The 576,716-nt window shown below is 41.5% G+C and overlaps 2 protein-coding genes and 3 pseudogenes across 4 annotated transcripts; 3 read left to right on the top strand and 2 right to left on the bottom strand.

The window, feature by feature from the left end:
* Nucleotides 1-70,103: 70,103 nt before the first annotated feature.
* LOC135713223 (uncharacterized) lies at nt 70,104-112,021 on the top strand (annotated as a pseudogene).
* Nucleotides 112,022-135,492: 23,471 nt separating this feature from the next.
* Nucleotides 135,493-136,518, bottom strand: LOC135713228 (small ribosomal subunit protein RACK1). Its single transcript, XM_065236334.1, has one exon. The coding sequence runs from the start codon at nt 136,438-136,440 to the stop codon at nt 135,505-135,507; it is 936 nt and encodes a 311-aa protein (XP_065092406.1). The 5' UTR covers nt 136,441-136,518; the 3' UTR covers nt 135,493-135,504.
* A 24,712-nt stretch (nt 136,519-161,230) lies between these two features.
* On the top strand, nt 161,231-575,556 carry Octbeta2R (Octopamine beta2 receptor). 3 transcript variants are annotated; one of them, XM_065236331.1, is made up of 8 exons: nt 161,231-163,014; nt 305,368-305,406; nt 549,400-550,858; nt 562,315-562,413; nt 562,709-562,807; nt 562,868-562,989; nt 573,712-574,168; nt 574,235-575,556. In XM_065236331.1, exons 3-8 carry the CDS (start codon nt 550,362-550,364, stop codon nt 574,554-574,556), a joined length of 1,596 nt encoding a protein of 531 aa, XP_065092403.1. In that variant the 5' UTR covers nt 161,231-163,014; nt 305,368-305,406; nt 549,400-550,361; the 3' UTR covers nt 574,557-575,556. The 3 variants fall into 3 exon arrangements, with proteins under 3 accessions (XP_065092403.1, XP_065092405.1, XP_065092404.1); XM_065236333.1 differs by lacking the exon at nt 305,368-305,406 and having other exon boundaries at nt 161,231-161,632; nt 550,120-550,858; XM_065236332.1 differs by lacking the exons at nt 161,231-163,014; nt 305,368-305,406 and adding an exon at nt 357,532-357,587.
* Nucleotides 193,572-205,688, top strand: LOC135713222 (uncharacterized; annotated as a pseudogene).
* LOC135713221 (uncharacterized) lies at nt 205,826-210,994 on the bottom strand (annotated as a pseudogene).
* Nucleotides 575,557-576,716: the final 1,160 nt, after the last annotated feature.

The raw sequence follows: 576,716 nt of genomic DNA, 5'->3' as shown, positions 1-576,716 counted from the left end.
ACAGTTTGGCATGTTTCACTTTCTTATCAGCATCCATAATCTTCATGATGTGATCCTTGAGGTACTTGTTGAATACGTGTACCATCTGATGGTCATAACCTCGGAGTCCTCCTTGGAGCACATGATGTACGCGATTGGGACGCTGATGTCCACCATGTCGAAACTCTTATCCTTGACAAAGGCTCGCCACGATTCACATAATTCACCCGGGAAGTTTTCCTTGGAGATGACGCCCAACGTTTTGCCATCCTTGGATCCCTTGATCGCCTCCAGCAGTCTTTGTCGTTCTTACACCGAACCAACAGCTTCACCGACGGAATGCCCTCCTCACCGTCCTTCTAGATCTGCTTCAGGAAATCGATCTTCTTCTTGCTGGTCAGGAAAAAGATTGACTTTTCGCACAGCACCGTAATCGTATTGGTTAGCTCGTATCCCAGCAGCAATGCAGAATGCAATCCACCTTCTGCATCGAATCATCATGGGAAAACTCTGGTTCTTTCCAGTTGGCGTAGAGGCGTTTTATTCGCCAGTAGAAGGAATCCTTATCGAGCACGATATTCGACATTTTCGAAGCCGTTGTGATTGCAAACCTAAACATTCAAGTTGTCAGAATCACCGGGTTGCCAAATATACACAATCGGCACACCAGCGACACACCAGCGGCACACCAGCGGCACACCAGCGGTAAACTTGTGGCACACTGAGAAAAATATTGTCCCAAGATTGGTGTGCGGAGGGACCTACCCCTTGGGTATTGATCAATATGCTGATCATGAATATGTAAATAGTTGACTTTAAATTGAGTTTATTTAAATTTAAGGCTAATTGGATTCTAACCGACACAACAATCATACGTGATCACTGTAGGAAACCTCTTCTATCGTATAGAAAGCAACAATCAACTGTTGTATCAGAAGCGTTCGGTAGCTAGCCCGTTTTCTCCTTTGTCCGTTCGATAGTCCATCGTTTTTGAATGTGTGAAGAGTACAGTGCATGCAGTGAAATTTCATTTTCCTAACCTTGCGGCTACGTTGTTTGAAAGCAACGGTTAGCAGGTATATTAAGATTTATTTCAGATATTTCGATTTAAAATAAGCAGTTCATTTATTTTGTATAACATCAATCAAATGAACTTCGTCGATCTAATCAAAAGCTTATAACCAGTTCGTAAAACAATTAATCAGATATTTACGATCTATATAAGTAAATAATCACAGTCATTTTCTGATGGAATATTAATAGACTCCACTATTCTTGCGCAATCAGTTTCCATCGAGCTCTGATCATATCGACCGTCTTGTCAAAAAGCGCTGTGGAAAGCAAATTTTCGTAAAGCTGGAAAGCGATGTCCGTGCGAGAGAATATAGAACCGTCCGCTCCTCTGGTTAGTTCGTGAAATATTATTATTTTGTTCTTTAAATTTTCTCACTGTTTAACTATTTTCACAGCTTTAAACCAAAAACTTGCTGGATAAATTCTCTGTCGAATGACATATTGCATGACATATTTCCCATAAATGGTTTTGAGAAACATGCGTTTGAAAACTGCCCCCATTTTCGTTACATGCTTCATTTTCAATTAATGTGACCCCCAGTATAGTAAGGAAAGATATAGTTCTATGTCAATATATTTTTGAATGTTATGATGTTTCACTTCAATACAAACTCAATTTTTGCATATGAGCAGTTTGGATCTCACCTGGGCATTCAACTACTCATGAACTCTTAAGAGGTACCAATTTAATTCGTTCAAACAAATCTGAAAGCTGCTAATTTGGATTTGCTCTTCCAGACATAGAAAATGCATTCGACAGTTTTTAGCATGAAGGTTTGATCGCTAAATTGAAAAAAAAAATCCTCTCTGTATCATAAAATTAGTTCAAAATTATTTAACTGACAGAACTCTGCAGGTAAATTATCTATATTCCAAATCTGATCGACTATCTGTTAGAGCAGGAGTTCCTCAGGGGACCCTTCTTGGGCCTATATTGCATAGCATTTTCACTTCAGACCTCCCTGCTCTGCCTCAGGGTTGCCACAAATCTTTGTTCACTGATGACACAGACATTTCCGCTGAAGGAAGAAGTCTTCGTGTTATTTGCAGCAGACTGCTAGATATTTCCTCTTCTTATTTAAAAAAAAATGATGATTTCTCCCAACGCTTCTAAAACTCAACAGGCTGTTTGCAATTTCCAATTTTCCGCTCATGTTTAATTCCATCCCTTTACATCGAAGCATACAAGTTCCCGATTTTATGGGCCCACCCTAACCGCTTTCGATTGCTCTCAACTTCCGATGGGTGTGATCTAGTGCTGACAGTCCCAAACCACATACCTCAACTGCCGTCCACAAGTAAGCCTCTCTATGGATTGATACCCTCGGGTCCTTTTTGATTGATTCCCAATGCTGTGACCGAGACAATTTCTGGGGATAACTGCTGCTAATGTTCCACCAAAGGGGATTACAGTTGTATTCAGGGGTGAATAAAAATCTCTCTCCGTTCACTTTTGTGCGTGTGTCATGTGTGTGAAGTTCGTCTGACTTTTTCATCATGATGATTGAACGAAAAAAAAAACTCAAAGCTAAAGGGCTTTCATAGTTAAACCGTATTGATGAGAGTAGCCATCGTCCCGAAAGCTGGGCAGTCATGTGTGTGTATGTGTGAGTGATTGTGCTTTGTCCATCAAACTTCGCCCGATATACGGACGAACGGATGTGACTATGGAGGAGGAAGTCAGATTGAAAATCGGCGTCCCATCGAATAGAAATGCCTTTGAATAAGTTTTTTCCTTTTTTTTTAATCATCAGACACGGATCATTCTCTCAACGATTAATCAAGAGTCTGATGGTTCAGGCAAGTGTGGCAATTTTGCGGAACTGGTCGGTGATGGTGCTCGTCGTTAGGATAATCTTTCTATTCATGTTGTTTGCCGTGCCTGGAGGGATAATGATAGCGGCGAGGATTCTGAAATTGGAGTTTGGCAAAATGATGTAAATTTACTATGCAAACTGCCATTTGTCTATGTTCAGAGGATCCGAAGCAGCCCCCAAGCCATGGACTCAGTTTTTCCACTCTGAATGTTGACCTGTTTTAGAAAAAACGAGGGGGTCATTTGTCCGTTTTTCTCTCCTGGAAAGACATCATAACGGAGACCCACGGGAAGACTCATCTCCGTGGCTGCTGCCACTGTATCAGTTCCATCGTGGCACTCAGCTGCAATTTCTCTTCTCTGGAAGTTTTAAAACGTTTCCATGCTTTACAGTAGACACACCGCATGACCATTAGACCATTAGACGCTTTTACGTCGCTGCTGCTGTTTCTTTCCATCATGGGAGGCATTAACGAAGAATATGTCCCCGGCTCAAGGAAGATATGATCATGTGACTATGACCTTTTTCTCGTCTTCTCTAGCGTGCGCAGTGAGTGGCAGGGAGGGGGCAAGGGGTTGCTATCTTTCTCTGAATTTTACTTATACTACTTAAAGTATTCATCCAGGGGTCTTAAAAGCCCAGGAATAGCTCTCAAACAGGACTGTCATCTAAGCCGGTACCGGTGGGTAGTGGTAAGCGCGACTGCTTTCTCATCCCAATGGGTCTGGGTTCAATCTCAGCCGAAGTCGGTGGGATTTTTTTGAGGCATTAAAATCTCTGGTCACGTCGTCCTTCGGAAGGGAAGTAAAACCGTTGGTCCCGGCCCATGTGTGTTTGAATGGGTGCGATATCCTACGCAGGTGTGGAAGCTGCCTTCCGACGTTAAATCAAGAAAAAAAGAAGGACTGGCATCTGATCACTCAACGCGCGATAATCAAGTCTAAAGGCCCACGCACATTAGATCCGCATCGGACGCGTTGCGGCAAAGTGACAGCTAAATCTATTTTCTAACTGTCAAATTTACGTCAACGTAACGCAAACGGATCTAATGTGGGTGGCTCTTAATAGCGGTAAGCTCCATCGAGGATAACACGCCATCTCGTACCTCAATTTTGCTAAGCAGCATGGCGTATTATCCTCAATTCTAATCTTGGATGCAACTTAAATACGCCAATTCGGTGTATCAGAGAAATTCTCGGATTTTCAAAAAGAAAGCAGCCCAAACAAAATCTGCTCTCACCGTTCTCACACACACATATGCACGAGTATCAAATGCCATTTTTCTGACTATGTTTGTGGAATCCGATTCGCTGTAGCTGTTTCGACCGCAGCTATCAGAAAGTTTATAACGGTTTGGTCCCAATCGGAACGTCCTTTCGCGGATGCATCATTTTTCATCGTCTTAATCATCTTCCGGGACTTTCCAACTACGCATTTTATTCGGGCGGAAGCAACAAGTGATTGGAAGTGTCGGCAATGATATAAAATCCCATAACGAACTCTTCCGGAACATCCTCTTTCCCCTATTTCTGTGCTTCATTTTGCGGCTCTTTTTTTACTTTTATTTTGTCGACTTCATGATACCGGAAAATATATAGTTGGAAAAGTTCGCGATATTTCACGAAGTTCACCAAAGGAAAAGTTCGCGAGCCATAGTGAGTTTTCGCGAACTTTTCCATCACTGGCTGTGATATAACCACAACGGTATGGCCGTTCAGAATGGTTCAACGGATGTGAAATGAGGGAACATTTAAATTTAACACGATATAAAGTATTTCAATGCAACATTACATTTGTTCACAAACAATTAACACATTTTTCAGTATGTTATCCTAACTAATTTCTGGAAGAATTTACTTGTGTTGTATACAATTAGTATGATTGGTTGGTTGCAACCTGGTCTATACAAGTTGTGAAATTGATGGCCTGTACATATTTGTGCAGTTCGTTTTTCACTCGGCTTTCAGTCGGCTTCGCACGATTTGCTTCTTTCGTACGCTCAAACACGCTCATAGTTACGTCATAACGTTTGTTTCAATCAGCGTTTGCATTGGAAATTGAATATGAATTATAGAATTTCTGCATGAAGCCAAAATTTATAAATGTTTTTCCACTGAATGTTGAGATAATGTGTTGATTATTTTATTGGCACACTGTATACCATGAAAAAGCAGCCTGCGGGTGAGTTTTTGTCCGTTTCCAAGTAAGGAGTTACTATAAAAATACAAAACGCCTGCTGATATTTCCCGGATACTTTACAAAAGCATACAAGCAAGCGCAATCATCATGCAAACTAGAATTAGCTGTACTTCATATTTCACAAATTTGCTTTCGACTGCTATGTCGTCGTGGTCATCCTCTCTCGCAATGTTTACTTTTTTTCCCTCTACCAACACATACGTGAGGGCTAGATCTCCACACCTTGTATAGAACAGGTTGGATTGGTTGTCTTTATTAAGGGGTTACGCCTACCTGCAAGACCGAAAAAAAGCGAAAGTTTGGATTTTTTTTTCTCGAAATCGACGCAACATATTGAAAATCGGTTTTCTGCCGTTTATTGAACACACATTAAATGGTACATTTATCAGTCGATGCTGTAAAAACGAGGTCCTGGTGCCCCGCACGGCTGCTCCCCGTGGACGATGTTCTAAAAAACGCTTTTTGCGGTGCCAATTGCGGTTTGTGATGTAATCATCTGAAATAAAAAAAACATGCCAAATCGTTAAGCATGTGTTAAACTAGTCCTTGATCGTTCGGTTTTTTTTTTAATTTTTTTGACAAAATGGCGGCCTTGCAAAGTTGAAGTGTCGATTTTTGATCCTTAAAATTTGTCTTTGATCGGCTGTAAAAAAATCGAAATTAAATGATAGACGAAATCCGCACGATCGTGGACTGCACAAAATAGTACTGAACAGAAATCAAAACGAATCGGACAAATCGAATGTATACATTTCGAGAAATTTTTGGCACCGGTTTTGAAAATATGATTCCGAGATAATCGCGTTTAAAGTTTCAAGTTGGGTTTAGTCCACTATAAGTGAATATTTTTGTACGTCGCATAACTTTCACAATTTTAATCGGATCAACTTGATCTTTTGAGGAAATATTCTTGACTTTATATATTTTCGATTAGGACAATAAAAAAAATCGATTTTTTGAAAGTTTGCGCTGTTTGCAGGTAGGCGTAACCCCTTAAGGAGATTTTCAGCCAGACTCTGGTTCCAGAGTTGCGACCTATCACAATCACGATCGCCAAACAGCTGATGGTAGTAACGCTTTGTACATTCCTATCAATGTGCTCGTCTAAGCTCTCTCCATGACCATCCATCAAGTTGACGAAAGAAGTAAAAAGCAACTGGTGAATGTCGTCTTCTGTTGTGATCCATCACCGATCTGGTCATTCCCGACAATCACGACACTCATCTGTGCTCGTTTTGAAGCAGTTGCTGCTTTGCTTGCTTATGTGAGTGTGTTGGTGAGTGAGCCCAACAGCTTTCGTTTCATGTTGCCTGCTTTGTTTGTAACTCACACAGTCGCGCCTGCCGAAACGAACTTGGAATGCGTAGACATTGTTTTCATTTTCTTCTGTCGTTTCGCTTTTTTCATGATCGTAATGCAGAAGTGTTAACTGTTTTCGCTGTGCTTTTCATCATCAGCAGCGAGTGTAACGTTTTGCTTGTGAGCAGCGACCATTACTGGTGATTGTTGTTTGCCATGGCTCTAACTCTCACTGCGTGACAAAACGATCTGTCAGCGATAGTCGGTTGATGCGAAGACGAGTGTCACGTGAGTGTCATGATATTTTGCATCACCGGCTGGTTCATCTCCGGATAACAATTAGTATCAGTGTTCTGTCATATCGTATCTTCAAGTGATCTTCGCAAGCGCCACATTTCGTTCAGGATTTTTGGAACTACATGTGATGAAGTATGAAACGCACGTTTTAAAGTGAATTGCACACAACAATGTTCATCACTTACTCACACGTGAAATCTGCCTCGACCAACCTGGCAGAACGCGCCCTAACCCTCACTGAACCAAAGGGGAGGGAGCCGGACGCCAACAGCGTATATGCATCTAAACCCATGCAATATGGGCATCTACAGAATGGGATCGATGTGTAGAAGGGGAAAATTGTCTTCCACTGCCATTTTGTAATTCAAGATGGCAGACCACATTCCAATATGCTGCCCGAAGGTCGCCATATTGAATTTTAGTCCACCATCTTGAATTCCAAAATGGCAGTGGATGTCAAGTTTCCACTTCTCCTCATCGAACCCATTCCGTAGATACCCATATTGCATGGGATTAGATGCATATTCGCTTTCTGGAGGCCGCCAGATTGGATTTTGGTTCGCCATCTTGAATTAAAAAATGGTGCCGGATAATAATTTTCCACTTCTACTCATCGAGCCCATTTCGAAGATGGAACTGCTCATAGACTCGCAAATCGTTTCGGATCGACCTTTTACGATTATGATGAAACTTTTATAAGACTTCTTTATATGCCCCGGAACCGCTGAGTTCCTGAAGGGAACCCCCTAAGCCCCAAGCTGCTGGTCTTAACCAACGGCAGCTCCCGGGGTGGGCACTCAAGTCCCTTGTAGGTTCCGGGTCTCAGGGCGTATTGGCGTGGGAGAGTTTTCGGATGTGAGGAGACCTGAAATTATGTTTTTTTTTATTACCTGGTATTTTATTGGCCGGCGATGACAGTGGGGCGGGGCAGTATCGAACGGTGAACGGCTGGGGGTTCGGTCGAAACTGGCCGGGAAGCGGTGATGTTAGCAGGTGGTCCGGGCGACACTGGCCGGGATACGGCGATGGTAGACGCCCGTGTGAGTTTGCCGGTAATCCTGGCTCTAAACGGCGACGAAGGTAGCCCGGAAGGTATATCGGGTGCTGATCGGCTGCCGGGTGGGCAACGGGAGGACTTGAATGGCCGGGGTGATCTTGGCTTTGACGGGTAGTCAACCTGCAATGGCAGGGGCCGACGGTGAACAATGTGGCGGGCCTTCTACGAAGGACTGACTGTCCGAAATGCGGTGGCGATTGATGTCCGACTGGCGGACTGACCGGGCAGATTCGTGAATAGCCGGGTAACTTGGCCGGTGCCAGGTTGATTCGGCCGTCGATATAACAAGCCAGGGGCGACTAATGGTGGGTTGACCGTGAAGCCGGGTATTGATTTAACCTGGAGTGGCAGTACTGCGGCGAAAGTCGTCGGACTGAATAACAAGCGTGATAACCGGATCACTTGACCGCTGAACGGGTGATGGTCAGGTCTCCTAGCGCTCCGGAAAACAAAGCGTTCTCACACCGCGTGGCTTGGACCGATGGCGAGGGTGACTAAAATTTCACACCCCACACGCAACAAACTTTCCTTGTCGCTTCTACGAGGGCTCACGACTTACTGCCTTAATCCACTGACCATCGTGCTCTCTCTTACCTCTTCACATCGACCGTGGTGTTGTGTTTCTCTCCATCCGCCCCCGATCGTAGGCAGCCTTCACTCCTATCTCCTAGCTTCTAATACAACCCTTACACAAGATCCTCACATTTCGTAACCGATTGCCCCCCACTTTGAATCGGCCGTTATTTCACTACAATTTATTGGCCCTACTCCCCACATCAATATTTTAAACAATACTATGTTACCCGACGCACACTGGGGCAGATCAGTGATTTTCTCGGAAAAAAATTAATAACTTTTGAACAAAGCATCCAATCAGAATACTGTCTTCGGTAAAGTTGTTTGTATTAGTTAAGCGCTTCTTTTGAATGAATTAATTAGTTCGCAACTTGGTCGTAGAGATGGCGCGCGAATCTAACTTTTGAATAAAGCATCCTAGACGTATGGTGTTTTCAACAAAGTTTTTTATCTATTAAAATGAAGGAAAGTTGCAGAAGACATAAAACTTCCATAACCTTTAGTTTCGGAGATATAGGGTGTATTGAAAAATATGATGCCAAAACTCTTATTTGTAATGTTTTTGTATATTTTCATATGTTTGCTCTGGTTTCTGCATTTATTCCAACGAAAACAAACTAGGTGCGAATTTTCATTGAACTATTTGTGGAATTTATAGTGGTTTTAGTGAAATATTCTCGAAAAACATTATATTTTGCCTCTATTTTAGGTGGGTGGGATTCTCGAAAGGGCAGCTAAGGGCAGCTGGACTTTGTCTCTTTTGCTAGCTCATGTCATTGTCTAACATATTCCAGAAAACTGAAGACATGATATTCGATGTTTTTTTTAAATTGTTAAATTGCACAGTTGTTTGTTATTGCCCAACATGCCATTTTACATATCAAGAGCAAATTTTCATCATGTCGTAAGTAACATTCGCACCGATCCGAGAAAAATAAAGTTTTGTTTTGATGACCGAAAAGTTATTCCTATTTCCAATTAAACACATATAATCTCATAGTGATAGCAATGTTTAACATATTTAGTCGGGTTTTGATCATACAAAGGCAAATCGCTAGCTTTCATGCTAAGAAATACTGGTTTTTGAGTCAAAAGTTATTATACGTCGTTTGGTGGCCCCTATTGTTACTTAAGTCAAAGTGTATTTACCAGGATATTCGCGAGAATTATCAATTACGTCTCCTTACGTGCAGCCCATTCATCATTTTAGGTCCACCGAAATCATCTTAGCAACAAACAGTTCGATTTATTCACTTTAATAATGAGAAAGCGAAACGACGAAAGTACACTTTTCACGGGTTTCTCAGTGCTGTTACTTAAGGCAAACGGCATCTCCATAGAAATCGGGTGACTTAAGTAACATCGAAAACTATTTTGATCGGTAGGTGATTACGTCAAAAAGCAATTCGACTGGTAAATAAATTTAAAAATGGGATGTGATCCTATATTCGTACAGTATATAGTGTAATAGCAGGAGCATCGATTGACACTGATAGCTCGACTTTGTTTACCTTTGTTACATTCGACGTAATGAAAGTTTGCTCTTGATATATGGTTCCCTAGTTTTGCACACGACTAACACTTGAAAAGGGCTTATGCAAAAATGATACGCATCAATAGAAAAATATATATATCTCGTGAACGATTTGTTTGATCTAGATGGTGTCTTAGAAAAAGTTGCGGGCAAGTATTGTGCCTTCCAAGAAAAAATATACACTGTAAAAAATATATTTTGCATGCATAAAAAAATCAAAATTAACAAAACAAAATAAAATTACTCAAATTGCATATTTTTTTAAATTCTTTTTTATATTTATTTTGTAGTTTAGATAAAGTAATACCTACTGACACTGTACATTTGCTGGGCAAATCATAAACAAAAAAATCATGAGTTATTGAAAAAATAAGTTTTTTTTCCAAAATACCACCTTCAGTTATCGAATGTATTTAAAATAGTTTTAATATTAAAACACATTAAATTTATTTAAAAAAAAACTAATAATGCTTAAATTGCCCAAAGTTGTTATTTTCGCGATACTCGTAGGTTAAAATTCACTTATCGCATATTTAAAGAAATTTTCGCCCTTTTGAGATGTTTACTCAAATTGCAAATCTTTTAAAAATATTTTTTTACATTTATTTTGAAGCTTAGGTAAAGAAATTCCTATTGACATTGTGTATTTGCGGGGAAAATCATAGTTAAAAAAATAATGAATTATTGAAAAAATAAGTATTTTCCAAAACACTATCGATAGTTATCGAATATCTTTGAAAAAGTGTTAATATTAAAACACATTAAATTTACAACAAAAAAGCTTGTAATGCTTAAATTGCTCAAAGTTGTTATTTTTGAGATACTCGTAGGTTAAAATTCACAAAATAATTTTTCTTTTAATTTTTTACAGTGCATATTTTGTCTTGAAAGGCACAATACTTGTCCGTATCTTCTTGGAAGACACCATCTCGATCAAACAAATCTTTCGCAAGATATATGTTTTTCTATTGATGCGTATCATTTTTGCATAAGCCCTTTTCAAGTGTTAGTCGTGTTCAATACTAGGGAACCTAATATGTAAAATGGCATGTTGGACAATAACAAACAACTGTGCAAAGTTTCAACATAATCGTAGAAGGTCGATCAAAAAATTAAAAAAAAAAATCATCATTTGAACTGCTGAGATGCCCACATTGTATGGGTTTAGATGCATATTCGTTGTCCGAAGGCAACATTTTACGCATATGCACAGCAAATGAGTTCGCAATAAACCTACCACGCCGTTTCACTCTCTTCGGGTTTATATTTTACATTCTTTCGGCCTATCAAAATTCCAAATAAGAACCTTCCTGATCTGAACCTGAAAATTGAATAAATAGTCTATTCGTACCCCCAAGCACTCGACAAACCAAGTCCATGGGAAGCATGGACGAGTTTCGCTTCTTGTCTTCTATGAACCAGCTATAAATATCATCAATTGCAGTTCCGGAATGCAAACCTCAAGCAGGAGAAGACGAAATCCACCGCAATACATGTGAAATGTGGAAAGACCTGCTTATCGATTGCATGGCGTTAGCGGGGATTGATGACGTGATGTTCCAAAGACGGAAACTAGTCTTGATGGAATAAAATCCAGAAGAGTCAGATTTGGCTTTTATTACTAGAGTTGGACAAACGGCACAACTTTGTGATTTCGACAAGGCCAAGGAATTTGAAGAAATTGTCAAAACGATTGCGGAACATGCCAAATGCAATGAAGTGAGAGTTGCAGCACTGAAAATGGTAAGCAGAAACGGAACATTTATTGATCTGGTGGACAAGGTCCGTGAAATTCAAGCAATCCGCATGAATGAGGATTTTTTTGCTGTTAAACATGGACAACGTGAAGTAGAAATGCTAGCTCCGGTAAGGGCCAATCAACATCGCGGCAAAACGATCGAAAGAGGGCCTACTATCGATATACACCGTACTCAAGGAACAATCCTCGTAGCAACCAACGATTTGGACAACAAATGGGCTGGCGTACAAAGAATTCCTAACGACGAAATGTTGAAACCCGAAACGATACCTAACCTTTGGATAGGTGCTGGAGATGTTACAGACAGGTAGGACACATCCAGAGAGCGTGTGAACGTCCACAGTCATCAGATTAGAGTATTTGACAGTTTTTATTGAACCGATGCACGCCAGCTTTGCTTCCAAAATGGCAACTTGAATCGATTTCCGGCTTCTACTCTTCTTTCCCTTTTTCAGAAATACCCATATTGTAGGGTATTTGGCAGTTTTTCTTGAACCCATGGCCGCCATCTTGGATTCCCTAATTGCGTCTGGCATCGATCTCCAGCCTCTACATCTCTTTTCCGCACACTAGCGCCGTGTAGTGAGAGAGTTCTTAAATAATATAATCACGATCCAAAAGGACTTAGTCACCTGAACAACTTTGCTCAAGACAGACACTTTCGATATGGCCAGGTTCTCGAGATATAATTTGTATAGGAAATTCACATGCACACTAGCGCTGCGTAGTGAGAGAGTTCTGAACTAATATGAACACCATACAAAAGGACATGCTCACCTGAACAACTTTGCTGAAAACAGCTTTCTATATGGCCAGGATCACGAAATATTCTATGTTTTTCTATGTACAACAACTTGGTTGGAGACAGTATAGCTATATATACCGTATGCGTGATAATGTATGGTGCAATGTCAAAATTAAAAGTATTGCTCAAAAATTTCGTTTTCGAGTTTTTTTAATTTATTCAAAGGGGGGATGTTTCTCAGAGTCTTAAGCTATGTTAATCGTCGATCCAATTGCTGCAATTACGACCTCCACACGCGTCCGGAATGCACGGCAGGTTCTAATAATGTAGTCTGGATCCATTTCTCTCCAGGTACGGGTCAATGTTTGTCTGAGGTTTGCTGTACTCGGGTGGCGTTTAGAACAGGCCTTGGCCTTCATGACGCGCCATATTGAGTAATCCAGCGGATTAAGATCGGGGCTGGATGGCGGCCACATATCCTTCGCCCAGAACGGAAGATGTTCCTGCAACCACTTCTGAGTGCGGTTCGAGGTGTGGCATGGAGCCCCATCTTGTTGAAATACAACATTGTTTTGCCATCGGAAGCCACCAATCCAAACACCATAACGTTAGCAGAATGCTTGGTCAGATACACGTCCTTGTGCTCGTCGGCCACGTCTTTTACCGGAAGAGAACTAATATACCGGTCGGTTCTGGAATTTGATACGGGATCGACGGTAAACATGCTCTCGTCGGTGAACAGGATTACCGGATTTGTTTCGCTTACGGAAGTTCAAGATTTTCTTGCATCGTTCGACTCGTACCTCCCGGATGCGGCTGGTAAACATGTGAGATTTTTTTCCGTGCCCTCGACTTCACCCCGCAATCTTCCGTGCTCTAAAGTCACTGATCCCGTGTTCCTTTGCCTTTTCCTTATTGAACGCACTGGATTCACCCGAATCTTCCTTTTGATAGCAGCGATAACCCTCGGAACCCGAGATGACCTTGGACGACCTGTGGCCACCTTCGCGGATAGTTGTACTTTCTTTACTCGGTCTAAAACTCTTGTGACGGTCCACCGGGACACTCCCACGGCGATTGAAATGTCTTTTTGCGACATTTGCGCGTGGGACAAATCACGAATACGCTGCCACTTCATCATAGAGCAACTGTCAAACTAAGTAAATCATTTTCTTTTATACACATCCTACTACGGTATGAGCTATACACGGAACCGAAAAATTACCTAAAATTAAGTTCTTTTCACTCATCTTCCATGTTCCGTTCAATAAGCCAATTTTCAGTAAACCGCTTATAGTAGTTTACATTTGACTACGGCAAAAATAATTACGTACTCGTGAGTATTTTCTACACAAAATTAAGTTCAATTGACTCAAATTTGAGAATATCTCATATACTCACTAGTAGCTTATTGAACGATAGTCATGAGAAAGTCGAATCTCTCGTTCCTTTTTTGACAACAACACAGCAAAAAAATAATTTTAATATCGCATCAAAGTGGATGCACTTCAATCGTGTCGAAAATATGGTGTAATATTACTTGCCAAAAAGAACAAAATTATAATTAATACAGTGCATGTGCTGACATTACGTTGCTTTTACTGCATTTGTTTATTTGTGTGGCCATAAAAATTACATGAGATTTTCGACATGATTGAAGTGCATCCTCTTGGATGTAATATTAAAATTTATTTTTTGCTGTGAACAAAAAGTGGTATTTTTTAATCTGTGTAGGTTACGTGCATGCAAAGAAAACCAACAAGACGCTATGCCACTTTTCAGCGTAGCAATCCCAATTGTAGATGATCAACTTCTTAACAGGAAGCAACATATACCATTCCGGTTCATCTGTCTGAAATTCCCCGAGTAATGTTTTCCTTTGATAGGTTCAGCGATCCGCCACACCTCCATCATAATATCGGGAAGTCACGAGTTCGCTTGAGGCTCCACACATTGGTTTCAAAGTCACTTGTAAAAATACACGCTGCCCGGGGCTCTGAAGTAGCCATTGCAGTACAGCCCTTATGAAGACGATCCACAAAGGAAATGTGGAACCAGCCTAGACAAAAATCACAGAAGATCCATCTTATTTGAGTATCACTGCTCAGACTTCATGGTTCAGATTCACACTTCACAAACTTCAGATCTCTAATTGCTTGACTTTTAGTTGTAGAGCCTTGATAGGGCAATTGATTCTGGTTGGAACTATCAAAAAACTGATGATGGTTGGACCTATTTTTTCAATCGCTAGTTTAGTCAATCTTCACTAATTTTTTTTTTCAAAGATCACTATCGTAAAAAAACTCTTTTTCTTCAATTTGCATGGGTGTTTTATAGAAAAAAAAAACTTCAAAACAAATGAGTTTCAATGTGTTTTCAAAACAGTTAACTTTCCACGCATTTCCTCGTCATCATGCCTTACTTTCAAACATACAAAAAAGGAATATTTTTTACATTTATTTTTATTTTCATGCAGTAAAATACTGCTTTAAGGTGTAAACAACACGTTAGTACGCCATTTATCCATTGGTTTCACTAAAATGTTTGAATAATTGACGAAATTCGAAGAGATAAATATGATCATGGTTGGACCTACGCATGATGATGGTTGGACCTATGTGTTTCCTAAGACGGCCGCTAGGTGCGCTTCGGTTTGTCTACATCCTTCATGCGCAGCTGATTTGAAATTCGATTTCGTTTTGGTCGAGTGATCAGTTTCTTCGATTGAAAAAATGGCTAAAGAAAAGAGTTATACTATCGAAAATCTTCAAGAGGCTGTTCTTTTAGTAAGAAATAAATCACAAACCGCGTATCAGGCACAGAAAAGATACAATATTCCGAAAACGGCACTTCACGCAAAAATTAAGGGAAGCCACGGCAAGAAATATGGAAGGGAAATAGTGTTAGCTAGCGGATTGGGTTTGTATGTGCGCTGCTTCTGGCTGTGTCAAGACGGCCAAAAAGATCCTGGAAGCTGCTAAAGACCTTGCGTCACTAGTTGGGCGTAAATTTAAAGGAGGAATTCCATCGTCAGGTTGGCTGAAAGGTTAACCACCGATTTCCGAACTACCACGAAAGCGCCGAAATAATCTATTAATATGAATTTACACTAAGCACTTCTCGTACACCTTCTATGTGTGAATTCATTTGAAATAAAATGTTAACAAACTAAAAATTGCTAACTTAAAACTTATTTCCGAAAAAAAAACTCCTAGGAGAAAAAAAAACTATAAAACCGGAATTAAGTTCTGATATTCTGTCATTTTAAGCCCCTAAATTCCCCGGGGGCACCCAGAACATGCCCGGAAGTGGCCAATGTGGTCCAAGGCACTCAATTTTGTTATTGATCTTGTTATCGAATGATAGGTTTTATTCCTTCCATGTCAAAATTAGGTCCACACACTTAGAAATAACTAATTTTACCCGTGACGGAATCCATCTCTGACGTAAAGGATGAGACGTAAACAAACATGTCATTTAATTAAGTGCCCCGAGACTGAAAAGTTCGTTACTCGACGAAAAGTACGTTTGATTGAGCTGAATTTTGCGTCTATTGTGACTCAATTTTATGTCAAAATTGACGCTCGTATATGTCAGTCTCAGAGCACCTAAATTTACATGAATTTTTCTAAGTGTGCATGTTCCATATACCCTGGAACTTGTTCCGGCCATATCTCCAGAACCAGTTGACCGATTCCAAAAATATTCGATAGCTTTCGATGGGTCTACAATACCCATAGTTTGACGTTGAAAATTTTCCAAATCGGGTCAATGATTTCCGAGAAAATGAGCCATGATGAATACCTGATGCGTGGAAAGTGAACTTTTTTAAACACGCAGTTAAACTCAAATTTCTTTGATTTTTTTAATAGCAAATTCATTAAAGCTGTATAAAAAGGGTTTTTTCATGATACCAATAAGCTCTAAACAAAGTTTTTGAACAAATATGGGCTAAACTAGCATTTGCAAAAATAGGTCCAACCATCATCATTTTTTAGGTCCAACCAAGATCAGTATAGGTCCAACCAACATCATAATTCTTTGCTGAATAAAAATGTTTTATAAAATCATTTGTTCATAGTATTTAACTTTTTATGTTATTATTAGAAACAAGAAAGGTAGATCTTTCCCCTAATCACGCATTTTTTATAATTATATGTTGAATTCATAAAAAAAAAATACGACATGAATGTTGACGTCGTGTGAAACCGGCCTAAATTGGTCCAACCATCATCAGTTACCCTATCCTCCGCAAGAATTAAGAAAAGAAGGACAATATAAATAAAATGAATTCAACATAGGACGCATTTCGCGCCAAATCGAATCGAAGCTGGCAGCACCCTCTCAGATTTCAATAAAATTTTCTGGATGTGTATACTTTGACTAAATAAGCACTTTTGCATACTCAGTTTTTCCAAAATTTATCTAGACTAACATTTGAGAAGGGCCAAACTTTTTCTGCCAATTTTTTTCAAAAAAATATTATTGAAAAATGACAACTCCAACTAAAATATGTTGTATGAATGACTTTTAGGAAATTGACCACTAACGGCGCCGGAGGTGTAGTGGTAAGCGTGATTACCTCTCACCCCAGAAGGCCTGGGTTCAATCCCAGTCGGCGCCGCCGGGATGTTCTGAGGCATAACTCTGATCACGCCTTCCTTCGGATGGGGAAGTAAAGCCGGTTCATGAGTTGATGGGTCGATAGGTAGGGTCCAGGTGTGGGAGCTGCCTTCCTGGCACGTCGGTAGCATTGGTGCTCAGCACGGAAAACAAGATCGACGGAAAAAACAAACCAAAGGAAAAAAAAAAGAAAGGAAATTGACCAAATTATCGAAAAAAAATACTGAAAAAAAAAATTCATTTGAGACCTACACTGAAAAAAATCGATTTTTAAAATTTAAAGTCGATTAAAAAAAATGGACATGTTTGATTTGGATGAAACTTTGCCCTAAGATAGGTAATTATGTTTACTACCATCCGTACATACATTGCGAGATGGGCACTTTTAAGGAAAAAAAGTTTTTCTTACAAAAACTTTTTCATGTCTGAACTGATTTTTTTTAACGTACCATTTTTACACAAAACTAAACCAGTTAAGCTCAAAATCATCTCAGAACCCAATGAAGCTCCATTTGTGATTCAATTTTGTCTAATCAGCAACTAATCACTTGGATTAATCAAGAATTCCATATGAAAAGGGCTTATATCATTAGAAAATAATTTTATTGATTATATTGTCTACTACTGAGGCAAAATCCGATACTCCTATAGCAACTTAGAATTCTTAGCTACTGGTATACATAATGTATGTATTTGTACAATTCATGAAAATGTAAAATTAAAGATCAACAGTTTAAGAATTATGTCACAAGATGCAATAATAGAAAAAATGCTTTGTAATATTTTACTAGAACAACTGATTGCTTTTTCCGTGCTTGCGAAAAGTGTACTTCCAATGAACATATTGAAGAGGAACTTACTTTGCTATTAGAATCAAATGACAAACAAGATGTTGTGTTTCAACAGTGGCTGAATACTGATCGTTGTAATTTGGAAACGATTATCAAGCCTGTTGATGAATTCGTTCCGTATATCATTGATAAAATTAACAAACTTATAACTCATGACTTTATTTACAAACAACAGTCATCTTTTCTAAGAAATAAAAAAGAATCATTAAAAAAAGGCGAAATTCTAGCAATTTGTGATTTTTCAGAAAATTATTCATTCATTATCCAAAATGCTGCTCTGGAATAATTCTCAAGCAACAATACATCCATTTGAAGTTTATTATAAGAAAGACAATAGACTTGAAAATGTTAGCTTCATTATCCTATCAGAAGTAATGACTCACGATACAGTTGCAGTTCATTTGTTCATCTCAAAAATTACAGATTTTATTAAACAATCGGTAGATTTTTCTTAAATTACTTTTATGTCCGATGGGGCAGTATCACAATACAAAAATAAAAAAAAAACTTTGATAGTCTGTGTAGATTTCAGTCAAAGCATGGATTAGAAGCAGAATGGCATTTTTTGCAACGTCTCATGGAAAAGGTCACTGTGATGCCATTGGTGGCACTCTCAAGTGAATGGCAAAGAGAGCTAGTCTTGCTCGAGATTATGGAAACACCATAACAACTCCACGAGAATTTTATAACTTGTTGAACAAACAGATAAAAATATCACAAAACTACGTTTCGAGTACATATCCACTGAACAGTACATCGAAATGTCAGAAGAACTCGAAGAACTATGTAACAGCACAAAGACAATATCTGGCACACAGAAATTCTACTGTTTTGTGCCTATAACTGGTGACAAAGTAGCGGCAAAAAGGTATTCTAATTCAGAAGATGAACCAAAAATATTTAACTTGATTGGAAAAAGGAAAAAAATAGCATGTATGAAAATAGGTTTAAATCATTGAAAATATATAAATGAATGATGTTTGAAAAATCTTGTCTTTTTTCACTCACATATTATCAAATTTTGCATCAGTAGTAGACAACAGAATAAGGGAATAAATGTTTACATGTCCAGATAGTTTTATTGAACTCTGAGAGGGTGCTGCCAATTCCAAAAAAAGATTTGGCGAGAAATGCATCATGAGCTCTTTTCATATGAAATTCTCGATTAATCAAAGTGAACTTAAGTGCTCATTAGACAAAATTGAATCGCAAATTGAGCTTCATTGGATTCTGAGATGATTTTGAGCTTCACTGGTTTAGTTTTGTGTGAAAATGGCAAATCAAAAAAAAAATCAGGTCAGACATGAAACAGTTTTTGTAAGAAAAACTTTTTTTCCTTAAAAGTGCCCATCTCGCGATGTATGGACGGTTGGTAGTGTACATAATTACCTATCTCGAGGCAAACATGGCCATTTTTTTAAATCGACTTTATATTTTAAAAATCGATTTTTTTCAGTGTAGGTCTCAAATAATTTTTTTTCCAGTATTTTTTTACAATAACTTGGACAATTTCCTAAAAGTCATCCATACAACACATTTTTGTAGGAGTTGTCATTTTTCCATAATATTTTTTTGAAAAAAATCGGCAGAAAAAGTTTGGCCCTTCTCAAATGTTAATCTGGATAAATTTTGGAAAAACTAAGTATGCAAAGTGGCATAGAGATTGCTAAAGTATGATTGTGTCAGTGATTTGTTTTCATCGGGAAAATTTTCGGCTATGAAGTTTTTTTTTCCCGATGAAAACATTTTGCGTATACGTATACGTGACGTAGTGTGCGAACGATAAACGTCAGCAATCTCTATATTTAGTCAAGGTCCACACATCCAGAAAGTTTCATTGAAATCTGAGAATACGATACGAATACGATTTGGCGCGAAATGCGTCATAAAGGGTGTCCACGATGAAATTGCCACACACAAAATTGATTCGCAAAATTCGAGTTTTCATCCGATTGCCATCAAATTTTCAGGGATTGAGAAATAACTATTAAACTTCATTTTACCATTTTACTCGTATTTTATTTACAGTCCATACGCAAATGCCCGCACCTTGGCCTTAACCCCGGCCATAAGATTCTGCACAACCTGTGAATCAACCGTTTTTTGCATGTAAACCCATACTTTCTTCAGTTCCTCTACTGTCTTCACTACCTTAAGTCGTTTAAGAAGGTGCTGCTTCATAATCGCCCAGTACTTCTCGATGGGGCGGAGCTCCGGAGTGTTGGGAGGGTTGAACATTTTCGGCTCGAAATTGATGTTATTGTCCGCATACCACTTCAGCACGTCCTTGGAGTAGTGGCATGAGGCCAAATCCGGCCAGAAGATTGTTGGGACGTTGTGGGCCTTCAGGAGAGGAAGCAGCCGCTTCTGGAGGCACTCTTTTATGTACACCTGCCCGTTCATCGTGTCCTGGGTCACGAAAGGTGCACTCCGCTTCCCGCACGTGCAGATGGCTTGCCAAACCAGGAATTTCTTCGCAAATTTGGACATCTTCTGAGTGCGGACATGCTCCGGAACGCTGAACTTATCCTTGGCCGTGAAAAACAGGTTGCCGGGGATCTGTTTGAAGTCGGCCTTCACATATGTTTCGTCGTCCATGATGCAGCATTCAACTTTCGTCAGCATGTTGAGGTACAACTTCCTGGCACGGGTTTTGGCGGACTTGTTCTGATTCTCGTCGCGATTAGGGGCCTTTTGTACCTTGAACGTTCGAAGCCCAGCCTTAGTTTTGGCCTTCTGGACAAAACTTCGGCTTAGGTGCAGCTTCTTAGCCACATCCCTAACAGAGGCGTTCGGATTTCGGTTGAAGGCCCCAACTACGCGGTTGTGATTTTTGGTGTTGTACGGAATACTTTTTCCTTCACTTCTGGGCTTCCGATCGGTGGTCAACCGTTCCTCGAACCGCTTAATCACTCGCGACACCGTGGAATTCGTGATTCCCAACGTTTTAGCGATGGAACGATGCGAGAGATCCTTGTTCTCGTGATGAATGCGCAAGATTTTATCACGCACGAGCTGTTCTTTCGACTCCATTTCCGCGAGTTTTGATCACAGGACTTTAAAACTTGCAGGATGTAAATAATGCACTATGAACTAAATCCACCCAAATTTTCATTAAATTCTACCCAACGGTTAAAAAGTTAGAGCAATTTCATAGTGTGGCAATTTCATCGTGGACACCCTTTAGGCTACACAGCAAAAAAAAAAATGTAATATCGATCAATGAAATTCAAGTTGATGTATGAAATAATGATGTAATAGCAATAAGCAGATACAATATTACATCAATTGATGTAATTTTGTTCGCAAAATCGATGTACATCGTACAACGTTATATTACACAACCGATGGATTGACCTGGTTGCAGCAGTTTGGATGTAAAATTCAACAACTTTTTTTCTGTGTACCTTTGTACGTTCATTTACGTTCAAGAGCCCTGTGGTAAATCAGTCCACCGGGTGACTTCTGCTTTACGTTCGTTTTCGGTTGCAATCATTTGAATCATCATGAATTTTTCCCGAAACCGTTTGGAAAACCCTAGAACCCAGTGGTCTTTTGAACTCGAGAGTGGCGCATAAGCCGCTGCGTTGTTAGTATTCTCAGAGAACAGTGGAAGAACGGTTAAGGCCCACGCACATTAAATCCGGATCGGACGCGTTGCGGCAAAATGACAGCTAAGTCTATTATATAACTGTCAAATTTACGTCAACGCAACACAAATGGATCTAATGTGGGTGGCCCTTTACAGTACAGCAGAATCCGTCTCTTTGGGTCGATCGACCCGCCATCTGACATTTTATCGTTGCAGTAGCAAACGTTGCGCGTATTAGACTAATACAAGACAGGACATCTGGCTTCTTTTATTCTTTTCGGCGATTCTAAATTTGTTCATGCAGTCCCTGTTGAATATGATCCATGCTTAAACAATAGAAACAGTTCCTACAATAATGTTGTACCCATTTTAGAAAAACAATCTTGGACTTTAAAATCAACCAATAAGCGACTGGATCAAAAACTGGATCCAAAACATACCCTCGTTTGTATCCCGCTAGGGTATTAGAGCATCTCCATTGACATTTTTTTAACTACAATCGGCTGGTTGTTGGCGCCCGGAACAATTTTCAACAATTTCACGTGCAAAATGCTATGTTCGAGAACAAACTAGTGGTATTTCATAAGCAAAATTTGGTGAGTACTATCTGATTATAAAGTATTTATTTCTACCGTATTCAGCCAGAAACGTTTACCAAACATATCCTGTGGCATTTCCTTCCCTCACTAACTCGCATCCAAACTCCTGTGACACTTATCCATTCCATCCATCCATTTTCAACAATTCATTCCCATCGCCAGCAGTTGCAAAGACGTGGCCAGGACAGCTCTCGATAGTTGCAGAGCGTAACACCTCCGTTTCCGAGATCGAGATCAACCACCAATTTCGGTCTATATGGTAATGGACTGAGGTGGCACTAGTACCACCTGCGGATTTGTGCAACTAGCTCAATGCGAATACGAATGCAAAGAAAACTACCTACATTTTCCTGAAAACTGTCAACCAGAGCAAAGCCCTCGCTTAAACGACTAGCCCGATCCATTTTGGTTCCTTCTTCCAACTCCATTAACCACAGTGCATGCCTGACGGAAAATGCCGTTCCGGGCCGAGGAACACCAACAAGCATGTATTTCAAATTCTCAACGTTCACAAAAAAGGAATACCCATTCGATAGATGAAGACTGCAACCCACTTTGTTTGTCTAGTCAAGCGGAATCGAACCTACTTCAGCTGGGAACGTTTCTCTTTGAAACTTTCCCCGGGAAGAAAGCTTGAGTCCGTCCCCGTCCGACTGTGTCCGTCTGTCGAGTGCACATATGCGAATTCAACCAGTTTTCACTTCTTGCAAATATAGTGCTCACTTGGGCAAATACCGGAAGCATTCATCATGCAAAAATGGACCGCGCCGTCGTCTTGGTCGTCGTTCCTACTGAGAGGAAAAGTTGCTTGAAGGACCCACTTGTAAGTAGAAGTTCAAGTGGGACCATTTGGGACCGAAGTTTTAGCTTTGTTCTGCCCGGTTTGTTCCGCAGTTGAGTTAGTCGTTCGAAAATGAAGAACGGTGCTCTGATTCGGTTATAAATCCATCAACTCAAGTGTCAATTATGAATATTGGCTTTCATTTCCTGGAAGAAAAATTAAAAAGAAGCTTATTGTACTTGCTTGTGCTCGAATGGAATCGTTTTGGCTAACGAAGTGAAGGTCTGCATTAGTGCTTTAGAGTGTGGTGAATGTGGGCTTGAACGTTGAATCGCGATTCAATTTATTTATTCATTTTCTACATTTTGTGTGCTGTTCCTGAATGTTCATTTATTCTACCCTTCTGTTCTGTCACTGTTATTTTCATGTTTTCCTTTGCTATTATCTCACATAGACATCTTTTTCTCGGATTTTCCATTCTTCTGTCAACCATAATCTACTCTCAAAGAATAATCGTCAAGTTATTTTGCATTCATAAATATTAATCAATTCTGTATGCGCCAACCATTCTCAACTGAAACGTGCCATTTTCTGACAGGTATCGATTGCGACAGGCACGCATCGTCATCAGCAGCGAAATCAATTTGGATGTTCGCCTTTAGCAGGTACGTCTCCATCCACGTGGCACATTGAATGAACCAAATCCAATGTCAATGAAGAAAGGAGCAAAAAAAAAGTTGGCACCGCACATTGGCAGCTCCACAACCCACCCACCCGGGGATTCCTTATCAGCTGTGTCGAGACGGCGTCTGACGACGACGACGATGAAGCAAAACGAGAAACCCACGGGTAAATTAAATTTATCTGATTTCTATCAATCACACCATTTACCGAGCATTTCTTTGCGACAGTGATATCTTCTTTTTTTTTGGCGTAGAGGAAAAAAACGACCACTGAAATCGAACGCCACTCGGATTCTTGATTTTTGTTTGTGTGCTTATTCATGAGGCGAGAGAGCTTTAACGAAAAATTGTTCTGTGTATTTGGAGGATTACGAGTGTAGCGCGCAAAATGCGGTCAACGGTTTTCCGTCTCCTGACACGTTCGCTCTCTTGATAAACGGACGGCTTAAGCGCCACCTCTGGGGGACCGTCGAGTCTTGTTTACCTGGCTAGAAACCCGACCTCAGGGTTTCAATTAGAACCAAAAATTTAAATTGAGAACGAAACAGAAGACTCAAATTGGCAAATCAAAGTTGGCACTCGTGGAGAATAGAAGAACTATGAGAGTGATGATGGTTTCAAAATTTTACACGGTGAGGCATACGAGTTTAATCTTAAAATGATTTTATTTTACAGATGGAGCATTTTATTTAAATACGCCTTTTTAATGCACCACCAGCGTAGAGTGCGCCACGCGAGTTCGAGAAGAAACGTCAACCAAACCGTTTGTTTACATCAGATAACAATTTTTCACAACGCAAATTAAAGCATTTTTCATTCAACATCTTGCCAATTTCTATCGGTAATTGTCTTATTGTACGATTTTCCGCAGTTCTGGACTGATTTGTACCTTAACTATCCACACACAAGAAATCCGGAAGATCATAACCACTAAGGCACTTTTCTAATTTTCCCTTTTTCACAACAAAAATATTCCTGCACACCAGCGGGATGTTTGCAAAAACGTTACAGAATTAAATTTTTCAACTGTAGGTTAAGTTTTGGAGCATCTCAGATAAATCAATTTATCAGGAAAAGTAAAAAAGTGTTCCGCTTCCTGTGTCTCAGGCTAAAATTTCTGCTCACAACACTCTTTTTGACGTTCTCCTATTCACCACCAGAGGCTGAATCCTTCGTTAAGTTCCTATTAAAAAGGCCTATTAGGTTAATGCTACGTTAGTAGAAAACTTAAGGACTACCCAAAAACCACCAAGCCCGCTTATTACCCGATAAACGCCCTTTTTAGAATATAAGGTAAATATAGGGTTTCCGAGGGATGATGTAAAAGTATCATATTCTTTTCATCACCGCTGGCCATTGGCCAGCGGGGCAAACGACTGGGTAATGCGTACCACCAGTACCGCGAGTACTTGAAGGATAAAATAGACCCCATTAGTGGTCCATTAGCCTCTTACCCAGTAACTCCTATCCCTACCTCCTCGTGGTGTCTCCTGGGATATGAGCAACCTTAGCGAAGATCGGGTAACCAACCCCGGTGGGAGCTTTGGTCATATGCTGACAGGGAAGGGGGCCCCTAGCGGGTTCGGCCTACACGGCCTGAGCGTCTGTTCACCATGGAGGTGCGGCTCAAACAGCGGCTGAATAAGAAATGCTGTATTGTGTCAGCTAAATCTAAGATGGCAGCCCCATCTACACAATAACTGAGCGTCTGTCCACCATGGAGGTGCGGCTCAAACAGCGTCTGCCTGGCATCCAGCGGCTGAAACAAGAAATGCTTATCCCCGAAAGCTATACCCAAGATGGCAGCCCCATCACGGCGGATAGGAGACCTTAGGCTAACTACCTACTGTCCCCGAAACTTTACAACTGTTACAGAAACCAATAGAGAAAGATCACGGACTGATATTACGGCAACGACTTTTAGCGCAAAACAACGGACAAGAATTGGAACATGGAATGTACTAACGCTAGCCCAACAGGGGAAGCTGGCACAACTCGCCAGCGAGGCTCGACGCATGAAGCTCGAAATCCTGGGACTAAGCGAAGTCCGTTGGCCAAACTTTGGAGAACACAAGCTGCCGTCGGGACAGGTACTACTCTATTCTGGTATTCGAGGTGAAAACGCTCCCCGCCACCGTGGAGTTGGTTTCCTGCTTAGCGCCCAAGCAAATGCGGCGCTCATCAAGTGGGAACCTATCAATGAGAGGATAATCGTTGCCAGATTCAGAACGCGGGTTCGTAACCTAACCATAATCCAATGTTATGCGCCAACCGATGCTGCCGAGTTACAGGACAAAGAGAACTTTTACAGTCAACTGAATGCAGTCGTGGATAAAATTCCGAGAGGTGACATCAAGATCTACATCGGCGACTTCAATGCGAAGATCGGCTCCGACAACACGGATTATGAGCGTGTCATGGGGCGCCATGGTCTTGGCGAAATGAGCGAAAACGGTGAGCTGTTGGCAGAGTTTTGTGGCAATAACGACATGGTGATCGGGGGTTCGCTCTTCCCCCATCGACCAGTGCACAAAGTCACGTGGGTTTCCCGTGATGGACATACCGAAAATCAAATCGACCACATCTGCATCAGCCGAAAATGGAGAAGGAGCCTTCTTGACGTTCGGAACAAACGCAGTGCCGACATCGCGTCTGACCACCATCTCCTCGTTGGAGAGATCCGCCTTCGTATCGCGCGGGTCCAGCGGCGGGAGGAGCGGCTCGGACGGCGATTCAACACACGCCGATTGGAAGATCCAGCAGTAAAAAGGTCATTCGTCGAGGAACTGGAGACCAGAGCTGCGGATATTCCTGATGGTGGCAGCGTAGAAGAGCAATGGACGGCGATCAAGGATGCCTTTACTGAAACGAGTGAAAACAACCTGGGCGAGCTGTGCGCTCAGAGAAAGGAGTGGATCACGGATGACACCTGGAGGAAGATAGAGGAGCGGAGAAATGCAAAAGCCGCGATAGAGCGAGCGAGAACCAGAGGAGCGAAGAACCAGGCCCGCCAACTGTATTCGGCTCTCGAGAAGGAAGTGAAGCGCTCGTGTAGGCGGGATAAGCGAGCGTGGGTGGACTCCCTAGCCGATGAAGGTGAGAAAGCCGCAGCAACAGGCGATATCCGTCTCCTCTACGATATCTCACGACGCCTGAGTGGAGCAAGGATGAATCCTAGGATGCCAGTGAAGGACGCGACTGGTCAGTTGCTCACCGACCCCACTGATCAGCTGAAACGCTGGTTTGAACACTTCGAACAGCTTCTACAAGTTTCGTCGGTCAACCAGCCATCAACATCTCGGCATGAACCGCCAAGAGTGCGACGCATCACTCGCGTCAATTCTGAGGCACCATCCCTACCGGAGATCGAAGCTGCTATCCGAACCATGAAATCCAACAAGGCTCCCGGGGTCGATCGCATATCAGCAGAGATGCTCAAAGCTGACCCCATGCTATCTGCACAAATGTTGCATCAACTATTCTGCAATATCTGGGACACCGCGACTTTTCCGGCTGACTGGATGCAGGGCGTCTTAGTGAAGGTCCCAAAGAAGGGGGACCCAACTGTATGCGATAACTGGCGTGGCATTATGTTACTGTGTTGTGTTCTCAAAGTTCTATGCAAAGTTATCCTCAACCGGATACAGGAGAAGATCGACGCGACTCTCCGACGGCAGCAGGCGGGATTCCGTGCTGGAAGATCCTGTGTGGACCATATTGTCTCGCTCCGCATAATCTTGGAGCAGGTCAACGAATTCCAAGAGTCCCTTTACTTGGTTTTCATTGACTACGAAAAAGCTTTCGACCGACTCAACCACGAAAACCTGTGGGGCGCCCTAAGGCGCAAGGGAGTTCCGGATAAAATCGTCAACCTCATCGAAGCTCAGTATGAGGCTTTCACGTGCAGGGTGCTGCACAACGGAGCCCTATCTGACCCTATTCGGGTAGTCGCTGGAGTGAGGCAAGGATGTATTCTATCACCGCTACTGTTCCTCATCGTAATCGACGAGATAATGGTTGGTGCGATCGACCGTGTGCCGAACCGTGGGTTGCTCTGGCAGCCTATTACAATGGAGCATCTAAACGACCTAGATTTGGCGGATGACGTTGCTTTAGTATCACAACGGCGTTCTGACATGCAGAGTAAGCTCGACGATCTCGCCGAACGCTCCTCAGCGGCAGGTCTCAACATCAACGTCAGCAAGACTAAATCGTTGGATATCAACACGGGAAATCCATCCAATTTTACGGTAGCTGGTCAGGAAGTGGAGAAGATTGAAAGTTTCCAATATCTTGGCAGCCAGATAGCGTCGGACGGCGGAACCAAGAGTGACATAGGTGCACGGATCAAGAAGGCAAGGGCTGCTTTTGCGAGTTTACGAAACATCTGGAAGTCAAATCAGATTAGTCTCCGCACGAAGATCCGAATTTTCAACTCTAACGTGAAATCTGTACTGCTGTACGCTAGCGAAACATGGTGCGTATCAGCGGAGATCACACAGAAGCTGCAGGTGTTCATCAACCGATGCCTGCGGTATATAATTCGTGCTTGGTGGCCTCACAACTGGATTTCGAATGCCGAGCTCCATCGACGGTGTCACCAGAAGCCGATATCGACAGAAATTCGGGAACGTAAGTGGAGGTGGGTTGGCCACACTCTACGGAAGAGCGGAAATGAAATCTGCAAACAAGCGCTGGATTGGAATCCAGCCGGACATCGCAGCAGAGGCAGACCCAGGGGCTCATGGCGGCGAAGCCTAAACAAGGAGATTAAGCAAGTCGACCGGAATTTGACCTGGGCCCAGGTCAAGGCGAAAGCAAACAATCGCCCAGGATGGAGATCTTTCACGTTGGCCCTTTGCGCCAGGGATGGCGCTCAGGACACTTAAGTAAGTAAGTAATAGGGTTTCCGAACTTTATGCCAGCCTTATATAGCAAAAAAGGGCGATTAACGGGCTTGTTGGTTACTTGGGTACTCAATAGGCATATAATATGGAAAAAATAATTTCTTTTCAAATTTTTAGATCTATACATAGATTTCAGCTTCTGTACCACTGTAGCAGTAACCAGATTTTAATAAAATGCTCCATCATAATTTTTATAGTTATTCTATTCTCCATGAGTACCAACTTTGATATGCACATTAATCATTTTGTTCGACCATTTTCCACAGAGATGGCGCTGTTCCACTAGTAGGAAGTGATAAAACTCCCCATATATAAATTGAGAGAAGTGGGAATAATTCGCTTTCGGTGCATATTCAGTTCAAAAAAAAGTAAACGACTACCTAAAGAAATTAGTCAGAGGCTTTGTCGTTCAGTTTTTTCCCGGAAACTAATGCTAAACAAGCTACAATTAAATAAAATGATTTTTCCCCATACAATTTTACCTGCTTTACTACCAGTCCAAAGAGAGCCGAAAAAAAAATCAAATTTGAGAGAGAAATTCTCTCTCACGAGCTCAATCTCTCAACATGCCATGTATTTTGTTGACACTCGATTTGTGATTTCCCTTTCACAGATTACAAAATAGAGTACCTGACACTACAAAACATGTCTGGTACCTCTTTAACATTTGAAGTCCCTCCTTTTTTACATATTCTGCCCCAAAGATACTTTATGCCCCGTCCCATACATAAAATTCGGTGGAATTCTGTGGAGGGGTGAGCTATTTTGTGTGCAGAATGTGTAAAAAAGAAGGGACTTCGAACAATAATCTAAATGCATATATAAAGGTACCAGACATGGTTTGCACTGCACTGTCCTATGTGAACTATAGAAAAACAGATTGTGCCTAGTTTCCGATAGATGTCAACGCAAACAACAGCTGTGACATCTGATGGAACATGAATGCAGAAGCTTGACAAAATGATCAATAGTATGATGGATCGAGATTCTCCACAAGTAGAGGTCGCCTCAATCGCGACAAAAGAATGGTTGATGCTACCGGTCGCCCTACCTACACGGTAACCGCAAAATACCCAATAATGTCTACAAAGTCATCATTTTCGAAGTGAAATTTTACCCATTTAAGAGTAATTACATCTACAAAAATAAGTAGTAAGTATTCATTTGTTAGTATCATATACTCATAAATGGGTAATTCTTTTACTCATTTAATGGGTAGTCCCAGTCTCCCACGAAAATGCTCACTTTGAAGTCATTATTGGGTATTTTGTAGTTACCGTTGTAGCGGTATTCTGATTAGATATTAAATTAATGTAGCATGAAGTTCAAATGCTACAAATGTTCACTGTTACTATTTGAAAAGACACGTACTATCCCAATTTACTTGTATGCAACTGGTGAACTCATATCAAGAGTAAATTATCCCTGCATGAAATTTCACTCATTATTTTGTTCATCCGCTCACTACACTGAAACAAAGATAATAGTTAGGAATACTTTTTTGCAGAAAATACTTATTTTCAGTATAACTACGCTTAATACCGTAAATCTACCATGATTTCAGTATAGTTGACTATAAATATAATCAAATTTACTACCATTCTGTCAAAACTACTATCACAGACAAACAGACATAACACTCGCTAGTTTTTCATCGAACAAGCATTTAACGGTCAATTTAAAAGTATCGTAGTTGGTAGTACCACCACCTGTGGCGCGCATAGTCAATTCCCTTGCGTTTGACGTTTACACACTACCGCCATCTGTTCAGCGTAGTGCCCACCACAGTGTACTCAACAGATGGCGGTAATGTTTTAGCGACGATGTATTACAGCAAGAAATATTCAATGTGTTATGTCTGTTTGTCTGTGCTACTATGCTGACTCAAACGGTATAGTAGTTTCGATAGAAAAATTAGTCAAATTAAATGAATTTTGTTTCTGCACAAATATATAGGCTCTTTTCATGCACCATCAATGTAGAGTGCGCTAGTCGATTTTGAAAGGAAATGTCATCCAATCCATTTGTTTTTATCATAATGACGATTTTCAAAACTCGAAACAATGTACATTCTATTGCACAACTTGAAAATTTCCATCGGGATTGGTCGTAGTTTTCGATTATCTTCAGAGCTGAACTGATTTCCAGCAGAAATAGCCACACATTAAAAATCCGGAAGATCATAACCGCTGGGAAAATTTAATAAATCTTAATTTTTCTCATCAAAAATATATGGAAGCACCAGCCGGATCACTGCAAACCCAATACAGAAAACAAAATATTCCACGTGGATGATGATTTCAAGCATCTGCGGTGGATAAATTAATCAGGAAAGGTGAAAATATTGTCCTCTTCCTATGCTTCACGGTGAAAATTTCCACCCTCATCACTCTTTTGAGGGTTCCCCTATTAACCGCCAGAGGCTGAAATGATCGCTTAGTTTCTATTGGATTCGCCTATTGGTGGGAGTATTTAAGGGCAAAGGAAGTCGACCACCCGCATAACAACGTCCGATTTGAATTTTTTGGATGAACCGTTCGCAAGAATGAACCAATTACATACACATATCCAAAACAGCAGAATGAACACAAGCGTTTGACTGTTCTTATCCGAAAAAGTATTGTTATCTAAGGACTGATCTCATTCGGTAATAAGTTCCAGAAATAGAGCAAGACCATGTTGGTTCGATTACCGATGCAGTCTTAGAATTTGATGTATTTCAAAATAGCTTGTCTTTCCTGATCATAAGATATCATTGTAAATGCCATAAAATATGAAACTAGCTGAGTGTGCCCGGCCTTGCTCGGAATTCCATATAAGATTGAGTTGCTTTATTGTAAGTAGCCCCCCCTCTTATCTAAGGCGCTACCCCCTATGACCATCTCCTTATACCTTCACATGCCAAATTTGGTTCCATTTGCTTGATTAGTTCTCGAGTTATGCAGAATAGAGAATTATTTTCCATCATATTCTTGTTTTCGTAAGGGGTCATTCAAAAGTTACGTAGTATTTAGAGGCGAGGGGTGGTTTGGTCTTTTTTTCGCGCCTTATCAACCGAGACAATTTTATAGCTTTTTTATAGGGTTTTTCTCCAAGTATAATAAGACATGGGTATTTCCGGAACCTGCATGACATCTAGAAGCCGGAAATGCATGTTTGGCGTCATTTTGACTTCCAATATGGTGACTTCCGGTTTGCTGAAAAGCTGCGAAAACTCGTCAAATACCATTCAATATGGGAGTTTCCGGAACGGTATGACATATAGAAGCCATATTGATGGGTATTGACAGTATTTTCAATTTTATATAAAACCGGAAGCAGCTATTTTGGATTTCAAAATGGCGTCGGATATCAATTTTGGGCCTCTGGACATAACCCCGATTTTAAAAATACCCATATAGATGAGTATTTGACAGTATTATCCACTTTTCATGAAACCGGAAGCCGCCATTTTTTATTTAAAAATGGTGTCGGATATCAATTTTCGGCCTCTGGACATCACCCCGATTTCAAAAATACCCATATCCGGATAGGGATAGGTATAATATCCAATGATAGATTGGATAATGGATAATGGATAATGGATAGGGATAATTTTGATGCCAGCAAATACCATACAATTTGGGTATTTCTGAAACCAGTGTGACATGTAGAAGCCGGAAATGCATGTTTGGCCCCATATTGAAATCCAAGATGGTGACTTCTGGTTTCGTGTAAAACTTCGAAAACTCTTCAAATACCATCCAATATGGGAGTTTCCGGAACGGCATAACATGAAGAAGCTGGAAATGCATGTTTGGCACCATTTTGAAATCCAAAACTTCCGGGTCTGGCTTCTACATATCATCCTGGTTCTACATGTCAACCGGTTCTACATATCACACCGGTTCTGGAAATACCCATATTACAGGTATACCTCGATATAACGTAACTGTAACTTTGACTTCGATCGTAAATTTTTGGCAAACGATCATTCAATCAAGCAAATTAACAACACCATTGGATATATGAGACAATTACCCATCTATTGGTAATGTTGATTTGTATGATTGAATTGTTATTTGCGAGATATCGACGATTAAAGTAAAAAGTAATAGTTACGTTATATTGAGGTATACCTGTAAATGATATTTTACTAGTTTTAGCAGTTTCTCAACAAACCGGAAGTCTCCACCTTGGATTTCAAAATGACGCTAAACATGTATTTTTGGGTGCTACGTGTCACACCAGTTCCGGATATACCCATATTGTATGATATTTGACGAATTTAACAGTTTTCCAGCAAACCGGAAGTTGTCATATTGGATTTCAAAATCGCGCCAAACATGCATGTCCGGCTTCCGTATGTCACACCAGTTCCGGGAATATCCATTTTGTATGGTATTTGACGAATTTTCGAAGTTTTCCAGCAAACCGGAAGTCACCACTTAGATATCAACATGACGCCAAACATGCATTTCGGCTTTTACATATCGCACTGGTTCCGGAAATACCCATATTATATGATATTTGACGATTTTTCGTGGTTTTTTTTTCCAGTTTTCCCGATTTCTCTAGATCAACTTTTTTTGCACGATTTCTCTATGCAACACTTTTGCACAGTACGTATCCTCGTGCAAAAACAGAATCGGGTCGCGCATCTACCAACTGAGTAAAAGAAGTTCCCTCATCTTATTTAAATTTTGATCATCGCACAATTTCGCATTCTTAAAAAAAAAGAATGATGAATTTATCATATTGTCCAGCCATTTTCCACAGAGATGGCGCTATTCCGCTAGTAGGAAGTGATAAAAATCCCCATATAGAAATTGAGAAGTGGGAATAATTCGCTTTCGGTGCATATTCAGGTCAAACGACAACCTAAATAAATTAGTCAGGGACTTTGTCGTGCAGTTATTTTCCGGAAATTATTGTTAAACAAGCTACAATTAAATAAAAATGATTCATCCCCATACAGTTTTACTTGCTTTACTACCAGTCCCCAGAGAACCAAAAAAAAAAAAAAATCAAATTTGAGAGGGAAAATTTGCTCTCACAAGCTCAATTTCTCAACATGCCATGTATTTTGTTGACACTCGATTTGTGATTTCCCTTTTAAAGATTACAAAATAGAGTACCTGACACTACAAAACATGTCTGTTACCTCAATATATGGTGTTAGATTCCATACAAACATCATAGGAAAAAAAGGCTATCACAATCGGGAAAGCAAACTTTATATATTTTGTGCTTGCTTACATGAACTCTAGCAGTTTTTGACCATTCCCATGAAAATTAGTACAATCCTTTCTTCCATGGTATTCTAACGGGGACTTTATCACTATGTTCGAAAGTTGTCGGATAACGTGACGAAATCACTTAGCACGTGAGTACTTTAACGGAGTAAAAGTTGGACGGTAGGGTATATGTCCCTAACCACGGCCTAATATGAAACCTTCAATTACATTTTATATCGTATCTTATGTAATCATTGAGCTGCAGTCGATATTTTACTGTCAACATGCAAGTTGCGAGATCTACTCATACCTATCAAAATAACCCCTAAATTGAGTTAGCAAAGTTGAAACTGACAAGATCACATATCAAGAATATCGTTCGGATTCTGGTCGATGTTTTCCATTCATCATCTTGTTAGTCCAAACTTTGTTTACTCAATTTGGAGTACCCTAATTTTGACAAATATGAGTAGATCCTTCTCGAAATTTGGGATGTTAAAAAATAGCGTGCGTACTGTGGTGACCTCTCCTGTCACACAAAGATTAACATTTTGCCTACGGAATTTTTCAGATAAGTGAAAGGATAAGAAACGATTCGCTATGTTTCACGAACTTCGTAATTTGCTTAAGGGGCTTTCCTATAGGAGTGAACAGTTGCAGAGTCGTCGTCAACGCGAATGGTTTTACCAATACCAAAACAAAGTTATCAAATAAAGTTCGTGGGCCATAATTAGGAACACGTCTCAATATTACTTCCCCTATGCTCGGTCCATGGTTATATCATAGAGGTAACTCTAAGACTTGAAGGTCCCGAAGAAACGTGCTCAACTTTTTGGCTCAGCTCTGGTACTCTCTTCGGTCTCAAGCTAATCGATGCACCCCTCGAAACATTGGAAAATCCACGAACCCCTCATTTTATCTGTCAAACTTGAATAGCAAATCAAAACAAACATAGTGTAGTACTAGAATTTCGACTAGAATGGGATACCAACAATCAATACGAAACTAACGATTTTAAATTGGCTCACTACTTGACTAGCCTATTGGTCCCAAGCAAACGATTAACGTACCCCATTCTAGTTGAAATTCTAGTACTACACAATGTTTGTTTTGATTCGCTATGAAAGTTTGACAGATAAAATGAGGGGCTAGTCGATTTTCTTATGTTTCGAGGGGTGAATCGATTAGCTTGGGACCGAAGATAGTACCAGAGCTGAGCCAAAAAGTTGAGCACGTTATTTCGGGACCTTCTAGTCTTAGAGTTACCTCTATGGGGATACGTTAATCGTTTGCTTGGGGCCAATAGCCTAGTCAAGTAGTGAGCCAATTTAAAATCGTTAGTTTCGTATTGATTATTGGTTACATCACAAACGAAATGACAGCTCCGACAGGCTCGAAAACTTTGGTGACGCACCTAATATTGTAATTTTTCAGTGTACCACCAACAATCAATACGAAACTAACGATTTTAAATTGGCTCACCACTTTAGTAGCCTATTGGTCCCAAGCAAACGATTAACGTACCCTATTCTAGTCGAAATTCTAGTACTACGCAATGTTTGTTTTGATTCGCTATGAAAGTTTGACAGATAAAATGAGGGGTTATTGGTGTTTCCTATGTTTCGAGGGGTGATTCGACAAGCTTGGGACCGAAGATAGTACCAGAGGTGAGCCAAAAAGTTGAGCACGTTTATTCGGGACCTACTTGTCTTAGAGTTACCTCTATGGTACCACATTGTATTGGATTGTACTAGTATTTTCACCAAATGTACTAGAATGTATTGGTTCTGTCTCTTTCACTCTACTCAAAACTGAAATGCATAAAAAAAATGACAAAATGATACACTCTTTGCACACTGCCAAAGATCATTGCACACAAAATCAACTTTGTTCAAATCAAAACAAAAATACTAACGTATCTGGTGGCTGATGGCACAAGCTTCTAAGAAAATTATATTACAGCAAACCACATCATTTTAATTGATTTCTTCGCCAGTAAGTCGTCTGCCACTTCGTTTGTGGTTATATCACAAACGAAGTGACAGACGGAGCGGCTCGAAAATTTTGGTGAAGAACTTGCTATTTCAATTTTCCAGTGTACCACATGGCAACACTACAACCACAAACGAAGTGACAGACCTAGGCGAGTAAGAGAGGTGACACAGTCGGAAGAAGTGTTAGTTTGTTTACTAAAATAAACCGCCCATTATGTTATGGCAAGTTTTGCTATAAGAAATGCTCCTCGTGTTTATTAGCGAAATTCACATCAAAGATTGATTAATTGCATAGGAAATCAGTTTGGCGCGGCATTTGTGACCAGCATACACCTTCCGGTCGTATGAAACAGGTCAACAAACTGTCCAAATCCGCAGATAAAAATTTTTGTTTTGAATTTCTGTATGGCAAAATAGTGAACTTTTCGTGAACATTAACTACCAAGAACTCACCAATACTGGGAGACCGTGAGTTCCTGCCCACCTGTCATTTCCCATCTCGGTGACAGACGACTTTCTCCGAAGAAATTAATTAAAATAATGTGGTTCTTTGTAATGCAATTTTAGTCCACCTTCCGCCCCTCACCGCCAGGTTTGCTAGTATTTTTGTTTTGAACTAATTCAAGTTGGTTCTGTATGCAATGATCTGGCAACTCACGTTCTCGCTCGCGTTGACGGGGTGCTGTTTTCTAACTCATCGAAGGAAATTTTGATTAGAGTGAGAAAGTAAGGAACAGTCAGTGCGGGAACCGTGTGCGTTACTATAGGTGCGGCAGAAGGAATGTAGTCGACTCTTTCGTTCTCACGGTGTTCTTACGCATGATCCAACGTTACGTCACACTAGATTATGCATAAGAACGTCATGATAATGAAAGAGCTGACCTCACCAATCACATTGATCACAGCACTTGCGATTCTCCGTCGGTTCGTCTCGCTGCGCGCGTGTTGTCCAGGTGTGGGTGCTCACCACGGAAAACCAAGTCGACGGAAAACAAATCAATGGAAAAAAATAATAAATGAGATTAATTGTATTATGTTTATAGAAGTTTGGAAAAGTATTAATTTTGAATTTTCCACAGAGTTTAAAACTTTTACCGAACAGTCCGCAATTCAAAAACCCAGTAAAAACATAACTGACTGTATTAGCACAAACGAAGTGACAGACGGAGCGGCTCGAAAACTTTGGTGACTAACCTGCTATTTTAATTTTTCAGTGTACCACATGGCAACAATCAGTGTACCAACAATCAATACGAAACTAACGATTTTAAATTGGCTCACCACTTTAGTAGCCTATTGGTCCCAAGCAAACGATTAACGTACCCTATTCTAGTTGAAATTCTATTACTACACTATGTTTGTTTTGATTCGCTATGAAAGTTTGACAGATAACATCAGGGGTGTGTGGATTCATGCAGAACATGCAGGGGTGAGTGAAATAGTTTGGGACTGCTTGGGACCGTTGTTCTGGTACTGAGTGAGCCAAAAATAATAATGATTTTCTTCGAGACCCAGTGGTCTTAGAGTTACCTCTATGATTGTACCACATGGCAACACTACTACTGGATTGTACTAGCATTTTCATCAAATGTATTAGAATGTTTTGGTTCTATCTCTTTCACTCTACTCAAAACTGAAATGCATAAAAAAAAAATTACAAAATGATACACTCTTTGCACACTGTCAAAGAATCATTGTACACAAAATCAATTTTGTTCAAATCAAAACAAAAAAACTAACCCATCTGGTGGATGATGGCACAAGCTTTCAAGAAAATTCTATTACAGTGAACCACATTATTTTAATGGATTTCTTCGCCAGTTAGTCGTGCGTCACTTCGTTTGTGGTATTAGTGTGTACACTCTACTAAAAAGTAATGTAAATTTCGGTTCCCTGAGACCGACACCTGTAAGCGGGCCTTTTGACATAAGAGTCAGTTGAAATAAACGTGAAAATCAATTCTCTTCGTCGACTAGCTGATGTTTCGGTTTGAGAACACTTAATTTTACATGAAATGTATGTTTACGTTCTATGATTTACGTCCAATATTGATTACGTCTCGGGTTAAAGTAATTATTTCTAAGTGTGTATATGTAATGTGCAGCTAATCGGATGTAATATTCAACAACTTTTTTTTACTGTTACAGAGAAAAAAAAAGTTTTTGAACATTACATCCAAACAGCTGCACAGAGATCATTCCACCGGTTGTGTAATATTACTTTATACGATGTACATCGATTTTGTGAACAAAATTACGTTGTATCTGCTTTTTGCTATTCCATCATTATTTCATACATCAGCTTGAATTACGTTGATCGATATTACAGTTTTTTTTGCTGTGTAGGCTTTCAATTTCAGATTGAATTCCAATTTCCCATTTGCACACGGTATCGACGTAAAAGCTTGCCGCAGCTTGTTAACCGAGGGTGCCCTGCATAGGTGGAAGAGATTACTCCGTTGAAAACTTCGATGACTGGATAGTTTGGTAAGTGGTACTTGTCGTTGACGATGCTATCGTACAATCAACCGATTCGACAGGGATATCCACTCCGATACGAACGTTTACCTCTCCGGAACCGGTTCGAGTTACCAAACGAAAACGCTGCACACAGCAGCCGAATGGAAGCCGATCGACGAGTGAAGCAATAGAAAAAAAAAATGAATAACAAGAGGCTGAGCAGTCGAGGAAACATGAGACAATAGCATTACATCAAATCCTATGTCCCGATAGATTTGTATACAGAAGTTTCAATGCGCCGCCTGTTCGGAAAGGATTTCCCCCGACATGAGGGAGCGCTTACTACGCGAAGCACACCGGCCTTTCCTATCAGGTTGATATCGATCCAGTGGTCGATCTGTACGACGAAACTACTGCCACGGCGATTGAAACCAGCTTCATGAAAGTGCACCGGCAAGTGACGATCTACTGCGACAAGTGCAACAGCCGGTCCTGTTTGGCGTCCAACAACGATGTCTTCTCGGTCGCGGATGACTGTGGTTTTGGTTAGAAGCGAGGTTAGAAGCACGAATTGATGAAATCTGTAGCAACAATTGCCGCCAACTAGCGCGAGTCATTGACAGCTCAACATCGTTTACTAGTAAGCAAATGTTAACCCGATGTATTCACCCCTAATCATTTTGGCCTACGGTCTTTCATTATACAGATTCAGATTACTACGAAAACGACATAATGACATGCTGTTTGACAACAGGCTCTCCCTTTTATTTTTCGTTAGAGAAAAAGAGATAACAGGCAGTACCCCAATAGCATCAACCACAGATTGTAATAGCGAACCCCGACTACTTTTCCAATAGGGCCTGTGTAGAAAGGCGCTTACAAAATAAACATTTTAATACATTGCAAAAACGGCTTGCTTGATTGCTATGGTGTCTTGGGGAAAGTTGTGCAAAATTAAAATGCGATTCTTGAAAAAATATACACGGTTAAAAACATGTGTTTTTAATGAAAATGTAAAAATCTTGAAATTTTCTAAAAACCATATCTTTTTGTTTTTGAGTTTACCATCACCAAACTTTGCCAGTTAGTAGCAAACATTATGAGCTTCAATGAGGCTTAAAACGAAAATTTTCAAAAATGCATTCTTTGAGAAATTAACTTTTTTAATAATAAATATATTTTCTTTCATTGATACAAACGAAATTTGTACAGTGTATATTTTTACACAATTGCCAAAATAATATCTACAACTTTGCTGAAGACACCAAATCAATCGAACAAAGCGTTTTGGCAATATATATTTTTAAACTCAGTAGTACTATTTCTACACAGGCCCTTTTCAAAAAGTAGTCGTGATTCAATATGAAAAATTGAGAGCACAAAATGGCGCCTTTACTAAAAAGGAACAACTGTGCAAAGTTTCAGCGTAATTGGAACTGATCGGTCAGGATCAGCGAATCCAAACCAGGGATGCCAGATGATTTTTTCAAAAGTCTGTATGAGTGTCAAAAAATATGTCTGTATTTGTCTGTATTCTAGAAAAATCACCGCATTGCAGATTTCGTATTTCCCACATGTATTTTGGCTATAAAATTGCTCGCCACACACTTAACTAAACAAATAAGCAGTTTTAAACTTAAAAAGTGCGTTTTCGCGTTTTTTAAATTTTTATTCTTAGTGCAAAAAATATGAATTCAAAACTTAAAAAGCATTTTGCTGTTTAAAATCACGAGATTAATAAAAATAAAAATCCCAATCAAGGTCCATGTACCGAACCATCGGAATTAAGTGACAACGTAAAAAAGGAACATAGACATGTAGGTAAGGCTAGAAAAAGGGAAAATCTTTTATTTCTAATAAAAATAAATGAGAAATGATCAGAACTTACCGAACAGATATTATTATTTAGTCTTTTCATCCATGTTGCTTGAAAATATTCGAAAAGCTGTTTTTATGATTTCAGTGATTACTTCTTTATTTTGATGGCTTTTCCATATTCCTTGGACACAAGGATTCCCTGCATCATAGCTGCATTTATCCTGTAACGCAGTTTAGTTTTGTTAAGAGTGATCGACGAAAACATCCTTTCAACTGCAGCTGAGGAGTGTGGCAAAGCAAATAGGAGGATTTCCTTGAGCAAACGAACTAGCTCAGAATTGAGTCGGCATATTTAAGGCGCTTCCGATTGGAACAAGTGGTTTAGTTTGTTAACTTTTGGGGTTCTCTAAGATACCGCTGATTTCTTTCATCTTCTCGGCATCAAGTCCACATTCAAATTAGTATAATTTAAGTATACTCTGAGATCAGGAAGTCTCTCTAGCATCCGTTTCACCACCTGCTCTAATGACAACCAGTGTGTGGTTTCAAGTCCATAATTGCCGAGGGGGGCGACTCTATCTACGATGCAGGAAAGATTGTGTTTTGCTGTGGCTAGCTGCGTGCTCGCTGAGTAGATAGAAAGAAGATTGACGATGATTCCGAAGATTTCCTGCAAAAAGATGATGCGCGATGCAAGTAGATGCGAGAAATGAAAGAAGATTTTTCGAAGATTGATTCACTAGTTGGAGATTTGATAATCATCTCATTTGTCAATCATTTGAGCATCTAAACTTGAGATTTAGATGTGTCACCCCCCTCGATAATTGCTTGAAGCTGTTCAAATTTAGATAATAATTTTGTTTATTTTATGTTTAATTTCAAGAACGAATTGGTAAAAAACTGTACAAAATCTTTATTAAGTTTCAAATATCTGTATAATGTCTGTAGTCTGTATTGGGTCTGTACGAAACTTCAAATATCTGTATGAATACAGACATAACTGTATATCTGGCACCGCTGATCCAAACACATAAAGCAACCAACGATACAGACAAAACGGTTGCTACGACTACCATGACAAACTCGCAGTGTAACAAAGCGCGATCCGAGTGGTAGAAGGATAATGATATATTGCTTGCCTGCTTTGTTACAATATACACGGATGAGGACACAGCTTGATCTGAATCGAGAAAAGACAAAACAAAAACATTCCCACTAACACACGTGTAGGGGAAACGCTCCTATAGCTGCGGTACGTTAGAAGCGTTAGGTTTCTATTGTTGTGTACGGAGTCTCCATACGCAACTATAGGAACCTAACGCTTCTAACGTACCGCAACTATAGGAGCGTTTCCAGTATTATCTTCGGCTTTACTTCGTGAAGCAGCTTGCCAACAATTTGCTCGTTTCCTTCTACCGCCCCGAATGAGTTGTGTCGCACGGGCTGCTTGTCATGAAAAAGAACGGTGAAGATTATATCATTATTGCTTTCCACTTCTGACATAGCGTTATTATTCGGTTCGTTGATAGCTTGTTATTTTGTCATTTGGAGATATTTTTGATTCCTTGGTCAGGATCGATTTGCAAACCTTCGTGGAATGCCTCTATTTAAATCTGGATGAAACATCATAAATTTTGAACTGTCGGACGATACCAGTTTTGGAAATGTCCTTTTGTGCCCTATCGGAACCGGTACCAGGTAGCCTAAATGGCCAAATTTGAAAAACCCTGGAAAGAATGCCATTTAAAGATCCTTCAGTTTTCTTTTGAGGCCACTAGATCACGAATCGGTTCAAAAATGGATTTTTGGGAGCTAGTTGCAATTTGGGTCTTTTTTGACCCTAATGCACAATGTGTATCCTTTTCCTAATGCATTTAGGAAGGTTAAGCTAATACATATGAGTAGAAAGTGTTGCCGTGAGGTACACTCGAAAATTTCAAATGTAATGTAATGATTTCTTCACCAGTGGTTATATAGCTCTAATAGCAATTAATCTTCTAAATTTGCAATAAGAGAGGATAGTGTGATATTTACTTATTAGGCTAGCATGTTACAAAAAGGTAAGTCCTTTCAATTCATGACCACCGCAAGGGTAGATTTTCGTTTGTGCAGTAATACGGCAAGATCATGGCGTTTCAAAATCGAAAATAAGAAAATTTCACCAAACTTTAACTTTGAAAAAGAGCAATAAATGTTCAAATGTGTCCCAAAAATAGGCAATTAATTTATGGATCACAATTTCACAGCAGATGTGGTATTAGTTTTTCAATGCTATTGTGTATTATTGCTGAACGAATGAGGTATTCCTTAATAGACCAAAGTGAGGGGCTAGGTTGACATTACATCCCATAATCATATAGCTTTTACGTTTTCTGCATTTTTCATAAATTCTACATTCTATAACTTTGCCCAAGACAGCAAACATCTATATCATGAGATAACCAGCTTTGTATCACTGTGCCATCATTGCGGCTAAAACTTACATTATTTTTATCCAACAATTTGTAGTTCTAGTTAATCCAAGAAACTTCACTGGAAACGTCAACACAGCGGGATGCAATACCAGTAAATATATCATTCAAACCTGTTCGATTTTGGCACGGTGCCAAACTAGAACCGAGCCAAAATGGAACTTTTCATAAAACCCTATCAATCATTCAAATCAAATACTCCCACAAATCCTCTACGTCTACGTTCCAAATACCAAACCCTTCAAGCCATGTGAAGCATGAGGTACGAAAAAGCAATAAATTGATTTTCTCGATAGAACAAAATCTCAATCTATTTGCCACAGCCCCATGTAAGTCCATACCAGAAATTTAATCTACAATGCCTCAATCTGCTGGTGAACCCGAGCTTCTTTCCCATGAGCAGCGTAGTTTTGCATTGGAATGGTGATTCGTAAAACGGAATTTTGCTGATGAATTTTAGCAACAAAACATAATCCTCTTTGTGGTTCCTAAGGTGTGTGTGTGTGAAGAGATCCCCTCAACCGAAGCAAAAGTGTAAGAATTTTCACCAATTTCTATGCGCGGCGTTACATGCGGGATTACAAATTTAAATCGTCAAACCCAAACCGCCCTCTGGGGAGTTAACCGATACGTTTGCGGTGTCGGTACGTGTCAAAATTAAACACACACATACTAACACACACACAGCGAGTTAAGAAGTCACCTTCGTGATCCCTTGCTAATGAGAAAAGGTTCACAACCCCCCTTTCCGTGCGTCACGTCGGTCGTTCTTTCAATCCCCGATCCTGAAGGGTTTTGTTATTCCCTTCGGTTGTCAGATTCTTTGACTGGTAAAAACGACAAGTTTGGAGATAGAGATAGACGACCACCGCTTTCGCCATGGTGGTTGACTTTTCCCGCCCGGGTCGGCAAACAGCAGCACCCCGAACTCCGGTGGCAAATTGTATAAATAAACATTCGACCGTTTTGCCACTACTGATGGGATGCCCCGGGAGAACACGTGTGATGGAACGCCCAGGTGAATCGCTTGGTTACAAAAGAACAGAGCCCGGAACAATCATCATCGTCATCGTGCCACGAATACGTGAATCGAGTGGGTGGATGAGTCTTCGTCTTTTCTCATCTCTGTTACTACGGTAGACAGGTGCCTCCGCTGTTTGGTTAGATGGATGGATTGTTACACTTTGCTTCGCTGGGTGAGTCATGGCATGGTTTCCGGCAAAATGGGGCAATCAGAGTAGTGTATTTGAGCAATTTTCACGGATGAAGTTTCGTTTTCTGCTGTGTTCATTTGATGTCATATGCAACAACAAAAAAGAACCCAATGCAATCAAGAACTGGAGAGATGTGTGTGCCTTTTGTTTATAGAAAAAAACATTTTCTGACGGTACCTTCTTACCTGATAACCTGATGTTGCTGTTGTATTTCTTGGCAGCTGTTCAATTTCGTAGAGTGCATGCTTGAAACAGATGGCTGTCAGGAAATTATTTTTTTGATTGTATTTTATTTGCGGTATAGAATTATGCCAAGCTGACTTCCTCAGTGATGACTTCGTAATTAAGACTCGTCAGTTTTGAATTGATCAATCTCCAGATGGTCATTTTTCAACCGATCGGAGTTGGCTAACATAAGAGCTTTTCCCGAGTGCTGATAACGCACACATGAAACATAAAATTCAATCACAACTGACGTGGAATAAGTTGCCTTTTATTCCCGTACAATCCCGACACTGATGACATCGCAAGACTACGAAGCCTCTGTGTCATCAGAATTAGGGAGCCGTACGAAATTGGTCGTCCTCTCGTCTTCACCTTTCGAATCAAATTTAGTCTCACTCTCATACTCGTAAACACTCAAGTGCATGCTTAATGTCGTCGAATGGAAGTGAAAATGCGAATCCGTCTTGGGATGACATTCAAGCAGCCTCTACTGGAGTAGACAGCCCGTAAAGGGTAAACAGACAGGTGTGCACATTGACACAAACTCACTCGCTCACAGCAACTGATAGCATTCCCAAGAACGTTGCTTTTTATTTCGTTTTTCGGTTATCCAGAAGCGTCTAGACGACATGATAGGTACCCACTCCTGTCACAAGTCATGTCGGCAATATCCCATCCCATTTCAGTTCCGGGCAGAAAGGTACTATGATGCTCAAGATGGCGACGAGCGTTGGAAGAACTACGGGCTGGGAAACAGGAAGAAGCGATTTTCCACTTTCATACAGGTGGGCATCTTTTGCAACAATACCGAGTGTCTACGGTGATGGCAAAAGTGTTATTTCGGTCATGAAATTTTGAACAAAACGTTGGATGTAGGTAGGTACCCATTCGCTATGAAGCAGTCGAAGTAGGAAAATGAAAGTCATGGAGGAAAATTATTCCAGCAACGGTTGAATGATGGAACAAGAAAATCTTCACGCGGAAAGCGTTTATTCTCGTACCAAATTTTGTAAAGTAATCCCTCCATTCATGCGGTGGTTGGCGTCGTCCACCCACCGCTGCTTCTCGGCTGTCCACTCACCGCATAAATGGAAGAATTACTGTGCCTTCATCTTGGCATTAAAGGGACTATTGAGGAACAGTATTGCAAGGCTGAAAAAAATCTTTTTGTCTTTCTCGTACACCGAAATACTATAATAAGGGAAATGGAAGTAAAGTCGGCCTAAGTACCCCCAATTTGGGCACATACATAAATTCAACGATCGACTAAATTTTCAATAGCGACCAATCTTAGATCCATAGGCCAACATTAGAGCCATTTCCCTAATATATTTTGTAAATAAAAAATACACTAATCTTACTGAAGACAAAATTTAAATCAAAAAGTTTAAACTTATCGTTTGAGAGTTCGACTTTTACTGGCGTTATTTTTTTCCTTGATTTGTTTTTCGTCGATCTTGTTTCTCGTGCTGAGCACCAAAGATGCCAGATTTCGTTGCAGTCATTTACAGACTTTTTAGATTTTTCTCAGATATTTACAGATTAATCTTCTATCAAATTACACGCCCGATGCATTTTGCAACACGCATTAGAAATACGCGCGTTTTCAAATCCACCACCATGTCACTGTTATAGACGGTCATAGTTCCAGATAGAGTGGGAATAAGTGCGTAACAGCTTTTGTAAACAATGATTTCTCTCGAAGATTTCTAGGTCTTCAAGGCACGTCCACGCAAACCAACATTACCGTCGGGTAGGGGACGTCTTACCCTACCTGATGGTGATGTTGATTTGCGTGGGTTAGCCTTGACTTTCAAGACATCATCGAAAGAAGGCATTGTTTAAAAACAAACTGTTACACCCTAATTCCAGCTCTATCTTGAGTTGTAGACCTGTCAATGTGCTGCCATGTTGTATCCAAAACGAACATTTTCCATACGATTTGACGCTTTGTCACGTCAACTCACGTCGGCCGGTCTATAACTTGACTGTCTTTAGTCACTGTCACTGAAAAACCCAAATGTGCGGAACCCAATGTGCGATCAGGATAAAATTCAATAGTGTCATATGGGAGAACAGTTTAAACAAAATGGAAGTGGTATCACTCAAATCGGTTCAGCCACCTCTGCGAAAATTGAGTGACTTTCACTCATACGAACTTACATACATACCTACATACATACATACATACATACATACATACATCGTACATACATACATACATCGTACATACATACATACATACATATCTGGACCCATCAGAATGGAGAAAATCGGAAACCTCAATCATTGCGACATTGCTCAGCAACTGTTGTGGCAGTCGATGGGATGGCTGCTATACAAGTTATCGGCAGATACCCCATTCAAGAAGTGGTTGCGAGCTCATACGAAGGTTTCGTGATCGCCAAAATCAACGGAATCTTCATGTGTAGTTGTTACGCACCCCCCAGATGGACGATGGAGAAGTTCCATGAGATGCTGGATGGACTTACCGAAGAGCTGATCGGACGACGACCGGTTGTCATCGGAGGAGACTTCAATGCTTGGGCGGTGGAGTGGGGAAGCAGATGTTCCAATGCAAGAGGGCACAGTCTGCTGGAAGCTCTGGCAAAACTGGAAGTTATGCTGGCCAATAAAGGCACCAGCAGCACTTTTCGCAGAGATGGCCGGGAATCCATTATCGACGTTACTTTCTGCAGTCCATCGCTGATGGCAAACATGGATTGGAGAGTGTGCGAAGGATGTACCCATAGCGACCATCAGGCGATACGATATGGAATACTGTGGCAGTACGGAGGACGAGAACTTGTGACCGAAAGTGGAAGACCAAGGATCTGTTCGTTGAGGCACTTCGTGTGGACAGGAGTCCCGCAGATCTAAATGCGGACGAGCTGACAGAAACGTTAGTGAGAGCATGTGACACGACCATGCTGAGGAAACTGGAGTCAAATAACAGACGGCGTTCAGTCTACTGGTGGAACGAGGCACTTAGCACTCTTCGCGCTAGTTGTCTCAGAGCCAGAAGACGTGTTCAGAGAGCAAGAACGGAAGCAGACAGAGAAGAACGAAGAGAAGTGTTTCGAGCGGCCAGGGCCGCACTTAAACGAGAGATTAAGCAGAGCAAGTCGAACTGTTTTAAGGAGCTGTGTCGAGACGCTGTTGCCAACCCCTGGGGCGACGCATACCGAGTCGTGATGGCGAAGATCAGAGGTCCAACGATGCCCGCTGAAATGTGCCCAGAGAAGCTGAAAGTCATCATGGAAGGACTTTTCCCGAAGCACGACGCGACAACCTGGCCACCTCCACCGTACGGAGAAGGAGAGGGAGATAACGTCGAAGTCACCATCGAAGAACTCGTAGCAGTGGCGAAAGGATTGAAGGTGAAAAAAGCTCCCGGTCCGGATGGAATCTCCAACGTAGCGTTAAAAGCGGCGATCCAGTCATCCCCGGACATGTTCAAGATGGTGCTGCAGAAATGCCTGGACGAGGGTCACTTCCCTGACAGGTGGAAGATACAGAAGCTAGTGTTGCTGCCAAAACCAGGAAAACCACCGGGGGATCCAGCATCGTACAGGCTTATATGCCTGCTGGATACACTCGGAAAACTCTTGGAGAGGATCATCCTAAACAGGCTGACGAAATACACGGAGAGTGAGCACGGATTGTCGGAGAGGCAGTTCGGATTCTGGAAAGGGAGATCGACGGTGGATGCAATTCGGACAGTGGTCGAGAGAGCCGAGAAGGCGTCCAAACAGAAGCGGAGAGGAGATCGATAATGCGCCGTGATAACGATCGATGTCAAGAATGCGTTCAACAGCGCCAGCTGGGAGGCCATCGCCGAAACACTGCATATAATGAGGGTCCCTGACTACCTGTGCAGGATCCTGAGGAGTTATTTCCAGAACCGGGTTCTGGTCTACGAGACAGACATGGTACAGAGATCGATTAGGATCACAGCGGGAGTTCCACAAGGCTCCATCCTTGGTCCAACGCTCTGGAACGGGATGTACAATGGCGTGCTAACGCTGAAACTGCCCAAAGGAGTTGAGATCGTTGGCTTTGCGGACGACGTCGTCTTGACGGTAACAGGCGAGACGCTGGAAGAGGTGGAAGTGTTGTCAACCGAGGCAATCGACATGATTGGTAACTGGATGAAAGGAGCGAAGCTGCAGATAGCCCACCACAAAACGGAAGTGTTATTGGTCAGTAACTGTAAAGTGGTACTGCGGGCAGAAATCACCGTCGGTGAGCACACCATAGTCTCGAAGTGTGTGTTAAAATACCTGGGAGTGATGATCGACGACCGGCTAAACTTCAACAGCCACGTCGAATATGCCTGTGAGAAGGCTTCGAAGGCCATCAACGCGATAGCTAGAATTATGCCGAACAACGCTGGTCCCAGCAGTAGCAAGAGGCGTCTTCTGGCCAGCGTGTCATCATCGATTCTGTGATATGGAGGTCCAGCCTGGGTTCCAGCGCTGGAAACGAAGCAGAACCAAAGGAAACTGAGCAGTACGTTCCGGCTCATGGCCATGTGAGTCGTGAGTGCGTACAGAACCATCTCGTCGGAAGCAGTATGCGTTATTGCAGGTATGATCCCTATCGGCATCACCCTGGCGGAGGACATCGAGTGCTACAGGTAGAGAGAAGCCGGAAGAGTACGGAAAGTTGTGAGAGTGGAGTCATTGGCTAAGTGGCAACAGGAGTGGAACACGACGGAGAACGGTAGATGGACACATAGACTAATACCGATTCTTTCGACCTGGGTGAACAGAAAACACGGAGAAGTCAATTTCCACCTAACGCAGTTCCTGTATGGCCACGGCTGCTTCAGGAAATACCTGCATCGGTTCGGACACGCAGCGTCACCCCTCTGTCCGGAGTGTGGCAACGTCGATGAAACGCCGGAGCATGTGGTCTTCGACTGTCCAAGGTTCGAGGCAGTGCGAAGGGAGATGCCCGTCCTTAACGTGGAGAATGTCGTCGTTGAAATGTGTCGAGAGGAGGGCACTTGGAATGCCGTCAGCAGGGCAGTCACGCAGATTATGTTGGAGCTGCAGCGTAAATGGAGAGAAGAGCAGCGATGTAGCAACACCAGCTAGCGCTGAGAGTACGACAAGTGCATGAGCACAGCCAGCCCCCGAAGTAGTCGCTTCACAGTGGTCCCGGGGGGATCCAGGTAGAGGAGAGAGTAAGGAATGGGTTTTAGTGGAGCTGCACTAGGCAACTAGTGAATACCACACCGTGCCAACTTCACTACAGGCCAGGCTTCTTGAAGCTTTCCTAAACCTTACTATATAAAAAAAAAACATATCTGGGCTTCAAATGGTGAGTTGACAACCTAGCTCTGGTCCTCACAAGTTCCTACCTCACACCTCCCCGTGATGTAGCCTGGGCAATGTTGTCCTTTCGACAATAGCAAAGTTAGGGGGTGCGACGCGAACTCTGGCGTGGTAACCATAGCACGGCAATAGAGGAAATGCTTCGTCAACCCGCAGGAGTGCCAACCGGCACATTAGGATCGACGCCAGTAAGATCTTTATTACAGCATACTGGACATGGCATGGAACTATGGACACGACACGGCACAATGGATTGGATACCACGCTACAGGGCTGACAGTCGTGCTATTCTGATCCCTGAGTAAAGAAGGGTGACATCTTCTTGAAATGGCGAGTGGGCTAATAGTGCGGCTGCCCCCGTCCCGGTAAAACCTTGGCAGGCCTCCGGATACGTTCAAAACTCGTCACCAATTGGTGATTGGTGAGTAGTAGACTCAGATGTAACATTCCTGACTTACGCCGATCTGGCTCTGAACACGGCCCCCATGACGGACCGTGTCAACCCTAGAATGGGCTCCCTGCTTGCGTAGATAACCATGGGATCACAATAGGAGACTACATAGAACAAGTGGAGATAGTGGCCCGAAGGGGGACCCATCAGAATAAATAAAATTTGAGAAAAAAACAAAAATGAAGAAAAACAAAAAAAATATGAAGGACGACGGCAAGACGCCAGACAATGAAAACAGAGGAGCGAACGTGTTCGCAAGGAGCGGGATATTGCAGAGATCACCAGTGCCGAACCTGGGGGCCACTGCGAGTTCCAGCAGCAGCAGTAAGTCCCAAGGAGAGCAGCCAAGCGTTGGGCTATGCCAGATATTCACACCGATATCCAGCAGTAGCAAATCTCAAGAACTGCAACTTAACAGAACCAATATGACGGAGGTCAGGCGGAAGATCGATGAACTCTATGTGCTCGTAAAGGATCAAAACAACGTACACAAAGAGATCAAGCAACTTGTGACCGGTATCAAATCCGGCATAACAGTGGCAGATCGGGAATTTCAAGAGTGGCTCTGCTGGAGGCTAAGGAGAGCATGAGACTGGCTCAAGCACATGAGACGCCGAAGGGACTCACAAATCCACGTTCTGAAAAGAGAGGAGATGAGGAGGAGCCCAAAAAACGCAGGGACGACGAGAAAGGCATCAAGGAGATGGGATAAAATTGTGGGTGGCGTAAAGTCGAGAACTAGACAGTGAGGAAAAAGGAAGAGGAAGCGAGGGATAAGTAAGAGAAGAAGATGGGAGACTGGAAGAATAAGGAGAAGCCTAGGCCTCGTAGGGAGATAAGCAAGGGTGACACTCTGGTTGTTGAGGCGAAGGACAAAACGTCCTACGCAGCACTCCTCCGGAAAGTGAGAGAGAATCCGAGGGGGACGACTCTATCTACGATGCAGAAAAAAAATGTGTTTTGCTGTGGCTTGCTGCGCGCACGCTAAGTAGATAGAAAGAAGATTGATGACGATTCTGAAGATTTCCTGCAAAAAGATGATGCACGATGCAAGTAGATGTGAGAAATGAAAGAAGATTTTTCGAAGATTTATTCGCTAGTGTGAGATTTGTTGAGCATCTAGACTTGAGATTTAGATGTGTCGCCCCCCTCGAGAGAATCTGGAGTTGAAACAACTAGGCGAGAACGTGGTGAAAACCAGGCGAACTCAGAAAGGCGAGATGCTATTTGAGCTGAAAAGGGATCCTACGGTTAAGAGCGCAGCTTTTAAGGAGCCCCTTGAAAAATCTCTTGGCGGGACGGCGAACGTAAGAGCCTTATCCCAGAAGTCAGTGGTCAAGTGCAGGGATCTGGACGAGATCACAACAGAAGACGAGTTGAAAAGTGCGCTGAAGGTGCAATGCAACCTGGGAGACGTACCGATGGCAATACGGTTGAGGAAGGCATATGGTGGAACGCAGACGGCGTCGATACGACTTTCTTCGGACGCAGCTAACAAGCTGCTGAAGACAGGCTGAATCAAAGTTGGGTGGTCAGTGTGCCCGTTGAAAGCTATTCCTCGGATATCTATGAAAATGGAGAGATGCTATAAATGCATGGGCTTCGGTCACGAGGCGAGAAACTGCAAAGGCCCTGACCCCCGAGATGGACAATTGAGCAGTTCCACCAGATGCTAGATGGGTTCACGGGGCGACCTCTAAACAACATTTCCCAGAGTTGCCACCATACAAAAGATTGTTTGTAACACCCTTAGCTATCATTTGGAGGGTGAGCCCCCAGATTTCCAGACACAGAGAAATTTTGTGACACCCTACTGGAGAGCTCATTGGATTGAGGGACGCAATAGGGTGTATGTAGCCTGCTGGAAGCTCTGGCAAAGTTGAACGTCAATCTGGCAAACTTAGGAACCATCAGCCCCTTCCGCAAAGATGGTAGGGAATCCATTATCGACGTCACTTTCTGCAGTACGTCGCTAGTGGCAAATGTGAACTGGAGAGTGTGCGAAGAGTACACCCATAGTGACCATCAGGCGATCCGGTACAGAATCGACGAACGGACACCGGTGGAAATGCGGAGGACGAAAGTAAGCGAGCGGAAGTGGAAGACGAAGGCATTCAATAGGGATCTCTTCATCGTAGCTCTAAGGGTAGACAGCAGCGTCCCGGGCTTCAGCGCGAATGAGTTGACCGAATCATTAGGAAGGGCATGTGACACAACTATGCCGAGAAAACTGGAGCCAACGAACAGGCGGCGTCCAGCTTACTGGTGGAACGAGAAAATTAGTGAAGCCGCACTTAGAGAGCAAGAACGGAAGCAGACAGAGAGGAGCGCAGGGTGGTGTTCCGAGAGGCCAGGGCTGCACTGAAACGAAAAATAAAACTGAGCAAGTCAAATAGTTTCAAGAAGCTGTGCCGCGATGCCGATGCCAACCCCTGGGGCAACGCATACCGAGTCGCGATGGCGAAGATCAGAGGTCCAACGATGCCAGTTGAATTGTGTCCCAACAAGCTGAAAGTCATCGTGGAGGGAATCCCGCCTGGTATTGCCCCACGAACTCTCTTGCAATTGGTGACAGACGACACCTTCCATCCACTCCTCCGGTAATATCTCCTCCGCCCAAATATGGCAATTATCCAGTGCAGCGCTCTAGCCAGTGCTTCACCACCGTATTTTAATAGCTCACTTAGTAGTTGATCTACACCAATTGCTTTGTTGTTCTTCAGCCGACCGATCTCCTCCTCAACTTCTTGAAGATCAAGGGCCAGTAGTCTGTCGTCTTCTGCGCGTGCTCCAAGGTCTGTTGCCGTGCCACCTTCGTTTTCTGCTGCTTCACCGTTGAGGTGCTCGTCATAGTACTGCTTCCACACTCGTTCGTGAGAAGGTTGCACATTTGCCTGTCTATACATTGCCTTCCGTCCTTCCAACCTGAGCGTTTATGTCGCCGATGACGATTTTGACGTCTCGTTGCGAACAGCCGTCGTACACCTGCTCCAGCTGAGCATAGAACGCTTCTTTCTCGTCGTTGGGTCTCCCTTCGTGTGGGCAGTGCACGTTGATGATGATGTAGTTGAAGAAACGGCTCTTAACTACAAAGCCAGTTTCCAGCTCGTTGGTGGTGCCACAGCTCTAGTAGAAATTAGCCGCTCGATGCTCACTTGTCCATACATTTTGTCACGTCCAGCAAAGTTCCTGCAGTGATACGACTTCGAAGTTGCGTGGTTTAAGTTCGACATAGGTTAACCTATCGCAGGCCGGGAAGCCGAGCGATTTGCAGTTCCATGTTCCAAGTTTCCAATCGTAGTCCTTATTTCGTCACGTAGGTCTGTGCCGATTGTTCCGATCCGTATTCCTTTCTTCAGTATTTGAAACTTTATGTTTTTTTTTCAGGGTGGCTTGTTGGGCCTGCCCCAACCCCCTGTCTCACCGGAGGACCATCGTGCACAGCTCTGTTAAGAGTCCCACGCTGGCACTAGGACAGTGATCAGCCGGTTGACCACCGATCGGAAGCCCAGAAGTGAAGGAAAAAGTATTCCGTACAACACCAAAAATCACAACCGCGTCGTTGGGGCCTTCAACCGAAATCCGAACGCCTCCGTTAGGGATGTGGCTAAGAAGCTGCACCTAAGCCGAAGTTTTGTCCAGAAGGCCAAAACTAAGGCTGGGCTTCGAACGTTCAAGGTACAAAAGGCCCCTAATCGCGACGAGAAGCAGAACAAGTCCGCCAAAACCCGTGCCAGGAAGTTGTACCTCAACATGCTGACGAAAGTTGAATGCTGCATCATGGACGACGAAACATATGTGAAGGCCGACTTCAAACAGATCCCCGGCAACCTGTTTTTCCCGGCCAAGGATAAGTTCAGCGTTCCGGAGCATGTCCGCACTCAGAAGATGTCCAAATTTGCGAAGAAATTCCTGGTTTGGCAAGCCATCTGCACGTGCGGGAAGCGGAGTGCACCTTTCGTGACCCAGGACACGATGAACGGACAGGTGTACATAAAAGAGTGCCTCCAGAAGCGGCTGCTTCCTCTCCTGAAGGCCCACAACGTCCCAACAATCTTCTGGCCGGATTTGGCCTCATGCCACTACTCCAAGGACGTGCTGAAGTGGTATGCGGACAATAAGGTCAATTTCGTGCCGAAAATGTTCAACCCTCCCAACACTCCGGAGCTCCGCCCCATCAAAAAGTACTGGGCGATTATGAAGCAGCACCTTCTTAAACGACATAAGGTAGTGAAGACAGTCGAGGCACTGAAGAAAGTATGGGTTTACATGCAAAAATCGGTTGATTCACAGGTTGTGCAGAATCTTATGACCGGGGTTAAGGCCAAGGTGCGGGCATTTGCGTATGGACTGTAAATAAAATACGAGTAAAATGGTAAAATGAAGTTTAATAGTTATTTCTCAATCCTTGAAAATTTGATGGCAATCGGATGAAAACTCGAATTTTGCGAATCAATTTTGTGTGTGGCAATTTCATCGTGGACACCCTTTACATTTCATTTGACACATGATCTTTATTAACTTTTTGCAAGGCGTCTGCTTATTAGTTGACTTATACAATTTATGAATAATCAGCAATAGAAATTTGCCAAAAGGTATAAGGAGATTTCTATCCGTGAAGAGGGTAAAGGTTGAAAAAATTCACCTTCGTGGTGGTAAATTGTAGAAAAAGCTTTTTATTGAATAATTCTGGTGTAAAAATATCATCTATGAATAACTCTGGTGGAAAAATTGAATCGCACCAAAAATTTGGAGGTGCACATTTAACAGAAAATTTCTGGTGGAACGTTCGCAACACTGTGGTGAATGTAGAAGCAAGGTTTATTCGTGTTTCTGATGCATAATTTGCAAGCTTCATTGAATATTTATGGTGGAAAAGAGGCAAAGCCTGAAAATTTCACCACAAAGGTGCAGGGTGAAACAAACTTCACTGACAATTTTTGGTGCACCGTTCTGGTGAATGCAGGAGCATGCTTTATTGAAAATTTCTAGTGCAAAATTTGTATCGCCTTGATAAATGAAATGAATAAAACATTTCTGGTGGAAAACTTGCACTGGTCTGGTAAATGAAGGCACAAGGTTTATTTAAATTAAGCTATATTGAAAACTTCTGGAGGAAATTCTGCACCGTGAATGGATGGGCAAGCCTGTCGGAAAATATTTGGTCTCAAATTTGCATCCTTTTGCTCAATAGAGAAACAAACTTTAATAATAATTTCTGGTGTAAAATTTGCACCATTCTGATGATTGGAGGGAAGCTGCTTTACTGAAAATTTATGCAAATCTGAAAATAGGGGCAAGCTTTATTTGGTGGAAAACCTGCAACATTTTGATGATAGGAGAAGCAAGCTATATTGAAAATGTCTGGTGGAAAATGGAAAAAAGGATATCTGCACCAACCAGAAGATTGGAGAACAATTTTTATTGAACATCAACGGTGGAAAATTTGCATCGTTCTGGTCAATTGAAATTTTCTGGCGTAAAATTTTCTGGGGCAAGTTGTATTGAAAATTTCTGGTGCAAGATTTGCAACAATCTGCTGCAATTACTGTACAATTAAAAATTCCTGATGTAAGCATTACACAGTTCTGGTGAATCGAGGGGCAAGCTTTATTAAAAATTTCTGGTAGAAAAAACTACAACGTTTTGGTGTATGGAAAGACAACCTAAACTTAACTTCCGAGAAGAGCCTCAAGGGTATTGAATTATGAAGACAAGTTCCAAAATAAATGATTTCTGAGGATGATTCCATGAAAATTCTGCGGATGATTTCTAGTACATCCTGCAGATAGTTCCAAGATAATTTTGAAAAAATACAGAGAAAATAAAATTTTGAGTGTAATTCCAAAGGGATTTTAAGCAAAATTTCAAGTAAATTCCGAGGAAAATTTCTAGCGCATTCAGTTCCAAGGAGTTCTGAGAAAAAATCATAAGGAGTTCTAAATATAATTCCAGTGGCCTTCTGAGAAGAATTTCAAAAAAGCTCTTAGGAGAGTTCTAAAAAAATCATGGATATTGAATTTTGAGGACAGTCCCAAAGAATTTTTGGGGAATATTCCATGAAAATTCTGCAAATAATGTCTAGTGAATCCTGTTATAGTTCTAAAATAATTCCGAAAAGTATACAGAGAAAATTAAATTTTGAGTGAAATTCCAAAGGGATTTTGAGGAAAATTTCAAGGGAGTACCGATAGTTTATAGCTCATTCCGGGAATAATTTCTGGATAATACTGGTGAAATTCTTCTGAAACTCTAATGGAATTTAAGTTCCAAGGTGTTCTGAGTAAAAGTTAAGGAGAGTTCTAAAAATAATTCCAGAGGATTTCTGAGAAGAATTTCAAAAGAGCTCATAGAGTTCCAAAAAAGCTTTTGGATTCCCTAATTGAAAAGTGGGTATGTTTGTCATTGAACCTTGGTCGATTGTTGTCTTACTAAAAATCGTCTAAGACTTCTCTGAAAATGTCGATGAACAACTTTGAGTATGTCGGTTTATTTCCTTTTAATTCCGTTATAATTGCTTATCTTTTGACAGATACGCGTATTTCGTCTACTACTTGCAGACTTCATCAGTGCCAAGCACTCAATATCATTGATCAAGATTGCATTGATCAAGAGCAATATACTGTTTGTTCACTGCTATGCGCACTGTTTGAACCTTGTACTTGTCGACGCAGTGTGCATGCGAAAGGAGAATGCGATTCTTATTGGTCATTCATCGCGGTTTGTCGATGCTATCACCACCATCTGACGTGACTTCAGCTGAATTCAACCACCAAGGCAAAAACATTGCAGGAAATGTATAATTTCGGATAAAGCCCTACTATCGCAACCATTTAACGAACCGATCATCACCGACATCGTCGATGGGATTAAATTGCCAATTTCCATTGGCTGTCTGAAGGCACTTTGCATTGAAGAAAATGATCCACAACCTGAGTAAAAACTAAATAAAATAAGCTGAATTGAACAGTAGGGAAAAAGTGGGAGGAGGACAGCACCATCTTCGACGTACTTTGGAGTACTCCCCATCCCCAGATCAAATGCACCAAAGGAAAAAAAATTGCCCCTCCTTAACAAGATTCCTGCGCACGCTAGTGGCGTGAAGTAGGAACTTGTGAGGACCAGGGCTAGGTATTCCGCTCTTTCCAGGTTGTCAACTCATCGTTTTGTAGCTCAAAAGCTGCCAATGTCACAGCTCTGCTTTCACATAGTATACTGCTTTACTTTTCAGCTCCTTTACAATCCAAATTTCCTTTTCGTAGGTACGATTATGACCGTCTGTCCGTCCTTTATTATGTTCGATGTGATAGTCCTGGCCGTATTCTGTGATGATGTTGGAAGTGTCTTGGTAATCGTAGAGACAGCGATGATCTGTTCCACGTCTGGCTTGGTTGTTACTGCGTATCCTAGCCCCTTGTTGTGATGTGTCAATTGTTATTCCGTGAAGGCGGTCATCGATCGGTTGACAACCAACCAACCCATCAATGGAGTTAACCCTTGGCGTCGTGGTGATGGTGGATGGGATCTGCTCACCCGTTCGGTGTGTCGTCCGTCTCCGTTGAGACTCGTATCGTAGTCTGTTAAGCCTTCTATCGTGCAGCTTCCGTTTCCTATTTGATTCGCACTTCTCTGCTAAATACCTTGGCCCTAGACAGAAACTCCTGAAATTTAGGAGTATCCAATTAAATCTGCTAAACTTAAATGTGGGGCCTCATAGCCTAGTCAGTAAAGGCACGGTATTATCAACCCGGAGGCGGCGGGTTCGATTCCCAATCCGGTCGAGGGAATCTTTCGGATTGGAAATTTTCTCGACTTCCCTGGGCATAGAGTATAATTGTACTTGCCACTGTCATCGAAAGCTCTCAATTAATAACTGTGGAGGTGCATTTGGAACACTAAGTTTAGAGCACGCAAAAAGCTAATATGCACTATTTAAGCAAAAAGCTTGAAAAAGAAGAATTAAATCTCTCTTTTTCTCTCTATCTCTCTCTCTCTCTCTCTCTCTCTCTCTCTCTCTCTCTCTCTCTCTCTCTCTCTCTCTCTCTCTCTCTCTCTCTTTCTTTATACTTTACTATGTCTTCAAAAGTCTTATCAAAACATGAAATGTCTTCAAAATATCTGTAGAAATTTAAAGACTTCCCAGAATTTCAAACGTCTTCAAAATGAACACAAGTCTACAAGTCTGGCATCACTAGAGTTATGTCTGTTTGTCTGTGGCAGCACCTTTCTTTGACCTTGACAAGCTCCCGAAAAAAATGGGCCCTAGCAGGGTTCAAATCTAGACGTTCCGTGTGCGCTAGCTCTAGAGCAGTTCCACGCTAAATGAGGAATCGAAAAAACTCGTCCTTCTCCGATTTGCATAAAATTTTGCATGATTGTGTGTTACGAGCAATTATTAACATTTTTTTCAAAAATTCGGCCTTTTTTGATGTTGTATTTTTCTTTCATAATGTCAATTTTTTGGAAACATTTGAATGATTTTTCATAACACATAATTATGCAAAGGTTCGGAGAAGGTCACGTCTTATTATTTAAAAAAAATGTACCCTATTTGACCTGGAACTACTTCCTATTCATGGATTGTTGCTGTGCTCCCGCGCGCGCCAGCTAGGGCAAAGCGAAAGCAGATTCATGGAAACGCGCTTTCGCTTGCTTGTTGTTGGAAGGGTCGGTCGTTCGCTTTCCTGGATCAACACAATTTCGATGCAAATGTGCTGTTGACAGTGTGGTAGGAGTTCCACTCTGTGATGTTTGTGGTTCGTTCAAATTATGGGTGAGAAATTATTTTTCCCAAATTCAATTGAGACAATTTGGTTCGCATTCGATGTTTCGAAGAAATTTTGTGTTACCTTAAGGCATTCAGCAATTTAGTCCATTTGGCAAACAATCCATCCACATTGCGATTTTGAAGTTTCCATCCTCATTTAATCATCCAAAGAAAAAAAATCAGTCAGTTTCTCGAGGGGTTTTGGATTTGCATTTCCGGTCTTGAGTTGCCTGTTTTTATGTTTCTCACATAGAGTGCTTACCGGTGAACCGGGTCTATTTTAATGAGCAAAAATGTGGTCTCCTATACCTTTCGCAAGCATACCGAATCCGAGAGGACCGATTGTTCGTTACGGTTAGGACGGGGTTTGTTTGTTTTTTTTTTTCTGTCTCCACACCACCGCTTTGAAACGTGAAATGCATGAGGCTTTGGTGAAGTCCTAGCCGGGGTTGGATTGAATTTGGAACACAACTCTACTGAGCCTTGTAAATCTATGTATGCCTCCTGCCAAAAGCAAATGGCAAATGGGCGCACCGAAACATACGTCCTACTATATCCACACATGCGGCACAAGGATTTTCGCATTGAGATATATTTTTAGCTTTCAACATTCGTTCGTTTTTGCAAATTTGTACGGTTGCTGGTTTCCCATTTATGATGGTATACTTTTCGATGCCATTGTTCGCTCGTTTGTCGTTTCCCGATATGCCCATGTGTGTGACATTTATGGTAATAAAAGCGAGACTTTTCCATCCTATTAGGGTTGATGGGTTGAACAAAAAAAAAAAAAAAACAGCAGAAGTAGAATCGTTTGGAATTCCACTGGAATTAACTCAAATATGGAGGCTTTTAGCCGACCCAATTCGAGGGACAAGTGCTCCAGCTAGTGGACAACAACCGGACGGATACGTAGCACATTCAAATAAAGGCGGTTTAAGAGAAACCCATGCATAATTAATTGCGCTGCTAAGGGAGAGAGAAAGAGGGAGAGAACTCGTTAATTTTCCAAAACCTTCACTTAGCCCAATTACCATTTAGGTCAGCCTATTGGGCCGACTATTGGAACTCTAGATGAAGAAGTTTTCCTGTGTCAATTTGCTCCCACTCTCGCTCAACACTCCAAATAGATTATCCAACCCAATTGGGAAATGACCTGGCCCGTGAAAATGTCACAAAGTCCAAACCGATAATTGTAATGGAGCACATCGATTGAAATTAACTGCTTCGCAGTGTTAGCTAACCCTTCGTTAATTAATGCTTGCGTTAATGAATGTTGAAACGCGATACTCTAATCAATGGCACCATCATCATTGCATGATTGATCCCCATTTCGGCAGCCTGGGCCAATAAACTGCTGCGGTTTTTTTTTTGCCTTCCTGTGCTGAAACTGCGGTTTCCTTATCCCTAGCTGTCTGTGGTCTTGCCGGCCTGGCATAATTCAATTAGGAAAGGGTCGGGGAATCATTTTTTGTCGGTCGGGCAGTTTCGAAGTTTTCGGGAGCTGCCCTTTTATTAAGCGGAGATTACCCCGAGGAATCAATTTTTCTCGGTACCAATTAGTGAGTGGAGCTCTTTTAAATTTGTGTGTTTTGGCTTAGAGGTGCCCGAGAGGTGGATGTGAAAATTGTTGTACCACTGAATCGGCTCTAACATTGAAAAACCAAGATTCATCTCAAAAAAGTCAAATGAACCATTTTCGTTGCATTTGAAGAATCTTTCCTTTCCTTTTCGCTTTTTCTTGGATATTTATTTATTTATTTGTTTATTTATTTATTTATTTATTATAATCTTAATTCATCTGACTTTTGGTTGTCTTAATGAATAATCTAAGTTTAAAAGGATGCTTAGTCAATCTATACATTCAGGACATTCTTCTGATACAAACAGTTAACGGTACATTAAAATCGAAGCAAGCATAAGCATCATTAAACGCATTAGCCACGGCGCGGATAGGCTCATTCATCCCATACTGTCGGTTACGAGTCGCAAGATGAACGAAGTTACGTTGTCTCATTACTCTCTCAGGTGCGTAGAAGTAGAGCTGCCGAAGTAGTTGTGGGGAGTCAATTTCACCGATAATAATCTTAGCGGCAAAGACAGCTTGAGCATTACGTCGTCTTGTTTCCAGGGTATCAATCCCAAGCAGGCGGCAGCGGTCCCCGTATGAAGGCAAGTTAGATGCATCACGCCAGGGTAGATGACGTAGCGCGTAACGAACAAACTTCCTTTGTACACTCTCAAACCTTGCAATCCAGCAGGCCTGATAAGGGCACCAAACGACAGCACTGAACTCCAAAATAGAGCGGACCAATGAACAATACAATGCCCGCAGGCACAGCGGGTCACGAAAGTCTTCGGAGATTTTGAATATAAAACCAAGCTGTCTGTTGGCTTTGTTCAGGACGTCATTGTAATGGGGCTTGAACGTCAATGCACAGTCAAGAGTAACTCCTAAGTCTCTGACTTGACTAACTCTCTCCAAAATCTGGCCGGAGATGGAATAATCAAATCTGATCGGTTTCTTCTTACGGTAGAAGGATATCACATTGCACTTATTGATGCTAAGCGTCAAGTAGTTACGGGAGCACCAGCTTTGCATATGATCCACAATCTGTTGCAAATCCTCACAATCAGCGATGCTATTGATGATCATGTACATTTTAACGTCGTCGGCGTAGAATAGTCGGCATCCAGGTGGCAGTAGACGAGAAAGCTCATTGATAAACAACGAAAACAAAAGCGGTCCCAGATTACTTCCTTGTGGAACACCGGAGATGTTCGTGAATACTTCAGATTGCGAGGCGCCAATCTTAACGCAGAGCGAGCGGTCTGTGAGATAAGACGTGAACCATGAAATCATGGAGTCAGAAACGCCAAGTTTTTCAAGTTTGCCCAGTAATATGCAGTGGTCAACTCGATCAAATGCAGCCTTCAGATCAGTGTAAACGGCGTCGACTTGTCCACCAGAATCCATGGTCCGAACGCAAAGTGACACGAATTCAGTCAAGTTTGTCGTAACTGACCGCTTTGGATAGAATCCATGCTGAGCCGTGGAAATGTAGTTTTTGCAGGAACTGAAAAGTGCCTCGTTGATGATAATCTCGAACACTTTGGAACAGCAGCATAACGATGTGATCCCTCTGTAGTTCTGGACATTCCTTTTGTCACCTTTTTTGTGCACTGGGAACATGTACGAAAATTTCCATGCCTCAGGAAATTTGCACTCCTGCAAAGACAAGTTGAACAACTTTGCCAAGGGAGTGAGTAGCGATTCAGAGCACAGCTTTAGGACGGACGAGGGAATCCCATCCGGACCAACAGCATACGAGAGTTTCAACCTTTGAATAGCCAATTCAACAGTATGCACATCGATTTGGAATGAACGAAAATCAAACGCATCTCTTGGAGTATCGCGGGTTGCTATTCCAACTTGGTTAGGTGATGCCGACATATCATTAAAAGAACTCATGAAATGTTGAGCGAAGAGACGACACTTTTCTGTTTCAGAGCTGGCGGATTGTTCACCGAGATGAACTGATAAAGGCAAACCGACTTCGTTCTTTTTTGAGTTAACAAACGACCAGAAACGCTTTGGGTTCCTGCGAAGGGATGCCTGTGTACGGAGCACATATCGGCGGTACAAGTATCGGTTGTATTTCCTATAATTATTACTGCTACGGTTGAACTCTTGCTTCGTGATGTATGAACGATTTCGGCAGTATCTTCGTAACGCTTTGGCCCTGTACCGTTTCAATCGACGCAGGTGACCATTAGACCATGTGGGCTTCGGCGCAGGTCGTGAAAGAGGAACAAATTCAGCCATGATATCGCAAATAGTTTGCCTGAAGTAATTGACGGCATCGTCAACACAGTCAGCTAATTCTATTGGTCGCCAGTCGACCCTGGAGATAGCAGCGCTAAGTTCAGCATAATCAGCTCGTCTAAAATCGAAGGTACGAGAATCGTCGGTGCGCGCCTCAAAAACGACCTGCGGCGGAAGTTGCATCATTACATCCAGAGCATCATTACATCCAGATCTAGTGTGGTCAGAGGTTCAACAGCCTCCGAAACAACACATGCTGGAGTTGCAGCTTCGTTCGACAGAACAAGGTCTAGGAAGCGAGCATTTCTGTTCCATATACCATTGAGCTGCGTGAGGCTATGCAGAGAGAAGCCATCGATAAGCGCCGAGCTTGCAGACATCAAAGCAGTTTGAGGCTCAACTTGCATAGACCCATCGTCTGAGTTCCTCCATTGGAGAGCAGGCTGGTTGTAATCTCCAAGCAGTAGAGCAAAATCATTGAATCCCAAGTTAGCAACAATGGCACCGATGGAATCCACGTGGTCTTGTATGCTGCTGCTATCGTTACGACGATCCGGTGGTAGGTATATTACGCCCACGCTGACAACTCGTCTCGGCATAGTCACTCTAACCCACAGTTGCTCCAAACCATCGCTGACGGGTGAAGGGTCGATATAGCTGTTCCAACGGGTAGAAACCGCAATCAAAACACCACCTCCGCGGGTCTTCGCACTATTAGAGCCATTTCTATCAGTGCGATATACAGCAAAGGTGTCCCCGAATAGTTGCGCACTGTATATACGGTCGTCGAGCCAGGTCTCGGTCAGCACTATGTCGTCATAATCGCACTCGCTTGCGACAAGAAAGAAGGAATCCACCTTGGTTCGTAGTCCTCGCACGTTTTGGTAGTAGAACCGCATACCATTAACTGCTTCTTCATTGCCAACTAGAGCAGACTCGATGACAGGAGAGAGAGCCAAGGTGGGAGATGGAACGTTGTAACTAGGGCCGCTGGAATTGGAAGACACTTCAGGAAGAGGAAATTCCACATTCGCATGGTACTTGCCTGAAGAAGCAGGCTGGAAGACCCTCTCTCTACATCCAACCACGGGTCCGGGACGACTATGATGAGCGCTGGCAGCGATAGGCAGGACCGGGCTGGAGAGATCGAGGGCTTCCACAGTGCTTTCCATGATGCGTCCCGGTTCGGTGTTTGTTGAGTCAGCAGCTTCGGTGTCTGGAGTCAGTGGGAGACTGGAGTCACGAGAGGTGGGGAAACGCTGCAACGCAAAACGATTGAGTGCTGGTATACGAGAAGCAGAATAACAATACTCGCCTGTGATGGGAACCCGAGCGTTCCCACCGTCCACGGAAAAACGTCCGAATTCTATACCGTTGGTGACTCGGGATCTGCGTCTAAATCGCTTTCCTCGTCCGCATTCGACTTCTTCCGGTTTTTTGGCTCGTCGATGAACTCCCTGAACAGCAAACCAGATGGCCAAGTCGTGGCAAGCAGAGATTGCTGCTTTAAGGAAGGATCTAGTCCAATCTTGAAGGATATGAACGACATATTTTTGATATCCATTCCTCTCGGCACTAGACGAACAACATCGCAAGAGTTAGTCACATTCAGGCATCGCGCGACGATTTTTCGAACGTCGTCCGTTGTGACTAACGGCTGAAAGCCAGACAAATAGAGCCAAAACTTTGGAGGAGCTGGAGTGGGTGTAAGTGATGCAACCGAAAGCCCACTGAGGTCGATCGCATTCGTTCCACGATCAGTTTTAGCAGTGATAACTTGTTTCTGACCGCGATTGGCACCCAACCTAGGCCAGGAAGATGGGTTACGGACAGACAGCGGACGGGTCGACTGGTTCTGAGCCGCTGCAATACTATCCACCTTTTGACTCAGGCTTTCTACCAACGTTGATAACTGCTGAACCTGGTCTGGCAGACTGTGCGACGACGGCTCGTGCGATTTCAATTTGTCGTCTATGTAGGACCGCACGCTTTTACCATTCAGCTCATCTCGGCAGACGGGGCAAACAAACATCGCCTTTCCCTGTGCGAACAGATCTTTGTTGGCTCTGCCGCTGAAGCCACAACATTGCTGGCTAATGTGGTAGAACGTTTCACAGAAGCCACACTGCACTGGCTCGAGATCGTTGATGTCCGATTTGCATTGTCCACATTGTTTGCGCTCCATCTCTTTCTGGTAGTGGATGGTACAGAAACCAGCGGCAATAAGGAGATCAAATACACTGAACTATTGTTGGTACACAAAGCACGATATCTGTCTTCGCTTGAGAAAAAGCAATCCACTGCGACGAAAAGTATTTTCGACAAATAACCACGTCAGAATTTAACGGATCAACTGCACTTCAATAGTGGTGATAGATTTTTTACTATCGAGTGTTTTGCTGCACAATGCGGACATAAATACACGTTAAAACATACGAAAAACGGATAAATTTTGACTGACGAAAGTACAACACTAGTGCTAATGGCCGTCACAACAATACCAATTTACCAATATACGAGAATGATGATCTATATAGAATATGAAGCAGAAAATTCTACTGAGTGTTTGAAGCAGAGCAGCAAGCATCGAGCTTTCAATTACAATCGGTAGAGCTTCAAGAAGATAAAATTTGTGCCTTGGAAAACGAGAAATGCCGGAGCCTTTGAGCAATTCTCACTGAAACCAGTTTCCTTTTTGCTCGAGGTTCTCAAACATCAATTTTGACGTAGGAATAAGTCTTTGTGGACTTTACTGGGGCGCAAATCAAAACAATATGTAACGAAATAGTGTTAGGTTTTAAACGCTTACAATTTGGTTATTTATTGGTGCATTTGTCTTCTTTTCACACCCCTTTGATTCAGAATTGATGAAATCTTACATTTGATATTTAAATATTTTTTTTTATTTTATTTTTGATATTAAAATTAACGTAATTTATCATTAGCAAACAAGTAAACACGTGCTCGCTTTCTATGGCTATCGAAAGAACAGAGAGAGACGACGGGTTGCGATGTTATAAAAGAGGTTGTCACATCGTTAGACGCCGTACACAATCGATGAGACTAAATCGAAATTGAGTAGGATTTCTCTTAAAATAGTAGTAAGTCAGTAAAAGTGTCATCGGAGGTCATCCAACAACTAGCCAACTGGGGGCTTAAAGGTCACATTCTCCAATTCATTAAAAACTTTCTGCACCACCGAACCTTCCAAGTCATCATCGGCAACCACCGTTCGAACACATTCCGCGAGGAGACGGGTTGGTCCGTCCTTGCGGTCACCCTATTCCTGGTTAGGATGAACGGAGTCTTCAGCAACCTGCTAGCGGGGATCCTAATCTTCGTTTACGCCGACGACATAGTGCTAATGGTCGTTAAAAATACAATAAAAATCCTCCGCATTAAACTGTCCCAAGCCGTCAACCACATTTACCGCTGGACCATCAATGCCGGATTTCAGCTGTCGGCTGAAAAGAGCGCTTTTGCGCACATCTGTACCCATAGCCACCGATCCCTGACGTCACTGGTCACCATCGGATCTCAGGCCATCCCGCAGCATAATACCTTCAAGATTTTGGGAGTTCGAATTGACCGCAGCCTTTCGTTCGTACCCCACTTCGATGAGGTGAAATCTAACTGCCGGTTAAGGTTGATCACCTACGGGATCGAGTTAACCTGCATGGCCAGAACAGCTCTCATCGAGAAACTCACTCCTGTGTATCAAAGGGCCATCTGAATTACCTCCGGTCTACTCCCGTCAACTCCGGGTTTGGCAGCATGCGTCGAGGGACCTCATCGCCCTCACCATCTGCCACCGAGCCGTCAGCTTCCTAGAAAAAACTACTGGATCGAGCGACGGAGTGTTTCTCCTAGAGGAAACAAACCAGCTCCTCGCTAGGATTGCTGACCAGGTGCTCCCCCAGTGTCCACGGTCCACTGGGTTGGAACCTGCCCAAAATCTTCATAGACCCAACTATCAAGCATACGTTTAAGGCAGGTTCTAACCCTCTCGCCGTTACCCAAGCACACAGGGACCTAATATACCGTCGCTACAACAACCATACGATCCGCTATTCCGACGGCTCGATTGCACAAGGGAGAGCTGGAATTGGGGTATCCGGCCCCGATGTAAGTGTGTGCCACCGTCTCCCTGACCAATGTAACATTTTCTCCGCCGAGGCAGCCGCCGCCTACGTCGCCATCACCACACCGTCTAGCAAACCCATCGTCCTGTTCACGCATTCCGCCAGCGTGGTAGCCGCCCTTGACGCCGAGCACCCCACACACCCGTGGATCCAAGCCATCATCCGGTCTGCTCCACCAAACATCACCGTCGCCTGGATACCCGGTCACATGCCATCTTTCAGAAGTGCCCTCTCCGGACACTTTTTTCAATTTTTTAACTCTGTAATTTGGGGAAACCCCTTCAGGGGTTCCCGGAGATGAACCAGCGTTTGGCTGAAATTCTCCTTAATAAAGACAACCAACCAACCAACCACCCAACCATGAATGAATTAATACTATTGTCTGACAAGACAGGTTGAGCAGCCCTGTCTCCGAGTTCGAACACAGGGCCGGGACGATTGGGCTGGAGCTGATGACATGTGGCACGACTGTGCTGAAAGGATAAGGGCCACCCGTAGAACCTGTGTGATTGCGTCCCGGGTTGACATCTTTACTAGATGATGATTTCATGGCAGGTTAAATGGGACACAAATAAAAAAAAATATAAAGTTTCATTCGTCAATCTTAAGCAAAACACACGTTCAGAAGCAGAAAATCATCCGATTGGTTTTGTCCTGTGGAAACATTGAGATTGAACTCAATCGAATGCCAGTTCATCTTTCCACAGGAGGATGATTTCGTTCAGTGTACGTTCCAGCCAATGAAATCTCAATTTGCATTTGAAGCATCGCCAGCCGAACGTGATCCACATCCCATCCCAAATACAGTCTCCTCAATCCTCGACTGCCGGAAACCAAACAGTAACAAATGTAGGAATTTATTGCTTGAGAGCTTCTTTGCTGCACCTCCCTCGACGCCTGACAAGAAAAAGTGCCACTACCGATGACAAATGGGGTGTATTTTGCATGCGCCCCGGAAAAATCCAACAGCACGGGACGCAGCCATAATCCAACGCTAAGAAAAAATGCCGTTTGAATTATGGCTCTGTCTTCGTTTCCACCGATGTCTGCAACTGACTGGGCCTTCGGTGGTCGTTGGAGGCTGACATTCGTCGTCTGTGATGTTAGCCGAACCATGAAAGGATTTTCTTTCCGAAAGCGACCTGGGCGGGTTTGCCCACCGCCTCCACCACCGTCAGTCAGTCTGTCATACATAAATCATATGATTCCGGCTTAAGGATGTTTGATTCGATTGTTACTGCTGATGATGTTTTTGGTTTGTTTTTGGTTTGTTGGATGGCAAAAGGTAATGCAGATAATCCCCTTTTGTGGTAGCGGCCTTAGATATTAAATTTTCATGGCGATCTTTACCCCATGGCATCAGTATGATGCATCATTTCTTCCGATGTAAGTGGATTATGGGGTAGAAGGATAAATTTGAATCTGAAATTGCTCGAACAACTACGTCGTTAAGCCAAACCTCGAACTTGGACTCAATTGCTTGAGAACCACAACGACAATCTACTGCACTTTGTTTATTCCGGCCCACTAATCTGCAAACACCGTAGTCTGTCGCTAAAACAACCTCGTCGTTATTCTCCAGAGCAGAGCAGAGCCATGTGCACAATTGCATATCCATGCAATTGACCGACGGCAATCCACCAAAGCAAGAGCACGCGACAATCCAACTAGGGGCATCGCTCATGTACATGATACTTAGAGCCACTAAAAGCAAACGAAAGGTGACGATACGTGTGTGCATTTGCAATGCACAAAACACCCAGCCCACTCCGGATCTTGGAACTTCCCGCAACTCCCATCAACTGCCATTCAATGCCAATGCGGTCGGGCTGAGACCCGGGGTTTCATTGTCAATTGAAATGTCACGCTACAATTTCTGCGCCTCGTTATCTCGATCTTCCAGCAGGCCAGGACGGGGGGTCGGAGAGTCTCATAACTAGCACCACACGGAACGCGTCATCACGACCGTCGACGACGACGACGACGGGTGGCGATGCAATTGCTGCACGACTGTGTGATTCCATTTGCGCGACAATAAGAGTATGTTTATGCTCTCTTCCAGTCAATTGAGTCCTCCAATTTCCCCTCGAGCAGCGATGAGCGCTAAAATTGCACTCTCGTGATTGACAGCTGAGCAGAGACGGTTCTGTGCTGCATCAGCACGCCACCACCATCGTAGATGTACAGGAAACCACCGAATGGCGCGGTGGGTGGTGCCGTTCATTAATTAGTCCGTAATTAGTCGACTTTTGTCCATGCAGTTGAGCTGATTTTTTGTATGTTATTAGGGTCCGCCATGAAATAGTCACCCACCGAAAATCAGACTCAATTGGTTGGTGGGAGCACGGCACTACCCACCGCACTGTTCGGGGGTATCATGTATGCAGTTAATTATCGCTTCAGCAATGTGCTAGGATATGCGATCGATCAATTACGGCGACGAGAAGCAGTGAAGAAAGTGGAAGGGGTTTGTAATTGAATTGAAATGAAATTTTCACAACGGGTGACATCTGACACTCAAGCAGATCGATGTCGTGGGTAGAGATATTCCCGAAGGAACTGGCTTGTGTGCTGCATTCAAGGTTGAGCTTATTTAATTTGATGTAAGACAGTCCTTGATTCGTTTGGCTTAACTTAAAGTGAGTTTTCAATCTTTAATATTCATTGTTTTTAATAAGGTTAAAAAAACATTTACCGAGAAAATTTAAAAGGATGCAAGGCAAGGAAATTAAACTAAACCAAAGGTATAAGACGCATTTCGTTTTTGGACCTGACAGCAGCCTCTCAGATTTCAATGAAACTTTATGGATGACTAAATAAGCATGCAAGTTTTTTTTCCAAAATTCATCTAGACTATCATTTGGGAAGGGCTGAACTTTTTGAAGGAAAAATTACAACTCCTACAAAACAATGTTGAATGAATGACTTTTACCAAATTGTTAAAAAAAAAATAATAATAAATATGATCATGAACTTAACTGGTTCAGTTTTGTATGAAAATGGCACATTAAAACAATTTCAGTGCAGACATGAAAAAAATGCAGTTCGAAAATATTTTTTTTTCTTATACCCATCTCGCGATGCAGTGGTTGGATGGTTGGTAGTAAACATAATTATCTATCTTAAGAGAAAATTTTATCCAAATAAAACATGGCCTAAAAGTCATCCATACGACACTTTTTTTGTAGGGGTTGTCATTTTTCCATTTAATTATATTGAAGAAAATCGGCAAAAAACAGTCTCAAATGATAGTATAGATACATTTTGAAAAAAAAACTAAGTATGTGGCTTATTTAGTCAAGGTCCACATGCAAACAGTTACATTGAATTCTGAGTGGGTGCTCCCAGCTCCGAATACGATTTGGCGCGAAATGCGTCATAAGCAAAGTGAAGAGCAGGGGCGCAGCGTGATAGGGGCAAGGTGGCGGTCCCCCCTCTACTGGTGTCATCGTTCGAAGGGTGACATTCACGAGAAAAATAAAAGCTCTAGAATGATCATTTTAAAATAATAATTCTTGGCTCAAGATAATATTGCGCATTTTGCACCTTACTGGACTCCGCACTTTGAAAGTGCGGGGATGAAATAAGTGCGGGCCATGCGTATGACAGATAGAGTTGTCAAAGTGACAGTTATGCTTATCCGAAGTTAATACAGAAACATTGACTTTTCATTGTCTGTTCGAGTCACAAAACACGATATTTTCTACGAACTTAATATTTATTCAAATATTTGTCGTAAAGATCAACCAGTTCAATACTAAATTGGTTGTAACTTGCTTTATTCATAAATATGTCTGTTTCAGTTGATCATGTCTAATGTTATTCTGGAAAACGTTCGTGGTCGGCCAGTCAGCTGTAATACAAAGTACCACTGCCTATATGGATACTATTTTCTGAGAATTTCAAGGACTCATCTGTCCGTGATTTACAAGAAGAGTAAAACTACAATTTTGAGCTGGATTCTAGCTTACGAGAAGGATGGCTTGGTCACGGAGAAGCAGCGGAAACAGATTTACAAAAAAATTCGAGCAGAGCACAGATACTCGATTGTACAGCAGTACCAGAACAATCCGGTATTATTTTTGGTTGAATGCAGCAATCGGTTCAGAGAGATGAACTCGCCTAAGGCTAAAAATCTCTAAAATAAAGAAAAAAAAAGCAATCTATTCTATCGGAACTTCCAGGTGACAATAAGTGCAGCGAGCATATGCAGAATTTTGCATGCGGAAGGTCTGATATGGAAAGCCCTCGAACGGCGTGCTATCCAAATAAGGGAGCACGAAATCTCTTGTTTTTTTTTCGGAGCTCAATTCAATAGATTGGGATTTGTTCAATCTCGTGGTTTTAGATGAAGTGTCTATAGATAACCACGATATGTTGCGCAACCGTGGTTATGGGGTTAAAGGAGAAAAACTGGTGTTTCGCGGTGAATTTGTTAGGCGTCCAAGAGTGTCATTGTTGTGTTTTTTGGGGCAGAATGGGATGCTGGACAGCTTTGAAACGGAGGGAACATTCACTAGAAAAATATTTTTTGAATGCTGCCGTTCATTCGCTCTCCGAAACAAAAAAGGTATATCGACATCCGGGAGTGAATTCTGTGTGGATACTAGATGGTGCTCTCCACTGTGATCAGAACATCGTATTGTATTTGCGATCAATCGGAATCATTCCAGTTTTTCTTCCCCCATACTGTCCTTTTTTTTAATCCGATTGAATTGGTATTCGGAATTACCAAAAATTCAATGAAGCAAACCTACAATGAAAACCGAAACGAAAATCCATCTCATGTGGCCATATCTACGTTCTCAGCATTTTCTTCTTACGATTGTACTAAAATTTTCCGGCACAGTGGGTATCATTCAATCCTACAGTTGGTTTGTCTAAAACCATCGAAAACCTTAATTTCGAATCTAATACGAATTAATGTAACAGTTTATTTGGAGTAATAAAACCATGATAAAAATACTGATCCGTGTTTATGCATGATCAACACAATCCGATCTGCTAATGTGTGGCTTAACTCGTTCTCTTCTGGGCCTAGAGTTTCGGACATTGCGGATACTAAGCTGGCATTTATTGTTGAACGAGTCCGTAGTCCATTGATTCGTCTTTTTACTCTTTGTCCAACTTCAATCAGGAGATCCGCCTAGGCTTCCAGTTTAGCTAGTTAGCGTTAGCGTAGTTATGATATACTTCGTAGATTGGATACTAGCGACACTCACGTCTCTTCTGAAATTCTCAGTTAGACTACTTTCAGGAATAATGCTGGGGAGTAAACATTGGTTCCAATCTAAGCAAGAGTAGCAGAAGCATGACTGTCGCTATTCCCGGCCACGCCCATCTTTACCATAACTAGGGATAGGGAAGGAAATGTTGATGTAGTACTTACTTAACGAGAGGCCACCGACTTAGCGACACCCTCATAAGTGCTACGGAGTTGGAGGGTTGGGTAGGGTATTCGGTTAGGATTCACCTCAAGTTGGCGATGCAACCAAAAGTATGTATTGTTTATTTGCTGTTTATTTAATCTCTCGATAGCCGGCTATCGGAAGAACATATTCATTTTGTTTAGTGATCATGAATTTTAAGAGTCATGACGGAGAGCTTGGGATTAAATCCATGATTTTCTGCTCAGTAAGCAAAAACGATCCCTCCAGGGTCCTCGAGCATCTCAGAACTATAACGCTTCGCGACAATACAGGACTGCGTTTTCGCTTAATATGCAAATAGTTTCCGAGGTTAATGTTCAATATCAAATATACAAATGATGGTGGCGACTTATTGTGCTGTGGGAGAGCTTGGGGTTAAATCCATGATTTTCTGCTCAGTAAGCAAAATCGATCCCTCCAAGGGTCATCGAACATCTCATAATCCACAGCACTTCGCGTCAAAGTACGAATATATGGATATCTATTATTGAATAACTATTATTTACGATAATTACATGAAAGAAATAAAATATAAACTACAAACAAAACGTGACTACTAAAATCTCAAAAAGATATTCTCACAAATATATTACACGCAACCAGGAATTTTAAAACCATAAGACGCTATAATGATACTCTGCACATGTTAGACACAAGAAGAGGCCAAAAAGCAAGCGTCCGACACACAAAACCCGCCAAATCCACTTGCAGTCACAATCAACGATTCTACGAATCGCGAGCGCTCACGAATCATAAATCGAAATTGACAGGCTCTATGCGTCAAACACCCGCCACCCCAATCTCCTCCCGCATCCAACAACACAAATCTCCATTACAACATCTAACGAATTCAAAACTCTGAAAATCGCTCATCTATAGCAAGTGAGTGGAAGCAAACCTGCATGCAACCATTCTTCATGATACACTTTTTCTGTCTATCTTTCTATTGGGCCTGTGGACATGCGTTAGCTTCGAAACTTCTAACCAAACTGGGAAAATTTTCAGATCACATTAGCATTAGCATTAGCATTAGCATTATTGACCGCCCACGGTTGCTACTCTGTTATTACCAGATCAGCTGCAATTACACAGAGAACCAACAGATGATGTTTGGGACTAACATTCATCCTCAATGTGTAAAAACTGAAGATCTAATATTTAGCAATGCCAGCGCCGGCCGTGTCCAAATGCAGGTCCAATAGGGAATGGGAAGGAATGTGTTGACGTGATACTCGCTGTGAAGGAAACCGAGAAATCCTCTGCGCTTCCACGAGAAATCACTGGGATGTTGGATGTGGGGAAAGGTTTGCAGCAGCCGGGATCGTTTTTGGTAAACTAATGCTGATTGTAGTGATTTATAATAGGTACACAAACACAAAAACGGGTGCATACGCACACACACACACACTCGCACTCGTGAGAATAAACAGAATATAAAATGATAGGTATTAACTTTATTTTAACTTAACTTTAACATAACTTCAACTTAACTTTAACATAACTTTAACATATCTTCAACTTACCTTTAACTTACCTTTAACTTAACTTTGACTTAACTTTAACTTAACTTTAACTTAACTTCAACTTAACTTTAACTTAACTTTAACTTAACTTTAACTTAACTTCAACTTAACTTTAACTTAACTTTAACTTAACTTTAACTTAACTTTAACCTAACTTTAACTTAAATTTAACTTAACTTTAACTTAACTTTTAACTTAACTTTAACTTAACTTTAACTTAACTTTAACTTAACTTTAACTTAACTTTAACTTAACTTAAACTTAACTTAAACTTAACTTTAACTTAACTTAAACTTAACTTTAACTTAACTTTAACTTAACTTTAACTTAACTTTAGCCTATCTTTAACTTAACTTTAACTTAACTTTAACTTAGCTTTAACTTAACTTTAACTTAACTTTAACTTAGCTTTAACTTAACTTTAACTTAGATTAACTTTTACTTAGCTTTAACTTAACTTTAACTTAACTTTAACTTAACTTTAATTTTACTTTAACTTTACTTTAACTTTACATTAACTTTACTTTAACTTCTGTAGGCTAGTTCATCTCTTAGCTGAAAAAGTGAATATTTATAATATAAATGCAAAATTCAATAATATAAATGAAATATTATAATATAATCCTAGAGGTGTTTCATCATCGAAGAGCTGAAAGCAAGCTTAAATAATTAAAATCCATACAAAGTGTATTATTATTTTGTAAATCTAATGATGTCATATATTCAAATATTCAACGATCTGAAAATAAACTTATCTTATTTAAAACAATGGATCTAACTTGAGTGAAGACTGAGAAAAACTAATCATTACGTTATAAATCCAAAGATGTTCCGTCATCAACGAACTCAAAAGATGGGTCGAGTAAAGGTCACGGTATTCGAAAGGGGAAGTAGGAACTATATTAGTTGAAGTTGTTAAGGCAATTCGGGAAGGAATCTTCTAAACTGGGTGCTTACCTTTTCCCGATCAGAGGAGGTAAATCTAACCCGGTGAAGAATCATCCACCGCTGTACATTCCATGTGGTGAACCAGAGTTTTCGAAAATTCAATATTCTGTACGGTTTCCGTGGATCTCATCAGATCCAACAGAAGAAACTAAACAACTTTTCCGCAGTTGAGGGACTAGCAGTAATCTAGATGTACCGGCAAATGACAGATAATCCCAGCAGAAATTTGTTGATGCGGGGATGGGAACTGATGGCAATCTGTCTGTCGTTTGATCCGTCATCACCCGAGCCGTCACCAGTCCACCAGCTCGCACGGGCTACTAACATCATCAAGCGAAACAAGTCCATTCCCAATGGATTGTTGAACGTTGAGAAGGCATGATGGCCTAGTGTAGAAGCTGCATCGATACAGCTTCTCGATATTCCTTGTTATAAAAAAAAACTACTTGTCGGTAGATCATCCCAGGTCTTCTTGAACAATTTACCGCCTGATACGTTCAACGTTGACGCTGGGGTTCCCCCGGGTAGCCTCCTTGGCTCGCTCCTTGGTCCTATCCTCTAAAACATCTTCACGTCAGATGTTCCTCCCCTTCCGGGTGGAGGTATTTAGTCAATGTTTGCGGATGATACTGCCATCATCTATAAGGGCCGATTGTTCCGTGCTCTGACGAGAAAAGCCCAATCAGACATAGATGTTCTGTCCGAATATTTCAAAAGCTGGAAGATTTGTATCAATGCAGCTAAAACACAGACCATACTATTTCCACACTCCAATTCACCTCGGTTTGTCCCGCCTGGTAGCTCAAAAGTCCACCTTGATAATACTCCCACAGAGTTCTCTACCGCCGCACGGAGGGGTATTTGTTCTACGCTAGCTGGCCAAAAGTCGATTTCTCAAAATAAGCCAAAACAGATTCTGAATGCATGCATTGTATACTTCAGAGATAGGGTAACACTGCCCTGTACTCATTATTTCTTTTTCCAAACTGACCACGTTGTGGCATCAGTTCAAACTTGCCTGTTGTTGAATCGTGTTGGTTTGTTAGAAAAAATCGTTCCGCAGTGCCATTGTTTTCGTGTCTCTACTTGGTGTTGGGATAATCACATTAATTTGCAAAAATGGATAGTGATCAAACAGGTATTGAAATATGTATTCCACATGACATCAGCTGATTTCACTTAGTTTTGACTTCGTAGAAGCAGTTTATGAAAATCTTGTCTTCAAGTGCTATTTAAACTATAAAATAAATGTATCGTGATAAAAAAGTTAACTTATCCTGTAATATCCTGTGAAGCCATGTATGAGGCATTATATTTACATATGTAAAGAAGATAATAGCAAAAAATCAGCTGCGATTATTTGCGATCTTTCGAGATATTGGAAAATGAAGATGGCCTGTCCATATAGGTGAATTTATCAAAAAAAAAGTACACAAATGCAGTTATTGACATTTTCATTCATTATACGGCGGTCAAGGTCTTGTTTTGGGAGCGGGAAGGGGGGGGGGGTTGCCTTTCAGGTATATTTTTCTTGTTTCATAATTCCATCAGGTGCGTGTGGATATGGATTCTGATAATAGCGTGTTCCACAGTTGAGAATAGTTTGTGGATCCAATGCAAACATAGTTTGGCAAAACCCAACTCCATCTTCACCTCGCTACTATTGCCCAATCCACATTAGGGCCTTTTCATAAACTGCGTAGACAGTTTTTTGGGATTCTTGACCCCCCCCCCCTGCGTAGACAATTGTCCATACAAAAAAAATAAAATTTGTATGGGCCGTGGATAATTGTCAATTCCCCCCCCCCCCTAAACTGTCTACGGAGTTTATGGACAGCCCCTTAGGTTTATCAAGGAATCATCTGAGGTAATTAATGAAGTGATCAGATTTATTAAAATGCAATTAATTCGCTACGGTTAACAAAAGTAACATTAAATGGCAAGCAGTTCACTATTAGACATACTTTTATGCTCACTATGGTTGATGGGAAAGTGTGTAATATAGCAGCTGAAACGACATCAACGATGAAATGCTATGTATGTGGCGCATGTTCAAAGGAATTCAATAATCTTGTTGTTAAAAAGAAAATTAACACAGATTCTCTTAAATTCGGATTATCCATTTTTCATGCCAGGATTCGTATTTTCGTGACAATTTTACATCTTTCTTACAAGTTGCCGATCAAAAAATGATAAACTGGCAATGAAAAGCAAATCGCCAAAGAAAGAAATTTCTCGATGAACATTTCAAATGGTCCTATCTGCTTTGATCGATTCTCTTCATCGACTTTCTCTTTTCATAACCACTGCTATGCAAACAGATTTCGCGCTAATTCTACCACATAGTTTGATAAAGAAGGTTCTTATCTAGCGTCCAAAACGTCAATTACAACAGGGAAAGGTTTTGCAGCTGAGTTATTGACGAAAGAGAAAGTCGATGAAGAGAATCGATCAATGCAGATAGGACCTTTTGAAATGTTTATCTAGATTTAAGAAAACTTCAGAAAGAAATTGGGACTACTTGTGGATTTTCCAAAACCAGGCTTTGGAAATTCGGATGGTAACACTAGTCTAAGATTATTTGCTGGTCCGGAAACCGCTGCTCAAATAACAGGTGTTGATTTTAATTTGATCTACCAGCTTAAAGTTGAATTGTAGACACTAGCTAGTGGTTTTAAAATTGATACGGAAAAGTTTGAAACATTTACTCAAAAAACGGCGGCGATATACGTTCGACTGTATTCATGGCATCCGATGACTACAATTCTTCATTAAATTTTAATTCACAGTTAAAGAGCATGCACTGCTTCCAATAGGACAGTTGTCAAAAGAAGCTATACAACATGGATGTACTGAATAGACTTAGTTCTTAGTGTTTAGTTCTGATCCTGAAATCACAGGTAAACAACGTGAAAGTAAATAAATATTCTTTTAGGATCAATAAAAATCCCGCGAAAAAAGTCAAGGGTTTTGACGACAGAAACATAGCAAATGTTACTCTCAGAGGACTTCATGCAAGAAAGCGAAGATCGGCTGGAAGAAACATATGAAACAGATGTTTCTAATGAACAAGAAAATGTCTTTTCAAATTTGGAATGAGATGTTTTTTTCGTTTAATTTCATTTGTTTTTTTACTTGTTGTTTTGATTTTGTTTTTGAATTGTTAAATACAGTGTTGCTGTGTAATACTCGGGGTAATATAATCATTTTCTTAAGGTGAAAGTTGATGGAATTCACAAATCGCCGCTATTTTGTTTATTTTGCCTTACCACTTCGAATTTTTGGCGCCTCGAATCTCAGAAACTACAAAGTTTCCGTGCATTAAATTGTAATGATATGTATGCTGCAGTTCAGCAAAAGAGTGATTATAATTAGGCACACGAAATTCTTTTAGTTTCTGAGATCTGTGCCGCCAACAATTTGAAGTGGCAAGGCAAAATAAACCAAATAGCGGCCATTTGTGGATTCCATCGACTTTCACCTTGAATCTCAAATCTAAATATAAATATCTTGTTCTTTTTTAGCTGAACTTATTTTACAATTACTGATTGTAAAACTTAAAAAAAATCTTCAATATTTTACCATCTTATAAATTTTTACACCTGCAGTCAAAAAAATAACATCATAGGTGGATTTTCATGTAAATTAGCCAACTTTTATGTAATTTTGTTTTGTTATATTCAATTAAGCTAATATTGTTATGCAGAACCAAACTATGGTGAATTTTGCGTGTACGAAAAATAATTTAATATAAGGATGTTGAAATATTTCGAATATCAAAAATGCTAATATTTTAAACATTTATAACCATATCGCCATTTTTTCCAGGAGTTTCAAGAAGTTTGGCTTTTGTTCACGCAAAATTCAGTGTATTTTTATATTTTTTTATTTAAAGTACTATTATTTCTCAACATTTCATCCTTTGACGGTAACTAAATCCGAACAATAATAAACGACTTACAAGTTTAAAAAAAAAACATCATTTTAACATGAACCTAACTCCCCCCCCCCTCCAAAACATGACTCCCATCCTTTTTTACCAATAAATTTTATTATTCTTGAATAATAAGATGTTTGTAACAAGTTAGAGTGGTTATTTATTTTTGGCCTGCTAGAAATAATAAATACCCCACTGTGCGCCGTTAGTATTAGCAAAACAGGCCAACATGGTATTAGCAACAATCAATACGAAACTAACGATTTTAAATTCACTGGGAAAATTTTCAGATCACAAAACAAAAACTTAAAAAAAAAACTTTCAAAGGTAATTACAAGTAAAATAAATATTGATTATTAATTGCAAAACCGTACAAGTAATATTAAATCTCTTGTATCGAATGCTAATGCTAATTGACTGTAACAAAAACAATATGCTTAAATAAAATAAAATATTAATATATGCAAAATTTACTAGAAGATCATTGCTTTATTGGTGAGAAGTTTCTAATAAGCCCTCCCAGTTCCTCTGTATACAGAACAAATCTGATACTATAATCAGAATTGCTCAGTCTGCATGAAGCAGCCGATTTCATCAAGGAAGTTCTATTAACAACCAAGAATTAATCGTTTGAGGCATACTGAAGCATTAAGAAGGTGATATGTGTCACTATAGGAAATCATCATCGTTACAAATATAAAGAAATTAAACATAACCCTTTGCTTCAGTACCGTCAACCTCCATGTCCATGGGAAGGGCCTAGGCTTTCAGTTCAGCTAGTTCAGACATAAATCCATCGTTGATCGTGCTTGCTACAGACAACCCACTCCGGGTTGTTTCCATTCTAATAGCTTCTGATAATGGCGCCGATCGGAAGAATTTCAGCAAAAAATTCGGAGGCATTTCAGACATTCGGCGTTCTCGTTCATGTGGAGAAGCCGAGTGAACGTAGCTAGCCCAGAGCCTCCAGGCACTTGAATGTCCGGTGAAATGATGTCGATGAAGACCCTGAAGTTTCTTTGCCAGATTAGTCAAGGTCTGATTGTTTGGTGCTTCTGAACGATCTGCGTTTTGAAAACGAATTAGTTGTTTGTCAGCCAAATCCCAAAGTAAATTTCAAGACACTGCGTTTGAATAGATGTGCACGTGAATCCTTATTTCCTTCTCTCTCCATGATACGAGTAGTTTGCTATCAATTTGATCGATAATAAGACGTCGCTTCTGGGCTTGATATTGCATTATGACAAACTTGCTCATTGCACTGAAATCAGGATCATTATCAGCCCATGTCGGAACCTGAACACCGTTGTTTTCAACAAATACGATTTCCTGACACAAGACAGGTTGCAAAATCTTCCAAACACCTCGCATAATTTGCTCGACCGAATTCCCGGTAACTGTTGCAGAAGAGAATTGACTTCCCGAAGTTTCACCAACAAAACGTCGCTTGAAGAAAACTCCACGGAGAGCAAGTTGGCTGCTGGCTGGTTCACGAAGCTCAACGCGTTTTTCTGTTTTCTTCCGTTTGTTTGAAGATTTTGGACCAGAATTTTCCTTGTTGCTGACGTCACTTAGTGGATCTTGATCAGAAAATTCCTCATCGAGAGCTTCGAGTAGGTACTCTGCTTGATAGCTGCATTCTGGAACGTCTTCAGGGAACGAAAACGTCTCGTTCTTTGACACCTCCTCGTCTGCATCCATAGTAGATTCTGCAAAGAGGATACACAAAACTATAAATTCTTAAGTCTTAAGATATTTCCGATAATTTAAGGGGTAAAACTTACATATGCTGATTGCTCCGATAATAATTTCACTTCTTTTGATCGAAATCGTAGCTCGCAACTGATTTTTGTTCGGAATCAAAACAACAACCACGGCTTACATATACCAGGCTAGCTACTCCGCGACTGTCATTTTTTTGTGACGTCATCAGAATCGCTGAAATAAACAAACAGTTTTCTTCAACGTTGGTAATTCACAATTCTTCTGCAATAGCTTCTGCAGTGAAAATTGTTGATTCGCGACGTAATAAATCATTTAAAATGAATCGTAACCACACTAAAAGCAATGGATAATCAGTGCGTCGAGACGATGATTGACGAAAATTTACGTAAGTAGGTAAAATGCTGCACACCGTAGTAAAAATATCTAATCGTATATTCCTACCCAGCAACGATTTTAGACATCAGCTACGCTTTTCTCAACATCTACCAGGTCAACTTTTTCGGTAATTCCACAACTTAGCGTGCTGCTATTTGATTCCCAGAGCTCTGGCCATATCAATAACCGAATATCACAGTATACAACCTATATTTCACTGGCTTTCTGTAGGACCTGACAGGAAAATGTACATGGTAACGCTGTACGAAACGGGAAGTTTAGGATGCTTTCATGATGAATAGTGTGATACTTATTTCTACGTATTATTTGGTGTTCTGATCGATCCACAGCTACGGTAACCTCCGACTGCAGACTGAAGGAAGCTTTGTACATTTCCTTGTGTAATTAATGCCAGCCCGCTACCGAGCCCTACCAATTTCTAGATTCACTCCAAACGCAGGGGCCATCGAACGATTTGCATTTGCACCTTTCGGAGGACAAGTTTTATGGATAAATTCGCCTACAATAATCATAGTTCGACACAGTTTCGTAGCAAATCGATGCACCGGTGGAGAAATTAGTTATTCCACCTATGAGGATTCCATCTCAACGTTCAGGGAGCTGCTACCAGAGCACCTAGCCATTCAATATCCAGTGAAAACCCGTACAAATGTGTCTTGGACAATCCAAATGCGATTTGAGATTTGTTTGTGATTAAATCTAATTAATAAAACAAGAGTAAAACTTGCGCAAAGAAAGTGTATATGTTTTCTATTTCAATTTAACATTGATCAGCGATATGAAAAAAAAACCTTCAATCATGTAATTGTTTTGTTTAGTTTTCTTCTCTTTTTTTTTGACTGTTCAGCACTGGTTTTGTTCAATGCTTTTATTTTATTCCTTCCTTCCTTCCTTATTTTATAAACGAATCCTGAAAAAAAAAGTTGTTTTACCCGAACCGGCAGGTCTGTCGCATGAGATACTTCCACACATTTCTCTATCGCGTTCTCGTTACAATTAAGTGTATCACCATGTACGAAAATGAAGCAGTTTTCCAAACACATAAGTTGCTTTTTGAACTCTTGGCTAGGTTTTGTAAGACCACCCTCCGATAATTGGTCCACCCAAGTAAATCCCGTCGAATCATCAGCGACCTGATTTCTCAAATACAGTTTTCTTATGATGTATCCTGCTATATATTCTATGGCATCCTCTTCGAATTCAGTCATTGTAAAGTTATCGTTAAACTCTAATTCGATTGTGTTGTAACTGGTATCATCAACATGCACTGATGTATCAACATCAATTTCGTTCAGTAAGTTGGCCGTAAGTAGGAGATCTACCACTTCCTCTGTTCCTTCTTCTACATTACTCCAATCACTAACTTGTTGTGTGCAATCGGAACGGCCTAAATGAGAAGAAATCAAGAACAACTTAAAGTAGATATTGAGCATGCGTAATGGAAAATAAACATAAATGAACTGTATAACTTTCTATAACTCAATATTGAAGGGACCATCGAGTTATAGAAAGATCGTGTTTTTTATAGAACAATAAACTCATATAAAATCACTATCGCAGTAGCCATGAAATTAATTTTTACTATGGTTCTATGACTCGATATCGAGTTGTGCAGAGTAGACTCGAGTTACAGTATACAGTACCGAACAAAACAATATAATACCTAAATTTTTATTTTAAATTAAAGTTAGTAAGCTTTAACTTTTCAGGAAGTGCTCAAAATTTATAATAATACATCTTGAACAGATCATATCAGCCGCTGAAATTTCATAAATTTTGATACACATCCTGTGTTACAGCTGATTGAAATTTTGTGGATAAAAATATCATGATGATATACTTTTTTCCGGTACTGTATAACTCTTAAAAGCTAGCAATTGAAAGTTCATATTTATTTATAGGTTACCTAAGATGCACAATCTCAACCGATACATAAATTCCATTGCTGTTGGATGGTCGTATAGTCCTCCTTTGGCGCGTATAGTACCAAAGAAGCGCTCTAGGTCATCCTGCTGCAATCTTCTCGTCAGAACATAGTGGTTACCGTATGTTGCTTCCAATGTTTTAGCAAGCTGTACAATTGACACGTTATTAATCAGTATTCCTTTTTGGAATGGAAGCATGGTTTTTTTATTTGGTACTCTCATGCTTCCGACAGCTTTGGACGTACTTCGTAAGATAGTCATATGGATTTCATTGGAATGATCAAACGCTTGCATCCGCTCTCTGTAACCTCTTACAGCAGACGAGGAGTTGAATAAATCGAACCAATCATTTATAAGTTTAATAAACTCACTCGTCTCACATGCGTTTGGCGAATTAAGCTTACCAAGACTAACTCCCCTTTTAATAGCTTGGGACACAGTATTCGAAAAAAGCTGCACGGCATACTTCACCTTCTGCCGCCCAGCATCTTTGACATCCAAATGTGTGGTCGTTATCTTATGGCAAATTTTTAAGTCGTGTTGCTGAAGATTCATCAGATCCACAATAGGCTTTGAGTTGATAAACTGACTTCCCAACACATAACCGGTGTCCAAAAAATGGTTCCTCACAAGTTTTATGAGATGGGGCGTATCGGCAAAAACGAATACTTTGTGATCACTGTCGGTATGGAAATACGGTTTCTCACAAGTTATACTTAACTCCCTCCACAATCCCATGTTGGTTGGCCCCATATCACAAACCATGGCAGTAACTGTAAAATTTATGTCATTCAACGCTGCGATGATTTGTTTAACAACCGTTGCTGTCATAGCGCTGCCGAAGTCGTAATAAATAATCTGCTTCCAGTTCTTGTACAAACCACGAATCATCGCTACCTGTACGTATTTGGATGGTTTTAGTACCTTATCAGTACGTCGGTGGTACTCGTATACCGACCGTACTTTCATCTCATCAAACGATAAGACACACACCCGCTCTTTCTCATTGTATGCAGTTGATTTTAAAAGTTTCAGTACTGGCATCAAAATTCCTCCAGTCAAATTAATTTTTCCTGACCATTTTCGAAGTGTAGACATAGCTGGTAAGGGGAATCCCTTTGAACGTAGGAGACGATATGCTTTCGATCCTGAAGAATACAGGGATATGGCCGTCGATATGTCTTCAGCGCTCCACCTCACCCTTTTTAGTGGGTTCCGTAGCTTCCGCAACTGACCCTTAGAGAAGCAGTGATTTACTCCTTGACACAGCTCTCTGCTTCTCTTCAACTGCTCCGCGTATCTTTGGTTCTTTTGTCGTTCTAATCGAAGATCCCTTCTCAGAGCAGCAATTTCTTTTCGATAAGATAGCTCCAAATTCGTCCTAAAAGAGTGATATTAATGACACGTACTATAAATTTCAATCCATATTTAGCATCTTACTCAGTTTGAATCTCGGTTTGAACAACAGCATCCTTTGTATGAAGGTTCGGTGCATTGCTACTAAAAAGATTTTATGTTGATAATAGAAAAATTTGGCAAAAAAAATTATCCTACCGATCGTATTCAGAAATAGCATCCTGAATGAGTTCCTTTCGTTCGGTTTCGGTGATTTCATGTTTCTCAATACCACAAAACTTTTGCACGGGTAAAAATTGGCTTGGAAATGCACCAACCTTCAGCATACGTTTGTGAAATTCAGTTTTAAGAAGAATGTCATTTAGTCTATAGTCCTCTTCTAAAAAGTGGTCAGAGCATATTTTGGCCGCTTTCATGTTCATGCCACTTCCACCTCCACACATTTTCGCCCACAAAGCACATAAATCTTCGTTTTTCGGGAAACGAAAGAACTTTTTCCTTGGACCGATCTTATAATCCTCATAACTTGTGCATCCGGGCACAATGCACCTCACCATTTTCAATTTTAAAACTTAATTTAAGTGTCACAAGCTGCAACGAAACTGCAAAACAAATTGAAACCTTCCGAACTGTTTTCGTTGACGATTCTGATGACGTCAGCTCCATGAATGTTTACACTCTATTGAGCTAGCCTGGTATATGTAAGCCGTGACAACAACAAAGTGTCTGTTTTGGTTTTTGTTGTTGTTTTGATTTCAAGATCTTACACTCTCATTGCATTATACTCGAAACACGTGTAAAAATAATTTTGCAAAATATTTGCAATTTTGCAAACAATTCTAAATTACTTATTTGTGAACCATTATATGGTTTTCCAAGTAAAAATTAGATTGAAAATGATTTTGAGACGTGTTTAAATTCAAATGGTACACCTTTTAGGTTTCCAAATGTGTTAAACTCAATAGCGTTCTAGGCGTGAAATAACCAAAAAGTTCGTTGTTTTTCGTCAGCGTACCATCAAAGTGCGACTCAAAATATTCCCAAAAATCCAGTCACCACTGCAACAGACAATATTTTCTGGCAACACGGCCCAACCAATGTTTACTTCTGTTTCGTCGCAATTTTTATTTTAAATTTACTGTAGTTTTTTCGTGTCGTAAATTATCGGACGTGCTCGGACGCAAGCGGCACCAGTGATGTAATAGTAAACGTGATTGCCTCTCACCCCAGCAGGCCTGGGTTCATTCCCAGTCGGCGCCACCGGGATGTTCTGAGGCATAACACCTTTGGTCCCCGGTTCATGAGTTGATGGGTCGATCAGGTAGGGTCCAGGTGTGGGAGCTGCCTCCCTGGCGTCGGTAGCATTGGTGCTCAACGATGCTTAACGATCTGGCAATCTGAAGCTTTGTTTTGCATATTGCAGTGTTGTGACTAGTGCATTTCTAGATAGAGCTGGAATTAGGGCGTAACAGATGATGATTTCTAGGAATTCAAGCCAACATAACCATCGGGTAAGGGAAGTCTTCCCCTACTCAATGGTGATGTTGATTTGCCAGGGAGAGCCATGACTTTCAAGAAATCCTCGAGAGAATTCATTGTTTACAAAACCTGTTACACCCTGATTCCTGCTCTATTTAGATTTGTGTTCCGTGATCTATACTTTTTTCATACTGTCATTGCTTATCCATACCCGCTTGCTGTCTCTCTCCACTCCGTAGTGACATCTGCCAGCAAACTTTGGAAGCTTCGACGTATTGCTTACTCTCTCAACAACAAGGATATTTGCCAAGCTTGCACGCTATCCTTGAATTGTTGAAAAGGGTATTCACGTGCAGCGGTTTATGTGGTCTGATTTTTCATCCCCCTGTGTGGGACTAACCAAGTTTCAATATTGAGCTTGGTCAACAAGATTTGGACTGTATTGGTTCTGCGATTCTTGTCGGCTAAATTTCAATCCTGCTGTGAACGATCGAGAGAAAACATTTATCAAGGAGTTACGGGAACTTGTGATACGTACGGCCTCCAAGGTCACACGTCTAGGAAACTACGACGATAATCTGCGTACCATCAACAAAACGCTCTATAGAACACAACAAGGCAGGCAATCAAACCGATCGATCGATCAGCTGAATCTCGGCGACTCTATTGATCCCATCAATCGTTCGAGATCCTGTGATGAGACGTCTTTTTTCGAAGTCTTGGATGAGATCAACAGCACAGTTGACCATCAAGAAAACAGACGGGTTAAAATCATATCCAACCAGAAATCTGGTTCTACTTCTCAATAGATTGCATCAACACCAGCTGTGCGTATCCGTCAACCACATGCATCACCTACCAATGAACCCCAATCTCTCACCCAGACTGGTAATGATGGCACCCAGCTGAACACTGTTAATGCTAGCCAGTCCACCAGTGGTACTACTATAGTGCCCAATAGTGTGAACAGGAACCATCCCGCTGGCAGCAGACCTAGTACTGAACCTCTAAGCGTTGTACGATATGGTAGCATTCTACTTGACCCCGTTTACCCCAAACCATAAAGAGTAACGTGAAACAACATATCAACGATATTTCTAATGTTGACCCTTCGTCGGTTAAAGTTGTCAAGCTAGTTCCACGAGGGAAAAGTTTGGAGGATTTCTCATTCGTTTCCTTCAAAGTGATCGTTGGCAAAACTGCATGCAACGTAGTGGGTGGTATTAGTGGTACTAACCATATGGAGTCACTGTTCGTGAATTTGACCATAGTCCAAAAATCCGTTTTGCTACATCTCGTCGAATTGCCAAAACTGTAAGCAGTTGGGATATACGGGCCCTCACTGTGGCAGCAAGGCACGCTGTTCCAAATGCGGAGAGAAGCACGAGGATGGCGCCTGCACAGTCACTGCACCAAAATGCGTGTACTGTAAGGGAACTCCTCATGGTCTCTCGTCGTGCCCGGTGTACAAACAACGCGGGGAGAAATTACAACGCTCACTTCAGGAACGTTCCCGGCGGTCTTTTGCAGCAATGCTAAAGACAGTCACACCATCGACCGACGACAAAAATCAATTCTTCACGAAAACGAAGACGCATCCTTTCGCGGAAAGTTGACAATCAAGAACCCCAAATCAGCTTGCCCAAATCAAGGAGCTGTGGAAAAAAGGAGACTTCTACTCCTTCTGGATTCCGCAGAACTGACTATACCCAGGATTTTCCATCTCTCCCGGGGACATCAAAAACCCCTGATGTCCCATTTTTAAGAACAGAAACCCCTTCAAATGAGAACAACCATTTGATAAAATTGTGAACGATATCCTCAAGTACCTCAATATTTCTGATCTTTCTAGGAATGTTTCCTACTGTGAAGACCCTCTTGAAGCAATTGACATTGCTGTGGCCCCTCCTTGCAGCAATCATTTCCTTCGATGGATAATTTTCCAAACGAGTTTGGGGATTTGATCACTGTTTCGCAGTGGAAATTTCGAAGTCTTATTCCTAAATTAGACTCTTTCAAGTTTTTAGTTCACAATAATGATTGTGATTCATTTGCTCCTTGTGAAGCTTGGCTCTCAGCAGATATCGATCTTCCTTTTTATGATTTCAACATTATTCGACTGGATCGTGAGGATTCACGTGGAGGAGGGGTACTTTTGGGGATCAAAAAGTGCCATTCCTTCTATAGAGTGAATCTTCCACATTTTTTAGGTATTGAAGTTGTCGCCTGTCAGGCTATTGTTAAAGGCAAGAGCCTTTGTATTGCTTCTGTTTATATTCCTCCTCGAGTTTCAATTAATCAAAAACAACTTTCAGATATCTGTTCAGTTCTTCCGACTCCACGGTTGATTATGATTATGATTATGATTATGAGATTTTAATTCTCACGGTACAGGCTGTATGATGACAACCTCTGTGACAACTTCAATATGACAATTCTTAACAATGGAGAAGTAACACGTTTGGCTGGTCCATCCTCAATGGAACTAAATTAGACATCACACTTTGCTCTAACTCAATATCGTTGGATTGCACGTGGAATGTGATCCAGGATCCCCACGGTAGTGATCACTTGCCGATCAAAATTTCGATTGCCAGTGGGTTCAATCCGTCCGAATCCATTAACGTCGCGTACCACGTACCATCGATTGGACAACGTTCAAGACCGCGATAGAGGAGGCCGTGTCGTCTGTAGAAGGGCTTCCACCGTTGAAGGAATATAACTTCCTCTCCAATCTGATCTTGGACAGCGCGCTTCGAGCTCAAACTCGGCCGGTTCCTGGAACGTCTTTCCGTAGGAAACCTCCTTCTCCTTGGTGGGACCAGCAATGCACTGAGGTTTATCGTAAAAAGTCCGACGCGTTTAAGCTTTTCCGGAAACGTGGAACACACGTACATTTCGAAGCATACTCTGCTCTTGAACGCGAACTCAAGAGCCTCATCAAAGCCAAGAAACGCGGAACAATGAGAGTGAGGAGTACTCAGATCGTTGGATTCTCAAGTTCGCGCGAAAAGTGTGCCCTGATTCCGTGCCGGCACAACCTAAGCTTCAACTTTTGGGTAAGCCGATCACTCATTCTATGTCTTTCAAATATCTTGGGGCTTGGTTCGATTCCAAATGCACCTGCCCTAGCAGCACACTTGTCACTGAACAGTTGTGCTTACTTGTATGTGACTTATTTAAGTCATAATCATGTTGCAGAAACTTATGTTGATGGATGTGTGCTGCTTGGGTGGCGATCCCACATTGAGTATGTGAGACGAAAATGCCAACAAAGGATCAATTTTCTCCGAACAATTACCGGAACGTGGTGGGGAGCTCATTCACAAGATCTTCTTACGTCAGTCCGCATCGTGCTCTCTTGCCGTGCGGATCTATTTGCTTTTTGCTGAAGGAAGTGTTACTACTACCTAAAGCTACAACAAATTTAAACAGCACTTTTCAGTGCTCAACCTGTAAAAATTTTCTACCTTGTTCAACTCTTATTCCCCTTCGATCCTTGTTTGGACCCTACCCGAGGTAATCCTTCTTGGATATCGATTTGGAAAATTCCTCTTCGATCCTTCAGATTCTTATAGTAATCTGCTTGGAAGTCGATTTGGATAAAAATTTACTGCCGCCATGGCGCCTAAACGCAAAAGAAAGGGGCAAACTCTTGACCCCCCTTCTGATGAAATTAATTTGAGTAATCAATTTGATTTGCTCACGGATGATGAGAATGATCCATCATCCAAGAAAAATTCTAGTAAACTTTCCCGGCTTAATGCCAAGAAGGAAAAGATTCCCCCTATTGTGATAACCACTACCGATTTCCATGCTCTTCGCATGGAACTTTTGAATTTCGTGAAAGTTAAGTTTTCACTACAAATTGGACGTCGGGGTGAATGCCGTGTATTGGCTGAAACCTTGGACGGATTTAAATGTCTTCTCAAGTATCTTACTGAGAAGAAGCACAAATTTTTTACTTACGACACCAAAACTGAACGTGTGTTCAAGGTTGTCATGAAAGGACTGCCCAGTGGTGAATCCCTGGATCAGATCAAAGATGAACTGGCAAAATTACTTGGAGTTGTGCCACTCCAAGTAATCAAAATGAAAATGAAATCCCGTCCTGGCGATTCGCGCAACGGGATTTCTAATGATTTTTATTTAGTTCAATTCAAGTCTAGTGAACTAAACAACCTTAAGGCCTTAGAAAAAGCTAGCCTTATGCTCCATGTCCGAGTGAAGTGGGAACACTTCAGGAAGACTGGAGGAAATTTCCAAAACCTCACCCAGTGCCGTAAGTGCCAGGGATGGGGTCACGGAACTAAAAATTGCTACATGCCAGCTAAATGCATGAATTGTGGTGATTCCTCTCACGCAAAGGACGACTGTCCTGTGAAGGAAGATCCTAAGAAATTTAAATGTTCAAATTGTGGTGAAAACCACAAATCCAATTTTTGGGAATGTAAGACTCGCAAAGCGATCCTACAATCTCGTTCTAACCGTCAGGTAGGAAACGCTCCACGTTTCCGACCAGGTACAAATTCCTCTGCTGTTAACAACGGTCAGCGAGGAACAAATTCTACATTCGTACCCGTAGGTACAAATATCACCCCTGCTTCAAATGTTTCATCTGTACCTACTCCCCTCGCTGCTAACAATGTTCAGCGAGTTAATGGAGCTACCTATGCTGCTATTGCAGCGGGTAGAAATCAAAATACTAACCAACGTTCTAATGGAAATTTTGACAATTTTGACTTAGGAAGCATTACTGCCCCCAAAATGGAATTTTTACAGAATTCATTAATTGACATGATTTCTGATATGCTTAAATCTAACTCCATGTTTGATGCTATTCAAACTGGAGTAAAATTTGCAAATAATATTGTCATGACTTTAAAATTCAGTAATGGATTTTAAAGCATTAAATATTGTAAATTGGAATGCTCGATCTCTTAAAGATAATGAAGACGAGCTATTTAACTTTTTACGAGTTCATAACGTGCATATTGCCGTTATAACTGAAACGTTCCTTAAACCTGCCCATAAGGTTAAGAAGGACGCAAATTACTTGATTTATAGAAATGATCGTCTTGATGGACCCTGTGGTGGCGTTGCCATCATTATTCATAGACGAATCAAACATAAAATTCTTTCTTCATTTGAAACCAAAGTTTTTGAAACTTTGGGGGTTTCTGTTGAAACAAAATTTGGACAACTTACGTTTATAGCTGCCTATTTGCCATTCCAATGCGTAGGCCAGCAAAAGAATTTTCTCAAGGGTGACCTCCAGAAACTTACCCGTCATAGGTCTAAATTCTTCATTATTGGTGATTTTAATGCAAAACACCGCTCATGGAATAATGCTCAAAGCAATTCCAATGGTAATATTCTGTTTGATGATTGTTCTGCAGGTTATTACACTATTCAATATCCAAACAGCCCAACATGCTTTTCTTCTGCAAGAAATCCCTCCACTATTGATTTGGTCTTAACTGATTCATGTCAACTTTGTAGCCAATTGGTTACCCATGCTGACTTCGGTTCTGATCACCTTCCAGTAACTTTTGAAATATCCCAAGAAATAATTTGTAATCCCAACAGCTCTACTTTCAATTACCATAGAGCTGATTGGGAGCAGTATCGAACATTTATGGAATATAACTTCGATCCAAACATTCCTTTGCAAACCAAAGATGAAATTAATTATGCTCTTGAATCTCTGACTACTTCTATAGTTGAAGCAAGAGCTGCCTCAGTACCAAAATGCGAGGTTAAATTCGATTCAATTATAATAGACGATGATCTTCAACTCTTGATCCGTCTTAAAAATGTCCGTAGGAGACAATATCAAAGAACACGCGATCCTGCCATGAAAGTTATCTGGCGGGATTTGCAAAAACAAATTAAAAAGCGATTCTCTGCCCTGAGGAACAAAACTTTTGAAAATAATATTTCTAAATTAGACCCGAGTTCCAAACCCTTTTGGAAACTCACAAAAATTTTGAAAAAACCTCAAAAGCCTATTCCAGCGCTTAAAGAAGGTGGTAAAATTTTGATCACAAATTTGGAAAAAGCTCAGAAACTTGCTAAGCAATTCGAGAGTTCCCATAATTTCAGTTTGGGTCTTACTAGTCCTATTGAGAATCAGGTTGCTCGGGATTTTCTGAATATTTTCTCTCGGGAAAATATTTTTGATGATTCCTGGGGGACTGATTTGGACGAAGTAAGGTCTATAACTAAAAATTTTCAAAATATGAAAGCTCCAGGTGATGATGGAATTTTCTATATCCTCATCAAAAAACTCCCAGAGAGTACCTTGTCTTTCTTGGTAAAATTATTTAACAGATGTTTCCATTTGGCATACTTTCCTGATAAATGGAAAAATGCAAAAGTTGTTCCAATTTTGAAGCCGGATAAAAATCCAGCTGAAGCTTCTAGCTACCGTCCAATAAGTTTGCTTTCTTCAATAAGTAAACTTTTTGAAAAGATAATTTTGAATAGAATGATGCTTCACATCAATACGAACTCAATTTTTGCAGATGAGCAGTTTGGATTTCGCCATGGGCATTCAACTACTCATCAACTCTTAAGAGTTAACAATTTAATTCGTTCAAACAAATCTGAAGGCCACTCAACTGGAGTTGCTCTTCTAGACATAGAAAAAGCATTCGACAGTGTTTGGCATGAAGGTTTGATTGCTAAATTGAAAAAGTTTAATTTTCCACTTTATATTATGAAATTAGTTCAAAATTATTTAACTGACAGAACTCTTCAAGTAAATTATCAAAATTCCAAATCTAATCGACTACCTGTTAGGGCAGGAGTTCCTCAGGGTAGCATTCTTGGGCCTATATTGTATAACATTTTCACTTCGGACCTCCCTGATTTGCCTCAGGGTTGCCACAAATCTTTGTTCGCTGATGACACAGGCATTTCCGCTAAAGGAAGAAGTCTTCGTGTTATTTGCAGCAGACTTCAGAAAAGTTTAGATATTTTCTCTTCTTATTTACAAAAATGGAAGATTTCTCCCAACGCTTCCAAAACTCAACTTATAATATTTCCACATAAGCCTAGAGCTTCGTTTTTGAAACCTAGTAGTAGTCACATAGTCACTATGAACGGAGTTCCAATTTCCTGGTCAAACCAAGTGAAATATCTTGGATTAATACTTGACCAAAAATTAACTTTTAAAGATCACATTGAGGGCATTCAAGCCAAATGTAACAAATATATTAAATGTTTGTATCCTCTTATAAACAGGAAATCCAAACTTTGCCTGACGAATAAACTTCTAATATTTAAACAAGTTTTTAGACCGGCCATGCTTTACGCTGTGCCAATATGGTCTAGTTGCTGCACTACCAGGAAAAAAGCACTTCAAAGGATTCAGAACAAAATTCTGAAAATGATTTTGAAGTTGCCTCCCTGGTACAGTACTACCGAAGTACATAGCATTTCGAATGTTGAGACTTTAGAACAAATGTCCAACAAAATAATTAATAACTTCAGGCAAAAATCGTTGCAATCCTCAATTGCAACGATTAATTCCCTTTATACTTAGATAAGATTTAGTTTTAGTTTTTAGTTTTAAGATATCAATTGTTATACTGACATGCAGGTTAAAAAACCTGTTTAAAATACTGAATTGCCAAGACATGAACAATGTAAAAACACTTAGATATATATCATAACAATTAAGGCTGGTACGTTACTGCAGTAACTGGAGCACCTAGGTTAAAATGAAATGTAATTTATTTTGAATTTGGAACAAATAAAGAGTTAAAAAAAAAAAAAAAAAAAAAAAAAAGATCTTCTTACGTTGTACCGGACAACGATTTTATCAATTTTAGAATACGGTAGTTTTTGTTTCCAGTCGACGGCTAAAACTCACATCATCAAACTGGAACGTATCCAGTATCGTTGTCTTCGTATCGCGTTAGGATGCATGCACTCGACTCATACGATGAGTCTAGAAGTGTTGGCGGGCATGTTTCCAATATCGGATCGGTTTTCGGAATTGTCCCTCAGGCTCCTCACCCGTTGTGAAGTTATGAACCCACTGGTAATCGAAAACTTTGAAAAGCTTCTTGAGCTGAACTCTCAAACTCGTTTTATGTCATTGTACTACGTGTACATAACACTGGATGTCAGCCCTTTACAGCATAATCCTCATCGTGCATGCTTCTCCGACTTTCCGAGATTCGCGGAATCCCAGAACATCATCGTTCCATGATTGCTCCGCCAATTTTTGCTGCAAAATTTGGCCTAGTTGATTCCACAAGATCGTTTTATTTATTTATTTTTTTTTTTTAATAGTCACTTTAACACTCTTGGGTCATTCGTGCCTTGTCCGGGGGTGAGATTTGAACTCGTGACTTTGGCGTGAGAGGTATGGATGTTAACCACTACGCCGGGGTCGCCCCCTACCACACAAGATCGTTCTTAACAGATGGATCATTAATAGAGGCGTCCGCCGGTTTTGGTTATCATAACGAATTTCATAGCGCCTCTCGAATCTTTCAAGCTTCTTGTTCCGTATATGTTGCTGAGCTGGCGTTAATACATTATACGCTAGAAACTATCGCCTCACTCGCACAAGATCACTACTTTATTTTTACGAATAGTCTGAGTGTAACCCATTAGGCATAAATACGATAGGCATACGGACGTTAGGCATAAAATCATTAAGCATAATGGACGTTAGGCATAAATACCTTGCTGCTGTGCAACTCAAGAAATCTGTTTCGAGCATGGTAAACAATGTGTAAATTAGGCATTGAATAAACAATGAAACAAGTTTAACAAACATAATTTATTTGATAAGCACAGTTTGGAATCCATTATTTATCATATCATAGTGAGCATAGTTTTGAACTATATCTTGTAATCAATCGCGTCTAGAAATAAAAAAAATCATGCATTTGTTGTAATATATTCTTACACACATATTGCAATTGTCATAGAAGAAAAGGTTTTCCTCAAAGAACAGCTCATGAAATAAAGAATGGTGGATTCTGTGATTTTTCATTCAATAACAAAAAACAGCTAAGGTTGAATAAAATATGATGCCAAAGAACAGCTTATGAAATAAAGAATGGTTAATTCTGTGGTTTTTCTTTCAATAACAGAAAAAATACCTGCTGCTTCCAGGATTTCCTACCATACTTTTCGATACAACGCTTCTGTTTTTGTTGTCATCAGAATGAAAACTAGCGGAACCGTCTGCTGATGTGAGGAAGCGATACTTCCATGAACAGTGACGAGTTGCCGAAACAAACAGGAACTGTGGAAAACGTACCATCTGTAACTCAATACTTTGCCTGTCCAAGACGACGCAAGTTTTCATGAGTCCCAAAAATTAAGGCTCTTTTATTGTTCTCGAAATCAGCAATCAATACACGGTCCCCATTATCATCCTTCTGGAATTCATCGGGTACATTATGCCTAACGTCCATTATGCCTATCGTACATTATGCTACAAATGGTGAGTCGACAAACTGGAAGGAGTGTTGTCCCAACAGCTCTGGTCCTCACAAGTTCCTACCTCACGCTTCCACGGGTCAGCCGATGACAAAGACCGCCAGCAAAAGATGCTGGTAGCGTAGCCTGGGCAATGTCACCACGATAAAAACATGGATCCGGATCGTGGTGATAGCAAAGTGAGGAGGTGCGACCCTCGAGCGTCTGTTCACCATGGAGGTGCGGCTCAAACAGCGTCTGTCTCGGAGCGAGCGGCTGAATAAGAAATGCTGTATCACGTCAGCTACACCTAAGGTGGCAGCCCCACCAACATGATGTAGGTATCGCGACCCCGGTAAGGTAGCATACTGAAACCCCCAACATTACTCAGAAAAACGAAGAAAGAGAAAACAACGAACGGAATTTTCGGCAACCGACCCGGCAACGAAATAAGGACAATGAATGGAAACTCGGTACTTGGAATGTCAGAACCTTAAATGAACCTGGACGAGCGGGCCTTTTGGCTCGTGAACTGCAAAAAGTGAATGTGAGCGTAGCTGCTATTCAGGAAGTACGGTGGCCTAGATCCGGAGAACGTGAATTCCGGGCGGTGGATCCCATCGCCAACACTTCCTTCAAGTATCATATCTATCACAGCGGTGGCGATAGGGCAGAACATGGAGTAGGGTTCATAGTGATCGGGAAGCAGATGAAGCGTGTTATGCGGTGGAGACCGGTAAGCGACCGCATCTGTGTATTAAGGATTCGGGGCAAATTCTTCAACTACAGCCTGATCAACATCTATGCGCCAACCAACGATAAATCCGATGACGTGAAGGACGCGTTTTATGACAGTCTCGATAAAACTTATGATGAGTGCCCAAAACACGACGTGAAGATTGTAATCGGAGATGCAAATGCGCAGGTCGGGAGGGAAGATTTCTTTCGTGCAATCATTGGTACAGAGAGCCTACATACAGTAACCAATGATAACGGCCTGAAACTGATAAACTTCGCCGCTGCTAGAGGTATGGCCATCAGTAGCACCTACTTTGCACGCAAGAATATCCGAAAGCACACCTGGAGACACCCAAATGGCGAAACTTACACCCAGATCGATCACATGTTGGTGGATGGCCGGCACTTCTCAGATGTCATTGATGTAAGGACTTTTAGGGGGCCTAACATTGACTCAGATCATTATCTTGTTGTCTGCAAAATTCGGGCGCGTCTATCGACCGTTACGAATTCAACGAACCGGAGATCGATGCGTTTCAATATCCATCGCTTGTCAGTAGAAGGTGTTGCTGCAGAGTACCGCCAGAAGCTTGATGAGCGGATTAGCGAAATCAACGTGAACGAGGACCTCAACAATCTGTGGAACACAATCCACGGAGCGGTGAACACAACAGCACAAGAAGTGATAGGTACAGCTCAAAGACGACCACGTAATGGCTGGTTTGATGAGGAGTGCCAGAGGTTGACGGATGAGAAGAACGTTGTTAGAAGCCGGATGTTAGTGTCTGGTACCCGGCTGAACAGAGAGCGGTACAAGGTAGCAAGGGCAGCTGAGAAACGAACCCACCGCAGAAAGAAAAGGCAATACGAAGAACGCGTGATTGCTGAGGCGCAAGAAAGTATGGAACAGAACGATATGCGAAGGTTCTACGCGACTGTCAATGATGTGCGGAGTAAAACAGCGCCATCTCCCGCCATGTGCAATGACCTTGAGGGGAATTTGCTGACAGATAAAACAATGGTGGCTGCCAGGTGGAAAGAACATTTTGAGACATTGTTGAATGGAGAGAGTGAGGGAGTATCGAGGAACAGAGTAAACATCGCAGACGACGATCAAGCTGTGGAGCCTCCAACGCTAGACGAGGTTAAAAAGGCAATACGTGAGCTGAAAAACAATAAGGCTGCTGGGAAGGACGAGCTCCCGGCCGAACTTTTCAAACACGGAAGTGAGCAGCTGCATCAAGCAATCCACCGTATTCTAACGAAGATATGGGAGGACGAAGAACTGCCTGCTAGCTGGTTGGATGGCCTCATTTGCCCATTATTCAAAAAAGGGCACAGACTCGAGTGCGCCAATTATCGAGGAATAACTCTTCTGAATTCGGCGTACAAAATACTGTCACGCGTTCTGTTTAACAGATTGAGACCGCTTGAGGAGTCCTTCGTCGGTGAATACCAGGCTGGTTTTCGTGAGGGCCGATCAACGACGGATCAAATGTTTACCCTGCGTCAAATCCTTGATAAATTCCGGGAGTACAACTTGCAGACTCATCATCTGTTTATTGATTTCAAAGCAGCATACGATTCAGTGAAGAGAAATGAGCTTTGGCAGATTATGCTAGAACATGGTTTTCCGGCGAAACTAATTAGACTGATTCGCGAAACGCTAGATGGATCGAAATCAAGTGTAAGGGTTGCAGATGAGATTTCGACCTCGTTCGTGACCTTGAAGCTGGATTGAAGCAGGGTGATGCACTTTCAAACTTACTGTTCAACATTGCTCTTGAAGGAGCGATTAGGAGAGCTGGTGTGCAGAGGAACGGTACCATCATCACACGATCGTACATGCTCCTTGCCTTTGCGGACGACATCGATATCATCGGAATTGACCGTAGAGCAGTGGAAGAGGCGTTTGTGCCTTTTAAGAGGGAGACGGCGAGGATTGGGCTCACGATAAGTTCTACCGAAACGAAGTACATGGTAGCCGGTAGACAGCGTGGGAGCAATAGTGGTGTTGGTAGTGTAGTGTTGTTAGATGGTGAACAATTTGAGGTAGTGGAAGAATTTGTGTATCTTGGAATACTAGTGACATGCGATAAAGATGTTACCCGCGAGGTGAAGAGACGTATTGCAGCTGCAAACAGGGCCTTTTACGGATTACGTAGCCAGCTGAAGTCCCGTAGCCTGCAAACGAAAACGAAATTCGCTCTGTATAAGACGCTGATACTTTCGGTAGCCCTCTACGGCCACGAATCGTGGACGTTAAAAGAGTCTGACCGGAGAGCATTTGGTGTCTTCGAGCGTAAGGTGCTGCGAACAATACTCGGCGGTAAATAGGAGAATGGCATCTGGCGGCGTCGCATGAATAACGAGTTGTACCAAGTGTATAACGGTACGGATATAGTGAAGCTTATAAAACACGGCAGACTACGGTGGGCTGGGCATGTAGTGCGGATGCCGGAAGAACGACAAGCAAATATTATATTCAGCAGAGAACCCGGTAGAGGTCGTCGACTCCGGGGTAGACCTCGGACACGTTGGCTATTTGCAGTTGAGGAGGACATCAGGTCGCTAAACGTTCATGGCGACTGGAAGCGATTGGCTCAGGACCGAGTCCAACTCACTTGATCCGTGTTGGGCTGGGGGACAGCAATCTCTGTGAGTGTGAACAAGGTTACCAAGACGCCGATCACATTATTTGGTCTTGTGCTGAGCATCGTGAAGTCAGATCTGAGCTGTACGATTCCCTTCGGGCTCGAGGTAGACAACCTAATGTTCGATCGATGTCCACGTGCCCGTGCTACCACGAACCAAATTTTTCGCGATTTGGCAGGTTCTGCAAAAATGCCGAGAATACAACGTGCGCACACATCATTTGTTCATCGATTTCAAATCCGCATACGACACAATCGATTGAGATCAGCTATGGCAGATTATGCACGAGTACGGATTTCCGGATAAACTGACGCGATTGGTCAAGGCAACGATGGATCGAGTGATGTGCGTTGTTCGAATATCGGGGACACTCTAGAGGCCCTTTGAATCTCGAAGGGGGTTACGGCAAGGTGATGAACAAGACGCTTATTAGACCTGTGGTCCTCTACGGCCACGAAACCTGGACTATGCTCGTGGAGGACCAACGCGCCCTTGGTGTTTTCGAACGGAAGGTGTTGCGTACCATCTACGGTGGAGTGCAGATGGATGACGGAACGTGGAGGAGGCGAATGAACCATGAATTGCACCAGCTGCTGGGGGAACCATCCATCGCCCACATTGCAAAAATTTGGCGACAACGGTGGGCTGGGCACGTCGTAAGAATGCCGCACGACGACCCAGTGAAAATGGTTCTAGAAAGCGACCCAACAGGAACAAGAAGAAGAGGCGCACAGCGGGCAACGTGGATCGACCAAGTAGAAGGCGACCTGCGGACCCTTCGCAGACTACGAGGCTGGCGAAGTGTGGCCATGGATCGAGCAGAGTGGAGACGACTTCTTCGGACAGCAGAGGACAAAAAGGCCTTCAGTTGCTATCCATCTCTCAGACTGATTGGACGTTGTATCACCAGACAATACTTTCGAGCATCTTTTGTGCGACGCGCGTGTGTTTTTTTTTTTTGCCATGCGGGCTTTAAGAGCAAATTGTGTCGTGTTAGACACATCAATTCTTCCGAAGCGACCGTGTATATTAGATATTAAAAATTTCTTGGACAATGAGCTGCAGCTCGACATGTCACTGGTGAAAAGTATCCAGCCACATAATGTCAAGAACGTTGTGTATTTGGGTATGAAAAGTGACGTAGTGGCAGAAAGAATCGCTTCAGCTCATCACCTGAAGCATTTCATGGAATACGAAAGGAAGAAGATCTTGATTCCAATTTACGTTGAGAGCAGTGCGGTCGACGTGCGCTTACATGATCTTCCGGACGACATGGATAATGTGGCTATCATTGATCATATGCGTCAGTATGGTGAAGTGATAGCCATTAGAAGCGAAGTCTGGAAGAGCTATTTTCCCGGCTTTAGTAATGGAGTACGCGTTGTCAAAATTAAGCTTACTCTCCCCATCCCGTCGTACATAACCGTCGACGACGAAATTACGATGGTATCCTACCATAATCAGGTAAAAACGTGCCGTAATTGCGGGCGCAGATCCCATCCCAAACAACGTTGCTCTGAGGTGGCAACAGCAACTGCAAACGAGGACAATAATCCCCCAACTGATCAACAGAATAGAAGCATCAACAACAGTAACAGCGTGAAGAGCCAAACAGTCAACAAACAACAACCAAACGCAGCCAACGGTAAGCAGTGGCCCTCTCTTTCCAAACCAACATCTATTGCAGAGCAACAGCACAACAATAAAACTGAAACGAAACGCCAAAGATCGATCGACTCGGACACTACGAACAATGAAACGAAAAAATTGAACGCAAACGACTCCACCGGTGATAGCAGCTCGATGCCAGTGAGTGGTGATATTTGTCCCTATACGCAGCGCCCATATAGGATTCCAGATGTTTCACACATTGAAGATCCAGAAGAACGGTGTGCATTGATCGAGGAGAACAAGAGGAGGATTGATGCCGCCTATTTAGAGCAGCTAATGCATAAGAAAAAGAAAAAAAGTGCTTCCTAATTAAAATAAATTGTATATTTTTTCATAACATTCGGCTCCGTTGAGTCTTATTGACATTTGAGCCTAATAATAAAAAAAATATTATTAAAAAAAAAAAAAAAGGCCTTAGCCTGATTAATCTTGAAATCTGAGTTCATTGGCTTCACCTTTTTTTCCTTGTCACTATCTTCACCTTCAGAAGCACTGCCATCATCAATGTACTGCTGCAAACCATCATCTTTCCGAAAGACAGTGGACAGAGGTATATCTTCACTTTCTTCGCAAAACTTTATGAGAGGTCTGAGGCACCTTACTGCAGCCACCATGTTTGCCCCATGATCGTGGGTAACAGTTAGCAGTTGTTCAAGGCTCACACAGATTAGTTGCAGTTGTTCTTCTAGAACCTTTCGTAATTTCTCCTATGTTTGACGTTCGATCATTTCTCGAGCAGCTGAAAAAGCATGACCAAAAAATCGTTATCTTTTCTCAGTAAGAAAACATTAAATAATACACACGTTCCCATTTCCATCGATGTACTAAGGTTGATTCCAAAAACTTACCGGCCTTAACGGGAGGCGGAGTCGATCTTCAAACAAATTATCCTCTGTTTCAACTGCTTCTGGACTATTGATCGAGCCGCTGTTGTAATCAACATGACAAGTTTATCGCAAGTAAAGTTGAATTCAGCTGCCTTCCACAAGGGCAAGATAAGAGTTTTTACTCCTTCCCATTCTGGAAACCGAAGAGGCATATTGTGGACAGTTGCCAGTTGCAAAGCTCCCATCAGCACTTCGTTTCGTGAAGTGTCCGCAGATAATTTGGAGTTCCGTGTTTTTTTGGCCGGATGTTCGTCTAATGAAAATCTGAGTTCTCTCGCAAGATCCGGATGGCTACTTATCAGATGGCGCTTAAAGTTTCCAGGAACAAACGTTACCTGTGCGTAGCTGCATGGCTGATCTTCGTCTGAAATCGTACGGCATTGGAATCGTTCAGTTTTCTGCTCAACAATTTCCCTTTGCAGGGTTCGTTTTGCTCTCATGGTGACAAATTATCACTCAAAATATTGATTTTAAAACTCGTGATTCATGTTTTCGGTTTCATAAAGCGCTTTGTTTTCAACACTCTGAAAATGAATATTTGAGCATTTGACAGACAGATGAACTGGATCGAGAGTGAGAACATTTTGCTGCTCAAGCAACTCAGTGAGAGTGGTGAGCACTCACTCAACCTAAAGATTTGACATCTATGTTCATTGTCACATCGGTCTAATATGCCATGGTTCGAATTAAACCTCAGACCATTCAAATCGAAACATCATAGTCATGAAAACAGCAAAACGTAACAAAACATTGAGGTACTTTATTATTAAACCCTAATGAATTGTGTATAAGTAGGGTATAATTTGCTGAACGAAATTACGTTGAGTTTAGCTGCTAATACCTGCTAACTTGTAAAAAGCACCCCTTTTAAGTTGGTGTTGAAAAACAATAAATACGGATGTAAATCTTTTAAATGAAGAAATAACGATGTGCTTTCTTGAGCAAAAATGTGCATTTTTAGAGCACTCACAACTTTGTAGAACATTGAAAAAAAAAAATTAAAATTCAAACTAAAAAGTTGTGGTAAAAAACGGTTTTAAGGGGGTACTAGCGTTTGTATTCCTTTTCGACCTATAACATCGTCCACTTGAGAGATGGAAAATTGACGTCTTGGACAAAGTTTCTTAAAATGACTTCATCTACAATGTTTCCGTACATAATCATCAATTTCATCAAGAAATAAAAAAGTTATTGTTTATCTTAGTGTAATAAATGAGCAATTAATTTCACCACTGCAATAAAGTATTTAAAAATTGAAGAAACATTCTACAAGACATCAAAATGCTATACTCAATATTTTTGTCGCAAATCGTCATGTCCCTCTTTCTTTGATTTCGTCCCTCTGTGCGAAGAGCTGAAAATAAACTTAATTAATTGAATGTAAAGGGTCATAAGTTCACTTTGTAATTTTGATATTAAATTTTTTACACAGTTCCACTGAATAGAATATGAGTCTCCATCTGTTCCCTCGATCGATGCTCATTCTCAAATTGATCAGATTGTATCAAGAAATTTGACTCCCTCTGAGCAGGGTTTGGATTGTGACCCTTCTCATTCTTCTTCTTGACTGCGTCAGTTTGTATCAAATTGTTCGCATTTATTTTTAATTAACAGAAAAAAAAAGTATTGTAAAAAACATTCAGCGGAATATTAAAAAAAAAATAAAGTACGAACAACAGTCAACGTTATTTAGAGAAACCAAATCAAGAGCTTTATGCATCAACCTCGAACCTGACAAATGCATTTAACGAGCTAGTCTACTTTACCTATAGATAAATGATCCAGTTTTCAGTTCGTTTCGTCTTTGCTTGGTCGTTTCTCGTTGACATCATCCTACAGATATCTCTCACCCAAGAAGATAAAATCCTCTTCCATTGCTTCATTTGGCACTGTCGAAGAGGGAGTGAGAGAGAGCGATGACTTTATTTGAGGGATTTTCAGCCTCCTTTTGGCACTGCCGGTGGTGGGCGTCCGTCCCGAGAGCTTGGAAAACACAGAAGCGAACATGACAAAATCACTATAGGGCAGTTGTAACGGAGTAGCTGTCTAGTTGTAATACACAATTCCAGATTCAATAAAATTGATTGCTTAACAAGGATTTCCAAATTGCTGTTTGCATAGTTGTCGATTTTGTGTTGTATTGCCAATGTATCTAATGCATGTAGCAAATTAATTGAAACATTCCGGAACAACCATCGTGACAGGCTTTCTTCCTCCGATGACATCCTTGTTTTCCCCAAATGGTCTTAGTCTGACCTGACGAAGGAAACTTTAAAAGCAATTTAAATCACCAGTTGCGTTGGACAGCTGATGGCCAGCCAAATTGGGTTCATAATTCGATCCAACGAGTGCAAGTGACATCGACTGCTTCGCAATTTCAGAGCCATTCCCCCCTTTCAGCTTTGATGGGCTCCCACTTCGGTGCAAGAAGGGGCGAAGTGATGAGTGTCAAGAAGTGCAGAAAAATATTAACTTTTAAGCTCCGGTGGGTAGCTCTTTTAGCTGCTGCTGCTGCTTCTACTATGAAAAGTGGATCCCATTATTGTACGGACGAACAATCTGGCAACTGTAGAGCGCAAACAGTGTGTGTTCAGAGTGCGATAATAAGCTTAAGTGTCATAGTTTGGCACTATTTCATTTCGGAAATGGCAGTCGCAGGGAGTGAACATTGTGGGATCTAGTTAGGAATAGAAATGAAAAGTTTTTTTTGTTGAAAGCTTAGCGAGTTTGTGTCTATGGAAAGAGCTGGGGAATCGAAAGGAAGGATCTTCATCAGATTTAACTGTCATTGAACGAAAACAGATTGAGTACTTCTTAAATAATGTATCGTATACAGAAAAGAAGGAAACGCTTGCGGACTATCTATCGTTCCAATAATGTTCCCTGAAGACTGCGCAATTGTCCGATATATTTTTTGAAAATTCCTGAAATTCTTGGAATTTTAATAATTCCTCGGGACATCTTGAACTGTCACCAGAGTGGCTGGCAAAGCGGGGAAACCGGAAACCCCAGCAAGTAATAAGAAAATTGAAAAGCAACCGGGATAATCCTAGGAGTTCGACATGAGAACCGTGAAAAATAAATAAACCTAATCGGTGATTTTTTAATAACAGAGTTTCAGAGCAAATTTTTTTCTAAAAAGACTTGCGATGTATGCTGCATATTTTACATCTGTTATATATCTGTTTTTGTTTTTTTTTTTTATTTAATTACTCAGCGATAATTCTAACGAATTTTGCTCATCTCTTCCAATTTTGACGACATGTGCATACACATTTTCATGATGTTGAACATTGGGAACTAAATCGTACAAACCAAATCTTAACTAACCTGTGTTTGAGCCCGGAAACGGGGTCTTCCAAAATTCAACCGCAGGCAAGTATGATCGCTTTCTGAATAATTCCGCCCCTGAAACGATTATCACTTCTAGTCGAACTTCAGCAATGAACTCCTTCGTGATTGACCCAAGTTGGAAATCGGGAAGCACGCCTGCCCTATGTGTTATGGAAGCCCCTGATCCTATCATCGCAGTCGAGTCTATGCTGCCAGCGTTCAACAGTCGTCCCAGCCCTGCGTTTGAGTTAGGTGAGGGTGTCTTCCAAACTCCAACCGTAGGCAAGTACAATCAGCAAGCAACAACTGCTCTGTCTGAAAAATTCTTGGTTTCCAGAGTGCCATTGTGTATGTCTGCTCCTCGACAATTGTGGTCTGAAAATGACATTAACAGTATACCAGCCCCACCATACCAGAAGCCGAGACGCTCCACAGAAAATTCACCGGTAGCATCCACATTATCTGATCTAGTCCTGCCGAAGATTGACGACGTACACCATTATGATGAATCAACTTCTGTTTGTTTACTGGGACGCACTGTCGTTGGCATCATGGAAGCACCCGGCCCCACGCCACAGTCGAGCCATTTCAGCCAGCGACCAGCAGCCGTCCCGGAACTGTGTGCGGGCCTGGTCAAGGGGTCTTCCAACCACTCGTTTACGGGAAGTATGAACTCGTACTTGTGAATTCAACTGTTGATCCACCGCTTGGTTTCAGTTCATCTTCGCTTATGGCCACCACTTCGAGCCTTTCTACGCCAGTTGACCTTTCGCTGCCTGATAGTTCACCGTTCTCTCGTTCGGACCCTGGACAAGTGAAACGGGCTCACCGTCGTTTCATAAAGAACCCTATTTGTGATTTAAATTTGCGCCTTCGTGGTAGGCAACCAATGTGCTCGAATCAGTAATGATGGGTGTTAAGTGGGTGGGGTTTACACGTCAGTGATCAAAAGGTCAACTTACCGATCAAATCGCGAAGAAAATTTAGAATATATAATTTTAGAATCAAGAAATCAGAACCGGAATAAAAACGGAAAATAGGAAAATTGAGGCTTCTGGATCAAGAAAGAGCACCCGCTCGATCTTTCCCGTTCAGACAGCCGAACAGTAAAGTCTACATTTTAACAAGTGAATAAAGGGTGTCCACGATGAAATTGCCACACTATGAAATTGCTCTAACTTTTTAACCGTTGGGTAGAATTTAATGAAAATTTGGGTGGATTTAGTTCATAGTGCATTATTTACATCCTGCAAGTTTTAAAGTCCTGTGATCAAAACTCGCGGAAATGGAGTCGAAAGAACAGCTCGTGCGTGATAAAATCTTGCGCATTCATCACGAGAACAAGGATCTCTCGCATCGTTCCATCGCTAAAACGTTGGGAATCGCGAATTCCACGGTGTCGCGAGTGATTAAGCGGTTCGAGGAACGGTTGACCACCGATCGGAAGCCCAGAAGTGAAGGAAAAAGTATTCCGTACAACACCAAAAATCACAACCGCGTAGTTGGGGCCTTCAACCGAAATCCGAACGCCTCCGTTAGGGATGTGGCTAAGAAGCTGCACCTAAGCCGAAGTTTTGTCCAGAAGGCCAAAACTAAGGCTGGGCTTCGAACGTTCAAGGTAAAAAAGGCCCCTAATCGCGACGAGAAGCAGAACAAGTCCGCCAAAACCCGTGCCAGGAAGTTGTACCTCAACATGCTGACGAAAGTTGAATGCTGCATCATGGACGACGAAACATATGTGAAGGCCGACTTCAAATAGATCCCCGGCAACCTGTTTTTCACGGCCAAGGATAAGTTCAGCGTTCCGGAGCATGTCCGCACTCAGAAGATGTCCAAATTTGCGAAGAAATTCCTGGTTTGGCAAGCCATCTGCACGTGCGGGAAGCGGAGTGCACCTTTCGTGACCCAGGACACGATGAACGGACAGGTGTACATAAAAGAGTGCCTCCAGAAGCGGCTGCTTCCTCTCCTGAAGGCCCACAACGTCCCAACAATCTTCTGGCCGGATTTGGCCTCATGCCACTACTCCAAGGACGTGCTGAAGTGGTATGCGGACAATAAGGTCAATTTCGTGCCGAAAATGTTCAACCCTCCCAACACTCCGGAGCTCCGCCCCATCGAGAAGTACTGGGCGATTATGAAGCAGCACCTTCTTAAACGACCTAAGGTAGTGAAGACAGTCGAGGAACTGAAGAAAGTATGGGTTTACATGCAAAAAACGGTTGATTCACAGGTTGTGCAGAATCTTATGGCCGTGGTTAAGGCCAAGGTGCGGGCATTTGCGTATGTATTGTAAATAAAATACGATTAAAATGGTAAAATGAAGTTTAATAGTTATTTCTCAATCCCTGAAAATTTGATGGCAATCGGATGAAAACTTGAATTTTGCGAATCAATTTTGTGTGTGGCAATTTCATCGTGGACACCCTTTATCGAAGCTAAATACGGAGTGATAGTAAATCAATTGAAAAGTAATTTGAAAGCAAGAAGTGCAGTGAATTGAATTGAATAGTAATTTATAGTTTTTATGTATTTCCAGAGTTTATTGAAAGTAAATTGATAAATTAAGAAAAAATCGTGAGTCGTGAATAACTTGAAAATCCTGTAAAGTAAGCGCGTGGTGAATTTGATTGCAGTATATAAAACTAATCATAAAATTTTAATAGGGAAGAAAACGTGAGTCCAAATAAAAGAACTGATAAGAAATCAGACATTGCAGTTAAAAAAAAAACGTGAGGTAATTGCTGGAAAGTCGTTTATTTCGTGTTTGGGGGTACTAATGTGAATTTATCCACAGTCACCACACGTGAACACGTGCACTATTGGGGTTTTGGCGAGTGCGTTTCGTGGAGATTGTGCGGGCTGGAAGTTTCTCCTAGCTACGGCTTCAACAGCATCCAAAAGCTATCCGCGTGCTATCGGTGAGACTGGGGGCGATCCCCTGGGACTATTCTTCGCCTCGCGGCTGCGTGCCGCTAAGAATAGTTGCAGAGAGCGTGGTCATCGGTGAAGGAAGTTCGGCCTCGCGAGCACCACTCCGCTACAACGTGGTTGCCACAATCCGCGAGTAATCTGTACGGGGAAAGCTTGCCACCGCCAGAGAGAATCGCCCACGTCCCGGGTAGAAGGTATTGACCACCCAGACAACCAGAAGTCGTATAACAATGTACAGAAAGTATCGTAAATAACTACAGTTTAAGTCAACATCGCATATAAGTATGACATACATCGCATTATGTTTAAGTTAAATAGTATAGAATGCAAATTTCCGACTTATATACGACGAATCTTTTTTTCATCGTACTGTATCACAAATTAAATCGGATTACATCGTAAGGTTTTTCAAATTGAATTTGTTATTACAGATTGAATCGTATATAATGCCAAATCAACTCGTTTAAAAAGAAATTAAAATTTGCACGTATATGGCCTCCACTTTTGTAGGTATAGGCCCTTTTTTTGCATTCTATACGATTTTTTTGTTTGTATATATGTTTGTATATCACAGAAACAACTTTAAATATACGTACATTCTGGTTGTCTGGGCAGTCCCGATCAGAGCCCAGCAATCAAGTGCACATCTCCGACGTAGCCTGAAGAAGCCGCGAATCACTTTCCTGGTGCTAGAGAGCACCGAAGTCCCGCTCCGTGCGAACCGCATGGGCCTATGAGTCGGTATTTCGCCGGCCTGTATCAACGAAGTTTCATTCACCATCGGCGCCGAAGGCCGCCCCTTCCCGGTGCCATCGAACGCTATCTGAGCATCCAAATTGTGTGGTGGGTACACTGCATGGTCCCTGAAGTTGGCACTCCGCCCGGCTTGCATCATTGTGTGACGAACCGTCGTCGGAGTGGGCGTCAGCAAAATATCCGCCCACAGGAAACTGGGAGTCCCCTTCCTGAAGAGCATTCAAGTCGTCCGTCCGTGCAACCCGCACCCCTGAGCGTCGAACGGCGAGGACGTCGTTCTCGGTCAACCAGCCGTTGGCCGACCAGGTAACCTCCGATCAACGACGAGTCCTGTAAGTACCTGAACCGCTTTTTAGTACCCACACGAACACAACCCACTACCAGCATTAGTAGGGCAAACTATTATATTAGTAGGGGAAGAAATGGGGGGAATCTATTGCAAGTAGGTTGACTCACGTTCAGGGAACACACTTACTGAATGACGTCACCCGTTAGGAGAAAGTAGGAAAAGGGAAGGTTTTAAGGAAATCACCATGCAAACATAAATCCAACTTTTATAGACTTTGGAAATCAAAATTTAAGCGTTTCAATTAAACCATTTTATTGCATGAGAAATAAATCGTTTTCTATTATTTTTCAATCAAAACTTTAAATTTAGTTTCAATTTATTGAATCGGAATACCTACTATAATTCCAATTTAAGGAACTCTTGGGATTGTAAATTGGGAAGGAAGCTTTGAAAGGTTTTTGGACATTACAGGAGGTGGATTCCGTTGTGGGGTTGAAAAAGAGCTAGCTGGGCAATCCAACCTTGAGTTCTGGCAGACGACTCTCGGAATTTGGAGGCCCTACCAGGATCCTCCTTACACAAGTTACCATTGACACGGCTCGCACCGAACCCTCTAGCGGTTTACGAGTCTACTATCAGAACACCAGGGGGCTTATGACTAAATTGGACGATGTTTATCTGGCTGCGCTTGACGGGGAATATGACGTTTATGTATTCACGGAAACTTGGATCAAGTCAGTGCAACTGTTTGGCAACTCTTTTTCTGTCTACAGATTAGACCGTAATTCATCCAACAGCATTCGTACTCGCGGTGGTGGTGTCCTCTTCGCTGTTTCCAACGCATTTGCTTCCTGCGTGATCGCCGACGAACGGTTTACTACAATTGAAGCGGTTTGAGTTAAAGTCAGCCTCACTTCGCGGAACATCCTCATTGGAGCGGTTTACATTCCCCTGAACGTCGACATGACTGCAGCACAATGCAGCTTCATCTAGATGCTACTGAATTTGCATTGTCCTTGGCTGATATAACGGATGTGCTTCTTCTGCTTGGTGATTTCAATCAGCCTGGGCTTATCTGGTCACCCACAGGCCAGGGTTATGCGTTTTCAGATTCGATTGCATCTTCAACTACTCCTGCCAGCCACTTGCTTGTTGATGGCACGGCTTTTCATGGACTGAGCCAGATAAACATTGTTCCCAATGTCCAGTCTCGTTTTCTTGACTTGGTTTTTGTAAGCGAAAGTGATCTTCTGGACTGCGTCGTCGCTAAAGCGCCTGACGACATCGTTTCTCTTGACAATTTCCACCCTGCTTTGGATATATCTATCGTGAACGGATCTCAAATTCATTTTGATGAAACCTTGACTGCCACTCGGCTCAATTTCCGGAAGACCGATTTCCGTTTGCTGAGGCGTTCCTTGTCCCGGATCAACTGGAACGTGTTGAATGACCTTAATATCGATACTGCTGCCGTCAAAAATGTTTCTCGGCAATGACGTAGCATTGACAACTGAGGACAAATGCAGCCTATTTGCTAGGCACTTCTTAAGCGTCTTCTCGAATGACTCCCCATCCCAAGCAGAAATTGAGCGAGCCGTCCATGATGTGCCAACCGACGTCGTAAACATGGATGTTTTTGCCATAATGTACAAATGGTTCTCTCTGTGATGAGTAAAACCAAATCATCATTTTCACCAGGTCCGAGTGTTCTAAAAAACTGCTCCGATATCTTAGCTGCTCCGTTGTCCTTGCTTTTCAACCTGGCACTTCGTCAACAGAAATTTCCCGCACCATGGAAACGCTCTACTATGTTCCCTGTTTTCAAGAAAGGAGACAAACGCAATGTGTAAAACTACCGTAGGATTACCTCGCTTGGGGTTTAATCTAAGGTGTTTGAGTCGCTGATAAATGAGAGATTGTTTGCTTCCTGCAAGCATTACATTAGTACATGTCTACATAGTTTCTTTCCTGGCCGCTCCGTGGGAACGAATCTCGTCAGCTTTACGTCATTCTGTATGGAAAATGTATGCAAGAAACTTCAAGTGGATGCCATCTACACTGATCTTAAAGCTGCGCTAGCTAGCAAAGCTTGAAAAAATTGGATGTTCTGTTTCCTTCTGCAGCTGGCTTAGATCGTACCTCGTACAACGTGAAGTAACTGTATGCATTGGAAACTACTCATCGCACTGTTTCTCGAACAGATCAGGAGTTCCGCAGGGTAGCACTTTGGGACCACTGCTATTCTCTTTATTTGTGAACGATGTAACGTTTATTCTTCTACGTGCAGGTAAATTGATTTTTGCCGATGACTTGAAGATTTACCTAGTCGTTCGAGGCTATTCTGACTGTTCAGAACTACAAAACCATCTTGAAATCTTTAATGATTGGTGTGAACGTAATTTTATGGTCCTTTGCGTCTCAAAGTGCTGCGTAATTAGTTTCCGCCCGACGTTGAACTGCAGTCCCAGCAACGGTATAAGCAAACAAACCGGCAGTCCTAGCCCTTTTGTTTGATTATAATGTTGCTGGGTGTTAAAGACCTCGGTGTCATGTTGGATGAAAAGCTCGCATACACTCACCACTCCTGAACAACGATGGACAAAGTAAATATTTAGCTTGGATTCATGTTCAAGATTTCTAAGGAATTTCGTGTTTTAAAGCCCTTTACTGGTCATTGGTACACTCACTACTGGAATTTGCGTGTGTTGTCTGGAATCCCTACCAAGCAGTATGGAGTGGACGATTCGAAGCTGTTCAACGCAAATTTGTCAGCTACGTAAATTACCGCTGTCGTTTACTGGATTTGGATACTCTTGCTAAGCGACGAAACGTATCGCAGGTCGTCTTCGTTGATAAAGTTTAGCTCGCAGAATTTGATGTTCCTGAGTTGCTGGTCAAAATTAATCTGTATGCTCCTGCCCGAACACTCCGTGCGGAAAATTGGACTGGAAACAGGCGAATGGTCTCATTTACTGGCTCATATACTTTACACACGTCTTGATGCTGATACTCAAAGGTATTGGGAGCGAGCTCACAACTCTCGTGAAGCTCCGAAGTACGATGATATGTTGAAGTTTCTGCGTAATCACCTTGCAACCTTGCAACCTCTGATGTCATCGAAGCAGACGAGGATCGGAGTCTCGTCAAGATCACGGAAGAACGGCGATTAAGTCGAAATTCGGCTTTCCACTCTCCTTTCAAATGTGATTCCTTTAATAATATGAATCCTTCCCAAAGGCTTGAATCAGTTAAGAAAGCTGGTCTATGTTTAAATTGCCTTTCCTCTTCCCATTTGATACGGGCTTGTCTTAGCTCAGCTTGTCGTGTTTGTGGTCAAAAGAACCATACGATGCTGCATTTGCGTCCAGCAGGCAACGGTTCCAGTCAAGGACAAGATAACTCGCAATCGCAATCCACTAAACCCACTATTCTTCAAAGTCAGCCCTTAGTCGCAAATTTAAACAATTCCTCTGCTTCGCACTCGCAAGCTTTCGCTACCGCACCCGTAGTTGGATCCTCCAATTCCAAGCCAGTAGCTCTTCCTGCTAACGCGAATACTGATTGTAGCGTTGTTCTCATTTCAACTGCTTTCATCAAGATAGCTGATAGAGCCCTCCTGGAATGCTGCTCCGAACGTAACTTGCTCAGTGAGTTTTTGGCGCAGAGATTGGATCTACGTCGGCAGAATGACCTGCTTTTTCTCCAAAGTGTGGGACCTAGTGCGGCAACATCGAAGCAATCGGTGATGGTACTCATCCGTTCACGCTGTACGGATTAGGCTGTCGATCTAAAGTTCCACATCCTCCCGGAGTTCAAACCGATACTGCCATCAAATCGGATGATGGTAATTAACTGGAACATTCCACCATTTCAGCTCGCCGATCTTCGTTTCTTCGAGCCCAACCGCAACGATGCTATCATCGGAGCTGACATTTTCCGTGGAAGAACGGAAATGCAAAACTCTCTTTGCCGCTACCACGACCCGAGATCCCTCCGGACGATTTGTGCTTTCGTTGCCAAAGAAACCAGACGTTCTTGAATAGATAGTCTCGAAGCATCGCTATTCGTCATATTCTGTCGCTCGAATGGTGAATTCAGTTGAATCCTGCGCTGATGGAAGCCTACGAAGCGTTCATTCAAGAGTACATCCAGCTGCAACATATGACGCCGATCGACCCAAGCAACGAAGTGTTAAAGCCCGACGAAAAAACATACTACATGCCCCATCACTGCATCGTTCGTCCGGATAGCGCTACGACGAAACTCCGCGTCGTCTTTGCCGTCTTCATGCCCCACTGACACTGGCGTCTCACTAAACGACGCTCTAATGGTGGGCCCAGTCGTTCAAGACAAGCTGTATAATATCATCATAGTATTGTTGACGATTACTTACGGTACGGCCCCGTACTTTGCGACGCGTTGTCTCCAACAATGCGGTGAATAGACCCACCCCACAGCAGCTAAGGTGCTATCGAAGAACGGTTACATCGACGACCTGCATTGCGGGGTGACTTCCGAAGAAAAAGGGATCGAACTATGCCGGCAACTGATCGACCTCCTAGAATTGGCCGGATTCCAGCTGCACAAATGGGCATCCAACAACCCGACGATTCTCCAGAATTTTCCAGCGGAACATCGCGAAGACCGGAACCTATTGGAACTCGATTCGTCATCAACGCCTGTGAAAACATTGGGGCTATTGTGGCAGCCAGTCGACGACGTCTTCCGCTTCAAAATACCTGTCTAGTCCCACGACACTCCAATAACCAAACGATTGGTGCTTTCTGAGGCAGCACGCTTGTTTGACCCTCTTGGCCTAGTGGGGCCAATCGTGTTAAGATCCAAACTCTTCCAACCTTTTCTTCAATTTTCATACTGCCGTACTCTAACGGAACTATCTAGCTACCCTCTCCTAAAGACGATTCTCTAGCTAATAAATTACCATACTAAAACTTCATGTTAAATAACATTTCCACTCTGAAAATTGGCAACTTTGCGTATGAAGTAACATAAAAAAAAATTTTGAATATTAAATTATCAGATGCGTAGAAATATTTCTGATCAATTGGTGATAAAATTATTGAAATTGGTCTAGGGGCAGCTGAGTTATTAACGTTCAAAATCTTTCATAATTTTGTTACATGTTCCATTTTCAGTTTTCACAAAGTGTAGATATATATAGAAATCAAAATTAACTGTATTTGTTTTCGCGTTGAAAAAATTAAGTGAGAAATGATCGCTGCACATCTCGGACTTTAAGTGTAAAATTCATTGGTGTCGATTCAAATGTTAAGATTTACCTACTCTTTGCATATTTGTTTTATTGTTTATTTGTTATGTTTGCATCAACAGACTAGAAATACTCCCGATGATGTGTTGTAAAAAAAAAGTACATATTATACTTTGACTATATGTTTTAGTATTACTTCTACGTGAAGTCAACGATTTACATAGTTGAAGATGCTAATTTCAAATAACAGACTGTAGTGGTAATTTTTATACGATAGATGGAGTAGATGAAAGCATAGAGTTGATAGTTCCGTTAGAGTACGGCAGTAAGAAGATTGGATATAGATATTAGAATAGCGAGCTAGGACAACTTTTAACTTTTTTTCATCTCTCTTTACCTATCGTGGTAGGGGTAAACATATCGTGGTAGGGGTAAACAATAGTTGCAATTTCCAAACCTACGACTGGATGCCTTCCTTCAAATAACAATTGAAGTGCGGAAAAAATCGGTAGAACTGTTTCAAACACACCGTTGGTACTTGAGCGGTCGGTTTTCATCTCTTTTTGCCAGTGGTGGCGGGGGGGGGGGTACACCCCTCACCATCCCTCTCCAAAGGGGGAGTTTGGTAAAGAGAAATGAAAAAAACCGATTTGTACCTTCCTTAAAAGTTGTCCTAGCTCGCTATTCTAATATCTATATGCAATCTTCCCACTGCCGTACTCTTACGGAACTATCAACTCTATGCTTTCATCTACTCCATCTATCGTATAAAAATTACCACTACAGTCTGTTATTTGAAATTAGCATCTTCAACTACGTACATATTATACATATTATACAGTCTACCTATTATAAGTCTATAATTTTACACTTAGTTGTTAGGCATCAAGCGCCTTCGGTCAGCAAAAAAGGCAGAGAATCTTTGGCGAAGCATATTCCGTGTCATGTGGAAATCGAACATCGACGGTTGAACACTCGCTGCAAGTCGTTAATAGCGCTTCGTAAGCTATAATTAGTTCGACGAAGTCGAAGTCTCAGCTTAAGACTGTTGCGTAGTGATCGAGGTTGAACATTAATGTTCACTTGTTGCAGATTTGCTTCGCAGTCGATTCTTCCTTGCAGAGTATCGGCGACGGTTAAGGCTCTGAAAACATCTCTTCTGATACGTAAGGGCTCGCCATTGATCAATTGGCAGCGATTCTTGGAGCTTGGAAGACGAAGTGGGTATCTCCAAGGCAGTTTACGGAGCGCGAAGCGAAGAAAACGTCGTTGCACAGATTCAATTCACTCGGCCCCATGATTGTAGTTTGGGCTGCAGACTGCAGAGCAGAATTCCAACGTGATCTACGAGTGAGTACGAGTGAGCAATAGAGCGATTTTAAGGAGTAAATGTCTGTGAAGTTCTTAGTAATCTTGAAGACAAAGCCAAGAGTTCTGGACGCTTTGTCGACGACATACGATATATGGTGCGAGTATGTTAGCTTTGAGTCTAGAAAAACGCCTAAGTCTATCACGCAATGCACCCGTTCGATAGTCGTGCCTAGTAGTTTGTAGTTGAAAATAATCGGTTGTTTCTTGTTTCCACACATCCAACATCCCAGTGATTTCTCGTGGAAGCGCAGAGGATTTCTCGGTTTCCTTTACAGCGAGTATCACGTCAACACATTCCTTCCCATTCCCTATTGGACCTGAATTCGGACACGGCCGGCGCTGGTATTGCTAAATATTAGATTTTCAATTTTTACACATTAAGGATGAATGTTAGTCCCAAACATCATCTGTTGGTTCTCTGTGTAATCGCAGCTGATCTGGTAATAACAGAGTAGCAACCGTGGGCGGTCAATAATGCTAATGCTAAATGATAATGCTGAAAATAATCGGTTGTTTCTTGCGTGAGAAAGTAATAACTGTACACTTAGCTGGGTTGACCACCAGTCGGCTTAGACTACACCAGTCAGCAAAGATGTCAATCTGATTTTGGAGAGAACGGCAGTCGGCGAGTGAGCGGATGCGCAGAAAAACTTTCAGATCGTCTGCAAACGATAATCGTGGCTCTGTGATAACATGGTGAACGTCGTCGAAGTAGAGGAGAAATACCAATGGTCCCAGATTGCTGCCCTGAGGTATACCGGACTTTGCGCAGAAGCTTGCTGAGCGACAAGTACTCAAAGTTACTGTCAATTGGCGCTCCGTGAGGTATGAAAGAAACCATCTCAAAAGATTTCCTCCGATCCCTAGCCTATCAAGCTTAGCGATCGCAATTTCGTGGTTCAGCTTATCGAAGGCTGCCGTAAGATCTGTGTAGATAACGTCCGTTTGGGTCCGAGCAATCAAACTGTCTGTGATGTAAGACGTTAGGCACAGCAGGTTCGTAGTTGTGGAATGCCCAGTTATGAATCCGTGTTGATTTATACTTAGATATTGCTTGCAATGCGCATTTAGGGACTCTATGACAAGTGATGTTCTTAGGTGAAGTCTTAAGTTTAAATGCTGCTCTAGAAATCGTATCTGTAGTGGCGTCGACCATGCTGAGCGTTTGGTTGACCAAAGGAATATTACTGGCCGCGGAAGTAATGAGATTAGCAGAGAGTTGCTCGTCTTCAAACACACTAGCAAATTTGGCTGAGAACAGGTTGCAAATGTCTCGTTGATTGCCAGCAGTTTCACCATTAAAAATCATGGAAGAGGGTAAGTCGACTTCCCTGCGTTGCTCATTTACGACGTTCCAGAAGGATTTCGGGTGTGATTTTAGCCGCCGTTGAAACCTCCTTTAATAATATTGAAAAAAGAGACGACTTAACCGCTTATACTCGTGGTTGAGTCTGACATAGTAGCATTTCAGCGGCAGTCGGCGGAGTTTATTAAATCTTCTGAGAGCAGCCTTATTAGAGTCGATATGGATGATCTTTTTGGAAACGTGTCTGTCAATGACATATGCCAAGACGTGAGAAAAGGTTTGTGCAGCAGTGTTGACGTCTACAGGATCTAGAATATGCTCCCAATCTAGGTGAGACAGCACATGGACAATACGGTGATGGTCAGCTCTACGGAAGTCATATGACACAGAGTTTGGAGTGCTGGTGAAATCATGAACAATATTATTTTCGATCACGATAACTAAAGCAGGGTGTACTTCCTTGACTAAAGGTTCGGGTGCCGTAGAGAGGAAAGGAGCTGTATCACGAGCATTGATTTGTGACAGAATTGCGGTACTATAACTGTCCAGGAGCTGGATGGCTCCTGCGTAAAAAGATGAACGCTCGTGATCAGGACAAAAGAAACCACTATGGGTTGGAGTCCATGCAATGTCCGGTAGGTTAAAATCGCCAAGAACAATTACTTCGTCGGAAGGGCCTGCTTTGTCTGAAGCGACCAAAACGGATCGACAATGTGCGTCAATAAGCTCCAAGTCCCGGGTTCGATCTGGAGGGATGTAAACTGCACAGAGAAGCAATTGACGATCACCAAGTTGAATAGCCACCCACACTTGTTAAACCGTGTTCCAGGAGTCGTCCTCGATAGCTTCTGCTTTCAGCTTGGAATTAACTGCGATAAGGACGCCTCCCCCAGTAGTTTTCCTACTATTATTTGTGTTTCGATCGCAGCGAAATATTTCGTAGCCAGCACCAAAGTCATAGTTTGAAATGGTTCGATAATTGAGCCATGTTTCGGTCAAAACTAAAATGTCGTAACAGTGATCCATGACGGCCAGATGATAATCTTCCGCGAGGCCGTTCATACAGCCAACGTTCTGGTAGTAAATTGTTATGTCCGACCTCCGCTGTTCGGGACCAATGGAAGGTTCAGCGTGTAGTTACATTTGGGAGCTGGTAGATGTCACTTGACGGAGGAAGTATGTTCGAGTAGGGCCGCTGGAAACCAAGATACTTTCAGGCGATAATAAATTCGTCGGTTGATCATACTTGCCAATAACTGGAATGTGGAAGACCCCTTCTTCCATCTCAAACGCAGGACCGGGACGACTGCTGGTCGCTGGCAGGAGGGGCTCGACTGTGATGAGCGGAATAGGGGCTTCCTCAGGGCAGACGGCAAGAATGCGTCCCGGAGTGCAGTTGACTGTGATGGCTCCATGTTGCCGACTGGCAGATGTTCGAGGTGAGTTGAAGGCACCGGAATTATGCTTATCATCAGGTGCTATTAAATGTGTACTTGCCTAATATAGCAAGCTGGGAGACCCTCAATTCACATCTAAACTCAGGGCCAGGACGACTTGGATGAACGCTGGCTGCAATAGGCGCGACTGATTTAGAGAAACTGGGGACTCCCAAAATGCTTTCTACGATGCGTCCTGGTAGAGAAGTAATTTGGCTTAAGAGATTTCAGAGGGCGTCACCGAAAATTCGCTTTGGACCGGGGTCAGAATAACCTAAATATGGGAGAACTCATCACGCAACGATAAACTTAAATCACAGAGGTACTTGCCTATGCAAGCATGGTGGAAGACCCCCTTTCCAGCACCAACTACACGGCCGAGACGACTATGAATTTGAACGAAGGCGGTGGTAGGCGGGACTGTGTTGGGGCGATCGGGGCCTTCCATCAGATTTTCTACGGTGCGTCGCGGGGGCATTGTTGATTCGTCAGATGAGGGGATTAAGGGGTGACTGTTATACTGGGTGTACCTAAAGGGGCTGCCCTATCGAGAGATGCTGGTGTCCCAAATGGTGTGCCCGTTGGAGAGCCACCCGGAATAGTATCTGGAACAGCAGGGAGTGCTGGGATATCAGGAGGTAGCCATACATTGTTGTTCGCCTAAGTATCCTCGAATTCTCTGTATACAATCCCCTGTGGCCAAGTTTCAGGGTTCAAAGCGTTCTCTTTTAGTTCCATTGGAACGCTGACCTTGTAGGAGATGAAGTTCATCGATAGTGGGTCGGTGCTTTTTGTCACTAAAGAGACGACTTCAACTGGTTCAGTTGTTCGCAGTCCATCGCGAACAAGTTTCTCAACCACAGCCCTCTAACACTGGGGTGAAACCGGGAATGGTAAACCCAAAACAGGTTTGATGGAGCATTGACAGCGAGCGTATCGCTAGTTCCAATGACTCTTGTTACAGTAGTCGGTTTAGTCGGTGTTTCCGTATCACCTCAACGGCGTTTCGAGGGGCGATCATGATTCGGTCTAGCAGATGTATTTGGGGTAGCAGCATTAACTATGTGAGTGAGTTGAGCGACCTGATTGTTGTTTTTGGCCATTTCGGTTTTCTGCTCGGATAAGCCGGTCAGCTGACTGCCTATCACCGTCGAAATCACGTTGCCGAGGGATGAAACAGTGTTTCTGTATCGGGCGTACTTCATCAACTTGCTACATTCGTCACACGTTCAGAACAAATTAATCATGTTTTGTTGTTTTTGACATCATCCACATCCAGAGGGCCAGTCACTTCGAATGTATGGGAATGGTAGGAAACCATTTGGAAATGCATGAAAATTTTCAGTTTTTATTCATTATCGTCTTTATGGGCAGTTTTAGAAGCACAAAAATTGCACGAGTACATTACTATGGTGATAAGGTAAACACTCGTTTATTTGTTCCCTTCTGTGAAAGCATGTTTAGTCACAAATCGTGGATTTTCTGATATTCTTCATACTGAAAAAATGATTTTCCCACCACTGAAGGGGCGACATCTCTCGGATGTTCAGTATAGCTACTACTCAAATCATATAATTAATTAATTTTCTCGCGAAGAATTCTGACGAACGGCAAGTTTAAGTTAATGCATCTCACATGATACACTTGGTCGCAGAACCCCATACATTCGATGTGGTCTTCGTCCGTCTGTTTTGGCACAGCGGTCGCACGCACTTGTACTGGTCATTTCGTTGAACGGAATTAATGCCCTATACGCGTGAAATGCCCAATAAGCAGATTACTAAATCCAGATGTAGGTGGCGCGTCGAATGTTAGACGAACGATCGAAAGGTGGTTTTTGCAACACCACTAGCACAACGAACAGAAAATTCTATGGATGACTGGCAATTTCACAACACCAAATATACGGTAAAACTAAATAAAGTCAACACGAATCAACTGATTTCCACTTTCCACGTAAATTCACAAAACTAGAGTTTACAAAAATACACAAATAACTTCAGTGAAGTGTCTTTGAATAAACTAAAACAATCAAAACTCGACAGCGATTGAGCAGTGTTACTATCAAAACAAACAGTAGTAGGTAGAACATATCTATAGTAAACTATGATCCTTATCTATCAATTACTTTAAAGAAAAAATAATTTCAACAACTGAGTGAAATATTATTAACAAATGAGAAGTTGGTGTGCATGCAAAGCATGGTTCCATTAGTTTCAGGAAAATTTCAATAATCGTTCCATTAAATCCGGAAAAATTGCAAAAACTTAACAAAAATTGAAAACACTTTAATTTAATTTAGTTACGTGAACTTTGTGGCTGTTCTGATAACATCAAAATAGTAACATGAATAGCCGGAAAGTTTCGGGAACTTAAGGAAGGTTCTGAAAGGTTTAGTAAGATTCCAAGAATTTTAAGACAGTTTCTTTAAATTTGGAAAATAGCGAGACAGTTTAAGACGATCCTATAATTAGATACATTTTAGAGATGCTTATTCTTTTTAAGCTTCTTCTTCTTATTCTTCTTTTCTGCATTTCAAACATATTGCGTGTTCTCAACTTAGTGTTCTTGATGCACTTTCACAGTTATCAATTGAGAGCTATCGATGCCTGTACCATTTTGGCATTAGTATAATTGTGTAGCAAGTATAATCATACTCATAACCCGAAAAATTCCTATAAGGGACAGGGAATCGTCAGCCAGCCTGGTCTTGCATTGCAGCTGCGCCTTTACCTTCTGAGCTTAGGAAGGCCTCAAAGATCCTAATGAAGCCAAAAGAATTCAAGAAAAATTTCGGAATCTTCACATAAGCTCCGATAAATTCAAGAAGGTGCAGAACACGTCGGGCCAGAACATATTAGGAGTTCTTCAGGGCAGTGTGATTGATTTCAGGGCAATTCCAGAAACACCATCAGAACTTCAGAATAGATTACGGAACTTCAGAGCGATCAGCATATTGTTTAGGAACTTTAAAAAAGATTCGAAGAATTGATGGGAAAAGCGAAGATTTCTGGGAAGTTTCATGGACAGATTTCGGAATAAGAAGGTAAAATCTGACAACTTCTCTAACATTTTGGGCATTTCCGAGAAGCTTGAGAATTTCAAGGTGGTTCCAGCTTCATGGAAACTGCAGGAACTTTTAAGAACTTATAAGAACTTCAGCAAAGTAAAAAAAAAACTTCGAAGAAGTTCAAAGACATTAAGAAAATTAAGGATACTTTATAGAAATTCCAAGGCCTTCAGGCAAGCCAGATCTACAGATTTTCAGAAAAGCTCAAAGATCTTATAGGAAAAGTTCTGATTTTTGCGGAACTCAAAAGGTGTGTAAAAGATAGTTTCTAGTGCAGGATTTTTTTGAGACCCATAAAGAAGTCAAGGAATTTAAGGGACCTCCAGAGAATTCATGAAAAATTAAAAAATGTGCAATCATATTTTCATACATTATTCAAGACAAGTTTTTCATAGCATTTACAGTTTTATTCATACCAAAATTCCAAAATTTAGTAGTTTGTAGCATGTTCGAAACATGTAAGTAGCTAAGTTATGTCATATTATTCATACCAAAATGGTTCAATATGTAGAATTTGCTACTTGAATTGCAATAAACATGAGTTTACTGCTTTTATTCTTACAACCCAATGATTTAATTTCCATTGTCCAATTTTCAAACCACACATCGATATAAACCCACCATTCATTACGAGAACAATGGCACGACTTACCAGAACTTTCAACCTGCCCGTTCTTCATAAAAGTGCTATCTCTTCTAATAAACTCGACGAACGTGCCTCCGAAGAGGTGTGAAGCTTTTCACCAATTACCGTTGATTCCAGACGATAAGCTTCTCTTTTTATTGAATCTCCACCGGGGCCAACAGCCTGGAAATGACATTTATCTGATTTGCTGTTGACCGACCTTTGGAAGTCAAGAATGGAGATGGGGATTTCTCGCAACTCTAGCTGCGCCACACCAAATGAGCAATTATGTATTCACTTGGCAATGGAAAGCACCTCAAGGTTAAACACCGAGAAGCGAACGGAGGGTAATTATTGTAACCATAAATCTCACCAACAATAACAACAATCGTTAGAATCTTTTGGTTCAGGGGGGTGTTTATTGCTTGGTTTTGGCGAAATCCAAAAAACCGAATCGTTTCGTCTATTGTTTAGCCTTTCAAAAGTGTGTGGTTAAAAATTGCTGCAAACAGAGTGTTATCAACTCTATGAATTATCCAATACGCTGGAAGCACAATAGAAAGTGATCGGGCACGTAATAAAGCGCTTCCCAAGTGCATTCTACAATGGATAAATTCTAAAGGAGTTTTGGAAGGGGACCGTGCGACCTTCGTTAATCTGGCCGTAATTCTCTCGTTTTCGCTTTTGCTCCACTCCGCTTTTTTTTCCCGGGGGCAGCGAGAGGTAGCCAAAATTGTTGTCGCGCATATTTGAATAAATATGCTAATTTCGAGAGTCGCCGACTGGTTGACTGGCGGGAAGGTAGAACACCCCCTCCCCTGCGGTTGGTTGGACGTTCGGTCGGTCGGTCGGTCGAGCGGTGTTTGGGATAACGACAGTGATGGAAAACTCATCAAAAATCAGTCTGGTGGAAAAAATATGCTTCATTGCGATGGTTGGAAGTTATATTAGAGTCATTAGCGGTTGGCATTGTGGGCTGATGAGTGACGAAATGAATTGAGGTAACTTATTTAGTCAATGGTCGTGATTCGTCAAGCAGGGGCAGCTGAAAGTAATTGTTGCAGGGATATTAAATTTTGAAAATGGGGGAATGTTACGGTCATTAACGTTTGCAGACAACTGTGATTTTTATTTTTTTGATTACCTTAAGTGACAAAATGTAATAATGTTTAGTGATTGCGAGAGCATGATCTGTCGTTGGTTTCAAAACGTCCAGCGGTTCCTAGTATCAAATTTTGAGATGAGAAGTTCCAAAATGTTCATGAGGTTGTGATCACAATGCTAGCAGAGTTCCTGAACATTTCAGACTTCAAAGAATTCTTTTTGTGACGAGTGTTTTGAAAACTATTGGAGTTTCTGATGGTGCTTAAGGTGAATACTGCTAAGGGCTGTGAAATTTTTGAAAGTTACCAATAGACCGAAGTCTTCAGGAGTTCTGAGGGAATTAGTTCATGATGTTCTGTGAGTTTTTGTAAACACGATGCCTCCGGTTAAATGTGTAACGGCAAATTTGCAATTCTCTAAACACCATAGCTCAGCCATTTATTGACTTATTTCAAATCTATTGGCACCATTTTAATCTTAATACTGTAAAGATTTATTTCGTATCATTAGGATTAAAATCTATTGATAAATTGCTGAACAATGTTTTTTTTTTTAACATTGCCAATATTCCGTTACACATTTTACCGGAGGCATCGTGTTTGGAGTGCTAATGTACCGCAAATACAAACTGTATACCTACATGAAACAAATTTCTCTGACATTCAATGTAAGGTTGAATTTATCACATCCTCTGCATTTGATTCATAAAGGCTGACTAAAAGTAAATTGGTACGTCCCTCGCGCGCCGCTAGCACGCCTCTAGTGTTGGAAAAGGAAAATCTTTCACAGTGGTTTGTTTACACTTCTATAGAGAACAACTGGTGCAAGTTTGATCAAAGTAGTCGATCGCGTTCAGAAATAACGTCAAATGGAGCTCGGAAGAAGAAAAAGTATTGCGCACAAACACCTGAAAAATCCGGAGTGGTCCAGTTCCAAGCTGGCTAAAGTGCTGAAGATGCCGAAAACAACAGTTTGCCGAGTGCTCAAAACCTCCAAGGAAGCCCTGAGTGTGAAAAGGAATCAGCAGACCTACGAAAAAACTGGAACCAGGGATCGTCTGCTGCGCAGCAAGGTGTTGAGGTGCGTTCAAGCCAACCCCGGTCTTTCGATCCGAGATGTGGCCAGAAGGTACAACGCCAACTTTCAAACGGTGCGGAACATCCTTGCCAGGGAAGAGTAAGTCGTACAAAGCCAGTAAACATCCGAACCGGCACATGAAGCAGAATTCCGTGGCCAAAAAGCATGTATGGCTCTTGTTCGACCGTGTTTTGACGAAACACAAGGGCTGCATTCTGATCGATGACGAAACATACGTCAAACTCGATTTTAAGCAGCTTCCCGGTCAAAAGTTTTACATCGCGACCGGGAAGATTCAAGTTCCTGTTTGCCGACAAGTTCGCGAAGAAGGCCATGATTTGGCAAGCGATTTGCAGTTTTGGCCTGAAAACGGAACCATTCGTCACATTCTCGACGATGACATCCCAAGTTTACATCGAAGATTGCCTGAAAAAGCGTGTATTGCCGTTCATCCACAAGCATTTGGCCAGCTACCACTACTCCAAGGTGGTTCTGGAGTGGTATGCTGCCAACAAGATTGATGTTGTTTGCAAACTAATGAATTCTCCAAATTGCCCGGAATTTCGATTATCGAAAAATACTGGGCAATTTCAAAGCAGCGACTTCGACGAAGCGGTGGGGCTATCAAGGACATCCAGCAAATGCGAGCAAAATGCAAGAAATGGGTTCATTCCGTGTCCGTTTCCTCTGCGCGTGCGCTGATGGGCTCCATCAAGAGGAAGGTTCGAAATTTCGTTCGAATTTGAGAAATGTAACCATGCTCTAGTTTGAAGTTTTAATAAAAGTACTGTAAAGCAACCAATCATGGACTTTTTAAACTCATTTAATTACGTATTACAGGTACGTAATTGCGTACCAATTTACTTTTAGTCAGCCTTTAAAACAAATGCAATGGCAGTTCTTGCAATGAACTACAGAATCCAAGCAAGTTTTTGCAGAATGCACATTTTTATAATAAAAAACCTTCACGAGATAATTTCTTAGACGGAATGTATTTGGGGAAAAAAAACTTTGTTCGAAAAATAAGCTGATACAAATTATTGTAAAAACCTTTCGTCGACCACATTACACAGAATCTGTTCAACATTGTACATTCTGCATATTTTTCAAGCAAACCTGTACAATAATCTTCTGATTCCCGGATGGGTGTAGAATAGGGTGGCCCAAAATAACACATTATCTGTAAACTAGCCTACTAGGATAGACTCATCTTACAGGTCTTCAACACTCCTCCTAAGGCTAGCGTCTTCAAATATGCAATCCTATAGCTCTTTGGTTACGTTCAAGCTTAACTCGTTGAAGCGGCTTTGTCAAACCATCTGCAACCTGGTCTTCTGTCTTGACGTAGTTAAGTTTGATAATTTTCCAGTCCAACGCATCACGGATGTAATGGTGCCGGATATCAATGTGTTTCGTTCGAGGTGTGTATCCGCCGTTCCACACGATACAAATTGTACTCTGGTTGTCACAGCGCAACTCAATCGGATTTTGTTCGCCAAACTGCGACACCAGTCCTCGCCACTAGAGGGGGTCTAGTATAAGAGAGGAGCGGACTATCTGGCTTTGAGCCAAACGAACTGTCGAAGCCAGAGCCAATCGAGCAGTGCCTACCTATATGGAAACTATCTAGACTCAGGTTGTCAAGGCAGTTTATTTTGAATCCGCTTCTTGTACCGCAGCAGACAACGCCATGTAGGTACTTCACTTCACATGTTGAGAGTGATACGAGGTTCTGTCGCTTACAGCACCGGGATACTGCTGCTCCTTACATGAGGAATACATATCAACTCGTTGACCTTCTGTCGTCGTCAGTGTTCACTCGGCTGTCGACAAAAGCAGGCCACTCTCGATGTGTGCTACGCGATCGTCTGTTTACTCGGCAGCAACCATTGTGTGGTCCTCCTCATTGTTCTTCATCAGCAGTTCTTTCGGTCGATGCGTCGTCGACTTTGGAAAGCAACCGTTTCGTGATGAGTGTGTGAGTGCTGACCACGTTTTGCGTCCATTGCTGCAATGGACGCGCTCTGACCCTCGTTGGCGTACAACAATTTGCCATACAATGAAACTACTGGAAGCGGCTCCAGTTCTGATGGAGGAGGCTTTTTGGATAACGGAAGATAAAGTGTTTATTGTGTTGTACCTTTTCACTATAGCTTTAAGATGTATTGTATAGTGACCATGAATCCTCGGCTCTGTTAAGTTAATTCGGTTGAGCCTTATCAAATAAATTAATATACAGACCTTCTGTCGTCGAGATCGGATGCCCAGTCCGCAACGCCCAACGAGCTTTTGATGATAACTTCATTAAACGGAGAAGGTGCTTCACTACCTTCCAGTGCTCAACAAGTTCACGGCGAACAGCATATCTGGACGCGTACCTTGTGCCAGTTATATTAAGCATCCGACAGCTTCCTGGTACGAAACATTCTTCATCCGCTTGGTTTCCTCCACAGTCTTAGGCGACATCTTCTTTGAAAGCTTTTCAGCGGTGTTCATTGGAGTGGTTACGGCCTTCGCATGCTGCATGTTGAACCGACGCAAGATAGAGTACGGGTGATACGGATGTCCAAGCAGCTCGTCGCAGATCCCAAATCCTTCATCCGGAATATACTGCTTAGTTTGGCCTTCAAGCTGTTCTTCAGCTCGACATCGTTGGAGGATATCAGCAAGTCGTTAACGTATACTGCAACAAACAAAATCTTCCCATCTTCGATTCAATATAACAGGCATGGATCGTACTCCGATTGGATTAGTCAGCAGCGCAGCGTCCAGTTTGATGTTCCAGACCATACTGGATTGTTTGTGACCATAGAGCGCTTTGCTCAAACGCGATGATGGCATCCATCTTGTCCACCTGAAGATCGAAGTTTGCCCCCAATGCAAAGAGGTACCGCAGTGAACTTTAACGAACGACAGGAGAGTAAGTTTCGTCGTAGTTCACCCTCTTTTGCTGCGAGTTTTCCTTGAGAACCATGCGAGCTTTGTAGCGGTCAAAATTACCACTGACATCGTGCTTCGTCTTGCAGACCCACTTGCACTTTCGGTAGCTCCGTCAACGTTAATCAACGTGTCGTACTTCTCATTCATCGCCGTCTCCCAGCGGACGAAGTCGTCTCTTGATAGTGCCTCCTGGTGTGTCACTGGATCATCATCTATCCTCCTATGGTCGGCTTGAATTGTGGATTCTGCCATTCCGCTGAACTGGCCCTGGTTGGCGGTATGCAGAAATGCAGCAGACCGTTGTTTGACAATTGCAATTTATCATACTTGCCTGGTAGCCTGTGCTCCCGACCGCTGCGCCTCAATACATGTACCTAACTGAGATGGATGTGAAAATTGTCACGGTGGGAGCACGGATGTCACACCAATCACGGAATCTGTGGACATGTTGCTCACACTGCTGCTGTCTTCACGCTCATCGGTTGCTTCATAGTCGGTGAACAAATTGTCTTCTTCGGACTCATTGGGCCTGCGGTTGCAACGGGACTTCGTCTAGAGACAGCGAAATGACTTCCTCGATGTCTAGCGGGACCAGCATACGACGTCGGGGGACTTCTTGCTTCACTTTGTTACCTTCACAATTGACTTCATCGATGCATGTGACTTCTTGACTCTTGATGATGTCCCTGTACTCTTTGGTGTCCTCTTCGAAACAAGTCAGAATCCACGGGTTTTGAATCCCACTTCTAAGGCTTTGGCTTCGGAATAAAATCCATTGTTTTGGTTCCAAATACTCGAACGTGGGACAGGTTTGGCTTTTTCTCAGTCTAAACCTATTCGGGAGTGACATTCTGGCCGTGCGTTGGAGATCGATTCAATAGATATACGGCCATCGAGACAGCTTTCGCCCAGAAAGATTTCGACAGTCGTGCTTCGACCGCATGCACCGAGTACGCTCCACAATCGATCGGTTCGCTCGGTCTATTCCGGAGTGTAGTCGTTCGTCTTCTGATACCGTGCACACTTAGAAATACTTAATTTTACAGGTGACGGAATCCGTCTTTGACATAAAGGACGAGACGTAAACAAACATGTCAAGTAAAATTAAATGCTCCAAGACTGAAAAGTTCATTATTCGACGAAAAGTACGTTTGATTGAGCTGAATTTCGCTTCTATTATGACTCAATTTTATGTCAAAATTAACGCTCGTATGTGTCAGTATCAGAGCACCGCAATTTACATGAATTTGTCTTAGTTTGTATGCCGTGCTGCTTCAGATACCTTCGAAAATATGGTTCACATACTCCTTCCTGTTGTTCGTGCGAGGAATTCTTTGAATGCCTTCAAAACGTCCGTTTCAGACTTTTTTTTTCCTTGATTTGTTTTTCGTTGATCTTGTTTTCCGTGCTGAGCACCAATGCTACCGACGCCAAGGAGGCAGCTCCCACACCTGGACCCTACCTATCGGCTCATCAACTCATGAACCGGGGACCAACGGCTTTACTTCCTTTCCGAAGGAAGGCGTGATCAGAGATGTTATGCCTCAGAACATCCCAGCGGCGCCGACTGGGATTGAACCCAGGCCTGCTGGGGTGAAAGGTAATCACGATTACCACTACACCACCGGCACCGCTGTTTCAGACTTCGATTCAAGGAAGTACACCCAAATGCGGCGGGGTTTGCCATCTACGAAAACAATATAATAACGACTACCTCCTAGGAAACTCATCTCCTTCGGTTTAGAGATGAACTAGCCTAAGGCTAAAAATCTCTTTAATAAAGAATTAAAAAAAAATCTCCTTCGGTACACATGTGTCGGAGCTTTGTGTGACATATATTAGCGCTAGTGTAAGTAGGTCTTAACTTGACGCTTAGCGAGTCAGAAAGCCGTGCCCCCCGTTGTAAGTTCAACAGTTCAATGCCGGTAAACGGAGGTCTCTATGGCAATGCTTCATAAACACACACGGGCAACTCTCCACTCACCACGGCTTACATATACCAGGCATTCTACTCCGTTCCTGTCATGTTGTGTATGACATCATCAGAATCGATGAAATAAACAAACGATTACAATTAACAATACACATGATTTTTATAAGTTTTCTAATGAAAATTATACATCTGCGGTCAGATAAAGTTCATGATTACCACATTAAATGTAATAGAAAATGCAACAACGATTAATTCGCCGGTTTAAAAATCAAACTGATTGTTACCTCTTGCCCTCGAATGTGGCAGCCTTGGTGATGATTTTCTGAGCCACAGCAAATTCCGGTCTATGAAACGTATTTCTACCCCTTGATTTCACCTCGTAGGATCTCATCGGGTTCCCTAAGATTGAAGGGATCGGCTCCGATGCTAAAGCTTGTGTTGGATGTTCGATGTCAGCGAAGGGAATCTGCTGCTGGGGCACGAAGCTATCAGGAACCTCTACAACATCACATGCAATTTCTTAGAGCTGTTTGAGTTCCGAGTTCGCCACCATCTGCCAAAACTCTGATGAATTCAAATCCCGTGAGGCACGTCGAAAACTCGAGAGCTGTGAAAAAAAATGTTTATAATAACGATTCTGATGACGTCACTTCGGCCTACTTCGTTTGATGTTTACTCTCTAATAGCTACCCGGAAAAAAATAATCATACAATTACCATAAAATAAAATACAGTTACATCAAAATCTATTGCCAACAATCGATCTTAATGTACGTCTATTGTACAATAAATTTCAACATATTGTTGTTACAATAGATTTACAATACGTCCCATATAGTAAGAATTTTCAAAAATAGAAAAACAATACAATTAATGGTAAATGGCTCATCTTTGTTCGGGGAACAGTGATTTTTCGTATGGTTAAGATACATATCAACCTTCTTGTTCTATTGTAGATTTACCCATTTACCAAAGATTCTATTGTAAAAACAACACATGTTATGGTAATTTTATCGTTGAAGACAATATGATTTATTGTAAATACAATAAACTCTATTGTATGGTTACAATACATTTCATTGTGCCTCTATGGTTCTTTTTTTACGGGTAGCCTGGTATATGTAAGCCGTGTCCACTCACTTTCGGACCAGCTCAAGGTAAGTCGCACAAGCTTCTTGGCAGCATGAGAGCCTTGTTTGCTGAACGGAGGCCGACACTGCTTACCCATAACACAAACTTTGCAGTTTCCATGGTTACCCCTGATTTTGTTGATGACAAACAAGCAAGCTAGCACACTTTTAGTTTCCTGCCGACGTTGTTCCAGCTTGAACTCTGCATCGGTAGTCGGAGAAAATCAAGAAGTGTCCCTTCTTCACGATTTGGCTCACGGACTGTGCTTTGGTAACAGCTGAACTTCCACCATCATGCTGCCACCGTTTGCAGTCACTATGGTGCCGGCAGAACGCTCCAACGCTCCATATTCTCCAGCAGGTTTTGATTCCGGGTCATATGCACGCTTCATCCTCGTCAGTAGAACTGAACGTCGAAAGAACAGTGCAAAATGCATTGACCGCAATTTTGCGATATGCCCAAACTAGCGGCATTTTCGACACTTTGGTCCTTTCGGGGGGTCGGATTTCTTCGTATGCTTACCATCGTGCTTGCCAGTACGAGAGATGGAACCTGGATCTCTTGAAGTAGCTTCGTTTTAATGGCATCTCCCGTGATGGGCGTTCCGGAGTTCTCGAGGGCCATGATCATGGGACGATACTCAGCACTACGCAAAAATCGCAAAACCAATTCCATCCAGCTGGTGCGCGTTCGACACGCTGTGTGTTATGCCCGAACGTGGGCATAATTCACCGGGTCCAGTAGTAGTAGGATTCTATTGAAGATGGACCAATACAACCATTCAATCAATTCTGTGTAAATGAATTCTCACATAACCATAATTTGAAGAGCCCCTTTCTCATTCGAAGCTCATCATCACTGTCAATTGAGTCACTCGCTATCATTTGATATACGACAGTGCACAGTGGTCCAGAATGCAGATTTAGGTGGAATGATATGTTTTGAGCCTGAAATCGAAACTTTAGACTAAAAGTCTCTTCTACAAAATTGTTCCTTATAGTTAGGCCCTCATTTTTATGACAATGAATTCTAGGGTGGTTCCTATAATCATTAAAATCAAAAATCTAACTTTTTTGTTTGAATAAATTAAGGTAAACATTCTTGGGCAAAGTTAAAGCTGAGCTAATTTCAAGCAACTTCGTCCGGAATAACTTTTTTGTATCTCTTAAATTGGCCGATTTAGAGCTATTTTCTTGAATTGAGTTAGGGTGGCTCTTAAAAAAACAGTCGTTTTGCTCTAGTTTTCTTATTTCGAATTTCTCAGCAACTTTTAGATCTTAGGAAGGCGCAAATTTTTGCTGCACAAAGCTTGTCAATATCTTTCGCCGATCAAGAGTTATTGACGTTTTTATACTAAAAATATGCACTTTTCAAATGTTAATACCTCTGGTTGGGGCAAACAAAAAAAAAGTTTTTTTACGGCATTTGAAAGGGCGTATGTTATTCTCAATAATATGAAAAAATTGGAGGTATGTTATTTTTTAAACTCGTATAAAATCAATTTGAATTAATTCATATTTTTTACTATATTTGGGTATATCTTTTTTATAAGAAGAGATACAGGCAACAAATTCCACTATAAAACATTTGTCTTAAAGAGTCTTAAAATTCTTTAGAAGATAACTTTCATGAGAAATTTCAAATAAAAAAGTTATTGCTAAATAACTATTTTTTCCAGGAGCACCCTAAGTCTACTCCGAAAAATTACTCTAAAATGAGAACGTTAAGAGATCGAGAATATTTTTTTTTGGCAAAGTTGCTTGCAATTAATTTAGCTACAACTTTTTTGAACAACACATGTTTTTATTTTGTAAAACAAAAAAGTTAGTTTTAAAAATTCCCTAATTTGAGGACCACGCTGACGTTTGCAAACACCAAAAGAAGGGAATTTTTAAGAACAAAAACTTCTTCGAAGACACTAATTGTCCAAATATTGAAACAAATGTACTAGCACATTTTATTTAAATTTGTCATTAGTGTGGTCCTATGAAACCCATCTTTTGCCAATAACTTTTTTATTTGAAATTTCTCATGAAACTCATCTTCTAGAGACTTTTAAAACTCTTTAAGACGAATGTTTTATAGCTTTATTTGTTGCATGTATCTCTTCTAATAAAAAAGATGTACCCAAATATATTAAAAAATATGAATAAATTCAAATTAATTTTATACCAGTTTAAAAAATAACATGCCACCAATTTTTTTCATATTATCGAGAATAACATACGGCCTTTTAAATGCCGTAAAAAAACTTTTTTTTTGTTTGCCCCAACCAGAGATATTAACATTTGAAAAGTGCATATTTTTAGTATAAAAACGTCAATAACTCTTGATCGGCGAAAGATATTGACAAGCTTTGTGCAGCAAAAATTTGCGCCTTCTTAAGATCTAAAAGTTGCTGAGAAATTCGAAACAAGAAAACTAGAGCAAAACGACTGTTTTTTAAGAGCCACTCTAACTCAATTCAAGAAAATAGCTCTAAATCGGCCAATTTAAGAGATCCAAAAAAGTTATTATCAACAAAGTTGCTTGAAATTAGCTCAGCTATAACTTTGCCGAAGAATATATACCTTAATTTATTCAAACAAACAAGTTAGATTTTTGATTTTAATGATAATAGGAACCACCCTAGAATTCATTGCCATAAAAACGAGGGCCTAACTATAAGGAACAACTTTGTAGAAGAAACTTTTAGTTTAAAGTTTCAATTTCAGGCTCAAAACATATCATTCCACCTAAATCTGCATTCTGGACCACTGTGCACTGTGCCGAAACACAGTATGACACTCTGTACGGCACGTTAAGGCACACGCTGATACGTATGACACGAACAATATTATATAAAACCGCAACACTGTTGATCGCTGAAGCTTTTCTTATCGATTTACCCGTTGCTAAGGTTTGTTTACTTCAAATGAAAATATCCGTCAATGCTGGTGTAACAGTGATTAATCCTAGAATTATAAAATTTTGTTGAGATGTACCAAGTTTGGTGCCGTTTTTAAAATGGAAGAGGCATAGGATGAGGTAAGTATTGTCAAAAGGCTCGATTGAAAAACTATTAAATATAATATAAAAACTCAATTTTTAGACGTACTTTTGGAAACAGTTGGAGCTGTAGTATGGCCAAATATATCTCCACATCAAGCATATTAAGAACACAAACAAACACTGGGGGAACCGGGACGCCCCCCATCAGGCAGAGATGTCCCAACAGCCGAAAGGAATTTAAAAAAGACTTATCTTTAAAATACAATGCAGCATCCTTTAAATAGAGCATTACTGCTGGCAGTGTGGAGGGATCATCACCCAGCATGTCACGTATGCTATTTTGTAGCCCGTGGAGTTCCCGCAGGTTCTGATACTGAGGGCATACACATAGAATGTGCTCGATTGAGGTTGCGGTTCTACAACCGACGCAAGTCCTGTGGAACGGCGTTCCACCGAAATTGTGTGAGATCTGGCTGTTACCGGTCCTCAATCGCGAAGCTATCTTCTGATCCCACCGGTTCAACGGTTCCGTGCACTTCCTCGTCGTCCCTTGGATCCGTTTGATGAAGAGGGAGTGGTTTTGCGGTTAATTCAAATAAAAAAATGGTGGGGCTGTGCACAAGACACGACCGCATGGTTGGCGTAGACTACGTTGAGATGTTTCTTGATATTGATTTAAAATACAGTAGAAGTAACTTATTTCCTTAATTTACTCCATTTCCTCTCCTTGACATGTCAATTTCCGCTCCCTTATTAGTTATTTTTGTGACTGTTTCTGGACTTTCAGTTAGGGATATTTCCGCCTATGAAACACTTGTCTTTTATCCTCCGTTATAAAGTATATTCCCCAGCGGCGCAAGTGGTGTAGTGGTAACTGTGATTGCCTGTCACCCCAGCAGGCCTGGGTTCAATCCCAGTCAGCGCCGCCGGAATGTTCTGAGGCATAACATCTCTGATCACGCCTTCGTAAAGCCGTTGGTACCCGGTTCATAAGTTGATGGGTCGATAGGTAGGATCCAGATGTGGGAGCTGCCTCCCTGGCGTCGGTAGCATTGGTGCTCAGCACGGAAAACAAGATCGAAGGCAAACAAATCAAGGAAAAAAAAAGTATATTCCCCGTGCAAACTTCAATGCCCATCCCATCTTCGTTGAACATTTGTTATGGATAACACGTTTAACCAAACGCTTGATCGCAGTGAAATACCTCCGGTGGGAAATCGTTCACAAGCACGTTTTGCACATTTTAGTCCAAGTAACATTGCAAGATTTATTGAGGTTTTAAAGCACTTTACAAGTCTAAATTGTGGTCTACAGTACCCTCATAAAACCCAAACGGCCACCACCGGGTAGGTCACAGGTTGCGAGATGTCGTGTCGCATTTTGCTGACGAAGATGTCGATGGTCGCATGGATCCCAGACCCACTCAACCGGGTGGGAGTGTCCGGGCCAAGATGGTATAGTGGCCCTCTTGAAGGTCTTCATTCAGGATGGTGCCGTTTCGACTGCTCCGACCGTTGCCCCAAGCTTGGTGTTTTGCGTTCAGGTCGCCAGCGATGATGAAGTTCCTGCATCTCCGGGTGAGTTTTATGATGTCTTTCCGGAGGGCCACTGATGACCCGTCCCTGTTGTTGATTTGCTTGGGGCAGTAGGCCGCGATGATGATAATTGGGCCAAGTGATGTGCTCACCTTCACTCCGATGGCTTCGATTGTTTTCAGCTGGAAATTTGGTAGCAGCCGACAACTGATGTTCCGTCTTGCAGCGATAGCCACTCCCCCACCCCCGGAGCAGGTGCGGTCACGTCTGACGAACCGGAAGTCGGGAAGGAATACGTTCAGTTCGGGCGTCAAGTGTGTCTCAGTGATGATAGCAATGGTGTTGAGGTAATCGAGTAGGTCTCTATGCTTGTTTGTCAGCGAGCAAGCGTTCCAATTTAGTATTGCAGGTGCTCAGGATGACGATCACCTCTGCAACCAGCGTTACTAGTTCCTCCGATGTTAACGGAGATTCGTCTACTGAATGACCCTACGCCGAGGCAGAAACTTGATTTGGGAGGGCCGCTGCAGCAGTGTGGAGATGCTGAGCTGAGAGGGCGGCTCTTTGATTGTTGAGGGGTAGCGGTGGGAGATTTGACCAGGCGACGAGGCTGGATTGCTGGGTATTGTTCATCCGTGATGGCTTTTAGTTTACGTTTGTTTCGTAGTTGCTAGTAGCCAACTTCTTCCTGATGTTGATGTATTCCGTTCGCTTGGGGCAGTCCCGAGTAGTGGCACGGTGAGTAACGCCGCAATTCACGCACTTCGGGTCGGTGTCATCAGCTTGAGCACAGGTCGCCGTCGAGTGGGCCATAGCACACTTGTCGCAGCGTGGTTTCATCTGATAGTTCTTCGTGCCATGGCCGAAGGAGAGGCAACTTGTGCATTGGGTCACATCACGGTGTTGTGGTTTGTAGGATTCCCAGTAGATAATGACCTGAAACAGGTTACGTATGTTGCGCGCAGCAAGGGTGGTGAAGCCCTTCGTGAAGTGGACCAGAAACAGTTGGTCACGATAGTTAGTATTGGGCATAGGCCGTCGATTCATTGGGTGGAGTGCCTTTGGTTTCAATCTGAGCATCACCAGTTCATCTTTTACGGCAGCCGCTTCGTACGACGGCAATCCCCGTAAAACAACCTTCAATGGTTTCACCGAAGGCAAATCGTGGGTGTAAAACTCCACCGTCCTGTTTTTCATCGACCGACTTGTACTGCTGTGGGCTGGAGCACATGATCTTTGTTCCTACGTTACAGATCTTGAATCGCGGGAACAATGTGAGTTTTGCCAGCTCATCCCTAAGCTTGGCGACGTTCAGATATGGACATACCGATGCTCTACCTATGATCAGCCGATCATGGCATAGATGCAACCCCAGCATTATCTACCGAATTCCAACGACAACCAGCTGCAACCCGACACTCGTTGAGCAACAGCAGAACGGATGCGGTTCTCCTGACTCAACACGACACACGCCGGACAAAACATCGCTGACGATGACAACCTGGATTGGATTTGGACTCCTGACGCAGCAGATCGCAAGCCATCGACAGGTTGAAGGAAATATTATTCAATTAGGAGTAGTTAGTTGAGTTTAGTTAGAGCTAGTGGCAAGACATAGTGAGATAACGTTAGTGTGTTTGTGAAACCTTTTTGCTAGAATGAAAAAGTGATGAAATCTTTTGTTAGATTGAAAAAGTGATGAAACATTTGATGTACAGAAAAAGTTAATAAATCTGTCCTTTAGGACATAGTGAAACCTTTTTTAAAAAGATTTTGATGACAAATCATACATAAGTGTTCTTCATCGGGGTAAACAGCGGGGGAATCCGCTGCTCTTTAGCAATTTCAGCAGCTTCACCACCGCCATTTTCAATTCCGAGCATCGAGAATTGGTTGCTCTGTAGCAACCGATTAGCTGCGTCATCCGAAGCAGCGCTTGCGTCCATTTGGGCTCTTCTATGCAGGAGTAGTAGAACGCTTGCTCAGCGTGTGGTTTCTGTCCACACTGAGCTGACCTTTGGATCCGCTTCATATTTAACGAGCCGAGACTGATACCTGCCAGACACGGATGATGTTATCAGAGTAACCGGCGTACAGCGTCTGTCCATCGGTAGACCAAGCCAGCGACAAGCACTGTGGTGGATCGGCCTTCGATGGCTTCAGCTCTTCGACCATGGTCTTGCATGCCAGATCCCAAATCTTGATGGATGGACCATAAGCAACGCACAACCAGTAACGGTTTGGTGAGAAGCAGAGGGCATTGATGACCTCGTTATGTTCCAGTGTGTGCAGATGCTTGCCATCATTCAAGTCCCACAGGAAGGCCTTGCAATCCTTACCTCCGGATGTGCACAGGGAACCATCAGGAGAAACGGAAACCGAGTTCAAGTAGCCATTATGGCCCAGGTGGTCAATCTTCAGCTTGCAGTTGGCCAAATTCCAGACCTTGACGGTGCGATCCCAACCAGCCGAGACAATGATCGGGTTCGAGTGGTTCGGCGAGAAGCGGACACACGAGACCCAATCACTATGTCCATCCTCTTGGATGGTGTACTTGCATTCGGCCAAAGTGTTCCACAACTTGATGGTCTTGTCACGAGATCCGGACACGATCTGACGGTTGTCCACGGAGAAAGCAACCGACAGGACATCCTTGGTATGGTCTTCAAAACGACGAGTGGACTTTCCGGCGGCCAAATCCCACAGGCGCAGGGTCTTGTCCCACGAGCCGGATAGAGCGTAGTTACCGTCGGACGACAGAACAACGTCGCTAATGAAGTGCGAGTGACCGTACAGACGCTTTTGCGGAATACCGTAACTGGCATCGTCGCGGGTCAACTTCCAAACGATCAGGGTCTTGTCGCGAGACGAAGACAGGATCATGTCCGGGTACTTCGGATTGGTGGCGATCTGAGTGACCCATCCGGAATGGCCAACGAGCTGGCCGCGGAGTTGCAGCGTTTCAGTCATGATTAATCAAAAGTTTAACAGCAATAACTGCACTTTTTCACAAAGGGCAACGAATGCGTGCCGCACGATTCGACGTTCTGCGGATTAGACTTGCCAATGTGCCTGTCGATGACGGCACTTCCACAACGTGAACGCAGCAATACAATGAATTAGAAGAAACATGATAACGGAGCGAATGAACGAACGAACTATACTGCTAGACGGTTTAGCAACCAATCATCATGAGTGGAGGAACGACAGCAGAGTTCTTATATACTTTTACAGGTTCAAGCAAAACGATGCAATACCAAATGGTACTCGATTATGACGACTTGGTTTGGGGAGAATATTTATTCAATTGAAACAGTGTTAAAATTATCATTTTTTATTTGTACATTTTTCAACGCTTTCTTTTAGACAGAAGCATTTATTGTAGCAGGTTGTGAGAGCTATTTCCTATCGATTGGTGTATTTGGATTTTATTTTCATCTATAAATTACAAAGTTATAAGCGTCCAAAACCTTACACCTTTACGTGACGGTCGCAAATTTTAAATTTTTGATTTACCCCCAGTACCTTCCCGTAAGACGTCAAAAACTAGCTTACTACGATAGACGCAGCTTACTGGTCTTCAATACCTTCTTCCCACAGATTGTTGAGATTCTCGTTCACGTTGATTTCCGCTATCCGCTCATTCAGCTTCTGGTGGTACTCTGCAGCAACACCATCTACTGTCAAACGCTGGATGTTGAAACGCATCGATCTACGGTTTCTCGAACTCGTAACGGTCGATAGACGCGCTCGAATTTTCGCGACAACGAGGTAGTGATCCGAGTTGATATTAGGACCCCTGAAGGTCCTGACATCTACGACATCCGAGAAATGCCAACCATTCACCAGCACGTGGTCGATCTGGGAGCAAGTTTCGCCATTAGGGTGTCTCCAGGTGTGCTTTCGGATATCCTTGCGTGCAAAGTGGGTGCTACTGATGGCCATATCACGAGCAGCAGCGAAGTGTATCAGCTTCAGGCCATTATCATTCGTTGCAGAGTGAAGGCTCTCTGTTCCAATGATTGGGCGAAAGAATTCCTCTCTTCCGACCTGCGCGTTTGCATCTCCGATGACAATCTTCACGTCTTGTTTAGGGCACTCATCATAGGTTTTATCCAGGCTTTCATAAAACGCGTCCTTCACGTAATCGGATTTATCGTTAGTCGGTGCGTAGATATTGATCAAGCTGTAATTGAAGAATTTGCCACGAATCCTCAAAACGCAGATGCGCTCGCTAACCGGTTTGCAGCGCATAACCCGCTTCATCTGTTTCCCAATCACTTTGAAACCAACTCCGTGTTCTGCTCTATCGCCATCGCTGTAGTAGATATGGTATTTGAACGATGTGTTGGCGATAGGATCTACCGCCCTGAATTCACGTTCTCCAGATCTAAGCCACCGTACTTCTTGAATAGCAGCCAAACTCACATTCACTTTTTGCAGTTCACGGGTCAGAAGGCCCACTCGTCCAGGTTCATTTAACGTTCTGACATTCCAAGAACTGAGTTTCCATTCATTGTCCTTATTTCGTTGCCGTTGGGTCAGTTGCCGAAAATTCCGTTCGTCTTTTCTTCTTCTTACTTCATTTTTCTGAGTACTTTTATAATTCAGTATGCTACCGTACCAGGATCACGATACCTACAGCGTGTTGATGTGGCTGCCATCTTAGGTTTAGTTGACACGATTCAACATTTCTTGTTTCAGCCGTTGGATGCCAGACAGACGCTGTTTGAGCCGCACCTCCTGGTGGACAGACGCTCGACGATTCGCACCTCCTCAGCCTTGCTATCATCACGATATGGGTTAATCGTGATGACATTGCCCACACCCCGCTACCAGCACATATATGGGCATATACTGGCTGTCATCATCCGACACGTGGAAGCGTGAGGTAGGAGCTTGTGAAGACCAGAACTATGTTGGACGCTCTTTCTTCTGTGGTCCTCACCATTTGGGGTGCAATGAAGATAGCACAATGTAGTCGAAATACGGATCTGTCATGGATACTTACTATGTGGATTTAAAAAGCCGGAAATCCGCATGTTTAAAAAGCCCATACCTGCACCAGATACATATATCACTTACTCCTCTTTAACCATGTCAACAAAACTGCACGAACAATGGATCGATTTTGCAAGAGTTTTGCTACTATCAGCTGAGATTACATCAGTGTTTTCTCCATGTTGTGCCAGTTTGGCTGACCCCGAAAACTTTCAAAACTCCTACCCACCCCCCCACCGTTGTAGGTCCTCTCCTTCTATCAGCTACAAATCTACTATCGCATCACACCGTTTCACTCAATTACTGGATCGTAGTGGCCAGCCATAGCCAGAACCAGCCGGCGTAGCGTGGGAATGGCAGCAGGTGTCCGAAAACTTTTAACACCGGTGTAATTAATGTAAATTCGAGATTTTGTGTGTACGGGTATGTGATGGTACCAGAGTACGAGTGCAAGCTGCTTTCCGGTCCCGAAAGTTTTGGTTTTGTCAGATAAGAGTGCCGGTGGGAGGTTGTTGTTCGTAAGTATTTGCGGCCAGTTCAGCGTGCCAAAAGCTCTTATTTAAAGGTAAATTAAGCTGAAACACTACCGGAATGATGTTGGTTCGGTGGTTTTACAGCGCAACCCACAACATGTGAGAGAAGATGCATCGACCGGGGGAAACGCGATACAACTTTGTAAATATAAAGTTCCTCCGGTGCCGCTCCGGATGGAATAGCTGCTGGTGGAAACTTGTTCCTAGCGAGCTACAGGATGTTGCTAGTTTTGATCCGGCAGTAACTTAAATACATATCCGTCAGCCTGGAGCAGCAGTGAGCATGGCTCTGTCTGGAGTGTTGCGAATAATATTCAATTTCGAGATGAAAGTTGGACTTTTACCGAAAGCGAAGATTCAGTTCGGAATATTATCCTTATGAACGCGTTGAATCTCCCGTTCCACTTACCAAAATACGTGTAGCTATCTAATTAGCATCCAAATTAATTGCGCCACTAGTAGGCGTTCTGTAGCACGTTTTTAATTAGAAGTAATTAATTTGTTTGTTCTCTGTTGAAACATCTGCTCCAAAATATGGGCTCCGTTTGTTTACGCGATGAATTTCAGGGAAAGCGTCGTAGAAGTGTCTCTGCTGGGACCGGATGAAAATTATGAACACTTGTTTCGATTTCCTAAGCTACTCGTGGATTAGTGTGTCATCTATTATCGGTTAGTGATGGAATTTGCGTCGTAGAGGTTTGGAGTCTTTAGAAAAATAAGTGGAATGCCTACAATTTTCAACATATTCAAGCCTTTTACGTATTAAAATTCTAAGAATGGACTCTAGAAAAAAAATGCAGAATTTTGTTTTGATGCGATAAATACTAACAGCCATTTAATTAAATTGATGCTTAGATTTTTATGTGGACTGAACAAGTTTGCAGATCTTGGAAAAAAAGTCAGCTACCTAAACAAGTTTCTAGATTGTGGGTTAGGGAAAAAGAAAATGAATAGCAGAGACTGAGAAAAAATAAAGGTAAAGTCTGGACTTCCAATAATGTTAAAATATTGAGGCTTTATGTGGTGTTTATATCTGTGCGCTAACGCTAGTGTACTAGAAATGTACTAAAATGTAGCCAGCATAAATTAAACAGGGCTTCACCATCTACTAGCATGAGATTTCAGTTACAACTGAAATTCGGGCTAGTTGGTTGAGCTGATTGAGCTAGTGAATTTGTGTAAGTGTAAACACCCCATTAATAACAAGTATAATGCTGAAGTAATCAGCAAAACCAACGATCTTGACACCTTCGAGCACCTTAAGCGTCAGCACGCCATTGTATATACCGTTCACGAGCCCAAGGACCAACGCCTTGTGGAACTCCCGATGTGATCCTAATCGATATCTGTCTCATGTCAGTCTAATGTACACTAGGATACTACCTTTAAAAAAACAAAGGGTTGTGTCCTAGACACAACCACAGTGAGATGTAGAATTACGCAAAATTGATGTTTGGCATGCATTATTGACTATAATACTTTATCTTAAATTTGTCAAGTATTTCAATGTTTCGGTTATGGTTCTAATCTCGCGACAATTCATGATAGCATAATTATACCACCGTTCATCTTACGCATGAGATAATTTATCTATATTTAATGCAGTGGTTAGGAACTGGCAGAATTTTCCCTACATAACTACATTGGGTTGATCAATGTTGAGCTATTTTGCTGTGATCAATGTGCACTAAATTCGGCGACGAAATCGACTACAATAGTAACTGGCACTACTTCGTCACACATTTTTTTTTATTGATTTGCACCTCAGCATAGTACACAAAAACGCCATGCATGTTGTGGGATAAAACAATTCATAAAAAATATGTTAATCTAATTGCATATATAGAGGTACCAGATAGTAGGTTCCAGTCAGTCATTCTCTGCTTGACCATCATGCTGTACAGTCCGATTTTCTTTTCGCTCGCTCTCTCGAGTCGTTCGGTGTTTTAAGTCGGTCGTTTGGTCGTGGTACCCGTCGCGATTTTTCGCTTTGGCTAGCAACGTGTCGTCAGTTCTCGCCTATCTTGTGGTAGTCGCTAAATCGGCGGTATTTTGAATGCCTCCACTCACCCGTTGAAAAGACAAAAGGGTATGTGTCGCTAAAGTTTGGATGCAACCGCATCCGTTCAAGATGCCCCGAAAAGGCCTCGCAAGAAAGCTGGTGCTAGCAACCACACGGAAAGGTTGCTTACAGAGTAATCCGTTCTCGGCACTCCCCAAAGAAGCAGATTTAGATCCAGTTGAGAAACGGGAAAAAGTGCCCCCACTGTTCACCTCGACGAAAGAACACTCGCGTTGCTCACGAATGAGCTGGCTAAAAATCAAATCCATCCGCTGTTCAAGCTGTGCAGCACGGGAATCAAAATCTTGTGCTCGACGCTGGTGGACTACAACGCTGTTGGTACATTTCTTCAGTTGCACCGGTAAATAATTCTATTGATTCTCTGACGAATTCTATAGTTGACGCAAGAGCTGCCTCTACACCAAAATGTGAGGTTAAATTCGATTCAATTATAATAGACAGCAATCTTCAGCCCTTGATCCGTATTAAAAATGTCCGTAGACGGCAATATCAAAGAATACACGATCTTTCCATGTAATCCATCTGGTGGGATTTGCAAAACCAAATTAAAAAGTGATACTCTACCCTGAGGAACAAAAGTTTTGAAAATAATGTTTCGGAATCAGACCCGAGTTCCAAACCCTTTTGGAATCTCTCCAAAATTTTGAAAAAATCCTCAATAGCCCATTCCAGCGCTTGAAGACGGTGGTAAAATTTTGATCACAAATTCAGAAAAAGCTCACAAACTTTCTGAGCAATTCGGGAGTTTCCATAATTTGGATCTTACTAGTCCTATTGAGAATCAGGTTGCTCGGGATTATCGGTATATTTTCTCTCAAGGAAAGGAAGAACTGATTTGGACGAAGTAAGATCTATAACGAAAAACCTTCAAAATATGGATGATGGAATTTTCTATATCTTCATAAAAAAAAACTCCCATAGAAAACCATGTTTCTCTTGGAAAAATTATTTAACAGATTTTTCTATTTGGCATAATTTCTTAATAAATGGAAAAATGCTAAAGTTGTTCCAATTTTGAAGCCGAATACAAATCCAGCCGTGGTGCGAGATCAAATACCCCTTCAGAGGCAACTAATCATCACTCGATTTGCTTCTGATTGTTATTATTGTATTCCTATTGGTAAAATTCATTGGTAGCGTGCGTCCCCCTGCCAAAACCTTCAATGTATCATAAATATCAACTGCACAGCAAAACAATAAATTTTAATATTACATCCAAGAGGATGCACTTCAATCATGTCGAAAATCTCATGTACAGTCATCCCAGTATTATGGGTCACCCACAATTATGGGCCACTTCAATTTGATTAACACACAGAACTGACTGACCCATAATATTGACTAGCTGGCCCATAATACTGGGGTGACTGTTATTTTTATGGCCAAAAAAATAAACAATTGCAGTAAAAGCAACGTATTGCCAGTTCATTTTTGGCAAGTAACATTACACCATCTTTTAGACACAATTGAAGTGCTTCCACTTATTAAAAGTATTTTTTGCTGTGTTGCATGGTGAGCAAAATCGTACCATCTCTTTTATTCCTTCACTTTTCAATACAACAGCAAATGTGAGGTCACATCATCTAGTGCATAATAATGTCGTAGAGCGGAAAAGCAAACTGTCAGGCTACGTGCACTGCTTCCATCAACCCTGTTTGTGTTGAATTCAATCTTGTTTTACCCTTTTATTAATAGGGACCTATAAGTTCCAAAACAGGTTCTGTTTGTTTTATTTATTAGGTTTTTGAAATTTATTCACCAATACATACTCCCTCCCCTTGACTAGTTTTTAACCTGGACGTTGGTGGGCGGGCCCAATCTTATGCTTCATAGTGGAGTGTTGGAGATGTTTGGTTTAGGTCCGGCATCGTTGGCTCATGCCGTGGCAAAATAGCGTCGTGAGCATGCGATGAGGATTACTGAGCTTCCCCTCTCTGATGAACCACTGCATGAGAAAACCAAAGATCTAGTATAGCAGTGATAGTATCACACTTGTTACTCCTTTGTTTGAGAGACGCTTACGTATAGGCACTGACGTTGGGTGCGATACTGGCGGGTTTTTCCGCAAATCACTCTTATTTTATTTATTTTTACACAGATAGATTTATTTGGGTCTGCACAGGAGTTATACTATTGAAAAGTGCCCAACAGTGCTCCTTCTACTTGCGTGACAAACTTTCATTGTTGTTTTCATTGAGGTATTACTCAGGGAACAATGTTAAACACCATTGTTGTACATGGTATTGTAGCTAATCTTATATGTGCTTCATTTTGATTGGGGATAAGTGTTTGAACTATGGCTCGGGATTTACACTGTGGCGTGCTTCTATTGTGACATACCCACGCGTATTTCTGTAGTGAGACATAGTGGAAACGTGTGAGTGTAGTTGGAGCTATGTAATTTAAAAATCAGCTAGGAAACTAACTTCAAAGTGAAGCTTTTTAGTCACTTGAAGGTGTCACCTGGGACGAACTAATATATAATAAATTATAGGTCAAACTCAAAAACAACTTGAAGCACGTTAAATTTTAGATTACATGTACAAGTGCAGGTAATTATTAAAGCATGGGCTATAATTGATTAGGTAGATTAGAGATTTCAATTATTTATTAAATTAGGGTAATGAAATATCATAATTATCAAACGAACTTAAATAAGAAAATTTAGACAGCCTCATAACATTAAGTAGATTATCAAAAGAGTTAGGATACGGGGGTCCACTTAGAGAGGCAACTAGCTTTTAAAGCAACTGGCAACCGGACTTTTCATATATTGTCTGTTTATTTTGATGGTTGCTTTAAAATATCAATTTAGTATATATGTGAAAGGATGAATCAGTGTGAGATGGATTTTCTGTTTCTTTACATTTTGCAGCACAAATCTAGTACTGTGTGTCATTTCCTCAAAACCCCCCAGTAACCGACCTCTTCAATCCCTTCCTTTTCCTATGGCGTTCAAGTGAACCACATAGACTATTCAGCCATTACCCTTCCTTTATCCTCGGCTTTGGATTGACTTGCGCTCCCATTGCCCCAGCAAACGCTGCAAAATGAAAATGAAAATGAAAGCTAAAAGTACTTTTTTTTTTTATTTATTACTTTATTTGTACAGGCTCAATCGAATAAACTTTACAGAGCCGAGTTATCATTTTCGTTATACATTATTTATGTCTTATATTTAAAGTTAAAGGAGCTGGACCGGATACTCGCGGTTGTCTCGAGGTTAGTGGAGATTAACAATTTTTTTTATGGGAAAAGGGAGAAGGAGGTTTGAAATGTGGTACACATATTTAATTAATCCTAAAACATGAACTTATTTCTATTCATCTTGAAAACAAACATAAAAAACCCACACGATCAAAACAGAAACTAAACACAAGGTTAATCAAACTTACAATCTAAGGTTAATAGTCTTAAAGAAAACATATATAAGTTTCATAAACTCCAGATCGCGTCTAGCCAAAATATCCCGAACTGGAACGTTAGATTGTCTGCCTCGAGCCCGAAGGGAATCGTACAGCTCCGATCTGACTCCACGATGCTCAGCACAAGACCAAAGGATGTGATCGGCGTCTTGGTAACCTTGTCCACATTCACAGAGATTGCTGTCTCCCAGCCCAACACGAAACAAGTGAGCGTTTAACGAGTAGTGATTGGACATGAGGCGAGACATCATACGAATGAAGTCTCGACCCACATCCAACCCCTTGAACCAAGGACTCTTCGACACCTTAGGGATGATCGAATATAGCCATCGTCCCAAACTCCCTTCACTCCACTTATTCTGCCAGCTGACGAGTGACTGTTGACGATAAATGAAGAAAAATTCATCGTAGGCGATTTGTCGATCGTAAATATCGCCTTCCATAGCGCCCACCTTAGCAAGTGAGTCAGCCATCTCATTGCCCGGAATCGAGCAATGAGATGGGATCCATGCAAAGGTGATGACAAAAGATCTTAAAGATAAAGCACTTAAAAGCTCTCGTATTTTCATGAGAAAATACGAGGAGTGCTTTACCGGTCTCATAGAGCGAATAGCCTCGACAGAACTGAGACTATCCGTAAAAATAAAATAATGATCTGGTGCAAGTGAGGCGATCGTTTCTAGCGTATAATGTATTGCCGCCAGCTCAGCAACATATACAGAACAAGGTGCTTGAAGCATTCGAGAGGTGCTATGAAATTCGTTATAAATACCAAAACCAGCGGACGCCTCTATTAGTGATCCATCTGTGAAGAACGATCTTGCGGAATCAACTTGGCCAAACTTTGCAGCGTAAATTGATGGAACAATCATGGAACGATGATGTTCTGGGATCCCACGAATCTCCAGCGTCATGGATAAATCAAAACTAACTGAATTGCCGAAGTCGGAGAAGCATACACGATGAGGATTATGCTGTGAAGGGCTGACATTCTGAGTTATGTACACGTAGTACAATGACATAAAACGAGTTTGAGGGTTCAGCTCAAGAAGCTTTTCAAAGTTTTCGATTACCAGTGGGTTCATTACTTCGCAACGGGTGAGGAGCCTGATGGACAATTCCGAAAACCGATCCGATAGTGGCAACATGCCCGCCAACACTTCTAGACTCATCGTATGAGTCGAGTACATGAATCCTAACGCGATACGAAGACAGCGATACTGGATCCGTTCCAGTTTGATGATGTGCGTTTTAGCCGCCGAGTGGAAGCAAAAACTACCGTACTCTAAAACCGATAAAATCGTTGTCCGGTACAACGTTAGAAGATCTTGCGGATGAGCTCCCCACCACGTTCCGGTAATTGATAGGAGAAAATGGATCCTTTGTTGCATTTTCGTCTCAGATACTCAATGTGGGATCGCCAGGTGCATTTTGAATCGAACCAGACCCCAAGATATTTGAAAGACATGGAATGAGTGATCGGCCTACCCAAAAGTTGAAGCTTCGGTTGTGCTGGGCTATGCTTCCTAGAAGAAAATGACCAACTCAGTTTTCTCCGTGGAGAATTCGATACCTAGCCGAATAGCCCAAGTAGACAAATTGTCTAAGGTATCCTGTAAGGGTCCTTGCAGGCTGGCCTCTCTGGGCCCTGTGATAGACACTACTCCGTCATCTGCAAGTTGTCTCAGCGTGCAGTTGTCACTTAGACAATTGTCAATTTCTCTGACGTAGAAATTATACAAAAGGGGGCTTAAACATGAGCCCTGGGGGAGACCCATGTAGCTAAATCGTGAAGCTGTAGAGTTTCCATGAGAAAAGCTCATATGTTTCTCTGACAGCAAATTGTACAAAAAGTTGGAAGGGTTGTATACTAGATACGACCGCAGGGTTGGCGTTGGATAACGTCTGTTATGTGTTGTACTTAATTGTGTATATTATATTTTAGGAATATTCCTTAATAACTCTTTTGCGATATCTTTCCCCAAAGCGCGTTCGGACAACTCAGGCGTTTTCATTAATTTCTTCTCTCGATTTCGGAAGTGCACGACGTATCTGGAACTACCACACCAAAATGTATGCAGAATATTGTCGGTACTGGATTAGTAGCGGTAACCAGCAGGACCTACGTTGATTTAAGCTTAACACCCGCAGATTGATGAACGCTCCATCACATCACTTTAACCTTTCACATTCTGGCAAGAAAGTCAATTCTAAAACACCCTTTAAATTTATATGGTGGCCCTGAAAAGGGCCGGTTTTTTGTTCTGAGTCGATGAAACTAAATTAACCCTCGAATCCGTACAGAGTACGTCCCTGCCGCTTCAGACCGTAAACGACATCCATGGCGGTGACAGTCTTTCTCTTCGCATGTTCGGTGTAAGTAACGGCGTCACGAATAAAGTTTTCCAGAAATACCTTCAGCACTCCTCTGGTTTCTTCGTAAATGAGACAGGATATTCTCTTAACTCCACCACGACGAGCCAAACGACGGATTGCAGGCTTAGTGATGCCCTGGATGTTGTCACGCAACACTTTTCGGTGACGCTTGCTTGGCTCCTCCTTTGCCAAGTTCTTTTCCACCCTTGCCGCGTCCTGTCATTTCCTAGTATGACGATTGTAACGTCGATGAAAGTTGAAACAAAAGTGAACAAAAATTCCAAATTTTGGCTGTTTTATACCTACTCGAGGGTTAAATTCGTTTGGTTAGTTGTTGTGTTCTTGTTCTTTCATCGTTTCTGATTGGTTGAACACAGCAAACGCATGTTATAAAACAGAATGGAAGTGATTTTTATTTTTTATTCCACAGTGTGCTTTCATTGCATACACATCACAACCAGCTCAACAGACCGCTCGCAAGTCCACTGGAGGAAAGGCTCCTCGCAAGCAGTTGGCAACGAAGGCCGCTCGCAAGAGCGCTCCAGCCACCGGAGGAGTAAAGAAGCCCCATCGCTACCGGCCAGGCACCGTCACCTTGCGTGAGATCCGTCGCTATCAGAAATCCATCGCTATCAGAAATCCACCGAACTGCCGATCCGAAAGTTGCCTTTCCAACGTCTGGTCCGTGAAATTGCCCAGGACTTCAAGACCGATCTGCGCTTCCAGAGCTCAGCTGTTTGGCTCTGCAGTAAGCTAGCGAGGCCTATCTGGTCGGTCTGTTCGAGGATACCAATCTGTGTGCCATCCACGCCAAGCGCGTCACTATCATGCCGAAGGACATCCAGCTGGCTCGTCGTATCCTAACAAAACCGGCCCTTTTCAGGGCCACCACAATAATTCAAAAGAGTTGAAGTGACCTTTCGTTCCGTTCTAGTCTAGATTAAGTCTAGACTAACATTTGAAAAGGGCGGAACTCCAAAAAAACCATATGATGACCTAAAAATTAATCCTATTTCACGACTTTCCATTTTCTGGTTGATTTTATAAGCTTGACATACAGTTAATAGTGTAATCTATCATCATGCATAACTAAAAACTCAAAAAAAGTTTTCTTTGTCGTGAAATTGAGAAGAAAACATCAAACGCTCTGATAATTTCATTCATGTTGTTACCCCCAGATCTTCCACACTTTGAACTGCCAACACTGGTGATACGCCGTGGAAGTACACCATCGGGATTTTTTGTTTGTTGTTCCGCCTTGGTTCTTCGTTCGTAAATTTTGTGAGAGTGGAATTACGCCCGCAGATGAAATATCAATCGGATGCGTTTCAAATGAATCGGGCGTGACTAGATACTACCGAATCAATACGTTTGGCATATTAAAACAATATAATTCGTTGTTCTGGTGCAAGGCGTAACAACCAGTTGCATCATCGAGTTGAAAGTTGGAAATACGCCATGTAAGAAGAAACGTTTTTGATAATATGAAGTGATATTTTCTTCTACTTTTTCGTGTTTATCGAGTAGTTTGTGAACTGTTCTCTCTATATGTGCCAAAATATGGTTTGTTTACATTTTGGCTCTTCCGCCCCTTCAAATGTTTCAAATTTCACTTTATTTTCATGTAGCATCAAAGTGAAAAGGTCTTTGCCCAATCCACTAGAAAATAACATATGGTACTTTCTAAGTAAATTTTATTATGTTTTCAAGATTCTCGTTGCTAAGAATTTAAAAACTATTTTTCGAGATAAAATATGGCTCTGCTGAATCTTCGCAATTAGAAAATTAATCGTTAAACTCTTTCTTGATAATGTTGTGGCCCTGAAAAAGGCCATTTTTCCAACGCGCTCGGCGTAGTTGCCCTTGTGGAGCATACGGTGAATACGACCGACTGAGAACTGCAGCAGCTGGGCATTCCATGACGGCGGCCCAGTATACCAGAGCACTGGCACCAACGCACTCGGCGTAGTTGCCCTTTCGCCCCCAGGCTCTGCTGCCGCTGCTCTGCTGCCGCTGCTCTGCTGCCGTTGCTCTGCTTCCGCTGCTCTGGTACTGCTGCTCTGCTGCTCTGCTGCTGGGTCGACGATCGGATAGACAATGATGGAACGGGCCATATTTTTTTTTTTTTTTTTTTGCCATTTAAATGATCTTTATTTCTTGTGATTGTGTGGTTTACATGTATGAATTTTTTAAGTGACACAGATGCGTCTTTTCAACTTTAGTACATTTGAGATTTTAATTATTATTTACAGTTCCTAGTCCTATCAGGCCTATTTTAAAGTATGACCACCTTGGTGGGATTGGTTTGATTTGAATTGGAAAAAGGAGACTACTTATAACTACTATTTACAGCTACAACTAACCTACAACTACTATGTACACCTAACCTACTATATACAAATTGCTTATCAAATCATGTTCTGATAAATTACATTTTTGTGCAAATTTAGTCTTAATTTCGTTAATTTTGGAATCTATTTTGGCAATGCCTGCCTCTTCATGTAAATTTGTTATTCTAGTGTCGAAAGGACGATCAAGAACCATCCTCAGCACTCTATTCTGAGCTACCTGAATTTTGTTCCTGTGAGTCTGTGCACATGATTCCCACACCGGAGCTGCGTAGAGGATCGCAGGTGCTATGATTTGTTTGTAGACGGCCAGTTTGTTCACCCTTGAGAGGCGGGATCTGCGGCAAATCAGCGGATACAGACACCTAACCAAGGCGGAACACTTGACTACGGTTTTCTCCACATGCGAGCGGAATAGAAGCTTTTCGTCAAACAACATCCCGAGATAGGTTACTTCGGCGGACCACTCAACCCTTGTGCCATCCATGATTACAGTACAAGAGGGAGCCGGTTTTAGTTTGGGTGATTGCCGATGGAGGAACATGATTGTTTGTGTTTTGGAAGCATTGATTTTGATTTTCCACGTGGTGGCATAATCAGCAAAGGCGTTAAGGCATCGTTGAAGTTTGTTCGTTATTTCGCGAGGCATCCTTCCTTTGACGGCTATTGCGGTATCATCTGCGAACAGGAAAAACACGCAACCGTCTCCAAGGGGAGGAATGTCGGAAGTGTAAATGCTGTAGAGCAAGGGGCCCAGCAGACTGCCTTGCGGGACTCCTGCAGGGATGGAAAACGTGTCGGAAAGACAACCATTCAACGATACCTTAAACGACCTTTGCTGGAGGTAGCTACGGGTGATTTTAACCAGATGTAATGGAAAGTTGAAGTTACAGAGCTTGTATACAAGCCCATTGTGCCAGACATTATCAAACGCTTTCTCAACGTCTAACAATGCCATGGCTGTGGACTTGGATACAGCTTTGTTACTTCGGATGTTATTCATCACCCGCACTAGCTGGTGATTGGTGGAGTGCCCCTTTCTGAATCCAAACTGTTCCGGAAGGAGAATGTTATTTTCCTCGACAAACTTGAGCAAACGATTGAGAATGAGTTTCTCGAACAATTTGCTCAGCGCTGAAAGGAGGCTGATTGGTCTGTAGCTTGAAGCTAGCGTTGGGTCCTTCCCGGGTTTGCGGATAGGTATGATTTTCGCTGTCTTCCAGATGCTTGGAAAGTAGTGCAGTTCCAAGCATCTGTTGAAGACAGCAGCCAGCAGAGAGTGAACCTTCATGCTGAGATTTTTCAACACTAGGTTGAATATTCCGTCAAACCCGGGGGCCTTCATGTTTTTGGTGCATTTCAGCGCTGAGCAAATCTGTTCAACTGTGATTCTATCCTCCGGAGGGATGGCACAAGGGGAGGAATCAAAGTTGAGTACGCATTGCTCAACCTGAACTTCGAGCGGACTTTGGATGTTGGAGCCAAGCAAGTGCGATTTGGCAATATGCTCACCAATCGCATTTGCTTTCTCCTGAGGGGTGATTATGAGCCGATCGTCATCATTTTCATCTTTTAGTGGCGGAATGGGTTTAGGGTGCGTCTTTAAGACCTTGGCAACTTTCCAGAATGGTCTGGAGCGGTCGTCCAGATTCTGGACAAGCCGCCCAAAACTTTCGTTCCGGAGTGAGACCATTCTGGAAGCAATCTCCTTGTTCAGATCGGCCATTTCACGTTTCATCGCTTGATCTCCACACGGGAAAAAAAGAGTTCCCATATTCGTGAACCACAGCCGTGAACCATAGTTCACGGTGTATATTTGAGAAAATTTTGTTCTGGATAGCTGGCCGTGATTTTTAGTTCACGGTCCGTTCCCGTTTTCGGGAACGGATTTTTTTCCGAGCAGTCCTCTGAAACTGGCGTCTACGAACATTTCTCAGGCGAATTAAGAGTTGGGTGTGGGAATCAATAGCAATAAACTTACCCCTCACAGGAACTCGTCGGATGCACGCCTCGTCAGCCACGGTTATGGCTTGGTGGAGTCCCTCCAACGCTCGGTCGATGTCCTCCACGGTGTCAAGCGGCGGGTTGTCGATGATGTGCCTGTCTACCACGCGTCCAAACTGGGCCCAGTTTACGCGATGATAGTCCTTGCGCAGGCTTGAAGCAGGAGCCACGTTGCAGCCCAGCTCAGACACCACCGGTTGGTGGTCGGAACTGAGTTCGTTCAAGGCTACCGGCTTGGACAAGCCGATATTTGTCAGAAACAGGTCTAGCGTCGATGGGTTGCCCGCCGGTGAGATAAATGTTGGCTCATCCGAAAACCAAACGGAGTACAGCCCATGCTGTGAGTGGTCGAACAGGAGACGACCGTTCTGGTTCTGCTGGTAGTTCCGCCAGGCCTCATGGCGAGCATTCAGATCTCCTCCAACTACGAAGCGGGAACCGGTACGGGTGATGGTGGACAGGTCCTTCTTGAATTTAGCCGCTAGTCCACTGCTGGCGGCACACTGTCGAGGGCAGTAGACGGCGATGAACTGGACGTATCCAGTCGACGACTCCACCTCCACACCAAGGGCCTCGATGATAGTGGTGCGGATATGGGACAGAGTGTGGTATTTTATTCCTTTCTTGACGACGACCGCAACACCACCCCCCCTGGAGCTGGTGCGATCAAGCCGGATAATGTTGTGGTCAGGCAACCAGAAGCTGTCACCGGACTTTAGGTGGGTCTCGGTTAGAAGGCCCACGTCGATGCTGTGCTTGCGGAGGAAGTCGGCAAGCTCAATCTCTTTTGCTCTTACAGAGCAAGCATTCCAGGTGACGATACTTAGCGGTTTAGACGCCATACTGAATGATGAACTTACCGAGCACTTGGATCTGTTCGGGCTTATTGCGGCACTTACGAAGAGCACCGGACATGTTGACGAAGATTTCCATCAGTTCATCCGCTGAGAACAGATCGGGGTTGTTGTTTTGCGCTGTTGGTTGTCTCCAGAATCCAGGGGGGGATGGAGAGCTTTGGCCAGCAGAATCACCGGAAGTTGCTTGAGCGGAATGCACCCGCGAATTCACTTGCCTTTGCTGAGGAGCACGAAGGGGCGGGAAATCCTCCGTCCGAAATGCCGGGACTTTGTCCTTCTTGCGTCCTGGTTGGTTGTTAGTTGCCGCCTGTTTTCGGATGCGTTTGAAGTCCTCGCGTTTGGAGCACTGTCTGTCGGAACCTTGATGAGCACCACCACAGTTGGCGCATTTTAACGCCACGGCTCCATCCGCAGGGCAGTTGGAAGTGGCGTGTTCTTGAGCGCAGTTGCTACAACGTGGCTTGATGTTGCAGTTGCGAGTGCCGTGTCCAAAGTTCAGACATCGTTGGCACTGGGTCACATCGCGATGGCCTCCACGGTATGGCTCCCATCGTACGATTATGGAGTAGATTGAGCGGATAGCCTGCAGCGCATTCAGCGTCACCGTTCCCTTCTGGAAGTGCACCAGGAAAAGACAATCCGGGTACGTCTTCACGTTTTCGTCTCGCCTCGTCATCCGAAAGACAGCGATTGGGGCCAGCTTGTACCGGTCCTTGAGTTCTTCTTCGATCGCCTTGGGATCAACATCCGGTAGACCCCTGATGACTACCTTGAAGGGCTTTTCACCGGGGATGTCGTGCGTGAAGTATTCCGCATTGGAATCCTTCAGATGGAACGGGCGACCTTGTTGGACGCTTATATAGTAGAACAGAAAATATCAGAGGTGTCAGATACTCGCATCTGATGTCTCGGTTGGAGAAAGTATAAGAATATAAAAAAAATCAATCGATTTTCACCATCTTTAGACAATCGTTTACTTTTAACCATTTTTCAATAGTTTACAGAATGAAATCAATAGTTTTGAAACTTTCAGCAAATTGCTAGAAATATTTCCAATCGATTGATGCCATTATCTCGTAAATCTATCGAGAGACGGTTGAGTTATTATCGTTCAAAATCTTTTAATTTTTCGTAACTCATCCAAAATAACTGTTTTCAATTTAGTACCCTCGTATGTTGCCGAAAGACGTTATCCAACGTCAAAAGTTATTAATTAATGGAGAAAGGCCACTTGCGTGGGGTTTGTCTGAAAGGACTTCAACCGATACTGAATCAAAAGCCCCCTTAATATCCAAGAACACAGAAGCCATTTGCTCTTTTGACGTAGGATTACGTCTTTCGGCAACATATTTGGGGTGCAATTTAAAAAAAACCAAAATCGACCGCGGGACGAAAATAGGTCAGGTTTTGACCACATATACCTCTGTCAATAGCAGATGAATTTTAATTCTAAACAAGCCAAAGAATTGGGAATTTATTTACCAAGGTGCTAAATTGAACACTTTATTAATTTTCAATAGGTCACTATTGAAAAATACACAAATGCCCGACTGTTGCAATGGTGATCAAAATTATCACCGATTGCCTGAAATCAGCGCATTCCCTAACACAGATTTAAAAATCGAATTCAATCCTGTCTCACTGAATGGTGCTCATTCAATCACCGTGTGTGGTGCAGCAGCAGCAGCATCAGCAATGCTTTCGGCGTGTTGTTGAACATTTTCTCCCGTACGCTACGAAAGGTTGCCTGCAAACAGCGAGCTGCAGAGCCCACATAAGCAACTATAGGAAGAAGAAGCCCCACCGCTTGGAATCAGAATTAGAATCAGTACACAGCAAAAAAATAATTTTGATATCACATCAAAGTGGATGCACTACAATCATGTCGAAAATTTCATGTAATTTTTATGACCACATATTTAAATAAACAAATGCAGTAAAAGCAGCGTAATGTCAGTTCATGCATTGTATTAATGATAATTTTGTCCTTTTTAGCAAGTAATATTCCACCATATTTTCGACATGATTGTAGTGCATCCACTTTGACGTGATATCAAAATTATTTTTTTGCTGTGTACTGATTCTAATTCTGATTCCAAGCGGTGGGGCTTCTTCTTCCTATAGTTGCTTATGTGGGCTCTGCAGCTCGCTGTTTGCAGGCAACCTTTCGTAGCGTACGGGAGAAAATGTTCAACAACACGCCGAAAGCATTGCTGATGCTGCTGCTGCTGCACCACACACGGTGATTGAATGAGCACCATTCAGTGAGACAGGATTGAATTCGATTTTTAAATCTGTGTTAGGGAATGCGCTGATTTCAGGCAATCGGTGATAATTTTGATCACCATTGCAACAGTCGGGCATTTGTGTATTTTTCAATAGTGACCTATTGAAAATTAATAGTGTTCATTTTAGCAGATTGGTAGATAAATTTCCAATCGTTTGGTTTGTTTAGAATTAAAATCCATCTGCTATTGGTAGAAACCTGACCAATTCAGGCCTTACATTAATTTGATAACGGCACAAAAGCATTTGTAAACAAACTTTCTAAGGCCTTTTACACGCAAACCAAAGTATGCCCGCGCAAACCAACAACATCATCGGATAGGGGCAACTATCAGCTTTCCGAAAGTGGTATTGGTTTGCGTGGGCGTACTTTGGTTCGCGTGTAAAGGGCCTTAGAAAGTTTGTTTACAAATGCTTTTGTGCCGTTATCAAATGTTATGACTGAATTTTCGAAATGCGGTCGATTTTGATTTTTTATTTTGTAAATCCTGTGGAGATCTATCTAGCCCTGACGTATGTAATTTCAAGTAGGTCCTAAGTAACATTGACAGATTCTCTTCGTCCACTTTCTCTTTGCATCCCCACGGCCATGTAAAGATATACCCAGGTATTTTCAGCACACAGATCGATAAAAGAAGCTTTTATCTAGCATCTTATACGACAAACACATCAAGAAACGGTTCTATGCTAAAGTTATTAAAGAGAAAGAGAAAGTCGACGAAGAGAATCGATCAATGTTACTTAGGACCTAATGCAATGTTCAGCTTGATTTGTGAAAGTAAAACAAATCCTAGCTAGCTCTGCATGATGATTTTGTTTGATTGTATTATTTTGTAAAGCCGCCGGGAAATACCAGCTGGTGATTTGTTTTTTTTTTTATGATATCTCCTTACTAGAAAACAGGCAAAAACTCACAAACAGGCTTCTTTTCATGGTATACAGTGTGATAACTAAGCAATCAATTAATCTCAATTAATTATCTCAACATCTGCCACTAACCATTCATAAATTTCGATAACATACAAGAAATTCAATAATTCATATTAAATTTCCTATGTAAGCGTCGATCGAAACAAACTTTTTGACGTCACTACAAGGCTGATTGAGTAAACGAATGAAACTAATCGTGCGAAGCGGAATGAACATCGAGTGAAAACGAATTGCACCAATACATTCAGGCCTACAATTCCACACCTTCTAAGACCAGGTTGAGCTTTGATAATTAGCTGCTTGCGGGAACTGACATCCGATTGATGACCTTTACAAATGTCCAAAACATACTCTTTAACAAATTTGTGGTGGTTCTGAAAAGGACCGTTTAGTCGTGAAGGTTGAGTAATGCTGAGCTATTAGGGTGAGGCTGGGGAGCTGTTAATTGTTTAGAGCAAGGTTGACACGCTTGGCATAGATGACCCACAGCTACTCACGAGGAAACTGATTTCGATCCAGCGGCTTCTTCCTCCTTCTATGGGTGCTCATGTGGGCTCTGCAGCTCACAGGCAGAGCATCCCGTGGTGTACTGGAGAACAATGTAAACGCCACACGCTGAAAGCAATGCTGTTGCTGATGCTGCTGCTGCTGACGTTGACGACCGGACACCACCACACACGGTGATTAAATGAGCACCGTTCAGTGAGACAGGATCGAATTCGATTTTTAAATCTGTGTTAGGGAATGCGCTGTTTGCAGTTAATCGGTGCTAATTTTGATCACCATTGCAACAGTTGGACATTTGTGTATTTTTCAATAGTGACCTATTGAAAATTAATAAAGTGTTCAATTTAGCACCTTGGTAAATAAATTCCCAATTCTTTGGCTTGTTTAGAATTAAAATTCATCTGCTATTGACAGAGGTATATGTGGTCAAAACCTGACCTATTTTCGTCCCGCGGTCGATTTTGGTTTTTTTTAAATTGCACCCCAAATATGTTGCCGAAAGACGTAATCCTACGTCAAAACATAAAAGAGTCTAATTTAGGAATAAGACTTCGACAATTCCACTGTAGAATAGTGATCAAATCCCCGACCTCGTTTGGAAAATTATCCATCGAAGGAAATGATTGCTGCAATGAGGGGCCACTTCAATGTCAATTGCTTCAAGAGGGTCTTCACAGTAGGAAGCATTGCCAGAACAATGCTTTTGAGAGGATCAGACATATTCAGGTACTTGAGAATATCGTCCACAATTTTATCAAATGAGAACAACCCAGATGAAGAAGGGGCTTCTGTTCTTAAAAATGGGACATCAGGGGTTTTGGATGTCCCCGGGAGAGGTGGAAAATCCTGGGTATAGTCAGTTCTTCTGAATCCAGGAGGAGTAGAAACTTCCCTTTTTCCACCACTCCTTGATTTGGGCAAGCTGATTTGGGGTTCTTCATTCTCAACTTTCCGCGAACGGATGCGTTTTCGTTTCCGTGCTGAAAAACGGAAAGAAGTTCCCTCCTCAGCCAAGTCAGAGTCAGTCTCGTCATCTGACAAAAGAGAAAAGGGATTTTTGTCGTTGGTCGATGGCGTGGCCGTCTTAAGCATTTCTGCAAAAGACTGCCGGGAACGTTCCTTAAGTGAGCGTTGTAATTTCTCCCCGCGTTGTTTGTACACCGGGCATGACGAGATACCATGAGGAGTTCCCTTACAGTACACGCATTTTGGTGCGGTAGCTGCACAGGTGTCATCCCCATGCTTCTCTCCGCATTTGGAACAGCGTGCCTTGCTGCCACAGTGGGAGGCCGTATGTCCCAACTGCTTACAGTTTTGGCAGTTCATGACCCGGGGAACGAACAAACGCACAGGTAGTCGAAGTTTTCCCAGCTCGATGTAGTGAGGAAGGGCTGAACCAGAAAAGGTCACACGGAACGAGTCTGTGGGGTAAAACTCTGATGAGATGAGCGGTGTAAATGCCGAGGCAGATGCTGACACTCGATGACGATGATCCGTGTGCAGGTATGCGTTACCACGCACCGATGGTGCGCAAAATGGTTGGCGAATTGGCAATCGCAAAAACAATTTTCCTTCCGATGATGCCGAAAACACACTTTCTTCTCAGAAAAAACTCACTTTTAGTTAATTATTTAGCTGGGAACTTTCTGGCTAGGACGCAGTGGAGTCTTCCAAGAGTACTTGAAACACGTTAAATTTTATTTTACAAGCATCCCAACTAACATTTTTAGCTTTATAAGCCAACTTTTCCAGCGTTGTGCTGTAAAGTAGCTGAAACAAATCTGCAGATACAGCAACAAGCAGAAACCAGCAAAATAGTTTTGGAGAGCGTTTACTCAACTTTTTCACAACCATTATTCAATTTGTCAGTCGCACTGACTAACATCACCCAATAAACGCTAATGTCACTTCTATGCTAATATTAATCAACTTTCAACTTGTAGCTGCAAAACAAAGCTAATCAAGTGAACATATTACTCATTTGATGGCTTTTATATAACCAACCACTCTTGCTGAATAAGATAAACATCAAAAGTGCTTTTTCAGCAGCTAAACAACCTGTACTCAACTAGTAAACTGTGTTAGCGCTACTTTGGAAGCTATTTTACAGTCAATTAGGTTTATTTTTAGACTTGTGCAGTTTTACAGCTTTTACTCTGCTTCTTTACAAAGCCGAGAAAAGTGATTCATGTGCACTATTATAAAACCTCTACTCAGCGATCTTGTTGTAGAAGGGCATCTAAATTTGTTAACGTCTGTGCAAAGTGTTGGCGTAGCGATGTTGGTAGAATCAAGGTTCGCCAATGCGGCCGTCTCGAGTTCGATTCCAGGTTCCAGTACAGTGTAAATAATTTGGTGGTGTTTCTTATAACTCATTTCGATAAATTTGATTCGCAGTAACATAAACAGGATATTACTCCAACAAAAAAAAAACTTAAACAATATTTAGCCTGGTGTCAACAGAAAGCTGAGTAGTGATTATTGGATAATCGGGAAAAAGTTGAATAAGCGCCTTTCAAGCTCGCACACAACTAAACAGCAGGATAACAGCTGTATAGAAGCGTAAATAGATGTGCAATAAGAGCTTATCCCAACCGTCACAACAGCCATAGGTAGCTGACTAAGTTCGCTAGATTTGCTTGCATAGAGGTTGAGTAAAGGTTTCTTCATATCGTATAACATTTGAATACAACTTGCGGCGTAAAGTAAAGCGTTTACATTGCGAAAATTGTTATTTGGGATGGGTTATGATTGTGCAGGTAGATTAGAGATTTCAGTTATTTATTAAAAAAGACTAAATAATCATCAAATGAACTTCAATAAGAAAATTCAGAAAATCAATTAATATAAGAGATAAGACCCCCGCGTCCACTTAGGGAGGCAACTAGCCTTTAAAGTTGTATAATAAATCTTCCTATTTAGTATATTTGTTAATTGTAGGCAATGTCAATAGCGAAAGTCATCTCTTCAACCAGGCGCTTGGGAATAAGTGAAGTTTTAGGAAAGATGTTTTTAATATGTTGATAGGTATGAAATAAGAATGAGGATTGTTGTACTTTAGTTTTCGGTAAGGTATGATGTGTCAACTAAACCCTTTTGAGCAATTTTTCAAAAATCAAATTGATTGAGTGATTTATTGAAAGACACCTTCATTGAAACATTGCGTTTCGTTAGAAAACAGTCAAGTCATTCATCTAAAGAAGTTGTGACCAGTTGGTTACAATGCGTGGATTTTCCGCCATTCTCCCAAAACAGCACCAACACTGCCTGCAGCCCACGCCCCAAGTTTCCAGCCACACGGTAGTGCAGGAGCAGCCCTGTGGTTCAACGCCAGAGTCGCGACGCCGTAGTATCACTTTCTCTCGAGCTTGACGACAAGAGGTTAGAATTAGGGGAGTGCAGGGTAACGTTTTGTTCGGTATCGAGGACCACGTGTAGTTTTCACGGGTATAGCCTACCACCTGCTTTGTCCACGACCGCTTTTAGCCTTATTCGCTCTCGAAATAGAGAATTCTCAATCTCAACCAAACTCCCACGTCACCTATTAACGTGTTCAAGGGTCTTACAAATTACACAATAGAAAAATTAACGACTTATTTTTCTTATCTGGTTCTAAATTCTACCAATGTTCACTATTTTTTTTAGGTTTAGCTTACGAAATTCACTAGAGTAAACTATAATACATAGTTTAATACATTTTTAGTTCAAATGCATTTTCAATAACTCACTTTATGCTAGGCCAAAAATTCACCACTAAACCAATTCAAAGTTTCTTCACTATTTCAAAAATTATTCCGTTTTATAAAAATCGAACCGAACAATCTAAGCACTCCAGCAAAAGTGATTTGAAAGTGTTCTGGGTTAATCCTTTCAAGTCCCATGACTTTGGATTAACCAATCAAAACTATTTGCATCGTGTAAATCAAACCCAAAGACAAAACGTAATAGCGTTTGAGTGAGGCAAATTCATTTTATTGCGTCGTGCGAAAATTAAATATAAACTTTTCTCTTGATCGCCTACACACTGGAAGATCAATTCGAGCAGTTTGGGATGGTACAGTGTTGGTAGGGTATCAAGTAGCTTAAGCCGTGTGCAGTCCAAGAAGTATAATTAAAGGCAAAATGTTTATTAAATTCTAGTGGGTTGTAAAGTTATCGTTTCAAATTGCTGATTGCTTATTTTGCAAATTGAAAAATCATGCACAAACTTTTGAAAATCATATGTTTAAAGTCTGAAGAATGTTTTGGAATATGGTATACTTGCATGGGAAACATAGGGGCAAGATTTAATTTCGTTGCGCGCACATATTCACTGAAGGGAGAAATAGCACCCCAGATGCATGTTCTCTATGGGAGACAATGCCACTTTCCCTGAAAAATCAATTTATTCGAAATTGAATGGACTAAATTTTACACCATTACAATCACACCAATTTTTTCCCCCGATATTCACTTTCCTTCACCGGATTTTCGGGACGTTTCCTAGAAAAACCACCCAAATTTCAGAGTTAAAGGCTCAAAATGCCCAAACGGTGGCCTTAAGACAGTAATTGTCAGTTGAATTGTAACAAACCATACCATACCATACCATTGCAAAGTACAGGGCCGATTAAACAAACTCAAATCTGAGTCTCGTTCACTCAAATTCACGAAAACTTAGGTTACTCACAGACTGAGGAAATTTTCCTCGATTTTCCAGAAAAAATCTTCCCGAATATGAAGAAAATTTAGAAATGTTTCACTCAGCCCATTAGTATACTCCTTCCTCATATTGAGTAGATTTTTCAGGAAAAGCGATGACAATTCAGCTCAGTCTAGGAATAACCTACGTTTTACCGATTTCGAGTCATTAACCACTTATTTTTCAGTCGATATCCGCCGCCGTGTAGCTTCCGCCAATTCACCGAGTGAACCGTACTCCTGCACATAAAGCACAACGTCTGCTGTAAAGCACTCGCAGCTCCATTCCATTCCAACAGCCTACCATCCGTCCCCATCAAATCGTTACTGGCAGACAATCATGAATTCTCCCCCCACTCGACGGGACTGGACTTTTCCACCCAGCCGAGCCGCGTTCATTGTGGGTCGACTGAACCGCCGCCGCCACTCACCAGATAACAAGCAGCACAGCACAGGTGGCTGCAATGTGAGAATTGAGCAACAAAAATCCATACCAACTCGCTCTCAACTGCGCGCCCGCCCGGTCGATCGGTGTGGTGAGCTCAGTCTCTCCGCCGCTCTCTCTCACAGTGCTCTCGCTCCTCTCGTTCACACGGGCGGCGATAGTTTTGAGACAGACTAGCTTTGAGCTGGCTTGGCTGGCTGACTGGCTGAGTGGCTGATATCACATAGAACCATTCGTTCGGTTCGGTCGTTTCGCATTCGGTCAGAGCGTCGCGACGGCTACGACGTCGCATCTTCTTTTGCCTACGACCGACGGACGTGGTTGGTTGGTTGGTTGGGTGGATTGGTTTTTGCTCCTAGCTCAGCCCGAGATTGACGACGCTCTTGGTCCCAGTTCTATTCGGTCGGTACTCGCAGTCTGTCGCAACTCTGGTCTTTGGGTGGACGACTCTGGCGTCAGCACGTCTTACAGCAACGCGGACTCCTTGCAAATCTCGGTTCGGTTGACGGTCGGTGCGCGGTTTGTGCGTGGTAGGTCGGCGGTGTTTTGTGGTGCCGCGTCTCGCGAGGTTTGGGGGGGCTTTTCATATGCTCAATCAGCCCGGTTGTTGTGTGTACATACCGACGACATAAGAGATCTTGGTGCAGGTCCGTGGCAGGAGGAGGAACTTCCGGTTGGGAGCGAGAGGTTTGTGTTAGCTAGCGATGGGGCAGGCATTGATTGTAGCATAATTCTTTTGCTTTTTGGGGCCATCGATGCACAGTTTGTGGAAAATCGTCTACGGGCAGTCGAGCAAATAGTTTGGTGTGCGGTTGCAAGTGTTAGAAGGTGGAAATTGTCTACCACCCACCCAGTCATTCAGTCATTTGGCGGGTGGGCTCCAGCTGTGTGGCAGAAAAGAAAAGTGTTCGTTTGTGGTGGGAAAATGGTTCTAGGCAAGAAGCAGGTGCTAGAGATTGTGGTGAATATCCTTGAGTAGGACGAAAATAAGCAGCAAGAATGTGCGATTTCTGAGAAATTGCACGCGTTGCAAGTGGATGGTGCTTGCTGAGCTTGAAGAGCGTATGTTGATACCGTGCTGCTAATCTGCACGGAATCAACGATATGTTGACAAAAGGCCTGGAAGAAATTTTTCATCTCGACAAGCTTCCTCCGTGCTCAAGTTTGCGTAAAGGAAAGGAACGCGCGTTACTCGTAGTCCTACGGTTTAATTAAAAGCCACCGAACGAAGCAGGTCGAGGATTCATTTCCTCTTGTTGTACCCTTCCTGTACTCTTCAAAGTGCGCCGTGTTCCGCGCACCGGATGCGAGCTGGTGTGAAAAGAGATGGTAATCGGAAAGAGCTTGGCAGATGCCAAGACTTGAGATAGGGAAAAAAAAGGCGCACACCAGAGATGGCGGTAGCGACGATGGCGTCAAAATATGTCGTGCTTCTACCATCCAGGGTATGAAGGCCTTTGCCTCTAGGCCGTGTCCGCGCGATTCCTCGGAAGTGCGGGGCAAATTCGTAGAAGGAGGACACGAAAATAGCTCCATCGTGAGTGAATGTGTGTGTGTGCGCGTTTCTGTGTAAGCGTGAAAAAGTGAGAAACCTACTATTCAAGGAGAGTGAAATCCGTGTGAAGGTCGTTTCAAAAGTAATGTAGGTGATATTGTCGTGCGCCAAAACATACCACACAAAAAGTGAAAACAGAGAGAGAAAAACACAACAAGTGAGGGGTAACCAAAAGCTCGAATAAAGCGATAAAATTCGAACGTTGTGAGTTGCTTGAGCCGACGAAGAAGAAGCAACGAAACCATAACCAGCAAAAGCATAAAAATCTGAATTTATTTGGGTCTCCATATTGAAGCGAGGGCCCTGTTGTTTTGGGGTTTAAATTTTACTGCGGATTGCGGATTTTCGAACCGAAGAGGTTCTGCAGTGAAGTGGCAGCAGCAGTCACATAGAAGTGCCACATTTACGTTTCCATTAGGCTGTCGCAGCGGTTGGTGTGTGTGTGTGGGCAGTGCAGGTACAAAGAGCGCCTTTGTTTAAGGACAACTGCTTTGGGAGGAACTACAGAAAAAAAGTTAGTATGCAATTTGTATTTTATCAACTTATGTCACGATTGTGGTTTAGGTTGTCCGAATACTAAATATATGCTTAAATTTGATTATAAAAAGGCGCAAACTCTGTTGTTACTATCTGTTACTAAATGTTACTATCATATTTAATATAATATTCATTAGGGTTCATACAGTTGTCTTGATCAAATATTCAGAAGATTTCGTCTGAAACATATTTATGTTTTACAAAAAAATATATACATTTTTGTAGTGGTTAAAATTGAATACTTTAAATGTAGGAAGTTGTTTATATTTTATAAATCAAACGACCTGCTCTAAAGACTAAATTTTATATTTCAAACATATAGACTCAACACAGCAGCATAGTTTGAATATCACCTACTCTGTTTAGTTATAATACAAGCAATATTCAGCTTGTCAGTGATTTTGGATCACAGTCAGCGTCATTCACGCGTATTGAGTGCCACGAAGTGGGGGTTCGATTTCCGCTCCAGCCGGTGCAAATTTTGACTACCTGCAAATTTCCCTACTGGTCTACTGGGTGTGTTGTGTTGTCCGTTGTCTATTGTTAAATATACAGTCTGTGCAATCTCTGGCTGGAGACGGCGTCAATTGTCTTGTCAACGCTGATGACAATTTCATGGAGATTTTGTGAATAAAGGAAATACAATCCGGAAGAGAAATTACAGAAAATTCTTATGGTGAAATTCAATGAGAATACTGATACGGATCGTGAAAATAATTTCAATTGAATTCTGTCCAATGTTTCACATCTAAATCTCAATTTTAGATGCTCAAAAAATCTCACACTAGCGAATCAATCTTCGAAAAGTCTTCTTGCATTTCTCGCATATACTTGCATCGCGCATCATTTTTTTGCAGGAAATCTTCAGAATCGTCATCAATCTTCTTTCTATCGACTCACGTGCGAGCAACTAGCCACAGTACAATACAATCTTTTCTGCACCGTAGATAGAGTCGTCTCCCTTGGTTTCTATGGAGATTTATTTTAAGACATTTCAACAGAATTATGCCCAATTTCAGAGAAAACATGCAACACCATTTTGACAAAGCTGATGAAATTTGACATTTGACATTTTTCTCTATGAAAATCTGGGAAAAAAAATCATAATAATTTCCTTGGTACACTCTTCAGACTAACCGTCACGCTCTTCTCAGGCTCATCCGATAATTCGCTTTGATCTGCTTTGTAGGTAAAAATTGTTTTGAAATACTCTTCAGTATGTCCTAATTATTCAAGTTAATTGAGAAATACTGAAGAGGATCTCAAAACAATTTTTACCTACAAAGCTGTTTAAAGGGAATTACCGGATGAGTCTGAAAAGAGCTTGACGGTTTTCTGAAGAGTGTACCTAGGAAATTATTATGATTTTTTTTTCCAGAATTTCATAGAGAAAAATGGACACAAAATTGTGTAATTTTTTGGGAATTATTACCAGTTTGAGGGAATTGTGGAATTAGAGAGTGATTTATAAAAAATTACTAGAGGTAATGTTAAGAACTCTTATAATGTTACTGGAAAAGTTTGGATATTATCAAGATTATTTTAGAGGAATATAGAAAAGAAGTATGATGAAATTCCAGGATGATCAAATGGAACTAAAAAAGGGTGAAAATATCCTGTGAAGAGAGTTCCAAGTAAATTCAGACTTACAAAAAAATTCATGATCGGGGACCGAGGAAATTCCAGAATTTATAAACATTTATAGATCCTGAGACTTCCAAATATACCTTTCAGACTTTCATTATTCATTGGCATAAAATTATTCGTAATGGTCATGCGAATAGTGGAGTTATCCGTAGTTTAGGTAAACTGTGTGTGAATACCACGATGTTAGACTTTGATTCCCATTTCAGCCAGGTGAATTTTGCTTCAAAATAAAATTGCCTACTGGTTTACTGGGTGTTTACTCAGAGTAATATGAGAATTATTTAGAAGTATAAAATCTTTAAATTCTGGTATTGCATCAAATAGTAAGGACTATATCGATTATTATTAGTTGAAACAAATCCATCCCATCAAATTTTTTTGATTCTTGGCTTCTCATCCTTTTAAAAAAAGATATTTTCTGCAGTATTTTACCCACATTTGACTAAATTTTGGAAATGCTGCGTAATGAATATTTAAACTTTATGTGCACACTGTGTCAATACTTTTCAACTTTTGGATGTTTTCAGCAATGCTATCAAGTGATTTGCTTTATATAATTTATTTAAGCATGTTATTCATAACCATTCTAGTACAGGCCGGACTCGATTATCCGGAGGCTCGATCAACCGGAGGCTCGATTATCCGGGGCTCGATTATCCGGAGTCATTTTGACGTAGGACTACGTCTTTGATTTCTATATGGGGGTACACTTTGTGAAAACCGAAAATGGAACATGTAACAAATTAAGAAAGATTTTGAACGTTAATAACTCAGCTTCCCCTGGTCCAATTTCAATAATTTTATCACCAATCGATCAGAAATATGGCTACGCATTGATAACAATGCTTCCGAATGTTGATTTTCAACAAGAAACTATTGAAAAACTGGTAAATGTTTAGCATTGTCCAAAAGCGTCGAATTAACTAACAAATCCACCAATTACCTACATGCATATGCTGCTTCCCCAGCACAGTCGTCAGAGAGTAGTAAGTAGACGAAACAAGTCGAAGTGGCATTCGCCTCCGATCCTCGGGCGCGTGCGAATGGAGGATGGAATTGCGTAATATTTTACACACTCATCGCCATGTTCAGAACCAAACGCAAATTCTTCGAGATAACCACCATCCGTCGTCTGGCTCGCCGTGGCGGTGTCTGACGTATCTCCGGTTTGATTTACGAGGTGTGCTGAAGGTGTTTCTGAAAAATGAGGTCTGTGATGCTGTCACCTACACTAAACACGCCAAGCATAAGCGACCATGGATGTCATCTACGTTTTGAAGTGACAGAGACGCACTCTGTTTGGTTTCAGAGGTTAAATCATCACCAACATTGGAAACAAAACGGCTCTTTTCAGGGCCACCAAGCTTATTACAGTAAAGAGTAGGAATAGAGTTCATCTGCCTGTTTGTCCATATTCAGAACCACCAACCACACAAAATGCTCATGTAATCAAACTGGAAGCAGGGATACAAATTGTTTTGATCAACCTTGATCAACTTTGAATAGACACGGCCGGATATTTTCGATGGAAGAAGCAACAATCTAGCATCTAATTTGACGAAGACGGCAGGAAACATTTCTGGATCAACAATAGAATAGGGCCAATCAGCATTTGTAAACAAACCGTTCCAAAGCCTCACAAATCGAAGGCCGCTCACACAAACCAACACCAACATCTTGTATCTTGTTTTCCGTACTGAGCTCCAATGCTACCGACGCCAGGGAGGCAGCTCCCAGAGATGTTATGCCTTAGAACATGCCGATGGCACCGACTGAGATTGGACCCAGGCCTGTTGGGGTGAGAGGTAATCACGCTAACCACCGGCGCCGATATCTATCACGGCGAATGAGAACGACCCAAATTTGAGTTTAGTTATCTCAGAAATAAGTGCAGGAACTCAGCGATGAGTAAATATTCTTCATGTTTTCCCAGGTTTTTCCAGGATTTTCCAGGGAAAAAATTCCCGAATTTGAGAAAAGTAACGATTGGATTGACTCAGTCTATTGGTACTACTCCGAGACTGAATAAAATTTTCGTCAATTTCCTCATTTTCTGGCAGATTTTTTAGGTTTTCCACAGGAAATCATGAGACAAATTTACTCATTGCTGAGTTCCTACACTTTTGGCGATTATGAGTGAACTAAACTCAAATTTGGGTCGTTCTCATTCGCCGTGTACGCAAAAAGAAAATAGCCAGTGTCGCTACTTGATAGCAAACTACTCATAATGGGAGGAGTCTTTGTAGCTTTTATACCACTTGGTTGCACATCATTCTGCTTTAACCTAAAAAGATATAAAGTAGCGCTGCTGGTATCAGCTCATTTTCGTTTCGGACGGCGTGGTCAGCAATAGTAGCAGTAGATCGTGGCAAAGGAGGTGCCAATCGTCATCGCAAATTCTTCGAGATAACCACCATCCGTCGTCTGGCTCGCCGTGGCAGTGTCTGACGTATCTCCGGTCTGATCTACGAGGTGTGCTGAAGGTGTTCGTGGAAAATGAGGTCCGTGATGCTGTCACCTACACTAAACACGCCAAGCGTAAATGGCCATGGATGTCCTCTTCAATAAAACGGCCCTTTTCAGGGCCATCAAGCTTACATCAGTAAAGAGTTGGAATAGAATTTATCTATGCTTGTTTGTCCATATTCAGAACCACAAGCCCCCAACGACCACACAAACTTGGAAGCAGGGGTGCAAGTGATTTTGATTGATTCTCGTAATCAACTTTCTTTTTGAAAAAGATTACTACAAATTTGGATCGCCTACAATTCAACACCGGAAAGAGTTGAGATAATAGATATTGCAGGCATAACATTTGATAACGTCACAAAAGCATTTGTAAACAAACCTTCTAAGGCCCTTTACACGCGAACCAAAGTACGCCCACACAAACCAACTACATCATCGCATAGGGGCAACTATCACCTTTCCGTAAGTGGTATTGGTTTGCGTGGGCGTACTTTAGTTCGCGTGTAAAGGGCCTTAGAATGTTTGTTTACAAATGCTTTTGTGCCGTTATCAAATGTTATGCCTGATTTGATCAATTAAAAGAACTCTTTACATTTATTCCGTCCACTAGCGGTCCTACGTCAAGCTTCCGTTCGTGCCCCTAGGCACAGACCCTTCTACTTTTTTTTTTACCTATCTTGCAAATTATTTTTCATAAACCGCTTGGAAAACCGACTTTCGATCCGAGGACGAGTAACATACATCGTTCGACTCAGTCTGACAAGATCGGGAAATGACTATATTTAAGTGTTTGTGTGCCTTTGTTACAAAATCCGGCGTTAAGGGGTGTTGGATTACCTTTGACCTGAAAGGAATCAAACATATCATGTGCCACAACAACATACAAAAACTGAATCCGATGATGTTCCGTTCACTAATTACGTCACGTTTCAGGGGGGGCGGGAACGGCAACCGAACAAAATTTTTGAAGATCCGTTAAAAAAATGTACCAAAGGGCCTTTAACCCTCCGTTACTCGCGCTGTTGTACTTTGTACAACACACATGAGTTTTCCATTGCCATTTTGTTGCTGAGTTACCAATCGATCTGAAACCAACGAGTATTCCTCAAAAAACTTGTTTTGATCTAAACAAGCTTAATTTTGATTACAGTAAACACCTAAAAAATGCGGATAATAGGGAATATGTAAATGGAAACCGCGTAAACTGTGACTATACTACGTGGGATTTGACTTAACTGATTACAACATGGAATATATCGAGATCCTGACCAGATAGAAAGTTAGTTGTCTCCGACAAAGTTGTTCAGGAGATCATAGCCTTGTCGCTGGCGGATAGTAATTCAGAATTTTCTCACTACGTAGCGCTAGTATACAAGTGAAATTCTCGCATGTAATATATCTCGAGATCCTGACCAGATAAAAAGTTATTGTCTTTCAAAAAGTTTTTAAGGATATCAAAGCCTATTGCTTGGTGCTCAATAGTTCAGAATTTGCTCGCTACACGACGCTAGTATACACGTGAAATTCTCATATAAAATATCTCGAGTTCCCAACCAGTTAGAAAGGTACTGTCTTCGGCATAGTTGTTCAGGATGTCAAGGCTATTTCGCAGGTGGACAGTATTCAAAGTTTTCTCACTTTGCGGCGCTACTATAGATGCGAAACTCTTGCATATAAAATATCTCTAGATCCTGACCAGATAGAGAGTAAATGTATTTGGCAAAGTTTTTCAGGAAGTCAAGATCTTTTTGTTGGGTGACAAAAGTTTAGAATTTTCTCACTATACGGTGCTAGTATATACGTGCCTTTCTCCCATATTCAATAGCTCGAGATCTTGATCAGCTGGAAAGATGCTGTCTTCGGCAAAGTTGTTGAGGGGGTCAAGACTTTTTGGCTGATAAACAGTAGTTAATAATTTTCTCACCACGTGGCGTTAGTATACATGTACACTTCTCGCATATGCTATATCTCGAGACCCTTATCAGATAGAAAGTTGTTCAGGAGGTCAAGGTCTTTTGGCTGGTGGACAGTAGTTCAGAATTTTCTCACTTCATGATGCTAGTATACATGTGAAATTCTCGCCTTTAAAATATCTCACGTTCTTGACCAGATAGAAAGTTACTGTCTTGAACAAAGTTGTTCAGGAGTTTAAAGCCTAAAGTTTATGAGAAAATTCTAAACTTTTGTTCACCAGCCAAAAGACTTTGACCTCCTGAATAACTTTGTTGCAGACAGTAACTTTCTATCTGATTAGGATCTCGAGATATAGCATATGCGATAAGTGTACATCTATGCCACGTGCTGAGAAAATTCTCAACTACTGTTTACCAGCCAAAAATGCTTTGACCTCCTGAACAACTTTGTCGAAGACAGTAACTGTCTATCTAGACAGGATCTCGAAACAAACCACATGCGAGAATTTCACGTGTATTCTAGCGCTACGTAGTGAGAAAATTTTGAACTACTGTCCACTAGAGAAATCTATCTGATCAGAATCTCGAGATATTTTACATGCGAGAATTTCGCGTGTATGCTAGTGCCACGTAGTGTGAAAATTCTGAACTATTGTGCACCAAGCAATAGGCATTGACATCATGGACAACTTTTTCGAAGACAGTAATTTTCTACCTGTTCAGAATCTCGAGCTTAGCATACGCGAGAATTGTACACGTTTACTAGCGCCATGTGATGAAAATTTCTAGGCTTCTGTCCACCAGCCAAAAAGTTTTGACCCCCGGAACAAGTTTGCCGAAGACAGTAACTTCTATCTGCTCAGGATCTCGAGCTATTGTATATGCGAAAATTACATTTTATTACATCGTGAGAATTGGTCTTTTGGTGGCTTCTTACCTGAAAATTTATATCAATTTTCTTATCTTATTTTGTAGTTCAATTCATTGTAACGCGACAGCCCGTCTAGCTTCCCCTTTTAAAGAAGGATGGCTTAAGCGCCACTCCTAAAGGAGACCATCCAACAGTTGGTAGCTTGCCCGGCTTTGAGACCTTCCTAGGGAGAGGATTAAGTTTCCCGAATTTCGGGTAGGAAGCTGACTGGCTGACTAACACGTGTTCGGCGTACTTCACGTAAGACGCGCAAGATATCCCTAATTCCTATAAGACTTACGCAAATCAAACTCCGACAATCGGCCAAAGACTAGGAACACGTGAACGGGGGTTATCATCACCGGCCTAGCCCTAATCGTCCCCGTTTGTACTGAAACGCTTCCAATTCCAGAGTTGCCAGAAAATTAGTCAGATTCGGGCTGACTACCCAATAAACATCAAATTCCAAAAACTACAAAACGAACGCGAAGTAACATGAAACCTCAAAAGACATTAACCAAACTATCTCTCATTGGTACACAACAGAAAACATTCAGTGTAACCATAAAGCTCAAAGCACAGAAATTCAAACGTTTACAAAGACTTTATTTCTCGTAGATTTGTTCCCCTTTTCATTGCCTAGGCCTAGTTGTTTGTCATCCTTTCCCCTTACGTACTACCTATCTTTCCTAGCGTGTGCGATTATTGTATCTGTCCCATGTACTCCTCCTGTGTGCACTCTGCGGTAACTCAGCGATCGATTGCTTCAATGGTCGTCTTCACATTTCTTTAATTCGTTATGTTAAGGGCTACTCCCGTTCATTGACGGCTTACGGGATAGCGGTATTTGAGTGTGTCTCAAACGAGTCACATGGCCATGGACGACACAAACAAACATACATGCATTTTCTACTCACGACCTAGGTTTTACGTGATGTCCTTTGGTGGGGAGACTGGCGGCGGTACCGAAGCTGCTTGGTGCACTACTCCGGCCCAGAAACGATCGCGGATGCGACAATGGCTGATGATGTGTCTCCCTCACCGATTCGCGGGCTTACGCGACAGCGTGGTACAAGCGGTCGTGTGTACGTTGGCTGAACGTACTCTCCTCGACGAATGGCCTGCCTGCCCAGGGCACGACTTGACGATGTACCCAGGGAATCTTTGCAACGGATAGGTGGGGTCAAAGAGTGGTTCCAACGAAATGGTGGTGTGTCGGCAAACGACCTGTGCTGCCACGAATCTATGGATATTTTTTTTTTTTTTTGTTTATTAATTTATTTGGTAAGGCTCAACCGAATTAACTTTACAGAGCCGAGGATTCTTGGTCACTATACAATACATCTTAAAAATATAGTCAAAAGGTACAACACAATAAACACTTTTTCTTCCGCTATCCAAAAAGCCTCCTCCATCAGAACTGGAGCCGCTTCCAGTAGTTTCATTGTATGGCAAATTGTTGTACGCCAACGAGGGTCAGAGCGCGTCCATTGCAGCAATGGACGCAAAACGTGGTCAGCACTCACACACTCATCACGAAACGGTTGCTTTCCAAAGTCGACGACGCATCGACCGAAAGAACTGCTGATGAAGAACAATGAGGAGGACCACACAATGGTTGCTGCCGAGAAAACAGCCGATCGCGTAGCACACATCGAGAGTGGTCTGCTTTTGTCGACAGCCGAGTGAACACTGGATCTATGGATATAACGACGCATATTTCCTCTTAGTTTACGCACCATCTACAAACTCTGCACTTTACCGTTTTCTCTAAGTCACACGCTAACCACTAACCGCCAAATAGCTAATATAGCTTCGCTCACTACTGTTAACTAGGGGAAGGAAAATCTAGTATAAATTAACACCTTATCGAGACCACATGTTACAATTCACCGTTTTACACACACCACGGCACGGATCAAAAACTTACCACTCTTGCCTCTTCCACGTATCAGTACAAAGTGGACGAGTTAGGGCTAAGTGTGTCCTCAGATACCACGCTTGGTGACCTTTGTCCCCGGTAATCGTGATTTCAGACGAAGGCCAAAATCACGAAACCGATTCTCAAAATTGAGCATGCGACAATTCCTATAGAAATAGGGACATCTCATTCCACCGAACGAATATTAATCGTCCAGCCACATTCCTCTCCCGAGTTCGGGAAAGTGCAAAGCCGAACAGGAAAGGTCAATGCATTCCTAATTGTTTTAGGCGCAGGTCGATGCACGCGAATCGACGCGGTAATGTGAACAAGAAGCCACGCTCAACAGGCTATTGGGACATGTGCTTTGCGCTTGTAGCTAACGTGTACGGGAACTCATTTGAACAGTTTTATGGCTAGGGTAACTCTTTTACCCATTCTAATAATGGGTGTTCCTTAGCGGTGAACACATTTAAGATTTATTTGAAAAAACGATATTTCATATTTTAATTAATAAATAACATATAACAGAATAAATAATTTATAGAAAGCATAACTATGATTGTAGTTTGTAAATGTTCATTGCTAATGTGCTAATAATAAAGCGTACTTGCTACATCATTTATTCATCATTTCAGTAAAAACAGTAGTTCATCAGTAAAGTGATTCAGTAAAAACAAAGAGAATTGCAAATTTGATCATAAATCAATCCTTATTGACTATTGTATCAAGAATATATCCCCTGATTTCACGAAGTAAAAACTGCCGTTCCACCGGCAATTGGTTTTCCTCAGCCCATGTGATGATAGTGTCAATACTGTTCAGCGCTGATTGATCTGGAACTGGTTCGTACTCCTCATCTTGGTTGTCATCTGCTGTAGAAATGTTTGCAGTTTCATCCAGAGTGGTGTTCGTCACACTTTCTCCTTCATAAAAATGTGAATCATGGTTAAGAACAGACTATATCAGCATCAGACATGACATCGAATTCCGCATTCTCGTCTTCATTTTCGCCTGCAGTCGCTTTATCAGCAACCCTCAGTTGAATTGTTACACTATCATCCCTAGAGCACTGGAACTAATATTTGCAATGTTATCATTTCAAAAGTATTAATGGAAAATGGTCGAAATTGATCGAGTGCGTCAAGTTAGGAACCGCGTCAAATATGGTGCCTTCACGGTAGCCGTGATTTTTAGTCAAGCTCAACATTGTCTCTACACACTCGTGAGAGTCGCGAGACTACGATTTTTCTCAAGTTGAGGGGTCCCATGGCGTGGTTGGCTACACGTTCGCTTCTCAAGTGGATGGTCCATGGGTTCAATTCCATTGATCTTCTTATCGAATTTTGATGTATTTTAATATGCCTCATGATAGGTTATTATCCAAGTCCGTTTCTGGTCACTTTCCCGGGGCACCTGGAACTTGTCCGGAAGTGGCCAATATGGTCCAAGGTACTTAATTTTTTCCACCATTGATCATGATATCAAATTTTGATTTAATTTGATGTGTCGCTTAATGGGTCTTGTTCCTTTCAAGTCAAATTTAGCCTCATGACCCATAAATGCCGGAACTTGTTCCGGCCATATCTACAAAACCAGTGGTCCGATTCTACAATCCTTCAATAGCGTTCAATGGGACCACTAAATGCATTAAAAGAGAACATAAGACCAAAAACAAAAAAATTTTTTTTTGATGGCTCGATTATCCGGAGGGCTCGATTATCCGGAGTGAAATTTTTTTCAAGACTCCGGATAATCGAGTCCGCCCTGTACTTTAAATAAATTGCAGGTGATCATACTGCCCGAATTTAACGGGAGATTTCAATAGCATTATGTTAAAAACGGGATTTTTTGAAGCATTCCAGATTTTTCCAGATTTTATATTTCAACTGTTCCAGATTTTTCTGAAAATGACCTGGCAACGCTGACACAGTAGCATAGCATAGCATAGCATAGCATAGCATAAACCAGGTTGCACAATGTCGTAAGTGGTACGAGCCCCAAACCGTTGTTAAGAAGGATACCCACCTTCATTCGTTGCTGTTAGATAGTAATTTGTGATTAATTACTACCTCTTAGATAAAGGATGTGTCTCCCTCCAACAGACCAGAGCTGTCCTGGCCACGCCCTTGTATCTGGTAGGGAAAGGGGAAGAATGTTAGTCCGACACTTACTTAAGAGAGAGGCAGAGAACTCTACGACCCCTCATAAGTGTCACGGGAAGGGTGGATTTTTGTTAGTAGGGAGGGTAAGCCTTAGGATGCGCCCAGCCGGCGTTGCTGGCAATCGTTATATCAAGCATTTAATAAATAGAAGCTGTAAGTAGTTTACCTGACTGTTGTTGCTGCCCATACCTAAACATAAAATTTTAAACAGTCTTCAGATTTTGGCATTAAGAAGCGTTATCAGCTCAATCCTGTTGCTCCTTTGCGCCTGAAAATATTTGTTGATACTAAACATATGCACAATTCATTCTGATGTGTAAAAGGTTATTAATACCCTAATAAACAAATACCATAAACGAACGGTAGCCCGGATGATAGAACTATCCCATAAATGGTTTGGATGATACCCCGAACGTGTTGTTAAACTCTGTCTTATGGTTATTTTTATTAGGGTAGTATGTGGAATTGTAGATTAGAATAAAGATTCGCCGTTGGCCTAACTCCCACTTTCTGGCAGTGGTATTATGGATACAATCTGCCTGCAATCATTTCTTATGAATGTAAAGAAGCTTCAACCCGGGAGTTGGAAGGTGACAGCTCTATCGCAGCTACAATAGCCCATTTCAAGAACGCAAGCATTCCGAAGCTATTTTCGCACATGATAAGCCTCGCTCCAATACATTATCGATGCAAATATACACCATTGATAATGTACTGAAGCTTTCAATCAAGCAGTAGTGCAATACTTGGACAGATAAATGAAAAGGTGAATAAACTTAGCTAAGCGTAGGTTAGAGCAGTCGGCACCACATGCAATGGATAGGAATTTGAAATTTTTCACTTAATGCACTTTTCAACATCACTTCTGTACTTTCAAATTAACACTTTTTAAAAATGAAATTGTAAATTTATAACATTTTCACTAGAACGAAATCGACGCAGCAAAACAAAAACACGTCATTTTCGTAGCGCGGCCTACTTTGATCCCCAGTGATTTTGGATCACAGTATCTAAGATATGCTTACCGGAGTTGAGTTATGGCATTGTCATTGAATGAACTCACGGGATATGGGTTCGAGTTAACTACCTAAAAAACATGGAAAATCCTAAAAATAAAACCTGGGAACCATGTTAGGGTGTAGGCTAGGGTGGCCCAAAATAGCATTTTGTCAGGAAACCTGGGGGCTCACCCTCCACTTGATAGCTTACGGTGCCAAAAACAAACTTTTGTATGACGGCAACTCTGGGAAATGTCTATTTGAGATGCTAATTTGAGTTTTATTCAAAAAGTCCCTTTTTCTTAGCTTATTTCCAAAAATATTTGTAATTCTTTCAAATCTAGTGAAACTTAACCCATTCAAATTTTTAACAAATTCTTTAGGGTCCAAACTATAAGAAAACAAATTGTCACGGGTTGTTTTGTGTCTAATTTTGATGTTACAATTTTCTTAATTCTCTAAAACAATGATTTTTTTTGGTACTTAATGGCATTTAATCATTGAAAGTGAGGTTCAAACATAGCGCTAGTATCAATCTATAAAATATTTTATCACGAAAAACTTTGCTTAAGACAGTTTGGTTCTATCTTGAAACCTCATTGAGATATTTACAATTTACTGGGATATTTACAATTTACTGAAGGAATAGGAAAATACACTTTGCATGTTTTTATAATTCTTCATATATTTACAGCTAGCATCAACATGATAACCTGATTATTATTTGTAGCTGATACATTATTGATTACAGAGGTTTTGATGCTATTATTTCGAAGTTTTCTGTTCTTAGCAACGGCCAATATTACTTGATGTTTTTCAACATCGGTAGTTGGACCGTGCTCATTCAAATCTACTGCCAATCCAAGTGCACGTTCTGCCGGGTCATTAATTACACACAAGTTGTCGCATTTTTCTTTGAATTTCATGAATTCAAGGGTATTGGTCCAATTTGAAGGATCTTCTTCAAGCAAGAAATTAGGGTTGACATTTAAAATCTTGAAAAATTTAAGGGACTTGTTGCTCACAAAATCTGATAGTCTCCGTTTAGGATTTAGGATTGAAATTTTTCACTCTTGTTATGTTTTTGCCGTCATTTTGTTTAGAGAAGTATTTGAGCATTTTCCTCTTCACTTTGAAGTCGACCGTATCATCAAAAAATGCCAGGCAAATATTAATTTCTGACAAGTACCACAAGTGAATTGTGATTTTTTTGTATGTTGACTGGCTGATTTCCTCATCTAATTCCAACTGCTCCCTGGTTTGATACACAATTTCGATCTATGTTCTTGACGACAGCGTTATTCAGTAAATTTATACTTCTGCTACGGCGTTGGTTTTCGGATCCTTGGCCAGATAATTCGCGCTTCACGATTGAGGTAGTGTTTCTTTCTGCCACTTTGCCAATTTTCTTAGGTGTCGTCACCCTGTTTGCAATTTTCTAAACTTGCTAAACATGCCGGGATTTTGATCGGTGTTCTAACTGACATCTGTTGCCTCCAAAACTCTGCACCGCATTTTGAACACATTCCGCAATTTGCATTCGAGTGTTACAAATTGTAATCTAGTTTTGTGCGTTTCCAAGCTGCCAAAAGCTTAGCAATACGTCTAACCACATTTCGTTTGTGTTGATGTGGAAGGCCGGCGTGATTCCAGATAGCAATAACTTCGGCAGCCACGATTTGGACACTCTTACCGATCGACTGTTTCTCATTTTCACGATGGAACCGGAAATAACCTATGATTTCTGATTCTGATGGTAGATGGTTTTCTTGACAAAATTTTCTTCTTGCAATAGATGTTAATGGATCTGACTTCAACTAGAGTTCCGGGGTCATTTTTCGCACAGTACCAGTAGCTTCGAAGAACGAGAAAATACTAGTTTATCTTGTGTGCCTGCTGTGCTTATTATAGGTTTGATTGTACATAGACGAGTGCACGGGTGAACTTTTGTTTATCTACTGAAAAACAATTGACACTAGCTGCGGGCAGCTGCGATGAGGGTTCTACAAGTGCGGAGGAAGGAAACTAGTCGACTCTTTTGTTCCCGCATTTTATTCTTGGTGACGTCACGTCTACTGCTGCTTAAGAATACCGTGAGAAAGAAAGAGTCGACTAGTTTCTTTCTCCACACCTGTAGAGAACCCACATCGCAGCTGCCCGCAGCTTGTGTCAAATTTTTTTCTCAGTAGATGAATAAAAATTCACTCGTGCACTCGTCTATTATTGATACAACCAAACAACTGTTGCTTAGCAACTGTAGCCTATCAAAGTTATGTACACACAGGTACACACCAAAGCTAAAATGACCCAACAGAAAGTGCCCTATAGGATTGACAGTGGAATTAAACGAGTATCGTCCAACTAATGATCAAACATCAACCAATATTGGCCGTAGCTACGATAAAGAAATTTCAGAATAACTCTTTAAATGATGAAAAACACACACTAAATGATCAAAAACACAAATGAATTGTTAAAATATGAAGAATTATGAAAACTTGCAAAAATGTATTGTTCTATTCCTTCAGTAAATCGTAAATATCTCAGCAAGTTTTTAAGATAGAACCAAAATGTGTTGAACAAAGTTGTTTGTGATAAAATTTCGCATCTTTTGACGTAGGACTACGTCTTTGATTTCTATATGGGGGTACACTTTGTGAAAACCGAAAATGGAACATGTAACAAATTAAGAAAGATTTTGAACGTTAATAACTCAGCTTCCCCTGGTCCAATTTCAATAATTTTATCACCAATCGATCAGAAATATGGCTACGCATTGATAACAATGCTTCCGAATGTTGATTTTCAACAAGAAACTATTGAAAAACTGGTAAATGTTTAGCATTGTCCAAAAGCGTCGAATTAACTAACAAATCCACCAATTACCTACATGCATATGCTGCTTCCCCAGCACAGTCGTCAGAGAGTAGTAAGTAGACGAAACAAGTCGAAGTGGCATTCGCCTCCGATCCTCGGGCGCGTGCGAATGGAGGATGGAATTGCGTAATATTTTACACACTCATCGCCATGTTCAGAACCAAACGCAAATTCTTCGAGATAACCACCATCCGTCGTCTGGCTCGCCGTGGCGGTGTCTGACGTATCTCCGGTTTGATTTACGAGGTGTGCTGAAGGTGTTTCTGAAAAATGAGGTCTGTGATGCTGTCACCTACACTAAACACGCCAAGCATAAGCGACCATGGATGTCATCTACGTTTTGAAGTGACAGAGACGCACTCTGTTTGGTTTCAGAGGTTAAATCATCACCAACATTGGAAACAAAACGGCTCTTTTCAGGGCCACCAAGCTTATTACAGTAAAGAGTAGGAATAGAGTTCATCTGCCTGTTTGTCCATATTCAGAACCACCAACCACACAAAATGCTCATGTAATCAAACTGGAAGCAGGGATACAAATTGTTTTGATCAACCTTGATCAACTTTGAATAGACACGGCCGGATATTTTCGATGGAAGAAGCAACAATCTAGCATCTAATTTGACGAAGACGGCAGGAAACATTTCTGGATCAACAATAGAATAGGGCCAATCAGCATTTGTAAACAAACCGTTCCAAAGCCTCACAAATCGAAGGCCGCTCACACAAACCAACACCAACATCTTGTATCTTGTTTTCCGTACTGAGCTCCAATGCTACCGACGCCAGGGAGGCAGCTCCCAGAGATGTTATGCCTTAGAACATGCCGATGGCACCGACTGAGATTGGACCCAGGCCTGTTGGGGTGAGAGGTAATCACGCTAACCACCGGCGCCGATATCTATCACGGCGAATGAGAACGACCCAAATTTGAGTTTAGTTATCTCAGAAATAAGTGCAGGAACTCAGCGATGAGTAAATATTCTTCATGTTTTCCCAGGTTTTTCCAGGATTTTCCAGGGAAAAAATTCCCGAATTTGAGAAAAGTAACGATTGGATTGACTCAGTCTATTGGTACTACTCCGAGACTGAATAAAATTTTCGTCAATTTCCTCATTTTCTGGCAGATTTTTTAGGTTTTCCACAGGAAATCATGAGACAAATTTACTCATTGCTGAGTTCCTACACTTTTGGCGATTATGAGTGAACTAAACTCAAATTTGGGTCGTTCTCATTCGCCGTGTACGCAAAAAGAAAATAGCCAGTGTCGCTACTTGATAGCAAACTACTCATAATGGGAGGAGTCTTTGTAGCTTTTATACCACTTGGTTGCACATCATTCTGCTTTAACCTAAAAAGATATAAAGTAGCGCTGCTGGTATCAGCTCATTTTCGTTTCGGACGGCGTGGTCAGCAATAGTAGCAGTAGATCGTGGCAAAGGAGGTGCCAATCGTCATCGCAAATTCTTCGAGATAACCACCATCCGTCGTCTGGCTCGCCGTGGCAGTGTCTGACGTATCTCCGGTCTGATCTACGAGGTGTGCTGAAGGTGTTCGTGGAAAATGAGGTCCGTGATGCTGTCACCTACACTAAACACGCCAAGCGTAAATGGCCATGGATGTCCTCTTCAATAAAACGGCCCTTTTCAGGGCCATCAAGCTTACATCAGTAAAGAGTTGGAATAGAATTTATCTATGCTTGTTTGTCCATATTCAGAACCACAAGCCCCCAACGACCACACAAACTTGGAAGCAGGGGTGCAAGTGATTTTGATTGATTCTCGTAATCAACTTTCTTTTTGAAAAAGATTACTACAAATTTGGATCGCCTACAATTCAACACCGGAAAGAGTTGAGATAATAGATATTGCAGGCATAACATTTGATAACGTCACAAAAGCATTTGTAAACAAACCTTCTAAGGCCCTTTACACGCGAACCAAAGTACGCCCACACAAACCAACTACATCATCGCATAGGGGCAACTATCACCTTTCCGTAAGTGGTATTGGTTTGCGTGGGCGTACTTTAGTTCGCGTGTAAAGGGCCTTAGAATGTTTGTTTACAAATGCTTTTGTGCCGTTATCAAATGTTATGCCTGATTTGATCAATTAAAAGAACTCTTTACATTTATTCCGTCCACTAGCGGTCCTACGTCAAGCTTCCGTTCGTGCCCCTAGGCACAGACCCTTCTACTTTTTATTCCATAAGATTGATACTAGCGCTATGTTTTAACTTCACTTTCAATAATTAAATGCCATTAAGTACCAAAAAACAATCATTGTTTTAGAGAATTAAGAAAACTGTAACATCAAAATTAGACACAAAACAACTCGTGACAATTTTTTTTCTTATAGTTTGGACCCTAAAGAATTTGTTGAAAAATTGAATGGGTTAGGTTTCACTAGATTTGAAAGAATTACAAATATTTTTTGAAATAAGCTAAGAAAAAGCGACTTTTTTAATAAAACTCAAATAAGCAACTCGAATCAACATTTCCCAGAGTTGCCGTCATACAAAAGTTTGTTTCTGACGCCCTAAGCTATCATGTGGAGGGTGAGCCCCCAGGTTTCCTGACAAAATTATATTTTGGGCCACCCTAGTGTAGGGCCATTAGACCAAATGGGTCATTAGGCAAAATTTGGAATATTTAAACACAGAATTTAGAATATCAGTGCTTTTAGCAGGTCACTTTTTAGTGACTAGTTTACTATTTTAAAGTCAGTCACTAAAAGGTTACTTGTTTTTAAGAATTTAAAGTCATTATTTTATAAAATTTAGCCACTAATGTCACTTTTTTACGACCAATATTGTGGCTTTTTACTTCATAATCTTTAATTGTCTAAGGCTAAGATGTCGAAAAGTGATCTAGAAAATTTTTCGGGCTCCAGACATTTTTCAAAGACCAGACAATTTAGGAAGCCCAGTGGCTTTTGTATTTGTCCAAGTTCATTACATTATACAGGTATACCTCGATATAACGTAACTGTCACTAAAAATCATTAAATTAAACAAAGTAATAACACCAGCGGATAGATGATACAATCTTCCACACATTGGTCATGTCAATTTATATGACTGAATTGTTATTTGTCAGATATCGACGATGGAAGTCAAAAGTGACAGCTACGTTATGCCGAAATATTCCTGTATTGTATTTTCCGGACTTTACATTTGTCTGCCTATGCATGTTTCTAGTCCTGTGAACTTACATTACATTCCAAATCAGGCTTTCAACATATCGAACATTATTTACATTTATCTAAACCTATGTATCCTTTGAGATTTCGAATTTTTAAGTAATTTAAAGCATTTTACAAATGGTTCAAAATCTCTCAAATAAATAACGTAATCTTGCAAAAAAAAATATCTACGATATAAATCGTAAATGCATGTAAGATTTTCAATGTCCATTTTTGATGTGCTACAAAAGTTTTGACTCTTATTACGGGTGTCACTTCACGGTGAAAACGAAGTGAAGTGACCAGTTGTCACTCACGGTGAAGCTATTGCCGTGTAAATCAAATTAGAATCACTTCACCGTGAGTGAAAATTTTTCATTTCACCGTGAAGGACATCGGGCCTTCATATCCTAGATCTTTAAAATGTATTGGCATACAATTGTTAAAAGTCCGAGAAAATGCCTGAATGTTTCGTTTGAAGCAGTTTTGGCTCTACTTAGTAAGAATATTTAGTTTTCAAATTTAATAATATATAAACTCTCATGTCATGTTATATAATTGAATTGAAATTTAGACCCCAATAGGCCTGGGTTCAATTCCGGTCACGTCAATTCCAGTCATTTCTGATCACGCCTTCCTTCGGAAAGGAAGCAAACCCGTTGGTCCCCGGTCCATGAGTTGGTGGGTCGATAGGTAGGGTACGAGGTGGGAAATATCAATTAGAATAATGAAAAGCATACCAGCTCCAACAACAACAACATGAAAATGGATCCCAACGTATGCTGCAAACAAGAAGTTGCATTTGAAAAGTGTGATGTTGATGTAGCTTTCTTTGCGCTCATGAAAATTTGAAGCGATAGTGCAAGTCCGTCAACATGTCAGCTATATATGAACTCCATCAAGTATTTCTTCAAATTGGAACAACGCAGATGTCGTATGACGAAAATTGAACAACTATAAACATTTCGGCCTATTGATCCATCATCCATGTCGTTGAGTGCAACATTGCATTTTTTTAGAAGGCTTAGACATGAGCAATCCATATCCAGGGAAAAAAGTTCTTGGACTGGAAACATTTTTTAAAGACCTAAAACCTCCACTGCGTCCCCGAGTCCCCTTGTCCTCAACACGCATTCTCTTTCCCTCTACCCACGTTACGGGGCTCCTCCAGGTCAAGAAGAGTATTGCATACCCACTCTACAATGATTTATTAATAAAGTCCCGCAAGATGTGGCCAATGACATGAAAGCCATCTTGAATAACTCTAGCATTAGGTAAGCGTGATTGCCTCTCACCCCAAAAGGCCTGGATTCAAACCCCTTTTTTATATTACCGTGATTTTTAGCCACTGTCGACAAAATAATCATTAAATTTAGATGCAATCTATAATAAAACTGTTATGGTTATTTTGCTTAATGACGTGTTTCGGATATCATCCAAACCATTTCTGCAATTGTTCAGTCATTTGAGTTATCATTCGTTTATGGTATTTTTAATTAAGGATTACTTGTTCTGATGTTCTAATGTGCCATTAAAAGCTATTTACCGCGGTTTGCAATTACTAAATTTCCAATAACTCTTTGCTGTTGTTTTGATGTTGATCAATCTTCCTTTGAACATATTCATTTTGATTTGAATATCTATTCAAGGTTGCAAAGACTCATTTCAGCTAAAACAATGTTTTTCTAAATTATGAAACAATTAGATGCCATGATCAAATTTTGAATTGGTAGGATACAAGAAGAGGTTGCAAAGAATGTGTTTGACATATTAAACCTGTTTTTTTCACTTCATGAGAGTCACAATCAGCGATTTTTCACAAACTCACTCACTCACTCACTCACTCAGCGATCAGCAAATCGCTGATTGTTACTCATAGAAAGCAAAATTTACAGGTTTTATGTTTCCAACGCATACTTTGTAACCTCTTCTTGTAAGTTACAAGTACAACATGCCATCATACCATCTTTTGGTTTTATTATTCCGAAAAAAACATTATTTTAGCTGAAATGAGTCTTTGCAACCTTGTATCTATTACGTGCGATAGTGTACCTATACCAATGATGTTCACTATTTGATCTACAAAACTTGTTGTACCATTTGTCCCTTTTCCGTTTTAGACGCAAAAGATCCCAATTGTACCAGCTGTTCTAGTTTTTCAAAGCAACACACTTTTGCTCAACTAATTGATTAGTACACGTTTTCAAAGCGTTACCTGCATAAACGCGAACCATAACTTGACCTTACCGAAAATGATTAAAAATTGTTTATAATCCCTATTAAACTTTAACTGAAATGGTTACGGAACTTTACATGAACGTTATGTTATAAAGTTTTAACCTTATGTGTTATAGTTTTTTGGAAGTGAACCTTACAAATAATTGGTTGTTAAGAACCATTACCCTTCAAAATAGTTTTTTTCTCCATAAATTTTCGGAAAAAGTACTATATTATAACCTTTTTACTTTAATGGTAATGGTTATGATAGTCAGTTAAAACCATCCATGGACCTTTCTGACTACTCTAAACATTACCATTAAAGTTTTCAAACCATAAGTTACAAGGTTATAATATAGTTCTCTGTTCCAAAATGTATGGAGAACACAACTATTTTGAATGATAAAGGTTCTAAACAACCCATTATTTGTAAGGTCCACTTAAAAAAAATATATATAATATGTAAGGTTAAAACTTTATCACACAAACGTTCATGTAAAGTTACCCAACAATTTCAGTTAAAGTTTAGCAGTAAACAATTTTCAACCATTTTTTGTAAGGTCAAGTAGCGGCCCAAGCAACACAGAAAACATCTCAATTCTTTTATTTTTTTATTTAAGTTGTCCAGAAATCCCTCAAATGGTACAGGAAATACATCTTGATACGACAGAGTTTCAACTTTGTTGCTTCATTTACTTTAGGTCACAATAATGAAACTCAACTGTTTCAATGTACTGCTTGGATGACCTGTCAAATCATGCCTTAAATGGGAGGAGCAAACATGTTACACTCAAATTGGTATGAAGTTATATGCTACGTGATATTGTATGAAACACTTGAGCAACAAATCTAACTTGTGTTGTGTTTGTTGAATGAGAGTTTCATAAAACATTAAGTTTCCTTAAAGTTTGGTGAAACAGAGTGTGAACTGTATGTGTTTTGTACCTATTGAGCAACTGTTTTGAAATGTTACTAAAAAGTTGACGAACCAAGATGTGTTGAAGAACCTATTTGCAATCTTGTTCCAATTAAGCGTATGAATCTATAAGTTTTCAAACTTCGTTTTGCAACCAACTGAATCAAGTTGTCACTGTAAAGGTTTGATGTAACCATCTAGTATCTACCTATTTGAGCCATATATGTCTTGTCACTTTGATGTTGTAAAATATTTTTGGACAACATTGGCAAAACCGGAGGAATCGTAATGGAAGACCACGACGAGGACGATAGGATGGTGGGGGACGATGGTGACTAAAGACGATGCCAACAGCGGCTGGCGTGGCCGTAGTCTCTCAACCGACCGGGTGTTCCAAAGGGCCAAATAAAACGGTGAGAAGCCTGATGTGACGATGGATTCGTTGTTGCGTGAGCTGGGGGCCAAATATGTTGATACCGCCGAACGGAGATGTGGCCGTTGAGGATCCGTTAGAGACGGAGCTCGTATTGCCGAAACTGCTGGTGAACTGGAAACTACACCAAATAGCGGGTGGATTGTGGCTCATAATGCCGAAACCTGATGGCTGCTGACGGAGGAGCTGCACCGATGTCACATTGCTACTGACAAGTGACGTTTAAAGCACGCACATACTCAACAAATTATATGATTGTTCAAACTACGCATTTGCTACTTATTTTCAACATAACTGGAACATGGATACCATCGATAATACGTAATGGTGCAGTTATGTTGACAAATCGTTGCGGTGCTGTTGCAGTTCAATATGAATCATTATTTTAATATCGACTCATCTGCAACGTAAAAAATACTTGTTGTAAACTTTTAGTGATGTCTTGACAAAGAGCTACATTATTGTAACGTACTAATAAACATATTTGCAACAGTTCAGTGAGCTGCATTATATCTGGATGAACCGTACACTACCGGCCGAAATTATGTTGCTATAATGGAGAATGTTCACAAATATTCCAAACATAAAAAAATTAAATCAATTCAGAATTTTACACTTGTTAATGGTTATGAGAGGGCGTTTTGATGTGTTATCGGTGCAGGACATTAAAGAACTATATTGAGTTCTCCATTTTGGTTGCCTCTATTTTATTATGATGTAATGTTGTTCATGTGAAGGCTTTGATTTGTATTTTGTCAAAATTTCGATAGAAATCTTTGCTTTATAATTATAAGCTATTTTTAAAAAGATTTGTGAATGATGACTAGAAGATTATGAAAAGAAGTCTTCTCGCGCAATAAACTGGGAGTTTGAATCCTTAGGGTTTGAAGTAAGAGCTCTAAGCGTTGAAACATCGATCCCATTCACTAATTGTTGGCTAGTAATATTATGATCGACCAAGGGGTCAAAAGCAAAGATTTATGTTTTGACCAGAAATTGATGATACGCAGCAGCTAGCTGGTATATTTATTTGGAGTTGAATTTATGTTTCTTGTTTCCGGGAGTCATACGAGTTCCACAACTGATATTCAACGACCGTCTTCGGAATCCGTAATCGCTCAAGTTTTCTCAATTTTTAGAGCATATTGACGGGTAAATACTTTTTTTTTTAGATATCATCGCACAAAGATGCACTCAAAAGCCGCAGAAAATCAACCTTTCGGTTTTGTTGGGAGTCCAACTTTCTTCGATGAGATCGAAAGCGTATTGTTGCATGGTAATTTTCTATGAAATCTTTGAAAAAAAAATGATTATTTTGGATTATTTATATCTTTTCCAACATTTGGGATCATCCAAAATTAAGTAACGGAATAGGGGGAGAGGGGGCTTAACATTTTCATACATACAATTTATTAGGTGAAACACATAATTTTATCTTAAGCGATTTAATGCCAAAACACCTCCAAATACATTAAATCCGTAAATGCATGTAAAAATTTACCAAACTCGATATCTCACAATTTTCTGAAAATTTTAAAATCTTAGAAAGACTTTCGGGGGAAGGATTGTGAACTGCAAATTTTAAAGAGTCTTACAAGGACGGGAGGGGGATTTAATTATCATTCAAAAACCTTTACATAATTTGTGGATGACTTCCTATTAGGTAAATCAAAACGCACCGAAACAAAATCGAACCGGTAACCTTTCGTTTGATTTTCAAACCCTCGATGTAAAAAAATTACAATATTTCAGTTCATAATATTTTCAGAATCAAAAGATTTTTCAAATACTGCAATGCTTATCAAAACTTGAGGAGTTTGCAGTTCTATTGCAATGGATAGATAAAAATATTCTGTTGAAAAATGACGAAATTATGAAAGTTTTAGCATTTTTCAGTGATAGACAGTGGGGGTTTGCGAGTTTAAGTCATTAATTCCAATTGGTTTACAGGCTTTTTTAATTTGTTTTGATTTCATTTATTTATTTGATAATTTTATTTTTTAAATTGATAAAAAATTATAACGTTTATTTTATTTTAAAAAAAATGTAGATGTTTAAATAAATTCATAAAATACTTCTTCAAATTAGTTTTTTAAGCATTTTTGCGTTCGATAAACTTTCTGTCAGCTAAACATTTTAAATTAATAGGCTCTCTAAGTGTTGCATAAAAAACGCTTATTTGGTTTAAAAATCCTGATCACTTATTATGCCTTGATTGTTACTTGTAAAATATTTATTTTAAATTAACTATTCTGATTAGAATTTAGGTTTGCGGCTACGGGTCGGACACTTCATGAAATAGGGGTCTGGTAGGTGTGTTTTAGTTGCCCACTGATGTGACGAAGTGTCGCATCTACCAGCTTGTCAGAATATCTTGTCAGTAATCGGCTCGAAACAGAGCACTGCCTTGCCTTAGAGAGCCGAAAAAATGCCTGGGTACGACCACTGACCATCCCATTGATTATTATTTTTTTTAAACATAAATTTGAGTTTTAAGAACTCATCATCATGCTAATTTCGTTCGGTTAGAATGAAACCAAAAATTTATCATATTCGCAAACACAACCGCACATATATGGTTGTACTGAACATGTTGACCCGCAATGTACACAATTAGAATGCTGTTGGTAAGACTGGCAGCCATATGTAATCCACCAGAAATAAACATAATCAACTTATTTTTCAATTTATTCATGTTTCACACCCTATTAATATGAAAACATGAAATACTTATTACATATGTAATGTTTTCCAATAGTTTAAATATAAGGATATTTTTTTATAGATCAATTTTTTATTTCGACATATTTTTAAGCTGCAAATTTGTGGCATCAATTTGTAAGTTTTTGAAGGCGTATATATTTAATCGAAGCAAAATGTGCAATTTCACCATAAAACTAGATGCGTTTGAAAAAAGCGGACTAGTTATCAATATTTTAAAGTAATTAATTTCATACTTCTATTCAAATGACTTTTTCTACGATTGTCATCTCTGACTTTGCAGTCTAAATAAGAACATCAGTATGCTTTTTCCGCATCACCTCACAAAAAATATCCAATACATTTATGTGGTTAACTTGAATGTCATTTACATGTATTCGAAAACATCACAGTACTGTTTTAAATATTTCAGTGAAACATTGCAATTAAGTCAGTTAAAACCTCATTTACAACTTGTGTCATTCAAATATCATGTTAGATGCACCTTATTTGCAACACCTTATGCCACAAACACAAGTTGCAAAGAGACTCCACCTTCTGCGCTTTTTATGGTACAATGAAGTTTTATATGCGGTGCGTTGTCCATAATTTAGACCGTCTATTAGTTACACTAAGGTTGTTGTTACTCGTTGAGAAACAAATGGTGTTGCTTGGGGGGTAGTTAGAACAGCTGTAAATTCATCTAAATAACCGGTCGCGAATGGACAATCCACGCTTCTCTCCACAAGATTCGAAACAGCCTGTTTTGAATATTTCTCCCAGCAGCAGACTTTGAATAAAATTGTAAATTCGATCAAGTGACAGAAGGAATTGCTAGCACGGATCCGAAACAAGATGGACCTTAGACTGCCAATGAGTGTATGGGAAAAATTTGACCATCAAATTTCGCTAACAAACCATATACAAAATGTTTATTGCCTCGAAAAATGACCCTATGCAAAATTTGAGCTCAATCGGACATGATTTAGGGGTGGCGCAAACGCGTCAAAGTTTTCACTCTCGAAAATCTCCTAATCTACATGAAATTTCGGAAATCAAAATTTTTTTTTTTGATGCCAAATGTCTTAAAAATGCATGAAACGTCGAGATTTTGTGTTATCTCGAGAATTTTTTTTTTTCAAAAATCGACTTTCTGGGACTTGAAATTTTTTTCATGAGTTCTATATGGAATATAGAAAATTGATGAGTCGGCTTCTAAAACTGTTCACAATTGTCTCCAACCTGCTTACATATCGAATTAAACCACCATTTACGATCTAATACGAAATAATTCACTAGAGTGGTCCAATTATTCTTCATTAGGGTGGTCCAAAAATCAAAATAGGTATGTTAAAACCATTACTTTTTACCAAACGCATGTATCTGAAAATATCATCATGTTGTGTTTTGGAATTTTTAAGAATCCAAACTTCAAAACATTTGATGATATTCCTTTTTAGTATCTGAGACCACGTAAAATAGAAGCATAGACTGACATAAATCGTAGAATAATTCCGAAAATTGTACAGGACAACCGTTAGTGCTGTTTAGTTTACAGTACAATCTGACGAAAGTACAATGACTTTTTAACATATCCACCTAATACGAGACAACCCTTTATATGTGTTTCTTTTAAATTCCTACCCTATAGAGGTACCAAAAAAGTACCCGCATAAAGCATATTGTTTATCTGGCTTCCTTTTGGGTATTAATTAAAAAACACACACTAACAGTGTTCTCCTACAGGCAAGCAACGGTCTCAAGTACTTATTTCTACGTAAACTTTTCTACCTTGGCTACCTTTAAAAAAGGATTCGAAAGAGATGTATGATCAATCAGTAGTGCGTTTGAAGAAGACAAGAAGCAGAGAACTGATAGAGAATAGTACGACAGTTTGTTTTTTTACAGATACTCATAAAAACATTACAGCAGCCAGATCCATTGTTGAATCCAACGATATTTCAACGATTGAACTACACTCGTTTGTACAAGGCAGCAGTGGTATTGAAAACTTATTCAAAGCTCTCCAAATTCCGAAGTCGTTGCTGAATGTCGATATGGAGCAGTGGAGTAGTTCCATCGAGTTTAAAAATGCCAAAAGACGGGTTCAATGTTTGGAAGTAGTTAATGATAATGCAGAGCGTGGTATAGTATTGATTAAAACATACAATTCAAAACTATCCACGGATGAAGATCAAAAGCAGTGCATTTTAGAATTAGTTGAAGATCATCGAAAAAATAAAAGAGTACCAGGAAATCTGATTTGGTGTAGCTAATAGGGAAATATATGGCAAAGTATAAAACAAGTATTTTTTCATCTATTCAGGCAAATGTTCCTCTTGTGTAAAACTCATGATTCCCAAAAAAAAAAAAAACACAGATTAACGCAATTCAAGATATTTTTACAATTGATTTTAGGAATTTCTGATGAAAAGTTGTGGTTTTTCATATATTTTTGAAGTTTGGGACCACCCTAATGAAGAATAATTGGACCACCCTAGTGAATTATATCGTATTAGATCCTAAATGGTGGTTTAATTCGATATATAAGCAGGTTGGAGACAATTGTGAACAGTTTTAGAAGCCGACTCATCAATCTTCCATATTCCATATAGAACTCATGAAAAAAAATTCTAAGCCCCAGAAAGTCGATTACTGAAAAAAAAAAAATTTTCGAGGTAACACCAAATTTCGACGTTTCATGCATTTTTAAGACATTCGGCATCATATTTTTTTTTTTGATTTCCGAAATTTCATGTATACGACCGCCGTCAACGCTGCCCCCCCCCCCCCCCCCCGCCAGGGTTCATGCTGCCTTCCGCACCGGTACTCCCGTTAGCATCTGTATCGACAGTAGCACCGCCCGCGCCAGCGCCGCTGTCCACGCAGGTCTTTCCACCTGTCACAGTGCCAGGATGGCCGTCTGCACCTATATTGGTACCCCAGCCGGCCTCAAGTGTTCCACCGGTACCCGTAAGTATGCCAGCACCCATGCCTGCAGCGGCACTCATGCCTGCCTCGGGACCAACGCCATATCTCGTGCCACCAGGTAAGCCAGATAATCATCCTCTACCTGGAAATATACCACCAACCAATGATGTCAACCTCCAACATCTACTCAAGCAATTTGGCAGCATTGCTTCATCGCGATCGCAAACTCCAATGCTTAATGCAAATGTAGCGAACTTTGCCCCCTCCCCTCGCAGTTAGCCGCCAGGCAAGTCATGCCTCGAGATTTACCTCCTTTTTCGGACAACCCTGCTGGTTGCCTAAAAGGTGCAGCATACGAAGCCGTACAAAGCCAATTACTTCTCCCTGAATCGGTGCCTCATGTTTTGGAAACACTCCATGTGCTTTATGGAAGGCCTGATTTGCTAATCTCTGCCCTCCTAGACAAAGTACATTCAACCCTAGCCACGACAGTCGAGAATTTCCAAACCATTATCGATTTCGGAATGTCCATTCAATGCCTTTAAGACCTTTTTCTAAGCCGTGGGACGAACCGCGCACCTATCGAATCCGTCACTTCTTGGGGAACTGGTAGCTAAGCTCCCTCTACATTTACGAATGGAGTGGGGGACGTACCTCCAGGGGTTTCCGGAAGTAAATCTTAAAACTTTCGGATGCTTCATGTCGTATCGAAGGGAGATCAGTGAGTAACATAACAGTGTATTCCGGTGGTAGTGGTAGCAGCGGATTGAGCATCCAGAAGCCCAGTTCCGGAACGAGTTCGTCTGCCAATGTGCAAGAGGAAAAGTTGTGTCTAGCTTGTAAAACCACGGGTCACCGCATTCAGGATTGTCAAACGTTCAAGGCCTTTTCTGCTGATGATCGCTGGAAACATGTTCAATCCAGTGGATTTTGCCGAAACTGCCTGAACGCGCACGGAAGAAGAACCTGTAGGAAAACTGGTTGCTGTGGAACGAATGGCTGTCAATTTCGTCATCATCCACTCCTTCATTCATCGCGCAGCAATACTGACACGAATCCACGTACTCCGGTGAACACTGCAGAAAACTACACGCACCGTCTTATGGAGCAGTTGCTGCATTTTAGAATCTTACCAGTGACTCTACATGGACCTAAAGGAACGGTGGAGATGGCTCATCTTTGACTTCAGTTGAGAACAGCTTAGTTGACCAGCTTGAAGTTGATGGTGATACGAGGCCCACACCGTGAAGGAGTTGTCCCTACCGAAACAAACTCTATCGTTCGATCAGCTAGTCAAGCGATATGAGTACTTCAAAGGACTTCCAGTCAAGAGCTACATCGATGCGGTTCCGAGGATACTGATTGGTGTCAATAACTTGAACTTGATGGTTCCTTTGAAGATAAAGGAAGGACGCAGTCGCCAACCCGTCGCTGCGAAAACGAGACTAGGTTGGTGCATCTATGGCGGTGAAGGAGCCAATGAAGCGAGAGCTACGGTCAACTGCCATTCCTGTGTTTACGCGTCAGATCAAGCTCTACACGATCTTGTCAAGGATATCTTCACCACGGATGACGCACGCTATGTCTGAAGGCACTTTTTTTGCAACATTCATGTACCTCAGTTTTTTCTTCACAGGATGTTAGTATTGATCCTAACAATCAACTCCGAGATGGTTTGAAAATATTTCATCTTGGGTTTTTTGAGAAATGGTGTTTTGAAGTTTACAACGCCGATAACGAAGGTGTATATTGGACTATTGACGATACATAACTATTGCGAATTGAACAAATGCAGTTAAATCAGGTTCAAAAGTTGTTGAATTAATCCAAATGGCATTAAAGAGTTCTCTTTGACTCTCAAGCAAGATGCGTATTGATTATGTCAACTTTGCGCAAAATCAAATAATATTTGTTGCTAGAACAACTTCTTGTTGAATGTCTCTTCCCTTATAAGAGTAAAAGAGAAACAAACGAGCATGACAGTCCAAGACAGCCACGTAATCATAGTAGGCATTGATTTTCTGCCTGTTTCGAGTGTTTTTTGAATCTCTCGAAGAAAATAGAGAGTTAGCTTGTTGTGCTTCAAAAAGCGATTGTAAAAAAAAAATCACGCCACTTTAGTAGCGACGTTTGCTGAAAGATTTTTATCAGAGTTCAATAAAAGAGTTAGTAGGTATCTGAAATGTTTGTGTCTCGTACTCAGCTGGTGACGAAGGTGGCATTTACAACCCTGAGGGATAGAAAATTAGTTTGGATTTTTGGAACCCATGCCGAAGTTGTTTGAAAATCAGTTGACAGATAATGCCGATAATACAGGAATGAAACTCACATGATATTAGCTGCTCTTGCCCAGTGAGTTAAGGTAGCCTTCACCTCTAACTACTACAGAATTACTAGAGTTTCATTGCAGTTCCCATATTTTGTCTAAGGAAACTTTCAGGAAGGCTCAGCGACTTTCTAGGAAATTCTGCGAACTATAGGGAATTATAGTGAATTTTAGAAAAGTTAAAGACGTTCCTCAAAAGAATCAGAGAAGTTTAACAACCTTCAGAGAAGCTCATTGATCTCAGTTCAGGAAAATTCTTCAATCTTCAAAGATGTGCTTCGATCTTCAGAGAAGCTCTATAAACCTCAGGAAAATTCTGCCAACTTCAGGGACGTTTTGTGAGCTTCAGGGGAGTTCAATGTCCTTCTGATAGGTTTTACGACTCACAAGACTCAGAGACGTTCTGAGAACTTAAAAAAAGTTCTAAGAACATCAGAAAAAATTGAAGAATTTCATCGAAGTTCAACGAAATTAAGGAAAAACCAAATGGACAGGGATATGAATTTGAATGTATTTAACTTCTATAAGCTGTCTCATTGGGTCGTTGGTGGAACAACTCCCACTCCATGTCTTAGAAAGCAGGTATGATAGAGAGAATTTGTTGCGAAATCTCTTTCTCTTTTACACTTTCTTAATATGTGATCAACGGCATGAGCAGGGTGACAGCAGGGGCGGGATGTGCTGTCAAATCGGCCTACTGAAAGTCCATCAAAGAGATGTAAATATGGTAAAAAATCTCTCACGAAGATTTACTCAGCTTTAAGAAAGATCTTAATCCGAGTGTTAATAAGGTCAGTATGTACATAGCTTTACACTATATTTGTATTATGTTACATACGCTAAAATTGGCTCAACGTATGAGACATACCGACCGTCAAACTATCCAGCCCGGTCTCAAATCAGCTATGACGAAAGACAACGCGGCCAATAATGATCGCAATAACGCTTCAAATTCTGTGGCTGCTGCAAATGCGACTCATCCAGCGCAATTTGGATTCGCTGGTCGCCATTGTAGGTGCTTGATAAACGTGTAGTTTTGGAAGCATGCAATTTTGATCATCAGCTAATGGTTTTGGATAATATGGATGCTATGATGAGTGCATAGGTCTTTTTTGTGAAAGTTGGTCTACCGAAACCTTCCGGTAGCCCCAAAATTCGATATTGTAAAATATCATATTATAGATTTTTGCAAGAGTACAGGAAAAGTCTTAGCCTGGTTCACGGAAAAAACAAACGAAGCTGTTCATAATGATTTTTCCCAAACATGGAGTATCTATAAAGCAGTGGAAAATAATTTCAGATACGACAAAAACTTGATGAAAGCGGTGGTATCGTATAGTAGTGCTCATTTGAAGTAATCTCCTTACCTTGGCAGCTCCAAGTTTATTTTATCATTCTCTTTAGATATTTATGTAAGCATTGATAAAAATGGATGAAACAGATGGAACTGATAATTATAGTAAATTTAGTTTATTTTCTCAATTGTAAATTATTTCATCATTTTAAACATTATGAGTTCACGACAAAGTTACGACATCTTACGGTACCGAAGAGGAAATCTTACTTTACCATTGAAACGAAGTATGTTGACTACCTTAATCTCCAACAATCATATTCAGTTGTATTTGTTTCGATCCGTAACAGTTTTGTATCGTCTATGGTCCATACACGCCTTCATAAACGACTAAGTGTACTTCAAAATACTTTTTCTCAAAAAACCCAAGATGAAATATTTTAAAACCATCACTGATTTGATTGTAAAGATCCATTCTAACTTCCTGTGATGAAAAAACTGAGGTACATTAATGTTGCAAAAAAAGTGCCTTCAGACATACCGTGTGACGTCGGTACGCAGCCAGCAATTAATCTGCTATCCGACGAAGATAAGCGTGCTCAACGGATCCTGGAGGAAACGACCGAACCGAAAGAACTGGTCTTCTGTGGAAGTATGACCACATAGAGCTCCCTGACAGCTACAACATGGCTCTTCGTCGACTTGAATGCTTGGAGAGGAGGATGGATCGAAGCCCAGAGCTCAAGAATGCCTTGCAGAAACAATTAAAGGACTACCAACTCAAAAGCTACGCACACCATGCGACCGAGGAGGAGCTAGCTACTGCTGATCCAAGAAGAGTATGGTATTTACCTTTAGGAGCGGTGCTGAATCCACGGAAACCGGGAAAGGTCCACATGATTTGGGACGCTTAAGCTGCTGTTAACGGGATTTCTCTCAACTCAGTACTATTGAAAGGTCCAGATCAACCGACGTCGCTTCCTGGCGTTCTGGTTCGCTTCCGACAGTTCAGTGTGGGCGTTTCAGCAGATTTAAAAGGGATGTTCCACCAGCTATACATGCTCAAGAAAGATCGCCACTCGCAGCGATTCCTATTTCGCAGTGATCCTTCCAGAGCTCCACCCATCTATCTTATGGGCGTCCAAACATTTGGGTCAACGTGCTCTCCGGCGTCAGCTCAGTACGTTAAAAACAAAAAAGCTGATTAGTTCAAAGAGCTGTACCCCCGAGCCGCTGAAGGGATGGTACAGACTCACTACGTTTATGATTCTCTTAAGAGTTACGAAAGCGTTGAGGAGGCCATCAAAGTATCCCGAGAAATGCGCTATATTCACGAGCAAGGTCTCGAGTTGAGAAATTGGCTGTCGAACAGTAGCGAAGTGTTGAGCGGCCTAGGAGAACCACAGTCCATAGAAGGCAAGCAGCTCTTAACAGACAAGTCAAATGGCTATGAACGTGTTGCCGGACTTCTATGGTTGACAGTAGTAGTAGTAAAATTTACGTTTATTTTCTGGGTTTTTATGTTTCAACATTTGATTTAACATTTCAATTGGTTAGCCTTTGGCTCTTCACCTTTGTTCTAGTTATTTGGTTATTCTAATGTGTTGATTGCGTTTAGCGCTAATTTACAGGATACCCTTTGTGGGATTGTCTTGGTTTGAATTTAAAAATTTGATAACCTACCTACTTGAGCACCTAACTACTTAAACTAGGTTGCCAAATCACGAATGATCTGGTGGTTTGATCGCAGAAAGGCGACTCTGAACCTTTCCAGTGTGGAAGTATTTCGCTCCTCGAGTGTTTGAAGACCGGCCAGGTGGTTGTCGTGAACTGGTCGAGATTTCAAGCCTCTTCCATTGTTCACTGTCAAAGGCGACGCCAGCCAAACTTTTCAGCGATCCACACCAGCGACTGTCCGCTTTAAAAATCGTTAACAGAATGGCGAGCTAGTCTGAACGGGCTCGATTGCCTCGATTGACGATTAGTTCACACATCGTGTCGCACTCTTCCAACCCAAAGGCTTATTCTAATTCTTTATTTCATCTCCCTCACTTCGCATCTTATGCATTCGTCGTTACGAAGTCGATCTTCTATTGCCACTACATAGGCACGGATCATATTCGTGTATTCGGAGCTTTCCGAAGCTCAAGTTCAATCCAATCTCGGTGCGTATCTGTCAATAAGCTATTCGTGTACGTCGACGCTCAGTGCTGCCAAATTCAATTAGCTGATTTCACACCAAATGAAGGTTAATTGATTTTTCTTTAATTACTACCATGGTGAATCTCAGAATTACGAGTTCGCGGTGGACTGTTAAGGATCATTCTGAGGATCTTGTTTTGGATCCTCTGAAGCTTTAAGTGGTGGCACTTAGCACAACTCTCCCAGATTGGCATACCATACTCAATAGCCGGCAGAATGATTTGCTTGTGGATAGCAAGCTTGTTTTTGTCTATGGTTGACACAGGAGAACGCCAATTATATACTTGCCTAAATCACTTAAATCAATTAGAAATGTTGATTTCAAAACCGTATGTCAATTATTCTCATGAGTACTTGATCATTGGAAAATGACAAGAAATCTCATGATAGGTAGTTTCGTCTCGTGATAGTGAGAGGACCGGTATTCTCATTGACACAAGAGGGCCTTGATATTTACCAGCTCTGCAGTGGTGAAATCGTATATTGGCGATAATAAAAGAGTGGACCATATTGTTACTTTATGATGTTTGCTTAAATGCTACGTCATTTCTGCATGGTCTCTATTGATTTTGTTTATGAATTCATATGCGATTTTATTTGCCACATGATAGCCTTTGAATCTTGTCAGATTCAGATCAATTTCTTTGAGGTATCTTAATTTAATTTTTTTTTTATCTGCGGAACCAAATGTCCGATCGGGATAAAATACAATAGAGTTCTATGCCAGAAACACACACACACACATATATAGGAACAAGTTCCACTCAAATTGATGAAAAGCGAGAGAGTGGTTTACGAAATTGACAAAAGACATCTTGAAAAGAGCGTGGCAGTAGTCCACCATTCTTCCATTAAAATCCATTGATTGGTTAATGATGACTCTTGAATGTCACTAGTTTACCACCAGAACCCTTCTATAATTTTGCTGAAAATCTATCGTACACTTTCGTGTCTGCATCCAACAGACATGCCTCAACGGAAGCGATTGACAATCACAAATTCATACGTAATAAGGAATCAGTGCTACTGTTCACCCACGATCGGGTAATCCCAATCACAGCTGTCATGAAAAAACATCGCTCGCTCGCCAGTGCACCGCGTCCAAGTTCCAAGCATACCCAGTAGGTACCGATTTCAGTTTGTTTATTTACCATTCCTTCGCTCGAGAGACCGACAGCCCGTGAGTCAAAGGTTGTCAATAAAATATTGACGATAAGACACCTGCCCTTCGCTGCTTCATCCGGCTCTAACCGACGGGGGGTGATGATGGGACGTCCGTCGTTTCGATTCACTGATACTGCTCGCTCACGGCTCGGGTGATCGAAGATAGTGACAGGGAGCTGCTACCTCTCCGTAGAACAAAGTATCTGGAGCACTCAAACACAAACTACATGTAAAATTCATAGTCGCACTCTTTACTTTGAAGTGTGTTTAATGTTTACGGTTGGACAAATACCAGCAATCTGATAGAGTATGACAGATACGGTGGCACTATAGATGAACTAGTGTTTTATTTTGATAAATTGTTTAAATTCAATGAACACGGTTAATGCTTTCAATACCTCGTCCGATGGCAAGGATCCAGCTCAAATTCAGCTGCTGGCATGTTTCTCACGAATGTCTCTTGCAGCTTCAAACGTCACAAATGTGAGTTTTCTTGTTATGTTTATATCCTTCAACAGTCTATTTGTCGAGCACCAGCGGCGGACTTGAGTGGTAAATAAACTCGACTCTTTCCCTTGTGTTCCCATTTTGCTCCGTTTGTTCGCCCTGTCGTTTTGTATTTGTTTTTCATTGCTCTGCAAATGTGTGACATCTTTCTTTTTGAGCAAAGTTTTCAATTTTCTATTTTATTTTCGAGACAAAGTATGGGGTTTAGGAGCTGACTTCCGTCATACTAAACACAATCCGCGCTGTACATCTTTTTTTCGAACGGATTTGAACAAACGGAAAGGAATGACTAATAAATTAATTTCCCTTTCGATATGAGCCGATGGATTCGATAATGATTCACAAATTGTTGATATGTCGATAGCAAAATATAAGAGTGATTCTTCGTTCTACGATTTTCAATTCCATTCAAACACATTGAAACGCCATTGGATTTTCTTCGTCATACGGATGAAGGCAGAACAAATGGATTCGCTAGCAGCGCTGCTTTTGATATTGAGAACAATGGGTGTACGTATTCATACTGTGCGCTCTAATAGTCTTTGTGTTATGGCAGTTGAACTACCGCATCAGAACAATCGTATTTTATTGATTTGTGCTCGATAGTACGTGAAAAGGCGATTACGTCGAAGTAGCGCCCCACCCTATTTGCTGACGGAAAGATGACGAACCGACGAAGATGACGCATTTTCGTTGGAGGACTACTTCTAGGCATTCTCTATCTGGGAGGTTGACTCAAATGTAACCCCATCCCGGGGAAAACACCTGTCAAGTGTGAAAATTTCAATCACAGCCAATCAACATTTGCCATAAGCAATTTGAGGCAATCAATGTCGTACAAACATTTGTCATCTCAATTTTGCACACACAAAAGAGAAGAAATTAGCACTTCAATCGACGAGCAACCGAAACCCCTCACCAGAAAAGAAGTCGTCGTCGTCGTCGTCGTTGTCGTCGTCGTTTACAAACATCATTCGCACCTCGAAAACAACTCGTCGGTACATACGAAACCGTTTAGCGTGAACAAGCAACACCCTTCCACCCCCCCCCCCCTCCTCCTCACCATCCTTCTGTTGGCTAGAGATTTCGCTGATTGTTAGTGACTGCTTCTTGTTAGTACTGCTTGTCGCACCAATTACAACCAATTATTTGCTGCTAAATCATGAGCGCGTGGTGCGAATCGTAACGAATCGTTTCCAGTCCGCTTCGGATTGTGGCGAGGTGGGCGTCCAAACGATGGTTGCCTGATATTATGAACTTGATGTTTTGATGATAAGAGGCGAAGCGTTAATATGCAGTTGGGTAGGATTGTACCTTAAAGGCTTGAAATCCAGACACTTAGGCCAGAAATCCGAACACTCTTAACAGTTAACAGTTAACAGATTCACCACATATATTTATGATGTTGCATTATATTATACTAAACTCAGGACTTTTTTTGCCCGGGGATACGTACCGTGTAAAAAAAATGCCTGTACTTCTAAAGGGCGAACACGAAATTATTGCGACACCGAAAATGTCATGCCAATTTTCTTATAATGTTTAGAATCAAACCAAAATTTTAGGGTAGTTTTATACATATATTTACTTCAAAAAAAAAAAAAAAAATGTAAATCGATGGAGCCTTGAGTGTAAAATTGAACGCATTTTCGCTTGATGCCCTCCATCAAAGTCTTTACAGTGTCATCCGGTACCAGTTTCTCAGTTTTTTTTTTTTTCCATTTTCTTAACATGTCCTTCTCGTCTTTGACTGTCTTCTTGCTCTTCCGAAGTTCCCGCTTCATTACTGCCCAGTACTGCTCCACCGGGCGCAGCTCCGGACAGTTTGGCGGATTCATGTCCTTTGGAACAAAATGGACAGAATTGGCCTCATACCACTCCAGGACACTTTTAAAATAGTGGCATGATGCCAAATCTGGCCAAAATAGCGGAGCTTCGTCGTGCTGCTGCAAGAACGGCAAAAGGCGCTTCTCGAGGCACTCAGATTTGCAGATCTCGCCATTTACTGTGCCCTTTGTCACGAAAGGCTCACTCCTCAGTCCGCAAGAGCAGATGGCCTGCCAAATGAGATATTTGGAGGCGAACTTCGACATTTTCTTCTTCTTAAATTTGTCGTCCACATCGAACTTGCTCTTGCTGGTGAAAAACTCCAACCCCGGAATTTGCTTAAAATCGGCTTTTATATACGTTTCGTCGTCCATCACACAGCAGCCATATTTTGTCAGCATCTTCTCGTAGAACTTCCGTGCCCGAGTTTTAGCCGTCGATTGTTGCCGCTCATCGCGGTTTGGGAAGTTCTGTACCTTGTATGTATGTAGTCCAGCTCTCTTCTTTGTATTCTTGACGTAGCTCTGCGACATGCCGATCTTTTTAGCCAAATCACGGCTTGTGACGTTGGGATTTGCTTTAATCATCCGCTTCACCTTTCCCTCCGTCTTTTTGTTCTCCGGTCCCGGTTTTCTTCCAGCTCCTTTGCCGTGGTCCAACGTCAACCGCTCCTGGAACCGCTTCAACACTCTGGAGACGGTTGAATGGTGAATGTTCAACATTTTTCCCAACTGCCGGTGCGACAGGTCAGGAAATTCCAGGTGTTTGGAAAGAATTTGTTCTCTCATATCGCGTTGGTTCACCTCCATTTTCGTTGAATCGAAAAACACGACTTCGAGTTTGACAGCATGTACACAATACACATCAATGAGAAAGTGTGCAAAATTTGGTTGATTTTTACCCAATGGTAAAAAAGTTATGCCCTGTTGAATGTGTCGCAATAATTTCGTGTTCGCCCTTTAAGCGCTGATCACTTAGAAAATTTTCGCTCATGTTTGTTATGTTCCGCAAATCGTGTCTATACTCTATAATTGCAGGACGAGGAATGAATCATTAACTTTTTTTTTACTTTAAATGATCTTTATTTCATGAGTTTGTGTGGTTTACATGAATGAATTTTCAAGTGTCACAGATGCGACTTTTCTCCCTTAGCTCAGTCGGTAAAGGTGCAGCTACAAAGCAAGACCATGCTGGAGGTGGCTGTGTTCAATTCCCGGTGCGGTCTAGGAATTTTTCAGGTTGGAACATTTCTCGACTTCCCTGGGCATAGAACTATTATTGGACTTGTCACACAATTATACCAATGCAAAAATGGTACAGGCATCGGAAGCTCTCAATTAACAACTGTGGAAGTGCATCTAGAATACTAAGTTGAGAACACGCAATAAGCTAATATGCGATATGCAATAAGCTTGAAATGCAAAGAAGAAGAAGAAGAAGAAGAAGAAGAAGAAGAAGATGCGTCTTTTCAACTTTAGTACATTTGAGATTTTTATTATTATTTAAAGTTCCTAGTCCTATCAGGCCTGCACCTTGGTGGGATTGGTTTGATTTGAATTGGAAAAAGGAGTCTACTTATAACTACTATTTACAACTACAACTACTATATACACCTAACCTACTATATACAAATTGCTAATCAAAGCATGTTCTGATGTAATGCATTTCTGCACAAACCTAGTCTTAATGTCATCAATTTTGAAATCTAATTTTGGAACATTAACCTCTTGGTGGAGATCTGAAATTCTTTTGTCAAAGGGTACTGCATATAAATGGTTTGAAAGCTATTTGTCTGACAGAACTCAATGGACTGTTTTTAATGATTCTGTTTCCAGTCTCGTGGGGAATAACCTTGGAGTGTCCCAAAGAAGTGTATTAGGGCCCCTGTTATTTATTATGTATATTAATGACTTCCGACGTGTTTTACGATTTTGCGACATTAATCTTTTTGCAGATGATACTGTGTTATTCATTGCAGCTAAGGATTTCTATGATGCCGTTTTACACTTGAATGAAGATTTGCGTTCTCTAAGTAGATGGTTGAAGTATAAGCAGTTGAAATTGAATACAAGTAAAACTAAATTTATGGTAATTTCGCGGAATCGAGTAAATGTGAACGTCTCTGTTGTAATTGATGATGAGACTATTGATCGCGTTTGGGAGATTAAATATCTTGGCGTGATTATTAATGACACACTTAAGTTCAACTCTCACATTGACAATGTCATCAAGAAAATTGCCAAGAAGTATGGAATTCTATGTCGACTGAAAAACGATTTAACTATTGCCAGTAAAATACAGCTATACAAATCAATCATCTCTCCTCATCTTGACTTTTGCCCTTCCATTTTATTTCTGGCCAATGCAACACAAATATCGAGATTACAGCGCCTGCAGGATAAAATAATGCGTTTGATTTTGAGATGTAATAGATTCACTTCCTCAACTTTGATGTTAGACGCCTTACAATGGTTGTCGGTGAAGCAAAGAATTGTATATTTGACTATGGTGTTCATTTTTAAAGTAGTTAACGGTTTGCTGCCTCGATATTTGTGTGATAGAATTGAAAGAGGAAGTGACTTTCATAGATATAATACTAGAAACGCGGTTGAAATAAGAACACCACATTTCTTGACTTGTGCTTCACAAAATTCATTATATTATAAAGGAATAAATGTTTTCAAATCGATGCCTAGACATATCAAACGTTCAGCAACACTTACAGAATTTAAAAGACACTGCATTTCATACGTTAAAACTGTCTTTTGAACAGTTATCCAGTGATTTTTTTTTTATGAATTGACAAATTATGTATCTTGACGAAGTTATCTCTAACGGATTATTTTATATGGACAGCTGTCATAACGACTTTTTAATAATTATTGTAGCACTGCAATAACTATTTCTGTTCGCCACGAGAGTGATGATGGATTTTTAATATTTGATTTAATAGTAGATTAATTAAAAAAAAAAAGTAGTCTACAAAGTTTGAGCCTCGTGCGCGTTTTACGGATATAGTGGACTGAATGTAACATTTGATAAAAAAAAAATGCAATTTTCAAGCTTATTTGAAAGATACCTTGAGTTAGTAGTAAGTTTTCTGGCAATGAGCATTCCTGACATTGCTGAAAATTATGATAGCATCAGATTGCGGGGTTGCTAGTGTAATAGGATGCTTTGTTGATTGTTCATTAACTCTTGATTGCTTGTAATACTTATGAATATTTAAGGTGGACAAAAAGGCAAACTAAGAGGTGGACGTCTGAGCTTTTCCACATTTATATCGCTGTGAAGCAACTGTAAACTCTAGAGGGAATTTATATCTGTAACTGAAACCAGTTCGATTTTGTTTGCCAACCTGGTTAAAATGTCATATTCAATTATCTTAAAGATAAATCGTCCAGCTCAAACCTTTGTAGGGGTAAGAGGTCGGACCATCATTATCATCATCATTATAATGCAATTCTTCTTTACCCACCTATTGTGTTGCTTTTCAGTTGAGTTTTATTTCTTTTGATAAATAAACAAAACCTAACGTGGAGTTGATACGCAGATAGACTGCTCCAGATTCGTAGATTAGATTTCAATAATTATTTATTAAACCTCAAGGCTGTGGCCGATATTCAGGAGAGAGTCTCATATCAACATGCATCCTCCAACACCGTATATCATTGTTTATACGGGTTCTACTTTTTGGGCCTTAAAAAAAGCCAGCTGGAAAAAATATATGCGAAACATCCGTCGTCAATCTCAAACTGGATTACATTGTACGAGCTGAACAAGGTTTTTTTCCCGTAAGGAAAAAGGTTAAGGTTTTCCTTCGTTTTGGAGCCGAGGAAAGAACGTGGCTAATTAATCTGTACAAAATGAATCCGGTTATGTTCCTCGATGAAGCGAAACACAAATTCATGCAATATTTTCATAAATCTATCAGCACCGCCTCCATCAGCAGAATTCTTCTATCAGAAGGTTATACCTGCAAAAGCATCGTCTAGTGGTTCTCTGTGTAATTACAGCTGATCTGGCAGTAACAGAGTAGCAACCGTAGGTGGTCAAGCAAGCTCAAGCAAGCAGAAGGTTATACCTGCAAGGTCCTAGAACGACGTGCAATCCAACTAAAGGGTAATACGGTCAAAATTTGGTCAATATCAACTTGACGTATTTCTTTCAATTTTGCATTTAAAAAACCTGAACACCCCTCATTTTGAAGGTGTGTGTGTGTAGAATGTTGCTCCTATTTTGATTTTGGAATTCACTCTTCAGTTGTCAAAATGCCGTCCAAGCAAGAAGAGCAGCGTATCAAAATTTTGCTCGCGCATCGCGAAAATCCGAGCTACTCGCACGCAAAGTTGGCAAAATCGCTAAAAGTTGCCAAATCAACCGTTACAAATGTAATTAAAGTGTTTGGGGAACGTTTGTCGACAGCCAGGAAGTCTGGATCGGGGGGAAATCGAAAACCGGAAGCCGCTGAGACGACAAAGAGAGTTGCCGGTAGTTTCAAGCGAAACCCTAACCTCTCTCTCCGAGATGCCGCAAATAAGCTGGGTGTATCGTCTACAACCGTGCATCGAGCCAAAAAACGAGCCGGACTATCGACTTTCAAGAAGGTAGTGACTCCAAATCGCGATGATAAACAAAATACGACGGCCAAAGCGCGATCCCGGAGGCTGTACACGACGATGCTGACGAAGTTTGACTGCGTAGTAATGGACGACGAAACCTACGTCAAAGCCGACTACAAGCAGCTTCCGGGACAGGAGTTTTATACGGCAAAAGGAAGGGGAAAGGTAGCAGATGTTTTCAAGCACATGAAACTGTCAAAGTTCGCAAAGAAATATCTGGTTTGGCAAGCCATCTGTACCTGTGGTTTGAAAAGCAGCATTTTCATAGCTTCCGGGACTGTCAACCAAGAAATTTACGTGAAAGAGTGTTTGAATAAACGTCTGCTGCCTTTCCTGAAGAAACACGGTTGTTCCGTACTGTTTTGGCCGGATTTGGCATCTTGCCATTACGGTAAAAAGGCCATGGAGTGGTACGCCGCCAACAACGTGCAGGTGGTTCCCAAGGACAAGAACCCTCCCAACACACCAGAGCTCCGCCCAATTGAGAAATACTGGGCTATTGTCAAGCGGAACCTAAAGAAGACCAAAAAAACTGCTAAGGGCGAGCAGCAGTTCAAGGCAAACTGGCTTTCTGCGGCGAAGAAGGTGGACAAGGTGGCTGTACAAAATCTGATGGCAATGGTCAAGCGTAAGGCCCGGCAATTCGGATTTGGAAAATCGGAAGCCTAACTGAATATTTTTCCTGAATTTTATACTAATTGAACTTGAGAAAGAAAAATTTAATTTGATTTTTTAAATAAACGATTTCAAATTTTGACCGTATCACCCTTTACGGCAGGAGGTGATCTATCGCATTTTCACTGAGTTGAATGAGACCAGCTGGGATATTCACAATTTACTATTCTTGGATGGGGTCTCATGCGACAATAGGAGCATTCTTCGCACTAAAGGTTATGCTAAGGTTGGTGAAAAGCTAGTGTACAGAGGAAAATTTGTGAGACGTCCACGTTGTTCCCTTCTAAGCTTCCTCGGTGTCAATGGAATACTGGAAACATTTTCAACGGAAGTTACATTCACACGAGCTATATTTTTCAATTGTGTTCAACAGCTAATAGGATCTGGAAAAGTGAAAAGACATCCCGGAGAATATTCCGTATGGATACTCGACGGGGCCAGAATCCATTGCCACCGATCCATAACGGAATACCTTCGTTTATTGGGAATCGTAGTAATCTTTTTGCCAGCGTACGCACCCTTTTTAACCCTATTGAATTGGTCTTCGGCTATTTGAAGGCATATCTGAGACGGACATACGTGGAAAATAGTTCCAAGGATATTGCAATAACGATAGCAAAAGCTTTGAATAATTTCAAAGACAGAAGCTGTGTGAATTTTTTCCGAAAGTTCGGGTATCTACCTGGGGAAACTTTTGATCCTAGTTTTGGATTGGGCCAAAACATGAGAGACATTGGATTTTCGAGGGGAATTTGACTAGTGCTGGTGAATTGATTAAGTAATTTCTGATATGTGATTTTGTGTAATAAAATACTCATTACGAAAATGTTTTTATTAATAATTTTATTTATTCGAGCGTTCGGAAACATAAAAAAATCGGAGTCAATCGCAGTCTATGCATGGTCAACATCGATGCAATCACGCACAATATTGGCTAACTCCATGAAAAAGCGATTCTCCTTCGCTTCGACGGAGTTATTCATGGCCTGTAGCATCTCTGCATATTCTTTTTGCTTATCCTCCATTAATTCAATCCTTTTTCCCATGACAGCATGGTCATTTTTCAGGTCTCTCAAGATCCTGCTGTAGGCATTGTTGATATTGTTTGCGATCTGTAGATCAAGGCGAGCTTTTTCCAATAGAGTGTCACTGTGGACTGGTACAGAGCTAAACAGACTGATCAGATGTTCAGGGGGTGTCTCGTTAGAGTGATGCAAAATTTGAAATTTTTGCTCCACAGTACTTAAACGATTCCAAATCAGATCCTGACTAACCTCTCAAAATTTGAACCCATTTGGTGAGAAACTGAGATCGCACAAACCATTTGAAGTTTGTATGGGAATTACTATGGTAAAACCAAGATTTTTGTTCATGTCTATCTAATAATTCACCATATCAGTCTGCTTCAAAAACTTTCAATTGTACTTGTAGGAAATTTTCCCAGCTACAACTTTGCTGAAGATCACTTTTTAATTAAATGCAAGAATCGAAAGTTATCAATGGTTCAATGCGCTGATGTCTTATTATCATACTCAATCAACTGCTCAGCAAGCAACATTGGTGTTTCTGAGACGTTGAATAGGACACATAAATCATGGCTACTATGTCACACTGCAAAATACAGTGTTGCCTACAGAGCATCTGCTTGATCATGTCATAAGTTTACCAATCTCTTAAATAATTAATAACTTTTTCCTGTCTCGTTTTACATAGAAACGATTTTAAGCAAAGTTGTAGTATAAGAATGGCCATCAAACTTTTTCGCAGCTCAATATGGAAAAAGACCAAACCAAAAGAACTCTAACCAAATGAGTTGTAACTTTGGGAGGCTAATCAGGACCCACTTTGAAACCATTTAAGCACAGTGGAGCGAAAAAATCAAATTTTGCATCAGTCTAGTGTCTCGTGCATCAGTTTTTCTCTGACGTCAACTGACTTTGTAGCAATCCAGCTAGCCCAGCAATCCCAGTTTACATCGTCGCCGCTCAAGTACCGTTAATGATTTACTTTAAGCTCAGCCTTGATCTTATTCACGGAAACCAAAGACTCTGCTCCAGCGCGGTCTTTTTCCAAAGGCCGTATCAAGCTCTGTTCCAATAAGTTCCACCTGTGAAGACTTGTTACCGAGTCTGAATACCTGTACACTACAACAGTGATTTCCTTTGACATCCAACTTTGCAGCATTACTTCATCGACCTTCGCTGAACCAAAACTACGTTTGCTAGTTTTGTCTTGAAAAATCAGAAAGTTGTCGCAGTTCTCATAGCATGGAGCTTCTTCGTCTCACGACACTTTTGCAAAAGAGGCACTAGTCTCTCCCTCCACACTCTCATGAATGGTGTCATGGAAAACAGCCGCCCGGTGCACAAACTTCGAACAGTAAATCCATATTTGTCTGACAACATTATCGGCACTATCGCCTCCCACAGCAAGAGATCCACAACGATCTTCATTTTTCTGGTTCTTGAAGCGTTTCTCGTAAACTGACCCCTTAAATGTCAGTTTGTGTTTTCTTTATGCAGGACGCTCAGTATCCGGGTACTTTCTCTGAATCAAAAACAAAACACACGCTATGATTCAAGTTACAGATAAAATCATTCAATGCGAAATACCTTTGTTGAAGATATTGAAGCTACGGGTTCCAATTCAACCATCAATGAGACCACTGGTTCTGGTTCTGGTTCCACATCCAGAAGGTATTCTTCATTGTAGAACTCCTGGGAGAAATCGGATGCTTTTCCAGCCGAATCTAGGCTTATATCGTAATCGATTTTGAGTGGATCTGAATATCCATCTCGACCTCCACTTTCTTTTGCATCGTTTTCAAATTTTAATGAGGATACACTTTCAGAATCACTCATTTTTCGTGTTTATACTCGCACAATATTCTTAAACTACGGGCAGACGAATATCCAAAACAAAACGTTAATAAATAAACAAATGATTATTCTGGGAAAGTTCAAGATGTTTATGAGGTGAAAGGTGTTCCCGATAATCAAATTGACATAGCTAGTCAAATAATAATTATTATTATTCTTGTAGTGCGTTGTTGTATATTCTGCTTACAAACATTTAACAGCTGACTCAGCACGTCACCCAATCAGCATCTTGAGTGTGCGTGAGCAAATTGTTTGTCTCTTTCACCTTTCTTATTCCGTTGTTTACCGCTCCCTACTTTTGCTTTATCTTCAAAGTGAGCAGTTGGGAGCACCTTTCATATTGAGAACACCTTGGGTGATACAAGAGCATGGAGTCACTTGATTTTTAAACAGTATGTTTTTGGTGATTCCATAGTAATTTACATAAGCATTACTATAGAGTCATTCTCTGATGTTGAGGACCTTTGCGGGTATTATTTCGCTGTTAACCAGCTGTCATCTAAGATAGCCGCTGCTTTTGGATTAATCGTGAGATGTACAATATCCCATCAAAGTGGATAAACTTCAGTCGTGTCAAAAATATGGTGTAATATTACTTGTCAAAAAGGACGGAATTATCATTAATACAGTGCATGAACTGACATTACGCTGCTTTTACTGCATTTGTTTATTGTTGTGTCCATACAAATTACATGAAATTTTCGACATGACTCTTGGATGTAATATTAAAATTTATTTTTGCTGTCAAGGTATTGCAATAAAACATAAAATATAATCGAAGAAATTATCATGAACACGCAGTGAGCATAAAATTTTCATGGAATACGTTTGGTAATGATCAGTAATGATAAATTCTACTATTTTTTGTTAAGATAATTTGACAAAATCCAAGGGGTAAGTCACTCAGCACATTGTGTCGAAATTTGATTCTGCACAGCTTGGGCACAATCTTGTCGGCATTGGATTGTTGTAAATAAAATGGGAGCACTGCTGTAGAACTGTCATTGATGTTGTTCACATTTCATGCTGTTTGACTGCATATTCAGAAACATCTTCTAATTGAATATACCAGAGGAACTCAGACCAGCATTTCACTTATAGAACTAAATATGAAATGTAGGTTCTAGAGTAAGCTCAAGAGAATGAGGCAGTTAATCAGATCCTATTAGTAGCCTTACTTCAAATAATGTTGCAACTCACCTAAAATAAACTAAAGAAGTCTATTCATCATCCTCTATAGACGATCTCCAACAGTGCTCCCCACTTGTTCCAGCCGCTGATAGACCGTTGCTTTTCACATTGCGAAAGGCTAGGTTTCTGGTCTACCTTTGAGGACATTATGATACCCCAAAACACAGGACTTTTATTATCCTATGAATATAAAACAAAAAAATTTCGCACACCCGCCACTTCCCGCGTCATCCTCAATCCGATTTATCCTCAATTCGATTTCAAACCAAAACATTCCAGGTGTCATGACCAGCACAATTGGCACACCTGCGGCACACTGTCAAAAAAGATGACCCAATATTGGTGTGCGGAGTGACCTACTTCTTGACAAAATCACTGATATAGTGATTGACTACAGCCACTATTTTTTTTCGCGCTAGAATTTATTTGAAGTTTATGTAGAAGTCCTCTGTTGCCAAGTAAAACGAAAGGAAATCTTTCGCGTTCAACTGTTTTTTTTTTCTCTTGGCATGACTCATTATACAACAAGTAAGTGTGAGTAGGACGAACGAAATACGGAACAAAAAAAATGGATAAACAGAAAATAGCATCACCACTATAAGACAGACAGAGAAAATTGATTAAACGTTTAAAAAAACATCATGAACAATCGGTAGTTTTGAACCTTTCGCCTGTGAATCGGTAGGCATCCCGAAAATCAGTAGGGCTACCGATAATTCGGTAGGAATGGCCAGCCTGGTTCCTCTAAAAACTTGAGCAAACGATTGAGAATAAGTTTCTCGAAAAATTTGCTCAGCGCTGAAAGGAGGCTGATCGGTCTGTAGCTTAAAGCTAGCGTTGGGTCCTCCCGGGTTTGCGGATAGGTATGATTTTCGCTGTCTTCTAGATACTTGAAACGTAGCGTAGTTCCAAGCATCTGTTGAAGACAGCAGACAGCAGAGAGTGAACCTTCATGCTGAGATTTTTCAACACTAGGTTGAATATTCCTTCGAACCCAGGGCCTTCATGTTTTTGGTACATTTCAGCGCTGTGAAAATCTGTTCCACTGTGATTCTATCCTCCGGAGGGATGGCACAAGGGGATGAATCAAGGTTGAGTGCACTTTGCGCAACCTGATCTACGAGCGGACTTTGGATGATGGACCCAAGCAAGTGCGATTTGGTAATATGCTCACCAATCGCATTTGCTTTCTCCTGAGGGGTGATTATGAGTCGATCGTCATCATTTTCATCTTTGAGTGGTGGAATGGGTTATGGGGTGCGTCCTTAAGACCTTGGCAACTTTCCAGAATGATCTGGAGCGGTTGTCCAGATTCTGGACGACTCTCCCGAAACTTTCGTTCCGGAGTGAGACCATTCTGGAAGCAATCTTCTTGTTCAGATCGGCCATTTCACGTTTTCTCGCTAGATCTCCGATTCTTTGGAACTGGCTACGAACATTTCTCAGACAAATCAAGAGTTATGTGTGGGAATCAATGGGAATAAGCTTACCCCTCACAGGAACTCGTCGGACGCACGCCTTGTCAGCCACGGTTATGGCTTGGTGGAGTCCCTGCAACGCTCGGTCGATGTCCTCCATGGTGTCAAGCGGCGGGTTGTCGATGATGTACCGTCTACCACGCGTCCAAACTGGGCCCAATTTACAGTTCAGCCACCACCGGTTGGTGGTCGGAGCTGAGTTCTTTCAAGGCCACCGGCTTGGACAAGCCGGTATTTGTCAGGAACAGGTCTAGCGTCGATGGGTTGCCCACCGGTGAGATAAATGTTGGCTCATCCGAAAACCAAACGGAGTACAGCCGATGTCTTGCGTGAAGAATTCCACCTTGGAATCCTTCAGATATTTCACGGCCACCTCGTACTCCGCTTTCGTTCGGAGCATCACCTTGGTGCCGATCCTGCCGAGCTTAAACTCAGCTGCAACGCCCAGCGATGAGAAATCGCCACTCAGCGTGTTGAGTGGCACTTGCTTCACCACCAGCGGAGGATGCTTCATTTTTGCTGCACTTGGGCTGGCAGCAGTTTCGTTGTCGACGACGTCGCCGAAATCACCAATGACGCTGACGTTCGTCGCGATGGCATCGTCCCATCGGACCGGCCCTGATTTTTCTTTCTCTTCTTAGATCGCTTCACCGTGGCTGAGATGGAATTTCCAACATCGGTGGGAAGAGTAGCGTACCTATTCGAAATAGGTACACTCAAGCTACCCTCACCGCTGTTCTTCTTCTGACGACGCGATTAAACTGCGAATGTTTGGAACAAACAGAAACTTTAGAACAACTCGACGGAGCGAGCAAAAACCGAACTGTACTGCTTGACGTTCAAGCAGAGAATCTGATGGAACTGACACGCCCACAGAAGTGTTGGGGTCTATATTATAAATGCAGATCCGCGAAGTATCGATGGTACGCATTGTCCAGCCGTTTACCAACTAATAGGAGTAGATGATGTTTTGAAATCCAAACATTCATCACGAGGAGAGTCATCGAGATAGCATGCATACTCACCTGAAGAGCCAGGTCGGGAGACCCTTATCCCATCTCTGATCCCTGGGACAGAATGACTTTAAGGGGGAGGAAACCGCAGATGATAAGCAAGAAACGGCAGTAGAATTGACTGCGTCAGAGTGAACGATAACTCCCATGGTACCTTGTTGCGTGCGATCTGGATGAATGATGGTGGCGATACTGGAGCAAGCTTCAAACTGAACTGACGAAGAATTGACTTCAAAATGTGCATACTTGCCTGAACATGGAGGTTGGGAGCCTCCTTCACCGATCTCAACCACAGGGCCAGAACGTTAGTAAAAGTAATTTCTTAAAGGTCAAAAATCCACATTCAAGACGTTTGCGCCACCTCTAAATCAAAATAGTTTTACTTCATACTCGAGGACATCTTTTTTCAAGTTATTTAGAACCAGAAAAACGAACGAATTTTAGGTTTTATTAACATTCTAAAAATAAGCCGCACCCTAGTGCTCATTTTACCCCAACGGTTTTATTTCGATTACAAAAATGAACATTTTTAAATCTTCTTTAATAAGATTTCTAAAGTTTACTTTTAATAATAATTTCTTTTTATTGGGTATCAAGCTGGAGCTGCGTGACAGCTTAATTTTCAAGACTTGACCCATTTGAATAAATTTTGCTTCTATCTTTGACAATACAGCAGAAGGACTAGCCTATGTTGGCTTGGAGGCGAACCATCCCAAGGCTGAAAGCCTCCTTAATAAAGCTAAATAATAATAATAGCCTATGTTGGCCGCTTGAACACTGGATTCCGTATGTATTGTTTCAAGATAGTTATAGAAAAAAAATACTGTGACGTGTGCGCGTAGATATGTACATCCGAGTAGTAATCCGTAGTAGTAAGTTACGAAAACCGCGCGAAATCCGAAAACCGTGCGAGACAACCGAAGCGAGAAGAAAGGCTTATTATCATTTAAAGAGTGCCACCAAAATAAATGTGATAGCCTATGTTGGCAAGTTGTTTAATTTTGGTTTCCTCATTAAATATTCTACTTATTTTACTGTTGAGCTTTGTTTCAATTTAGTTATTTTACCGCACGTATCAATCATTTCAAGATTTCGCGACCGTACCGAACAAATTCTATACTACAGAAGCTCAAAAAAAAAACAAAAAAACTTTTGGTGAGCTCTACTGCACTGCGAATCACTTCTGCGTAAGCTCCGTAGACGTAGGCGCGTTGATTCCGACAGCCGCGAAAAGTTAAACATGCATCAATACCACATAAGGAAAGATCGATTTTACGTATGGTTTAGTTCATAGATTAACATTGACTGCTGTTTACAAATGTAAGTACTTGAACACTAAGAAATAAGTTAACGCAAATGCTTTAAACGCATATATAAAAGATTTCGCGTATTGAGAGAATAATATAGTAATCAAGTACAACAAACTCAAGGCAATACCTCCAAAAGTTTAAAAGCTATTAATTGTCACATTCCTTTTCTTTTCTTATTTCCTAAACTATTCCTCTCCTTGTAAATCTGCTTAATGCTATTGGTCTGCCTGCGTTTTCTTTTTAAAGTTCAAGACTAAATAAGAAGATTTATTTCACAACTTTAAAGGTTAATTGCCTCCCTAAGCGGACCCCCCGCATCCTAATTCTTTTGTTAATCTACTTAATGTCATTTTTTTGGTTCGTAAATGGATGTTCCAGTGTACTAGGTTCCTTCGAAAACGGGGCCTTCATGTTTTTGGTGCATTTCAGCGCTGAGAAAATCTGTTCCACTGTGATTCTAGCCTCTGGAGGGATAGCACAAGGGGAGGAATCAAGGTTGAGTACGCATTGCTCAACCTGAACTTCGAGCACACTTTGGATTTTGGAGCCAAGCAAGTGCGATTTGGCAATATGCTCACCAATCGCATTTGTTTTCTCCTGAGGGGTGATTATGAGCCGATCGTCATCATTTTCATCTTTGTGTGGTGGAATGGATTTGGGGTGCGTCTTGAAGACCTTGGCAACTTTCTAGAATGGTCTGAAGCGGTTTTTCAGATTCTGGACGAGCCGCCCGAAAGTTTCATTCCGGAGTGATACCATTCTGGAAGCAATCTCCTTGTTCAGATCGGCCAGTTCACGTTTCCTTGCTAGATCTCCGGTTCTTTGGAACGAACATTTCTCAGGCGAATCAAGAGTTGGGTGTGGGAATCAATGGCAATAAACTTTAGGTAGGGATGAAACGTCACTAGGACTATTTCACAGCTGCAGTCAGTTTATGAGCAAAAGGAGGACGCAAATTTTTTGCCTGTAGACTTGAAGACATACTTCAAGTCTCCGCGTACATCGTACGGGTTAGGCAAAAGATGTGCGTCTGACTTTAAAAACTGTCGCATTAATGGCCCTTCGCTCATTTTCAACTTCTATTCAAATTTTATACTGCCGGAACTATCCACCTACCCTCTTCTAAAGATCATTCTCTAGCTAATAAATCATCACACTAAAGCTTCATGTTAGCATTTCCAACCAACTCTGAAAATCGCTAACTTCGCGTATGAAGTAACATAAAAACACTTTGATTGTTACCCCTCACAGAAACTCGTCAGACGCACGCCTTGTCAGCCATGGCTTGGTGGAGCCCAACGCTCGGTCGATGTCCTCCACGGTGTTAAGCGGCGGGTTGTCGATGATGTGCCTGTCCACCACGTGGCCAAACTGGGCTCCGTTTTCGCGATGGTATTCCTTGCGAAGGCTTGGAGCAGGGTCCACGCTGTAGCCCAGTTTGGAGCTGAGTTCGTTCAAGGCTACCGACTTAAACAAGCTGGTACTTCAGGGGCGACCCCGGCGTAGTGGTTAACATCCATACCTCTCACGCCAAAGTCACGTGTTCAAATATCACCCCCGGACAAGTCACGACCCAAGAGTGTTAAAGTAACTATAATAATAATAATAAAAAAAAAGCTGGTACTTGCCAGGAACAGGTCTAGCGTCGATGGCTTGCCCGCCGGTGAGAAAACCAAACGGAGCACAGTCCATACGGTGAGTGGTCAAACAGCAGAAGACCGAAGCTGGTAGTTCCACCAGGCCTCATGGCGAGCATTTAGGTCTCCTCCAACTACGAAGCGGGAAACGTTTCGGGTGATGGTGGACACGTCCTTCTTGAATTTAGCCGCTAGTCCACTGCTGGCAGCTCACTGCCGAGGGCAGTAGACGGCGATGAACTGGACGTATCCAGTCGACGACTCCACCTCCACACCAAGGGCCTCGATGATAGAGGTGCGGATATAGGACAGACTGTGGAATGTTATCCCTTTCTTGACGACGACCGCAGTGTCGAACAACTCAACAGAGCGAGCAAAAACCGAACTGTACTGCTTGACGTTCAAGCAGAGAATCTGATGGAACTGACACGCCCACAGAGGTGTTGGGGTCTATTTTATAAATGCAGATACGCGAAGTATCGATGGTACGCATTGTCCAGCCGTTTACCAACTAATAGGAGTAGATGATGTTTTGAAATCCAAACATTCATCACGAGGAGAGCCATCTAGATAGCATGCATACTTACCTGAAGAGCCAGGTCGGGAGACCCTTATCCCATCTCTGATCCCAGGGCCAGAATGACTTTGAGGGGGAGGAAACCGCAGATGATAAGCAAGAAACGGCAGTAGAATTGACTGCGTCAGAGTGAACGATAACTCCCATGGTACCTTGTTGCGTGCGTTCTGAATGAATGATGGTGGTGATACTGGAGCAAGCTTCAAACTGAACTGACGAAGAATTGACTTCAAAATGTGCATACTTGCTTGGACATGGAGGTTGGGAGCCTCCTTCACCGATCTCAATCACAGGGCCAGAACGTTAGTAAAAGTAATTTCTTAAAGGTCAAAAATCCACATTCAAGACGTTTGTGCCACCTCTAAATCAAAATATTTTTACTACATACTCGAGGACATCTTTTTTCAAGCCATTTAGAACAAGAAAAACGAACGAATGTTTTATGAACAGTCTAAAAATAAGCGAAGTGGTCATCATTTTACCCCAACGGTTTTATTTCGATTACAAAAATGAACATTCTTAAATCTTCTTTCATAAGATTTCTTAAGTTTACTTTTAATAATAATTTTTTTTATTGGGTATCAAGCTGAAGCTGCGTGACAGCTTAATTTTCAAGACTTGACCCATTTGAATAAATTTTTGAAGGACTAGCTTATGTTGGCCGCTTGAACACTGGATTCCGTATGTATTGTTTTAAGATAGTTATCGAAAAAATGCTGTGACATGTGCGCGTAGATACATCCGCGTAGTAAACCGATTAAATAAATTATGCAAGTTACGAAAACCGCGTGAATTCCGAAAGCCGTGTGAGACAACCGAAGCGAGAAAAAAGGCTTATTATCATTTAAAGAGTGCCACCAAAATAAATGTGATAGCCTATGTTGGCAAGTTGATTAATTTTGGTTTCCTCCCTAGATATTCTACTTATTTACTACTGAGCTTTTTATCAAATAAGTTAATTTAAAGAACGTATCAATCATTTCAAGATTTCGCGACCGCACCGAACAAATTCTATACTACAGAAGCTCAAAAAAAAAAAACTTTTGGTGAGCTCTACTGCATTGCGAATCACTTCTGCGTAAGCTCCGTAGATCTACTTAATGTCATTAGACTTTCTGAAGTTTCTTATTTAAGTTCATTTGATGATAATGATATCTCTAATTTAATAAATTATTAAAAGCTCTAATTCACCTAATCAATCATAACCCATGCTATATTAAGTACCTGCACTTGTGCTTGTAATCTAAAATTAAACGTGTTTCAAGTACTTTTGATTTAAGCCTATACCTATTTATTATATCTTAGTTCGACCCAGGTAACACCTTCATGTGACTAAAATGCTTCATTTTGAAGTTAGTTTCCTAGCTGATTTTTAAATTATATAGGCTATATGTTCCAATTACGCTCTCACGTTTCCACTATGTCGCACCACAAAAATTCATATGGGTATGTCACAATAGAAGCACACCACAGAGGAAATCCCGAGCCAAAGTTCAAACACTTATCCCAAATCAAAATGAAGCACATATAAGATTAGTTACAATACCATGTACCAAAATGGTGTTTAACATTGTTCCCTGAGTAATACCTCAATGAAAACAACAATGAAAGCTTGTCACGCAAATAGAAGGAGCACTGATGGGCACTTTCTGAAATATTTCAATAGTATAATTCCCTTGCAAACCCAAATAAATCTATCTGCGTAAAAAATAAATAAAATAAGAGTGATTTGCGGCAAAATCCGCCAGTATCACACCCAACGTCAGTGCCTATACGTAAGCGTACTACGACGCGGCTCTCAATAAAAGGAGTAACAAGTGTGATACTATCACTGCTAGACTAGATCTTTGGTTCTCTCATGCAGTGGTTTATCAGAGAGGGGAAGCTTAGTAATCCCCATTGCCTGCCCATGGCGCCATTCTATCGCGGCATGAGCCAGCAACGCCGACCATAAACCTACCGTGTCCAACACTCCACTTTGAAGCATGAAATTAAGCCCGCCCACCAACAGCAAGGTGCAAAAACTAGCCAAGGGGAGGGATTTACTTTTAATAATAAATTTGAATTCATAATGTAAATAGGACTTGAAACTTCACATTTGATTAGAACTCATTCTAATTTTCCACTGAGCTTGGAATCATTAGTGGTGATTTTCTTAAGGTGGCCAGGCCCTACTTTCCCCTAATTAACAAAATTTCTGAATTATTTTTCGCTGAAGACTTGATCAATTTTGTTGGAAATTGAATAAGTAAAAAGGGTCAAATTCAGGTTTTGTTTTTTATGAATTCAGGTCAAATTTGATCTTACTGCCACTGAACCCATTGAAATACATATATGTCCTTCGAACCCAATTAAAATACACATCTGTGCTTACCGCTTAAGCTGCTAAATATCGCTTTTATCTTGGCCCCCTTCGTTCAAAAATGCACCACACCACAACCCTGTCACATTTCACTCAGAGCGTCATCTGCTCTGTAGAGTAAAATAAGTCCGTCAGATACACCACATCGCACCAGATTGCTCACCTATTTCCGTTTTAAAAAAAGATTCCACTCTAAACGAATCCATCTCGCGTAAGCAGCTTTCTAGATGGCTAAAATAGGTGGAATTAAAAGCATGGTCGTATTCCACACTTCCCTACCACTCCTGAATAGGAAAAACTCGGTAGGTACATTCATAGTTGGTCTGCTAAGTGGGAACCAGCGGTCCAACCTGCTTGCTTCTGCTTCTGCTGCTGCTGCTAATTACGCTTTCAGCCAGGTAATTCAGCAATTTTGTTCGCTTCTGGGCAGATTCTATTCTACTGCTTCCTCCTTCTCATTTATTTATTTTTTAAGTTGGCTACCTTGTTTGAGCAGTAAGGGCCCACGGGAGGAGGGGAGGATCCCGCTACTTAAAAGGTATTAAGAGCTTGCAGTTTTATTTTATGGCATAAATTGGTATGATTCTCGGGATGCCCAGCTGCCACCCCAGCTGCTGCAGAGGAGTCAGGTCAAGATGGTGTTTCACGTGCCGTCTCAAAATGGGTGAGGTGAGCGGCGGGTCAGCTTGGGAACATTGGATGAAAAAACAAAAAAACGGTCGGAGTATAATTTATTCGCTTGCAATTTTGTGCGCTTTTCACGGAAGAAAGACAGGAAGAGGAAGGGAACTACGGCGGTGTGGGGGTGATTGGGTTGGAATTTGTGCGAAAGCCAGTCTTAATTAATTTTCTCCACAGAATGGCAAACATTCGCCTCGTTGCTGCAGTGCGGATTTTTGCCGGGTAGCCTTTTTAGGATATTGTATTGAATTTTGTTGGGACGAACTCGTTCGGATTCTTTACATTTTCGATCAAACATGGCACTTTGCTGGACACTGCCAGTAATCGGCCTAAGAGGATAAATGTAAAAGATACCTCGGTAATCGTTCCGGGTAGAAACGTCCCCAATTTATCAGTGCCAAAACATCTGGTTCTTCAGAAGAAAAACAGTTTAACAACTTTCACTGACGAAGCTCGTTGTGTCGGAATGGTGACGTGAAATGTTGTCTTCCTGGAAGAAACTTTTCTTTGCCCGGCCACCGTCGACTGACAGGTAGGAAGTAATGCTTTTGGTAGAACTGCTTATATTTTGGGACCCGTCGGTGACATGAGGGTGAGCGGTGCAGGGTTGTTGAATGTCGAAACAAGAAACAGCTTGAAGAAAAACTTCCGCAATGGACACTTGTAAAACGAATGGTACACTTTTGCCACCAGCGATGTTTTCCCAGAGTTAATGATAATGATTCAAAGCATCAAAGCGTGAAATTCTTTCAAGTGGTTCGAATGAATGTCCAAGGCATTGATTTTTTCATGATTTTCATCGAATTATAATTTAAAGCGGTCTTTGTGAGCTTTAATCAAAATGCTGCTCGGTGATAAGATTATCGCTCTAGATCAAATTGAACCGTCGACATTTCTGTTTTAGAACTTGAACATTTCAATTGTTCCTGAATCTTGGTAATTTATCCATTTCCGGAATATTTTTAAATAAGACTTTCTGGGTCATAAAACATTTTTCTAAGCATGATATCTCAAAACTTATTAGATTTACCAAATTCCGAATCTAGTTATTTTTTTCGTTCAGGATCTCAAAAAAAAACCATGTTGGAATCATCCTCATTTCATTGGAACTATTTACAGTATTTCTTAAGAATTTTTGACATAAATGTGAGTCATAACAGACGTGAAATATAGCTCAATCAAACGCACTTTTCATCAAGCAACGAACTTTTCAGTCTCGGAGCATTTAATATTACATGACAATGACATGTTTGTTTACGTCTTATCTTTTATGTCAAAAATGGATTCCGCTACGTGTAAAATTAGTTATTTTTAAGTGTGCAGGGTGAAAGGTAATTCCTTTCAGTGATTTTTAAGCAATTTTAGTATCAAATGGGTTAATCACATACATGTTTGCATATTTTTCTTTTAGAGTGTGTTCAAATGTCAACATGGCATGCAAGTTTGTTTTGAATTTTCATTCGTTTGATACTTGTGATAATCATGGACGCGAAAAGGGAACTCGTGATAAGCCTGATTTTGAAGCATCACGGTCTAGTTCTATTTTGAAGACGCTGAAACCACTCGGAATAAACGACAGATTCATCTTTCGCACTATTAAACGGTACAAAGAAACCGGTTCGTGGAAAATCCCTCCCAGACCAGGCCGAAAACGCAGTGTCAGGACTCCGGAAGTCATCAAACGAGTGAGAGAGCGAATTCGGCGGAATCTTTGTAAGTCTGGGTGTAAGAAGGCCAAAGAACTCGGAATGTCGCAGCCAACGATCAGGAGTATTTTGAAAGATGATCTTGGATTGTATGCTTACAAAATACAGCGGGTGCATGGTTTGACCGGAAAGCAAAATATAGCTAGAGCCGAAAGATGTCGGAAACTGCTCAAACGGCACGGTGATTGCGAAATTCTGTTTTTGGATGAGAAAATGTTCCTGCTACAGGATCACCACAACCAGCAAAATTATCGGGCATATGCTGCATATCTTGTTGATGTTCCTCGTGACAAACTGGTTGTTCAAAGGTTCCAGAATGTTTCCAAGGTGATGGTTTGGGTATGTTTCTCCAAAACATTGAAAGTTCCATTTCTGTTCATTGAACCTGGTGTTACATCGATAATGATTTGAAGAACCACTTGCTTCCCTTCGTCCAAAAACATTATAAGAATGCACCATACTGCTTCCAACTGCTGCACCGTCCCATCAGGCAAAAGTTACACAGGCTTGGTGCGAGGCCAATTTCCCGGATTTCATTTCGTCGAAAGAGTGGCCTGCCTCCTAACCCGATTTGAATCCTCTTGACTTCTTTGCATGGGGCTACACGATTTTCAAAAACGGATGCGGCTCGTAATTTAAGGAAAGGGAAAAAGATTTGGATTGGACTACGTTAAGACAAATGTTATAGATACACGAAACAGGAAATACACTGAAAATTTAATTTCACATCATCTTCTCATTTTTACGACCATATACTTTACTGACAGGAATTACCTTTCACCCTGTACAATGCGTGCTGCCAATGTTTCCCCTACGTGTCCAATCAGCACGTCGCTTGTTCGATGACCATTCGTTCTATGCTGTTGGTGTTTCCTTGCTCAAACCAAGCCAGAGGCATCGCCAGGAATGTATCAAAGCTTGTTTACAGTAGAGTTTGGGGTTTAAATGGCACAAATGGTGTTAGTTTTCGGTCGGCTTGAGGTTAGTAGGATGTCATATGGATTAGAAAAGCGGTTAGGATGATTCACAAACAAATAATAAAACTTCTCACAGAACAATAAAGCACTAGGTTCTCTCTGAGTGCGAACAATATCTATGGATTTTTCCTTTTTAGTTGTGCTAACGACTCCCATAAATTCCTAGAAATGCTTCTCAAAATTCCCTTGGAGCTCTCCTTTGAATTGTGTAAAAATTATCACTGGAATTTGCTTGCAATTCCCTTGAAATGTTCCTTGAAATTTCGATGCAATCATCCTCGGGATTCAATTCCCATGGAATTTTCCTCGGAATTGCCACGAAAGGCTTCTCAGTAAGAAATCGTTTGGAATCATTCTTTTTTTTTCCTTGATTTGTTTTCCGACGATCTTGTTTTCCGTGCTGAGCACCAATTTTACCGACTCCAGGGAGGCAGCTCTCTGATACCTGGACCCTTCTTATCGACCCATCAACTCATGAACCGGGGACGCAACGGCTTTACTGCCCTTCCGAAGGAAAGCGTGATCAGAGATGTTTTGCCTCCGAACATCCCGGCGACGCCGACTGGGATTGAACCCAGGCCTGCTGGGGTGAGAGGTCATCACGCCGCTAGGAATCGTTCTCAAAATGTTCAATTTATTCATTTCAGAATGCCCTTTGAATTTTATTAGTTCTACTCCCTTTGACAATTTCCTAAGAATTCGCTTGTGAATTCCATAAATTTATCATTAATCCTCAGTAAGAGAAATTGAAAATTCCCTGAGTAATGTTGAAATACCCTTAGGTTTTTCAATGAAAAAAATTCCTCTAATATTCCCGGCTTTTCAGATTTTTCCAGGCAGAATTTCTAAAGAAGTTTTATCATTTTTTCCTTCTTGCATGAGATGGAAAATGGAGCCCAATATGGAATACTTAGCCTTGTTTATCGTTCTTTTATTTGCTCGTTAGTCTCTTTTCAAAATCAGCCAATTTTCTTCGCTAATGTTAAGAAATAATGTTCTAGAATTCACCCTACTGACGGTCGAATGATCCTGGTAATTTTAAGAGATAACTTCCTGGTGTCTTCTGAAAAGTTCATAACAAGATTGATGACCTCCTGTTGGGACAATTTTGCATCCGGAAAGTCAGAGGTCTGGGCCTCCTGAAGACCCGGAACTTCCGTAAAAGTGGTCAATTCATGAAACTAATCCTAGAGCTCCGCTAATTTATCAAAACCACTCATAGACGTTTTATCAGAATGAATTTGGAGTTATGATTGGAACTTGAACGCTGGGAACTACGAAATGGTCAACCGGAAGTTCCAGAACATCCGTAAAAGTGGTTAATTCATGAAACTGATCCTAGAGCTCTGTGTTTTTTTTTTTCAAAACCACTCATAGACGTCTTATTACAATTAATTCGGACTTATAACCGGAATTTTGACCCTGGGGACTATTGGATGGTCCACCGAAAGATCCGGAACATCAAAATCACTCATAAACGTTGTATCAGAAAGAACTCGGAGTTGTGATCGGAATATGAACCCTGGGGACCACTTACTCAACAACCAAAAGATCCGGAACATCCGTAAAAGTGGTCAATTCATGAAACTGATCCTATAGCTCCACGGATTTGTTGACACCACTCAAAGACGTATTATCAGAACCAATTCGGAGTTATGACCGGAACCACGGGATGGTCTACCGGTAGATACGGAACATCCGTAAAAGTGGACAATCCATGAAACTGATACTAGAGCTCCCTGGTTTCTTTTTTTCAAAACCACTAATAAACGTTTTATCAAAATTAATTCGGAATTGTGATCGGAATATGGGCCCTGGGGAACACGTAATGGTCGACCGAAATATTCGGAAAATCCGTAAAACTGGCAAATTAAAGAAACTGATGGCTCTGTGGTTTGTTCTAAACCACCCATAGACGTTTTATCAGATTTAATTCGGAATTGTGTCTGGGCTATGAACACTGGGAATCACGGGATGGTGCACTTTTAGATCCAGAACATCCGTAAGAGTGGTCAATCCATGAAACTGATCCTAGAGCTCCACTTTTTTTTTTCAAAACCATTCATTGTCATCTTATCAATATGAATTCGGAGTTGTGATCGGAAAATTGACTCTTGGGTCCACAAAATGACCCTCCAAAAGATCCAAATCATCCCTAGAAGAGGTAATTCCTGAAGCTGATCCTAGAGCTCTTCTTATTTTTTCGAAATCACTCATAGATGTCTCATCAGTATAAAATGGGAGTTGTGACCGGAAAATTTACCCTTGGAACCACAAGATGGTTCACCAGTAAGATCCGGAACATCCATAAATTTTTCAGTTCCACTAATTGGTTTCTCATCAGAATCAATTTGGAGTTATGACCAGAAATTTGACCCTGAGGACCAGTGCTCAATGGTCCCAAAGCCGTATTTAAGAATACAAAAATATTTGCGCGCAAAGCATCACTTTTGGGTACACAGAAATGTCACTAAGATGCACATAAATGGAGCGTCACACACGATACAAATTCACATTACAGATCGTGTAAATTTATGAGTAATTTCATGGAATATTCTAAATATTGTCATCCATCTTTGTAAGCAATATTTCTTGCAAGTTTCTAGTTTACGTAAAAAGGAAGTTTACATGCTTCAATTTTAGCATGCATGGATATTTACATCACCATTAAAAATTCACAATTTTTTGGTGTGTATATGGTGTCTTGGGGAAAGTTTCTTCGTATTTTTTGGCCATTTTTTTCATGTTAGTGAAATAAGGGTGGTGTGGTGAATTGAAAATACATACTTGTTTTTATTATTTTAGATAGACCAATGCAGTGTTTAAAAAAGTTGTAGAACAATCAATTTTAAGCATTTTTGATGAGGACATCGAATTTTTATCCCTTATGCACCATTCGAAAAATTCATGTAAATTTCTGCGAGATATAGCGCACATAAAATTAACGCTAGATTTGGCATAAATTTACGCATTATTTTGTGTAAATTTAAGCGCAATATCGCATATATTAGCAATATTGCATGCAAGCTTGTAAACGATTTCGCTTTTTGTACCAAGTATAGCTCAAAATTAAACGAAGGGAGATTTTAGGCAATGGTTAAAATTCAGAATTTTTTTCTGTGTGGTTCATGAGGTAAGATTATTTTAAACAAGCTGGTTAGGTTGACCCCAAGAAAATCAGCTTTCTTTAAATATCTTTTTACATGTTTATTTCTCGTAGAAACGTTGTTATGAATACCTTAAGTACCTTTTATGTGACACATATTTTTGCTCCAACAACTAAGTTGATATCTCCTTTATTTGAAAAGTTATGGCTAGTTATTGCTAAAAATGTGACTTTTTTTTATAAAATTATATACTTTAAAAATAGAGGTGCCAGTGGTGTAGTGGTAAGCGTGATTACCTCTCACCCCAGCAAGCCTGGGTTAAATCCCAGTTGGTGCCACCGGGATGTTCTGAGGCATAACATCTCTGTTCAAGCCTTCCTTCGGAATGAATTGTCCACTTCGATCGAGTTATAGAATCAAAATAACACTACACAGATCATCAATCAAAGGAGGCATCGACTTGTAGAAATATCGACTTATGGAGAGTACGATACATGGGAAAATTAACGGACCGCAGAATCCATCGGATTATAGAATACCCAGTTGTAGAGAGTTGACTGTATTTAATATTTAAAACTTATCTTGAATTCATGAATATCAACAGAAGACTCTAAAATTCTACTACACTAGTTCTTGAATTTAAACTCAGTTTGATGAACTTAAACGACACTTCCTGAACATTTTACCTAATCCATTAGGTTTATATGATGATTCCTGAGCCTTCATAACATTTCCTAAATTTCTTACAAAGTGTCGCTAACTTCTAATAAAGCAATTACCGGTCAAGTTTTGTAAAGTAATGAAAATTGAGATGTCGCACGACGAATTTTGGTTCTTATCGAGAATTGGTCACTTCCCCGAAGGTTCCGGCACATGCCCAGGAGGACTTATGTGACCGTGGACTATCAATAAGACCATTACCAGCTGATTTGTTAAATCATGAAGTTTGATGTCTCGTTCGATGGGTTTGGTTCTTTTCGAGAATTGGCCACTTCCACGGGGGCGTTTGAACATTTCCGGGGTCCCCGTAACATGCTCGGAAAGGCTAGTGTGAGCATGGACTGTCAATAAAACAATTTCCAAGCTTTGTTAACTCATGAAGTTTGATATGTCACACGATGGGTATGGTTCTTGTTGAGAATTGGCCACTTCCCCGGGGGCACCTGAATTTTTCCGGGATGCACAATGTCATCATGGTTCATTGGTATAACCGTAATTAGTCCATTTACATCATTTGACTGAGAAAATATTATGTTCACCGTGTGTATAATTATTACAGAACAGTACAGCCGAATGTCGACCTAGACTGACCCCAACGGAAACCGGAATAAAACCCAAGAAAAATAATGAGAAATTATGATTTTAGAGATAATTGAATTTTGAAATCTATGCAAATTTAGACATGGCACGCAAAGGTTGACTACTTGCACATTTTCTTAACTTCTACGAAGTTCCCTGAACATCTTCCCTGCGCCATTTTTTTTTAGTTCACACATACCATACCAATCAGGCTAAGGCCATGATAACCTTTTCTGTCCGAAGAAGTCGTCTCCACTCAACTCGATCCATGGCCACACTTCGCCAGCCTCGTAGTCTGCGAAGGGTCCGCAGGTTGCCTCCTTTTTGGTCGATCCACCTTGCCCGCTGCGCACCTCTTCTTATTGTTCCTGTTGGGTCGCTTTCGAGAACCATTTTCACTGGGTCGTCGTGCGGCATTCTTACAACGTGCCCAGCCTACCGTGTGGGCGATGGATGGTTCTCGCAGCAGCTGGTGCAATTCGCGGTTCTCCGTATGGTCCGCAACACCTTCCGTTCGAAAACAGTCCAGGTCCCATGACCGTAGAAGACTACCGGTCTAATCAGCGTCTGGTAGATAGTCAACTTCGTGCGGTGGCGAATTTTATTCAGCCAGAGCGTCCTCCAGAGTCCAAAGTTTGATCGATTCCCTGCCATAATGCGTCTTTTTATTAAACACGGGCCGAAACGTCGAGCAATGCGAAAATAAACCGAATCGACACTAGACTGCAAAAGCTAATATGATGCCAGCCCACAACATACCAGACACTTAGAAATAACTAATTGTACACGTGATGGAATCCATCTTTGACCTAAAGGATCAGACGTAATCAAATATTTAATGTAAAATTAAGTGGCCAGAATCAGAAAAGTTCGTTACTCGACGAAAAGTACGTTGTATTGAGTTGAATTTCATGTCTTTTATGAATCAATTTAATGTCACGCTCGTATATGTCTGTCTCGGAGAACCTAAATTTACATGATTTTTTTCTAAGTGTGCAGTCTCCTGCAATCAATATCTATGAACTTCTCTAAACTTCAAAGAAGACCCTGAACCTTTTCTACGAATATACCTGAACATCTGGGCTGCCCCTCAAATTATTCAAAGTTATTTCTAAGTGTGCAGTATGAGGCCCCACCCAACTAACATTTTCAGATTTATAAGCCAACAGCTGTAAAAAATCTGCAGATAAAGCTACAAGCAGAAGCTAGCAAAATAGTTTTGGAGAGTGTTTACTCAACTTTTTCACAACCATTACTCAATTTATCAGTCGCGCTGAATAACAGCAGCCAATAAATGCTAATGTCACTTCTATGCAAACATTAATTAACTTTCAACTTGTAGCTGTACAACAATGCTAATAAAGTGAATATATTACTCAATTGATGGCTTCTACACAACCAATCAGTCTTGCTGAATAACATAAACAGCAAAAGTGCTTTTTCAACAACTAAACAAGCTGTATTCAGCTAATAAATTGTGTTAGCGCTACTTTGGATGCTTACTTACCTTACCAATCAGGCTAAGGCCTTGTTGTCCTCTGCTGTCCGAAGAAGTCGTCTCCACTCTACTCGATCCATGGCCACACTTCGCCAGCCTCGTAGTCTGCGAAGGGTCCGCAGGTCACCTTCTACTTGGTCGATCCACCTTCGGTCACCTTCTACTTGGTCCGATCCGTCCGCTGTGCGCCTCTTCTTCTTGTTCCTGTTGGGTGACTTTCTAAAACTATTTTCACTGGGTCGTCGTGCGGCATTCTTACGACGTTTCCAGCCAACCGTAGTCGCCTAATTTTTGCAATGTGGACGATGGATGGTTCTCCCAGCAGCTGGTGCAATTCGTGGTTCATTCGCCTTCTCCACGTTCCGTCATCCATCTGCACTCCGTTCGAAAACACCAAGGGCGCGTTGGTCCTCCACGAGCATAGTCCAGGTCTCGTGGCCGTAGAGAACCACCGGTCTAATCAGCGTCTTGTTGACAGTCAACTTCGTGCGGGGGCGAATTTTATTCGACCGGAGCGTCCTCCGGAGTCCAAAGTAAGCACGGTTCCCTGCCATAATGCGTCTTTGAATTTCTCTGCTGGTATCATTTTCGGCGGTCACCAGTGAGCCCAAATACACGAACTCATCGACCACCTCGATTTCGTCACCGTCAATCTGAACTCGGGGTGGGAGGCTAACATTGTTTTCCCTAGAACCTCTTCCTTTCATGTATTTTGTCTTTGATGCGTTGATGACAAGTCCAATCCATCTAGCTTCAGCCTTCAGTCTGATGTACGTTTCCGCCATCATCTCATAGTTCCGTGCCATAATGTCAATGTCATCGGCGAAGCCAAGGAGCTGGATGGACTTCCTGAATATCGTGCCACTCGTGTCTATCCTAGCTCTTCTGATCACACTTTCTAACGCGATGTTGAATAGCAGACACGAAAGTCCATCACCTTGCCGTAACCCCCTTCGAGATTCAAAGGGACTCGAGAGTGTCCTCAACACTCGAACAACGCACATCACTCGATCCATCGGCCCCTTGACCAATCACGTCAGTTTATCCGGAAATCCGTACTCGTGCATAATCTGCCATAGCTGATCTCGATCGATTGTGTCGTATGCGGATTTGAAATCGATGAACAAATGATGTGTGGGCACGTTGTATTCGCGACATTTCTGCAGAACGTGCCGAATCGCGAAAATTTGGTCCGTGGTAGCGCGGGCACCCATGAATCCCGACTGGTATTGCTCCACGAACTCTCTTGCAAATGGTGACAGACGGCGGCATAGAATTTGGGAGAGTACCTTGTAGGCGGCGCTCAGCAGTGGATGCATTTAGTTTATTTTTAGACGCGTGCAGTTTCATAGCTTTTACTCTGCTCCTTTACAAAGCTGAAGTAACTAGTCGAAAAAAGTGATTCATGTGCACTATAGTAAAGCCTCTACTCAGCGATCTTGTTGAAGAAGGGCATATAGATTTGTTTACATCCTGCAGTGTTGCAGTAGTTGAGCAGTAGCAGCAGTAGTTGAGTAAAGGTTTCCTCATATCGTATAACATTTGAAGCTTGAGGCTGTATAAATGAAATGAGTAAAGCGTTTAGATTGAAGCACTGTATACGGCTGGATCCCTGGCAATTGCGGAGTGCCCGGCAACAAGGAAGAAGACTGCCTGGTCGGGGTGGGACCCTCGGGCCCCGCCATTCTAGCAAAGTCCCGCTTCAAGACATCAAACACTGGATAGCCAGCTCAATTAGCGCGGCCTGGAAGATCGAATGGTCGCAGTCTCGGTCCCACGCCATTCGTAAAATCAAGGGGACCATCGACAAATAGGAAGATTTATCCTGTCATCGTGACCAGAAAAAAAAAACATCGTGGCTGTGGACCGGGCACACCAAGGTGTCCAACAACTACGGAGGAACCTCCTTCCGCAGGGAGTGCGGCATCTGCTGGGTTCTCCTTTCCTTTGCGTGTGTCCACTATACGATAACCTTCGACAACTATACGGGATTCCGGAACGCATCCGCGATATTCTCAGGGCCGCTGGGCTCTACCATCAAATCTAGCATACAGCACACTTTAAATCTAGTGCATTTTATTATTTCGGCTGTCCGGACATCTTTGCTGGGTGGAGAGCGGGACTCTGTTTTGTTCAACTTGTGTTATATCCTGATGAATATGGGCATCTTAGTGGAATACCTGTATAAAGAGAGAGAGAGAGCAGGATTAGAAATTTCCATTTACTTCCACTACGTTATCTACTTATCCTTGACAGAAACGCGTATTTCGTCTACAATGTGCAGACTTCTTCAGTGTCTTGTAAGCCGAGTATTAGTACAAGACACAGAAGAAATCTCCACATTGTAGACGAAATACGCGTTTCTGTCAAGGATAAGTAGATAACGTAGTGGAAGTAAATGGAAATTACTAATCCTTCTCTATCTCTTTATTGTGTTACATGTTTGTTCTGATTAGTCCACGAGTTAGAAAACCACCGACCTGGGTTTCTTTTTAAAAAATATAAAAGACAACTTAACCGCTACACTACTGAACTAAGACTGATTTATTATAATCGAATTATGCTACAGTTCACCTTCTCTGCACACTCAGCACCTCGCGCGATGAGTACTAAGTCCAACGATCGCCCTCGATGCCGCTGCTGCTGGGTTGACGAATTCTGCTGATCGATGCCATGCTGCTGTTGCCGTGTTGATAGAAGTTGCTGACACCGTCGATGAAATTTGTACAAGTCCAGGTAGCGGGGTCGTTAACTCGCCCCTCCTTAGTGATGAACCTCCAGGGGCATAATATCCGCTATTGTAAGTTTTTTGAAGTTATGAGTGATCTCCTTGGCCTCCGTTTTTCCATGATGATCCTTAACGTTTGGAATGGTTTCGGGAATGGTGGTATGTAGCTTGACCTTGGTTGTTCTGTGGGAGAAAATACTGAGAATAGCTAAACCGATTACGATAGGAATAATGGTTATTCCTCCAAAAATTGACCAATGTGGAAAACGCAAGCTATTGCTGTTTAAACGAAGTAAATCCAAATCTTTCCGTGCCTCTATTTGAAGCTTGTGAAGGTGTTCCATACTAAGGTTCAGTATGTCACCGTGTTTGCTGATAGGTATTCCGTCCAAAGAGAGGTGAATGGGTTTTCCAATAATATTTCGGGTTTTACTTGTATACGAAACGTTATCGATTCGTGCCGTGCAGTTTTCGTATTGGATCAAATATGATCCGGAAAGAGTTCTCTCGGTAGTACCACAATCGGATGATAGGGTAAAGTTGCTTGCTGAGTTGATAAGTATGTGTTGCATGTCGATTGGCATGACTTCCTTCTCTATGGGGTTTGACGTGTAGTTACATATAGCTGCTTTTCCATCTAACAGATTCGGTATGCATGTACTATCGGCTACTTCAGTATCTTCAATATTGTAGATAGTTGATTCTAACGTTTTAACGGTAAATTTTGCAGTTCGATGAATCAGGAAAAACTTCTTGGTTGCATGGATTTGTCGTTGACTATGGAATGTTGGATATATATGAACTTTGCGGAAAATTCTGAAATCTAGTTTTGGCATTTTGATTAATAGTAGCATCTCTCGTTGATTGGTGACTATGGATGTTTTGGCGTACGTGACGACTTCCGATGATGAATGAACTGTAACATTCTCTCTCTCTAAATCCTTCCTTAACATTTCTAATTCAGTTTTGGTTAAAATTTTTTCATTTAAAATCCCTAGTTTAGCTAACATTATAGTTTCGATTATGTTTTCTACTTTGTAGTTTAAATCTTTAAGATTGAAGAGAATGTTTATGGAATGCAATTCTGAGGATTTTGATCTGAATAGCTGAATGGCTTGTTTTGTTTTGAATACTGTTTCCTTAAGTTGTAAAGTCATTTCTCGATTAATTTTTACTTGTTTTTTATTGCTATATACCAGATTATTGATACTAGAATTAATTAATTTCAAATCATTTGCATCGGGAGATCCTGCTATAAATTTCCAAACGGTGCCTACGGCATCCCATCGTTTTTGCCTTTTAGAATGGATAACCTTTCCTAATGAGTCATTGATATCATCAAATTTTTGTATTATAATTTCGGAAAATTGATTCCTCTCTATCTCTTCAAATTTATTTCTCAAATCAACAATATGGAGTCTTAGAGCTTCTATATTAAAATGGTGTATATAGTAGTAGTATTGATATTGAATTCGGCCAATGCCATGGTCGTAAATGAAGATTGGTCCGTCGATTTTCTGTATAGTCAAAGTCCAAATCTGCGGCAATAGTGCCAAGAGTCTGTAAATAATGATAAATTTTGCGTCAGTCAAATCTGTCTTATCTTTATGTCATTTTTATGTATTTTCCTGCCATCGTCAGTCGTTACAGTACTTCTATTAACATTACTTATTTTAACTTTCTTATACCTATTTTTGTGCTTTAGTCTTTGTCTGGTCTTCTCGAAAGCTTCTATGTTACTCTTTATGTTTGCATATTTTTTGTTTTTATTGATATATGTCAAGTCCTTTTTTTGTTTGGTCTTTAAATTTTGATAAACAGTCTCAACTATAGTCGAGGATTTGCTGGAAGGGATGATAATTTCGTAAGGGGTATATCCGGTACTGGAATGAATCGTGGAATTGTACTTGTGGATAGAAATATTCACAAGGTCGATCACTGATCTTCCTGGGTTTTCTGTTTTCGTAATTCGATAAATTTCCAACAATGTAGAATGTAGTCTTTCAACGGCTCCATTCATTTCACTGCGTCCTGTTGCTGTAATGTATGTTTCAATATTATATGTATTGTAAAAGTTTACTAGTTCTCCCGTCATGAATGATCTCTCACCATCCATAACTAGAACTCCTGGTGTTTTATATTTTAGAAGAATATCTTTAATAGCAGGAACCAAATCAATTGCAGCTCTAGATTCGGTCATTTTAATTTGTGCAAATTTTGAAAATTTATCGATATACGTTAAAAAGTGGAGATTTTCTAGGAAGAGGATATCTATGTGGGCTATTTGGAAAGGACCGGTAGGGATAGGAGTTTTTTGCACGGGAAAATTTATAGGGCTTCTGTCGTATTTGCATTCGTGGCAAATGCGACAGTTTGTAATGAAATCTTTTACTTTCTGTTGGATTTTCGGAAAGTAAAATTTTCTTAGAATTTGTCGTTTGTTTTCCTCAGCACCCCTGTGTGCTCTGAGGTGTGTATCCCGAACAATATTCCACTGCTCATCGTCCTGGCAGATATCTTCCAATAACCTCTGTGTGAAACGGATTTTTAACGATTTCTTTTGTCCAAAATGTTCTTTATAGACTTCTTGTACCCTACCCATAATTTCCTCTTCTGTTAATAATCCGTTTACTTTACCTGGGTCAAAATGTGTTTTCAATACCTGTAGGAGAGAAGCGTTGTTAATTTCATTCATATAAATAGTTATTCTTTTGAAATTTGTGAATGGGGTTTCGATCTTAACATTATTTATACCTTTTTTAATAATTACCTGATGCTTGAACGCATTCAATGGTGCTTCGGTAGAAATAATGTAAAAATCATCGCTATTTTCGGCTGAGTGTTGTGTACCCGTTAAAGAGCATACTATCCGACTTAAAGCGTCGGCGACTACATTAGTCTTTCCGGGTTTGTATTCAATTTGATAGTCGTGCTCTTCGAGATACGACTTCCACCTTTTTAACTTCGCGTTTGTGTTTTTTGGTGATAATGAAAATGTTAACGGTTGGTGATCCGTTAAGATTTTGAACTGTGTTCCATATAAGTAATTTCTAAAGGTTTGTAAAGCCCAGAAGATTGCGAGCATCTCTTTCTCTGGTACTGAATACTTTTCCTCAGATTTTGACAATGTCCTAGACGCAAAATGAATAGGTTTGTCTTTTCCAACTTCTCCTTGAGACAATACTGCTCCAATGGCAAAATCAGAAGCATCAGTAGTTAGGAGAAATGGTTTGCTGTAATCTGGGTAAATTAATATATCCGATGACGTTAAAATATTTTTCATCCTTTCAAAACACGTGTTTTGCTCAGAGGAAAGAGAAATTTTTTTGTTCGAATGAACTCCCTCCCCTCTTAGAAGGTTAGTGAGGGGTTTTGCGATTTTCGCAAAGTCCTTCACGAATCTTCTATAGTAACCCATCATACCAAGGAATGATCGTACATCCTTGATTGATTTAGGTTCAGGAAATGCTCTAATTGTTTCAATCTTTTTTTCATTGGGTTTGACTCCATCTGAACTAATAATATACCCTAGAAATTCTACTTGGGTATGCAGAAATTCAGACTTGTCCATCTGTATTTTTAACCCTGCGTCATTTAAAGTTTTTAATATTTTTGAAAGATTCTCCAAATGTTCGTCGAGCGATCGACCGAACACTATTACATCGTCGATGTACACATAGCAAATTTTCCCTATGTGCTCTCTAAGGATGTCATCGATGGCTCGTTGGAATGTCGCGGGCGCATTTTTCAACCCGAACGGCATTCTAGTGAACTCGTACTTTCCATTGTTGATGGAAAATGCGGTTTTTTCTATATCGCTCTCTTTCATTCGGATTTGATGAAATCCGGAGGCTAAATCGAGAGTCGTGAAATATTGCTGTCCTTTAAGTTGTCCGATGACATATCCAATTTCAGGCATTGAATACCTATCAGATATGGTTTTTTCATTGATTTTTCGGTAATCAATCACCATTCTAAATTTTTTTATGCCCGAAGCATCAGCTTTCTTCGGTACAATCCACACTGGAGACGTCCAGGGGGATCTCGATGGTCTGATAATACCGTCTGACAGTAATTTTTCTATTAGTTTGTTCACTTCATCGGTATAGGCGGCGGGATAAGGGTAAACCCTTTGATGCACTGGTATGTCATCAGTAGTATTAATCGAACACTCTATTCTAGTTGCACATGTCAACTTGGAATCTGGTTCGTGAAATACTTCTTTGTTAGTATTCAGAATTGATTCTAACTTGTCTCTTACCGATTGACTAAGATGGTCAGTTCTAAAAGTGAGATTAGAAGATGATTCTACTGTTCCAGGACAGTATTGCAAAATTGGAATAACTAGCCGTTCATTACCTTTTTGTAGGGAAAGAGTTCCCCTCGAAAAATCAATCGCGGCGTTGAGTGCTTTTAAAATACTAGTTCCAATTATTCCCTGGAAAAATGGGTGGAACTTGTGTAACAAAAATTGAGCTTGAAAGTTAATTTTTGGTTCGAAAAAATTTATATTTATTGCCGATGTTGCATTGAAACATCCATTAGCACTGGTTATGTTCTTCGCATTGAAATCGTATGGTTTCGTTTTACCATAAGCATAAGCCAATTTCGGTGAAATCAAGTTAACGTTTGCTCCCGTGTCAACCAAAAATGGGAAACTGCCTATAGTAGTTTGTAAATTAATATATGGTAGAGTTGGTTTTACCAACTCGTTTTCCACTCTAAAAAATTAGCGGTGTTTTCGTCATTTTTAAGCACATTACTCTCCGAGCTCTGTTGACTCGAAGTTGATGGCTGTGGATCATCTTCATGGTATGTCGGCATTTCAAACTGTTCAGAAAAATCGGAATGATCATAATAATCAATTTCTTCCTCCTGATAGTAATGATCGGGGTAATAGTTGTAGTACTCGTAGGGATCTGCCTCATACTCTACCGGATGAGCAACTCTCTTAAAGTTTTGGAATTGTTGAGACGGTGGATGTGGTCTCTTAAAATTGAATTGTGGCCGGTTTCCATAATTAATGTTCCTTGACCGAACGCTGGGATCTACATCCATCGGTTCTGGTTTCGGTTGATTAATTTGACCAAATTGGTTTGCTCGCTGTGGGTTTGTTGGCATAAATGGCCTACTAAACCCTTGATGTTGCATCGGACGTTGTGGAAATGGGGCAAATAATCTCCTAGGTGGTGGCTGTGGAGCCAATGCCATAGGAGGCTTTACTAGCAATCTTGGTGGTGGCCGTGGTGGAAGCCTGGGCACCTCCAATTCTCTAGGTTTTGGAAGTGAAACGTTTGACGTTTCATTTCTTAGTGGACCAGATCTAATGTCCATATTATGATAATCGAGGCAAAATTGGTACGCACTACTTAATGTTTTAGGTTTTGCTGTCTTCAGCAAGAGGCTAAGATTCCTCTCATGGCCCCGTATAAAGGAGTCAAGGGCTTTTTCTCTGAAGTAGTCTATATAGACCGCTGCATTGTCCCTATATTTTTCATCGGTTTGGACTTGGGCTATAATGGCTGACAACAATTCATTCACCCTGCTGTAATAGCAGGATAAGGACTCTGTCTGCCCTTTCTTAATCGTCGTCAACTCGAAGTCGAGTGTCTTTAATTCACGTTTGTCGCTATAGTATAGCAACAGTGTGGACTTAATTTCAGTCCAATTTGACGCGACGTTATTGGCGTTCAGCACATCAGCTGCTTCGCCCGTTATACGTCGTTGCTACTTACAGTACTGCTAGCATGGTCGGCTGCTAGACTTTTGGGTTGTCCGCTGGTCTTCGCTCGTTGGGGGAAACGGAGGCAGGTGGGCCGGAGTAATCCTGTTTGCTGTCTGCTACTGAGGCTCCTATCACCGATCGGGAGTTTTCCACTGTGTCCTCACGTTCCGCTTCGTTGACTGTAGGCTGGCTCTTTGAACCAGTTTAACACTCTCACTACACTAACAGTTCGGCTCTTTGAACCGGAAATGTGAACTTTTTTAGATTATCACTTTTAAGATTTCAACTGTGAGCCAGAAAGCTTTTTCTTCAACACTTTTAAGATTTTTCACTACCGTTCAACTTATACTATTCCCACTCGCGAAGGTCCCTATTCGGGCGCCAGTTAGAAAACCACCGACCTGGGTTTCTTTTTAAAAAATATAAAAGACAACTTAACCGCTACACTACTGAACTAAGACTGATTTATTATAATCGAATTATGCTACAGTTCACCTTCTCTGCACACTCAGCACCTCGCGCGATGAGTACTAAGTCCAACGATCGCCCTCGATGCCGCTGCTGCTGGGTTGACGAATTCTGCTGATCGATGCCATGCTGCTGTTGCCGTGTTGATAGAAGTTGCTGACACCGTCGATGAAATTTGTACAAGTCCAGGTAGCGGGGTCGTTAACTCACGTTTTCATTTGTAATTTTTCAAATAGTCTCTTATTATCGCCCAACAATGAAGCCAATAGCAAATAACGTGTTTTTCCATGGTGTTCGTGCATCATCATTATTCATCACGAAAGATCATCGCAGAACCACCTACATGTCAACCTGCAACGTGGACACCGCCGATCCCCTCGAACATTGATAGGTCGACCGACTCCGACAACCATTGAAGGATGACGTTAACGGCCCTTCGGAAATGGCAACATGGTGGAAAAATAACTTCCGATCACCCCTCGGATATAAAAAGCTCGATTCGTCGTTGTTGTGGTCTCTTGCTTCCTGAACGTCATCGGTGAAAAAAGTAAATAATAAACAGTGAAGAATTTTATTGAAGTGGTAGAGATTTTGAAGAGAATAAAAATTGAATTGCATGGTTAACTAAGTTAAAGATAATAAAAAAGTGATTAATTTAAAAGAAGAAGAAGTGTAAGTGATTTGCACCTGCATCTGGAACCTGAAAAGAAAGGGAAAAAGGGAAACCCTACCTACCTGCGCTCGTGAACTGGTGAATCATCTGCTGCTCGTCTTTGTGCTACCGACAAAGTGGTCCTTCGAGCCGGATACCGTCGAACTCCGGTCATCCGCCTGCCCTACTGGAAATACACACCACGTGTCACACCAGGTTGAGGTTACCCGCTCCACATCTAGGTTCTCCTAGCAACGATTGGATAAAAATACAAGGCATTGCTTGCCTGATATCAGGTAATTAGGTTTCCAATCTTGCTATTCATTGCCCTTTTGAGCTGCGCGGTCTGTGGCTTTCAGATCCGACTCAACCCTTCAACACCTTCCTACACGATGTCGAACGAGCGGCGAATTAAATCGCTGAAGACGAGGCAGAAGAGCCTCCTAACCTCGTTCGGGCTTATCAAGTCGTTCGTCGATGGCTACCAGGAGGAAACTGGTGCTCACGAGGTTCCCGTCCGGTTGGAACACCTTGTGGCCATCTGGAACGATTTCAACGCCATGCAAGCCGAGCTCGAAACGCTGGATGAAGCGGCCATCGAGGCTCACTTAAAGGAACGCATCGAATTCGAGACGTCCTACTTCAGGGTGAAGGGATTCCTGCTCGCCGTCAATAAAAACGAACCAACGTCGCCACGCACTTCTTCGTCTTCTTCTTTAGCCACGCAAAGCCCTCTGTCGTCGCATGTAAGGTTGCCCGACATAAAACTGCCAATTTTCGCCGGAAATCTCGACCAATGGTTGAACTTCCACGACCTCTTCGTTTCGTTGGTCCACTCGTCGCATGAACTGTCGAACATCCAGAAATTTTATTATCTTCGCTCGTCGCTCTCTGGGGATGCTTTGAAGCTCGTGCAAACCATCGCTATTAGTGCCAACAATTACCAGGTCGCCTGGAATCTGCTATTGGACCACTACCAGAACCCCGTACGACTAAAGCAGTCATACGTCGACTCACTGTTCGAATTTCCTTCCGTCAAAAAAGAGTCCGCTTCGGAGCTTCACTCACTGGTCGAAAAGTTCGAAGCCAACGTGAAAGTCCTTCATCAGCTCGGGGAGAAAACGGAATACTGGGACATTCTGCTGATCCGCATGTTGAGCATCCGTTTAGATCCCACTACCCGGAGGGATTGGGAAGAACACGCATCGACACTCAACGCCATATCGTTCCAAAATCTAACGACGTTCATTCAACGCCGAGTTTCGGTTCTTCAAACCATCGGAAAGACCACCGAGACTCCGTCACCGATCAACTTCTCCAAGAAACCGGTTCAACGAGTGGTTGCCAGTCACGGGGCAAGTCCAACCAACCAACGAAAGTGTGTTGCTTGCTCGGATCATCACCCTCTGTACCAATGTATGGTTTTTTTCAAAATTGAGCGCAGATGAGAAGGATAGAGAAGTTCGTCGTCACCAATTGTGCCGTAACTGTCTGCGTAAGGGGCATATGGCCAAGGAATGTCCGTCTTCGAGCACTTGTCGCAAATGTAGAGGTCACCATCACACTCAGCTTTGCCAAGGTTCCGCTGCAACTAGCATGAAAGTTGCTGACTTGCCTCACCCGAAGGAGAATTCAACCCAACAATCAGTCGAACAACCATCCGCTTCGGTATCAGCAACCCTCAACGAGCAGGTCAGCTATGCTTCCACTGGACGCGGACACAAAAGAGTACTGCTCGCCACCGCTGTAGTAATCGTAGTCGACGATAATGGGACGGAACATGCTGCAAGAGCGCTGCTAGACTCAGGCAGTGAATGTTGCTTCGCCACAGAAACGTTTTCGCAACTTGTCAAGGTCCAGCGTAAGCGAATCCACCTTCCTATCGCCGGAATAGGACAATCTTCCACGGAATCACGCTTCAAGTTCCTCTCGAAAATCCGCTCTCGTGTTTGCGACTATAACACCACTGTTGAATTTCTCGTGCTGCCGAAAGTTGCAATCGATTTGCCCTCAGCTGCTGTCGACACATCGTCTTGGGAGATTCCACCTGGCATTCAACTAGCAGATCCTGCTTTTTGCCGAACCAGCCCAATTGATCTTATTCTAGGTGCGGAAGTCTTCTTTGAATTGTTCAAAGTCTCGGGTAGAATCCAACTTGGTCCTGGTCTGCCAACGCTCATCAATTCCGTCTTCGGCTGGGTCGTCTCCGGGAAAACCACCCAGTGTCCATCAATCACTCCGATCGTTGCCAACATCGCTACTGTTGCCGATTTGAACAATCTCATGGAGAAATTCTGGTCGCTTGAAGAGGACAGCTCAAGAACTTGTTACTCGGTGGAGGAAACTGCTTGTGAAGAGTACTTTCGTCGAACGGTCTCTCGAACTCCCGAAGGTCGTTACATCGTTTCTCTGCCTCTGAAGGAAGACATTCTCGCTAACCTCGGCGACAATCGTCGTACTGCTATTCGTCGCTTTCGTCTCCTGCAAGGTCAGCTCACTCGAAACGATGAACTCTGCCAACAGTACCGAGATTTCATGGACGAGTACGAACAGCTAGGTCACATGGAACTTGTGCAGGATTACCAGCAACCACAACATCCTTCTTACCATCTTCCCCATCATGCCGTCATACGAGAGGACAGCATTGACTGATTGTTGGGTTGAATTCTCCTTCGGGTGAGGCAAGTCAGCAACTTTCATGCTAGTTGCAGCGGAACCTTGGCAAAGCTGAGTGTGATGGTGACCTCTACATTTGCGACAAGTGCTCGAAGACGGGCATTCCTTGGCCACATGGATTTTAAACTCTGCTTTCAACACACAAGAGCCTTCGGCCCATTTTGCCGCATAATAAAAACAATCCCCAGTATTGACATCTGATGGCCAATAAGCGCAGAAACCATTTCCATAGATTCATTTGAATTTATTTTCGGTTCTTGGTGGTATCGTGAACTGAAACTTGAAGTAGTCCACGTTGGGAAGCCAGGTTATCATCAGTGACATTTCAGCCGATCATCAGTGACATTTCTGTTGGACGGGTCACTTTTAGTGACCAGGTTACCTGCTTCGCCATCCCTATGGTAGAACGGTAGTCCTGCGATAGACAACGCTTATAAGTTTTGTGAACTCTTAACATCTTTAACATCTTTAAAAAATAATCGCAACTTCATGACTCATTCAACTTTTGAAGCATTCATTCCGGGAATCCTAAGAATTATAGAAAATTTCAAGGTTTGCCAATATTATTATTAATTGAAGTCTTTCACGCTGATGACTAATATAAGGCTTGTACTCGAAAAAAAAATGCACCATTTTTATCCGTGTGTAACTTTTTTATACGTGGGTAATGAAATTGATGAAAATCTGGGTATAACTAGTTTGGAGTGAATTGTTTACATGTGCAAAATTTCATAACAATCGGTTCAGTGGTTGTTGAGATGTCATCGAAACAAGAAGAAAATCGCCGGAGAATTTTGCGCGCCGTCATTTAAAATCCGACTGCGACCATGAGATGGATCGGAAGACAACTGGGAATCACTCATACAACTGTGTCTCGGGTGGTAAAATCGTTTAAGGAGTCCCAGACGACCGAGCGGCGGGCTGGAAGTGGAAGAAAATCGAAGACAGCTGACCCTCTGAAGGCCCGGAAGGTGTTGGATTATTTCAAGCGTAATCCGCTCCTTTCGATTCGCGACGTTGCTCTGAAGGCAAAGTGTTCCGCCTGGTTCGTTCAACAAACCATGAAACGAGCTGGGCTTCGTGTATTCAAGGTCCGAAAGGCACCGAACCAGCGTGATCAACGGATGACAAAACCGAAGAACGTACTCGCTCTAGCTACTACTTGGTCGCTTTAAACTTATGAGTGATTAATTACATTCTGGTACGTAATTAATCGAGATCGTTCAAACCATCAAGCAACTCTTAGATCTCCAGAAATCCGTACAACTCCATAGAAGCATGAAGGTAGGAGCATTCAATCCAACTCTAAGACTAAATACAAGAGCTGTACAGGTTCCGGAACATTAATAACTCTCAAGGGTCACCCACATTAGATCCTTTTGCGTTGCGTTGACGTAAATTTGACAGTTTAGCTGTCACTTTGCCGCAACGCGTCAAATCCAGATCTAATGTGGGTGTCCCTTCAGAGCTTCTAATTGTTCCTGAATCTTCAGCTAACCTCAATACGCTTAAGGAATCCACCGCACTTTGAACCTTCATTAAATTCTCACTTTCTCAGTCTCCAACTACTCTCAGACCGCAAACACAATTCAAAGCACTTAAGATATGCTTCCGTACAAATATCGATCCGCTTCAGATTTCAAACAAAAACCTCCTCCCGCTTCCCACGGTCTAATTTCCGATCCACTCACTTTGTCAAACTGTGGTTCTGTCTGACCGAGACACACTTCCTTCAGTGGAGAACAAATCCTATGCCATTTCCCGGTAATTCACGGCCTTTCTGTTCCGCTTGCGATTTCCCGTTCGAATATATTCTGAAAATTCGCAAAACACTCGCACCCAGACCAATCAGTCAAATGCTTGTCAGCAGCAGCAGCAATAGCAACCGAAACCGAGCAGAGGCATCTTATAACAACAAACCCTCCTCCCCCCCTCGTGCTTGTGTCTACCGAAGTGAATGGCCTTATGGGACTTATCGATGCCACTGGGACCGGGCCAAAGCTGAAAAGCTCCTTTTCCGCCTGATGCTGCCTTTTTACCGAGGAAGTGAAGCGAAAGAAAGTCCCCACAAGCCGTTATACCCGGGGGGCCACGAAACGGACATCGGAAAAAAGGGATTTTTAGTTTCCGACGGCTATTTCTGGCCTTCGCTTTCACCGTTTCCAACCTCCTTTTCCTGCGAGAAAGGCTGCACTCAGTCGGGCCATCGCCGGTAACTGAGCATACGAATGGTGCTACGTTTCTCCTGTAATCATCCTTATTTGCTCTACTGCTGGACCGAAACTCGGGTTTCTTCAAATGCCCTAGGAAAAAACTTGTTTTCCATTCTGTTGATTCACCGTTTTTTCCACACTGCCTCATGAACATGGTAAAATAGAGAACCGGAAAGAATAGAGGAAAGATGTTTCGACTAATCCAAAGATATGGCCAAGCTCCAACGTTGCGTGTCCGGCAATGCTTCAATATCATCCTCATCATCATCATCGTCATCATCGTCATCGTCGTGGGGGTGAGTTGGGATTGACCGTGTTTTGCGTGCGATCGCCTCTGGTTTGTGAGGGAGGTGGTTTCATTTTTTTTGTTCTCCTTTCACGGAACGCGGCCGAATGCCTAATCGAATGAACATTTCTTTGGCTCAGATCCTGCCACGCCGTGATTTCGGCGAAGGACGTCGTGTAGCTTCACAATATGGTTGATGAAATCGGAACCCACGGAAAACAAAAACAGAAATTCTGCTGGCAACAAGCTGGAAAGTGAAAAAGTTATGCGGAAAACATTTTGAATTTTGTGAAGAGTGTGTCTATGATCGATGGGTTGGAATAAGTTTGCTGGCAGATTTCGACAGCGGAATTCTGGAAAACTGCGGGTTGTGATGGATGTGTGTCATCGAAACAAACCGGGGTTATTATTTCGTTTCAGATTGAATCAAGTATGTTTGTTGATACTAATTGTTGCTGGATACTAATAAATAATAGGAATAGCCCAAGGGGTAATCAACTCTGCACACTGTGCCGAAACACAACATGGCACATAGCACAGCACAGGACAAACGATGACCAGTAGGATACAATTATCACAATATAAAAACGGCGTCACTGTCGAGAGTTGCCGTTTAGCCAATCGTTGCTAAGGTTGACTTCTTTGTTTACTGCACTGCGCTTCACATCGGATTCGGAGTATTACCTGCCCGGCCCATGTGTGTTGAATGGGTGCGGTATCCTACGCAGGTGTGGAAGCTGCCTTCCTGCACATTTGATTGCCGTCAATGGATGGCACTTCCAATTTCTTCTCTCCTTGATGCATCGTCGGACCTGGTTTGATTTTCCTTCGTTTGAGACAGTTTGGATTAACAAAATCTTTAGACTCAATCTTCATTGTCAGAATGGCTAACCTTCTCAAAGGGCAAAGCTGAAATCTGCTTTTAAGGTCTGTATCCACAATAATCCGGGCACATCAAAACTAGAGTAAAACCGAAGACATCATATCAAGAAGACTGGCAGCTTTGCCAGAATCCAAGCGATAGATACAATAGCGCTGCGCTTGAGTGAAGGTGGAAGCAACGTTTAGAAAAATGAGCAAATAAACAAACCTTTCTTCTGAGGATGTAATATTTGCTATCAAATTCGTTTGAAGCATTTACCTTTGAGCGGCAGATGACGCGATTGTACTCATCTGTTGGCGTTCGTATGAGAAAATGGAAGAGTTGGCAGTCTTCTTGATTTGTTGTCTTCGGTGAAACACAAATTTTGCATTATATTTCAATTGTTGTTGTTTATTTCAGATTCATGGAATATGATTTAAAAATTCACGAAGTCAAAACATATTTATTAAGTTGGTGGTAAATCTCCCACAGAATAACAGCAAAACATATTTATTCGATATTTTCATAGCATTTTCGAACTTTGCACTTAACTTCATCCAGTGGTTGTTAACACTTTGAAGGTCAATAATCGACTCTTTATTTCTCTTAATAGCTAGTTACATGAAACTTAACTCTACACACAAATTTTAACTCTGCGCAACATATTTCTAGTGGGAGGTGCTTGGAGTTCCTTTGTTAATTTAGTTTAAGCAATCAACTTCTTCGATTTGGCTATTCGTTATAAGTGTGATTTCAAGAAGCGTCACAAATACACGTAACTCGTACCTCTTGAGGTTGGTTATGGATATTGATGAATAATCACCACATAGAATGTAGGTCGGATGAGTATTGAACTGCCTGGTATGCACCGCTGTCGTTTTCTCTGTTTCGTTTTCAAAACATGCGATGGCAATAAAATGTAAAAAGACTGTTGTGAATTTCGACGAAGTGGATGCACTTGAGGAACAGGCCACAAGTGTCCACTTGCAAAACATGATTTTCTTGTAATTGGATATTCTGACCGAGATCAGTTCTATTCTATTCATGGGAACTTCTTTTAGACTTGTGAATTAAGAATTCCAACAGCTGTCAATACTATGAGCCACTAGAGTGATGCAAAATTTGAAATTTTTGCTCCACAATACTTAAACGATTCCAAATCGGATCCTGACTAACCTCTCAAAATTTGAACTAATTTGGTGAGAAACTGAGATGGCACAAACCATTTGAACTTTGTATGGGAATTACTATGATAAAACCAAGATTTTCGTTCATGTCTATCTAATAATTCACCATATCGGTCTGCTTAAAAAACTTTCATTTGTACTTGTAGGAAATTTTCCCAGCTACAACTTTGCTCAAGACCACTTTTTGATTAAATGCAAGGATCGAAAGTTATTAATGGTTCAATGCACTGATGTCTTATGATCATGCTCAATCAACTGCTCAGCAGGCAACATTGGTGTTCCTGGGGCGTTGAATAGGACACACAAATCATGGCTACTAAGTCACACTGCGAAATACAGTGTTGCCTACAGAGCAGCTGCTTGATCATGTCATAAGTTTACCAATCTCTTAATTAATTAATAACTTTTTCCTGTCTCGTTTTACATAGAAACGATCTTCAGCAATGTTGTAGCTGAGAAAATTTTCGATAAGAATGGCTATCGAACTGTTTCGCAGCTCAATATGGAAAAAGACTATAAGGTAATGAACAAAAAGTTGAGATTTCCCATAGTAATTTACATGTAAACTTCAAATGGCTTGTGCGAAGTCTGTTTCTAACCAAATGAGTTGCAACTTTGGGAGGCTAATTAAGACCCGATTTGAAACCATTTAAGCACTGTGGAGCGAAAAAGTCAAATTTTGCATCAGTCTAATGAGCCACGCATCATTGTAGACGAAGTAGTTTTTCACGTTTAATTGTGTTTGTTTACCAAATTAATTATCCGTCTGTGCCGATTTCAATCACGGAGTGTCGTAGTTGTGTATAAAAGCTGAAGTTTTCGTCGTGAATTTTTGATTAGAAGTGATTTTGGGCTTTTTATGTGCCAACGCAGTGAAGTGTTCTTTGAGTATTGTTTGATTCCTCCGACGCGCCATTCATCTAACCTCCGCGTCGATTTTTCCGAGAAAAGCGCCATCTGCCTGAGAGTAGCGGACAATCGTTTTCATAGCAGTATTCATACCCACACGTACCACTACATCGACTCGTGCAGCCCGTGAAGAATAGCCAAAGGCGTAACACATCATACACCATAGACAAACATAGCTTCAAGTCATGGAGAATTGCAACGTATGCAACAAAACGTTAAGCTCAAGCAAGTTCATAGTTTGCAGTGGATCATGTAACCGGCGATACCATCCAAGCTGTGTAGGAGTGAACAGAAGTCATCTTGCGTCATGGTCTGCTCAAGTGGGACTCCTATGGTTCTGTCAGGCTTGTCGACTGAACTTCGAGCCTGCTGTTTATGACCGTGACAAGATCATCATGAAGGCATTACGTGAGCTTCTCATCAGGATGGATTCGATGGACACAAGACTGGGAAACTATGGAGAGAATCTTCGAACCATTAACGGAATTCTTTTTGACCAGAAGAAAAGAGCATCCAACCTTTCGTTGGATCAAGCCGCCTTTCACAGGACAATCGATCAACTCACACTTGATGATTCGGTTGATCCTCTCGATCGTTCCAGATCATGCGATGATACCTCTTTCTTCGAGGTTCTCGATGATATTAACAGTACCATTCATCAACCAGCTGACAATTTCATCGTTGGTAACAAACGTGTGCAAATCGTATGTGGAAATTCCAAAAGCACCTCGTCTCAACAATCAAATCTGAAGTCCATCGACACCGGTGCCACTGCTGAATCGAGACCAGTTACATCTGCTAATCCTCCCAATCAAACAACAAACCTGATGAACTCCCCTTCAATTACACCTCAGCAACAAACCACTGGGCAACCTGGACCATTATCCGTATCAACCGGTTTCAATTCACTCAAGGTTGCTCGAAAAGAGCCGTAGTAGCTATTCGGGATCACATCTGTGATATTACCAACGTCGACCCCTCCATGGTGAAAGTAGTAAAGCTAATTCCCAGGGGTAAGGATCAGCGTGACCTAACATTTGTGTCCTTCAAAGCCACTGTACCAAGGAACGCTCAAACCGTCGTTGAGGATACATGGTACTGGCCAGAAGGAGTCGAAATACGAACCTTCGAATCTCGTGAAAAAAACTACTCGAGCTCGCGATCATCAGGAAACACTTGATTGACAAGCAACGTGTTATCGCTGCACACACCTGTACCAATACTTACAAGCTGCTCACATCGGACGTCGTCGTACTCAATGTTCCTGTCAATCCAGAACGCACTGCCTGTCACCTTATGGAAGCCCCTAAGCCTATCGACCCAGTCGCGCTTGCTGGTTCCTGTCATCTTAGCCGTTCTGGACCTGCGGTCGAAAATGGTAATGGGGGCTTCCAACCTCCTTTTTCAGGCAAGTATGTGTTCAATAGAATCATTCCATTGCCTGATGACTTTTCGTGTTCCAGCACAGCATTTCGCCTCTCCGATTTCATCAAAGCTTATCATCACACGAATAAACTCTCCAAACCAGAATGCACGGCCTGTTGCCTAATGGAAGCCCCTGATCCACTCGACTCAGTCGCGCTTGCTGGTTGCTGCCATCGTAGACGTTCTGGTCCTGCAGTTGAGCTTGGTGACAGGGTCTTCCAACCTCCTGACACTGGCAAGTATGCGTTTAATAGAACTGTTCCATTGCCTGATGTGCCTGCATGTTCCAGCTCAGCAACTTGCCACTCTGATGATCTCCACCAAAACTTGCGAATCTACTAAAGGGTGATCGGTCAAAATTTGGTCAAGGGAAAACGCGTGTAAATCGGTGAAATCGTTTATTTAAAAAATCAAATTAAATTTCTTTTTCAAGTTCAATTAGTATAAAATTCAGGAAAAATATTCAGTTAGGCTTCCGCTTTTCCAAATCCGAATTGCCGGGCCTTACGCTTGACCCCTGCCATCAGATTTTGTACAGCCACCTTGTCCACCTTCTTCGCCGCAGAAAGCCAGTTTGCCTTGAACTGCTGCTCGCCCTTAGCAGTTTTTTTGGTCTTCTTTAGGTTCCGCTTGACAATAGCCCAGTATTTCTCAATTGGGCGGAGCTCTGGCGTGTTGGGAGGGTTCTTGTCCTTGGGAACCACCTGCACGTTGTTGGCGGCGTACCACTCCATGGCCTTTTTACCGTAATGGCAAGATGCCAAATCCGGCCAAAACAGTACGGAACAACCGTGTTTCTTCAGGAAAGGCAGCAGACGTTTATTCAAACACTCTTTCACGTAAATTTCTTGGTTGACAGTCCCGGAAGCTATGAAAATGCTGCTTTTCAAGCCACAGGTACAGATGGCTTGCCAAACCAGATATTTCTTTGCGAACTTTGACAGTTTCATGTGCTTGAAAACATCTGCTACCTTTCCCCTTCCTTTTGCCGTATAAAACTCCTGTCCCGGAAGCTGCTTGTAGTCGGCTTTGACGTAGGTTTCGTCGTCCATTACCACGCAGTCAAACTTCGTCAGCATCGTCGTGTACAGCCTCCGGGATCGCGCTTTGGCCGTCGTATTTTGTTTATCATCGCGATTTGGAGTCACTACCTTCTTGTAAGTCGATAGTCCGGCTCGTTTTTTGGCTCGATGCACGGTTGTAGACGATACACCCAGCTTATTTGCAGCATCTCGGAGAGAGAGGTTAGGGTTTCGCTTGAAACTACCGGCAACTCTCTTTGTCGTCTCAGCGGCTTCCGGTTTTCGATTTACCCCCGATCTAGACTTCCTGGCTGTCTGTTCCCCAAACACTTTAATTACATTTGTAACGGTTGATTTGGAAACTTTTAGCGATTTTGCCAACTTTGCGTGCGAGTAGCTCGGATTTTCGCGATGCGCGAGCAAAATTTTGATACGCTGCTCTTCTTGCTTGGACGGCATTTTGACAACTGAAGAGTGAATTTCAAAATCAAAATAGGAGCAACATTCTACACACACACACACCTTCAAAATGAGGGGTGTTCAGGTTTTTTAAATGCAAAATTGAAAGAAATACGTCAAGTTGATATTGACAGAATTTTGACCGTATCACCCTTTACAGCATCTACACGTCGGACATCCCTCCTCTAGGAGACGGTTGCGTGTTCTTTCTGTTTGCAGATGACACCGCGATAGCCGTCAAGGGTAGGATGCCTCGTGAAATTACGAACAAGCTCCAACGATGCCTTGACACCTTTACTGATTATGCCACCACGTGGAAAATCAAAATCAACGCCTCGAAAACCCAAGCGATCATGTTCCTTCACAGACAATCATTAAAACTTAAACCGTCTCCCTCCTGTACCGTAATAATGGATGGTACAAGGGTCGAGTGGTCCACTGATGTTACTTATCTCGGGATGTTGTTCGATGAGAAGCTCCTGTTCCGCTCGCACATAGAGAAAACCCTAGTTAAGTGCTCCGCCTTGGTTAGGTGTTTGTATCCGCTCATTTGCCGCAGATCCCGCCTCTCAAGGCAAAACAAACTGGCTGTTTACAAACAGATCATAGCCCCCGCGATCTTCTATGCCGCCCCGGTGTGGGAATCGTGCGCTCAGACCCACAGGAACAAAATCCAGGTTGCACAGAATAGAGTGTTGAGGATGATCCTAGATCGTCCATTCGACACAAGAATAGCAGACCTCCATCAAGAGGCAGACATTCCCAAAGTAGATTCCAAAATTGATGATATGACAACTAAATTTATTCAAAAATGCAATCTTTCTGAACATGCTTTAATAAGCAATTTGTACATAGTAGGTTAAGTGTATATAGTAGAGTAGGTTAGTTTTAAGCTGTCAATAGTAGTATTAAGTAGTTTCTCTTCTGCTTTTGCTCATTGTCTTGCAAGCAGCAAGCAGGACCAAGTCAGCGGCTAAAGGTGGATCACGGCGTGACCACAATGAGGAATGCGATACAATGAGGATTGAGAAAAAGCAATGTATGTATGCCCCCTCCCCCCCCCTTCACAACAACCTCTCTCCCCCTCAACAACCCCCCCCCCCCTCTCAACAACCTCTCGCCCTCAACATTACCCCAAAAAAGACATGGAGTTTGACGATCACTTTTTTCCGGGAAATAAATTTAAAAAAAAAAACCACAAATATTAGTAAAAACAGAAGTTTTTCTCTTAATTTCTTCCCGCACCAAAACTTTCAAATTTGAGAAAAAATTGCTTGAAAGACATATTCGATGATATTATGTTGGTGAATTACACACAACTGACTGTAAAACATATCTGGTACCTCTATACATGAAATTATATTAAAAAAAATATATTCTTCAGATCGAGCAAGGCCGAGATGGTTTTTTTTTATGATTTTCGCATTTAAATGTTTGATCATTGCTAACTTTACCAAAATAAAGTTATATCCAAGGAACTATAGATTGAAAATCGAAGATTGTAAAACACAAGCCAACAAATTGTAACATGACGGTGGCATAAAAGTTGATTTTCATGGGTCATTTGTGAAAAAGTTGTTTTGCTTTCAAGAAATCTTCAACAAATACATAAGGTTTTAAAATGGCTTTTATGAAGAAAACTTGCAGGCTGAATTGTATTTATCTAAAGCCGTTTTGCTTGATCATAACCCGTTCAGATATATGGCAGCATTTATTGAGGCAAAGTTGCTTGGAAAAAGTTAAACGTCAAAGTTTGTTTATCTTTCGATAGTTGCCCTGTGGGATTCAGGGTTCTTCCAGGCGGTTTTCTTTCGATGGATTGGGAACAGTTCCTCAGATAGTTTGCGATACTGTTTTGCAACATTTCGTATTTCGAACAGCTGGAAGCGCAATCGTTCCCGAAAAAGATCCCCTTCTTCCGGATGGTTACAGAAGTGCACCATCCAACGATGCAGAAATGTACGGTTGAATGAAATTTTCGAAGAGTTTTTCGCCGAAAATCGGAAACCAGCTAATCTCCGCTAACTAACAGTTTCAGTGGTGTGCTGTCAGTTGTTATTTCGATTGTCATCGCAAGATCTGGAGAAGGCTGGTATGTTTTTCAACTTTAGACAATGTGTTATGAATGCGAGGGCCCCGCTCACTTTACTCTTCTCCGCCAGATGGTTGATGGTGTGCTGGTTCTTCTAAAGAAGTAAATTTAGCTGAAATCGACTTGAATTTTTAATTCTACTTCGTCTATCCTTCGAGATTTCCTTGTCATAAATTTGGTTTTTATTAACTATGAGGAACCATCTTTTAAGTTCAATTTGTGAAAATAGTAAATGGGGAGTTTAATGAAAAACCTAATGGTTTTATCGTTGCTTTTATAATGATCGAACCCGTTTATAAAGTATTTTATCACGACAATAATAAACAATTGCTTATGACGTTATGCTTGAATTACAGAGCAGTTTTGAGGAGGGATTGAGAACTGTTTTTGACTTTCTTGCCAGACTATAAAAGGTTTTTAAAACAGCAAAAAGCTGAATTACTAAGGAGGAATGTTTTACATTTTTTTTTCCAGGCTCATTTGCCGTAGCTTTGCGAGCCGATAATCATTGTTTAGGTTACAAAATTTCTTAAAACTAACGTTAGTAAAGCGGGGGCCGATTACTCGCGGCTATCTCGAGGTTAGGGGTAACAAATTGTAACAAATGGATGGCAGGGTAGGGATTGAGAACACAAGGTTTGAAGAGCAATGTGCTCTTGATCTCAAACTAAGCGATGACAACTGATGAAAAAGACAAACATGGGGGTACACCGATAGGCAGCTAACAACTTGGGGGAACACAAGATGACACTAACTACTAAATCTTCAGATCTATCCGTTTTAAAAACACATAAATTAAATTGCAATAGTCAAGATCTCGGCTCGCCAAGATGTCTCTAACGGGCCGCATGGGTTGTTTTCCTCGGGCCCTGAGGGATGCGGATAACTCGGATCTAGCAACACAATGGAGGGTGCATGACCAAAGCACGTGGTCGATATCGTGATATCCACTACCACAAGCGCACAAATTGCTGCCTGAGAGCCCGATTCGGAAGAAATGCGAGTCTAACGAGTAGTGATTGGACATGACCCTTGATATGACACGTATAAAGTCACGGCTCATGTCCAATCCTTTGAACCATGGCTTGTTCGATACCTGTGGGAGAATAGAATGTAACCATCTTCCCAGATCACTCTCATTCCATTTTTGTTGCCAGTTGGTGAGGACGTGCTGACGGGTAATTGAGAAAAATTCCGCAAAGGCGATTTGTCGATCAAAAATATCGCCTTCCATAGCGCCCACCTTAGCTAGCGAGTCCGCTTTCTCATTACCCGGAATTGAGCAATGAGATGGGACCCAAACTAAGGTGATAGTATAGGAGCAGTTAGATAAAGTACTCAATTTTGCTCGGATTTCGGTCAGGAAATACGAGGAGTGCTTCATCGGCCTCATTGATCGAATAGCCTCCAACGAGCTAAGGCTAAGGCAATTTGCTCTACTGCGTAAAATATGGCTGCTAGTTCCGCAACGTATTTTTTTTTCCTTGTCGGGTATTTTCATCACTGCGACCATTTTTCTGATCTATTGTGATATATTCCCCATTTTTTTCTTTAGCTATATCAAGATGCCGTATCACTATTATTAGCAGTGATCGCCATCGTTTGACTAATAGCATTATCCCAGCACGGCATTATACTTCGAATAAAGTGCACTGCCGTACTGGGAGTTGTTCTCCAAATGTCAAAGGGTTCTATCAGCCCCTTGTCGAAGAACTTACGCCTTTTATTGAAAATTGCCGGACAGTTGCATAGCAAATGTTCCGAGTCTTCCTTTTCTATGTCACAGAAGCGACATACATCATCTTGAAGTTTTCCAATCAGCTTCAAGTGATAACGGCTCGGACAATGACCTGTTATAAGACCTGCATATATACTAAGATCTTTCTTAGAAAGTTCCAGGATTTTGTGGGTCACAGAAATGTTTGGATTAATAAATCGCTTCGACTGCCTAGCAATGGAAGTGTTCTTCCAGTTTTCCTCCACTTTTGAAGATTCCCACGCTTTTAGCTCCATTCTAAGAGATGCAGCCGATAAGCCACAAAAGGGCTCTGGCCCGATGAACTTATGAGAAGATCCGAGTCTTGCTAGTGCATCAGCTCTTTCCGCAACGTATACGGAACAGGGTTTTTGCAGTTGATATGAGGCGCTATGAAATTCGTTGAATACTCCAAATCCAGTGGAAGCGTTTATAGTTGACCCATCTGTGAAAAAACTCTTATTGTTACTAACATGGTGGTACTTGTTTGCAAAAATTAAGGGAACAACCATCGACCGATGGTGATCTGGTATTCCACGGATTTCTTGCAACATGGTCAGATCAAAATTTACAGAGAAACTATAAAAGTCTTGGAGGCAAACACGAGAGGAATTGAATGAAGAAGGGCCAATCTCCAGCGTCATGTACTCGTAAAAGAGACTCATGAATCTTGTTTGAGGATTTCTGTCGAGCAGTTTCTCAAAGTTTTCTATTACCAATGGGTTCATTACTTCACAACGGATAAGAAACCGGAAGGACAGTTCCAAGAAACGATCTGTCAGTGGGAGAACACCCGCGAGTACTTCGAGGCTCATCGTATGCGTCGAGTGCATACAGCCAAGCGCGATTCGGAGGCAACGGTATTGAACCCGTTGCAGCTTCAGGATATGTGTTTTCGCCGCGGATTGAAAACAGAAGCTACCGTACTCTAGAACCGACAAGATGGTTGTTCGATACAAACTGATCAGATCTTCTGGGTGTGCTCCCCACCAAGTTCCAGTAATTGTACGAAGAAAATTGATTCTTTGTTGGCATTTTTGTTTCACATACGCAATATGTTTTCCCCACGTGCTTTTGGAATCGAACCAGACACCTAAATACTTGAAAGATATACTTTGAGTGATTGTTCTACCCTTTAGTTGAAGCTGTAACTGTGCAGGATGATGCTTCCTAGAAAAAACAACCAACTCAGTTTTCTCCGGAGAGAATTCGATACCCAGCTTCATAGCCCAAGTAGACAAATTGTCTAAGGTATCTTGCAATGGTCCTTGCAGGTCCGGTGCACTTGGCCCTATAACGGACACAACCCCGTCATCTGCAAGCTGCCTTAGCGAGCAATTTTCATCAAGACAACCATCAATGTCTTTTACATAAAAATTATAAAGAAGGGGGCTTAAACATTAACCCTGGGGGAGACCCATGTAACTAATTCGTGAAGTTGTCGAGTTTCCATGAGAAAAGCTCATATATTTCTCAGACAACAAGTTGCTCAAATAGTTGTTCATAATTAGTGAAAGCCCACTATCGTGGAGTTTATCCGAAAGGACGTCGATACTAACCGAATCAAAAGCCCCCTTAATGTCCAAGAAAACTGAACCCATTTGCTGTTTTTGCGCATAGGCCAGTTGAATTTCAGTTGAAAGCAACGCAAGACAGTCGCTCGTTCCTTTGCCTCTCCGAAATCCAAATTGCGTATCTGAAAGTTAACCATTCGACCCGACCCATTTGTCTAGACGAAAAAGAATCATTTTCTCCAACAATTTCCGTGTTTTACACTTTGAAATGCTGTATTTATACTAAATGGATTGTTCATTGCCTTTATAAAACCATCATAAATCAGAGTGGATGCCAAATGGTTACTGAATTGTTACTTGGGTAGTGACCATCATCGAAAGAAACATTCTGAGAAGTATTTGTACGTTTGTGAATACCGATTTCAATCCACTGTCAGTGATTATTTTGTACAACGAATGCATGCCGGTATAGGTATCATCCTTTTCAACAAAATGTTTTAGCTGTTTACATTCACGAAAAAATTCTTCACCGCTAAGATCTTCATGATAAAATCAAGCAATTTTATCACATTGCATCATTAATGTTGAGGCTGATTTCAAATTTTCCAGAAAAGCGAATTTTTCAATAACAGATGAGTAAGCTTCACTTCGTTTTTCCAAACTGCCTACAAGTGCACCCAAAATCGGAATGAATGAATCGTTTTTGAATTTATCGGCGCTAAAACGCTAGAAAGTTCTGACGAAATTCCTTGAAACCTTCGCTGGCAATATCGGTGATCATCACCGGAATCGTGCGGCACCTTCTCCGCAGATAACTTTGTCGAAACTCCCTGTAACCTCCACCGGCAGCAAGGTCAGGAAGGTCTCCAATTGTATCGCGCAGAAGCTCCCTCACGGATGTTAACGTAAATGCATATATGTTAACCTAAATGCATATATCATGCATCATAGATAGAGATAGATAGATAGGTTCTACGTCATACTGCGGTCGTGTTTAGGACACAACCCTTCATTTTTTTTTAATAATAACTTCTGTTCAGGCTTTGTTCACACAAATCTGGAGAATTTATTCAACCACAACATCGAAATATCACACTGTATATATTGAGCGCTTAGCAGTTGACAGCTCAATATCGGAAACAACTAACAATTGAATACAATTTTACTCAGTTAGGTTAGTAATTACTCACCATGATGGACAACATCTACACTCAAAAATATTATCAACCGAAAATAGAATAAAATGTTATCTTTATTTTATTTAGCTTCGTTTATACATAGCTTTGATTAAAAAGTAATCTATTCTAGGTTTGAGTATGAATAACATGTCAAAGTTCATGATTTTGCATAACAATTGTGCCCCAGAAAATCTCACTGACTCACTTAGAATTGAGAAGCTTGATTTTTCACTAAACTAGCGGAAATAAAACTATCGACACACAATGACAATGACTCGCAATCATTGAATCATTGCTATTTATTGCCTGTTTGTCTCAACGAATCAAATGTCAAACGGTTTTATCACATTACAAAATCTTCAAACGTAAACAGTTTCATTAATATGAGCCTTGCTACCATCTAACAAAATTGATGTTCATTTACCATTATGTTTCGCTCCCTCATAGGCATGCGATAGCAATGTGATCGCTGCGTGGAGTTTTGCCTCCAAAGTATTCCTTCGACGATAAATGCCATATTGCTGGCATACTTTAGTTTAACACTGAGTTTAGATTCCAAATTGAACCTTGTTGTTAAATTTCTGGAACAACGATGAACATTTCAGTTTCGCAATGTATGCCATGGCTACTTATATCGCCGATCGATTCGATTTCGATTACATGTCAATCCGGCTTCTTCCTTCCCTTCCCGTCCATTGTGTGCAGAATAAACCCAACTAATCTCACTCGCATCAGTTTTAATGGATTTTTGGAAACTTTGCTCGTTCAATGTGCTGCCACCCGCCCAATCACAAATCCCTTCAAATGCTCGCTGCAATCGAACTAGATCCGATTATGTTCGGAAATTCATTTGCTCACCACCGTCGACCGCCGTTGCGTCCAGAGGAATGTCATCGATACTACCTAATCGGTAATGCCTAATCGATATCGAACAGCAGTGTGGTTTAATCTAATCCAATTTCAAATTATCAACCATGGCCATGGCGAAAAAAATAGTTCAAATCCCCCGAAAGCACTAGTTTACCGAGCAAAAATAATTCTGCATAACCATAAAACATAAATTGGTGCTTCGGGCCAACCGGACATTTTCGAGGCCGATGTGTTCGCTGGCAGTAATTCAATAAATCCTGCCGCAAAAGTGCGATAATATGATTGTAAATGTGCCAGCTCGAATGTACATAATGGGGTTTTTCTTGCGATTCTGCACATTTTTAATGGCTCAAATGAGTTACACTGATGCGTCGCGGGCTGGTGCAGTTCTGCAAATTTAATTTTTAAGCATTCGACGTGCAGAAGTGCATTGCAAGGGATTTTGATGTGTAATGTTATCTACTTAGAGTGGTGTTCAGACATTATTTTATACACCTTCTCTAGGTGAATTTATCCTATAATCTTACTTCAAAATTTCAATTGAGTTCTCTAATTTTGAAAAATATAACGATTCATCGAAAAGAGATTCGTTTTCTGAGCACAATGATATTTTTTTCGAACCCATAGACTTTGATCTGATTTTTTTCAATTTACTTGTTGACACCTTAATAAAAAAAATGGCAGCTCGCTCCCATACAAAGTCCGCTTCGAGGGGCGCTAAAATTGTGATTTTTTCTTATGTGATAACACTTATTTGATATAGTTCCAGTGCATCCAAATTTATGACACTTTGTATTTCGGTTCCATTTTGAATGCATATTACGATTATGTATTTTCCTCAATACCCTTAAAGATCCCAATGGTCCAATTATGAGATGTTCAACTGTTCAATATTTCAACTCACACCATTTGATATTTCCATGTAAATACATATTTGATTTCCCCGATGAGAAAACAGTGTTGCATTCAGCGCGTAGCTCAATATATCAATTTTCCACAACAGCGAAACATTGCTGACTTCACCGTAAATAATCCAACAAACCAAAATTTCAATCAGAACCCTCTACGACACACATCCGCAAACGAACGCCCTTCCCACATCGCTATATACAAATCAAACAAATTGTAGCAACCAACCGTAGCCAAATAGTGATACTCTTTCGGCGCATCGCAGTCACTGCCGTCGCATCGCAATAAACAGATTCTGACAACAAATCAAATTATTTTAATTTAAATACAAATGAGCCCGCTCGTTCGCTCTGATACCTTTCGTTCGCTCATGATGTGCGGGGGAAATTCGGCCACCCGCATGGTCAGCGATGCCAGTATTCCGGATTTTCAGTCGTCTTGCCAGATAGGGGAAATGCCTCTAATGTTGGCCTATATTTATCAATGTTATCTAGATGAACGCGTCATTGGGACGGTACTAATGGATATCTTTGGTCGATATTGAAAATTTAGTCGATTGCTGAATTTGTATGGGCCTGAATTAGAGGCATTTAGGCCGAAATTACATCCGTTTCCCCTACATGTTTAGTTCCAGTTGTTTTACATATGTTCCCTATTTTACCAGATTCTATAAACCTAAAAATATCACTGCTATTGATTTACCGTCTCACCAAAAAGAAAAAAGCTAAGCCTGGTTTCAAAATGTATTAAAGGTCATCAACGTTCATTGCAACCAAATGTGAGATCGTACATGGAATTGTTACACCATGTTTGCTGCAAAAGCGGAATATCAGAGTCATTGTTAAGCGTGATTACCTCTCATCCTAAAAGGCCTGGGTTCAATCCCAGTCGGCGCCGCCGGGATGTTCTGAGGCATAACATCTCTGACCACGCCTTCCTTCGGAAGGGAAGTAAAGCCGTTCGTCCCCGGTTCATAAGTTGATGGGTCAATAGGTAGGGTTCAGGCTTCAGGTGTGGGAGCTGCCTCCCTGGCGTCGGTAGCATTGGTACTCAGTAAGGAAAACAAGATCGACGGAAAACAAATCAAGGGAAAAAAACAACGGTGGAACTGACGAACATCCTTCCGCGCAAGATTCCTACCACCTTGTGACCAATTTAGTTTCCGAACCGTACAAAAATGTTGGAGGGTAATGTACAAGACACGACCGCATTGTTTGCGTAGGACTACGAAATTTGTGTTCGATTTTCTAGTTTTTTTTTTCTCGGATATTGTTTTGGAATAAAGTTAATTTTTGACTCAACTCTTTTGTAGAAAGTTGTGGTGGTCCTGAAAAGGGCCGATGGTTTGGGTGATCTTGTATAACAGTGTAGTGTACAACAAAACGAACAACCCTGTTTATCACTCGGTAGTCAAACGATGACTGTAGTCAAACGATGACTGCAGTCAAACTTTCTACGTTTCCCTGATTGATTGCATTCTATGCCCCCTCTTTTTTCTGTATTTTGCTAGCAGGCTGTTCGAACATTGGGTGACTCCGCGGTTGACCGGCTTGAGTCGGCCTTGTTGTGGCGGGCAATCTTGTGAATTTGGACCGACTTTAGTCCATTAGCCGCCAGCTCTTCCAAGAGGACGCCTGTGTCCAAGTCGTATAGTCCTCGCAGGACCACCTTGAGCGGCTTAACAGTCTCGATGTTGTGGGAGAAGTGCTTCACCTGTGCTTTGTTCAGCATGGTCTGAACCGCCTTGTAATGGTTAAACGTTGGAACCATCAGTTTGTATCCTTCTGAGAACAGCTGCATAGTGCACATGACGCCCTTCGTGATGTAGAAGTTTATTTTTTACCGCAGTCCGGGAGCGATCCCTTAACGTAGAAGGGCGGCAATATGTCCTTCTTCGGCGGTCCTGTTGTTTCCATCACCGGCTATGTACCGTCCTACAGAATGGAGAACCAATTGTTGTCAAGCAGCTTCTTCGCAGATGTCGCACTGTCACTGTTGTCTTCAGGCCTAGACCACTTCCCGGGATTGCCGGCACTCGCTCCACCACGCGATTTTCTGCCCATGGCTGGTGTAGAGAATAAAAGTGAAAGAGACAAATAAATAAATATCTCCTGAAATAAAAATTGTTTTGAGACTTGAAAGATTTCGTATCCCTTGAATTCCACCTCGCTGAAAAAAAGGGGATTTTAGCTTCATTTGGACGTTTAAAATCTCGATGTAGTAAAAAGTACCTAAACTGGCGAATGGCGAAAAAAAAAAAAGTAAAAGCAGCAGCGAGTAGGGTATAAAAGTAACTGTGCCACATTCCGTGGCTCACTCAGCTGTCGGACGACAAAGCGAACAGACGCTTACAGCAGCAAGCACAGCAGAAGCGGCCACCTACATAAGGTGCAGTGCCCAGGCTTCCAAATAGTACTGCCTTCTCGCGACAGTTGGTTTATACCTGAATCGACTGTTGCTTTGTGTGCTTTACTACCGCTTGCTACCGTACGTTCGGATCTGAATCCGAAGTGTATTGGCAACAGCGCACGCACGAACGAATGAAAGCTGTATTAGAACAGTCGCATATATACCTGACCTGAGAGGTTAGGGTTTCGCTTGAAACTACCGGCAACTCTCTTTGTCGTCTCAGCGGCATCCGGTTTTCGATTTCCCCCCGATCCAGACTTCCTGGCTGTCGACAAACGTTCCCCAAACACTTTAATTACATTTGTAACGGTTGATTTGGCAACTTTTAGCGATTTTGCCAACTTTGCGTGCGAGTAGCTCGGATTTTCGCGATGCGCGAGCAAAATTTTGATACGCTGCTCTTCTTGCTTGGACGGCATTTTGACAACTGAAGAGTGAATTCCAAAATCAAAATAGGAGCAACATTCTACACACACACACCTTCAAAATGACCACATTACCTTTTTTGTATAACATGAATTTTTATTATTTTTAATAGGTTTATGAGTCATGGATTTATGAATACTTTTATACGAAGTCCAGAAAAATCAAAGAAGTTAAACTAAAATTTTGCAATCAAAGATTTCACTAATCGTCCCTTCTTCCAGTGTTTTTTGTTGTTTTTTTGTCGAAAACATTTTTCAGATTATATGTTTTCAGGACCGTTGACGAGCTCTCAACACTCACGGTTTATGAACAGCTCCTAATAAATTGAACATCCTCTTTTTTCCAATGAGGCTCTAACGGATTTAATGCAATAAGAAATAATTTAAATAATCAAACATACCGAGAGTGCGGATGACTACTCCTTGACCGTCATAGAACTGTGCGTTAATGCCTAATACGTGGCGGCCATGACGGAAGGCTGAATCGATTTTCAAACACAGTAGTTTTGCTTTCACTTCCTCGCTGATCTTCTTCTTAATATGCTCTGAACATACGTTTAAGTGCATGATCATTTTTGCGGAATTGAGAGTCATTCCTAACGAGTCGCAAATGGGATCTAACAACATCTTAAAGCCTTTTGACTCTATTTTGCTGACGGGCAAATGTTCAACTCCCGTCATCCGCACCACTGCTTCCACTACCGTTTGTTGATCGATCGCAATCCCAACTTTCGCTACTCGCCGTTTTTTTATTAGAGCACTCTGTCCTTCTTCATCCTTAAACAAACCGCGCGCACGTGCGAGCTGCGCATGCTCCGACCTTAGATGTCGAATAAAATTTCCACAATCTAACCTTTGCGTCTTCTGCTTGTAGCAACACTCGGAATGTTCATCGATTTTACAAATCAAAAAACCGTTCTCAAGTTCCATACAATCCTCCGCGATGCTTCTAAATGACCTCTTTTTTCCACGCGTGTCATCTTCACCTGCGCTTCTATACACGCCACTTTCACGCGCGACATTTTCTCCCACATCACTTCGATCCGCACCACTTTCAACTCTGTGCGGATCTGATCCCACATTACCGCCATCACTTAGATTCGCTTCACACAGATTGGCCGCGTAACGACCCGCGTCAACCTCATTAACTTCATTCAAGTACATTTCGGAAGTTGCTGATAAATTCGTCGAAAATTAGGTATAGAAAAAAAAACCCGTACGCACTCACCGAAGAACAAGCTTAATCTGCTGCTAGAGACCGCGCTTAGTTGACGAATGGAGAAAAGGAATGAAAATTTGGCAATGGACAGCACTCATCAATAACCGAATCAACTTCGGTGTTGCACTGGCAGAAGTTATACGAAGAACCACGACACGAGTAACACTAACATCATTAACGACAGCAGCAACGAATCGGCAGTATGACAAAGTGTATGTCAATCCTACGAAGAACGTAATGATTGAGAAACCGAGGTTGTCGTTGACGAAAGAATAATATATTATGAAAAATAGCAAGCTGTCGCGTACAGTACAAGACGGCAACGTTGCATGTCGCATGACAGCCTAACTATGGGCTGTCATGGATAGCTCACTCAGAAGGCTGTTAAAGGGGAAAAATGCCGACAGCCGCCGAAATACTGTCGATAACCGGTACTTTTGGTAAGGGAGAACAGCCCATAATGCACCCCTGGGGTAAAATGCCCACTTATAGAAAAACAACGATAACTTTTCCTCAGATGCATTTTCCGGGTAACGGATTGTGTTTGTTTTCAACTAGAGGTTTCACAATTGATTCTTGATCATAAAATCATATTTTGACCTACTGATTCCCTTAGAAAATAGCATTTTGTGCAAAATATGATACAGTTGTTAAAATCGTCGACTTCAAATTAAGTTTTTAACAGCATATATCGCAAAAAATTGAACAAATTCACTTTTCGTATATTTTTTAGATGTTTTACTTAATGCATCACAGCTTAACACTCTATTGCGACCTTATTTCTGATGTAACATAAAGGAATAATCATCAGGCGTCAGATCACCATGAATCAGGCGTTTTGCCCCGCTATCATATTGGAACCAATTTATAAAATACCTTGAAAATCATGAAAATGTATCGTTCTATAGTTCGAAATCACTTGATCTTCGTAGAAAACATGGTAATGAACCAAACACCATTACTTTCTTTTTGATTTTAGCTTCCATACGCCAGCAATTGACGATTTTGCTTAAACGGTGCGTTTTGCACCATCCTACCCTACCCCTGGCAGTGCCACATTCCGTGGCTGAAATGCAGCGAGCAGCACCCCAGAAGCGAAAGAACATGCGGACATTTGAGGTTGAGAGACTCCGTCCTCTCCAAGCAATCCCATTCCCAGACCTGACCATGGATCATCATTTGTTCGTTAGAGCACCTGGCGAACAGACCACCGGAAATCACGACAGCTGGGTCAGCGAGAGCGTTACTACTCAACTAATGCTGGGTTTAGACTAGGCAAGTCAAATGATCAACTCAGTTGAATTCAATTGGCTTGAAAAGTTATATTCGCGTTCAAGTCAGTTGAATTCAAGTTAGTTGATCATTTGACTTGCCTAGTCTAAGCCCAGCTTAACGCAATAAAACGAACAAAACAAGCGAGAGAAAAACGTCGACTGTACTGCTCAACAGTCTGGCAGGGAATGGGAGCGGAGCCAGTAGTCAGTAGTAAAATTACGTTTATTTCTATTAATTATGGTTTTACATTGTTTTAACATTAAAATCTTTGTTACATTTGTTATTTTAATTTACGTCTTCACGTTTTTCAACTAGTCTACCGAATCCCCTTTGGGGGCTGTGTTATGTTTGAATCAGTGTTGGGAAAATATCAAATAATCAAATCTCACCAATGCCCAAGATCACGCTTGATTTTTGTAGACTAAAATCAAAAAGCAAACAACTGTGGTTGATTTTGCAAGCTGTAATATCGCAGCTCGGAATATCAAGCTAACAAAATTCACCAGCTGCAAATCTCAACAAACTATATGGTGAGTTTGAGTTTCATGATTTTTGCTTTACACCCAAACGCAACCAAAACTTCCATAACGGTTGGCAGTGCAGTCACTTCGTGTCTGCCATCGGTGAACAGTAAAAAGAGATAGCAAACTATAATTTCTCTTTCTAAGAAACAGATGTGCATCGGAATCATTTTTGTGTCTAGTTAACTTTCAGCTTGATATTTAAACGTTGTGAATAGTCTCGCAATCTCAAAGGAGCTTGTATAATCAATATCAAGCTTAGCCTAACGCGCTAGATCACGTATGATCTGATGAGTTGATCTCAGACAGGTGTCTCTGAACCTTTCCAGGATAAACACTCTCCGTTCTTCTACTGTCTGAATTCTGGATCTCAGAATTTTTAGTCTGCGGGAGACTGTTTAGCACCATTATAAGGATCTTGTTCTGGATTCTTTGGAGTTTAAGGTGATGGCATTTGGCGCAACTCTCCCAGACAGCAAGCTTATTTTTTAGGGATAGAGTAGACCTCCTTTTAATGAATTGATACAGTGATCTCATCAAGATGTTACACTTGGTTTGGTTTTTTCATCGTGGTCCCTGAAAATCAGATTGCTGTCTAGTGTTAAACCGAGGTGGACTACCTCTTTCGACCATTCCACCACTGTGCCGTTCAGGCAGATCTTATAATAAACCGACGGAACAAGTCTGGGAGATTTTGAGTGTGGAAAGATGATGACCTGGGTCTTTGCCGCGTTGATACGGATCTTCCACCTGTTGAATCATTCATACAGGACGTCCAGGCCTCTCTGAAGTTTGGCAGTCAGAGCTCCAATGATCCTACCCTTGTAGACGATGGATGTGTCATCTGCAAACAGAGACAACGATCCACCATCAGGGAGAGCCGGCATATCGGAGGTGAACAGGTTGAATAGAATGGGGCCAAGGATGCTTCCTTGTGGAACTCCGGCACCGATGTTGAAAGCATCCGATGTGATGCCATTCAGAGAGACCCGGAACGTCCTGTTCGATAGGTAGTTGACAATTATCTTCCCTAGGAAGATTGGTAGACCGTACTGCTGCAATTTGAACACCAGGCCATCATGCCAGACCTAGTCGAACGCTTTTTCAACGTCCAACAACGCCATGGCAGATGTTTTTGAAACAAACTTGTTCCGTCTGAGAATGTTTGTTACTCGAGTCAGCTGGTGGACGGTCGAACGACCTTTACGAAAACCAAACTGTTCATCGAGTAACAAGTTGTTTTCATCGGCAGATGTTAGGAGCCGGTGGTAGACTACTCTTTCGAACAGGTTTGATAACCTTGAGAGAAGGATGATTGGTCGATAACTTGAAGGAGAGGACGGATCCTTCCCAGGTTTCCGGATGAGTATGACCTTAGCTGACTTCCAACACGAGGGGAAGTAGCCAAGTCGGAGGCACAGATTAAAAATCAGTGCCAGATGGTTGTAGAATCTAGAACTCAAGTGTTTGAGTTCCAGATTCAGGATGTTGTCGAAACCTGGGGCCTTTATGTTTTTAGATGTTTTGATATAGGCCAACAGTTCGTCAGCCGTAATCTCGGATTCCTCGCGAAAAATGATAAGAATCTGATGAAGATAGGTTGCAGACCTCTGCTTCGTGAGGGCTGACGATGTTTTGTGCGAGATTATGGGAGCTGACGAAGTGTTGACCTATCGCGGCAGCATTCTCTTCAGGAGTTATCAGATGAACCACTGGGTCGCCGGGACTATCCAGTGGGGTCAGTGGGGGAATGGGTCTTGGCTTATTTTTAAGAATTTTGGTTAGTTCCCAAAAGGGCTTTGCACAATCTGGGAGAGAGCGAATCCTGTTAGCAAAATCCTGGCTTGGATGGTTTTTGTAAGATTATTACAATGGGTCTTCAAGACATGCAAACCAGAACGCTGGTATTGCCTTCGAATGAAGCTACGGAGTCTAATGAGATTTTTGGTAATTCTATCAAGGTTCAGAGTATTGCTCACCTGTCTGGATACTGGCACGTGTTGTTCCCTGGCCCGGGATATCGCCTCCTCGATGGAACGTAGACACCGGTCAACGTCTTCGGGCGTCGACACAGTGTTGGAAGTGCTCCCAGCTGACACGATGGTAGTTGCGTCGGGAAGCTTAGAATCGGTTGACGGATGAGCCTATATCGGCCACCACCCGATAGTGGTCCGAACTCAGCTCCTGGTGGCTGGCTAAAAATCTCTATAATAAAGAGAAAAAAAAAAGCTCCTGGTGGATCACAGGAAGCGAGATGTTGTCTCCCATGTTGCTGATGAATATGACGATGGTGGAGTGTACGCCAGACCGGCTCAAGCGGGTGGGAGAGTCCGGCGCAAATGTGGTTTAGCGAGCCTCTTGCAGGTCGTAGTTCAGGATTGTGCCGTTTTGGTTGCGTCGACCGTTGCCCCAAGCCTGGTAATGTCCCTCCGCAGGTCTGCTGCCGACCCGTCCCTGATGGTGACTTGCTTGGGGCAGTAGGTCGCAATGATGATGATAGGGCCGAGACATCTTCCCCTAAAGCTTCGATGGTTTTCAGCTGGAAGCTCGGCAGAAACCAACAGCAGATGTTACTCCTTACAACAATGGCCACTTCTCCTCCCCCGGAGCTGGTTCGATCAAGTTCTAAGTCTAAGCCGGAAGTCAGGAAGGTAGACGTTTACCTCCGGTTTCAGGTGGGTTTCAGGTGGGTTTCAGTGATGACGGCAATGTCGATGTTTCGTTCGTTGAGGAAGTGACTAACTTGATGGCTTCACGGTCCATAATTGTCGATGAAATGTGATACAGAAAAAATCTGCTCGGTTCTGGTTCTGCAGGAGCGCTTGATGATGGTTGTTTCTGCCACGATGGTTATGAGTTCCTCTGTTGTGAGCAGCTCTTCGTTTTCGTTCGATGGTGGGGCGTCATCTCGACGCAACGATAGTCCCGGGGGAGGGAACGAAACCGTTGCCGCATAGGACTGACGGCTCGGATTAGTCGAAGGATTTGGCACCTCAACAGATGGCGGGACCGATGCAGCAGCAGCAACAACCAAACCGTTGTTGAGCGGAAGTGGTGGAAGAACCGGAATCGGACGCCGTTGGCTAATGCTCATTGCGTGCCGAAATCTGGTCCTGCGTGGAGGCCCTTTTGCGGATTTCCATGAATTCCGCACGCTTCGGACTAGACTTGCTGGTAGCTCTATGTGCTGCACTACAGTTGACGCATTGTGGATCGGCGTTCTCCATCCTGTCGCATGCTTCAGGTGCGTGCTGCTTGCCACATTCGTTGCAGTGATGAGCCATGCGGCAATTGTTGGTCCCGTGCCCAAACATGAGACAGTTTGAGCATTGGGTGACGTTACGGGGGCGAGGTTGGTAGCGTTCCCACTTAGCCACGATGTGGAAAAGCACCCGAATACACTGCAGGTCCTTCAAACACGTTGTGTTTCGCTCGAGGTGGACCAAATACAACTGGTCACGGTACTTATGGGAGGCGTCGTGCCGATTCATCTTAAAGACTTGCGACGGCTTTAGGCCGTTCTTCTTCAGCTCATCCGACAGCGCGGTGATTTCCATGTCGAGCAGACCACGCAGGACCACCTTGAGCGGCTTGTCTTCCTCAACATCGTAAAAAAAAAATATTCCCATTTTTCCCGCTTCAGTGCACATGCGCATGGTGCACTTCAAGCCTTGCTCGATGTAGTATTTGATGTTCTCCCGAAGTCCAGGCAGGAATCCCTTGACGAATAAGGGTGGTAGCTTCTCCTTGCTCTTCATTTCCGGTACATCACCATTGTCAAGCACGGCGTACATTATTAAAAATGTTTTGTATGGAAGTATTTATATTTATATATAGAGCTATTTACTATCCATTGGTGTATTTGTATTGGTGTATCTGTCTTGAACTTGGATGAATTTAAAGGATAAAAATAAAATGAAATTTCGATGGAAATTGGCAAAATTCAAAGGTTATTCCAAAGAGAACTCCTAGGGAATTCTGGAAAGTATTCCTAAGGAATTCCAAGGAGACTAGAAAGTTAATCTGAAAATGTATTGAGAGGCTTTGTGAGGGAAGCTTCAGGAAAATACTTAATGTATGGAAGTTTTTAGGAGAATTCAACATGAATTAAAAAAATATTTGTATCGGAATTTTCGCAAAAAATTGTAATAAATTGAGATACAAATAATAACGGGAATTCAATGAAAAATTCTAAAGAAATTTTGAAAAAAATTTGAGTGAATTCTGAAAATAATTCTAAGGATGATCACATACAATCATAAGTAACGCAATAATTTCTCAACAAATTAAATCAAATTTTTGATCATTAAATGATTCTGCATCGAAAAAAGACAGAGCTTTTGAAACATATACAGTACTGAAATTCATTGATAGTGTTATAACTAAATTTGATTTGAAAAAAAAACACGTTTATCTAACTTTTGACGCCATTAAGGTGACTAACACATGGTTCCCCCTTCTCCTTCGCCATAACACCATTGATGTTTAAAGAATAAATGAGCCTTGAGAAAAATAGGTCAACGTTTACCCAAATTTGATTTGAAAAAGCTCAAAGAATTTCAGAAAAATCATCATGCATTATTTTGAAAGCACTGACTTTTTCATTTCCAAAACCGATGGAAAAATTAGATATTCATGATAGTATCCGGTCACTTACCCAAAATCGGATTTTTAACAATAACTTTAAATTTTGGGAGTGTTCCAACAATTCAAATGTGATTTCATGGTGTCGTGTAACATCATGTAATCGTTTTTCGAAGATAGTCAATCATGGAGTGGCCTGAACATTGCTCCTTCAATTTGCTCCTTCAATTTGCTCCTTCAATTTGCTTTCAGTAGCATTATTTTAAAATATGACTTTGACACAATTTGGTTGATTCAGATTATTCTAGATTTTTTTTCAGATTCAAAATTTTAACAGGACTAGATTTTCCTGAAACTGACCTGGAAACACTGCACATGGTACTCTTATGCCAAGGACGACAACAATGGGAAATCTATCCAATCAAATGAAGAACCGACCGAACAACCAGTCAAATTTGCAGCTGAGCATGCTGAACTGGTTCGACGGCCCTTTTAATTTGCACACAAGTGCTGTGCTTGGCTTGGATGGACCAAAGCCAGCGAAATTAGCGTAAAAATCGGCCGCACGTTTGTCTACCCGTTTATGGCATACAACTGGAGTGCGAGAGAGAGACGCACCGGTATCAAGCATAAAAAGCACAATTTGATCGTCAATAGCCGCCCAAGTGGAAAAATAACAGCTTATTTATTTATTCTGTTCGTCGGTTTTTTTTTTTTTTATTTCATCCATTCAACCCCCACCCTTTCGGTTCGCTCACTGTTTGCAGCCAAGATTGCGCGCAGTGGGCGTAAATGGGCCGTGGGTGGATTGATTTTTGCTCGTTCCATACTTACAAGTTGAGGGTGTTCTAAAGTCGAGCGGAAGGGCCGAGGTCTGAATCGAAGTGGGAAAATAAAATCGGACATTGGAACTCAATTAAGCGATATTGATAATTGGGCAAGTGCTTTTGTGTGCTCTTGTTGGGAGAGGGGAAAGGGGAGTTCATCAAATGCTGCAAAATGCGAATTGACGGTTGGGCAGTTGTAGAGTGTTAAATTGCAGATTGGTTCAATTTGAATTCTATATGGGTGTACACTTTGTGAAAACCGAAAATGGAACATGTAACGAAATTATGAAAGATTTTGAACGGTAATAACTCCGCTGCTCCCGGACCAATTTCAATAATTTTATCACCAATCGGTCAGGAATATTTCTACGCATGCATACAACTATTGAAAAAAACAATTAAAAATTTATAAAATTCAAGCATTGTCCAAAAACGTTGAAATAACTAACAAATCCACCAATTACGTACTGCTTACCCAACACAGTCATCAGATAATATTTTATAGACGAAACATGTCGGTGTAGTATAGGTGCTTAACCAACACTGCCATCAGATATTCGTTAGTAGATGAAACAAGTCGAAGTGGTATTCGCCTCCGATCTTCGGGTGGCTGCGAATAGGGAGGATGCAATTGCGTAAAATTTTGCACACTCATCGCCATATTCGGAATCAAACGCCCTCAACAACCACACAAAATGCTCTCCAGAGTTGTTATCTTGTAACCAAATTTGCAAGCAGGGGTGCAAGTGATTTTGACCGATTCCCTTCATCGACGGCAAACACATTTATTGATACGTTTGTTGTTTTGGATGATTGAAGAGCAAAGTGCGAGATAGATTAGTGAAGTTATGGTCATCAAAAGAGGAAATCGATGAAGATAATTGACTTTCACCCCTCTGCTTCTAAGCCCCTTAATTCAGTCGTGGTCATAGCAATGAAAACTAGCATCGCACCGCTTTTGGTAAGTCCCAATAAATTCTAGACACATCCATTAACTTCTGGAAAATCGCAAGAGCCCTTATGAAGATCCGAAAATTTCTGGAATGCCTAGAGAATTCCGGAGATCTTAAGAAAACATCAGTAATATTTCCAAAACTTCGCAGTCCAGAGAACTCCGGGAAAGTTAAAAGGTTTCCAGCACAGTTTCATTCATTTCGGGTCCATATACACTAAGATTTTTTTACAGGAGTCAGTATTTTTTTACTGGGTTTTTGAATTGCTGAAAAAGTCGGTAAAAATTCAAATGACCGTTATCCGTAAGGAATCAATGAAATCGACCAATTTTATTTTCTATCATTAAATGGGGTTAACAAAACTAGGTATGTACAAGTTCAGAACAAATATTCTCATTAATAAATTTTCCACAGATTTTTTAACTTTTACCGAACAGTTCCGCAATTCAAAAACTCGGTAAAACCGTACTGACTCGATTAGTGTGTACGAAGTACTTCAGGGTAATTGAGAGAACTGCAGGGAAGCTCTGAGAACATCGGGGCAGAGCACAGAACTTACGGGCAATTTATTTAATTTCAAGGAAATTGCTCGAATTGTATAGGTGTTTCGGAATTATACAAAACTTCCGCAGAGTTTTGAGGGCTTTAAGAATATGTCGGAAGCGTTTGAGAAGTTACAAGAACACCAGGATAATGTGAAATTTCTTTAAAGGAAGAAGAACTTCAAAAAATGGCAGGAACTTCAGCGAAGATCAGAGAACTTCAAGGCAGTTCAATTAATTTCAAGACAATTGCGAGAATCTTCAAGAAAATTTAGAGAATTTCAATGAATATTAGAGATGTTAAGTAGTTTAATTATGCCTTTTACGTTGTTTTTCCTTTTAATTCTACTACTATTGTATCACTTTCACTTTCACTATCACTTCAAAATGGTGAGTTGACAACCTGGAAGGAGAGGAATACCTAGTTCTGGTCCTCACAAGTTCCTACCTCACGCCTCCCCGAGTCATATAATAACAAAAGACTACCAGCTGAAGCATGGACACATCAAACCCGAGCGTCTGTTCACAATGGAGGTGCGGCTCAAAACGGCATCTGTTCTCCATGTTAGGAGTGGCTGATCACTGTCCTAGTGCCCGCGTGGGACTCTAAACAGAGCTGTGCACGATGGTCCCCCGGCAAGACAGGGAGTTGGGGCAAACCTGCTTTTAGCTACATAAGCCGGATCTGCAACTAAAATGTTTCGTTGGGTTCTAAGATCTTCCATGAAGTTGTTAGTGCTTCCCTGAAGATGTCCTTGAATTTTCCTTAATGTTCCGGCCATTTTCCTAATGTTGATAAAACTTCTCTGGTGATCCCACCATCCTTCAGAAATTCCCGGAACTTCTTAAAAGTTACCATCATTTTCTTGGAATTCTTGGAACTTGCCAATTCAGACAATTTTACTTCTCCAAAAGTCGGGATTTTCTTAATTTTATTTTCCTTAATTAGTTTTCCGTCCCTCTTGTTTTCCATACTGAGTACCAATGCTACCAACGCCATGGAGGTAGCTCGCACCCCTGGATCCTACCGATCAATCCATCAACTCATCGACCGGTGATCAACGGCTTAACTTCTCTTCCGAAGGAAGGCGTGATCAGAGATTTTACGCTTCAGAAAATTCTGGTGGCGCTGACTGGAATTGATCCTAGGCCTTTTAGAGTGAGGGGCAATCACGCTCACCACTACACCACCGGTGCCGTTAAATTTCTTTAAATTCTTGGAATATCCTTAAAGTTATTGGGACTGCCCTTAAGATTTTTGAGCTTCCCTGAAGATCTCTAAACCAAGATTCTCTGAGTATCTTGGAACTTCTTCGAAGTTTTCAAGATTTTTCTCGAGTTCTCTGAACGTCTCTGAAGTTTTCTTGACTTCCTGTAATATCCCTGAAATTCTCAGAACTTTGAAAAGTTGTCGCATTTTTTTTAAGCTAATGCAACCGTATTGAAGTTCTTGAAGTTTCTTGTAAGTACCTAAAACGTTTACAGGTAGCTTTCCGTATGTTCCAGTAACTTCCCAGAAATTTTCGGAACTTCGATTCATTTTTCGGAACTTTTTTAAAAATCCCTAAATTTTTGTGAAGTGAATACAATTACCCTTAAATTTTTCCAATCCGTCCTTAATTTCTTGGAAGATCTCTGAAGTATTTACTATCTCCTGATGGTCCAAGAATTACCCTGAAATAAACGGAACTGTTCTAAATATATTTGGACTTACCTGACTTCCGAAGTACTTCTTGAAGGTTCCCGCTGTTTTCCTGAAATTAAGTTCGAGTGGTATGAAACGTCATTTTAAGATGCTGTTGCGATCGATTGCATAGAAGTTCACGCAATTTTCCTAAAGATCTTTAAACTTCTCTGAAGTTTTGACAACTTCTATAAAGTTCCTGAAATTTTCCTAAAGTCTAATGAATTGCCCTGTAGTCTCTAAGCTCCACAGAAGTTTAAGAAATTTTCTTGAAATCTATGGATCTACAGTGAAGCTATCGGTATTTATCCTTTAAATGCATTCCACGTCCCCGCCCAAGTAACAATGTGGGTTTTATCAGGGTTCTGTAGACTATGATTTAAACTTTTATAAAACTTGAAATGTTACTTAAGCGGAGCTCTGGACGATTGTTTTTCCTTGCTTTGTTTTCCGTCGATCTTGTTTTCTGTACTGAGTACCAATGCTACCGACGCCAGGGAGGCAGCTCCCACACCTGGACCCTACCTATCGACCCATCAATTCATGGACCGGAGACCAACGGCTTTACTTCCCCCGGCGGTGCCGACTGGAACCCTTCGGGGTGAAAGGAAATCACACATACCACTACACCACCAGTGCCGCTAGCTCTGGACAATCTTGAAATTCTTAGAACTTAGATCGTGTTACAAACAGCTGCCAAGGCGATGTCGTCAGCGTGCACGAAGATGGAAATTAACTTGGGAAGCTATCGAAAAAGGCCTCTCATCCGCACCAAGAAGAGGGAAACCATGCGGTGCTTACCGATACACACCTGGACTGTGCAATGCCGTCGAAAGTTCTCCAGAAAGTGCAGGATGTGACCAGACAGAACCCAGTTTATGAGTTGAGTCAAGATGCCGGGCGTCCAAGCCGGGACTAACTCAACATATTGGTTAGTATAGCTTGCTTCCCGTTGAACCTGGTTCCGAGTAGCGAAGTGAAAAGCGTGCTGGTGGTGATGAAGGTAGCTGATGCTCTCTAAGTTGTACACTAGGCTACGGTTGACCACCCTCTCCAGTACCTTGTTAACTCACCATGTTAAAGAGATCGCGTCTTTCGGCTCACTAGCCAAGGTACCCTGCTTGGGGATCGGGATGGTATGACTGAGAAGTGCGGTCTTGCTCTGAGTCAGAGTTCAGCTTGCATGGGTCCAATAGGAGAAATCCATCCAGCTGAGATGTTCCAACGGCCGAAATAAATTCCTGCTATACCAAGTGGTAGATGTTGGCTTCTTTTAAGAAGGTTACTAGTGCTGCCGAGGCCGGAGCTTCATTCCCGAGCAGATCCCTGATTCTGGAAGTTAGGCAGAGTGACTCCCGAAGATTTTGGAACTCCGGGCAGTTGCACAGGATGTGTTCGACGGTGTAGGGTACCCCGCAGGTGATGCAGCTTCTGCGCAACGGCAGGCCACCCTTTGACTTTGCGGATGAAGGCAGTTCTGTCGTGGAACCACTCGGCCTCCCATGCCGCTCGAATGGTCCGCATGATCCACCGTCTGATGTCCTGTAGGGGTACCTATCCGGCAAGGAGATCAGCAGACTCGTTACCTGGCACACCGCAGTGTCCGGGAATCCATGTGTACACGGTGTTTGGTGAGGCGTACTTGATTATCCCCTGGATCCATGGGTGTTTTGGTGTTTCTGAGGTGATCGCTTGAACGACGCTGTGTGAGTCGGTTAAGATTAGTATTGGTTTGCTGCAGCCTCGGCCAAGAAAATCGAGCACTGTGGAGGAAGACTGCTGCTTTCAGCAATACCGTCTCCGAAAATCCCGATACCTACTCCGTTTATCGATCGAGAGCCGTCGGTGTACCGGTCTACGTGGTCGGCATAATTGGACCCAAGTAACTCGGCGACCGATCTGCGCAAAATCACGGATGCATCCTCTGCTTTGAAGCAGTTCTTGATCCGATTGTCCAATTGGATTCGTGAAGAGTGCCAACTTTTCTCTCCATTGGCATGGACTGTGGCCTCTGGGGGGAGGTCGATGTCGGCGGCCGTGCGGAGGACTCTGTTCCCCTCGTCGAGGAGAAAGATCCTATTGTTTCCGGAGGTCTTGGCGGAAAAGGCGGCGGCTTTTGTGGCAATATTTACGTTTAAGCAGAACCGGAAAGGAAGAATACCCGCTTCGATGCATGCGGCGTCTGCTGGAGTAGATGGCAGGAGACCAGATATGATGCGGATGTAGCTGTTGTAGACCGGTGCTAGGGTTCTAACCAGCTTCTCGGAGGCGATACAAGTAATTTCCGTCCCGTAAAGCAACCTACTGTCGATGATGGATCGCGCCACCCACTGTTTTCCTAGTTGGAATGGCTTGGTCGTCGATCGTAATTGGGGTGCTATTGACTCGGTGATCAGACGGACATACGTGGCATCGAATACTCTTCCTGGCGGACAGCTGGAAACCCATCGAGTCGGTCCATTTGACGACGGCAAAGGCTGCCGCTTGCGCTTGTCGTATGGTTCGGATCTGTGTGGGACCGGTGGCCGCAATCAGCCGGTCAAATACCCCGTTCGTTGCCACCAGACACAACGTGACTGCGATAACGGAGCCTTGAGGGACTCCGGTCACCTCACTGAAACTTTTCGACCGCGTGTTCCCCACCAATACACGGAATGACCGGTCCGTCAAGAAGTTTCGTATGAAATACATCATATGCCCCTTCAAGCCCCAGTTCGTAAGTTTTTCCAGGACGGCTGGCGTCCACGTCCGGTTGAAGGCCTTGGAGATGTCCAATGAGATGATTTCAACGTGATGTTGGTCTCAAGGAACATCTTGAGTCGACGGTTCACCATCCGTTCGAATACCTTGGCCATGCAGGATGTGAGAGCGATCGGCCGGAACGTAGATGTGCCCCTGTCTTTTTCGTTTGGATGGGCACAACGAGACTCTCCTTCCACAGCGTCGGGTAGGTATCCGAGACCTGCGCTGGAAAGTCATCTTCCGGGATTTGAGTGTTGTCTAACGAATCCGTTGACTCGGTGTTCCTACGACGGAAATGGTTGTCATACCAAGAGAGGGTCTAGTATAAACCCAACAAACAATTTTAGCTGCAGATTAGCTTATACAGCCAAAATTTGCCTTATGCAGCTAATTTTTGCCTGTATAAGCTAAGCTGCTGCTAAAATTGTTTGTTGGGAAGAGTGTCCCAGAATGTCTAAGCACGACTTTGGAACACCCCTGCTTGTTTCAGATAACGTTTCAACAGCTGATTATCATGCTGAATCATTGTTTACATTTCGACCAACAGTTTCGTGTATCGCAAGTGTCCGTGTCAATGCGAAGCATTTCTCCGGAAAAGCGCAAACAGATTGTGCACTAATGGTGTACTATCCCCAACATTTCTCTGAGTCAATAAGGGAAATTGGAAGGAGTATTTAAGCAGGGCCCAACAAAGTCACTTTCAATCAAAAATCGAGAAGCGAGTGTGAGTGTCAACTATCACTTTATCACGAGCGTGAGTGTCTACTATCACTTTCAATTGAAAGTCATTCTGTCTTCTCTACGAGCAAACAACAGAACCACTTTCGATCAGTTTTCATGCTGTTTGTTTTGCCTTGATTAGTCTTCATTTCTTCTTTCATTGTCAAATGAACTTACTTTTCCATTGAAGCGAAGCAGTTTGATCCAAATTCATGCAGTTTTTATGACTTTTGTTGTTTGGTCACTCGGTTCATTTAAGCGTATGCGCATAGATCTGTGCACGTGGATGCCAAATTTATCATTCTCGGGTGGTTTGTTTTCCCATCAATATGGGTATTTTTGGAATCGGGGTGACGTCTAGAGATCAAAAATTGTTATGCGACGCCATTTTGAAATCAAAGATGGCAGCTTCCAGTTTAAGAAAAAGTGGGAAATGCTGTCAAATACTTATCAATAAAGGTATTTTGGGAATCGGGATGATGCCTAGAGGATGAAAATCGATATCCGACGCCATTTTGAAATCGAAGACGGTGCCCTCAGATTTACGAAAAAGTGGAAATACAGTCAAATACACATCAATATTGGAATTTTTGCAATCGGTATGAAGTCTACAGATCAAAAATTGATTTGCGACTCCATTTAGAAATCCACGATGGCGGCTTCCAATTTCAGATTAAGTGGGAAATACTGTTAACTACCCATCAATTTAGGTATTTTTGGAATCGGGATGGCGTCTAGAGGCCGTAAATCGATAGCCGACGCCATTTTTAAATCCAATATGGCGGCTTGTTATTTCAGAAAAAAGGGAAATGCTAATGCCATCCCATCAATATGGGTATTTTTGGAATAGGGGTGACGCCTGGAGATTGGAAATCAATATCCGACGCCATTTTGAAATCCATGATGGCGACTTGCGGAAAAGTGTCAAATATCCTAAAATATGGTTATTTTCAGAATGGGGATGATGCCCAGAGACGAACCAGCCCAAGGCTGAAAGTCTCTTTAATAAAGAAAAAAAAAAAAAAAAAGAATGGGGATGAGACATAGATGCCGAAAATTGATGTCACGTCGTCTTTAAATTCAAGATGGCGGCTTTGGTTCAGAAAAACTGTGAAAGTACTGTCAAATACCGATCAATGTGGGTTTTTTGGAATCAGGCTGACATCTAGAAGAAAGAAATCGATGTCCGACGCCATCTTAAAATTTAAGATGGTGGCTTCCGTCTTCAGAAGAAGTGTCAAATAGCCTACAAATGGCATCGAATATCAATTTTCAGCATCTACGCGTCGTCCTCGTTCCGAAATACCCAGATCTTAGGGTATTTGCCACTTTTTGTGAAACCCGATGGCCGCCATATTGGATTCCAAAATGGCATCGGATATCGATTTTTGGCATCTACGCGTTATCCCTGTTCCGAAAATAACCATATTGTAAGGTATTTGACACTTTTTCTCAAACCCTATGGCCGCCATATCGGAGTCCAACATAGCATCGAATATCGATTTTCGGCAACCACGCGTTGTCTCCGTTCCGAAAATACCCATATCTTAGGGTATTTGACACGTTTATGAAACTTGATGACCATCATCTTGGATTCCAAAATGACGTCGAATATCGATTGTCGGCATCCCCGTTCCGGAAATACCCATATTGTAGGATAGTTGACACTTCATAAATCCAATGGCCACTATCTTGAATTCCAAAATGGAGTCGGACATCGTTTTTCAGCATCTACGTGGCATCCCCGTTCCAAAAATACCCTATTGTAGGGTATTATTTTGACACTTTTTCTGAAACCCGATGGCCACCATTTTTGGATTCCAAAATAACGTCGAATATCTATTTTCATCACCTTCGAGTCGTCCCCGTTCCGAAAATTCTCGTATTGTAGGGTATTTCAGACTTTTTCTGACCCCGATGGCTGCCATCTTGGACTACAGAATGGCCTCGTTAATTTAATTTTCGTTTAATATAAAATAATATATAATTACTACACGTAATCCGGATGCCATCCCTATCGGCAACCGATATTGTGTGGATACTATCCGGATACTATATTATGATGCTTGCGTCGTCAGGTCGTGACAAGTCGAATGAGGATTAGGAGTGGATTCCAAGCCGGAGATAACTCTGTAGCTTTGAGACGTTCTGTTGCAGAGCTTCTCGGGTCGGTTTATCCGGGGCACGTTCATCGCTTTACGGACGGATCGTGGTTGCGGGCTGGAGTTGGACTCGGAGTGGCAGGACTGAACACTGCAACGAGTCAAAGCCTACTGGAGGAGTGCTCCGTCTGTTCCGCTGGAGCCCGCAACTATTCTAAACGCTGCCATCACTCCGGCAGATCAACCGATCCTCGTTTTAACTGACTCACACAGCGTCATCCAAGCGCTGGAAGCCGAAGCCCCGAGCCACCCCTGGATACAAGCCATTACACGGTACGCCCCACCTTTAACCGTCTTTATGTGGATCCCCGGACACTGCGGTGTTCCCGGGAACGAGGCTGCGGACAGACCGGCGGGATCTGGTGCATCCCGTTCCCGCTACACCAGGAACGTACTCCGCCTAGACGCCAGGCGTTGGATTGTGAATACTATTATGGAAGCCTGGCAGCAGGAATGGTTCCAGTCGCGGACCACTTTCCTGAGGAAGATCAAAGAAACCGTACGCTCCTGGCTGGACAGCCAAAAGTACAAGGACCAGCGGATCATCTCAAGACTCCAGATCGGCTATGCGAGGATTTCCTGTAATTTCGGTGGGACACCTTTCCGCAAGGTTTGTTCAATTCGCAGCATCCCGCCTCGAAGGAACACGTGCTGTGTATCTGCCCGGAATTCAAGAAGCTACACGAACAATATGGACTCCTGGAGAACGTCAGTAATCTACTTGGCTACGACCCCTCAACGTTGGCTGCGCTGATCGCCTTTCTGGAGGACGCTCACTTGTATAATCAAATCTAGCCCCCCGTCGGTGGCTGCACTGATCGTGTTTTCCTCACCTTTCTATTTGTTCTGCCGTCGGGGTTTCTTCGCCGGACGGGGCACTGTCTCCTACGGTGGAGCTCTACCTTGTTCGCGCACCCAGTCCTCACCACAGCTCCGATGTAATCCTCCCTTTACATTAAGTTTTTAACATATTGTCTGTCTCATTCGTGGGGTAATCAAAGCCAGTTATACGTCACGTTCATGTCAAATTGAAACCTATTTTTTGAGGCAGGATCTAGCCTGACCATCTACTATATAACGTGATGAACTAGCCTACGGCTAAAAATCACGGTTATAAATAAAAACTACACGGGACAGCCCTATGGGGTTGTACGCAATGGTGACGTAGAACCACGTGGTCTTAAATAATAAATCTTATTTGTTAGCTGCAGCAGGAGCTTATGTTTTGTGAAGGAATAGGAATTTGAGCGGAGTTCTCTCTGTTTATACTCTTTAGTATGACGCGCTTGACATAGATGGCCCACAGCGACTCACGAAGAGCTACTGATTCCGATCAATAGCGCTGCGGTTCCTTCCTCCTTCTATGGATGCTCATGTGGGCTGCAGCTCGCTGATTGCAGGTAGCCTTTCGTTGTGTACTGAAGAACACCATTTTTTTTTTTTCTGTTGGGTACATTACCACTGCGACCATTTATTTGATCTATTGTAGTATATTCCCCGGTTTTTTGTTAACCTTATTAGGGTCAAAAACTACTATTAGAAGTAACCATGAACGCCTAACTTTAGGTATATTCCCAGCAAGGAATTATGTGTCGTATGAAACGCACTACCTTACTAGGAGATGAACACCATATTTCAAAGGGCTGTAGTAGTCCCTTATCAAAGAACTTTTCCCTTCTGTTAAGAAGTGCTGCACAGTTGCACAATAAATGTTCGGAGGTTTCTGTTTCCTCGTTACAAAACCGACAAATATCATCATCAACTTTTTTCATTAGTCTTAGATGATATTTGGCTGGACAGTGCCCTGTAATTAGTCCTATGTAAGTACATAGGTCTTTCTTTGAGAGGCTAAGGAGTTTTTGGGTGTTTGATGCATTTGGCATCACAAACTTTCTTGATTGTCGGGCTGTGACAGTATTATTCCAATTACAATCTATCATCATCTTTTTCCAGTTCCTTAATTCCATCTTGATGGAGCTTGGAGAGACCCCACAGAATGGTTCAGGTCCTAGAAATTGTTTAGATGATCCTTGCCTGGCTAGTTCATCAGCCTTTTCATTACCTTCTACTCCACAGTGTCCTGGCACCCAGTAGAGATTTACTGTATTGTTATTAGACAACTGTTGAAGTAACTGAATGCATTCCCATACTAACTTGGAAGTACATGTAAATGATTTTAAAGCATTCAAAGCTGCTTGGCTATCAGAAAAGATGCATAGATTTGCATGTTTATATTTTCGCTTTAAACACACAATAGTGCATTCTAATATGGCTTGAATTTCAGCCTGAAAAACGGTTGGCCATCCACCCATGGAAACTGAAATATTAACACCAGGACCTGTCACACCAGCTCCCACTTTATCATTTTGTTTTGATCCATCAGTAAAGAATACAACTGATCCTGGGCGGATTTGTGGTCTTCCCGCACTCCAGAGGGAGCAGTCTGGTTGTACTACATTGAACAGTCGACTAAAATTGAATTTTGTCTCCATCCAATCATTACTGACTGTAACTAATGGATCGATTCGAATTAGTTTTAATATATGGGTCATTCCGCGCCAAGTGTTCACAAAAAATTGCAAAAGTGAAATTGACCTCTTCCGATTTGGACCAAATTTGGAGGGAATGTTCATTTAAGTTCGAATTCTAAAATTCCAAAGTTGTATGCTGATCGTAGCACCCCTCGGTCAAGGGGCACATTTTTCATTTCTTATTATTTTTTAGAAACCACTACTTTCTTTTATTCATATCTCCGGAACAAATAATGCTACCCATTGCATTAGGTATTGTTTTAATAAGGAAATTAAACAAGAAATCTAAACCTGTAGTTTTTGTTTCTGTACAGTGTTGCCAAATATTTTTTATTTTTGTTTGAAAACTTTAAATGCAGTTTTCTCATAATACGTGTCGTTTAATTTTCATTTTAAGGACACCATCGTGTTCTTCATCCTTTTTTACATAAGAAACACTTAACGACAAAAAGTAATTTGCGTAGTTCCTGAGATATTGCATTTTGAATAAACGAAAGTCATAAATTATGAGGGTAAAACTTTTCCGGAACAAAGATATGAACAAAAGAAGGTAGTGCTTTCCAAAGAATCACGAAAAATGGAAAATGCGCCCCTTGACCGAGGGGTGCTCCGATTAGCATAAAACTTTGGATTTTTAAAATTTGAACTTAAATGAACATTCCCTACAAATTTTGTCCAAATCGGAAGAGGTCAATTTCATGTGCTGTGTACACTTGGAGCGGAATGACCCATATGTAAGTGTTCCTTAATGTTCCCTTCAAACAAGGTTTTAGTTCGCTTAAGTCTTAGTGCGCTCTTTTCAGCATCTTAAAGGGTGATACGGTCAAAATTTGGTCAAGGGAAAACGCGTGTAAATCGGTGAAATCGTTTATTTAAAAAATCAAATTAAATTTCTTTTTCAAGTTCAATTAGTATAAAATTCAGGAAAAATATTCAGTTAGGCTTCCGCTTTTCCAAATCCGAATTGCCGGGCCTTACGCTTGACCCCTGCCATCAGATTTTGTACAGCCACCTTGTCCACCTTCTTCGCCGCAGAAAGCCAGTTTGCCTTAGCAGTTTTTTTGGTCTTCTTTAGGTTCCGCTTGACAATAGCCCAGTATTTCTCAATTGGGCGGAGCTCTGGCGTGTTGGGAGGGTTCTTGTCCTTGGGAACCACCTGCACGTTGTTGGCGGCGTACCACTCCATGGCCTTTTTACCGTAATGGCAAGATGCCAAATCCGGCCAAAACAGTACGGAACAACCGTGTTTCTTCAGGAAAGGCAGCAGACGTTTATTCAAACACTCTTTCACGTAAATTTCTTGGTTGACAGTCCCGGAAGCTATGAAAATGCTGCTTTTCAAGCCACAGGTACAGATGGCTTGCCAAACCAGATATTTCTTTGCGAACTTTGACAGTTTCATGTGCTTGAAAACATCTGCTACCTTTCCCCTTCCTTTTGCCGTATAAAACTCCTGTCCCGGAAGCTGCTTGTAGTCGGCTTTGACGTAGGTTTCGTCGTCCATTACCACGCAGTCAAACTTCGTCAGCATCGTCGTGTACAGCCTCCGGGATCGCGCTTTGGCCGTCGTATTTTGTTTATCATCGCGATTTGGAGTCACTACCTTCTTGTAAGTCGATAGTCCGGCTCGTTTTTTGGCTCGATGCACGGTTGTAGACGATACACCCAGCTTATTTGCGGCATCTCGGAGAGAGAGGTTAGGGTTTCGCTTGAAACTACCGGCAACTCTCTTTGTCGTCTCAGCGGCTTCCGGTTTTCGATTTCCCCCCGATCCAGACTTCCTGGCTGTCGACAAACGTTCCCCAAACACTTTAATTACATTTGTAACGGTTGATTTGGCAACTTTTAGCGATTTTGCCAACTTTGCGTGCGAGTAGCTCGGATTTTCGCGATGCGCGAGCAAAATTTTGATACGCTGCTCTTCTTGCTTGGACGGTATTTTGACAACTGAAGAGTGAATTCCAAAATCAAAATAGGAGCATCATTCTACACACACACACCTTCAAAATGAGGGGTGTTCAGGTTTTTTAAATGCAAAATTGAAAGAAATACGTCAAGTTGATATTGACCAAATTTTGACCGTATAACCCTTTATTGCACAAATTGGTGTAGTGGAAGAAGATTTAGTATCGCATCTAAGGCTTTCGTAGGTGTGCTACGCATCGCACCTGTTGTAGATACCATAGCCAGTCGTTGCAACTTTTCTAGTTTGTTTATTGCACACTTTTCCTTAGTTTTTGGCCACCATACTAATGAGGCATATGTAATTCTGGGTCGTATTATAGCCGTGTATATCCAATGGATCATTGCTGGCCTCAGTCTCCATTTATTTCCAAAGGTTCTTTTACTTATCCATAGTGCATTTGTTGCTTTACCTATGATTTGGTTTAAGTGTTGGTTCCAGTTAAGTTTATAATCAATTGTAACTCCTAGATATTTGACTTCAAGTGAAAGTTTCATTGATGTCCTTTCCATGTGAAGACCAGTTATTTTTATGTTTCTTCTTTTTGTGAAAGGGATAATATGTGTTTTTTGAGGATTTATGCTCAATCCTTCTGACTTGCACCAAGCAATGATGTAATTTATGACTTGTTGCATCCTGTTTGTAATAACATCGTCATATTTTCCCCGAACAATTATTACAATATCATCTGCAAACCCAATTATTTCAAAACCCTGTGATTCTAGATTTGTTAGTAAATCGTCTACTACTAATGACCACAGAAGTGGAGTCAAAACACCCCCTTGTGGGCAACCTTTAACAGCTCTTACTGAAATATTTGAGCTACCGAGCTCAGCCGAAATTTCACGTTTTGAAAGCATTTCACTAATCCAGCTTATGATACGTATGTCAAAGCCACGCTTTGACATTGTCTTTGCCATAGAAGTGTGTGATGCGTTGTCAAACGCTCCCTCAATATCGAGAAATGTTGCAAGCAAAATTTCTTTTGCTTCAAACGATTTTTCTATTTTTGAAACAAGTGTGTGTAACGCTGTTATAGTTGATTTTCCTGATTGATAAGCAAATTGATGGCTGCTCAAAGGATTACTTTTCAAAATTTTTGATTTTATGTGTTGATCTATAAGCTTTTCCATGATTTTTAGCATTACGGATGATAAGCTTATTGGTCTAAACGATTTAGGTGAAGTTTTATCTTTCTTGTTAGCTTTCGGAATAAATACAACACGTACTTTTCGCCATGATGACGGTATATACCCAAGCATAAGACTTGCTTTAAACATATTAGTAAGAGATGGAGTAAGTATCCCATTACTTTTTTGAAGAAAGGCAGGAAATATTCCATCCCTTCCAGGAGATTTGAATGGTTCAAATGCATTTATGGCCCATTCTACCTTAGAACTAGTAAACATTTCATCAGCTAAGTTTTTTCCATCATATGTAGATGTTAATAAACTAGCATTGGACCTATTTATGTTAGATTCATCCTGAACATTTATCGTGTGTTTGATTTGATCAGTATTGTCCTGTAAGGTTGGTAAATTGTTTTTGCTTATAAGTACTGAACATGGGAAATGTGTTTGCATCATTACTTCCAGTGTTTCAGTTCCATCGGAAGTAAAGCAATTGTTTTCCTTTTTGAGAGTTCCTAAACCATTTGAATGATCTTTGGAAAGGACTTTTTGCAGTCTTGCAACTACAGGAGTGTTTTCAATGTTTTCACATGTACGCCTCCAGTCCATTCTTTTTGATCTTCTTATTTCTTTATTATATTCGGTTAGGGCACTTCTATATTGATCCCATTGCATTGTATTTTTTGCTTTATTGAACAGTTTTCGTGCTTTCTTTCTTAGTTTTTGTAAGCGTTTGTTCCACCAAGATACGTCTCTGTCATTTGAACGCTCAGTAACTGGACAACTAGCATAAAAAGCCTGTTGAATTAAGTTTGATACTTGCACCGAAGCATCTTCTAGTTCCTGAATTGTAGTAAAGCTACCTACAGGAATTGGACCTTTTTGTGTTAAATTTGTGCAATATAAATCCCAGTTAGTTTTCCTGGGATTCCGAAAAATCTCTTTTTTCAATTCGTTTGCCTGATATTCGAACAATATTTGTCTGTGGTCAGACAAGGATATTTCATCCGATACATGCCAATTTTTAATGTTTTCTGATAAGCTGGCACCACATAGAGTCAGATCAAGAACTTCTTTTCTAATTGAATTAATAAAGGTTGGTTCACAACCTTTGTTGCAAATATCAGTATTGTTATTAATAATATATTCTAAAAGGAACTCACCCCGATTATTGACATCAGTACTACTCCATACTGTATGGTGAGCATTCGCATCACAACCGATAATAAACGGTTTGTTGTTCCTTTTACAATAAAAGATAAAGTCTTTAACATCAGTTGGAGGAATCTCCTCGTCATCTCCAGGAAAGTAAGCGGAAACCACATACATTTCCTTCACTCCACGTGAAGTTGGAACCTCCATTGAAATTGCAACAATATCTCTTTTGATATATTCAGTTATTGGTAAGAAATTAGTTTTGTCATTGACGAGAATGGCTGCTCTAGGTGCTAGTTGATTTTTGTCGTATATCAACTTACCTGACTGTGTAGGTATTCCCAATACTCTACAGTTATTCGTCCATGGCTCCTGAATCAAAGCAACATCCAGTTGGTTTTGAATGAACTTTTTACAAAGTACAGCTGTAGCTCCCTTTGCATGATGTAAGTTTATTTGAATACATTTGATATTGCTGTTGTTGTTGTTTTGACTATTGTTTCTATAGCCATTCCTGTTATTCGTATTATTGTCTAGGCAGTTGTTGTTGTTGATAATAATTTTATTTGCGTTATTATTGTTCATTGTGTGTTCGATAGAGTATCGCTTTTCTGAGGTGCTTTCAGCCCCCCTGTGTTGGTTTTGCGATCACCCAAATTTTTCATATAATTTGAAATGTACTTATTTGTATGTAAATTGTTTGTTTTGTGACCCTTGTTTAGAACAGTTTTGGAGTGTGGTACTGTATGAGGGGTTCTAGGAGAATTATGAGCATTTTGTTTGGACCCCACAGAACCTTTAGAACACCATTACTCACCACGCGGTGATTGAATAAACACCGTTTGGTGAGACCGGATGGAATTCAACTTTGAAATCTGTGTTAGGGAAATCGCTTTTCGCAGGCAATTGGTGATAATTTCAATTATCATAGCACTAGTTTCACATTCGTGCAATTTACAATAGTGAAATTTTGAAAAATGATAGAATCTTAAATTTAACAGATGCGTAGGAATATTTCTGATCGATTGGTGATAAATTCAATGAAATTGGTCCAGGGGCAGCTGAGTTATTAATGTTCAAAATCTTTCATATTTTTTTTACATGTTCCAATTTCAGTTTTCACAAAGTGATATAGAAATAGATATAGAAATCACAGACGTAGTCCTACGTCAAACATGTTTTTTTAGATTTTTTGTTTAAATGGGATTGAGAAAAATACTCAAATATGGAATATTTAAAAGATATTCGTCCAGGAAAAATTTCAGGGCTCTACCTTGGAAGAATGTTCATGGCTCCAACAATAAAAAAAAACTATAGAATACTGAGGAGACTACCTATTGAATTTTAAGGAGAATTTAAGGGAATTAAAGTATTCAAGATAAAAGCTGAGAAGAATAACTAAGACTTACTAACTGTAATCATCTGAAGGAAATTCAGACCAGGATTCGATGATAATTCTGAGATTATATTCCAAAGAATTCTGTGGCTAATTCCAAGGAATTTCTTATGAGAAGAATGGAAGATCTGAAATCAATCCTCAGGTATTTATTTGAATAATGCCATTAGAGTTGTGAAAAGAACTTCAAGGTAAATTCCTCTATGATTCTGAAGAGAATGTTATGGGGATCGTTGGGTAGATAGCAACCAAATTTTATGGATAATTTCAAGATAATTTTGACGAAAATTCAAAGAGAGTTATAAAAGAAGTTCCGATGATAATTTCGAAAGAAAGAGAATCAAGAGGATTCCTGACGAGAGTTTTAAAGTAAAGTCTAATCTAGTCTAAAATACTCATACTAGGATTCCAGACGAGAGTTTTGATTGAAATTTTGAAAATATTTTCCAAGGAATTGAATTATCAGGATAATATTAAAGGAATTCTATTAAGGATTCCAAGAATATCAAGGTACGAAAAAATTTCAAGCGTGTTTTATTCTGAGTTAAAATATAATCCCATGATAGTTCTGGGTAGAATTCCAACATAATTGTGGATACGAAATGTTTTAAATTTGTAATAGGTCAATACTGAAACATTTTCAATAATAACACATAAGTTGATAATAACACATAAAGATGAATTTTCATGGCTCAGTGATGGTGGCAATTTCAGAAGTTTCATTATATTAATTTTCCCGGTTCTCTTGTCTAATTCCCGCGTATTCCAGGTTTTCCCGGTTAGTTTTTGAGTTTCCGGTTGTTTCCCGGATCACTGGCCACTCTGGCTGCAGTTCATTGATTGCAGGCAGCCTTTCGTTGTGTACTGGAGAGTACCACCACTTAACATGTGGTGATTGAATAAACCCGTATGGTGAGACCGGACGGAATTCAACTTTGAAATCTGTGTTAGGAAAATCGCTTTTCGCAGGCAATCGGTGAAAATTTTAATTATCATAGCAACAGTTGTACATTCGTTCAATTGTCAGTAGTGACATTTTGATAAATGTTTAAGTCTTAAATTCAACAGACACGTAGAAATATTTCTGATCGACTGATGATAAATTTATTGAAATTGGTCCAGGGGCAGCTGAGTTATTAACGTTCAAAATCTTTCATAATTTTGTTACATGTTCCATTTTCGGTTTTCACAATATAGAAACCACAGACGTAGCCTTACGTCATAAAAATTCCTCAACACCTAGGCATATGTTGCCAATGAAGTTTTTTTAAATCTGCTCCTCTCTTATATTAGACCCTCTCTAGTCATACCCATCGAGGGCTAAGAGGTCCACCATCGCATGAACTATTTTATCTGGATCTTTGGTGACAGTACTGTTCAGTTTCCCGTCTGGTAGGCATCCAGAAAAATTACCCGTCTTCTCCAGGAAGCTTTTTCATTTGCACTCTTAGAAGTTTTTTTCGACTTCGTCTGAAAGTTGCTTCAGACTGGATCGAAGGTTTATCCCAATTTAACCTGGAAGTTCTTCCAAGGTTTGTCTGGCTTCCCTTAGTAATTTGTCTTTTAGACTTCCCGGGAAGTTTTAGCAGGCTTTTCTCGGAAGTCTCTATCCACTTACCTCGGAAGATTCGATTCTCATGGGATTGTCCTCCAAATCGACTAAAAAGTGTTTCTGGATTCTTTTGGACTGTCTCCGGAAGTTCCTCCAGACTTTCCTTGCAATTTGTTTTAACTTTCTTCGATAGTTTGTTTCGACTTTCTTCAGAATTAGGCTTGTTTACATCATTTGTTTCTGGTACATCATCCCTAACCGATTACAAAAAAATTAAGGTAAAATACTGAACAAACTTAAATAGAATAAAACAAATCGGAAGATAGCATCTTAAAAGTAACAACCAGAAAACTGAAATCGACACCTTCAGTGACACATCCAGAAAGAGAAATCTGAAGAAAAAAAACAAACACCCATTTCGCATCTCAAAATAATCTACCTTCACCGTTCTATTTTCGACCGCGATGCTGATTATTCACGACAATTTGTAGCAATCGCATCTCAACTGTGGGAAAACTTGGCACCGACGGTGTCTACAAGCGTCTGGCCGTGCAAATGAACCCGAAACAAATCCCATCAACAATAATTACAAGAACCGCATCCAACAGCACGGTACGCAACTTCTACGGTAGCACATGTTCAGCGGTCTGGCAAGTATAATTTGCCATTTGTCCGATCTCGGTCCCCCCTCCCCCCTTCTTCCTCCATGGCCAGTGACGCGACGGCAATCAGCAGAGGTGTGTAGTATCATTCGCAAACCTTGCCCTTCGCTTTTACCCTGTGTCACCTTACTGCTTTTATCTGCTGCAAAGTTGGGTTCCCGTTGGACAATATGCTTTTATCAACCTCCCGGAGAACATCGAGCGTGGTACCTTGGAGCAGAAAAGTTTCCAGAAAATATTATCTCCTTTCCTAGAAGGACCCGTCCGGCTGGCAGCTTGACTCACAAACAAGCTAGGCTGCGGTTAACCGAAAGATATTTCCTAACGAGTTTGGCCATTGGCACCGGCGACGCCGCCGCCGCCGAAGCTGGTGGCTTCAAAGGACTTGCTAAAGGTTTTAATTGTGGCTAGTTGAAATAGTTTGCACTTTGTTCAAATTGAGAAGCAAGTGAAACAAGAGCCATCTGATTAACACCCCTCCACTCGTCGTCATCGTCGTCGTCGTCGACAGCATCGTCATTTTGAACGGGGATGGTGTTGAGGAAAGGAGGCCCGTGGGAGTGTTGGTAATTTATTCCTGAAAATAATCCAACTCGAACGAATGGCTCTCAACGGTCTTAGTGTTTCTAATAATAATAATCTGAAACTAGACGGTCGGCAGGGTTGAAGGTGGAGGGTTTAGCGAAAGTGTACTCCCAAGGAAGGGAGGGGGGCAGGGGTGCTGTGGGACGGTTAAAAATACTTTCGTCGAAAATGTCAAACGGTTTTCCTCTGTGCCCCATCGTCATCATCGTAGGTTGTCTGTGTGCTCCTCGGCTGCTCATAGTGGTGGGGTTTCGGTGATGTTGGTTTTGTGGGGGTTCGAGTTGGGAGGATCTGAAAATTTGCTCGTAGAAATATTGACTGCGACTGACAAAATGTTCCACTTTTGACACTCCCGTTGATGTTGCATAGAGGACATTGGTGAATGGCTGCATTATTGATGGAGACGGGGGAATGTGGTCTGATTGGGACACTGCACTACTGCCATACAAAGTAAATGGACTATCACATATGAAAAATTGAGCTCGAGTGGCAATTGCTAGTGGAGTGCAATGGCAGAATATTCAATTTTAGGATGAGTAACTTTAATGGAAAGATATAATTTAGGTTGAATCTTTATGTCACTACACCCAACCGGTGGATGTTAGATTCGCTTACAATTATGTGGGATTCATCATCAGAGGATGTAAGTGGAGACCGCATGAACCGAGGATGCGATATACCTAGCTGCGGTCCGATGTAAGAAAATTGGAGACCGAAAAATGTGGAGTTGTATTAGTGAGTGAAATTAATTATGTCGAAAAAAATAGAAAAAAGGTTGCCGACTGGACTCGAACCACGGACTTTGCGACTATCAGACCTGTGCTTTCTCCACTGCTCTCTTCATGCTTCTGAATATGGTCAGCCTAAAAGCAAACATGAAGCGCTAATTTTCTCGCATGCTCGACTTCGTATGCTTTTTCTGCTGGAGAGATTCGAGTTAAGTGTGTGCGTCGTTCTACAATGTTCTACAATGTGCGTCGTTCTACAAGCTTACTGGTACCTTGTATAGTCGAAAGCGTAGACGCAACACGAAATAAAACTGCTCGACTTCGTATGCTTTTTCTGCTGGAGAGATTCGAGACAAGTTTGTGCGTCGTTCTACAATGTTCTACAATGTGCGTCGTTCTACAAGCTTACTGGTATAGTCGAAAGCGTAGATGGAACACGAAATAAAAAAAGACAAAAAACTATTACATCGCCTGCATGGTCAATTGCTAACATTCGTTGCGATGTTCATGAACAGAGGATGATAGGAACTGGAACTAACATTCATTGTAATAGATTTTTGGTTTGCGTGTAACCATTTAATATTTGGCGAGGGATTTTTCCATTGTTCAACTTTCATTCGTCAATGGTAATGGTGAATGCAAATGATGAATATAAAGGGGCCTCATAGCCTAAGTCAGTAAAGGCACGGTATTACCAAACCGGAGGCGGCGGGTTCGATTCCCGGTCCGGTTGAGGTAATCTTTCGGGTTGGAAATTTTCATAACATCCCTGGACATAGAGTATCATTGTGCTTGCCACACATTATAAAAATTCATGCATTGGTATTGGCATAGAAAGCTCTCAATTAATAACTGTGGAAGTGCATTTAGAACGCTAAGTTGAGAGCACGCAATAAGCAATAAGCTTGAAATTCGAATAAGAAGAAGAAGAAATGATCAATATTCATTGTTCAATTTATAGTTCACAATTTCAATGGCTTAGTTATCTAATTTTAAAATGATTACTAAATCAATTTTAGCCGAACAATTGATAAGATGCTTAAAAACATTGATCGAATCGCTTCATTGACTTTCTCCTTCGTTAATATTTGGCATTAATGGCATTTTTTGTCATTGATGGCAGGCAACTCCAGTCGTCAAATTCTGAATAGACCTTTTAAAGAGACGCTTGCGAACAGCTGATTTCTCGATTTATGATTGAATTGTGAAGAAAGGATTTACCAAAACAATGTGAGAAAAAACATCATTAATTCCAGTTTTGTCAGACAAATTGTTTCCTATCATTTCGTGAAATCGATTTAAGATTAAGATAAATATAATTTAACTTAGTTGGAGATGCTTAACGTTAAATATCAGACTTAAAGTGGTCATTTTATACGATAGGTGAGAAGATGAAAGTATAGAGTTGATAGTTCCGTTAGAGTACGGCAGTGCGGAAATTGTATATAGGGAGTAGAAAGCAAGCAAAGGTCAATTTTGAGGAAGGTACAAATCGGGTTGATCATCTCCTTTACCAAACTCCCGTGTTGTAGTGGAATGGTCAGGGGTATCACCACAGCGTACTGTAAGCAAAATGTTTTAACGGTAATTATACCAATTTATACAAGATTTGAAATCATCATGTGCACTGCGAAATGAAAATAGAAAGGAATAGTAAAAATTACATGAAAAGCATGAGCTCAGTTTCAGATGAAACCGTTTGCTCTGAGTTACCTATCTGTTCTGTGGTATCACCCTCCGCTACCAATGCACAGTGGTCCAGAATGCAGATTTAGTTGGAATAAGCTGGAATAAGTTTTGAGCCTGAAATTGAAATTTTAGACCAAAAGTGTATTCATCAAAGTTGTTCCTTATAGTTAGGCCCTGATTTCTATGGAAATGAATTCTAGGGTGGTTCTTATTATCAATGAAATCAAAAATTTGAATAAATTAAGGTATATATTCTTCAGCAAAGTTAAAGCTGACCTAATTTCAAGCAACTTTGTTGCGTCTCATGAATTGACCGATTTAGAGCAATTTTCCTAAATTGAGCTAGGGTGTCTCTAAAAAACAGTTTTTTTTTATCAATTTTACTCATTTCAATTTTTTCAGCAAAGATGTCTGCTAATCACTTTTAGATCTTTTGAAGGCGCACATTTTTGCTGCACAGAGCTTATCGATATATTTTCCCGATCAAGAGTTATTGAAGTTTTTCTACTAAAAATATGCGCTTTTCAGATCTATCTATCTATCTTTCTTAATTAAAGAGACTTTCAGCCATCGGCTGGTTCATCTGTGGCAACCCCAGAAGGGGGTGCTCCAAATAACAGAGTTGGGTATTTGGGGCAACAGAAAGGGGTCCCGACTAGAAAGTGGGATTCGGAAGGAGGTTTCCCTATTTTTTGGCCCTCTGTTCGGGACCTAACACTACTGCGACCAGTAAATTGATCTATTGTAGTATAGTATATCCCGTGTCCTTAGTTTAGTGCATGTCGTATTACTCCATCACTATTGAGAAATGATGAAATATTCGATTTTTTTACAGTTGCCACTCTCGCATGTATCGCAAGGATCCGAATGTCATTGGAAGGCCCGCTCTTTATAACCTTTGGAGTTGGAAGATCCTCAACAGGCGCGCCCCTTTGTCAGTCGAAATTGGATTCCTTAGCAACAAAAATAAAGAATGACACCGATAATGACCATGCATCAGAACCCTAGTCTTAACCACTTCAAACTAGGGAGCAACGAATATAAGATAAGGAATCACATAGATGAAGACTAACTAACTCATTTTTTCCTTGTTTCAAGATCATCCTCGGTGGACAAAGCCAAATCTTGTCACTATAAACAAGGCATAAAAAGTAACAAGGACTAAGATGTGTTCCTTGGATTACTGAAAAATCCTGTTCCCCTAGTTTGAAGTAGTCAGGGCTAGAAATCGGTGCCAGATCTTACATCCCGTAACGTACCACGAAAAGGTGATCTACCCACGTTACGGGGCGAGGTTTCCCTAATACAGAGTTTTTTTTTCAGAGTTCACAGTTCAGGTTCAAACAATAGTACACATATAATAGCTGTATATAATATTTTATATTATATAATATAATATATAGCATATAATAGTTTAGGTAGTAATTTTGTCGTAGTCGGTAGTCAGTGTCGATAGCGGGTTGTTCGTGGTCGTGTCAGTCCTTGGGCTTTAATACTTTCATAAAGATTGGCGTCTTTAATAAAGCAGATGACTGCTGCTTCGGTTGATGGGTCATTCGATAGGGCGTTCCTTACATGCTATTTGGTATACCGTAGAGACTTCTTATATTGCTGAACACTGGGCAATCTATCAAAATGGGTTCCACTATCATGGTGTAGGTTGCAAGTGTCACAAGTTTTCCGGAAATCGGAGGAGCAGTCCATGTTGTGAGTTGAACGTGTGTGCCCGAAACGGAGACGAGACAAGATAATCTGGTCTTGTCGACTTGGGGTGTCCTGCCATTTGGAAGTCACTCCTTTCCCCTTCCGAGTAAAATATTGCCTTGTGAAAGCACACTCAAGGTTCCAGGCGTTGCGGATAATGAACCTGACCCATCGCTTAATGTTGGGACCAGGTACCTCTTTACTGAACAGTCGGCCAGAGCGGCCGGTAGCTGCCAGACCCAGAGGAAAATTGTATTGGGTGGTGATATTTCTTGGATCCCCTGGATCCATGGATGTCTTGGGAAATGGGATTCTAGGATAGAAAGGGCACTGGCCGAGTCTGATAAGATGAAAATGGGTTTGTTGGCGCTTATAGTAACAGCGTGGAGAATGGCCGCACTTTCCGCGGAGAAAACGGAGCATTGGTCAGGGAGCTGGAAAAAATGGCTCTCAGTAGGGTCTGCGATTCCAATTCCGACTTTTCCTCTAGATTTAGAGCAGTCCGTGTATCGGTGATGGTAGTTTATTTTTTTATTTATTTATTTACGGGCTACAGAGAAATCGAGTGGAGGGACCTCCCATCTCCTGGCTCCGTTCCAGTGGACTTCTGACACTTGGCGGGGATTTCTGATGGGCCAGGGTTTCAAGAAGTCTGTTCCGCTCTCTGAGGAGACAGATCTCTTCAGTTCCGGTTGTTTTCTCTAGGAAACTGATGGTCCTCGACGCTAGTGTTTCTGCCACCTGGTACCTGAATGGTAAAACTCCAAGCTCCACGCAAGCTGAGTCTGCGGGGTAGAGGGGAACAACCCTGCTACAGTGCGAATAGCTTTGTTGTAGGTGGGAGTCAGTCTGGCGATGAAGAGTTCAGCGGCTGGGCAAAAGAGCTCTATCCCATAGAAGATCCTGCTGTTTACTACGGCATTTGCGACGCTCAGAGTGAGTTCTCTATTGCTGCATCGATGCGGACCGGAGAGGGTACGGATCAAGTTCAGGCACTTGTTCCGGATCTCATTGAAGTGAGGGCCGAAGCTGAGTTTTCGATCCAGAAGGTCTCCGAGAATCCGAACATTTTTCCGGAAAGGGATGGGAGCACCATCACATTTGATCGGATCTTGAATGGGGCGATGTGAAAAGCGGCATATGTGTGAAGTAATACTTTTCTCAGCTGTCAACACAAACCCGGATTGAGACGCCCATCTATGAACGGAGGAGACTGCGGCCTGTAGCTTTTTGCGGAGAGCCTTTAGGGTAAGACCTACTGCCAAGAGTAGAATGTCATCGGCATAGACAAATATAAAGATCTCTTTTGGGAGTCCAACAAATAACGCGTTCATCGCGACCAAGAAGATGGTTACCGCAATTACAGAGCCCTGCGGGGTACCAGTTTCTTTCAAGCGAGTCGATGATCGATGGTTTCCTAACATTACCTGAAAGGTCCGGCCATCTTCTAGAGATTTTTAAAACTCTTTAAGACGAACGTTTTATAGCAAAAGTTGTTGTCTGTATCTCTTCTCAAAAAAGATACCCCCAACTATAGTAAAAATAATTAATAAATTCAAATTGATTTAATATGATTTTTATAAATAACACACTTCTTATTTTTGCATGTTAATGAGAATAACATAGGCCCTTGCAAATGCCCTAAAAACTTTTTTTTTGCTTCATTCTTCTTCTTCTTCTTCGCATTTCAAGTTTATTGCGTATGGCATATTAGCTTATTGCGTGCTCTTAACTAAGTGTTCTAGATGCACTTCCACAGTTATTAATTGAGAGCTTTCGATGTCTGTTCCATTTTTGCATTAGTATAATTGTGTGGCAAGTACAATCATACTCTATGCCCAGGGAAGTCGAGAAATTTTCCAACCCGAAAAATTCCTAGACCGGACCGGGAATTGAACCCAGCCACCTCCATCATGGTCTTGCTTTGTAGCTGCGCCTTTACCGACTGTGCTAAGGGAGGCCCCAGGCTTCAACCACAGATATTAACATTTGAAAAGGGCATATTTAAAAAAAAACTTAAATAACTATTGATCGGCGAAAGATATCGACAAGCTCTGTGTAACAAAAATGTACGCCTTCAAAAGATCTAAAAGTTATTTGAAGACATCTTGACTGAAAAAATTGAAATAAGAAAACTAGAGCAAAATAATTGTTTTTTTAGAGGAACCCTAACTCAATTCAAGAAAATAGCTCTAAATTGGTAAGTTTAAGAGATACAAACAATTTTTTTCACAAGGTTGCTTGAAATTAGGTCAGCTATAACTAGCTCAACTATAACAGAAAAGTATACCTTAAGTTCTTTAAGCAAAAAAGTTATATTTTTGGTTTCAATGATAATAAGAACCACCCTAGAATTAATTGTCTAAAAAATGTGCCTGACTATAAGGAACAACTTTGTAGAACATATCCTTCCAGCTAAATCTGCATTCTGGACCACTGTGCAATGGTAAAAAGAGACGATCGCCGATTTGATCACGTATCTTCGATCTGCGGAAACAGTTCTATCGATTGTGTGTAACCAGTTGGTTACAATCCGTGGATTTTCGTCTGGTTTATTGGTTAAGAAAATTCACGTTTTGTTAAACCCTAAACAAGAGCGAGAGGGCTTGTGCCGTGGCAAATAACAAGAACGTAACGTTACTGAAGGGAGGAAAATCTTAGCTTCAAAATAACAATGGATACGCAAATTGGATGACGATAGCTATCTTAGATTTGGAAGATTAGGGAGAGAAACAAACAGGCGTTCGTGTGGAAAAGACCTGTATCTTAAAGTACAATGCCATTTAGTGTACACACACCACAGAAATGGGCAATAAATGTTTAAGAAAATGTAAATGTTCCTGTGTTTTCATACTTTGTCCGCGTAGCCCCTCCGAATACCCAGTAACATGTCAGCCATGCGACACAGTTCAGGGGTCTCATGCTACTGAGTTAGTTACCCGGGAGTGTTTGGTCATGCCATAGTCACATGTTTCACACTCAACACAGTAAAAATCCGATCTCCGAAATGAGAAAAATGACTCATGATTTCATGAACACAGCGTATTTTCATGTTATGAAAATACACCATGAATAATATTCATGATATCATGAGCAACTTTTGCGTAACGCAACAAACTTTCCCAAAATCATGAATCATCCGAGTTGAAATCATGAGCTGAATCCAGGGGTAAACTTCAACCAAGAATGCAAAAAGAATAAAATAAAGCATCAGACTGGATTCGAACCAAGAACCTTGAGATCATTAAACCCACACTTTGACCAGTAGACTATCAGTACTTGCATAAGTTGGAAGACAAAAGGCTTATAAGAGATACCTATGTAGTGCAGTTTATGAACACGGTTTGCCAAGTACGTGTAACGCTTGTAGCGGTCTTGATTCCACTGCATTATGAAATCATGAATTTCCATGACGAAATCATGAATCATTGTTACGATTTCATGGGATGGCAAGTTTTTTCATTTCATGATTTTTTATTCATGAAAATGGAATCGGATTTGTTTCCGTGAAGTCGTCATCTGACGTAAGCAAATTTGGAAATTGCAACTTCCTTTGATAGTTGACCTTTGCTCGCTTTCTACTCTCTATATACCATTTTAACACTACCGGAACTATCAACTCTATTGGCCTTGACGGCACCGTTGAAAAATTTGCTCTTCCAACAAATATAGACATTTTCTTATGGGAATTTTCGGTGAAAGGATAGTACAAAGTCCGTCATGTTTCACGCACAGTCTGACGTTTGCTTATGGATTTTCTCATAGTAGTAAAGAGCTACAGAGTCGCCGTCAACGCCAATACTTTCATCTCATCTATCTTTCGTGTGCCGAGCAGATCGCTTCGGAATACAGCGTTATTGCAACCAAGTTTTCACCGAACCATGTTTGGGAACAACGAACCAATCTCAGCGTGTATTCGTGTGTTTACGGCTGTCGAAGAGTTTTTCGAGTTTAATAAACCAACTGGACGTTTTGCAAATCAGATAAGGTCTGTGTTAAATTAGTTTTAATTTCATTCATTAAGATTAAATTTTCAGATGAATTATTTTAAATACAAATACAAATACATACACAAAATGACCACTTAAGGTTGATATCTGACGTAAGCATCTCCATCTATGTAAATCGTTAACTTCACGCATGGAGTAATACAAACATGTTTAGTTAAAGGAATTATTCTGTTCATCCTAACATCCCGCAGGTATGTCTTCGCAGGTGTGTCAAACCTTTCTTTTTTTTTATTTATTAAAATACATCCTCAGAAGCGACGATCTCTCTGATGTAAGCTCCCTGAACAGTTAACAGTCAAAATTCTGAACCTGCAAAATACGTGTCCACACTGACACAACACACTTATTGCAGAGAAGCGAGCTTGTTTACAGCATCGCCAAGCACTCTGACGGATCGGTATTACGGTAGCTAAAACTGTTATTGTTGATGTTATGGTGCAATGATCTATTGTATCACAACACTTTGAAGTAAAATATGCATCAAATTTTGATTTTCAAGCAGGGAAATACTTGCTGAGTTATAACGATTTGTGCTCTTATGACGGTAAGCTCCAACTCGGATTAACTGTTAATACCGTCTTTGTTTTGATGATCAGCAAAATTTATGCTTATAGTCGTGTTAATTAACTCTGATATCGACATCAAAGCAGTCGGATATTCTTGATCAGGATTTAACCCGAGGATAATACTGGTTGGAGCTTATAATTTTAGGTAATCGTAGCTAAGAGTGTACCACCATAAATTTCGTTCCTATCTTTAGGAACCCCAATATTATATGTTTTCGAAGTCTGAATTACAAATGCGTGATCTTACCATCTTAATATGACAAAATAAATAAATTTGTTTTCAAAAAATCTGAAGAAAATCATTTAAAGATGTAGATTCTTCATTTCGCCACAAAACTTAACTACTGTGATCTGGGCGCATATATATAAATTAGGATCATTTTTTCAGAACAATGTTTTTTTGGTTCCATTTGGGGTCGCAAACAACTATGCAAAACTTGGGGACGGCTTTCCGCATTGCGTTTGAAAGTTGTATGGAAATTAGTATGGGAAATCCTACTTTTTTGCATCTTTATTACTAGGGACCACAATTTTGCACAAACCACGCATCTAAATACGTTAAAGTATAGCCTAGCAAGTGCCTAACATCTTTGCTAAAGGATGTTTTGTTCTAGAATGCCCCTAATAAAAGTTATAGCTGTTCAAAAATCACTGTTTCGATTAAATGCCAAAAATCCCTTTTTCTGCCAACACTGCCGGTGTACCAATGAAAGTCAAACTCCAAACTGAAATAATTGCGAAGTTGATTATTTTATCGGTTTGGAATGTTCAGATGAAATATTCAAAAACAATAGATCTATCTCACATGCGCAGTCGTAGTCACTCATATCAATAGAAATAAAGTTTCAAACTGAAATAACTTCTGAGTTTCTTATCTTATCAATTTGGTATGTTCATATGAATTATTCAAAAACAATTTTTCAATCTCATAGGCATATTAAGAGAAGGGGGGGGGGCTAACTATACTCCGCCCCCTTCACTCATATAACTGGAAGTAAAGCTTCAAACTGCAATAGCTTCGGTGTTTCTGATCTTGTCAAGCTGGTATGTTCAGACGTATTCAAAAGCATGTGGCGTAGTTAGATATGGGGGGGGGGAGAGCTTACTGTATCCTTTCCGCCCCTCACTTATATCAATGAAAGTAAACATAAAGACTAAAATAACTTCGGAGTTTCCCATCTCTCGAGTTATTTTGATGGGTTATTCAACAACATTTGCTCCATCTCATAAGAGCAGTTTGAAAGCGAGTACCCCCATTCCCTTCCCTACTCTTTTGGTGCAGTATACAATGTCAGATATATTCAAACAAATGTCATTGGATTGTAATGATTATATTTCATTTTATTATATTCAACGATTTTTCAAGGTACTCTTTTCGATGCTGTTCCATCCCCTGAAGCAAATATTGCTGTTGAACTAGCTCTCGGGTGAATTTATTGATAAGTCAGAAATCAGTTTCACACCTCATTCAGCCATGTCGTTGGCAACCATCAAGGAAGCAACTCGTTGTATCGCATTGAAATAGTCTGTATCATTACTCCACTCGTTTGCCGGTTTTTGCATGAAGCCGGTCGAAATTTCGAAAAGGAATCATCACTGTCTGAAATGACGTTTGACTTGGGAGCCCAACTGAAACGTAGCTCACTTAAAGTTAGCCCAACAAGCGAAATCCGACTGTACCTGTGTCTGAGACGAAACTGGTGAAGACAGTTTCCGTTTTCTACTATTTTTTGTTTTGTGTCAAATTGTTATCAAGAGAAATCTTGATAGCATTTCTTGACTAACATTTGAAAAGGGCGTAGCTCCAAAATGTAAACAAACTATATTTTGTCACATATAGAGAGAACAGTTCACATATAGAGAACAGTTCTATAAACACGAAAAAGTAGAAGAAAATATCACTTCAAATTACTTACATGACGTATTTCCAACTTTCATCTCTATGAGGCATCTGATTGTTACGCTTTGCACCAGAACTACGAAAATTATCGTTTTAACATGCCAAACGTACTGATTCTGTTGTAACTAGTCACGCCCGATTCATTTGAAATGCATCCGATTGATATTTCACGTGTAAACAACGAACAAAAAGAAGACCAAAAAATCTCCGGGCGTAATTCCACTCTCACAAAATTTGCAAACGAAGAACCAAGGTGGAACAAAAAAACGGGGATGTATTTCCACGGCGTATCACCAGTGTTGGCAGTTCAAAAGATCCGGGTGTGTTTTTGTGTTAGTGTGCTGGTGATTTTCATTCCAGTTCATTTTCCAGTTGTTTATCGAATTTATCGACTTCTCTGGGCATTGAGTATCGTTGTACTTGCCACACAATTATACTAATGCAAAAATGGTGCCAGGCATTGAAAGCTCGCTATTAACGACTATGGTTAGGTGGTTCTGGAGTGGTTTGCTGCCAACAAGATCGATTTTGTTCCCAAGCTAATGAATCTTCCGAATTGCCCGGAATTTCGACCAATCGAAAAAAAACTGGACAATTTCAAAGCAGCGACTTTGATGAAAGGTCAGCCAAGGACATCCAGCAAATGCAGGCCAACAAAATGGAAGAAATGCGCTGATTCCGTGTCCGTTTCCACTGTGCGGGCGCTGATGGGGTCCATGAAGAGGAAGGTTCGAGATTTCGTTTGAACTGGAGAAATGAAACCATCTGATGCTGTAACTTTGAAGTTTTAATAATGGTGTTGTAAAGCAGCCATTAATGGACTTTTCAAACTTATTTGATCACAAATTATAGGTCTTTGTGTACGTGCCAATTTACTTTTAGTCAGCCTTTATCCATGTCCTCAAGGACCTTGCAACTATTCAAAGGTCGTTTGCTGAATAATCTTCAACCTCAACTAAACAATTATTCTCAAATATTTTGACAGGCCAACGTATAAAATTTAATCAGAAGTTCAGAACTAAACTTAAAATTATTTGGTTTTGCAACAGAAAAAATATATAACAAATTCGCAGCCCCCCCCCCCTCCTCCATGGACGAAGGGCTCCCTAGCTGGATGGCTCGGGAAAAATTTACACCCCCCTTAAATCAGGCCCTGAAAGTTTGTGCCTGACACAGAAAACCTGACAATTTCTGTTGCAATAAGTATCCATTCTTCATTCTTCATTCGTCGCGAATTTGAGAAAATCGCTGATTATGACTCTTTCAACTCAAAACTTGTAGGTTTTATGTGTACAGCATATTATTTACAGGGGGCCTCCCTTAGCTCAGTTGATCAAGGTACAGCTACAAGGCAAGACCATGCTGGAGATGGCTGGGCTCGATTCCCGGTCCGGTCTAGGAATTTTTCAGGTTGGAAAATTTCTCGACTTCCTTGGGCATAGAAGTATGATTGGACTTGCCACACAATTATACTAATACAGAAATGGTACAGGCATCGAAAGCTCTCAATTAATAAGTGTGGAAGTGCATCTTGAACACTAAGTTGAGAGCACGCAATAAGCTAAGATTCGATAAGCAATAAGCTTGAAATGCAAAGAAGAAGATGGGGTAGAATTTTTTTTTTTTATATTAATTTATTTGTACAGGCTCAATCGAATAAACTTTACAGAGCCGAGTTATCATTTGCATTATACATGATTCATGTCTTAAATCTAGAGTTAAAGGAATTGAACCGATTACTCGCGGTCGTCTCGAGGTTAGTAGAGATTTACAATTTTTTGGATGGGGAAAGGGAGAAGGAGGTTTGAAATATGATTTATTATACAAATATTTAATTAATCCTAAAACATGAACTTATTTCTATTCATCTTGAAGACAAACATTAAAAAAAAAACTACACGCACAATACACAAACTAAACACAAGGTTAATCAAACTTACAATCTAAGGTTAGTATTCTTAAAGTAAACATATATGAGTTTCATAAACTCCAGATCACGTCTAGCCAAAATATCCCGAACTGGAACATTAGGTTGTCTACCTCGAGCCCGAAGGGAATCGCATAGCTCAGATCTGACTCCACGATGCTCAGCACAAGACCAAAGGATGTGATCGGCGTCTTGGTAACCTTGTCCACATTCACAGAGATTGCTGTCTCCCAGCCCAACACGAAACAAGTGAGCGTTTAACGAATAGTGATTGGACATGAGGCGAGACATCAGACGAATGAAGTCTCGACCCACATCCAACCCCTTGAACCAAGGACTCTTCGACACCTTAGGGATGATCGAGAATAGCCATCGTCCCAAACTTCCTTCACTCCATTTATTTTGCCCGCTGGCGAGCGACTGTTGACAATAAATGAAGAAAAATTCATTGTAGGCGATTTGTCGATCGTAAATATCGCCTTGCATAGCGCCCACCTTAGCAAGTGAGTCCGCCTTCTCATTGCCCGGAATCGAGCAATGAGATGGGACCCATGCAAAGGTGATGACAAAAGATCTTAAAGATAAAGCACTCAGAAGCTCTCGTATTTTCATGAGAAAATACGAGGAGTGCTTTACCGGCCTCATGGATCGAATAGCCTCGACAGAACTGAGACTATCCGTAAAAATAAAATAATGATCTGGTGCAAGTGAGGCGATCGTTTCTAGCGTATAATGTATTGCCGCCAGCTCAGCAACATATACGGAACAAGGGGTAGAATTTACACTATCACAATTGAATCCATTACAGTTTCAGTTATAATGATACCCTGATGCTTCCTTCCCATCCAGTATTTGATAAACTTATAAAATATATTATATTGGATAAATATATTATGTTGGGTACATACAGCATATGCGTTTAGATAACTTTGAATAATCAAGATGTAGGCTAAAAAAAGTAAATCATTATTGGGTAGCCCTACACATTTTACATGCGACGGAATCCTTCTTTGATATAAAAGATGAGACGTAAACAAACATGTCATGTAATATCAAGTGCTCCGAGACCGAAAACTTCGTTCTTTGACAAAAAGAACGATTGATTGAGCTATATTTCGCGTCTGTTATGACTCAAATTTATGTTTAAATTGACGCTCGTAAATGTCACTCTCAGTGTTCACTCGGCTGTCGACAAAAGCAGACCACTCTAGATGTGTGCTACGTGAGCGTCTGTTTTCTCGGCAGCAACCATTGTGTGGTCCTCCTCATTGTTCTTCATCAGCAGTTCTTTCGGTCGATGCGTCGTCGACTTTGGAAAGCAACCGTTTCGTGATGAGTGTGTGAGTGCTGACCACGTTTTGCGTCCATTGCTGCAATGGACGCGCTCTGACCCTCGTTGGCGTACAACAATTTGCCATACAATAAAACTACTGGAAGCGGCTCCAGTTCTGATGGAGGAGGCTTTTTGGATAGCGGAAGATAAAGTGTTTATTGTGTTGTACCTTTTGACTATATTTTTAAGATATATTGTATAGTGACCAAGAATCATCGGCTCTGTAAAGTTAATTTGGTTGAGCCTTATCAAATAAATTAATAAACAAAAAAATATGTCACTCTCAGAGCACCTAAATTTACATGATTTTTTTTCTAATTGTGTACTTCTGATGGAGATGACGAAATGAGTTATTGGTAAGTTCGTCACAATCGAGTACCACTTTATTACACATTCTTCTGTTTGAACATGAAAAGTTATAAAAGAGTACTACTGTCGTGCCTCAAACCATCATTCTCTGTTGGATCGTCAAGTCGTCCAGTTTCGTCCGCTCTCCATCTCTGTAGAGTATTAATTTTCTCAAAATTGGGTTGCTTAGAAATAACGTTTGCAGGAGTGTGGAAAAACTCGCTGAAGCAAATTCAAAGGATCCAACTACATTCCAAAGTTTGAAATTTTTTGGTATTGATACACACGGCCAGAAAAAACAACCCAAGTTTGAGTTCAATTAACTCATAAATCGCAAAAAGTGCAGTAAAATTTCCCAAGTTTTTTTTAGGGCAAAATTCCCGAATATGAGATAAGTCATGATTGGATTCACTTAGTCTATTGGTACTCCTTCTAGACTGAGTAAAATGTTCGTAAATTTTCCTCATTTTCCGGCAAGATGTTTGAGATTTTCCAAAGGAAAACATGGGTAAAATTAATTTCCGCTGACATCCTACATTTTTAACAATATATGAGTAAATTGAATTAAAATTTGAGATGTTCTCATTGGCTATGCAGTCCAAGTGCTTACGCTTTCGTCTTCAAATGATAACGCCCAAACTGAACATTATACCTTCCCCTGACTTGGTAAAACGGAGAAATCGCTCTATCTCTAATACCGAACGTGTACATTAAAATGAGTTCAAATACAAAATAATACACCAAGCGGCGCCGGTGGTGTAGTGGTAAACGTGATTGCCTCTCAACCCAGCAGGCCTGAGTTCAATCCCAGTCGGTGCCACCGGGATGTTCTGAGGCATAACATCTCTGATAGTAAAGTCGTTGGTCCCCGGTTCATGAGTTGATGGGTCGATATGTAGGGTCCAGGTGTGTGAGCTGCCTCTCTGGCGTCGGTAGCATTGGTGCTCAGCACAAAAAACAAGATCGACGGAATTAAGGAAAAAAAACATTGATCCTTGTAACAGGAAAAAATATGGATTCAAATAAAGTTTCATACCAGATACAAGCGATGATAAATCAGTTTTTGGCATAACCCTAAAAATTCAGAACATCTGCGGTATTTAGAGAGCACCACAAATTTTCAAATGATTCATTTACACTGCAATAAACGCATCCGGTTACATCAAAATTGGATCATTTTTGAAAAGTTTATGCAATTTGAATTTTGATAATATTTTGCCTGTCCCGATCATTTTGTCAATCCCCTGTATATTCAAGCATTGTAAATTGATAAAAACATATAAATAGTGTGGAAATCTAGGCTGGCCTGGCCCCACTGTGCACTGTGCGGTGATTGAGTGATATGCGTGACTGATTTCTCCCTCCAGTATGTCCAGGTTCAATCCCAGCTGAAGCGAAAAAATATCCGATCGGTCCCATGTGTTGATGGGTGCCAGGAGAGGAAGTCCTCTCCCTGGCATTTGGTTTCTGTCTGTGATTAATCGACGTTCATCGGTGATTGGTACGGGATTGTCCAAAATGAAATGATAAACCTAAAGACTTTTCTTGAAAAAAAAATACAACAGACAAGGATGATCACAAAAAGTTCATTTTAAGTCGGATATTTTTGGAACTCTCATGGAATAAATAAACACATATAAGCTACGTTTTTACAAAATTGGTTTATTCCAAATCTTCTCCTAGGCTAAATACCTGCACCTTGGACTTAACGCTACCCATCAAATCCTGTGCAACACTAGCGCCATCTTTCTTACACACTTTCATCCACTCTTTCTTCAAATCCTTGTCGTTTGTGAAGAACTTCCTTTGCCGGTGTGGTGGATTTACCTTCTTCGGCACAAAAATAACATCGTTGACTTCGTACCACTCCATCACCGGTTTCACGTAATGGCAAGAAGCCAGATCCAGCCAAAACAGAGTGTCTCCTTTCTGGGACCGGAGGAATGACAGTAGGCGCTTCTGAGGGCATTTTTCTTGGTGCCGGTCGTTATGTACGACTTGCTGAATTTGTCACACCCACAGATCGCTTGCCACACTAAGAGCTTCTTGGCAAATTTGTCAACCTTCTTCTTCCGGAACTTCTCTGGAACATCCAGGCGCGACTTGCCGACAAAAAACTCCAGGCCGGGGATCTGCTTGGCGTCCGATTTAATGTACGTCTCGTCGTCCATTACGATGCATTTCGGCTGCACCAACCACTCGCGGTACAGCTACCTGATGCGGGATTTGGCCACCGTATTCTGATTATCGATCCGGTTAGGCGCCTTTCTTACCATGAAGACATGAAGTGCGACCCACGAACCAGATAGAAGAATTGACCTTCTTGACCACGTCCCAAATCGAAAGGTTCGGATTGCGCTTGAAGTTATCACACACCTTCCTCGCGTTCACGGGATCGGTCGTTTTCGCCTTTCTTCCGCTGCCAGCTCGCCGCTGGGTCTCTTTGAAGGAGTTTACCACACGGGACACGGTCGAATTGTCGCTTCCAAACTGTTTCGCGATCCACCTGTGGGACTGGCCACCACTCCCATAATATTTTGTCGAAGCACTTCTTGCTTGGAAGCCATTTCGATAGCCACTTGACAGATTGTGACATGTTAACAGTACACTTTAAACTAGTTTTGCTCAAAATTTCATCATTTTTTACCCATGCAATAAAAAGTTATACACAAAAGAAAGTGTTGCATTTTTTCGAGTACAATCACAGTTGTCGTGAAATCACAGATGATAAGTTTTAATGTTATCATGAAGTCTATTTTTTTTTGATTGACGAATAAATAAATAAATTGCAGAACATTACCCGACGTTAAATAAAAAGGATAGAAAAAAGTTCAATTTTTAGTTGCATTGTTCATTTTTTCATTTCGATACCGTCACAAGCAGTATGTTTTCTTTTGTCATCCCTCTGATTGATCCAATCTATAAGGTGATGAAAAGCGGATTGACTTTTGTTTGTTCCTAAAATTGTATAGCCACTCTGTCATCATCAAAATCAATCACATTACTGTTACACATTGTAGAGCAAAACCTAGAAGAAATGTGTGGCATCAGAAATCCTGGAACTCCTCCCACCTCGCTCGTCCATCCCACCCCGCTGTCCCAAAATGGACCATAACAGAAAGTTCTTGATTTGTTTTCGCAGCTGAAACTTTTCTTTTACAATGTATACAACTCAACTTAATCAGCTTAAGGCTCTCCCGGGACGTGCAGGCAGACGACTGCCATGGAATCCGCTTTCTTGGAAGGTTTCCGAGCATGGGACATCGGCTCCATGGGAAATTTGGAATACCGATCCGAAGGCAGACAGACAGGTGGTGGGGGAGTTGCTTGGAGTTGGTCTAATTAATATTTGCCGACAATTAATAGCGCTTGTCTGTGCATTATCCAGTGGCGTAGCGTGCACCGCTATCGATATGTTCAATTTAAATTGAATTTATCTATTCATTCAGAAGCTGATTTTCCAATCAGCTTATGCGATCTAATAAGTTTGTTTTGCAGGAGTTTCTTGTGACTTCCATTTGAAGTTTCTCAGAACTGAACCCACATGACCCGCTCGGTCATGCCTACGCCACTGCCTCGCTCCATAATTTGTAAAACTTTGAAGCAGAGCAGATTGGTTCTATTAAAATTGATGGGAAACGTTATATGCGGGGGAAAAAATTCAATGGTAAACAACTCTCTAAATCACTTTGTTCTGTGTGTAAACAGCTGTGGTGTCGAACAAACCTTCGTTCCCTACTTATGCCACCGATGCGACGAATGTAGGGGAACGGGTGTTATGCAGGCGACGTGGTAATAAGACCAACGGCATGTTATCGGGTACTTTTCAATACCCAATTGATATAAACAGTTTTCCAAGTGATAACTCAGCTGTTCTGGCAGTAATTATGGGTGAAAACCCTGCTGCTGTTCATACTACCCCGCAGCGCGCATTACCCCACCTTACCCTACTGCAGTTAACATGTTAATAATAATTTGATGATGATGATCGGCCTCTGGTCGTTTGTCAAGTTCTGTTCCGTTGGGTGAAAATTGGGGTGGCGTGCTGCCGTCTCGGATGATGCCGGCTAACGTTGGATGTTACGCAAACCTGTTTCGGGCCAGTCTCTGGTGGCACGTGTGTCTGTGTAAACACAGAGTTGCCGCAGTTTGAATGAACTAATCTACATTACGAACAGCACTACACCGCGTGCATCTGTGAAGGCCGCCCCACGAAAAGCCGACCAAAACAATCTTTCACCTGTATATCATAAATTTTCTCATTGTCCGAAGCGTGTGGGGCCGGTCATCGAAGGGGAAATCTGCTTTCAGATAGGCGCGTGCTTGCTGGGGGAAAAACACCGTTGTAGAAATGGAGAATAATGGGAGGTTCGTAAAGTAGGCTATTCGTTCCTATTATGACATATGGAATTCCGAATGGAAAATAAACGGACAGCAACTATTGGTACATCTACCATTGTGTACTAAAAGTATTTTAGTGACAGATCGCATTTTTCGTCATTTTGAGGAAATTTCTCATCTGATTGTTTTCAAACCTTTCTTTTCAGATAATATTTGGAGATCGATATACGATAGTTGTGTATCAGGTAAGTGATGAACTATAATTCTACACTCATAAAATAAATATCATATGGGTCATTCCAGCTCAAGTGGGTACACCGCCTGTGGTCGATGTCACCGATTTGCGCCAAACTTGGCCAAAACGCCTATTTTGGCATTTCTGAACAAACGCCTTTTTTGAATTTGCTCTGAAACCTAGATCCCTCTCGGCTACAACCCTGGATTTTCATCTTTTAGAAGAGATTACTCCACAACCACATAAGCTATTCGTGATCTTAGAACGCCAATTTGAAGGTTTTTTTTTTTTAATGTGGATTCTTATAGATGTACTTACATTTTGTTTTTGTTATAGTAATTACAGTAAACAGGCTGATTACCGGCAGGTATCCAAATTGTAAAAAAGGACCTATTTTCACCATGGGCGGGATTTTTAATTTCTTAATATTTTGAGTCCAAATTTTTACCACACTTTGGAAAACTCATAAACTTGCTGTTTTTCCAAGGAAAATGATTTGAACAAACAGTTATTGAGATATAACCAGATGAGTGAGTGGTAGTTTTGAGCTTCACTGGTAGAAAATCAATGCTATTAAAAAAAATTTCAGCTGTCATCCACAACTGAAATTAAATATATGTACCTGGTAATCTATCTGATTTCATGGTACTTCTAAAGCACATCGTTTTGGCTGTATCCCATAGGAACGGATTTTTCAAGTTTAGGACAACAATTAAATTATGGACAGAAGTAAATAAATGAGCTAGTTATGATTTCAAATATCAAGAATCCTACCCAGAACATCTTAAAAATAACAAAAAAATATTATTGTGCCATTGGCGTGAAGGATTTCAATAAAAAAAAATCAATAGCATTGATTGTCCACCAGAAAAGCTCAAAACTACCACTCACTCATCTGATCATATCTTAAAAACTATTTGTCCAAATCATTTCCCTTGGAAACACATCTAGTGGAAAAGTTTTCCAAAGTGTGGTGAAAATAGGCCATTTTCTGACAATTTTGATACCTGCTGGTAATCAGTCTGTTCACTATAGTTACTTTAACAAAAACAAAATGTAAGTGCACCTTTGTGAATTCACATTTAAAAACCTTTAAATTGACGTTCTAATATAACGAATAGCTTATTTGGTTGTGGAGTAATCTCTTCTGAAATATTAAGTCTATTATGGAAAAAAGTATACAGTATATTTTTGACGTACGACTACATCTTTCTTTACAATGCTGGGGGTCACATTAAGAAATCGAAAACGAGGCTTGTAACGAAAATGGGGGGTATTTTCAAAGGCATATTTCTCAATACCATTAATGGGAAATATGTCATGCAATATGTCATTCGACGGAGAACATATCCAGTATTTTTTGGTGTATTGTACAAATAGTGAAAATAGTTAAGCAATTAAGAATATTTCACGAAATAATCATAAGAGCAGACGGATGGGATGGAATAACTACGAGTATAACTTAACCTAACGTGCTAGATCACGTATGATCTGATGATTTGATCTCAGACAGGTGTTTCTGAACCTTTCCAGGATGAATACTCTCCGTTCTTCTAATGTCTGTATTCAAGCCAGGAGGTGGATCTCAGAATTTCTAGTCCGCGGGGAACTGTTTAGGACCATACTAAGGATCTTGTTCTGGATCCTTTGGAGTTTAAGGTGATGGCTCTCTCAGATTGGCATTCCGTACTCGATTACAGGAAAGATGATTTGTTTGTAGACAGTAAGCTTATTTTTCAGGGACAGGGTTGACTTCCTGTTGATAAGTGGATACAACGATCTTATCAAGATGTTGCACTTGGTTTTTGTTTTGTCAACGTGCTAGCCCGAGGTACACGACCTCTTTGGACCATTCCACCACTGTGCCGTTCAGGCAGATCTTGTTATTCTCCGACGGAACAAGTCTGGGAGATTTAGAGTGTGGTGACTTGGGTCTTTGCCGCGTTGATACGTATCTTCCAACTGTTGAAATATTCAGACAGGACGTCCAAGCCCCTATGAAGTTTGACAGTCAGAGCTCTGATGACCCTACCCTTGTAGACGATGGATGCGTCATCTGCGAACAGAGTCAACCATCAGGGAGAGCCGGCATATCGAAGGTGAACAGGTTGAATAGAATGGGGCCAAGGATGCTTCCTTGTGGAACTCCGGCACCGATGTTGAAAGCATCCGATGTGATGCCATTCAGAGAGACCCGAAACGTCCTGTTCGATAGGTAGTTGTTAATTATCTTCACTAGGAAGATTGATAGACCGTACTGCTGCAATTTGAACACCAGGCCATCATGCCAGACATTGTCGAACGCTTTTTCAACGTCCAACAACGCCATGGCAGATGTTTTCGAAACAGACTTGTTCCGTCTGAGAATGTTTGTTACTCGAGTCAGCTCGAGACAGTCGAACGACCTTTCCGAAAACCAAACTGTTCATCGAGTAACAAGTTGTTTTCATCGGCAGATGTTAGGAGCCGGTGCTACACTGCTCTTTCGAACAGTTTTGATAACCCTGAGAGAAGGCTGATTGGTCGATAACTTGAAGGAGAGGACGGATCCTTCCCAGGTTTACGGATGGGTATGACTTTAGCTGACTTCCAAGACGAGGGGAAGTAGCCAAGTCTGAGGCACTGATTAAAAATCAGTGCCAGATGGTTGTAGAATCTGGAACTCAAGTGTTTGAGTTCCAGATTCAGGATGTTGTCGAAACCTGGGGCCTTCATGTTTTTAGATGATTTGATATAGGCCAACAGTTCGTCAGCCGTAATCTCGGATTCCTCAGGAAAAAATATTGGAAATCTGATGAAGATTGGTTGCATTTTCAGCAACCTCAGCTTCGTGAGGGCTGACGATGTTTTGTCCGAGATTAAGAGAGCTGACGAAGTGTTGACCTATCGCGGCAGCCTTCTCTTCAGGAGTTATCAGATGAACCACTGGGTCGCCGGGACGATCCAGTGGGGTCAGTGGTGGAATGGGCCTAGGCTTGTTTTGAAGAATTTTTGTAAGTTTCCAGAAGGGCTTACCACAATCTGGGAGAGAGCGGATCTTACTAGCAAAATCGTTATGAGATCCACCATCCTGACCTGAATGATCTTTGTTAATCGATTACAATTGGTCTTCAAGTTAGGTAGGCCAGTACGCTGGTACTGCCTACGAATGGTGTTACGGAGTCTAATGAGATCTTTGGTAGGGCTTTAAAGGTTCAGAGTGTTACTCATCTGTCTGGATACTGGCACGTGTTGTTCCCTGGCTCGGGAAATCGCCTCCTCGATGGTTTGTAGACACCGGTCAACATCTTCGGACGTCCCCGGTTGGACATCGTAGTCGATGGTTGTGTCGACACAGTGTTGATATTGTGCCCAGTTGACTCGATGGTAGTTGCGCCAGGAAGCTTCGAATCGGTTAACCGAGGATCCAACTTCGGCCACCACAGGGTAGTGGTCCGAGCTCAGCTCCTGGAATGCCACAGGTTGCGAGATGTTGTGTCCCATGTTGCTTACGAAGATGTCGATGGTCGCATGGACCCTAGACCGACTCAACCGAATGGGAGAGTCCGGGGCCAAGATGGTATAGTGGCCCTCTTGCAGGTCTTTATTGAGGATGATGCCGTTTCTATTACTCCGACCGTTGCCCCAAGCTTGATGTTTTGCGTTCAGATCGCCAGCGATGATAAAGTTCCCGCTCCTCCGGGTGAGTTTGATGATGTATTTCCGGAGGGCCAGTGACGAGCCGTCCCTGATGTTGGTTTGCTTGGGACAGTAGGCCGCAATGATGGTGATTGGGCCAAGTGATGTGCTCACCTCCACTCCGATGGCTTCAATTGTTTTCAGCTGGAAGTTTGGTTTGGACCGAGCTGGTTGTTGATTGTGGCCTTCTGACGGATATTAATGAACTCCACTCGCTTGGGACATCCGCGATTGGAGGCTTGGTGGTTTCCACCGCAGTTGACACACGTTGGCTCGATGTCATTGACTTGATCACAGGACGCAGTTGAGTGAGTTCCAGCACACTTGCCGCAGTTTGTCTTCATGTGACAGTTTTTGGTGCCATGGCCATATGAGAGGCAGTTCATACACTGCGTTACATCACGATGTTGGGGTTTGTAATGCTCCCAACTGATGATGACCTGAAACAGGTCCCGGATATTGGATCTCAGAGCCGCAAGACTGGTGGATCCCTTCGTAAAATGCACCAGGAACAACTGATCACGGTAGCTGGAGTTTTGGTTGGGACGCCGGTTCATCGGGTACTTTGCCCGAACCGCTCCAGCTCGGATTTCACCGCAGTCGCCTCGAACGACGGTAATCCACGCAAAACCACCTTCGATGGCAGATCATGCGTGAAGAAGTCCACGTTGTTGTTCTTTAGGAAACTTCCTATTTGTTTGTACTACTCCAGGTTGGAGCACATGATTTTGGTACCGATGCTGCAAAGCTTGAAGCGAGGCAGCAGCTTGTGTTTTGCCAGTTCAGCACCCCAGCTTGGCAACATCCTTCACCGGCGTGAAAAGCGGGGGAATCCGCTCTCGTCGTGCAATGGGAACGGCGTCACCATCGCCATTTTCTTCCGGGAGTACTGCATACTGGTTGGCTTGCAGTACTCGTTTTCCGGCGTCATCCTGCGACACGCTGGGCTTGATTAGCACCTTATTTGAAGAGCCCGCTGCTGACTCATTGGCACGTTTACGCACTATTTGTTTCGTGTTTGCAACTTCAAGTAAACTTGCCAGAACGCGTGAAGGTGGCGACACTTCCACGACGCAACGCGACAGCACAGAACGAAACAAAATCGAATCGAGAACTCGAGTAAAAATACGGACTGAACAGCTCGACAGTCGAGCAAAGAATGGCCTCACCAAATCAAGTCACGATTGCTATAAGCGATTCTCCAACAGATGCATTTGAGCACCGTCCGTTTCACATCAGTGAACATACCGTCAATCTAGCTCTTCAAAGGTTGAAACTCTTGTTTGCTGCCGGGCCAGACGGCATTCCTGCGTCCGTTCTGAAGCTGTTTTCGGAGTCGTTGCTCACTCCCTTGGCGAAGTTATTTAATCTGTCACTACAGAAGAGTAAATTTCCTGAGGCGTGGAAATTTTCGTATATGTTCCCCTTCCACAAGAAAGGTGATAATAGGAATGTCCAGAATTACAGAGGAATCACATCACTATGTTGCTGCTCCAATGTATTCGAGATCATCATCAATGAGGCGCTCTTCAGCTCTTGTAAAAATTACATCTCCACGGCTCAGCATGGATTCTACCCAAAACGGTCAGTTACAACCAATTTGACCGAATTCGTGTCGCTCTGCGTTCGGACAATGGACTCTGGCGGACAAATCGACGCGGTTTACACTGATCTCAAGGCTACATTTGACCGAGTAGACCTCAACATTCTTTTGAGCAAGTTTGAGAAACTCGGAGTGTTTGGATCCTTCATTTCGTGGTTCATATCTTACCTTACGAACCGTTCGCTTTGCGTTAAGATTGGAGCCTCTCGTTCTGAAGTGTTCACGAAGCCCCTCACTCAAAGAGCTTGAAATTTGCATGGGGAAAATCAACTAAATGTATTAGGGAACGAGCCACATTCGCAGCTCTAGGTGGCACTGTAGTTGATCGATTTCATCGTATATAAAATGTAGAACTTTTGGGGAATTGGGAACATCTTGACTAAAGATCGGATGTGAATCCGAGTTAAACCCGAAAAGTTATTAGCGTTTCCAATGAACACCACCTTGCTTACTTCTGGGGAGGGCCTAACGCGCTTTGTGACCAAGACCTAGGTGAGCCTCGACCTGCTCAAGCATTTTCTGGTACCGTGACTAGGATCGAGGTCTGCACCATTGCATCCATCCCATTCTCTTGTGAGAGTTGTGACCTAGCAGCCATCACACCCTACACGGATATGATAAACGCCATTGTGATTCTCGTTAAACTCCAGCTTGTATGGGCATTGTTCGACCGCATGTTCGCTATTCTTACTGATCCCAGTTACCGCTACTACGTTCATTCAAGGCCTATTTTAGATAGGTAAAAGGTAACGTACCTGTCCAATAGTTCCAAGCGACTGATTTCTAATTATACAACCTACAATGTTTACAATTTGATCTTATATCCTATTTCCTACACTCTTCGACGAGAAACTCTCTCCTTCTCCCTGTAGTTCGTACGTAGTACTAGTGAGTGACAGCGGAGAATCGGTTCACTAGCACTAGTCACCACACTCAACTGATTGGTAGCACCGTAGAGTACCTAAACTCAGTCAGCTCGCCCATTTTCTGATGAATCATTGACGGTTTCCCTCGGAAACAACACTGACGAACCTTTCGTGCAAGATTTCTAACATCAAGTGGCTAATACCACTGCCGAACCGTAACCAAAGTAATTGAGGTCCAGCGTGAAGATGCTTGTGGTAATAGTAGCCAAGAAGCAGTTCTGTAAAGGCGTGTCTAATCGGCAAAATCATCGGATGTTTGGTATTCTATGATTCCCCGTATTGTGCTAGCCATCCAGCAGCTCGCAGGCTTCCGTTTTCGTCGATGTGAGGATTGAACCATCGCAAACGAGAATTTCGACGAATAGGAGCATCCGAGACAGATGCTCAATCTCCATCAAAAATTATTCCGATTGTACTATGATCGCCCTTTTGGCTTGGTTAAGATCCCAAACGGTAAGAAAACGTGTCCATCCTTGGTCTCCTGGACACTGTAAGTTGTCGGGAAACGTAGCCTGTAAATAGTCATATGAATTAGCCTAGTAAGTGGAATTCGCTAAGTAATCCGAAATGTACCCAGATGCTTTCGACGAAGCGCAAACCCCCACATTGCGTCGTCTCTCCTATTCCTCTTTTGGTGAATTTCCAACACCTTTCGACCATGCTTCGGGAGGATCCTCCTACTAGGTAGGCCGGCCAATGGGCGTTCTCTAAAATGTTTTGGATCAGCAGGATTGGTGCTTCCCGAAACATTCTCCATTCGTTTCTCTCTGTCAGTGCTTGAATTTTGGCGACACTGTTCGCCACGTAATTTCAATCGTGTTAAGCATTGCTCTCGTGGAATGTTCGCCACCGTTACAGGTAGGTTCAAATGAATACTTTGCCGTTTCACAGCTGCAGCTCAATCCACCCAGTTTCGTAAGAACTTCGTTTTGCCTGGAAAGAATTACAGTTTACCGACCATCCGATTCCCGTTCGACTGAACGCTCGAATAGATCCTCGCAGCGTGTCTCGTCAGGCGGCCGTTCCATGGACTTCTCCAGATCGCTCGATACTGACATGTTACAAGCATATCTCGCACCTTGGCTTGATGTAGTAACTTCGCCTGTCACTATCCAACCGAAAACTGATTCGGTGAGTACTGGCAGACCGGTTCCCACTGGAATCTCTCTTCCGGATGGGAAGAAGCTGAAGAAAGCTTGGATGTCCATGACCAAGTCGACCTTTCTCGAGCGGAAGAATTCAGGATCTGCCAGTTCGATATCTGCCGGTATGTCCCATCCATTTGCCTACACTGAAGAAGTAGGCAGACAAGCTGTGACCTCTGTGAGCTGTGACAAGAACCGAGACTTGACGACAGCATGGCTTTTACGAGTGACTCTCGTTCCGGTTTATCCGATATCCGGTATCGAAATATCCACCTTCTGGCTAGCAACCTTCATCAACTGACTCAGACCTTCAGAGATGAAGTTGCATTCTGACCCGGAATCCAACAATGCACGTGCCGGATAGCGAGAACCCTGGTTGTCCTCGAAGCCAAAAGTACCTGTGATGTAGGATGCTGTGTCGAGTTCGACGATGCTGTCTCAATCCATACTGCATTCGCTGCCTTGGGATCCGAATCCGAATCGTTCAGGTTGGTGCTTCTATCCGAATTGGCTGTCTCGGGTGATCCTTGCCCACTGCTTCTTCCTTCGCCCTTGAAGCACAGCAGTGTGTGGTGACGAGCCTTGCAATTTCGACACGAGAACCTTGATGAGCAATCTCGAGCTATATGTCGTCGTTTGCGACAGTTTCGGCAGAGTGACTGTGCTCGAATGAACGACTCCCTGCTGGACAGCGACATTTCCAGGAAGACTGGACACGTATGTAGTCCATGAACATCCGTACACGATGGGCACTTAGCGTTATTCCACTGTACAGCATTGTGGCTGACCTTTGGAGAAAACGGCTTCCGTTTGGGTTGAAGAGGTTCGTATCTGTCCTTGATGTTTGTGTCGTCGATGTTGAAACCGTGCTGATCAGGTTCGTGACCAAGAAAATTAATTCGCGTCTTATCACTTATCTGCGTTTATGGTCAAGTTGTTTGTCGTAAAATTCTTAAGACTTCAGCCACGGTCTTGCGAAGATCTTCCAAACAGTGCGCGAAGATAAGAATGTCGTCAATATATACTATTATTTTAACTGTTTTAAACGCCTTTCCGGGGCACAACTTACCCCGAACATTAATCGGGTCTCAAGAATCTTCATGCAGCTCCAGGTGATAAAATGCGTTTGTCAAATCAAGCTTTGAGAAAAATTTCGCTCCATGGAGCTTGATTTTCATTTCATCCAATAACGGTAATCGAAGGTATTCTCGCTTGATTACACGATTAGGTTCCCGCATATTTACAATGAGGCGTATTTTGCCTTTGGCTACTGCCGACATTCCGCTGATCCAATCTGGAGCCGTAGTGACACACTCGATGATGCCGCGATGATGACGGTCCATGTCCTGAAGCCTTGCCTTGGCGCTGCCTCTATAAGCCGCTGGCACGTTATAGTAGGCGTTTTTATTGATTTGTCGACGCTGAATTTAATTTAATTAAGTAGAACGCCTAGTTGCAGCTGTTAACGGACATACCTTACTTTAGCAGCTTCAGGTCACTAGCCGTGGATCGACCCAGTAGAAAACGCCGCCCTTCTTTGACGACGAGAAAATCTGCCACAATGGACGGTTTGAGGAACTCGACTACCTCGATGTTGGCGCTGAAGCCACAACTAACTGGGATGGGTTTACGTGAGGCATTAGATCGTAGATCACTGCTAACAGACATCCCAAATAGTTCAAGCTTGGCTTGACCCGACTGCAATTCGCTTACCAAAAGGTACCAGTCATCATCTCCAATAATATTAGCATCTGCCCCGGAGTCAATACGAAACCGGATTGGTTTTGATGAGCCTACCCGAAAATCGATAAGAGCGACAGAGAGCGAAAGAGCATTAATTTGCTGGAAACAAGATAATAAAAGTATATTTACTTGTCCAATAAGTGGTTTACCGTTAATTTAATTCAAACCACATGGTTTCAAAAAGAAAGTGATTAATCAATCTTCAAAACTTAACCGTAATTATCCTTCTTGTCGTCTTCCTCGTCAGTCTATCCATATAAGTGGTCCTGTTTAGCTTGAATGCTGTAAGCGTTCTTCTTCCGACATGCCGCTGCAAAAAGTCCACGCTCTCCACAGGCGTCGTAATTTCTGTTTATTGCCGGACAAGATCCAAACTTATGGAACAGATGAGCTTGAGCTTGAGCTTGATTGACCGCCCACGGTTGCTACTCTGTTATTGCCAGATCAGCTGTAATTACACAGAGAAACAAATGAACGATGCTTGGGACTAGCAATCATCCTCAATGTGTAAAAACTGGTGATCTTAAATTAGGCAATACCAGCGCCGGCCGCGCCCGAACACAGGTCAAGAAAGGAATGGGAAGGATTGTGTTGACATGACACTCGCTTTAATGGAAGCCGAGAACACCTCTGCACTTCCACGAGGAATCACAGGGATGTTGGATAAGAGGGTTGGGTTTGCAGCAGGGTTCGTTTTGGTAAACGATAAGCTGAATTGATGTCCTAACGATCATATAACGCGAAGGAGCTTGGGACTAAACCCACAGTCTTCTGCTCAGTAAGCAAAAACGTTTGCCACTAGGCAGACGAGCACCTTTTTAATCACTGAGTTGCTGTTATTACCATGTAGTCATACTAACGATTGACGAATCTTGAATGTGGATGGGCCTGAGATTAGACTCATGATGTTCTGCTCAGTAAGCAAAAACGGTTGCTTTAAGGCCACCGAGCCCCTCATATCACATAATACCGTTGCTCAAATTTTTGTATCCATTCAAACCCGGAACCAACGACAACAACGAGTTTCACAAAATACACGATACACAAGCGATTTTACCATAAATCTCTTTGATATGTAAGGACCTAGGACAGCGTTTTCCTGCTCAGTAAGCAGGCCACTGTAACCGACGATCTTTCAAATCCGAAAACTAAAAACTACGAAAAAGTACTTAGGCCTTCATTAAGTTCCACTTTCACGCGACGTTCAATGTTTCAATTTGCTCTTTACGTATTGTTCAGGCTATAAATAGGCTCTTTTCAAAAGTTACGGGAGAAATACGCACAATCGTCGCCTACCTTGCAAAACTGGTTCCAAACGACAACAAAGGCATAAGCAACGATGGATTGTTGAACTTTGCTGGCTGGTGTAGTGCTGCTGAAAAAAGATAAGTCTATTATTTTGGTTAGTGATCGTTTGGATTTGGGTCACCCCGCGTTGTGTTTAGGTTAGTATAAATAAATAATACTATTTAGTCATATAAATCACCAAAGCTCATTATCTTCAGCGTTATCGGTTTTCGTTTCTGGATCTTTAGTTGCCTCTGTGATATACTTACTTGCGGCATACTATTTTGGGAGTGTATATGAGCGTGTACCATGTACGGTAGCTCATCTCTCATCGTGATGGTGGGACATAGTAGACAAATTAGAGAGAAAACAAGGAGGTATTAGTATTAGTTATATGTAAACAAACAAAACAAAAGAAGAGAAGAGGAAAGAAGAGCAGACAAATAAAAAAGGGATGAAGTAGATAACAAATAAAAGAAACGTAGGCAGATTATTAGAAAAGGCATTATCCGAGACTCGGCAATCAAATGTCACTCCCGCCGAGATCTCAGCGAAACCCCTTTCCCGCCGAGACCCGCACAGCTGAGCTCGGTAGAAAAAACTAAGTGTGTAGATAGATTAGTAGGAAAATAAATAAAACTACTTTATGACTCAAAGTGCAATGAATGAGCGTTAGTTTCGGAATCATTTCAGTGTTAGAGTTATGTTAGTTTTGATCCGTAATCAGCCCTGCCGACCTCTCCAAAATTAGTTGCAGACAGTGGTTATTAGATAATGCGTAGATAAAAATATTAGATAATGCGTAGATATAAATATCTACTATTTTAGAGGTATGATTCGTCAAGTTTATACAACTCAATGTTTCAATTGAGGCAAACTATCTATCTAACAATTACAAAAGCAAACCTAAACTTACTATTATATGCAAATGCAAAATGAAACTTGACAAATCATCGTCAATCCCCTTATTACAGGGCAGGGCCTGACGATTTGAATCTAATTTAATTTTGATCAGTGAACGGGCACCATATGGTACATTTTCTCACCATGAACCTATCATTTCCAGCCTATCTGAACTATTTAATAAATGGAAGCCATAACATGGGTTACGCTCCCCCTAAGCGGGCCCTCCGCATCCTGTCTCTGTCTTATCTCAAATACAAAATGCCAATGGTATGAATGTATCTATATATATATAGGTCAGGCTTCAGAATCGTCCAGTGGGCAGTGCGCTCTACACTCCAAGTTACCTTTTTTCAAATTTACCGCAAATTTGATATTTTACCCATTGATTGTTGATTAGACACAATGAAACATTGTGACAGAAGTTGAGGTTACTAGTGTATTAAATAATCTAGGTCCTATTTAGGATTATATCTGAAAAATCCAAATCTGGCCAACGCCCACCCTAAACCTAAACCTGTTCTAATCCACCTGAAATGACTAACGTATGGAAGACTTTGACTACCCAGCCATGCAATAGTCTCATTTCGTGCCTTATGGCAACTTGATGATTCTATTGCGCTCATCTTCTTACACCACCCAGGGGAGACTTGGTCCTGTACCCAATGCTTAATTTATCTCTTTTCCACTCAGCTACTCGCAATTTATTGTGATATAGTGGGCGGAATATTATTATATGAGACAATTCAATGCAGACGTCTTTCCAAATTTGGCAGATCGACAGGTAATCGGTGAGTTACCACGATAGTTGCTATTCAACAACTCGACAACGTCCCATCGTCAACGCCTGCTATGAGAATTTCCCATTGCAGACGCCAACGAAATGACGTCATCGAGCTATCGATCAACTACCCTGGTTATCACCTGGCACCTTATAGCACGATGCTAGGAGGCGAACCGGAAGAATCGATGAGCTACCTCCCCCCCAAACTTATGGAACAGATGATGGCATTTAGAGCAATGGGAACGACCTAAGCCTCGATATTTCCTTTCGTTCTCATGCCGTTGTCTTTTTGCTTGTGTCCAGTTGTCACCAGTCGCTTCATGTTGACGTTTCCTTTGCTGTCTATCTCAGATCGATCGTTGCCGCTCTCGTGTCACCCCAAATGCTTGAGTAGGCTCTGCTTGTGCCGTCTCCGCAACGTACGCCTCTTCACGCGTTGCCGCCTGAACGATCAAAGTCGTTTCATACCCGAATGTCCTTGCTGCTTTGGCCACCTCCTGGTTCCGCATCACTTTTAACAGCTGCATTTGAACAAATCGATCTTGGTCATCTTGGCTATACCTGCAGAGCCGGACCTTCTCCATCAGCCGTGCATGGTAGGTAATCGTTGGCTCATCCTGTCCCTGTCTTAGATTGGAAAACATCGCAAACGGTTATTGACAAATACATATTTTGTAACAGTTTGGTTCTCGTAGGCTTGGACGAAGTCGGGCAGCTCTTGTTATTCCTTGGAGCTTCTATCCCATCGACAGGAGCAAGATTATGTGAGCGTTTTACAGGGTCGTTCACGTTAGACACCAACGTCGCAATTTCAAATCGGTCTATAAAACGATTCCACTGTTCCCACATCCCATTGGCGGGTACGTCGTTTGGGAATGGTTGAATACTTTCCCAACGGATGCTGCCTGTGGTAGTAGAGGGTCCTGCAATTTTACATACGCTATTCCAGCTGTGGTCCTCGTCGAAAGGCATCGAACTATTTGTTGCTCGAGGATGATTCGAACTCATTTCCCTCATTAGGTTATCCAACGTGTTCTGCATGAGCGCTATCTTCCGAATGTATTCTTGGTTTTCGGCATTCATTGCTGACTAACCTGTACTTTTACCTGCTCCCGCGCTGGGACCAACGCTTTCCTTCGCTTCCGCTACGTTTCCATCCGCATCAGAGTTGAATTCTTGATTTTCAGACGGTCTCTCCGAGGACCATCATCGACGTCACTCTCTTTGTGATCTGTAGCTCCGGAGCCGTTTAGTACCTCTTGTTCTTCACAATTTGTTTCAACTGATGATAATTCATCATAGCACTTATTGGAGTCTTCCAATTCGCCTTGATATTGCGGAACGTATTTTAGAAGTTACATATCACTGTTGGTTGATCCGCGTCCGAAATTATTGAAAGAAGTTGTTGTTTACCAAAGCTGTTACGCCCTAATTCCAGCTCTGTCTAGTATTATGTAATATATCACTAATTTAACTATTAGAGGTGGCGCAAGGGGTCTAGGTCCTAAATGTCGAACTATGAGCTTTTTGAAATATACATGTGATTTTGTAAACCTTAAGGGCGACACATTTGTCCATTTGACGATACCTTCACTAATTTTTGAAATATATGACATTGTAAGGTTTCTGCACATGGACTTACGCTTCCATATTGTCAAATATCTATTTAGAAGGAGTTTGCTGTAATGAGTTTTACCTTCATTTCGCTCTCTCGTTTTCTCTCTCGTTTTCTCCCTTTTTTCTCAACCTTTATCTTTTTTTCTCTCTCTCACTTTCATATTTACTTACGCTGCATATAGCACTGCAAGGATGCTGATTTCGATATATATAAGCGTAAGTCCATATGCGGGAGCATCGCTATTCCAATAATTGGCTTATATACCTACACCTAAATTTGATTGATGCGAAGCATTGGGAGGTTCTGCTTAGGAACATTCAGAAGGCAGATTTGAAAACTTTTGAAATATTTCAGCCATGGGTTTTAGAGAACTTATATGAAGAACCTTGAACCAAAGGTTAGAGCTGGACGATTTATCTTTAAGATAATTAAATATGATATTTTAACCAGGTTAGTAAACGAAATCGAACTGGTTACAGTTACAGATATAAATTCCCTCTAGAGTCTACAGTTGCTTCACAGCGATATAAATGTGGAAAAGTTTTGTTGAACGTTTGGTACATATATCTAGGCATCGAATTGAAAACATTTATTCCTTTATAATACAATGAATTTTGTGAAGCACAAGTCAAGAAATGTGGTGTTCTTATTTTAACCGCGTTTCTAGCCACTTCCTCTTTCAATTCGATCACACAAATATCGAGGCAGCAAACCGTTAACTACTTTAAAAATGAACACCATTGTCAAATATACAATTCTTTGCTTCACCGACAACCATTGTAAGGCGTCTAGCATCAAAGTTGAGGAAGTGAATCTATTACATCTCAAAATCAAACGCATTATTTTATTCTGCAAGCGCTGTAATCTCGATATTTGTGTTGCATTGGCCAGAAATAAAATGAAAGGGCAAAAGTCTAGATGAGAAGAGATGATTGATTTGTATAGTTATATTTTAATGACAATAGTTAAATCGTTTTTCAGTCGACATAGAATTCTATACTTCTTGGCAATTTTCTTGATGACATTGTCAATGTGAGTGTTGAACTTAAGTTTGTCATCAATAATCAGACCAAGATTTTTAATCCCCCCAACGGGATCAATAGTCTCATCATCAATTACAACAGAGACGTTCTCATTTAATTGATTCAGCGAAATTACCATAAATTTTGTTTTACTTGTCGTCAATTTCAACTGCTTATACTTCAACCATCTACTTAGAGAACGCAAATCTTCATTTAAGTGTAAACGGCATCATCTAAATCCTTAGCTGCAATGAATAACACAGTATCATCTGCAAAAAGATTATTGTTGCAAAATCGTAAAATACGTCGCAAGTCATTAATATACATAATAAATAACAGGGGCCCTAATACACTTCCCTGGGGCACTCCAAGGTTATTCCCCACGGGACTTGAAACAGAATAATTAAAAACAGTCCGTTGAGTTCTGTCAGACAAGTAGCTTTCAAACCATTTATTTATAGTACTCGTAATTCCAAAGCACTTGATTGATCTTAACAATAAGGGTCTAGAAATTGTTTCAAAAGCGCGTTGAAGATCCAAAAAACAGCAACAATCGTATCTTTACACTCCAAGTTATTTTTCCACTTCGCTAATACCAAATTCAACGCGGTTTCACAAGAATGACCTTCCCGATATCCCGATTGTTTCGGTATCAACAAACTTTTACTATGTAAATACTCCAACAGCTGGCCTTTAACAACAAGTTCTTCGGTTTTAATCGTTCCAGCAACTTTTTGAATGGGAACCACTAAGGATTCCTTCCAAATGTGTGGCACATGTCCAGTTTGTAATGATTCAATAATAAGGTTCAGCAAGATGTGGCCAATGACATGAAAGCAATCTTGAATAACTCTAGCATTAACATTATCTACTCCAGCCGATTTTCCTAATGAAAAACAAATAACTCTCAGTTCATCTAATGTAATTGGGTGAAAAACTTCAAATCTACAACTACTTTAAACTGGCTGTTTCATTTCGTCAGGTTCATTGACCAATTCACTGGATTGATTAATCAATGAAACACTTTCGACAAAATAATCATCAAACTTAGATGCAATTACTTGTTCTGACTGTTCTAATGTGCCATTAAAAGTTGTGGACCGCGGTTTGCAATTACTAGGTTTTAATAAAGATTTCAAAATTTTCCATAACTCTTTGCTGTTGTTTTGATGTTGATCACGAGTTTTCTTTATCGATTGTGAATACTTATTACGCGCGATTGTGTACCTAGTCCAATGATTGTAATTATTAGATCTACAAAACTTTTTGTACCATTTGTCTCTTTTCCGTTTAAGACGCAAAAGAACCAAATTGTATCAGCTGTTTGAGTTCTTCAAAAAAACATACTTCTGCTCAACTAGTTGATTGGTACACGTTTTCAAAGCGTTATTAAGAACATCTGTAGATTCATCTTAGTTACCGGCCGCGAATGGAAAATCCCCGCTCCTCTCAACAAGATTCGAAACAGCTTGCTTCGAATATTTCCTTCAGCACTTCAATTTTACAAAATTATCGTTATCGTTAGCATGGCCTAAGACATTAATCACTAAGGTCTCATGATCGGTAATTTTCAAATCAGTATCTGTAGCTATCAGCATGAAGTTGCTTGAGCTCCCAGAAGGAAGTCGTAAAAAACATTCAGAAAGTTTATTTAGTAAATGGACAACTTTGTCAAGTAAGTCATAGGATTATATTTTTTCATAACTATTTCCAATATAAAGTATATACAACTTCCCGCAGAACGATTCTACAATTTCCACAATAATGTAATATCCAAAAACCTTCGAGCGAGTAAATTTCAAGCATCTTTGCTTCCCGTTACGCTTGAAGCTACCTTTGAAAATATTACCTTTGAAAAATGCATTTCATCAACTCCCTTTCACCAGCAGCAGCACTCAGTTTGCAATTGAAATCGAATTGATAAATTTATAATCACTTCCCAGCCGGGGAAACTACGGCAACTGCGCCTGAGTCCCCGAATTCAGCAGCGAGAAATTGCATTCCAACTATTCCACTATAAACGGCTCATCGATCATAAGGATTTCAAACCCGTTTCGTAGGACGCCCTACATCAATCGGAAAATTCCGCCCGGTATCATCACCCGCACCGGCAGCTCTCACCCGTTGCATACATAATTAATCCACATCCTGGAATGTGGAGGGAGATTGAGGAATCAAATGGACCTGCTGAGCGGTGTGGTAGGTTTTCCGAAGGCCTTCCCGCACTCGGTCACACTCTCACGACCGGTTTAGTGAATAATTTAGCGGATCAAGTTCACGCGTTCATTTCATCGCATTCGGGGAACATTTCACTTATCTGCAGAAAAGCGGCGCCAAAGCAAAAGGACAGGGGCGGCTGCGACCAAGGGCAAGAACCTCTTTGTTGATTGATAAAAAATCCAAAATTCATTCTGGCAATAAACCTGTTCTGCGAAGCGACGCCCTCCTCCGGCCGAGAGGGGTAAAACTGAATTGATTTCCTCGAATCCGGTTTTCGTGAGTGCGACTCTGATCCTTCTCGGAACGGATGATGATGGCGCGTGCACTTGTTTTGTTTTTGGCAAACAAGCAAAGGCCTAAACGGAAGTCCCTGAATGGAATGTGAATGGTTGGAGGGGAGCGATGATATTATTATTGCAGAGGTGGAAATTTCCACCTGCGGTATCAATTCGCATTTGGTTAGGACGATTGTCGGAGATTTTGGAAGCTTTCCGCAGGGAAAAAAGGTTGCGAATTGGAAATTATGATGGTAAAAAAACTGTTTACATGACAAGTGCCGGAAGTGCTAGCTGATGCAGATCGAAACTTCATTAGTGTTTGCTAATTCAATAAATTAGTTCGGGCTGTCCAACCCTAGATAGTCGGTGTTAATTGTGATGCGGTATAAATTTTGAAGCGCATCGACCGCAATTATAGTTGCTAAACTCGGGTGCAATCAAATATAGAGGTGCACTGGACGTGTGACTTGGTGATTCGGGTTGAATTGGATAATTCAAATATGGTCTCTGCCCAATGCGACAACCCATTCGCTGCTAAGTAGATTTGTGGAAATGGATTTGATTTTCATTTATTGGCGTGTGCCGGTCCGGTGGGACTCTTGATTGCATGTGATTGAATCTAAATTCTAGTCACAACACTCTGGTAATGAAGCATTCTTGGGATTTGTTAATAAAGTGTTGATGACAGTTTGGAGCAACAAAATAGACGGCAATAGGGACAAAAGTCCAAAAAGAATATGACAATCTGATCATGTATGTATAAATTATAATTGTTTGTCTGGAAAAATATTGAAGTGTTTACAATCTTAAAAGCATTGAGTAGGGTAGCTTGTCAAAAAGTTTATAAGCCATTAAACCTAATGGTCATTCGGCTTAATGACATTCGGCCGGGCACCATCGTATTGTGTCTGCAATTTTAATTCGTCATTTAAATTATTAGAACTCATAAAGGCTTGTCAGTAAAGGCACGGTATTAACAAGCCGGAGGCGGCGGGTTCGATTCCCGGTACGGTTGATGGAATCTTTCGGGTTGGAAATTTACTCGACTTCCCTGGGCATAGAGTATCATTGTGCTTGCCGCACAATATACAAATTCGTGCTTTGGTATTGGCATCGACAGCTCTCAATTAAAAACTGTAGAAGTGCATTACGAACACTAAGTTGAGAGCACGCAATTACCCCTCACCCCAGCAGGCCTGGGGTCAATACCAGTCGGCGCCGCCGGGATGTTCTGAGGCATAACATCTCTGATCACGCCTTCCTTCGGATGGGAAGTAAAGCCGTTGGTCCCCGGTTCATGAGTTGCTGGGTCGATAGGTAGGGTCCAGGTGTGGGAGCTGCCTTCCTGGCACGTCGGTAGCATTGCACAGTGGTACAGAATGCAGATTTAGCTGGAATGATATGTTTTGAGCCTGAAATTGAAACTTTAGACTAAAAGTCTCTTCTACAAAGTTGTTCCTTATAGTTAGGCCCTCATTTTTATGACAATGAATTCTAGGCTGGTTCCTATTATCATTAAAATCAAAAATCTAACTTTTTTGTTTGAATAAATTAAGGTATACATTCTTCGGCAAAGTTATAGCTGAGCTAATTTCAAGCAACTTTGTAGAAAATAACTTGTTTGTATCTCTTAAATTGGCCGATTTAGAGCTATTTTCTTGAATTGAGTTAGGGTGGCTCTTAAAAAAACAGTTTTTTTGCTCTATTTTTCTTATTTCGAATTTCTCAGCAAATGTGTCTTTAGATAACTTTTAGATATTAAAAAGGCGCAAATTTTTGCTGCACAAAGCTTGTCAATACCTTTCGCCGATCAAGAGTTATTGACGTTTGTATACTAAAAATATGCATTTTTCAAATGGTAATATCTCTGGTTGGGGCAAACAAAAAAAAAGTTTTTTTGCAGCATTTGAAAGGGCGTATGTTATTCTCAATAATGTGAAAAAATTGGAGGTATATTATTTTTTAAACTCGTATAAAATCAATTTGAATTTATTCATATTTTTTACTTTATTTGAGTATATCTTTTTTATTAGAAGAGATACAGGCAACAAATTCAGCTATAAAACATACGTCTTTAAGAGTTTAAAAATGTTCTAGGAGATAACATTCATGAGAATTTTCAAATAAAAAAGTTATTGCTAAAAAACTATTTTTTCCAGGAACACCCTAAGTCAACTCCGAAAAATTACTCTAAAATGAGAACGTTAAGAGATAGAAAAAAAAAAATTCTACAAAGTTGCTTGCAAGTAACTTAACTACAACTTTTTTGAACAACACATGTTTATATTTTGTAAAACAAAAAAGTTAGTTTTAAAAATTCCCTAATTTGAGGACCACCCTGACGTCTGCAAACACCAAAAGAAGGGAATTTTTAAGAACAAAAACTTCTTCGAAGACACTAAATGTCCAAATATTGAAACAAATGTACTATCTCATTTTATATAAATTTGTCATTAGAGTGGTCCTATGAAATCCATCTTTTGCCAATAACTTTTTTATTTGAAATTTATCATGAAAGTCATCTTCTAGAGACTTTTAAAACTCTTTAAGACGAATGTTTTATTGCTGAATTTGTTGCCTGTATCTCTTCTAATAAAAAATATATACTCAAATATAGTAAAAAATATGAATTAATTCAAATTGATTTTATACGAGTTTAAAAAATAACATACCTCCAATTTTTTCATATTATTGAGAATAACATACGCTCTTTCAAATGCTGCCAATAAACTTTTTTTTTGTTCGCCCCAACCAGAGATATTAACATTTGAAAAGTGCATATTTTTAGTATTAAAACGTCAATAACTCTTGATCGACGAAAGATATTGACAAGCTTTGTGCAGCAAAAATTTGCGCCTTCTTAAGATCTAAAAGTTATCCCAAGACACATTTGCTGAGAAATTCAAAATAAGAAAAATAGAGCAAAAAAACTGTTTTTTTAAGAGCCACCCTAACTCAATTCAAGAAAATAGCTCTTAATCGGCCAATTTAAGAGATACAAAAAAGTTATTTTCTACAGAGTTGCTTGAAATTAGCTCAGCTATAATTTTGCCGAAGAATGTATACCTTAATTTATTCAAACAAAAAAGTTAGATTTTTGATTTTAATGATAATAGGAACCACCCTAGAATTCATTGTCATAAAAATGAGGGCCTAACTATAAGGAACAACTTTGTAGAAGAGACATTTAGTCTAAAGTTTCAATTTCAGGCTCAAAACATATCATTCCAGCTAAATCTGCATTCTTGACCACTGTGCATTGGTGCTCAGCACGGAAAACAAGATCAACGGAAAAAACAAACCAAAGGAAAAAAAAAGAAGATTTAATAAATTCAGGAAAATTTCCGCAACAGAAAAGAAGTTGAAGATCGTTTTTGAGAGTAGGGGGAATCGACTTATCCCTCGCTACGGCAAATACATTTACCTCACCGTCAACTTTGGCAGCGATGGATTCTCCTTCCTTTGACACCGAGATGTGCATCATGTCCTTCATAGAAAAAAGCTTGTCGAACAACTTTCGATCATTCGTCAGATGCTCCGATGATCCAGGCTTGCTGAAACTCCTCAAACTCACTGGAGGTTTTAAAACTCTCTTGTCCTGTGAGTTTAGCCAGTCCTCACCTCGAGTGAGTGGCGGCAGTAATATGGAAGAATTCTTAATACTTAAGTGAACATAAGCTCCTCGAGAGAGAGGGAGAGTGAACTTCAGCGAGAGGATGATTTGACGTGAGGTGCACTTTTCGAGGCTCCGGATGACTTTTTTGTTCGACGCAAGAAGCTCAGAGTTCACCCAGAGTGAGAGTAAAGCTGGGTTTAGACAGGGCAAGTAAATTGATCAAGTCAGTTGAATTCAACTGACTTGAACACGAATTGAACGTGTAAACCATGTCATTTAACTGTCGTGATCAACTCACTTGAATTGAAAATAGTTGAACCAGGCTCAACTTTTAAAGCCAATTGAATTCAACTGAGTTGATCATTTGACTTGCCTAGTCTAAGCCCAGCTTAAGAGCGTGTGATAGAAAACATGAACATGAATGGCAGCAAACCTCACTCTCATTTTTCCCCCTTCGCTCACAAGCTCTGAAGCTCAGTGGAATGATTTGGCAGTAGGCATTCTACTCCTAAATGCGACGGCATCGACGTTCGATCCACAAAGTCTGCTACCTTCGTCGCAGCGCTTGATCTCCTCATCAAGCAATCTGGCATTGCTTACAGGGCAGCACTACGGTCACATTATTTGGCCCTAATGTTAGCAGCAAGTAGCACACAACATCGTTATCCTCTATCTTCGCACCGGTCTACTTGTACTCCCGGACAATTCGCTAAAACGTCAGAAAATGGTCCTGTAAGCAATCAGCGCTGTGTCGAAGTGTAATCAGCTTCTTTTGTAAGTGGAGGCGACTAGCAATACTCTTACATTGAAACACTCGTTCCAATGCCAACCAGACGTCCTTCGGAGACTCCTTGTCCTGGATGTGTTCCAGTATGTTATCGTTAATCCGTGAAATCAGCAGCGACTTACAAAGACGATCCTTTTGACGTAGGATTACGTCTTTCGGCAACATATTGGGGGTGAAATTTCAGAAAAACCAAAATCAACCGGATTTGACCACTTTTAACTCTGTCAATAACGAATGGATTTTAATTCTAAACAAGCCAATCGATTGCAAATTTTTCTACAAATCTGCTAAAATGAACACTTTATCAATTTTCAATAGGTCACTATTGAAAATTACTCAAATGTCCAACTGTTGCAATGGTGATCAAAATTATCACCGATTGCCTGCAAAAAGCACTTTCCCTAATACAGATTCCAAAATCGAATTCGATCCGGTCTCGCCGAACGGTGCTTATTCAATCACCGTGTATGGTCGTGTCCAATTGGTCATCATCACCAGCAGTAGCAGCAGCAGTGCTTTCAGCGCGAGGAGTTGAACAATGTTCACAACGAGCGTCTGTTCACCGAAAAAGGACGAAGAAGCGGCACTGCTACTGATCGGATTCAGTAGCTCTTCGTGACTCACTGTGGGCCATCTATGCGTCATCAGCATTACTCAACCATCACGACAAAACGGCCCTTTTCTTGACCACAGTACATTTGTTAAAGAGTATTTTCTGGAAATTTATCAAGGTCTGGATGTCAGTTCCCATAAGTTTAAATCTAATATACTATGTATTTTTAAGGCAACATTGGGGTTGTGATTTCAAAAACTTAAGTTGGTCTCGACATGAAAGAAGGTCTGATTTTGATTCAGAGATGATACATTTTAATTCTTAATACGCCAATCGATAGGAAATTTTCTACGAATTTGTTAAAATTAAGATGAAAGTGGATCGATTTAGAATAACTCACTTCATCGATTTTTTTACAAAATAACGCAACGCTCAATCGAAAAAACTTTTCCGTGTAAAATTAAGAAACTAAAATTGCTATCTCTAGCAATTTTTACAAGATTGATTTATTGTTTAAATTTTCTGAAAACCATTTTCTAGGTACAATTTTTGGACCACAATCACAGTTACCACCATTAATTATACACGTATTTCGTATGAAAGGTCATATATCACTCCCGTAGATCGTTTCAAAATATTGTTAGTAAAATTTTCTCCGAAGACAACTTACCTGTAAATTGCATTATTTCAATGCAAGCCATTTTTTGTAACGCAATTCCAAGCATTAGATTTCGTTTCCCTAATGCTCCAGGTTGAAGAACAATGCGATTTGGAACCCTCGCACAAAACAGAGAAGCGATAAAAAATCCACACGACGTTTTTCATTAGCAATAATTGATGCAATTGTATGATATCTATTGGTATTTCAATTTGAAATATTTTGCGAAAATTATCGATAATTGAAAACGGATGCTATTCGGTAATGTCATCTATGCGTTATCGCAAGAACTCCATTATGAAAGTGCTTGAAAATAACTAGTAAAAATATTTCTAAATTGAGAGTATTTCTAAGTCGTATTGGAAACGCATGTATTTGTGAAATAATCAAAACAATTCAAGTTTGTGTATGTGAAAGCCAATTTAAGGATACTCTGTAAAAGTTTCAACCTATTTGATGGAGGTTTTCTGATACATCTATATTTTTTAAAGATAAATGCAACTATTTTAGAAATCACCCAATATTTTTCAAATCAAAAGGTTCCTCAATTTTCACATGCTGTTTTACATGTATTGAGGATATTCTGCGAAAATTTCAGCTTATTTGATTAAGGTATTCTGTTACATCTTGATATTTTTAAAGATAATTAGAAAAATTGAACTTTATCTTCAAATATTGTTGAAATCATCCACCTTTGCCATTGATCAATAAAATATTTTTTAAACCAATTTGATATTCAAATTGAACAAGTTCTTTCACAAGTATTTGAGTATATTTTGTAAAAATTTCAGCCTTTTTTTATGAAGGTATTTTTAAAGATAATTAGATAATTCCATGAACTTCGGCGGAACTTCCCTGAGGTTCGGCAGGCCTTCCCTGAACTTTGGCATAAGTTCCCTGAACTTCATCAGGACTTCCCTGATTTCCAAGAATTGAAATGAAAGGACTTCCCTGAACTTCAGCAGAACATCCCTGAACTTCAGCAGAACTTCTCTGAACTTCAGCAGAACTTTCCTGATCTTCGGCAGGACTTCCCTGAACTTAGGCAAGACTTCCCTGAACTTTGGCAGGATTTCCTTGAACTTCGGTAGAACTTCTCTGAACTTCGGTAGAACTTCTCTGAACTTCGGCAGGAGTTCTCTGAACTTCGTCAGGAGATTTTTTTTTCTATGGCTTTCAAAATCTAGGGTAATCCAAACAGTCAGTTTTGCATTTCCCTGTTTGGATTACCCTAGACTGAGAAAGCCGTATAAAAGAAACCTCCATACGTACCAGTCAAAAAATCTAATAAATCACTTTGGCAGAAGTTCCCTGAACTTCGGCAGGATTTCCCTGAATTTTGGCAGGACTTTCCCGAAGATCGGCAACATTGGTAGAACTTCGCTTCAGTTCGGAAAAACTTCCCTGAACATCGGCAGAACTTCCCTGAACTTCAACAGAACTTCTCTGAATTTCCGCAGAACTACCCTGAACTTCAGCAGGACTTTCCTGAACTTTGGCAAGGTTTCCCTGAACTTCGGAAGGACTTTCCTGAACTTTGGCAGGACTTTCGGCAGGGCTTCCCTGAACTTCATCAGGACTTCGTTGAAGTTCAACAGGCCTTCCCTGAACTACGACAAGACATCCCTGAGCATTAGTCGGACTACCCTGAACATGGAATCTGGGATTTGAAGTTGTCATTTCAGTAGTAGAATTATTATAACTATACAATAATATTGTGTTCACAAATATGTTCAAAATTTTAAAACTTCCCATTTTTCTAATTTTCAATGCTTGTTGGTATTGGTGCATTTTCGAATTAACTTTCACCTCACGACCTTATCAATTTTTAAAAAGATCACTATTGAAAATAGCACGAATGTGCAACTGTTGCTATGATAATTATAATTATCATCGATTGCCTGTGAAAAGCGCTTTCCCCGAACGGTGTTTATTCAATCACCGCGTGTGGTGAGTGGTGGTGTCCGGTCATCAGCAGCAGTGCTTTCGGTGCGTGGCGTTGAACATTTTTCTCCAGTACACAACGAAGGGTTCTCCGCTAGCAGCTAGCTATCAAGCCTGCCCTCAAGAGCCCTCGATTCACTGAAGAAGGAGAAAAAAGCCGCACTGCTACTGATCGGATTCAGTTGCTCGTCGTGAGCAGCTGTGAGTCACTTATGCCAAGCGCGTCACCCTCGTTCAAAACAACATGCAGCTCGCCAGCCTCATCTGTGTTGAACATCGTAATAGCTCAGCACTACTCAACCATCACGAGAAAGTGGATCTTTTCAGTGGACCACCGTAAATTATTGTTGCTTAAGAGTTAATGTTACTTGAACGTTCACTTGCCTTGCTGCCAACCACATCACTCCCAAGGCTCTTTGATAATGTACCCAGCAACCAAACGTTTGTGGTCAAATGCATAACAGTATTGAAGTGGTACATACAAATCCTAGCAATGGCCGAATACCACATGACCTTGTCAATCAACCAAAAACACTTCGAATTGAAGTAGAGTTTTTTTTTTCCAGGACGCTAGAAAAAAACAAGCAAATCTAGAAATTATATGATTAATCGTGAATTGAAAATTTAAGCGAGAAATTCCTCCAATCAATTTTTACTTTTTTTTTTATTTTCTATTGAATAAAGGGTGTCCACGATGAAATTGCCACACTATGAAATTGCTCTAACTTTTTAACCGTTGGGTAGAATTTAATGAAAATTTGGGTGGATTTAGTTCATAGTGCATTATTTACATCCTGCAAGTTTTAAAGTCCTGTGATCAAAACTCGCGGAAATGGAGTCGAAAGAACAGCTCGTGCGTGATAAAATCTTGCGCATTCATCACGAGAACAAGGATCTCTCGCATCGTTCCATCGCTAAAACGTTGGGAATCGCGAATTCCACGGTGTCGCGAGTGATTAAGCGGTTCGAGGAACGGTTGACCACCGATCGGAAGCCCAGAAGTGAAGGAAAAAGTATTCCGTACAACACCAAAAATCACAACCGCGTAGTTGGGGCCTTCAACCGAAATCCGAACGCCTCCGTTAGGGATCTGGCTAAGAAGCTGCACCTAAGCCGAAGTTTTGTCCAGAAGGCCAAAACTAAGGCTGGGCTTCGAACGTTCAAGGTACAAAAGGCCCCTAATCGCGACGAGAAGCAAAACAAGTCCGCCAAAACCCGTGCCAGGAAGTTGTACCTCAACATGCTGACGAAAGTTGAATGCTGCATCATGGACGACGAAACATATGTGAAGGCCGACTTCAAACAGATCCCCGGCAACCTGTTTTTCACGGCCAAGGATAAGTTCAGCGTTCCGGAGCATGTCCGCACTCAGAAGATGTCCAAATTTGTCCCCATCGAGAAGTACTGGGCGATTATGAAGCAGCACCTTTTTAAACGACCTAAGGTAGTGAAGACAGTCGAGGAACTGAAGAAAGTATGGGTTTACATGCAAAGAACGGTTGATTCACAGGTTGTGCAGAATCTTATGGCCGGGGTTAAGGCCAAGGTGCGGGCATTTGCGTATGGACTGTAAATAAAATACGAGTAAAATGGTAAAATGAAGTTTAATAGTTATTTCTCAATCCCTGAAAATTTGATGGCAATCGGATGAAAACTCGAATTTTGCGAATCAATTTTGTGTGTGGCAATTTCATCGTGGACACCCTTTATACCAAAACTTTCATGCATTTTGTGCACGAAAATGCGTAGTTTTGTCATCAGAAAACGAGGCGTTTCCATGATGAGAAAAAGTGGTTTCCCTAACACAGTCGCCGAATATTGATACCGAGCACGTAATCCAACGTCTAATGGATACAACCTCTTTTTCGCTCGATTCTCCGCCGCTTTCACCTTCGTCTCCCGGACAGCAGCAGAATCCTCTTTCTTCACAATCAACTCGTCAAATTCCACCTCTTCCCGCTCGATGCACTCCTGGAGCGCGTGCTCCTGCAGGAGAACCAAGATCCGGAACATCCACTGCGAATTGTTCGACCCGTCGAACAGTGACACTCGGGCAATTTCCGCTTCACGATCACTGTGACCCATAACCTAAAAGAGATTTAGGAAGGAACTTTTATTTAATGACTTTTCGATTTATATAACGTGTTAGAGGGTACTGAAAAATCGCTCTTGTTTTGATGACAGCTCAATTGCCACATGACTTTGGCCACGTTAGTCGAAACAACTGTAGTAGGATATTTACAATCCTGCAATACCGAACTCAGGACAATTTCCTCTACCGGCTATATTCTAATGTATGTCTAATGTTGAGAAATCAATCTGTGCAGCCTCTGAGCCACGCCAACTGACGAAACTTCGCATAATTGTTCACTAGATATTGACACTCAATAAACCAAGATTGAGAACTCGGCAATTTTGACTCACGTCCTCGAGCACATCGGAGAAGCCAATCCTGCTGCGGTTAAGCGATTTGCGGTGGGTAAAGATTGTAGGTTCGAGCGGTTACTGGGAATGATTTGGTCTCCAGAAGAAGATGAATTCTCCTTTGGTCTGCACTTTCGTGAGGAACTACGGCAGCTCATAGACGGTGAAGTTATTCCGACTAAACGGGAGCTACTGAGCGTCGTGACGAGTCTGTACGATCCCCTCGGTTTGATTGCAGCATTCATTATCCACGGTAAAGTTCTGGTTCAAAATACGTGGAGAGAGAACATCGGCTAGGATGAAAAGGTTTCATCTGATATATTCTGCCGCTTGAATCAGTGGTTGATAGTTCTACGGGAGATGACTAAGGTAATCTAAGGATACAGTCCAGCCAGCTACGAGTCGCTCCAATTCCACATCTTCGTCAATGCGAGCGATAAGGCCTTTTCCGCGGTCGCATACTTCCGAATCGTCGACAGGGGAGAAGTTCGATGTAGCCTTGTCTCATCGAAGGCCAAAGTAGCACCCCTACAAACGCGCTCCGTTTTCTGGAGTGATTTTACAACAGTAATTGCTTAGATCTAGTCGGATTCACGTCGCTACCGCCAATTTGTCACCAGTTCGTCTACGATGGATGAATGGAACTGGATCGGAACGAAAACCAACGTAGCTGACGAAGCAACAAAGTGGGGAAAAGGGCCATCAACCGAAATCGAAAGCCGCTAGTATCGCGGACCTGCATTCCTGTACGACCAAGCCAAGGAGTACTTTCGTATGTCCGTATTTGAACAGTTCTCCAAGTTCGAGCGTGTAAAGCGATTCATTGCGTATATCCATCGATTCGTGGACAACCTACGTCGAGTGTCCAAGGGTAGTGTTCGAGTGATAGCGAAAGAATTAAGCCGAGAGGAATTGCAAAAGGCGGAGTGCACTTTGTGGATGCTGGTACAGTCGGTCGCTTATCTTGATGAGGTGGCAACGATGAAATGTAGCAGAGAATCCGAGAACGAAGGAAAGCAACTGGAACGTTCGAGTAAAATTGCGAAGCTCTCGCCGATGATGGATGAGCACGGAATCCTTCGAGTAGACAGTCGAATCGGTGCAGCAGAGTAGCCGTACGATGCAAGATACCCGATCATCCTACCACATGATCATCGTGTGACGATGCTACTGCTGGATTGGTATCATCGTGATTTTCGTCATGCCAACGATGAAACAGTGGTGAACGACATTCGCCAAAGATTTTGCATATCTCAGTTGAGGACACGCGTACGCCTCACGAAGACTCGATGCATGTGGTGTCGAGTGTACAAGTCCGTTCCAGTGGCACCGAAGATGGGACAGCTACCAATGGTAAGATTAACACCGCACTTTCATCGGGGTAGAATATTTCGGGCCGTACTTGGTAAAAATTTGTTGGGGTGTGGTATTCACGTGCTTAACTGTTAGAGCCATTCACATCGAGATAGCAAGCAGCCTGTCATCCGATTCGTGCAAAAAATCGATGCGCAGACGTGGAACCCCTCAAGAGATCTACTCCGACAACGGTACCAATTTTGTCGGGGTCAGCCGATTCTTGATGCGTTCCAGCATTCCGTCTTTTTCAACGCTTCCATTACCAACTTCTGATTGCCCACTGGGACGTACCGCCGCTGCCATTACGGAAGCCCCCGATCCACCCGCCACAGTCGAGCCATTCCAGCCAGCGATCTGCAGCCGTCCCGGTTCTGAGTGCGGGCCTGGTGACGGGGTCTTCCAACCCGTCGTTTCTGTCAAGTATGATCCCGCTCTTCGTCATTTCATAATCGATACGCGTCACACAAATGGAAGCCACCGGATAATGAGACGCACCGCCGTTGACTTTATGGAAGCTCTTGAACCCCCCACCAACTGTACGACACAGCAATCGTCTCGCCAAGTTCAAGCGGCAGTCCGCAGAAACGATAAGCAAGTGTCGTCTGATGTCTTGCTGTATTATCAAAATCTGGGTGGAATCAACAGCTCCCTGGCAGAGTACCAGCTTACATGCAGTGACACCTGCTACGATTTCGACATTATCATGTCAGTTGTTCAACAGTACATACACCGTTTTCCGCCAACAGCAGTAAAAACACTGGCGGTGGTGTTCTTTTAGCCGTTCGTTCCTGCTACAACTCGCGGTTACTACCACCTCCTGAAAATTCGTCCGTTGAGCAATTGTGGATGTCAATTACTTCTCGTGACTCTACCCTCTACATTTGCGTGGTGTACATTCCTCCGGATCGTGTAAACGATGGTACTCTCATCGAAAAGCACCTGCTGTCACTCGTTTGCATTGTTTCGCACATGGGCACACAAACAGCTGGTCCAATTTGGATCTATGATAATGTTTTCATCAAAGATAACTTCTAAATTTATTCACATTTCCTACGGTACGTGGATTTGATAAAGAGTCAAACTATGTTGAGATATTATTAACAATCTAACACTGCTTCTTGATTCTAAATTCGTTCTACGAGTTTCAATTCCAACTTAACGCATTGAAACACAATAAGATTTTCTTCGTCCTACGGATAAACGTAGAAAAATGGGATTTGCTAGGAGCGCTTCATTTGTTTTGAGAACAATGATAAATATTCGTACAATGCGCTGTAATAGGCTTCATGTTGTGGCTTATGAATTTACGGACCGGAACAAACGTATTATTGTTTATGCATGGTGAAATCATTGATATTATTGATGAGTTCTGCTCGATAGAACGGAAATGGGCGATTACGACGAAGTAGCGTTCTTCTCTACTGTATAAAATGGTTTGAAAGCTATTTATCGGACAGAACTCAACAGACTGTTTTTAATGATTCTGTTTACAGTCCCGTGGGGAATAACCTTGGAGTGCCCCAGGGAAGTGTATTAGGGCCCTTGTTATTTATTATGTATATTAATGACTTGCGACGTGTTTTACGATTTTGCGACATTAATCTTTTTGCAGATGATACTGTATTATTCATTGCAGCTAAGGATTTAGATGATGCCGTTTTACACTTGAATGAAGATTTGCGCTCTCTAAGTAGATGGTTGAAGTATAAGCAGTTGAAATTGAATACAAGTAAAACTAAATTCATGGTAATTTCACGGAATAGAGTAAATGAGAACGTCTCTGTAGTAATTGATGATAAAACTATTGATCGCGTTCGGGAGATTAAATATCTTGGTGTTTTTTTTTTCCTTTATTAGAGAGATTTTTAGCCTAAGGCTAGTTCATCTCTTTTAAAAAATTACAAAAAATAATTGGGACCTCAAAAGGAGGATCCCAATCTTGGCAAGTGGGCATTTAGCTTAATTATATAAAATATTGTAAAAACACTACCAAAAGGGCCAACGAATTCAAAAGCACAAACAGAAAACACTCAAATGTTGTAAAAAAGATTCGCCTCCTTCAGGAAGGCGATGAGGGCGTCTGCTACCGGGGACTCGTCGCCAAGCAGACTTCGTATGCTGGTTCCCTCCAGACCGAAGGCAACCCGAAGGTCCTCGAGCTCCACACAGTTGATGAGGATGTGTTCTACGGAGGCTGGCACTCCGCAGGTTTCGCAGGTTCTCCGGAACGGTGTTCCTCCGAAATTATGGGAGGCCCTGCTATGCCCTGTGCGCAGCCTGGACACCACTTGCTGCTCCTTGAGGCTCGGTCGATCCTTCCAGGGATCGGTGGTCGCCTTGATTTTTCGTAGTTGGTGAGTTCGATTGTTCCTCCACTCGTTGTCCCACGCTCTCCGAACCGTCCGCTTGATCCATTTCTTGATGTCCTGGAACGGAACATTGTCAGAGAACCTGGGTTCGATGGGGCCTGAGCCGGCGAGGTGGTCGGCGATCACGTTCCCCTGGATGCCACAGTGCCCGGGTACCCAAATGTATACGGTGTTGGGCGGCGCATGCGTTACCGTCCCTTGTATCCACGGATGCTTTGGTGCTTCATCGGTTAGGGCCATTATTGCGCTTTGTGAGTCGGTAACGATGAGGATCGGCTGATTGGCCGGAAGGGTGGTTGCGTGAAAGACGGCCGCTGCCTCAGCGGAAAACACCGAGCACTGGGCCGGAAGTGAATTGCTGACGACCAAACTATCTCCTGAAACCCCCATTCCCACTCCGCTGCTGGAGAGCGAGCCATCGGTGTACCTGATTTCGTGATCTTGATAGTGCGCCCCGAGAGTTTCGACGACTGTCCGGCGCAAAGCCAGTGAGTTGTCTCCTGCCCTGAAGCGGTCCTTGATTCGGCTGTCGATTCTGATCTGATGTGATTGCCAACTTTTGTCTCCGTGCCAGTGGACCCTGGCCACTGGAGGGAGATCTACGTCGGCGACCGTGCGGAGGAGTCGGTTCGCCTCGTCGAGGAGAAAGATCCTGCTGTTTCCCGACGTTTTAGTGAGGGAGGCAGCGGCTTTGGTAGCGGTAGCTGCGGTGTAGACGAGCCGAAAAGGCAGAATACCGGCTTCAACGCACGCAGCGTCGGCCGGGGTGGAGGGCAGGAGACCGGAGACTGTTCTTACGTATCCGTTGTAGACCGGTTCCAAGATTTGGACGGCTTTCTCGGCGGCAAGGCACGTTAGTTCTACGCCGTACAATAGGCGACTGTCGATGATGGCTCGGGCTACTCGGAAGCGGATTTCACGGTTGTTGGATCGGTGGGGGCGGGAGATGGTCTTCATCAGGTTGGATCGACTACGAAAGTCCTTCTTCACCTGTTGGAAGTGCGGCTCGAGGGATAGGTTCCGATCGAGGAGCACTCCCAGGACCCTTATTGTGTTTTTGGTCGGTATCGCTTGCTGTTTGATCATGATGGGCTGTCCGTTGTTCCGATGCCGGGTGGTGCATATATGGCAGCGCACGCTCTTGCCGGCGGAAAGCTGGAACCCAACGGAGTCAGCCGATCTGACCACCGAGCAGACTGCCGCTTGCGCCCTTAATTTCGTCCTCTGCAGGGTGGGCCCCACCGTTACAATGAGGACGTCATCCGCGTAGACGAAAATATATATGTTCTTGGGTAGCTTGTCGAAGACCCCGTTCATGGCCACCAGGAAGAGGGTGACCGCGATCACCAAACCCTGTGGTACTCCGGTTTCTTCGCTGAACCTTCTGGATTGGACGTTTCCGACCGACACCCGAAAAGATCGGTCGGTCAGAAAGTTTCGGGCGAAGTGTAGGATGCGTCCTTTTAGTCCCCATTCGGCTAACTTCTTCATTACTGCTGGTGTTCACGTTCTGTTGAATGCTTTGGAGATGTCCAGCGAGATGATCTCCGTATGATGGCCTTGGTCCTGTGCCTCCTTCAGGACTTCTCCAAGAGTGGCGAAGTAGGTGGAGGTACCGTACCCTTGCCTGAAGGCGTGCTGTCGATGGTCAAGCAGTCCCTTAGACTCCAGGTGTTGCTTGAGCCTTCTGTTGACCATCCGCTCCAAGACTTTGGCCATGCAGCAGGTCAGCGCGATGGGGCGGAATCCTGTGATGTCCTTGGTCCCTATATTTGTTTTGGGGATCGGGATCACGAGACTTTCCCTCCATTTGTCCGGGTATTCTTCGTTGGTCCATAGCTGGTTGTAGAGTTCGAGCAATTGTGTTTTCCCTTGGAGCGGTAGATGCTTCAGCAGTGGGTATCCGATTTCATCCGGTCCGGCCGAGTTTCCGTTGCTCCGGCTAAGAGCGAACGAGAATTCTTCCCAGGAGAATGGTTGGTTGATCGGTAGGTCGTCGTTGTCTGTGGGAATTCCGAAAGTGGGCACCGAGGACAGCGAAGGACCGACTCGTCGTTGGAAACTTTCGCTGTACTCCGCGATTCCTGATAGTTTGGCGAAGTATTTTCCCAGTTCATCTGCTACGGCGTTTGGTTCGGTGATGGTAACGGTGTCGGCTTGCACTTGTAGCGGCGATGATCGCCGCTTGCCGCTGAGGGCATTGATGCGGCTCCACAGTTCTGCTGACGATTGTTCGGCGTTGATGCTTTCCAGGAAATCCGACCAGCTATTTTGCTTCGCCGTCCGGATTTCCTGTCGGCATTTGTTGTGCTGCATACGGAGTGCCTTCCGCCTGGCTTTTACAGCACTTTCCGTGTCTTCATTCCACCATCGGAGTGCCCTCCGCCCGGGAATACTGCCTGTTCTTGGGATGTTGGTGCTGGCTGCTTTGTGGATGACTCCCGTGATACTTGGGATGTCCGTAGGTTCTTCAGTCTGCGCGAGAGTTCGGTAAGAGAGCTGATAGCCCTCCCAGTCGGCTTCTCCATACCACCACCGTGGTCTTCTGGTGTTCTCCGGTGCCATTGCGGCGGATAACCGGATCTGTACCGGATAGTGGTCGCTGCCGTGCAGATCCGGGTTGATGCCCCATAGCATTTTGCCCGCTAAGGAGCGGCTAACTGCGGACACGTCGATGGCGGTGGTGTGCCGTCCGTTAAAGAACGTCGGGCCCCCGTCATTTAGGATGACTAAATCTTCCTCCTCAAAAATATCGCAGATGGTGACCCCTCGTGGGTCAGCTCTTGGACAACCCCAGGCCGGGTGATGGCCGTTCAGGTCCCCAATGAACATTTTGGGTTCTGGTAACTGCCGAAGTATTCTGCGAATCTCGGTTCCTAGATTGGGTAGTCTTCCGCAGGGCAGATAGGCGCAGGCGATGTAGATACTAGTTGGGTCTTGGATCCGAATGCCGACAATAGGGAGGTCGGTATCGAGATCAACCATTTGATGGGGGACATTTTTACGGACTCCTATGGCCACAGATCTCCGAAGGTTAGATCCTTGTTTAATGGACCATAAGTAATCGCCGCCAAGTGTCTTATTCATCCGGTCCACCGTGACGTTGTTGACCTCTTGCAGGGTAATCACCAGGGGGGACGCACCGCTGCAGAGGAGTTCCAACTCCGCCAAGTGGAGAAAGTAGCCGCTGATATTCCATTGGAGCATAAGATTCACTGGAACCGGTAGGGCGGGGGTAGGAAACCCTCGCTCCGATCCGCTGGTTGAAGGTCGTTCGATTGAGTGGTGATGGCTCATTGCGTAGTAACTGGAATTTGGGGGTGTCCCAGTCGGACTTGCTGCGGCAGAACTTTGTGCCGAATGAGACGGATCCCCACCAGGGGCAGGTGGAGTCGTTGCACCCACCCGGGGCAGGGGCGTCCCAACGGTGGTGAAGAAATCTATCGTTGTATTTGAGCTTGGAGCTATGTTTGAGGGTGAGCTACTGGTTTGGGACTTGAATCGCTCTTTGTCCTTCGGGGAATGGGAACAACTGCCCTTATGCCCCCCAATATCTTGGTGTGAATAATGATGACAAACTTAAGTTCAACTCACATTGACAATATTATCAAGAAAATTGCCAAGAAGTATGGAATTCTATGTTGACTGAAAAACGATTTAACTATTGCCAGTAAAATACAGTTATACAAATCAATCATCCCTCCTCACCTAGACTTTTGCCCTTTCGTTTTATTTCTGGCCAATGAAACACAAATATCGAGATTACAGCGCTTGCAGAGTAAAATAATGCGTTTGATTTTGAGATTCAGTTCCTCAACTTTGATGCTAGACGACTTACAATGGTTGTCGGTGAAGCAAAAAATTTCGTATTTGACAGTTAACGGTAGTTAACGGTTTGCTGCCTCGATATTTGTGTGATCGAATTGAAAGGGAAAGTGACTTTCATAAATGTAATACTAGAAGCGCGGTTGAAATAAGAACACCACATTTCTTTACTTGTGCTTCACAAAATTCATTATATTTTAAACGAATGATTTTTTTCAATTCGATCCTTAGACATATAAAACGTTCAGCAACACTTACAGAATTTAAAAGACTCTGAATTTCACACGTTAAAACTGTCTTTTGAACAGTTATGCAGTGATTTTTTTATGAATTGACAAATTATGTATCTTGACAAAGTTATCTTTAACGGATTATTTTATATGGATAGCTGTCATAACGACTTTTTTCAATAATTATTGTAGCACTGGCACTGCAAAAAACTATTTTTGTTCGCCACGATGATGATGATGGATTTTTAATATTTGATTTGTTAGTAGTGGATTAATTAAAAAAAAGTAGTCTACAAAGCTTTGAACCTCACATGCGTATTACGGATAAGGACTGAATTTCAAATTTGATAAAAAAAATGCAGCTTATTTGGAAGATACCTTGAGTTAGTAGTAAGTTTTCTGGCAAATGTTGGGGGTTCGTGAGCATTCCTGACATTGCTAAAAATTATGATAGCATCAGATTTCAGGGTTGCTAGTTTAATAGGATGCTTTGTGGATTGTTCATTAACTCTGGATCGCTGTAATACTTATGAATATTTTACGTGGACAAAAAGGCGAGCTAAGAGGTGGACGCCTGAGCTTTTCCACATTTATATCGCTGTGAAGCAACTGTGAACTCTTGAGGGAATTTATATCTGTAGCTGTAACCAGTTCGATTTTGTTCATTAATCTGGTTAAAATGTCATATTTAATTATCTTAAAGATAAATCGTCCAGCTCTATCCTTTGTAGGGGTAAGAGGTGAGAGTATCATCATCATCATGTTCGCTTCAAATTTAGCGAAGACTAAAATGTAAGTGGATTTGAATTACAACTATTGTTCTTAAAACTAAACTTATAAATATTGCAGCTCGAGCAACACCTACTACAAACACAAAAATAGAGGTTTACTACAAGACTCCGAGCTATAGCGAACAATATGTTTCAATAAATCATAGCATTAAAACTGCTCATCTAATCGAAATGACGACTAAGACAAAGTTGTAAGAAATTGGATTGCCTTTTCAAAAAAATACACTCCGAAAAAAATATATAAAATTTTCGTCAAAATTTAAAAAAGACTGTGAAAACTTCTATAGCAAGAAATGCGCATTTTAAAGATTTTTAAAGTTGTGTTCATTTGAAAGTTTATCAAAAATGCAAACTTTGCTGAAACGGAAACAATGGACACTTCAAATTGGATCAAAATCGTAGAACATCAACTTTTAGTAGACATTTTGGGCTTCCTTTCAATCCATGTAATCCTTACAATGCTTCTTAAAAATTCTCATAGAGTTTCCGCAGAGTCGACCAAGAATCACTCATTCCTTGTACCAACCCTTAACAAAACCATTTGGGTAAAATATATATATCCTCTTCTACGAGTTCCCGTCCCCAATGTGATAACCTTGTTAACAACCAAAGAACACTATTTTCTATTGAACGATACAACCAACCGCTCAGTATCGAATTACACGACCAGGCAGCAAGTTTTCTCCTTTCTAATCCATGCAGAAATACATCGATGAACGTCCGAAGAAAGTTGATCCAACACCGACCGCTTTGGAAATAGAAACTTTTTCAATTATGATTCTCCGTTTCGGATAATGAAGAGATTATACCATCTTCATTCTACACGGGCGAAGAAGGCTTGAGCGGGATAGCGCGAACGGGGTTAGTTTCCTTGGGGAAATTTGCAGCGCCATTCCACGTGGAAACAGCTGACGACGGCGGAATGAAACTGCTGAGTTTTAAATTGCTTTCAATTTTACTAATTCGACGGGACGCTCCGGCATTTTGTCGCTCTGATAATCCCGATTTGTCTCCGCTTGAGCGTGCTGCTGGTTTTTCCATTCATAAGAAGGATCAAGTTCCCTTCGAGTGCTATAAATAAAAGAATGTAGCAGCAAGCCGAGCCCGCTTGCTTCAATCGGGTCGATACATCCATCGTTCGGCGTCGTTGCCGTCGTCTTCTGTGGTGGCGGTGGAAAACGGAGGAAGGAGTAGGCTATAAATAAAGAACGTCACGAAAAATCGAACGCCCCAAAATATGCACGCGGACAGGCGAAATTCGTGACGGATAAAATTCGAAATTGTTCAGTGTTCAATGTCCCGAAGTTCGAACCGGCATTTTGGTTGGCGGCAGCCAGCACCGGAAGGGGGATCTTGAGGTAGGTACAGAACATCCGACCCGAGTTCTGTGCAGCAACGGAATCGAAGCTCACCACGGTTGGTTGGCGAGGGTTTTCTGGTGGTGTTGGGGTAAAGTGCTCAGAGACTTGTTATCGTGATTCGATGAGCATTGCAAATTGCAAGCGCATATTTTTTGGCAACTTGCCAGGACCGAGCAGTGTGATTGTGTGTGAAGGTAGATTGGATTCGAATTGAATAGGAGATGCACGCGATTTGAAAAACAACGACGACGACGACTAGGAGGGACGGGACCGAGGGAGACAAGAGAGAGAGAGAGAGCTCTCTATCCTTGACCTAGAAACGGTGTGCAAGCTGGCTGATGGCCTCGTCTATGCTGACTTCTCGATGCCCTTTTGGCATTCGGAGTTTGGTCTTGTGTTCGTCGTGTTCGGCTTGGCAAGGTCAGGGTTGTGAGAATTGCTATGCTGGTCGTTGCAATTTAGGGAGGTTTCTAGACAAAGCGGTGTTTGAAAGCAGTTGTGAACAAGAAATCAAAGCGAAACTGAATGGAAGTTTTCGTGTTTTTCAAGTTGTTCAAGCGAGGTTTTGGTGATCGCTGTTAGAGCTGAATAGCATGCAATTGCGGTCTTATCAAAGTTGTTTACAAATTCAAAAAAGTTCAGCTGGGTTGAGGGGAAAATAAACAGGACGTTCAATTTCCAAAATACAACACACCTTTAAGTCGATCACTCCTGAAGTCCACTGGACTTGAATGATTATATTAGGTTCATAGTTGAAATCACAAAATCCACACATCACCTGAGAAGCTCACCTGCAGTTTACCTGTGCCACAGATATAGTCCCTTTGATCCGATTGTACACAACTAGCATGATGGGAGTTCACTGAAACCAGTCAAAGGACGTTTTGACCTGTAACGGCTATCAGTAATATCACCTGTGCTGGAGAATAGGTTTACACACATCAAAATCAACGTTATCCGATTATTTAGTATGTGCAGTGCACTCTGCTTCAATATTCCCTTTGATGTCCGTAATACACCCACCCACATTCGAGACAATCCCTGACTGGGTGCGGTGGAAGTCGGATCGAGTGTTTTCGGCACCCAGAAGGACACGTCCGGATTGCTCATTGATACTGACCGCGTCGGACCAGCACCACTTTCGGTTTATTTGTTTTGAATTGAAATTGCAGCCCAACGAGTGCGGTTTATGATACGGACGTTTGAAATTCGATAGAAGTTTCCGGTGGATTGTTGTTGCAGAGCTGCGAATGCGGTCAGAACGTGGAATTGCATTGCTAATTTCTAAATTGCTCTGATCCGATTATGAATTAGCAATCGCCTGTTCGTGGGTGAGAAAGTGGTGGGAAATGCAATCAAATGATAACGATATAGGACTTTACGAGCCAGAAATAGAAAACCCGCAGCGATAAAAGTCTATCAGATCAATTGGTTTTTCGCATTCCGTATATTTATCCATGACCCGTAGCATAATCGTTTTTCAGATCACGAATAAACTGTTGGTATTGGAAGAAGGCTATAAAAATAACACTATCCATGATTTGTTCTCTGCACGCGATTGACTGTGTGGCTTTCCTTATGGGTTGGATCGTACGTACAAAGAGATAGCAGTTATTTACCTCGATTGAAATTAATGTACACGCTTAGAAATGATTACTGACTTTTGTAGCCAACACTTTCATGGTTACAATCGTTTTCTGATTACTGGGGCACTTAGCGTTAAAAAATTGTATAAATTGTAAATAATTAAAATTGTTATTAAATGTCTAGGTATAAAATATTTGTCTGTACAAACTCCACGTTACGTGTTTGAGAGATGAATATGTAATGTCTAGTAGGCCTAGGTTGGTATTTTGCTGTCTTGTATATATTTTGCATTAGGTAAAGGGTTACGAAAAGTTAAGTGGTACGCACAAGAAGACCTGTAATTCGTGATGCAATAAGTTTAAAAAGTCCATTAATGGTTGCTTTACAGTACTTTTACTAAAACTTCAAAATAACAGCATTAGCTGGTTACATTTCTCCAGTTGGAGCGAAATCTCGAACCTTCCTCTTGATGGAGCCCATCAGCGCCCGCACAGTGGAAAGGGACATGGAATCAGCGAATTTCTTCCATTTTGCCCGCATTTGCTGGATGTCCTTGACTGCCCTGCCGCTTCATCGAAGTCATTGCTTTGAAATTACCCAAGATTTTTCGATAGGTCGAAATTCCGGGCAATTCGGAGGATTCATTAGCTTGGGGACAAAATCGATCTTGTTGGCAGCAAATCACTCCAGAACCACCTTGGAGTAGTGGCAGCTGGCCAAATCGGACCAAAAGATGACTTTGCCCCTAGGCTTGCGGATGAACAACAATACACGCTTTTCCAGGCATTCTTTGATGTAAACTTGGGATGTCATCGTCGAAGATGTGACGAATAGTTCCGTTTTCAGGCCACAACTGCAAATCGCTTGCCAAATCATGGCCTTCTTCGCGAAATTGTCGGAAAACACGTACCTAACTCTTCTTGGCCAGATATGGGAATTGTCGCGTTTGTCATTGACGCACGACAAGATACATAAAAAATGGTCACCCTGGAAAATTCAGGTCAAACAACAATTTCTCGTCGCACGACAAGATCACCACGACAAAATCAAGAATCCATCCAATCGCGACTAACTATTCTAGTCATAGTACTATAGGTCTGTTCCGAACGGCGAGAAACCAGCACCCCGGTGCGACAGAGTTACCCGGTCTACACGCAGCAGGATGAACTATACATAAGAACACCAATATATACGCATTGAATTATCAACGAATTGAATAGTTCCTAAATACCTACACGCGACAAGTAAATTCACCATTAGAAGCTAGAAAAAAGAACAAGCAAGACGCAGAACAAGTTTTTCTTAAAATTTATAATTATTCTAGTTTAAAATTGTTGGACAGAGAACAAACACACTAATGAGGACTAGAAATGTAAGTGAACACATAAACACAAACATTTAACAAACCCTTATAATCCTCATTAAATATATTGCAGCTAAAAAGCTGACTCATGCACATTGCATAAAAAAGAGTCGTGCTGTACCAGTCCGGAATCCAGTTTCTGTCCCAACAGGTCATTTAAAAAGGTGGATTCGGGGGAGAGGTAGCTCATCGATTCTTCCGGTTCGCCTCCTAGCATCGTGCTATAAGGTACCAGGCGATAACCAGGGTAGTTGATCGATAGCTCGATGACGTCATTTCGTTGACGTCTGCAATGGGAAATTCTCATAGCAGGCGTTGACGATGGGACGTTGTCGAGTTGTTGAATAGCAACTATCGTGGTAACTCACCGAATACCTGTCGATATGCCAAATTTGGAAAGACGTCTGCATTGAATTGTCTCATATAATAATATTCCGCCCACTATATCACAAGAAATTGCGAGTAGCTGAGTGGAATGGGTGGTGCCAAAAGATGAGCGCAATAGAATCATCAAGTTGCCATAAGGCACGGAATGAGACTATTGCATGGCTGGGTAGTCAAAGTCTTCCATTCGTTAGTCATTTCAGGTGGATTAGAACAGGTTTAGGGTGGGCGTTGGCCAGATTTGGATTTTTCAGATGTAATCCTGGATAGGACCCTGTCATTCAACGTCGCGTGAAAGTGGAACTTAATGAAGGCCTTAGTACTTTTTCGTAGTTTTTAGTTTTCGGATTTGAAAGATCGTCGGTTACAGGGGCCTGCTTACTGAGCAGAAAAACGCTGTCCCAGGTCCTTACATATCAAAGAGATTTATGGTAAAATCGTTTGTGTATCGTGTATTTTGCGAAACTCGTTGTTGTCGTTGGTTCCGGGTTTGAATGGATACAAAAATTTGAGCAACGGTATTATGTGATATGAGGGGCTCGGTGGCCTTAGAGCAACCGTTTTTGCTTACTGAGCAGAACATTCTGAGTCTAATCTCAAGCCCATCCACATCAAGATTCGTCAATCGTTTTATTTGTTAATATGACTACATGGTAATAACAGCAACTCGATGATTAAAAAGGAGCTCGTCTGCCCAGTGGCAAACGTTTTTGCTTACTGAGCAGAAGACCGTGGGTTCAATCCCAAGCTCCTTCGCGTTATATGATTGTTAGGACATCAATTCAGCTTATCGTTTACCAAAACGAACCCTGCTGCAAACCCAACCCTATTATCCAATATCCCAGTGATTCCTCGTGGAAGTGCAGAGGTGTTCTCGGCTTCCATAAAAGCGAGTGTCATGTCAACAGAATCCTTCCCATTCCTTTCTTGACCTGTGTTCGGGCGCGGCCGGCGCTGGTATTGCCTAATTTAAGATCACCAGTTTTTACACATTGAGGATGATTGCTAGTCCCAAGCATCGTCTATTGGTTCTCTGTGTAATTACAGCTGATCTGGCAGTAACAGAGTAGCAACCGTGGGCGGTCAATCAGGCTCAAGCAAGCTCAAACTCAACAGGTCATTTAAAAAGGAGGATCACGACAAGAAACCATCCATTCTTAAAAGGAGGACAAATTTAAAAAAAGGCCGGAAATAATGTTAATTTCCTTCAATATGTATATTTTTGGAATCGGGATAACGTCTCGATACCAAAAATCTATATCCAGCGCCATGTTGAAATCCAAGATGGCGGCTTCCGGTTTCAGAAAAAGTGGGAAATACTGAAAATCGCCCTTCAATATGTATATTTTTGGATTCGGGATGACGTCTAGAGACCAAAAACCGATGTCCAGCGCCATGTTGAAATCAAAGATGGCGGCTGCCGATTTCAGAAAAAAGTGAGAAATACTGCCAAATACCCTTCAATATGGATATTTTCGGAAACGGGATGACGTCTTAAACCCGAAAATGTTGTCCAGCGCCATGTTGAAATCAAAAATGGTGGCTGCCGATTTCAGAAAAAGTGGGAAATACAACTAAATACCATTCAATATGGGTATTTCCGGAATCGGGATGACGTTTAGAGACCGAAATCGATGTTTTACGCCATTGTTTAATCCAACATGGTGGCTCTCAGATTAATAAAAACTGTCATATACTCTACAATATGGGTATTTGCGAAACGGGTTCGACATGTACATCCCGAAAATATATGTTTGACAATATTTTGAAATCCAATATGGCGGCTCTCAGATTCAGAAAAACTAGCAAGTTTGTTACCGTTTGTAACATTTGTTGATGCATTTCTGTATGTTTATCGTATTCTGCATGTCCATTTAAATTTGAATAATAATTGCCAATTTGATACCCCTAGTTTTAGTACACTATACACTACCACAGTTTACTACCAACTGCTGGAATAGGTGATGAGCCAACAAATTGAGTTCAGTGGAACATAGGAGAATGGGTATGAGAAGTACAGAGAAATGGAACGGCGAGTAGCACGGAAACTTCTTCCGCCACTTGCCAAGTAAACTCAAACAAGAGCAGTTGCATAAGCTAAAATCCGTTAAAAGTTTATTGAAGAAGAGTAAGAGTGTCGTAGTAGCAGGAGTGGATAGAGAGAGAGAGTCAGGCAAGGTTGCAAAGACTCATTTCAGCTAAAATAATGTTTTTCGGAATAATAAAACCAAAAGATGGTATGATGGCATGTTTTACTTGTAACTTACAAGAAGAGGTTACAAAGTATGCGTTGGAAACATAAAACCTGTAAATTTTGGTTTCTATTAGTCACAATCAGCGATTTGCTGATCGCTGAGTGAGTGAGTGAGTTTGTGAAAAATCGCTGATTGTGACTCTCATGAAGTGAAATAAACAGGTTTAATATGTCAAACACATTCTTTGCAATCTCTTCTTGTATCCTACCAATTCAAAATTTGATCGTAGCATCTAATTATTTCATAATTTAGAAAAACATTGTTTTAGCTGAAATGAGTCTTTGCAACCTTGGAGTCAGGTATGAAACAGGGATCAAAGAAGGTCACATGTGAAAATCGGGCCTAAGACCGTTTCTTTTGTGCCCTTCAGGACCCGTTAGTTGTGAGGGTAGCTTTTGGTGGAGAACTGGCCTCTCGAAGATACCGAGGTTGGACTCGGTAAGATTTGGATTTGGGTTCCACCCCAAATGGTACCGAGCAGGTCTCCACACACCCGTGAAATCCAAGTCTGCCATCTCCAAGCCTGGAACCACAGACTCTCAGCATAGCCAACATTTGTTCGCCAGAGTCCGCCATTGTGCCAACCGACCGACGTCGCCAGACGCTTTCACCGAGTCTTCATCAGCCTCACTGTTTTCCGCCATCAAGCTAGCCACCGTCATCGAGACCACCACCACCAGCACCATCACCCCCACCAGTAAATTCCAGCAGCCACCGGCCGGTCAGGTATTACACACCACACCCCCCCACACACACACACACCATGTTAAATTAGGGAAATATATGGTAAAATTGTATTTCACCAGCTTCTTTTTACTACACCTTATCCGAGGTCTGATTTGCCGAGTAAAGTACACCAGCCGACCTTGAGGCTAAGAATTGCCCTCCAGATCGAGCTAGCCATCAAAAGAGGTCGTTGAATTACCCACCCTCATTGGTAGGCCGTTGCTTAGCCAAGCCCGCTGAGGTGTTTGTCCTGGTAGCCCCCTAGGTACCCCACCCTAGCAGCAACAAGTTTTGGTATTTTCGGAACAAGTACTACGCGTACATCCCAAAAAATCGAGGTCTGACGCCAGTTTTGAGTCCAAGATGGTGGCAAGTGACTTCAGAAAAACTGTAAAATATGGATATTTTCGGTACATGACGCGTGTAGATGCCGAATCGATGTCCGATACTATTTTTGAAATCCAAGATGCCGGCTCTCATATTCGGAAAAACTGCCAAATACCCTGGGTATTTTCCGAACAAGTACTACCATTTATGTCCGACGCCGTTTTGTAATGCAATATGGCGGCCATTGACTTTAGAAAAACTGTCAAATACCCAATAATATAGATTTTTTAGACGACATGTAGATGTCGAATATCAATGACTCCATTTTGAAATCCAGCATGGTGGCTTCCGGTTTCAGCAAAAGATATAAATACAGTCAAATACCCTTCAATATGAGTTTTTTTGGAAAAGGAATGACGTCTAGAGAATTACATCTAGAAATAGAAAATGAGTGACCTGAAATCCAAAATGGCAGCTACAGGATACAGGAAAAGCGGAAAATACTGTCAAATACCCATGATACCTACCTTCTGGTTGCAGATAATCTGGATAGTAATGTTAAATACCTCCACAATATGGGTATATTTTGAATGGGGACGATTTGTAGAGACTCAAAGTCCGACGCAATTTTGGAATCTATGCTGAAGCTGTTTAAAAAAAACTGTCAAATACCCTTCAATAGATGGAAAATTGATGGCTGACGCCATTTCTGCATTCCAATTTTCGGCATCTGCACGTCGTCTTTGAGCCGAAAATATCCATACTGTAAAGTATTTCAAGCTGAACTTTGCATTAGGTCCTAAGCTACATTGACAGATTCTTTTCATCGACTTTCTCTTTGTATCCTCATGGCCATGGAAATACATTCCCAGGTATTTTCAGCTCACAGATCGATAAAAGAAGCTTTTATCTAGCATCTAATACGACAACCATAACAAAAACCGGTTTTGTGCTCAAGTTATTATCGAAAGAGAAAGTCGACGAAGAGAATCGAGCAATGTTACTTACGACCTAATGCAATATTCTGCTTGATTTTACAGTTTTTCCCACTTTTTCTGAAATCGGCAGCCACGATCTTTGATTTCAAGATGGCGCTGGGCATCGATTTTCGGTCTCTAGAAGTCATCTCGATTCCGAAAATATACATTTTGAAGGGTATTTGGTAGTATTTCCCACTTTTTCTTAAATCGGCAGCCGCCATCTTTAATTTCCAGATGGCACTGGACATCGATTTTCGGTCTGTAGACGTTATCCCACAATTTACGTATTTGGCAGTATTTACCACTTTTTTCTAAAACCGGACGCCGCCATCTTTGATTCCAAACATCGATTTTCGGCAGCTTCCAGTTGTGTCCGTTCCAAAAATACCCATCACTGCAAACACGAAGTTCAGCGCCAAGATTCAAGCTACTTCGAGGTGCAATCACGCCAAAACAACACAATTCCAATTATATCTATCTTGTTATGTCTCGCATGCAAAGCGACATGCATTTACTAGAAAACGACCAGCAGCAGTTTTGTCGCGACAGAATGGAAGAATGACATGACAGACTTTTTTCTTCAATAACCATGTCGACAGTTTCCGTCATCTTGTCGTCCGACGTACGTGAAACAACTAAGTCAGAACGGAAAAAGTCACGCAACAGATGTTTCTTAGCCAAATAAGAGAAAGACAAGAATAGAAAATGTTTTGTCGAGAGACGGCCCAGTAGAACAGTCTTTCAAGCAGAAGTATGTTGCATCGTGCTTGTCAGATGAGTACTGACTTTTTTTGTTGTCGTTGTTACATAGTTTATCGTCATGAAGTTGACAATTCCCAAGCCTGTTCTTGGCACATCCCACGTCCAGTTGCGATGTAAAACTTTTGACCGGGAAGCTGCTTAAAATCGAGTTTGACGTATGTTTCGTCATCGATCAAAGTGCAGCCCTTGTGTGTCTGTGGCGTGGTAGCAATCAAGCCATCTTCAGAGAGCCGAGCGCACCGAAGTCCGCTCCGCTACTCTCGCTCTCGCTCAGGTCTGAATGCACCTTAAAGCGATCGATGGAGAAGAAATTAATTCTCTTCGTGAGTTGATGTTGAGGTAGCTTCCTTGTCACGTATTCGCAGGAAAAAAATTGTTGGATATCGCCTGCAGGAACTATCCGTCCTTCATGCGAACAAAATTTAACACGACACATCCTACAGCGCTATGTTTGTGTAAAATGAAAATAATCATCCCCACCAAAATGAAGATGAATGTTAATATTGACAACAACGGAGGCGATAATGAAAATCCAGCCACGAATGAAGAGAAATAAATGTTGACTACGATCAAGAGAATGTTGTTATGTCAAAATTCAGATTAATGCAAGTAGTTGGTCTATCTGTTAAGGTTGTCTTCGGTCGTTTCGCTAATAAACTCCAAGGACGAAGTGATGGACAGCTTCCGCGAGTACGTAGCACTAGTGAATGCGAAGTTCGAAACGCGTATATCTCGGTTGCGCTGCGATAATGGCAGCGAGTATATCGGTCGCGAGTTCCGGCAGTTCTGCAAGCAGAAGGGGATCAAGATCGTTCCTGCGATCTAGACAGCGGCGTTCCTGGTGAATCGCAGCCCTGCTAGTGCGATAGGTCAAGGTAAGACACCGTACGAAGCTTGGGAGGGTCGCCGACCCAACGTTCGTGGTCTGCGTGCATTCGGTTCCGACGTTAACGTCCACATTCCCAAGGAACGTAGGAAGAAGCTCGATGGGAAGTCCTGGAGAGGAGTATTCTTGGGGTACGCTCCCTGCGGGTACCGAGTATGGGATCCCAAGCAGAAGAAAATCGTCATTGCGCACGACGTTGTCTTCGTGGAGGACGAAAGGAAAACGAGCTCGGAAGCGGATGCGAAACCAAAGTGCGGTTCTGATGTGTTTCCAATTCGTTAGAATCGGAGCTGAAGAAGAAGTTTCCGTTCCAGACGGGGATTCGGATAGATTGGGTGCAGACTCGGACGGGTCTACTGACGATTCGGACGGAAGCGCTGAGGAAGACAAGTTTGATAGCTGTGTCGACAGAACGATCCAGGAATAACCTACCGAAGAACAACAGCAAGAGGAAGTGGAATTGCCGGGGGTGCCAATCCGGAAGGACACGGAAGCCGCCGAGATGGCATCAGGAATACGAAATGAACTACACGGGATTTGTGTTGAATGCTACGAGCTTCGTGGACAACTTGCCAACTTCGCTGGCGGTGATGAAGAAGAGGCCGGATTGGGACAAGTGGGAATCAGCCATCCGCGAGGAAATGGACTCCCTTGAGAGGAACCAAACGTGGACGCTAGTCAAGCTACCCGAAGGAAGAGTACCTATCACGTGCAAGTGGCTGTTCAAGGTAAAACACAACGAAGGGGACGGGGAAGATCGCTGCAAAGCCAGACTCGTGGCCCGTGGATTCAGCCAGAAGGCTTGGTTTGATTGCGCAGAAACCTATTCTTCGGTCACACGGTTGGACACCGTGCGCGTTGTGATGGCGGTTGCAAACGAACAGAGGACGGTAGTCCACCAAATGGATGTGAAGACGGGCATTTGGAGGAAGAGATCTAAATGTCCCAGCCGGAAGGATTCGTGCGAGGCAAGAACCTGATGTGCCGACTCCCGACTTCCCGAGCCTGGAATTCAAGATTCCACAAGTTTGTCGAAGGATTGGGATTCAAGCGAAGCGTGGGCGACCCGTGCCTCTACGTCAAGGGATCCGGGTGCAACCAAGTCATCCTGGTGTTGTACGTAGATGATTTGCTCGTGGTTGGTCGTCAACTGAAGGCTGTGGAAGTGGTGAAGCGTTCTCTAACAAGCGAGTTCGAAATGACGGACATAGGCGAAGTGCGAACATTTCTCGGCATGAGTATTGACCGGGACGTGGTGGGAAGAGTTCTTCGGATTAGCCAGAGAGGATTTTTGGAGAATTTGCTTCGTCGTTTCAACATGCACGATTGCAAGGCTGTTTCAACACCGCTCGAGTGCCGTCTGCGCCTGAAGAAGGGAGAGGAAGCCAAACGTACCGAGAAACCGTACCGAGAATTGATCAGTTGTTTCGCGTACGTGACATTGACGTCCAGGCCTTACTTGTGTTCGGCAGTCAGCTTCCTAAGCCAGTTCCAAAGTTGCCCTATGGAACTGCACTGGGTGCACACGAAGAGAAGACTACCATAGAGGGAACTCTAAGACCACTGGGTCCCGAAAAAAATCATTATTATTTTTGGTTCACTCAGTACCAGAACAACGATCCCAAGCAGTTCCAAGCTATTTCACTCACCCCTGCATGTTCTGCATGAATCCACACACCCCTGATGTTATCTGTCAAACTTTCATAGCTTACATTTCAGACGTCGTAGAGTAATGTTCGTACTAAATAAACCTAAAGTTATTTGCTTTGTATTATAATCATTCCGCGTGTTTCGCGTCTTTATTCCGATATCACTGCTTACCTGAATCTTATTATTTTCATGTCGTTCGGGTCATTCGAGAGTAGCGTAGTCAGCCTCGAGTTCAGGCAGGCCTCAATTTCCGCCACCAGAGTGGCCATTTTATCCGATGAAATAACCGAGGGGGACGACTCTACCTACGATGCAGAAAATATTGTGTTTTGCTATGGCTAGCTGCTTGCACGCTGAGTAGATAGAAAGAAGATTGATGACAATTCTGGAGATTTCCTGCAAAAAGATGATGCGCGATGCAGTAGATACGCGAAATGAAAGAAGATTTTTCGAAGGTTAATTCACTAGTGTGAGATTTTTTGAGCATCTACAATTCAGATTTAGATGTGTTGCTCCCCTCGGAAATAACCGTGTTTCCTAGGGCACGCTTCAGATGCCCATTCATCGACTTTATGGCAGCCTCCCAAAGGCCACCAAAATTTCGAGATTTTGTCGGAATGAATTTAAAGTTGAAGTTGTCTATCGCCGTCTCTTCAGGTACTGGCTTCGCAAATTCCTGGTTGTTGAACAGTTCCCGTAGTTCACCCAATTCGCGCCATGCCCCGATGAAGTTCGTTGCGTTGTCGCACATAATGATTTCTGGGCGTCCACGTCATGCAACGAAGACCGGACTGGTGAGGTCTCCCACGACCTCCCGGTGGACTACAAGGCACAAAAACACGGCGACGGGTACTGGATGTAAAACGGATCACAATAATCCACTTCTACCCATAAGAAGAGGGAGCTGGAGTTACTCGTTCGGATGGTAAGTCTGCCATGTTGAGCACGAAAGCATTTCACGCAGCGATGAACGACCATGCGTGCTAGGTTTCGAGCAGTAATTCACCAGTATTTTTCCCGCATGCTGGCGGTCAGTAGCTGTTTTCTAGCATGGAGATGCTTGTGATGATTGTTAGTGGCGATGAGAATAGACAAACACGACATGTACGAGCCAGCCACCCACCAGGATTAACCCATTTATCAAGCGTGGAGTGAGCTGGTTGATCCTCGACGTAGACTTTAATTCACCGTTTCTCCGCAACTCGATGAGAGGAAAGCTGGGCTAGGGTTAGCAACTAGTGAAAAGCTTCTGCTCTGTCCCGGTACCTTCACGGTTCTTGCAGTTGTAGACGAATCGTCGAAGGAGAGCTACGACTCGGATCAGAATCTTCAACACTCTGTTGGCCACGAACATATTCCAGCGAGAGAGCTGAAAAGCGATCCTGCATTTGACGATCATCGAGTCAGTCCAAAAGTGTGGTTGAGTTGTTATCTTGGTACTTTGGAAGACCTTCTCGAACAGATGAACGCCAGGGAGTGCGGACGACAATTCCAACCGTGGGATTGAGGTTTGTTTTCGCTTCGTCTCTAGGCCTTTGAGTGGAGCTACTCTCGATTTCACTGTGAGCAAGGATGCTGTGGCAGGCACCGTATGCCTTCTTGGAGGCATCGCAAAACATATATAGTTCAGCGGAGATGGTATCGCTTCCAAATGCGACCCAAAGAGGGACTTGCAGCTGACTCAATCCTTGCAAACTATCTCGAAATTCTCACCACCAAGTTTGAAGCTCATCAGGAAGGGATTCGTCCCAGGAACACTTTGTTCTCCAAAGATGCTGATGAAACACCTTGGCTTGGACTAACGTGAGTATAACCAGGCCTAAGGGGTCGGAGAGCTTTGCGAAATCGGACAATATGGTCCTCTTGTTGATCTCAATAGCAGGATTTCACTGAGGTCTGATCACATCCAGTCGAGGTTCCTACTTCAGGCTGAGTGTCTTGATGGTATAATTTGATGGTTCATGGTTTCATGGAAATTCAAGCTCCATTTTCTTAAGGCCATTCCAGCCGTTCCTAAGACGTGGATGAGAACTTTGGATAGCTGCACTCCTGCTTCGATGCTGTCGACGCTCTTCAGCATGTCGTCTACGTAGAATTCGTAGATAATGGTTTCCGCTGCTGCAGGAAAGTTTGCTTTCCCTTCCTCCGCTAGCATTTCCCTCCTTCTTCTTCTCATGCTGTTCGTGTGTAGCAGTGGGTGATCGCGGCTAATCGGTTCACTACTACTAGCCACCACACTCAACCGATTGGTAGTACCGTGGAGTACCTAAGCTTAATCAGTGTGGTTGGCTGCATCCGTAGTTTCATGCTGCTTGCAGACATTCTCGCCAACCTGGAAGTGGCCGGGAAAAATTCTGAAAATAAATAAAAGAAAAGAACTGGTGACGGTAGTAAACACAACTTTTCTACCGGTCATTTCATCGAACCGGTTTATGTCCGTACTGTAACGACGCGAGTGACTCGAACGTCGCCTGGGTGAAGCTTCTGAATGCGGTCCATCTTCCATTGATTTGATAAACAATAGCAACGAGTTGTCCAATTTTCATATCGACTGCAGGCTGCCAATGTTTTGTTTGAAGCTGTGTTAAATCTTCGTTGCGCTAAAGTATGCAGAAATCTTGAAGCTGCCGCTCGATCAATTGCCACATGGATAGATTCATCTGGACATCGCTCAAATCTGGATCTGGCATAGCATTAAGTGAACCTCCCGTCAGAAAGCGTGCAGGTGATAATGGCTGAATATCCAGCGGATCGTCCGATAATGATGTAAATGGCCTCGAATTCATACATCCCTCCACCTGTTCTAGGAGAGTGACGAAATGTTCTTGCGAAACTGGATTGGATTGCCACCGAGAACTCGCAGAAGGTGGTACTTCGCAGAATGCACCGCTGCCCCTCATAATCCCCCGAAATGTGGGGCGATCGGTCTGTTGTCTTTTAGCATCGCGAATAACTCCTGGATCTGACAATCAACTACAAAATTCGTCCCGTTGTCCGAGTAGACATCTGTGCATCGTCCTCGGTGGGCAAAGAATCGCCGCAAAGCCTGTAGAAATCGTTCCGTCGACAAAGCTGACACGAGTTCCATATGAACCACTTTCGTTGCCATGCACACGCAGATCGAAACGTAGGCCTTGGTTGGTTGTCGTCCACGTCCTGCGCGGATTTAAACTGGACCGAAGAAATCGACACTAGTCTTGGAAAGCGGTCTCGAAACTGTAACTCTAGCAACCGGTAACTCGCTCATTTATTGCTGCTCGCTCGAAAACAATGCTGTCACTGACAAACATCCTTCCGCGCAAGATTTCTACCACCTTGTGGCCAATATATTTAGTTGCCGAACCGTACCAAAAGGTAGTTGGGGTCGTAGCGTGGAGATGTTTGTGGCAATGATAGCGAAGAACCAATTCCGTGAATAGATGTTTAGTCGGTAGAACCATCGGATGTTTCATCTGTTGTGATTCCTCGGAGTACGCTAGTCGAGCACCAACTCGCAGGATGTCATTTTCGTCGATTCGAGAGTTAAACCACCGCGAGGAACAATTTCGACGAACAGGAGAGCCTGATGACAGATGCTTGATCACCTCCGAGAATGATTCCGCTTGCACCTTTCGGATGATCACCCATTCGGTTTGGTTCAGCTCACGAGTGGATTGGAAAACTGTCCGTCTTTGTTCTTCTGGACACCGTAAGTTATCCTTGAAGCGTAGCCAGTAAGCGCGAATCAGCCTCAGCCTAGTAAATGGTGAGAACTTCACTAAGAGCATCTCCCCCGCAGGGCGCTAAACGGGATTTAATACCCATTTTAGCCACCCATAGGTTGTAACGACTCCCACCGCGGGGTGCTAAAAGGGTGTGCCAAATAGCAACATAACCGTGAACGCACTCCCGAGTAGTGGCGGGTCTTCAAATTTGAAGACCGAGTTGCAACCCGAGATGGGTTGCTATTTTGTTTGACAGCAGAACAAAAAAGCGCGCCGAAGTGTTTTGTTTTGTTTTGTGGTCGGAAAAAGAGCAACGAAAATAAGTTCCCAAAAAATTTGTTTGTTCCGGTAAGTATATTGTGGTTTAATAAAATGTTTTTTTTTTGTTTTAGGAAAGTGCATCCGAAAAGGAACCAATGCCGGATCCCAAAAGGGAGTAGATAAAGGTAAAGTGAACCCTACACAACAGTTTGTATTGACAATAATCGTTTTGTCAATACATTTTATATTGACGACAATACATCGGTATTGACAATATTTCTGTATTCACATCATCAATATTATTTTCAATACTTGTAAGTATTGACAATATTTCTTACCGTGTGGGGTTCGCTTAAGGATTAGTTAAATTTTACTGATATAAAAGTGAAAGTAGAAGGATGAGGGATTCCGTAGACGGGATCGCGATGGTGATTCTGTAGACGGTTTCCCGATGGGGATTCCGTTGACGGCACTCTGAGTGAGCGCTCACGAGTCGTAAAATCGCTGGTCGTGACGCACTGAAAGCAATATTGACAGATTTTATGTGTCAAACATATACTTCATGACCTCTTCTTGTAACTAACAAGTACTAACTAACATTATACTATTTCATGATTTCATAATTCCAAAAAACATCTTTTTATAGCAAGTGAGTGGAAGTAACCCTGGATGCCGATAGTCGGATCCCGATGGGGATGCCGATAGCCAGATCCCGATGGGGATTCCGATAGGCTGATCCTGATGGAGAATCCGATGACTGATCCCGACGGAATGTAAAAGTTAGGTTAAAGTTAAGTCAATGATAAGTTAAAATTATGTTAAAGTCAAATTAATGTAAATTAATGTGAAGTTAAGCTTATGTTAAAATTAAGTTAAAGTTAATGTTTAGTTAAAGTTCTGTTAAAATTAAGTAATTTTAAAGTTAAAGTTAAGTTAAAGGTAAGTTAAAAGTAAAATTAGGTTTAGTTATAGTTGGGTTAAAGTTAAGTTACCGATAAGTTAAAGTTAAGTTAAAGCTTTGCTAAAGTTATGTTATAGTTGCGTTAAAGTTAAAGTTAAGTTAAAGTGAAAGTTGTGTTGAAGGTGAGTTAAATTTAAGTTAATGTTTAAATCAAGTTAAGTCAAATTTTAGTTAAAGTTTTATGAAGGTTAAGTTAAAGTTTAGTTAACGTTTTATTAAAGTAAGTTATAGTTAAAGTTTAAAGTTACGTTGAAGTTAAGTTAAATTTATGTTAAAGATAAGTTAAAGCTATGCTATATCTAAGTTTAAGTTAAGTAAAAGTTATGTTTATGTTCCTAAAACAAAAAAAACATTTTATTAAACAACAATTATTCACATATACTTACCGGAACAAAAAACTTTTTCTGGGAACTTATTTTGGTTCTTCCTGCTCCGACAATCACAAAACAAAAACAAAACAAAACCTCTACAAAATAAATCAAAACCATGGTGATTAGAACATGGTGATACAGCTTTGTCACTGTATGGGCGAGGAGATCCTACAAAACTGAATCATGAATTTGACACATTAAAATACCTATATGTAGTCACTAGACTGATGCAAAATTTGACTTTTTCGCTCCACAGTGGTTAAATGGTTTCAAATCGGGTCCTGAATAGCCTCCCAAAGTTACAACTCATTTGGTTAGAAACAGACTTCGCACAAGCCATTTGAAGTTTACATGTAAATTACTATGGGAAATTTCAACTTTTTGTTCATTGCCTTCTAGTTTTTTTTATATTGAGCTGCGAAACAGTTTGATAGCCATTCTTATAGAAAATTTTCTCGGCTACAACTTTGCTAAAGATCGTTTCTATGTAAAACGAGGCAGGAAAAAGCTATTAAGTATTTAAGAGATTGGTAAACTTATGACATGATAAAGCAGCTGCTCTGTAGCACAGCAGTGGAACTTCGGATCAGAAAGTGGCTCCACTTGTCATTTGCGAACACTAGCGCACCTAGCGGTAGAAGGCATCTTCTGTCTGCAGTTAAGATAGGCAGCATGCTATGATAGTGTGAGTGCACATAGAAAGCCCGTGTGGAACGCTACCACAACACATCGCATGTTGAGTAGAAAAACGAACCATTTTTGATTTACCGATTTGTTTGCAGTTCCCCTTCTGTTCTGTGTCTGTAGGCAACACTGTATTATGCAGTGTGACATAGTAGCCATGACTTTTGTGTCCTATTCAACGCCCCAGAAACACCAATGTTGCCTGCTGAGCAGTTGATTGAGCATGATCATAAGACATCAGCACATTGAACCATTGATAACTTGCGATCCTTGCATTGTGGTCTTCAGCAAAGTTATAGCTGGGAAAATTTCCTACAAGTACAGTTGAAAGTTTTTGAAGCAGACCGATATGGTGAATTATTAGATAGACATGGACAAAAATCTTGGTATTCCCATACAAACTTCAAATGGTTTGTGCCATCTCAGTTTATCACCAAATGGGTTCAAATTTTGAGAGGTTAGTCAGGATCCAGTTTGGAATTGTTTAAGTATTGTGGAGCGAAAATTTCAAATTTTGCATCACTCTAGTAGTCACCTTGATGAAGATGTCATTTGGAAACCCGCGGTGGGAGTTTGAGTTTCTACAATTAAACCAACCCAGCGCACAGTAGGGATTTTGGTAGCAAAAAGGCTTGAAATTGTCTGCCGCTCAAACCACACATTGTAACATATGTTTTCTTTTGAGAAAAATGTCAAGAATTTTATTCTTTATATTTTCAATCGGCGCACGCGGTGATAAGTGCATGTGTGGAGCCTATTTTGCCCTGACATCCCATATTTACTGTAGTTCTCTCCCAATATGATCCTTCACTGATTAAAATAGTCAGTACCTTTTATAAGAAATAGCCTATTTGTCTTGTGCCTTTTAAAAACTATTGATAACATTTATACGAGAGCATGGGATCAACTAAGTCAGATTTGACAGACTTGAATGAAATATAAAAGTTTTCCGAACTTAAACTCAAGGTTAAAAAAAAGAAGAAATGCTCAGAAAGTGGATTACAATAGTCTAAAGGACAAAACTGATTCAAATGCATGTTTTGAGCGTATTTTGCCCGGTATCTCATATCAAAACAATTAACTTTTTTTGAAAGATTTCTGATGACTGAACAGTTTCTGCCGCTGAAATGCTAACACGAGATTTAGGTTTTCTTGCTGTAAAAAGGATTCCAAGCATCAAATGTGCTTGTTTTAATACTGTGTACGGACAAATAAATACATGTTTAGCGTCTGATTTACCCCAAAAATTCTTTTGGGGTAAATTTTTTTGCCAAAATCCCCACTGTGCAGTGGTGGGAGATCTAATTTTTTCGGGTTGCTAAACTAAATAGAGACCGATTGGGAGCTTCATTTAACGACCGAAATGAGAACTAGCGGTGGAGATGCTCTAAGCAATCCGAAACGAACTCCATTTCCATCGACGAAGAGCAAACCACCACATTGCGTCGTCGTTTTAATTCTTCGTCTGGTGGGTTTCCAGTTCTTTTCGGTCATTCTCCGGGAAGATCATGTAACCAGGTGGGCCCATGCCACCATAAGTCGTTCTCGTCAATGTCCCTCAGAGCGATTCCGCGTGAAATTAGGTCAGCAGGATTGGTGCTTCCCGAAACATGTCTCCAATTGTTTCCCTCTGTCAGCGCTTGAATTTTGGCAACCCTATTCAGCCCTGAAGAACAACGAATCAAGTGGAGAACACTGCTTGTACACCGTACGAGCTTCCACCAAATCGTAGCAATCGTAGCAATGCAAAATATTATGACACTCACTCGACACTCGTCAACACATCAACCGACTATCGCTGACAGAACGTTTTGTCAAGCAGTGAGATGTAGAGCCACGGCGAACAAACAATCATCAATAAGGCAAAACGTAACACTCGCTGCTGATGATGTAAAGCATAACGAAAACAGTGAAGACTTCTCCAGTACGATGATGAGAAAATGGGAAACGACAGAAGAAAATGAAAACAATGCCTAGGCATTCCAAGTTCGTCTCGGCAAGCGTGACTGTGTAAGTTACAAACAAAGCTAGCAAAATTAAACGGAAGCTGTTGGGCTCACTCACCAACACACTCACATAAGCAAGCAAAACAGTAACTGGTTCAAAACGAGCACAGATGAGTGTCGTGATTGTCGGGAATTACCAGATCGGTGATGGATCAACACCGAAGATTCACAAGTTGCTTTTTACTTCTTTCGTCAACTTGATGGATGATCATGGGGAGTGCTTTGACATGCACATTGATAGGAATGTACTAAGCGTTACTACCATCAGCTGTTTGAAGATCGTGATTGTGATAGGTCGCAACTCTGGTAGCAATACGGGAAATTTTCGGCGATGATTTCTCTCCCGATTGTCAATCCAGGTTTCACCTCCCAACGGTTTCCCCAGTGGATATCAAACCCTGTGTTCATTAGAGTAAGTGAATCAACTCTTGTCTAGCCATAGTGCAGTGTCATTGGAACCATTCTTATCATTGCTGCACGTTTCTTCGAACGATAAGTGTGACTATGAGGTTCCTTCATCCGGTACACTATGCAGCAAATCATTGTGGTAAATATTCCTAAAATCGATCCACATTATAGCATATTCATACAAAGTGGACACAAGTTCAGTCTTCTGCAACACTTCCAATCTCTGGTTTAGAAACTTGAGGCAGGCCGAACACTTGTTTTGCTGTGCTAAAAGTTCTTAAAATTAATCTCTTAATAGTACAAGTACAAGAGTGTGCATACCTTGAGTGGATGGATCGTTTGTAATTAAATTGAACCGAAATTCCAGCACTACAAAATAGAAAATGTGAAAAGTTTAATTTATGTACTCATGTCATTTTCTCCGAAGTCAACAGGGGTTTGTTTTTCTTTGCATTCCAAGCTTATTGCTTATCGCACATTAGCTTGCTGCGTGCTCTCAAATTAGTGCTCTAATTGCACTTCCAAAGTTATTAGTTGAGAGCTTTCGATGCCTGTACCATTTTTGCATTGGTATAATTGTGTGGCAAGTAAAATCATACTGTATGTCCAGGGTAATCGAGAAATTTTCCTACCCGAAAAATGTCTAGACCGAACCGGGAATCGAACCCAGCCACCTCCAGCATGGTCTTGCTTTGTAGCTGCGCCTTTTCCTACTCAGCTATGGGAGGCCCCATCATCTGAATGAAAGTATTATTAAGATGCTTCTGATAGGAGAATCCAACTTCAACCAAACTTGTTTATGAAAACATACGACACTCTGTACTCTTATCGATCACTGTATTTTTTATCGAATAATGTTTTGAGATTCCCTCTTCAAATTTTCCCACCCCAATTCGTCCCACAAACGCCTGCATTTTCAATCAATCACTTCAACCACCAATCAGTCAATACATCACCTCCAACTGACGACGACGACGACGACGACGACGACGCCAACAACGATGAGCATCGGAGCAGCGTCGAGCATGATTTGCAATTACGATTCCGAAAGTCATGTGCCTCAATTTCCCTGTACAACTGAGTCTTATTTGTTCCATCCATTCTCCCGAGAGGTAGCACTAACTGCTAGCGTACGTACCTACACCTACTGAAACCTAGCTGGAGTGAACGACGACAAACGTCAATGAATTTATGGGACCCCGGTCCGCAGTCAGTCGACAATTGAACTGGAGGCACATCGCTGCGGAGCGTTACCATCCAATTCAATCGTTTGTGGAATCGATCGGGAGACTGGGGAGCGGATGGAGGCGGGCTGAAAAAGTGCATCACCACTCTCTGTGCCTCTGTGGTGATTGTGTAGGTAGGTATGAAGATGCCATCATCTGGTTGGGGCGTTTATGTTTATGCACTGTTCCGAGTGAGAACTTCACTCGGGTGGGGGAGGGGCGTGGAAGAACACCAATCAAGATCGCATTTTTTGTTCAATCAATTTAACAGCCGTGGCAGTTGTTCGGAGTGATGTGACATTAGTCAACAGGAGGTGGTACACGTATCGGTTCTAATCAGTACTGGTTAAACTTTCGATCGAAGGGTCAATTGCGGTAAATTGATTAGTGGCAATTGGAAATTGACACCAGTTGCGATGAAACATTGACTATTTGTTTAGTTTTATGAAGTTTGAAATTTGAAGTAATTGTTTATTTTCTTTTATTTTTTTCAGGTAAAGCGAGTTCAACCCCTTGGAAGCCCCAGGTATTAAATTCTCAGATTACTTCTTGCGAGTGCGATGTAACAAAGTCAACGGTATTCAAACAATCATTTTTATAGCGTGTCGAGCACAATTTAGCTCGCCACGAGCGCATCAGTTGAAGATTTCACGATTCGTGTCTATTCGAATGCCATTCCGTCTATCGCTTCACACGTTTCGAGCAGCTAAGGCTATTTTGTTGCAACAATGTTGCACATAAATCATCAAAGCGCAATTGAAATTAATGAACATGCATTGCTTATGCAATTGTGGAGGAAAGCTTTCGCTAATGGAGCTTAAGCTTAAGTCATTAATATGTGCTAATCTCGATAAATTATTCATTAAATAAAATCATTAATTCATAATCAACATTGAACTTTTAAAATTGAAAATCTCAATACTCTGAAGTTATCAACTTCATCTGTAAATTGCACACCCTTCTCCATCGCAAACTTTGACTCGAAACAGCAATAAAGCTTAGGGGAAAGTTTACTTACCGGCAATGCGAAGAGATTTACTATTTGATCCATCTTTAGAGTTGGTCGTCTTGCTTACATTGAACCGATCACAGGTGGTATCATGTAGATTCAACTGGGTTCAAAGAGTTTATGGCGAGAATGTGCTACATGGCCAGGAACTTTTCCAATATGTTCTTCGAGGGGATTAGCTACAGAGAGAATTCTGAGATTACTTTCTCCCTCCGGTTGATAATAATATCGTCTCGGAAACCGCAATCCATGAGGTGATTTTGCCTTTGGAACTAATTCCTAAGCGGTATCCCTTTTCATCCAGTATGGAGATCCAAAGAATTGATTAAATTAAAGTTAAAAAACCAAACAAAGCATGAGAAAGTTATTCCAAGAACCCTATGTAAATTACGATTCTCAGTACGTCAGTTTACAAAACTGCCAGTCAGAACAACCCAAGCAGCGATTCAGCTTACTGGCTTACTGACTACAGAAAAACAAACACAACTCAATCTGAAACGTGCTACCGCTGGTGGTGGTTGGAGATAATGCTAGGAATTACCCCCTTAATCCAACCATAATGCGTCGCCCATCGTCGGCTAATCATGCCGTGCGAGGTGTGGGCAAATGGAAGAGAATGATGAAAAATGCGACCTTCACGGCCGGGAACGACTTGACTGCTTAGCTGCCATCTGCTCGACGATGCGTTATAAGCGCGTAAGTAGCTTCCGGCAGCGGCAGCTCTAACAAGTGCGTGACTGCGGTTATAAACACGCTTGTGGAGGTGAGAATAGTTTTGGGGGGTTTGTATTGATTACATTCCCAGCAGTGCCTTTGGATGGGATGGGTGGATGGGTGAGGTTTGAATGAATGAAACAAGGTGAAGATTTTCTGTTTTCAATCGAATGTTCATCGGTTATGAAGTTTCTGGTATGAAGAAAGTAAACTTTGCTTTATAATAATAAGGCCGATGCAAATATTATTTTTACAATATATCCAACATCACTCAAATTGGTCAAAGGGTGGTTTGGGTGGCAAAAATAAATAATTAGGGACGAAACGAAAAAATAACTATGTTTAGGCATCTCATGTAATAATAAATTAATAAATTAATATAAAAATTACATGCGTGTTACTTGGAATTATTCTTGAAATTGTCATTCAATTATTTTCAATATTTCCTTTGAGTTCTCCTTCTTCCATTTGAAATTAATTTACAACTACCTTGGAAATCTGCTCAAAATTAGTTCCCTAATACACGGGAACCTCCATTTACATACCGGGGGTTCGTAAATCGAATTAGTGCGTAAAAAGAAGAAGGGTCTATGCCTAGGGGCACGAACGGAAGCTTGACATAGGACCGCTAGTGGACTGAATAAATGTGAAGAGCATTTAGTTCTTTTAATTGATCAATTAGCTATTATCTCAACTCAATTTTTTTCAAAGAGAAAGTTGATTAAGAGAATCAATCAAAATCACTTGCATCCCTGCTTCCAAGTTTGGTTACAAGATTACAACTCTGGAGAGCATTTTGTGTGGTCGTTGGGGGCTTGTGGTTCTGAATATGGACAAACAAGCACAGGTAAATTCTATTCCAACTCTTTACTGATGTAAGCTTGATGGCCCTGAAAAGGGCCGTTTTATTGAAGAGGTCACTTACGCTTGACGTGTTTAGTGTAGGTGACAGCATCACGGACCTCATTTTCCAGGAACACCTTCAGCACACCTCGTAGATAAGACCGGAGATACGTTTGACACCACCACGGCGAGCCAGACGACCGATGGCGGTTATCTCGAAGAACTTTGCGATGACGCTTTGCGCCTCCTTTACCAGATTTTTTCCTCCTTTGCCACGACCAGTCAATTGTTGCTTGTTAGGTGTGAAGGAGTGGACTAGCCACCACCTTCCTACTGCTGCTATTGCGAAAATGAGCTAATGCCATACAGCAGCGCTCTTTTATATCTTTTTAAGAATGATGTGCAACCAAGTGGTACTCGATTATGAGGACTGGGTTTGGGAAGAACGATTATTTCATGAAAACAGTGATAACATTATAACTTTTTATTTGTACATTGGACAATGCTTGACATTCAATACGGTAAATCGCGCGATGATCGAGACGTTTCCGTCGGATAAGATTATTTTGCGGCCGAGTGTCTAGGAAGCTATGGAAACCGAAATGGCTCTTGATTTTGTTTTATGCCCTTATAGTATAAACCACCATCGCACTTCGTGAGTTGCCCCAATAGAACCCTTGCTTTTGGTTTGAATCAGTACAAATTCGTTCTATTATATAAAAAAAAGAAGTATACATATTCATTTTCTTCCGAACTAAATAAACCATCATCACACTTTGTGAGTGGCCCCAACAGTATCCTTGCCGTTGGTCTAAATCGGGTCAAATCGGTTCTAATAATTATTTTATATTCAATCAAGTAAACCACCATCACACTTTGTGAGTGGCCCCAACAGCATCCTTGCTTTTGGTTTAAATCGGTTCAAACCGCTTATAATTAATTATTTTGGTCATTGATAAAATAAAATAAACCATCATCACACTTTGTGAGTGGCCCCAACAGTATCCTTATTGTTGGTTTAAATCGGTATACACACATCTAATAATGATCTACATCTCTAGACAGCCGGCTGTTTAGAGCATAAATCGAAAACACTTATAAATAACTACACAAAACAAAAGATCGCATCACTTATCAAGGTGAATCCTGATCCAACGAACCTAACCCACTAACAAAACCTCCTTCCTGTGACTTTTGTGGGATGCAGAGGTAAACACGGTCCCAAAACAACAAAAGTCACACACTAACTTCCCTCTCCCACCTGATTGCAAGGACGTGGCCGGTAACGTTATTGATCTTTAAAGGTAGGAGTCACTGGAACATGTACACTTAGAATGGCAGGTTACTCCCAAGCCCCATTCAGTTGATTCTTTGTACAATTTCACTGGTTCAGATCAATCACGGAGTGCAACTATCGATACGTGCAGTCAGACTAAGCTAAGCTAAGCTAAGCTAAGTACATTGGACAATGCTTGACATTACCACTTTTCTAATACTTTCACGTTAAAAATCATCATGCGGAAGCAATGTTATGCGTCGGAAGATTTTTGATCGATTGACGATAACATTATTGAAATTGGTCCAGAAGCAGCTGAGTTATTAATGTTCAAAATCTTTCATAATTTGTTACACGTTCCATTTTCGGTTTTCACAAAGTATACCCCCAGTATAGAAATGAAACACGTAGTCCTACGTCAAAACCACCTTGTTATTTGGGACTGCGTTAAAAAAGGTTTTTGAAAATAATGTCAAATACTCCACAATATGGGAATTTATGGAAACGAAGTGACGTGTAGGAACTGGAAATCCATGCATGACACCATTTTGTACTCTAAGATGGCGGCATCCGGTTCATAAAAAAGTAAGAGGTTGTATCCAAGACACGACCTTAGAAAATTTGACGTAGGATTACGAAAGGTGGTTATGATGTCACAGCAAAAGTATAGTAAATATTAAATTGATTTCTTAACTCGTTATCAGTGAAAAATTTTGATAGGTTGAAATTCGGAAGCAATTTGAGAGTTCTGTTTTTAAGGTGCTCTGTCCATGTCCATGTAGTACAAGCCAATCCTGGTCGATATGTCTTGGATTCAAGCTCTTACTCTTTAGGTTACTATTTTATTAGTCATTTATGGTCCTGAAAAGGACCGCTGGGTTGGAAGCTTGGCAGCTAGTTAAGAACAATACTGTGGAAATTTTCCCTCGATGTTTTTGGAAATGATAGCGGAGCGGAAATGAAATATGTAGGGAAAACGGATGTAATGTCGGCCTAAATACCCCTAATTCGGGCCCATACATAAATTCAGCAATCGACTAAATTTTCAATAGTGACCAAAAATATCTGTAAGTACCGTCCCAAAGACGCGTTCATCTAGATAAAATTAATAAATAGCAGATTTTTAGCGATGGGCCCAATCTTAGATCCATTAGAGCCATTTCCCGTATTAGGGAAAACACATCAATCACAGAATATGAGCCGACCGGGCGGTACCTACGTTTAAACTTTTTGATGCAAATTTTAAGCCTCTTCTATTAAAAGAATTTGGCAAGGTTTTTTTGGTCATAATGCTCTTAATAGGAGGGGCTTATAATTTGCACCAAAAGGCATAAAGATGGGTACCTTCTGGCATGCTCAGTGTTAGGCATCAATATTCAGTGACTGTGTTTGGGAAACCACTTTTCCCATCACGGAAGCGCCTCGTTTTATGATGATAAAATTACGCATTTACGTGCACAAAACGCACGGAATTTTTGGTTTATTCAATTTTTTTTTGTTTACTTGTAAAATTTGTTTATTCTTCAGAAAGTTTAAAAAGTAATTACAAAATAATTATTCAAACTTCGATATCTAATTCGAATTCTAATGAGGCTATGTCAATAACATTATTACACAACATAACAAAAGTGACATATTTTATGAACAATTTGAGTATTCTATGTCTTTTGGTTCTTTCTATGTTCCCCAGTTGAGGCCTTAATAGTTCTTCTATCGAGAGTGTACGCCATCCATTGAGTATAATCGTTATCTTCCGCTGCAGCAGTCTCCAAGCTGGCTCCACGCGTACGCATTCACTGAACTTGTGCTGCAGTGTTTCACAGGCAGCGTTACAGTGTAGGCAGTTTTCACCATCGGTTCTGTTCATTCGGTACATCAGTTTTCGGTGCTCAATTTTTCCGTTGACTAACAAGAATAAGGCACTTCCTTCACTTGAATTCAGCTGTCGCATGGTTATATTTGTCCAGATTTGCCGCCAATTTGCTGCTGGATACTCACGAGTAACTTTGGGTGTTTCCGTTTGTTCGATGAAATGGTTATGAATACTATCGGCGGTAAGGTTTTGTTGGACTTGCGGAGGGAGTGTTGGGAGATTTAAAAGGATAAGTTTGAGGCAAGGACAATCTGCGGGAGGGGTGGGATTTTGGTTAGTGAGAAAGGACCTATAGAAGGGAAGGGAAGCGATATCATTCACATGTCGATTAAGTAGTAGCGCCTTGCACTTTAAAGCTGGCAAGTGCAGTTTCAAGCCACCTGCTTCTCTGCTACGCGCGAGCTGTTGCATTGGAACTCTTGCTGCGATGCCTCGCCACAGAAAGGTTCCCATCGTAGAAGTCAGTTTTGCCTATGAGCGGCAGTTAGTGTGAGAATAGATGCGAGATACCATATCTTTGACGTGATGAATGTGTTGAGCAGAATCACTTTTTGGTGCAAGGTGAGAGCACGGAGAGAGTGGAGATAAATCTGCCGAGAGAATTTACCGACAAGCTCATCCCAGTTTAACTTGTTCATCAGCCGTATCGAGTTAGCGAAAGTCACCCCCAAAATACGAACGGTGTTTTCGTTCCGAAGCCACGGCACTCTGAGTGGCAAGACGTCAGTGTAGCCCACTGATATCGACGCAGATTTCTCTAGGCTCAGCCTTGCACCAGAGGCACGTTCGAAATGTTGAAATGTCTCACGTATCAGTTCCATTCTTGCCAGGCATGTGCTGATCACCGACACATCATCGGCATATGCAACAACGAGATCAGGTCCACATAATATCTCCTCGAGCCGCTTCATCAATGGGTGTAGATAGAGGACGAATAGATGCATGGAGAGAGGGTCCCCCTGGCGAACCGATCGCTCGATGGGGAATGCTTCCGAGAGATGCCCGTTTATCAACAGGCGAGAGGACGACAAATCTCCGATTTTGCTTAGTAGACGAACGAGATTCGGATTGAACCCGAGCGAGCACATGTTACGAAAAAGAAACGACCGGTCCACTACGTCGAAACAGTGATGCCACATATACAGATTTATCTGTAATCATACAGATTTTTTTCAATATTTTGATACAGATATCTGTATTTACAGATTACAGATTTTTAAAAAATATACAGATTTTTCAAATAAAGGGAATATATTTTGTATTGTTTTTTTTTTTTATATTTATTAATTCCGATGAATAATCGTTTCTTCCACGAGTAGCTTGAATTCACTCTCACATCAAACCCAAATCGTATTTTAACTAAAAAAATTATTATTGTTTTAGCTTCGAATGGACTTGGAATCATTCGAATGGACTTCTGATGTTCAGTTGTTCTGAACGCTCTAAGGGGGAGGGGGAGGGGGGTTTAAGATTTTGTGACAAGCAATGCATTAGGTATAGGAAAAACGTCACGATAGGGGGGAGGGCGTAATTTTTTGCTCGAATTAGCGTGACAAACTCGGTAAAGAAGCCATTTTAGAAAACCAACAAAGTAGTTGATTACAGTTTGTGAGTCGAAGAATCAACTGGATATTTTTTATATTTAAAAATCTTAATTACATAAATAAAGAATATTGCATGCAATTCGACTAAACTTCCTGTAAAAGTTCTTTAAGTTCATAAATGTCCAGATAACGGTTTGGGTAATCTGAGACATAAATAAATTAAATTCTAGGGAATTGTGATAGTTACTTCATTAAGGAAATTTTCAGTCGGAAACAGATTTGTCACTTACAACTGTTAGTTAATGTTTTGTATTTTAGTAGACAGTAGAAGAGATACAAAACATTACAAAAAATCAAGATTGTAGGATTTCAAGATTTTTAAAATAAACAAATTCTTTAGAAAGCAAACTTTAGTAATTTTTCATGATTCTAAACGTTGAACAAACTCCTTCTGAACTATGAATTTGCTCAATAGAGATTTACGTAAATCCCTACTGAGACTATAATATAGAAATTATACAGATTTTTTTTACAGATTTTTGTCAGCCAGATACAGATTAAAAAGATTTTTTGCGATGAAAATGCAGATTGAACTTCGAAAAAATGTGGCATCACTGCGTCGAAAGCGTGACGGAGATCGAATGATGCCAGTAAACCACGTTGTTTAAATTTGGTCAGTCGTGCGATTCGATCTTTCAAAGCAAGGGTAGCTTGAAATATATTCCGGCCGAAGTTAGAGCATTTTTGGCTCTCGCTGACCACTCGGTGGGTACTCATCACGCTCTCCACACGCTGTTTAAGAATACAAGAGAGGATTTTATAATCAAAGTTGAGTAATGAGATTGGTCTATAAGAGTGCGCTGAACGATCGTTTCCCTTCTTCTTCACAAGTACGATCACACCGTCAACAAAATCAGCTGGGAAGTTACCTGAAAGTGCCTCGTTTATGACGAGTGTGATTTCTCTCCAGATGACATCGAAAGTTTTGAGATAGAACTCTCGTGGCAAAGAGTCTCCTCCGGGAGACTTGTTCGAGCTGCTAGTCTTGATGGCTGTGTATATTTCAGCAGGAGTTATCTCATTCATACAGGACTCACTTACCGGGTCGTTTTCAGGGATCATTCTCTCGCATTCGAATGTGTCTGCTGCTGCTCTTTCCGTCTCACCCGCAGCGTATAGCGATTGGTAGAAGCCAAGCATGTGTCGTTCGATCGCACCAGGATCATCGATGAGTTGGTTATCGTTGTCTCGTAGTTGTGTGATGGTTGTTTTTTTCCTATGCCTATCGCCCAGCTGGAACATTGAGATCGGTTCTCCAGAGATGAAGGACTCGTTTACGCGCATGAATGCTTGCGTGACAACATTTTTGCTTTTACGCGATTTATTGTTGACAACATCGCAGGGTTTTGGTAGTAGCCATCGTACGCTCGCCGTAATTCTCCATATAGGCGTTGGTGTTCCTGATGAAAATCGTCGAAAGCAGCCTTTGATTTCCAACGGAAAAATGATTTTATTTTAGGCTTAGCGCACGACAGCCACCACTGCATCCATGAGGGGTAACTTCGACGCTGGCGGGTCCAGTATTGCCAGCGTACCTGGAACTCGTGAATGTTGTCTGTTGTCAACAGGTGTGGACGTAGCGACCAAAAACCACGACCAGGTTCGCGGCTTGATTGAAGAAGACAAATTCGCGTTGTTACGGCTTTATGGTCAGAAAAACAGCAAACATGCGCATCAGCTGTTCTCAACTGACTTCGTAGACCCTGGCTAACGTACATACGGTCTAGGCGAGAAGATGAGTTGTGTGTAATGTACGTGTAGCCCGGTATATTTGGACAGAGTTGTTCCCAAACATCGAGAAGCTGCAGCTGCTGTACGGTTGCGAGGAGAGCGGGGCTGTGATTGTATCCCGTTGCATCACGTTGCCGTAGAACACAGTTGAAATCGCCAGCTATCAATGTGTGCTCTGTGCGATGTCGGAGATATTAAGCGAGAGTATTGATGAAGAAACGCTCCCTCTCCGCTCTAAGGGTCGTACCAGATGGAGCGTAAACGTTACATATTGTAGTGTTCTGCACCCATAGTGCAATCAGCCGTCCGTCTAAGCTCTTCTCGACGTTTGAGAATTGCAGGTGCTCTTTCAGTGCTATTGCCGTCCCCCTTCGTGAGTGATCTACATTGCACACGACGTTGTAGCCAGGCAAGCTGAGTTCCTCGTTCCCTACTTCCTGCAATAGTGCGATGTCTATATCCATCGTTCGTAGAAAAGTTCGTAGTGCGTTGAGTTTTGGTGAGTTGGTGATGGTGTTGATATTAATCGAGGTGATATTATAGCTGCTGAGATCCATTATAGTTCGTTGTCTACCTCCTCGTTTGCATCGTCATGTCGTTGCTTTTTGCCTGGAGGACGACCACCTCAGCGCTTGTAGCTTCCCGAAGTCGATGACCCATCTGTTTCGTTTCCATCGCTGGTTTGACGTGTGACCATTCTGCTGATTGAACCTATCAAAGCCGGCGGTGCCATGAGAGTAGTTCGGCAAGGTTTGTTTTCGCCTGTTTCGGCTCGACAGGGTTGTGTGTGGACAGCTTCGGAGCAGTTAGCGCAGGTTGAGTTGCACTTGGTCTTTGGGTCAGTGGATTGATTCGTTGCTTTCCCCCCTCACCGGGCTTCGGTCCAAACGGTTTGACGAATGATGTTTTCTGCGTCGTTGCAGAGGCTTTCGGGGCGGTTGGTTTCGGTCCCGGTTGTTTTGCCACATTGGCATACGTGTACGTTTTTTGCTCAAGCAATTTTTTGTTTTGTTCACAAGAGATGCCATTGTGTACAAATTCGCTGCAATGGTGGCACGTTTGCAGCTGTCCGATATATGTCACACTTGTTGACTGACCGTCGATAGTGATGTAGCTTTCGATGTTGCGCTTAACCATCATGCGCGCGATGCGAGCGCCAGTTGGACGCCTAGCAAAGCGATATTTGCTATCCCATACATGATCGGTGACCGAGAGCACTTCACCGTAGGCGCAGAGAAATTCAGTAATTTGTTCGTTTGTGATACTTTCGGACAGGTCCGTCCGTCCGCCCCGTCCTCCATTGTGATCCAAAGCTTATAGGTTTTGCCGTCTACTTCGGTCTCGTGCTTGTTGTCGTGTTCTGCTACAATTATCTGTGCTAGCTCTAGGTTGACGACCTTCACAAAGGTGCATCCAAATACCTTACTTGGCTGGAGACGAAGAACTTCTTCGTATTGTAGACCCAATTCGGTAGCAACAAAGTCATGAAGCTCATCATAGGATGGCTTCTTCGGCACGCTCGAATAATGGATGCGAAACGTGTTTTCACGTCGAACACTCATCGCGGTAGCAATGTAGCAAGTAGCAATGCTACAAAAGTACACTCAGTTGGGCAGGCGTAAAGTTTGTGAGTGACTGAAAATCTCAGACAAAATTCTCCTCTGATATTTCATAAGGGCCGAAGTCGCCTTCTTCCGCCAACTTTTCAAGAATTAAAATTTACTCAATAAAACCACCAGGATAACCGAAAGGGTGTAGAGTTCCAGAGTCCCTCTATCCAATAGGATTGGTGGCTTACTTGGATGGATTTTGATTTCGATAACTTTTCGAATAATCGGCATACAACTATGGATGTGCCAGCTGCCAGCAGATTGTTTTTGCTCACCAAGCTCTATCTTAATACGCTTCAAATAAACCGAGCACGTCATGAAAAGAACGGAAGTCAATTTATCAATCAAAACATACAACTAAACGACGACAACGATGACGACGACGACCACTCAGTATGAATAGAAACATATCTCGTGTTTTGGTCCATCAATGAGCTGCATTAATCAACTCCGCTACCCTCTACTCAAACTACGAAACTGGAGAGACACGACGGCGACCAATACATTTATCTATATAGACGTTTGTTATGCCACGCGAGACACGTTCCAGTTGACTCGTAAAACTCGCGGCGACTAATACATTACGTGAGATGATGTAACAACACTCCATCATTCTGAGTAAAGTGTGCCGCCGTGCGCGAAAGAGTTTTGGAATGCAGCACCCCCTCCCCTCATATATTCATTCCTCCAAGCCTTCCATACGGGAGCACTGCGGAACAGGTCGTATGAGCTACGACGTACATAGAACTACTCGCAAATAAAATGGCATGTACAGAGGAAATTCTAACATGCTCTTGTAAGTGTTTCTTACAGCAAACGTAATGGCAGTAACTGCCTAGCTCTCTAATTGTCCGCCAAGCGTTCTTTTTTCTCAATTACGTTTATATAGGACATCCGAACTTTATATTAGTCATATATCAGCTACATCGGGCTATATTGGGGCCTACCTTAGCTCAGTCGGTTAAGCAACTATAAAGCAAGACTATGCTGGAGGCTGTTGGGTTCGATTCCCGGTCTGGTCTGGTTCTCGACTTCCCTGGGCATTTATTATGATTGTACATAATAATACTAAAAATGATACAGGCTAAGAAAGCTCTCAATTAACAACTGTGGAAGTGCTCAAAGAACATTATTTTGAGAACCGGTGTTGAGTCCCAGTAGGGACGAAATAATGTCAAAAGAAGAAGATGAAGAATTATAAGGTATAAACTGAAAGTTGGTTACCCCAGTGCATTGGGGGAATCTCTATACAAAATTTAAGAAAACTTTAAACTTACAAATGTATGTTTTGTTGTTCGACGACCACATTACATGTCTGTTCATGTGATGAATCATTCTCTTTCTTCCTCGCAGTTCAAGCTTATTGCTTATCGCGTATTAGCTTATTGCGCGGTCTCAACTTAGTGTTCTAGATGCACTTCAACAGTTATTAATTGAGAGCTTTCGATGCCTGCTACCATTTTTGCATTAGTATAATTGTGTGGCAAGTACAATCATACTTTATTGCCCAGGGTAGTCGAGAAATTTTCCAACCCGAAAAATTTCTAGACCGGACCGGGAATCTAACCCAGCCCACCTCCAGCATGGTCTTACTTTGTAGCTGCGTCTTTACCGACTGAGTTAAGGGAGGCCCATGATGAATCATTACATATTCCATTTACATTCTCGCTAAAGTCTGAAAAACCTTTTGAAAATTCCTATTAAATACTTGAGTAAACCGCTGTACTGATTAATTTTTGATTTCCCTTCTTCAAGTTCAGAATCAATTTAAGCCTTCTTTCGAAACCTTGTCATGATTTATCCATGCGTGTCGCAACGGTTTCACATAGTTCCCACTGCATTTAGCCCAGTTCCATTTAACCTTGCCCACGCCTAATTGATAGATGACAACATTCAAGCCATTAACTTTGTACTGAACATCGTCCATATCAAACAGCACCATTCATCCGACCATGATCGTTTTAAGTTGACACCTTTTCGGAATTTTTGTTAGCCATTCACAACCAACACCTTGTAATCGTCGCCGAGATGGAACCCTCTGATTGGAAAATTATGGATAAAAAATCTCATCCATTTCCTGGTAAATAAAACAGCACGCATTTGATGGCGTTATACTGCGCATGGAAGCGTAAAAATAACATCAACAACAACAACGACGACGACGATACCCACATCAACCGGTGCGGCGGCATAGTCGTCAAAATAGAGACAAAAAAAAAGAACAACAACCAAATCGACATTAATAGCCACCACAGCTGTTGGTTTGGACACTGTTCGAGCTTTGCAGGTACGTGCGGACGCGCGTCGTTGGAATTCTATTATCACAATTACAGTTTTCCGGTGGCAGTGGAGAACAGCCTAACATTGCGAACACGTGCACACAATGCAATGGTTAGAACGTGGTGGAGTTAAGGAGTAGGAATTATTTGAGGATTTTATCAGTTATTTCGATGCATTTACACTGCCAACCTTCCTTATGCATCAAAAGAAAGTTAGAAATCGTCAAAATCGCTGTAGATACTCCATGCGTGAAAAGTGGCAGCGGACTGCGGCGAACAAGCAAAGTTATCCAGAATTTCGTTCGTTCGAAATCTTTACGCAGTGATGCAAAATATGACTAGCGTTGCAGTGTATAAAAAAATGTTTTATAAAATTATGGAATAATAAGATATTATAATGATATTTTGTTTGTGTAAGCAACAAGAAAAGATTGTGGAGTTTGTGTTTGACACATAATACCAGCCAATGTTGCTGCATGAGAGTCACAATAAGCGATTTTGTCATTTATCTCACCCACTCTCCACTCTTCACTCTTCGCGAAGAGGCGATCAGAAAATTTAGGTTTTATATGCGAATGTGTACGAATATGCACTTGCACATCAGTGATTTTGGTGAAAGGTTTTATCGACGAGGCAATGTGATTTATATCCAAGCCAATTTTTAGTACACCAAGTTGCTTCGAAGTCAAATCTCCCAAAAGATCCTTTTGACCACCTTTTACCACAAAAAACTCAGCAATGACGATTTTGGTTCCAATTACTATTTCTGCTTCGAAAGATCCAACCACTGGCAGCGGCTTGTCACTTCCGTATCCTTTCAATGTTTTAGAACACCCTTTGACTGATTTCACAATGCGTACTTTGCTTTGTTTCATAACTTCCCAAGTATCTTGTTTAATCAAATTGACATCGGCTCCAGAATCCACTAAAAGCTCAACCGGTACACCACCGACAATTCCCGACAGCACATTGGATTCATTTCCACCATAGAACGCGTAGTAAACTTTCTGTTCTGTTTCACCACGCTCGACTTTGTCCATTTTTTGTGTACCATTCACTGCTCGGTTGTCAATGTTGAACACTTTCTTGGGGTTTGGTGTGACCTTCGATTCCACTTTACGTTTTCTACACATAGCTTCGTAATGACCTAATTGTTGGCAACGACGACAGGTGCGTCCCCTTGCTGGACATTTAGCTGACTTTGAAATGTGCCCTGCCTGTCCACACGCAAAACAAGATACGCCACTATTCTTCCATGACTCATTGGGTGAAAAAGTGTACCTCCCACCTGATTGGAACTTAGTACCTACGCCTCTCACGTCAGCTGGTCGACTGATGGCATGAAATGGCTGTTGTTTCCCGCGAACTTCAAAAACAGCTGATTCAGCAGTTGCTTCCTTTAGGTCTTTCAACTGTTGCTCTGTTCCCTCGAGAGAGGTAGCAATTTCTTCAATCTCGATGAGAGTACGATCTTTCCTCAAGATACTCTTTCGCAATTCTTCGGATCGGCAATTTTCCACAATGATGTCGATAAGATAAATTTCTTTCAAAATTTCGCAGACAACCGTAGAATATTTTTCAAACCCACAGTTAGAAACATGCTGCCGAAGCCGCATCAAAAAATGAGAAAATTTTTCTCCTGCATCCTGTTTTAATTGACGAAGCTTTCTTCGTTCAATTACATCTTGTCTTCCCGGTAGAAAATATCCATTCAAAACATCAACCGCCCAATCGTAAAATTTCGGTTCCAAAGACACAATAGGAAATTTATCGTGATCTGGAAGACTCCGGAAAACTCGTTGGAGTTCTACCCCACCAAGATGCAGTAGTTTAGCTTTCATCATACGTTGGTCTGTTATGGCATATGCTTCAAAATAACACTCCAACGATCCTTTCCATGTTTCCCATTCACGTGACAGCTTCCGTTTCTCAATTGACTCACATCGGAAGGGTGGAATTGGTCGGGCTTCATCCATCTGTAAAATGTATTTTATCGATACTGCCTTTAGTCTAGAAACTAAGAATTTGAACAGCGCATTTCAACCATCAGAACGAGAACGTTTATTTCCAACTTCCATGAAAACTTTAATAATTATAACGTTATCCATTTTTATTCATAGTACATGTATTGAAAAATCATAATATGCACCTGTTCAACGCAGTCCAAAACATTAAATATACATAAACGCTACTGTTTCAAATATTATCTTTTGTTATCGTCATGCTCTTTCTTTGAATAGAAAATGTACATTTCAAGGTTTTCCGAATTTCATATTTTTATTTCAAAATAATCTAAAACAAGTCCATTCACCTTCCAAGAACGCTCCTGGTTCAAAGAATATTGCAACCCATATATAGTGCATCTATGATCTATGTATGAACGCTCCTGGTCAAAGTCAACACTTCCTCATTTAAATTCACATTTATCTCTTCGATCGCTTCTGGTCGAAGGCACTTCCTTACTTTTCGACTCCATACTCCTGTTCACCTTCGTCGAACGCTGCTGGTTCGAAAGATACCACCTTCTCACCCACAGTCTCATTCCATAGTCCATAATCAAATTATGGTATTCCATCACCTCCTTTGAACAATGCTGTTTCAAAAGATACATTTTTTTTTCTCGTGTACCCCGTGCTCCCCTCACATGTTATATCCTCATTACAATGAATCATCCGTCATCACTACCAAAACAACTAATTTTGTACTATCCAGCATGTTGCATCACACATACAACCACAGAGCATTTCACTACTTTGGAAATACTTTCCAACTTGAATTGCATCTAATTTATACTTTCCCATCAATCACCACTTATTCCTTCTGTGCCCACAAAAAAAAAACACACACACACACTATTACCACACAACATCAGCTGAGTTCAATACAAAAAGTTCTGGAGTGCTCTCCATCCGATGAGTTGAAATGCCTGTTCCGCAAAGAATTCGCCATCTTGTTTTTTTTTTAACCTTGTTCTTTTTAAGAAAACCTCAATCAAGCAGCCAAACCTACGCTTACCTTGCTTTATTCTCGTCGCCAGATTGTAGAATATTCCTTTCTCTAAAAGAACGAACACAATCACTTTACTTTTTAACGCATTTATTAATCACCACTTGCTTTTTAAGTCGCACTCACTAACTCCATTAGCCAGTCTCCGTCCTCTCTATCGGTCCGTCTTCCTCTCTCGTTGACAGCTCACTTTTTCCTTTATCAGCTCGTGTCATCGTCAGGTTGAAAGGTTGGCAGCAATCAGTACACAGGGGTGTGTACGACCCTACAGGGGTGTAGATATATGTCCAGCAGAATTGCGGTTGCACCCGCGAATTTGCTTGCCTTTGCTGGGGAGCTCGAAGAGGCGGGAAATCCTCCGTCCTGAATGCTTGAGTTTTGTCCTTCATGCGTCTTAGTTGATTGTTGCTTGACGCCTGCTTTTGGATGCGTTTGAAATCCTCGCGTTGGGAGCACTGTCTGTCAGAACCTTGATGTGCACCACCACAGATGGCGCATTTTAATGCCACGGCTCCATCCGCAGGGCTGTCAGAAGTGGCGTGTTCGTGAGCGCAGTTACTGTAGCGTGGCTTGATGTTGCAGTTGCGGGTACCGTGTTAAAAATGGAGGCACCTCTAGAACTAAGTTACGTCTCGATGGCCACCACGGTATGGCTCCCACCGTACAATTATGGAGTAGATCGATCGAATGGCTTGCAGCGCATTGAGCGTTACCGTCCCTTTCTCGAAGTGCACCAAAAGACAATCCGGGTACGTCTTCACGTTTTCGTCTCTCCTTGTCATTCGGATGACAGTGATTGGGGCTAGCTTGTACCGGTCCTTGATTTCAGCTTCGACCATCTTGGGGTCGAATTTTGGTAGACCCCTGATGACTACCTTGAAGGGCATCTCATCGGGGATGTCTTGCGTGAAGAATTCCACCTTGGAATCCTTCAGATATTTCACGGCCACCTCGTACTCCGCTTTCGTTCGGAGCATCACCTTGGTGCCGATCCTGCCGAGCTTAAACTCAGCTGCAACGCCCAGCGATGAGAAATCGCCACTCAGCGTGTTGAGTGGCACTTGCTTCACCACCAGCGGAGGAATCTTCATTTTTGCTGCACTCGGGCTGGCAGCAGTTTCGTTGTCGACGGCGTCGCCGAAATCACCAATGACGCTGACGTTCGTGTACCAATGTACATTACGGGTCCTATACACTTACAAAAATGAATTAAATGTTACCAAACGGTAACAGTAGACAGCTTTAGTCCGGGAGTTAGAAGGTGATAGCTCTATTGCAGATCCAGCAATCCATTTCAGAATGTCTGGTGAGTCACCCATTCCGAGGTTACTTTCACTTACAATAAGCCCCGCAAGTATGTACACACTTTAAATTTTTTGCCGAGATTCCAACAGCCGAGTAATTCTGCAATTAATTTGGCAGAGATTAAGTAAAACAAATTCCGAGACTAATAAATAACATTTTTCTGAGATATCAGCTAACAAGCAGATATTTTAAAGAAATATCAGCAAAAGCAAATGCCGAGGTAATCGGCTGTGGTAGATTTTACCGAGCTAGATTAAGTGTGTATTATCTATATCAATTGGATATTAGTATTACACACACTTCAAGTTTAAACATGTTTTTTTTTTAATCCTGGCACGTAATTAGTTTTTATTTTTATTGTAAAAAGTATTTGGACAGGTCTCATCATGTAAATTTGATCCTCCAATCCATGAGTTCCGTAGTTTTGTTTTTCTCTACACTTTGCATCTCATTTCGTGATTCACCGGAATGATCTATAACAAGCCAGATTTCGGTTGCAATTGCTCGAACAGAACACACATTCAGTTTTGGTGTGGTAAGTAAAAAAATAAATAAAAGGTTGTGTCCTACACACGACCACAGTATGACGTAGAAATACGCCAAATTGATGTATGTCATGCATTTTTGACTATTATACTATTATACTATACTGTTAGCATACTAGACCACCGTTCATCTTACGCATGAGATAATGTATTCAAATTTAATGTAATGGTTAAGAATTGACAGAATTTTCCCTACAAAACTACATAGGGTTGATCAGTGTTGAGCTATTTTGCTGTGGTCAATGTGCACTAAATTCGACATCGACATCGACTACAATAGGAACTGACACTATTTCGTGACACATTTTTTGTTGATTTGCACCTCAGTATAATACACAAAATCGCCAAGCATGTTGTGGGATAAAACAATTTGCAAAAAATACGTCATTTTTTTTAGTAGCTCCATCATTAGTTTTGAATTAGGTCTCTGAAGCAGAGAAGAGAGTAAAGGTTGCATTTTATGATAAAGCAACAGGCAATTGTTTTCCCTATCAGAAGACGGTACTTTCAATATTGAACAAAATGTTGGTTCATATGTCAGAGAAGTAGGGGAGGTAGGGGTATAACGATTAAACGGGGCTTAAGAACCTCTTTGGTCTCCATAACATAAAATTATCATGCATCATCATTATGTACTTTACAGCGTGTTCGTAGAATCATGCAAAATAGAATACTGTGACTTTTCTCAAATCAAACGTTTGGTTTCCAATAAGTAGGTGCTAAGTACAACATTAATTGATTTTTAAGGGATTAGGGGATTCAGCTATTGAATTTCAAATTCAGAGCAAAAGCTTGTATACAGCTTCTCCACCTGTTTAATGTTTTGATAGTAAACAGCATAGTTAAGGTACACCGTGGCAAGTTGAAACGGTACATGTATCTCTTAGCGGAAGAAGTTATTTTTGAGAGGCATTGTGTACTACCACAAACTACTATATTAGAATTAATCTCAGTGATTATTTACTTCCGCTAAGAGATACATCTGCCATTTCAACTCCCCCACGCACTTCTTCTTTCTCTATGATGCACGATACAAGCATTTAGGTTAACATCCGAAGTCCTTCCTTTTTTACATATTCTGCACAAAAAATACTTTCTTAGCCCCGCCCCTGACAGTATTTTCCATCGCTTTTATGAATGGGGCGGGACAGAAAGTATCTTTTGTGCAGAATATGTAAATAGGATGGACTTCAGATGTTGATCTAATTCCATATAAAGAGGTACCAGATCTGTTTGACAGTCAGTCAGTGCTCTGCTTAACTCGCTCTCTCGAGTCGTTCGTTGTTTTAAGTCGGTCACTGGTCGTGGTACCCGTCGCGAGTTTTCGCTTTGGCTAGCAACGTGTCGTCAGTTCTCGCCTCTCTTATGGCAGTCGCTAAATCGGCGGTAGTGGAGCAGCAATTGAATGCCTCCACTCACCCGTTGAAAAAAACAAAAGGTGATCGGTCGCCAAAGTGTGGATGCAACCGCATTCGATCAAGATGCCCCGAAAAGGTCTCGCAAGCAAGCTGGTACAAGCAACCACACGGAAAGGTTGCTTCAGAGTAATCCATTCTCGGCACTCCCCGAAGAAGCAGATGTAGATCCAGGTGAGAAACGGGAAAAGTGCCCCCACTGTTCACCTCGACGAAGGAACACTCGTTGCTCAGGAATGAGCTGGCTACAAATAAAATCCATCCGCTGTTCAAGCTGTGCAGCACGGTGATCAAAATCTTGTGCTCGACGCTGGCGGACTACAACGCTGTTGGCACTTTTCTTCAACTGAACCGGTTTGAGAAAACCACTAGATATGGTGATCCGTGGTCTTCCAAATCTCCCTGCTGCGGAGATTAAAATGGAATTGGAGCACCTTCATCTGCAACCAATCAACATTTTTCCAATTGTACCTGGTGCACTTTGATAAGGACTCTACCAGTGTGGCTGCTCTGCGGCAGATTCGCGCGCTGTCCAACATCGTGATTCAGTGGGCGCAGTATCACCCTCGGCACCGTGACGTGACAAAGTGCACTAATTGTCTGGCATTTGGGCACGGAACGAAGAATTGTAACATGAAGGCTCGCTGTGGCAAATGTGCTGGAGTTCATAATACTACCGCCTGCAAGAAGGAAGAAGAAGCTGAACCTAAGTGCGTGAACTGTGATTCCAACCATCTGGGCAGCGATACGAGATGTCCCAAGCGAGTGGCCTTCATCCAGATCCGTCAACAGGCTTCCACGAGGAACCAACCTGGTCGACACCGCAATAATCGTGCTCCTATTGTCAACATGGACACGTTTCCAGTACTTCCGGCTCGTCGTATGGTCCCGAACATAGCACCGCTTCCATTAAACTAGTGCCGCCCCCCCTCCCCGTTGCGAATCCAATATCAGATCAAGCGGGTCCCAGCCACTGCGGCCCAGCCGTGCCATGGCTCTACTGCCGCGCGATAATCGTACCGTGCTGTGTCAGGTGAGTCAGAAGAAAATTCTCCACTCACAAGCGACGAACTACTGATCCTCGTAACTGAGGTGATCATAATCTTACGCACCACCAAGACACTACCTGAACAACTTCATGCAGTTATGACCCTTGTACAAAAGTATGGACCGTGAAGCCATCAAAATAGCCACCTGGAACGCTTGCTCGCTCAAGAGCAAAATCATTGAGTTCGTTGATTTCCACAATGAGCATAGCATTGACATCCCCGTTATGACCGAAACACACCTGAAGCCGGAGATAAATGTTCACCTCCCCGATTTTCGGCTCGCAAGACTAGACCGGACCAGCTCCTGCGGAGGAGGAGTGGCTATCGCATTATGGAGAAATATTGGCTGTCGACTGCTACCGAGCTTCCAGCTGAAGATAATCGAAGCGGTGCGTGTGGAAGTCTCCCGCCCTGTCGGCCCTATTACCATCGTTGCGGCCTACTGTCCCAAACAAGTCACCATCAGGGATGGGTCGGCAGCAGACCTGCGGAGAGACAACTTCAGACTAACTCGACGCCGTGACAAGTACATCATCGCTGGTGACCTGAACGCCAAACAACAGACTTGGGGCAACAGTCAACGCAACCAAAACGGCACAATCCTGAACGACGACCTGCAAGAGGCTCACTACACCATATTAGCGCCGGAATCTCCCACCCGCTTGAGCCGGTCTGGCGTACACTCCACCATCGACATCTTTGTCAGAAACATGGGAGACAACATCTCGCAACCTGTGACCCACCAGGAGCTGAGTTCGGACCACTATCCGATGGTGGCCGATGTGGGCTCATCCGTCAACCGATTCCAATCATCCCGACGCAACTACCATCGTGTCAGCTGGGATAAGTTCCAACACTGTGTCGACTCCACTGTCGACTACGGTGTCCTTCCGGAAACGCCCGAAGATCTACCAAAGACCTTATAAGACTCCGTAACACCATCCGACGGCAGTACCAACGCTCTGGTCTGCCTGTTCTTAAGACCCACTGTTATCGCCTAACAAAAACCATCCAAGCCAGGATGGTGGACCTCAGAAATCAGGACTTTGCTAACAGGATCTGCTCTCTCCCAGATTGTGCAAAGCCCTTTTGGAAACTAACCAAAATTCTTAAAAATAAGCGGAGACCCATCCCACCACTAACTCCTGAAGAGAAGGCTGCCACGGTAAGTCAACACTTTGTCAGCTCTCATAATCTCGGACAAAACATCGTCAGCCCTCACGAGGCTGAGGTTGCTGAAAACGCAACCAACCTCCATCAGATTCCTAATATTTTTCCGAGAAATCCGAGATTAAGGCTGACGAACTGTTGGCCTATATTAACTCATCTAAAAACATGAAGGCCACAGGTTTCAACAACATCCTGAATATGGAACTCAAACACTTGAGTTTCAGATTCTACAACCATCTGGCACTAATTTTTAATCTGTTCTTCCGACTTGGCTACTGCCCCTCGTGTTGGAAGTCAGCTAAAGTCATACCCATCCGGAAACCTGGAAAGGATCCGTCCTCTCTTTCAAGTTATCGACCAATCAGCCTTCTATCAGGGTTATCAAAACTGTTCAAAAGAGCAGTGTACCACCGGCTCCTAACATCTGCCAAAGAAAACAACTTGTTACTTGAGGACAGTGTTGGAAAAGTTCGCGAGTCATAGTGAGTTTTCGCGAACATTTCCATCACTGCAAGTTGAGGAATAGTTTGGTTTTCGGAAAGGTCGTTCAACCTTCCACCAGCTGACTCAAGTAACAAACATTCTCAGACGGAACAAGTCTATTTCGAAAACATCTGCCATGGCGTTGTTGGACGTTGAAAAAGCGTTCGACAATGTCACAATGACAATGATGGCCTGGTGTTCAAATTGCAGCAGTACGGTCTTCCAATCTTCCTAGTGAAGATAATAAACAACTATCTATCAGACAGAACGTTCCGAGTCTCTCTGAATGGCATCACATCGGATGCTTTCAACATCGGTGCTGGGGTTCCACAAGGAAGCATTCTTGGCCCCATTCTATTCAACCTGTTCACCTCCGATATGCCGGCTCTCCCTCATGGTGGATCGTTGTCTCTGTTCGCAGATGACACATCCATCGTCTACAAGGGTAGGGTCATCGCAGCTCTGACTACAAAACTTCAGAGAGGCCTGGACGTCCTGTCTGGATATTTCAACAGCTGGAAGATCCGTATCAACGTGGCAAAGACCCAGGTCATCATATTTCCAGACTTTAAATCTCCCAGACTTGTTCCGTCGGTGAATAATAAGATCTGCCTGAACGGCACAGTGGTGGAATGGTCCGAAGAGGTCGTGTACCTTGGGCTAACACTAGACAGCAAGCTTCTTTTCAGGGAGCACGATGACGAAACGAAAACCAAGTGCACCAACTTAATAAGATCACTGTATCCACTGATCAACAGGAGGTCTACTCTATCCCTGAAAAATAAGCTTGCTGTCTACAAACAAATCATCCTTCCCGTAATAGAATACGGGATGCCAATCTGAGAGAGTTGCGCCAAATGCCATCACCTTAAAGTCCAAAGGATCCAGAATAAGATCCTTAGGATGGTCCTAGACAGTCCCCCGCGGACTAGAAATTCTGAGATCCACCTCCTGGCTGGAATTCAGACATTAGAAGAACGGAGAGCATTCATCCTGGAAAGGTTCAGAGATACCTGTCTGAGATCAAATCATCAGTAAAGTTATACTCGTAGTTAGGTAGGTTATCACTTTTTTCAATCCAAAAAAAGACACCCCCAAAGGGGTATTCTGTAAACTAGTTGAAAACCGCAAATATTTAATTAGAATATCAAATTAAACAAAGATGAAGAGCCAGGAAGGCTAATCAATTAAAATGATGTATCAATGTACTACCATAATCAACAGAAATAAACATAATTTTACTACAACTTTTACAGTCAGTTGTTGGTTAATGACCAACAGATTATCATCGAAATGCCTCTGCAATTTTTTTTTCTCAAATTTGAATGTGCTGGTTCTCTAGTAAGGCGGGTAAAAAATTAACGAAATTAAAATTTTGATGTTACTTATAATTGCAGTCTGCTAAACAATTATTTCCCGGAAAAAAGTGATCGTCAATGTCCATGTCTTTTTCAGGTTGTCGTTACAGGAGGGGGGTGTTTTTCATACATAACTTTTCCGCGTAAGCGGGACCCAAGTCTCATTCCAACCCATCGCTAGTTGTGAAGGTGATCTAGCCGTGATCCACCTTTATCCGCTGACTTGGTCATGCTTGTTGCAGGACCTAGTGCCAAGCCGTCCGAAGCGGTAATGAGCAGAGACATGAGAGCAGCGCTGTTTTATATCTTTTCAGCTTCAAGCAGAATGATGTGCAACCAACTGGTACTCGTTTATGATGACTGGGTTTGGGGAAAACGTATATTTCATAAAAACAGTGAATACATTATCAATTGCGCATTTTTCAAAAGTTTTTTGATTAAAAATTGGAAAAGTATTTATTTCAGCAGATTTGTTAGGTAATATCCTATCGTTTGGCGTATTTGGATTTTAATTCCATCTATAAATTACAAAGATACAAGCGTTCAAAGCCTAATACTATTTTACCACACATAATTTTTTGATTTGCACCCCAGTATAGTCGACAATAGACGTCAAAATGTACGGATTCTCAGTAAGATACTTGAGAAGACGTTTGAATCCGTCCAAGGTTTCAGCCAATGCACGGCATTCACCCCGACGGCCAATTTGCAGTGAAAACTTGAATTTTACGAAGTTCAAAAGTTCCCTGTGAAGAGCATGGAAATCGAAAGTAGTTATCACAATAGGGGGAATATTTTCCTTCGGGAAAGTTGACTAGAATTTTTCCTGGATGATGGACCATTCTCATCATCCGCGAGCAACTCAAATTGATTGCTTAAATTAATTTCATCAGAAGGGGATCAAGAGATTGCCCCTTTCTTTTGCGCTTAGGTGCCATGGCGGCAGTAATTGTTTTATCCAAATCGACTTCCAAGAAGATTACTATAAGAATCTGAAGGACTGAAGAGGAATTTTCCAAATCGATATCCAAGCAGAATTACCTCGGGTAGGGTCCAAACAAGCATCGAAGAGGAATAAGAGTCGAAAAAGGTAGAAAATGTGCAGGTAATGCTGTAGCTTTAGGTAGTTGTAACACTTCCTTCAGCAAAAAGCAAATAGATCCGCATGGCAAGCGAGCACGATGCGAACTGTGAACCATATTGTTAATTTATCATATTTACTATCAGTGTAAACCGCTTACAAAAGTTAACTTAAGTGCTATTGTATCAGAAATATGAATTTTCATAACGCAGATTAAAGTATTTTTCATTGAACATCTTACCAATGGCCTTCGGTAATTGTCTTATGGTACGTTTTCCACATATCTGAACCGATTTGTACCTCAACTATGCACACACAAGAAACCTAGAAGATCATAACCACTATAATGCCTTTTGATAATCCATTTTTCTCAACAAAAATATTCCTGAACACACGCAGGATCCTTGCAAAAACAACACAGAATTAAATTTGTAGATCAATTTTTGCAGCATCTCAGATGAATCCATTTATCAGAAAATAGTGAAAAGTGCTCAAGTATTCCACTTCTTATGTCTCGCGGCAAAAATGTCTGCTCACAACACTCTTTTGGACGTTCTCCTATTCACCACCGGATTTTGAATCGATCCCTTGGTTTCTATTAAAAAGGCGTATTGAGATCACCGAACGAAAACGGCACGTAAAGAAGTTCCGGTGTGGAAGTTTTAGGCATCTAGGAGAAGGAGAAGTAAATATAATCAAGATATTCCTGGACACGATGACATTATGAACAACCTGGAAAGAATTGTTTACCTATAATACAACTTACTCATAGTTGCAGCACGTGTGCCCGGGAATCTCGGCGGCGTGAAGGTCATCGTTGCTCATAAATTTGTTGTTGAAGACAAAAATTGTTATAACTCTATTACGATTCAAACGTGGTTGTTCAACACACTGCGGAACGACACTACTGCACGATTTTATTCGCATACATAAATACCTATAACGACACAGGAGCCCCCTCTTCGTCTTGTACTTCCTGACGTTTCTTGTTACTATTAAAACGTATACCTACTCTCAACAACTAGTCCTTAAACCTACATCCGAACTCACAACTGCCACATTGCTAGATCACCCCTCATCACCCCATGGAGGTACTCTTGAGCTGCGCCAGGTGTTCCCCATTCCCATGGCCCTGCTATTCGAGAGGGAAAAGCGGGAATTTGCCAGTCGGGCAGTAGCTCAAACTCCACGAATCAATAGCCATAGGTCTCGAAACTACTTCAGTGGTTGTGCTATTGCTATGGCCAGTAGTGCGGCAACATTTGCATCGATAATGGATGTTCTACCCCGGCGGGCGGTATGTGCTGTATAAATGCCCAATGTCACTCACCGGCTCATGCATGGCTTCTGGTGAAAGGCTTAGAAAATATTGTCACTGCATTATGCAATAGGTCGAGGCACGAATGGGTGCCTGCATCAGTATTACCTGTGTCGACCACACCGGGAAAAGGGCACCTACTAACAGCACAGCATTTATACGGTTCGGACAATTTTGATCGATTTGCGTCCATTCATGAGTTCACCTGATAAAAGCAACCTGGTATGGAGAAACACACATGTTAAAGCGGATTGCATCCGTCGACGATGCTCAGCATAGCAAAAAAAAAGCACTGCCGCTGAATGTAAAAGTTATTGGTACAAATGATATTAGGGAAGTGATAGCGAGAGTGTGTCATACTCGTGCTGCAATGAAGGCCACGTGACTCTTCCGGGGCTGCCTCTCTGGGGTTGGACATTCTCTCTTGCACCACACACCGCACTGGTGCACGGTTGTTCGCTAGCAAATGGTTACAAGTGCAAATGATGAGCGAACACCCGGAGCGGCATTCGAATTCAGACGCGAGCTCCGCGGATGCACTCGTGCACGACAAATGCATTGGAGTTTTTCGTTTTGTTTTGTTCTGCTCTTGGCCCCGCGCTTTGACTCTGGGGAATGTTGCAGAGCAGTGCTCAGTTGTATGATAATTTTATGGAGATTATTTATGGAGATACCTCCAGACGGCAGACGGGGCAGCAGTACTACCTAGCGCGCTTTGGTATTTACAGTAGGAATCATTTGCGGGATTGGGAGTCATTTGAAATTCAAATTCAGCACATGATGACTGTAAATGGGATGATTATTTTGTCGCTTGAAAGGGGTTTTCCTCGATCAGCATAGATTGGAATTAAGTGAGATAAATCACAACACTGGACTCTAAGATGGCTCCCGGGATTTGTGGTTGGAAGTGAAATTTATTGTTATCTGTTTAATTTGTAAGGGTACTATAATGAGCACCATAACGGCGATATAGTCGAGATTGAAGCAGGTACGGTAACAGACCTAGAACCACGCGCAGAATACGACAGGTTGACGGCCTCAGACGTCCAAGAAGTCAATGTTGGTCGGCTGTAAAACAAATACAGCCGTTAGCGTTGACCAACTACCAAACGAGTTATTAGAATACGGTGGAGAAGCACTGGCTAGAACGTTGCATTAGAGGAGTGGCTGGAAGGTATCATGTACCCAGTGAAAATCAACTTCGTCAAAAAGTTACAAAAGTCTTGGTCTAAATTGTAGTCAACTCTCCTTAACTCGATATTGGAGGGACCAGGGAGTTAGGGAGGATATCGAGCTACGAAGATCAGAGCGTAAAAATATTGACTGCTTAGACTGAGTGTGAAAGCACTGCACTATTCAATCCATTGCTATGTCCAGACCAGAGATGCCAGATTTACAGACATGTCCGTGAATTTACAGACTTTTATTTTTTTTCACAGACATTTTTTTCGTTACAGACATTTACAGATTTTTTAGTTTTTTTCACAGATATTTACAGACTTTGAAAAAGTGAATGAGGGGGAACGAAAGTCCCAATTTTTTTCAAATTTTGCCAAAAAAATACTTTAATAAATACTTTATTGATTTATAGTCGGAGAAATCCATTTCATCGGATTAATCCAGTATAATTGTGCTTCTATCTGTTAAAACAAATAATATCTTATGTAGGGTACGATCTCTATAAGTATCATGACAGGAAAGGATGACAGCCGTTTGTTTATAAAAAAGGAACGTCGTGAAATCTCAACCAACAGTTAATCATTTTGTCAAGCTTCTGCATTCATTTTCCATCAGATGTCACTGCAGTTGTTGTCGGTGACATCTATCGGAAACTACCCATAATCTGTTTTCCGTTAATTGTTCACAGAGGACACTGCAGTGCAAAACATGTCTGGTACCTTTATACAGGGTGCCTTCCATTCAATTTGACTAAAAAATGTTTTAGGAAATTATGGAATAATAAGATATTATGATGGTATTTTGTATGTAAAAGGAACAAGAAAAGATTTTAAAGTTTGTGTTTGACACATAAAACCTGCAAAGTTAGCTTTGACAGAGCCACAAAGAACGATTTTCTGATCGCCTCTTCGCGAAGAGTGAAGAGCGAAGAGTGGGTGAGATAAATGACAAAATCGCTTATTGTGACTCTCATGCAGCAATATTGACTGGTATTATGTGTCAAACACAAACTCGACAATCTTCTCTTGTTGCTTACACAAACAAAATATTATTATTATATCTTATAATTCCAAAATTTCATAAAACATTTTTTTAGCCAAAATGAATGGAAGGGCGAAGGCACCCTGCCTCTAAATATGCAATTAGATTAACATTCGAAGCCCCTTCTTTTAATACATTCGGCACACACAATAGCTCACCCCTCACAGGATTTCCCGGCGATTTCTATGAATAGGTGGGGCAGAAAGTTTCTTTTGTGCAGTATACCGTATGCGTGATAATGTTTGCACCATCGTACAAATAAGGTTCCCGTTTCACCTGTGCATACAATGCCTTGGTTTTCTTTGCATGCACGTAACCTATAGCTCATACCGTAGTAGGCTGTGTATAAAAGAAAATGATTTACTTAGTTTGACAGTTGCACCATGACGAAGTGGCAGCGTATTCGTGATTTGCCCCACGCGCAAATTTCGCAAAAAGACATTTCAATCGCCGTGGGAGCGTCCCGGTATCCGCGAAGGTGGCACAGGTCGTCCGAGGTCAGCTCGGGTTCCAAGGGTTATCGCTGCTATCAAAATTAAGATTCGGGTGAATCCAGTGCGTTCAATAACGAAAATGGCAAAGGAACACGGGATCAGTGACTTTACGGCACTGAAGATCGTAAAGGAAGATTGCGGGGCGAAGTCGAAGGCACGGAAAAAACTCACATGATTATTAACCGCATCTGGGAGCTACGAGTCGAACGATGCAATAAAATCTTGAATTCCATAAGCAAAAAATCCGGTAATCCTGTTTACCGACGAGGCATGTTTACCGTCGATCCCGTATCAAATTCCAGAACCGACCGTTATATTAGTTCTCTTCCGGTAAAAGACGTGGCCGACGAGCACAAGAACGTGTACCTGACCAAGCATCCTGCTAGCATTATGGTGTTTGGATTGGTGGCTTTCGATGGCAAAAAATGGACCCGGTGTTCATTCCAGAAGGCGACAAGCTCAACACGGAGGTCTTCATCGGGATTTTAAGTAAGTATGTTCTTCCGTGAATCAAACAACAGTACGCTCCGAAGCCAAATGCTGTATTTGAACAAGATGGGGCTCCGTGCCACACCACGAACCGCACTCAAAAGTGGTTGCAGGAACATCTTCCGTTCTGGGCGAAGGATATGTGGCCGCCATCCAGCCCCGATCTTAATCCGCTGGATTACTTAATATGGCGCGTCATGAAGGCCAAGGCCTGTTCTAAACGCCACCCGAGTACAGCAAGCCTCAGACAAACATTGACCCGTACCTGGAGAGAAATGGATCCAGACTACATTATTAGAACCTTCCGTGCATTCCGGAAGTGTGTGGAGGCCGTAGTTGCAGCAAAAGGAAACTCGATCGATGATTAACATAGTTTAAGACTCTGAGAAACATCCCCCTTTGAATAAATAAAAAAAAAAACTCGAAAACGACATTTTTGAGATATTTTACCCTTCTTACAAAGAAGGGTATAGATATCACTTGAAATTCATTCAACTCAGCTCGACGAGATCGGAACATGTCTGTGTGTGTGTGTGTATGTGTGTATGTGTGTGTGTATGTAACGAAATGAATGCGCTCACGTTTCTCAACAACCGCTCAACCGATTTGGACAAACTCGGCGCCAAATGATAGGTCTTGGGGTCCCATTGAACGCTATTGAACGGTTTTGGAATCGGTGAACGGAATTGGTTTGCGTAGGCGTGATTTAGTTTGCAATTTAGGGTCATTAAAAATTTGCTGATCCACCTTAAATTTAGTATTGTTTGTTGATAATTTTGTTCGAAAATTGTATGTTCAATAATCATTTATGGTGATTTCTTGAAGAGTCCACAAATTTCCTGATGATGGCTGAGATCCCGAGCAAAGTCGGATATCAAAAATAATATAAATATCAAATTATATTTTTGAAATCATATTACTAACATTTTTTGATATCGTATTTTTTAATTTCAGATGAGTTTGTGTTTTGATTTTTTTTATATTTCTAAAAAATATAATCAAAAACAAAATTTGATATTTTTCTAAAAGAGCTTCCATATTTATCATTGAAATCTACATTTTTTATTTTTTTTGTTACGAGTCAATCAGCATGCTTGTTATTTTCTTTATGAACATCACAAGTTCAATTTCATTGTTTAGCATTGTTAGCTCCTGTTTACTGGTCCGTAATCCTTGAATATTCCATGTTATGATACTTGTTTTTCTTGGTCCTTGCATTTTGGGTATTTTGTTGCGGAGTTTACTCTGTGTCTTGTATTAGTGTTGTCCATCGCTTTGATCCTCTTCTTCCGATATTTGTTGAACTTCCATTTCACTATTTTCCTCTTGTTCAATTTGTTTATCTTCTTTGCCTCGCTTACTTCCTCGCTTCCTAGGTGGGGAGGCTCCGACACTTTCATGTTGCTTTGTTTTTCGACTGCTTTTGTAGTCCCTATAGTCGGCGTATAATTAAAGTTTTGACGTAGGACTACGTCTGTGATTTCTATATGGGAGTACACTTTGTGAAAACCGAAAATGGAACATGAAACAAAATTATGAAAGATTTTGAACGTTAATAACTCAGCTGCCCCTGGTTCAATTTCAATAATTTTATCTCCGATCGATCAGAAATATGGCTACTCATCGATAACAATGCTTCCGAATGTTGATTTTCAACAAAAACTATTGAAAAAGTGGTAGATGCCCAGCATTGTCAAAAGCGTCGAATTAACTAACAAATCCACCAATTACGTACATGCATATGCTGCTTCCCCAGCACAGTCATCAGAGAATCATTCCTAGACGAAACATGTCGATGTAGCATTACGACGAGTTTTGGTAGTTCAGTGGTTACAGTTTCTGCTTACTGAGCAGAAGGTAGGGAGTTCAATCCCAGGCCTGTCCCCTTCCTTGCTATTTTCCAATTTGCCTTATTCTATCCCCACTAGATTTAAATAAAAATAAATTCTGCTTTAACCGATCGCATCACTTACCACAGTGAATCCTGATCTAAAAATTGCAACCAACGATGACTTCAAGGGGCTTAGAAGCAAAAGGGTGAAAGCCAATTCTCTTTATCGATTTCCTCTTTTGTGATGACCATGGCTTCCTATTTCGCACTATTTCTGCTATGCTCTTCTATCATCCACAACAACAAACGTATCAAAAGTGGTAGTCGAAAACCAAGCTAGACAAACCCAAAACGAATGTGATATACATCATAGTGAAAGATCGTTATTCGAAATAAAGTTATTAGTCTGCACGAGTCTTGAGGCGTGAAACTCGATCAGTAGTGGAGGAGGAGCCAACCTACTGAAATATCCAGGACCCCGTAGTTTACCGTTAACATTTATCTACGACGCGGTCAGACCCCGTAGTGTTCGTTGTGTTCGACCTACTGCGGTCAAACCCCAAGCTATCGTGTAAATACAACCGTATTCCTATCCATCCTAGAACCAGCCGCGTTTACTAGTCCGTGTTCATCGCCATTGTGGATCTGCCTTGAGCGTCGTGGACTCGTTATACCGTTCGCGAACGGCGCGGCAAACGGTACCGTGGGAGCACCCGTAGGAGGAGAGGAGAGTGAAGTGTTGTGCAACCCACAGTTGAAACCAAGGGACGAAGGACAGAAGCAAAAGAAAGGAGAAAGTGAAGGTTAAGGTGTAGCGGAACGGAGGAGAAGGGGCCCCCCATCGACAACGGAAGACGAAGGAAGAGCTAGTGAAGGCTAAGGTAGGAGATAGCCGATAAGAAAGTGAGAAAGTTAGGGAAATAAAAGAGACCTGTGTGAAAGTTCATCGGGGTGTGTTAAGAGTATTTGAGTGTTTCCTTGGCTGCGATAGTCACACGTGTATGCCGACCCTGAGGCAGTTTATAGGGGGGTCTCATTAGTGCTGGGCAGGGAGTACCCCACCTGTTACATGTTGTAGCACCTTTTTTCTCCTTTGCGCGCTTTGCCGATATGTCCGAATTGAAAACACTGAAAGCATCGCATTGGCCGTGGGTAAAACGGCCTGGTTGAAATTCGCACGAAGCCTACCTTCACATACTTGGAGGCATTTACACTGTTGAAAGTTATGATGAACGAGTTTGTTGCACTAGCCATGCCGTTGCGCTTCGTTTTAATCTGTTCTACCTTTGTCACAATTTGATTTTGTAGCACTTCAAGCATTTCGTCTTCCGTAACTACGTAAGGGTCGCGATTCGTGATCACTTTTTTGCACGAGTTTAGTGCTCTGTGTTCGTAGATCTTAACGTTTATATCACTAGAGATAGTCTTTAGCTTAAGCAGAGCATGAGCTTGTCTATCGTTGTTCGTCTTGATTAGACATTTCCCCTTTTTTGTTCGACATTATCACCACCGCACCAGATTTGAATTGTTTTTTCGATCATTATAGCTGAAACCTTTTCAAGAGTTTCACCTTCATCAACTCTTTCGATCACTAAAAACTTCCCGGAGAATCTTTGCTGACCGAGTACTGAAAATTCTTCCCCTGGGAAAAGGAGACCAGGGGCCCCACTGGGGCCACCTGTATGGAGCATTGTCTTTCTTGCCCTCTGTTCACTGTGCAGCGAAACTTGCTTAGTCTGGCAGAAAAAATAATAAATAAATTTGCACTTCGTCGGTTCACAACACTTCACGAGCAATCAGCACCGATATGCAATATGATGCTCTATAGAGCTATTTATTCATACGTCCGATCGCGGTGACTTACAAACTCGGTATCTAACGCAATGTGATTGAATAGCATCTTCACGAGTTTTTATTTAACCGTAGTTTAGCAAAATACAAAAAATGCGACAGGCCCCGCATGCCCCTCCAGATAAATTTTCTAGCTACGTCAGTGATAATCCTTCGCTCATTTTCAACTTTTGTTCAATTTTCGCACTGCCGAACTCTAGCGTAACTATCAATCTATCCTCTTCAGAACTTTCTCAAGCCAATAAAAGATCGCACTAAAGCTTCATGTTGATATATGTATAGCATTTCCTCCCAACTCTGAGAATATTTTTTTTTTGTTAATTAGTTTGTTTGTACAGTCTCAATCGAATAAACTTTGCAGAGCCAAGTTATCAAAAAGAATAAGGTTGTTAAGGTTTGATCAAAATATAGATCCAAGACTGTCCTCCCAAAGATCGGGGGTCAAATCAATTGATTCTAAAGCCCAAGACGTTCTTTCGTAACTTGATCAAAACTGCAGATGACTCTCTCACCCTATGATTAATCACAATCCGATTAGCTCCGAGCAATCCACACCTGACTTTTATGACACCACGCCGAGTCGCCGGCTTCTTAAGCACATGTTCCTCGCACTCACGTAAATAAATAGCAAACAATCCGTGAGAAATGGTCCATTCAGTGCACTGTGCGCGGAGTGCGGCCTTAGAATAGAACTTTTATTAGCGTTGGTCATAAACAAATTGCCTCACCACACGGCATTGCATCCGCGCGCATTTGTTTTTTATTGCACTGCAAGCAAACATAACAACAAGTTGTAGTGTACTTTCGTCAACCGTAATGCTGATGATGACCGACAACGCCCCGATGCGGTTTTCCAATGGTCACGGTCACTCCCTAGAGAGGGAAGCGAACGACACCGGTGGGGAATGATGAATGCGTGGAAGTTTGGCATTCGGAACAGCGACATAAATCAATCAGTCAGTCGTCAGCATTTTGAGGGGGTGGTAAATATTCCTGCGGGAAAGTTTCGATTGTAATAAATGTTCGACGACTGCATTGGCGCAACTGCACTTGGGTCTGCCGGGAGAATTGCGGTAAGCGGATGATATCATTCCCAATCGCTACGCTGATGATCATGATGATGATAACGAATGGTGCGCGGCCGGGAGGATTATCATAAAAATTGATTTACTTTTCTTTGATGGGGCATCACCACCCGATCGGCACCGGAATGCAAAGTTGTTTTTTATTCAACTCGATTGAAGTTTATCGCTTTTTTATGGGTCCCCAGGCGGCGGGTACCAACCAGCATCTACGCCAATCCGAGGGGGCGACACAGAGCTGTGTTTGTGTTTGCCCTGGTTGCGATCTGGATCAATTGGGAGTGCGGACATTGTGACGAATCGCAGCACGGAGGGAAAAAAGACGCTAATTATAATGATAATTTGTATAATTGATTCTACTGTGATAAGTTGATACCCGCATTAGTGCTGTTATGGTCGTATGGTCATTGGCTAGCGGCTTTTGTCAGCCTTGGTAATCGCTCACTTTTGGAAGGAGGAGAAGGAGGAGGAAGAAGATTTATCGGTATCGGACCTGGCTTGATGGATTTGCACTTAATTGATTGTGATGCTAATTGATGTTCATTTGCCATTCGTTGTAAATCCATTAATAGCCCTGAGAGAGAGATGATTGCATCAACGGTGGTGTAGCAGTGGTTGAATTTCAATCTTCATCTTTAGAATGCTCAAGAAAACTTAGTCACCCAGCTAATCAAACATTCCAACAACGAACCAATTTACTAATAGCCACTGCCATACTAAGCACATCATAAGCACACCGCACTTGGCTGCTGGTACCAAGCAACGTTTGGTACTTACCCATCGAAGAGTATCGCCAGCTCACAAACTTCGGCACCCTATGGAGCTGTTAATTAAAATTAATAATCCATAACGAATCACGCCACTTGACAACCCAGAAGCGGACGACACAACCTGCCCGCAAACCGTATTCCTGTGTACGTAAATGCCGCTGATGCCGTTGGCGATGTTGGTAGGGAATCGTGAGGAGCCATTAGAGGGGATATGGCACAAAAGCACCACCTGTAGTCATACTGCATGGCTCGTGGTCGTGGTTAATCCGAATGGAGACGAGTATGATTAGTGAGCGAGCGCGACGGAGCGGTCGACTCGGAGGTGATAATTTACTTCATCTGTTCCATAGTGGGAACAATTCATCATGTGGAGTTTAACTTTGATCATTATGCATTTAATTTCGTGGAAAACATGTACGGTCGTAGAGAGCAGTTCAAAATTCAGTAGGATTCACAAGACTACTACTTGGTTTTGAGTTGTTTGATATGATTCTTGCTACGGCCATGATGGTCCTCGCCGCCTTCTCATGAGCAAAGTCGACGTGGTTGTTGAAGCTAGGATTTAGACAAATATATTATATTAACAATATGATCCACTCTTTCACTTAGCTGGCGAACCGAATTTTTAGCGATGAAAGCACCTCTGTGGCCAAAAAGGCTACCAATGTATTTGTTTATCATCACGAGGGGTAAACCAAATGAAAATTTGTTTAATATATAAAATGAATATATTTCAGCATTTTATATTATTTCATGACAACAGTGACATGTCAGACAAATTTTAAAGTAATATACACAATGTAATTAATGAAAATAATTTGACTCTTACTTTTGTAATAAGTGCTCTATTCGCACCCCTCGATTGTAATTTAATGATTGTTGCTGACCTTTTTCAACGCTAGATGGTGCGTGAAGCAATATTTTGCGGGTCGCCATTGTAACATATGGAAAAGGCATGAATGGATTATATTGTTAATATGATATATTTGATTTAGATCTGATTTTGGGGCTACAAAGCACAACCCACACATTACCTCTCATTTTCGAGCGAATTTTAACACAAAATGGAATGTTTCTACTATAGATCACTTTTTAACTAATTTACCTTTCCACAAGTACCGTAAGATTTGATAAAGTGTCACACATTGTTGAGATATTGTTAAAAATCCAACACTACTGCTTCATTCCAAATTCGTCTTACGAGTTACAATACCGTCATAATGCATTGAAATGCAATTGAATTGTCTTCGTTCTATGGTTAAAGGCAAAAAAGGAGTAGAAAAATGTATTTGCTTGGAGTAGGGTTGCTAATTGCCCATTTTGGGCCTATCGAGCAGAAAACTTCAAATAAATCCATGATTTCAGAGTTAACAAGTCAATTATGCGTTTGGTACGATACTTTAGTTGAAATGCTACCGAACGAAGTCAATGAGACCGCGTGATATGAAAGTTTGCACCAGTGCTGAGATTTGTCATTGTCATTGACAGACTTTTGCACGATATTGCAGTTCAGGACGTAGATGCTTATTCACTTTAATGGCTCCATGTAATTGTTTTGCTCAAGCCATTTAATTTCATTTCAAATTAAGCTAATAAACAAATCAGCACATGTTCGTCACTGACAAAAATGGTACTGACAATCGACATGGTTTGCCTTGACGATGACTGTTAGCTCAAACGAGTGACTTAAGGGGGTATTCCCGATCTTTTTTTTCAAAAAATCAAATTTTTTTTTTCACGTTTTTTTGTACTTTAGACTATATACTTTCATCCCCCCAAGCCGTTTTCCGATCAGCGAATTCGGTGTCCAGGCATAGCTGACTAATGGTAAGAACCCCCAAATGGTTTTAACTAAAGTCAAAACTTTAAACGCGTTTTTCTCGAAACCACATTTTTTTTATCGGGCGAAGATTTTTCTCAGAAACTATAAGAGATATTGACTTGAATCTTTGCGCATTTTGTTCCTTATTAAATTCTTTAGAGCTTCTCGCACTTTCAGCCAAAAATATTACCATTTAACATTGTTTGAAGCACCTCAAAGCTGCAAAAAAGCGGGCTAAAAATCGCCTGTTTTTTCATATGGCCGCCATTTTGTTAATTTGCAAGATTTTTTGCTGCCAACGGGAGAAGCTCCAGAGAATCTTATGCAGATTATAATTTCATCACGAAATCTGTTTCAGATGAAGCCGTTCCAGAGAAAAGTCTTCGCCCGTCCAGGCGTTTGCGGCGAACAGGGGTCTGTTTGCCGCCATTTTGTGACGTCAATAATGTCTTTTTTTATGTCGAAAAAAATTTATTTGTAAACTTTAATGTTCAATAAACAAGAATCCCAAAGAGTTAGGCGCATTACTATTCATTTTCCTTGAAAAAAAATTAATTGAAAAACAGGCCGAAAAAAGGCAAAAGATTGGGAATACCCCCTTAAGCAGAATTTTGAGTATCACTGTGTATTGTCGAAATTTTGCAGCACTGGTTTGCACCCATTATTCCCAAAAACAAAAGAAGCGCTCCAACCGAATCAATTTTTATCTTTATCCGATAGGCCGAAGGGAATTCATTGGCCTTTCAATGGCGTTTCAATGCGTTAGGCCGAGTTTGGCGTCAAGAAGCAGTGTTATTTAGCCTTTTAACAATATCTCAACAATTTGTTTCTCTTTATCAAATCTTACCGTATGGAAAGGTAAATAAATTTAGAAGCCATCAGTAATAATAACATTCCGTTTGGTGCTAAACTGCGCTACACGGAGAAAAAATACTACCCAAAATTTGAGTTCTTTTTACTTAATATTGACTTGAGCCTCTCACTTGCACTCGTTATTGTTGTCAAAAAAGGAACGAGAGATTCGACCCAACGATATAGTTCAGCCCAATAAGTTACTTTTGAGTAAATTGCATATTCTCAAATTTACGTGAATTAAACTTAATTTTGGGTAGACTATACTTAAGAGTAGGTAATTTTTTTGCTGGTGTTAAATGGAAACTACTATATGCGATTTACTCAAATTTGGGTTATTGGGCTGAACCCCAGAATTGAGGGAAAAGTACTTAATTTTGGGTAGTTTTTCATCTCCGTGTAGATTAAGAAATACTAAGTGCGTGTTGTGCTTAATAAGCCGAAAATGGGGTAGTTAACCCTACTTGTTTTGATTTTTTTTAAAGGCCATGGATATCGTGGTTGCCACACTGTAACTGTACCCATCTTGGAGTAGAGTATGTTGACCCATTTAATGGGTAAAAGAATTACCCAGTAATGGGTAACTAATACCCATAAATGTGTAATTGTTACCCATTAGTGGGTTACGTTACATTTAATGGGTTAACCTACTTTGCTTCAAAATGGGTGAAATTGTACTCAATATTGGGTACTATAATGTTAGAGTGCAATCCGATTCTGATCAGAACAAGTGAAATGGTACCGAGAACTATATATATGACGCTTGGGATACACACTTAAAAATACCTAATTTTACACGTGACGGAATCCATCTTTGGCATAAAGGATAAGACGTAAACAAACATGTAATGTAAAATTAAGTGCTCTGAGACTGAAAAGTTCGTTACTCGACGAAAAGTACGTTTGATTGAGCTGAATTTTGCGTCTTTTATGACTCAATTTTATGTCAAAGTTGACGTTCGTGTCAGTCTCAGAGCACCTAAATTTACATGAATTTTTCTAACCATCTTCAATGTGCAAATGCACTAATTCAAGTTATTGGCGTTGACGGCGGCTCTGTAGCGCTTTACTCCTATGGTAAAATCCATAACCAAACGTCAGACTGTGCGTAAAACATGGCGGACTTTGTACTATCCTTTCACTCTCGCGAAAAATCTCATAAGAAACTGTCAATCTTTTCAAGAACAGAAGTTTTTTCGACGGTGCCGTCAACACCAATTTACACATCAGCACCGGTGTTTTGGGAGGGGGATGGTTGCTTAGTATGACAACCATTGTTATAGAGACCGTGTTTACCTCTGCGTCTCTTCGATTGCCATAGAGATCTCCAAGCACAATCTCACGAACACTAAAATCCAACATCCATGTATAAAAATGAAGAGAAGAACCAAAAAGGTATCACGATATCACAACTACTTAAAGAGGTAGCGCGCGGTCTCACGCACACTTTTGTGCATCTGGAAAACTCTATTGGAAGGAAAACTGTGTTAGTGTGGGTCAGGTTGATTTTGATCTGGTTTCACAATGCAAACAGTATAGAGATCTCCAAGCGCAATCTCACGAACACTTAAGTCCAACGTTCATATATAAAAATGAAGAAGAAGAAGAACCAAAAAGGTATCGCGATATCACAACTACTTAAAAAGGTAGCGCGCGGTCTCACGCACACTTTTGTGCATCTGGAGAACTCTATAGAGCAATATAGAAAACGTCAGAATCTTGTACGAATTTCAACGTTCAACATGTCAGGCATAACATTTAATAACGGCACAAAAGCATTTGTAAACAAACATTCTAAGGCCCTTTACACGCGAACAAAAGTACACCCACGCAAACCAATACCACTTACGGAAAGGTGATAGTTGCCCCTATGCGATGATGTTGTTGGTTTGCTTGGGCGTACTTTGGTTCGCGTGTAAAGGGCCTTAGAAGGTTTGTTTACAAATGCTTTTGTGCCGTTATCAAATGCCTGATGTCTTCAGTATCATAGTTGCTACACGGTTAGAAAAAAAGTACCCAAAATTAAGTTCTTTTCACTCATCTCGGCACTATAGTGCAGGAACCCAAAAGTAGGTAAAACGGGTCAAAGTAATTTTGATTTACTTGTGTGCAGTTCGTATGGAATTTTCCACTAGCTTTTTAACCAAAAGTAAGTTAGTTGTACCCAACAGTAGGTAAATATGATTATACCCAACGTTGGGTTCCCACACTTTACTACCCCTGTTGGGTGGTTTTGCTCCTTCTTTTTTGACAACATTAGAAGGAGAAAATGAGACAAACTAGTCAAAAGTAGGTAAAAGTGAACTGGCCGTTGGGTACTTTTTTCTTACCGTGTAAATTCATAGTCTGGCGCTGAGTACTGCGAACTCACTCAATGTGCTTGTCACTTGGGAGCCAGGGTGAACTGTCAAACGGGAGACAAACATTCAGAAGCATCAAATGCAGTTACTGTTCGTATCCATCGTCAACCATTGTAATATCATTAAAATTATCCATACTTTTTCATAATACATTCTCAAGTTTAAGCTCAAAGCCAAAAACCAGCAGCTTAGAGATGAAAGTATATAAACCAGGATAGTTTTTATGCCTCAGCTGCTTTTGCAATTGCAGTAAAACATACTGTGGTGAAACATGCATTTAAACAAACTTTGATAGAGTCATGGGGGCTGGAGCTCTCCTGGCTCAGAGCTTTTGGCGGGAATCAACTGAGAACGAGCAAAACAGTTTTTAACTTGAGAAATTTTTCAAGCAAGTTTCCATTGGCTTGCAAAACAAAATCGAACGACTCCGCAGTACCCAGGTCTGGTGGATAGAATTTCGATCTATTAAAAAGCGGAAGCAATTCAATATATTGTAGACCAACAATCGAAAAGGTAATATCAACTTTTATAAACAAAACCGAAAAATTAACAAAATTAAGTTCTCTTCACTCATCTCCCATGTTCCGTTAAATAAGCTAATTTTCAGTAAACCTACAACTACTACAAGCTAGTTTACATATGACTACGGCAAAAATAATAACTTACTCGTGAGTATTTTCTCCCCCAAAGTTAAGTTCAATTGATTCAAATTTGAGAATATCTCATATACTCACTAGAAGCTTATTGAACGATAGTCATTTTTCTCGTTCCGTTTTTGACAACAACAAAAAGCGAGAGTGGGATGCAAAACTCAAAATTAAGTAAAAAGTACTTAAATTAAGCTTAATTTTTTTTTTATCTATGCAGCATCATCGGATAGGGTAAACTTTCCACAACCTAAATATGGTGTTAGTTTGTGTAGGCGAGCCTTGAGTCACGCGAAAAGGGTTTCCGAAATTTTGTTCGCAATAGCTGATGTGCTCTTTTCTGTTGTTGGTCGTGATTTGCTCGATTAGTTTCAGTATGGAAGATTATGATTTTTGCACAAACCACGAGACCATTTTGACTCAAGAATAATTTTTGAAAAGGGCATATGTGTTTTCAAATATGAATTTTTCAAGAAATTCTAAGACTAAACCCGTTTATTGTATCAAAATTGTCTTCTTTCCTTTATTCAACGTCGGTCTCTGTTCCGCAAATCTAGTGCCAATCACCGACGGACATCGATTGCCATCCATTGACGGCAATCGAATGTGCAGGAAGGCAGCTTCCACACCTGCGTAGGATATCGCAGGATGTCATGACCGGACCAAGGTTTCCAGCCTCGGCCACGGCTGCACGAATAAATGGTGTAGCTCCTATGGCTGCGGCTGCTTCCAATCCTGCTGCTATTGTTGCTGCTGTTTGTTCTCAACGTCCGTCTCCTTCAAAATTAGCTTAGGTACCTCATGTTTATACCTGCTAGCTTATCAAAATTCTCGAACCAATGATAGTCAGTTTATGTCTTGTTCAGGCTACAGAGTTATAATATGTTATAGCACAATTGATGAATTTACGCGAAACTGCACCAGTGCATGCGACACCTAGGTTTGAAATCCAAAACCACAAAAGTGATGATGTACTAAAAAATATTCCATACGATTTGATAGGTAGCAAAACGTCATTATCATTTTCATATCATTTCCATCTGCTGGTCGACCGTAACGTAAATTCATCAATCTTGATGGTGGTTTCTGTGTTGTAATTAGTTGACAACCGTTATAACATGTTATAACTCTCCAGTCTGGACAGCGTTTTATCCCTTGTTCAGACTACAGAGTTATAACATAGAGGTAACTCTAAGACTAGTAGGTCCCGAAGAAACGTGCTCAACTTTTTGGCTCAGCTCTGGTACTATCTTCGGTCCCAAGTTAATCGATTCACCCCTCGAAACATATGACAATCCACTAACCCCTTATTTTATCTGTCAAACTTTCATAGCGAATCAAAACATAGTGTAGTACTAGAATTTTGACTAGAATGGGGTACGTTAATCGATTTGCTTGGGACCAATAGGCTAGTCAAGTAGTGAGCCAATTTTATCGTTAGTTTCCACCGGTCGGTTATAACATGTTAAAGCGCTATCTTGAGGGTGGTTTCTGTTTTGCAACTAACATGTTATAACTCTGTAGTCTGAACGTACTATCTACCTTCTCGAGGGAATTTCATCCATCAGGTCATGGCAATTCTCATTGTTTCAAAATTTCTTCAGTCCATCCATTAGGTCATGGCAATTCTTATTCATCCATCAGGTAATTCTAACAATTTTGTTTGCATACTCCACCATCCGTCAGGTCATGGCAATCATTTTACATAATTTCTTCAGTCATCATGGCAATTCTTACTAACCATTCATTAGGTGTAGGTCATTCTATCTACCTAATCTATTTAAGTATTTTGATAATAAAAACTTACTGTCCGCTTTCCTGCTTGCTTGAAGCTGCAACCTGAGAGTGACTACGGTGATGAAGAAACATTATTCTGTATCCCGATGTTTGATTCGGATTTTAATATTCAAGACACTTAAAATCAACAACAGTGAAAATTTATTTAATAAAAGTATTCTGCTGCTGTTCATCGCTTTCAAAACAAACGAGGTTAAATATCCAGCTGTTGATTACAAAAAGCCTTAAACGAACCTTAAGCACGAATTGTTGTAAAGAAATAAATAAGACCATTTGCACGCAAGCCAGAAAATGGTTTGTAAATAATCTCTGCCTTTTTCTCGGCCTTTTTAATCATCTCGCGTAGCATTTTAAAAGGGCCTGCACTCTAAATGTAAGCAAACCAGATAATGGATTGTAAATAATCTGCCTACTTCTATTGATGAATTTACGTTACGGTATATCAGCAGATGGAAATGATGAGAAAATGAAAATGACGTTTTGCTACCTGTCAAATCGTATGGAATATTTATTAGTCACTCATCACTTTTGTGGTTTTGGATTCCAAACCTAGGTGTCAATTTCAATTTCAATTTCAATTTATTTATTTCATCAACCGATGTAGACTAGTACAAATACATATACAAATTTGTTTTTCTTAAGAATATTAAAAAATATATTGTCAGCTATTATATTTTTACTTCCTACGAGTTATGATTCCGTATGGAGTTAAAATATTGTTTTAGTTTATGCCGAGACATTGAAAAGTCAATGGTTTCGCAGTATTGATTGTAAGACGCCATCATGCGATTTAATGGCCCAAATTTTGCATAATTTGTGCGATGATGGGTTACGGCAAATAAATTTCGATTTCTGAGTTGTCGAGTAGGTACATAAAAATTTAATTTTGATAAAAGTTCTGCTGAGTTAATGCGCTGCGAAACGATATCGTTTACAAACGAAACCATTGCATATTCACGACGCTCTTTTAATGTTTGTATGTTTATAAGCATGCAGCGTGCTTCATATGATGGAAGAGGAAATGATGTCCAACCTAATTTACGAAGGGCATATAATAGAAATTGCTTTTGTACTGATTCTAATCTTTCTTCGTGCGTGATTGAAAATGGAGACCATACAATGCTGCAATATTCCAGTATTGACCTCACATAGGCAATATATAGTGTTTTAATTGTGTATGGGTCCTGAAAGTTATAGCAAAAGCGCTTGATAAAGCCTAGCATGTTATTTGCCCTGTGAATAATTGTATTGTAATGGTCTATGAAAGTTAGTTTGGAGTCTAAGATAATCCCTAAATCCCTGACTCTTTCACATTTTTCTACATTCTGATTTCCTAATGCAATTGAAATGTTTGATGGTGTTCTTTTTCTGCTAAATGATATTAAGTTGCATTTTTTTACATTCAGTTCTAATAGGCTTTTTTTACACCATGTGTAGAATATGTGTATTTCACTCTGGAATATATTGATGTCTTCATCATTTTTTATTTCCAAAAAGAGCTTCATGTCGTCGGCATAGATTAGCAATTTAATTTTTTTGAGAATGAAGGAAATGTCGTTTACGTACAGAATAAAAAGAAGAGGTCCCAGATGAGAGCCTTGCGGGACTCCTGAGGTGACTTGAATTGGGGTCGATTTCTTTCCGTTGAATTTAATTATTTGTTGGCGGTTAGTTAAATATGATTCAAGCCATTTCAGGAGTCCTGGCTCAATTCCAATTTTTTTCAATTTGAAAAGAAGCATTGGTATGTCAATTCGGTCAAATGCCTTGCTAAAGTCTGTATAGAGAGCTTTTACGTGGTTTCCATTATCCATTGCATTTAATGAATAGTCTATAAATTCAAGTAAATTTGTCGAGGTCGAACGTCCTTTAAAGAAGCCGTGTTGCATGTCAGTAATTCTATTTTTGGTTTGAAGAAATAATTTTTCATTTACAATTGCCTCGAAAAGCTTTGGAATGCAAGAGATAATGGCTATTCCACGATAATTACGTACGTCAGATTTTCGGCCAGATTTAAAAATAGGTACTAAAAATGAGCTTTTCCATATTTTTGGGAAGGTTCCGGATTCCAGTGACATATTAAAAAGCCAAAACAATGGAGCAGTGAGTTCCATTGCTAGACTTTTTAAAAATACTGGAGGAATTCCGTCAGGTCCAGGACCTTTTGAGGCGTCTAAATTCTTTAAAGCCTGCAAAATATCCTGCACTTGAAGTTGATTGACGCCAATGTCCCTTGAAAATTCTGGATGAAATGCAAAATAATCGCGGTCGCGATCTTCATCGGAAAATGTCGTATAGATTTCTTGAAAAAAAATTGCAAAAAGCTTACAATTTTTTTCCGAGCTATCCCCGACACGTTCGTCAAGATGCATTATTGATGGAAAATTGTCAGATTTTAATTTGGTTTTTACGTAATTAAAGAAGTTCTTTGGGCAGGACTTTATTTCAAGTTCAGTTTTTAAATTAAATTCTTCAAATGCATTACTGATGGCTAAATCTAGTTGATCGCATAAGTCCAAATAGATAGCCAAATTTTCACTATTATTGTGTTTTTTGTAATGTTTATGTGCTTTCTGTTTTCGATTTTTTAAGTTTTTTATTTGTCTGTTATACCAGACTGGATTTTTTGTGCTTCTGTAGCGTCTTTTTTTCTTCAAAGGTATTTCTTCCAAAATTATTCCTGATAAAATTTGGTAGAAGATGTCTACAGCAGTTTCGACATTTCCTTCATTCCTTAGAATTATTTGCCAATTGACGCTGTTTAATTTATGTTTGATTTTTTCGTAGTCTGCTAATTTGTATTTGTATCGGACACGGAATCATCGCATTTCTTCCATTTTGTCCGCATTTGCTGGATGTCCTTGATAGCCCCGCCGCTTCGTCGAAGTCGCTGCTTTGAAGTTGCCCAGTATTTTTCGATTGGTCGAAATTCCAGGCGATTGGGAGGATTCATTAGCTTGGAGACAAAATCGATCTTGTTGGCAGAATACCACTCCAGAACCAGCATGCAGTAGTGGCAGCTGGCCAAATCGGGCTAAAAGATGACTTTGCCCCTATGCTTGCGGATGAACGGCAATACAAGCCTTTTTAGGCATTCTTCGATGTAAACCTGGGATGTCATCGTAACTTGTCGGCAAACATGAACTTGAATCTTCCCGGCACATCCCCGCGTTCAGTCGCGATGTAAAACTTTTGACCGGGAAGCTGCTTAAATTCGAGTTTGACGTATGTTTCGACATCGATCAAAGTGCAGCCCTTGTGTTTCGTCAAAACACGGTCGTACAAGAGCCTTGCACGCTTTTTGGCCACGGAATTCTGCTTCATGTGCCGGTTCGGATGTTTACTGGCCTTGTACGACTTGTATCCTTCCCTGGCAAGGATGTTCCCCACCGTTTGAAAGTTGGCGTTGTACTTTCTGGCCACATCTCGGATCGAAAGACCGGGGTTGGCTTTAACGCACCTCAACACCTAGCTGTGGTTGACCATTTCTGGTTCCAGTTTTCTCGTAGATCCGCTGAGTCCTTTCCACACTCGGTGTTTCCTGGTAGATTTTGAGCACTCGACAAACTGTTGTTTTCGGCATCTTCAGCACTTTAGCCAGCTTGGAACCGGACAACTCCGGATTTACCAGGTGTTTGTGCACTCATATACTGTCTGCGACTGTGGAATAGTTCTAAAGATGTTTATCACTCCCTGAAGCTCCACGTTGTCGAAAGTATTTCCATGCAATGTTGTGTTATAATACAACTCTTAATGTCATTCCTGTGTATAGTGCTAGTAGTAAATTCTCATCTAGTAAAACAAAGCTCAATCCCACTGGTCAGTTGAATGCCAGGCCATTTCCTCAGCCGCTATTAACATTTGGCAAGTTGACTAATGTAGCTCCCGTCGCGATGATAAATAATATCTCCAAAGTGATCCAACCCTCAACGCCTCAACCTTCCTCCCGTCATCCACACTAGCGAGCGAAATCTCATTCGCAGTCAATTAATCATCGTTAGATCGTTGTTTTCCGAATCGCGATAAACCCCGAGGCGATTGGTGTATCCAAAATATTTTGAACAGCGCCGATGTTGATTCAGCGGGAGCGCGGGATGGCTACGGCGACGCCGACGTGGTTTGCATTATCAATCAAATTATCGAATTAATCACATCCCAGCCAATGCACCGGGGTCAATTCGAGGAAAGCGACCAGCGGAAAACGATGAATGAAAGCGAGTTCAGGTTTGTTTGCGATTCGTTCCTCCCTAGTTTTCCCCCGGAAATGGGGCAAGTCGGAATCGGAAGTGCGACCAATTTCCGCTGCAAGGGACAATATTTGTGTTTTATAAGGAAGAAGGGAAACGGTGCGGGTGGGGGTTTGCTTCATTTGGCTATGATGGGGTGCTTGTCGTGCAAGCGTCAAGTCATAAATTACGTTAATGGTAGTGCAATTCGCTGTGAGTCAGGACAGGGGAGGAAAATGAAGGTAGAGAGATTTTATTCTTTACTGCGGATAAACACTATTCGCTTCGGTTAGTTTGGATCAAGTGGGTGCCAGTAGTTGAAATGGCCGAAATGGTGCTTGTTTCATTTGTGAAGCAATAACCACGTCGTTATGTGATGACTTTTTCCTTGTGAATTCTGGAATGGTCGACTGTTCTTCGGGATGGGACAACTTTTTCGAAGGAGTTTCATGAGAAGGAAATTATGTATGGCTGATTGATAAACAGATGAATATGGCTGAGTTGGTTTAAATCCCATACTTGAAAAAAAGATCTATCTAACAGGTTTACAATGGGATAAAGAACTAGATCATGATCAGCCGTCTCCCATCTTCTTCAGTCTACTATCACTATCATCAAGATAATCATACATCACGCATAAACTAATTAAGGACAAGAATTAGCAAAGGCCTTTTAAGGGCTACCAATTTCACCATCCAAATGCCGTAGTGATACAAAAATTAAACACTTGCGGAGTGGTCAAACAAATTGTAAAATAAAAGGCTTCCGTGAAGCATGTCCATAAGCATGGAGCATACTAACTGAACTGCCATGGATAACGAGGATTGGATTATTGAGGTTCCACTAAAGTGACACAGTAACTCAGGTGAAGTTCACTGCATGCATAAAATGTGTTCAAGCATAGGAAAACAGGGCTTCTTCAACTCAAGCACCCGGATGCATCCACATAAGCTGCTCCGTTGCGTCAATTTAGTATCTATTACGGCTAAGTTTCCACACAATTTCCCTGGTATCCTTTCCCAAAGCATTCTGCACAGCTTCCCTCTTTCCGATCTAATTTCGTCACGCTAGCCAAGGAATGGAACACCATCTAAATAGATATGTTATCTCAGTTTTCCAACTATGTGAAAGATGAAACTTTTGCTGCCGGACCAACCATGACAGGGCTTCCCATATCCTTCCCACACATATACAGACACGCACGGTCGCAAAATTTCCCACTGCCGAACGAAGGCGAACAATGATACACTTTGCAAATAGTCCATCCATTCAGCTTCTGCAGAGGGGATCCTTTCGGGGGTTTCTTTCCCCGGCGCATGGATGTAAAAGCTTGAAACCTATTAGCGTTCAAAAAGCCAGTCCCCCACCATCTTCGTGGCAAACCAAGACCAGCGGTTCCGATGTGGTGTATGTACATATGCCATCCACTATGCGCTACTGACTTTTAGAGCTGCGGGCATGACTAAATCCAGCGATCCCACTGTGAAGACGATGAGAATGGCTCTAAGAGCAGATCACAATGACCGTATCGCATTAGAGCAAATTAGATAATAGCAGGAGGGAGAAACCGTTTCGGTATGGTTTGATTTTTGTTCTGTCCTTCGTCCCGCCAGCTCTGGAAGCTGAATTGATTTCTTATATTCTCTAGGAAGATATTTTTAACTTCTCGCTAACCTAGTCTGTAAAGGCGCAGTGAGGATGCGATTCCCGATTCGGTCGTGGACATTTTATCTGGACTTCGGGTGGGCATAATTGTGTTAAAAATCGTAAATTATAAAGGGTCTATCAGCTACTCACAATTAAAAGGCCACCCACGGAAACCAGAAGCATAAAAAAAAAAAAAATCCCCTGCACGATGTTGTCATATTGAATACCAAGGACCTATCAACCACATTAGAACATGTTCTTGGTGTTCAATAAGTTCGAATACAACTTTTCATCGCTGTGTAGGTGTGGACCATGTGCAGTCTGTGTATTGGTATTGGTGTCAGCTTTAGCCTCATATCAGCGTTGCCAGAATGTTTTCAAGCTTATCGGTATCAAAGGTTTTCAAAAATCGGTATTTATCGGTATTTACTATTTGAATTAATTTTTATATTTTTGCCGTTTTTGAAAGCGAAAATTTTAACTTTTGGACTATGATCGGAGTATGTTTGAATTAGCTTCTAGAGGAAGCTGAAAACAACATCCAGCGATAGAAGAAAGAAGCTCTCCTGGAAGAAATTTGAGGAAAGTTTTGAGAGAAGTCGGAAAAAACAACCGCGGAACTTCCAAAACATAAATTGAGAAAATTCTGCCGAAAATTTAAAGAAACTTAAAAAAAAAATCAGATGTGATTTAAAGGAAGGCAGAAATGTTTCGGAAATTGGAAGTAAATTCCAGAAGTAGCCATTTCCAGGGAAAGCCAGGAGAAGCTCGGAAAAACCTTCTAATAGAAGTCAAAAAAAAAGCAACTGGACAAAATTCCAGAACTAGACGAAAGAAATTTCTGGGAGAAGTTTAATTGAACTTCCAGGAGAAGACGGAAGAAACTTCCTGGAGACGCTGGCAGAAACTTCCTAAGGTAGATTGGAAAAAAAATTCTGGAGAAGTCGGAAGCCAGAGCGCTTACGGAGCAGTCGAAAGAAACAAGGAGATAATTCCGGAAGAAATAGCTTCTGGGGGATGTGCTAATGATCCAGAAAGTGTTCATAAACAGCCTTGAAGACCTCGCAATGCCCTGAAGTTTTTGGAACATTCCTGAAATGTACTTAGAGATTTTAGGCTGTTTTGGAGTACTCTGATCATTTTTGAAATACTTGGAACTTCCCTAATTATAATGAGACTACCGGAATATCTCTAATCAACTTTGAAGGTCTCTAGACTTTCTTGAAGATTACGAAATTTCTAAAGCGCACAATTTTCTTGAATTTATTGTAACATCAGCATTGAAGTTCTCTGATCTTCCCGATTTTTCTAATTTTTAAAAGTTATCGACACTGCCATTAATAAGCACGGAACTTCCCATAAAATGTTCTCACAATGCGCTAATGTTCATGTAACTTCCCTTACGTTTCTTAAATTTGCATGAACCTCTCGGAACATTGCTGAAATTTTCGGAAATTGCCTGAGTTTCTCTGAACTCCTTTAAAATTTCAGCGATTTCATTTAAATTTATTGATCTGTCCTGATGTTCTCGGAGCTTCCTAAAGTTCTCTCAATTCTCCTGAAACTAATGGAACTGTCCTGAAAACCATAAATTTTCCAGAATTTCTATGCACATGCACTTGTGCAGTATCCAAAATATGTATGATGTTTCCTGGAGTTCGCTGGACCGGGTTTTAGAATTTTAACAGAAGTTATTGAAACATTCTTCAATTTTTCGAAACTTACTCAAAAGTCTGGACTTTTCCGAAGTTTCAGAACTTCTTAAAAGTTCCTGCAGCTAGTATGGATCTACAATCAAAATCTGGAAGCATCTCTGAAGTTCCGGGAAAGTTGAAAAACTGGCGGGAGAAGATGGAAGAATCATTCGAGCGAAGGCTGAAGAAGCTTCCAAGGGAAGTCAAAATAAGTTTTTGAGAGGAATCGTAAAATAATTTACGATGTAAGGTGGAAGAAAATTCTAGGGGAAAGTTGGAAGAAAATCCAATTAATAATGTTTAAAAAGTATTTCCCGACTCCCCCGGAATTACCAGAAAGAGCCATCGACTGTTTATCGATTCATGGGTAGCCAACAACGGTGAGGAAATTGAAACATAAATCGAAAGAGTATCCATAAGACATTTTTGAAGATGATTTTTTTTTAATTTTAAAGGTTCAAAAAATTTGAGATATTCAAAAAAATACAAGTCTTTTAAAATAATTTTCTCCAAAATTCGAGAGCGGGCAGGCAATAATTATTTTGATTTTTTAAATAAATCGGTATAAATCGGTATAAAACCTCAAAAATCGGTATTCTGAGGAACCTTATCTGTATATCGGTATCTAGTTCGGAAATCGGTATAAATACCGATAAATCGGTATATCTGGCAACGCTGCCTCATATATAGGCTAACCGACGCGCACTGTGTCGAATTGCTGTCATTTCTCGATGAACATTTCAAACGGTCCTATTTGCTTTGATAAATTCTCTTCATTGACTTTCTCTTTTGATAACCACTGCTATGCAAACAGATTCCGCGCTAATTTTACCATATAGTTTGATATAGGAGGTTCTTATCTAGTGTCCAAAACGTCAAATACAACAAGGAATGGTTTTGCGACTGAGTTATTAACGAAAAAGAAAGTCAATGAAGATAATCGATCAATGCAGATAGGTCATTTTGAATTGTTTATAAAGATTTGTTGTTTGTTTCCCGCGCATGATGAAGGAGTACCGTGACGTCGCAGTAAAGTTGTTTGTGAGAGGTGAGCGACCCGGCGACTCCGGCGGTTGAAATCCCACGGGTGAAGCGGAATTTCATCTATACCACCATCCGTCGGTACCAGGAGACGGGCTCGGCCAGGACCATGAGAGATCGGGGCGGCCGCGTTCGGCGATGATGCCAGCAGCCATCAAGGTAGTGAGGGAGCGGGTTCGTCCAAAAATGAACCCTTGGATATGTAGATCGCGACTGCCCACACCATCATGACGAAGGACCTGGGATACAAGCCGTACAAGAAACGTAAGGTTCGCGGGGTAACGGAGGTTACAACGAAGAAGTGGCTGGACAGAGACAAACTGATACTTTCGCGGAACGCAGGTTAGGAGTTCGTGTTTTCTGATGAGAAACTCTTTGTCTTGCAACAGCCGCACAATGTTCAAAATGATCAGCTGTGGACGCCGACGTTGGCCAGCATCCTCCCGTCGCAAATAAACATCCCCCGATTCCAGAGTGCCCCGTCGGTGATGGTTTGGGGGGCGTATCCAGGCGTCTAGGAAGGATTATTACGTCTTTCGACAGGACGGCCCACACGACGAATATCATCCAAGCGTGGTTTCAGGAGAATTTGACTGAATTTCTCGATAAGACTTTGTGACCTCCCAGCTCCCGGACCTTAATCCCCTGGACTGTTATGTATGGTCATACATGCTGGCCAATTGACTGATGCAAAATTTGAAATTTTCGTTCCACAATTTTCAAACGGTTCCAATTTGGTTCCTGATAAGCCTTCCAAAATTTGGAGCCAATTAGTAAGAAGCTGACAACCATTTTATATTTATATACAAATTACTATCGGAAAACCAAATTTTGTATTCATATCTATCTAAAAATTAACCCTATTACTCTGCTGTTAAAATTGATAGCTTTACTTGTAGTAAATTTTCACAGCTACAACTTTGTACAGGACAATTTTTCGATAAAATGTAAGGATCAAAAGTTACTAATGATACAAGTCACTATTGTCTTATGATTATACTCAATCAACGGCTCAGCAGGCAACATTGGTATCTCTGGCGCGTAGAATAGAGTTAAAACAACATGGATACTATATCACACTGCAGATTCTGGGTGGGCAAAACAGCTCATCTGGCTGAGTGGATCAAACCCATCCAGCTCACTAAAGGGAGTCGATTCTTTTGAACAGCTCTTCAGCTTACATTGAAATTATAGAAATTATGACACAAATTTAAAATCGGAAAATTAATTAGTGGTTTTAGTGCATAAAACTGCAGAAAGCCATAAAAGTAGTCTAACCCAATAAATCCGTACCTCACAATATGGCTCTACTTTTCAATGGAAAACGCCACTAACGCAACAACTGATCAACCATCGCGTAAACCAAAATGCGCGCAAAATGTGTCAACAACATATCAGTAAAAGCAAAAAATGTGTGCGAGAGCTACACCTATGTATGTACTATGTTACGCCTTTTCTCAAGCAATGCAATCCAGTCTACATACAGCTTTTATTTGTGATGTTAATTCTCCAGCAGAACTTCTCTCGCTATTCTCGGCTTCAGCTCCAGATCATCGTGAAGAATCGAGAGAGAAAAAAAAAAGATCCGAAGAGCTGGACTGGTTCGAGAGCTGGACGGGTCCGAGAGTTGTCAACAGCTCCCAGTGAATTATTCGAGTAGATGATTCGGATCCGGAGCTGAGCTGATAAGCTGGAGAGCTGCATTTCGCTTTTCTGTTATTTGCTTTTGTTCGGATCTTCCGCTCCCCCAGAGAATGATGGGAGGAGAGGTGAGAGCACATATGCTGGAGGAATAACATCAGCAATAAGAGCCGGTACATAAATAAATTGGATAATACCAGTAGAAAATTAACATCGTATGTGCATATGCCTCTCTCTCTCTTTCTCCCAAACAGCCGCTTAGAAGTTGTCTTTTACCATTGCTGCGGTCGATCAGTTGGTACATGATGTATTACGCACGTGTTTTGGTTTACGCGGTAACTGGATTTAATTGTTTAGACTTGTGATATCAGTGAGCTGATGAGCTGCGGTTCCTAAAAAATGATCCGCGGGTCATCAGCTCACTTTAGAGAATCGGGTCTATAGAACAGCTCAGGAGCGGATCGCCCATCTCTACTGCAGAATACTTAATACAAGGATAAATAAAGTAGTTCAATATTGAACTCAAATAGCCCACTTTTTCTCCATTTCATGTCAGGAAGAAGATATAGAAGTAATACTATAAAAATTCAGATTGTCGATTAACTGGAAAAACTCGGAAAATAGGGAATACTCAGGGACTTTTGTTTTTCCAGGAAAAATCTGGAATTCTCATGGGATTTCATAATTAATCATAGAATTTTCAAAATCTTTTACTAATGATTTTTGTTTGAAGAATATAATTTATTTTATCATGCAAATATTTAGTTTTCCTCGTTATTTTCTTTCACTCTTTGAACTTAATAGCTCGTAAGCGAATTTACCTTCAGAATTGCTTTTTGTTAGGTTCTAAAATATATGTTATTTTTTTTTTCAAAACCCAAGCAACAATTTTGGTTTTATGAGGGTTCTGTAGACCATGATTTAGACTTGTAGCATGCTTTAAAATCACTATAAAACTTAAAATGTTACTTGGGAAATTCTGAGCTTCAAAATTACGAGACTTCAAGAATATTTAGGACTTCTACAGATTTAAAGAAAGACTGTCTCCACTGGTCGTTTAACGAATAGTGTCGGTTTATTCTCTTTTAAACTTATAGCTTATCTACTATAATCTAGTACTTCTTTAAGTTTCGTAGCTGGTGGGAGAATCCTGAAACAACCATTTACTAATTAACCAATCAAAGGAAAGTAATACATAAAGACACATACCAATACGTGTACGCGCCCGCGCCACTGGTAATTTCAAGCTATGCGCTATTGGAGTAGATCAGGAGTAAAAGGAAGGAATATAAATGCATAGCGCATCGGGTGATTTCTATGAAATTCGATGCCATGAGACCGCTTGTCGTTTTGATTTGAAAGATTTGAAAAACAACAAGATTAAGAATCTTGCATAGTTTTCATGGCTCATGAAATTGGATGATTATTTCTAAGGAACTCATTCCAAGGGAATTCTGGGAAGAACAGTGAGGAAAACATCAAGTGGAATCTGCTATCAATGTTGTCCTGTGGAACGCTAGATTATATGTGAAACCTGAGTACCAAGGTAGTTCTGAGATTCCAAATAAGCTCTGATAGGATTCGATAGAAATTTGAATGATAATTAATATGAATTTCAGAAGTTAGTTCCTAAGGAATTCTGAAGAGGACTCCAAGGAAATTCGAAGAGGATAATTTCAAGAAGTTCATGGGAATTTTTGGCGAATACTTCGGGAGCATGCTTAACGGAGGATTACAACTAAATCCGAAAATAATTCCAGGAAAATTTCAAAAGAACTCGGAAAATAATTCCAGGTTTCTGACTTGAATGCCAAATAATTTTTTATGAGAAATTTATTGGATTTGCAAGCGAATTCTTAGGAAACTTTTAAAGTGAGTAGAATTCCAAGGTAAAAGTATACAATTCAAAGGGCATTCTGAAATGAATTCATTGAAAATTCTTAGAATAGTTCCAAAGGATTTCTTGCTGAAGAGCATTTCAAGATTATTCCTAGGAAAATTCCGTGAGAATTGGATTCTGAGGATGATTCTAACTATATTCCAAATTAACGAGGCCCATCTGAAGTCCAAGATGGCCATCGGCCATTCCATAATTCCAAAATTGATAAGTTTGTTCCTAGTTTTTATTTTTTATTTTGTCATTAGGGTGAACATTTCCATGTTAGTGTGATTGGTGATCCCGGTCGTGAAGTTTTTGAGATTTTCTCCGCGCGTTTCGATAAACTTCGCTCGGCTATCATTATGTGCCATAAAATGGCTAAACCAGTGAATCCATCAGTGTTAGCGTCGGTCGCAATTAAGCTATCCGATTTCTGGAACTCCGACCCAGCTATGTGGTTTGGACAAGCTGATGCCCAGTTTGTGCTTGGAGGAGTAATACGCGATGAGACGAAGTGAGACAGTGTTGTGCCATATTTCCGATCTGGTAGCTAACCCTCCGGAAGCTCAAAAGTACGACGCAATTAATGCTGGATTCCTCAACCTCTTCGAACGGTCAGCGCAGGCAAAGATAGAGAGATTACTTAACACCTGCGATCTTGGCGACATGAAACCAACTCACCTGCGTACTAAGATTCAAGATCTCGCAGCGGGATTAAATTCGACGACAGCTTAATGAAATTGCTGTTCCTCCAGCGGCTACCGTGGAGGCACCATATTCGAAACGGTTCCTAAATCGACGCACTCAATAATGTTTGACTATTTTCAATAATTATTTTTGAAATGTCACTTCTGCAAGTATTAGTTCCTGTGCTCTAGGGATGTTGATGTAACAACGTTTGAAAAAATATCTTGTCAAAATCGAGATGCGATAAAGATTAGACGAGTGCGTCATCATTAGAGACGCTGTTTTAACTATTCATGACGGAACTCTCTCCAAACTAGCAGAAATGGCCGATAAAATGCTTGATTCGGTATTTCCACACGTAGCAGCGACATCTGCTACAGTTTCGAAATCTACTGCTGATACTGTGCTCGATCGAGACGAGCTCAATGAGCAAATTGCGTATTCGACAGCTGAAATCTGTAAATTGAAGACTATAGGTGCAAGTAGAATCCGATCGTCATTGCGAGTTCGGTCCAGTGACAGAAATCGATTGGAGACCTGTTGGTACCATCGTAAATAAGGTGATCGTGCACGGTAGTAGACATAAAAAAACTAGGTCATCGTCCATCCCAAACGGCGGGGGTGGGTACGAATCGAAGCCGTCGTTTAACGATTCAGGATCGCTTGAACAACATTCGTTTCCTAGTAGATACCGGATCCGATGTATCCGTCGTTCCAGCTACTACCATGGATAAAAGAAAGTCTCCGTTGGCATTTAGCTTCAAACAACACAAATATCAAAATATACGACACTAAATTCCTGTACACCGACCTCGGATAGCGTAGGATGTTTCCATGGCGATTTCTGGTAGCCGTTGTCAACACAGCTATACAGAGCCGATTTTCTCTACTTTTTCGGATTGGCTGTGGATTTGCAAAACCGTTGTCTCATCGATGCTACTACAAGCCTATTGTGGTGTTTGCATCTGTGCGGATTGGCTCGCGCTAGTGTACTCGCCAGCTGGTACGAATTTCAGTTGCTGCTGAAATATCATGCTGTTAGACGCTGATGCCCTGTTTACATTAGCTAGTGAGCTTTTTTGCTAGCAGCTAGCTCATTAGCGCTAGTGAAATAACATAAGTGTAAACACCCCATAAACGCCGTCGGTGGGATGGTAAGTTCTAGAGAGGGTCTAGTATAAGAGAGGAGCGGATTTAAAACAAACTGCTTTGGCAACCTATGTCTAGGTGATTTCTAGCAACACTGCTAATGCAATCAAGATAGGTGCTGCTCAATTGGCTCTGGCTTTGACAGTTCGTTTGAATCAAAACCAGCCAGTCCGCTCCTCTCTTATACTACACCCTCTCTAGTAAGTTCATTCCTTTATGGAGCAACAACAATCAACTTGCATCATCGATTTCGACAGTTGTTGGAAGAGTTCGGCGAAATAACGCGGCCATCAACGATGCGTTCGGAAATCCACCATGATGTTACTCACCATATTGCAACAAAAATACCCTCTACTGTCATAAAAGCCCGTCGCATGGCACCGGACAAGTTGAAAGCGGCTAAGAAATAATTCTAATTTATGATTCATTCTAATTCTAATTCTATAATAAATAATAAATAAAATAATTCTAATTTATAATCATTCTATTCACCCACATGTATCGAAAAAGCCGTGGTTCAAAGGATTGGACATGAGCCTTGACTTTATACGCGTCATGTCGAGGCTCATGTCCAATCACTGCTCGTTTGACTCGCATTTCTTTAGAATCGGGCTCGCAGGCAGCAATTTGTGCACTTGTGGTAGTGGTTATCACGAGATCGACCACGTAACACCCCTCATTTTGAAGGTGTGTGTGTGTAGAATGTTGCTCCTATTTTGATTTTGGAATTCACTCTTCAGTTGTCAAAATGCCGTCCAAGCAAGAAGAGCAGCGTATCAAAATTTTGCTCGCGCATCGCGAAAATCCGAGCTACTCGCACGCAAAGTTGGCAAAATCGCTAAAACTTGCCAAATCAACCGTTACAAATGTAATTTAAGTGTTTGGGGAACGTTTGTCGACAGCCAGGAAGTTTGGATCGGGGGGAAATCGAAAACCGGAAGCCGCTGAGACGACAAAGAGAGTTGCCGGTAGTTTCAAGCGAAACCCTAACCTCTCTCTCCGAGATGCCGCAAATAAGCTGGGTGTATCGTCTAAAGGGTGTCCACGATGAAATTGCCACACACAAAATTGATTCGCAAAATTCGAGTTTTCATCCGATTGCCATCAAATTTTAAGGGATTGAGAAATAACTATTAAACTTCATTTTACCATTTTACTCGTATTTTATTTACAGTTCATACGCAAATGCCCGCACCTTGGCCTTAACCCCGGCCATAAGATTCTGCACAACCTGTGAATCAACCGTTTTTTGCATGTAAACCCATACTTTCTTCAGTTCCTCGACTGTCTTCACTACCTTAGGTCATTTAAGAAGGTGCTGCTTCATAATCGCCCAGTACTTCTCGATGGGGCGGAGCTCCGGAGTGTTGGGAGGGTTGAACATTTTCGGCACGAAATTGACCTTATTGTCCACATACCACTTCAGCACGTCCTTGGAGTAGTGGCATGAGGCCAAATCCGGCCAGAAGATTGTTGGGACGTTGTGGGCCTTCAGGAGAGGAAGCAGCCGCTTCTGGAGGCACTCTTTTATGTACACCTGTCCGTTCATCGTGTCCTGGGTCACGAAAGGTGCACTCCGCTTCCCGCACGTGCAGATGGCTTGCCAAACCAGGAATTTCTTCGCAAATTTGGACATCTTCTGAGTGCGGACATGCTCCGAAACGCGGAACTTATCCTTGGCCGTGAAAAACAGGTTGCCGGGGATCTGTTTGAAGTCGGCCTTCACATATGTTACGTCGTCCATGATGCAGCATTCAACTTTCGTCAGCATGTTGAGGTACAACTTCCTGGCACGGGTTTTGGCGACTGCTTCTCGTCGCGATTAGGGGCCTTTTGTACCTTGAACGTTCGAAGCCCAGCCTTAGTTTTGGCCTTCTGGACAAAACTTCGGCTTAGGTGCAGCTTCTTAGCCACATCCCTAACGGAGGCGTTCGGATTTCGGTTGAAGGCCCCAACTACGCGGTTGTGATTTTTGGTGTTGTACGGAATACTTTTTCCTTCACTTCTGGGCTTCCGATCGGTGGTCAACCATTCCTCTAACCGCTTAATCACTCGCGACACCATGGAATTCGCGATTCCCAACGTTTTAGCGATGGAACGATGCGAGAGATCCTTGTTCTCGTGATGAATGCGCAAGATTTTATCACGCACGAGCTGTTCTTTCGACTCCATTTCCGCGAGTTTTGATCACAGGACTTGCAGGATGTAAATAATGCACTATGAACTAAATCCACCCAAATTTTCATTAAATTCTACCCAACGGTTAAAAAGTTAGAGCAATTTCATAGTGTCGCAATTTCATCGTGGACACCCTTTACTCGGAAAACTGTAGCAAAATAATTCAAAAAATGTTCATCCAATGACAACCAAAATAAATTCAAAAAAAAAAAATAATCTGCAAGCTATCTTGGTGAACAAGTGAAAGAAAAGAAAAGATTTGTTTTGTAATTTAGAGGAATTTTGATACTTTACCACAGTGAAAGCATAATATGAAAATTTTAAACAGAAGTGTTAACAAATGAATATACATGCATATTAAAAATAATTTTAAATGATTCTTGAAGACCAAATTATGGCCTACAAGACTATGATAAAACCAAAATTGTAACTTAGGATTAGTGTACATTATCTTTCCCGGTACGATTTGGGTTTTCCCGCATTTTTCCCGGTTTTTTCCCGGTTTTCCCGGTTGGATGGAAGTTGACTTCTTCATGCTTCTTGTTCACCCAGATCGAAAGAAACGTATCCCACTCCTGCTGCCTCTTAGCCATCGACACCGTTCTCACCATTTTTCGTACTCCTCTGGTTTCTCTCGTCATATAGCACTCGTAGTCCCGCCAAGGTGATGTCGATTGGGATCATACCGGCGATAACGCATACTGCCTCTATCGAAATGGTTCTGTACGCACTCACGACTCGCATGGCCATGAGCCGGAACGTACTGCTCAATTTCCGTTGGTTCTGCTTCGTTTTCAGCGTTTCAATCCAGGCTAGACCTCCGTACCTTAGTATCGATGAGGACACACTAGCCATAAGACGCCTCTTGCTGCTGCTTGGACCAGAATTGTTCGGCATGATTCTGGCTATTGCGTTGATGACCTTCGCCGCTTTCTTGCAAGCATATTCGATGTGGCTGTTAAAGTTTAGCCGGTCGTCGATCATCACTCCCAGATACTTCAGCTTCTTCTTCTTCATAAGCATTTCAAGCTTATTGTATATCGCATATTAGCTGATTGTGTGCTCTCAACTTAGTGTTCTAGATGCACTTCCACAGTTATTAATTGAGGGCTTCCGATGCCTATACCATTTTTGCATTGGTATAATTGTGTGGCATGTCCAATACGATGGTATGATTGACAGCCGGAGTCTAGGAGGGAATAAACACTATCATTTTCTTTATCCTACCGATTCGATTGTGGTGGTGTGAATTCTACTCCAACAGTTTCAGGGCGATTGACGCGTCTTTCTTAACAAACCATCCAGTAGGAAGCTTAATAAGTATTGCGAATTGTGTTATTCGATTTGTTGGAGCGTACCGTTGGAAGGAGATTCTTAAATTCCCGTGGATTTCGCGTAAGTGTCTCTGCTTACGGGTCCACCCCACCGTTTTTGGCCCTTCATACAGCGATATTGTGAATTCAGATCGGTAGCTCAAATTGATCTTGCTATTAAGTGGAGCTGCATACAAGACACGTCTTGAAAGGATGGTGGCTACCTTACATACATACATACATAATTGTGTGGCATGTCCAATCGTATTTCTATGCCCAGGGAAGTCGAGACATTTTCCAATCCGATAAATTCCTAGACCGGACCGGGAATCGAACCCAACCACTTCCAGCATGGTCTTGCTATATAGCTGCGCCTTTACCGACTGAGCTAAGGGAGGCCCCAGATACTTCAGCACGCGCTTCGAAACAATGGTGTGCTCTCCAACGGTGATTTCTGCCCGCTGCACTGCTTTGAAGTTACTGACCAACATTACTTCTGTTTTGTGGTGGGCTATCTGCAGCTTCGCTCCTTGCATCCAGTTACCAATCGTATCTATCGCCTCGGCCGCCAGCATTTCCACTTCTTCCAGCGTCTCACCGGTTACCGTCAAGAGTACATCGTCCGCAAAGCCAACGATCTCAACTCCTTTGGGCAGCTTGAGCGTCAGCACGCCATTGTACATTTCGTTCCACAGCGTGGGACCTAGAATGGAGCCTTGTGGAACTTCCGACTTCGGCGAAGTTGCTCAGTGGATCAAGGCCAATATGAATGGAATATGAATATTTTCGGAATTGGAATGACGTCCAAAACCAGTAAATCGATTTCCGACGCCATTTTGAAATCCAAGATGGTGGATTTCAATTTCAGAAAAAGTGAGAAATACTACCCAATACCCTGCAATATGGGTATTTTCGGAATCGGGATGACATCTAGAGACCAAAAAATCGATGTTCAGCGCCACTTTTAATTCCAAGATGGCGGCTTCCGGTTTCAGAAAAAGTGGGAAATACTGCCAAATACCCTTCAATATGGATATTTTCGGAATCGGGATGGCGGCTTTCAGTTTCAGAAAAAGTGTGAAATACTGAAAAATACTCTGCAATATGGATATTTTCACAACAACAAGACGACGTGCAGATGTCGAAAATTGAAATGCTGAAATGGCGTCAGCCATCAATTTTTCGTCTTTTGTACGGTATATGACAGTTTTTTTAAAAACAGGACTGCCACCATAGATTCCAAAATTGCGTCGGGCATCGATTTTGCCTATACATATTGTTCCCATTCCGAAAATACCCATATTGTGGGGGTATTCAACCAGTGCTGAGTTGCATCACGGTACTGACAGCCTTTAGATGGACAAATGAGATTCCTACGGTTAACAATCAAAACAAGTGAAAACCCTCTCTCCGTAAAACTTCTCACCAGTATGACACAACAACCGTGAGATATCGTTGTTTTACTTTTCTCACTCATTCGCAATATCACTAACATCTGCCATGTATTACTATCATATCACCGAGGAAATATAAACAGACATATAAATTGACCATCATCTCATTTTGAGCATAAATACGGTTATGACGGTCATTCCCCTTCCAAAATCACGAATGAGTGTATCAAGGAAAAAGTCTTATCCTGCGTTATACAATCGTATCATAACCAATAATTATTATTGTGAGAATTCATATCTGCATGAACCCGTACTACCTGCAGTCACGAATGCTTATTCATGGATAGAGATTATGCAGCTAATCATTTTATCGGATACCGTAACGCTTGAGCTCCAAGAATAAGGATGCTGACCACATATCGTATCCACATTACCGAGGCCCAAGTATCAAGGGATCCGTAAAAAGCAAAACCAATAAAAATCCTTGCAAAGCCTGGTACGCAGCTGAAAAGAAACCGGAAAAGTAATTTTTGAGGAATATTCCCAAAAGTAAATTTGACAGCTATAGGGAGGTGTCTTTTGCTAATTTTTGAGATCATAGGTAGGTGTCGTCTAATTTTAAAATCAACAATTATCAATTTTTATGTTGTTAAAATGCATCCAAAACATCATTTTTACAACAAACGTTAAAATTACCTAACGGAATAATTGATCAGACCATTATTCCGCAAGGAAAATGAAATTGCATTCAGAATGCGCCACCTTCATATCGATTACGATACTAATGTAATCGATCTTTCTTTTACCGATTTCTTTTGAACTGCGTACTGGGTCAAGAAATGCTAAAAGAAATTTCTTTAGCATTCCGTGTCCTATCCCGTAGCGCGTAAAAACGTCATTACTTTTCAAATGCGTACCAGGCCTAAAGCCTGGTACGCAGCTGAAAAGAAAACGGAAAAGTAATTTATGAGGATTTTTCCCAAAAGAAAATTTGACAGCTATAGTCTGCTAAATTTTGAGATTATAGGGAGATGTCGTCAAATTGTAAAATCAACACTTATTAGTGTTTATGTTGTTTAAATGCATCCAAAACATCAGTTTTGAAATAAACGCCAACATTACCTAACGGAATAATTGATCAGACCATTATTCCGCAAGGAAAGTGAAATTGCATTCAGAATGCGCCACCTTCATGTCGATCACGATACTAATGTAATCGATGTTTCCTTTACCGATTTCTTTTGAACTGCGTACTGGGTCAAGAAATGCTGAGGAAAAGTAATTTCTTTTGCATTCCGTGTCCTATCCGGTAGCACATAAAAACGTCATTACTTTTCAGCTGCGTACCAGGCTTTAAATAGGAATTCCCCTCTAAATATTGGAATTGTGGTTAGCAATCAAAGCAACCATTGCTATCCATCAACGAAGAAAACTTCAAATCGTTACTTTGAAGTCCGTAAGGGAACGCAATGTATTTCAATAAATCTTCGCTAAAATTAATAGAAAATTCGTTTATTATTCAGTTCCAACCTGGATCGGGTATCAAGATTGGATCTGCTTGTTTTCGGACAAACGTCTGTGTCGTGACCTGGATTGGCTTTCATCGTAATAGGTTTGTTTTTTGGGGATTTTCGGGAACGAATAAAGTAGAGTTTCAATTTGCTTTCGTACTCTACAAACTCTCTTACAAGACTGATTTTATTACCGATTATTTGTCAATAGCCTACTATGATTTCTTTTTTAATTTCGTCATGTCTCGTCTTATCTAATACAGGCAGTTTGATCGTTTGCTTTTAAAACCCAGCTCAGGTTGAGATTTGCACTGATAAAAAGTTCGTTTTCGCACTGATTTGTCGAAGTTCCACCTGTTGGTTCCATGATGGTCCTTGCAATTTTTCAGAGCGATTCAATAATTTAAGATTTTTCGCTTCACTTTTCGAACGAAATGTAATAACGTTGAAATTATATTTGTTTTGACAGTAAAATTCTCGTGAGCTTGTCAATTGTGAGTTGTACCAGTTTTTAGATTTATTAAGTAAAAGAGAATCGATATTGCCGATGGTTCACAAAAAAAAAGTGAAAGGGGCTTTAATTTGCATGTTAAAATCCATTTTTTGAAGATAAACGGATATTTTTCGACATTGTAACGTAATAGCACCCACATTTATTTGTTACAAGGAAAATGAAAAACTCAACAACTTATAGCAAGAACAGGAAAATGAGGGAGCATTATTCTCACTTCCAACTTATAAATGCCCAGCAGAGATGATCAGTGAGAGAATGATTTTGCTACTCTCTCCTTGTCATTTAATCTAACTGTCATGGATGGATTTTATGAAGACGGTCTAGTGAGGTAGAGGTGTTTCCAAGTGAAATGCTAGTTGACCGTCATTTCTGAGATGTGACGGTTATGTGAGGATGACCGTTAAGGTACAATAACCGTTATGATAATGTACAGCACTGTATTTAACATTACTATCCAGTTTATCTGTAACCAGAAGCTGCCATCTTGGAATTCAATATGGCATCGGACAGTAATTGCTAGTCCGTAGCTATCACCGCGAATCCCAAAATACCCACATTCATGGGTATTTGACAGTATTTCCAACTTTTCCTGTATCCTATAGCTGCCATGTTGGACTTCATGACACTCATTTTCTATTTCTAGATGTCATTCCTTTTCCAAAAATACTCATATTGAAGGGTATTTGACAGTATATCTATCATTTTCTGAAACCGGATGCCGCCATATTGGATTTGAAAATGGCGTCCGACATTGATATTCGGCATCTAAATGTCGTCTAAAAAATCCATATTATTGGATATTTGACAGTTTTTCTGAAGTCAATGGCCGCCATCTTGCACTACAAAATGGCGTCAGATACAAATTGTAGTTTTTTTTTCCGAAAATACTCATATTGTAAAAAATGGTATCGGACATCGATTTTCGGCATCTACACGCTTCCTATACCAAAAATATTCATATAGTAGAATTTGACAGCTTTTCAGAAAACAACGACCGCCATCTTGGATTCCAAAATGGTGTCAGACATCAATTTTTGGGATGTACGCGAAACCACATCACTACAGCTACTGAAAACAAATTATTGTCCCAGAGTTTTCACGTTAATTACAATATCACTAAAAAACTTCTTAGAACGTGATCGATCTTAATTGACACTTCCTTGGAGGTGAACCAGCCTCAGGCTGAAAGCCTCCTTAAAAAAGATAAATCAATCAATCAATTAATTGACACTTATATACACGCGAAAACTCATATATTTTGACTTGTTACAATTAAAAATATGCGGAAGCAGATAAAATCAGCACCAGCGAAAACAAAACCCCAACATAATCACCGCGTAAATAAGCTGAAATTGAAATTATCACTCGCGATGCCACAAATTTCTGGTCCGGAAGAAAAAATCAAACAACGTTGATAGCGCCAAATCTTCTGATGCTTGCAATTTCGCAAACAAGATGAATCATGTTTTCGTTCTCGATTCTAAAACTTCTAGGAAAGCGACAAAACCACCAATCACACACGTATAACCGTCCGGGAGGCAGAGTGCCAGCGCTAATCCGACAAATGCGGCTGAAAGCAAACGCACGCACAAAACAGAGAGTAAACTTTAGACACAACCGTTTCCGAAGGGGTTCGAAACTGCTTGGATGTAATGTCGGCCTAAATGCCTCTAATTTGGGCCCATACATAAATTCAGCAATCGACTAAATTTTCAATAGCGACCAAAAATATCCATTAGTACCGTCCCAATGACGCGTTCATCTAGATAAAATTGATAAATAGCAGATTTTTAACGATGGGCCCAATCTTATATCCATAGGCCAACATTAGAGCCATTTCCCTTATCTCACATCCTGGAGAGCTCCAAAATTAATCGTCATATTACAGCACCTTTCGCCTACTTTGATCTGCCTAAATGCCGTTTCAATCACATGAATATTGATTTGGTAGGGCCATTACCTCCACGGTCATGTGGGCTGCAGCTCACTGCTTGCAGGCAGCCTTTTGTTGTGTACTAGAAAACACCATCACTCACAAGATGCGGTGTTTTGATAAACACCGTTTGGTGAGACCGGATGGAATTCAACGTTGAAATCTGTGTTAAGGAACTCGCTTTTCTCAGGCAATCGGTGATCATTTTAATAATCATAGCAACAGTTGCACATTAGTGCAATTTTCAATAGTGACATTTTGAAAAATGATAAAATCTTAATTATAATAGATTCATAGAAAAAAATCCTTTCGATTGGCGTATTAAGAATTAAAATCCATCATCTCTGGATCAAAATCAGACCACTTTCATGCCGCGACCGACTTTGGTTTTGAAGTTGCACCCCAATATTGCCTTAAAGTACATGGTATGTTAGATTTAAAAATATCTGGATAGAGCTGAAATCAGGCGTTACAGCTTTTGAAAACAATGACTTCTCTTGATGATTCTTAGGAATTCAAGGCACGCTCACGCAATCCAACATTACCGTCGGATAGGGGAAGTCTTACCCTACCTGATGGTGATGTTGATTTACATGGGCGAGGCTTGACATTCAAGACATCATACAAAAGCTGTTACGCCCTAACGTCAGCTCTATCTTGATATTGGAACTCGGAACTGACATCCGATTGATGACCTTGACAAATGTCCCAAAAAATACTCTTTTGCAAATTTATGGTGGTCCTGAAAAGGACCATTTTGTCGTGATAGTTGAGTAATGCTAAGCTATTAGGGTGTTAAACACAGATAAGGCTGGTGAGCTGTATGTTGTTTGGAATGAGAGTGATGTGCATGGCATAAATGGCCCACAGCGACTCACGAAGAGCTACTGATTCCGATCAATAGCGGTGCAGCTTCTTCCTCCTTCTGTGGATGCTCATTTGGGCTGCAACTCGCTGCTTGCATGCTGCCTTTCGTTGTGTACTAAAGAACAATGTTCAACGACACGCGGCAAAAGCACTGCTGCAGCTGATGCCGACGACCGGAAACCACCACGGTGATTGGAACTGAATCCGATCAGCGATTGAGGCCAGCCTTGGTAGCTAGCTGCTTGCGGGGAGCCTTTCGTTGTGTACTGGAGAACACCATCACTCACTACATGCGATGTTTTAATAAACACCGTTTGGTGAGACCGGATGGAATTCAACGTTGAAATCTGTGTTAAGGAAATCGCTTTTCTCAGGCAATCGGTGATAATTTTAATAATCATAGCAACAGTTGCATATTCGTGAAATTTTCAGTAGCGACATTTTGAAAATGAAAAAGTCTTAAATATATTAGCTGCGTAGAAATATTTCTGATCGATTGGTGATAAAATTATTGAATTTGGTCCAGGGGCAGCTGAGTTATTAACGTTCAAAATCATTCAACATTTTGTTACATGTTCCATTTTCGGTTTTCAAAAAGTTTACAACTATATAGAAATCACAGACGTAGTCCTACGTCAAAATATTGTATCTTACCTTCGACGAACTTAGAGCCAGTCAAACGGAACATCATTTTTGCATATTCATAAAAACTTGAAAGACTGCACAGACGTTTTTGTCCGTTATGATGCTATAAAGAAGCCACTTTGAAGACCGTATGAATCGTATGATTGTCCGTAAGTTCTGGATCGAGGAGAAAAGTTTATTGACATCAGCATTAAAAGAAAATCCCAACGAATCTCTATTGACCGCCTGAAGCCAGCATACATTTATGATGATGATAATAGAAAATGCATATCAACAAGGAGCCGGAAAACATTAGTTACACCTTCAGGACACAGGGTAAATTTTTTGGTGTAGTTAGAAGGGGGTAATGTGGCGCTGTCACCCTCTTAGTCGTCATACATCGACACCGTCACGAAGTTGTTGATTTGCTGCCGGTGGTCACTACTACAGAGATAAATACATCATTGCATCTTGTAACGTGACGAAACAAGAAGTGTTTTCTGAACAGAAAAATAAATTAAATAGTTAAAGTTCAATAAGCCGATTCCGCTTTATTTTTCGGTATCCACCGCATTAGCACACCACCCACCGAGGTGGTTTTAGTGGTAAGCGCAATTGCTTCTCACCCCAAAAGGCCTGGGTTCAATCCCAGTCGGCGCTGTCAGGATTTTCTAAGGCATACAATCTCTGATCATGCCTTCCTTCGGAAGCGAAGTAAAGCCGTTGGTCACCGGTTCATGAGTTGATGGGTCGATAGGTAGGGTCCAGGTGTGGGAACTGCCTCCCTGGCTTAGTTTAACTTACGGAATACTGATATATCCGGCAAAATTCTATATTTATTGTTGATCAAACAATAATTTAGAATGTCCGTATTACCCCCAGTTCCCATACTACGCATCGCATCGCTCCAATTGTCTCAGGGAGCATTTGTTGTTACCGCATCATAAATTCCAATACAGTAGAGTGATCCAATCGTGAGCTTCCCAAAAAATATTACTTCACATAATTAAAAATTGCAGCTGTTAGATCATCATGTCAGTTTGATTCAATTATTTTTTTTTTGTTTTGGAAACATGCACACCAATTTCCTTCTTTCAGATGATGACCGCCCATATCTGCGATCCTCCTGGTAACGTGGGACCAAGGCTCGCGGCGCTGTGACGACAAACGACAATGGCACGACGTGGTTCGGTCCATTAACGATATTGGATTCGGTTGTATTGTGGTATCGTAGAATTTTCCCAGCGACGGCTAAAGCTTTCCCTTTAATCTTGGCGTTGTAATCTCGAACCCAAGCGCGGTGAAGTCACGGTGATTGTCGTTGCCACCTAATCGTGCGGCGCCCATCGCAACATTCTGCTATGGGAAAGGATTTTAATTAAGTCTTTTTCCATTTCATTTTGTTGGCTTACATGGGCTGATTGTTTATGGTCGTAAACATTGGCTCTTTTTTAATAAGTGGGGAGAGGCTGCTTCAAAGTAGGGTCAGCGGGCATTGAGGTATTGTTGTCTGCAGGAAAGCCTATTCTGATAGTGGATTTTTTTTTTATTTTGAGTGGAAAATAATCAAAGCACTGGCGTAAATTTAATGTTTGCTTGCAGAGGCTTTAAATTCCGATTAAACCGGCAGTTAACCAACCAATCAATCATCAAAGCATTCGCTTCAAACTACAACCGGTGATTTCGGGAAACCAACCGCAAGTTTGAACGATGCATGTGGTTTCACTACCAGAAGGCTCGCTCTTTGTTCTTGTGGTTTACGTTGCGGCAATTTCCGATCGTCTACCTGCCTCTTCGGCCCGCTAACCACGCGCCGTGCATAGTATTACTACGCAGGACACATGGGCACGGGACTTGGTTGTTTGGATAACCAGCCGCGTGCATGCTAATCAAACTACCAGACTGAATTGGTTATGCAATTTTCGCTCTATTGACTCAATCGGCTCGTTTCGGCCAGTTTGGTACAGCAGTTGAAGCAGCAGTAAACGATGCATTCGATTGGATTCATAGGGGGAGGCTATCCAAAAATTGGACTTCTTTGTATGTTTTCACGCTTTGCTGCCTTTTGGAAAAACAGTTTTTCGGACGATAGTCTGCAGTAAATTGTTTATTAAATGGAGATTAAAAGAGATTTCGAGCAATTTTACGGCATTCGGTTACAATTTAGATAGGAAGGTAATTTCCATCTCACCACAGCAACCAAACTAATGGACGACTTGCTGAATGGTGGTGTTCCACTTGATAACTAAATCAGCAAATACACAACCAGACAATTGCATATGCCTCCGGTGCTCGTCCTGTTTGAGTATGCCATTGACATGGATCCCATTCACTGGATGCCAACATCGTCGGGGAGGTATTTTATGATTGAATTGTACAACCGTGTTCAGCGGGATGCTAGGTTCAAATATTATAAATTAACAATATGGTTCACTTCCAGAATTCCCATATATTTCTGAAAAGACGCATAAGTAATACCCTCTCCCGGTGAGAAAGGTGACTAAAAACATTCGTGGCCTTATTATTTAAGCGTGTAATCAATTCATACGTTTAGTCAAATAAAAGGTGTGGCAAACAGTATTAGCTTTCTCATGCATGTTACACGCCTACCCTGACGTCATGACATTGTACTACGTTCAGACTATAGTTGATATTAATTACGTAATAACGTTATATAATATGATATCAAAAGTGCCTAAATAACGTTATATCTGCTATAGTTTGAATGTACAATAAGCTTAGAGGTAATCCAAACAAACAAAAGAAAATGCAAATTATATCTGCCATCCCTCTTTACATACCACATTGGCAACTGACAGGAGGAAAACTTTCAACACGGTAATAATGGTTAACCCAATTTTGGGTAATAGATTAACAAACACGGTAAGAAAAAACACTCAAAACACTTGAGTTTAAAAAAAAACTCAAAAACAAACAAAAATTAAAATGAATTCGATTTTAAGTTATAAGTACTCAACCGTCATGTTTTCACCATTGGGAAATTGTAACTTATTTTTGGATGAAAATCATAGCAACCTGCGCTGCCTTTGATACTGTCATTTTTGTGAGCTTCATCGCCTTCGTTCGTGCTCCTTTATTGGCGTTGACGGCACCGTCGAAAAATGGTCTCTTCTAGAAATGATTGACAGTTTCTTAAGGTATTTTTCAGTGAAGTGAAAGGATAGTACCATAGAGGTAACTTTAAGACCAGAAGGTCCCGAAAAAATGTGCTCAACTTTTTGGCTCAGTTCTGGTACTATCTTCGGTCCCAAGCTAATCGAAACACTCCTCGAAACATAGGAAAATCCACGAACCCTGTCAAACTTCCATATAGAATCAAAACAAACATAGTGTAGTACTAGAATTTCGACAAGAATAGGGTACGTTAATCGATTTGCTTGGGACCAATAGGCAATTCAAGTAGTGAATCAATTTAAAATCGTTAGTTTCCACCGGTACTATTCGTACTATCACGAAGTCCGCCATGTTTCACGCACAGTCTGAAGTTTACTTATGGATTTTAACGTAGGAGTAAAGAGCTACAGAGTCGCTGTGAACGCCAATTGCATTCAATTGATGGTTAGGTAATTTTCACTGAATGGATTATTGATGAGGATTTCTCAAAATTTAGTTTTCATAATTTATTTAATTTTAGCTAGCCTCATGAAAGCCACATGATGAGTGAAAGAGAACTCAATTTTTAACTAACTTTAAAGTACCCATTATTGGGTGAAAAATATAAATTTTAAAGAAAAGTGACATACCATTAAATTAGCAATTTTTACCCATTAATGAGTATCTGTTACCCATTAATGGATAACAGTTACTCATTAATGGGTAAAAAACTACTAAAACTAGTTTAGTCACTTTTCTTCAAAATTGACCTTTTTTTTTACTTATACATGGATACTTTCAAGTTGGCGTGTTGGGTACCTCGTTCTCCATGCAGCAACATGTGCAAAGGCGTACAAGCCAAATGTATGCCATGCATTTAAACGTCGGTTGTTCCCAAATTGCAACATGCCCACTCAAACTAACTATATCATCTGATAGAGTAAGTTATCTCTCAGATGTTGGTGTCAGTTTGCCAGATTGAGTCAATACTCATGAGAAATCGTTCAAAGTCATTGTTTACATTTCTCGATAACTTTTTCAAAGGGACGTATCAGATTTTGTAAACAATGCATTTGATCGTCGATTTGGCGTAACTGGTAGCTCGCCCACGCATGTTAACACTACCATCAGATAGGGGAAATTTTCCCCTACCTGTTAGTGGTGTTAGTAAGCGTGTGTGAGCTACCAGTTACGCCAAATCGACGATCAAATGCATTGTTTACAAAAGCTGATACGTCCCTTTGAAAAAGTTATCGAGATTTGGTAAATAGGCTTTTTTTACATGCTTCTCTACTTACTAGCTTTCTCTATCATGCGTCAAAACCTTCATAACTCAAAACAAAAACGATAAAGTTGAGTGTTGTGGACTGGACTATGGAGAGTTTTTATGTGCAATCGTCGGAAATTTAAAGTGGTCGTAAGTACGAAATACTATAAAGATTTAACAGAGATTTTTTTTCTTGATTGTTTTCCGTCGATCGTATTTTCTGTGCTGAGTTTACTGCGGTTTTACTTAAATTTGAGTTGCTTAAACTCAAGCTTTGGGTAAGTTTCATTTTCTGTGTACTCTGAGACTGGGTAGACGGTACCCATTCTTATGTGCAGTAAGGAGTTGGCAGAATCTGAGTAAACCAGTTTTATTACGATGAGTAAAATGTACCAAAATTCTGGGGAAATGGTTATAATCGCATGTTTAGAATGGTGCAGGTATAAGAGGGAGATTTTTGCGGTGTCCAAATATCCTACAATACTGTGGACCCCCGCTTATCTGAATGACACTTCGTGCATATTAACGGGGTTTATTATTATTTTGAACTTCTTGTAACACTTTGACCTTTAGAAATTTGAGTTTCTGGTAGCCTTATTTGCGGTATTGTTTTGATTCTGTTTTCCATTTTGCATTGTTTCATTCCGTTTTTTATTACGCAATTACAGCGGAAGCGGAACGGCAGCGCAAAAAGTGGAAAAGCCCAATCTTAGTAAGCCTACTTGTCGGATTGAAAACTATTCAGAACAAAATTTACTCCGGCTAGGCATCTTGATGTCATTTGTGACAACTGCCAAACTGCTCATAAAGACGATAATAAATAAAAACTGAAAATGTTCATGCATTTCCAAATGGTTTCTTACATTCCCATATATTCGAAAGTGACTGGCCCTCTGGATGTGGATGATGTCAAAAACAACAAAACATGATTAATTGAGTACTTGGGACTTTACTTACTTTTGGCTTTCCACATAGTACCTAGTTGGGTGAAATAAACTTTTTTCCTTGATTTGTTTTCCGTACTGAATACCAATGCTACCGACGCCCGGGAAGCAGCTTCCACACCCACCCTTCGTGATCAGATATTTTTTACCTCGGAAAATCCCGGCGGCGCTTGAGATATAAACTTAATTTTGACTATTTTTTCTTACCGTGTGGTTAAATTTTACTCAACAGTGAGTTGTTTTTGATAGCCTTGTTACGCTCAATTTACAGTGTACTAGTCACCTTTCGCGTCACTAGAGCCGCTAGTATCGGGAAAAATCGTGTCTTGGGGATATTAGAAGAGTGAACCATATTGTTAATTTATAATATTTGCTAGGTTGTTGGGACCGTTTCCAAGAACTGGTATATTTGGCTGCCGTTCGCTATGCTGCTAGATAAATTGGGAAATGGAAATGTGAATAACTGCACTATCCATGGACAGGAGAAAAACCAATGAGAGAAGGCAAGTACAGAATCAAAAGCTTACCATTTTGGCATGATTCCAACTTACTGGGTATGATGGATTGATTTTTAGCGGAGTTGTTTTTGCAATCTTGTGTTTTTTTTTTTTTATATTATTATCGACGTGTAAGCGTAAATTATTTAGTTGATTTGTTTTTCCTGAAACATGATTGAGATTGAGAGAAACAAGTATTAAACTGGCCCACCAAAATAAAAGTTATAATTTTCCATAAGGCAACCCTTAGATTTGTGCCTTTAGGTGAGAAAACCATTCCATGAATGTTTCAGCTCATTTGATTCTAAGATGAGCTGGCGCTTTTGATTTGAATTTTGTATGGGGAATTTGGATACAATACATGAAAAAAATGACACTCCTACACTCTATCGACCATAAAAAGGTTTCCTTATTCTCGATTTGATTCAGATTTTTAAAACTTGTAGTTCAATCAATGAGTAACAACATTGTTGAAGATTTCATCGTGAATCCAGTTAGTTTATTGAGATATTCGCTTTTGAATGTATATGAGCATTTTGTATATAAAAATTTCCACAAAATCTCCTATATGAACATTAAACCAAAAGCGCCAGCCCGTGTTACGTCAAAAAGAGCTGAAACATTCAGATACTGGTTATTGCATAACAAGACACGAGCCTGGGTGTTGGCCTGTGAAAAATATGAACTTTTATTTTTAGTGGTAATCTAGTTGGTACGTTGCTTAACCTGCCTGAATTGTGGCAATATCCGAGCAGAATGCACATAGTTAAAAAATATCTTCATGTAAGAGCAGCATGAGCAAGATTGCCCACGGTTGCTACTCTCTTATTGCCAGACCAGCTGTAGTTACACAGAGAACCAATAGACGATGCTTGGGACTATCAATCATCCTCAATGTGTAAACACTGGTGATCTCAAACTATGCAATAACAGCGCCGGCCGCGCCCGAACACAGGTCAAGAAAGGAAGGGGTAGGAATGTGTTGTCGTGACACTCGCCAAGAACACCTCTGCACTTCCACGAGGAATCAATGGGATGTTGGAGAAGAGAGTTGGGTTTGCAGCAGGGTTCGTTTTGGTAAACGATAAGCTGAATTGATGTCCTAACGATCATATAACGTGAAGGAGGTTGGGATTGAAACCACGGTTTTCTGTTCATTAAGCAAAAACGTTTGACACTAGGCAAACGAGCTCCGTTTTAATCATCGAGTTGCTGTTATTACATTGTAGTCATGATAACAAATAAAACGATTGATGAATCTTGAATGGGGATGGGCTTAAGATTATACTCATGATGTTCGGCTTAGTAAGCAACTGTTGCTCTAAGCTTACCGAGCCCGTTCTATCACATTATACCGTTACTTAAGTTATTATAACTATTCAAACTCGGCACCGAGGATAACGAAAAGTTTTACAAAATACACGATAAACAAGCGATCTTACCATACATTTTTAATGTGAATAGACCTGGGACCTCGTTTTTCTGCTCAGTGAAAGCCACTGCAACCGACGATCTTTCAAATCCGAAAACTAAAAGCTACGAAAGAGTACTTAAACACTTAAAAATAACTACACCGAAAAAAGTTTTCATTGGGAACGCACATGATATTTTTCCAATAACAAAATTTTTATCTGAAATTCACATAACATTCATAAGACCGCATGAATTCTATGTCATAAATCACATAAATTTCATTGGACACATAAGGTTCATGTGATTTTGTAGTGCGATTTCCAATTATGTGATCACATGAAAGTTATGTGAAATTCTAATGGATATTTTCCATTGGAAATGTGATTTATTTTTTGAGTGTAATTTTACACGTGACTCAATCCGTTTTTGACATAAAAGATGAGACGTAAACAAACATTTCATGTAATATTAAGTGCTCCGAGACTGAAAAGTTGGTTGCTTGACGAAAAGTACGAGTATAGTTCACGTCTGTTATGACTCACGTCACGTAGCTCGCGTCTGGTATGACTCAAATTTATGTCAAAATTGACGCTCGTATATGTCACTCTCAGAGCACTTAAATTTATATGATTTTTTCTAAGTGTGTAAGGCTTCCTTCAGTTCCACTTTCACGCGACGTTCAATGTTTCGATTAGCTATTTACGCATTGTTCGGGCAATGGCAATCATAACAAGCTATGACCGACGTGACGATTGTTTAAGTCTTTGTTAAACAAGCTATTCAAATGAAATTACGTTCTCAAATTTTACTTGGTATGTAATGAATAACAGAAATACGCAATAATTTATATAGTTTCAGCGGTTGATGGTTAATTTTAAATACACTAACGGTACTGCCTATGGCGACTATGACGGTGATTACGACAGCGACTACGAGGACAACAACAGCGAATTTTTAACTTACCATTTGTCTAGGATATAACACTTTTTCCCGGCACCTACACTTGAGCCTTATGCCTGCTTCGGAGGCGAACCAGCCTAAGGCTGAAAGCCTCCTAAATAAAGCTAAATTAATTAATTAACTTATGCCTGCTGTCACTGTTTTCAAAAAAATATCTAATAGCAATTACCTCTGTTGTAATACTTCCTTCAACGATTTTTTTTTCTTGCATTGCCATGGTCATCTGGGAGGAGGTTCGCGTCTAGTGATTTCCCCAGGAACCGTTCACGGCCATCAGCTACCGCCCATCTAGTGTTGGGCATATCCAGCGAGGCATCCTTAAGCTTGCTCACAATCTCCGACACTTGCGAGAGACCAGCAGACGAGCACTTTTGCAAGCCGTAAACTCGCTGATTCAGGGCAACATCGGCCACCGAATCACCACCAAAACTCGCGGCGGACACATTATCAGCACTTTCCCTGGCTAATTTGCCAACTGGACCGTGTTCAAACTCGCACACGGTGACGAGACTATCGATAGAACTACACGCCGACATCGTGACATCCGCACACGGTGAACCGGCCTCCCAGGAGGCAATGAAATTCACAAGCACACACCGCTGGTTACAAAAAAAAACACACCCGTGCAAAGAAACGGGTCTAATAAACTTCACTCTCGAAAGTAAACCCGTCGTCTTCGAATGGCAAAAGAAATGAAACTTGGTGAGCACCAATCACCAATAATACCATAGAGGTAACTCTAAGACTAGAAGGTCCCGAAGAAACTTGCTCATCTATCTTCGGTCCCAAGCTTATCGATGCACCCCTCGAAACATATGAAAATACACGAACCCCTCATTTTATCTGTCAAACTTTCATAGCGAATCAAAACAAACATTGTGTAGTACTAGAATTTTGACTAGAATGGGGTACGTTAATCGATTTGCTTGGGACCAATAGGCTAGTCAAGAAGTGAGCCAATTTAGGTGTATCAAAGTGAAGCACTATTTACAAACGAAAATAATCGTGCATCAAATGCATCCACAGGATATTTCGTGATGTAATCATAAGTTGCCTCACTAAAAGCACAGTTAACAATATTTCAACACACCACAGACAAAATGGTAGTTTTACACCTATGCAACGTAATCATCAAATCTTTGCGTTATATGCATTAAATTCCATCCAATTAAAAAAAAATCCGTGATCAATCCAATGCAATTAGGTCGAAGAGACGAAGAAATATTACATCTGTAAATAGACAATTCTGGCTTCCCTTGAAGTTCACAGAACTTCATTAAAATTCTCTGAATTTCCGACGAAAAGTTCAAAATACTGCCGTCAAGATGTTCAGAGAACTGCCGACAAGAGGTTCTGAGAACTTCCTACGATAAGTTCAGATTTTTTTTCCTTGATTTGTTTTTCGTCGATCTTGTTTTCCGTACTAAGCGCCAATGCTACCGACGGCAGGGAGGCAGCTCCCACACCTGGATCCTACCTATCGACCCATCAACTCATGGACCGGGCACCAACGGCTTTACTTCCCTTCCGAAGGAAGGCGTGATCAGAGATGTTTTGCCTCAGAACATCCTGGTGGCGACGCCTGAGATTGAACCCAGGCCTGCTGGGGTGAGAGGCAATCACGCTTACCACTACACCACTGGCACCGCTGTGTTCAGAGATCTTCCGACGAGAAGTACAGATAATTTTCGAGCAGAAGTCCAGAGAGCTTTCAATGAGGAATTTGAGATTTTCTGATGAGAACCCAACTAACATTTTCTGTATATGTAAACGCTATATCAATTTCGATTTTACAGCCTCAAGTTTTATTGAAATACTATACGATATGCGGCACCTTTCACACAACTTTTATACTAGAAAATCTGGCTTTTATACAAGCAAATGTAAGACGCAGTGTAAAGATTATAAAATCGCAACAAAAGTAAACATCCGAAATCTAAATCCACGTTGGTTACATAAATGCTTCCAAGAATCTATTATACAACTTATCAGCTGAATACAAGTTATTTAATACATGGAAATGCGCATTCGATGTTTATGTTACTCAGAATGAGTTATTGGTTGTGTAGATGCCATGACATGAGCAATGTACACTTCTTTTTATCAGCTTTGAATTGCAGCTATAAGTTATATGCTAAAAAACATATGCATATCAATAGTGTAAGCGTTTATTAGCTGCTATTATTCAATTTGACTGGCAAACTGAATTAAAGCTGAATAAATGCTGAGCAAGCGCTTTTATGACAGTTTTTGCCTTTTATGCAGATGCTTTATCGCAAGAAACTGTAAAAAGTATGCTTAAATAACTGAAATTGTTAGTTGGAAAGATCTGAGAACTTCTGACGAGGAATTCAGGAAATTTTCGCTAAGACGCTCTAAGTACTTCTAACAAGATATTGATAGTACGTCCAACAAGAAGTTCAAAGAAATTCCGAGGAGAAGTTCATAGAACTTTCGACAAGAAGTCTAGATAACTTGCGAGAAGAAGATCAGAGAACTTTCGGCGAGAAGTTCAGAGATCTTCCGAGGAGAAATTCAGCGAACATAAACAGAAAAATTACATTTGATGCTCGTGCAAAAGTGTGTGTGAGAGCGGTGAAACTATATTTCGTTTTGGCTGAGATCTTTTGAAAATCTGAGTTTTTCTCTAATACGCCGAACTCAGCGTAATAAAGTTGTATCCGAGATTAAAATTGAGGATTATACGGCATGGAGCTTAGAAAAATCAAGGATAATTCGAGATTGGCGTATAATCCTCGATGGAGCTTACCGCTAGAGTCTGCGTATAAGAATCACATCAAGATAAAAAAAAAACAGTAGAATTCGAATCACGGCTTTCGAAAGATTCCCTTCACTTTCATTTGGCAACAGAATGACTCCTAGTGAGAAAACAAAAAAGTGGCTGTAGTGAATCATTACATCAGTAATTTTATCGATTTATCTTAGCCAGAAATATTACAAATACTTTTTAATGATCATTACCAAACGTATCCCAAAACGTAAAGCTCACTGCGTGTTTAAGATAATTTCTTCGATAATATTTCATTGCAATACCTTTCCTGGAGCTTTCATAGCACCATAATGTTTGTTTACTTTGCACGATAGTGTGTGGCCCAGACATAATGCTGACAACACTGTTACTAACGAGTAACGACTTCACTCCACTTTGCATACTATCCTTAAGGCGTTACGATCGTTGCGGTTTTTTGGATTTAAAATGCGCTTTTGAGACAATTTCTGGGCCTTAATTGTTTAGATCAATCAAGCGTTTTCGAATTCCGAGTGCTGCATATAAATGGTGTTACGTTTAATTTGTATCGTGAGCATGAACTCGGAAAACCAAGATTGGTTTGGAAAATGAGTAGGATTACATTAGCGTACGAATAATTATAGCAGCAAAAAGATAACGCGCAGCCCTGCTCTTGCTGCAGAAGCGACCGAACAACAAATTACATTGCCGATACGACCGTTGCTCTCTCTCTCTCTGACGTTTCCGCTGTGGGGGAAGAACAAGTTCGCATCGAGGAGTCAATAGCTTACGGTGTTGCAGTTCAGTCGCGTTTTGTCGAACGGTCGTACAAAAAACCGCATGCGTTGCAGTTCAGTGCCAGTGTGTGTGTGCCTCAAATCTTCAATCGCCCGACCAGTGATAAATACTATCAGCGAAAGGAAAACAAAGCAACCAACGAAGATCCAGCCGAGACGGATCGGCGGTCATCACATCGCAGTTGGCGCTTAATCCCGAAAGGTGAAGGGAAAACGACGAATCGATTAGAATTAGCGAAGATCAGGCCAAGACGAATCGGCTAGACTAGTCAATCATCAGATCGGCGTTAACATTTGAGAACGAAAGGCCCCAGAAGGGTGAGTTGCCTTGTGAAACCATATAGAAAACCGGTCTAATTTGAGGTTACGTTCTTAGGGCCTTTTGTAGAACCTTTTGCGTGGAGATCGAATTCGTAGAGGACGAAGCAGTGGATTGAGGGAAGGCCGAAGCGGGATTCACGCGAACTGACGTGGGAGTGGCATTCAGCCAAGTAGTGGGTAGCAGAAGCCACGTGCACATGAGGACGTCGGCAGAGGCCCTGACCGAGGAACTTTTGTGACCACTGGGGTTGCATGATCACCCGTTGCATGTGTGCATCGCTATCCGTTGGTTTCGAGGATTCGGAACGGTTAGATGTGCGTGGGCGAGCCCGGTGTCCATAGCTGCAAGGGCGTGGTGATGCAGAGACGGAGGCGATCAGGCAAGTGCCGGAGTCTTCGCAGCAGGGCTGAGTAGCGAGCAAGCATGGCGGTGAGCAAACTCATTTTTTTTTATTAGGTGCACCTATTAGTAGAAAGTAAACGGTATACAGGTAGAGGAAAATTCTAGGCTAGTCAATAAGAGCAAAGCCTAAATAGGTGAACCCTACTTGTGTCCATATGTAATAAACGTCGGAAATGTTAGGTTCAGTTTTGTGCGCGCTTATTCTGAGAGCTAGTTCAGACTGTCTGAGGTTTTCCATTCACCCTCAACAGATTAATCACGACAATGGTTTGAAAGCTCTTTGTGTGACTGGATTCAACTAACTGCTTTTAATGATTCTGTTTCCAGTCCCGTGGGGGATAAACCCTTGAGTGCCCCAGAGAAGTGTATTAGGGTCCCTGTTATTTATTATGTATATTAATGACTTGAAAGTGCACTCAATCGTGCCGACAGATGGGCTCTTAGATTAAGTCCGAATAATTTCAACGTCGAATACGTGTGCGGACGAGATAATATCGCTGATCCAACGCTGATCGCGACGGTGATGATGGTTCATTCGAAGAAATACCATTCCATGGGTAATCGCCTCCATCGAAGCGAATCGAATACAGGAAACAACACATGCTGATCAACGACTTCAGGAGGTAATTTTACCAGATATTCAGTGCACCCACAATGAATATGTTGAATGTACCGAATCCAACTCATAGGCAACAAAGGCCCTTGAATATGGGATATGGCCAAAACAGTTGAAGAAATTTGAGGTACTGGGAAATGATTTAACGATGCGTGAAGGAATCCTTACAACAACTGGTTGCGCGATAATTCCGGAAAATCTTCGTTTCAAAACGCTGCCCATACACATCTGCAGGGACAGATGCGAGAGTATCGTAGACGTGGTGCGTCAAGCCAGGAGATAAACTGGTGGTCGGTTGGATCCACGTAGGTTCACAGTAGCTCTAGAAAAACATGGAATGTAAGTCTTAACCGATGAAGCAGGCCAAAACTTACGAAGACATGTGTCGAAAACTAAGAAAGTATATGATTGGAGGCAACGTGCAGTACATCAAAGTCCAGAGAAAGTTCGACAAGGGAATACGGGAGCTGGGGAAGATTCACATCCGGTTCGAGACGACAAAGAAATCCATCATTTCTCGCCAACCGCGGGTCGCCCACGCAAACCAACAACATCATCGGGAAGGGTAAAGTTTCCCCTACCCGATGATGACGATGGTTTGCGTTGGTGTCATATAAGTGGCGAGAAAATGGCATAAGATGGTTTGTTTACAAAAAGCTTGTATGCCCTTTTCACGGGTTGTTCTTGATTTACTCGAAAACTGTGTGCCCGATCGGTTTGGTGTCTTCGGCAATGTTGCAGATAATGGATGAGACTATTTGGAAAAAAATATGCACTCTAAAACGATCACCCAACTTTTTTTTTTTAATTTCAAACAAAATCTTGAAAACAATTTTGCTCAAACAAGGATTTTTTGATTTTTTTTATTTGTTGATATGTTTTAGGGGACAAAAATGCCATCTTTTGCACTATAGGTCAAGCTGGAGAAATGATGGACAAAAAAGTTATGATTTTTTTTTAAACTCAAGTTTTTGGAAAAATATCCAAAACTTGGTATCCAATTACTTTTTCGACTATGTGAAATGCAAGTAAATCATAAAACACAAAAAATCTTTTTTTGAGAAATTTTCTTATAAGATTTTATTTGAAATTTGAAAAAAGTTGAAAGGTTTAAAAGTTTTCGAATAAAAAATTTCTAAAGATAAACTTGATATTTTTCCATAGGCCCTTTTCAAAAATAAGCCTGGATTCAAATTGGCGATATGAAGATGCAAAATGGCATAGTCGGTCATAAGGAAAGTTTCTGCAAATTTTCAACGGATGAAATCGGTGAAGACTTGCTGTGATGACTAATAGCGAATTTGTTTATTATCCAGGTTGGAACCAGTTCCAACCCGTGCGAACTATAGTCGCTATATTCATAGTCTGGCGGATAGATTCTCGGGAACCAATTGAGCTGTCAAATAGTGGAACCAAGCGAGCAAATCACGACCAACAACAGAAAAGATCACATCAGCTATTGCGAACAAATCTTCGGAAACCCTTTGCTCGTGACTCAAGGTTCGCTTACGCAAACTAACACAATCTTTGGGTTGGGGAAAGTTTCTCCTATCCGATGATGCTGGTAATTTGCGTTCGATTGGCGAGGAAAGAATAGTCAACGTTTTGTTTATAAAAGTTGATAGTACCTTTTCAATTGTTGGTCTACAATATATTGAATTGGTTCCGCTTTTTGATGGATCGAAATTCTATCCGCCAGACTATTAATATAGCGATTATAGTGCGAACCCGAGTGTATTGTCAGTGCGAACCTCAACCCGAGCCAGGTTACAAAAACAAACAATCACACTGACGTTTGACAGATAATAACCAGACCCAATCTCAGGGTGGCCATAACTACCGAATTATCGGTAGTTCTACCTGTCGCGACCGTCCATTATTTCTTCCTCCATATGGAGGGTTTGATACTGGCTTGATTGATGGGCGCTACTGTTGAGCAGTCCCGGTCAGGGTATCACCCTGCGACTGATGATTAGATCTTTGACGCCGCAGTGAGGGAAACTCTTCAAAAGCCCTCACTGTGGATGCCACAGAAGCTGTGGTTGCTGGATGGGCACTACTGTTGAGTAGTCTCGGCCCGGATGTTGTTGTTGCTGGATGGGTGCTACTGGTGAGTAGCCTCGACCCGGATGTTGTTGTTGCTGGATGGGCGCTACTGGTGAGTAGCCTCGACCCGGATGTTGTTGCTGGATGGGCGCTACTGTTGAGTAGCCTCGGCCCGGATGTTGTTGTTGCTGGATGGGCGCTACTGTTGAGTAGCCTCGACCCGGATGTTGTTGTTGCTGGATGGGCGTTACTGGTGAGTAGCCTCAACCCGGATGTTGTTGCTGGATGGGCGCTACTGGTGAGTAGCCTCGACCCGGATTTGATTCACTGTCGTTGTTGCTGGATGGGCTCGTGATGAAGGCCCGCTGCTGTATTTGCCATCTGCTGCTGTATTTGCTATCTGCTGCTGTATTTGCTATTTGCTGCTGTATCTGCTGCTGGTTCTTGGTGCTGCCGCTTCCAAGTCTGCCGTACCGTCATTCTCCTCGTTTCTCAGTTGACAGTTTAAATGATCTTTATTTTAGTTTAACTTGGACGATTACCATATAAATTTTTACTAAGTGATTTAATTGCTTTCTTCATCTTTAGGTATGGGCAAAATTCAAAATTTGTTTTACAGAATTAGTCCTAGACTTAGTACACGGTCGACCACCTTGGTGGGATTGGTTTGTTTTGTTTTTAGAATTTGAAGAGAAACTACTTAATACTACTATTTACAGCTTAAAACTAACCTACTCTACTATATACACTTAACCTACTATGTACAAATTGCTTATTAAAGCATGTTCAGAAAGATTGCATTTTTGAATAAATTTAGTTGTCATATCATCAATTTTGGAATCTACTTTGGGAATTTCTGCCTCTTGATGGAGGTCTGCTATTCTTGTGTATTGTATTCTTGTTCTCAACACTCTATTCTGTGCAACCTGGATTTTGTTCCTGTGGGTCTGAGCGCACGATTCCCACACCGGGGCGGCATAGAAGATCGCGGGGGCTATGATCTGTTTGTAAACAGCCAGTTTGTTTTGCCTTGAGAGGCGGGATCTGCGGCAAATGAGCGGATACAAACACCTAACCAAGGCGGAGCACTTAACTAGGGTTTTCTCTATGTGCGAGCGGAACAGGAGCTTTTCATCGAATAACATCCCGTTATAAGTAACATCAGTGGACCACTCGACCCTTGTACCATCCATTATTACGGTACAGGAGGGAGACGGTTTAAGTTTTAATGATTGTCTGTGAAGGAACATGATCGCTTGGGTTTTCGAGGCGTTGATTTTGATTTTCCACGTGGTGGCATAATCAGTAAAGGTGTCAAGGCATCGTTGGAGCTTGTTCGTAATTTCACGTGGCATCCTACCCTTGACGGCTATCGCGGTGTCATCTGCAAACAGAAAGAACACGCAACCGTCTCCTAGAGGAGGGATGTCCGACGTGTAGATGCTGTAAAGCAGTGGTCCCAGCAGACTCCCTTGCGGAACACCTGCTGGGATCGGAAATTGTCCCGAAAGGGAACTATTCAACGACACCCTGAACGACCTTTGCTGGAGATAGTTACGGATGATTTTCTCCTCGTTTCTCTGTTTTGCATGAGCTTATATAGGCACATATGCTTCTTCTTATTTTCTTTTTTTTTCTTTCGTAACAGCAGGCGCTCGGCAGCCGTTCGGATTAAGGAGCAATGGGCGATCGTACATAGCAATGAGCGATTTCATTTTTGTTTTCGATCTACTACTTCCACTACCACACTACCGATTCACAGACGAAAGGTTCCAAACTACCGATTTTTCACTTTTCCTACCGAGAATCACAGATTTTAAGTAATCTTGAAAAATGTTCAATACCTCTGTATTATTTTCCGTGTACTCAGTTAATTTGATTGAACGCGGTGCGTTTTGCAACTTCAATCCAAACGGATGAGTTTTTTTTTACGTTTAATCAACTTTCCCTGTCTGTCTCATAGCGGGGATGCTACCCAACAAACAATTTGAACCGATTAAAGGCTGAATAAGCCATATTTTTGCCTAAATTAGCTCTTATGCTGCTTTGAATGTTTGTTGGGTATTTTATATTTTTTCCCTTTTTTGGTTCCGTATTCCGTTCGTCCTACTCACACTTAATGGTTTTGATAAGACTAGAATCGGTGTTTAATGAGTCACGCCAAGAGAAAAACAGTTGATCTCGCATCACGGTTTTCGAAAGATTCCCTTTCACTTGGCAACAGAGGACTTCTACATCAACTTCAAATGACTTCTAGTGAGAAAAAAAATAGCGGCTGTAAATCATTATATCAGTGATTCTGTCAAATTTTCTTCCCAAAAAATAGTAGAAATTCTCATCACTGATCATTACCAAACGTATCCCATGACAATTTAATGCTCACTGCGTGTTTATGCTAGTGTTTATGATCATTTCTTCGATTATATATTATATTTTATTGCAATACCTTTCGTGCTATGAAAGGTCCAGCACCGTAATGTTTGTTTCCTTTGCACGATAGGTAGCCGGTTTGACAGTTCAATAGGTAGACTTGGCTTCACTCTTGGCGTGACTCATTACACACCGACTCTTGATTAAACTATCCATGAAGTGTGAGGTTGAAGGACTGATGGCTCGGTTCGAAAGTCCAAAATTACGCGTGATTTGTTTTCATCATTCCCCCGCTCACAAAGGTTTTAAGTTTCGGGAAGCCATTTTAAGGCGGCCTACCGATAACTACCGATAAAAGTTTAGAGAAGCTACCGATAATGAAAAAAATAATCTGGCTACCCTGCCCAATCTTCATACCCGATCCAGGTTGGAACTGAATCAAAAACAAATTCGCTATGAGAAACGTCAGATTATATAATTCGACCTGAAAATAAACATTATTTGGAGCAATTCAATCGAAATATATACTCACTAGTTCGTTCAGATACTTACTTTGAAAAAGAATACCGGCCACACGGAAGAAACAAGCTTTAATTTTGGTTTATTTACATTGACAGTGACGGATGATCAAAGAATCGGTTATTGTTAAGCATTGTGTGAAGTTTTAGGATTTGAGTTAGTGCAGAATCCATCTATGGAGCGCGTCAAATAATGACCCTTTAGAAACATCGTGTTGATTGCGATTGCATGGATAGGAAGATAAAACTAAATCTCGGCTCAACAATACCCCGACTTTAAAGAACTGCACAAAAGTTCACTCGAAATTAGGTTTAAGTATGGAAGTGATTTGAAAGGAGCGAACTTCTTTTTGAGTAGATTCTAAGTTTTTTGTGGATACTAGTAAGAGGAGCGACAGATTAAGAACACAATTTCATTCTACGACCGGATGCAAAATAGAAAAATTCATACCATTTGTCACGCATGTTGACGGTACTACTAGTCTACTACTACTGCCACTACTGAGCCTAGTGAAAATGATTTGCATTTCACATTTCTAGAATCGATTTAAATATTCCACTATTCAGCGCTTATCGTGTTGATAATTTTTCGATTCCAATGAATCATCTGAAGATGACCTTAAAATTAAATATACTAACATCATAAGACACCCTTGTTGTCACATTCCTGGCTCCCATCCCTGTCAAAAGCACTGCAGAAATCCTGACTTTTCCCATTATCGGCATGACGCGGTGACGCCCGTGACGGTGGAACGCCACAACCCACGCACAGTATTTAAAGTGATGACCATGTGCGTTCGGTTCTGGCTTAATCTCCGCCAGACGAATAAAGACATGTCCGGCAATCAAAGAAACACACAAAAACAACTCAAATGAATTATTTTTAGAGATTTATTTTGAAGCTTCATGCAACGAGATTTTGCGATCCCATTATTTGCTAAAGCCAAAGCCGAGAAGGAGAAATGTGCTTGTTGTTGTTGTTGTTGTTGTTGTTTCTCCATTTTCAACCGGATTCGAAACATTTTCTCATTCAAGTGGAAAAGCAGAAAAGTGAGAACTCGTTTGTATGAAATTACTATGCTTTCGCGGATTGTCAGCTGCTTGAGAGTATTTTGTTTTTCCTTCATCTGCGTCTCACCGGTTTTGTGGAATGACTCGCTTTGTAGGACGTTCAATTGTTTTCACACATAATCCGGGTGGATTTGAGCTAGTCATGCTCGAATGTCTCTGCCTGAATAGAACGATTAGAATTCCGTGCAAATATTCTCCGCCAACTGCAGCATCAAAGCAAACTAATTCGTCTGTGAAATTCCAGCCATGATGGATTGATCAGCTCTGCTCTGACTGTGTCTGTCAAATTGAACATCGTTCAAGCATTGTCGATTTCGAATACTATGCTCCCTCGATCTGCATGAATTCGAAATTACCACATGGCTAACTCCACACTAGCGTTACTGAAATCGAATTTACACCATCCATCTCCTCGGCGAACCGCAAATACCACAGGCAACTAATATCGAACGCGTTCCAAGCTCTCGGTCGGTATAGAAAATGAATCCATTGATATTGAGATATGAAGCCCCGTTCTCCGTTCGCCATTTGACGATGCTTTCCATCCGGAAGCGACTCGGAATTCGATTCGCATATTGAATGTGTTCGGAGCATACTTTGAATCGGTAGTATCTAGTTTTTGCTACTGACTAGGTCGGAAAGCTTCGCATGTATCCCTCCCGAGGTAATTATTTTCAAGTTTTTATCGCGTATAGGGGAGGATTTGGAATAAAGATTAGATTCGGATTTATTGTGAGTTGGGTGATTTTATGAGAAATTGACGAACTTGACAAAACACCGAAATAGATGTGAAACATCAGTCATAGAATGTAATGGTGCTACTGCTACACGTTCCAGTAATTTTTGTACAGTTCTCCCCTACTGAACGTTCAAACCATCTGCCATTTTGCACCAATCCTATTTCGTCGGATGTTTCCTATAGATCGCTTGCTACCGCATAATCATAAAGGATAGTGAGTGGTTGTGCTTTTTGTTCGATTTACCCATCACAGGGCTTCAACTTCCCTTGCACTACGGCAGCCGTTTAACATCAGTAGCAGCAGAATGCAAAATGCAACGAAGTGAACTTTTCACGCTATGGTATAAATTCGATTTCAACATACGATGTAATAGGATACGTTGACGTTCGACGTTGTTTGTATCCGGAAATTTGTTGAAAAATCTACGCTCTTAGCGATATGCAAGTATTTTCCATTTTGTTAGCGATTGAACAACAATTTTAAGCTATTTCAGCTGGCATCGCTACCTATCATGAGCTTTCTTGTCATTGCAAAATGTTTACAACACTGTCACGCTCTGTCATGACAAAAAAATCGATGAGATTTTAAAGAAAATCTCAATCATCGTTTCCTCATCCGATAAAGGTGACAGAGCTATCTCTATAAATATCGCTTGAGATTTTTCATTGAAAATGACATTTATAAGTAGCCGGCGCCGCTGGTGTACTGGTAAGCCTGACTGCTTTCTTACCCCAATGGGTCTGAGTTCAATCCCAGCCGTGGTCGGTGGGATTTTTCTGAGGCATACAAATCTCTGGTCACGTCTTCCTTCGGAAGGGAAGTAAAACTGTTGGTCCCGGCGCATGTGTGTTTGAATTGGTGCGATATCCTACGCTGGTGTAGAAGCTGCCTTCCTGCACATTTGATTGCCGTCAATGGATGGCAATCGATGTCCGTCGGTGATTGGCACTAGATTGCGGAACAGAGACCGACGTTAAATAAAGAAATGAAGAAGTAGTCAAAAGTAGGTAAAAGTGAACTGGCCGTTGGGTACTTTTTTCTTACCGTGTACAATCGAAAATCGTCAAGCGACGACGAAGCTGTCAACTATCACAGAACCACTTTCGATTAGTTTTCGTGCTGCTAATAAAATTGTTATGTTGGAGCTTATGTGGCTTTCAGTCTTTTGATGCTCAAAAACGAGGCTTAAGGATTTCATCTGACGTTTCGCTCACATGTATTGCGTCTTTTTATTTACAAACTAAATTCCGTTTTAGTGTTAAGAGCCTACAGCATAGGCACAATTGTCATGATGTTCGGTATCATATGCTACAAAACAAGATCTCATGTTAGCCGGACGTCATACAACCGGTGGAAACTAACAATTTAAAATTGACTCACTACTTGACTAGCCTATTGCTCCCAAGCAAATCGATTAACGTACCCCATTCTAGTCGAAATTCTAGTACTACACAATGTACTATGAAAGATTGACAGATAAAATGAGGGGTTCATGGATTTTCCTATGTTTCGAGGGGTGCATCGATTAGCATGGGACCGAAGATAGTACCAGAGCTGAGCCAAAAAGTTGAGCACGTTTCTTCGGGACCTTCTAGTCTTAAAGTTACCTCTATGGTCTGGTCATATTCTCGAGGAGTAAATTCGAGGACACTTCTACTCACTTGATCACTCCAGTTTTGCGGTAGTGGCGGGAAATTCAAAATGAACCGGCTAGCAGTTTCTCGTTTTGGCGCCTCTTTAACCATGGCGGTACCGATACATTTTGTGACACTTGTGCTCTTTGCTGTATTCTTCTACTACACCTATTGTTTTTCACTGTGTGAAGAACGCCAGCATACGTGCTACTCAAGTTGTCAGTATCTGTGCACTTGTTGACAGTGTGTGGTGTGTTTATAATGTGACATGTTTCGATTATTGGTAGATCTTAGAGCACCACCCTAACAAGAAGATACTCGTGCACTAGATTTAGTATACAAAAGGCCTTTCCGATCGATCACTGCTTCGATAGGCGAAAGCATTGATAAGCTTATCTAATGTGTGTTACTGTATATAATGATTGAATGTGTAGTGTGATACAGAGGACGGAAATTCAATTGTATGCTAAATCTAGTGCACGAGTATTTTCTTGTTAGGGTGGTGCTCTAACATATGCCGGCCCCCGTTGAAAGTGTCGCCTTTCAACCAAGGAACACGATATCATCGGCTGCTTCGGTCGTCGGTACTGGTAAACGATTGGGTATCCTCGTGTTTGTTTGGTCTGCTAGTTCTCATCTGGTGTTGTTGTTTTGATGATCAGCTATTTTTCTCCCACGACTTATCAGCTCGGCTCGGATGACGTCACGGGATTCCTCACACGACCGTTCTTTTTCGGGTTGCAGGTAACTTTACAGGGTTGTAGCTCGGTAGTCTTCAGCGTTGGGCATACTCGGATTAAGTAGCCATCGATGAACCAGGACATGTCGGAGGATGAAAAATTCTTAAGTTTTTTTTTATAAATTCAATTAAATATTAACTCACAGGGTTGGAGGCCCACAGGCCTCCCATTGCGCAACGCCGTAGCGATGCGATGGAAGACTCATTGCTCTGAGTTTGGGTTGGCCGGACTAGCGACGTCGGTTGTGGGTTGGCGTATCGGCAGGACGCATATCTTGGAGATGAACCGTGTGTACTCCCCGTCGGCCGTCCGCACGACGACTACACGGATGTTGTTATCCTCACCACGGTAGACACGGGTGATTCGGCCGTACTTCCACTTCAGGGGTGAAAGGTTGTCCTCCTTGAGCAGCACTAGAGTGCCAACGTCGATTTTGTCCCGCTGTTGAGTCCATTTCGTGCGTGGGTGTAGGCCAGAGAGATAATCGGTGGTCCAACGCTTCCAAATGCGTCTGAGCAGTTCGTTGTTCTCATGCCAACAGTCGAGGCGGTTTCTTGGGATCTCGGACAGGTCGGGTTCAGGAAATGAGGTAAGTGGTCGATGTATTAAAAAATGACCCGGAGTAAAGACTTCCAGATCGTTAGGATCAGCTGAGAGTGGAGTTAACAGTCTGGAATTTAGGCAAGCTTCGATACGAGCCAGCAGAGTAATGAATTCATCCTGGGAGAGCACAGAATTCCCGATGGTGGCCCGCAAGTGCTTCTTGAAGGATTTAACTGCCACCTCCCACAAGCCACCAAAGTTCGGGCTGCGGGGCGGGATGAATTTGAACGCAATGCCGTCGTCTGCACAATGGTTGATTACTGCTGCTTGGTGTTGTTGGTCGTAGAATTGCCTTCGTAGTTTTGCCAATTCTTTCGCTGCTCCCTTGAAGTTCTTGGCGTTATCGCATTCGATGAGCTTCGGCGTCCCTCTGCGAGCGGTAAATCGATGAAGTGCAGCCAGGAAAGCGGCCGTGCTAAGGTCGTAGACGAGCTCTACGTGGATAGCTTTTGTGACAAGGCACACGAAAATAGCTACGTAGCATTTGACCGCTGATGCTCGCGGTGAATTGCGGTACTGGAACGGTCCGCACAGGTCAACTCCAGTGTTGAGGAATGGCAGTGTTGGCGTGACTCGCTCAGGTGGGAGATCACCCATTAACTGCTCGAGGTTGTTGGGCTTGCAGCGGTAGCAATTCACACAGGATTGCACCACCTTCCGTGCCAGGTTACGGATTCGAAGTGGCCAAAACTTTTCTCGGACACAGGCAACGAGCAGTTGCGGCTCTGCGTGGAGATGTTTTTCGTGGTAGTGGACCAATATTCGTTCTGTGAGCGTGTGACGAGCGGGCACACGCTCACGCTGGGTGTTTTCTGTCTTCCAAAATGGCTGCATGCCACAGACGTCCACCCACACGCAGGATCCCGTCGATCAGAATTGGTGAAAGGTTTTTGAGCTCGGAGCGAGAGCTAACATGTCCACTAGACTGATGCAAAATTTGACTTTTTTGCTCCACAGTGCTTAAATGATTTCAAATCGGGTCCTGATCAGCCTCCCAAAGTTACAACTCATTTGGTTAGAAACAGACTTCGCACAAGCCATTTGAATTTTACATGTAAATTACTATGGGAAATCTCAACTTTTTGTTCATTGCCTTCTAGTCATTCTTATTGAAAATTTTTTCAGCTACAACTTTGCTGAAGATCGTTTCTATGTAAAACGAAACAGGAAAAAGTAATTAATTATTTTAGAGATTGGTAAACTTATGACATGATCAAGCAGCTGCTCTGTAGGCAACACTGTATTTTGCAGTGTGACATAGTAGCCATGATTTTTGTGTCCTATTCAACGCCCCAGAAACACCAATGTTGCCTGCTGAACAGTTGATTGAGCATGATCATAAGACATCAGCGCATTGAACGATTAATAACTTTCGATCCTTGCATTTAATCCAAAAGTGGTCTTGAGCAAAGTTGTAGCTGGGGAAATTTCCTACAAGTACAACTGAAAACTTTTGAAGCAGACCGATATGGTGAATTATTAGATATACATGAACAAAAATCTTGGTTTAACCATAGTAATTCCCATACAAACTTCAAATGGTTTGTGCCATCTTAGATTCTCACCAAATGGGTTCAAATTTTGAGAGGTTAGTCAGGATCCTATTTGGAATCGGTAAGTATTGTGGAGCGAAAATTTCAAACTTTGCATCACTCTAATGTCCACTGGTGCTGATTTCAGACAACTCTCGGGCAAATGATTCTTGCTGAGCGATCCGAAAGAGAAACTGTGTAGTGTCATTCAGCTCGAACGTGGTGAGATGTCCAGTTTTTCGGTTGTTGCGATTCTGGTGCAAAACGTTGTGTTGGAAACGGCGTAGATAGGTGACTAGCCGCACCAGACGAAGAAATGAAGAACGAAGTTCAAAGAGTTCGTTGAGTGGTACTGCTTGTGCCGGCAGCGATATCGGACGTTCCGCTTGGGCGATGTTTGGTAGATTGTCAGGAATTGGTTGATTGATCGGTGTCCAGAAGCGAGATGGTTGATTCAGCCACTGAGGTCCAATCCACCAGGCAGGTGTATTTCTCAGGTCCGCAAGAATCATACCACGTGAAATAATGTCCGCTGGATTCTCGGAGCCAGGAACATGTGACCAGATACCTCCAGCGGTAAGACGCTGGATCTCCGACCCACGATTGGCGATGAATTTCTTCCATCGAGCAGAAGGTGAACGAATCTGGCAAAACACTATCATAGAGTCTGTCCAGAAGAAGGGCTTTGTCTTCAGGCTTATGCTCAAGCTGACTTTGTCGTACAGATGAGCCAAAACAAGTGCCGATGAGAGCTCTAACAACGGCAGGGTGAGCAGAACCGAGTTCTTCGACATTCCGCTAGGTGCCACTCTCAATTTGGCACACAGTAGTCTGACGGAGATGCTTCCGTCGATAGATACGGTCCGCAAGTAGACGCAGGCACCGTATGCGCGTTCAGATGCGTCGCAGAATCCGTGTAACTCGACGAGGACAGGATCTCGTGCGAACGCGGTCCATCGTGGGATGGATATCAGTGGCAAGTCGATTAAGCTGTCGCGCCATTCCCGCCAATATTGCTGTTGCTTGGGTGTCAGTGGTTCGTCCCACGAAGTAGTAGTCTGCCAAAGTGATTGTACGAAGATTTTGGCCAGAACTACGACAGGACCGAGCAATCCAAGAGGAAGAAACAGTTTGGCAAGATCAGAGGCTACGACACGGCGAGTAATTACAATTTGAGTTGACCATTCGGGAACTGCGTAGCTGTACGTGTCCGTGGAGGGCTGCTATTGGATTCCGAGAGTTTTGATCGAAGTAGAGGGTGAATCCAGGGCTAACACTGATCGTTTGTCACGCAGTTCAATGGAAATTTTCGAGAGGACTTCAGTTGAATTTGATGCCCACTTGCGAAGGCTGAAACCGGCGGACTTCAGAAGCGCCAGTAATTGCTTGCAGAGTTCTTCTCCTTCTTCTTCGTCGTAGACACCTGTCAGCATATCGTCCACATAAAAATCTTTAGCCAACGTTAGCGACGCCAGTGGAAAATCTTCAGCACCTTGTTTAGACAGCTCTTTTAGGCATCGAGTAGCCAAAAACGGGGCTGACGCATACCATAGGTGACTGTCATGAATTCGTAGGTGCGTATCAGTTCTGATAACGATCTGCGCCAGAGAATACGCTGGAGTGGGTAGTCCAAAAGATGAATGAGAAGCTGACGGTACATCTTCTCGATATCTGCAATCAGGGCAATACGATTCATACGAAAGCGAAGGTTTATGGCTAAGAGGTCATCCTGGACAACTGATCCAACCATCAGTGCCTGGTTCAGCGAAACTCCACTGTCCGTCCGACAGGAGCCGTCGAATACGACGCGTAGTTTTGTAGTTGTGCTGTCCGCTTTCTCTACTCCGTGATGTGGTAGGTAGTAGGACGGGACAGCAGGTGAACATGTGGAATCGTTGACTTCTCGCATGTGACCCAGCTGACGATACTCATCGATAAAATTGGTGTAGGCTTGCTTCAGCGGAGGGTTTGCATCGAGACGACGTTCTAAGGCGAGAAATCTTCTAGTGGCAATCTGCTTGGAATCTCCGAGATGGGACAGAATAGATGTATGCTTGGGAAGGGTGACTACGAACCGTCCCGAATCATCCCGATATGTGTTTGCGACAAAATGTTCTTCACATGCGACTTCCTCCGCAGACTGGGTACTTGCTGACCAACATGACTCGACTTCCCAGAAACGAGTGATTAGTGAATCGAGAGACGGGTCACTGCATACGTGGGCTACCTTCGGAGTTGAGTCGCACTGGCTGGAACCTATTTTGCCTGACGCTACCCAACCGAAGACGGTGTTTTGGAGGATCGGCTTTTCAGGACCCAGCTTCGCGAATCCATCTAGCAGCAAGTCGTAGTATAGTTTCATGCCGAGGAGTATATCGATAGAGCTCAGCACAAAGAACTTCGGGTCTGCTAGGACAACGTTTGGTGAAAGTTGCAATGTAGAGGTATCAAGAGTTCTAGTAGGAAGATCTTGGGTGATATTTTTCAAGATGTGAAACGATTGAACAGCCTTGAAGTCCATGCAGTGAGACCCCATCTGAACGTGAACAGCGTAAGACAGAGTTTACGATTACGATTACAGAGTTGTCTACACCCCCAATCTCCTGATGACAGTGGTAGCGTTGCAACTTCAGCCTTTGGACGATGTTCTCGGTGATCAGGTTCAACTGCGACGCTGGATCTAACAGGGCTCTGGCCCACTGGGGTTGCCCATTCGAAGCGAACACCTTGATGATTGCCGTCTGCAGCAGCACAGTAGCAGGAACAGAAGGAGCTCCGACGACGTTGGTGGACACAAGGCTAGTGGCAGAGGGCTGTTGGGATCCAGACGATGACGACGACGATGGTGAGTGAGTTTGCGAGAAAGACTGATTTGGAGGATTTTCCGGCTGGACCGGAAATGAACGTGGAGCGTTTGGGTCAGTAAGAGTAGATGGATGATCAATCGATGTTTGATGGAGCATAGTGTGATGCCTTTGGTGACACTTGTCTACTCGGCATGTACCAGATGAGCATTTGCGAACCATGTGCTCCGGCGATAAACAATTAATGCACAAGTTCTTTTTCTTCACAAGATCGAATCGTTGCTTAACTGACAACCCTTGGAAGAATTCGCATTTGAATGGAGAGTGGGCGGACTTCGAGCAAAACGGACACGAGCTGGTCGCTTGACTGGTGACGGCGTAGACGGCCTTCGGTTAGCCAAGAAGCTGTAGACCAAAACGTAATCGAGTTCGAATTTCTGCCGAATAAGCCGATTGCTTTCTTGAGCGGCAGCCTTCTCCGCTTCCTTTTCTGCAACCTTAACTTCATCTTCTTCCTGCTCATCTTCATCTTCGTCGTCGAACGATAATTCAATGACCAGGCGATTGGCATGAAATTTCTCATCCAAGTTATCAATCCGTTGCTTCCATCCTGCTAGTTGCCCTCTGTGTTGCTCTGCGTCGTAGCCAGAAACAAATTGCTTTGCGTTGGCCAACGTGTCCAAATAGAACCGCTCTTGGTGACAAAGTGTCCTCAATCCCGATGCCATCTTCCACAGCGACCAGCCAAGCCCAAAAGATATTCAAAAATGCAAATCTCTCACTACCAGAGCCCACAACGCAACCTACACTAAGCTTGGATGAAAGCAGCAGTGACGTTCGATCGAGTGTAGCAAAATCGATCAATTTATTGAATCACTCTTAACTTCGCAGAAAGGTCAAATTTATCTTACGTTTTCTCAATGCCTATTTGCATGCAGTACTCACGTGCTTATAGTAATTAATACTACCGATGACCTTGTCCGACGATCAAAAAGATTAGGTTCCTTTGTCCACTCAGAACAATGCAGACCCAAGCCAAGCCTTGCCTTATGCCACGAGGTTCCACAATGTTCGAAGAAATTCTTTTTTATCACTTGCAGCCGGAATGATTTTCAGCGCAATTAATCAGAAACGACAGTTCACTTTGCGCACAATATTCGTTTCTTATTACAGTTCACAAACAATGTTCTCCACACTTCACACGCGGCGAAGGGTTCGAGAGCCACACAATATGCAAATTTTCACCTTTGCCGACAGCGAGAATAGTTCACTAAAAACTGTCCGCGATTGTCCGTATTAAATCGCGCACATCCGGTTCGAAGGACCATAAAATGTTTAAGCGGGGTCGACAAAGGCGCGAGAATCGGTGGCAATCGAACAGTGGATTTTGTTTTTTAAGACTAGAATCCAGTACCTGTGTGCGATCGAATGCGAAGACGTGTTGGTTGGTGACGGAGTGATCAAATAGTGCTGTTTGTTCTCGTAGTGTTGCATCTCGCAATACTCAGCTGTCTTCCCTTGTTTCCACATGGTTTGCAGTCTGTTGGAACAGGAGCGATGGCCGACGATCCGGGCTTTCAGTGTGTTTAACGTAATTCCTACGTAACACGATGCGCATCCCGCGCATGGGATCCTGTAGATGACGTTCGATCTGTTGTTTTGGTTCAACTTCTCCTTCACCGTCGGCAGTAGGTTGCCGACCGTCTTCTTATTCTTGGCACTGATGATGATATTGGGGATTGGGGTAGCCTTTTTCAAACCTTTCCGTATTTGGCCGGTCAGCTGTCCGACTTGTATCATCGATCCATACTGCGTGTTGTCGCCGCTCGTGACGTCATCGGTTTGTGTTTCGATGCGCCGTTCTCTCGATCGATTGACGAGCCGATTTATTAGTTTCGCCGGATAGTCGTTCAGCTTTAGATGGAAGAAAATCTTGTTTGTGGCCGTATGGTAATTCAGAAACCTACCTGTTGCGATCGGTTTCATGTACCATTCGGTTTTTACTGTCTGGTCATCCCGTCGTACCAGAAGCAGGTCTAGGAGCGGAATTCGTCCTTGTTTCTCCACCTCCACTGTGAACTGGATTTTTGGGTGGTATAGGTTAAATGTTTCCCTCACCTGTTCGATTTTCTCCTCCGGCACGGCCAATATCAGGTCATCGACGTACTTTTTCAACACCGGGGGTTGGAAATCGAGCCTTGCCACTGTAGTGTCCAGCAACGTTTCCATCACTAGGTCATCGCTGTTCCAAACACCTGGCGATAGTGTTGTCCTTTGAACCGGAAGTAGCTTCAGTCAATGCAGAACTCCGTTATCTCCAGAAACAGGTCCAGGTTGAAGTTTCTATGTTGCTTGATGTTGTCCCAGTTGGTGATGACGTCGTGTAGTACCAAGTCCTTAGGAATGCACGAAAAAATTGACACTACATCCAGGGAAATCAGAACGTAGCCGGGCGGAAGCTGCACGTTATTGATGCACTCACAGAAGATGAATGAATTTGGCACGTTGTATCTACCAGTGATGCACTTCTGTATGATTTTACCAACGAACTGCGAGAGTGTGTACGATGGTGACGGCATGCGTGGTACTACTGGTCTCAACGGCAAACCCTCCTTGTGTGCTTTGGGGGCACCGTAGATTCAAGGGGACGTAGCCTTGTACGTCTTCAACTTCATTTCGGTGGCCTGATCGATGAGTTTCAGATCTGCTAGTCGCTTCGCGAACTGATTGTTTTTTGCTTGATATCCTAATGTTGGATCCTGATTCAGCTTCTGGTAGGTGTCGTCATCGTCTATCATCCGTTGCAGTTTCGCCTTATACTCTTCACGTCTCATCACCACGGTTCTGTTCCCTTCGTCCACCTCGATGACTACTATCTCGGTGTGTTGCTTCAGAAACTCTTCCGTTGAACGAATTTTAGCCATCGCTTGCTTGCGCTTGCTTTCGCTTTCTGAAATGCTCTGACATATCCGAAGTTTGAGGTTGGAAAGGGTCCCTTTTTGTTGTTTCAGTTTGTGGAATGTGTGCTTTTTTTTTTGTTAATTACTTTATTTGTACAGGCTCATTCGAATAAACTTTACAGAGCCAAGTTATCATTTTCTTTATACATTATAAATGTCTTAAATCTAAAATTAAAGGATTGGAACCGATTACTCGCGGTCTTCTCGAGGTTAGTGGATGACAATTGTTTGGATCGGGAGAGGGAAAAGGTGATTTGGAATATGATTTATGATTAAAAAATTTCACTATTTCTAAAACAAATACTTAATCCTATCGACGTTATATCAACTCTGTAATTATACAATTATTACAGAAACAAATCTACAAAAAAATACACACACACATACAAAACACAAACTAAACACAAGGTTAATCAAACTTACAATCTATGGTTAATATTCTTCAAGAAAACATATATGAGTTGCATAAACTCCAGATCGCGTCTAGCCAAAATATCCCGAACTGGAACATTAGGTTGTCTACCTCGAGCCCGAAGGGAATCATAAAAATGTGATCTGACTCCACGATACTCCGCACAAGACCAAAGGATGTGATCAGCGTCCTGGTAACCTTGTCCACATTCACAGAGATTACTGTCCCCCAGTCCAACACGGAACAAGTGAGCGCTTAGTGAATAGTGATTGGACATGAGGCGAGACATCACACGAATGAAGTCTCGACCCACCTCCAAACCTTTGAACCAAGGACACTTCGACACCTTAGGGATAATTGAATACAACCATCGTCCCAAACTCCCTTCACTCCATTTATTTTGCCAGCTGGCGAGTGACTGTTGACGATAAATGAAGAAAAATTCGTCGTAGGCGATTTGTCGATCGTAAATATCGCCTTCCATAGCGCCCACCTTTGCAAGCGAGTCCGCCTTCTCATTGCCCGGAATCGAGCAATGAGATGGGACCCATGCAAAGGTGATGACAAAAGATCTTAAAGATAAAGCACTCAGAAGCTCTCGTATTTTCATGAGAAAATACGAGGAGTACTTTACCGGCCTCATGGAGCGAATAGCCTCGACAGAACTGAGACTATCCGTAAAAATAAAATAATGATCTGGTGCAAGTGAGGCGATCGTTTCTATCGTATAATGTATTGCCGCCAGTTCAGCAACATATACGGAACAAGGAGCATGAAGCATTCGAGAGGCGCTATGAAATTCGTTATAAATACCAAAACCAGCGGACGCCTCTATTAGTGATCCATCTGTGAAGAACGATCTTGCGGAATCAACTTGGCCAAACTTTGCAGCGAAAATTGACGGAGCAATCATGGAACGATGATGCTCTGGGATTCCGCGAATCTCTTGCGTCATTGATAAATCAAAATGAACAGAACTGTCGAAGTCGGAGAAGCAAACACGATAGGGATTATGCTGTGAAGGGCTGACATCCTGTGTTATGTACACGTAGTACAATGACATAAAACGAGTTTGAGGGTTTAGCTCAAGAAGCTTCTCAAAGTTTGCAATCACCAGTGGGTTCATAATTTCACAACGGGTGAGGAGCCTGAGGGATAATTCCGAAAACCGATCAGAGAGTGGCAACATGCCCGCTAACACTTCGAGACTCATCGTATGAGTCGAGTGCATGCATCCTAACGCGATACGAAGACAACGATACTGGATACGTTCCAGTTTGATGATGTGAGTTTTAGCCGCCGACTGGAAACAAAAACTACCGTATTCTAAAACCGATAAAATCGTTGTCCGGTACAACGTTAGAAGATCTTGCGGATGGGCTCCCCACCACGTTCCGGTAATTGTTCGGAGAAAATTGATCCTTTGTTGGCATTTCCGCTTCAGATACTCAATGTGGGATCTCCAGGTGCATTTTGAATCGAACCAGACCCCAAGATATTTGAAGGACATAGAATGAGTGATCGGTTTACCCAAAAGTTGAAGCTTTGGTTGTGCTGGGCTATGCTTCCTAGAAAAAACGACCAACTCAGTTTTCTCCGTGGAGAATTCGATACCTAGCTGGATAGCCCAAGTAGACAAATTGTCTAAGGTATCCTGTAAGGGTCCTTGCAGGTCGGCCTCTCTGGGTCCTGTCATAGACACTACTCCGTCATCTGCAAGTTGTCTCAACGTGCAGTTGTCACTTAGACAATTGTCAATTTCTCTGACGAAGAAATTATACAAAAGGGGGCTTAAACATGAGCCCTGGGGGAGACCCATGTAGCTAAATCGTGAAGCTGTAGAGTTTCCATGAGAAAAGCTCATATGTTTCTCTGACAGCAAATTGTACAAAAAGTTATTAATTAATGGAGAAAGGCCACAAGCGTGGAGTTTGTCTGAAAGGACTTCAACCGATACTGAATCAAAAGCCCCCTTAATATCCAAGAAGACAGAAGCCATTTGCTCTTTATTAGCAAAAGCCAACTGAATTTCAGTGGAAAGCAACGCGAGACAGTCGTTCGTTCCCTTGCCCCTACGGAAACCAAATTGAGTATCTGAGAGTAGGTGGTTCAACTCAACCCATTTGTCCAGGCGAAAAAGGATCATTTTCTCCAACAATTTTCGAATACACGATAGCATCGCAATGGGACGATACGAGTTGTGATCTGACGCGGGTTTTCCAGGCTTTTTAATGGCTATAACTCTCACCCGCCTCCAATCATCCGGAACAATATTAAGCTCCAGGAACTGACCAAACAAGTTCAACATGCGCCTCTTAGCGACGTCTGGGAGGTTCTTCAACAAGTTGAACTTGATTCTATCAGCCCCCGGAATGTGTGCTTGATTTGCACGTTCAATATCACTTCTTGAATCGCGCGACGGGCCGATTCAGCTTGTTGAGGTATGGACTGTTATCCTCGATCAGCGTTCTTCACACAGTGAAAAACAATAGGTGTAGTAGACGAACACAGCAATGAGCACAAGAGTCACAAAATGTATCGATATCCGACGCCATTTTGAAATCCAATATGGCGCCTTCCGATTTCAGAAAAAGTGGGAAATACTGATGCCGACTTATCATTATTGGTTCATATTTCTGGAATCATGATGACGTCTGGAGAGTTGAAAACGAAATGCGACGCCATTTTGAAATCCAAGATGTCAGAAAAAGTGGAAATGCTGTCAATTACCCATCGATATAGATATGTTTGAAATTGGGGTGAATTCTAGAGGCCGGAAAGTGATATTTGATACCATTTTGAAATCTAAAATTGCAGCTTCTTTTTTTTTAAATTGGGAAATACTGAAGGTATTTTTCGAACCGGGATGACGTCTACAGGCTCTAAATCGATGACCAACGCCATTTTATTTTGAAATCCAAGATGAAGGCTTCCGGGTTGAGAAAAAGTGGGAAATAATGTCAAATACCCATCAATATGGATATTTTTGGTATCGGGGTGACGCTAGAGATCGGAAATCGATATCCGACGTCATTTTGGAATCCAATATCCCGGTTTAAGAAAGTGGGAAATACTATGAAATACTCATAAATAGAGGTAGTTTTGGAATCAGCATGACGTTAAGAGATTTGACGCCATTTTGAAATCCAAGGTGGTGGCTTCTGGTTCAAGAAAAAGTGGAAAATACTGTCAAATAACCATGAATATGTGTATGTTTGGAATCCGGATGACGACTAGAGAATGAATCAATATCCGATGCCATTTTTAAATCCAAGATGGCAGCTTCTGGTTGAAGAAAAAGTGTGTAATTATATCAAATACCCGTCAAAACTTTTATTTTTAGAATCGAGGTAACGTCTAGAGGTCTGAAATCGATATCCGACGCCATTTTGAAATCCAAGGCGGGTTTCCGATTTCAGAAAAAGTGTCAAATACCCTAAAATATGGGTATTTATGGAACGGAGATGACCCGTAGATGCCAAAACTCGATGTTGTTGTTGTTGTTGTTGTTGTTGTTGTTGTTGTTGTTGTTGTTGTTGTTGTTGTTGTTGTTGTTGTTGTTGTTGTTGTTGTTGTTGTTGTTGTTGTTGTTGTTGTTGTTGTTGTTGTTGTTGTTGTTGTTGTTGTTGTTGTTGTTGTTGTTGTTGTTGTTGTTGTTGTTGTTGTTGTTGTTGTTGTTGTTGTTGTTGTTGTTGTTGTTGTTGTTGTTGTTGTTGTTGTTGTTGTTGTTGTTGTTGTTGTTGTTGTTGTTGTTGTTGTTGTTGTTGTTGTTGTTGTTGTTGTTGTTGTTGTTGTTGTTGTTGTTGTTGTTGTTGTTGTTGTTGTTGTTGTTGTTGTTGTTGTTGTTGTTGTTGTTGTTGTTGTTGTTGTTGTTGTTGTTGTTGTTGTTGTTGTTGTTGTTGTTGTTGTTGTTGTTGTTGTTGTTGTTGTTGTTGTTGTTGTTGTTGTTGTTGTTGTTGTTGTTGTTGTTGTTGTTGTTGTTGTTGTTGTTGTTGTTGTTGTTGTTGTTGTTGTTGTTGTTGTTGTTGTTGTTGTTGTTGTTGTTGTTGTTGTTGTTGTTGTTGTTGTTGTTGTTGTTGTTGTTGTTGTTGTTGTTGTTGTTGTTGTTGTTGTTGTTGTTGTTGTTGTTGTTGTTGTTGTTGTTGTTGTTGTTGTTGTTGTTGTTGTTGTTGTTGTTGTTGTTGTTGTTGTTGTTGTTGTTGTTGTTGTTGTTGTTGTTGTTGTTGTTGTTGTTGTTGTTGTTGTTGTTGTTGTTGTTGTTGTTGTTGTTGTTGTTGTTGTTGTTGTTGTTGTTGTTGTTGTTGTTGTTGTTGTTGTTGTTGTTGTTGTTGTTGTTGTTGTTGTTGTTGTTGTTGTTGTTGTTGTTGTTGTTGTTGTTGTTGTTGTTGTTGTTGTTGTTGTTGTTGTTGTTGTTGTTGTTGTTGTTGTTGTTGTTGTTGTTGTTGTTGTTGTTGTTGTTGTTGTTGTTGTTGTTGTTGTTGTTGTTGTTGTTGTTGTTGTTGTTGTTGTTGTTGTTGTTGTTGTTGTTGTTGTTGTTGTTGTTGTTGTTGTTGTTGTTGTTGTTGTTGTTGTTGTTGTTGTTGTTGTTGTTGTTGTTGTTGTTGTTGTTGTTGTTGTTGTTGTTGTTGTTGTTGTTGTTGTTGTTGTTGTTGTTGTTGTTGTTGTTGTTGTTGTTGTTGTTGTTGTTGTTGTTGTTGTTGTTGTTGTTGTTGTTGTTGTTGTTGTTGTTGTTGTTGTTGTTGTTGTTGTTGTTGTTGTTGTTGTTGTTGTTGTTGTTGTTGTTGTTGTTGTTGTTGTTGTTGTTGTTGTTGTTGTTCAAGTCATCATACGCATCCGACGTCACTGAATCGTATCGTAAACACTAACACTCACCCTCACATCACTCTGAACACACCCACACACTGTTTACACAAAAATCAATTCAACTGACATGAATGCATCCTCAGGATGTAAAATGTCAATAATAAACAACAACAACAACAACAACAACAACAACTGTTTGCAATGACGTATATATAGTCTCTTTGGACGCCTGCATCGTTATATCAAATCTTGATGCTATGTGGTTCTTTATGGCAGGTAGGTTGCCAGAAGAACCAGCGCTTCTAGTGCCCATAAGCTCTTTTTCATTTCACTGATCTGGCCCTCGAGGCGATCAATGGCTTCATGCACAACTTCCATATTGTTTTGCTGAGTTTAGCGATGTACAACCTGGGTATTATCAACAATCAATACGAAACTAACGATTTTAAATTGGCTCACTACTTGACTAGCCTATTGGTCCCAAGCAAACGGTTAACGTATCCCATTCTAGTCGAAATTCTAGTACTACGCTATGTTTGTTTTGATTCGCTATGAATGTTTGACAGATAAAATGAGGGGTTATTGGTCATTCCTATGTTTCGAGGGGTGAATCAATTAGCTTGGGACCGAAGAGAGTACCAGAGCTGAGCCAATAAGTTGAGCACGTTATTTCGGGACCTTCTAGTCTTAGAGTTACCTCTATGGTATTATTGTTAATGCTGTCGACCAATAGCGTCTGTTGCTCCATCAGCGATTTTATGTCAAAATTAAACGGGAATTGTCTGTGCTCTGCCGAGACCTAGCGCAATCGATCCCTGGACATTTTTACATAAGAAAAGTGCTCTCTATTGGTTGGGAGCATTTGCGTTTTGAGAAAGTCAATTAATAGTAATAATAGTCGAATTTTTCCCACTGTGGGATTAACCAGAGCCGGATTACCCTAATAGCACGCTTGTCACAAATCAATTTTAGAAACTTATATACGACCTATTTTAGTCATAAACAAGTTGCTGTAACTTGTTGTGATGAAAGTGTGCTACTCGGGTAGTGAGGGATACTGTATACGGTTGTGCCCAATAGACTGATGCAAAATTTTAAATTTTCACTCCACAGTGCTTAAACGGTTCCAAATTGGGTCCTGATTAGCCTCCCAAAGTTTGAACTACTTTAGTAAGAAACTGACTTGGTACAAACCATTTCAAGTTTATATGGGAAATACTATGAGAAAACTTATGTTTTTGTTTATATGTATCTACCAATTCACCACATCAGTATGCTTTTGAAAATGATAGCAGAGATTGTAGCAAATTTTTCAGCTACAACTTTGTTGAAAACCACTTTTCAATCAAATGTAAGGAAGAAAATTTATTAATGATACAAGTCACTAATGTCTTATGATTATGCTCATTCAACTGTTCAGCAGGCAACATTGGTGTTTCTGTTGCGAAGAATAGATCACAAATATCATAGCTACTATGTCTCACTGCAGAATACAGTGTTGCCCACAGAACCGCTGCTTGATCATGCCATAAAATTATCAATCTCTTAAACAATTATAATAACAATTTAATTTGCCATTTGGCTGAAAAAAGATATTGCGCAAAGTTGTAGCTTAGAAAATTTCCCGTAAGAATAATTACACAAATTTTCGAAAAAGCAATATTAAAAATAGGTAGAAGACAATGAACAACAAGTTTGGTTTTCCCATAGTAATTTCCATATAAACTTCGAATAGTTTGTGCCAAGTCAGTTTCTAACCAAATGAGTTTAAATTATGAGAGGCTAATCAGGATCTGATTTGAAACCGTTTGAGCCCTGTGAAGCGAAAATTTCAATTTTTGCGTCAGTCTAGTGGCCAACCATGTCCTAGATCCGATCATGTTCTAGATGGTACCTCTAATATTTTCAAACAAACATTTCAAAATTCACTGAAAAGTTCACCGCTATCGGTACGTGCAGATGGCAGTTCGATAGACAGCCAGCAGCTAGGAATCAATTGTGCAACTGCTAATCGTCAGGATTCGGGGTTCCTCTAACTCGAACCATTCACCGCCGGCCTGCAGGAAGATGGAAGCACACAAACGAACGAACGAACGTTTGTTAAACTTGACTAATCTTAAAAGCGAACGAGCGAAAAAGCCACGCTGGAAAACCGCACAGAAGCTTCCGCCGAAGCTCTAGCGAGCTGATATATTGCTTTCAATTACATGCGATATCCCGTGCATATCCGCTTTTTGCATGTAAAATATTTCAGCGAATCGAAATATTCGATTCGGTTTTGGTATTCTTAAGCCGGGTTTAGATGATTCTACTCAACAAAATGAAAATTTGGTTGATGTCGGACTTGTTCTATTCGATGACAACTCAGTGGAACGCCGATCACCAGATCGGAGTGAGTTGAATTCAACTCACTTGCCTCGTCTAAACCCAGCTTTACACTCAGTCCTCTGCCGATTGGAAAGGATGAAAATGCATCCGGCACAACCATGTCGATCTCGAACGATGCAAAAGTGGAAGCGCAGGGACGCGTGAAAAATAGCGAGATAGCGAGAGAAAAATAAATTTTACAGTAGCTAAGCACCGAAAACGGGGCAATGCATTTAACCGATATGGCAGCGAACGGAACGACTACCAACACTAGCCAAGTGACTAATCCGAGAACCGCGACCCGCTGCATCGCTGGGGAGCCATAAATTCCGGTGCGGGTCATTCGCTTCCTCGGAATGGGTTGTAATTTGTTGTTGGCTGTGTTCTCCATTTCGGAATCGGAATGCAACAGGAGGGAAATAAATTTCGATTTATTTGTTTTCGTGGTTGCATAATGGGAGGAGGGTGGTGGTTGTACTCTATCAATCCGTGATCGAGTTGAAATGATTTGGTTTGTAACTGCAATCATTTGGCAGGACATTATACGATAAATTCTCCTGATTTGAATGCCAGTTTTGTTGTGGTGAATGCTACCGGGAATTGAAATGTGATTAATTCTGGCAAAAAATAGTTAATCAGTACTTTGATTGCAATCACTTAAATGGAATGCAAATTGAACCAATCCATTTGTTACAAAGGGCAGGGCTATTGATCAATTGTTTAATAGATGTGTTTTTTTTTTATCGTTCCAGGTAAATTCGCAGAGCCATTCAGACCAATACGGTAGGGATTTTAAACATTTATGTCGAGGTTCGCCATCATTTTTGTTATGCGTTGATTATTATGCAAATTTGCTGTTTCAGTCTTTATATGGGTCCCTAACAACTGTGCTCAATTTGAACGAATTTGGATTTTTCGGGAAAACTTTTTTCTTTAGGCCTAGTGCTCCGCGCATACCTACTGGTGTATAAAGGAGCTTGTAGGTATACGCAGAGCACTTGGTCTAAAGTCATAGGTTAGTTTGTACGTCTCCTGAAATTAAAAGCAAAAATAATTTTGACATGCAACTAAAATGCAATGTTTTCAATCATTTCCTGGTTTCAAACATGAGCAGTTCTTTTGGGTTTTAATGGTGTTGGGATCTAAGAGCACCCATTTGAAGCGATTTGGATGGGGAGAGTAAAATTGTCAACTCCCTGTTGCTAAAACTTCGTGGATAAAGGACTGGCTCTTCTTCCCATTCATTGGGGCATCTTCCTGTTGGATGGCTCGTTTTCTGACCAATCGACTGATCAAGTGGTTGGAAGTAGATTCTTAACTGTCCCAAGGAGATGAATGCCTATCAATCCTTCTTCTTCTTCCTCGCATTTCAAGCTTATTGCGTATGGCATATTAGCTTTTGCGTGCTCTCAACTTAGTGTTCTAGATGCACTTCCACAGTTATTAGTTTAGAGCTTTCGATGCCTGTACCATTTTTGCATTAGTATAATTGTGTGGCAAGTACAATCATACTCTATGCCCAGGGAAGTCGAGAAATTTTCCAACCCGAAAAATTCCTAGACTGGACCGGGAATCGAACCCAGCCACCTCCAGCGTGGTCTTGCTTTGTAGCTGTGCCTTTACCGACTGAGCTAAGGGAGGTCCCAATCCTATCAAAGCCTATCAATCGATCCATTCGTTTTTGGTCCTTCATACAGCGATTTGCTAATGTCAATCAGAGCTTATTAAGCTTGATCAAGTTCAATAGTGAGGAGAGCCCACAGCTATCGGACTAGTTTCCGGGCTACAATGAGTGTAGACCATTATCATCGTCATCATGGTGTTGGGATATTTGACGATATCCTATCTACGATCATGATGTACTACAGGCACGTTCTCGACATCCGACAGCATCCGAGCTTTGTAAAGTTTCACGATAACATGTGGTATCATTAAGCTATTTATTGCTCTCCAAAGTATACTGGAGTTAAGATATTGAAGGTTTATAGGATCATTGAAGTCTTGAACAATGTCCTGAAAATCTTTATGAGTCCATGACGCTCAAGAGAGCCTCTTGAGAGCCACATCATGGATTGGTATCAAGAAGTGTTGGAGTTTGTCATATTTGTATATAGTAATTAAGATCATTTGAATTCAAATCTCTTGACCCAAATGACCCGTTCCAAATGACACAGATTGTTTCATAGACTTGTCTAAATGGATAACCAGCCAGGGAATGGAGCATGACCGATAGGTAGCCGATGGTCATCATTCGAGTTTGTGTAAAATAGCCACAAAACCAACAACATTAGATATATCGAACCAGTATCAAAATACAAACTGAAGTAAGCAGAAGCACAGTTTCTTCGTCAGTTTTTTTTCTATGGTCGTTTGATAACTCCAAAATCGGTCTATGTGTTGAGAACAACGATCAACTTTAACTTTCGGTGCGTGTGGTGATCGGTTTCATTACAGTGAAAACGGCTAAGTTCTTCCGCAAAACGGGACTTAGAGGATTATCTGTGTTTGGTGGTTGTCTTTCGCGAGTTGTAGTTTTCGGTGCTGGTCAAGGGCCAGCGAAGTAAGTCCTTCCACTAACGGCACGGCGAGTATCGCCAACAATAAGATTAAAGCCACATCATGGATTGGTGTCAATAAAAAAATATAATCGCTTCAAACTAATCTGGAGCTAAGACCTTGAAGTTTTACAGGACAGTGGTTCTCAAACATTTGTCGACTGTCGGCATTGAGACATTCCATAAGCTCCCGGACCAATATTGAACACAGATGTTGTAAAGTCAAAAATACCTTAAAACTCGAAACTGGCTTTTATTAAATCCATTTATTTGGAAGGCTTAAGTGCGTTAAGTTTAATAAGAATAATGTATAGTAGGGGTGGTCAAATTACTCGCGGTTGGCTCGAGGTTAGAAAAGGTTTTTTGGGGAAGAATCAGGGGAGGAGACAACCCAAGTATCATTGCAAGTTTTATCGAGGCTTTAAAGCATGCTACAAGTTTAAATAATGGTCTACAGAACCTTCTTATAACCAAAATTGTTACTGGGGAAATTTTACTTTAAAACACATCAGAAAATTTCATGATTTTCTGATACCCTAAATCAGAACGGAAACAAAACCGCTGCAAAACGCCAAGTTTAACAAAAAAAAAACCAGTTTGAATGGCTAAAAACGACGAAATTGCGCTAAAACGCAAAACTATTCCATCAAAAGGTATCCGTAAACATGATCTGGGGTTGTACCGGTATCGACCGGTACTACCGGTAGCGACTTTGCCGATAATACCCTGTGATTATCCGGTACCAAAATACTGGTACTGGCATGGGAAAACACCGATATTCTCGGTATTGGTAATTTGAAAAATGCTAAAGCTTATTTAAATTTTTGAAGTTAAATATATTTTAAAAGTATTTTAGTAGCACTGTCAGAAGGGAAACTGGAGGTAAGCCCGTCACTGTGGGTAAGCCCGTCACCCCTGCACTTTTACATGAAAATAGTTTTTGAAAAACTTCATGAGCACAGGCCATGTTAGTTTTTATTATTGTTGACATTTTGAGACATGTTGGGCCCACTGTGAACTGTCAAACGCAAAAAAAAACAATCAAAACAAATGTGTGCATCGTCCAGACGCATTCGGACGTAAGTTTTCGCTGACAGAAATTAAGAAAATAATAACAAACAAACTTAAGTTTTCAGTTTTGTACCTCTACATATTCTCGCCTGCATTGTTAACTATCAACGGATTTCAATGAAAGGTAATTTTGAGCAATAATTAATTGATTATCGAGTTATTTATAAAATTTGTGCCGTTGGAGTAAGACCGTCACTTACCGATTGAAGTAAGCTCATTACTCGCTGAGTGGGGTAAGACCGGCATGCTCTTTGAATATCCAAAAGAATGGTAAACCAAACTGTCTATTTATATAATAATGCCGTGTAACTACAAAAGAAAAACCTCTCGTGGAAGTTGGTGCCAAGAGATGCTCAGCCTTGCAAAGGACGCAATCGATAGTGGAGTTTCTGTGAAGCGTGCCTCTAAGGCTTTTGGAATCCTAAAGAGCACACTACAAGACCACGTCCAAGGCAAGGTGGCAAAATCAAAGCTAGGACCAAAAGAGATCGTCTTCACTTCAGACCAGGAAGCAGAACTGTTACAGCATTTACTTGACCTTGAAATCCGATTTTACGGGATTACGATGGAAGACGGAAAAAAACGGCATTTGTCATCCTTTTAATGTGCAGAAGAAAATGGCAAGGCGTGATTGAATGACCGGATTTTTAAACCGAAATCCGAAAATTTTATTCAGTAGGGCAGAAACTACATCAGCTGCAAGGGCTAGAGCCTTCCACAAGGTTTCAGTCAATGCTTTTTTTTTCAATGTACGAAGATGTGCTCGGAAGGATGAAGTTTTCTCCGGACCGGATCTTCAATGTTGATGAAACGGCTATTTCCAGCCGGCAGCCGTACTCTAACGGAACTATCAACTCTATGCTTTCATCTACTCCATCTATTGTATAAAAATTACGGGGGAGGTAGCTCATCGATTCTTCCGGTTCGCCTCCTAGCATCGTGCTATAAGGTACCAGGCGATAACCAGGGTAGTTGATCGATAGCTCGATGACGTCATTTCGTTGGCGTCTGCTATGGGAAATTCTCATAGCAGGCGTTGACGATGGGACGTTGTCGAGTTGTTGAATAGCAACTATCGTGGTAACTCACCGATTACCTGTCGATCTGCCAAATTTGGAAAGGCGTCTGCATAGAATTGTCCCATATAATAATATTCCGCCCACTATATCACAAGAAATTGCGAGTAGCTGAGTGGAATGGAGATAAGTTAAGCATTGGGTACAGGACCAAGTCTCCCCTGGGTGGTGCCAAAAGATGAGCGCAATAGAATCATCAAGTTGCCATAAGCCACGGAATGAGACTATTGCATGGCTGGGTAGTCAAAGTCTTCCATTCGTTAGTCATTTCAGGTGGATTAGAACAGGTTAAGATTTAGGGTGAGCGTTGGTCAGATTTGGATTTTTCAGATATAATCCTAAATAGGACCTAGAATATTTAATACACTAGTAACCTCAACTTCGCTCACAATGTTTCATTGTGACTAATCAACACTCAATGGGTAATATATCAAATTTGCGGTAAATTTGAAAAAAGGGAACTTGGAGTGTAGAGCGCACTGCCCACTGGACGATTCGGAAGCCTGACCAAGTGAGTGGGTTACGGGTTTATTTGATTGTACGTCATTTCCAAGTTATATATAGATACATTCATACCATTGGCATTTTGTATTTGAGATAAGACAGAGACAGGATGCGGAGGGCCCGCTTAGGGGTGCGTAACCCATGTTATGGCTTCCATTTATTAAATAGTTCAGATAGGCTGGAAATGATAGGTTCATGGTGAGAAAATGTACCATATGGTGCCCGTTCACTGATCAAAATTAGATTCAAATCGTCAGGCCCTGCCCTGGAATAAGGGAATTGACGATGATTTGTCAAGTTTCATTTTGCATTTGCATATAATTGTAAGTTTAGGTTTGCTTTTGTAATTGTAAGATAGATAGTTTGCCTCAATTGAAACATTGAGTTAGACATGACGAATCATACCTCTAAAATAGTAGTAGTTACAGTGCTGCATTATCTAACTTTTGTTTTGTTTGTTTACACATAACTAATACTAATACCTCCTTGTTTTCTCTCTAATTTGTCTACTATGTCCCACCATCACGATGAGAGATGAGCTACCGTACATGGTACACGCTCATATACACTCCCAAATTAGTATGCCGCAAGTAAGTATATCACAGAGGCAACTAAAGATCCAGAAACAAAAACCGAAAACGCTGAACGGCAGATTGGTTTACAGTGGTCGACCAGGGTGTGTGCTGATAAATTACAAAATTACAATTAGGGTAGATGTACCAGTTGTGGCTGTGCGTTCCTGTTGTGGTGTGTTCCAGTCATGGCCTATGGAAATCCTATATGCCATGATTGGAGCACATCATGATAGGAGCGTATAGCCATAGCTGGTAAATCTACCCTACATCATTATTCCATACATCAGCTTGAATTACGTTGATCGATATTACATTTTTTTTTTGCTGTGCACTACACCACCGGAGCCAGCAAAGTTCAACAATCCATCGTTGCTTATGCCTTTGTTGTCGTTTGGAACCAGTTTTGCGAGGTAGGTGACGATTGTGCGTATTTCTCGCGTAAATTTTGAAAAGGGCCTAGCCTGAACAATACGTAAAGAGCAAATTGAAACATTGTACGTCGCGTGAAAGTGGAACTTAATGAAGGCCTAAGTACTTTTTCGTAGTTTTTAGTTTTCGGATTTGAAAGATCGTCGGTTACAGTGGCCTGCTTACTGAGCAGAAAAACCCGGTCCCAGGTCCTTACATATCAAAGAGATTTATAGTAAAATCGCTTGTGTATCGTGTATTTTGCGAAACTCGTTGTTGTCGTTGGTTCCAGGTTTGAATGGATACAAAAATTAGAGCAACGGTATTATGTGATATGAGGGGCTCGGTGGCCTTAGAGCAACCGTTTTTGCTTACTGAGCAGAACATCATGAGTCTAATCTCAGGCCCATCCACAATCAAGATTCGTTAATCGTTTTATTTGTTAATATGACTACATGGTAATAACAGCAACTCGGTGATTAAAAAGGGGTGCTCGTCTGCCTAGTGGCAAACGTTTTTGCTTACTGAGCAGAAGACCGTGGGATTAGTCCCAAGCTCCTTCGCGTTATATGATCGTTAGGACATTAATTCAGCTTATCGTTTACCAAAACGAACCCTGCTGCAAACCCAACCCTCTTATCCCACATCCCAGTGATTCCTCGTGGAAGTGCAGAGGTGTTCTCGGCTTCCATCAACACAATCATGTGTGTCATGTCAACACAATCCTTCCCATTCCTTTCTTGACCTGTGTTCGGGCGCGGCCGGCGCTGGTATTGCCTAATTTAAGATCACCAGTTTTTACACATTGAGGATGATTGCTAGTCCCAAGCATCGTCTATTGGTTCTCTGTGTAATTACAACTGATCTGGCAATAACAGAGTAGCAACCGTGGGCGGTCAATCAAGCTCAAGCTCAAGCTCCATCTATTGTATAAAAATTACGACTGCAGTCTGTTATTTGAAATTAGCATCTTCAACTATGTAAATCGTTGACTTCACGTAGAAGTAATACTAAAACATATAGTCAAAGTACATAACTCTGGATGGGAGCATACCATCAATTACTGACAATGGTCGAAAGGTACAGTAGCAGCACCTACCCCACCCGTGTCCCCTCGAGATCGTCAAGTCGACGATGACAGGAGCACATATCGTGGTAGGGGTAAACAATAGTTGCAATTTCCAAACCTACGACTGGATGCCTTCCTTCAAATAACAACTGAAGTGCGGTAAAAAATCGGTAGAACTGTTTCAAACACACAGTTGGTACTTGAGCGGGTCGGTTTTCATCTCTTTTTGCCAGTGGTGGCGGGGGGACACACCCCTCACCATCCCAATTTGGTAAAGAGAGATGAAAAAACCGATTTGTACCTTCCTTAACCCTTAAATGCATAGTGTTGCCGTTTGGCAACATACCTACTTTTGTCAATAAACATGATAAAGTAACTTTTTTTTTGATCGTTTTTACATTACAACGAAAGCTTATACATTAGCCGACAACTACGGTAGGATGAAGTTACACAGGTAACGGTTAATTTTGACATATCATGCATTTTCCATTCATTTGCCGGAAGTTTTCCGTCGCATCGATTCATTGAGAATATTTATTGGGTTTTTGTGCATAATACGTATAATTATTTGCTGAAAAAAATCGTGACTGTGTTGCAATACGTGTAAGTAACTGACGTGTTATTTCAGAACGCTATTTTACTATCCGTACTTTACAATATTCAGCAAAACTTATATGTTACCAAACGGCAACACTATGCGTATACCACTTCTATTTATGTGTTGTGTATGGCAAAAATTCGCATGCAAAATAAACTTAGTACATATTTTTTTTCAGAATGAATAATAGAATATTCAGAGAAAAGGATATCGAAACATATCTAGCGTCACTGCAGGATGGTTTCATATCGGAGGATGAGGCAGATTTCACGGATGCCAACGAATTTGATTATTACCTTCACAGTGATGACTTGATACGTGATTTGGAGGGAACATCTGACTCGGACGAATCGGACGATGAAGAACCTAACAGATTTTTCCGGAATCCGGGAAAAAACGATTCACCGAACGTCAATCCTGAACGACCAGCAGTAGTCAATAAGCCAGGAACCCGTGACTGGATATGGAAAAAGGATAAACTGATTTATGACGATGATCGGGTAAAATTTACCGGAAACGTCAAACCCTACGAAAGTACAACAGCAATGCAGACACCGTTTCAATTCTTCTAACTGTTTATGACGGATGATATTTTGGTAAAAATAGTGGAGGAGACGAATTTGTATATTGTTCAAAGGGGAATTTCACACTGCCAACCGGTCACGTTATCGGAAATTCGAAAGTTTTTTGGTATTCTTATCTTCATGTCTGTTTACCATTACCCGAATGTGAGATCTTATTGGTCAAAATATGGTTTTGCAACGATAATGGAGTCAATGACCCTAAATCGGTTCGAAAGAATTCGTTCCGTAATTCATTTCAATGATAATGATCTCCACAAACCTGTTGGTCATCCCATTCATGACCGCCTCCACAAAATTAGACCTATAATAGATTATATGAACAATACTTTTGCTTCCGTCACGCCTTTCGAGCAAAGATTGTCTCTTGATGAGCAAATGTGTGCTACCAAAGTTGGCCACTTTATGAAGCAATACTTGCCAAACAAGCCTCATAAGTGGGGCTTTAAGCTGTATGTGTTATGCTCCTTGAGTGGCTACGCTTACAGGTTTGAAATATATAGCGGAAAAAAAGAGCATGTAAGATTTTCGGAGGAGCCTGATCTCGGATTAGTGGGAAACACAGTAGTTCGTTTATGTCGACCACTTCCCAGGAATGTAAACCATATACTGTACTTCGACAATTATTACACAACCCTACCATTGCTTCATTATTTGTCTACTCAAGGTATTCATGCATTGGGAACCATTCAAAGAAATCGGCTAGGCAAACATTGCAATCTTCCTACACAAAAAGATTTCATGAAGCCGTCTGTAACACGTGGAACTTATGAAGAACAACTTACCGACTATGAAGGTGTGGCTATTAGTGTAACATGTTGGAAAGATAGCAAACTCGTGACACTAGCTTCCACGTATGTTGGTGCTGAACCTGTGGATACCATCAGAAGATTTGATAAGAAGGATAAAAAGCAGATCACAATTGTTTGTCCGAAAATCATCAAAGAGTATAACGCTCATATGGGTGGGGTGGATCTCATGGACAGTTTTCTTGGCAGGTACAAGATTAGAGTCAAAAGTAGAAAATGGTACATTCGACTTTTTTACCATATGTTGGATATGACTGTAATCAATTCGTGGGTGCTATACAAAAAATCTAACGAAGACAAAGAGCCAAAACTGCTGAATTTGGCTGACTTCAGAACAGACCTGGCTGATTCATTGTGTAGATATGGCACAAGTAGTGCCAATAAAAGAGGCAGACCATCAAATAATATAGAAAAAAAAATAAGGACAAAAAAATTTCGCGGTCCGATGAGTTACGTTCCTTCGCAGGACGTTCGTACCGATGGAAGTGATCACTATGAACAACGATGTGATAAGAAAACAAGATGTAAATTGCCAGGATGTAAAGGGTTTTCTCGCATACAATGTACCAAATGTAAAGTTACACTTTGTCACACTAACAAAAGAAACTGTTTCCACACATTTCATACATAAAGATAGTGTGTTGCCAAATGGCAACAATATGCGTTTGACGTTAGGCAGTGAGAACATTATTTAATCGTCTAACGCATAGTGTTGCCATTTGGCAACATACCTTGATTTTGCAAAAATAAAGTATCAAATCACATTTTAAAAGTTTTGTATCACTTGTTCAGTAATATTAAGCCCAATTTCTACAACTAGAATTTTTTTCACCGCAAAATAAAAAATCATGCATTTAAGGGTTAAAAGTTGTCCTAGCTCGCTTTTCTAATATCTATATGCAATCTTCACACTGCCGTACTCTAACGGAACTATCAACTCTATGCTATCATCTACTCCATCTATCGTATAAAAATTACCACTACAGTCTGTTATTTGAAATTAGCATCTTCAACTATGTAAATCGTTGACTTCACGTAGAAGTAATACTAAAACATATAGTCAAAGTTGTTTGTATGTTTTGTTCTCAATAAGTATTTTTCTCGAGTCCTTTGTATCATTGAAGTCATGTTAAGACAGAATTATTTGAATAGTACAAATAAACATTGAACATATTACAATTTTTCGTCCGGGTTCAAAATTAAAAAGAAAAATTACATTACCATCTCGTGCTTTTTGACACATAACAAAAATCTTAAAACTGCAGGACAGTTTTCTAGTCTGCCAATACCAAATTTTCATAGTAGGTTTTTCAAGTGATATGAAAACGCTTTTTAAGAAGGTTCGATACACAAATTACGTAGCACTAGAATTCTTCACTTTGTTCTTCCCAGTCCCACCCATAATTCAAATTTTGGTTGCTTGAATCCGTCACGATAATATTTCCACTATACCGCCCACCACCTCATATCACAATAAGTTACACAGGGCCAAGCCCCTCCCGTTACAACATTTCGAAGCCAAACATTGGTAAAAACAAAGCTATGATGAAGAGTTTCAGTCTTATCCTTTTGGAAGACGGTTTTACCCCCAAGGGGTGACGGTCTTACCCGCACGTGTTAAAATAAGCCAATTTTCATTAAGTTTTTGTAATCAACGTTGATTGATGAATTATCAATTTTTGTGCAATGATAAGACATTGATCTTATGGAGAACTGTCCAGATGAAGATTTTGTATGGAAATTACAGTAATCTTAGCTCACTGGTAATTTTAAACAATCCTAATGCTTAAGGGGCTGGTCTTACCCCCAGCTCCCATAATGATTTTTTTTTAATAAAACGTCGCGAATCAACAAGCTACATAGAACAGAAGTGAACTACTGAAGCTTTAAAGATGCTCCATGAGCAATATCCAGAAAACTTCAAAGAAATCGTGAGTATTACGAACGTCAGGAAAATTATGGGATCTTCAATGAATTTCCAGAAATTTCGGGTAAAACCTGATAACCAATGATCGATCTTCTATTATCTTAACTCTTTCTGTTTTTGAATTGTAGGCAAAGAGAAAGTTGATGAAGAGAATCGATTAAAACCACTTGCACCCCTGTTTCCAAGTTTGGTTACAAGATTACAACTCTGGAGAGCATTTTGTGTGGTCATTGGGGGCGTGTGGTTCTGAATATGGACAAACAGGCACAGATAAATTCTATTCCAACTTCAACTCTGAAAAGGGCCGTTTTTTTGCCAAAGTTGGTGATGATTTAACCTCCGAAACCGTACAGAGTGCGTCTCTGTCGCTTCAAAGCCTAGATGACATCCATGGCCGCTTACGCTTGGCGTGTTCAGTGTAGGTGACAGCCTCACGGATCTCATTTTCCAGGAACGCCTTCAGCACACCTCGTAGATCAGACCGGAGATATGTTTGACTCCGCCACCGGCGGTTATCACGAAGAACCTTGCGATGACACTTGGCGCCTGTCATTGTTGCTTGTTGGGTAGTGGTTAGTGGACTACCTAACATGCCACCACCTTCCTACTGCTGCTATTGCTGCTTCTGCTGCCTGCTCACCACGCCGTCCGAAGCGAATATGAGTTGAGGCTAGTAGTAGTAAAATTTACGTTTATTTGCTGGTTTTTTTTTTATGTTTCAACATTTGATTTTACATTTCAATCGGTTAGCCTTTGACTCTTCAACTTTGTTCTAGTTAATTGATTATTCTAATGTGATGATTGCGTTTAGCGCTAATTTACAGGATACCCTTTTAAGAGCTTGTCTCCGTTTGAATTTAAAAATTTAATAACCTGCCTACTTGACCACAGGAACCGACCTAACTACTTGAACTAGGTTGCCAAATCACGAATGATCTGGTAGTTTGATCGCAGACAGGCGACTCTGAACCTTTCCATCGTGAATGTCTTTCGCTCCTCGAGTGTTTGAAGACCGAATCTCAGAATTACGCGTTCGCGGTGGACTGTTAAAGATCATTCTGAGGATCTTGTTTTGGTTTCACTTAGCACAACTCTCCCAGATTGGCATACCATACTCAATATCAATCAGAGGGTAGAAGGACCTGATCAAGATGTTACATTTGGTGGATGTCTTTTCCACATGGTATCGGAATAGCAATTTGCTATCGAGGGTGACACCAAGGTAGGCTTCACTCGACCATTCAATTGGAGTGCTATCAAGATGGACCTCGACGTTAGCAGGCGGAACAAGCCAAGGTGAATTCGAGTGTGGAAACAGAATGGTTTGTGTTTTAGCTGCATTGATACAAATCTTACAGCTCTTGAAATAGTCGAACAGAACATCCAGGGCTGATTTTAGCCGGGTGGCAAGGCAGGGGAGGAACGTCTGACGTGAACATGTTGAATAGGATAGGCCCAAGCAGGCTACCTGAGGGACCCCTGCATCAACGTTGAACGTATCAGAGGGGACATTGTTTAAGTAGACCTGGAATGATCTGACCGACAAATAGTTTTTGATGATCTTCACGAGGTAGATCGGGAAGTTGTATCGATGCAGCTTGTACACTAGGCCATCATGCTAGACATTGTCGAACGCCTTCTCGACGTCTAAAAATGCCATGGCAGATGTATTGGAAACGGACTTATTCCGCTTGATGATGTTAGTAACACGTGCGAGTTGGTGGATGGTAGTGGGGCCTTTCCTAAACCCGAATTGCTCTTTAAGAAATATGTTATTATCATTTGAAAATACCATCAGACGGCTGAGTATCAACTTTTCGAATAGCTTCGAGATGGAGGACAAGAGGCTGATGGGGCTATAGATTCACTTTGGCTAGTTTCCAGCATGCAGGGAAGTAGTCAAGCTTCAAACATTTGTTGAAGATAACGGTAAGATGGTTGAAGCAGTCAATACTCAAGTTTTTCAACTCGAGGTTGACTACACCATCCATACCCGCAGCCTTCATGTTTTTAGTACTTCTAATAGCTGCTATCACCTCATCAGCCGATATTCTACTATGATCATGCACTACTACGGGGGTGTCAGCGACTCTAGTCATTGCCTCCAGTACGGCAGGCCCATGGTTTGCTCAAGATTATGTTAAATCACAAAATGTTGGCCAAGAGCGATGGTAATTTCGCCGGGAAACTGGAAACCTATCCGGTGGTGGCCGAGGAACCTATTTCGGCCACCACCGGATAGTGGTCCGAGCTCAGTTCCTGATAGGCGATACGTTGAGAGATGTTATCGCCAATATTGCTGATGAAGATGTCGATGGTGGCATGAGCTCCGGATCGACTCAACCGGGTGGGAGTGTCCGGACACAGGATGTTGTAGTCGGCTTCCTGCAGATCGTTTTTCAAGATTGAGCCGTTCTGGTTTCGCCGACTATTGCCCCAGGCTTGATGCTTGGCGTTCAGGTAGCCAGCGATGATGAAATTTTGCCGCCGTCGTGTTAGCTTGATGATGTCTCTTCGGAGGTCTGCGGTCGAGTCGTCCCTAATGTTGGTTTGCTTGGGGCAGTAGATCGCGATGATGCACAGTGGTTGAAATCGTCGTTTTTGCGCGCTTAATTAATAACATCTTTATTTCGATATTTAGGGCTATGGTGTCTTCTGAGAAGTTTATCAATAAATGTATGCGCTTCTTTTGGGTTTTTCAGCACAAGGATTAATCCTCCTTAAAGTGAGATAGAAAATTATTTTTTTCAATTTTACAATATACAGGGTTGGTGTCTCGACAAAAGTTTGAGGAATCATACTTTGGAATAACTTTGTCGAAGACACCTAAACCGTAACTTGCTCACTTTTGGAGATATGTTACGTTATTTGTCGACAACCCCTTAAAAGTGGTTTTTTAATCATAACTTTTTTATTATAACTTTTTCGACTTAAAGATGTTCTAAAAAGTTATAGACAACGCTAAAATACAAAACTTTGTCCAGCATAGCAACCCTGTAGTTTTTCAAATTAAAAAGTTATTAAGATTTTTTTTGTTTTTTTGGCCATTTTTTATGTACTTGTAACTCAATGTGGTGCAAAATGGTGCAAGTTATCAACCATGCATGTGAAACTACAAGTAATTTACTTTAAGATGATCGCAAAACTCTTAGACTGTAAGCGACTGTAAGATATGTTTAGTGTAAAAGCAATTAATCATATTATAGTCATTCTCAACCACGTACCCAGTGTTACTTCATTTTTTTTTTAATATGTGTAAGTGAGATCATGCCTACATGTATAATATTGATATGGTTGTCGTGGTGACAGTGTTCGTTTGTTTATCTAGTGGTTCAGTTTTCAAGCTTGAGTATTTGACTACACACAAATGGCTTCCACAGGTACGTTTTTTTAACTTTACTGCATTTTTTGTGAAAGTTATGTGTTGAAACATTTTTGAATAAATTTATTCCTTTAGTTGAAATAGAAAAACGACATCTGTTTTCAATATGGAAAGCAGCAGGAAGATATTTACCAACCAAAAATCACAGCGTGTTCAAAGAGGTGCTCAAATATTATTTGATTGATTCCGACATTATGCCGGAAGTTGCTGTGGAGGTTGCAAAGTACACAAAAGTTACTTGTGATGCTTTTCAAAAACTGTGGCTTAAATATAACCGTTCAGCATGCAAGGTGTTGCATAACCATGTTGAATTTTTCGATAGACCGTTTAAGCTTCCTGCAAGTATCCTGAACATGCTTCCTTCATCATCAACAAGTGCCCAAATCGGCATTATTAATAGATGCAAAGTTATCTAAGGCACAGTACATCAAAATTCAATCGGGAGCGAAAGATCTAAACGCAAATATATATCCACCATATCATCGCATCCTAGAAGCCAAAAAAAACGTGTGTGGAAGTCAAATTGCAACAATTGTTGGACCATACTTCGGAACGAATCATTGATGCTAATGAGGAAAATTTGGACAACTATTCAGATGAGGAGCTTCTAGACATCAAATTGACGGTTAAGTGGGGGATGGATGGCAGCTCTGGAAATCCGGAGTACAACCAAAGATTTGAAAATGACGATGGTTCAAAAAGTGAAGCGAACATATTCATCACCTCACTAGTTCCTATAGTTGCGGAAACAAACGGGAAGTATTTTTTTTTTGTAATCCTCGGCCATCATCGACTCGGTTATGCCGGCCGATAAGAATACAAATGATTTCTGAAACTACTGAACTTGCTGTTCTAGAGAAAAACTATATTGAACAACAAATTGAGAAGCTATTGCCAACTAAAATCACGAAATACGGACGTGACATGCGTATTCAGTATTGCATGTTACTAACTATGGTAGACGGGAAGATATGTTCTGCGCTAACAGGCACAAAATCGTCACAAAGGTGTTTTATTTGCTTAGCGAAACCGACCGATATGAACGACATTGATAGAGTTCGACAACTAAAAGAAGCTGAGTCAGCATTCCAGTACGGATTATCACCACTGCACGCGTGGATAAGATTTTTTGAATATTTTATCCATGTTGCATATAAACTTGAAACGAAGAAATGGCAGGCACGGGGCGAAGATAAGCAGAAAATGCTAGAACGTAAAAAGAAAATTCAGAAGCAATTGAAGGTGGAAATGGGGATGAATGTAGATCAACCACGACCTGGAGGATCCGGAACATCCAATAACGGAAACCTTGCTCGTAATTTTTTTGCAAATGCTGAAAAGGTAGCGGAGATCACTGGACTCGATCATATAGCCATCCAGCGCTGTGGTTCTATTCTTCAATCCATAGGATCAGGTTATGAAATCGATACAGTAACGTTTGACAAATATTGCATTGAGACAGCCCGCTTATTAGTCACCTTATACCCGTGGTATTATTTACCAGTAAGCGTTCATAAAGTCCTTGTTCATGGGTCTTCCATAATCAACCATTTTATGGTCCCGATTGGCCAACTTTCTGAGGAAGCGCAGGAAGCGAGAAATAAAGATTGGAAAAGGTAGGTAAATACAAACATTTTATGTATGTGCATTTTATTACCAATGTTTTTCCGACAAACAGGTACCGTGAATTCAACACTCGAAAAGTTTCGAGACAAGCCACGAATCGAGATCTCATCAATATGCTTCTTGTGTCATCTGATCCTTTGATCACAAGCATTCGTGGATGGCCAAAAAAATTGGAAAAATCGTTTTCAGAGGACGCAAAAAGTCTTCTGAAGAATTTTCATCATGACAGCAAGAATGACAACGAGGATGATAACGAGAATGACAGCGAGAATGACAGCGAGAATGAATGAAATAGATAGGTTGTGAAATATTTGAATCCAAGAGTTTTTGATTATCAACAGAATCCCTAATAAAGATAAATAATAATAATATCAACAGAATAGAAGAAAACGAAAAATTATGAAATGTGCGTGCGTATTTTTTTACTAAAAATGATTGAATGCACTTACACTAAACATATCTTAAAGTCGCTTACAGTCTAAGAGTGTTGCCATCATCTTAAAGTAAATTACTTGTAGTTTCACATGCATGGTTGATAACTTGCACCATTTTGCACCACATTGAGTTACAAGTACATAAAAAATGGCAAAAAAAAACAAAAAAAAAATTAATAACTTTTTAATTTAAAAAACTACAGGGTTGCTATGTTGGACAAAGTTTTGTATTTTAGCGTTGTCTATAACTTTTTAGAACATCTTAAAGTCGAAAAAGTTATAATAAAAAAGTTATGATTAAAACACCACTTTTAAGGGGTTGTCGACAAATAACGTAACATATCTCTAAAAGTGAGCAAGTTACGGTTTAGGTGTCTTCGACAAAGTTATTCAAAAGAATGATTTCTCGAACTTTTGTGAAGACACCAACCCTGTATATTGTAAAATTGAAAAAAATAATTTTCTATCTCACTTTAAGGGGTATTAATCCTTGTGCTGAAAAGCCCAAAAGAAGCGCATACATTTATTGATAAACTTCTCAGAAGACACCATAGCCCTAAATATCAGAATAAAGATGTTATTAATTAAGCGCGCAAAAACGACGATTTCAACCACTGTGTGATGGTGAGATTGGACCAAGCGATAGTTTTTCAGCTGGAAGCTTGGTAGTAGTCGGCAGCTGATGTTCCGTCTCGCAGCGATGCTCGATGTCGATGTTCCGTTCGTTGAGAAAGTCAACATACTCGATGTTTTTGCTCTTCAAGAAGCAAGCATTCCAATTTACGATCTTGATGCCTTCACGGTCCATACTTAGTGACAAGGGACAGGGCAGCGTGTAGCTGTTCAGATCGAGTCTTGCAGGTGCACATGATGATGATGACCTCGGCCACGAGCGTCACAAGTTCCTCCGAGGTGAACGGAGAATCGTCGACAGATTCGCCTGAGGCACCACCAGTGTATGATAAACCAGGGGCGGTAGATGAACCTGGAGTTGGCTGGGCCGCAGCGGCAGCGATATGATGCTGAACTGTCCGACTGTTGGGAACCATTTGAATACTCGCAGGAATGGCTTGTTGGTTGTTGAGCGGAAGCGGGGCTTAAGAGATGAACTAGCCTCAGGCTAAAAATCTCTAAAATAAAGACAAAAAAAAAAAAAAAAAAAAGGAAGCGGGGCTATGTTCGAAACATGTCGACGGGACTGGACTTCCGTGAGTACAGAAGGCAAACGATGATTACGGAGGCGACCGGGCTGGTTGATTCTAGCCTTCCGACGGATATTCATGAACTCCACTCGCTTGGGACATCCGCGATTGGAGGCTTGGTGGTTTCCACCGCAGTTGACACCAGTGATGGGCAACTGAACCAACCGGTGCGCACCGTGTGCTGGTTCGTGTTCAAAAAATACTCCTGTGTTTATGTAAGCGTGTACCCTGGTTTGGTTGAGTTTTAGTGTACCAGTGTGTTCTAAATCAAAACCGTGTGCCAGTTTTCGAGTTGATGTTCAGAACCGCAGCTTGAAAACCGAAAACCGGTGTGCTAGAATTTTGGTTTTGGGACACGAGATATAAACCGTGTGCAGGGATCAATTATATGTTACCAAAACCGGGTATACCGTTCTTGGTTCGGAACATTGGCAAGAATTAAGGTGATACGGCACGTCATGCAACAATGGCTGTCCCTACAATCATTAAATAAATGTATTATGGTATGCGTACGAAAGACATCTTCCTACAAAACAGTAAGTTACTAATTATATACCTTAAAAAATGGGCCTGAATTGTATGAATAAGATCTGGATACATATTTCTATACTTTGCCACCAAAATATTTCCATTTCATTCACTCATTGGTAATATTTACATTAAAAAGTACGATCAGCCGATTTTGCTCTGCTCAGGGCATGAAATTTCAATAACTGTTTTCACTAGCTTTCACTTCTCAGAACCACACTAAAAACAATTACGACACGTGCTTCTACAAGAACTTTCAAGTTAATTCACTTTTAAATACGATATTTACTTAAATAATATCATTTGCATCGTTAAAAACGCGAGCCGCGAATAATTTTGCAAGTTGAAACTGTTTTGATTACCTTTTTTCTACACACCGCATTATGGAGGTGTGTGTACGAATCATCTATCATCGTATCCAGTGTTGTCGATTTAATTGAAACAAAGTGTGTAAAAACAATGCTTTTATTGCTTTTTAAGGTGGTTAAACTGTGTGCAATTTTGAAACCATCACTAATAAATGTTTAAAACAATTTCTTATTTTGTTTCTCAAGACAAAAAAAATGATAGTAAATGATCCTAGAAATCTTCTATAGAAAACATATGTGTCGTTCTGGTTGCACTGCTCGAAGCCATCAGCTGATATGCAAAAGGCGGCAAAGGATGATTCAAAAACAAAAACATACACTATAAGAAAAAATATCCAGCGGCCAGTTCATTTTTGCCTACTTTTGACTTTTAGTATAATCGTATTCACCTACTTTTGGGTACAACTAACTATTTATGGGTAGAAACGCATTGTCAGTTCCATACTAATTGAAAACAATCAAATGAAAACTCTTCGACCCACATTACCTACTTTTGGCATCCTGCAATATAGTGCCGAGATTTGTAAAATTGAGTCACTTTGGGATCTTTTTTCTTACCGTGTGCCTGGAGGTTTGAGCTCTGGAATCACTTTTGGAGAGGTCGTATGTAACCAAAGTGTGATGTTGAATCAATTAACTGCTATGATGACTTGACATGTTGGTCTTGGTGGCTAGGCGCATAATTATTTTCTGTATAGGAAGGGGTGTCCTGGGAGGTGGTAGGTCGAAAATATTGGCATGTAGTAATAGTCTCTGTTACACATTCGACCTAATAATAAAGAAATCTAGCAGCTAGGTTTACGGTAGTTGCGGTAGTGCATGATGTATACTCACACCACTACAGCATCAATGATAATCAATTCACTGACACATAGAAAAGAGAGAAAAAAAGCAAAAAAAAGCGTGACGTATCGTATCACCTTAAATAGCAGTGCTCCCAAAAAGGTGAATAAAATATTTGTACCAAGCGACAGTTATTAATTAAATTGCCAAATATTTTGATAGACAATATTGGTAGCGAAGGAACTAGAAATCATTTTGAAGTCTGACAAATACCCTTCGATATGGGTATTTTTGGAGTCCGCGTGACGCCTATAGTCTGGAAATCGATAACCGATACCTTCTTGAAATCCAGAAGGTGGCATCCTGTTGCAGATAAACTGAGAAATCCTGTCAAATACCCTTCGATATGGGTATTTCTGGAATCGGGGTGAAGTATAAATACCGGAAATCAATGTCTGACGCCATTTTGAAATCCAAGATGGCGGCTTACGGTTGTAGGAAAACTGGGAAATACTAGCAAATACCCTTCAATATGGGTATTTTCGGAATCGGGATGACGTATATAGACCGGATATCAATGTCAGACACCATCTTGAAATCCAATATGGCGGCTTCTGGGCATAGAAAAACTGGGAAATAATGTCAAATACCCTTCAATATGGGTATTTTCGGAATCGGGGTGATGTCTAGAGACTCGAAATCAATTTCTGACGCCATTTTGAAATCCAAGATGGTGGCTTCTGGTTGTAGAAAAACAGGGAAATACTGTCAAATACCCTTCAATATGGGTATTTTTGGTATTGGGATGACCAATTTAGACCGGATATCAATGTCAGACACCATCTTGAAATCCAATATGGCAACTTCCGGTTATAGGAAAACTGAGAAATATAAGCAAATACCCTTCAATATGGGTATTTTTGGAATCAGGATGAGGTTTATAGACCGGATATCAATGTCAGACACCATCTTGAAATCCAAGATGGCGGCTTCCGGTTATAGAAAGACTGGGAAATAATGTCAAATATCTTTCAATATGGGTATTTTTGGAATCGGGGTGATGTCTAGAGAGTGGAAATCAATATCAGACGCCATTTTGAAATCCAATATGGCGGCTTCCGGTTTTAGAAAAACTGGGAAATAATGCCAAATATCCTTCACTATGGGTATTTTTCGAATCAGGATGACGTATACATACCCGAAATCAATGTCTGTCGGCATCTTGAAATCCAAGATGGCGGCTTCCGGTTATAGAAAAACTGGAAAATAATGTCAAATATTTTTCAATATGGGTATTTTTGGAATCAGGATGACGTATAAAGACCGGAAAACAATGTCTGGCGCCATTTTGAAATCCAATATAGCAGCTTCCGGTTGTAGAAAAACTGGGAAATAATGTCAAATATCCTTCAATATGGGTAGTTTTGGTATCGAGATAACGTATAATGGCAGCTTCCGGTTGTATAAAAACTGGGAAATAATGTCAAATATCCTTCAATATGAGTATTTTTCTTATCGATATGACGTATAAGGACCGAAAATCAATGTCTGACGCAATCTTGAAATCCAATATGGCGGCTTCTGGTTGTATAAAAACTGGGAAATAATGTCAAATATCATTCAATATAGGTATTTTTGGAATCGGAATGACATTGATTTCCGGTCTGAAGACGTCATCCTGATTCCAAAAATACCCATATTGAAGGATATTTGGCATTATTTCCCAGTTTTTCTATAAAGGGAAGCCACCATCTTGGATTTAAAAATGGCGTCAGATTTTGATATCCGGTATATATACGTCATCCTGATTTCAAAAATACCCATAGTGAAGGATATTTGGCATTATTTCCCAGTTTTAATCTAACCAGAAGCCGCCATCTTGGATTTCAAAATGGCGTCAGACATTGATTTCCGGTATCAAGACGTCATCCTGATTCCTAAAATAGACATATTGGAGGATATTTGGCTTTATATCCCAGCTTTCCTACAACCGGAAGCCACCATCTTGGATTTCAAAATGGCGTCAGACATTGATTTCCGGTATTTATACGTCATCCTCATTTCAAAAATACCCATATTGAAGGATATTTGGCATTATTGCACAGTTTTCCTACAGCTGGAAGCCGGCATCTTGGATTTCAAAATGGCGTCAGACTTTGATATCCGGTATATATAAGTCATTCTTTTTCCAAAAATACCCATATTGAATGATATTTGGCATTATTTCCCAGTTTTAATATAACCGGAAGCCGCCATCTTGGATTTCAAAATGGCGTCTGATATTGATTTCCGGTCTCAAGACGTCACCCTGATTCCGGAAATACCCATTTTGAAAGGTATTTGACAGGTGTTTAAAGGTGTTTAAATTTTTTTCTATAACCGGAAGCCGCTATCTTGGATTTCAAGGTGGCGTTGGGTGACGATTTCCGATCTCCACGTCACACCGATTCTAGAAATACCCACATTGCGTAATACATCATTTGAATTCACAGTTTTTCTGTATTCAAAAACCGACTTGACACTGCATAATATTATTCATCAAATACAATTTCTGTTTAGTTATCTGCCATCACTGGCAATTATGAATAATGCGAACAACAGTACCGGATCGGTTCTTGAATTCAAAACATCATCCTTGTGAACACAGAACACCGGTACTGGAAAATCAGAACCGCACAGTGTGCAGCGAACTGGTGAACACGGTGCGGTGTTACTTGCAACTACCAAACCGAACCGACAGCAGCACCATACACTCGGTACAACAGATCAGCACATTGGTTATGCTTTAGAAAACCGTACCGGTGCTGTACCGGTGTTTTGCCCATCACTGGTTGACACACGTTGGCTCGATGTCATCATCTTGCTCACAGGACGCAGTTGAGTGAGCTCCATCACACTTGCCGCAGTTTTTCTTCATGTGGCAGTTTTTGGTACCATGGCCATATGAGAGGCAGTTCATACACTGCGTTACATCACGATGTTGGGGTTTGTAATGCTCCCAACTGATGATGACCAGAAACAGGTCCCGGATTTTGGATCTCAGTGCCACAAGACTGGTGGATCCCTTCGTGAAAAGCACCAGGAACAACTGGTCACGGAAGCTGGTGTTGTGGTTGGAACGCCGGTTCATCGGGTACACTGCCTCAGGACTGAGCCCAAGCCACTCCAGCTCGGATTTCACCGCAGCCGCCTCGAATGACGGTAATCCACGCAAATCCACCTTCAGTGGCTCGATGGCAGATCATGCGTGAAGAATTCCACGTTGTTGTCCTTCAGGAAACCTCCTATTTGTTTGTACTCCTCCACGCTGGAGCACATGATTTTGGTAATGATGCTGCAAGCAGCTTGTGTTTTGCCAGCTCGGCACCCAGATTGGAAACATCCTTCACCGGCGTGAAAAGCAGCGGAATCCGCTCTCTTCTTGCAATGGGAACGGCGTCACCATCGCCATTTTCTTCCGGGAGTACTGCATACTGGTTGACTTGCAGTACCCGTTTTCCGGCGTCATTCTGCGACGCGCTGGGCTTGATTAGCACCTTCTTTGAAGGGCCCGCTGCTGACTCATTGGTAGTTTTACGCACCATTTGTTTCGTGTTTGCAAGTTCAAGTAAACTTGCCAGAACGCGAGAAGGCGGCAACACTTCCACGGCGCAACGCGACAGCACCGAACGAAACAAAATCGAAACGAGAACTCGAGCGAAAATACGGACTGAACAGCTCAACAGTCGAGCAGAGAATGACCTCGATGAGTTGACGCTAGACAGCAGCGCTCTTTTATATCTTTTCATGTTAAAGCAGAATGATGTGCAACCAAGTGGTACTCGATTATGACGACTGGGTTTGGGAAGAACGTTTATTTCATGAAAACAGTCATACAATTATCACTGTTTATTTGTACATCGGACAATGCTTGACATTACCACTTTTTCAATAGTTTTTTTGTCGAAAATCATCAGTCGGAAAACATTTTTCACAAAGTGTAAATAGAAATATAGAAATCACAGACGTTGTCTGTAAGTTGCGGCTTACTTGCCAGCCTATAGCTGGCCCGATTTACCCCGGCGGGGTGGCTACGAGCAGAGTACTTTCCCCAAAGACGTTCGAATTTGGATGGATTAGTAAGAAAAGAAAAAGAAAAATACAATTTAAGACGTCTATTATCCTCTAACCTTTCCCTTTTCTCCTCGTTGTCCTCGGTGTCACTCGGTGGGGCTCTTCGACGATAGCGGCGGCGGTTGCAAATCGTACTGCTTCACGTTAGCTGCGTAGCCACGGTCCTTGGCGTTTAGCGGGGGGAGATGAGCAAGGCTCCTTTATCGGAACCCCCTCGGCGACGATGGTGACGAATCACCGGACCAACTACTCGCCGTAGATGGTCCCGGTAGTCACCGCAGGAAAAATCCTCGAAATTTAGCTTCCCTTGGCGGCGATCCGACACCCTTCACGACGTCACTTCCACGCGACGGTGCTGGGAATTATCCCTCCACCGGACACACGCCACGAAAACGGCACTCCAACTTCTCGTTTACACTTAAAACGGAAGGGGGCAAAAAACGCGTCGATTTCCTACCGTGGCTCGTAACTTTCTCCTTCTGTACTAGCTGACAATCACGGACAATACAACAACCGCCATCGTTCTCCTGCAATCGCGCTCGAATGTTGTGCTGCTTATCTTTTTCGCCTTATTTTGCAGCGGGAGGAGAAACGGGACCTAACATTATTTACACGTGAGACAATTTTAAACGATAATTTTTACACTATATTCTTATCTTAAAAACATGCCTACACGAATAAAATCTACGATGAAAATAACAAATTAAAATATTTAAAAATAAAGCAGTGGTGAGTATGTTGCCGAGCGTGCGACCAACATAAAAACAAATCATAACAGACAAGGCACACGCTCATGGCAAATACGTTAAAAGGGTGGGTTATTAATAGTCACCCTAGACGAGGGTTACAAGTCCTACGTCAAAAATCTTTTGTACAATTCTAATGACATCATGAAAGCACACTAGACATCAAGAATGACTAGATTTTTGCGGATATTGTATAATATTGAAGAATTAGTTTAGATTATTTAATTGGAGTGCAAGGGTCGTCACTTACTCACACATGAAATCTGGCTCAACCAGTTTGGCAGAAGAAGCCCTAGCCCTAACTGAACCAAAAAAAATAGACCTCGATTGAGGGACATTTATGAAGCTTCCTGAGTTCTTTCTGTGCCGAGTGTTTCAAAAGATTCTTGTTTACTATGAGCTCGGGAAAAATACTTAAATTATTTGTCAGCGTTACCGAAGTGTGTATAGCTTGAAGAGATCTTGGAGCTCTGAAGCTTCCGACGGCTCCAGGTTTGTTTCCAATATGGACCTGAACTCACGATGGTTACCTCCGTACAGTGAAATCGCATTTGGAACTATGAAATATAGTTATCTCCACCAAATGGTATCGATGAGAATAAGCTGACTTTAGCCGGTAGCCGTAATGGTCTGGACCTGGGTTGTTAATCGATAACCTACCGTAGTGGCTGCAATGCAAATTTCCGATTGCAGACGTTAACGCTAACGTTATCGACGGCTCTCGATTGACAACCCTGGTCAGGACGAATAGAAGCTTAAAATATATATCTGCTGCATGGCGGCCTCCGGAGAGTGCAACCATAGTTAAAACCATGCAATATGGGTGTCTAGAAATGGGCTTGGCGAGTAGATACTGTAAATTGGTGTCCGCCTCCATTTTGGAATCCAACTTTAAATTTACAAAGAAGTGGTGTGTTATGTCCTACAATGTAAAATGGTGACCGCTGCAAAGTATCCCGTTTTAATCGGGAATGGGTCGGATTCGGGTATTTAAAATAACAAACCCGACCATCTCTAGTTCACGTCCATTCATCATTATTAACTACCAGCAGACGTTCCATGTTCCTGGCATATTCAACATTGTAATCTTTTAGCCAATGTTCCCGATCATAAACTCCCCATTCGATTAAATCAAGCGACAATTCAATAATGAACAACACATGCTTCGGCCCATTCCAATCCAATATCCTAAACTCTAATACATATCTGATAACGACTATTCATAGCGAGCGATAGAAAGCTAACTCTATAGCCTCCCTGGCCTAGTACCAGCCAGTGTTCAATTGTATGCAAATTTATGCCGGACAATTTACGGGCGACTCGTGTCAATGGGAGCAGCATCCCAGCCTTGTACCGCCACGAGACAAGTGTAAAGATCATTTGAATACCAATCAGCTACTGCTGCGGCAGTTGCTGCATTCCGGTTACAAATCGTTCTAAATTGTTCAATTTTAGTAATGCGATTCAGAATGGAATCGCAACCAACGGAAAAGATTTTCCTAATGACGTCACCAGACTTTTCGTTTTCCACCCATTACGATTACGATCTCCCGCCAATTTACGATGACCGCCAATCCAAGCTGATTGGTTGTAGCTTAACGAGCCAATAAAATATGGAGTGAGTTTGTGTTCTAAAATTGATCTCTCATTTCATCGATATTTTCGTTGCTATTCCCCTTGGCTCTCTCCGTTGGACCACTTCCTTCCCCTTCCCACCCCTCGAGCCACGTCCGAAACGACCGACACGTCCAAACTCGTAAATCATCGTTCCCTGAGTGAAATTGATTTATTTACTTCATCGACGCTCTAATGGGGCATCCGGAACACGCCCCACTCGCTGCGCCTGTTCCCGGCAATGTCGGGAAACAATTTCGACAATGATTTTAACTGCAAATAAACAGAAACCCATTATTCCAAATCGACTGCGTGCAATTTCCCAAATTAAAAAAATTAACACTAATCCGCGCAGCGTTTTTCAGCAGAGGTTACCCGGAGCTAAAATGCCACTTGGGTCAAACTAATTAATCGGCGGCGAAGGAAATCCACCTCCACCGCGGCGGATCTATCATCGCGTCCATCGTCGTCGTCGTCGCTCAGAGGAAAAGGCCGGCCGGTTGACGTTATTTTTAGATGGATATTGATGAATCGCGATGCTTCAACCTCCCCAGGCTTCCCTGTATATAGGAGAAGCATTAGTCACAACTAATACCGAACGAGAATGGTGTTTCTAGAAATAGATACTGCCGTCGTCGTCGTCGTAGCATTCTCGTCTCTCTGACAGTGATCTTGAAAACTCAAACTCCTGCTAGAGAGTGCTCGGAAAAATCGATTCGCTCGGATTGTAGCCTAATCACGTCGCCCAACCGGATAGGAAGATATGCATAATACAACATGGGAAACATTCTTTTAGACACATACTTTCTGTCGAGGATGTTTTTTTTTTTTTTCATTGTTGTTGAGTGTTTGCATACTTTCATGTAAACCATACGGGATGCCCCATGTAGTGCATCGCAGTGATAATATAGCCTGAAGAACAAGTTGCTTTCAGTTTTTTGTTTGCCTAAAAGTCCGACTTTTTGTCTCGGGTTTTCATTTTACGGCAGCCAGACTTTGTTTAATATGCCACTCTTCGGAGCATTTCGCTGTGATTATCCGAGCAACAGTTGTGCAAAGTAGTAGCAGTAAGCTGATGGTACTTGTTACTTCTTTTGATGTTGCGTTGCGACACGAAACATTATGTCCTGACGTAAGCCTGCCTCAAGGAGGACTTCAACAAGTGGGTTGCTAAGCAAACAGCTTTTTGATAAGTGACATTTTTTGTCTACAGGAAGGTACATTACAGGGTTTCTTATCAAAATGGATGAATTCTCTGCCGGAATATGATAGTCAAATCCTGACGCTTGTTGCCTTCGTTGACTTTGCCAGTCAAACGTAAAGCCCGGTTAGGATGATTCAATTCGGCGTTCAACTCGCTTGAAATGAGAAATTACCGACTTGAAACCTGGTCGATGTCGGACTTTCTTTCTTCGATGTTAAGTCAAATGAACGTCTACTATCAGAGCGGGTTGAATAAACTCACTTGAACCGTGTATTTCAGTCTTCAGGTCGACATCAAATAGCAGTGTTTACCGAGGACGACCCACCGTCTGCTTTAGGTTAGGTTTAACAGCTTTACCAGTTTCGGAGTGAAAACGGATTAATCTAATATCTTTTCATCCTACGTTTTGACTCTCGGTCGAGTCCTCTTCCGGGATTTTATATTTTTCGTTAACTCATGATGCACAGTTTTTAAATGGAGTCAATTTATTGTTCCAAAGTCAAGCCATTCACCATTTTAAATTGGCTGAATTTCACATAGATGGCGCTGTTGCATTGGTAGTAAGTTAAAAAAATCTCCACGTACAGCCATTCCGTAGCAAAACGATAAAGTGGTTCTCTGAATTTCGTAACAATTGGTCCTTATCGAAACATATTATTTTTTTTTTTTTTTTCATTAGGATGACCATTTCCATGTTAGGGTGGTCCAAAAAGTCGATTTTTTTTTCTATTTTTTCTAAATTTTTTTTTTTTTTAATCATAACTTTTGAATCATTGAGCCGAAGAAGAACTTTGATTTTATTTGTTTTTATAGTTTGCATGGTTTGTAGACAATGAGTGTAACACGATTTTATATTTTCTTTTCAAATTTAGGCTTTTCTACACAACACCTAAAAAAATCAGCGATGTATTTTTCTTCGCTTTTGAGTTACGATTTTTTAAAATTAGCTTGTTTGGTGGGAGGGGCAGAGGGGTAGGGGGTCATGACCAGGGCCCTAACAAATTTTAGAATTTTTCTACGGACAAAAGACCACAAGGAGGTGAGTGTTACATATTAGGTAAAAAAACAGTAAGGTGGAGAGGAGGAGAGTGATGACTAAGAATGATTTAGCCTTTATTTGTTAAGACATTTATTTTTGGAGAGGTTTCATTCCAGAAAAAAGTGATTTGAGAGTTTTGATAAACAGTTTGAGTAGCGTTCAAATAGTCAATTACGTAATCAATTTGGAACACAAAAAAAGTATTAAAATTTAACTTTTATTTCTAAAAACAAACATTTATCAAACAAACTAACATTTATTCATCGCAATCTTCAACTATCAACAAATCTTGCACCTCTTTAGGCAATTCATCTGCCACTACCGTTTGCCCATGGCGATAACTTGAAACAATGGGATCGGATGCAACAAGCAATCCACAACATATATCTTTCATTGTTTGCTTGCGTGAACCTTTCCACGCGTGATGCTCTCTTAGCTGCCTTATTTCTTTATTCATTGCTTCCTAGGCTTCTTCGGACATACGACCAATGGGAAGCAATGCGTTATTTATTATTTGATACCCATGGACAAGCAACTTATGGAGCGTTGTAGGCATATTATACCATCCATATAAAGAAGCATAGCGTTTGGCTGTCTCTTTTGCATATTGGTGAAACGGCTTGCAATATCTTTCTCAATCGAATGATAAGATCAAGATCAATTCCAGTGATTTGAGATGAAATCTCAGCATTTTTGAAGAAACGTCTCGCGGTGTTACCTGTAGATAATAAGAACGATACGATTAGAATATCAACAGGTAAAAGGTATTAATATTGAAGAATCCTAGCGTGCAAATCAAAGAAAGTCAGTCTTATAAAATGCCATCTTACCATCGTTGCTATTTCCAAATTAAGCACGAGGCTTATCGCCGTGTAATCCAAGTTGCTGGAAGAAACTTTTTTGAATTCGAGCTTTAGCATTGTTGTACTCCTCCATTTGTGCAGTTTTTATCCATTTTCGGAAGCTAAGTCGGTATGCTATATGTAACAGAAACTCAAATGTTCTGATCCAGCAATGTAAGCTACACATACCGTACTCCAGATTATCCGAGATGATAGCTCTGTTGAACATTTCTTCAATGTCGTTAAAATTGGAACTCGTAGCATCTCTGAGAAGATTTTGTATTGGTGATGGCGTTAACAGTCTTTCCATCAATCATAGTTAACATAAGATCAAATGTGATTAACACCTTGATGTCTGAAATTTCTAATTCGAATGGTTCTAAATTTGAAATTTCGTCATTCATGCGCTCAAATTATTGTTTTGTTAACTCGACAGTTTCTTTTGCCAATTTCAATGAAACAGGGCGACAGTATCGCGTAGAGGACGATCGAGGGTTATCCCAAACTACTTTCCGGACGGTAATTAATCTTAATGGTACCACCGATGTTATAAAAATGTGAGCGTCGGAGCAGCTAGGATCCATAATTTTTTGCTTGTATTCGTTAAAACCAGAACTTCCATCACAGCCCCATTTTAGTAAAAGGCTGAAATCGTTGAAACCTTTACGAACTAGATTTTCAAATTTATCTTTAACAAGTACAATCAACCGAGAACAAGTGTGGTTCAGCAATGCTTGTAATTGAATGTTACATACAGTCTCCGTAATTTCAAAGTGCTCAAGTGATGGAAAGCACTCATTTTTCGATGAAGATATTTTTTCATAAGATGGATTAAACATTTTACCGGGTGCGCGAATGATATTGTATCTTCTTTTCGAAAGTTTTGCGTCGACATATATTGCCAAAGCATGCTCAATCGGAATGCTTGTCGTGCAGGTGCCTTTCTTTAGTAACGAAGCCAATTCCGCATTTCCTTCTGCTTGCAAAGCCATTCCTGCAGCAAATTTCAGTTCTTGCGGAGTAAATGATTTACGCAACACTTCTGTTTTTCGCCGCTTGGTTCGATCACAAACGTCTTCAAAATCTTTTGAAGGACGACCACCTACCGCATTGTTGAAGATGATGTTGCTTCACCAAAAACGACGAACTCTTCTAACCTAAGAAATTAAATAAAAGCAAAAAATGATCAACCGTAAAAAACATGAAAGAATAACTACAAACCATTGCTCATTGGTCTTCAAAAACTGATCCTTTTTTAGATTCGCACTCTGCCATCTTCGTTGAAACTCCTTAAAAAGCTTGGAAACGATCTCATCACGACCTTCTACCGCACATCCAACATACAGCGACACATATTGGTCGACAACTTTGCGTTTCTGCTCTACACGCACATCGCTACAGTTCAGAGCACCCTCCAATACGTCTTTTCTTTTTAAGTAAACTTCTTTAAAATATAAACAAATATTACTTCTAATATAACTAGCAATTTCATTGTGTGTTATCTATACCGTTTTTCTTAGAGCACATTTCCACTAAACCACACAAAGAGTGATTAACAATTTGAAAGTATTTGCTGGAACTCTACTTTTTATCAATATGATCACCGATCACTGATGATTGTTTATCAGCAACTCCGTTTGATATTGCGAATGTGTAATGACATTTGTTTCACTTTCGACAAGTAAAATGAGATGAGGTATCATCATTCTTTTGTTCGCTGCAGCGCGCTGTATGGTATTTCTTCGACAAGTGAGAAAAAAAGATCAATGTATATTATAGCCCACACTCAGAGGAGCATGTATGAAAGCGTTGAAATGAGATTGGTAAGGGACAGTTCACATTTTGAAACTATCTGATCCCATTGTAAATCGTAAAATAAATGATTCCTTATATAACATCAACTTCACCATTAACTTAGCTCTGAGTTCGCACCTTAAAAACGTCACGTGGTTTATGGACGGTCCCTAAGAATACCAATCAGTTTTGTCAGCTAACATGTGTGTGTAGCTGAATCGATCCATTGAATGAAAAACGTAGGTAATCGAACTTTTTTAAGAATTTATATGATTTTATAGCTTTTGGACCACCCTAAGAGCGAAAAATACACAAGTAAAGATAATATCAATATCAATAATGATTTCAGAACCCCCTAATAACCTTTTTATTCAAAATCTCCATTCAACTAACACATCGTGATAGCTTATTATTGATTACTTTTTACTTAACCCAAAATGAGTAATTTTCATAATTTAGAACCACCCTAAAATAATAAAACCAAAATATATGAAAAGTTTCCTATCAGAAATCAGAAGCAACTATAGCAGCGCGATAGCAACCGACCCAAGCGTTACTATCTGAATTTGGATCTGGGTCAAAATTGTGGACCCAAGGGATAGCAAAGCGATCCCCTAGAAGACCCGGAACATCCGTAAATGTGGGGAAGTAGTAAAAAGTAATCTAGATTTTTTTAATCTATTGGTTCTGATGTTGCATGAATGAATTTTAATTTGAAACCAGTTTGTCACGAAACGGTCCTCCGTAAGATCCGGAATATCCGTAAAGGTGGTCAATTCGTATAAATGATCCTACACACTTAGAAAACTTTATGTAAATTTAGGTGCTCTGAGACTGACATATACGAGCGTCAATTTTGACATAAAATTGAGTCATAATAGACGCAAAACTCAGCTCAATCAAACGTACTTTTCGTTGAGTACCGAACTTTTCAGTCTCGGAGCATTTAATTTCACATTACATATTTGTTAACGTCTCACCCTTTATGTCAAAGATAGATTCCGTCAAATGTAAAATTAGGTATTTCGAAGTGTGTAGAGCTCAGCTTTTTTTTTATAAATCGCTTATTTTGATACTACATTAATGAATATGGTTCTGGGACCAGCATTCGCACTTTGTTGGCCACGAACCGGTCTTTCGGGAGATCCGGACCATGCGTAAAAGTGATAAATTCGTAAAAAAAATATCCAAGAGCTCCACGATTTTTTTTTAATCACTTATTCTGAAGCTACATGTATGAATTAGGATATAGGACTAGCATATGCAATCAGGTAATGGAGACGGTCTATGGAAGATCTTGACCATCCACAAAAGTAGTCAATTCGCATTAAAGATCATAGAGCTCCACGATTTTTAAACTACATATGGATGTTATAGGCATGTAATATTTGATTTTAAAATAAAAAAAGAACAGTAGCTAAATTACCAGATGAAACCCCTAATTGGAACTGCCCGAAAGATCTGTGAGCTTCCCTTAAGTTCTGTAGACTTTCTTTAAGTCCCACAATTTTCCTGAAGTTTTGAATACCTCATTGAAGCTCATGGCACTTCAAATAAAATCTCACATTCTCCCTGAACTTTTTTGGACTTCCCTGAAATTTGAATCGTTGCTGAAGTTCACTAATTTATTATTATTATTATTATTATTATTATTATTATTATTATTATTATTATTATTATTATTATTATTATTATTATTTAATTTTATTCATCGGACTATTGTCTACATGAAACAACCTTAAAGCTAAAACAATTCAAGTGTTTCTAATCCGTGCCAAAAAGCGAGATGAAGATTCCCCAAATTCGAATAATTCTTCGACAGCCGTAAAAGTACACATCATAGTTGTTAGTGGTTCGTTGTAACCGAACACCGTTCGATGGTACCGCGGTTGGAGAAGGGTACCACTTCGTAATGTTCTCGGTGATACTCGGATATCCAACAGCGAGAGAAGCCTCGAGCAGTCGACCTCATCATTCAATAGCTTGGCAACAACAACTGCTTGCTGATTTTTCCGTCGGCATTCCAGAGTATCCAAGCTCAGCAGATTGCAGCGATCAGAATACGGCGGGAGATTTTGCGGATCACGCCATGGTAGATTACGTAATGCTATCCTGATAAACTTGCGCTGAACACTTTCGATCCTCAAGCTCCAAGTCAACTGATGAGGAAACCAGACCAAGGAGGCATTTTCCAGGATTGGTCGCACAAGTGAGCAATAGAGAGCTTTCAGGCAGTGTGGGTCAATGAAGTCCTTCGATATTTTCAACACAAAACCTAGCTGGCGATTCGCCTTTGTGATCAGAGCAGAGCGGTGGAGGTTGAACGTCAACTTATGGTCCAGTAGAACACCAAGATCGCTGAACTGGTCGGTTCTTTGAAGAACCACACCGTTGATGGCATAGTCAAAAACAATCGGCTGCCTGATGCGGTAATACGACATTACCATACATTTAGGAATGCTGAGGGTAAGCTTATTCCGACGACACCAATCAACGAACAGATCCAATACCGATTGAAGACGAATGCAATCCTCAGCAGTCCGCACCACGAAGTACAGCTTTAGGTCATCGGCATACGCAAGCTTACAGCCATCTCCAAGTAGTAGAAGTGCGTCGTTGATGTACAACACAAACAGCAACGGGCCAAGATTGCTACCCTGTGGTACACCTGACGAGTTCGTGAAATACGAGGAAGTACTGGAATCGAGTTTCACTCGCAGAGACCTGTCAGTCAAGTAGGAGCATAACCACGAAGTCAAACGGTCCGACGCACCGAGTTTGGATAGCTTTGCCAACATAATGTCATGGTTGATCGTATCAAACGCTGCTTTTAGATCAGTGTAGATGACGTCTATTTGTGCCCCATTTTCCAGTTGCTCAAAACATGTCGTGGTAAAATCTAGAAGATTTGTGGTAACCGATCGTCCAGGCATGAAGCCATGTTGGTCACTAGAGATATAGCATTTGGTGTGCTCAGGAATGAAACCACTCACAATTATCTCAAACAGTTTTGATGCTGCAGAGAGATTAGTAATTCCTCTGTAGTTTTTAAAGTCACGTTTATCTCCTTTCTTGTGTACCGGAACCATAAATGACTCTTTCCAGATTGCAGGAAATTTCGACTCTACAAAATATTTGTTGAAGATTCTGCAAAGCGGTTGAAAAAGCGCTCCAAAGGTACGACAATACACTGGACAATCTGGTCCAGGCGAGAAGGTACATTTCATTTTCTTGGCGGCATTAGTTACCATAACGGGCGTTATTTCAAAAGTGTTTATGTCAACAAGGTTTGAAACAAGGCACATCCGAAACAGCCGAGACAAGTTCAGTCGAGGTGATGGATTCTGCGGCAAAAACCGACGAAAATGAGCAGCAAAAAGCTCACATTTCTCCACGCCTATCGACGATTCAACGACGATTGTATCCATCCAATTATTTAGCACAGCACACAACGTTTCAGCCATTTCATCAGCATTCAGTCCATCGAAAAGAAGATCCCAGTCAGTGACGGAAAGGAAGTCCATTAGAACATCGAAATCAATCTTGCTATAGTCTAACGCAAGCTCATCACTCGCATTCAGCAGCAGTGCACCGTCATCAACTAGAGATGGTAAGCAGACGACTAGTGGCGGATGATGAAGATCAACTGGCAAGAGTGGTGAAACAGATCTCAAGATTTCCACAGGAAAGTCCGTATGGCAAAAGAACAAATCCAGGATGCGTCCTAAGTGGTTGCGCTCGAGATTTCTCTGATGCAGGTTGTGGAAATCCATGCCATCAATCAAGAATGAGCTAGCAACTGGTAAAGGAACAGACTTCACAGGTCGAATCTCGCCATCAGCCCAACTCCAGGATATCCCAGGTTGATTGTAGTCACCGCATACCAGCAAGCAATCGCTGTCAGAGCCACTGTTACAAAGCTCTTGGATCGATTCAATATGCCCATTCAAAACGCTGAGATCCTTGCTCTTGTCTGGAGGAACGTAAATTGCACACAGCAATAGTCGCTTGGATCCAATCCTCGTCGATGCACACACCTGTTTTATCGTTTCTCCGCTCGTTGCAACGACACTGCTACTGATGAAACGATGATGTACGGCAATTAGAACCCCTCCGAAACGAGATTTGCTGCTGTTTATATGGCTTCGGTCACATCGGTACATATTGTAGTTGCTTCCGAAAAGCTGCGTCGAATTGATAGCCTCGTTAAGCCCCGTCTCGATTAAAATGATGACGTCAAAATTGCACTCCAGGACGTTGCAGTAAAAGTCGTCGATCTTGGTGCGCAGTCCACGTACGTTTTGGTAATAAACCCATAAACGACTAGCGTCACGGGTCGTGTTCTGCAACATGGAAATATTTGGCGCGAGAATATTTGGTGAATGGTACAGATACTCACCTCTGGTGGAAGCCCTAGGGTTTCCACCGTCCACAGAATGTCGCAAAGAATGATTATTGATAATGGTGCTAGCCCTAGGGTTTCCACCGTCCACATGATAGAGCCTTAAGTATTTGTCAGTGGATTGCCGTTGGATCCAGACTGGTTTTTTGAGTAGTCGGTGAATTCACGGAATAATATCCCATCAGGCCACGTAGAAGCGTCGAGAGCTAGTTCTTTCAGCGATGGATCCAAGCCAACTTTGAAGGAAATGAAAGTCAGCTTCGTCATATCCACTTCCTTGGGAACGAGACGCACGACGTCAGCAGGTGTTGTTAGATCCAAGCAGCGAGAAGAATTTTTTTGAATGTCCTCAGCAGTTATTAACGGGTGTAATCCGGACAGGTAGAGCCAGAACTTTGGAGGGGAGATCGGTGGTGTTAGACACGGTACAGACAAGTCACTGAGATCAATTGCATTGGTCCCACGCACAGAAGAAGTGCCAATCGGTCCACCTTCATTACCACGACGACGTTTAACACCAAGTCTGGGCCAGGCATTTCCCTTCCTTGATCGATTCGATGGTCGCTCAGCAGGAATATCCATGGAAATGCACTTGTCAACTTTATCACTCAGCGATTCCACCAAGTTGAACAGTTGTTGAACCTGAGCCGGTAAGCCATCAGGTGACGGAGTCGTGTCGTGTGTGAGCTCATCAGTAAAATACTGTTTCACACTTCTGCCATTCATTTTATCCCGGCAATTTGAACAAACGAATACAGCCTTGCCTTGCGAGAATAGGTCTTTGCTCGCACGACTGAGGTTGAAACCACAACATTGCATGCTGATGTGGAAGTAAACCTCACAAAAGCCGCAGCGCAACGGCTCGATTTCGTTGATTTCCAACTGACATTCTCCGCATTGTTTTTTCTCCATCCTTACAGCGAACAAAACAAAACTCAGTGAACAGCAACAAATGATAGCGTTAGCCCGAATACAGGAATGTGGTTGAAAATTAAATCCTTCGGAATCGTCCAAAACAGCAAATTCACAAATCAACTCCACAATTTAGCGATGAAAGCCCAGATAATACGTCAACGTTGAAAAAACGATTAAAAACTACAGTCAAACGAATTAAAAATAACTTTTAGCGAACACGAATGTAACACACAATGGTGTCAGTGTTTTTAATCATATCCATAACATTCCATGAAGACCCAACATTGTTTTTGAAGTATCGCAAAATTCGTGAAATTCTTAGAATATCCCATAATTCCTTTGAACTTCTTGAATGATCCTGCAATTTTCCCAGAGCTTACTAAAATATAATGAAACTACCAAACAATCTATATACTTCTCTGAAGGTCTTTAGCCGTCCTTGAAGATTTCTGAACATTTTAAAAGATCCTCGTGATTTTCATGAACATAATCTGATCGTTGCTGAGGTTCCTGCAATTTTATGCAGTTCTTTAAACTGCAATGCAAACAATGGAACATACCATGATCTCACATTTTCTTGATGCTCATGCAACATCTCTTATGTTTCTGAAATTTAAATAAAGGTTTTGGTACTTTGATGAAGTTTTGTAAATTCCCTGAGTTCTTAAACATTGCTTCAACTTTCTTGAAATTAGTTGAACTGCCCTTAGTTTCTCTGGATCTGTCTTTCTGCTCTCGAAGCATTCCTGAAGTTCTCTCAATTCTATTGAAGTTCTTGGTACTATCCTGAACTAAATGTAACTGTCTTAAAAACCGTTTAATATTCATTGAAGTTCCCGAAATATTTCAGAAGTTTTATTAAGTTTTCTGAACTTCCTTAAAATTTTCGAATCTTCTTAAAATATTTCTCGAAGTTTATGGAATTGACGGGAATTCATCGGAACTTACCCTTACAAATCTTCAACTTCCCTCAATGTCTGAATTTCTCGAAGTTATGAAGTTATTGGAAGTACCGTTAATATCTCTGAAATTCTCTAAAGCTCTATAGCCTCACTTCTTTGAGGTACTTGGAATGTCAATTTTCCTCAAGTTATCTCCACATTTCCACATATATGAAATTCTTTTGGTGCTCCTAAAGTTCTCTGGATATCCCTGAATTTGATAGATTTTCTGAAAAGTTCCTGCAGTTTCCTGAAGCTATTGGAACCACTTTGAAATTCCTAACGCTTCCCTGAAATTCTCAGTACTTCTTTTCATTCCTCAGACCATGCTTGACATACACAGTTGTACACACCAACTGCTCATTTGTTATTAGCTTTTCACTCAGTTGTTGATGGATTAGGATCATAGCTTACTATAGATATGAAAAAAGTAGATAAATCTTAACATTTGAATCAACACCAATGAACTTTCGCTTTTTAAGTCCGAGATGTGCAGCGAGCATTTCTCGATTCATTTTTACAACGCAAAAACGAGTACAGTTTATTACTAGAATTAAAATCTACTTTGTTTTATGTTTACTGCTTCAAAAAGAACTAGGGGAATTTACGTATTCTCGGCAACCTAAGCAGCGACCTTCTTTCTATAGCCTTTTTCTCTAAGGAACGCACACATATGCAGTATTGGTTTGTTTACAATCTTTTGCTGCCAGCTGATCTAGCAATTTCAGTCGAAAGAATTGTCAAAAACTGTTTTGAAACGCTTTTACAAAGCTCCAATCTTCTCTAGTGAGAGCGAGTATTGTCGGCAACCATTTTTTCTTCGGCAACCGTTCCATTCAAACTGCATGTAAATCTGCTGTTCTATTATCGGCAACTCGAAATCAGCTACAATTTGTAGTGCGTGTGTTTCATTTCAAGAAAACCTTGCTAGATTGCTTTTTCTCAGTGGTAAAAATATAGTCAAATTGAAGCTGAAAGCATAAAGAATCGTTTTCATGAATTCAGCGAAGTGTTTCGTAAGAAAATCCAGTGAAAATAGTGTTTCAATTTGGGTTGCCGAAAATAGTCTGTCATGCCGAAGCCGTCATTTCCCCTAAGTTTCATCAACTCTGTGTAAAGTTATTAGCAAATGAGCAGTTCGTGACCAAAACTGTGTATGCCAAGCATGCCTCAGACTTTCCTGAAGATCTCTCATGTTTCATTCCGGAACTTCCCTAATGTTCTCGCTATGCTCCTGAATTATCCAGAAATTAGTGGAACTGCCCAGAAAATCTTGCCTTTAAACTAGAAACTTCAGCGTAGCTTTCTTAATTTCTTATATTTTTTTTTTTTTTTTTTATCTAGTTCGTTTATTTGTAAGGCTCAATCGCGTTAGCTTTACGGAGCCGATAATTCATTGTTCTTTGTTTGTAACAAAATTCACTTAATTCTATGTCTAGTAGGAGTTGGGCCGATTACTCGCGGCTTACTCGAGGTTAGAAGGGTACATTTTCGAAGGATAGGATCAGGGGAGGAGCTTGGGGTAGGGTTTCGTTGTCTCATCAGAGCGTTGTCGCCAGTATGAACGGTAGTGCTGTTCTAGCTTCGTCCGGAGTTCGACCGGCTATGGTGGGTGACCAGTGGGCGACGATGAGACTCATCGAGACGGGGGGACAAGACAAACAAAAACTAATAAAGAGAGACAAAAGACAAAAGGAATTAAATTCTTATACTAGACATTTGAAGAAAAACATAAACGGACTGCATATAGCAGAGATCACGGGTTGCCAACACGTCTCTGATAGGAACATAGGGTTGTCTTCCTTGGGCCTCGAGGGTATTCAAAAGTCGCTCTCTGGCGGCGTCATTATCCGTACATTGCCAAACTGCGTGTTCGATGTCATCGTAACCGTTTCCACACCGACAGATGTTGCTGTCCACGAGGTTTATTCTATTGAGATGAGCATCTAGCGAGTAGTGGTTGGACATAAGTCTACTCATCACGCGAATGAAGTCACGACTTAAGCCCAAGCCTTTAAACCACGCTCTCGAAGAAAAATTAGGAATAATTGAATGTAACCACCGTCCAAGATTTCCAGTGTCCCAATCGGTTTGCCAACTCGAAAAGGTACTCTGACGCACTAAATGATAAAATTCATCGTGTGAAATTTGCCTGTCATACAATTCGCCTTCCTGCGCGCCCATCTTTGCGAGAGAATCCGCCTTCTCATTGCCTGGGATTGAGCAATGTGAGGGGACCCATACAAAGGTAATCATATATGATCTTTCGACCAGCACACACATCTGCTCCCTTACCTTTGAAAGGAAATAAGATGAGTGCCTACCTTGTTTCATCGACCGAATAGCCTCAATCGAACTGAGACTATCCGTGAAGATGAAGTAATGGTCTGCGGGCATGTTGGAAATCATCCCCAATGCGAAGTTGATTGCTGCCAGCTCAGCAACAAAAACGGAACAAGGTTCCTGAAGTTTGCGGAAGGCGCTAGAGTTTTCATTGAAGACACCGAAGCCAGTGGATCCATTGAGACGGGACCCATCTGTAAAATATCTTTTTATGCAATTGACTTGTTGGTACTTTTCAGTAAAAATACGCGGAATAATAATAGGTCGAAGTTGATCGGGAATCCCATGAGTTGCTTGTTTCATGGTCAGATCATATTCAATTGAGGAACTGCGATTGGTGAAGTGAGCATGGTCTGGAGTGTAACAAGGAAGACACATATCTGACGATATGTAGTGGTGGTAGATTCTCATAAATCGAGATTGTGTGTTCAGCCCAAGAATTTCTTCAAAATTGTCAATTATAAGTGTGTTTGTCACTCCGCATTTGATTAGTATTCTGAGAGAGAGCTCCCAGAAACGGTTCTGGAGGGGTGTTACTCCTGCCAGAACCTCGAGACTCATGTTATGCGTTGAGTGCATACAGCCTAGAGCAATACGCAGACAACGATATTGAATTCGTTCCAATTTTATTAGGTGACTTTTTCTTGCCGAGAGAAAGCAGAAAGAGCCGTACTCTAGAACAGAGAGAATAGTTGTTTTATAAAGCGTTATGAGGTCTCCCGGATGAGCACCCCACCATGTGCCACAAATTGAACGGAGAAAGTTGATCCTCTGTTGACATTTTTGCTTCAAATACGTAATATGGGTATTCCAAGTGCACTTTGAATCAAACCAGACCCCAAGGTACTTGAAAGACAATGATTGAGTAATGTTTCTGCCCAAAAGATTAAGATGCATTTGGGCTGGGTACCGCTTTCGAGTAAACACTACCAGTTCAGTTTTCTGCGGCGAGTATTCGATCCCTAGATTCCTAGCCCAAGAAGACAAGTTATCTAAGGAATATTGCAATGGTCCTTGCAAGTCCACGGCATGTGGACCTCTTACGGAAACCACACCGTCATCTGCAAGTTGTCTTAGCGTGCATTGTTCTGCCAAACAGTTGTCGATATCTTTGACATAAAAGTTATAAAGAAGAGGGCTGAGACATGAGCCTTGGGGCAGGCCCATGTAGCTAATTCTGGAAGTTGTCAGTTGTCCAAGGGAAAAGTTCATTTGCTTTTCTGACAACAAATTGTACAAGAAATTATTTAAAATTCCAGAAAGTCCACATCTGTGCAGATTGTCTGACAGAATTTCAATGGAAACTGAATCAAAAGCCCCCTTAATGTCCAAGAATACTGAAGCCAATTGCTCCTTGTGCGCAAAGGCCAGTTGAATATCTGTGGAAAGCAGCGCTAAACAATCGTTTGTTCCTTTGCTCTTGCGGAACCCAAACTGTGTATTTGATAGCAAGTTATTTGTTTCGACCCACTGATCGAGTCTCCGAAGGATCATTTTCTCCAACAATTTCCTAATGCACGAAAGCATAGCAATCGGACGGTATGAGTTATGGTCAGACGCTGGTTTGCCAGGTTTTTTAATGGCTATTACTTTGACCTGCCTCCATTCAGGCGGTACAATGTTGTTTTCTAGCAAGAAATTGAATAAATCCAGCAAGCGTCTTTTAGCGATATCTGGTAGATTTTTCAGAAGATTGAATTTAATCATATCGCTTCCCGGTGAGGAGTTGTTCGATGAAAGAAGAGCCATAGAGAAATCCAGCATTGAGAATGGTCTATCCAGAGAGCCGCCACTAGGAGACGCTTCTCGAAGAATATTTTGTGCTGGAACTGAGTCCGGACAGACCTTTTTAGCGAAATCGAATATCCATCGGTTGGAGCATTCTTCACTCTCATTGAAAGATGAGCGGTTACGCATGTTGCGATCCACCCTCCACAAGGTGTTCATTGAGGTTTCTCGTGAGAGTCCCTCGACGAAATTGCGCCAATAACCGCGTTTCTTTTCTTTGACTAATTGTTTCAGCTTTGTCTCAAGCTTTGAATATTCCTCGAAGTATGTGGAGGTTTTGTGTCTACGAAAAGCTTTGAAAGCATCAGATTTTTCTACATACAATTTTGTGCATTCTTCGTTCCATCCAGGTGTGGCTGGTCTCCTTTTGAAGGGCGCACTTGGAACTTTTCTTTTTTGTGCTTCCAGTGAGCTTTTGTATATCAAATCGGCGAGGAATCGATATTTTTCCAATGGTGGAAGCGTATCTATTGATTCGGCACCGATTGTCACCGCCGTTGCATATTTATGCCAATCTATGTTCCTTGTAAGATCAAATGGAACTCGAGATGGTTCTACAGAGTGAGGGGCACACTTAATTGAAATGATGATTGGCAAATGATCGCTACCATGGGGATCATTGATAACCTTCCACAGACAATCCAATGATAGCGATCTAGAACACAAAGATAGGTCGAGTCGGCTTTCTCGAGCCGGAGGTTTTGCTATACGTGTCGCTTCACCAGTGTTCAAAATAGTCAAATTGAAATCGTCACATAAATCGTAAAAAATAGCCGCTCTATTGTCGTCATATAGATCGCCCCACCCAGTACCATGGGAGTTCATATCACCCAGAATTAATACTGGAGATGGAAGAATCGAAACAAGATTCCAGAGTTGACTACGGCTAATGGAGGTTCTTGGTGGAACATAAACTGAAGCTATGCAAATATTTTTGTTCTTCACATTTATTTGGCAAGCGACGATTTCGACGCCTGATAGAGCAGGAAGGGACATTTTGTAGAAAGGGTAGCACTTTTTGATCCCTAAAAGTACTCCTCCATAAGAATCGTCTCTATCCAGGCGAATAATGTTAAAATCGTGGAAGTTGAGTTCTTTATCGGAAGAAAGCCATGTTTCACAGAGAGCAAATATATCACAATCAGAATTGTGAAGTAAAAATTTGAACGAGTCTAGTTTAGGCACTAGACTACGGCAGTTCCACTGTAGCACAGTGATCATATCTTCAACCTCGTTCGACGAATTATCCATCGAAAGATATGATTGATGCAAGGAGGGGCCATGAAACAGTCAATTGCTTAAGATATGATTCTAGTGTTGGAAGCAAGGCAGAAACTAAGCTTCTAAGAGGGTCTTGTATGTTGAACATATTTAATATGAATTCCACAATGTCCGAAAAAGCTAGCAAACCTCGTTCGGACTTGGATTTCTTTTGAGAAGTTTGAGGAGCAGCTTTTTTGTTTTTCTTATCTTTGTTGGGTAATGGCGGAAAATCCTTACTGCAGCCAGGAAGTGGAGCAGTGGGAACCTTCGATTTAATTTTTTCATCCCCATTACCCTGGGAATTTTGCAATCCTCTGGGAGTGACTTTAGTTTTCTTACGGCGCACTTTCGGGGAGGAGCATTTTCGTTTTGAGGATCCGTTTGTTTTCAAAGGTGCGTGTACCACCGTAGAGTCACCCTCATCGGATGAGTCAGAGTCCGATTCTTCAGCTGACAAAATCGAAAATTGGTTTTCATCTTGGACGGCTGATGCAGCCTTCACCATTTGTGCATATGACTGCTTGCAGCGTCCAGAGATTGAACGCTGCACTTTATCGGAGTGCTGTTTGTATATCGGGCACTCCTGCAAGGGGTGAGGATTCTCGCCACAGTACGCGCATTTTACTGATTCTTTGTGGCAAGAATCCTCTTTGTGGTTTTCACCACATTTGCCACAACGAGTTTTGTTGCCGCAATGGCTGGCCGAGTGTCCCAGCCTTTTGCAGTTGGTACAATTATATACCCTCTGTACAAACAACCGCACCGGAAAAAAAGCACCATCAACTTTAACAAAGTTTGGGAGAACTGAACCAGCGAAAGTCACCCGAAACGAGTCTGAATGCTGATAAACTTTCTTGCCATCTTGCAAAGATACTGAATGCAGTTGCCTGACATCCAGTATCTGTACCTGCTCTCCGATTTTTCAAGCAACCCGATGCTCGTTTTAAGTCCTCGACACTCAGACTCGCGTCGGAGACCACACCTTCTATCTCCACATCTCGAGAAGGGATGTAGATGTTGTACTCGACACTAAACAGCTCGTGTTCAGCAATTTTATTTGCCACATCATACGTCGGTGCTTCTACACGCAGTTTATTGAATCTCTCTTTATGTACCAAGATTCCCGGATACTTACGCAGCAAATCTCTCGAAATGTCGAGAGTTTTCAAAGGTTTATTTTTGGGCCGAAAAAAGACAACCCATGGTCCTTTTGAAGACGGCTGGTAGTACCTGGTTCGCGCAACGTAGACATCCGAAGACGCCATAAGTGTTGCGCAAAAGCGGTGCACAACCGCTTAAAAAGGAAAAAAAATATATAAAAAAAAACCTTCACCAATTAATCTACTTAACCACTAGTTGTTAATATTTTGTTGCCCAGTGTATGAACAACCAAAAAAAAAAAACAATAAAAAAATTATCAAAAAAAAAAAACCCAAACAAAAAAAAACTTTTTATTAGTTGCAAGAAGTTGCACCACTATAGCCCTCACAACCCTATCAGGGGAGAGGGCAAAGCCACGCGCAAAATTGAATAACAAAAGCGCGGCAATGGGCTAGAGAAGACTATTGTATAGTATACTTAACACCGTTTGCTGCTTTGTTGTTGTTGCTTGCTGCTTTGGAGTGGTGATGAGATGATGACGGTGAGATGATAGTCCACCTATAGCGTCGCTAAAGGTGGCTACTTCCTCTGCTGACTGCGGTTGCCTTGGGCACTGAACTTCGTCCACGGTAGGAATAACGCGCGATATAAAAAACCACTATGGTGGGAAAAAAAACTCCACCGGCTACGAAACCAATACCCGCAACGGAGACACGAACAAACTACGTCCGGCTACTTCAAGCTATCGGCGAGGAATCGATTTCTTATATTTATTTCCTAAAGTTTTTTGGACTATCCTTAAATTGTCGGAACTTCTTGATGGTTCCCTCTATTTTAATGAAATAAATGGAACTGCCATAAAGTTCTCGAAACTAACCTGAAGCTCAAGGAACGTCCCTGAAGCTTTCACAGTTTTGATATACATGGAACTGCCCTACGATTTTCAGAACTTACCCGGAATTTACATAACTTACCCATAGGCAGTGCTGAGATTTGTCATTGTCAATGACAGACTTCAGATGCGATATTGACAAAATTGTTCGTCCCATAGTCACTGACAGACTTGATCCTCAAAATAACCTTCGTCAAAATCTCATTCATTTTTTCGTCAATGACCAAGATTCACCTGGTAACAAAAAGAGTAATTTCGTACATTCTGTGTCACATTATTGTTATCCAAGTAGTTCATGATGCAGATGCTTGTTCACATTAACGGCTCCATGTAATTGTGTTCCTCAAGTCATTTAATTTCGTTACAAATTTAGTTAATATAAAAATCTAAACATGTTCGTCACTGACAGCCTTGTCATTGACAATTGACATGGTTTGCCTTGACTATGGCTGTTAGCTCAAAAGAGTGACCAAAGCAGAATTGTCAATATCACCGTGTATTGTCGAGATTTTGCAGCACTCGCCATAGGAATTTAAGCTTAACAGATGTTTTGGCCACTACACTCTTGATCTTCACTGAAGTAATTTTTCCTGAAATCTTTTAAGTTGCCCTGGATGTTTCGGATCTTCCGGAGGACCGTTTCTTGAGTGCCTGGATCTTTAATTGGATCTCATTCTTCAATCTTCAGTCTTCATTGTTAGGTATATCAATATTGTCGAAAAAGCAATCAAGTTCGACGAAAAGTTTAGCAACTACCGGTGCGAAAGTCGAAAACATAAATTAACAATCGTAATAGCAACGACCGGTGCGGAAACGAGTTGCTAACTAAAATAGCAACGGCTAAAGTTGTCAAACTAGTAGCCCAAATAGAAACGCACTGGTGCGGGTGCTCTTAGAAAGCAACCGATTCGTGATCAGCGTGTGAGTGCTGACCAGAGATGCCAGATTTACAGACATGTCAGTGAATTTAGAGACTTTTATTTTTTCACATACATTTTTTTCGTGACAGACATTTACAGACTTCTTAGTTTTTTCACATATATGTACAGGCTTTTGTAAACAAGGGAAAATTTTAAAATTTATTTGGTTACACTGTTTTACATTTTCTTATAGGCATTATAAATTCACGCGTTTTCAATTCCACCACATGAACGAGATGTCTCTCCCATTTAATTCTACTTAATAAATTTTGGTATCCATGACAGATACGTATTTCGACTACAATGTGTAGTCTTCATCAGTGTCATTCTCACTAAAGAGCTTATCAAAATCTAACCCCCTTAAGTACTCATCTCCTAGATAAAAATTCAAGATCATAGGTATAAAAATGAAACTAGAATGTGTTGAATCCGAACCTACCTAACTAACGAATGACACTGATGAAGACTGCACATTGTAGTCGAAATACGTATCTGTCATGGATACCAACATTTATTAAGTAGAATTAAATGGATGATACCCTTTTTTTGCTGTTTTATTTAAGCATTTCGCTAACAACCCAATTTCATTACTTCAGAGCTGTCTCTGTTATAGATGGTCATAGCTATAGACCTGCCAATGTGCTGCCATGTTGTAGAACATTTTTCATACGATTTGACGGTTTTTTAAGACATGTCACGTCATTTCCTGGGTACTGCGGACTCACTCAATGTCCTAGTCACTTGGGAGCCAGTCAGAACTGTCAAACGGAAGCCAAACATTCAGAAGCAACAAACTCAGTTACTGTTCTTACCTCTCGTCAAGCATTGCAATCTCATAAAAAATGATTCTTCCTTTTTCTTAACACATTCTTAATTGTAAGCTCAAAGACAAAAACCAACAAGCTCAATGATGAAAGTATAAAAACCAGCATAGTTTTTATGACTCAGCTGAGTTTTTAATTGCAGTAAAACATACTTTGGCGAAACATGGTTGTAAACAAACTTTGATAGAGTCATGGGGGCTCGAGCACTCCTGGCTCAGAGCTTTTGGCGGGAATCAACTCAGAAAAACAAAACAATTTTAAACTTGAACAAATTTTCAAGCAGTTTTCCATTGGCTTGCAAAATGAAATCGATTTACTCCGCAGTACTCAGGTCAATTCTAAAGAGCCTGAATTTATACACGCTATTCTTGAGCTACTCATTTTTAAGTTGAAAATCACTCAGCTCAGCCAAAAGGGAAGTTACTCAAAAATGAGTAAACCTACATTTAATCAAATCTGTGTAAACGCGCCTGTGGCGGAAACTGAGTAAAATTGACTCAGATATTGACGTTTGCTAACTGGGAAATGTTACTCATTTTATAAAAATTAAGTTTTCATCAGTGCTTACAATTATTTAAAGATGAATAAAGTTTATGGTTGAAGCAATTTTACAACATTCATTGGTAAAAATCATGCAGTACATCATTAACAAAGTAAAATTGTGTGAATTAAATAGATAAAAGGTTCACTCAAACCTTTGGAAGTTCCCTGAAAAATATCACCTTCTGTATATAATCTCCAAATAGATCATCCTGAAATACGGCTATTGGAAGAAGTACTAGTAAGTGGCTATCCTAAATTCCCTCAAGCAAGACCGCACCCCAGAAAACTGCTTTCTTAAGTCAATGAGGGCGTCGATGCAGCAACCGAGGCAGCAACGTCGTCCAACAAGAAAATGCAATCGGATCATCAAGCAGTTTAAAAGTTCGTTGGGATGACTTGGAAAATGCTAATTAAAATCTGCCTGAAAAATTAGGAATTTAGAGGGTATCAAAACTAATAAAACTTTATGTATACTTACCACCTTCGCTATCGACCAACTTGCGTTACATTTTGTAATTGATGTTTTCAAGAACCTTTCTTGATGGACCATTTTGAATTTCTGGACATTTTTATTTGGACCATTTAGCCAGATTCTGGGTGGGTTTAACTCATCAAAACAAAACATATCTACGCAGATTTTGACAACCTCATAGTTGACGCAAGATTGAGTTGGATTTACTCAGTCACTGGGTAGACTCAAAATAGCGTAACATCTTATCCATTTGACAGGTGTTCTGCACGATTGGAATAACTTTTCCTATGACTTTGCCAGATAATCGATTGTTCCTATTTTGACAAGTCGTCTTTTTTTATTAATTCAGGCTCTTTACCCGCATAAACGCGAACCATAAATTGACCTTACCGAAAATGGTTAAAAATTGTTTCTAATCCCTGATAAACTCCAACTGAAGTGGTTATGGAACTTTACATTAACGTTTGTGTGATAAAATTTTTACCTTATGTTTTTTTGGAAATGGACCTTACAAATAATGGATTGTTAAGAACCATTACCATTCCAAATTCTTGTTTTCTCCTTACATTTTCGGAAAGAGAACTTTATTCAGAACCCTTTAACTTATGGTTTGAAGACTTTGATGGTAATGGTTATGGTTATCTGTAAGGTTCATGAATGGTTTTGTAACATCGATCAACTTTATGTGGAATATATCGCAAATTTGTTGCCTGTAAATTAATGATTACCAATTCACGATATATTTCACGTAAAGTTGATTGATGTTACAAAACCATTCATGGATCATACGGACTACCATAACCATTACCATTAAAGATCTCAAACCATAAGTTAAAAGGTTCTAATCAAATTCTTTTAATACGAGTACACCCACCCCCGGATGCAGTTTTAGCTACCGGTGGAAACTAACGATTTTAAATTGGCTCACTACTTTACTAGCCTATTGGCCCCAAGCAAATAGATTAACTTACACCCATTCTAGTCTAAATTCTAGTACTACACTATGTTTGTTTTGATTCGCTATGAAAATTTGACAGATTAAATGAGGGGTTCGTGGATTTTCCTATATTTCGAGGGGTGCATCGATTAGCTTGGGACCGAAGAGCGTACCAGAGCTGAGCCAAAAAGGTGAGAACGTTTCTTCGGGATATTCTGGTTTAAAACCGCTGGTTAGATTCATCCGAGTCGATCCACCGCTCCTTCCTCGATTTCAGCCGTTACACACTTTTTCTCTTCCATAAATAAATTTCAATGAAGTTTATGGAAAGCAATAAAATACTTGCACTAAAGGGTGTTCCACATCAACTTGCATCACGAAAAAAAACGCTGTTCAAAATTACCCATTGGGTATTTTCTCTTGAAAATTTGGGTAGAAGTAGTTTAGAGTGTATTGTTTACACTGTATTTTTATCGCTGTCAGTTTTTTGAAAGTTGGAAAAAATGGCGTCACCCGAAAAGCAACATCGCGAATTGATTTTGCGAAAGCACCTGAAAAATTCTCAACTCTCTCATCGGGACATTGGAAACCACTTGGAACCGTGCCGTCAACGGTGAGTCGTATAATTAAACGCTACTACGAAACTCTGAGCATCTAACGGAAGGAGAAATACAGTCAGAATGGATGTTCTATTAGTGATCAGGATCACAAGCGTGTCGTCAAAGCGTTTAAGGGGGTAGTCCACTCTGGCGGCATGAAAAATAGGTCATTTTCACGATTTTTTTTAGGGTAAATAACGATCAATTAAAAAAAAAGGAATGCATGGTTTTGTCAATTGAAATGTCCTCTTTAATTGAGATTTTTTTTGGCGCGATTGAATGTCTCCTGTAGCCGCTGCACCAGGTTCCCCAGGAGACCTCCCGTCTGAGTCGTCGCGGGGTGGGACGTCTGGCGGCCACATCACTGGAGCTGGAACAACGAATTTTTTGTGGTTATTCTCTGATAGATGACCCAGTTTTGTACGTAGCCGTTTTTGATTTGGTTGAAAAATAAAAATTTGGCGACGTTTTGAAAAAAACAGTCCGTTTTTGTACCCTAAAATTGGAAATAAAAGCTTGCACCAAAAATCCATTTTTGATTCTTTTGAAAATCGGCCACGTACAAGACTAGAAAAAAAGGTAAGAGAGAACAGCCCATAATGCACCCCTGGGGTAAAATGCCCACTTAAAGAAAAACAGCGATAACTTTTCCTCAGATGCATTTTCCGGGTAACGGTTTGTGATTGTTTTCAACTGGAGGTTTAACAAATAATTCTTGATCATAAAATCATGTATACCTACTGATTCCTTAAAAAAATTGCATTTTGTGCAAAACAGGACACAGTTGTTAAAATCATCGACTGTAAATTAAGCTTTAAGCATCATGTATCACAAAAAAAATTAAAAAATTTACGTTTCGTATATTTTTTAGATATTTTACTTGATGAATCACAGTTTAACATTCTATTGAGATTTTTAGACCTTTTTTCTGATGTAACATAAAGAAATAATCATTTGAAATACCGCTTCCCTTTGCATTATCTACTTGCAGGGGTTATGGTTTGTTTACCATGGGGTGCATTTTACCCCAATGTTGTGGTGCGTTTTGGCCATTGTTGTCGTGCGTCTTGTCCCAATGTTGTGGTGCATATTGCATCATGAATCAGGCGTTTTGCCCCGCTATCATTTTGGAAGCAATTTAAAAAATACCTTGTCAGTCATGGAAAATCATCCTTTTGTAGTTCTAAATCACTCGATCTTTGTAGAAAACATGGCAATGAACCAAACGCCATTACTTTCTTCTTGATTTTAGCTTCCATTCGCCAGCCATTGACGATTTTGCTTAAAGGGTGCGTTTTGCACCATCCTACCCTACTTAGCTCGAAAATTCAGTCGCCGTTTAAATCGAATGAGCCGTTTCTAAAATACAGCACCCACCAATTTTGAAAACATCGTTTCGAGATAATCAGCAGCAGTTGGAGCTACTAAGACACGCCGTTTCGCCGGTAACGGGCGGGTACTCCGAGCGCTCACCTGAGCGCGCTTGGAGCGTCTGGACACGAGTCCACTAATCGGCCTATAACTATAGTCAAAGTAGACATTCCAAAGTATTTTTTAAGCAAAAAAAAAAGATTTTTTGAAATTTCCAGAGTGAACTACCCCCTTAAGCGGAATCCCAATGCTTCGGTCAGGGATGTGGCCAAAAAGTTGAATCTGTTCAAGTCTTTCGTTCAGAGAGCCAAGGACCGGAAGGGACTGCATACGTACAAAGTGCAGAAGGCTCCCAATCGTGACGAACGGCAAAATACGGTGGGAAAGTCATGGGTCCGGAAACTGTACACCCAGATGCTGACGAAGCCTCTTTGTTTCATCATGGATCATGAGACTTACGTCAAGGCCGACTTCCGGCAGCTTCCAGAGCTACTGTTCTTCACCGCCCAGCACAAGTTTGATGTTCCGGAGGCAGTTTCAAAGCTTGCCAATAAATACGTTGGTGAGTCAGCGTAATATCTTCGGTTTATTTATTTGGTCCATGCGCTCCATTCCCGTATTACTGAAGGACTTGGCATTTCCAAAAAGTTAGTAGTTTTTTCATTGCCGTTAGTAGCCAACGACCCTTTAAGAGGTCCCCTGGGGGTAAAGTCTCATTTGTCGGGCAAAGTTTTAACGCGACCAGTGGTCTCTCCTAATCGATAGTAACACTTAAGCCACTGAGAATGAATTTAAATTTCCACTATCCGGATATCCGGATAATTACTATCCGCATGATAACTATCTCACCGTTTTCTCAATTAATTTTATTTCAATATTGGGCATTAGAAAGCATGATATTCTGTAAACTGAAAATCAATACAACGATATTTCATTTGTCGGAAAGTAATTCTATTGAAAAAAAAAACTGAAGTATCGGGATAGTTGAAGTCCCAGCTCTACACTGAGTTAGATCAAAACCTCAGCAAAATTTCACGAACGGTTACATTGGCATCCAACGCAAAACATTATAATGTTTCATTTCTTTCATTCGTACTTTAACAGAAACAGCATTTTCATTCTAATTTAAGTTTGTTTCTAAATTTAATATTTTGAATTTACATTTTAGTTGTATGATTGAATTGAATTTTCGCCTAGCATTTAATTTGAACTGAATTTCCTTCTAGTGTTACATTGGATTTGAGTTTTCGTCTAGTGTTAAGTTATAATTAAATTCGTTTTTCTTTTATAATAGATTAAGTTTTTATTTTTCATATTTTGCATTCTTGAATTTGCATCTAATTCTTAATGCTTCCCCATTATTATTAAGTCGGTATACTAAAGCTATCTAGCATAAACATTTTTTTCGGTTTGAATTTGTATTTTGTAATTGAATTTTTATTGGAATTTGGTGATTGATTCTAATCAATTAAAATGAGTGGTCAATATACCAGCTGTTCAGCTGAATTGAGATTACGGAAGCAATCAGTCGATCGAAGAGAAACGTTGGAGGATAAGAAGAGGTTGTTACGCAGATTGTGTAAGGATGATAGGAGTAGTAATGTTAATTATTCAGGAACTCATAAATCTTCAGATGAAATCGTGAAGGTTTCAGAAGTTGTCAATGGATTAATATCGAATTTGCGAAAACGAGCAGATCGGGTGCAAGTCTCAAGAATACGGCACTATTTGATTCGCATAGCAAGCGCGTCTGTTGATAATAAGGAAAAGGAAATGGCACAAAAAGATGATTGTGTTCAAATTGAAGAAGTTTTAGCAGAGATAGGGTGGAAATTACGGGAAGACGAAGAGAGTTAAGAGGTAGGGAGAGGAATTGTTACAGAATCCAAGGATGGAGATCAAAAGGAAATATTCTCGGTTTCCGAACAAACATGCTTATTAGGAGCTAAAGGAATCGCATGTAGTTGCCCGTGGTGTGAAGGTACAGGTGCAAGAGAGAAAGACCACGATCAGATACCTGAGGTGTCAAAACATAGACTGAATGAAGTTTATTCCGATGAAGATTCGGAAGTTTCAGATTATGACGGAATTTAAGAAACCACAGACAGAAACGATTCGACAGTGAATCAGAAGCGTAGTCGAAAGATAGTTACAAGAGAAAAAAGAGGAGAACTCGTAGAATAGGAAGTAGCGGTCGAATACATCGACGGCGTTAATCATCGTGTATCAGTGTAGCATCGAATAGTGGAAGGAATCATTATAGAAAGTCCAGAGTTGAGAATTGGAATATTTCGTTCTCTGGAGACAACAGATCGATGCAGCTTGAAGATTTTTTTTTTCCAAAATCAAGAAATTGGTTCGACACGAAGATGTCTCGGATAAGAAGTTGTTGAAGAACATTCATCATCGCCTAAAAGGAGAGGCGTATGATTGGTGGTTTACTAGGGACGATAGATTCACTCGGTGGAGTAAATTTGAAGATGAAATTCGCTTCCGATATGGAAACCCTAATCGTGACAGAGGAATCAAGGCCCAAAACAACGGAGAGGTGAAACGTTCGTTGCGTACGTAACAGAGGTTGAGAAACTCAACCAATGTTTGCAGCGCCCTTTCTCGTCGAGAACATTATTCGAACTCGTTTGGGAAAATATGCGTGCCCTCTACCGATCAATCATAATCGCATATCAGTCCCATCTTTGCTTGATTTCCTATCCATATGGGACTGATATGCGATTATGGGCAGTATACGATCTTGAGCATCTGATAGAAATTAATTATTAAATAGATGCAAGTGACCCTAATTTCTATAGGTCACCAAACAACATGAGTAACTGTGAGTACACAGAAGAAGAGGATATTCCTGTCCAAGAGATCCAGAAATCGTAGAAGAATAGTCGACCGACTTTGCCTGGAAGGACTCAGCAGAATACGTCTTCTAACCAGCAGACGGGACAAAAACGGACAGAATCCAATAAAATGGCCTGTTGGAATTGCCAGAAACCTAGTCATACCTGGAGGGACTGCACAGGGCGTAAAATAATATTTTACTACGCTTGCGGAAAATTAGGCAGAACTACAAGGACTTGTGAGAACAACCATCCTAGTACGGGCCGAAATAGTGCCCAAAATCGCCAACAGTCAACAAACTGAATGCGGGATGCTTGCCTAGGAATCCGAACATCTCGCCTGAAGAACCGATTCCCGATCAAGGAACTGTAAACCGAACAACCGACAACTATTCACTATTTGAAATTCGCGTAAACCCTGGTTCATGCCCTCACATTAAAGTTAATGTTTTAGGCACAGTAATATTTAACTACATTATTGGATTCAGGAGCTGCAGTCAGCGTTATGAGTTCAGTTAGTTAGTCAGCCTTTTAGAATCCCATGGTTTGACTAAACTTAAATCAAATATTAAAATTTGTACCGCAGACGACACTTAACACACGTGTTTGGGTTACCTAAACATCCCATATACACTTGAAAATGAGACAAAAGTAATACCAACTTTGGTCGTTCCGGAAATTCGAAAACCGTTTATTTTAGGAATGGATTTCTGGCGTGCCTTTGAAATACGTCCAATGATTGCTTCGGACAACATAATTCAAGATTTAGCACTAACGTGGACTTCAAGTTTAGCAGTGAATTCAATTACGTTTGAATAGCGTTTCAATGCGTTAGGCCGAGGAGAAGAAGTGTTACAATATCTCAACAATGTGGTTCTCTTTATGAAATCTTGCGGTACGTACGGAAAGGTAAATTAATTTAGAAGTCCTCAGCAGTAAAAACATTTCATTTCGTGGAAGAAAAATCCACTCAGTAGGCACAAAATTCGATCTAAGCCCTATATGATCACTTTTAGAATCGGTTGGTGAAGAGCTGGCTGTAGTTCGGAACTGTTGCTAAAACAACGTCCCACGTCATCGCAAGCCCATCTACCTCGACGGCAGCCTCAAACTTGCATGCCATCATCATTATCATACCGCCAATCGACGCCGAACAAATAGCAAAAATTTAAAATCTCTAATTTTCCCATCATATTTATCAATCTCTAGCAAGACCACCCACCGGTAGGGATGGGATAAAAAATGACAGTGGGTAGGTGGGTGGTGAACGAAAATGTTGTGTGACAAATCGATTCGAACTGGCAAAAGTCAGAGCAATAATACTCATCATAAAACCAGAGACATAGATAAGGTGGGACGGCGCGAGGAAGACGACAACATTGACCGCAAGATAAAGCGACGACGAGAGTGACGAGACACGATCACAAACAATCGTGCAGCATCGCGAATAGTTGTGGGTTGGGCGGGGGGGAGGGTCTTCTGTGAGCAAGACGCCGAACGAACAGATGGCAAGCAATTAATTTTGAGCAGTTGGTATAACCTAGTTAAGCCCTACGGGAGGAGATGGATAATCGCTAGTGACAGTGACAGGTGGCAAGTGGGATGGGGATTGTTTCGAGTGTTGGTCAATTTTTGTCGGATGGTTTGTGGCAAACGGAGAGGCTGGTGGGTTTGGTGTGGCGTCGCATTTGTCACAAAAGAGTGAAAAGTGCGTCGTCGTTGAGGAGGTTCTGATGGTCAGCAGAGCAGTGAGATAAATTTAACCATAACTTAGTCAACATTGTTCGTTCGTCGCCGATGCGGTGTGAAATTGTGCACATGTTTTCGGTGGAGTGGAGGATTTTCTATTTTGGTTAGATTTGATTCTTTTCATGGCAGACAGTGCCATGGCGGGCGGTGGCAATGAGTTGTTTGCTTAATCGTATGAACTTTTGTGACATATTTTAGCCAACCAAGTCCGTGGGTGGATGCTATTTTGTATGCTACTCGTGACCGACCGGTTGAGTAAGATTTGTCAGTCATTTGCAGGCCGTTTTACTTTGTTTACATACAAGGTGCCGGTGTGGCGCTTGCGAATTTCGGTAATGCGCTGTTCTGATTGAAAATGGCAGAGAAAAAGTGCTTCGCTAAGTGCATATGACAAGAAAACATGGACATTTCAGCGCTGAATTAGTTGACCATTTTCATCTGGTGGAAAAAAAAAGTTCGGTTATCTTAGTCTGCGAATTAGTGGGCGTCATAACAAACTAGGACCAACTGATGCGGCGAATAAGTGCGTCAGCGTTCTGTTCATAAACTGAACTGGAAGAATATGCTTAACGGTATTCTTTTGCTGCATCCGGGCACCGTTCAAAAAGTGATCTACAGTGAGGGGGTTAGAAGGAAAGGGGTGTAAGTGACTTTGATCGATTCGCTTCATCGACTCTTTCTTTTGATAGCCACAGCTTTATAAACAGATTTTGGGTTATTTCTGCTACAGATAAAGGAGGTTCTTATCTAGTATCCAGATTGGTATACGAATCAACCCAAGTAACCCAAGGTTTGCCCTTGATGGTCTTGATGAGGTTTGACAGATGCATCCACCAAAATCTTATCAAGACTAGGATCTGTCTAGTTGGGCCACCCTGGAGAAGGTTCTGAAAGATGTATTCTCGGAGACTCTTCAAGATTGATTTACTGCATAATGGTTGTATGACGAACGCATTGAGAACCATTTGAAAACCGTATTTAAGCTACAATAAAGGCTATTTGGTAAAAATATGGTTTCTTGAGCCTTTTTCCCTAGTTGCTTGCTAAATCCACTAGAAAAGCATCAATCATCAAGATAGAAAAGAATTCATAATTACCATCTTATCAAAATAACTAAAATAAAAACTGATCGTATAAAAATCCTATTGAATTACCAAAATAATTAAAAAAAATCTCATAAAGTAGCTTGTGGAGCCATATTAAATCTCATGTGGAAAAAATTAGTCCACCCTCGGAAAAACGTCGATTTACTAATTATTTTAAATTTAAGTAAAAACAAAATTATTCGAAAAATCGACCATCTAGCTTAGCCAAAAATTTTTATTAATAGATTTTCGCATTTTTAATATTTGCTTACTGCTAAATTGACCAAAAAAAGTCATATCCAAGGAAATGTAGATTGAAAAACGAAGATTGTGAAAAACCAACAAAATAATTGTAATATGGTGGAGGCATAAAAGTTGATTATCATGGACCATTTGTGAAAAAGTTGTTTTGCTTTCGAGAAATCGCTAACAAGTTCAAAGTGTTTAAAAAATGCTTTTGGCGTTGCAATGCGTTAGGCCGAGTTTAGAATCTGTAGGCCGAGTTTGACGTCAAGAAGCAGTGTTAGACTTTTGACAATATCTGATGGTTGGTTGGTTTCTCATTATCAAATCTTACGGTACGTACGGAAAGTTAAATAAATTTGGAAGCCATCAGTAACACTAGCGTGCACAGGAATCTTGTTAAGGAGGGGCAATTTTTTTCAATGGTGCATTTAATCTGGGGATGGGGAGTACTCCAAAGTACGTGGTAGATGGTGCTGTCCTCCTCCCACTTTTTCCTTACTGTTCAATTTAACTAATTTTATTTAGTTTTTGCTCCGGTGGTGGTTCATCTTCTTTCCATTACATTGTGCAACGACGTAATCATGTCATTTTGAATACGTTTACTTGTATACTTGCATTTTTTTGCACCTTCCGCCAAGTGTTATTCCAGCACAGGACCGTAGTTAGCCACCAACTGGGTGGCACACTTTCCGCTCCTTCCGAATGTCCACGAAGTGGTCGGCTACCTTTGCAAAGTATGCGCACAATATCGATGAAATGTTCAATTATATAGCGATTTTGTAGCCGCTTTGCTTTACTAGCAACAATCATAGCTGTTTTTTGGTGGTCCAGTTCTTCTTCGATAGCCTTCCTGGTTTTGAAATTCTTGAAATATTCCCGGAATGAGCTAGAAATTATTGGTGCTCCTTTGAAATTTTCCTCAAAATCCCTTTGGAATTTCACTCAAAATTTAATTTTCTCGGTATTGTTTTCGGAATTATCTTGGAACTATCTGCAGGATTCACTAGAAATTATTCGCAGACATTTCTTGGAATACTCCCCAGAAATATTTTGGAACAGCCCTCAGAATTCAATATCCTTGAGGATCTTCTCGGAGTTTTTAGAACTCTCCGAAGAGCTCTTTTGAAATTTGTCTTAGAAGTCCACTGGAATTATATTTACAATTACTCATGCTTTTTTTCTCTGAACACCTTGGAACTGAAATTCCTTTAGAGTTTCAGAAATTATTCCCGGAATGAGCTAGAAATTATCCTCGGAATTCGTTTGAAATTTTGCTTAAAATCCCTTTGGAAGTTCACTCAAAATTTGATTTTCTCGGTATTCTTTTCGAAATTATCTTGGAACTATCTGCAGGATGCACTAGAAATTGTCCGCAGAATTTTCTTTGAATTCTTTCCAGAAATATTTTGGAACTTTCCTAAGAATTCAATATCCTTGAGGTACTTCTAGGAATATTCTAGAACTTTTTTTTCTCAAAACACCTTGGAACTGAAATTCCCCTAATGTTTCAGAAGAATTTCCTCTGTATTCTCCAGAAATTCTTCCCAAAATGATCTTGAAATTATCCTCGGAATTTACTTGAAACTTTCCCCAACATCCCTTTGGAATTTCATTCGAAATTTGATTCTCTAGATATTATTTTCGAAATTATCTTGCAACTATCTGCAGGATTCCCTAGAAATTATTCGCAGAATTTGCATGGAATCATTCCCAGAAATCTTTTCTTTTGGAACTTCTCTTCAGAATTCAATACCCTTGAGGTTCTTCTCGGAAGTCAAGTCTAAGTTGTCCGTCCATTCACCAAAACATTGCAGTTTTTCTACCAGAAATGTTCAATAAAGCTTGCCCCTCCATTCACCACAGCTGTACAATTTTTACATCAGAAATTATCCATTCAGCTAGCCCCTTCATGCAGCAGATTGAATCTTACACCAGAAATTTTCAATATAAACTTGCCCAAAGAAAATTTAACACCAGAAAATTGTACACCAGAAAATTTTACACCAGGAAATTTCAATTGACCAGAACGATGCAAATTATTCACCGTTAATGTTCAAAAAAATTGTTCTACAATCTTCTGATTGGTGCAGATTTCCTTTTTTCCATTTTCCACCAAACATTTTCAATATAGCTTGCTTCTCCTATCATCAGAATGTTGCAGGTTTTCCACAATATAAAACTTGCCCTATTTTCAGATTTTTCAGTAAAGCAGCTTCCCTCCAAACATGGTGCAAATTTTACACCAGAAATTATAATTTAAGTTTGTTCCTCTATTGAGCAAAAGGATGCAAATTTGAGACCAAACACTTGCCAAAAAGCTTGCCAATCCGTTCCCAGATTTTCCTCCAGAAGTTTTCAATATAGCTTAATTTAAATAAAGCTTGTGTCTTCATTTACCAGACCAGTGAAAGTTTTCCACCAGAAATTTTCTGTTAATATCATTTATCAGAGGACCAGAAATTAATTTTCAATAAAGCATTTTCCTCCATTCACCAGAATGGTGCACCAACAATTGTCAGTGAAGTTTGTTTTACCATGCACCTTTGTGGTGCAATTCTCAGGCACCAGAATGGTGCAAATTTTCCACCATAAATTTTCAATGAAGCTTGCATTCATCAGAACGATGCAAATTATGCACCAGAAAAATGAATAAACCTTGCTCCTAAATTCACCGCAGTATTGCGAACGTTTCACTAGAAATATTCCGTTAAATGTGCACCTCCAAATTTTAAGCGTGATTCAATTTTTCCACCAGTGTTATTCATTTTGATTAGTCCCTCCATGATTGATGATATTTTTACACCTGATATTCAATAAAAAGCTTTCTCTTCGATTTACCACCACGAAGGTGAATTTTTTCAACCTTAAATTAACCCTCTTCTTTTATAGCTCCATGGAAAAAAAATTACAACAGAATTTTTTTGTATGCAAAAAATGTCATTGAAGTTTGTCCCTTCATGCACCTTTGTGGTGCAATTTTCAGATACCATCTCAAAGGAATTGACGCAATAAAAGGTTTTCAGTGCCCTTATAGTATGAAATGAAGTTATTTTACCTTCAAATCAAGTTATCAAGAAAACGAGTTATTTTGTATCGTAATTTGGAAACGTGGAAATAAACATCTTCTTTATAAAAGGAGGGGCAATTGCCCCATCTTGCCCCACCCTGTGCACGCCGGTGATCAGTAATAATAACATCCCGGTTGATGCTAAACTGTGCCAGATTAAGAAAGATGAAGTGCAGGTTGTGCTTAATAGGCCGGAAATGGGGTATTTAACCCTACTGTTCTTTGAAAATTCATAGCTCATGAACCGAGCATCGTTAAAAGAACGTTGTGACTCAGCACGTATTTAAACCAGGCATTAGTCAAGCTGCGTGTGAGGCAATTTAGCTCATGAACTTGTTGGAGTCATCTTTCTTGCACATTTGATTCTCGTCTTAATTCTTATTATAGATGCATAAAGTTGAAGCATACTAATTCGCAAGCTGTAACTTTCCATAGAAAAAAATCCTTTACCATCCCTCTCATCTATATTATCTCAAATGCCGAAAGCTCACATCCAAACTTTCTTTATCCTCGCGCTGCAGCTTCCACTACCAGAGTTAAGATGTCATCCCGATCGCATTCCATCTCCAGATAAAACGAATCAGTTTCCACAGCATCCACTCCTTGGGCTCTCACGCAAGCACGTTTCTCTCTTCTCTCACAAACTTCCCACATCGAGCACACCATCTCTCAGGACACGGGGACGACAGCCTACCGTAGGCAGTGGACCCATCACGTTTGCCCTTGTAGTTCTGCAGCAGCAGCTCCACCACCACCACCACCGGGAGCAGATGACCCATTAATGGAGCCGGGAAGGAATTTCCTCCCGGTGGGAAAGTTTTCCAAGCTCTCTCTCTCTTTCTCTCTTTTTCGAAACAGACATTCTTCTACTTTTTCCGGAATTTATCCCCGGCAGCAGGAACAAGCACGCATTAATGGTGATAGTAGAGCAGAGCACGGAACATTCCAGGCACTCTGGCGCTAGCTGGCTGGCTGGCTGCCTAGGTACTTGTTTGTTCGGAATTATATTAAAATCTCATCGATTCCGGTGGAGCGGGCAGGGTTAGATGGAAGAAAACAAAAATGAAGCAAAGAATGTGATCAGCTGACGACTCTCCATTAAGGTGGGGGGGGAATGAGCGGCAAATGAAACGAAATTAAATTTTAGATGAATGTTTGCGAAGGAGCATGGATTGCGCCGGTGCTCGAGAGGGGGTTGAAGCGACGTGACCTGAAAGTACCTATTCTGCTTTCGCTCTGTTTTTAAAGAGGGGTAAATATTTGTTGACTAGTTTATTGAAATGTGAAATTGCCTTGCGATGCTGGGGGAGGGATTTATTTTTTCGACGAGTGGATGCAAATTTTGGGTGTTTTTTTTTTTATTAATTAAGTTCTTATGAAATTTCCAAATTATCTTCAACTTATCTTAATGAAAATCTGCACCAATACAAACACCTTTTACCTTTCCTGTTCTTGTGATAGTCGAGCTCGTCTATGATATCACGTGTCTAATCTGCGGAGAAATCTGAGGAAAACGGTGATGGTATTATTTTGCCCTAGGCCATCGAACTTATGTATAGTTCCACTTTCATAACGAAGGGCACGTTGCCTTGGAATGACTTCCATGTCCAACGGGGAAAATCTTTCGTTTAGAAGTCATCGTCCTTGCTGTTTTGAAGTTTCTCTCTCCTCCTCACCAGAAGGTGTCCATCGGCTATCAAAGTGTAACATCAGCTCATTCCACAATAATTAACTTCTATGGCCGAGGGCGATACCATGTGAACTTCCCGTTTGTGTGGTTGGTTTGCTCAGTGTGGAGCTTTTCATTCTCATTAGGGTTTAGTTATGTGCCTTCGGTGATATCGTGAGCTCTTCATAGTTCGAAATAACGAGTTCTTCGAAAGTTTTCACAAATTTTGCAATGATCAAATATTTGATTGATAGATGTTAATTTCCAGAATGTATACTGCAGTTAACTCTCCATATATTTATGTCTCGATATGTGACCACTTTTTTCTATATGTCAATGCTTATCTCGGTCGAGAAGAGATGTCGTTATCTGCATTGTTTGTTTTTTTTGACGTAGAACTACGTCTTTGTCGACTATACTGGGGTGCAAATCAAGAAATATGTATGGTGAAAAAGTGTTAGGTTTTGAATGCTTGTAACTTTGTCATTTACAGATGAAATTAAAATCCAAATACGCCAATCGAAAGGATATTACGTAACGAATCCGCTTAAATAAATAAATTTTAAATTTTCCATGAAAAACTTTTTGAAAGTGCACAAATGATAATGTTATCACTATTTTTATGAAATAAACGATTTCCCCAAACCCAGTCGTCATAATCGAGTACCACTTGGTTGCACATCGTTCTGCTTGAACCTGAAAAAAAGAGCGCTGCTAGCTTTAGACGGCGTGTCACTGGGTCCTGCAGCAAGCAGGAGAAAGCCAGCGCATATTTTGGTATTAACATTTATGCGAATTTGCTAGCGCTAGTGACAGTTGGGGGGGGGGGGGATAGTTGGTGTTAGAAATTATCCACGGCCCATAAAAATTTAATTTGTTTTGTATTGAAGTCCACGCAGGGGGACGGGAGGGGGGGGGGTGAATCCCAAAAACTGTCTACGTAGCTAATGAACAGGTGGAGGTGGATCACGGCGTGATTACCTTGACAACCAGCGACAGGTTCAACTTGGAAAATATTTATACAAACCACCCCTCTATAAGAACAACCTGAGAAAAACTTCACTCATGACTGCATTTTGATGATATTCTGTATGTGATTTATTATCAACTAACTGTAAAACATATCTGGTACCTCTTAATATGCATTTGGATTAACATCCGAGTCCATCCTTTTTACATGTTCTTTACAAAAGATACTTTCTGCCCCGTCCCATTCATAAAAACACGGCGGGAAATCCTGTCAGGGGGCGGAGCTTAGAAAGTATTTTGTTAATCTAATTGCATATATAGAGGTACCAGATATGTTTTACAGTCAGTTGGATGCGAAGGATCGTCAGGCAGACGGTTCTCCGAAACGACCCAAGACCGCTGTAGAGCAAGTTCGGTGTTATCAAGCCAACATGAAAGTAGTCAAAGGTTGGCTGGTACGCTGGAATAGGTGAAAGCAACTCGAGGTAGGAAATTCAAATTAATTTGTTACAACCTTTGAAGTTATGAATTTTGGTAGGACCTATCCAAAAATGAATCATGTTGGTCCTGTTTTTACCGGCGCTGATTTAGTTCAAGAATGTCTAAGAAACTTCTTCTAAAAACTCATAACTATAAAGAAAAATATTTGTTTTAATGATTAAGATTATTTTGATATAATTATGTTTTCAAAAATAACTCTTTTTTAATTAATTTTTTCATCTACTTCCCAAGTAATCAATAGTTCTAATAAAAGGCTATTTGTGGCTTAAGCAGCTTGGTTGAAGGTGGTCTATAGAATTCTAAGCAGCTTCATTTTTAAGTCGTTATAAGAACTTGAAAGTTCCGGTACCATAATTGAAGAGCATTCTAAGCAGCCTCTGGCAGATCTTGAACGGAACTTTTAGAAAATAAATTTTAAAAAAATGTCCTTGTTGGTTCTGGCGACACTGAGTGAGATTGTTATTTCTCACCAGAAAACTGGTGCTAGCGGGCGCACTTTCAGCCCAGTTTTTCTTGCCCTTTTGGCAACCGGGTCCACCCAGCTGTTTGCAAATGAGCCAAAAAAAAAAGAGCCAACGCACCCGACCGAGACGTCGTCATCGTCGTCGTCATTAACCATCAGTATGCCTTTGTATCAGCTTGCGTGAAGAACAGTCGAGGAAATATAGTTTGCTAAAACTGAGAGTGAAAATTTATTTTTTTGTAGAAGTCAAACGCAAAGTGAATTATTTCAAAGAACGACCTCCGTTTCTGCCAATATCACTGTTTGCTCTTGGACTGAGTGCTACCCAAGTAACAATTCAGAAACCATTTAGCATCCACTCAGATTTATGATGGTTTTATAACGGCAATGAACAATCCATTTAGTTTAAATATAGCATTTTAAAGTGTAAAACATTCCTGCTTAGTAATTCAGCTTTTTGCTGTTTTAAAAACCTTTTATAGTCTGGCAAGAAAGTCAAAAACTGTTTTGTTTTAAAAATAAATTTAAAACAGTTATCAATCCTTCCTTAAAACTGTTCTGTAATTCAAGCATAAACGTCATTAGCAATTGTTTATTAATGTCATGATAAAATACTTTATAAACGTGTTCTATCATTATAAAAGCAACCATAAAACAATTAGGTTTTGCATTAGAGAAAAAAGCATTTATTGTTGCTTTTTAGCTTTTTTAAAAAGCATCATTAACTCCCAAATACTTTGTTTACAAATTGAGCTTAAAAGATGGTTCCTCATAGTTAATAAATGCCAAATTTATGACAAGGAAATCTCGAAGGATAGACGAAGTAGGATGAAAAAATAAAGTCAATTTCAGATAAATTTACTTCTTTAGAAGAACCAGCACAGCACCAACGACTGACCATCTGTCGGAGAAGAGTAAAGTGAGCGGGGCCCTCGAACTCATAAAACATTGTATAAAGTTGAAAAACATACCAGCCTTCTCCAGATCTTGCGATCACAATCGAAATAACAACCGACAGCAAACCACTGAAACTGTTAGTTAGCGGAGATTAGCTGCTTTCCGATCCAAAGCGGCGAAAGGCTCTTCGAAAATTTCATTCAACCGTACATCTCTGCATCATTGGATGGTGCACTTCTGTAACCATCCGGAAGAAGGGGATCTTTTTCGGGAACGATTGCGCTTCCAGCTGTTCGAAATGCGAAATGTTGTAAAACAGTATCGCAAACTATCTGAGTAACTGCTCCCAATCCATCGGGAGAAAACCGCCTTGAAGAATCCTGGATCTCCCAGCGCAACTATCGAAAGATAAACAAACTTTGACGCTTAACTTTTTGCAGGCAACTTTGCCTCCATAAATGCTGCCATAAATCTGAACAGGTTAGGATCCATTAAAAATGGCTCTAGATAAATACAATTCCGCCTGCAAGTTTTCTTCATAAAAGCCATTTTAAAACCATATTGATTTGTTGAGGAATTCTTGAAAGCAAAACAACTTTTTCACAAATGACCCATGAAAATCAACTTTTATGCCACCGCCATGTTACAATTAGTTTGCTTGTTTTTTACAATCTTCGATTTTGAATAATATTTCCTTAGATACAACTATATTTTGGTAAATTTAGCAATGAGCAAACATTTAAGTGCGAAAATAATAAAAAGAAAATCTCGGCCAAGCTCGATCTAAATAATATATTTTTTTTTCAATGTTAAATAATTGGTCAAATCGACGTTTTACGAGGGTGGACTTAATGCTTTCGATGTTTTCACGTACATTTCACATAAAATTTAATATGGCACTTAAAACTAGGCCACTTAATGAGAACTATTGTAATAAATTTGGATATTCAACAAGATTTTTATACCATCAGTTTCTATTTTAATTATTTTGATAATATCGGATTCATAAATCCTTTTCTATCTTGATTGATGCTTTCCTAGTGGATTCAGCATGCGGCTAGGGGCAATGGCTCGCAAAGGGTTTTTATTGTTGCTAAATAGCTTTTATTGTAGCTTTCAAATGGTTCTCAATGCGTTCGTCATACAACCTTTTGCAGTAAATCAATCTTGAAAAGCTTCGAGAATACACCTTTCAGAACCTTCTCCAGGGTGGGCCAACTAGACATATTCTAGTCTTAATGAGGTTTTGGTGGATGCATTCAAGGTTGCAAAGACTCATTTCAGCTAAAATAATGTTTTTCGGAATAATAAAACCAAAAGATGGTATGATGGCATGTTTTACTTGTAACTTACAAGAAGAGGTTACAAAGTATGCGTTGGAAACGTAAAATCTGTAAATTTTGCTTTCTATGAGTCACAATCAGCGATTTGCTGATCGCTGAGTGAGTGAGTGAGTGAGTGAGTGAGTTTGTGAAAAATCGCTGATTGTGACTCTCATGAAGTGAAATAAACAGGTTTAATATGTCAAACACATTCTTTGCAACCTCTTCTTGTATCCTACCAATTCAAAATTTGATCATGGCATCTAATTATTTCATAATTTAGAAAAACATTGTTTTAGCTGAAATGAGTCTTTGCAACCTTGGATGCATTAATGTCAAAATAGCCTTGACCAGGGTTTTATGAATGTTGTTTTATAGTTGCTTTGTAGTATTTCAAAAAACTTAAAATGTTGCTTGGGTACTTTGCTGTTCGGATGCTGAATTGTTGCTGCTGCCGTTGATGTACGGTTCTACTGCCGTGCAATTTATTTTGTGCTGCTGCCCACTGATGAGCCCTTGGTGCGACGAGAAAAAAACTTCAACACAACGTAGGGTAAGCGCGCCAACATAATTTTGGTGCCGTGACCAGGATTCCGTCCGGACCACGTGCTGAGTGTGCTGCTGGGCACCGCCATCTTCTGAACCAGCACAAAAAAGGCATTCATCCTGCTTGCTGCTTTCTTCCAGTTGGCTATTGTGGCAGTGTTGCTGACACAAAGCACCACTTGTTGTACCAAATCACGAGCACAATTGGACCATTGTACACCGTGGCGTCCGTAACCATTGTGTAGTGCTGTATTCTGCTGCTATCCCGTCGTGGCATCATCTGCTGTGACAATTATTGTGAACGGCAATTTCTGCCTGTGGCCATCCACGCCGTGGCAATACGCGCTGTGCTACTTTTACGATTTGCTGGTACTAGAGGTCATCGAACCCGACCGTAACGTGTTCCTGTTGGCAGAATTTAAATACAAGGCACCGTACCTGCCTTGGACAAGGTGCGTACCTGTCCAAGTTTTCTATCGTACCCTCCGTGTTTCCGTGTTCGCCGAGTGTGTGTGTTCCTGAGACATCGATCCACTGAACAGGATGGTGGAAACCCAGACGACAGCCCAGCTGCTAGCACGACGTGAGACGCTGCTTTCTTCGTTGGGTCGGGCAGAAGCTTTCGTCGCCGCTTTTGATGCTCAGCGAGACCAAGAACAGGTGCCATTACGGCTCGAGTACCTGGACAGCGTGTGGAACAACCTGGAAGCGGTTCAGGCGCAGCTTGAGGTCAACGAGACGACGGATGAAGGTAGGGCAGAGCATGCTTCTGTTCGTGCGGGTTTTGAACCTCGGCTGTTCCAAATAAAAGCCAGTCTCCTTTCAAAACTGCCTCCGCCTCCCATTATTCAAGAACGTAGCCCTCAACCCCCTCAAGTTTCTTCCACTCTCTCTGGGATCAAGTTGCCAACGATTTCTTTACCCGAGTTTGACGGGGATTATATGCAATAGCTTGCATTCCACGATACGTTTTTGGCACTCATCCACTCAAATCCAGATTTGCCGGTCATCCAAAAGTTTCATTATCTACGGGCAGCTGTCAAGGGTGAAGCTGCTCAATTGATCGAGTCGATTGGCATCAGCTCCGCTAATTACGCTTTGGCTTGGCAGACTCTGGAGAACCGGTACTCAAACGATTACTTGTTGAAGAAGCGACATCTGCAAGCACTCTTCGACATCTCGCGCATGAAGAAGGAGTCCGCGACGGCGCTACATGGATTGGTGGACGAGTTCGAGCGGCATACGAAGACTTTGCGTCAACTGGGAGAGCCAACCGATACGTGGAGCGCTATTCTGGAGCATCTGCTGTGTACAAGGCTGCACGACGAAGGCGAAGGCGTGGAAGGACCATGCGTCAAAGGTTTTTTTTTTATTATAGTCACTTTAACACTCTTGGGACATTCGTGACTTGTCCGGGGTGAGATTTGAACTCGTGACTTTGGCATGAGAGGTATGGATGTTAACCACTATGCCGGGGTCGCCCCCGCGTCAAAGGTAGCGAACCCGGATTATGCTTGCCTCATCGATTTCCTGCAACGGAGAACGCGAGTGCTGGAATCTATCTCTGTGAATCACCCCCCAAGTAGCATTTCTTGTTTTATTGCACTCTATTAGTGGATATTGAGATCAATTTCATAAAACCGCCAATAAAATTAATAGCTCCAGCACAACCTTTTGATAACCGCTATAAGATCGTCTTACAGCTTAGTGGACCACTCTTGATAAGGTTTATAAAGCATGTTTGAGAATCACAATAAAGCTGTCTTAAAGCCTTTTGTCAGGAAGCCTCATACTCTACAAAAGGTTCTCATAGCCTCTATAAGAGTAATATTGTATCCAAGCAGTTTTATTACGCTTTTGTGAAAATCAGTTATAAAGCCAATTTAATTTGTATTGGCTTCAAAGCAACCGCCATAAATTAGCTTGTTGTTGTTCTGTTCTGCTGAAACTTTTTTTCCAAATGGAAATCTTTAGCGGTAAAAATAGGTTTGAGTGTTGGTGTCAAGATCACCATGCAATCAATTTTGTTTCATGGCGACATTAGTGAAAATCTTAGAGAAAATATACGACTTTTTTGAAGTTCCAAAACATATGCGCTTGAAATTTTATCGTGTATATTGGGATAATATGAGCGTTAAATAAATGCGCCTCCAAAATAATTCAAGTTAACAAAAAAGATTGTTTCAGAAATCAAATGAATTTGATGGAATCACCTTAATTTTACAGAAAATAGATCTCAATACATAACTTCATACCAATGCACACTGGAAATCATTTCGGATCTCTTATTTAGCCATTATTTTATTGAAATTTCTTGGATTTTATTCCAAGGCTAATGGCATTTTCATAATAACAATATGGCGACAGAGGACAGCAGGCAAGAAAAACACCAAGCGCAATTTTTTAAAATGTCTAATGCTTACATTGCACACTGGGTCAGGAATGCAACCTAGCGGAGCAAAATTAATAACTCCGAAACGAAGCATTGTCGTGACTTGGTGTCTTCGGCAAAATTTTTCATCATAAAAAGGACCATCTATTGACATAAACAAATAGTTCAAAACTCTTCCGCAAAGAGGTTGCCACAATCTAACTTCTTTCTCTGACGTATTGGAGATTTGATATCTTGGGCAAAGTTGTTTACCTTGACAAAATGAACAGCTCTTTCAAAGACGTTAAATTTCCACTGTCTACTGGTTCCAAGTTATATGGAGTTAAAGAAAAAAATGTCGAAAATATGGGTTTTTTTTCTGTTTCGGTTTTTTTGCTTACAGCTTTATAATGTTATATTTTTCTCTTATGCAAATACATTAAATAAATAGATTTTGTGAAGAAACATACTGGATTAAGCCTCTAATTTCAAAGACATTGTTGAAAAAACGAGAAAAAAACACAATTTTGACATTTTCAGCAAAAATTAAGCAATACTCGATAAACAAAATATCAAAATTTGAGAGAGGTATATTTTGGTGTTTTTTTTTTAAATTTCTTCATTTTAGTGGAACATGATTTTTTTCTAGAACTTTTTTAAATGCATTGAATTTGTGTTTCGAAGACTTCACGACTTTGTCAAAGTTAATTATCTTGATAAAATAAACAACTTTTCTTAATACGTTAAAACTTCACAGCCTACTGTTTTCGAGTTATGTGAAATAACAGAAAAAATGTGAAAATAAGTGTTTTAATTTTAAATATATTGTTTAAATGAATATACCTCGAAAACAGTAGGCTGTGAAGTTTTAACGTCTTAAGAAGAGTTGTTTATTTTATCAAGATAAACAATTTTGCCAAAGTCGTCAAGTCTTCAAAACGCCATTTCAATTCATTAAAAAAGTTATAGAAAAAATAATGTTACCTCTCTAAAATTTTGATATTTTGTTTATCGAGTATTGCTTAATTTTTGCTGAAAATGTCAGGTTGCGATTTTTTGCGCTTTAGAAGATATTAATGTTCAAAAATTGTGTTTTTTTCTCGTTTTTTCAACAATATCTTTGAAATTTGAAGCTTAATCCAGTATGTTTCTTCACAAAAGCTATTTATTTAATATATTTGCATAAGAGAAAAATATAACATTATAAAGCTGTATGCAAAAAACCGAAACAGAAAAAAAACCATATTTTCGACATTTTTTTCTTTAACTCCATATCTGGAACCAGTAGACTGTGGAAATTTTACGTCTTTGGAAGAGCTGTTCATTTTGTCAAGATAAACAACTTTGCCGAAGACATTAAGTTTCCAAAACGTCAGGGAAAGAAGTTAGATTGTAACACCATCTTTGCGGAAGAGTTTTTAACTATTTGTTTATGTCAATAGATGGTCCTTATTATGACGAGAAATTTTGCCGAAGACACCAAGTCGCGGAAATGCTTCGCTTCGGAGTTATTAATTTTGCTCCACTAGGTTGCATTCCTGGCCCAGTGTGCATGGGATGAAAGCAGAACATAATACATGATTTTATTACGAGAACTATTTTTTTTACAAGAGCAATTCAAGCTGAACTTTGCATTAGGTCCTAAGTAACATTGATCGATTCTCTTCGTCGACTTTCTCTTTCGTTAATTACTTATTCACAGAACCGTTTCTTGATGTGTTTGTCGTATTGGATGCTAGATAAAAGCTTCTTTTATCGATTTATGTGCTGAATATACCTGGGAATGTCTTTACATGACCGTGGGGATGCAAAGAGAAAGTTGACGAAGTGAATCTGTCAATATTACTTAGGACCTAATGCAATTTTCAGCTTGAATTCATTTTTTTATTTGAGGGCAAATGTATATTCCTATTCTACGGGTGCAACCGATGAATTTTACAAACATTTAGAAAAGTTTTGAATGGTACATTAACCTGTATGAAAAGTTATGCGTGATTTAAACCTTTTTGCCCTAGGACTGTCACCATTCCATGTATTTGGACCAAGATTCGACCGTGTCACCCCATGTATATGCGAGCGAGAACGGAAGAATCATGGAGATTGCTAACGTTTTTATTACGCACACTACGTCGCGTATACGTATACACGAAATGTTTTCATGCTCATGCTAACAATTTTGTTGATTTTCTTTGCGCTCCGCTTGGAAGTACCGGAAAGGTTTCATTTTTTTCTATGTTGTAAAAATAAACCACCTATTTACATTTCTGACAAGTTGCAACTGAATGCTTATAATTGTTTTAAAATAACTGTTTCATGGCCAACTAGTTTTATTGCGCTTACTTATAAAGCAACGAAAGGATTTATTTTTTGGTTTTATAAGGGCAACTTTATTGAATACTTCAAAGCAATCATAAAACCTTTCATAAGTGAAAATAGCATAAGCATCAGTTGGTTTTTTAATTAGCTTTATAGGGGTTTTGTAGATAGCTATAAGAATGTTTCATGACTTGCATTGTATATGACCGTGATAAAGCTGTAGGTAATGGTTGCAGCTGCAATAAAACCTTTATAAATTTTGAATATAGCCAAGCAGCTCTAGATTTGTTACTTGGGCCCACAGCCGAATCTGCTTCAAGTTTCAGTGGTCATTCTCATCTGCCGAGAAAAAGCCATATCCATTCTCAACTTCGCCTTGCTTCTTATGCATCGACTACGAGTTCAGGGGAAAAATGCATCGTATGCAGCCAGTCACAATTCAATCGACTTCCACCGAGTGAACGCCAGCAGCTTGTGAGCTCAAAACGCCTGTGTCACAACTGTCTGAGGGGTGATCACTTTGCTCGTAATTGCCCTTCGAGTTTCAACTGCCGAAAATGCAACCGACGTCACCACACTCTTCTCCATCTTGGCCAGTCCGATGGTTCCCGAAGAACTAGCAACGATGGTGTGTCCTTCTAGTCCAGCCGCAGTAGTTGCGAGTTCACCTTCTCCTGCATCATCTGTAATTGAATCGTCCACACAATCTATAGTTGCTGCCACCGAGAATCCGCCTGTTGAAGTCAGTACAGCTCTGCAGCATCCTAATGAGAACGTCTTCCTCCTCACCGTCGTTGTGAAGATCATCGGCACCCACGCACAGTGGACACCGTCCATACAAATCTCGGACAAAAATCCAAAAGTTGTCTGAAATTGATGGAAATTTCATATTTTAGTGATTTTTGGACGCTGTGTCCGTTTTTGATGTTTTTACTTTAAGTAGCGATCCATAGAGTACGTCACGCTATATTGAGGGAAAATCAGCCCTCCTCTCTCCTCTTTCAATGCATTTTGCCTAGACTTAATACATTGTTTGTCAAAGATTCCTCATGTCCCCCTCCCCTCCTTAGGGCGTGACGTACTTTATGGACGCCCCTTCATCACCTTACTTGAAACCGCTTGAAAAACGGTTTTTTTACCCGAGACGCGCAAGGTCGAGTGTCATATACAATGTATCATTAACAATATCTGTATTTGTATGTATGTGTGTGTGTGCGTGTGTGTGTGTGTGTGGCTTTTCCAGGAAAAAAACTTCTCGGATATTCGGAAAATCGACGGAAAGTTTACTCAGCCTGGTTTATACTAATAGTATCAGTATGTTTAACACAATAGTTAAGCCCTCATTGTTATAGAAATTTTCTTAAAAAGAACAGACATACTAGGTGGTTTACACGTTCTGTGTAGTTCCGAGGAGAAATTCAGATTAATTCGCGAATAGATAACGAGGCATGTGAGAATAATTGATGTTATAATAGGCGCTTTGTATCGCGAATACCTACGCCGCTGGAACAATGCAAAACGAATGAATGAACGATTTCTGACAGCAAATGCAGAATGGTTGGATCAATTCAGCTTGTAGTTCGAGTGAGTAATTACTTTGATTGGTTTTAACTTTGTTTTTTGAAACTAGTATTGACGCATTTCGTGCCAAATCTTATTCGGATCTGGCAGCAACCTCTCAGATTTCAATGAAACTTTCTTCAGCACTTATGTTAACTTTGATTAATCGAGAATTTTATATGAAAAGGGCTCATGATGTATTTCTCGCCAAATCGTATTTGGAATTGGCAGCACCCTCTCAGAGTTCATCAAAACTTTCTGGACATGTAGACCATGTCAAAACAATATCATTCCGTTATGCTGTTGTCAAGATTTTTTTATATATCATTTATTTATATATTTGCAATTATTATAAACATATTTTTATATATGCTATTTTTTCCTTTTTCCAATCAAGTTAAATATTTTTGGCTCATCTTCTGAATTAGAATACCTTTTTGCCGCTACTTTATCACCAGTTATAGGTACAAAACTGTGGATTTTCTGTGTGCCAGATACTGTACCTTACCTTACCAATCAGACTAAGGCCTTGTTGTCCTCTGCTGTCCGAAGAAGTCGTCTCCACTCTACTCGATCCATGGCCACACTTCGCCAGCCTTGTAGTCTGCGAAGTGTCCGCAAGTCGCCTTCTACTTGGTCGATCCACCTTGCCCGCTGCGCGCCTCTTCTTCTTGTTCCTGTTGGGTCGCTTTCTAGAACTTTCACTGGGTCGTCGTGCGTCATTCTTACGACGTGCCCAGCCCACCGTAGTCGCCCAATTTTTGCAATGCGCACGATGGATCGTTCTCCCAGCAGCTGGTGCAATTCGTGGTTCATTCGCCTCCTCCACGTTCCGTCATCCATCTGCACTCTACCGTAGATGGTACGCAACACCTTCCGTTCGAAAACACGATCCTCCACGAGCATAGTCCAGGTCTCGTGGCCGTAGAGGACCACCGGTCTAATCAGCGTCTTGTAGACAGTCAACTTTGTGCGGCGGCGAATTTTATTCGACCGGAGCGTCCTCCGGAGTCCAGAGTAGGCGCGGTTCCCTGCCATAATGCGTCTTTGAATTTCTCTGCTGGTATCATTTTCGGCGGTCACCAGTGAGCCCAAATACACGAACTCATCGACCACCTCGATTTCGTCATCGTCAATCTGAACTCAGGGTGGGAAGGTAACATTGTCTTCCTTAGAACCTCTTCCTTTCATGTATTTTGTCTTTGATGCGTTGATGGCAAGTTCAATCCGTCTAGCTTCAGCCTTCAGCCATCGTCCCAAAGTTCCGTGCCATGATGCCGATGTCATCGACGAAGCCAAGAAACTGGATGGACTTCCTGAAGATCGTGCCACTCGTGTCTATCCCAGCTTTTCTGATCACACCTTCTAACGCGATGTTGAATAGCAGACACGAAAGTCCATGACCTTGCCGTAACCCCCTTCGAGATTCAAAGGGACTCGAGAGTGTCCCCGATACTCGAACAACGCACATCATTCGATCCATTGTCGCCTTGACCATTCGCGGCAGTGTATCCGAAAATCCGTACTTGTGCATAATCTGCCATAGCTGATCTCGATCGATTGTGTCGTATGCGGATTTGAAATCGATGAACAAATGATGTGTGGGCACGTTGTATTCGCGGCATTTCTGCAGAACCTGCAGAATCGCGAAAATTTGGTCCGTGGTAGCGCGGGCACCCATAAATCCCGCCCCACGAACTTGCCCCACGAACTCTTTTGCAAATGGTGACAGGCGGCGGCATAGAATTTGGGAGAGTACCTTGTACGCGGCGCTCAGCAGTATGATCGCGCGATAGTTGCAGCAATCCAACTTGTCCCCCTTTTTGTAGATTGGGCATACGACACCTTCCATCCACTCCTCCGGTAGTATCTTCTCCTCCAAAATCTGGACAATTACCCAGTGCAGCGCTCTAGCCAGTGCTTCACCACCGCAGTTGCTTTGTTGTTATTCAGGCGACCGATCTCCTCATCAACTTCTTGAAGATCAGGGACCGGTAGCCTGTCGTCTTCTGCGCGTGCTCCAAGGTCTGTTGCCGTACCACCTTCGTTTTCTGCTGCATCACCGTTGAGGTGCTCGTCATAGTACTGCTTCCACCTTTCAGTCACCTCACACTTGTTCGTGAGAAGGTTACCGTCCAAGTCCTTGCACATATCGGCTTGCGGCACGTAGCCTTTGCGCGAACTATTTAGCTTCTCGTAGAACTTCCGTGTGTCGTTTTCGCGGTACAGGTTGTCCGTCGCCTCGCGATCTCGGTCTTCTTGCTGACGCTTCTTCCTTTGGAAAACCGAGTTTTGTCTGTTCCGCGCTTGTCTGTATCGCTCCACATTAAATCTTGTGCGGTGTTGCAGCATTCTCGTCCATGCTACATTCTCCTCCTCTACTAACAGTTTGCATTCGCCGTCAAACCAGTCATTTCTTCGGTCCGGGATCGCAGTACCTAGTGCCGCTGTAGCAGTACTACCTATTGCGGAACGGATGTTCCTCCAGCTATCTTCAAGAGAAGCTGCGCCAGGCTGCTCTTCCGTGGGTAGTGCAACTTCCAGCTGCTGCGCGTAGTCCTAGGCAGCTCCGGCGTCCCGTATTTGCTTAATGCTGGGTCGCGGCGTTTGACTTCGACGGGTGTTATGAATCGTCGAGAGTTTTGAGCGCATGCATACTGCAACAAGGTAGTGGTCCGAATCTATGATCGCACTGCGGTACGTGCGGACGTTGATAATGTCGGAGAAGAATTTCCCGTCGATTAGAACGTGATCGATTTGGTTTTCTGTGTGTTGGTCAGGTGATCTCCAGGTGGGTTTGTGGATATCCTTGTGGGGGAAAAAGGTACTTCGAACTACCATTCCTCGAGAGGCTGCAAAGTTCACGCATCGTTGGCCGTTGTCGTTCGATACGGCATGCAGGCTGTTTGGCCCAATTGCCGGTCTATACATTGCCTCCCGTCCTACCTGAGCGTTCATCTCGCCGATGACGATGTTGACGTCCCGTTGTGAACAGCCGTCGTACACCTGCTCCAGCTGCGCATAGAACGCTTCTTTCTCGTCTTCGAGTCTCCCTTCATGTCGGCAGTGCACGTTGATGATGCTGAAGTTGAAGAAACGGCCCTCAATCCTCAACTTGCACATCCTCGCGTTGATCGGCTGCCAACCAAAGCCGGTTTCCAGCTCGTTGGTGGTGCCACAGCTCTGGTAGAACGTAGCCGCTCAATGCCCGCTTTTCCATACCTTTTGTCCTGTCCAGCAAAGTTCCTGCAGTGCTACGACTTCGAAGTTGCTTGGTTAAAGTTCGTCATAGATTAACCTATCGCAGCCCGGGAAGCCGAACGATTTGAAGTTCCATGTTCCGAGTTCCCAATCGTAGTCCTTATTTCGTCGCGTAGGTCTGTGTCGATTGTTCCGATCCGTATTTCTTTCTTCAGTATTTGCAACTTTATGTTTTTTCCAAGGCGGCTTGTTGGGCCTGCCCCTGTCTCGCCGGAAGGACCATCGTGCACAGCTCTGTTTAGAATCCCACGCTGGCACTAGGACGGTGATCATCCGCTTCTAACATGGAGAACAGACGCCGTTTTGAGCCGCACCTCCATGGTGAACAGACGCTTGGGTTTCGTGAAGGATTTTCCTCTATCACCGTACTATGGTTACCACGCCAGTGTTCGCGTTGCACCTCTTCACTTTGCTATTGCCGGACTGGCAACATTGCCCAGGATACGCCACCCGGCTGTGTCCATGTTTAAGCTGGTAGTCTCTTGTTATCATATAACTCGGGGAGGTGTGACGTAGGAACTTATGAGGCCCAGAGCTAGGTATTCCGCTCCTTCCAGGTTGTCAACTCACCATTTTGTAGCCCAACTGTACATGTACTAAGTAGAGGATCGTGGGTTTACTCCCAAGCTCCTCGAGAACAAAACAATTACTATGGTCGCATCGCCTGCTTAAGAGAATGCTGCCCAACTATCCAACTTCGTAGCATCTAATGGGGCGTTAGTGAGTCACTGGCCTTCCGTTGAGTAAATGCTACATCAACAATATCCTTTCTTTCCCCTTAACGGAGAAGATGGGCCGACAATGGTAAATGTCATGCTTTTCCTGTTCTGAACTTTAACTGGAGAACTATCCACTCCTAAATATTTTTCCTTAATCAATCAGGCAATCAAAATTACTCCGTTACACACGCAACGCAACGCAACGCAACGCAACGCAATGTAAATTTTCATCTCGGTCCCTTCAATTGGTCTAGTAGGTTATTCTTGTTCCATATCTCGATCGCTCCATATCTCGATGGTCCCTTCAATATAGAGATATGAAGGGTTGACTGTGCAATGCTTCTATTTTGAACTACAATGTATTTAGATCTAACCAGGCCTATCATCGCTTGGGGTGTGGAGTTGTTCGCCTCCTCGCGGCGCACTCTGGAAACGATGGACCACCAGTGCTGCGGTACTGATCCAGTCGGCTAATCGAACAACAAACGAGGGGATGCGCCAGACGGCGCCTTGCGATCGATGTCAGTAAGATCGCAAGTATGTTTACTACTGACACACTGGCCGTATGTAGAAAACCGAGCGGAAACTTCACACAAACCACGCTACGGGCTGGCGGCCAAGGTATTTCATCCTCTTAGTACAGTCGGGTGGAACCGACCGAAACGACGTTTGAGCTAATGCCTGGTCCGTCTCCGTCCCATAAAACCCTGGCAGACCTTAGAATACATTCCTTCCGTGCCACCCAGTTGGAAGACTGCGGTGGGAATAGGTTCGGTTGAGTTATTCCCGTCTTACGCGATCCGGCTCTAAACATAACGCCCCATGAAGGCCTATGTTAACCCTTGCCATGGACCTCACTGCTTGCATAGGCACCCATGGGGATCAATCAGCGACTATTCCAGTTGCACGGTTAGGATAGCGGTCTAAGGGAGACCCAATAGTCGGGATGAAAAAAAAGCTCCAAAACCCAAACCCCCAGAGAACAAGTCGCCAAGGAGGTGACCGCGAATCCATTCGCGAAGGGTGGTCTACCAGATCTCCCCCACACAGTGATCCGAACAAGGACACCAAGCGGCCGCAATCTCCACGAGACGCAGAGACAACGGACGAGATCGGTGGACAGCCGGAGGAGCAACCGGTGGACGGGCCCGGGCTTGTCAGAGCCATGAATAGCTTTGGGCTCCTCTCTAGGTTGCTGGCAATCGCGGGACAGCTCGACGCCATCATTGTGTTCACGAGCACGCGGAACAACATCGCGATGGACCTAAAGCAAGCCCTACGACAGCTCCGCGCAACTGTGACCGAGGCCCAGGACGACCACCAGCTGCTTAGGAAGCGACTAGAGGTCACCGATAGGGCGGAACATAAGGAACCGAAGTCTACCCAGACGGACGCCTTCAACTTCGCGTGCAACAACACGATGACCAGTGAGGCCCTCCACTTTGCCGTTACGCAGGGACAGAAGCGCGATCGGCCCTCACCCTCGCCAGTAAAGGGCGCTTCACGCCCTAAGAGACGGAAAGTCTCTGCTCAGGTGGAGTGCGTGGCGGTGGCCCATCAGTCCACTGCAACAGTGGACGATCCGCAGAAGAGGGCTGAAATAGTGAATGGAAAATCAGTTGCCCCCAAGAGCAGCACTGCCCGGAACAGGAACAAGACGAAGGGCGAGGCTCTCATCTTTAACACGGAAGCATCGAAATACGCGGAAATCTTGAAGAAGATGAGAACGGACGAGCGTCATGCGGAGATGAGCAGCAACGTGAGGAGCATCAGGCGCACTCGTACTGGCGAGATGCTCCTGGTGCTCAAGCGTGGCACTAAATACCAGAGATCGACCTACCAGAAACTGGCAAAGGAGGTCGTTGGTAATGGGGTGCAGGTGAAGTCGCTAGGCTCGACGATCACCATCCAGGTCAAGGACTTAGACGAAGTGACGGAGGTGACCGAGATAGTCACGGCGCTCAGGGAGCAGTGCCCAATTGAGGTACCGCAAACAGCGGTTACCTTGAGGAAGGGACTGTTTTCCACCCAAGTGGCTACCGTCAAGCTGATGCCAGAAAGGCGGCAGCCACAAGGAGGGTGCGAGTGGGCTGGTCGGTTTGCCCCATGAGTATTCCCCGACCGGTTACAGCTTGCTTTAGGTGCTTCGGTCAGTGCAGCTGGTGCGGCTCGCAGGGTCATAAGGCACAAGGTTGCCAAAAGCCGCCGAGGTGCACTATATGCGCGGAGAAAGGGAAATCCGCTACCAACCACATGGCAGGTGGCCCACGCTGCCCAGGGGCCAAGAGCAATGCTGCGCCGGCCAAGAGCAATGCTCAGTCATATTCGAGGTAGCGCAGTTTAACCTGAACCACTGTTCGGCTGCCCAGCAACTGCTATGACAATCGGCAGCGGAATGGGGAGCGGATGTCGCAATCATCTCCAACCCGTACCGCGTCCCAACCGGCAACGGGAATTGGGTCACGGACGCGTTGGGGATGGCGGCGATATGCACAATGGGGAGCTTTCCCGTTCAGGAGGTAGTCGTGTCCAATCCGAGCGAGGGATTCGTGATCGCCAGGGTTAATGGAGTATATTTAAGTAGCTGTTATGCTCCGCCCAGGTGGTCTATCGAGCAGTTCTCGCAGATGGTGGACAGACTCACTGCGGTACTTGTCGGCCTCAGACCAGTGGTCATTGCGGGCGACTTTAACGCATGGGCGGTGGAGTGAGGCAGCCACCACACCAACCAGAGAGGATGCATCCTACTGGAGGCAATGGCAAAACTGGATGTTGTACTAGCCAACACCGGCTCGGTCAGTAGCTACAGAAGGAATGGTGCAGAATCCGTCATTGATGTGACGTACTGCAGCCCGTGTTTGGAGGGCAACCTACACTGTAGGGTCGATGAGGGTTACACCCATAGTGACCATCAGGCGATCCGCTATAGTTTGAGGCCAGGTGAGAGGCGAGTGGCAGGAAGGAATCCTTCCTGCGCTCGAGGCTGGCGGACGTCGTTCTTCGAGGAAGAGGTCTTCGGCGAAGCACTGAGGCGGGAGCGGATAACCCCGGATCCGACGGGGGAAGAACTAGTAGCATCGCTGACAAGGGCGTGCGATACAACCATGCCTAGGAGAGCCTATCCCAGGTATGGCCATAGACCAGTGTACTGGTGGAGTGAGTCGATTGCTATCCTCAGGGCGTCTTGCCTCCAGGCGAGAAGGAGGATGCAACGAGCTCGTACGACTGAATCTCGGGAGGAACGCCGTGTCGCTCTTCAATAAGGGGATCACCAGACGCAAGCGTGCGTGCTTTGACAGCTTATGCCAAAGCGCCAACACGAACCCATGGGGTGATGCCTACAAAGTGGTCATGGCCAAGACCCGTGGCGTGACGGCACCCCCGAAGAGATCGCCGACGATGCTGGCGTCGATCGTTGGGTTCTTGTTTCCACGTAAGGACGTAGACTCCTGGCCGCGGATCCCAGCCGCGGATCAGGGAGAAGTGTCTAGAGTGACGAACAGAGAACTTAGCGATATTGCCAAGTCGCTGGTGGTGGGCAAGGCCCCGGGCCCAGATGGAATCCCGGTTGTGGCTCTGAGGGCGGCCGTTGCGGAAAATCCAGACATGTTCCGTTCTGTTTTTCAGACCTGTCTGGACGAAGACATCTTCCCAGATGCGTGGAAGCGGCAGAGGCTGGTGCTGCTCCCAAAGCCAGGAAAACTCCCTGGGGACCCGTCAGAATACAGGCCCATTTGTTTGCTGGACACCACTGGGAAACTGCTTGAGAGGGTCATCCTCAACAGGTTGTCGGCTTATACTGAAGGTGTAGACGGCTGAAGGTGTCAAGCAGCCAGTACGGGTTCCGTAAGGGCAGAGCCACGGTGGAAGCCATCCGCGACGTCATCCAGACGGCAGAGGTGGTCCACCGGAAACGAAAGGGCATTCGTTACTGCGCGGTGGTAACCTTAGATGTGAAGAATGCGTTCAACAGTGCGTGCTGGGGGGCGATAGCCCGCTCGCTACACCAGCTCCAAATTCCCGGAGGGCTGTACAAAATTCTGGAAAGCTACTTCCAGAATCGTGTGTTGACGTACGACACAGAAGATGGTGAAAAATACGTAAGAGTTACCGCAGGAGTGCCACAAGGCTCCATCCTGGGCCCGGTGTTATGGAACGTCATGTACGATGGATTGTTGAGGTTAAGATTCCCGGTAGGCGTGAAAGTTGTAGGTTTTGTCGACGATGGAGAAATGTGGAGGAATGGATGAGATCCAGGAAACTGGAGCTTGCCTATCACAAGACGGAAGTGGTCGTAGTCAACAATCGCATGTCGGTACAGCATGCGACGTTGACAGTCAGCGGAAGCACAATTAGGTCTGTGCGCTCTTTGAAACTCTTGGGGGTTATGCTCGATGATAAGCTCAGCTTCGGCTGTCACGTCGAGTACGCCTGCAAGAGAGCGTCTACGGCTGTGGGGGCATTATCCCGCATGATGTCAAACAGCTCGGCAGTGAATGCCAGTAAGCGCAGGCTCCTAGCTGGGCTGCGCTACTGGATGACTGTCACAGGCGAAAATTAGAGAGTACACACAGGCTAATGTGCTTGAGGGTGGCCAGTGCATACCGCACCATCTCGAGGGAGGCCGTCTGTGTCGTAGCAGGGATGATGCCAATCGGCCTTATCGTTAAAGAGGACGTAGTGTGCTATGACGCGAGGACCGTTCGAGGGGTGCGCAACAACGCGCGAGCGGTGTCGATTGCGAGATGGCAGTCAGAGTGGGAAAACTCCACAAAGGGGAGGTGGACCTACCGCTTGATACCTTCCGTATCAAGCTGGGTCAACAGGCGCCACGGGGAAGTAAACTTCTACCTGACACATTTCTTGTCAGGTCATGGCTGCTTTAGGAGTTACTTGCATAGGTTCGGACATGTAAGTACTCTCACCTGCCCCGCGTGTGCTGGCGTCGAAGAGCCGGCCGAACACGTTGTGTTCGCCTGTCCACGCTTCGAGCCAGTATCGAGCACCATGCTAGCGATATGCGGAGCGGATACCAGTCCGGATAACATCGTCCCTAGGATGTGCGGTACCACCGGGAATTGGAGCGCGGTGGTGACTGCGGTCACCCACATAGTTTCGGAACTACAACGACAGTGGCGTGCCGAGCAGCAGTTGCTTACTGCCCGACTAGATCGATAGAGTATTGCTAGAGAAGCGCCATAGCGCTATAGTGGCCCCTCCCACGAAGTAATGCCTTCGGGCGGTACCGGGGAGGACAAGGGCCAAGCGCACAGCGTAAGGCTTAGTGGGTCGGGAGTGCAATTCTCCCATCCCCACACCCTGAGTCCATTCTCAGGTGTCTGTGAGCAGATTCCCCCCTGTATAAAAAAAGGCCTATCATGGTGGTCACTCATGGTTACTTCTGTTTTCTGTTTTCATCAAGATGCTGAGCATGAGCTGTTTCATTAAAGACGCCGGGTTGTTTCTCGACATTTGAACCACCTCAACCACATAACTCAAACTTTACCAGCAACCAGGAGCACGATTAGAATCTTGATTAGGATAATTACGCACAAGAAGGACACCAGAAACTGAATTGCGATAGTGAAAAACGGATTTATTTATTATTTATGAACCTTTACAACTTTCAGAACAGCAATTATGCCATATTTTACCCTGCAATCCAAAACTCTGTGCACCAAACTTTGTATTATGGAGGATCCCTAATCCCCACTCTGGAATCCCCACCCCTATCATTCTGTTTTTTAGGGAGATCCCTATCCCAACTATATTATTTCGGGTCTCCCTTTGAGAACCCCATTAAATTTAAAAGAGACGAACCAGCATATCATGAGCCTATTTTAGCAGGAGCAAAAACTTTAAGATTTGAAAGTATATAAGATATAAGTCAAGAAAATAATAAATTGGATGTTTTAGCTAGTCACAAACCGTACAACACAATAAACACTTTATCTTCCGCTATCTAATAAGCCTTCTCCATCAAAATGGGATCCACTTGCAGTGGTTTCATTGTATGGCAGTATCACCAACGGGGGGCAGAGTGCTTCCATTGCAGCAATGGACGCATAACGTGGTCATCACTCACACACTCATCACGAAACGGTTGCTGTCCAAAATCGACGACGCATCGACCGAAAGAACAGCTGATGAAGACAAATGAGGAGGACCACACAATGGTTGCTGCTGAGTAAACAGAAGATCACGTGACACACATCGAAAGTGGCCTGCTTCTGTCGACAGCCGAGCTGATTACTAGTTTTTCTCAGAACTAATTTTTACAAAAAATTATCGTTTTTAAGTTATGATTTAAAACATAAATCTACATACGCTCTTATGACAAATTATTCGTGAAAAGTGGAAATTTTTAATGTAAGATGCCTTTTTGGGTAGCAATCACAGTATGTATGTGCCAAGTTTAATACAAATCGAAGAGAGTCATGTCCAACCGATTCACCATTTGGTGTGGAAATGCTCTGCATGTTAAGGGCAACCTCCAAAATGCAATGGGATAAACTGAATTTAAATTTTTGACACGTAAACATTAAAGATGGAGCTTATAAGCTACAAAAATACAGCATCGTTGTCGTGAAACAGCGTGTCAAATATTGGCAGCCTCTTTTCGATACAGGCCTTACTACATTCACCCTACATTTTGCCTAAATGAGCTTAAATTTCCCAAAAAACCCACCCATATTCATGTTCTGCTTTTCTCGCCCTTCCATCCATTCGCAGATCGCACCCAAGTGGAAATCACCGCCAGGCAGCAACCGAAACGTCCTACACCAACAAATGCTGCGTCCGAAAAGAGGACACAAAGCCGATTCCAGTCCAACGCCCTTTTGCCCAGCGGGAAGTCTTCCGGTCGTTAGCCGTTAACAAGCCCTGGCCGTGGTACCTAGTGGCTATTGATAGATAACATAGGAAGAAAGAAAGGAAGAAGAAGAAGAATAAGTTCCCCAAAGCTCCGAACACCACTGTTTATGACGGCTTCTGACGGCGGTACCTTCATCAATTGCCGTCAAGGTGGTCGTCAAGCTCTGTGGGATTCCAACCGCCACCACAACCACCCCCACAACGATGATGATGATGACTATCAAAAAGCAGGAATTCATACGAAAATTAATGACCATTAAATCGAAATTGAAGCATCAGTGGTGAAAAAGAGAGAGAGAGAGAGAGGGAGAAGCAAACAAGGAAACACAAAAACTGGGAAAGCTAAAAAGTTCAAATGTAATGAGTGTAATTGAAAATAATTGTGAGGCACGTGAAGGCGGTGCCGGGTGGGATAGCCTGTGAAATGGTGAAGTTTATTGTTCGAAGGGGTTTCCGTGCAAAATTGAAACCAATAGGAGAAAGAAGTGGAAAAACTACCTGTTGTAAATTTGAGAATTTCTATGGGTAGTTTCGAGCGCGCTCGGAAAGTAATTAATGTTTGGCTTCTCTGTGTTCCAGCCGGTGGCACCGAGTGGGTGTCCATTAGCCATATAGAGGCCAAGTCCCTGTTGAATGTAAAGAATCCAAGAAAAGTGTTTTCCAGAAGAGAATCAAATTCGAAAAAGTTGCGGTTGTGAAAATTTAGAAAATAGGTATCCACGTGTTAGTGTGTGTGTGTGTGTGTCTTAATTAGTCCAATTGTTACCCAAACCGGTTCCGTGTGAGTGAACATCCGCGTCCGATTGCTGTGCGCGGGTTGTATGATGAATCCTTCCAACGATGACCTTCCGAAATACATGTACTCAGCAGCAGCGGCAGCAGTTTCATCTTCCTTCTCACTGTCCGGATCGGCCACATCGGGATCATCCGGTACGGATGGTGGTAGTGCACTGTTCTTTAATGGTAGCAGTTCGGTGCTGGCATCGGCTAAGGCGGCCGGTTCATCGACGATATTCAGCGTGGCTTCGAACGGTGGCGTCCCTGGGCGAGGAGATCCCGGTGGACCGGGTGATCCAACGGGGAATCACGTAATCTTCCAGGGGTACAGTACCAGTGGGCCGAGCTCGTTGGACATGACCACCGGAACGGAAGGTGTCATCGAGGATTGCTGTGGAGCCGCAGCAGCCACCGCCAGTGGGGAGTGGATCGACGTGGTGCTGCTGGTGCTGAAGGCGTCGATTATGATGTTCATCATTGTGGCTGCCATTTTCGGCAACCTGCTCGTCATCATATCGGTTAAGCGACATAGGAAATTAAGGTGAGTTTCGATTGCCGGGAATTGGTTTCTCACTTTGTCCTTCTTTCCGAGCCGGCAGGAAATTGGATCATTTTTTTTTTTGCTGATGAACAGGAAATGAATGGTAATATGAAGTGATGCGATGGGATAGTCGGATGTGGTAAAACGTGGAATGGAGTAGGAATATGAATCGTGCTATTGATGTTGATTTATTTTGGAGATACTATCTTTTTTACGTGCGTCACAGTCCAACCGGATGTTAGGCTAGGAAAAATAATATAAAAAAAATCCAGAGTCTACTAAATTTTGTTTTGATTCCACCTTCAACCCTTGATAAAATTTTCAACATGTCCTAACATTGATAGTTCCACGCCAGAGGATGAATTGGAGATTTGTTTATTTGTTTATTTGTTTATTTAATAATTCAACTGACAATTAATGTCTTAATGAATAAAACTTAATCTAAATACATATTTGAAGATGCTATTTTCAAATAACAGACTGTAGTGGTAATTTTTATACGATAGATGGAGTAGATGAAAGCATAGAGTTGATAGTTCCGTTAGAGTACGGCAGTGTGAAGATTGCATATAGATATTAGAATAGAGAGCTAGGACAACTTTTAAGGAAGCTGTCCTAGCTCTCTCTAGCTCTCTATTCATGTCGTGTATATTTTTTTCAAAAAGACTTTATCTCATACATCATTTCGATCAGAAGAGACGGTTACGTGCTACTTTTTTTGAAAAATGACAAAGACGCCATTCTGAAGAAAATACAAGAACCAATATGACCGTATTTTAGCAAATATGTGAATGATATCCCATAAAAAAAATCTTGTAAAGTTTCAGGCAAATTGGAGATGGTCGAGAAAAATTTTAATGATTTTTGACTAAGTTTTATTCAATAATGGTTCGGAAATATTTGAAATGATTTAAATTCAGAACTTGAATCAATTTATTTATAATTTGTGAAGTTTCACAACTGCAAAAATATTGATGAATACCGATATTTTTAAAGTTCCCAAGCCTTAAAAAATATGGCTTAAGAAGAAATATACATTTTTTTTTATAATCCAATTATTTGTCAAGGCTCAAATGCGTTAGCTTTGCGGAGCCGAATATTTGTTACATGATTGTGTGTGAATATCATTTTCTTTCAATTAATGTTAGTAGACCAGGGGCCGATTACTCGCGGCTTACTCTAAATTAGGGATAACATTTATTGATCATTTGGAGGGAGGACAAGGGAAATAATTTAAAACTTAAACGTAAAGGATGACTAAAGCACAAAACATTAAACACATACATCAACAGCTTTAAGAAATTCGTAAATAAGCGTGATAAAGACGACAAATCACGGCAAGCCTAGACGTCTCTAATTGACTTAAAGGGTTGTTTTCCTCGGACCCTAAGGGAATCACACAGAACGGATCTCGCCTCATGATGCAAGGAGCAGGACCAAACAACATGCTCGATGTCGTGATAACCGTTTCCACAGGTACATAAGTTGCTGTCGGCGAGCGTAAAACGGAAGAGGTGGGCGTTTAACAAACAGTGATTGGACATGAGCCTGAACATTACACGAATAAAATCACGACTCATATCCAACCCTTTGAACCAGGGTTTGATCGACACCTGTGGGACAATAGAATGTAGCCATCTTCCCAGATCACCGTCATTGCACTTTTGTTGCCAGTTGGCGAGGACTTGCCGACGAGAAACCGTGAAAAATTCGTGGTAGGCGATTTGAAGAAGAAATATTTGAAAAACTTTCAATATTATTGATAAAAAACCTCATCTTCTTAAATTTTTCTTAGAACAATGCATCATCTGAACAACACAAATGGATACTTTTGGATTCTAAGGAAAAATTCTCACAAAATGCTTTCGTTCGAAATGTATGTATGAGATCAATATTAAAGATGTTTAGGCCGATATTAGGGACATTAGCCATTTTTTCGATAAAATATTCAAGAAACTATTGAAAATTCCGAGAAAACTCAATTATTGATGTCAGACCTAACAAAAATTTCAAAATTGTGGAATTCTTTAGGGTGGGGCTTATTTTCAAAATCGTTCGAGTCACATTTTCCCATGTGGAAATTGATTATTGGGGCTATTTAAGCAACATATAAAAATAGCTTGCGGTAGAGAATTCCAGCATATCGAACGATGAACTTTTTCAAACGTAAACACGTGATGTTGTGACCCCAAGGAACTAAAAATTAGTCCGTTTTGTGATATATAGCGTAGCGATGAAAGCGCAAATGGACTTACGCCTACATATTGATCTACATATCACAATCAGCATCCTCGCGGTGCTAGATGCAGCTTGTGTATGAGAATAAGAGAGAATTATAGATAAAGAGAGCTTATGAGAGACACCACAAGAGGGGAAGACAGATTTATCTTATTACAGTGAACTCTCTAAATTTACACTCCAAGATTCATCAAGTTAGGGCGGATATCGAGTAGCTAAATGTAACTTCCACGGGTGCAATAGACTTACAGGAATCACTAGTATCGCTTATCCATTATTAATCATCTGTTGATTATTTGGTGAGCTCAGTGCAAAAACGTAGCCAGGTTTCGAGCTAGGGAGGTGCGAAAAAAAATTCTATGGAAAATTTGGCCGAATGTCATTTTACCGAACGCCATTTCACTGAAAGCCTTTGTGTTGCTGGGTTTAGGCTCAGTGTAGACAATGGTGGTTCACTTGTTTGGACCGTTTTAGTTCTTATGCAGCTTCATGAAGATAAACACCGTCAATCACTTAACATAGCACACTATATTTAATTCAAAACTGGGCTTAGACCACAGAAATTAGCAAGTTTATTAAATAGTTTCTAACTTAAAATTAGGGCAATATGAAATCACCTAGTGATGTTTTACCTGATCAATCTTCGACCATCTTCGATGCGAATAGTAGTTGCACTGATCTGTTGTAGATACGATGAGGATTCGATGACCCGCTGGGTGTTCATTGGTGGCGGATGACCATCGCCGTTCTCCCTCTCCTTATTAGATTTACATCAGTAGTGGTAGATCGTTCACTGAGCATTCCGTCGGTATTGGAAAGTAGTGCCGATCAATCCCGACAATATTTCTTTTTCTCGTGTAACTCGCTGTGTCGCGTCGAACACGTATTGCTATCTGGATCGTGTATTAAATAAAATTCTAAAGATTTTTAAAAGGCAAGGCACACGAAAAAAATGTCAATGAAAAATTCGTTTAATTAATAATCAAGATTACAAAAATTGTCAATACACAAACAAAGGGTAAGATATTACGTGTATGACGACAGTTCATTATATAAAATGTAAAATGTTTGCAGCTATCAAATTCATAAAATTATGTTCTTAAAAATTGGATATCACCTGAAGATTTGCTTCAGACGCTAGGATTTAAAGATTACAATGGTAACATAAGTCGGAATGAAGATAATTACCTTTCTGTAAATGTAAATGTTTAAAAACAAAACCTTCCTTATTTGACGAAAAGAACAATTGATGATAAGTAGCATAGGCAATAGCTAGCAGTCTAGCAGTTTATTAATCAATGAATGTTTTACGCTAAAATCAGATCCCATTTCAAATACAGCCAACCCAAGTAACATTTTAAGTTTTATGAAGTACTGTAAAACAACACTCATAAAACCCTGGTCAAGACTGCTTTGCCATAGATGCATCCACCAAAACCTCATTGATGCTAGAATCTGTCTAGTTGGCCCACCCTCTAGAAGGTTCTGACAGGTGTATTTTTGAAGCTCTTCAAGATTGATTTACTGTAAAATGGTTGTGTGATAAATGCATTGAGAGCCACTTCAAACCCGTATTTAAGCTACAATAAAAGCTATTTGGCAACAATTTAAACCAATATTCAAGCCATTTAACCTAGCCGCTTGCTGAATCCACTAGAAAAACAACAATCAAGATAAAAAACTGATTCATAAATACTATCCGGTCTTGTCAAAATAATTGAAATAAAAACTGATTGTATAAAAATTCTGTCGAATTTCCAAAATTGTAAAATAGTTCTCATGAAGTGGTTGAACTAGGTGCCATATAAAATTTGAGGTGAAATGTGCGTGAAAAAAATCGAAAAACTTGAGTCCGCCCACGGAAAACATCGATTTTACTAATTATTTTACATTAAGAAAAAAAAATAATCTTCAGATCGATCATTAAGTTTAGCCAAGATTTTGGTTTTTCATGATTTTAGCATTCTAAATATTTTCTCATTGTTAAATAGACTAAAATAAAGTTATATCCAAGAAAACACAGATTGAAAATCGAAGATTGTAAAACACGAACAAAATTATTGTAATATGGCGGGGACATGAATTTTGATTTTCATGGGGCATTTGTTAAAAAGCTATTCGCAAGGTCTGGAGAAGGCTGATCTGTTTTCAGACTGTTTTGGCAATGTCTTATGAATTTGAGGACCACGCTCACTTTATTCTTCTCCACCAGATGCTCAGTCGTTGATGGTACCCGTTCCACAGGATGTGCTGGTTCTTCCAAAGAACTAAATTTTAATGAAATTGACTTCCCTTTGGTCGTTAGCATCGCTTGAATTTTTCCTCCAACTTCGTTCATCCTTCGAGATATCCTTGTCATAAATTTGGTTTTTGTTCACTATAATTTCACCTTTTTATTTTTCACAAACACGAACGTTTTCAAAGTCAATCGAAAATCACAATATGCTGAATTTTACTTTTACCGAGACCGTTACCAACTCAGTTACAGAAACTTCAGTCAAATATTTCACTGAAGTCAGTAATGAAGCTGATTTACAGACCTGCCGGTAAAAATGTTTACCGTTTTCGTGAAATTAAAATGAAATTACCGAAATTCGGTCGTTTCATTTACAGTTATCAGCAATAAAGCGAGAAAATACCGAAATATCTGTAATTTTTAGTATTACCTATTTAAGACGATATTTTTTTTTACCAAACTCACGGTCTCTGTTTAAGTGTGAATTCAATAAAATACACTTTTACTCCTTAACACTTTTTGAAATTTTGCATCTTTATCACGAATTGATTTTGACTTTGACTGAAAAATTAACTCGGACCAAACATCTTCTCCAACAGATTGTAGCAATAGTATCATGTCGAGATGAAGGCCAGACAAACGGTTTCTCAGCTTTGTTATTCTCCCTTTTTATGACACAGACCTGTTGGTCCATATTTGAGTAACTTTGTTTTTGGCTGACCTGCTTTAGAGAATCGACGTTCTGAACTTCAAGTTGGGATGGAACATATTTCAATCGATGCTTTGTTAGCTTGGTAGTCTATATACACTAAAATAAATTCAACTCTTCCAATGAAAATTTAAATTATAATAATCGAACCCATTAATCGATTAGCAGATAATCGGGGCATTGAATAACAGAATTTTAACAGATAATCGATTAACTCGATTAATCGAGTAGTAATCGGACATCACGAAGCGCACTCACGGATTGGGCGGACTGGGCGGAATGCCCCTGCGGTGCTATTTGATCGCCCTTTGCGCGCCCCCGCGTCGCCAGCGTGCATATTTGCAACATTTGAGCGCGTGAGCAAACTTTTAACTCTACTCAGGCTATTCAGCAGTCCAAGTCTGTTTTGCAAGGTCCAATTCAGAAAGCGTCTGCCTTTACTGTTCCCATGAATAAAATTGGCAATGTTCACGACACTTCTGGGAATTCACAATATGCTCTGGTCTCGCAATCCCAAGCAGAACCGTCTTCCTTCCTACTGCGGTAGTGAACATTCACACTAGCAGTGGCCGGACTGTAACCGCACGTTGCCTGTTGGATTGCGCTTCTCAACGCAACTTCATCTCCGTAGTACTGTGCGAAAAGCTTAAACTTCCTCGAACTCGACTGCTGCAGCCGATCACCATCAGTGGAATTGGCAACACTACTACACTTGTGGAACACGAAACCTCCGTTACCATCACCTCCCGGATGTCGCCATTCTCCCAGAAGAGTTCATCGATGTTCGTCAATGGTCAATTCTAAGGGACGTTGACCTTGCATATCCAACGTTCGCCGTCACCGGTAGCATTGACATGATCCTAGGTGCCGCACACTTCTTCCGTGTTCTCCGTTACGGCCGAATCTCTCTCGGAATCGATCTTCCTCTGCTCCAAAACACAGAATTCGGTTGGTTCATCTCAGGATAATGTACGCTGGAAAACCATGACCACCATGATCCAGGTAGCTGTCAGTTTAGCAATCCCTGCACGATCGACGAGCTGGTTAACCGTTTCTGGCAGTTGGAAGAAGTTCAACAGGCAAAAGGCTGGTCTCCATCCGAACGTTTCTGCGAAGAGCATTTCCTCACAAACACCACTCGAAACTCCGATGACCGCTACGTTGTCCACTTCCGAAGCACGAAGAACTCTTGCGGCATCTGGACGACAACTGGTACAACGCTACACAACGTGTCTACGCTGTGAAAAGGTCGCTGGCCCGAGATCCAGAGAAGAAGTCAATGTATCAAAAGTTCATCCACGAATACTTGGCGAAAAACAGCAATTTCCATTGGCAGCTCCAGTGCTTCGTCGCGACTTCTACGTCGATAATCTACTAACTGGCTCCAACGACGCAGAATCTCTCGCCATTACCTGTAAAGAGCTTATCGTACTGCTTGCTTCTGCAGGACTTCCACTCCGGCAATGGTTTTCTAACAGCCAGACTATTCTTGATGCCATTCCACCGGAGCTTCGGGAAACAGAAACTTTACTCGACTTTTACCTCGAAGCCTCCGTCACAACGTTGGGTTTACGATGGGAGCCTGCTACCGGTCTCCTTTCCTTCAAGCAACCGAAGTGGATGGAGTTTTCCACGTTAACCAAACGGGCAATCTTGTCACAAATCAGCAATTTGTTCGACCCACTAGGTCTCATCGGACCGACCATTTCGAAGGCAAAGATTTTGCTCCAAGGATTATGGAAACTCATCAGTATTTGTAAGCAATTGGCAGGAATTCAAGCAAAAGCTCACCGTTCTCACTTAACTACGTATTCCTCGCCACGTTCTCAGTCCAGGTTACGCAAGGCTGGAATTCATGCCTTCAGCGATGCATCAGAGGCTGCATATGGTGCCTGTCTGTACCTCCGTACGATAACATCTGCTGGATCCTGCACAGTTCGCCTCCTGATGTCAAAATCAAAGGTCACTCCTATAGATACCAAAAGCATTCCTCGACTCGATTTGTGTGCTGCTATGCTCCTGTCCAAACTTCTGGTTCAAACCATGGGCAGCTTCGATATTTCCGCCACGATATATTTATGGACACCATTGTCTTAAATTGGCTCTCCACAAACCGTCTACGTGGAAGACGTTTGTGGTCAATCGTGTGGCTGAGATTCAAGAGCTCACCATTCATGCTGTCGGAAATCACGTTCCGTCCAAAGACAATCCATCTTCTCTCGGGGCACGAATCTCGACGAACTCGAAAGGAGTTCTCTGTGGTGGCACGAACCGCTTCGTTACGTTACGTAACGGTTTGGCACGTTAGCTATACCATGGCCTGCTAAGTACTCTCCAACAAAATCGTTACCGTCGGATGAATCAGAAGCTCGCAAGATCGTCGTACTTCCAGTCGTCGAAGATGAAACGACCAATGATTTAGTGTTCTGCTACTCCAGCCTTCGTCCGCTGCTTCTAATAGGCTCTCGCATACGACGGTTTGCCGAGAATTGTCGTCTTCGCAAGAATCATCAAGATCCTCTTGTGAGGCCGCTCACCGCAACCGAAATCGATCAAACTCTACTTGCCTTAGTGCATCGAGCTCAAGAGCAGCACTTTGAGAAGGAAATCCGTCAACTTTCCACCACTTATCAAGTATATCGTAAGTCCAAGCTCCGATACCTTCATCCAGCACCGACTGACCAAAATAATAGCGACCAAAGAGAACCAGAAGACGCTCCATGCTGGCCCTGGATTGTTGCTTTCATCCTTACGTCAACTATTTTGGCCTCTTGGCGGTCGGAATTTAGTTCGCCAGGTCATCCACCGATGCATGACGTGCGTCCAAGCTAAACCGAAACCTCTCGAACAGCTGATGGGACAACTACCTCCTGTTCGGGTCAACCAGGCGTACTCATTCCAGAATGTCGGCATAGACCTGGCCGGGCCGATCTACGAGCGCACATCAGTGAGAAACAGGCGTACTCCGTTCTTCAAGGCATACATCGTGGTCGACGTATGTCTCGTAACCAAACCCGCTCATCTCGATCTCATGTCTGACCTCACCAGCGAGGCATTCATGGCCAGTCTTCGAAGATTCACCGGTCGCAGAGGAAAGCCTGCACAGGTATACTGCGATAACGCGACAAACTTCGTGGGGGCGAAGAGAGAGCTAGAAGAGCAACGGAAACTGTTCATGTCCCAGCAGCACAAGGAGTCAGTAGCACGAGAGTGTTCAGAAAATGGAATCCAATTCCACTTCATTCCACCACGTTCGCCTTCGTTTGGTGGAATCTGGGAATCCTGCGTGAAATCAGTCAAGACCCTGCTCCACAAGATTCTTGGAAATGCACACCTCACTGATCCTGAACTGCAAACTGCTCTAGTGCAGGTGGAGGCAATGCTCAACTCACGCCCTATTACTCCACTACCAGACGATCCTTCCGGCGAGTTCGCTCTCACTCCAGGACACTTCTTGATCGGCAGACCACTGAACGCAATGCCCGATCCTGATCAGCAGGACATTTCCGAGTCCCGCTTGACCCGGTGGAGACGAGTACAGCAGCTCACTCAACATTTCTGGTCCCATTGGCACAAGGAGTATCTGACTACACTGCCAAATCGCTACCGCTGGAATCAAGTTCTCGACAACCTCGCCGTCGGTTCCATCGTCGCCCTCAAGGACGAGAATGTTCCGCCACAAATATGGCCTCTCAGGCGCGTGATCAGCATCCACCTCGGTACCGACGGACGAGTGCGCTTCGCCACAGTAAAGATCATTTCAGGAACAACCAAGCGTGCCATCTCAAAGCTGTGTCTACTTTCAGTCGAGATTGATCCTGCCATCGTTACATCGAATGTGGTTCAAACCATCAGTAGTTCTGCTAAATCGTCGTTGGGGAACCAAGCCGCTGGACCAGAACCCGGCCCTTGCTCAGGGAACAGAGCCGCCGGACGAGTTCCCGGCCCCTACTCGGGGGAATACATACATTCCTGATACAACTGTAAAGAGTCAAGCTCGCCATGTGGGTTCGGAGTACGTACGTTCCGATTTTGGCAATTATATGATTGGTTGTTCGTTGGAAGCATCAAAGCTAGAGAGGTTAAGTGATGCTCTGTTTTCCTCTGACGGTTGGGACATGAGCATGAACTCTTGTCCTAGCCTTTTATGGCTTATGGCTATAGCGCCATTACTCGCTTTCTTAAAGAGAAGATGGAAAGGAAAGGAAAGAAAATGAGAAGGACAAAAGTAAAAGGATTATGTAAATTCTATGAAGATAAATAATATTTTTGATTTGAAAAATCTATATAGGGGCAATGTCTCTAATATTAACCTATAGATCTACTGAGCACGTCTTTTGGCCACTAGATTCTGCTTCAGTGTCCTGTTTGGTTGCTTGCTGGCCCGAAAAGATAGAAATCCTTCGCGCTGCCGAATCCTTCTAACGGTGCTTTGGCTGGCATTGAATTTCTTGGCGATATCATAATCCAACAGCCCTGGGTTCGCCCTAACCGTTCTCAACACATTCAAATGCAGCTTCCGATCCTTAGTTTCATTACAACGCTTGCCGAACGATATTATGCCGCTCACGGAAACGTTTGAAAACACTGCACATGGTCGATTGAGCCAATTTCAACGATTTCACGAATTTTGAACCTGACCACGTCGGATTTTCCATGTGGGTGTTCCAAATTAATTTTCTGTTCGCGGCTTCCACGAAGTATAACTTATTTTAAACAAAATGAATCGTGACGAACTTTTCAGCACTGAAAGAACAAAACATTCCAAATCCGACCGCTAGTAGCTTTTCAGTAAAATAAAGAGTGCGTTCAGATATTAAATTACTCAGGCTTTAGTCATGAAAGAATTAGTAAACTCCACCCACAAATAAAACTGTCACAGTGGAATTCAAGTGTTTGAGTTCTAGACTAAGAATTTGGTCGTGTTTTTAGATGATTTAAAATAATCCAACAGTTTATCAGCCGTAATCTCGGATTCCGCAGGAAAATTGTTGGGAATTTGATGGAGGTTGGTTGTATTTTCAGCAACCGCGGTAGCGTATAGACGAGCCATGTTCAGTCCGAGATTATGAGAGCTGTGGAAGTGTTGACCTATAGCATCAGCCTTCTCTTCAGATGGGCGACTAAATCATTGGGTTGATTCAACGGCACAAGTGGTGAAATGGGCCTTAGCTTATTCGTAAGGATTTTTGTTAGTTTACAGAATGGCTTGGCATAATCTGGGAGAGAACGCAACATTTCAATAAAGTGCTCATTTCTGAGGTCCACCATCCTGGATTGAACAATTTGTGTTAGCCGGTTGCAATGGGTATTCATGGTGGTCAGTTCAGTACGTTGGTACTGTCTACGCATGGCGTTACGGAGTCTTATAATGTCTTTAGTGGGTCTATCAAGGTTCAGAGTGTAGCTCATCTGTCTGGAAACTGGCACGTGTTGTTCCCTGGCTCGGGATATTGCCTCCTCTATGGACCTCAGGCACTGGTCAACGTCTTTGGGGGTGTCCGAATGTTCCTCAAAGTCGGCAGCAGTGTCGAGGCAAATCGATTCTAATTGAAAGGTCCCACTATCCATAGCCTTCGAAGAGTAAGAGCACCCTCCAAAAGCACGCCCCTTTGTCAGTCAAAATTTGATTCCTTAGCAACAAAATTAAGCAACGACACCGATTCTGACCATGCATCAGAATCCAAGTTTTAAGTTAAGACTCTTAACCACTTCAAACTAGGGAAAACGAATAGAAGATTCGGAATCACATAAATGAAAACTAACTAACTAAATTTTTCCATGTTTCAAGATCATTTTCGGTCAAGACAAAATTCTGTTCCCCTAGTTTGAAGTAGTCTGGACTAGGAATCGGTGGTAGATCTAAATATACTTTAAAAATAGATCACTCGTGTGCTATAATCATTAATTGATACGTTGACAGAGGTGCTGCTGGAGAACCCATTCGTTCGATTGAATTAAAATTCCGAGAAAAGCCGTATTAAACCCGCATCGTTAGAACAGCGAACAAAGTAGCGAATGTATAGAGCAACATACTCCATTAAACCCATTCCCACTCGGGTAGTCCTCTGGGATTTACTCAAATCAAATCAGTTCAACCGTAATCGAATTCTGCTCCATCAGTCGTGATGTATGTTATTGGAATGGAAGCAATTCAATAGGCTGCTCTGGTCTACAAATGAATTACATTTTGTTGATATTCCAATCAGCCGAGCTCTGCGTTTCATCAAGTAATGCTCCTCTTTTTGTCTGTTTGTTTCTGTGTCGTTTCAGAGTTATAACAAATTACTTTGTGGTATCGCTCGCCATGGCAGACATCATGGTGGCGATGATGGCCATGACATTTAATTTCAGTGTACAAATAACGGGAAGGTAAGTCCCCCTTCCCCAATCCCATAAATGCAACTCTCCATCGCGTAATCAAATGAATGTCAAACGAAAAAAAAATATATGTCGTTTGCATCCCTTTGAAGTCATTTTGTCAGTGTGATAGATTCAATTTCTGACGGCTCTTTTTTCCTGTTCTCTATCCTGTGGTATTGCAAAACGTGCGGACATGGACAATTCCCGTCGACATGTCGTTGCATCCCGCGTTGGCGTAATGAAATTTGAATCCCACGATGATGACGATGACGGATGGAAACACGCTTAACGGGATGTCGTCCAGTTGGAAGTTTGGATCCTTCATGTGTGACGTGTGGAACAGCTTGGATGTGTACTTTTCAACCGCAAGCATACTGCATCTGTGCTGTATTTCAGTGGATAGGTAGGTTGGTCGCGATGGGAAGCGAAGTATAAATTTTAAATTTTTTCCTTTTTTCCGCAGGTATTATGCAATAGTGAAACCACTTAAGTATCCGATAAGCATGACGAAGCGAGTCGTCGCCGTAATGTTACTCAATACCTGGATATCACCAGCCCTGTTGTCATTCGTACCGATCTTCGCTGGTAAGTGCTTAAAACCTTGCTACAAAATTTCAATTTTCCCTTCCAAAAGAATCCCAGGTCACCCTGAAGCTGACTCTATTAATTAAATTAGTCAGCTACGAGCACGGCATGGCAATAAAATGCCCTCCCTCGTTTGTCGGCAGCAGTCTCCAACATCAAAACTTTTCCCCCTTTCCAAACAACTGACTTATTAATAAACAGCGCCGTGGGGAGCGAAAATCACAATCAAAACTGCCTCCGGTCATGCAATGTCACCCCACTCGACGAGAGCGGACCATTATTGCGTGTTCTAGATTTACCCCCCAACAGTCCACTACAGCCCAGGCCCAAAAATCAGCATAATGGTTTAACCTACCGCCTTGTTTTCGTAGCAGTTTGGCAAACGTCAGGTAGTTTCAAGGGTCAAAAGGGACATCCAGCTAACTAACACCAGAGCAGCTTCAGCCTGGAGGAAAATGGAAAATCGTGCCACGGTGCCATTTTCCGCAGGGTGCGCACACTTTGTCGTTTGTTGTCGCTGTCGTCGCAAAGGTCAATTAAAACATCCTAGTGGGGCATAAATTTGCTCTTTCGACGCTCCGTGCAGTAAATGGGAATGAGTTGAAAATGTTTTTTTCTTTATGATATGCTTTTCGTAAAATGGTATCCAAATAAATCGTTGAATCTTTTTACAACTAAACAAATCATTTGATACTCATCAGACATAAAGCGCTTTAGGATAGTTTATCGTAGGATTTCAAATCTGAGACGATACAAAACTCCCACCACGACTTGAATTTTATGATCATAAATTTATAAGCCATAAACGAAGTTTCTCGAGAATACAGGATGGTTCTCTTGGGACTATTTACTTCTTTGGGGGATGCATTAATTATGTTACACTAAATTGAGGAAAAATTCCCCCTTTCGTTACGTTTTTCCCATACCTAATGCATTGTTTGTCACAAAATCCTTAACCCCCTCCCCCTTTGAGCGTGACGAAATATGTGCATCACCCTTTTGTACCACTGGGCTAAATGAGAGCTTCATCAACACCATTGGTCTGTTCGGTGGTATGGATAAAAGTCTCGTTAATAAAGATAACCTAACCTAACCTGTTCGGTCGTAAAACCGAAAACCGATCAAACTCGGTTGGTTGCCCACTTTTTGGATGTGATAATTTTGAACTATCAGGTCGTATTTGAAAAAAAAACTTGTTTGAATTGTTTATTAGTCTTTATTTGTTCCAAAATTGTTCATTGCCCTTTGTTTGTTTCAAAATAAATTACATTTCATTTTAACCTAGGTGATCCAGGTACTACAGTAACTTACCAGCCTTTATTGTCATGATATAAATCTAAGTGTTTTTACATTGTTCCTGCCTTGGTAATTCAGTATTTTAAAAAGGTTTTTTTTTAACCTGTGTTTGTGAGCACCAAGAATGTGGATGCAGCCAATTGAAAACGCACTGACTGGGATTGAGGTACTCCACGGTGCTACCAATCGGTTGAGTGTGGTGGCTAGTGGTAGTGAACCGATTCGCCGCGGTCACTCACTACTACGCACGAGCTGCACGGAGAAGGAGAGAGTTTCTCGTCGAAGAATGTGGGAAGTAGGTTAAGGAGATAGAAATGTAAATATAGGAAATAAGTTAGTCTAAAAAGTACACCGTCGCGAGTAGTCGACCGGGGGCGAACCCTGTACTAAATCATTTTGTTTAGTTATTAGTAAGAATAAATGTAGTGTCTAGTAAATAAAATCAATGCTGTGCTCTTGTAAAATAAACGGTATTTTGTGAAAAAGGGTGTAGTGTTCTGTATGCGGTGAAGGAAGGTCTACGGATGACACAAGGATTTGGTTGGAGCAAGGAAGGATACGGACTGAAAAGGAAAGGTTCAAGGGCAAGTAGAAGTCACGAACAATCGGTCGGGACGGTCCCCGACATAAATTGGTCCTTCGAGCCGGATTTCTACTGCCGATGGACTTTGGATCGGCCAAATCTCTACTATTTGACCGAGGTACGATCGAAGTGTGCCATCGTACGGGCACCAAACCGCCAGCCTCGTATGCCACAAAAGACCAATCGCCATCCTTGAAGTGGATCTATTACAACCAAACAACATCACCTATTATCCTACATCGGCAAACCCACGGGCTGAAATCAGCTGTGGAACAGAGAGGAAGGTCGCCATCGTCCTTCAACAGAATCGTCTCCAGCTAGTGCAACCATTTTCTACAAGTGGATATTGGCTCTACTCGGTCACTTTCGACGATCATCAGTTGACGTTTTTTACTACACTCGCTTCGTTGTCGTGCGCGACAGTCTGTTTGTATTCGATCACTCATGCTCTACCGTCGTCTCTCTCACAAGACACGAGCGGTAGAATAACATTCGAGCTTAAAGAAAATTATCAAAATAGCTATCATATGACATGTGTGATTTCTTTGTAATTCCTCAATTTGGTGTAAATCAAACCATTTCTGATCAGAAATATTATTGCTAGGACATCATTGCTTGCTATTTTCCGAGGGGGACGCCTCTATCTACGATGCAGAAAAGATTGTGTTTTGCTGTGGCTAGCTGCGCGCACGCTGAGTTGATAGAAAGAAGATTGATGACGATTCTGAAGATTTCCTGCAAAAAGATGATGCTCGATGCAAGTAGATGCGATAAATGAAAGAAGATTTTTCGAAGACTGATTCGCTAGTGTGAGATTTGTTGAGAATCTTAACTTGAGATTTAGATGTGTCGCCCCCCTCGCTATTTTCAGAATTCACACAAGCACACCATCAGCAGCTCTTATTATGAGTAAAACTAAAATACATACATTCGTGACGGTCTTCGGCGACAGTGTCGTATGACAGAGCCTGTCATTTTAGTTTGGTACTGTACTATGATAGCTTGTTTTGCAAGTGTCGAAGGCAAAGGCAGTTAATTATCACAGAAAATGTGTCGACTACCGTGACCGCTTACAAGACTGATTGTAGGACAACCAGAGCGTTGTCCTACTACCACTCAGGTATGTAAGAACTGGTATAAGTCCGCCGAAGCGACAAAAAATCCCAACTAACACCCACATTTCGACTTGTGTTATTGTTGCCGAATCGACGAGTACTTACGGACGTCAAAGTGGTGAATCAGTTCGCGAAGAACTTGGTTTCAGGCACCATTTGAGGAATTCGGTGGCGATTGTGGACGGTCGACGACGATTTTGGTGCTACTTTCTTATGACCATACAATAGACGGCATCGCATCACGCTTTCAGGCTCGGGCATCGTGCAACGGTCATCTTGGGCAGGTAAATACATAAATACAGTATATGCCCGGCTGAAGCTGGAATTTATTGATCCTACACCTAATAAATGTTCAACCTTTCGAAGCTATTTGGACTATTGGAGTCAATTCATTCACGAACGCAAGCCCTGAGGTTTTGTTTGTTGTTGGACTGCTACTATACATACTGCGTGACGTTCAGTACCAGCTGCAGACTTTCGACGGAGACATCGATGACTGGCTGAGTTTCAGGGATCTCTACACGTCCTTGATCCATGAGAAAGCAGAACTTCAGGATGTGGAGAAATTTCACTATTTGAAAGGTTGCTTAGCAGGCGAAGCTAAGGTGCTAGTCGATCCGCTAAAGAAAACTAGCGTCAATTATAAAATAGCTTGGGAGTCGTTGCTAAAACGCTAGCTCGAGATTGCTCGTCAAAGTTCTCGTGTCGCAACTGCAAGGCTCGACACCACACACTGCTGTGCTTCAAGGGCGAAGGAAGAAGCAGTAGGAATGGATCACCCGAGAAGGCCAATTCGGGTAAAAGTGGCAACCGGACCGACTCGAGTTCTGATCCCAAGGCAGCGAATGCAGCATCGGTCGAGACAGCATCGTCAAACACGGCGCAGCTTCCGATATCGCAGGTACTTCTGGCTACATCAGTTGTTGTGATCGAGGACAGCCAGGGTTCTCGCTATCCGGCACGTGTGCTTTTAGATTCCGGGTCGGAATGCAACTTCATTTCTGAAAGTCTATGTCAGTTGATGAAGGTTGATATTTCAACAATCCGGAACGAGCTGTGGAACGGCGACTGGAAAAGGATCCATACCTTCAGAAGCAATACTTCAGCTTCATGACCGAATATTTCGAGCTCGGTCACATGAGAAGAGTGTACGATAATGAGGAGGGGACAGTCAAACGATGTTTCCTGCCACATCATCCTGTAATCAAGGAGTCAAGCACCACGACCAAGGAACATGGACCAATTTCGTGGTGAACAGGGTCGCCAAAATTCAAGCGCTGACGGAGGGAAACAATTGGAGGCATGTTTCGGGAAGCACTAATCCTGCTGACCTAATTTCACGCGGGATCGCTCCGAAGGATATTCTCGAGAACGACTTATGGTGGAATGGGCCCACCTGGTTAGAGGACCCTCCTGAAGAATGGCCTAAAGGAACTGGAAACCCACCAGAAGAAGAGTTAGAACGACGACGCAATGTGGTGATTTGCGCTTCGTCGATGGAAAGAGAATTTGTTTCGGATTACTGGCTACGCTTCATGGACAACTTACGGTGTCCAGAAGAACAAAGACGGACAGGTTTTCTATCCGCTAGCGATCTGAACCTAGCCGAATGTGCGATCATCCGGAAGGTGCAAGCGGAATCATTCTCGGAGGAGATCAAGCATCTGTCATCAGGCTCTCCCGTTTGTCAAAATTCTCCCTTGCGATGGTTTAACCCTCGAATCGATGAAAACGGTATCCTGAGAGTTGGTGGTAGACTAGCGCACTCCGAGGAATCACAACAGACGAAACACCTGACGGTTTTACCAGCTAGACATCCATTCACGGAATTAGTTTTACGCTTTTATCACTATAAACATCTTCACGCTGGGCCCCAACTACTTTTGGGTATGGTTCGGCAACGGTATTGGCCACTAGGTGGTCGAAATCTTGCGCGGAAGGTTGTTCGTCAGTGCCAACGGTGTTTCCGAGCGAGACCGTCGATCATCCAGTAGCAAATGGGCGCGTTACCAGCTGCTAGAGTTACAGTTTCAGGACCGTTTTCCAAGACTGGTGTCGATTTCTTCGGACCAGTATACATCCGAGCAGGACGTAGACGACAACTAACCAAGGCCTACGTTTCGATCTTCGTGTGCATGGCAACAAAGGCGGTTCATATGGAGCTCGTGTCAGATTTGTCGACGGAACGGTTTCTACAGGCTTTGCGGAGATTCTTTGCCCGCCGAGAGCGATGCACAAATGTCTACTCGGACAACGGGAGTAATTTTGTAGGAGCAAGAAATCAGATGAAAGATAAAACACATCGTGAAAAAGGTGTCCGAAGAATGTGCGAATGAAGGTATTTTTTGGCATTTCAATCCTCCAAGCGCCTCACATTTCGGTGGATTATGGGAGGCAGTGGTACGTTCTAAGTACCATCTTCTGCGAGTTCTCGGTGGCAATACAGTGTCGCAAGAAGATTTCGTCACTCTCTTAGCACAGGTGGAGGGATGTATGAATTCGAGACGATTGACATCAATATCGGACGATCCTCTAGAATTAGAAGCGCTAACACCAGCACACTTCTTGATTGGAAGTTCACTGCTTACCATGCCAGATCCAGATTTACGTGATATCCAAATGAATCGCCTCACTCAATGGCAATTGGTCCAGCGGCAGCTCCAAGATTACTGGATACGTTGGCGTCGCGAATATTTAACGCAGCTTCAATCACGATCGAAACATTGGCAGCCAGCAGTAGAAATGCAAATCGGCAGACTTGTTGTTATTGTCGACTCAAATCAACCACCCACACAATGGAAGATGGGCCGCATACATGAACTTCACCCAGGCAACGATGGAGTCACTCGCTTCGTTACAGTACGGACATCAACCGGTTCGATGAAACGTTAGGTAGCAAAATTGTGTTTACTACCGTCACCAGATCAAAACCAATCCTCAGATCAAAATTGAGTTTCTCGTTGAAGAATGTGGGAAGAAGGATTGGCAAATCAAAGTTGGCACGCGTGGAGAATAGAAGAACTATGAAAGTGATGATGGTTTCAAAATTTTCCACGGGGAACTATACGAGTGCAATCTTAAAATGCTTTTATTTTGTGAATGGAGCTTTTTATTTAAATCTGGTAAGTGCTACGTTAGTAGAAAACATCAGGACTACTCAATTGACATATAATACAGAAAACTTAATTTCTTTTCAGATTTTTAGGTGTAAACATAGACTTCCGCTTTTCTACCACTGTAGCAGTAACCAGATTTAAATAAAATGCTCCATTTTCAAAATAAAAGCATTTTAAGATTGCACTCGTATACTTCCCCGTGCAAAATTTTGAAACCATCATCACTTTCATAGTTCTTCTATTCTCCACGAGTGCCAACTTTGATTTGCCAATTAGGAGATAGAAATGTAAATATAGGAAATAAGTTAGTCAAGTACACCGTCGCGAGCAGGGCTGAAAAAATCACTAAAATTCATCATTTTGTTTAGTTATTAGTAAGAATAAATGTAGTGAAATCCGTTCGCACTGCCTCGTTGTCACAACCATAGCTAATTAAAAGGAAGGAATTTTGTTGTGTTTTATAATTTTTTTTATTGTGAAAATAATTTAACTACCTCTTCTCCCGTAGGCCCAAAACCTCTATGTCTTTTCAACTTGAATCATAATCAATTAAAGAAAACTTAAGTCCTTGTGATGTATGCAAATTATACGAAATTTAAAGTGTGTGTGTTTTTAGTAAGGTTTAGGAAAGCTTCAAGAAGCCTGGCATGTAGTGAAGTTGGCACGGTGTGGTATCCACTAGTTGCCTAGTGAAGCTCCACTAAAACCCATTCCTTACTCTCTTCTCTGCCTGGATCCCCTCGGGACCACTGTGAAGCGACTACTTCGGGGGGTGGCTGTGCTCATGCACTTGTCGTACTCTCAGCGCTAGCTGGCGTTGCTAGATCGCTGCTCTTCTCTCCATTTACGCTGCAGCTCTGACATACTCTGCGTGACTGCCCTGCTGATGGCATTCCAAGAGTCCTCCTCTCGACACATTTCATCAACGACATTCTCCACGTTAAGGACGGGCATCTCCATTCGCACTGCCTCGAACCTTGGACAGTCAAAGACCACATGCTCCGGCGTTTCATCGACGTTGCCACACTCCGGACAGAGGGGTGACGCTGCGTGTCCGAACCGATGCAGGTATTTCCTGAAGCAGCCGTGGCCAGACAGGAACTGCATTAGATGGAAGTTGACTTCTCCGTGTTTTCTGTTCACCCAGGTCGAAAGAATCGGTATTAGTCTATGTGTCCATCTACCGTTCTCCATCGTGTTCCACTCCTGTTGCCACTTAGCCAATGACTCCACCCTCACAACTATCCGTACTCTTCCGGATTCTCTCCGCCTGTAGCACTTGCTGTCCTCCGCCAGGGTGATGCCGATAGGGGTCATACCGGCGATAACACAGACTGCTTCCGACGAGATGGTTCTGTACGCACTCACGACTCGCATGGCCATTAGACTGATGCAAAATTTGAAATTTTCACTACACAGTGCTCAAACGGTTCCAAATTGGGCCCTGATTAGCCTCCCAAAATTTGAACTCATTTAGTGAGAAACTGACTTGGCACAAATCATTTGAAGTTTATATGGGAATTAATATGGAGAAACCATAATTTCGGTTCATATCTATCTCAAAATTCACCATTTTACTCTACTTAATGATTCAAGTCCCTGATGTCTTATGATTATGCTCATTCAACTGTTCAGCAGGCAACATTGGTGTGTATGGCGCGTGGAATAGAGGACAAAAACCATGGCTACTATGTCACACCGCAGAATACAGCGTTTCCCACAATACAGTTGCTTAATATTGCCATAAGATTATCAATATCTTAAACAATTAATAACTATTTAATTTGACGTTTGGCAGAAAAACAATTTTCTGCAAAGTTGTAGCTGATAAACATTCCCATAAGAATAACAATAGAATTTGTTAACAGTACAATATGTAAAAGGTTAAAAGACAATTAACAAAAAGTTTTGTTTTCCCATAGTAATTTCCATATAAACTTCAAATGGTTTGTGCCAAGTCAGCTTCTTATCAAATGAGTTTAAACTTTTGGAGACTAATCAGGACCCGATTTGAAACCGTTTGAACACCGTGGAGTGAAAATTTCAAATTTTACATCAGTCTAAAGGCCATGAGCCGGAACGTACTGCTCAGTTTTCTTTGGTTCTGCTTCGTTTCAACGCTGGAACCCAGGCTGGACCTCCATACTTCAGTATCGATGACGACATACTGCCCAGAAGACGCCTCTTGCTACTGCTGGGATCAGCGTTGTTCGGCATGATTCTAGCTATCGCGTTGATGGCCTTCGAAGCCTTCTCACAGGCATATTCGACGTGACTGTTCAAGTCTAGCCGGTCATCGATCATCACTCCCATGTATTTTAACACACGCTTCGAGGCTATGGCGTGCTCCCTGACGGTAATTTCTGCTCGCTGTACCGCTTTACAGTTACTGATCAACATCACTTCCGTTTTGTGGTGGGTTATTTTCAGCTTCGCTCCTTGCATCCAGTTACCAATCGTATCTATCGCCTCGGCCGCCAGCATTTCCACTTCTTCCAGCGTCTCACCTGTTACCGTCCGCAAAGCCAACGATCTCAACTCCTTTGGGCAGCTTGAGCTTCAGCACGCCATTGTACATTCCATTCCACAGCGTGGGACCTAGAATGGAGCCTTGTGGAACTCCCGCCGTGATTCTAAGCGATTTCTGCCCCGTGTCTGTCGCGTAGACCAGGACCCGGTTCTGGAAGTAACTACTTAGAATCCTGCAGAGGTAGTCTGGAACCCTCATTCTATGGAGCGCCTTGGCGATGGCCTCCCAGCTGGCGCTATTGAATGCATTCTTCACATCAATCGTTATCACGGCGCAGTATCGATTTCCTCTCCGCTTCTGTTTGGAAGCTTTCTCGGCTCTGTTAATCACTGTCCAAATTGCATCCACCGTCGATCTCCCTTTCCTTAGGATTATCCTCTCCAAGAGCTTTCCGACAGTATCCAGCAAGCATATTGGCCTATACGATGCAGGATCTCCCGGTGGTTTTCCGGGCTTTGGGAACAGCACAAGCTTTTGTACCTTCCACCTATCAGGGAACTGACCCTCGTCCAGACATTTCTGCTGCACTATCCTGAACATGTCCGGGAACGTCTGGATCGCCGCCTTCAACGCCACGTTGGGAATTCCATCCGGGGCGGGAGCTTTATTCGCCTTCAACCCTTTCGCTGCTGCTAGGAGTTCCTCGTTGGAGATTTGTTCAACGTTGCCTCCATCTTCCTCGCCATATGGTGTAGGTGGCCAGGTCGTTGGGTCATGCTGTGGGAAAATTCCCTCCACGATGACTTTCAGCTTGTTGGGACACATTTCAACCGGCATCGTTGGACCTCTGATCCTCGGCATCGCGACTCGGTATGCGTTGCCCTAGGGGTTGGTATCGGCATCGCTGCACAGCTCCTTGAAGCTGTTTGACTTGCTCAGCTTTATCTTTCTTTTAAGTGCAGCCACGGCCTGTCGGAACACCACCCTGTGCTTCTCTCTGTCTGCTTCCGTTCTTGCTTTCTGAAAGCGCCTTCTGTTTAGAAGACAAGTAGCACGGAGGGTGCTAATTTCCTCGTTCCACCAGTAAGCTGGACGCCGCCTGCTCGTTGGTTCCAGTTTTTTCGGTCAACTCGTTCGCGCTTAGACCCGGGATGCTGCTGTCTACCCCTAGAGCTTCGATGAAGAGATCATTATTGAATGCCTTCGTCTTCCACTTCCGCTCGCTTACTTTTGTCCTCCGCATTTCCACCGGTGTACGTTTGCCGATACTGTACCGGATCGCCTGATGGTCTCTATGGGTGTACTCTTTGCATGTGAAGCATCGTTCTATTCCAAATTATCTTTGAAAACGTTTACTAGAAGCTTCAGTTGAATTTTTATCCGGCATCAAAATTGGAACAACTTTTGCATTTTTCCATTTATCAGGAAAGTATGCCAAATGGTAACATCTGTTAAATAATTTTACCAAGAAATACAAGGTACTCTCTGTGAGTTTTCTGATGATGATATAGAAAATTCCATCATCACCTGGAGCTTTCATATTTTAAAACTTTTTAGTTATAGATCTTACTTCGTCCAAATCAGTCCCCCAAGAATCATCAAAAATATTGGAATTCTCGAATTGCTTAGCAAGTTTCTGAGCTTTTTTCTGAATTTGTGATCAAAATCTTCCAACCTTTTTAAGCGCTTACGTTGGATTTTTGTGTGAAGTCAGTATCAACGGAAAAGCATTAGCTTTCACCTCAAGGTGCTATAGAAGGCTCTTTGGATGAATAATTTAATTAGGATATTATACAATGCCTTGTTGAGTCTGTAGATCACCAAGATCTTAACCTCCGGAAGATTCAGAGATGCAATGACATATTTGAACACAACTACTGTAAACAGTTCAGTTGCTGTGTTCAGGTATATAATCATTCCATGGAAATTATCTGCATTTGCCTTGGAGGATTCCAAAACTTACATCTAATAAACATGCGTTTTATTTTCCACACATTGGAAATCAACTCCAATTTCCTTCCGAGTTTAGTAGTCATTATTCTTCAGGACTTGTCTTAGAAATTTCCACCGAACACTGAAATTGAACAACTTCGCATTTACCGCACCAATTAATTGAAATTTCCTCTCCTCCCCCTCTTCCAGGTTGGTACACCACGGACAAGCACAAGGAGGACGTGCGCAAGAACCCAGACAGCTGTTTGTTCATCGTGAACAAACCGTACGCCGTCATCTCCAGTTCCATCTCGTTCTTCATCCCCTGCACGATCATGGTGTTCACCTACTTCCAGATATTCCGCGAGGCCAACCGACAGGAGAAGCAATTGGCCATGCGCCAAGGTACTGCCATGCTGATGCATCAGCACAATGCGGGTGGGGGGAGAGGCCCCGGAGGTGGTGGCAGCGGCGGCGGAGGGACAAACGGGGAAGCCCTGAGCGGATCCGGCTCGTCCCGGACGCTCACCATGCACGAGGTGGACGCCGAACAGACGCCCACCAAGGATCGACATCTGATCAAAATGAAACGAGAACATAAGGCTGCACGGACGCTCGGAATCATCATGGGGACATTCATCCTCTGCTGGCTTCCGTTTTTTCTATGGTTGCATTCTAATTGAATAGCGATTCAAGTCTCAACGTTTCTAAGCCTGTTCTTGTTCCATTTTAGGTACATCATCACGTCGCTCTGCGACCAGTGTCCCAATCCGGACATCGTGGTGGTCCTAGTCTTCTGGATCGGCTACTTCAACTCGACGTTGAACCCGCTGATCTACGCTTACTTCAATCGGGACTTTCGGGAAGCATTCCGAAACACGCTGGACTGTATATTCTGCGCCTGGTGGCGCCGGGAAACGTCCCCGCTGGACATCAACGTGCGGAGGTCCAGCCTGCGGTACGACTGCCGGGCGAGAAGCGTCTACTCGGAGAACTACCTGCGGTCGACGACGCAAAACGACCGGCTCAGTAGCGAGATCGGCGAGAGTCTCTAATGTCTTCTTCCCGCATCGGCCGGAACGTCTCGGGACACAATCGGAACGACGCCCACCACCACCACCACCAGCCATCAGCATCATCAGCACAGACATCATCATGACGAGTGCAGTGCGGTCTGAGAGACGGCGATCCGTGTCGGTGAGCGAAGGCTGTAATATACCAAAAACTAGATCAAGACGAAGTTAGGTTTAAGGTTATTTATTTTCGAAGAGTCTAACGTCTAGGAGGTTCGAATGAGGTGCGCAGACAGTGTGGCCAGTTTTGTGGATGGGGGGAATGAAGCAGCCCTGAACCCCATCATGGTGTGAAAGGGTGTAATGAAGAGTGTTCGTGGAATTTCAAACACACCGGTAGTGATATCCGTAGGAAACGTAGTAGGTATATATATATATAGATATATTTAAATCGAGACATTCAAGCATGAATCAAGAAAAACGTACTTCAGCTCGAAGAAACAGATATGGATTAATTTTACTCAGCTGGTAGCACAGGGGCAGATTGAGAGGGGTGAATAAACAGATTAAATTCAATATTCATGCTTCCGGGTTTATAAATAGGAAATCGATTCGAAATGGATTCAGATTTTGCCAATGCGTTTGTGGGAAAAAAAATAGACTCAGTTGTTTCGTTTGTTCAGACGCACCATAAGCTGAAACTGGTTTTTTATTTACTTTCTCAGATTTTCTTCGCATCGAACGAAGATGAAGCAAAGAACGTTCAGAAGTTACATATGATTGTCTTTCGGTATCTCGGATAAGAGACGATTGAAAAGTAGATCTCCAGCTGTTTTGTAGTGTTAAGTTTTTCTGTTCTTTTAATTTTTGAATTTTAAACGAGATTATTGCGGGAAAAACAACCAAGCAAGTGGAGTACGAGAACATACTTATGCATGAAGTGAGCATAGATTAGGATGATACATCAATTGAATTCTGGTGGTTTTGGATAATTATGCCAAAGTCAGCATCTTTTTGGATGGTCAGTTCTTAAGAGATTCCAAAATGGATAGGAAATTGGGGTGCCTAACGAGCAGTCATGTCTGCTCCGTTAGGATCTAGGCCCATTTCTGATTGTTTTGAAGAGTAATATAATATAAATTGTCAGTTTTAGAATCACCAATCAAATCTGGAGAGGGCCAGGATCATTTGCCAATGGTTCTTAGATCTCCAAAGTGCCACGCAGTTAAAGAGTTCAGAACTAGTCTGTCCATCAACCACTAGACCATGACCACTTGAACATTTTTTTCAAAGATAGCAGCTTCGTTGATGGCCAAGATCTTGAGATATACCACGCCTAGGAAAACCATTATCGCGTAGTGAGAGCATTTTCAACTGAAGATTCGAGGAACACAGGAAAGTCCAGAACTTTGGGGAAGTTTAAAAAGTTATAAAGGAATGTTCCATAAACTTCAGGATAATTCCATGAACTTCATGAGGAGTTGGTGAACTAAGATGAAGATCAGAGAACTTCATGAGAGTTCCACTAACTTCAACGTTTCAAGAACTTTGAATACAGCTTCAAGAAACTCCAGAAAATAATTGTGAATGTTTTAGGGAAATTTAAAAAAATCAGGAAAGTTTTGAGATTTTTTTTATTTTAAAGAAGTTTTAAAAACTTCAAGGAAGTTTGGAGAACCGTAGAAAATCTCAGATGTTTGGAGAAGTTTAAAGAGCTGTAATGAAAAATTAAGCACTTTAGGATAATTCCGTGAACTTCGAGAAAAGTTGGTGAAGATAAATGAAGATTAGAGAACTTCGGGGCAATCTTCATCACTTAAACAACTTTAAAAACAGCTATAAGTAACTTCAGAAAGTTATGTTTCAAAATCTTTAGGAAAGGTCACATATTTATATATATGAACTAGCAGAACGCTCATCAAAGTACATGGATGTAGGTAATCCATCTTCCTTACGTTTAGTACGAAAAAACGACCAGAAATTTTTCGGATGCACACGCAAGTTCCTTTGCGTTTGATCAATGTACCGAACATACCGAATACGATTGTACCGAGCATACTTGTTACTAGCAAGCACAAAGCGATGCTTCAACTGTTGAGACCTATTGCAACTATACTTCCGAAGCGCAGATCGTCTACGGCGCTTCAATTGGCGAAGGCTGGAGTTTGACCAAGGCGGCTTCAATGGAGGATGTTGAAGAGG

The sequence above is a fragment of the Ochlerotatus camptorhynchus genome, unplaced genomic scaffold (assembly GCF_037179485.1).
Source record: "Ochlerotatus camptorhynchus isolate MF236.1 unplaced genomic scaffold, CSIRO-AGI_Acam_v1.1 ptg000547l, whole genome shotgun sequence".
In the NCBI taxonomy this organism is placed as follows: domain Eukaryota; kingdom Metazoa; phylum Arthropoda; class Insecta; order Diptera; family Culicidae; genus Ochlerotatus; species Ochlerotatus camptorhynchus.
Note: the sequence above shows the minus strand (reverse complement) of the source record. Positions and strands in the feature narration are given on the sequence as shown.

Excerpts from the sequence above, each read along its gene's own strand:
- Octbeta2R (XM_065236333.1), top strand. The coding sequence starts at position 550,362 with ATGATGAATCCTTCCAACGATGACCTTCCGAAATACATGTACTCAGCA. Across the intron at positions 550,859-562,314 it reads AAGCGACATAGGAAATTAAG|AGTTATAACAAATTACTTTG; the intron begins GTGAGTTTCGAT and ends GTGTCGTTTCAG. Across the intron at positions 562,414-562,708 it reads AGTGTACAAATAACGGGAAG|TTGGAAGTTTGGATCCTTCA; the intron begins GTAAGTCCCCCT and ends GATGTCGTCCAG.
- LOC135713228 (XM_065236334.1), bottom strand. The coding sequence starts at position 136,440 with ATGACTGAAACGCTGCAACTCCGCGGCCAGCTCGTTGGCCATTCCGGA.